This window comes from Callospermophilus lateralis, chromosome 3, assembly GCF_048772815.1.
Source record: "Callospermophilus lateralis isolate mCalLat2 chromosome 3, mCalLat2.hap1, whole genome shotgun sequence".
Taxonomy (NCBI): Eukaryota; Metazoa; Chordata; class Mammalia; order Rodentia; family Sciuridae; genus Callospermophilus; species Callospermophilus lateralis.
Window position 1 is genome coordinate 35678598 of NC_135307.1, and position 527043 is coordinate 36205640.

Here is a 527043-nt window from a genome sequence, read left to right on the forward strand (position 1 = left end):
CTTCCCTTCTGGTTAACTCCTCACATCTTTCAGGTATTAGTTTAAACATCACTGCCTCTGGGAAGCCTTTCCTGACTTCAAGAGTAGGGTAGCTACCCCAGCTACATGCTGCCATTGCACTCTGCATTCCTACATGGTCTCCCTTATTACAGCTCATTTCATTGCTTACTCAATTTCCTCACTTCCTGACTAAAAATAAAACCTGATCATCTAGAACCATATCAGCAGTATATCTGTAATACATAGTACCTGACACCTACTAAGCAATCAATATTTGTTGTTAAGATTGAGTGAATGGATATAAGGCCATTTTACTTCTCAGTGCTTTCAACAAAAAAGCATGTGTTTGCACACACCTACATCTTCTCCAAAGTACAGCTTGGTTGACAGTATGAAAAATAACTATGTGTATTCTGTTTGGTCATAAAGTGGGAGAAAAGCTGACAGTGAGACATTGGAACTCTTTCAGCTTTAATTTCCTCATCTGTAAGATGGGGATAATAAAATCTTCCTTATATAATTCAATAAGCAGTAGTTATTATATCTAGATTCCAGTCCCCAAACAGTGATGGAGTCCACCTTCTTTTGCTCATAAGAATCAAGCCCATGACTGAAACTTACCACCAGGGGGCAGTATTACCCTGGACTGGCAGAACTGGACCAGCAGTCATGGGGAAGCAAAAGGTACAACCAGGGCTGCTTTCCCTGAGTCTTGGGGGAAGATGACTCAGAGATAGAGACATGTGTCAAGAAGGGTTGGTGTTTCTTAGACCCATCCTCCTTTTCTCATGCCATGCTCCTCCGTGGCACTGTTTATGCTTAGGAATAAGCATTTTCTGGCTTGCCATTCACAGTGAGGGTGTTTTTCCCCTTCTAGATAAGTCTTTCACCCGACCAGAGAGAGCTTCTAGCTTCCACTTCCAGGAGAGACTATGTTAAGAAGTGAGTCAAACTTTCTTTTTCAGACTGCAGAGGGCTTTTCATTATTCTGGGAAGCCCCACAGCCACCCATTTATGGGACAGGGAGAGTGGCAGAAGCCAGAATTATTCTTGGTTATAGACTTCACTCATCCTTTTCCACCTTGATTTCGATGAATGAGTTCAAGTCAGGACAGCAGGTTTTGTGGGGTTGGTCAAACGATGGAGAGATGGGTCCATTCTCATTTCCTCCCTCTTCTTCCTCATCTTGGAAATTAGGATTGTAAAGTTCTGGTGGAAGGAGCTGGGCTTCAGCAGAAGGCAGTCTGTCTGAGGGAGGCCCATATACACGGTTGGCCTTGGTGCCATGCTTAGAATTAGCATCCAGGTGATAGCAGAGCTCTGTGAGGCGCTGGGCCCGGAAACGAGGAGAGCGGGCCACCCAGACACCTGGCTCATTAAGACTGTCCTCCTCATCAGACATCAGCTCTTCTGTCACATCTTTCCACAGGTTTTGGTCTTCAGGTCCAAAATGCCTCATGATGCTGGATCGGTTGGCAAAAAGCTAAGATAGGAGCACACGACAGACATCAGGAAGAGAAACAGACCATAGATTAGGTTTGGGGAAAGGGTTTAGGTAGGATAGAAGGCAGTGTAAAGTCTGTGCCTAGGGGAACCCAATTTCCTGGTCAGATCTTAGAACTGGCTCACCCTCTTTTCTCCTCCATCAGCCTATGTTCCTGGCTCTGAACCCCATTCTTAGACACATGTCTGCTGGCTCTTCTCCCTGGCACTTCTTAGGATTTAGGGTTTAACATCTTGAAAGGAAGGCCTAGAGACTTACCCGGTATCGGCGACTTCGAAGTTTCTTCTCCTCTTTTTCCTTCAGACCTTTAAAGGGGTTCAGGGAGTTTCGATACTCACGCCTCTTGGTGAGGAAGTAAGCCACACAGGCTCCTGAAGGAGGGAAGGAAAGCAAGAAGTAGGGTCCTTCAGAGGTGGTCCCCAGCCCTTTTTTTCTGCCCTACACTAGAAGTTTGGAATCACTATTTAGATGATAAGCTTCCTTGACATACCCACCAGCATCTATTTAGTCATCTTTGGTTTAATACTCTTTGCCCACCTCCATCTCCAACACCGACTCCTCCCAAATCATCTCCTGCTGCAAAAAGACAACTCCAGTTGCTTTCCTACCTTCTCCTCCACTAAACTGACACCTGTTGTCACTGTGTCGATAGCAGAGTTCAAGTACTTTTTTAGTGGAAGCTTTCATAATACTTCAGCATTAGTTACAAATATTAGAAGAGAGCAAGGCCAAGCCTAGCTTCTTCTTTTTTTTTTTTTTTTATTGGTTATTCAAAACATTACAAAGATTGCAGAATCTTCTGACCTCAGATTAGGGCCCTACATAAATATAATGCATGATGATCTTTAGCCCTTTCCTTCTATTTTTTTTTTTCTTTCAGACTGAGTAGAGGGGAAAAAGTTGATTTGAGGTAACCCTGTGAATACATGTAGGTGAAAAGAATAGTGAAAAAAAAAAAAGTATTTACAAATACTCTGTTTTCAACAACACATAAATCTTCCCCATTATGCTCTTTTCCTCTGGGCAAGAATCAGGGAGTAAGACGGAGGGAAGAAAGGATGGATGGGAGAAAACTCAGTTTTCCTCACCTTTCAGTTCTTTATCAGTATAATTGTGGGGACTGGTGACCAGCTCCTGCTTGAGCTTTTCCAGAAGGAACTTCACTACTGAAATATTCCAAGAGGACTTGATGCTGCCACAGAGAATAGAATGAATGAAGCAGTAGGTTTTTTAAGAGCCAGACAGAGACACCCAGCACTAATCAACTTTGTGGTAAATTCCTCCTCAGCCTAAGACAGGATACAGGGGCAATGGTAAGATAAGGCCCCAGTCTCATTGTTGGATTGCAGCGACTCCCTCTACTTCCCTCTCCTTAGCAAAGTACCTTGTGATCTTTTTTCCTCAAGTACCATACCTTTCAGACCCATTGAATCTCTTGTCATTGGTGATGTGGTTATGCACATTGTGGACCAATTTCTAAGGGGGAAAAAAAAAAAACAGAATAAATCCAGGAGTGGATATTATGAAAACCCTCTTCTGGTCCCTAAGGTAAAAGACATTATTCCTACGGGATTCTCTGCCTGAATCCTTTCCAAAGCTTAGATACTTTTTTTTTTTTTTTTTTTAAGTGTGTGTATGTGTGTGTGTGTGTGTGTTGCTGGGGATCAAATAATCCAGGTCCTTGTGCATGTGAGACAAGCACTACCAACTGAGCAACATCCCCAGCCCTAGGTATCATTTTTGTAAAAGGTGAAAGAGTTATATGATCTGAAGAGAAACTAGAGTATAGGTAACATTTTTGTATATGACCTTTCTTAGAGTCTGTATCTTCTCTTCCCTCCCTCCCTTCCTTCCTTCCTTCTTCCCTCCCTCCCTTCCTTCTTCTATCTCTATCTCTATCTCTATCTCTGTATCTCTTTCTTTCTGTACTGCATTTGGAAACCAGGGCACTTTAATACTGAGCCACATTCCCAACATCCCCAGTTCTTGTTATTTTTTATTTTGCAACAGGGTCTCCCTAAATTGCTGAGTCTGGCCTCATACTTGGGATATCCCTGCCTCAGCTTTCTGAGTCACTGGGATTGTAAATGTGCCAAGTGAACATTTCTAATGTCCCCCACTTTTTTTTTTTTTTCATTTATTTTGTGTCAAGACTCCAGGGCCTGTTCTGTCTTCTGCTTCAGAGTAATGTGATCACTAGAGCAGCTGGTGTCAAACAATTCATGAAATACCCCTAATAACAAGGAAGAGAGCAAATTTATACCAAAACTACTGTAAGTGAGCATTTCTTAAAGTCCCGTACTCTTGCAAATTTTTATTTCTTTCTTTCAGTGCTGGGGATCAAACTCAGGGCCTTGTGTACACTAGGCAAACACTTTACCACTGAGCTGCACCCTTAACCCATCTCTTCCATATTTAAAACATTCTTCAAAATATATTTGCATTTATTTGAATATAAAAATGTCTTCTGGGGCTGGGGTTGTGGCTCAGTGGTACAACTTTCGCCTAGTGTGAGACCCTGGGTTCTATCCTCAGCACCACATAAAAATAAATAAATAAAATAAAGGTATTGTTCCAACTACAACTAAAATATAAATATTTTTTAAGGGCTGGGGATGTGGCTCAATTGGTAGCGCGCTCGCCTGCCATGCGTGCGGCCTGGGTTCGATCCTCAGCACCACATACAAACAAAGATGTTGTGTCTGCCGAAAACTAAAAAAAAAAAAATTCTCTAAAATTTTTTTTTAATTTAATTTTTTAGTTATAACTGGGCACAACATCTTTATTTTATTTATTTGTTTCTTTATGTGGTGTTGAGGATCGAACCCAGGGCCTCGAACATGCTAGAAGAAGAGTGCTTTACCACTGAGCCACAACCCCAGTCCTGTCCTCTGAAATCTTCTAGTAAAATTGATGACCCAAGATAATGTCCCAGCTTTGGCCATGGCTTTATATATCCCTTTGCATATTATCACAAGTCCCAGGGGCACACACACCATAGTCTGATAAACACAAACCTAAAATCACAAAAATGTGAATTGGAAAGCACCTTGGAGACTGTTACCAACCTCCCTTTCATGTCATTAAATTTCTGTTTTTCAGTTTTGCTCAAAACACATCTAATGATGCATTTTACATTTTGAGTCAGCTGATCCTATTATTAAACACATTTAATTGTTAAAAAGTTTTGCCTTACATGCACCAAAAGTTGAACCCAGTTTGCCTGTACTTCAGGTATTTGAAGATGGCTTTCATGGACTCCTTAAGTCGCCTTCTTTTTTTCATTTGATACCAGAGAGTGAACTCAGGGGTGCTTACCCACTGAGTCAGATCCCCAGCCCTTTTTATGTTTTATTTGGAGACAGGGTCTCCCTAAGTTGCTTAGGACTTCATTAAGTTGCTGAGACTTGCTTTGAACTTGTGATACTCCTGCCTCAGCCTTCCAAGCCACTGGGATTACAGGCATGCGCCACCACACCGGCCTTAAGTCTTCTTTTGTCTGACCTGACACCCCCCAATTCCTTTAGGCATTCCCCATAGTTTTTAGACATATTCATCAGAATATGTCTAAAAATATATAGACATAATATAGGAGGCTCTCTGATTTACCAATATCTCTCTTGCAAAGTGGTACCTGACAGGCTGGGGGTGTAGCTCAGTGGTAGAGTGCTTGTCTAGCATGTGTGAAGCCCTGAGTCCAATCTCTAGTTCACACACACACACACACACACACACATACACACACACAAAAAGCAAAATGGCATCTAGGACCAAATCTAACTTGGCTAAGATCTGGTCAGAGGGAACATTACTTCCCAACTCTATACTACTAGGAATAAAACTCAAGGTGGCATTTCCTAGCAATCCCATACCTTCTCATAACATCACAATTGGTGCTTTGAACTTTTTTTTTGTACCAAGGATTGAACCTAGGGCACTTTACCAATTGAGCTACATTCCTTGCCATTTTTATTTTATCATTATATTAACTTATATTTATTATATTATTATATTTAATTTAATTTATTTTATATATATACACACACACATACACGTATGAGACGTGTGTATATGTTTTTTGTTTATTTTTTTTGCCATGCTAGGGATTGAATCCAAGGACACTCTACCCCTAAGCTATAATCCCAACCCTTTTTTTATTATTAATTTTGAAACAGGATCTTGCCAAGTTTTCCAGTCTGGCCTTGAATTTGTAATCCTCCTGCCTCAGCCTCCCAAGTAGCTGGAATTACAGGTGTGTACCAAAGCACTCAGTGCTAGCTTCATATTTGATATTGTTATTTACCTCTTAGAAGTCTAAACTTAGGGCTGGGGATATAGCTTAATTATGGCTTTAATCCCCAGCACCACAAAAAAAAAAAAAAAGAAGAAGTCCAAACTTAAGACACACAAAGCAAAGGAAGGTGAATGCTTCAGGAAGAATTAGGGAAAGATTCCAAAAAAACAAGGAAAAAAGGGATTTATATAGCTTCTAACTCAAGTGGCTTGGAAGAGATCAGGTAATAAAACTCAAACCAGGCTTAAAGTGGAAAGGGAGAATACTCTAGACAATAAATGTTAAGACTGTAGAGGCTGCTAGCTCACCTATCTCCTCAGTGAGCTAAAAATAAATGTTTCTCAAGGGTAGCGGGAATCTCCAGCATTCCAAAGAATTAAGTGTACTGGTTTGCTCCTTTTGGTTCACAAGATAGCTAGCAGATTGGAGAGATGGCTCTTTGATTCCTTCCCAAAGCTAAAGATTGGAATAGTCAAGATCTATGCTATCCCTCCCTTTCCAAACCCACATTCTAACACAAAAACACTTTAAACTTTTTTTCTGTGACAGGCAGCAATATTCCCTGACCGAACCTCTAGATCCTTTTCAAGAGCTATAATAGAGAGCATGATGAGCAGGCACTGTCCTGCCACTAGGTCCCCAGATCCACTGATATCTCCAAAGGGAAGGAAGAAGCCAGGTCTCAATACTATACCTCTCTCTGGAGACAACAGGCAGAAATGGAATAGAAGTGATAAAAAATCTTGATTTTTATACAAATTATAGTTATCACACATTTATTTATGATTTAAACAATATGAAGTTTTGGGAAACCCCTTGAAATGTGTTTTGAGACACATGCCTCCATTTATCTTACTGACAGCAGGAGTAGCCTCTTTGGCTACAAACCCATGACAGAAACTTGCTCCTGTTCTTAAGTGAAATGTTCTTGAACATAACTAAAATTCAAAGTCACAGTTAAAAACAAGTTGGCATTGATTATGAATGGTATATTTCAGAGGGAACAAAGAATCTCTGATATAAAAGTAAATCAAATGAAAGGAAGAGTAAAAATAGGATATCTGAGGGGAAAAAAGGAAAGGAAAACAGAAGCAATATAAATAAAAGGTGTTTAAATGGTGATCATTATTTTCAACCTTTACTAAGACGTAACAAGAATGGGCCATCTAATGTGATGGGATTTAGGCTGATTTGAGTGATGGCATCCAGTCCCAACCAGGACATTCCAGTCACTTGACGTCAGCCATTATGCAGAGAATGTTCAATAGGAACATTATATGGCTAAAGAACATCCCTATAGTTATTAGAAAGTTTTGGGACAGAGTTGATCCAAGACACTGTGGTCACCCTAGAAGATAATTTTCCAACCTTCACACAACTGCCAACTCTTAGGGGGCTGGGTGTGCACTGTAGCATGTTCAGCACAATACCGGTTCTCTATCTGCTATATGTCAGTAGCATTCTCCCTTCCTTCCACCCACCTACCAGAGATAATGACAAGAAATGTTTCCAGTAGGTTCCAGATGTCCCCTGGGAGGAGGATTATCCCAGGCTGAGAATTACTGCCCTAGAAGACCTTTAGGTTTGGATCATTTGCCAAGATGGGGGCTCCCAGCTGCACAGAGTGTTCCTAAGGGCTCCCAGATATTCCAAGAAGATTTTAAGCAGATGTAATTCAATCTAGTTCCTTCCCTGTCAAGAGCTCTTGGAACGACTAGATTCTCCAAACCTGTATAACTGAGCTGGGTGTATAGTGGCCCTCAGCATATTTGGGGTCTGGGATTACCTTGGGACTGCCTGGCTTCTTCACCCACGGGGCCCCTTACTATTTACCCTGCACATGGGCTAAATTGCCATACTGTGGTGATGAATCTGCTCAATCCCTTAAAGATATTCCTATCAGGATTATGAGAACACTGGAAGATTCCACTCTATTTAGAAAACTCTAAAAACTCGAATGTTAGCAGAGATACTGCCTAATCCCTAGGGCTGTGGAATAATCTCTCTCCTTGTCCCTCCTGCTGCAGTAGGACTCAGGACACCATTTTTTCGTTATAGGAGGCTTAAAATCAACTCACCCTCACTCTTCACTTCTCTCTCCAGACTGAAGAAAAAAATGATAGAAACTGAGCTCACTTACAGAGAGTACCAGATCCCGCTTTCGCCTGGAGTTCTTCTGCCCACTCCCTCTGGTCCTGCATGGGGAAGCAGTGATCCCTAGAGAGTGCCTCAACTCCCCAGTGCTCCCGGAGCCTGACTCTTCCAAGGCACTGTCCAATGCAGCGGCAGCACTGAGCATGTCCTCAGGGCGGGGTGGTGGCAGCTTGGTTCCATTTTCTGGCACTGACTCTGAAGATGCCCGCTGGATAGCCAGCTGTGTGGCTGGTGAAAGCTGTTTGGCATAAGCTGGGACCAGCACACGCTGTACTGTACCCTCAGAGGCCACATAATCATCCACCAGCTAAAGACATAAAAAAGAATAATCTATTAACCTTCCAGACATAGGGGAACCTGGTCAACTATCATTCTTTGACTGAGAATAGTGAACAGAGAATGGAAACAAGTGGGGGAATCTTTAATGTCAACAGCTTATTTCTCTTGGACTCCTATGGGAGTGCTGGGCAAATAATTCTTGCATATACAGGGCCCCTTGTGTTGGGTTGTTACCATAGGGCTACTTACAAGGCCAAGGCATGTTTCTGATGCTTATTTGTGAGCAGTCATTTATGGTTTGCTCTTGAGTATAAGAAATGTAGCTTCGTAAGTATTGTGTCTAAAAGGGATTAGGAAGGCAGTAATGACAAGAAAGGGAAACCAAGCAGGAAACGAAGCAAGAAAATTAAATAGTAATAACAATAAAGAGGGAAAATAAGAGGAAAACAGAGAGCAAAGCAGGAGATTCTAGAGAGGAACCCCTAGAGAGGCCATGTAGACAGCACCCCTTACCTACCCTCTGTTCCCTTTCAGGGGCCAGTCTGTGCCCTCACCTTGATCCTGGCCTGGCCATAAACTGTCAAAGCCCTGACATCCAGCTGACTGCCTGTGCCCTCATTCAAGGACATGCAGGACAGGGAAAGGAAGGAGGCAGAGAGGGAGGAGAAAAGGAGGGGGATTTCTGCAGCCAAGAAAACAAAACAGTGGAAGTGGTGGTGGGGAACCACACATACACACACACACACACACACACACACACAGAAAGAAGTGGGGAGGCGGCTGAGATTTATAGACCTGTGAGCTGCTTTCTGCGCTGTGAAATCTAATTCCATCCTGTCGGCTTGGAAGCTTTCCCTGCCTGAATGAACCCATGATTCAGGACACCTCCTAGCCTGGTACCCTCTTGCCTCTTGCCTTCTGGTTCCTTCTCCCTGAGGCGCAAACCACTGAAAATCCTGACCAAGCACAGTGACTATCACCACAGGGCTGTGCCTTCAGGAGAGCAATGGCCAGTTGTGGTGTCAGCCTAGAGAGGGGGAGGGGAGCTTATACACTCACTCCTCAGATCCAGCAGATGGGCTGGGAGTTTCCTCCCTCTTGTCCACCCTGGGTGAGCCTTGTCAAGAAGGGAGAAGGAAAAGAGTGAAAGCAGACAGAGGATAAGGCAGAGAGCTGACAGACCTTCCACTGGCCCTCAAGTGGCAACACATCTGTTATTTTCTGTCTCTATGATCTCTATGGTTGCTCTATCTCCTTTTTTGTGTGAATTCTGCAGTTCTTACTCTACTCATCCAGCATTTTTCCTGCTCATATGGCCCCTGAGCAGCAAAGAAACTGAAATAGCACAATGTACTTCGATGTCTTTTCCTGCTCACAAAATATGCTCTCCATCTGCCTCCTCCTTAGCTTCCCTTTCTCTCTACATGCCTTCCTCTGACTATTCAATTTCAATTATCCTTTCCTTTTGACATTTTATTTCCTTTCCTCTAATTCTCTGTACTTACTGCAGTCTTCCCCCAACATAAATGTTCCCCTTTCCACACAGACTCAACTTTCTTCTCCAGGACTAATGGTGCACACCTGTAATCCCAGCAACAAGAGGCTGAGGCAGGCGAATAACAAGTTCAAGGTCAGCTTCAGTAACTTAGCGAGGCCAAGCAACTTAGTGAAATATGATCTCAAAATCAAAAAATTAAAAGTGCTAGGGATGTGGCTCAGTGGCAAAGCCTCCACTGGATTCAATCCCCAGTAACAAAACAAAACAAAACAAAAAAAGTTTATTCCTTCCTCAAACCCTTCATTTCCACTTGCCTCTTTCCTTCCCTGTACTTGTCTTCTATTTTCCTTATCTTCACCCTCTTCCTTTTGCTTTCTCCTTCTCTCTCTCCTTCCTTTTCTCCCCCTATGTCCCTCTCCTTTCCACATTCCTGTCTCTCTATACTGAACTCCTCTTGGCAAGCAGAGGGCCCGTGATAAAATATGAATGAGCCGCCTGTGCATGGCAGCAGGCATTCTCGCCAGGAGAGGCAGAGCCCTGCAGCAGCAGAGACAGCTGTGGAGGAGAAGGTGCCATGCAGAGCTATTGAGAGGGAGGGGAGGGCACCCCAGCACCACACACACAGAAAATGACCTCCTGCCAAAGAGGCTGATGGTTCAGGAAGAAAACAGGAGTGCTGAAGGCAGAGAAATTTGATGCTATTCTGTATTATCACAGATATAAACAAAAAAAGATTTTAAAATGGAAAGAGAAGAAAAGGAAGAAAAGAGAGAGGAAAAAAGGCCAGCAAAAGTGCAGAAAAGCAACCCTGCCCTGCTGCCATACTCACCGGATTGAGCAGAGGGGTCCCCTCACCCCCGGCCAGAGCACATCCTGGGAGCCTCATGTCTCTCTGAGAGGCTGGGAAGCCCAAAGGCCCAGGTCCCACTGCCGAGGCTGACCCCAGCTGCCACAGCTCCTCGATTGCCACCTGCACACCACTGCCCACACTGTCACACTCCTCCTCCACGACAGACAGAGTCTTGCAATTTTCCCTGGGACTCTCCTTGAGGGGCCCAGGCTCCTCTGTTGGGGGACTATGGACCCGGCTCTCCCCGTCTTCATCAGGGGTGCACACCTTCCCTTGTCTCAGCTCACCCACTTCCTCCTGGAGCCGTTTTAACAACTCATTGTTGGCCCGGGCCAGACCCAGAGCAGCCTCAGCCAGGCCCACTGCCTTATCCACCCGCTGGTAGATAATATGCAAGAGCTGCTCAGAGCTCTGGACAGCCAGGCCATGTCCAGTCACTGTGATGGGGGTGCTGGCAGGAGGGTTCCCGCCCTGTGAGCCTGTGCTGCCTCCGCTATTCTCACTTTTACAGGCGCAGCAGCAGCATCGGGCCTCGCTGCCACTAGGAGGGGAGAAGAGAATGGTGGCACTGAAGGACATGGCTGATAGGCACAGTAACAACCGTGCTCACTCGCTGGGCTTCTCCCAAAGGTGCTCTGGTCAACTGGACTTTATGAGGTTGAAGCACTGGCCTCTGTGGATTCACTTTTCTTTCTCATGGAGGGTGATCAGAGGAGTCGGAACTCCAGGTTGTGGGTTCTGTGAAGGAGGAGTAGGTAAGCTGTGAAGGAGCACACAATCCATGGCTGCCTCTCCTGGGCCTGCAGAGGAGAGACAGACGCCTTCTTCTACTGGCAGATCCTGTGCTCTCCTAACACTGGGTGTCACACTCACCCCTTACCGAAAGAATAAAGCCAACAGGGGCCTTCCTGATCGACATGATTTCATTCTTCCTACACTCAAGCATGGAACCCCCTACCACTGCAACCTGAGTAACAAAGGGAACTCCAAAGGACCCACCGGCATCTGGAAAGATTAGAAGATTAAGGAAGAAAATGAAGATTTGTCCCCTCCTCCTCCCTATCTCATTCCCCCTCCCCATACTAGTGATTGAACCTAGGGGTGCTCTTCCACTGAGCTCCATCCCCAGAACTTTTTATTATTTTTTTTTTATTTTGAGACAGTCTCCTAAGTTGCCCAGGTTGGCCAACTCTTGCCTTAGCCTCCTAAGTCACCAGAATTATAGGTATGCGCCTTCAGGCCCAGCTCTACCTTACTATCTTTACTATGCTTTGACATAGTCCTTTAAGGAGTCCAGAACACTTCACGTAGGTTATCTTATCTGCAAGACAGTGCTAAGAAACACATATTACCCCAAATCCAGAAAAGAGACATGCAAAGAAGTTATGTCTTTTTCAAGGTCAAAGGAAGACAGCAGAATCCAGTTATTGCTACTTTCAATCTAGTGTTCTAGGTTTTTTTTTTTTTTTAAACTGATACCATTTTTTGTTGACATAAAGAATCCTTATTCTTCCCCCCTCTCTATAATTTTCATACACATGCATTCAGAGAAACAATAATACATCGATCACGGCAACCCTCAACATGCAACCTTTCACTATTATATCATTAATATTTGGGGGATGGGGGTATGGAAAGAAGTGAAAAGCTGGATCAAGAAATTGGGCTGGGGTAGCCCAGGGCTGCACAACTCCCTTGCTCTCAGAGTTGCATACCTGGGCCTCTAGCCCCTGCAAAGATTAGCTGCCTTGAATCTACCAGCCAGTAGCCCTTGGAAATAGGCTCTGGGTTGCCCTCACTGCCACTTCTCAGACTCTTCAAGGGAGGAGCAGATGCTCAAAAGGAATATCTAAATAGCTAAGTGTTACCCATTTTTCCCACATGATCAGTCGCTATTAAAGGAAAAATGAGAATACCAGTGATAAACCAAACTGCCTCTCTTTTGAATTACTGTAGTTAAACAACTAAACTACTTCAGGAGAAAAAAATGGGTCGTGGTGGGAGTTTGATTTGTACCACTGAGAACACTCCAAGGAACTTAAATAAATATTGTCATTTTCTAAATGATACTTGATTACAGAAAAAAAGAATCCTTCTGCCTGAAGCTTTGTAAGTGACAAAATCTTAAGTGTGTTTACATTTCTTCAAGTGATACATTTCTATCTTATTTTGTAAATTATATCATAACATCACAATTAAAAGGAAAGGAGGAGGTTAAGAGAATTTTCCATATATTGAGGTTCTGGGTTTGTTTGTTTGCAAATCAGCAATCTCATTTCAGAAACAAGCAATATCAGTACCTCTGAGGTACTAAAGCATAAATCTGACAATGCATTTAATTATATTTGGTTATTAAAAAATAGTCTTTAATTTGCTCTTTTTACCCTTTTTATTGAAGAAACAGCTTTTTTTTTTTTTTTTTTTTTTTTTTTTAATGGCAGCTATTCACTTCTTACAAGAACTTAAATCCATTTACAGCTTTCCTGTCATTAGAGCCACCAGAAGGCATGGCTAAACCTGAAACTAAAGGTTAAACCAAATTAAAACTAAAGGTTAAAGGAAAGCACTAAGCGATTCTATGTCAATTTATGGATGAATCATTTATGTATACTTTTCCTTCCTAAATAAAGGCCTACACTGTTCCTGCAGATTTGTTTTTTTGTTTTGTTTTCAAACCAATATGATGCAAAGAATATTATTATTATTATTATTTTGGTACTCTACAACTCACTAAGTTGAGTAAGTTGAGGCTGGCTTCGAACTTGTGATCCTCCTATCCTCAGTTGCTGGGATTATAGGCACCAGCAAAGGGTTTAATATTTTTTGTACTTGACCACTAAATTGAGGGAGGGGAGGGGAGGGGAAGGAAGGGGAGGAGAAGGCTTCACTAAATTGCCTAAGCTGGCTCCAAACTTGAGATCCACCTTCTTGACTCAGTCTCCAGAGTAGCTGGGATTAAAAATATGTGCCACCATACCTAGCTAAGTGTTGTGTAAGCCTCAAGATCTCCCTCTTTTGGGGCTGGGGATATAGCTCAGTTGGTAAAGTGCTTGCTTGCCCTGGGTTCAATCCCCAGCACCAAAAAAAGACCTCCCTCATCTATCAAATGGTCTTCTTTAGCCATCTTTCTGAAACAGTACTGAACTGAAAGTTTAAAAAAAAGAAAAAAAGAAAAAGGAGTTCTCCTCTGATTACACCACTTATGAGTCATGTGAACCTGTACAAATCATTTCACTTTTTTAAAAAAATTTTTTTAGTTGTAGTTGGATACAATACCTTTATCTTATTCATTCATTCATTCATTCAATCATTCATTTATTTATTTATTTTTATGTAGTGCTGAGGATCTAACACACCGCCTCACACATGCTAGGCGAGTGCCTTACAGCTGAGCCACAACCCCAAACCAAATCATTTTACTTTTTAAGTCCCAGTTTTCTCGTCTCTGCCTACTTTCAGTGTTTTTGTGAAGATTGCATATAATATATGCAAGGTACCAACAGTCACTGACATATGGTCAGTGTTCCACAAAGGAATGAATCTGCAACCTTTTTGTGATCCAACCATGGACATCCATCCTGATTCCCTTTTAATAAAATTTAATGACTTGAAATAAAATTTGAGGAAATTTGACTTAAATTTATTTTCATTTATTTAGATGCTAGGGATTGAACCCAGGACCTCCCACATGCTAAACAAGCACTCTCCCACCAAGTTACACCCCTAGCCTGACCATAAATTTAACACCAATTTCTAATAAACAATAAGTTCAAGGATAAGAATGCATCTATAGATATGAAACCTATAATGCAACTTAGAAAGGTAATTGAGGAAACAGAATTTACAATTTACTTACTATTATGACCTAGACTTAGACTAAAGAGAATACTTAACTCAGCTAGTTTTGTTTGTTTGCAGTACTGGGGACCGGAAACCAGAGCCTCCTGCATGCCAGTTATTTATCACTGAACTACATCTCTGGTCCTTTTTCAAAAAGTTGATTTAAGACATTGTCTTGCTAAATTGCCTGGGCTGTGCTTGGACTAGAGATCCTCCCACCTCAGCTTTCAGAGTAGCTGGGATTACAGGTATGCACCAACAACTCTACTGGCTAAAAGTATTTTCCTATTGTCAGTTCACTTTGTTTCTCAATTTCTTTTCTGCTTCTTACTTTGTGTATTATCATACTATGTCCATTTTAAAAAATGTTACATTAAGGGCAAAAAATGAGTTTTCTTGAATTAATCTATCTACATAAAAAAAAAAAAAACTGGTATAGTGCACTGTAGCACAACGCATATTCAAATGACTTTTGGTTTCCATGGACACTATTGTGGACAATTTCCCTGCTTCCTGATACAGTCTCCCATCTAAAATCTAAGATATAGAAAGAAATTGGGGTCATCAAATAATAAAGGAATATTTCATATCACATTTACAAAGCAGATAACTTAAATGTGGGAATACATGATTACAAACGAATCAAAATAGTAATTTCATTAGCTGCATACCTCTCAATTAGAAAAAAATGAACAAGTACAAAGAAAAAAAAGAGATGTTTCTAAAAATTCTCTACAAGTAATGCCATGCCACAGGGTGATTAGCCAAAATGGATTGCCACCTATTAAATACTCAATGAAGGGAGAACAAGGGCTGTTTCATGGGAATGTCTAAAGAATGTGGAATGTTCTAAACATAAACTATCTAGAGAACAAAGCAAAATACACACAAGTTCCTAGAAACATGGAATAGACAGAAAGCTGAGGAGTTGATTCAAAATAATAGACCAACAGAGTAAAATTGGGAGGAAGAGTTTGTATGTGTTTTAGGGCGGTGTGTGGGGGGGTTGTTATCAGGAACTGAACCCATGGGCTGGGGATGTGGCTCAAGTGGTAGTGCGCTTGTCTGGCATGCATGCTGCCCAGGTTCGATCCTCAGCACCACATATAAACAAAGATGTTGTGTCCGCCAAAAACTAAAAAAATAAATATTAAAATTCTCTCTCTCTCTCTTTTAAAAAAAAAACAAAAAACAAAAAAGGAACTGAACCCAGAGTTCTCTACCACTAAGCCTCATCCTAAACCCTTTTTATTTATTTTGAAACAAGTTGGTTAGGCGGGCCTTGAATTTGCAATCCACCTGCCTCAGTGATCCCAGCTGCTGGGATTACAGATGTGTACCACTGTACCTGGTTGGAGAAAGAATTCTTTCTTTCTTTCTTTTTTTTAAACAGAGAAAGAGAGAGAATTTTTTTTTTTTTTTAATATTCAGTTCTCGACAGACACAACATCTTTGTTTGTATGTGGTGCTAAGGATTGAACCCAGGACCTCCCACATGCTAAACAAGCACTCTCCCACCAAGTTACACCCCTAGCCTGACCATAAATTTAACACCAGGGCTGGGGATATAGCTCAGTTGGTAGAGTGCTTGCATGCACAAGGCCCTGGGTTCGATCCCCAGTGGCAAAAAAATAAATTAAAAAAAAAAAAAAAAGATTGTAAGCCTGAGTGCCACATACAGGATGGCACTATGGACAGAATAACAAAAATAAGGCAGTTGAGGACTGGGGCTGTGGTTCAGTGGTAGAGCGCTCGCCTAGCACATGCGAGGCCCTGGGTTTGATCCTCAGCACCACATAAGAATAAGTAAATAAAATAAAGAAATAAGGCAGTTGAGGTGAGGCACCATTATGTTAGAAAAGATGAGTATTTAACATGCTACATTTCAACTGATGGCAACATCTTTCAGCATAATGTCCTGAAAACAACTAGAACTGAAAAATAAAAATGAGAGGAAGGTCTGAGATGGGTATTTAACATGCAAATTTCAAATAATGGCAACATCTTGTTTTTCAGTGGACAACACTTCTTCATAACATCAAAATTCAAATTGATAATGAAACTTTAACACAGACACTACTGCATTTTTTTGTTTGTCTGGTACTGAGTATTGAACCCTAGGATGCTTTGCCACTGAACTACATTCCCGGCTCTTTTTATATTTTATTTTGAGACAGGGTCTCACTAAGTTGTTTAGGGCCTCACTACATTGCTGAAGCTGGCCTTGAATTTGTGATCCTTCTGCCTCAGCCTTATGAGCCACTGGGATTGCAGGCAGGAGGCACTGGGATTATAGGCATGAACACTATGCCCACCTCTACTGCATTATCTGTTAAAATTTGTTAAATTCATCTTTTCTAACATCCTACACCTAATGTAACTACTTTTTTTCTATAATAACCCATTTAACCCTGCCAACATTATTTACACACCTATACCTTATTCTGATCATCTTTATTTTACTCTAAAAATATATAAACTTTTTTTTTTTTTTTTGTCCTGTGCTAGGGATACAATCCAGGGCCTCAGGCATGTTGGGTAAATGCTTTAACACTGAGTTCTACCCCCTAATCCTCAAAACATATATCTATTTAATTTACTAATACATGAAGCAATCCATGGAATGTCTGGCAAAGCAATGGTCAATACTGATAAATTATGTCTATATCAATTATTAAATATTAATATCATCAAATTTTGCCATTTCAGACCACTAGATAATTTATTTCATTTCATTTAGAGATGGGGTCTTGCTATGCTGTCCAAGCTGGCCTTGAATTCCTGGGCTCAAGGGATCTTCTTGCTCCAGGCACAGCCAGCCTCAGCAGCTTGGGAGGCTGAGGCAGGAGGATCTCAAATTCAAAGCCAGCCTCAGCAATTTAGCGAGGCCCTAAGCAACTTAGTCCAACCCTGTCTCTAAAATATTAGAAGGGCTGGGGATATGGCTCAATGGTTAAGTGCCCCTAGGTTCAATCCCTGGAAATAAAACCAAAACCAAAACAACAAAAAACGGGATCCTCCTGCTTCAACCTCACACATATGGCAGCCCAAGGCCTCGGGAAGCAATCTCCCACTGAGATATACTCCTCACTCAATAATTTATTTCAAAACCAAGGGTTCCATGGGTGTGGTGGCACACACCTATAATCCTGGCAATTTGGCAGGCTGAAGCAAGATGATTGCAAATTTGAATCCAGCTTCAGTAATTTATAGAGACCTTAAGTAACTTAGTGACACCCTGTCTCAAAATACAAATAAAAAAATAAAAAGGGATGGGGGATGTAGATCAGTGGTAATGTACCCCTGGGTTCAACCCCAGCATGTATGAATGTATATCTGTATATATTAATCAATCGATCGATTGATCAATCAATAAATGGCTGAGGATAACTTGGTGGTAAAGTTCCCCTGGTTCAATTCCCAGTACCACAAAAATTTTTTACAAAACAAAATAAAGTTAAAGGTCACATTTTGTTCAAGAAAGTAAAGATAGCCAGGAATGGTGGTGTACCCTAAAGTCCCAGCAATTTGGGAGGCTGAGGGCTGGGGATATAGATCAGTTAGTAGAGTGCTTACCTTGCATGCACAAGGCCCTGGGTTCAATCCTCACAACAACAACAACAATTAAAAAAAAAAAAAAAATTGGGAGGCTGTTTGCAGAAGAATCACAAATTTGAAGCCAGCCTGAATAACTTTGTGAGATCCTCAGCAATTTAGCAAGACTCAAAATAAAAAATAAAAAGAGCTAGGGATGTAGCTCAGGGGTTAAGTACCTTTGGATACTTAAAAAAAGAGAGAGAGAGAAAGAAAATAAACTAAGACCACCATAAAGCAATACACGTGCGTTTTGTAAAATGCTATCAACTTTTAGAATTGGATGTTAAGAAAAAGATTGTCAATCTTATGAGTTGCCAACACAAAACCCCAGTTGTCAAACCGAGGTTTGCATAAAATGTATGTATTTGGGGTTGATTTCAGTATTGGTCTAATTCATACATGTGAAATGTATTTATCAATATACTTCACAAATGTATTTATCAATATACTTCACAAATATTTAGATAAAAAAGAAAGAAAACTCATCTCCTTTAGAGATAGTTTAGGGTGAAACTGTCCTTAATCTTAAGTATCCCTTTCCTCTCTAGTCACATGTATTTTTGTTAGGACTAAACATATCAAAATCTTGGCAGTTCCCTGGCTTGCTTTCTCTCCATCTGAGTTTGAATTTTCTGCATGATTGAGTTCACCTCCAAACTATGAAAAACAAAAGTTTTCTCACTATTTAATAGAATGTGTATGATATGGTATCCCTCAGATGATATATGTTCTTATAATGGGCCTTTGACTCACTCAGGGTCAGGCAAGAAATGGACTTTCTTAAATGTGATTACTGAAAGCACAGCAATTCATATCATAATCTTCATTTTGAGAAATAAAAAAGGAAAATGGCCACTTAAAGCTCCTGGTCTGCTGGTCAGCCTTGCTCCTCCACTTCAAGGTGGAAAATGGCTCACCTGTTAGAAGATTCTCTCAAAACCTATTCGTATCAGAAATGAGCTCTTTATCACACAAGAGCAGGTAAGCAGATACTACAGGATACAATTTTCCTACGTTTTAAAAGAATGACCTGTCTAATGAGGTGTGAAAAAAATCTAAGACCCCATTATTAAGTGTAAAAAAAGAATTGTAGACCCAGAGGGCAGAACAGAATCTTAAACAAAATAATTCCAAATAATCCCAAAATTACAAGTTTACTAATATAGCATGGAAAGAGGTTTAAACCCAGCACAGCAAAGTCCTCTTTTACATTTGGTGGTAAGATTAAAAATTCAGGTTTTCTTATAAATGTGTCTGATGTAAAAGACTTTCACTGCATTTCTGAAATGGGAACCTAGCTCCTAGAAATTCTATCGTGTCCTATCAAGCCCTCAGTAAATGTTAGTTGATTAAATATTAGACAAAGATGACAAAGTGGGCACAAGGGACAGCAGAACCACCCCGACGAGACATGTGATTCAGTTACAGACAGGATAAGCGCAGTGACGATGGGAGCAGAAATCGACCCTACTCGCTAGGCTGCAGGGGACCCGCCACTGTCCCCTGGCAATCCGGGGTAATGGGTCATTCAGGGACCCACAGCGGAGAGCCCCGTGCCCGTAGGGAGGTCGGGGACTACGCTGGGTCAACTACTTTGGTAGTCACCAAAGCTCTGAGGACTTGGGCTAGGGGATGTGCTCGCCGCAAGAATACAGACGGGGTGCCACATAAGCGGGCCTACAGGTGACCCAACGCGTGTGTCCCGCGTTACCGCATCCGCTGACTCAGCAAGGCCGCGGCGTGCGCGGAATGCCGAGGAGTCAACAGCGCCCGCCCGTGTACCTGGCCAGCGCGCGCACGCGGCGAGGAACCGCCCGCTTATCCTCTGGTTCCCAGTGATTGGCGGAGGGAAGACAGAAGTGTAGGGCCAAGAACGCCATTGGCGGCAATTCCCAGTCACTCCACGAACTAGGGAGGGGAGGGGGCCTCATCAGGGAGGAACACGACTGCGAAGCGTTTTCAAGGCCGTCAGACGCCATCTTTAGCTCCTTTTTTTTTTTTTTTTTTTTTGTTTACTTATTTCTGTCCTTCCGCTGGTCACAAAGCTGTGTACACGATTATAAGTACAGTGGCCACAAATCAGTTTTATATGCTTGGTGGTGGCTGGTTTTAGTTACTGAAGGCCTTGGTTACAGATTTTTCTACATAACGCTTGCAAAGTGGCAGTTCTTATTAGTTAAAAGAAGTTTTAATCTCTAGGGGACCCTAGGATTCCCAAGCAGAATCAACTGAGTTTACCTTTACTTTGCCTTGGTAAGAAAGCCAAGCCAACGAAATATTCGCAGAAAGGATTCTCCCCTTAGAAACTCATAGTGAGGACATGGAATATGAACCAACTACGTTCCAAGATGTAGAAAAATTGAATACCTAGAAAGTGGCTGTGTACTTTTCTGGGAAGCTAAATCGTGTACATGATAATGTGCAGTGATGTGGGAGACTTAAGGTAAAACCCCATTAACAATCCTGTCACTGCTATGATTACAAAGGTCACCAGAGTCAGATTAGACTAAAAAAAAAAAAAAAAAAAAAAAAAAATCCAGGTCTAGGCTTGTGGAATGATCCACATTAGAGCCAGTATTTATTAAGCAATGATCTGACTTGCAGTTTTTGTGAATAAAAATATACTTGGTACAGGTAAAAACAAAAACAAACAAAAAACACAAGAGAGCTCATCAGGGTCATTTTCATTATAATAAATTCAAGACCTTGGCAAGTAAGTTTATTGAAGTTGTCACTTAAGTGTCTTAAATGTCGTTTGAAATCGAGTAGGACACTAGCTGAGGAATGGATAGGTATGATTATCATCATACAGAGGTTTTGAACCTTGTAGTGTTTCCTTCTATCTCCTGGTTGCTGCTAGTGACATTCCAGTTTCTCCCTGATCACCCATAGACTCCTATGCTTTCAATCCAATATACAAATATAAATTTGTTGTAGGTATTTTCTATATGACTTCTTCCTAATAAGGGAGACTGGTCCTATAAGAATGAAGTGACCATACATATACTCCTATAGCAAGGATGCTCTGCTCTGAGACTGTTGTCTTCTCATTCATTTTTCTGAGTCTCTTAGGGAGAAAGATTTTAATTCTAAAAATGCAACATTATAACAAAAAATGCATTTCTTGTTTCTTCTATCACTGTTTTTGCTTCCTTTTGGCCCCAGAATTGGACCTGCCTGGATTTTTTTTCTGATACTTTGCCAGCTGTGGAGCTTTTCAAACAAATCCCAACCAATAAACGACCATTTTGTCAAAAAGCCAAGAGAGAATTTCCCTTCTGAACACACCAACCAAACCACACATAAAGGCCAAAATATACACAGCTGTACATTTAAGAACGTGAGACAATAAAAAAGCAAAACCACTTAGGCAAAACAGTCACTAAAGGTAGCTTTGAACCACAGATTCAATAAATTGCTTCCCCTCATTTGCCACATGAACTATATACTTCCTGATAATTATTTTTCACTAATCTGATCCTTTAAAACAGGAGCAGAAAAATACAGTAAATGCACATAGAATGAAAGTGCCTAAGTATGATAAGCATAGGGTATCTTCTAAGCTCCAGTTTGCACATGAAATCCTGTTTTGATCATATTTGGGAATACAACAGAAAAAAAAATTCACATCCTAGGGTTTACGTGGAACACAAAATCAGAATCACTTTTGAAAATCTGATATGGCACATATACACATATTGTACATATACACAAAGAATAAACCCCAAGATAATTTTTTACAAAATTATACTTTAAGAAACACACACACACACACACACACAGAGAGAAATGTCCTTGTGAAATTGTGTGTGCAAGACACACGGTAAGAAGGTATTTCCCCTCTCTTCAGGGAAATGAGTATCCCAATTATAATATCCCAATATTTTTAACCTATTGGACTCAGACAATTGCCACATCTAAGCCACCTGGTTTTGGTTCTGGGGAAGGTGTGTAAAACGCACGCTAAAAGGCTTTTGTGAGGGAGCCTCAAATCTCTGCTTCCTTCGATGTTGCCCGTGGCAGAAATTTACATTATCCCTACAGCCCGCTGTAAAAAAGAAATCTGTACTTCCCAAGCGGCTAAATTTTAAAATCCCTTAACCACAAAAATTTACCAGTTCTTAAAATGTGATAGCAAAAAGAAGAAAAAAAAAATTCAGTAAATTTGGCTAGAAACAGTTGCACACGGCCATTCTGTTCTCAACTTCTTGGTATATTTAAAACCTTGACCAGGAAAAAGAAAGAGGAAGAGAGAGAGAAAAAGAAATGGGGGAAAGAGCAAATTCCTCTTAGCAACAGTTTCCTCACCCAACACTGCCACAGATCTCTATTTTTAAAATTTTTGAAAACACACACAAGATTAAGGAGGGGAAAAAAAATGGAAAAAGGATACCCGAAGGTCGTATGGCTCTTTGTATTCGTGTGTGTGCAAAAAGGAGGACTCGCGGAGCCCAAGCCGGCAAGCCCCGCCCCTCCCCGGACGCCCGCCCGGATTGGCCGCCGGCGACTGAAGGGCGCCCCGCCCGCGAGCACACGCGCCGCGCCCGAGGCACCGGCCCCGGGGGCCCACGCCGGCCGCGCGACCCGAGACCCCTGCAGCCCGATCCCACAGCCTGGAGGCTCCTCCCGCCCTCCCCGCCTCCGCCCGCTTCCTTTCACTTTCTCACCGGCCTTTCACCCCTTCCCATCTCTTTTTCCCAGTGAAACAAGGCCCAGTCACCAACATAAAAATCCAGAGAAAGAGCTCTGACACTTGGCCAAACTTGGTAAACTAACTTGTTAGCAGCATCCTTCTAACCTAGGATTAACATCAGGCCCTAGCTCCTGGATTCCAGGTGGAATGTCTCGGGTCATGCCTATTGCTTAACACCCTCACCTTTCAATGTACCTTCCTATGTGTGACAACGTTTAGGTTAAAGAAATAAGTCTTTGGGTTTATTTTTACAGCCTGAGCCCCCAGTTTTTCCTATTTGGCAAAGATCATATTCTCAAGAAGCTAAAATGGCATCCCTTTACTTCTTGCAAAAGACCAGTTGCTTATACCTAGGTGATGATAATTATCGGAGGATTATTGAAACTAGGGGTGCTGTATTATTCAGCTACATTGCAATCCTTTTTATTTTTTCTGTTGAGACAGCTTCACTAAATTTCCCAGGCTGACCTCAAATTTGCAGTCTTCCTGCCTCAACCTCCTGAGTCACTGTGATTACAGGGGTGCACCATCAGGTCAGGCTTCACCTAGAATTTTACTTTATATATTTACTGGGGATTAAATCCAGGGGAGCTCTAACATTGAGCTATATTCAGCCCTTTTTATTTTGAGAGACGGTATCACTAAATTGTTCGGGCTGGCCTCAAACTTGCAATCCTCCTCCCTTAGTCGCTGGGATTACAGGTGTGTGCCACCGTGCCTGTTAAGGAAGGACTATTGTAAATTAAAGAACAATGAGGAAATATGGAAAGTAAATGCAAAGTGTGAAATGGGTCAAAAAAATTATAATAGTCATTACTAGCATAATTCAGGGAAATCAAATATGGCTTAGATATTAGATAATTTGATTGTATCAATATTAAACAGGAAGGTTATTGGCATTACCAATTTAAAAGAAACTGAACTGAGTTTATTCCAAGCCAGTTTATCCAGCACCTCCCCACACACATTTTGGCACTGACCATCAGTTAGGCCATATGCTTGCCTTCGTTATTTTTTTTTTTCCCTTAGTTTGTTCAAGCTAGGCAATAGCTTTGTCTTTTATCTGAAAATGAGGTTCTAACTAGCATTTATGGGGTTTTGTTTTGTTTTTTGGTGCTGGGGATTGAACTCAGGGTTTCACACATGCCAGGCAGTTTTTATGTTCTTAGTGTTATAGACTTTCTGTGTTTTTGTTTTCATTGTGCTGGGAATTATACACAGGGTCTCATGCATGCTAAGCAAGCAAGCACTCCAGCACTGAGCTATGTCCCCAGCCCTGTATTTCTTTGTATATGTTTTCCACTTAATCATTTTAAATTTTTATTTATGTAGCTATGCTGGGGATCAAACCTAGGGCCTTGTGCATGCTATAGGCAAGTGCTCTACCACTGAACTACATCCCCAGACCTTTATATTTTATTTTCAGACAGGGTTTTGCTAAATTACCTACCTAGCCTTGAACTTGCAATCCTCCTGCCTCAGCCTCCTGAGTAGCTGCGATTACAGGTGTGTGTCACCATGCCTGGATATTTTCTTGGCCATGGGGCTGGGGACATACTTGCCTCACATGCATAAATTTCAATCCCCAGCACCACAAAAAAAAAAAAAAAAAAACAAAAAAAAAACTGGCTTTAATATCACCAGGATCTATTAACTTTTTGTTTTTTTCCAGTGCTAGGGATTGAACCCAGGGCCTTGTGTATCCAAGGCAAGCATTCTACCAACTGAGCTATACCCCCAACCCAATTATTAACTTTTGATACAAATACACTTGGACTTCTCACATTCTCTCTCTCTTATTGGTACTGGGGATTGGACCCAAGGGTACTTTACCACTAAGTTACATTCCCCAGCCCTTTTTATTTGTTTGTTTGTTGTTTTGTTTTGAGACAGGGTTTCCCTAAATTGTCAGGCTGACCTTGAATTTATCTTCCTGCTTCAAACTCCTAAATCCCTGGAATTACAGGCTTGTACCACCATGCCCAGCTTGGAATCTCATATTCTCAATGTGCAGATGATCCGTTCTCAAAACTGTTAGGGTAAAGGGAAAACAGAAATATTTATTATTTTAATGAACAACTGTAGAGCATTTACTTGGTTCCAGGCACACTGTATTTCATTTAATCAAAATTTTTTTTCCAGTATCCAGTGGACACAACATCTTTAATTTATTTGGTGCTGAGGATCGAACCCAGCGCCCCACACATACCAGGAGAGCGCATTACTGCTTGAGCCATATCCCCAGCCCTGCTATTGGGTATTAAACCCAGTGTGCTATACCACTGAGCTATACCTCAGCCCTTTTTATTTCTTTATTTTGAGACAGGGCCTTGCTAAGTTGCTGAGGCTGGGCCTTCAACTTGCAATCCTCCTACATTAGCCTCCTAAGTCGCTGCAATTATAAATGTGCTCTACCCCACTCATCCCCATTTAATCAATTCTTTGAGATCTATTACACTTCTCTACTGCTGATGAAAAAAAAAAAAAAAAAAAAAAAAAACAACTAAGAATCTGAAGGGGGTTGTTAAGTTACCTCAAGGTGGCCAGTGATGGAGTCAGAACTTGAATCCAGGTGAGTTGACTGCAGAACCTGAGCTCTTGGCTATTCATTAGTCTCTGCTTAAATTGAAATTCACTCTATCTTGATGTTAACCTTTTCACTGTGTTGTTCTAAGTCCATGAAAGACAGAGCCTTTACTCTGATGATCATTGGAATTTTCATATCCCCCTATAGTCTCCTGGGATATATCTTTATATTTTTTATTTGTTCTTTTAAATCTGGGATATATTTTAAATTATGAGTCTGTTTCTATAAAGGTCTGAGTTAAGTTGGAAGAGTCATTTATTTTTAAGTTTCTTTCCCCCTCTATGATTATGGGGGAATCTTTGAAAAGAAAGTTTAAGTAAAGCACTTTGTGCTAAAGCAATGAGAATAGGAAGAAAATGTGTCTGTTTCACCTAAAAATTTACAATTTTCAACTCTAAAAAAATTGAGATTTCAAATGTTAGACCTTACGTATGACTTGTTGATAGAGGAGAAGCGGCTTGCTTATTTGGCTTTGAATTCAGCAGATCTTTTATTGTAAGCTGTTTTTATTCTTGAGATCCCAAAGGGGCCTCTGAACAGTGAAACATAACTTGCCCTAGAGTGAGGCCAGAAAGCTTTTCTGACTGTCATTCATTAACACACCTGAGAGCATTTTAAAACAGTGCAAGGAAATTCTAGAACCAGCTAAGAATGTGTCCTCAGAGTGGCAGATTCAATTTTTGAGGAAAGATATTCTGAATTTGACTGATTATTAAGTACAAAAGAAATTGTATAAACAGCTGGGAAGTGTTTTCTTTTCTTTTGGTACCAGAGAGATTGAACCCAGAGGCAATAACACCAAGCCACATCCCCAGCCCTTTTTAATATTTTATTCAGAGATAGGGGTTTGCTTGCTAAGTTATTTAAGTCCTCACTAAGTTTCTGAGGCTGGCTTTGAACTCACAATCCTCCTGCCTCAGCCTCTGAGCTGCTGGGATTACAGGCATGTGCCCAGCTGGGATCACTAAAAAAATAAAAGCCAAAGCCAGACAGTGGCACACACCTGTAATCCAGTGATTTAAGAAGCTGAGGCAGGAGGATCACAAGTTCAAGGTCAGCCTAGGCAACTTAGTAAAACCCTGTCTCAAACAATAAAAAGATTTGGGGATGTAGCTCAGTAGTAGTGTTCTTGGGTTCAATCTCCAGTAACACACACATACACACACACACACACACACACACACACACACACACTCCCACACACAAAGAGCTACCATATTTTCAAAAGCATCCCCTCTACCTTGGTCCCTTATGGACTACACACACTTTTGCTTGGACTCACTTGTTTCCCTTCTTACCTAAAGCCCACGCTATTACTCAGTCTTCCTACCTTTATGGCTCCCCCTTCCATCTTGAACCACCTTGGCCCTGACCTGTGGGCCTGTATAGAAATAAGGAGAGAAACCTCTTAGTTAACCTAAAAATAAAATGTTCAAAGGCACCAAATATTTGACCCTACCTCATTTACCCTGTTGCCTTATGAGAGAGCTTTCTATTTTTCTGTCTTTGACCTGGCTGGTTTGAGAAGGGAGCCATGAGAGAGCTCAAACCTTCTTTCCAACCTTGCATAAGTGGTATAGACATGAAGAGATCCTTGTGGAATGTAAGTGACTGTGACAGCACAGGGGCAACACATAGAGAGGCACGTGTTCATTATGTATGGCTGGAAAAATTATCTGTCTCCAGGGGGACATGTTTCACTGTGCATTAGCTTCCAGCCACTTCCTTCTCCTACATCTCTGCCCACTCTGTGGCTGTCCTTCTCAGTCTCCTTTCCCTCTCCCTGTCTCTCCACCCTATAGTCCAGTTCTGCCTGTCACTGTCTCCATCCATCTTTCTCAGCCATGTCCATGTCTCCTCTGCACTTTGTTCAATCTCATGCTTGCTGTCTGGGAGCTGCTTTTCTGTGAGTGTCTCATTTGTCTGTTGTTCTCTCTAGGTCCCTTTCTCCCATTCCATGTGTGTTTTCTTCTGTTATAACAGCTATCTGGGTACCCTGCAGCTAGTGATAACCTTTTCTTGTTATGTTAAAGCTCATAAGCAGCACTTGGTTTATTGATTGATTGGTTTTTATTTAAATTCTGCAAAAGAAAAGGTTCTGTTTATTCTATTTTTTTTGGACCCAGGGCTTCACATATGTGCTCTCTAAGCTATACCCCCCAGCCCCAAAAAGGTATTTTTATAAAGCTAGAAAACAGAGTGGAAATGTGACATCAGGCAAAGGGAGGAGCAGCCTGAAAAGAAGAGGTGAGTAGGGGGCATGAGAAAAGGTTGAACCTATGGTATCTTATTTCCTGTCAAATAAATCAGGTCAGCTATTTGTGACTGGTGACAACTTAATCTGGACTCTGAAGGGTTAAGTGCCAAGTTAGTCTTGCACCTAACTCAGAGGAAGAAGCTTCTGGGAGAAATGAGTTAAATAAACCCAAGAAAAGCTGATGTGGATAGAATTTCTTCTGCCTGACCCGCTAACAACTGCGAAGGGGACATTTCAGGAATGGTTTTTATTAAAATGCTTTGGTGGGGCATAGCCCCTGGAAGCTAGACTGGGCTCTGAGGCCAGGCCTACAGAGCACAGAGGGATGAGGACAGTTGACTGATTGAGGAAGAGGAGGGGCACCCTGGGTCAGAGGAGATGGCAGCATTTGCTGATGAGGGTAGTTCTGATTGCTATTTGCTCTCCTCTTGCTTGCTATAATTAAAGCTTTCCCAATATGATTCTGTTTTCCTGAGGAAACTAGAATTTACAAAAATAAGCAAGAAACTAACACAAAACAGCAGAGATGTATATTTCTATTTATGTATGTATATGTGTGTGTGTGTGTGTGTGTATATATATATACATTTAATCATAAAGCAATTGTGTCTTGAGGTCATTGCTGCTGATCAGTTTCAAAGTACCTAATCTTCCATGATAGCCCTGGCAGGAGGGGCTCTTCTGACAAAACAAGCAAAATAAAGAAAATAAAAAAACCTAAATGTAGTCAGCAAATTAGATAAGGCTAAGCAGATCCTCCACTAGTCCCAGCATCCTCTTCACTCCTGACACAAGGGAAATGCTCCCCCCCAGAATTTCCCTCCACTTTTTTTTTTCACTCTACCTTACTGTTTTCATTCCACCTGGATTCCTTCCTCTAACAGACCACATAGAATTCGTGAACCAGAATAAATCAGTTGTTTTATTTCCCTTCAAAGGATGTGAACTTCCACTCCCCAAATTGCTTTGACAGTTTTCTCATTTGCTAGCTGAGGACGATATCAAGAGACATTGACCTTCTGGTTTTGCCTAAAGAGGGAACACTCAGTAACTATTATGCTTTAGCCTTTGATTTGCTTTTACTGTCCCTTCCTTTATCCTCCATGTCCTTACCTACCTTTTCACCTTCTTCATGAACATTCTGCTCACCCCATAGTTCACTGCTACTCCCCACAGCCCTCCCTTGCTGGTGTGGAAATGCTGAAAAGCATATCTACCTGCCTTCAACCTCAGTGTTCCCTGCTAGCAGGAGAACATATGGGTCCTCTAGGAGTGTTCACTGATTTTAATCTGATTAGTCCCATCACCTACCCTAAGGAGCCAGATTTTGGTGTTACTGAACTATCTGTGGAGGGAGGAGAAATTGTCAGACATCACTTAAAGAGCCCTGTTCCTTGGACGCTTGGGAACTGCCAGAGAAATTAATCTTCCAGCTATTTAAGGCAATTTCTTTTCCATCATCCTTTGTCAAGATGACTGTACTGGGAAATGAATCTGAGGGGAGTCCCTGAACTGGTACACTCCACTCACTGGCATCTCTCCAATGCTATGCAGCATTCATCATCCTCATACAAGCAGAGATATATAACATTGCTGCAAAGCCAACTCCCCACTGGTACCCGGCAGCAAGAAATCACACATGCACAAGGTGGATACCACTGGCCTAGAGACTGGCCTTTCCTCATCTCTATTTTCTTTCCAGAAAACCTATTGATCTCTTTCATTAAATTTGTTTTTTGCCCCAGATCCAGGAAGGCAGAGGAACAGGATACGCCAGCACAGAATACAAGACTATAGGTTAGACATTTTCTCTCCTGAACATGACTCAGGGGTGCAGAGTAGACATTTAGATTAAATAGATCACTGCCAAAGCAAGGTGTGAGACAGACACAGGGGTAGGGGTTGTGCTGTCTCAAAATTATCTTTTCTCCAAACTGAACTTTCTGTTCATGGACTGAGGCTAGGGAGTCTTATGTTCTCTGGGGTCATGAGAGGAAATTCCAACCTTCAACTCTGTTCTCAAGAATGTTTTCCAGGGCAGTACTTTTCAAATTGTGTTCTCTGGGGCTCCAAGAAGTACCAGGGAGTTATATGTATGGGAGGGGGAGGAGACAAAGGGGTGTCGTAGAGTGGATGGTGGGGGAAGCTCAAGGGTGGAGGCACTGGACCCCAGCTCTATTCCAACCTGAATTGATTTCTTTCTGTTGTTGAGATTTCTTTTTTTTCTTTCTTGTGGTACTAAGGATTGAATCCAGGGGTGCTCTACCACTGAGTTATGTTCCCAGGTCCCCTCCTATATTTACATTTAATTTTGAAACTGGGTCTTCCTTACCCAGTTTGGCTCAAACTTGTTATCATTTTGCTCCATTAGTTTATATATATATATTTTTTTTTTTAGTACTGTGGGTGAAACCCAGGGCCTTGCACATGCTAGGCAAGTGTTATACTAATAAGCTACAGCCCAGTCCTTTTTATTTTGAGACAGGATTTTACTAAGTTGCCCAGGCTGGCCTCAAATTTGCAATCCTCCTGTTTCAGCCTCCCAAGTATGAGTTCATTTTTTTTTTTAATGCTCTTTTTTTTTTTAAAGAGTTTTATTTTTTTAAAGAGAGAGATAATATCTTAATATTTATTTATTTATTTTTTTAGTTTTCGGTGAACACAGCATCTTTGTTTGTATGTGGTGCTGAGGATCGAACCCTAGCCACACGCATGCCAGGCAAGCGCGCTACCACTTGAGCCATATCCCCAGCCCTTAATGCTTTTGTTTAAAGATCTACATACTGGGCTGGGGATGTGGCTCAGTGGCAGAGTACTTGCCTCACATATGAGAGCACCACATAAAAATAAACAAACAAAATAAAGATATTGTGTCCATTTATAACTTAAAAAAAGTATTTAAAAAATCTGCATACCACTGTTGCAAATGAGAGGAAGATGATTACCTGTGCTTCTCATACACCTATTTGCTGGTGATATACACAGGAGGGAGATATGTGATATAACTCCTGTTTCAATTATAGAATATATTTGGGTCCACACTAGTAGCTCTCTAACTCTGGGGGCTCCTCAGACACTTTTCAGCAAAATGAATCTCCTAAGGCACAAGAGTCATTTGTTTTCCAAACTCCCTTCTGCAATCTTACTAATTCCCAATTTCCCTGCATTTGACAAATGCAATTAACAAGCCTCGATCAGTTCCTGGCCGACAGCCCTCATCAATCAATACAAAAATGCACAAGGCTGAGGAGGAGGAAAGGTTGCCACAATACAAGGGAGGAGACCTTACCCTTCTATTTCTATGAATGACCCCTCCCACCCTCTCAAAACATGACACTGTATTGCCCCCTCACCAAACATTTTCTTCCTTCTGGCTAACTATGTAAAAGGTGGTTTTGCCTGTGTCCTTCTCTCTCATTCTCTAAAGGTTTCTCCTGCCAACCTCCTCTATCTTCCCTATGTCTTGTCCTTAACAGAAGGTCTTGCCATCTGTTGCCACCATAGTTTGGGAACCCCCTCAGTGCTGGGTGTGATAAAATCAGCAGTCTCTGTGCTCAGCAGGGCCTCTTCCCACCCACACGTACCAATGCCAATTTTGTGCTGCTTCCTGCCCAAGAGACTATAAGCCCACCCTCTCTCTCTCTGCTGTGTGCCCACGTGCATGCAGAAACACACACACCAAAAGGACAATGATCCCAAAACCTGTGGTCACTATTGCTTTCACATTTGCTTCTTTGTCTTCCTGCCCCTCGCCCAGGTGAAAAGAGGTATCATTTATTTCTCTTTGTCCTCTTCCTCAAGGTCTAAGTCTTCCCTTCCCAGTGGTTTTAAGATTCCAAATTTACCCTCCTCACCCTCTGTGCTGCATATACTATCAAGTTCCCCTCCCCCACCACAGGGTGAGAGCTTTTTCCTCTGCAGCCCTGCCTAGTACAGCCCTGTGCATCTTTCCACCTCATCAACTTTTCATCTCTTTGCAAACCGAATTGGGAAGTCTCTCCCTCCTCCCTGCCTCTCTCCTTCTCCTTTGTTATTAGCTTCATGAGTGGGGACATTAAAGTATTCACCAGACAATGTCTTCACACCACTGTTTCCTGTAATTACAGTCCCTTCCCTCCCACTGTCCTGGCTTATTTGACTGTAAAGTGCTTGGAGGAGGGACAGCATGGACAAAAGACACAAAAGACGCAACACAGCCTGAGGTTGAGTAGTGAGTAGTGTAATGTTAACATCCAAAAATGTGAAACAAGTAGTCACCTCTGCTGCAGCTCATTAACATCTGCTAACATGTAGAGGTCAATGTTCCAGAGCTTCAAAAAAAGTACTGATACAACTGAGGACTCCTCCACTATAAGATAGGGTACTGTATCATTAACAATGACAGTCACCCCAAAAAATGTAAGCAGCCACAACCACCCTCCTTCAGAGCGTAGATCCACTATACTTGTCATGTAGATCAGCTACATTGTCACTGGAGACGTGGATCCAACCATCCTCTCGAACATGGTAGAGGTTAACAGAACCTCCTGAGTAGGCATCTCTGTAGGTGGCTTGGTAGATGGCTCGACGGGCCAGATCATAAGCCTGCTCCACATCCAGGTCATATGAGTAGCCTCGATCCATGACCCCATAAGCATACACTGAGCCAGAACCTACAGAGAAGGTGGCCCCAGAGATCCGGTTCCCTTCACTGTCCACATAGTAAAGGCCTGGAAAGGAAGATGAGATTAGCAGGGCAAAAAAAAAGATCATCCCTTTGACACCTATTCCATCTTCTAAGCCAGGCACAGTGGTGCACGCCTTTGAGACTCAGAAGGCTAAGGCAGAAGAATCACCAAGTTTGAGGCCAGCCTCAGCAAGTAATTCACCTTCCATGGTAGAAGTTTTCTATCCTCTTAAAACCCTGAGGAAATCAATGTAAATAATAATAATAATAAATAAAAAAAGACTTCTGTAAAATTTTTTTTTTTTTTTCAGTACTGGGGATTGAACCCAGGGATTCTTTACCAGTAAACTACATCTGCAACACTTTTATACTCTCACACACACTTTTTTTTGCAGTGCTGGGGATGATTGATCTTGGGGCATTGCATATGCTAAACAAATACTCACCACTGAGCTACATCCCTGCCCCCTTTCTTCATATTAAAAAAGTTTTTTTTTTTTCCCCCTAAGATTGAACCCAGGAGAGCTCTGCCACTCTCCCCAGTCCTTTTTATTTTTCATTTTGAGGCAGGGTCCCACTAAGTTGCTGAGACTGGCTTTGAACTTGTGATCCCTCTGCCTCAGCCTCCTGAGATGCTGGGATTAGAGGCATGCACCAAAGCAGCTGGCTTCAAATTTAATATTAACACCTCAAGATTCTATAACATACCACCCATCTCACCACACATGATAGTAACTACTCTGCTTCTCCTCTTGGCACCTCCAAAAAGCAAGTATGACTTTTAAGCACAGGGCTTTAGGTCCCGTGGGAGAGAATGTTTAAAACATAATCACAGTCCTTAAAGAATTTAGATTATTGGGCGATAAGACATACAGTGAAAGAGAACAAACCTTAGAGATTCTTTTTAAAAATATTTGCATGGGGCTGGGGTTGTGGCTCAGCGGTAGAGAACTCGCCTAGCACATGCAAGGCCCTGATTCGATCCTCAGCACCACATAAAAATAAATAAATAAAAAAGTATTGGGCCAAATATAATTATAAAAAAAAAATTTGCAGTACTGGGGACAGAACCTAAGGCCTTGCAATTGCTAGGCAAGCTACAACATCCAACCCTTTTTAATTTTGAGACAGGATTTTGCTAGGTTTCTCAGGCTGGCCTTGAACTTTTGATCCTCCTGCCTCCATCTCCTGAGTATATAGCATTACAGATTATGCCACTGCACCTGACTAGTCCATAATTTTTAGTCATGTGGCAAAGACCTGCACTGTCTAATATGGTAGCTTTTAGCCACATGTGACTGTTGAGCAGTTGAAATGAAGCTAATACCACACACTAAAATAACATTTTGGATATATTGGATTAAATCAAATATATTATTAAAATGTTTTTATTTTTAAAATGTGGCTATATTTTACATTTAATCGTAAATTATATTTTTATATTATATAACTACACATTTTAATTATAATCTAAAATTAATGTATGGGGTTAGAGGTGTAGCTCAGTGATAGAGCACTTGCCTAACATGTTAAGGTTCCATCCCTGGCATCATAAAAATAGTATGGCTTGTTTTATTTCTATTGCTGGTATAGGACAGGTATTGGTTAGGCCAAGTGCCCGTGTTTTTAAATTTTGTTGTTTTGTTTTGTTTTGCAGCGTTGGGGATTAGACCCAGGGCCTTGCACATGCTAGGCAAGTGCTCTGCCTCTGAGCTACACCCCCAGTCCCAATTGTCTATATTTGTATAGAAGGTTTTATTGGAACAGAGCCACAGAAATTTATTTATGTAAATTTATGGCTGCTATACTATATCAACAAAGTAAACTAGATGCCTATTGCTTGAAAAACAGGGATATAAGGCTGGAGTTGTAGCTCAGTGGTAGGGCATTTGCTTAGTACGTGTGTGAGCCATTGGGTTCAATCCTTGGCACCACATAAAAATTTTTTTCACTTGTCCATCTACAAGTGAAAATTTTTAAAAAACATACACAAAAAATAGGGATATGTTCTGAAAAATTCATTGGTAAGGGCTATTTCATCTTAGTATGAACATCACTAGTGTAAACAAACTAAAATGACTATATCACTAGGTGATGTAATCTCATGGGACCACTATTGGATATGTGGTTGTCTCAGACCAAAACATCATTCTGTGTTACTTGACGATAGTTCATATTAATACCTTATAGCCTGCAAACCTAAACTATTTACTATTTGGCTCTTTATGAAAAAGTTAACCCAGGTGTTGGGGCACATGCCTGTAATCCCAGCAGCTTGGGAGGCTGAGGCAGGAGGATGGTGAGTACAAAGTCAGCCTCAGCAATCTAGTGAGGCACTAAGCAACTCAGTGAGACCCTGTCTCTAAATAAAATACAAAAAAGGGGTGGGAGCTGGGCCTGTAGTGCACGCTTGTAATCCCAGCAGCTCAGGAGACTGAGACAGAGTTCAAAGTCAGCCTCAGCAAAAGCAAGGCACCAAGCAACTTAGGGAGACCCTGTCTTTATCTAAATAAAATACAAAACAGGACTGGGGATTTGGCTCAGCAGTGGAGTGCCCTTGAGTTTAATCCCTGGTACCAAAAAAAAAAAAAAAAAAAAAAAGGGGGCTGGGGATGTGCCTTAGTGGTTAAGTGCCCCTCAGTTCAATCCTCAGTATCAAAACAATAAATAAAATAAAATAAAAGTTAGCTGATTTGTTGTGCAATGAAAATTTAGACAGAGTTTTATCAAATTTGTATCAGGGCTAGGGTTGTAGCTCAGTGGTTAGTATGGGCTGAAGCCTGGGTTCAATCTCCAACACTGGGAAAAACTTTTTTTAAAAATCAAATCTCAATTGTTCCCTGAATCTTCCAACTGGATGTCTTTTTTTTTTTTTTTTTAATATTTTTTTAGTTGTAGATGGACATAATATCTTTGTTTCATTTATTTATTTTTATACATGGTGCTGAAGGATTGAACTCAGTGCCTCACACGTGAGGCAAGCACAACTACGGAGTTACAACCCCCAGCCCCAAGTGGATGTCTTTGTCAACAAGTTCAGATTCAAACTTCTTGTTCTAAAACACATTCATTGATTCTCTATTACCTACTCAAATCCTCTCACTTGTGCCCTACAAACTACACTTTCTACTGTCTTCTCAAATTCTTCCAATGTTATCACTAATCTTTTCCCTATCTCAGGGGTTCTCAACTCTTCCCATGCATCAGAATCATCCAACAAAGATTTTTTAAAAGAATGCCTAGGACCTACCCCAGGAATCTTTTAACATTGGTGTGGGGAGGGGAATAACCATGGAGCTTATGTTTTAATTTCTTCAGGTGAGGGCTGGGGTTGTGGCTCAGTAGTAGAGTGCTCACCTAGCATGCACCAGGCACTGGGTTCAATACTCAGTACCATATAAATGTAAAATAAAGATATTGTGTCCATATAAAGCTAAAAAATAAATATTAAAAAAAACTCTTCAGGTGATTTTGATGTAAGCCAGGCTAAAAACACAGTTCAGATGATTTTGATATCTACACCAAGCATTTCTCCTGCCCATCCTCAATCCCACTTCCATCATCTTGCCTCACTGGTTTGTCATTGATTCTAATTTACCTTTCCAGCTTTATGTGTCACTATTCCCTTTTATACACTTTAAACTGGACTTCCAGGTACTTCCCCCAAACCTCATTCTTCTTTTCTCCTTCCCTTCATTTGTTATGTTCCCCTTTTCTCATTTTCAAATCAAGAGCAACTGCCACCTATTCATGAAGTCTTCTCCAAATCCTTCCATCAGAAGCAATATTTTCTTTCAAACTTGCCAGCATTTGGCTAAAGACTGATGAATAGAGATCATTTAGAAAGGCATTCATCTTGGCCTGGGGATGTAGCTCAGTGGTAGAGCACTTGCCTAACGTATATGAAGGACTTGAGTTCAACTACAAGTACCAGAAAAAAAAGACAAGTATGCATCTCATCCACTTTCAGTTTAGATAATTGGTGACTGTCAGTCTCTTGAGGCAAAGAAGGGGCTGCCTCACACTGAAGGGGATAGGTTGTCAGAAAGCCTTCTTTAAGCAGTACAATTCTGAGTAAGTTTTAGTTTCCTGCATTTCCATGCTAGCCAGGCTCTGCACTGTCTTACATTGTTTCCGCCACCTGGAACAAACCTAATAGCTACAGGATCAAAGTAAAAAAAAATCACATTCAAAATGGTTCCCTGGAACGTACAAGATCTACAGAACTGTTCTCTTCCACATTTCAAAGAGAAAGGTATCTTCATTCCCAGAGTAACAAATGGCATTCTTTTTCACATCAGCTTAGAATACCTTTATTTTATTTATTCATTTTATGTGGTGCTGAGGATTGAACTCAGTGCCTCACACATGCCAGGCAAGTGCGCTACCACTAAGCAAAAGCCCCAGGCCCCTCACATCCACTTTTTTTTTTTTTTTTAATATTTATTTTTTAGTTGTAGGTGGTCACAATATCTTTATTTCATTTTTATGTGGTGGTGAGGTTTGAACCCAGTGCCTCACATGTGCTAGGCAAGCATTCTACTACTGAGCCACAACCCCAGTCCTCACATCCACTTTTTTTTTTTAATAGCTTCTTTTTTTTAAAAGAGAGAGTGAGGAGAGAGAGAGAGAGAGAGAGAGAGAGAGAGAGAGAGAGAGAATTTTAATATTTTATTTCTTAGTTTTCGGCAGACACAACATCTTTGCTTGTATGTGGTGCTGAGGATCGAACCTGGGCCGCGCGCATACCAGACGGGCGCGCTACCGCTTGAGCCACATCCCCAGCCCCTCACATCCACTTTTTAATCTCCTCATTCATTCTCCTTTTGGTAATAAATTGATATTTCTTTTTTTTGGGGGGGGGTGACGGGAGGGTACTACGGATTTAACTCAGGGGCACTTGACCACTAAGCCACATTCCTAGATCCCTAGTCCTATTTTGTATTGTATTAGAGACAGGGTCTCATTGAGTTGCTTAGTGCCTTGCTAAATCACTGAGGCTGGCTTTGAACTTGCGATCCTCCTACCTCTGCCTCCTGAGCTGCTGGGATTACAAGCGTGTGCCACCTTGCCAGCATAAACTAATATTCTTTATACCCCTTTTAATCCTTGCTCCAAAGCAAGTGAAATACTAGCAGGTATCCTATGGTTGTTCTATAGGATTACTAGGCATGAAGTAAAATTAGAAGGAAAGAATATTTTCAAGTTTACACTAGGGTTAATTACAAAGAAAGTGACAAGCTGTATTGCAACTTTAGTAAGGAACAAATCAAAATTGGCTGGACTAGGAATGTAGGTCAGGTCAGTGGTAGAGTATCTGCCTAGCATGCACTAGACTCTTAAGTTTGGTCCCCCAGTACTGCAAAATAAAACAAAAACAAAAAACAAAACAAGCTGAAGGATAAATGACATCAAACACAAGGTTGAACTTCCTGGCAAGGTTCTTATATACTGGAAAGGGTAAGGGATTTCTTTTCAATGACAACATAACAGGACCTCAATTGACTAGAGGGAGATTACAAGATCCAGCAAAGAAAGAAAGGAGATAGGCCTGAAAGGTTCCTTCCAAGCCAAAGACTCTAAAGGAAAAAGGGAAGAAAATGGCTAACCTTTGGGTGGCTTTGCTATCCAATATTGTAGCTGCTAACCAAATGTGGACACTGAGCACTTGAAATGGTACTACTGTCACATATTGAAATATATTTTATGTATTTTTGGTTTTTGCCTTTTTTTTTTGGTGCCAGGGATTGAACTCAGGGGCAGTCGAGCACTAAGCCACATTCCCCAAACCTATTTTGTATTTTATTTAGAGACAGAGTCTCACTGAGTTGGCTTAGACCTCACTTTTGCTGAGGTTGGCTTTGAACTCACAATCCTCCTGCCCTTAGTGTCCTGCGCCACTGGGATTACAGGCCTGTATCACCAAGCTTGGCTTATTTTAAGTATTTTGGATCAAATGAATTGTTAAAACTGATTTCACTTTTTTTCTTTTTTTTACTTTTTAAATATATCCATGAGAAAAATCTAAATTATATATTGTTAGATAATGTCGACTAGAGTTTTTTTTTAACTGTAGATGGAGACAATAACTTTATTTTATGTATTTATTTTTTATGTGGTGCTGAGGATTGTACCCAGCTCCTCACACATGCTAGGCTCAGCACCACATAAAAATAAAATAGATATTGTGTTCACCTAAAACTAAAAAATATTAAAAAAAAGAATTAAAGACAGAAGGAAAAATATGTGCCAGATGTTGTACCAGTTGCTTTACACTTATTACCTCACTTAACCAATGTGACAGATGAAGAAATAGGCAGAGAAAATAAGCATCCAGCCTACAGTCAATGACACAGCAGGTCTAACTGCAGGCCGTTTCCAACACTATATTGCCTGCCTTGGACAAAAAGAAAGAAGGGCTAAGAACCTAATCAACACATTCTCAGCACTGCCTCAAAGTCCTTTCATTTAGCTACCCATTTAATTCCCCTCTCCGTAGTGTTAGCTCAAGGATCACGTGATCGCAACAACTCACCAGGGCCTCTCTTATCCCAGCCACAGATCATGGTGCCCATGGACAGCCCCATGCCTTTGTACTGATACACCATGTTGGCAAGCAGCTTGGAGGCAGCGGCTACGGAGATGCGTTCCTTATTTCGAAGCTCATAGATTCGACACTGCCGAGCCAACAGACGTTCCCAGAAGCTGCAATCCGCTGCACCCCCAGCCATGGTTCCCAAAAGGTAGGGGTTGATCTCTATCACCTTCTTCACCGTCTGGGAGGCAATGTAGGCACCCGCTGTAGCCCGGGAGTCAGCGGCAACAATGACTCCATGTCGAAACTGTTAAAGATAGTGGAAAGCATAAAACAGGCCACATCAGACCACACACACAAAAATCTCCCTGGTATTTCTTTTTGCACCAATGCAAATCCAGCACATCTCTCTCTTTGTTCTTTTATACTTTACAATACACTTCACAGAAACCCCTTGACATGGGTAAACCAATATCACACTCATAGGTAAGGAAACGGGTTCAATGAGATAGAATGATCTGCCCCAAATCTAGAGCTAGAGCAGGGACTTCAATTGTTTGGATCCTGGTACAGTACTCCCTCGACTTCAGTTTCTCCCTAATGCCACAAAGATTAGGTTACCCTCGCCTAGCCTTCCTCTGCCACGGTTCAGTGTCGGTGGCCTCCCCTTGCCCAGCTGGTAGCTCCTACAATCTGCTCGGCCCCTGCGCCCCCTTCTCCGGCCAGAGTCAGGAGCGAGGTTTCCCCGGACAACGAGACAGCTAAACTTCTGGGGTAGGGACGACAGAAGCCCGAGCCTTCGCTTGGGCTTGGTGGCCGGCTCTTGTCTGGATGGGAGGCTCGGAAAGGCGCGGGCGCTGGGGACTCAGCCCCGCAGGGCGGCTCGATCCGCACCTTGAAGGCCAGAGTGGTGGTTCCATGAAGCATTTCAATTCGCGGCTCTTCTGGGACACCCCAGCCGGGCGCAGCTAGGCTCAGCCCATCACTGGAACTCCCTGGTCCTAGGTCCAGAAGATCTGCACGACCCCCAAGTCCGAAAAACCCGCGCTGATTCACCGGTAGCGGCCTCTCCAACACGCTGGCCAGCGCCATGTCTAATGAGGGCAAAAAAGAAAAAAAAAAGGGGGGGGGGAAGAAAAACTTAACTGAGAACGCCTACCAAAGAACGGTCGTCACAGCTTCGCTTCCAATTAAATCTATTCCCAGAGAAGAGCCATTTTGACTCCTGGCAGCCCCGCCTCCAAAAACTAGAGCCAGACGTAAGGGATGATTTTTCACCTAGAGGCGGGAGATGGCTTCACAACCTTTGTACTCTAACAGGATGGGGCTGCCATCTTGACTTTGGTCATGAAAGCATTACTGGATCGGATCAACTTCAACTTCCTGGGAAGTGGCTGAAAACGTCCTTGTTACGTGAGGGAAGCAAGGACGGCCATCTTTAAGAAGGGCGTGACTGGTTGAAAATAGCTCTGGTCTCTCATCAGTAAGTCATTCCCATCCAGCCCTGAGTCAGGACTGCACGTCACAGTCCTATTTCTTCAGCACCCTGTTAATGAGACTGAGATTGCCATTTTGTTTCAGGGCACTCCCTAATACTGGGTAAAATAATTATCTATTCTGAGGGCATTTCCCTGTTGTATTAGTTAAACCACAATAGTTTGTGGTAAAAAGCACAACAGAATAAAAGTGCTATGCCTCTTGTTCTTTTGATAGCGTTACTCGCTGCATTACAACTGTTATTTAACAATAATCAATTTTTAGATTCAATATTCTCTTTATTTATACCTGGGCATGGAGATTTTAAGTAATGGATTGCCTAAAAGACAGATATAAAAATAAGGAAAAGCAAAAAGGGCTCGGTGAATCCATAAACTAGATTATCATTTTAGCACCTGAATAATTGAGTCAATAGTAATTTACTATCTCAGCTCCTGGAGGAGAGTTGAGACTCCATAAAGATGTACCAAGAGATTCTCTCAGTCAGCTTACCAAGAGGAGGCTCTTTTTCAGGATTGCATTTCATCCTGTTTCCTCCCTTTACCCACCTTGATTTTTCAACTCTTGGGAACTATAACAAGTCAAGAAGTGGGCATATGTATGAAAAGTTTCCTTCTGCTTTATGGTTCCATGAAATCAGTGTCTGGGCTTCCTTTTGGATTCTAGCAGCAACATCTTATCAACATCTAAATTTTACTTTGCTCTGATGCCCAACTCAGCTCCCTCCTTTCCTGAACAGACTCTGTATGTGCTGTATTATTAATGCTGAAATTGGACAACCCTTTCAGAGCTCAACCATCAGAATATAATTAAGCAGGAGATCTTTATCTGTCTCACACATGGATGGTATGGAAAATGCAAAGTATTTCTGTTTATTGAGCACTTATTATTTTGCAAACACCTCTGCAATACAACTAGTCCTCCTTCTGATTTCTTTCACTCTCCACTAATACCATCTGTACCTCTCTTGAGACACTTTTGCATTTTACCTGGCTAGAAGTGTGCATTCAGTCACACATAGTGGCACATGCCTGTGATTCCAGCTGCTCAGGAGGCTGAGGCAGGAGGATCACAATTTCAAAGCCATCCTGGGCAAGTTAGTAAGACCCTGTCTCAAGATAAAAACTTATGAAAGGACTGAAGATGTAGCTCAATGATAGAGCACCCCTGTGTTCAATTCCTAGCACTGCAAAAGAAGTGTGCATTTATCTCCTATGGATTGTGAGGTTTTAAAGACTGGAATTTGTTCATTATTGATCTCTGTGCCCACTGTGTGCTCAATATACCTTTGCCAATTGAACACTTGAAACGAATGACAATAATGTTTTTCCAGTCACAGGCTTGAAGCCCTGGCTTATCTTCAACAACTCCCATTCCTTTCCTTCACATCCAGTGAATTGTCAGGTCCTTTTGATCCTCCCTCTGCGATGTTTCTCACATTCTTTTTCATTACATATGATACTGGAGGCTGAGGATATAGCTTGGTTGGTAGAGTGCTTGCCTCCCATGTACAAGGCCCTGGGTTCAATCCCCAGTACCTCTCTCTCTCTCTCTCTTTCTCTCTCTCTTTCATACACACACACACACACAAAATCTGATATCACCTTGACTTCTTATTTCCTCACACTTGAATTACTGGAAAATTCTTCTGACTGATTTTCTGGGCCTAAACTCTCACTCTTTAATTCAATAGGCAACACATCACCTTGATCTTATTACTTACCTGCTTAGAAATGTCCTCCAGACCCAGGAGGTTGAGGCAGGAGGATTACAAGTAAAAGGCCAGCCTTAGTAATTTAGTGAGGTCCTAAGAAAATTAGTGAGACTCTGTCTCAAATAAAAAATAAAAAGGCTGGGGATGTAGCTCAGTAGTAAATTACCTCTAGGTTAAATGCCCAGTACCAAATAAATAAATAAATCCTATAGTCAGATATTATAGCACATGCCTGTAATCCCAGCTATTTGGGACATTGAGGAAAGAAAATAGAAATTCAAGGCCAGTCTAGGTAAATTAAAAAGACCCTGTCTCAAAATGAAATGTTAAAAAAAAAACATTGAGGACTGGGGTTGTGGCTCAGTGGTAGAGCGATTGCCTAGCATGCGTGAGACACTGGGTTCGATCCTCAGCACCATATAAAAATAAAATAAAGGTATTCTGTCCACCTACAACTAAAAATAAATAAAAATAAATTAAAAAAAAAAAAAACATTGCGGGCTAGGGATGTGGCTCAAGCAGTAGCGTGCTCGCCTGGCATGCGTGCGGCCCGGGTTCGATCCTCAGCACCACATACAAACAAAGATGTTGTGTCCCCGAAAAACTAACTAAATAAGTAAATATTAAAATTAAAAAAAAAAAAAAAAACATTGGGAATGTACTCAGTGATAGAACCCTTGCTTAGTGTGTTTGAAGCCATACGTTCAATCTCCAGTACTAGGGGGAGAAAAAAAAAAGGTCCTATAAAGTTCATACCTTCAACATGGTAATGAAAGTCTCTGTAATCTGTTCCTGACTTACCTTAGATTACTTCTTTTCTCCAAGGTCACTACTTATGGAGGGACTCTACAAAGGAGAAGTACAAATGATAAGTGCTATAGTTCAGAGATAGGGAAGGAGGTCAGTATCGATTGGTGTGAGGTTGGGGGGTCCAAGATGGCTTTGTAAAGGAGGTCTGGTTCGGGCTGGGGATGTGGCTCAAGCAGTAGCGCACTCGCCTGGCATGTGTGCGGCCCGGGTTCGATCCTCAGCACCACATACAAACAAAGATGTTGTGTCCGCCGATAACTAAAAAATAAAAAAAAAAAAAAAAAAAAAAAGGAGGTCTGGTTCCCACTGCTTCTCAAACAAACCCACAGCCTCTCCTCTTGGCCCATATCAGATAATGTTTCTGTCTAGGGAGGTGGCTGTCTATCTTAAAAATTTAAGTCCAAGACTCAGTCTTTTTATTTTTTATTTTCTAGTTATAGGTGGGCACAATATCTTTATTTTCTTATTTTATTTTTATGTGATGCTGAGAATCGAACCCTGTGCCTCTCACATGCTAGGTGAGTGCTCTACCACTGAGCCACGATCTCAGCCCAGGAATGCCATTTTTAAAAAATTATTTATGTATTTATTTATTTGGTACCAGGGATTGAACCCAGGGGTGTTAACCACAGAGTCACATCACCATCACTTTTTATTTTTTATTTTGAGACAGGGTCTTGCTAAGTTGCTTAGGGCCTTGCTTAGTTGCTGAGGCTGGCTTTGAACCTGTGACCCTCCTGACTCAGCCTCCAGAGTCACTGGGATTACAGGCATACTCTACCACACCTGGCAAAGAATGCCATTCTTATGTATAGATAGAATGATATCTTCAGCCCCAAAATGGAGGAGAATGAGACCTCCAGGTTCTAGTTTCCCTTCACCCTCATTCCTCTGTAACCTGCCTTTCTGGAAAGTATTTGAGCCGTTTTCTCCTCTGCCTGCCTCAGCTCATTTATTTTTCTTCCATCTTGCCCATTAGTTGAAAGTATGAGCTAAGCCTTCGGGAGCTGAGAGTTCCCTGGTTTCATATCTCTGAAGAGAGTTCCCAACATCAAGGTCTCCTGCCTCAGTGGCTCCACAACATTTTATTCTGAATCTCTCAGAGCACTGAGTTGTCTTGACTCCTCCTAGGCTGGGAATGCTCTCAGGCTAGTGACAGGCCTTTATTTGTCTTTGCATGCCCAATGTCCTACACAGGACCCAGCTCGGCTCCTTTCTCTTGTGTCTACTTTCCTTTGCAGTCACCCCAGCTCCTCTCCTCTAGTTAATTACAGGATGACAGACAGGAGACTCTGTGGGTGACTCTCAGATGCATCATGGGCAGCAGAAAGTGAAGGTCTGACTGATGGGTAGCACCCTCCCACTGCTGGAAACTCCATAGCCTCATACTATCTCCCCTCTGAGGAAGAGGAGGCTGTTCCAACCAGCTAATTCAAAGCCTGTTTTGGGGTTGGGGAGAAATGAAGCTTCAGCTCACATGCTTTGCTCACCAATTCTGGCTGCAGCCCAGCTTCCCTGTAGCGTCCCTTTTTCCCTACTTGACCCCAGAACACAAATTGCTGTCCTGCTCTTTCCAACCTTCACTCAGCCTCGAGGATGGCTCTTCAGGATGTGTGTAAGTGGCAGTCCCCTGAAACCCAGGGACCATCCACTCACCTGCCTCAGGCTGGTGACTGGGCTCTACCTCGTGGCTGTGACCTGAAAACCTTCCTGCAGATGCATGGCCCCAGGCTAGCCCATGGCACCACCACCCTGGCCTTCCGCTTCCGACACGGAGTCATCGCTGCAGCCGACACACGTTCCTCCTGTGGCAGCTATGTGGCCTGTCCATCCTCGCGAAAGGTCATCCCTGTGCACCAGCACCTCCTGGGTACCACCTCTGGTACCTCCGCTGACTGCGCCACATGGTACCGAGTGCTACAGCGGGAGCTGCGGCTTCGGGAGCTGAGGGAGGGTCAGCTGCCCAGTGTGGCTAGTGCAGCCAAGCTCTTGTCAGTCATGATGTCCCGCTACCGGGGGCTGGATCTGTGTGTGGCCACTGCCCTGTGTGGTTGGGACCGCTCTGGCCCTGCCCTCTTCTATGTCTACAGTGATGGTACCCGCCTGCAGGGGGACATATTCTCTGTGGGTTCCGGATCTCCCTATGCCTATGGTGTGCTAGACCGCAGCTACCACTATGACATGACCATCCAGGAAGCCTATGCTCTGGCCCGCTGCGCTGTGGCCCACGCCACCCACCGTGATGCCTACTCAGGAGGCTCAGTTGACCTTTTCCATGTGCGGGAAAGTGGATGGGAATACGTGTCACGCAATGATGCCTGTGTGCTGTACATGGAGCTGCAGAAGCTTCCAGAGCCAGAGCCAGAAGGGAAGACCAACCAGGCCCATCCTGAGTCTAACATTCCCCACAGAGCTGGGGAATGTGGAAAAATCTCTTCAGGACCAGGGGAGCTGTCACCAGAAGACTCCAGGATGCCAGCCAAAACTGAGACACTGTGAAAAGTAGCAGAACTTGGGGAACCCATGCTCAGGGTGGGTGGTAGGGGAGGCAGCAGTGGGGAACTCTGCTGGGAGCAGCCTCTCCGCACTGGCTCCAACCCTTTTAGGTTGCCTGCTTCATTTGTTCCAAGTCTCCACCCTTTCTTCCTCCTGGAGTTATTAAAGGTGTCTAACATGTTCCTATTGACACCCAGTGGGCTGGTCCTGCTTCTTTCTTGGCTCCAAGCTAACTCCTGGCAAACTCTTCCTGCCTGCCTACTGCACACCAGCTGCTGTGCTAGGTGCTAGACCTTATTCTTTTCTTGCCATCCTTTTCTCTGTTTCCCCAGCCCATTCCCAATCTCTATTCTCTCCTGTTTTGTCCTCTATCTCAGTTCTAGAGTGTTTGTCTCTTTCTCTTGGTCACTTTTTCACACTGGTGAGGTAGGACAGCCAGCAGGGAAGCAGCTCCTGGGGCTGGTGCAGTGATGGACGCCCCTTGGTGGTGAAGGGCTGTTTCAGCAGCCCTGCCCCCGGGCCTTGACTATAATAACTATGATGATTTCTCTTCTAAGTGCAGTTCTTATGGCAGCCTTTGAGGTGAAATGTTCCTCACTTAACAAAGGGGAGATCAGATTCACAGGGTTATGTGACTTGCCTGGGTTACACAATAGGTAGCAGCAAGGGGGCTTACATTCAGCCTCCTCAAGAGCCTGTGCTTTTTTTTTTTTTTTTTTTTTTTGGTACTAGGGATTGAACCCAGCGGCAGATTAATCACTGAGCCACATCCCCAGCCCTTTTTAATATCTTATTAGAGACAGGGTCTCACTGAGTTGCTTAGGGCCTCACTAAGATGCTGAAGCTGGCTTTGAACTCACAATTCTCCTGTCTCAGCTTCCCGAGCTGCTGGGATTACAAGTGTTTGCCACCACACCTGGCCCACAGCCTGTGCTTTCTGCACAGTCTCCCCTCCCAGGACCTCTGCTCTCTTCCCTGCAGGCTTCTGGGGAGTGATAGGGAAGGAGAGAGGTGCTGGGCCTATCCCCTACCTGTGGCTTGGGATGAATGAACCCATAGGGCCTGGAGGGGTGAACTCAGGTAAGCTGCCCCCACCCATCTCATCTGGCTAAGGCCTAGAGCTATCCCTCTGAGCCCACCCCTGCTCTCCACCCTCCTGGGCCTGTCATTGCCTCTGCCAGACTTCCTCTTCCTTCTCCCCTTTCCAGAATCTCCTTTCTGATGCTCCCTCTGGAGAATGAAGGAGGTGCTATGTCTTTCCTATTGTGTCTCTCATGACTTCCCTCCTACTACCCAGTGGGCCCTGACCTGGATGACAGCTCCAGGAGGACCATTGCCATTTCCCAGGCCAGGAGGGAAAGCAGGCTTGGCCTAGGGCATGGGGCCTAAAGGAAGGTGACTGAAACTTTCCTCTTACCCCACTCATAAAGCTTTCCAGCTGCTTTATCTCCCTCCTGAACACACTGGTATCCCAGGCTAAGAATTCCTCCAAGCAGGCGCTGGCCAGACAGGAGGAAACCTCCAGACTTTGGGCCTGAGCAGGTGTCTGGTAGACAGGAAGGAAAGATCAAGGAGGCCCTGAAAGGAAAACCATGGGGACAGTCAGGGAAGACTTGTGATAGGGAAGGGGGCCACAGAAAGTTGCCCAGTATAGGGGGATGTGCTTCAAGCCAGGGTCAAAGAATCTGGCCAGTGGTTTCCACAGCAACCTTCTTTACTCCTTGCCCACTCCCCAGGAGGTTTGGGTGCTGGGAATGCTATTGCAGACTGCACACAACCTGTACCCCTGGATTTTATTTATTTATTTTTGTTTGCAGTACTAGGGATTGAACCCAGGGGTGCTCTACCATTAAGCTACGTCTCCACCCCTTTCTATTTTATTTTGGGAGAGGATCTAAGTTGCCTGGGCTGACCTTAAATTGATGATCCTCTTGCCTCAGCTTCCCAAGGAGCTGGGCTATAGGAATGTGCCACCACACTGGCTCCCCTGAGATCTTCTGTGCCCCTCTCTTTTCCAAACTGGACAAAGCAGACTGAACCCAGGAGAGCAGAACTGGAGGGGAGTCCCCTCTTCTTGCATCTCCTTCTCTTGTCTCTTCTTCCCTTTTTTCCCCTCCCTTCTTTTCCCACAGTCTTGTCCATCCTTTCACTTTGACAGGTTTTGTCCTTCCAAAAAATGAGGTATTTAAAGCCAGACTTAAGCCCATAGGTCTTGCTGACAAGTCTGTTTCCCTGTGCCCTGTCAAAACTTAGAGGAAGCCAGGCAGGACTCATGCCTGTAATCCTAGTGAGTCAGGAGGCCAATACAGGAGGATCACTAGGTGGAGGCCAGACTCATCAATTTGGTGAGATCTGGCTAAAAAAGGAAAAAAAGAAAAAAGAGAGTTCTGGGGATGTGGCTCAGTGGTAAAGTACCCCTAGGACTGAGTCCCAATATCTGATCCCCAATATCAGGGGGAAAAATTAGAGGGAAAATTCCTCTAAGTGAATTTTGAGTTGGAGGAGGACCTCTGGAGGGCATGGGGAGAGCTGGACAGGCAAAGCCAACATCCCATTCCAATATCTCAATACTTGGGAATGGCCATGAGTCATCTCTTCTTTGCTCCAGTAATTCCTAAGTGGTTTTATTTATTTATTTATTTATTTTTAGTGGTGCTGGGGATTGAACCTAGGACCTTGTACTTGCAAAGCAAGCAGTCTCATTCAACCAACTGAGCATTGCACATCCCCAGTTCTTTTTTTTTTTCCAATTAATCATCCCAAGTTCTTATTTTTTTTCTTTTTTAAAAATGATTTTTGTGTAAATTTTATCGAAGCACAATTAACATACAGTATGATTTGCCAATTTTTTTTTGTGTGGGTACATGGTGCTGAAGATTGAACCCAGGACTTGGTGCATGCGAGGCAAGCACTCTACCAACTGAGCTATATCCCCAGCCCCCCGCCCCAAGTTCTTTTTCTATTTGGTGCTGGGCATTGAACTCAGGGGTACTCAACCACTAAGCCACATTCCCAGTCCTATTTTGTATTTTATTTAGAGAGAGGGTCTCACTGAGTTGCTTAGTGCCTCACAGTTGCTGAAGCTGGCTTTGAACTCGATATCCTCCTGTCTCAGCCTCCCAAGCCACGGGGATTACAGGCATGCGCCACCACGCCCAGCAACGTTTTATTTTTTGAGGCAGGGTCTTACAAAGTTTCTTAGGGTCTCACTAAGTTGCTAAAGCTGGTCTTGAACTTGTGATCTTCTCACTTCTCATTTTGGCCTCCTGAGTCACTGAGATTGCAGGTGCCCAGCTCCACCTTCCCCTCTTGCCAGTCCTCACATTTTCACTTTCTTAGACAGTCTGATAATAAGAGGGAACAGGGAGAGTTGGTAGTAGGAGTGGGGGTGCATCCATTATCTCCTTGCTCTCCGAATGCAGTGACCCAAACTCTCTTCTACCTAGAGGGTCTTGAACTGAAATCCCCCAAGGAGAAGGAATGAATTAGACAGGTATAGGTTTAGGCCTCTCCTTCCATCCTTTAGTACAAAGGGAGCTCTGTCCAGAAACCTGAGTGCAGAAACAGAAGCAGGCCTCTGGATTTACAAAATAAAGTGTTTGTTTATTATGAAATTAGAGATGGAGGCCCCTCCCCTTCCTCCTTCTTTCCCCTTCCCCAGCTGCCTCCTCCTTTACTCCCCCTCTCCCTGGGGCCTGGAAAGCACACAAGACAATGCCCAGAGCTGGGATGCCCAGGGCAGGCTGACAGCTGGGCAGAGCTCCAGGGAGGCGGCCACGTGGGGGCTGGAGCTCTCCCCCTGGGAGGCAGGCTGGCTCCCTCCTTCTGCTGGAGGCCAGTGGAGCCAGGATGAGGCCATGAGTGATGGATGGAACCATGCGGGCAGGTCTGTTAGGACAGGAGCAGCAGTGAGAGGCAGAAATTAGGGAAGGGCTTCAATCCACCCCTGGCCAAGCTGTCTAGAGACACTGACCTGGGGCAGAGCATCCCCTGCAGGAGGGTGGGCAGCAGTGGCTGGAAGTTTCTCTTGCTTTTGGGATGGACGACAGAAAACCAAAACCAAAACCAAAAAAAGCCAGTCACAGGGACTCAGAGAGGGGGAAGTGTGGGTGGGAGACAGACACAGAGCATATTTGTGGGCAAGAGAGACAGTATGTGAGAGCTTTAGAATCACAGAGACAAAACAGTCACAGAGAAAGCGGAATCACAGTGAGAGAACAGAGGTTCAGGGTCAGAGCCATAAAACCCAGACCAGGACAAAGGGAAAGTGGCACTGACAGAGATCCCTGGAGAGAGATCCCTCCAAGTGGGAGGTAAGGGCAAGGGAGCCCGGGGGAAGGAAGGAGGGACACAGGGACGGGAGGAAGCCTGAGGCCTCTGGCTGCTGCGGCCTGCCTGGACCCTGTGGGGCTCACTCAGAGGACCTGTACTGGCTGCCCCACCGCGGCGGGCAGGGCCAGCACCGGCGCTCAGGGGGCTGGGGGCTCTTTGGCCCCATATAGCTCGGCCAGGGTGCGGAAGAGCGGACCCCAGTCGTCCACGGGCTCGGCCGGGCCAGGGGTGCCACCGGCCTCGCTCCCAGAGCCCAGGGAGCTGAGGGAGCCGCAGGAGGAGCCCCGGCCCTCATAGCCATACACCTGCACCGAGTCGTAGGGGGGCACGCTGGGGTCCTCGTCCGCCTCACGCAGCCGCAATGCAAGCAGCTGGGCCACGTCAGGAGGACCCGGTGGTCGGGGCTGGCGCGGAGCCCGGGCCCGGGGCAGCACGTCGCGACGCACTGGTGGCCCAGGAACTGGTGGGGCAGCCCCATCAGGGTTCTGCAGAGCTGTGATGTCAAAGGCTTCCGTGTCCTCCTCACCGCCCCCCTCGTCATCATAGGTGATGATGTTCTCCCGGACGTCCTCCTCCTCAAGTACCATTAGTGCTTCTTGCTTCTGCCGCCGCAGGGCCACGAAGAGCACCACTAGGGCTGCAGGAGAGTGCACACAGGCCTCTGAGCCAACAGCAGGAACAGAGCAGCGTTTCTATGCTAAACACAGACAGGTCAGGTGGAAGAGAAGGCACAGTGGCCTAGGGATCGCAAATCCTAGGTTTGACATCTGATGATCTTTGCTTTGAATCCTGACTTCACTTCTCACTTGCAGTGTGACCATGGGAAGTCACTTAACTCTTCTGAATCTCTTTGACCCTTGGCTTACTTATGTGGAAAACAGAAAACTGCCAGGTATGGTGGTGCATGTCTGTAATCCCAGCTACTCTGGAGGCTGAAGCAGAAGGATTTTAAGTTAGAAGTCTGCCTCAGCAACTTAGTGAGACCCTCAGGAACTTAGTGAGACCCTATCTCAAAAATAAAAAAATAAAAGGACTGAGGATGTAGCTCAATGGAATACTACTCCTGAGTTTAATCCCCAGCACCAAGAAATAAATGAACAAACAAAAACTCGAGAAAATCTATTTACCTTTTAGGGTTATTGAAAAGATAAAAATTAAGTATCACTAGTGATGTGCCCAGCACCACACTTGGCACAGAGTAAGAGCTCAGTAAATAATTCTTATGGTTTGTTACTGTCATTATGGATTGGCAGATCAGGGACATGAAGATAGAACTTTTCTCTTGGATACATTAGGTAGTGGGAAAATCCTGGCATTAGGGGTCAATTAAAGCCCTATGTCCAGGGAGCTGTTTCCTCTCCATTCCCCTTCAGGCCAGGATCTATGGCCCACAGTGGCCTGACTCACCAAGCAGGGTGCCCACACAGGTGACGATGGCAAGCAGGGCACCAGTGCTGAGCCCAGTAGGTGAGAGCTGAGCCTCAGGCCGGCAGGATGCCACGGAGCCATCAGGCCGGCAGCGGCACACACTGACAGTCACCGTGGCAGTGCTGCTCAGTGCTGGCTGCCCCCAATCCCGCAGTTCTATGGGAACCAGGTAGGGGGCCTGGCGGGGTGGAGCAGGGCGGGAGGGCAGCAGCAGGCTGGCGGAGCCATCTGTGGGAAAGGGAAGGTATTGGGGCACCTTGTGGGACATCTTCCTGGTAGGATTAGTCCAGCCCTTAAAGCCAGCTTCCCATGGCAAGGTTTGCAAAGAGCAAATGAGTATAAACCTACCTTCCGTTGGGTGGAATGCCTGACAGGGGCAGGGGTCAGGCAGGCTAGGCTGGGGTGGTAGAGGAGGAGAGGAGGGAGAGTCAGGCATGGGCATGGTTATGGCTGCAGGAGGCCACCCACCTCGGTTGTCCTGGACAGTAAAGTTGGCATCAGGGCCCAGAGGACCTTGAAGGGAGACTCGGCTACTGTTGCCGACTTCATCTCTGTCCAGGGCCCGGATAACCTGAATCAACTGGGAGGAAGAAAAATGGCCTTGAATGGAGTGCTGCTTGAGAGACGCCTTGAGAGTCCAACCCACCTGCCTCAGCTGCTCACCTGGCCAGGGGCTGCAGAATCACAAACAAAGGTGTCATAGGGCTCAGCCAGCTGGGGAGCATTGTCATTCTCATCCAGGGTCTGGATGGCCACTTGTACACGGGAGGCCTGTGCGGAGCTATCTGAAGCCAGAACACCAACACATACACACCACATATGCACACATAACAAAGTTTACACATAAACATACATGGTGTGTGGTCATGGATGTCACATGAAACACACAGCATGCACATTTAATACATGAAATAAGCATGTAATAACCAAGTAGCAGCAAACCACATTGTGAAGCAAGTGGAACAACACTGCCAAGTACATAGAATATTTATGTAGTACCCGAGATAGTTGCAGTACATAAGATATATGTAGTACAAATACAGTACCCATGATATATGTACACAATAACCCACATGCAGGACACATAGAGCATATGAAAAGTAAGTAGAGGGTGCATACAGGTTGTATGCAGACAAGGGTCATGAAATATACAAACACATTCATAACACATATTCAAAATGAGTGTTAAAAACAAATACAACATACATGAAGCAGATGTTTTATATACACAGTACATGCAGTGCCACCCCCGCTCACATACCTAGGGCCCAAAGAAAGCATTTTCACGCACAGTGACCACACATAGCACCAATGAATGGACACACACACACACACACACACACACACACACACACACACTCCGTCAGAGATCTGGGAGGCTATAGTGTAGCAATAAGTATTACTTAGATTTGACCTTGGTGGGGAAGAAGCTTCATGGTCTACAAAGTGCAAAGCCAGGATGGCCTGGCCATTATGGCCAGACTCAGGCCCCCTATTCATCCATCCCCTTCATCAAGTGGCTCCCCGCCATTAATCTACCTTGTTTTCCACTGCTAAGACATCCAGGAGAGAATGCAGAGGTGCACCTGTCATCTCTCCTAGGCTGAGCCTCCCAATTCCTTTAGTCTTTTCCCTAGGCAGGGGGAGAGCTGGCTGGCCCTGGCCAAAGGGGCTGAAGTCATAGCCTTGGCAGGGAAGGCTGAGTGGACTGCCTGGGATAGAGCCTGGAGACAGGATGGGAAACAGTCCACTCCTTCTCTGTAGGATGGGCCCAGGGATGCTAGCCAGTACTGGGTAGGGGTAGGAGCAGGAATGGCAGGAAGGTGAGAAGACAACGAGGAGGACACATACATACACAGCTACATATACAGGAAAGCAGGCACAGTCATATGATGTATGTCTACACACACACACACACACACACACACACACACAAGGCCATCCTTACAAGCACAGACATAGCACTGCCAGATAGCACACAGTTGCCTATACAGAAACACAAACTCAGACACATGCACTTAAACACACATGAAAGCCAGTATGGTTGAAGAGAACTGCTCAGACTATAGACCGACTGGGTCAGATGGCTCCACCACTTAATCTTTGTATGACCTTGGGAAGCTACTAAACTTCTCTGCCTGAGTTTCCTCATTTAAATATGGGGAAAAATCATATCTCCCTTATAATGTGTGGTGATGATTAACTAAATTAATCCATTTTTGGTACTTAAAATAGTGCCTGATATACAATAAGTAATAAATCATTATTATCTGTCCACAAACACACGTACACAATACAGTATATACAAACAACTACTTGCATATACAACTATATACATCCAATCACACATATGCAGAAATAATAGCAATAAAATTCTAGATAGTTGATCATTAACACATTTCCAGTTATATATATATATATACACTCACAAATTGTGTGTAGGTGTGTACATATATTTTTCACACATATGGATTTATAAACATACCAGAGTTCTACCCACATGTACACATACTTATAGCTCTTCACTGACATACACAAACATCTTCATATACAGTCCCAACCTTGATATAGAGTATGAAGACAGTAGAGGCACAAGAAGGAGGTAAGGGACTGTTCACAGAAGGGAGGGAGGATTCCCTGTCTCCCCAGGCCATACTGGGTGCCTGAGGGAGAGGCACAAGAGCCTACCTATGATGCTGGCACTCCTCCCCTACCTTGAGGGCTTCCACCAGGCCTTCTCTGGGAGAGGCTGCTAGTAAACTCCTCCTTAGCTGCCAAAGGAGGTGCCCAGCCCTTTTCTGGCCCCCAGCTCCAGCCTGAAGCCGAATGTACTGGGTAGACAGATGCATAGGGAAGGAGAGGTAGGGCTCACTGAAGCAAGACCCACTGGCTCTATGCTCTGAATTTGTGCAAGTCAGGTGAAGGGGAACATTTAGGGACAGAAGAATGCTCAGGGAGACCGACTGTGCCCAGCCCAGCCCAGCCCAGCCCAGGAGACAGGAGGCCTGCTTGGAGGTGAGGATCCAGGCTAAGGACCCAGGAACTGGACACACTGGTGAAGGTGTGATGGCAGTCATTGCCCTTCCCCACCCACATGCTCAAGGACAGCCCCTCTGCCAGCAGGATGCTGCCTCCTCAGGGGCCCAGGACTCCTCACCAAGCTCAGTGGCCAGCACAGTGAGGTTGTGCCAGACACGAGTCTCACGGTCCAGGGGTACTGCTGTTCGGATGGTACCATCTTCGGGCTCGATGGAGAAGCAATGCTCTGGATCCGAGTGGGGGAGGATGGAGTATCTGAGGAAGATGGGGCTATGTCGGTGGCTGCCCTCCCTCCCTTGATTTCCTCCCTCCTGGGCACCTTGTTGGACCTCATGGCTCATCTGGGCAGAGGGCCCAAGTTCCTTGAGCAGAGCCTGCCCCCTGCACCCAGAGCCATAATTCATGTTGGAGTCTCCTTAAAAGGCAAATATTCCCAGGAGTTCACCACCCATTATACACCTGTCCTAAGTTTCAGGGGGACTCTATTTTGTGAAAGTGGAGAAAGAGATACAGAAAAAGATGAAAGTGGATTATACTACCCGTCTTTCAGATTTCTGGGCTCCATTGTGTGGACACAAAGACTTGTGTTTCAGCCCTGCTCTGCTTTGGACCAGATGTGTGGCCTTGGGCAGACTGTCTCCTCCTTTTTTTTCCCTTCAGGTGCTGGAGATTGAACCCAGGGCCTTGTGCATGTGAGGCAAGCACTCTACCAACTGAGCTATATCCCCAGCAACTGAGCTATATTCCCCAGCTAGATTGTCTGACTTCTCTTTACTTAACTGCAAAATGGGAATAACACCAACATCTCCCTCCCAATGACAGAGATGCTGGCCATGCAGGTGTAAAGAATAGCTTGTTCTCAAGATAGATTAGAATCTCAGCCCTACCACTTATTGTTGGCAAATTGCTTAACCACTTACAGCTGGCCTCTAAAACAACTGGTGATGGTAACACCTACTTAATAGGGCTGATGTGAAAATTAAATGTTATCCAGTAGGTAAAATGTGAAGCACTTAGGGAGGGATCAATAGAAATCCACTTATCAAATGAGATTATACTTAGCAGGGTGTGGTAGTACATGCCATTTTCGGGCTTGATAGAGAAGCAATGCTCTGGATCCCAACTACTTGGGAGGCTGAGGCAGGAGGATTGCATGTTCCAGGCCAGCCTCAGCAACTAAGTGAAACACTGTCTCAAAATTAAAAAAAAAAAAAAATTAAAAGGACTAGGAATGTGGCTCAGTTATAGACTACCCTTAGGATCAATCCCTAGTACCACCAAAAAAAAAAAAAAAAAAAAAAAAAAAAAAAAAAAAGAAAAAGAAAATTACATTTGCCTGCACTACCACTGGGAGGTGCCACTATAACCTGCCCAGGGATGGGCAGTGGTTAGCCAGGCCCTTCAGCCCTTCCCTGGGACTTAGGTCTGCAGATCAGCAAGGCAGGCCACAGGTGGGACAGTCTTGCTGGGAAGTATGACCTATGGCAAGGTAAAAGGGGCATATCCTTGGGTGGAAAGAACCCACCTCTGTGCTCCTCTCCGGAGGCTCTGTCCCTCCCCTAGCCCACATCCCAGCTCACCTGATTGGACTGCCTGGGGAGTCTAGGTCAGCTGCTGAGACCTGGCCCACCAGGGTCCCTGGAGACTTGTTCTCCATCACTGCCAGGTGATAGGCAGCCTGGGTGAAGGCAGGTGGCTCTGGAGCATCTTGCACAGTCACTCTCACTGAAGCCACATCCTTGAAGGGCCCTCGCCGCAGGTAGGCTGGGTCAATGAGTGTGTTGGTGGCCTCTACACGGAATGAGTAAGAGCGGCGGGTCTCAAAGTCTAGGGGCTATGGTGAGATAGAGAGTAAGTGAGGCACGAGGAAACCAGGGCAGGTCCAGTGTGAGCTGGAAGAAGGTGGAGTCCCTTCCCTATATGCACCCGGTGCTGAGGGAGGTGGTTCTAGGAGGGCTGTAGCCTAATGGTCAGCACATTACATAGTATTGTGACTCTAGGGCTTTCCCCAGATCCACTGAAGACTTATCAAACAACGTGAGTCAGTCATTTTCCCTTTCTAGGCCCCCGGGCCTCACCCGAATGATGAGATGGCCATGATCTCTGTGCTCCAACATAAGGGTCCTGAGTGTGTTCTTGGAGACCAGTTAGAAATGTGCCCAGTGGGTGAGGCAGAAGTACTTGAGTCTGCAGGTGGTGCTGGGGATTGAACCCACGGCCTCACACAGGCTATGATAAGTGCCCTAGCACTGAGCTACCCATCCAGCAGAGTCTGCATGTGTTAATAATCAGGAGGCTAACCTTGCGGACAGTGAGGAGCCCATCTCGACCCTGGGCATCTGTGCTGATGCTAAAGGCCTCTGACCCTTCCCCATCCAGGATGCTGTATGCCATGAGAGCATTATCCCCCAGATCTGGGTCCTGGGCCTGCAGCCGGCCCACCAAGGTGCCAGGCCCAGCTGTCTCCACCACGGAAAACTGGTACAGGCCTGGGGAGGATGGAGACAGACACATTCTTAGAGTCAGCCCTCTTCCCTAACCCCAGCATTTCCTTCTCCCAGGGTGTGGGCTGGGGTCGGGGTGAGGACGGATGGTTTCTTTAGAGGCTGTAGGGGTGGGGTGGTCAAGGGACAGCTCAAGCACAGTATTGCCCCCTTACTCTGAGGGAACTTGGGGGGGTTGTCGTTGACATCGCTGAGAGTGACCGTCACTGTAGTGCTGCCTGATAGCCCCCCCATGTGGCCGCCCATGTCCTTGGCCTGGATCACTACTAAGAACTCCTCCTGGGTCTCCCGGTCCATGTTGGGGATCGCTGTACGCACCACTCCTAGGGAGAGATACTAGGTCAGGGGGTGTCTATCCTGGGGACTGCCCACCAGGGTCCTGAGCTCCATCCTCACCAGTCTGGGGGTCCACAGAGAAGAAAGGCAGTCCATCCAGCACTGTGTATACCAGCTTGGCACTGTTCCCATAGCTGGGGTCATCAGCATCATGAGCAGTCACCTGGATCACTGATGTCCCTGTGGGGGATCCCAGTACCCCACTCAGCAGCAGTAGGGCCAGATGAGGGGTCCCAGATGTGAGGGAGGCTGAGTTAAAGGAGCTGAATTCTGGGGCAGACAGCAAAGGAGGAAGGAGAGGTGAATGGGCACCTATTGACTGCAAGTGGGGCATTCAGAGTGGGGGTGCTCACCAACATTGGACATCTCAGGTACTGTAGCATGGTAGGGCCCGAGAGGAAACACAGGTGGATTGTCATTGATGTCTTGCACTTTGATGATGAACTCTGATGGGGGCTCCAAGGGCCGATTGGAGGCTCGGTCCACAGCTTGAGCCAGTAGCACGTATTGTGCCTTCTCTTCTCGATCCAGGCTTTTGGTGACATGGATATTGCCTGTGGCCTCGTCAATCACAAATACAGTGCCTGCTCCCTCTCCGGTCAGCAGGTACTTGGTGCGGCCCTCACCCCTGTCAACATCTGAGTGCAGCTGTAGGAGTCAGGGAAAAATAGCAGAGGGCTCCCAGTGCAGGGAAAGAGGGTTAAGTCTAGGTTTGGGTGGAGGGCTGGGAATCCTGAAGGACCAAGGTCATTGCAGAAGTGATAAAGTTGCAGGGCGGGGCCTAAGGGCCTGACAAAGTAGTCAGAGAAGACATGGGAAGGGCTAATCCTTACCTTGCCAATAAGGACGGGCTCTGGACCGGCATATTCCTCAATGACAAAGAACTGGTTCCAGACCCAGCTCCTTCGGGTCCGCAGTAGTGCAGGCCCTGGGCGCCCCCGGGACCCTGCCCAGGCCCGAACTGGGGCTGCCAGACGCCCCATGCAGCCCCAGCCACCCAGCCAGGCCAGTAGGAGCCTCACCAGGCCCCACATTTTTGGATTCCAGCCAGGGCTCTGTTCACTGGCCGGGAGTGCTGAGGCTGGGCTGGGCCAGGTGGCCCATGAGCTGGCTGGGGTGGAGGGGCAGATGCAGTGGGGCTACCCCATGGATCCACACCTGTAGGACAGGTAGCTGCTCAGGGTCAAGGAAACCCTAAACCATATTCCTCCCCAAAATTCTAAAGACCAGATCTCCAGAAAACCAAGACACCCCAATGCCCAGAACCCAGACTAAGGCAGAGAGCAGTTTGCTCCTTCCCTCCACCCAGGCTCTGCCTGTATTCACCTCCAGCCTTCCAAACTGACAAATCTCTGACCAGTCAACTCTGAGTAGAAAAGCTGGGGAGGAAAACAGAAGAGGAGATGTTGGGATGGTTTGGAATCCCAAATCCTGCCCCCATCCTCCTCCCACCTCAGGCATGTAGCCAGGGGACTGGAGGAGGGGGGACTACCAGAGAAAGGGTTTAGAATTAAGGGGTTAGATTCAGAGGTGTGGCCTTAAAGTCTATAGGGTCAGGCAGAGAGATGACAAGGAGTGCAGTCTAAGGACAGGTTGAGAGCCCATAAAAATCCCTCCCCTATGGGAAGCCCCCACCTTTCCAGATCCCATCTCCAACCCACAATGCCAGCTGCAGTCCTTTGAAGGGGGATTGGTCTCATGAGGCAGAGTGGGAGCCAGATCTAGAAGACAGGGGACAAGGTTTCAGGCCAGGCAAAGAGACAGGGGCCAGAGACAGTGTGATTGATGGCTGGACCCAAGACTCGGGGGTTGTCCAGCAGAGACAGAGACAAGATGAGAGAGACACAGAATGGCAGGTTGGTGGGGGAGAGGGAGAGATATGGAGAGATGATATCTGAAAAGCAGAGAGAAGTCATAGGTACCAGTCTTGGGAGCTGGTTGGGGTGCAGAGGGGCTTTCAGCATGTGTGCATTGGGGGGGGGGCGGGGGAAGGCACTGGTGTTATATCAGGCCTTGGGAACTTCATTCTGGGAGAGGGAACAGCCAGGAACTGAAGAGGTAGGGAGAAGCTGCGGGAAGGGAGCTAGGGAGAGGACCCTTCCCCCGTTCTCTCTCTCCTCTCTCCTCCTGGGGGGCCTCCTCAGGTAGCTGTCGTTTCCGCCCTTCCTCCCCCAGAGCAGACACACACCTGACAGTCCGTTTGCTCCCGAGGGAAGACAGGCCAGAGGGAAACTGGGGACCAGGGAGGGAGGCGGGACGAGAAAGAGAGAAGGAAGGGTATAGAGGAGTGGGAAATAGGATAGCGGGAAGGGAAGAGCGGAAAGGGAGTCAACGGGGAGGGAAAGGAGAGCGGGAAAGGGAAAAGAGAAAGACAGGAAAGGGGAGAAAGGTGGAGGAAGGAAAAGGCAAAGAGATGGGAAAAGACAGGACAAGAGGGAGAGAAGATTGGGAGAGGGAACGGGAAGAGACGGCAAACAGGCAGAGAGAAGGAGGGTGAAGAGAAATAGGGAAAAAGAAAGAGGTGCGAGGGAAGCAAGGGAAGAGGCAGAGCGCGGGAGAAGGGAGCCGGCAGTGGGCTCACAGCCACGGAGCGCACTGCTCTGAAGACACCCGCAGGCAGCTGGCCCCCTACTGCTCCTCCAAGGATTTCCGACCCCAGGCTCCCGGGCAGGCGCCCTTACCTGACACTACCGAGGGGCCCAGGACAGCGGGGAGCGCCCCCGCCCGTTCCCTTCGCCGGCTCCCGGGGGCGCAGCCCCAAGCGGATCCTAGCGGGCGCCGCGGCTCCGCTGCAGGTCTGAGCGGCCCCGGCGAGAACAAGGGAGCGAGACGGAGGGGGCGGGGGAAGGAGGCTCCGCCTGCGGAGGAGCGAGGCGGCTCCGCGTCGCGCGGGAGAGGAGAGCCCAGCCTCCGACCCTCCCCGGCCAGCCGGGCCCGCGCGGCGGGGGCGGGGGCGGCGCCTCGCGCTCGCCCCCTCGGCGCTCCCAGGCGCATACAGATGCGGCGACCCTCCGGCGCCCGGCCCGCAGCGTCCGGCAGGGCACTCGGGCAGGAGGACAACATCCAGGCCACAGCGCCAGGCCATTTCCGAAGATCCGTCAGGGAGGGTGAAACAGCGAGCGCCAGGCTGCACGTCGCCCGCAGCAGGGCAAAGAGCGAGCGCGTGGTGAGGCGGGGAATTAGGAGCCCACTGCAGAGACCAGGCTCCTCACTCCCGGACCGGCTTTTGGGACCGGTGTAGCTGCAGGACGACAGCATCTTGGGATGTTTGCACTTCAGAACACCGTAGCGCGTCGACTGGGGTGCGCTGAAGGATGGCAGGAGGGTCCAGGAAGCCTACGAGTCGGGCCCAGGGAAGGGGTCAGGGATGCAGGCACGACATCAGCGGGAGCGCGGAGGTGGGCAGTGGAACCTTTTTGGGAAGCTCATTTGCAAGACCTACAGGGTGTGGGACTACCGCCCCCTGGTGGAAGTTGTAGGAAGCACCTCGAAGATGGTGACCAAATGCCCAATGCACAGGACCAGGAAGCGGGAAGCTGGCCATTCTAGGCCTGCTGCAACGGAAATGGGGTGTTTCATTCCCCTGGGGTTCCCCCTCTCCCAAAGTGAACAAGACCCACAGCAAGAATGAAAAACTGTGGGAAGTCCCTGCTTCATGAAACAGGAGTTGGCTGGAGTGCATGGAATCTCAGTGGTGACTGCTCCATGCAATAGCCATTCTCTTCAATTTGGCTTCTCACCCAAACCCTTTTCAACAAAAGCCACACATACACTTGTTAAAACTAAGTCAGATTTTTATTTTTTTCCATAGACCACATCATTTAATAATAAAAAAAATAAAAATAAAAATTGAACGAAAAGAAAAGGTGGATATAAAGTGGAACCAGTGGGCAAGAGGCAAAGGCTGCAGGACAGAAGAGACTGGGAACTGCAGGGGCCCGGGGACTCAGGAAGAGATGCTGATTCAGCTCATAGGTGACCCAGTCCTGGCCCCGGCTGTTCCCAAGAGGAGGCTGTGAGTACCCAAGGAAGGTGGTGAGTAGGACAGAGGGAAAAATCAAAGAGGTTTGGGGGACTTGGTTGTTCCCCACCTCTGGCCAACCACCTCCCTCCATAACCTAGCTCTTCCCTCTCACAGACTCAATGGAAAAATGAGAGGGAAGGGAGGGCTAAGCCCCAACAGATAGGTTAAGGAGAGTGTATGAGGGGGAAAGATGGCCACTGCTCCATTTGGTTATGTGGGGACAGGTGGCAGTCATACTTCAGCACTGGGCAAATGGTGTGAAAAACCCTTGGTTACAGGGTGGTGGTGATTGTACCTATCCCTCTGTGGCCTTCAACCCCCTGGGGCAGAGTGGCTGGTACCTGCAGCTCTCTAGTGTTTTCCCAGCTAGCGACGCCCACCCCTGTCACGAACAGGTGTGCTCCGACTTCGGCTTCTGCTGTGGCGCTTGGTGTCTCTGCGATCCCTCTCCCTGCCTCGTTCCCGGTCCCTTTCTCTATCCCGATCTCGGTCCCCCCTGTCCCTCTCCCTGTCCCTGTCTCTCTCCCTGTCCCTCTCTCGGCTATGCTCTCGACGTTTCTCCCTCTCCAGCTGTCGGTTCCGTTCCCGCTCAGCTTCCTTCTCACGCTCCTTCTGTTCTTCTTCTTCTTGTTCCTTTCGCCGCTTTTCCCGTTCCTTGGCCCGTTCAGCCCGCTCTGCCTCCTTCTGAACAATCTGTAGCCAGAAGGGTAGAGAGGAGGCATTGCAGCCCTGCTTGCCTTGGTCCTACTCTGTCCAAGGTCACTGTAAGCTTTGCTAAGCAGGAAGGGGGGGAAGGGACTTCACAATTGGACCCGTCTTTCTCAGGAGCATCTTTTTCAACTTCTATATGCTGATAAGCATTGGTGATATCCATGACCAACCTGTTATTTCCCTAGCTTCCATCACCCTAGATGTAAACAAATCTCTTTTCTCTTGAGTTTTAAGCCTGAAATTCTCAAAAGGCCCATCACTATTAAAAAGCAATAATCACCCCCCAAAAAAACAACAACAAAAAACCCCATAAAGAAATGGATGACTTTATAAAACAGATTTCTTAGCCAGGCCTGTAATCCCAGCTACAGTTCAAGGCCAGTTCTGGCAACTTGGTGAAGCCCTGTCTCAAAATAAAAAGGGTTGGGAATATAACTCAGTAGTACAATAATCCTGGGTTCAAGCCCCAGTTCTGCAAACAAATATAAACCAGCTTCTCAGTTCCCGTCTGTGATCATCTTTACTCAGGTTTGGTTTATTTATTTATCTGGCAGTGCTGGAGATGGAACCCAGGACTTCAAACATTCTAAGCAAGCACTCTACCACTGTGCTGCATCTCCAGCCTTCAGGTTTGTTTCTTCTTTGGCATACTCATCCAATTGTTTCCTTTTTTTGTTTGCTTTGGGGAATAAGCCCACATCTCTAGTCCTTTTTACTACTGAGCCACATCTCTAGTCCTTTTTATTTTTTGAGAAAGGGTCTTGCTAAGTTGATGAGGCTGGCTTTGAACTTGCAATCCTCCTGCCTCAGCCTCCTGAGTCACTGTCTTCCCTTATTATCCTAAGCCAATATCTGGGCCTATTCACTTTCAGCCATGTGAATATCCTCTCCCACTGACCTCAAGTCTTGCAACTGTGAGCATGAAGCAGAGTACTCACCTGGCTGTCAGTAAGTGGGAGCCAATAGATGCAGGGAGCTGCCTTAGTCTTACGAAAAAGATCGTCTAGTAGCTTGGCAGGTGGCTCCTCCTGGGCTTTCTCTGAGGTGTAAGAATATGAATCACATGATGCACATGACCCTGACCCATCTCCCCTTTGGGTTTCTGTCCCACCGTCTAGGGGACACATATGCCCCCACAACTAAATACCTTTCTTCTCACTTTTCTTCTCTTTAGACTTTGCACGTTCCTTGCGGCGGCGATCACGAGACCGTGATCGGGAACGGGGACCTTCTCGAACTTTATCACGATCCCATTCCCGCTCTGATCGAGTTCGTTCTCGTCGCTCCATTTCCCGTTCCCGTTCTGCCCACTGTTCCCTCACTGCCCGTTCTTGCTCCCGCTGTTCTGCCCGTGGGTGCTGTGGTGGCTGGACTGGGGGTGGGGGTGGAGGGTGAAGAGGCCGGGGTACCCCCTGTTCCTCCGTCTTAGTTTCAGAGGGACGGTCCACCAAGAGGCCCCGGTGGTAGTCCAGCTGTGGGCAGAGGAGGAACAAGTACACTCAGTTTGGAGACACTATCACTCTCATTAAAGAGACCTAGCAGTACAGGCACTTTGAGGAGCTCTAGTTCAACTAAGGGAACTAAGTAGGCAGGGAGAAGAGGGATGAATAATCTCAGTGACCACAGATTTGGTCAGTATCTCAGCTGGAATGTAGCAGAAAATGGTTTCCCCTGTCTCCCCTTCTTCCTCTCCTTAAGTTTCTTACCTCATCTTGTTCAGCATAGTCAGCACAAAGGAATTTGGGATTGGACTGGGGCCATTTGACCCCATGCAGAGCTGTGCGGGTGGCAACGGCTTCCTCTACTGATGAGTACTATAGAGGGAGAGGGCAGAGAGTCATGGTATAACTTCAATCTTCTCACTTGCCACAATGCCCTTAAGCCTGACCACACTGGTCACAAAAGGAAATATACACCACAACCTATAGAATCAGTTTCTTCCCCTCACCGTTACAAAGCAATGAGATTTGATCTTGTCAATCCAGAAGGCCTCTTCCACCAAGGTTCCTGTACGTCCCAACAATTCCTTCAGTTGGCCTAAAGTGAAGGGACGAACCTGCCAATGAAAATAGACTTTCAGGGCTGGGAATAAAGCTCAGTGGTAAAGCACTTGCCCCAAAATACATGAGATCCTCGGTTCAATCACCATTACAGCAAAAAAAAAAAAAAAAAAAAAAAAAAAAAAGGATTTTCAGGGTCTTGGAGAGGGCAAGAACACCCATATATCCAGTCTTAGAAATGATTAAAAGTATTTATTCAAGTCAGGAAATGAGTAACTGGCAAATCTTGGTGTTCAACCTCAGATGCATGAACCCAAAGCTCAAACTCTTTTTTTAACAACTGAAAGTCTGGAATGTGGGCCAGGTATGGTAGTACACATTTATAATCCTAACTTGGGAGGCTGAGGGAGGAGGACTGGAAGTTCAAGGCCAGCATTAGCAACCTGTCTCCAAAAAAATAAATAAAGAGACAAGATTGGGGATTGTAGCTCAAAGGTTCAATCCCCATGTTCAATCCCAATGACTTACCAAATTGGAGATATGGACGATGTTACTGATTTTGCCCCGGGGTGGGGAGGGCACCTGGGCAGTTCGAACTGGGTCATCAATTGTAATGGAAACTCCAGACTTCTGCTGGCTAATGGACCGACGAGTTAAAGTGTCTCCTAAAGTCACTATCAAAGAGAGTACAAGAATAGCTTTTAGTAGGGAACAATGTTGGCTTACCTCTAAATATTGACTCAAGCAGCCACTCTTCAATCTACATGTGCTGAGCATCCATAATGTACAAGGAACAATGCTAGGCTAATCTCAATGTGAAGATTCAAATATTAAACAGATTCTCGCCAAGCTCAAGTAGCTTTAATATCTAGAAGGAGATGACAAATATGGAAAAAAAATGATCTAAAAGGTAGAAAACATCAAATGCCTACAGAGGTCCAAATGAAGTGCTTTGGGAATCAGTGAACTGCATTGTATTTCATTCACCTTTCTTTACTTCATGTTCCACAGGAGGTGGCAAGGCTACCTCTACTGACACTTGGGGAGGTACAGGGGGTTCTGCTTCAGGCTCCTTTTCTTCTTCCTCTTCTTCTCTCTGCCCATTTTCCTGGCCTTCTGCAGGTACTACCTATAAAGGTACAAGATAACAGAGGGTGTGTCTATCAAAACCATACTAGCACATTCTTTTCAGCCTCTAGTTCTATGGTGAGACAGTAGTAGAGCCAACCTAGAAGGTTCCTTCTGCTAAGGGGAGATTTTTATTTTCTCTTTTTTTTGCAGCATTGAGGATTGAACCCTGGAGCCCTCTACCACTGAGCTACATCCCTAGCCCTATAGGGTCTTGATAAGTTGACAAGGCTGGCTTTGAACTTGAGATTCTCCTACCTCAGCCTCCTCAGTAGCTGGGATTATAGGTCTGAGCAACCAAGCCCAGCTAAGGGGAGACTTTATTATTTAGTTAACTCCCACCAGATCCTGAGATTGTTACTACATCAACTTTGTCTTAAGAAAAACTAACACAGGTCAGGCATGGTGGCACATGCCTATAATCCCAGTGGCTTGGGAGGCTGAGGGAGGAGGATCATGAGCTCAAAGCCAGTCTCAGCAACTTAGCAAGACCCTGTCTCTAAAAGAAAAACTAATATAGAGGTAGGCAATTATTTATGGTTAAGGCAAGATAATAAAACATTTAGGCTTTGCAAGCCACATGGTATCTTGCAACTTCTTAACTCTGGTGATACCACACATAAGCAGTCATAGCCAAGAGTAAATGAACTGGTGTGGTTGTGTTCAATAAAAATTATTCACAGAAGGCAGCGGACTGGATTTGATACTATGACCAGTTAACCCAATACTTCAGAGTTCTTTTCCAAGATTTTACCTTAGCTCCTCACCTGCCTGTTCTGTGCCTACTACCCTTCCCCTGATGCTAGAGTGCAGAAGCCTTACCTGAGTGACTGTCCGGCATATTTTCAGCCCCTTGTCATGGGTCCCATCGTCACCATTACGCTCTGTCTCATCCTCAGAGATGCGGGAGTCATCAGCATGAAGATCCACAACAGCCTCCTGCCCCGCCAGGGGTTTGATGTCGGGGATGAGGCTCTGGGACACAGATACCCCCCTCCCCGTTACACTGGGCCCATGTCTACTCCCACCTCAACATGTCTTGTCCTCCCTTTCCCTGGCTCTTCCCACCTCACCTTGAGTGATTCAGTGGTGATACTGATGGAGGGCTTCTTCTGTGTGGTGGCTGTGCTGGCTCCCCAACGACGTTTCCGACCAGGCTGGCCACCCTCTGTGTCACTGTTTCCAGCTGGTACCCCCTTGGTAGCTGCTGTCCCCAAGAAATAGGACCCAACAGTTAGATGGTCTCAGGCCCTCTGCTGGTTCACACCATAATACCCACAGGTTGCCTTCGACTGGAGTTTTAGTAAAAGGTTAACTTAAGAAATCATATTAAGGGGATGGGGAAACCATGGCTTCAGAGTGACCAATAAAAGGGCTGGAGTCCCTTTCTGACAGACAAAAACTATATAAAAGCAAAAAGGGAGAGATAACTAACTAGTTTGTTGAGCAGTTGTTATTTTGGCATTAGGGACTGAACCCACAGGTGCTCTACCACTGACCAACATCACCAATCCTCTTTATTTTAGGGTAGTGTCTAAGTTGCCCAGGCTGACCACAAACTTGTGATCCTCCTGCCTAGTAGTTAGCTTTATTTATTTTTCATCAAATGATAGAGTTTCTCTTTTTTTTTTTTGTAATGGGGACTGAACCCAGGAACTCTACCACTGAGCTACACTGCCAGCTGTTTTTTTTTTTTTTTTTTAATTTAGCTTTTAGTTGGATACAATATCTTTATTTTACTTGTTTATTTTTATTTGGTGCTAAGGATCGAACCCAGGGCCTCCTACGTACTAGGCAAGCACTCTGCTGCTGAGCCACAACCCCAGTCCCAGCCCCAGCTGTTTTTTATTTTATTTTTGGACTGGGTATTGAACCTGGGGTGAGCTACATCCCCAGTCCCTTTCATCTTTTGAGATAGGATCTTGCTAAATTGTTGAGGCTGCCTTGAACTCTAATCCTCCTTCCTTGACCTCCTGCCTTGGTACAGTTTGAGCTTTTAAATGGTAAGCAAAAACATCTGACGTGGAAGAGAGGACAGCCTAGGTATAGGAATGCAAAAAAAACAAAGAGATGTTGGGCATGGTGGCACATACCTGTAATCCCAGTGACTCAGGAGGCTGAGTCAAGAGGATTGCATGATTGAGACTAGCCTTGACAACCTAGCAAGACCCTGTCTCAAGATAAAAAACAAAACAGGTTGGGAATGTAGCTTGGTGGTAGTGGTGAGGTTCCCCTGGGTTCAGTCCCTAAAACGGTGGTGGTGGCAGTGGGGGACCAAATGACCATGTCATGTTAAAAAATCTAAGCAGAATTTAAAATTAAAATGTGATCTCATACTGTAATTCTCACACTACAGTTTGATATCTAAATTATAAACAAACAACTATTATACCTTTTTTTGAGGAGGGGGTTTAGGGAGGATTGAACCCAGAAGTACTCTACTACAGGGCTACATTCTCTGCCTTTTTAAAGATAGGGTTTTGCTAAATTATTCATACTGGCCTCAAACTTGCTATCCTTCTGCCTCAGCCTCCTGAGCAGCTGGTATTAGAGGGGTGCTCCATCACACCCAACTTATTATACTTTTGTAATCTAGAGTTCCACATTGGAAAACTGTTAAGAGCTGGGCATAAGGACAGGTGCCTATAATTCCAGCTACTTGGAAGGCTGAGACAGGAGTCCTGACTGTGAATTTGAGGCCACACTGGGAAACACGGCAGACCTCATTACAAAAAAAAGGCCTCTAAAGCTAGGTGGGAAATGATCTGAGACACAGTGCATCTCATTAAAATATAACTGGAGAAACATGACAAGGACTATCTAAAATTTCAAAATGGAACCCAAAATATGTCAGGTACAGATTTGCTAGGTGAAGGGGCAGAGAAGGGATGACTAAGAATTTCACTGAGAGAGAATGGGACTCCATTTCTCTATGAACACTGATTTGATGGTATTCCTGGCCTTTATCAGGGATTCAGGGCTAGACTTACAGACAACGGAGATCTTCCTCTTGAATGATTTGGGCAGCGAGCTCTGTATAGAGAAGATAAGGGGGAGAAAGAGAAAGAGAGACACCCCACAGAGAGGGGGAAGGAGGTTAAATGGGGCAGTCTTAGCTTAGGCTCCAAAGACACACAGAAAGAGACAGAGAAAGATAGAGACACAGAGACAGGGACAGAGACCAAAACAGAAGCGGCAAACGGCAAAAACGAAGCAGAATCAATGCAAGTTAGAGAAAAAAATAAAAACCAAACATCAGCAGGGAGAAGACATCTATTCCATACCAAACCTATGTATTAGCTTTACCAGAAATAAGCTGGAAGAGGAATCAGCGGCTTCCCATACCTTTATAGATGTTGGGCATGCCCTCTTCCACTATCTCTACAAGTTGAGGACACCAAGCCCAACAAACTGTGCCCAGAACTGGGTCATCTACTCTCCTAGGAACTTCCTTGCTAACCCAAGGAAACAAGGAAAATCAACTTTGGGATGGCAACTTCAGCAGGGCAGTCCTCCTTTTCTTAATCCCCAGCCTGACATCCACTAATAGTGTCAGGCTTTGGAATGCTTGAGGGCAGGCTGTCAGGACTATCTAGGCCCTCACCACAGGAAAGGGGCCACATCAGACTCACTAGACATGAAAGGTGTCTCTAGTAAAGGGAAGTTTGTACGAAGGACAGGCTGTCCCCAGATACATTGTCATTCTTTCCAACCACTGTCTACAGTCCCGCAGAGCCTTACTGTTTTCTCTCCAATCAGGGCTCAAGCCTTAGGGGCTCTGCCAAGGACCAGAAGGCAGTTTGGATATGTTTCTCCCCTAAAACACTTAATGGAAGAAAGACTATGGACAGAACTAAGGGGGATGGGGAAGGGCAACAGAGATTTTAGGTGCTTATTTCTGGAAAAACTAAGACTACCCTACCACCCTTCTAAAGGGTAGGGCAGAACCCACTTGATGAAACCCCTTTTCCCTAACCACCCCCGGCCCCGTTTGTGTCGTCTAACCAAGTCTCCTTGGTCTCTGTTAAGGGCCAGCCTGACCCTTAGCTGGGCCGCTCTCGATGGGTAAGTTAGTGAGAAAAAAAAAAGGTCTTAATTAAAACAGGAAAAACATGAACCAAATAAATAAATCCAACAAAGAAATCAGAAAAATAAGGATAAAGAAAAAAATCAAAATAAAAAAGATTAAAAAAAAAAAAAAAAGGAAAAGAAGAAGAAAATAAAGAAGAAAATAAACTAGGAATATGACAAATGTTCCAGGTACCATCTCACACCTGGGATCTTCAGTTCAGCCAATCGCACCTCACTGTGTACTGTATCTAGTCAACCGCCGGTCCAATCAGAATGAGCCCTCCCTGCTAGGCGCTGTGCAATTGGTGGGGGGTTGGGTTGGCAAAAAAGGTGGGCGCACGGCGTGGTAGTCAGCACGGCACTGCCAGAGTCCTCCCAGGGGCGCAGGGGGGGCGGGAGGGAAACGTGTGGGGGGACGCTGCCCAGTTTCCATGATGTCAAGACAGTTCACTGGCGGTGGCCAGGCTCAGCGAGGGGTAGAGGGGGGAAAGGGGCAGAGACATCAGTCCTGGCCCAGTAGGGGCATCATCTTGCAGTCCCTGATGAGATGGCCTGTGAGTAGCAGGAATGGTCCTTGCCTTTTATCATGAGAGCAAGCAGGACCCTATGTCCACCAGTGGCAAGCGGCAGCAATACCACCACCCAATACTTGGAATCCAGGTGATGACTCCAGAGTCCCTTTCTCCTCTGCCTGTAACTGGGGAAGGGGTCCTCTCATCGAGTGGGATCATGGAGCCTCTGATGAAGGTAGCCTGGGGTAGTAGGTGAATATCCCCAGGACCTGGTACACATTCAGCAGCAAGGTCAGAATACTTTTCTTCTGAGTTGTGGGCAGCATCTCCTCAGGGACTCCAGCTGAGACAGTGGTTCCAGTCAGGTAGATGAATGAGCCCCTGCCTCCAGGGATGGAGGAGAAGTTGGAGCAATCAACATGCTGCCCTTCACCATGGACAACAGGGACCAAAGGAAAGTCCATCTGATGAGCAAGTGGTGATACATGGGCTGGGCTGTCATCAGCATTAAATCCCTGGGGCACAAACCCTAGACTTCTCTGCAGGGTTCCTAGTCGTCACAGCTTAAGCCGAGGGCCCCACTCAGTGTTTTACAGCATGGCACTGTGATCACAAACATTGACTCTTTAGGTTGTCTTGGTGCCCTAGATGGGGATCCCAACAGTCTGTAGCAAACAAGGCAACCCACAATCCTTGATAGGGCAAGGGCATGTGGGCAGGCGCCCCAGCACTGGCACAAGCTCTTCTTGGGGTGTCCCAAGTAGGGAGATGATGCAAGTCCACCCCTTTCCAAATGCTTTTTCTCAATACAAGTCTCTCCATAAACAGTGCTCTTCTTGGCCCCCTGATGTAAGCAAGACAGGGAGGCAAAAGGGGGCCCATCACAGGAGCCCACATACATGCCCCCCTCTGGCCAAGACACCTGGATAGCAGACTTGGCTCTGATTGGGCAGCTCAGTAGCAGCGGGTGGGTCCAGAGGAAGAGGCGGCATCAGCGATTGGCCAGTTGGGCAGGGTTATATTTTACGGGCGGATTACCGTACATGAGGTACTTGGACAAAGTTTTACGGGGAAGAAGGACCTTGTAATAAATAATATTCTGCACATCAAATCACTTTCACCGGCCCCCGCCCCCGCAACACACACCAGAGAAAGGCTACACACACAACAGTCCCTCCCACCCATTATCCCACTCCCAAACCCAGCTAATTATATTATTGTAAGAGCCAAGAAGATTTCGCTGGCTCTGATGGGGGAAGCCCCATGAATTGGGTGCAGGACACCAGAGAGTATATATGCCAAAAAGGGAGGCTAAGGGGTTATAGATATGGAGAAAGGGCCTCCTGGATCAGTCCAAGTGCTAGTTTCTAAGGAGCTACAAATCTGTAATGAGACCACTGGGGGGCAGATGAGGAACAAAAATTCCTCAGCATGGCTCATCTGGTGAGAACCATCAAAGCCCACTAGATGGCGTTGAACTCCATCAGGCTTTTAAAAAGGAGGGAAAGCTCAAGGAGTTATCTAGAGGAGCTTGGGAAAATAACAGGAAAAGCTGAGCCTGGGTCTTAGAAAAAGATTCATTAACAGACTTCCAATTAGCTACAAACTTCCAGGAGTCTGGACTATACTACTTCCCCCACAGGGAAAGGATGAATAAACCCTGTCCCCATCACAAGGGGTCTCCCTTGCTAAACCAGCGAATTCTCCCTTGGCCCTGTCTTGATCCAAGGACCTGCCTCATCCCCTCTTTAAATTATCCCATTTTGTAAGAGGGTTCACCAGAATGGTCTACTCTTTCCCCTAGGATCACTTCAGCCCACCCACCCCAACAGGTGGCTTGGATATTTACCTCTTTCTTCTCCTCATCTTCAGCGTTGACTTCTGGGCGGTCATCATTACTGATTTGGTCTGCAATAGGCATGGGAGGCTCTGGAACCTCATTTTCAGGTCTGTTTTCACTTGTGTCCATTGTCACTTCCTCCTTCTCCTCACTGACAGGATGGGGGGAGGTTTGGAGGGGAGAGCAGGAAAGAACCAAGGGAAGAAAAAGCAAGATGTCAGATTTTGGATAATGAAACCCCCATGCCTCATCACTTGGGTAACTGGGATGGTAACTTTTCAGATCAGACTAGAAACCTTGCCACCATAGGAAAAGTGGGAAACTTGGGGGGAAAAGCATGGATTATAGCTACAACACCACCCACTGCCTACATGGGCTATTGCTGTGGAGCTAGGACACCACCTATTCTTAGATAATAACTCACCCAGAGTACTCTTACATGAAAGAAAGACTCTCCTGGCTGAAATGGTCCCTCTAAAGTGACTGTGATTTGCCCACAACCCCATGGCCTCCATATCCCCGTGACTACAGACACCTTTACCATGTATGAGAAAGTATAGGGACCGGATTCCTTAAAAACACAAGAAAGAATGGCCATGGCTGTGGCAAATGATCCTATCCTTGTGTTTAATCAACTGCTTAATAAGTAAAGGCCTGCTGACCCACTGGATCTGGAGGCACCAGAACAGTGAAAATGGTGGGGGTGGGGATTGCAGGGGGAATGTAGGGCTAGTTAAGGTTTGAGCTTCAACAAGGATCTTTTCTCATTTAAAAGGAAAAACTAAAACTGCTGAAGAGTACAAAAGCTCAAAGAATCAGGCCACTTTTACCTGCTCAGAGGTGTAGGAACCTTTCTTATATTCATTTGACTTTTACCCAGTTTGTCCCCATTCCCTCATTCCAACTTCCTAGAGATAAAGAGAACAGGCCTCCCAGTAAGGACACACCTCCCCCACAGCATGTAGCTCCCCCAACCAAACACTGAACCCACTCCCCCACTTTTATTAATCACACAAGTTGGCACCCACTTTAGGCAAAGAATTCCAGAGCTTCAGTTCAGATAAACTATCTTTCCATCTTTGTTTTTTCTCTTCATTTCTAACTTCTATCTTTAATTTTACTCCTTCTAGTACCCAAATATCAGGCCAAAAAAAAAAAAAAAATCCAATTTATATGATCAGGAGCCCAAGCGTCCCCAGGCCGATAACCACCACCAGAAAACTCAGCATTCCCGACAGACTGCTTGACACTCAGAGGTCAGTATAGCTTCCCAAGGGGAGTCAGAGAAGGATGCACAGGTTAGGGGGAGGGGAAGTTGGGCCTGTGCCCCCAGCTAAGAGGCCCCCTCAGAAACACACGATTCAATTACTTGAATCTAGAAAAAAGGCTTATATATATATATATTAAAAAAAAAAAAAAGGCCTATTTCCCACACAGTGAGGGCAAGTGGGGCCAATCACAATTCGGGCAGGAAGGACAAAGGGGGAAAGCAGAATGACTGAAAATAAACCAGAATGAAAGATGGAAAGAAAGCCATGAGGAAGAGAAGAAAGATGAGGTGAGCTAGAGAGGTGGGGAAAAGGGATACATGGAAATGTGAAGCTCTCACCCTTCTTTGCTTTCTGATAACATGATTTTTTTTCTCCCCCTGGAAGTGCTGTTTATCCCTTTCTGGAATGGAAGAAATAACAAAAACCAAACAAAAAATCCTAAAAAAAAAAACCAAAAAACCACCTTCCTTGTTCCAAGATCCCACCACCTCCTCCCCAGCCACCCGATCCAGAGAGAGAAAATCGAGATGCAGCAACTGGGGATCCAAAAAATGGTAAATGGAAGGGGAGGTGGTGGTGGTGTGGGGAGGCTAAAATAGATCTGGCTTTTAAGAGATAAGCGTTAAGTCCTCACGGCAAACCCCGAGTTCGGCTGGACTGGTCTCTCTGGAGGAGGAGGAGGAAGAGGGCCAGGTTGCTGGTAGTGGCTGGCTCTATTGTATTGGCGGAGCGGCAGCGATCAGCCGGAGACATGCAGGGGAGCCATCTTGCCACTTACCCAGCAGCCCGTGTGTGCGGATGGGGGAGGGCCCTGCTGCAGCAGGGGAGGGGAAAGAAAAGAGGGAGGGAGCTGAGTGAGCAAGGTTCTTATCCTCTGGCAGGCCACAGGGAGCCGACTGCTGGCTCAAGAGGCCTGGCCTTTTTCCTTCTTTTCTCAGATTACAACAGCTACTGAGGCCTAGACCCAAAGGGCCTGGGGGATAGGGGGAGGTGTGCTTTCCTAGTCTTCCCAGGGGCAAGGAGGGGGCTGGGTGGAGAGGACATAAAGTTACAGCTCCTTGATTGGAAGACTCCAGAGAATAGAAGAAAGGGAAACCAGCAGAGTTGGGAGTGAAAAAAAGGATTAAAGAAGATAGATAAGCATAGCTGAAAAATGATTAAAGATAACCAAAGCCTCCATTCCTTCAAAAATGGAGGGACATGAGCAATATTTTTATGGGCCCACTACCCTCAACCCAGGAAGCAAGCATGGAAGACTAGTCATATGCTTAAGGTGGGGAGGTGGGAATAGAATTGTCACTATCCAATACTATAGTCACTATCCAATCACTGGCAGCTCACCCAGGCAATGACCACGTGTTACTATTCCATCCAGTCTGTTTCCCAGGATAAGGAGGGAGAGAGAGTTCCTTTTCAAAATACCAGTAGAAGGGAGGGTGGGTGTCTCTGAAGAGATGACAGACAACTTTGTTTCACAGAGTCTTTAATAAGGTCACTCTGCCCCAGGATTCCCTGGAGCCAGTTAGGAAAAGGATAACGGGGCAATTGGACCTTGCATACCTGAAGCTTGAAGGCTACTTTTTGGAGTAGACTAGACACTGGAAGTGAGAAAGCTGCTACTTGGGACAGGGGAAGGGAATATCAGCTGCGTAGAAAGTGATCAGAAACAAAACAAAAAATATTAATTGTGGGCATTTTCACCAGACCACATGTTAAAGTGTAAAACAGACCACAAAGATTGAAAAAGCACTCAGCAGATACTCAAAATGCTTATTTGTTGATTGCAAAGGTGCTTTTTTTGTATTTTAAGGGCAGCAGAGGTTTAATACCAGGATAAGATTCTGTGAACTTAATCAAAAAGCTCAGGTTTTGTCTGTTTTTGCAGTGCTGTAGAACGAACCCAAGGTCTTGTGTATGCTAGGTAAGTCCCGTACCACTGGGCATTTTTAACACCAGAGGTTTTAGCCAGGGGTGAAATTTCTTACTGCTGCTTAAAGTCCTAAATTACATGTTTTAAGTTAAGGATTTTTTTCTTTTTTGGTGCCAGGGATAGAATCCGCAGCCTTGTTCATGCTACATCCCCAGCACACCTCCCCCTATCCCCCAGGCCCTTTTGGTCTAGGCCTCAGTCATGTTTATAACTTTTGAAGTTCCCTTTCAGACAGGTTCAGTGCTGCATGCATGTTATCCCAGTTTATTCCTGAGGCTGAGGGTGGAGAATACCAAGTTCAAGGTCAGGCTCAGTGGCAGAGTACCCTAGGATTTAATCCCTAGTAGTGGGAAAAACAAATAAGCAAAAAGTATTCCCATTCACATATGGTCCTTGTCTGCTCAAAATGTAAAAGAGAGAACTCTGGATTAGACTGGCTAGGACCTGGCACCATCTTCTTTCAAACTGTGATAGTAGACAGTTTCTGATCCTGTGTATGTTTCTTAATCTGTACAGTGTGGTTAACAATACCTGTTTCATGGAACAGTGTAATAAATGTTAGCTCCAGTCTGGCCTGGACAACACTCCAAAGTGCAGAGGTGCACTACAACACATGTTCGCTATTATCTCATTTGATGCCCCTTCTGAAGCTCTTTTTGACTCAGATTAGTCTCCTCTTTCTCTGAAGCCAAATTATTCAGTGATTAGCATGAAAGATTTTCAGCAATGCCCTTATTACTCTCTACAAGGAAGACTAGTTTGCTTGCCCCTCACCTCCACCATACAGACTCTCAAGGGGAGGGACTCCATCCCTTGGCTCCTAGCCCACAAAGAAATGCTCTTTAAATATTTCTGAATTAGGGTGCCACAGTGGACACTAAGTAGATACTTATCAAATGCTTACTGACCTAAAAATTTCTTTCTTTAAAAAAAAAAAAAAAATGGGCTGGGGATGTGGCTCAAGCGGTAGCGCGCTCGCCTGGCATGCGTGCGGCCCGGGTTCGATCCTCAGCACCACATACAACCAAAGATGTTGTGTCCGCCGATAACTAAAAAATAAATATTAAAATTCTCTCTCTCTCTCTCTCCCCCTCTCTCTCACTCTCTCTTTAAAAAAAAAAAAAAAGACTATTACCCATCAGAAAATGTTACCTTCAAACATCCTAAACATTCCTTGTCATTCTAAAATACATTCAGCTGCTAAACTGCCTGTCCAGAAGTAGCTTACTTGGAGGAAGAACTTTTTGTTATTGAGAATTTTATCTCATTTTTTTTCTAGAATATGAATTTTACAATTTTCTCCTTGGCCTTCTTAAGACACAGGAGATCTATCTATTTCTTCTATTTCCCTTTGGTTGATTTTGTGGGATCCGAGAATTTCCGAGACCTTGTTTTCAGAAGATAATAAAGAATCCTTGAAACTGACCCATCCTTTTTAAACAAAAGGCACCTCCCTCTCTTCCCTCCACTATTTAAGTTCTTGCACAAATATTCCCAAAATCTTTTAAAAATCTGTGAAATGGTATGGGGAAAGGGGGTGAGAGGTGGGGATAAGCTATCCATAATTAAACAGACAGCATTAAAGCCCAGAAGAAAAGGATGGAACCACTTGGAAGTTAAAAACATTTTGTAGTTCTATGTAAATGAGATTCAAAAGAATTAATGGAAAAAAATAAATTCCTATAGGCATATGTGTTTGAATTTTAGCTACTACAGAAAATTCATGAGAAGTTTATGAACTGATATGGAAATTTAGTAACAGATACTGGGACTTGATCCCTCAGGAACTTACTAGTTCCAAGTTAACTAAGGACAGTATGATTTTGGAGGGTATGTCCTTAGATATAAAGTTCTCAATGAGCAAACTCATGATACTTATGACAAATTGTGTGTTTTTTTTTTTTTTTTTTTAATTTGTGCATCACTTGGGATACAGGCATTGAAGATCCCCTGGAAAATATCAATTACACTGTCATTTTGGTTTACAGAAACACTCCCTTAGTATCAAGAGCCTTAAGTTGCTAATGCCTGCTAAGTTTGTGTCAGAAGGTTGTGTTTAATTAATTCAGGTTTGAATTAACTACTACTAAATGATATAGCTGCCTATACACTTTTATTATCCTTTTTCCTTTTGCCCCTTATTGTTGGTTTATTTGTTTTGTGGTATTAGGGATTGAACCCAAGGCCTCATGCATACTAGGTCAAATGTTCTACCACTGAGCTACATTCCCAACATTTTCTTTAAGACAGGATCTTGGGCTAGGGTTGTGGCTCAGAGGTAGAGCACTCACTTAGCATGTGTGAGGCACTGAGTTTGATCCTCAGCACCACATAAAGTAAAATAAAGACATTATGTCCACCTATAACTAAAAAATAAATATTAAAAAAAAAAGACAGGGTCTCACTAAGTTGCCCAGGGTGGCCTTGAATTTGAGATCCTCCTGCCTCAGCCTTCCTGGACACTGGGATCTCCAATTGTTTTATAATGTTAAAAAAAAAAAAAAAAAAGAGAGTACTATAATTTATGTTGTATGAGGAAACTTCTGTTAAAGCCATAGGAGGGAGAAGACTAGATTTTGGAACAGGGATTGATTGAAATAGGATTGAGGGCTTACAAATCCCTGCTCTAAGTAATAAAAAAGACACCTGACCTCATAAATCTAGAATTCCTCAGGCACTCATAATGTGAACAGGTTTAACCAAGTACAGCAAATAAGTTAGCCAATCTCTTCCAAATAGTAAGAAGTCCTGAAGATAAAGTCTAATTTATTTTTTAACACTTTCTTGCTGTTTTTAAAAAATCATTGTCACTTCTTATTGAGAAAAGACAACAAAGGTTAACCCACAAATGGCTTCTTCCATTTGGTACTGTTGATCCCACTTTTAAAGTTGGCTAGGGCTCTAGAGGGCTCCCATACTAAACACTAGCACTGTGGAAGGTGAAAAAAAGACTAGGAGAAATGTTGTGAGTCAGGCAGAATGAAGGCAAGCTTCTCAAGCATTCATTCACCAAATTTAATATTAAAAATAGCCTATGAGTTTAGGCCTGTGGGCATGTTTTTTTTTTTTTTTTTCTTCTTGTTAGGCTGTTGAAGAGACTATCTGGCAGACAGCAGAAGGAAAGAAGGTAAGAGGGATATGTCTCAGCTATTCCAAATGTAGACTGCATGAAGCTTGCCTAGGCAACAATGGACAATCTCAATATTTGCTGATGGTGTCATTTCCCTAATACTTTGTCAAAATCATTGTGACTAGATTATATCATACAATGACGGTCAAAGCCACCTTTACCCGGGAAGGAAAACTCTGTATATGACTCCAAGCTTCATTTGCCTTGGACTTGAATTGGAAAGTTGAGAAATAAAGAATCTTCCAAACAACATAAAATGCTTTTCTATTGCTAGGATCTTACAAACCCAGAACTTTAAGGCTAGCAAGGAGCTTTAAGAAAATTACTGTTTCTTGAGGTGCATAGGAAGAAGTTCCTCAGGGCAAATTAGCAGTAGGTTGTCAATACCCACTTTGAAACTGTCAACATTGTGAAAAAAGGGCACACTGTACCTTCATGGAATAGGGGCGGGAAGGGGAAAGCAGATGTTATGTCTGTATGAGTTATGTGGAAGGAAAGATGTCACCCCATTTTCTCATTGATGATATAACTGAGGAACTCTAAACATCTTCCAGTATCCGCTGAGTTTTCTTTTATGGTCCTAGAAGAAAAACCCTTTTCCAAAGGATATATATCCATCTCAAAAAGGAAAATCAAACCAAAAAATGTAATGGCCACAAGATGGCAGAAGAAGCAAGAATATGAGAATGGACAGTAGCAAGGCAAAATCTATGTTAAGGCATATGAAACGATCATTAATATCACAAGGATATGAGATAATAAATCATGTCCCCTGCCCACTAACCTCCAAAATTCAGAGTCAAAAGACAATCTGAAGGGTCTCCTAAGTGTATAAATTATCAGATTATTATACACAGGAAAAATAATACTGATAGTAACAGTACTAAAATGAAATAAAAACAATTATGGAACAACTTGAGGCTAATAGTCTGCATAACACATTCTCTAAAACAATTCAAAATTCCTGATGTCTAAAAGCTAAGCAATTCTATTTCTATAATGCTTTTTCTCCCCCCTCATTTCCCATGAAACGTTGAAACCATGAATTTTGACTCAATGACTTTTCTTTTTTTGGTACTGGGAGGGAAGAACCCAGAAGTGCTATACCACTGAGACCCATGCCTGGCCCTTTTTTCAGTTTGAGACTTTAGTGTCTTTAAATTAGTGTCTCAAACTGAAAAAAGGGCCAGGGATGGGCTCAGTAAGTATCACTAAGTATCTCACTAAATTGCTTAGGGCTTCATTTAGTTGCTGAGGCTGGCCTGGAACTTGTGATCCTCCTGCCTCAGTTTCCCAAGTCACTGTAATTCCAGGCATGAACTACCACACCTGGTTTCAATGACTTCTTTTTTTAAAATTTTTTATTTGTTGCTTCAATAATTTCTTAACTTATAATTTCAAGTTCAGAATAATGAATAATGTATTTATTCAATTACAAATTTAACCTGATATAATTATAAGATCAATCGAAGAATCTTAGGGGCTCAGGAATCAATATCTGACTTCATAGGAACTTCATATACTGCTGCACTGTGTGCTGAAAGACTGTGCTTCTTTACAAACCCTCAATATCCTTTGTTTAACTGTGTGGCCACAGGTGTAGTTAATAAATATGAGTTAAAGACTGAGTTAAGATTCCCTGAGTTGACTCCTTTATACATCTTGAGTGAGGAGATAGAAGCTTCAGTTGTTTGCTCCTTAAAGGAGCTATACTCCCCCCCCCACCCCCCACCCCCGCCTTCATGTTTTCAAAGGAAACTAGGGCTTCTCAAAGAATCCTAGGCAGCAAAGATTGGTCCCACATTCCTAGTTCCTTTTTATACCCCAGTCAAGATTTATCACTTACACAGTGGGATGAATCCTTTCTGATTCTGGTAGATAAGAGGTCTGAGTTTCTGGGGTTTGAGGCTGTGTGGCAGCTGGTGGCTCTGCCTCTTCAGCTTCACACTTCTTTGGGCTCACCTGTCAGGAAATAGCAAAAACAAAGATAACAAAGGATTTAATTCAGTTGGTTCCTTTTCTTTGATCTGGAGCTGAAAAAAGTCAAGGCAGGATGAAAAAGAGCAACATCTCCAGTGGACTCTGAACACAACTCTTCTATGTCACAGAATATACCTAATTTTGCTTAAATGAAACTCTGTTAAGCATAATTATTAAGTGCTTTTAGATTCTGCCATTCCTGTATTGCTACCAGTCTAAAGAATAATTGGGCATACCTTCCTTCAGAAGGACTTTCAGCATCAGAATACTGGAACTGCACTGAGTGTGACACCCTGATTTGCCTCAGTAAAATGAGGGCCTATGTAATTACTTGTCAGAGGACATTGATAAGTATGGACCACTGCAAGAACTTGGGGAGACAGCAACAAGGTGTGTTAAGTCCATTTTGTCAAAGGGACTGTTTGTCAAACAGTCTTCCTCCGGTTCCCTTTGACAAAATGGACTTAACATGCCTTGTTGCTGTCTCCTTTCTGATTCTGGTAGATAAGAGATTTGAGTTTCTGGGGTTTGAGGCTGTGTGGCAGCTGGTGGCTCTGCCTCTTCAGCTTCACACTTCTTTTTATGATGACTTCATTTTTTTTAAAGTCGTTGATGGACTTTTATTTTATTCATTTATTTATATGTGGTGCTGAGAATCAAACCCAGTGCCTCACACCTGCTAAGCAAGCACTCTACCACTGAGCCACAACCCCAGCCCCCAACTTCATAGATTTCGACATAACTGAGGAAGCTCTTATCTGAAGTCTTGGAGTGGTCATTTTGTGAATGTGTGAATCACTAGAATACTACATAATTTTATAAAAAAGAATGGGAAGGGGACCATTCAATTACACCACTTAAGAAGCTAATTAAACAACTGGAGGGAAGTTGTTAATATCTGATGGAGAAAAATGTACAACCCAGTTTCATGTTTATCCATGCTTATTATTATATTTCACTCAAAAACTTGTTTTCATTTTGATGGTTTAAATCTGTTCTGCATTCTTGAGTTTCTCAGACATTAAATAAGTAATTATCTCGATCAGACATTAATATATAGAAGAAACACAGGCTGAGTATGCAAGTGGATGACACCATTTGTAATGTTACATATTAATAACCACCATTATAGTTAGACAAGACAACTAATCTTTGTTCTATGTAGGGCTGGGGATGTGGCTAAAGCGGTAGCGTGCTTGCCTGGCATGCGTATGGCCCAGGTTCACTCCTCAGCACCACATACAAACAAAGATGTTGTGTCCACCAAAACCTGAAAAATAAATATTGAAATTCTCTCTCTAAAAAAAAAAAAAAAAAAAAAGATGAAGGGTAGGGATTGGGGCTGTAGCTCAGTGGTAAAGTGCTTGCCTCTCATGTGTGAGGCACTGGGTTCGATCCTCAGCGCCACATTAAAAATAAATAAAGGTACTGTGTGTTCATCTACAACTAAATAAATATTTTAAAAAAAAGATGAAGGGTAGAATAAAGTGTGGACATTTAAGAAATATGAAATCTGTTCCAAAGCTATTTTTCTTTTTTGGTACTACAGTGTTTGGTACTAGGGTTTTGGTATTAAGAGGTGTTTAACCACTGAACCACATCCCCAGTCCTTTCATTTTTTTATTTTGAGACAGGATCTCACTAAGTTGCTGAGGTTTGCTTTGAACTTGCAATCTTCCTGTCTCAGCCTCCAGAGTAGCTGGGATTACAGGCATGGATCACCACACTCAGCCCAGTGCTCTACTAATCTCTAACAGAATAACATGATTAATCTTGTATGGGAGTAGGACATAAAATTTTTAAAGTAAACAAAGCCTATTTAACAGAATTATATTGCATAATATTATAACAATAAATTTTGTGTAGAAATGTAAAAAAAAAAAAAAAAGACAAGAAAGTCAGGCGAGTATATATACAGTACCAGCTCTACCACAAAGTCCTCTATATCTGTATTATTTCATCTTAGAATGTTGACTATAATATAGCTTAAAGAGAGAGACTTTTTTTTTTTTGGTGGTGCTGGGGATTGAACCTAGGACCATGTACATGCTAGGCAAGTACTCTACCAACGGAACTGAACTTTATCTCCAGCTCTCAAGATAAATACTTTTTAAGACCTTATTTCTAAGTCAGCAATCATTTCATTAGGGGTTTTTTTTTTTTGGGGGGGGGGTGGTGGTGAGCAGTAGTGTTGGGGATTGAACTATAGTTTTATCCATGCTAAGCACATACTCTACCACTGAGTTGACTGGGGATATATCTCAACCCTTAGAATTCTTTTTTGGAGAACCAATAAAAGTCTTCCTTTGGGGCAGATAAAGGAGAAGTTCTGAGCAAGAACTGATGCTGAGAGCCCTGGAGATGAGAACACTGCTTCTCAGCCTCATAGAGACCTTTTATAAACCAGGGAGTAGAAATGAGTTAAGTAGGATTAACAGGTGTCCCCTACCCCTACCCTCTACATTTTTCCTGAGGTTTGTCTAGACTGACTTCTTAATTTTACGGTTAAGACAAAAAGGAAAACTATGCCTAATTCTCCATCTCCCTCTAGGGAAGGGTCAGGATAGCCTACCCGCTCAGGCTGTAACTTCTGGGTCATGAGCTTTTCGGCTGGATCAGGCTGGCTCAGACGCCTCACTTGGATGGATGAGGAGGTGGAAGTTCTCTCCTTTGGCTCAAGAACCTGCAGCTGTGGCATTGGTGGAACTGCAATCTCCTGACCAGAAGAGGGATCTTTGGTTTCAGTGTAGCTGGTGTTGCTGTCCCTGGAGGCTCCAGGGCTCAGAGACTGAAGAAATTAAATGAAACGCATAGAAAAGAAAATTACTTTATATGGTACATTGTGTGTGTGTGTGTGTGTGTAGATGGATGGTAAATAATCAGTAAATTATTGAGTTTTCCAACTTGTGCTAACCCAATTCATACCTGAGATTTTTTTTTGTGGGGGGGTACATATTCATACAGAATAATTGGTTTCACTGTGGCATATTCATATGTACATATATGTAAGCATAATCTGAACAATTTTACTTCTTACCCTCTATTCCTTCCTCCTGCTTCCCTTTCACTACCCTAATGGTCTCCGTTCTACTTTCATCACATTCTTTTCTCCCCCGCTATTTTTAATTCTATAGTTTCAACAGATGAGAAAAAACACATGACACTTTTCTCTCTCACTTATTTTACTCAAAATTATGGTCTCTAGTTCCAACCATTTTCTGAAAATGACATAATTTCCTTCTTCTCATGGCTGAATAAAAGTCTTTGTGGGGGCTGGGGTTCAATCAAATCTCAGCACCACATAAAAACAAATAAATAAAATAGTTAAATTCTTTTAAGTATGGGGAGAAAAAAGTCTTTGTACTTATTATTCCTGCTTGAATTACTGATCTCCCTTACTACTTATCAACAAATTTACTAGGTTCCAACTAGATGCTGAGTACTGGGATACCCACATTAAGGCATATCCACACCCTCAAGAAGTTTATGTCCAGTACAGCATGAGAGTAACTTTCTTTGGAATCAAATGGACTCAGAATGGAAAACAACTCCAGTTAGGGGCCAATTAATTGAAAATCAGACTCTGGGATGAGGGTAAATGATCAGTGAACTGGGGACTAAATGAAGCTTTTCCTATTCCTGTTAGAAATTATGACAGGTTCTTCTGGGGATGAAAAACACTGGCTTACAGACAGAATTTCAACACACACAGGAATCTCTCATACTCACTTTTCTGCTGCTGCTTGATGCTGAATGGGAACGGGAACGAGATCGGGAACGTGACCTAGATTCTGATGTTGACCTGGAGCCTGTCTTGGGTCTACCATGAGGGTTGGTGTGAATTCGTGCCCGGGATATATCTCTCTGCTTGGACCTTGGAGGTGAGAGAGACTGAGAGCCAGAGCTATCAGGAGAACGAGACCTAGATCTAGAACTGGAGGAAGAAGAGGAGGAGGATCGGCTAGAGGATGAGTCAGCTGACTGTTTCAATCTGTGGCTTGGGAAAAGATTATGTGAAGCCCTTCTGCCTTCCTTCTGTTCCAAAGATGGTTGTTTCAGAGATTCCTCAGTAATGCCTTTGGGTGATGTTAATTCCTCCATTTTTAAAGGGACTGGCTGAGCAGATTTTTCTGGCTCAGTGTCAAGACCTTTCTGGGTTGAGTATTCAGCCAATGTGCTTTTCTGAAGTAGAGGCAGAACATTCTCTTCTGGCACTTTCTCTGCTGGAGATTCTGCTTTGGTGTCTGCAGGACTTGACAAAGATGACAGGCCACCTACCAACTGCACAGTATGCTGAGATATTAAAAGCTGTCTGGTCTCAGCATCTGTATTAGGAGATAACTGGACGAGGACAGGGGGTGCTGGGCCTTCCATGGGTTCTATTTCTTCCTCACTCTGGAGTTGTGTATGAGGTGGTGGAGAAGATGCTTCCTTGGTAAGTAAAGGTGGGGGCGTCTCCTCCTCACTGGCAGTTTGCTCCAGTGGTAGCACAAGAGGGGTCTTCTCTAGATCTTCGGTCAGTAGAGGAGGGGATGGGGACTGTGATTTTTCTTCCAAGCCTTGTGAAAATTTTATTTCTTCTCCTTTCTCCTCAAGGGGGGAAACTGATTGCATCTCTTTCTCTTGTTGCTGTTTGGTGAGATGACGAGTTCTAGCTTCTTCCTGGGATCTTGTAACTCGTCCTCCTCTTTCTAGCCCCTCCTGTTCCTGAGCTCTTAAGGTTTTGGGTCTCTCATCAATCACCTCTGGTTTTGCTCTGGGCATCACATCTCCCTCTTCTTCCTGAAACTGTTTCAGGATTGGTGCCTCCCTAGATTTTTGTCCTTCCTCTTCTTCCTCTTCCTCTTCCTCATCTTCCTCCTCCTCCTCCTCTTCTTCTTCCTCTTCTGTTTTCAAATTTCTATCTGCTCTGACCCTCAGATTTCTAGAAGGTACTTCTTGATTCTCTTCCCCCTCAGCAGCTTGACTACACTCAGAGGATTTAGCTGCTCTTGCCTGAAAGAAAAGATATCAAACAGTTCCAAATTTATTTGCTCACAATCAATGGAGAAAAAGCATCCCATTTGATACTCCCAAGAATAAGAAATTCAATGATATACAATACAATTTTGTTAACAGAGAAACAGGTATGACAGTAGATAACTATGACTAATGTGGGTTCTTATGGGAATCAAAATAACAGTAACCAAAAGGAATAATGAAGCTGCTTGTAGTTCATTTTTTAGCTTCAAGTTTTTAAACATCTAGGAACAGGGAGGAAAACAAAAATACTGTCACATAATCTGATTATTTTTATCTTTTTTTTTTTTTTTTAAAGAGAGAGAGAGAGAGAATTTTAACATTTATTTTTTGGTCTTTTGGCGGACACAACATCTTTGTATGTGAGGATCGAACACGGGCCGCACACACGCCAGGCTAGCGCCCTACCGCCTGAGCCACATCCCCAGCCCCTATTTTTATCATTTTTAAAAATATTTTTTAGTTATCAATGAACCTTTATTTTTTTATATGCAGTGCTGAGAATTGAACCCAGTGCCTCACACATGCTAGGCAAGCACTCTACCACATTGATCTACCACACCAGCCCCTATTTTTATCATTTTAGTATATTTCTTTTCATTCTTTTTTCCTGACCTTTCTTTGCATGGTCTTAATTATGATACACATATGCCTTTGTACTCTGCTCACTTAACATTGTTCTAACAGTTTTAAGGTTTTAACCAAAAAATTAATTATGCTGTATCTTTTCTAATAATGTGCTTTAAAATTATGACCAGGGCTGGGATTGTGGCTCAGTAGTGGAACATTCGCTTAGCACATGTGAGGCCCGGGTTCGATCCTCAGCATCACTTAAAAATAAATAAATAAAATAAAAAGCTATTGTGTCCAACTATAACTATATAATGCAGACCAACCTTTCATATATCTATATATTTGCTTTGATTTCTAAAGACTAGATCAGACCTAAACAAACATACAAAAAAACCAAAATAGCATAAAAAAGTGACAAAGAGAAGTGAGAAGACAACTATATAAAAATTTATAAAGACACTACCTCTAAAACAGTTTGAGGAGGAAAAGGAGGAGGGGGAGATATTTCAAAGCACTGCTCAGAGAGGTGACTGAATGCTTAGGAAGTATTTGATTACCTGTCTGACCCTAGATGATCGTCTTTCTCCTTTTCTTGGTTTCTCATCATCAGATTCACCTTTCTCTTCAGAAACAGAGGAGCCTTTTCCTATCAAATGAAAGAAAATCAAGTCAGATTTAATGTCATGAACACTCATTCATGACTTTCTAAAATCCAACAAACTGTAGCATATAAGCTGTTTTGATATGTATCTTTTATCAATATGTATGTTTGATATGTATCTTTTATCAATTTCTTTGGCTTCCATGTTCAAAAAAGACTATACATAGCCCTGAAAGTCAGGGTCTTATTGATTATTCCTGGTGTGCATGTCTAGAATATTTTCAACATCACATACATAATACATGAGTTATGTACCACAAATAAGATAAAACTAAAATAACTTTAGAGACTTCAAATTGTCTAGTAGGAATATACAAAGCACTTATTTCTACAAAGTGTTTTGTTATTCTGAACCAAAGCTCAAGACTTCACTCTGTTCTAGGCCCATTTTCCAAAACACCCCATTGCTACTATTTGCTAATTTTGATCAAAATATTATGATTAAATAAACCAGTCAATCTGTACAATGATAAACTCAAGAAAAAAGGAATTAGATGAATAGTTTCCAGGGCCCCACTGTTCCTAGAAATCACTTGAGCTAACTGGACAGGGCTTCAGAACTGAGTCCTTTTGAGTATATATTATATGTTGGAGCTCAAGGAGAAAGATTTTTTTTTTTTTTTTTGGGGGGGGTGGCTGTTAAAGTTTGTAAACCACCAATCTAGGTCATTCTGAATAATTCCATGTAAAACTGAAGGTTTCACTAATATTCTATGAAGGAAGACAACTGTAAGTAAATCACTTAAGTAATGTGAGTTTCATGTCTTGGATAGGGTTGAAATTGAAGTTTCCTACAGTATTAAAATATTACATAGAAGGACTACGAGTATAGTTCAGTGATAGAAGGAAGAGATAAGACCTTGATGCTAGTTGAGAAAAGAGAATAACTCAGTGGGAAAGTACTTGTCTAGAATGTGTGAAGACCTGGGTTGGAACTCCAGCATTGCAAAAATAACAAACAAAAAGCACAAAGGTAACTATGTTTCAGATTTAATCCACTAGATTGAGTTCAGTTTTGGCACAACACAAAAGGTTTAAACGGTCCAGAGAACCATGTTCTAAATTAATAGCATCTAAACTAGTGCAGATAAAGCAGATGGTAAAAACTAATTCCAGATCTTCTTATTTCTATATCCCATTACTCTTACATGAACTAGGCTTTGCTACTGTAGTGACCAAACAAAAGCAAAAAAAAAAAAAAAACTAATGAAATGACTATAAGACAATTTTGTAAAACTTTATTTCATAATCACTTGATTAACAGGCTCTCAGATCATGATTTTATGTGCAGAATCTATAATTATGATACTTATAATGATGGTTCAGACTCTGACCACCGAACTATACCTCAAGTTCTTATTTTTTATTTTGTGATAGGACCTCACTAAATTGCTGAGGCTGGCCTCCAGCTTGCAATGCTCCTGCTTCAGTCTCCCAAGTAGCTGTGTTTACAGATGTGCAACACTATACTCAGTCCTCACTGTAATTGACAGGGCCTTGCTAAATTGCCCATGCTGACTTCAAACTTGCAATCCTTCTGCTTCAGCCTCTGAAGTTGCTGGGATTACAGGTGTGCACCACCACACCCAGCTATATTTTAAATATATATATTTTTAGTTGTAGTTAAACACAATACATTTTATTTATTTATTTGTTTTTATGTAGTGCTGAGGATGAACCCAGCACCTTGCATGTGCTAAGTGAGCGCCTTAACACTGAGCCACAACCTCAGCCCCTATGATATTATTTTTGATACTGTAAAACTACAGTTGATTCTGGATTTTTACTCCTCTGGAAACACTTAAATAGGTCATCAAAAAGATTTGTAGAAAGAAAGCAGAAAGTTTTGGTCATTTTTGTTTTGTGAAAACCAGACGGACCCCTCAAATATGAAACATAAATAAGAAAATATAAATAAGAGGTGATGAATCTCTATCAGCTTAGAAATATTATAAATTCTAAGAAAAGGGCTGGCTAAAAAACCCATGGCTACAACTTTGTTAAACGAATCAGTATTCTGGGGCTGGGGTTGTAGCTAAGTGTTAGAGCACTTGCCTAGCACGTATGAGGCACTGGGTTCAATTTTCAGCACCACAGAAAAATAAATAAATAAAATGAAAGTATTGTGTCTATCTACAACTAAAAATATTTTTAGAACATCAGTATTCTGAAAAAAAATTCATATTCTGAACATATATTTTAAAATATTTTTGTATTTTCCCAGATTGCATTTCTTCTGGAAAAAAGATAACCCAAGAAAAATACATTCAGGGATGACATAGAAGGAGATATATAGACAACTTCTGACTATGGAGAGTGGATACTAACTCCTTAACACCTTAAAAAAATAAAAGGAAGCCAAGCATGGTGGTGCATGCCTATAATCCCAGAGTCTTGGGAGTCTGAGGCAGGAGGATTGCAAATTCAAAGCTAACCTCAGATAAGCGAGGTGCTAAGCAACTCAGTGAGACCCTGTCTCTAAATAAAAAGCCACATCTGGGGATGTGGCTCAGGGGTCAAGTGCCCCTGAGTTCAATCCCCCACCCCTCCCCAAAAATGTCTAAGTGGTGGAAATAAAAGAAGTCAAAAGGAAAGTCAAGGAGGATTTTTCCTGTTTGGGATATTGCCTGCAATACAAAACAAGAGGTTACTGAAATATAAGACAAAGATCCAAAATGTATTTTGGTACCAGGGACTGAACACAGGGTCTCCAGGGGCTCTTAACCACTGAGCCACATCCCCAGCCCTTCTTATATGTATTTTTTTGAGACAGGCTTCACTAAGTTACTTGGAACCTTGCCAAGTTTCTGAGGCTGTATTTGAACTTGCAATCCTCTTGCCTCAGCCTCCCAAACTGCTGGGATTACAGGCATGCACCACCACACAAGGGTACATTCATGTTTTGTTTTCTTTCTTTTTTTTTTTTTTTAAGAGACGAGAAAGAGAGAGAGAGAGAGAATGAATTTTTTTAATATTTATTTTTTAGTTTTCGGTGGACACAACATCTTTATTTTATTTTTATGTGGTGCTGAGGATCGAACCCAGCGCCTTGCGCATGCCAGGCGAGCGCGCTACCACTTGAGCCACATCCCCAGCCCAACACATTCATGTTTTCTAATGCATTTTTCATCTCTCTCTTTTTATATTTTTTAGTTGTAGGTGGACACAATACCTTTATTTTTATGTGGTGCTGAGAATCGAACCCAGTGCCTCACACATGCTAGGCAAGCGCTCTACCACTGAGCCACAATCCCAGCTCTCATTTTCTTTTACTTCTGAATATTTTTTACCCCCATCAATTATAGCCACTGGAAGAATCCTAATAATGACATAAAACAGGGAAGAGAGTGGCTAGCCTTACTCAAAATCTTTGCTTTTGAAATCTTATTTTTATTTCAATATCTATTTCTCATTTTCATTTCAAACTACACTTAGAATTGAGAAAACCTATCTTCTTTCTTTTTTTGGTCCTATTCATAATTTTAAACAATTCCACCATTTCCTATAAAATAAAATTTTAAAAATGCTCATATTTATTGGTTTGGCACTTATGTAATATTATCTCAATCTATCTTTTAGATTGTTTCTACAACTATTCTCAAATATGAAATAACTTTATTCTGCCATACTACATATTACCTCTTCTTTAAAAATATCATAACCATTTCTATCTCTATGCCTTTGTCCTTTCTAATAATATCCTGTGGTTTTTCTCTTTTTTTTAATCAGTACTGGGGATTGAACCCAGGAGTGCTTTACCATGCCTAGTCCTTCTTTTGAGACATGGTCTCGCTATATTGATGAGAATCTTGCTAACTTGCTGAGGCTGGCCTCAAACTTGCAATCCTCCTGCCCCAGCCACCTGAGTTGCTCACATTACAAGCATGTGCCACTGCACCCAGGTCAATATATTTTTTCTTGACTGGCTTTTGAGAAAAAAATACTGACAATTCATTTAAACAAGAGTGTCCTCCTCCCTGCTAGGCACAGTAATTCCAGTGGCCCAGAAGGCTGAGGCAGGATGATTGTGAGCTCAAAGACAGCCTCAGAAATTTAGTGAAACCCTAAGCAATTTAGTGAGACCCTGTCTATAAATATGGAAAAAAGGGTCTCAAATGTGGCTCAGTGGTTAAGCGTTTCTGATTTCCCCAATACCAAAAAATCAGAAAAGCTTTCCTCTTCCTCTTGGCATTACAGTCAGGGAAAAAAGAGCACTCAGACTAAGGAGGACCACCTGAGGGTCTTATATATATTTGAGGAGAAAAGAAGACCCTGAAGGAACTTATTAATAATTCCAACATGCTGCCAGGGTTGATTTATTGAAAAAATTTTCAACTCTCCATCCCTCTGGTGGTCAAGTCTCAGCTAGGAGGGCATCTCTCCAAGACCTATTTCTGAAGCCCAGATCTTGAGCTGTGTGGAGGTAGGATTGAATTGGGTTAGCGGCTTCTTCATGTTCTAAGATCCTGGCATGGAGAACACACCCAATCATATTTGATCTCTGCTACATGATATGTGGTTCAGAGATTGGCAAAAGCTGCCTAACATCATTTCAAGAGCTGCTGAAGTTCAGAATCTCAGGCCACATCCCTACCAATCTAATAACATGCATGTAAAAAAGCTTCCAAGCCAGGCACGGTGGCACATGCCTGTAATCCCAGTGGCTTGGGAGGCTGAGATAGGAGGATTCCAAGTTCAAAGTGAACCTCAGATAAACAAGGTGCTAAGCAACTCAGTGAGACCCTGTCTCTAAATAAAATACAAGGGGCTGGGGATGTGGCTCATGAGGTAGCGCGCTCGCCTGGCATGCGTGTGGCCCGGGTTCGATCCTCAGCACTACATACAAACAAAGATGTTGTGTCCGCCGAAAACTAAAAAATAAATAATAAAATTCTCTCTCTAAAAAATAAATAAATAAATAAATAAATAAATAAAATACAAAACAGGGCTGGGGATGTGGCTCAGTGTTTGACTGTCTCCGAGTTCAATCCTTGGTACCAAAAAAAAAAAAAAAAGTTTCTAAGTATTATAATGCATATCATGGATAGATAAGGATCGGGTTACATGAAACGGCTTTCTCAATATTGTTCTGAAATTAATGAAGATAAATAAAAATTTTTAAAAAAATTTCCCCCTCAAAATTCCCTCTGGGTCTAAGAATAGGATCAAGAAAAATAGGCACTGAGCAAATCAAGATCCTAAAAATTAGACTCTAAGGTCCTCCATTTTTCCTCACCGTTCAGGAGATTTCTCTCCCATCATTAAATACCTCCCCCAAATCTATTTTCATTAATGAATCCTACATTAATCAAAAGAGCTGGAAACTTCCATAAATTCTTAAAGTGTTGAATAGGCGGCACCCCTACTACCACTGATGACTAACAGCAGTGATAATATTCAAAATACTTGTTAAATTACATACTGGTTTAATACATCTACCTACCATCCACATCTTATAAACATGCTCTCCTGAAAGTATAAAAAGTCTTAAGTGGTTACCAAATAGCAAAGGCTATTATTTATAGACTTCTGCATGAGATACAATGCAAAATTGCGTGCCTAGTATTTTTTACAATGTGAAAAAATTAATCTTGCCTGAACCAATCCTACATACTAGGTTAGAGATCTTGATAATATGCTCACTTATTATTCTGCACTGCCTTTCAAACACTTAGCACAACTATAATTATGTAATTATTTGTTGAAAGTCCATCCCCTTACTACACTCTTAAGTTTTCTTACAGCTGACTTGGCTTTTTCGCTAGCATTTTCCTGGGGCCTGGCACATGCCAGGTATACAACACTCAAAAATTTTTTTTTGTTGAATAAATTAATAACTGTAGCGGGTGCCTAATTGGAGGAATGACTGGATATATAACACAAACTATACACAACTGATAAAGAGATCAAAGTAAATTGTGACCTGCTAAATTCAGAAGTACAAAAGACTGAAGAGGTAGATGAGTAGAAAAATCATACTGCCTCAAAATGCTAAAAAGTTAACACAACACATCGTTGAAAGCAGACTTCAAAAAAGACATAATTTCCCTGAAAAACAGATGTCAAATATCAATGTAATGGAATTTCCCTGAGACTTTCATGAAGGTTTAGCATGAAAGGAGGCATAACTACCTCCCCCCACCAACTACGCAGGATTGACAAAAAAGCGCAGCGGGGAGGGAGATACGTACTGGGTGAATGTCTGCTGAGTTCCAGCTCTGGTCTCTCCAGGCTGCTCTGAAAGTCAGGAGGCAGCAGGGAAGCCACTCCCCCAGGATGGATCATCTCATCCTCCGACTCAGCTGAAGCTTCTGCAAAGTACAGATTGGGTCGGGGCAGGGAGGGAGTGAAGGGCTCAGCATTTGGGAATATGTAGAGGAGTGAAGGATGTCAGGCAAAGTCATAGATACAGAGATACACACCAAAAAGAGCACTGTACATAAAGGAAAAAAAAACTCCCTAGGATTAAGCTCTACCTCATCTAAATGGTAGTTAAATTTACTTATAACTTTTCCTATTGGCAGGAAACCTAACAAGACAATCAAATTAAGTGTCCTTTCCCTGACAAAGTAAATATAACTCACTTGTTTTCATAAACTACCAAAGCAAATGAGCAGTAGTCTCAGCCTTATTCCTGAAATTGCCTAGTTAGACAGGCCTATCTACACTGTGACAGGGATAAGAATAAAAAACTTGTTAGAAGTGACAATCTGGGTTTACCTTCAAGTTCTGCAGCTTCTCGAGCTTCACGTTCCAGACGCTGTCTAAGTAGCTCCTGCTGCTTTTCCAGATACTGCTTTATGAAACTGTTCTGGCTCATTTCCTCGCCAATCTGTGAAACGGAAATGGAAAAAGATGATCTAGGAAAGCAAATCAGGAAAATGCAAGGAAGAAAATTTCACAGAGCAAAGGTCTACCCCATAAGCGGAGTCCAAGAAAGATAACAAAAGTGTTAGAAGGTTGTTCTCTGACTATTCCTTTATTAAAATTCAGCCTTGTGAGTAGCAGAAGATGGCAAAAAGAAGAAGACATTTTTTATTTTAAATATTTAGTTCCCAACCAAAGAGTGATGCTGGTGCACAACAACTTACAAAGAAAGAAGAATTCCTAGAAACTATATCCTTTCTTTGGTACTAAAGACCTAACCCAAGGCCTCATGCATGCTAAGCTCTCACTTTCCCAATTAGTTACATTCTCAACCCAAATTATGCCTTTTAATCTAAATTATTAGATAATCTAGAACATTCTGTAAAGATATTCCAAATTAAAACCGAAAGAATAAGAACACTACTATTTCCTTCAAAAGATCAAGTTCCCAGTTGGGGTTGTGGCTCAGTGGTACAGCTCTTGCCTAGCACAGGTGAGGCACTGGGTTCGATCATTCAGCACGACATAAAAATAAATAAGGAAAAAAACGTTAAAAAAAAAAAAAAAATCAAGTTCCACGAATGTGGGTGCAGTGGTGCACACCTGTAATTCAGGGACTCTGGAGGCTGAGGCAGGAAGATGATCCAGCCTCAGCAACTTAGCAAGACTCTGTCTCAAAATATAAAGGGTTGAGGATGTGGTAAGCACAGTGGTAAAACATCCTTGGGTTCAATCCCCAGTACCAAAAAACAAAACAATAAAAAAGTTGAAGCCCTACCAATCCATCATGTTGTCAAACATCTCCAAAATTCAAGCATAGTATTTAAAATTATGAAATCAAGAGACTAAAAAAAGGGGGATGCTCATTCAGCACTTAGGCAGAACTCCATTTTCCCAGTACCACCAAAAACAAAAACAAAAACCCTCACTACATTTCTTCCTGGAGCAAAAAGGAATCCTTGGAAATAAAATTTAAAATCCAGGGACTTATTCCTTTTCCCTTTTTTTCTGTAACACAGATTTCCACATAACTCTTTTGTCCAGTTTTTTTTTTCATGTCCTCCTCCCTAGAACCTTTCATTTTGTGAGCGGGCAGGCACTGGGGAATGAACTCAGGAGCACTCAACTACTGAGCCACATCCCCAGTCCTATTTTGTATTTTATTTAGAGACAGAGACAGGGTCTCACTGCTTAGTACCTCACTGAGGCTGACTTTGAACTCACAATCCTCCTGCCTTAGTCTCCTGCCTCAGCCTCACAAGCCGCTGGGATTACAGCATGTGCCACTGTGCCCAAGCCCTAGAACATTTCTTGCTTAGCATGTCCTATTAGAACATCAGAAAAAGCAAATAAACCCAAATAAATACTTCCTATGTTATTAGTCATATTTCTTAAGCATAATAATGTTTCTTTTCATTTATAGTAGAAATCAATCCCTTGGTATTCAATGGACAGTGATAAAATGTGGGCTGCATGTATTAGAGAATAAGCATGTTTGTTACAAAACTTCAAAGACCAAAATGCAACTAACAGAAGGAATACAATTGAAATTGATTAGTTTATGCAGGTTTTTTTTAATACTTGTTAAGATACCAACTAAACCTCTAAAAGCTAGCTAGATTATGATACTTACAGCTTAATGAGATGGTAACAAGGGAGTAGGAAGGTTCTCTTATTTTCCACAGTATCCTGGGACTTCATCTAGCTCTAGGGTTGCTCAACACTTCATTAACAAAGACCTGGGTTTTTCCTTTAAGTGTGTGACACATTATAATGAGGGGATTTTTAAAAGCTGACAGGAACCCCAAGAAATTGTGCAGTCTAAGAATTTTTGTTTTTAATGACAGAATAATGTCTTTAGAGGAAATCTTATGCAGAAGCTCAATATAGAAAGCAAATAAAAATAGTAATTTGGTTTAAGAGAAAGATACAAACTTTGGTTTAAGAGAAAAATATAAACTAATTTGGTTTAAGAGAAAGACACAAACTTTGCTTACTTCTGAAGAAGGTATCTACTTTGGTAATCCATAAAAGCAGCTACACATAATTCCAGAAGATCAGTTATGAAACTACAGTTCTAGTCCAACCATTGCTCATATTACAGGTAAGGAAACTGAGGAAACCAAGGCCTCCAAGTTTAAGTTTCTTCTCCTAAGTAGCAAAGCTATTAGTGATGTTTAATAGTGACCACATATAGTTAGTAGGTACCAACAGAAAGGGTGGGTGATTTACAGAGATTGAATTTTTGGAAAAATTATGTCAATCATAGTTCCTGATCAGCAGGTATTTTCCTACACTGTCCTACTGGTGACCTACTTTACATCAACTACTTTTCCCAAACCAATGGCAAATAAATGATGTCAGATGCTTATACTACATTAAGCCATATCTTTTGGCAAACACCACTTCAAACTAATAGGTTAAAACTAACAGGTAGCTCCTGATTCTGTTTTTCACCCCAAGCCCTTGTGTAAAACTGGGCTTGTTTAGAATTCAATTACCTTACTATGAGAATACTTCCAACCAAAGGAATTTAGGAAAATACTGGTGAGAAATTAAGCTTCAAATACAAAACCAGGTCATTCCATGTGTGTCTATCTCCAAACAGCCCATTCTATCTAACAAACTTTCTTACCTGGGAATTTGGCTGGAATGCAGCATGGGGTGTTGAATGTTTCTGTAAATTTTCTAGCATTAGAGCCTGGCACAGAGAAGGGCAAAAGTCAGAAACCAGGGGGGAAAAAAAAGGAAGAAATCAAATCTCCACCCCTTCCACAACCTTTTCATTAAATTCAATAACTTAAATACACATTTAAACTGTACTTCTTTTATGAAGCCCTGAAAGCTCTTTACTAATACCGTTCTCATTCATATTCTGAAGACCTTTAAAGGTGGCCTTGGTTACCCCTCCTAATCTACAAATGTAAAGATACAGGCACACAGACAATCAGTGTTGGTGTGACAGACTAGTATTACAATCTCTTAATACCTTTGCACTTTTAACTAGAGCCCCTTCTAAAACTGCCCATGCAGGTAAGAACATTTCAAATACTCAAACAAGCTTTGAATACATAAAACCAACATGGGGCTGCTGTTTGGGGCCTGAATGAATTACCTGGATCAGTTACCCAGGACTAGAACTACTTGAGTGAACTTGAATATTCCAGCAGAGTGACACCTAGACTTATCAAATTTACAAAAATTTCAAAAAGAAGGCTACATTAGAAAATGACCACAAACTCTGTAAACTGTGGTCTGACCTAATCCACAAACACCCACACAAAACCGTCAGCTTCTGTATAAGCAACGGTCTGCCGAGTCAATCCTTGAGCTGACTTAGCCCTAATGGGTACTACCTGCCACGTATCCTAATGAACTATAATTAAAGCCAAGACACTTCACCTTCCCTCCATTTTCACCAAACCTATACCCACCAATCCATCTACCTACCTCACGACAAGCCCACCCCCATCTACTCAAATCGATTCAAAATCTCCAACATATACTAACCTGACTCACTTCTCTCAATATTCACCAAATCCTTATCTACTCAAATTGCTTCTGGACTCCCTATAAACTAGACACCCCACTATCACCAAGTGCCTTCAAATCAGGGTCTCTTCATCTCACCTCCTAATCTAATCAAGCAGACATTTTTACCCTATCCCAATCGTATTCTTGCAGATACAGATACTAACCCCAGCTACCCCTCCGCCAACTGTACCCCTAACTCGGACCCAGACCAACTCGCCCCCCTCAGGCCAGCAACGCTGGTGGTTGTAGTGGGATTTAACTCCTTCTGCAGCGCATGCGCCGAAACCACAGACACAAACAAGGAGGGGGTGGGGGAAGGAGGAAGGAGCTTAAGACACTCCAGGAGAGTAGCGCGCACCCTCCCATTTTGGGCTCGCGCTGCTGCCGTTAAGGCGGGAACCGGCGCGGTCTCTGTTCCAGCGCGAGCCTCACCAACTACCGTGCGCGCGGATCCGCAGGCTCGCGCTGGCGGCCTGAGAGAGCTCGCGCGGAGCCCGAACACTGCGCCTGCGCCGCGGCAGAGACTAGTCTCTACCGGGTCCGCTCCCCTCCGACATCCAGGCAACGCCGACTTCTCACCCCTTTGAGCCGCTTAACCAGGGCACTCTTCTGCCCGCTCTTGGCTAGGCCTCGCTGCTCTAGTGCGGCCTTCAGGTCGGTCACCCGCAGCGCCTGAAGAGGCTTCCCGTCCAGAGTCACCTCCTCCAGCTCCGCCATCTTGCGTGAGGTACTCGGGTCCGTCCCGACGGCTTCGGGCATCTTCGGTAATTTCCGCCAACGCCCTTCGAACGTACCGAGCTGACCCCGCCCACTGCCATAGTCTGCCCCTCGATTACCACTCAAAGCTCCCCGGATTTTTCCGGAACTGCTCGGGTATTTCCGTCTTCACATCGGCACCAATCGGTTCTTTGCCTCCGCCCTGCAGCTTCTCCTCCCTCGCCCTGCTTTGAGGTTCGGTTATATTCGCCTTGCCGAGGCTTTAAATCGAATCTATTCGGAAGCCCTCGACTTTGGCATGCCCATAATCGGAGATATTCGGCCATCTCCGGTCTTGGAGCTGAAGCGCTGGGGCTCTTGGGTGTTTGGGGCTGGTTCGAGACCGGAAGTGCGTGGGCTGCCGGGCTGGCCCTGTTTAGGGATTTCAGGAAATATGGAAGCAGCGGCTGTAGTTGGAGTCAAAGAATTCTTGTGACAGTCTCCGTGTTCTCTGAGACTCCAGGAGGTAAGGAAGGAAGAAGTCCTTACTTGGGTCATACTCGGTGTTTGCCGATTACCTTAGTAGGGCAAGCCTTGTGCTTCCTTATGGAAATAACTACCGTCCCCCATCTTCCGAATCCCCGCCACTCCATCTAAGATGGAGTTACTCGTGGCTTCCAAAGCGGGCTAGAGGCAGCACTGTGTCTTTAGTCACAGATAGTGAACTGACTGATTCATAACAATGAACTTGAGTTTGCTGTGAAAGATATGGGACAAGATCCCGAAATTTTCCCTTTGTGGTTTGGCCGCTTTGAAAATGGCAGTCACCTTGAAGTGTGAACCGATGTTAATTGTTTAGGGGTTCCTTTATTTGTCACTGCAAATCTTCCAACTTAAGAGCAGAAGAAACACAAACAGCAATATAGGTCATGGACAAATAATTTAAGGTTTTCATTGCTAGAAATTCAGACTGTAGTGCTGGAAACTACTCAAATCAAATTGATCGTTCGATTGCATTCAGGTGTAAAATGAATAGGAGGTCACCTATAGGTATATAAAGCATTAAGGAGCCTGCCTGGTGGGACACATCTCGATTTAGAAGGCTGAGACAGGAGGATTACAAGTTCCAGGCCAGCCTTAACTTAGCGAGACCCTGGCTCAAAATAAAAAATCAAAATGACTGGGGATGTAGGTGAGTGGTAAAGTTTCCCTGGATTTCATCCCCAGTACCACAAACACGTTAAGAAACACAAAAACACATTAAGGAAAATAGTTCAAAGACAAATTGTCACACATCAGTATAACACTTATTAGACCCATATAAGTCAACAAACCAACTTGTTTTTCAGACCCTTGAAGACCTGGCTTCTCTTGGTTTTCTAATTTATCTAATTTGGGACAAGGTCCTCACTCTGCTGTTTAGTGTTCCCTTGTGCTTTATAGAAAATATTAAGGGAATCCTGGATTCATGGATAATATGAAGTTCTTGCAAACTTCAGAGACTATGTGCATATTGCAAAAAGGCCCTTTAACACTATATGATGTTTTCAATGTTTTTGTTATTGATGTGACAGGATTTTGCCGTGTTGGCAATAAGATTCCTAGGAAGTTGTATTTTAGTTTATTCTGTCTAGAGAGTATATAACAGTGCTTTTATGTTTCAGGATGCCACTGGAATCATCTTCCTCTTCAATGCCACTATCCTTCCCTTCTCCATTACCCTCAGTACCAGACAATATTACCAACTCTTCCCCTCCCCCCATGTCTTACATCACTTCCCAGGAGATGAAGTGTATTCTTCACTGGTTTGCCAGTTGGTCAGGTCCCCAGCGTGAACGTTTTCTACAGGACCTGGTAGCAAAGGCAGTGCCAGGAAAATTACAGCCACTGCTAGATGGTCTGGAGCAACTTAGTGTATCTGGTGCAAACCGACCACCTTGTATCTTTGAATGTCAGCTACGTCTTTGGGATCAGTGGTTTCAAGGTTGGGCTGAGCAGGAACGCAATGAATTTGTCAGACAACTGGAGGTCAGTGACCCAGACTTCGTGGCAAAGTTTTACCAAGCAGTTGCTGCTACAGCTGGTAAGGATTGATAGACATTCAGATCAAAGAAAATAACCACAGCTGGTGGAGTCAAGACCATCTCTCCACAGTGACTCAATTCAAATGTGTCACTTAAAGATTTGGGGATAGTATCTCAATGAGCTGACTGAACTTACATATGAGTATAGGCATGGTTACTTCAACGTTACCAGCATTTCCTCTGGATTCCTAGTGAAATTGTTATCCATTTAAGCAGATCCAAATCAGTCTCCCTAGTTTGCTTCCTGCCAAGAGATGTCAAAACCTCATAAATGTAAATGACTTTTGCAACTGTAACCGAAAGGAACCTTCATGTTACAACTGAAGTCTATTGCTGGCGCATGAAGGATATAAAGTAGAATCCTTCCATAGGAAACAGGAGAGAAGAACAAGAAAAAGTGTTATTTGGGGGAAGGGTACTGGGGATTAAACCCAGTGTTGCTCTACCACTGAGCTATACTCCCATCCCCCTCTCTCTTTTTTTGAGACAGAGTCTTACTAGGTTGCTGAGGCTGGCCCCAAACTTGGAATTTTCTTGCCTTAGCTTCCCAAGTTGCTCATTTATGGGCATATGCTACTATGCCTAAGGAAAGATATTTTTATAGTTTGGTGGGATTCTGGTTTTACTCCTTTCCCATACTCTAGCATAATTATGCAACATCCCAACCACTGGGTCTCCCAGTGGAGATTTAGTAAAATTATGGAAAATCGGGAGAGGGAGATAATTAGTTACTCCCTCCTTCACACTGTTTGACCCCAATTAGCAATGAAAATTGATAAAATACCAAATTGTAATGAACTTTTTCTAAAGTACACATGATATTCTTGAAGTTTGTAGCAGATGTTTCTGTTGTTGCTCTACAATAGTATGTAAATAGCTGGATGTGGAGTTACACATCTGTAATCCCATCTACTAAGGAGGTTGAGGCAGGAGGATTGCAAGTTCCAGACCAACTTCAGCAACTTCTTGAGACCTTGTCCCAACAAGTAAAAAGGGCTCAGTAGTAAAGTGTCCCTGAGTTCAATCCTTAGTACCAAAATAACAAAAAAACAGTGTGAAAATAAGTGATACTTTACAGGTTAGTTTATTTTTTTGTACCAAAATAAATTTTTATAACCATGAGACTCCAGTTTTTCACCCCACCCCTCCATTGCCAGACTAGTATGAAGTTGATAACCTGGAAGGAGGCATTCCAGGGAAAGTAGGAAGGTGTACACAACAGATTTTTCCATCTAGTTGTGTCTTAAATAATCTATGCTACACCCTGTCATGTTCTGGGTAACATCATGCTTCTTTTGTTCTTCCAGTTGGGCCCCTTGTGTATCATGTATCAAGTGATGTTACGGGGCAGATGGTCCCACCCGAAGAGTTGCTTGTTTCTGATAGGCCACAATTCCTATTGCACCCACCAGAATTAGCAGCAGTAGGCAGAGTCCCACAGACAGAGTGATTTGGGTCGTGGAAGGATTATGGTCCCAGGTAACCAGCAACCTAGGAGCACAGAATGTGGCCAAGAGTAATGCCTCAGTTTAGGAGGTGAAGGTTTACCATTATATTACAGAACTCATGAAACCCTGCTTCATCTAAGCAGTAAGTTAAACAGGAAATCGATAGGAAGGAGTATAAAACCTGAATGTAGGAATAAGACCAAGATCCATCAGCAACTTAATTGTTGGAAGGAGATCTGTTAGGGAAGTGCTTAAGGAAAGAATCAGATTCTGGTATTTGGATAACATCTCTGGGTAGATGTTATGTAAACATTTAAGGGATCTAGGATTCTTTGAGATGGGGGAACTCTATTATTTGTTGTGAAGTGTCATAATGATGGGTCCAAGGTGATCATGTTAGAGATCCTTATTTTCTGAAATACGTAGCCCTGTCTAAAACAATATGCACTAACATATGCTTAATAACTGCAATTTTGAACATCTGGAGACCAGGGATTCAAAAAATTGCTTGGAATATTGTCTTACTTGATATATTCTGTGGTAAAACTGGCTTCTCCATGATACACTTCTAAGGGCTTCTCCTGGAGAGTCAGGGTGAGGACCTTGTACAGCATAGCAACCGAAGGCCCTTGGCAGCCAGGGGATTTCCACATATGCACAGTGAACACCAAACTAGTGGTAATTGATGGGCTGTGGAAATAGCACCTAAATGGACATTTGAGTCTCTTAATGGAAGAATACTTCCTGGAAGAGTGTATGTCATAAAACAGATGTAGACTTAGGAGTAAGAACAGAAGATCTTCTGAGGAGAATAAAGAACTTGAACGTTCTCCATGGCCCACTGTATAAATGGCCTGAACTGTTCCCTTTACCTGCCAGTGCCACCTCTGTTCACCAGGGCCTGCAGTACTGCTTCAGCCAGCTCTTCTTTCTGTTCTTCCTGCAGTGTGTGGCCTGGGGGTCCAGCTAATCCTAAAGACAGCTTGAATAGCACGTCTTGGGTTGAAAGATTCACAGGTAGAGAAGTAACAGAGTTGTTACCTTCATTGGCCTGACATAGCCGACCTTGGGGACAGTAGAGAAGACCATGGTACCCAGGTATCTGCAAAGAAATTCATAAAAGGCTTAGTTACAGCCTCAATTACACGTTCAAACTTTCCTTCAAAGGAATATATTCTAGAGTCATGGGCTCAGTACTTGGCTAAAAAAAAAAAAAAAAAAATGACTATCACAACAGGTTGTACATTCCTACCAACCATACCAGCATTTCTAACTTCTCTTTGCCAGTGTGCCACAACTCTTCCTCTTAAGGTACCCACCTGAATAGCCTTTCCTGGACGACACAAGACCCAAGGTGATCCCTCTACTTGCACCTCATATGCTCCTCTTTGGGTACATTGATGTAAATAACAACGGCCAGTGAGCTTTGCTTCCTTGAGATTTGGGATCTGAGAGGGATGGCTGGTCTTATCCCCAGGGAGCCCTTGTAAGGTGAGGTTGGCAAGGAAGCAGCGACTCTGGGAATGGTAGATCTCCCCGTGGGGATTCTCTGTCCCAGCTGGGAGCCCATTTTCCTTCTTCCAGCATTCACTCTGAAAAGGCAGAAAGTAGGAAAGTGGGTGCTTTGATTCCTTAGAAGTTGACTCCCTTCCAGGTATACTCCATTGTTAACCCAGCTCACTGGTCTACTCACTCTATTGGCAAGGGGCTTGTACATGCGGCAGCCTTCCAGTGTGGGGTCTGAGGAGCAGCTTCCCTTGTCCAAGTGCAGGTAGTGGCAGCCCATCCCACTATGTGGAAGGAATGGTAGAGTGACACTCAAATTACAGACGGTTGTTCCATCCTCTACCACTCAGCACACATACCTGCCAGTACAGAAGAAGTCTGAGGAGCTGGTCCCACATGTGGTCACCAAGCCAAATTCTAGACCAGATCCTAGAGGAAAAGAGAGGAGAGCCTTCAACAAATGAATCCCTACACATCCCTCAACACCAGCTATGCACAGCCTGAGTTTCACCTTAGCAGCAGATGATCCCTTCCAACCTATCCCACTCCCCTCAGAGCTAATGTGGGTCATGAGTGTTACTGCAGATCTCCCTTATTTCTCACCCTTGCCCCACAACAGCTCCTCTGCAGCACTATGGTTGACCTGATACCAGCCTGAATCTTGGAAGGCAGCAAGAGTGACTGAGTCAAGTAGAGTGCGCTGGGCACCATTGAAGGTAGCAGCCATTATAGAACCCTGGAGCAGTCTGGCCTCCCAGTGTGAGGATGAAGGGCCCTGCTAGAGGAGGGAGCAGATAGCTGGTTGTGTCTTGCTACTCCCTCTTTCTTCATCATCCCACGGAGTTATCACTCTCACCTCTTCTTCCAGGGGAACGCCCAGAGAAACCCCTACTACTCCCAAGTGTTTGGCCAGGCTGTGGCTAACAGTTGGGGTGGTGAGAAGCAGCTGTCCCCACTTATCTCGCCTTGTCACTTGTTGCCTTGTAGAACAATTCTCTCTAACTGGGTACAGAAAGAGAAGATGGCAATATGAGGAGATGAAAACCTAGGAAGGGTGAAGTACAACTGGAAGGAAGGAGGTCATAAGATAGTTAATTCCCTCTGGTTGACACTGCATAATTCTCTCCCTCATTCCTCCCATTTACTGTTGAGTCCGGAGGGGCAGTCCCGCCACTTCTTGAAGAGCTGTCCAGAGAAGCCCAGGATATGGAATAATTCATGAAGTGTGGCCTAAGGACAAATGACTTTAGTGAAGGGGACTGGATTTGCAGCAGAATTAACCAACGGATTCTATAGCCAAATCTACCCATTCAGCTTTTTTAAAATTTTGAGATGGGTCTTGCTAAGTTGTCTCCAACTTACAATCGTCCTGCCTCAGCCTCCTGAGTAGCTGAAATTACAGGCGCATGCCACTGTGCCCAGACCCATCGGCTCCATAGAGCATGAGGTACCTTCTGTCCCATCCTCAGTAGGTTCTTTACTTCATGGGAAGCTGTGTGACCTGTGTCCACTTCCCCTGCCCCCCCACCCATTTGCTTGTCCTTAATCAACATGCACTGGTTACCATGACAGTGTCACCATGGCTGAGGCTGGGGCTGACAAGATGTTGGGCACAGTAGACAATGGTACCAGCAAGGGGCCTGTCTTCTGAGTCCAGCTGGCAGCAGGCAGAATAGGCTATGATAGAGGGCTGCAGATGGGCCAGGAGAGGGTAGGGGTGGAAAGGAAGAAAAGAGATAACAAGATGGAGGGAATCTCCCTGAAAATGAAGGACCTGGAGACGGTAGAACTCTGAAGGGTGTAACCAAGGCATAGCTTGGTGAGTTCTTAGCCCCTGTGCAAGAAGCACAATTTAATAAAAACTGCATCAATCCTCTCTACCTCTCATGAGATTTAAGATTAAGGGAGGCACAGCAGGGTAGAGAGATTTGACTTGAACCTCACCTCTTGGTGGCACCTGGAAGTGTGGGCAATCCGCACGTATAGGAGAAAATCAGTGTTCTGGACCCCAGGCCCATCTGGCTGGACCAGTTGTGGGGGACCCTGCTCTGGCCACAAGGTATAACCATGGAGATGGGCATCAGGTATCTGTAAAGGAGTCAGATGTGGCATCTTGCTCAGCAGAAGGATATGGACAGTGGGAGACTAGGTGCTAGGAGGAAAGGAGAAGAGTATCACTGTCTTAGTGCCTTCCACCCACCCATGAGAATACAGATTTCTGCCTCCAGCCACCTGACTTGCTTTAATATATTTTGGGGTTGTGGTAGAGAGGGACCAATTATTCCACATTGTTATCAAAGCAGAATTGAGTAATTCTGATGCTAGAGGTCCTGGGGAGGTCTAAGAGATCTTCAGATCCCTAAGATTGGGAAGTCTCTTACCTTTGCTCCCAGGCAAGTCTCTCCTTTGTACCCTGGGTTCAAGAGGCTGCACCTGCCAAGAGTATCCGTGTTGAGCTGGAGCCATTTCTGGTATGTTGAAGGCTTATTGTATGTTCTGTTGGTTACATGAACTCACCTGTGGTAGTTTGGGGTATCTGGATCTCCCCAGACAGCATGACAGTACTGTGTAGGATCTCGACTCAGAAGCAGGGGTCCTTGCACTGGAGGGACTTAATAAGATGAGGCCAATTCTGCTTCAACATCTCTGAGTTCAGTTTGGTGCTGGTCTTGGCCCTCCCTCCCTCTCTGGTCCCCTCACATCTCCTTACTCACCTGCTAGGACACCCTGGATTTGCTGAGTGGCCTCTCTCACTGCAGTCAGAGCTCGGGGTCTCCCTCTCATTACATCCCCCTCAGGATCCCAAGCTCCATCAGATGTAGGCTCTCCTATATAGTAAGTTTGGATTCGGAGGGGTTGAGGATCAAGGGAGTTGGGGAGGGTGAGGTAGGAGGAGCGGAAGTCTGGGGCCATTTGGGAGAAAGGGGGCCTGAGAAGGCTCACGGACTTCTGAGTCTCGTCATGTAGACATCTGCCTGTGGCTGCCCCGAGGAGGAATAGTAGCAGCATCTTCTATCAGTATCTTTCCGTAGTCTGCCCTGTACCTTGTCTTCTGTTCCCTTCTTCCCTGATTCACTTGTTTCTGCCTTTCCTGTCTTTACTCTGTCTCTACATCCCCTCCACCACTCTTGTTTTTCCAGGATTTTAGTGTTGTTGACTAAATCTACAGTTCCCTGCTAGCAGGTTGGATATGAACCACAAGGACCAAAGCCATCCTCTTCTGGGGGTGCCTGAGGTGCAGTGCTGGGGGAGGGGAGTGTTATCTTGAGGCCTCTTCTGATCTTTCCAGGGATAAGTCTTCCTTTTCCACTGTGGCACCCTTTCCTAACCCACTTTTATCTGACATCCTAATTCTCCTGCCTTTCTGACTAGAAAATCTTGAAAGCTCTCCAGAACTAAAAAATTTGGTGTCAGCACAATGGTGGTGGTCGGGGCACTCTGCATTAATGCCTGCACACAGGTGGGCAAACAGGCCTCTGCACTTCACTAGCCTGTGTCAGAAATGGCAGGCTTCTAACTAAATTGCAAGACTTGTAGGTATCTCTTACATCTGGGTAGGTCTGTCAGTAGGTGCATAACAAATATGTGTTAGTTGACTGATGCATTCTATGGGAAGCTGTTGTGCTAGGTCTGTGAGACTTCACAGAACCTTCTTAAAGGCCTGCAGGGTAAGGAAAATAATCTCTTAAAATGGACACTAATAGTTGTTCAAAACTGTTTTTAAGAGAACTTGGAACTCTTTTTGTTTTGTTTTCTCATTCTGTGCTTTCACCTCCTGTCCCTTGCCCCATTTGGATACCCCCTCCTCCCCTGCCTGGCTAATTCCTACCTTTCCTGCAATCATTCTGGGAAGCTTTTCTTAACACCTCCAACTCAAATTCCATACCTGCCAGAGATGGAGGGGGACCACCTCTGCAGGAGGGGCCTCTCCTCCCACAACCAGCTTGTCATCCTCTGTTTAAAGGGTTGGCCTAGTGTCTCTCCCTCCATGTTTTAAACTGCTTGGAGTACACCTGCTTCCTATCAGGCTCTGGCACAACCCATAGAGTGGAGCCTTCAGTGTGTGGATAAAGGGTCAAAACCTACTAATCCCATTATTAACTTTTGAGGGAGAGGGTCAGGTTTAGCATGGTGTTGCATACCTGTAATCCCAGTGAGCCTGGGGCAGGAGGATTACAAATTCCAGGTAAACCTCAGCAAGACCTGTCTCAAAATAAAAAATTTAGAAAAGGAACCAGTGTGGTGGTACACGCCTGTAATCCCAGTGGCTTGGGAGGTGAGGCAGGAGGGTCGCAAGTTCAATTTAGCATGGCCCTAAGCAAGGCCCCAGCACCCCTGGGTTCAATCCCCAGTACCACATAATAAAATAAAAAATTAGCCAGACATGGTGGCACATCCCAGCAGCTTGAAAGGCTGAGACAGGAGGATCGAAAGTTCAAAGCCAGCCTCAGCAGTGGCAAGGTCCTAAGCAACTCAGTGTGACCTGGTCTCAACAAAATACAAAATAGGGCTGGGGATGTGGTTCAGTGGTCAAGTGCCCCTGAGTTCAATCCCCAGTACCCCCCCCCCAAAAAAAAGGGCTGGGGATGTCTTCAGAGGTGAAGTGTTTACCTAGTATGAAGGAGTCTGTGGGTTTCATCCCCAGTACCAGGAGGAAACAGAAACATACACACACACATACACGAAAGGGAGGAGGATGATTGTATTCAGAGTTGTGAAAATAAGTGAATATAAAGTGCTGAGAACAGTGTCTAGCTCCTGGAAAATAGTCAAGTAAAGAATACATATTATATGTAGACTTTCAACTTTTAAGAATTTTTTAAATTTAAACATTATCAACATGTGTACAAATCTTTAGGAGACTCTCATTCTTTCTCTAAGGCAAACCTAGTCTTCTCCAAGTGTCTGAGGTCTTTTTTCTCCTCCAAAGTTCTAGGGGAAAATATTCCTGATTAGGATTCCTGTGACGGATTGAAATTCTGACTGCCTGATTCTCCACTTTTCCAGGCCTAACTCTGCAGGCACACCTAATGCTTTGCTGCCCTCTTGTGGCCATGATGAGCGGGTGCTCCTCTGCCAGGTAGGGGTTGATCTTGACTACCTACTGTGGGTGGAACTTTGCACACTATAACACAGAATACCTTATTTCCCCTCCCCTGCATTCCTGTGAGCAGGTTCTGTGAAGCCTCACAGAGGATGTGTCAGTCAACTAACATATTTGTTGAGGACCTACTATCAATCCTAGGCAGATGTAGGAGATTTCCCATTGAGACACCTCTTTCCTTCATTTGCACTGCAAATTCTTTCAAGTTCCAGGTTATTTTCCTGTTGAGACTTGACTTCTTCTAGCAGAGCTGGCTAATTTTCCTACTCTGTATGTATGTATGTGTGTGTGTGTATATATATATATATATATATGTATGTATGTATATGTATATATGTATGTATGTATGTGTATATATATATATATATGTTAGAATACCTTTATTTTTTTTTATGTGGTGCTGAGGATTGAACCCAGGGCCTAACCCATGCTAGGCGAGTGTTCTACCACTGAGCCATAACCCCAGCCCATACTCTGTGTTTTCCAATAGCATTTCTTTCACATCTTTGAAATAGCACTGCTTGTATTATCCTGACTTTTGGGGGGTGTTTGTTTCCTTGCTAGACTGGGGGTAGGGTTTGAAGGAGAGGAAAGAGCAAGGATGTAAATACAGAGTGATAATAAAATCATTTTATTGAGCACTACTTTATGCCTAGACATTGTTCCAAGTACTTTATACTCAACGAATTCTTCCAGCAACCTTACAAGGTAGGTGGTATTATCATTATTATTACCCTCCCAGCACAGCACAGTGAAGTTGGCAATGTGCATAGATGGCAAGTGGCAGTATAGGATTTGAACCCTCATGGGCCTTTGAGCACAGGTGTTACCCACAATGCGGCGCTGCTTCTCAAGTGCATAGAGTAGAGAGGAGGCAGCATTGTGAGGAGAGAAAGAGGACATAGAAGACTAGGGTGAGGAGAAAAGCTGGTGGCAAGCAGAGGGAACAAGGATACAGAGAATGTTGGGATACGAGAGGATGACTTTAGATGAAAGAATAGAAGTAAGAGTGGTGGGATGAAGGAAACTGGCATGGAGGGGGAACTTAGTGATGAGGGGAGAGGAGGTGATGAGCTGGGTGGGTACAAGAAGGGATTGATAAGGAGCATAGTCATCATGAATGTGTCATCACCCACATGGACGCTCTGCCAGCATGCTGGCCTTTAGGTTCCTTCACCCCCTAACATGCTCCTCCATCCCACTCCAGTGAGCCACTCCCAGGGGTATACCCAGAGGCTTATCACCAGAAACTGTAGCACCTACGAAATAACTGAATTGAACCTCCCCTCTATGATATGATCTCTTTTCTTGGTTCATTTGCGAAGTTGGTTCACTGCAGCTGTTCAACAAGCATCGTGGGGAACCGTGTGATCCTTCCCATCTTTAGGTCTCCCTTTCTTTGCTTTGGGTTGCAGTTTCACCACTACAATCCCTCTTTAATAAATGCCCTCCACTCCCCTTCCCTCTCTGTCCTCCTCATCCCACCTCTCTGGTTAAATGCCAGTCCTAGATGGACCCAACATTTGCCAGTACTAGGCTCCTGGGCAGCTAAGGATCACTGGACAGAGTGTTGTCACTCTAAAATCCTCATCAGCTTCAGTTGTGTGCTCCCAAGTCAGAAATCACAGCGATCAGTTACCTTTCCGCCCTCAGCAACTGGGATTTTTAAAATTTTTTTTGAGGTTGGACAGAATGCCTTTATTTGTTTATTTTTATGTGGTGCTAAGGATGAAACCCAGTGCCTCACACATGCTAGGCAAGTGCTCTGCCACTGAGCTACAGCCTCGGCCCCAGCAACTGGGATTTTATACCTTCAAGCTTCAAGCCTCCCATTCAACTCAGCCTCTTTTAGTTACCTCTTTTTTCTTTTCTTTTCCTGTCCCCCCACCCTTTCTTTCTTTCCCCCTGTGGTACTGGGGATTTAACTCAGGGTGCTTTATCACTGAGGTACATCTCCAGCCCTTTTTAAATTTTATTTTGACACAGAGTCTCAGTAAGTTTCTTAGGGCCTCACTAAGTTGCTGAGGCTGGCTTTGAACTTACAATCATCCTGCCTCAGCCTCTAGAGTCACTAGGATTACAGGTATGGGTTATGGTGCCTAGCTAGTCACCTCTATTTTGTGTGTGTGTGTGTGTGTGTGTGGTTAAAATAAAAGCCATAAGACAGAGACAACCTCAGCTTGCCACAAATCTATTTGTGTTGGTCCCCATTGCCATTTCTTCCTTTCTTGTACAAAACCAGGAAATGTCCACTTCTGTTGGAAGATTAGCCCTCCCTTAACACTCTAAACCCCACCTGTGGGAGCTCTGGCCTCAGCTTCCCCTTGGCCTCTTCCTGTGCAACCCTGTCCCACTTTGGTCTAGTCTGCTCTGCCCTGGCTGTAGCCTCTGCCCTGAGAGGAAGAACCTGCTTAGGGACCTTTGCATATACTTGTCTCTCACTAGGAACTACTTTATGTCCTCAAAGAAGTCTTTGCAGATCCTCACATTTAAATCAGGTGTTACCAGTCACTCCTCTACTTGTGTCACATAACAATGCCCACAATCTAGAATGATATATTTGTTGGGGTATCATATTTGTCTGTCTTCCCTCACTAAACTCCACAAAGGACAGGGACTAACCTTATTTATCCTGTAGCTCCTACAATAAGTTAAGTGTCTGGCCCAGAGTAAGTGTTTAATAACTATTTTTTAGTAAGCGAATGAATGTGGTGAGGGGGCAGGAAGGAGATAAGGATGGAAGATAGGAGAGGAGAGGGGGAGTGAGGAAAGGGTGTAATGAGGGTAGGAGGCAAAGATGAGGCTAGGGATAAAGGCAAGCGCCTGGGAGAAAGGGTCCTTCTGCTGGGTCTGGTTGGGGCCTTACTGCTGAGGAGTTTGAAGGCAGGGCTGGTGGGCGGGGCCCCACTTTATCTTGGAGCACAGCCCTAACCTCAAATGGTGACAGAGCTGGAGCCAGCAGGGGTTTTGCAAACCGTCCCGATTGCAGCAGGCCAGCAGTCTGCGGGACAGGCGGGTGGGGTCTGAGCTTATCTCCCAAGTACAGTCCTAACCTCAGATGGTGACAAAGGGGGAGCCAGCAGGCGTTTTGCAAACCGTCCCGATTGCAGCAGGGTTGGATAGCCTGGCCAGAGGTCATAGTGCCACTAGGTACGGGAGACTATCAGGATTTGGACAATTTGGGCTTTCAGGATGAAGCTTAGCTTTCAGGGCATGGGGGATAAATCCGTTCTATGTATGGCTTGCTCTACCTCAACAGAGCCCTGTTGCTTCCTAAAAGAGAAGTGGAAAGCTATAGCTCAGCTCTCAAGGTGGGCTTCTCCCTTGGAAGCCTTCCCTTTCCCTTCCTAGGACCTGAAGTCACAATTGGTGGCTTTTTTGATGAAATCAAATTGCAGCCTTTTCCTTTAAAACCATCTCTGCCCATGGGAAATATTTCTCATATGCCATTGAGGTTTTCTGAGGCAGGACCACAAGTGCTTATGAGAGTACAAGGACACACAGGAGTTTTGTCCCAGGTTAGGCTACTCTCACTTTGAAGCAGATCAGACTGAGTACTGGGTCTGCTTGCGGGGGGCTGGGTTCAAGAAGAATGCACAGGCCCTCAGCCCCCGCATCTTCTGTACCTTCATCCCAGGTCTCCTCACTGGCTTGAAGCAAGGCAAGGGGTAGAGGTGAAGAGGCCCCTTTCTACCCACAACCCCAACCGGGATCTTGCAACATTGGGATGGGGGCCCTGGGGGCCTAGGCATGTGGCAATCTGTATGTAGGGGGTTGGGAGGTGTGCACTGAGCAGGGGGTAGCTTTCACAAGTTGCTACCTCCGCCTGTCTGACCTTGACAGGCTCACCTTGGACAGCTTCCGCCCGTTTTTTGTTTTGTTTTTAAATACTGGGCATTGAATCCAGGGGCTCTTTACCATTAAGCTATATATACTTAAGTCCTCTCTATTTTTTATTTTGAGACAGGTTCTCACTAAGTTGCTGAGGCTGGCCTCGATCTTTCAAGCCTCCAGCCTCAGCCTCCTAAATTGCAAGGTTTACAGGTCTGCGCCACTGCGCCTGATAGTTTCCTCACTGTTCACAGTGTCTCCCACAGTCTTCCTTCTCAACGACTTCCCATGGCCTGAGATCCTACTCAAGAAGGAAAAGTGGGCTCAACTATGGGTTCTAAAGCAACAAGAGTGTGTATGTGCTGTTGGGGCATTGCTTGCTGGTTTTCAAAGATCCCCTGTTCCCAATCCTTGAGCCTTTCCCTAGGCACAGGTGGCCAACTGTCCCCTTCTGGGCTCCTTTCCTTGGGGAAGCTCTGGGAATCTGACTTTAGGGGCTAAGTCCTGCTTCTTAGTATCTATCCTCCTGGGCAGAGGAAGTAGGCAGAGTCATTTGCAACTACCTTCTGCAGCAAAGGAAGTGTTTTTCTTGCTTGCCACTTGTCTTTCTTTCCATTTGGCCAGTCACGCTTGGTTTCCTTTCTTTTCCTTCATCTATGGACACCTTTTGCATTTGTTCTTCTCTCTGCTCACTTTTCCCAGTTGTACATCAGCCTCCTTCTTGAATATTTTTGTTTCCAGTTAAATATCACTTCCTCCAAGAGGCCTCCCTTAACCACCCCAGCTAACATAGCCTTACTACGAGTTTATTTGGTATTCCTCAAGGGTGTGTTCAAATAGAGTCATGCAGAATTGAACGAAGGTACTTTATAACGGTAAAAGAACAGGATCTGGGGAAAGCTACAGCAGTATTGAGTTACCATGGTCTCCTGCAGCAGGGGTGCCACTACCCATCAGGCCCTAAACTCAGGAGAGGCCCTGAAAGAGGTAGCAGGAAGGGTCCACTCTAGCATATCCATCTCCTGCCAGTCTCACCCTCTCCTACTGGGGAAGCCTGTTGAGGTAGGAAGGCAACCACCTGAGAGCTGAGCAGGACAGGAAAGTTAGAGGGGGAATCTAGATGGACCAAGAACATTAGGCCACCTAGTTTATTGCCTTTGCCTTACCCCTTCAGCTGATCACTTGTCCTGTTCACAGATAGATGCTTGACAAATACTCATCAAATAAATTACTTTGACCAAAAGCAGTTGGTGTCAGATTGAAAGTCTCCTCTAGGCCTTGTGCCTTCTGGCTGCAAGTCATCTCCCTGGATACAATCTGACAGAGAGGAGTGGAGTATGCTCCCCATTGCCTCTGGCTGGGATGCCAGTGGAGAGGTGAGGATGTGGCTCTCCTCTAGATTCTGGGCCAGTCAGAAAGCCTCCAGCAGGCTCTGGTCCTAAGGAGCTGACAGGTGGGCTGGGAGCTTGGTGGATCTCTGGGAAAGAGGCTTGAGGTATGTTGGGGCAACCCAGGTCCCATCTTCCAGTACCTTGAAAGGAAGTCGAGGGGCAGTGGTCTTAGTTGAGAGGAGGAAATCCGGAGGTTGAGTCACTCACCACGTTCTGTACAAACCCCCTTATGCAACCCATCCCTCTTGGCTGAAGGGAAGGTGAGAGGATTCTCCCAAGCGCCTGCAGAGACAGGAACCACTCCCTCCCAAACTCAGGTGGCTCCTGTCGATCCCTCCATTGGGGGTTCAGGTCTGTCCCCTCAGCCCAGATCCAAAGCAGGGGGAAAGGGACAGGGTCCTGGCTGGGGTGATCCTGGTGAACACAGATGCCTGAGGAGGCAGGAGGTATGGGAGGGGAAAGGAAACTGGGTTGATCCAGATACAAGTCTCTCTCCCTCCCAGGGAGTTAGTTATTCCTTCATGTCTAACTCAGGCTTTCCCAGCAGTGAACTAGGAAAGACTTCAGCCCTATATTCTGTCTTGAGTCTCTAATACTGTCGGGCAATTCATGATCACTTTTTGCCCCCCCCCCCAGCTTGTATTGGGGATTGCTCTACCACTGAGCCACATCCTTAGCTCTTTTTATTTAGTTAGTTTTATTTTGAGACAGGGTCTTACTAAGTTGCCCAGGCTGGCCTCAAACTTGTGACCCTCCTCCCTTAGTCTGCAAAGTCAAGGATATTACAAGCTAGTGCCACTGCACCCAGTTCATAATCATTTATTTTATTTCTTTGTTCTTTTTTTTTTTGTGTGTGTGTGTGTGTGTGTGGTACCAGGATTGAATTCAGGGGTACTCAACCATTAAGCCACATCCCAGCCCTATTTTGTATTTTATTTAGAGACAGGGTCTTACTGAGTTACTTAGAGCCATTGCTGAGGTTGGCTTTGAACTCTCCAACCTCCTGACTAAGTCTCCCGAACTGCTGGGATTACAGGCATGCACCACCATGCCTGGCTCATGGTCATTTCTTGAACATGATTCCTGTCCCTACCTGAACTGAATATACTTGAGGACAAAGACAAGAGCCAACTACTAAGACAGTCAACTGGCTGAATGAGCTTCAGGAGGCTCTTATCCCCTCTGGCCCTCACTGCTTTATCTATAAAATGTGGCTCACACTATCTTGCTTGTCTGAGGGCAAAGCTCACCAAATGATCTCTTGAGGTCTTTTCTAGCATCTCTTAAAATCTGTGATTTTGCCTGGCATGGTAGTGCACGCCTATAATCCCAGTGACTCAGGAGGCTGAAGCAGGAGGATCACAAGTTGGAGGTCAGCTTCAGGAACTTAGCAAGGCCCTGTCTCAAAATAAAACATAAAAAGGACTAGGATGTAGTTCAATGGTAGAGTGCCCCTGGGTTCAATCCCCAGAAGTAAAACCAACAAAAAAAATGAAACTAAGCAAACAAAAAAGACTGCTGTGATTTTTTTTTTGAGAAAATTTTAATATTTATTTTTAGTTTTCGGTGGACATAACATCCCTGCCTGTATGTGGTGCTGAGGATCGAACCTGGGCCACACACATGCCAGGCGAGCGCACTACCACTTGAGCCACATCCCCAGCCCCTGCTGTGATTTTTAAAAAAATAGTTTTAGTTATAGATGAACATGATATCTTTATCTTTTTTTTTTTTTTTTTTTTTTTTTTTTATGTGGGGCTGAGAATTGAACCCAGTGCGTCACATGTGCTAGGCAAGTGCTCTACCACTGAGCCACAACCCCAGCCCCAACTCTGTGATTTTTATGAAGCTACTTTTTTGGTACTAAGGATTGAACCCAGGGAACTTAACCTCTGAGTCTTAATAGTTGGCACTTGTTACTACCCTCAAGTATATTCAGTGAAGGTGGGCACATCCCCAGAACTTTTCATTTTTTATTTTGAGAAAGAGTCTTGATAAATTTCTTAGGGCCTTGTTAAACTGCTGAGGCTGGCTTTGTATTTTCAATCCTTCTGCCTTAAGATGTGTGCTATAGTGCCCAACTATGGAGCTAATTTAGATTCTGCCTCTAAACAGTCCTATGATTCTTGGTAATTTCCTTCCCCTCTCCGAGGCCTCAGTTTCCTTATCTGTAAAATGAGAATTTTACAGTTAACTTTCAGTTATAGCAATGTGGAATCATAACAACTATTCATGCTTATTATTTGCCAGGCCCTGTTTTTTATAGGTACACATCTGAAATCCTAGCTACTGAGGAGGCTGAGGAAGGAGGACCACAGATTCAAGGCCAGCCTCAGCAACTTAGTGAGACCCTATCTCAAAGTAAAAAAATAAAAAGGATTGGGGATGAAGCTTAGTGGTAGAGTGCTCCTAGTTCCATCCCCAGTTCTGACTATGAGATGGGCACCAAAATTACTCCCATTTTGCAGATGAAAAAGCTGAGGCAGAGAAAGGAGAAGTAAATGGTTCAATGTCACACCACCAGTAAATAGCAGAGGGAGATGCAAACTGATGCTCTTAATTACTGCACTCTTCTGCCTCCAAGGCTTTAATTCTGTGAAAAAGAAACTGCTTTAAATGTGGGTGTTTACTGGCACAGGCACACTGTCCTCCTCCTCCTCATTATCAATGCTCACATACAAATCAAGTCTCCCAGTTGAGCCTTTCCCAGGTGATAACTGATTCCTCTCCCAAACACTTAGATTCTCCACTTTTAGGGAACCAGAGCCCCTAAAATAGGGGTAAAAGATAAAGATGGAAGTGGGTAGGTGGAAACAATGGTGAGGGATGTCAGTCCAATGGACTGTGGCTATCAAATTGAAGAGAAGATACAGAGTGCTGGATCAAGAGCTAAAGGACCATAAATATGGCAGAGCCATCAGGAATTTTCCTTGATCACCTAGGGCAGGAGCTTTCAGACTACACCTTCAGGCGAGAGCAGGCTAGCACAGAGACTGTATGGTGCTGGAATTGCCCTACCAATTCCAGGGCTCTGTCAGCAAAGTATCCAGAGTTGCACCAGCTTGTGTGTGTGTGGTGTGGGGAGCCTCCCTTCTGCTTGCAGAAGGACAGAGTGGGTGGCTAGGGGCAGGGACAGCAAGTTCAAGGGAGAGAAGAGCAAAGTGATAGACATATGATCTGGCTGTGTGGTACTTGTGAGAGAGCTGTAAGAGACAAGACATATGTAGACCCAGGCACATGGCATTACCTGGCCTCAGGGTCCCCTGTGCTAAACATGTGCATGCACATGAAAACACATGTGCGCGCGCGCGCGCGCGCGTGCACACACACACATACACACACACACACACACACACAAACACAAAAAGGCCCAGGCCCAGGCCCAGGCCCAGTGAACAACCCCAGCAGCAAATCACAGTGCAATTTATTCAGAATCATTATGGGTCCTGCCTTCCTTAGCCATCAGCTGCCATTGTCAATGGTCTTGGATTTGGTCTGTGAAGGTCTAGGGTCCCAGCAGAGTAAAGATCTCCAGGGTCAAGCCAGGGGTCTAGTGCCCACAGTCCACCAGTCAGGTTCAGCTGCAGCCCCCTACACCCTTGATGAGGTTGGCAGCCTCAGGGATCTGGCGAAAGAGGTTGCGAAGGGTGTCCAGCTCCTGGGTGAGCTGCTCAACACGGCTGCGCAGGCGCTCATTCTCCGCCATGTACTCCAACACCTTCTGTTGTGTCTCTAAAATGCGCCTCTTGGCCTTGTCCCGGCTCTTGCGCACTGCGATGTTGTTGCGCTCCCGCCGCAGCCTATACTCCAGGCTGTCTTTATTCACTGCTTTCTTGCCCTTGTGCGAAGGGCCGGCTGGAGAGGGCGCCTTGAGAAGGGGACTGCAGGGGGGCGCGGCAGCAGCCAGAGGGGCCTGGAGGGGAAGGCACAGAGGTATGGAGAGATGAGGGCTGACCAAGAGGTCGAGTGGAGACGAAGTAGAAATCTCAGCAGCGGGGCTGGGGGTATCCCTTGGGGGGCGTCAAAGAAATCTAGGGTTCTGAGCCAGCTCCTGTTTTCAAGGTATACCTGTCATTGCCCTGTCTTGGTGAAAGATAGTAACCCAGATGCAAAGGGTCCTCTCCCTCACACCAAAATTCCCTTTTATGCTCTCACACTCTCCAAGGACACTTTTCCTCCATTTATCTGTGATGAATCTCTTGTACAATCGACAGGCATTTCCTCTTCAGAAGCGGGAGGCAGAGAAGAAGAGTGGGCAACAGGGAAGCTGGCAAGGGGTCTGACATCAGCTAAGATCAGCCAGCCATGGGGGTTTCAGGACAGAGTGGAGTTCAGGGTGAGAGTGAGTTCACAGAGAAGGAAAGAGTGGGCTCATGGTCTGGTAGTGAGCACAAAGAACCTTGGATGAGTCCATTTCACAAAGCAACACCAAACAGACTCAGCATAAGCAATGGCCTCATAATTCCCCCATCCACATAGCCTTGCTGCAGCCCCTGGGTAGCAGGGAAAACTGGTTGCTCTTACCTTGAGGACACGCAGGGGCTGGCCGGGTGCTGCCAGGGTTGGGGGCAGGTGCATGGCTGTCTGCCCACAGTGTGCCACTTGGTACTGCAGGGGATTGTAGCTGCCTCGACTAATGCCTCGGCTACCCTCTGGCCCCCGAGGCTCCTCCTTCACGGCCACAGCCCTGGGGTCGTAGTTCCCTGGGCTGCTGTAGATGCCAGGTCCCAACGCCTTCCTATCTGGGCCGAAGGTATGTGGGGGATAGGCGAAGGGTCGCGGGTCAGGCGGCAGGTAGTGGGGAAAGGCAGGAGGTCCAGGGACCTTAAGGCCTCGGGTCTCAGGCACTGGCTTCATGGCAAAGAGGTCGGAGAGTAGTTGTTCCTCCCCAGACTCGATGTAGGCAGAGAGGTCGATGGAGGCCTCATGCTCACACATGTCCCCCAGCTCCCCAGGCCCAGCTCGGCCCTCTGAGAACTCAAGTGGCTGATGGCCACCCCGGGGCTCACACTCATAGTAGGTCCCGTGGGACATGGCCGGCCCGCCCCTTTGGCTCCCCGCCCCTGGGCTCTGCTCTTGGGGCACCCCTTAGGATGCTCAGCTTGCCTTCTGTCGATCTCCCCCTGCCCTAGATCTGCCCTCTCTGGTCTACTCTGTCACCCACTCATGTGCTGCTTCTCTCCTCTCTCCTCTGCTCTGCTTCCTTTTCCTTCCTCTGTAGTCAATGCCTCTCTTCTCTTCCCTTTTTTCCCCCTCTCTCTCCCGGGGGTGACTTAGGGAGGGGCTGGGCACACCCCAGAGGGAGGGATGCAGGCCTTTGAGAAAGGGGGGCCCCTGACCTAGTTAACAGCTGGAGCACTTTGGTGAGGTCCAAGCCAGGTCTGGAGATGCACAGGAGCAGAGGTTTTGGAAATACCTCCACTCCCTTGAGCCCACGGATTCCAAATCCTTGCTGAGGATTCCAAATCCACACCTCACTCTGAACGTCCTCCTCCTTCCAACTGTGCAGAATGAGGTGCCAGTTCAGAGTGAATAGAGAAAGCTCTCTTCCAGTGCCGACCCCCAGCTTGGTCTGAACTCCTCCTTTGACAAGCCTTCCTCTTGGTCCCCCCTCCAGAGCTGAGCTCCACCTACTCTGGGGGGCAGTCAGTTCCTTTTGTAGCCCCACCTCCCAGACCATTCTTCTGAGTGTTGGCCTGGAGATGTTGTTTGAGGGGTATTGGAAGTAGTGATAGATCCTGGGAACAAACTATGCACAGAGGCCTGGTGCAGAGTGTGGTCATTTGCTAGGTTTATGCAGAGGGTCTGTGCAATAGCCTAAACACTAACATGTTTCCAGCCCTCACTACCTCTAGTAGTCTGGCATAGTCCCTGACTGCCTGGGAACAACTGAGGTGCCTGGTCAGGACTTGGGCCCTGCACCCCAAGCCTGGGGAGCCACTGCCCCCAGAACTTACAGACATGATCCTCGGGTGGCTTCAGCACCTCTCTCTTCCAACTGCCCTGCATTGCAAGAGATTCAGGCTTGTATTTTGCCCCCCACTTTGGGCCTGAGGCTCTGCCTCCCACTTCCTGTGCCCTGGGCTGCCAGCTCAGGAGCTTGCTGCAGCTCAGTTTGCTGTCTTTCCTTTTGCATGGCCGTTGTCTGACCTCCAGCATGTGTCTCTTGGGTCCACTTCCTCTTGGAGGCTTGAGACGCCTTCTCTTTTGTCATTACCTCTTCCTGGGGCTCTGTTTCAGAGTCTTTAGGAGAAGCCCATAGCTCCCTCTTTGCATTTCTTGATATTGTGCTGTCCCCTAGCTTTCTTTTTCTCTTTCCTTTGGGAACTCTCCACTCTGGCATGTTGGAGACACCTGCTATGGCCCTCCTTTCACCTGTGAAGTTTCATCTTCAAAAGGGGCCCAGGTACAGTGAAAAGAAAAGGACACATAAGAAATATGTTACTGGCCCTTTTATTACCAGCAAGTGCTATAGTGTCTTGGGGTTGGGGGGGGGGCAGTGCAGAAGTTTTTATAGGCTGGGTCACTATGAGTGTGCCACAGTAGGGCACATATGGATGGGCCACATGTCACTTTTGCCAAGTCTTGATAACATCCTCCTTCCCATCCTCCCCACTCCACACCTGTCCCAGGTGCTTTTTTGTGTAGTTTGAAATATGGACAGATATGCTTTATCATCAAGTCCTGCCCTGGCATGCTCCTAGATACAGATCTCAGAAAATAAATAGGAGATTTTTCTTCATTTCAAAGGACTCCAGCCAAAAGAGGTACCAAAGCCAAGTGACTTCAATTTGGTGGCATGCCTGAATTGACCACTAGGTAGCAATATTGGCACAAAATTGTGGATTTGGGAGTCTGCGGTGGTTTGGAATCAGGTGGACTGCAGAGGGCAGCCTTTCTCAGCCCTGGCATTGGCCAAGACTGTTCAACATTGGGAAGAGGAGGAAAGGGGGCAAGGATGGGGGGCTTGTAGTCAGGTTACCAGGATGAAGGCTTGCTGGGAGCAATGGTGCCAGTGTTTGTCTCAAGGAGGAAAATTTCTACCCTCTCTCTGACTTTGAAATAATGCTAATGGTTAGGGCTTGTATTTTCTGACAAATTATGCTTTTTTGGTGATTGAAACATTCCCTTTTTCCATGCTGACCATTTTGCTGTTAAGTAGGAAGGAAGGCAAGGCAAGCAGTATTTTTATTCTTGCTTTATCAAGAAGGAAAACAAGAGTGAGCTGCCCAAGGTCATGTGAGGATGCCTTACTGATTTCAGAAAGGGTCTTGGGCTTGTAAGTGAAATGGCCTGGGGCCAAAGGGATGGGGAAAAGGTTGCTGTGTGACTCAGTACCTCCTTCACTCGCCTTGGGCCACCACAGGGAGGGAGAAGTCAGCGTCAGCAGCAGTGAAGTGGGTGCTGGAGGAAGTAGGGGTGTGTGTGTGTGCAAATAGAGCCTGCAGGAAATGAGAAAGTCAAAGCTTGGGCCATGGTGAGATAAGGGATCTTAGCCCCTGGCCTCCCTGGTGGGTGCTGACGTTGCGTGCACACTGCCATCAGTTGCCCAGTAACTGAGGGCTTGGCGGGGACACCTGTGCTCCTGACATCAGGGCCAGGGAGGGGGCTCCTGACAGGATAGGATAGGAGTGAGGTGGGAGGGCAGTGTCTATCAAGGGCCCCTCGGGGATTCTTGCTCAGGAGTGGAAAATTTTCTTTTCAGGGCAGCAAGATAATTTTCTTTTCACTGCTGCAGCTGCTACCTGTTTGGATTATCTAAAATAATGAGTGTCATCTCACATTCTGTGACTGATCTCCTTCAAGCACCACGTCCTTGGTGAACCAAGGCTTCTCCAGAGAGAGGTGACTGAGCATGGCGATGGAGTGTTAGAAAGGGCTCAAATCAGCCTCTGTCACTTATTGATGACCTTGGGCAAATTACTGAGTTGTAAAATGGCAGTAGTAACACCTCCTTCATAGGGTTGTTTAATTAAACTTTGAATAAGATAATACATGCAAAGCAACTAGTCCCTGTAAATGTTGATCTCCTATCTCTCTTCCTCTGATCTCTCTTTGCAGTTCTTACTGTGTCTCCAAAGCGCAGACCTACTACCTGCTGCATTGTATGTCACCTCACTTCCACAGACAGGCTTTGAGCATATAGGTACCAGGCCCTGCCCAGGCTCTGCCATGTACTGTACACATTCTTGGCTTCTTTTCACTGGGGTCAGCTATTTGCTCTTTTTTTTTTGGTACTGGGGATTGAACGCAGGGGCACTTAACCACTGAGCCACATCCCCAGCCGCCTTTAAAAAAAAAATTATATATTTTAGAGACACGATCTCACTGAGTTACTTAGGGCCTCGCTAAATTGCTGAGGCTAGCTTTGAACTCGTGATCCTCCTGCTTCCACCTCCCAAGCCTCTGGACTTACAGGCATGTGCCACCATGCGTGGCAGCTGTTTGCTCTTTAAAGGTAGGATTGAATACATATTTTGGACCTCTTCAACTGTGGTGACCATATTTCCTGAATTAAATTAAGGACAGGAGAGGTCAAATGAGGTGGCACATGCCTCTAATCCCTGTTACTCAGGAGGTTGAGGCAAGGCGATCACAAGTTTAAGTCTAGCCTGGACAACTTAGTAAGATCCTGTCTCAAAATAAAAAATAAAAAGGGCTGGGAATGTAGTTCAGTGGTAAAGTGACCCTGGGTTCAATCTCTGATACCATAAAACTAAGAAAGAAATAAAGAATTAAAAAGGGCTGGGGATGTGGCTTAGTTGTGAAATGCCCTGGGTTCAATCCCCAGTGAGACACACACACACACACACACACACACACACACACCCCTTAAGGGGACAAAAAGCAATTGAAGTCTGTGCTGACTTTGAAAATTCAGGAATAAATTTGCCATTCCCACAGCATATAGCAAAGTCCTTGGGCACAATGATCAGAGAAACAGTGACTTTCAAAAGGTCTCCAAATTCTCTAGATTCAGAGCATCTGAAATTCCCAGCATTAAAGTGATTGGCAGGGTTAAGACAGGGGAAAGGCCCAGGTTAAAAATAAATGCATGTGGTCTAGGAGGACACCCACTTTTGCCCATCTGACCAGGTTGAAAAGATCAGCAGGTATCACTTTACAGAGAAAGGGGGGCCCCAGGGACAAGTGTTTCCCTGGAGAGGGGACTGGGGAGAGCTGGACCTACCAGAATGGGGTGACGCAGAGGAGGACTGGGACAAGCCAAGAAGAGGAAAATTATATGTGTTGAGGAAGGGGGCCTTGGATAACAGCCTCCTGGACAGGACTGGCCTCTTCCCTTTGGGGACAACTTAATGCCAGAAAACTGAGAAACAAAAAAAATCATACACAAAAAAATAAGACTGAGAAACGGAGACTGGGTCCAACTCTTTCTCCTTCCTTTCCTCCCCCCTCCTCCCTTGAAATACTGAACAGAAGTGACTTGCCCAAGGGCACAGTTCTGTTTAGTGAATGGCCTGGGCTTAGGAGCCAAGTGTTTGGCCTGCCAGGTCAGTGTCCCTGTGGATGGCAAGTTTCCAGCCTGCCTGGAAGAATGACAGCCACAAAGCAGGAGAGCTGGAGTCGAGGACCAGAAGTGGAGGCGTCCCACCTGCCTGTGTCCTCAGTGTCCAGATGGTGGCGGGTGATGTCTCAACCCCCACCTGACCTCTGTCAGCAGTGCTCACTCAGGAATGATGCCGCCTCAGGACAGGCTGCTGGGAGGGCTGCCCAGAAAGGGAGGGACAGAGCAAGTACTGGGTCTAGTCCCATCAACTTCCTCTAGTAGTTAACCCTAGACACCATGAGGAACTTGGCCTACCTTAACTTCTCCTCCTTTCCACTGTCCTAGTTGAACAATCCTCCTAGTCTTCTTCCCAGATGTTTCTGTATGGCTGAGTGGACCAGCCTCACCTCCCAGCATGCTCCTTGGGCCCTCTAAGTCTTTCCATAGACCCAGCTCATCACTTTCTTTTCCATTCTGCTCAGACTTTGAGGGGCACATCCCTGCTTTTGCCTCCCTCTACTAGCCCATGTCGCATCTTGGGTAGTGATTCTTTCTTCCCAACTAATCTGCAGGTTCTCAGGATGGCACAAAGAGCAGGAATTTAATAACATTTTGAAGTCCTCAGGAGGAATGAGAGGTGACTATTGGTTTACGGGGTTCCTGAGTATGGGACCCCAGAGAGGCATGGAGAGGGGGCTCTTAGGAGGACCTTCTAAGAAAAAATGCCCAGTGATTCTGTTTCTGAAAGTCGTTTAATTATCAACACAATCAACTTCATTTGCATTTAAAATTTTATTACATGAAAAGAAAGAAGAAAACCTCAAAGGAAACAAAACTTAAACCAACTCAATGACATATTGTCATTAAGGTTCTAACTCCACCCCCCAAACCACCTTACATTTAAAAAATCCAAAAGAAATAGAAATACTAGTTTCAAAAATATTTATCCAAAAAAGTAAGGCATCCACTTTACAAAAAAACAACAAAATAATAATAACAAATAATGGAAGGAAGGGAGGAGACTGGAGGAATGAGAAGAGAGGGAAGACCAGGAAGATGGTCTTCTGGGGGCCCAGCCCAGCCAGTATCCACTCTGGGAGCCATAACTCAGCCCAAATCTAGCATCTCACCAATGTGGAGAGGCAAGCTGGGGCAGGAGCGGCTCCCTGGATATTCCAGTTTAAGCAGATGGGAGGGGGAAAAGGGAATCTTGCTTGGGATAAAAGAATTCTATGTCCCTAGCACAGCAAGTGGGGTGGGGGTGGGGGTGGGAGAGGCTGCAAGGTCAGGGCAGACACCATCCACTGCTTTGGAGTACAGGGAAAGGTCAGAGCCCGCATACCACAAGGTGCTTTTCTGAAGATCTTCAAAGTGGCTGCCATTGTGCCACTGTTCTCTCATCCTGCCCCATGACGGGTTGGCGGTGAGACCAGAAAGGAGGGAGGGGTCATTTTAGTTGGGGGATGGGGGAAGAACTGGCCTTCTGAAAACACTCTCTTCCCGAAATAGTCCCCCAGTCTGTGGAATGGGCAGCTCTGGGGATGTGGGAAAGCACCTTCCACACAGGGAAGGCATTGAATATCAGGTCTGTCCTGAGGGTTAGAAATAAGGGAGTATTTTTAGGCCCAGTTCTTGGATAGAAGGTGACTTAAGGCTGATTTGGCTCTGATTTCAGGCCTGGAGGCTTGGGGATCCTTCGCACTGGGCCCCTGAGCCAAGGTCCAGGGAGGAGGAAAGGGCATAACTGGTAGCCGGCAGTGCTGGCTCCGCAAGGATATGTTAGGGTGCAGCTTTGGGGATAAGGGGGCCACTGCTTCTTCCCTTGGAGATGGGGAGGGAGGAGGAGCAGAATGGCTTTGTCTTTAGGAGAGACAGGTATGTGATACTGAAATAAAAAGCCTTTTTGGCCTTGGGAAGCTTTGGCACCACATTGGGGGCAGGATGCAAGAGGCAGGGGCAGGGCTGGGGCTTCTGCCATCTGAGCCTTTCCCACTGTGTTCCATAGGCTTGGGGTTGGGGAAGAGGCATCCTCCTCTTTCTTGGTCCTCAGCTTAATGGGAAGGAGGTGTCACAAAAGGAGCCTTTCTTGGATAGGGAGCCCAGGGTGGATCGGTGGAGGAATGGTAGGATGAGACAGAGAAGGTGGCAGAGGGAAGCATCCCCTCTACTTTTGGGTCCCTAGTGAACAGAAAAAGGTATGGGTCTCTCCAGTTGACCTTAGGTGATGACAGACTCTTTTGAGTCTGTCTTCCCAAACCAAGTTACTGTGTGGTTCTCTCTGAACTGAGGCCTCCTCTGGGCTCAGGGGTGGGGAAGGAAGGCAGTAGTGAGCTCAGGAACTTAAGAGACATCTGAGGGTTGGGCCTGGGAGGGAGGCCCTTTAGGGCACCCTTGGCATCTCCACTCTCTTCTAATGGAACATGGGAAACCCTTGTATGAGGGTCTTAGACACAGGCCCTGGGATAAGAGGCTGGTTCTTTGGGTACAAATGTCAGTGTATTTGTTTCTGACTTCTCACCACTCCCACACACAAGTCCTGGCCCTGCCTGATAGAAGCAGAGGGGTGTGTGTGTGTGTGTGTTGGGGAGACCCAGGGAGGGAAAAGGCAGAGATCAGGATGAGGGAGGAGTGGCCAGCTGAGGGTATGGTGGTCCTCAGGGCTGGGGATGCTCCACTGAGTCCTGGTCCTTGGTGGGAGTGGGTTGGTATATGGCCTGCTGCTGCTCCTCCATGTCCTCATTCACCCCTTCTCTTTCTGAACCCCCCTCCATCTGGGGGTACACAACCACGCACATCTTCTGGCTTACCAGGGTAAGCAACTCTGTGAAAGGAGACCACACAGAAACCATGTCAGTGCTGGGTGTCCTGCCAACAGGGCCAATAAGACTGTGGCTTTAACCAGCTTTCCACCCAGGCTTTGCCTCAACAGAGCAACCAGTGCCTTTTGGAGATTCTGTCTGGGAAATGGCCACCTCATCTGTCTCCTACATCTTTTGTTAGCTGCCCCTCACTCATCAAGACCCCAGCTTTCCACCTTCCCTATGCCCACTGACCCCCCACTTCCAGGGTCTGCACTGATCTATAGTCAGCCTGGGGCAGCTTCTGCAGGGCAGCTGATAGGCTGCCTGTTCTCCCAGGGCTAAAGTCTATATGGAAATCTCAGCTGTTCTCTGCTCAGGGGTCTCTGGAAAGATCTGCTGTTTCTGCCCCCAACTCCTTCTCCAGACCCTGTAGGTGAAGGTAAGCCTAGGCTTCCTGATCCTGGGGGGCTCCCCAACCAGATGACTCCATTCCAGCCCAGGAATTCTCGCCTTCACCAACTCACCAATGAAGTCGTTGAAACACTGGGGCTTGTGTTGCCAGTAAACACCCAGGAAATAGACAGGCACTCCTGTCAGCATGATGGCCAGGCCAATGCCGCACACCACCGGCTCCGACCACAGGCTGAAGACCAGCAGGAAGGCCCAGAACAGCAAGTAGATGATGGGGAATAGCAGGTTGATCTGAGGAGCAGAGGCACTGTGAGCTGTGTGGCCCCCACCATCCCCAGGATCGGGGAAATCTCTCTCACCCACATCCTTGAGTGCTAAGGCTGGGCTTCACTTAGCTGTGTGTTCCACAGGGCTGATGCTATGTCAATAAATGTTGATGAACTTGGACAATGGGACAGGAAGAGGATGGGGAAACCAGGGAGGGAGCCATCCTTATTGCTCATGTCCTCCCTCCCAGGTGGGGTCAGATAAGGCTTTCTCATCCAGGCCAAGTGCCTGTGGCAGCCAAAGAAGCCCATGAGGGTTGAGAAGCTTGCTCGTATGTTCCAATGTATTTGCTAAGGTCCTAGGTGGAAAAGGGGCAGGAAAACAATGACCTAGGTCTGTCTGGCTTCACTTCTAGGCTCACTGTGGGAAATGCCCATCCCTCTCACCAGGTTCAAAATTGTTTCTCTTAAGCAATTTTGAGAAAAGAAGCACACCAAGACCCAAGAAATCAGGAGAGTGAGCATGGCATAAGGCAGGCTGGGGCCCTGACTTTAGTTCAGAAAGAGTACTAACTCCATGGGCTTTACCTGTCCTCATTGACCACTTGTGAGTCCTGATTTGTCTTCCTTGTCTGCCCCTCTTGAGGAGATAAGGTGATCCTACCTCTTCTTTCCTTTAATAGTCTGTTTACTTGTGGTGATGGTGATTGAAGCCAGGGCCCTGCATATGCTAGGTAAGTGCTCTATCACTGAGCTAATCCCCAGCCCTTTTTATTTTATTGTGAGACAGGATTTTGCTAAGTTGTCCAGACTGGCCTCAAACTCGTGACCCTCGTGCCTCAGGCTTCCAAATCACTGAGATTACAAACATGCACCATCATGCCCAGTTTGCTCTGGTCTTATTTCCAGTGGAGAAAGGACTCTCATTTACATACTACTACCATCACAAAAATGGTCATCTGTGGCCAATAGCCAAGAATAGAGGTAATTCAGAAATGTGCTCTGCAGCTAGAACCAGTAGAAGAGGGGAATTCCAAAAGGACATTCTCTCACCTTGATGGGGCGGGGGATGTCAGGCTTCTTCCAGCGAAGGACTATCTGTCCAGCAACTGTGACCCCATAGAAGAGGTAGTTGATGAAGCCCACGTAGTTGATGAGAGTGTACATGTCACTGGTGACTAGCATCAGCAGGGTGGAGATGCACTGGGGAAATGAGGGGGATCATCAGTGATCAGAAAGGCATTTGTAGCCTGAAGGAGATGTTCAGAGGTCTGGAGTAGTTCCCTTCCAGACAGACTGTACCATTTTGTAATGGATGTCTCAAGACAGAAACTTCATGACTACTTTTAATAGACCAGGTGCTACTATACCTTCTTTGCTAGGAAATTCTTACTTATTACAGGGACAAAACCAAAAATATTTAACCACTGGTATGGAATAGGGACTAACTACTCAGAATGGACACCTGGATTGGCCAGACAGGTGCCACTGACTTGATGTCAACCTGGTCTCATTTGTATTTCTCCCTGGTTATAGCTCAAGGTAATTTTTTTAACCCCTTAGGGAAGATTATTAACTGCAGATTAGAGTTTTATTCTTGTTGTCACCCTTTTCTCCTAGCTAAGTCATCTAATTTGTTTTCCTATCATTTTTTCTTTAAAAGCAAATATTAACCCTCATAACACCCCTGAGGTTTTCATGATGAAGGTCACTTTCCAACTTCAAAATTATCTCTGTGGCTTTCTCGGAACATGCTATACTCTGATAATCTGTGAAGGCCAATGTGAGATCTAATGGTGAGAATAATCAAGGCTTTTTTTTTTTGGTGGTACTAGGAAGTTAACTCAGGAGTGCTCTACCACTGAACTGCAACCTCAGCCCTTTTTGAGATAGGGTCTCACTAAGTTTTTCAAGCTGGCCTTGAATTTGTTATCCTGATTCTCATGCTTTAGCCTCCTAAATAGTTGGGATTATAGGCATGCATCATTATGTACTGATTGAGAAGGTTTTAATGGATGAATAGGCCTGATTCTGGCTATACTTGTCTGGCAGACATAGTACTCCACTAACAGTACTGTTAAGGCATGTGACCCAACTGTTCTCTCCAGCCACCTCCTAAAACTAACCAATCAAGATGACCTTCATCCTGTACCTGAACATTCTGAAACTTCCCTAATGTTGTACAATGCCCTTGACTCCTAGGAGCTCTGTTATCCAATTTCTAACAACTTCTCCAGTGGGTCAAAGTAATTTTTAATGTTTTATTCAGGATCCAGAAGAAAAAAATAAAAAATAACTTAAAAGATTTAATGAGGACAAGTTTTTGTTCCTTCCTTTAGATCTCTCTAGATGAGTCTACTCTAGGGACATGTTACCCCCATGTCTTTCCCATCCCAAACTTCCTTTTCTTCAACTTCAGTTTATTAGTCTCCCTCTATGATTTTTCTTATTTGATGTACCCTTGATAATGAATTAATTTCAATAAAGTTTCCCAAGAGACTGGCAGGGTGTCCTGGGGCAAGAAGCTGGATAGGGAGAGGCAGACACATGTTGTGATTAGCCAAGAGCAGAGGACCAGAGCTGAATCCCTGCTGTAACAGGTGTCAAGAGGCTTAGGGGAGCAGAACTGTCTCTGTGTGGTCATAGAAACCAACAGCAATCACCTCATTTTGCCCCCAAAGGATGGGAGAATGAAAAGAGCCTAAAAGCCTTAAGGCATTTCAGAGTCTTTTTCTCATTCTATCCCTTGATATTGACAAAGCCAATAAACACAATTGCCAGATTATTTATGGCCCATTGAAACTTAGGAGCAGATCAGAGGGTGACAAGGAGGTGTGGGTGCACTCCCACTTGAGAGGATTACAAAGAGAGGGAGGGTATGTATTAGGCCAGCAGCATGAGGGGCCCTTACTGTGAAGAGCAGGGCTGGGATTGGGGTGCAGCGCTTCACGTGGATCATGGCCAGCACGCTGGGAAGGTGGCCTTCTCTGGCTCCAGCAAAGAACAGCCTGGCAGGGAGAAAAGCAAGTCAGCCTGGGAGAGCCCATGGACCAGCAAGCCTAGGCTACTTCTCCATGCCCACCTTTTATCCACAGAGCAGCACCCCTCCTCCAACCAGGACAGCCTCTGCATTGCACCTTCCAGTCCACTAGTCCTAGCACCCATGTTCACAGGTGTAGGTGCAGAGACACCACAGGCAGCTAATGAGTGAAGAGGTCTGGCTGGCTCAGGGTACTGATGATGGCATTGTTGCTCTTCATTTCCAATGCCTGCACGGCTGTAGGAACAAGGCCTCTCCTTTGCCTAGGGTCTTCATCCCTTTAAAAATGTGCCTCCCTACCTTCAAGGAATAAAGATCCTTTTTTATACTGTGGCCAAACTGCATGTGGAATAATTTAAAAACATTCTTATCTTACTTCTATGGAGGTGGTGGACTGGAAAGGGGCAGTTGGAACCCGGGCACACGGGATACGTTTTGGATGTGGTTGTGTGGCTGTCTATGATTGTCAAAACTCATCAAATTGAACACTTAGGATCTGTGCATTTTATTGCAGGTAAATTGTACTTAAAAGTTATATCCTTAGGCTACTTATTTTACTCCTAAAAAGCCATGCTAAAGAAACTAATAGAAGCCAGGCATAGTGGCACATGCCTGTAATCTCAATGACGTGGGAGGCTGAGATAGGAGGATCACAAGTTCTAGGGCAGCCTCAGCAACTTGGTAAGGCTGTGTCTCAAAAAAAAAAAAAAAGAAATAGGGCTGGAGATGTGGGTTAGTGGTAGAGCACTTTGGGTTCAATCCCCAGTACTGCAAAATAAAGAAATGAAGAGTAAGGTGGTAAAAGGCATGTATATACAAAGACATTCTGATGAGAATAAAAAACTGGAAATATTCTAAATTAGCTGAAATGTATGAGATTGATTTTAAAAAATTATGGTATATATGAAATGGAAAACTACAAAGTCATAATAATGTTTTTCGAACAAAAACTGATTACAAAAGAACAAGCTTACAACACCACTAAGTGAAAAAAGTGGATAGAAAACTGATTCCAATTAATTTAAAAATTATTTATGGGCATAGAAAAATACACTATAATGCCAACTGGGTCGTGGGATTGTAAGAAAGATTGATTTTCTTCCTTAAACATTATAGAAAATTTCTTAGTTCTGGTGATGAGGATTCCACCCAGGGTCTTGAGCATGTTATACATGGGCTCTAACACTGAGTTATGCCCCCAAACCCTAGAAAAAACATTTAAAATTCTAAAATGAAACATTTATAATCAGACAATTATATTTAATTTTTAATTTCTAATTTATTCATATTTTACAGTACTGGGGGTTGAATCCAGGGCCTTGAACACACTAAGCAAGCACTAAACCTCTGAGCTACATCACCAACCCCTAAATGTTTTGAAAATTAAATTTTTTGAGATAATTATAAATTCATATATAGTTGTAAGAAATAATATACGGGGAACTTTACCCAGTTTTCCCTATTGGTAGCATCTTCCAAAGCTATAATATAATATCATGACTAGGGTACTGGAATTTAAAAGTTTTTTTCTTTATGGTGGTACTAGGGATCAAACCTAGACAACTGAGCTACATCCCCAGACTTTTTATTTTTTTTAGTTGTTAATGGACCTTTATTTAATTTATTTATATATGGTGCTGAGAATCAAACCCAGTGCCTCACATATAGTAGGCAAATGCTTTTCCACTGAGCTACAACCCCAGCCCAGGCTTTTTATTTTTGAGACATGGCCTCACTAAGTTGATGAAGTTGGCCTCAAAATTGCAATCTTCCTGCCTCAGCTTCCTGGGTCACTGGGATTATAACCAACTAAAAGTTTTTTAAAAAGAGAAATTGAAGATCCTCAGCACCAGAAAAAGGAGAAAGAGAATGAGAGGGAGAGACAGAGAAATCATAACATAAAATGCATAACAGAAAGTATAAGTTGTTAGCAGTCATTTACATATTAGTGAGGATTAGATCACTTTTTTTTTTTTTCCTTTTTTCTAGGGAAAGAAGGACCTAACTAATGAGAGGAGGATTGTTTGATAACAGGAAGAACAGAATCAGAACACTAGGGAGTTCTGAAAAGAACTGTCACTTACTTTGTAATCTGTGTATGGGGTAGAATGGAGCTAACAATAGCAACTTGTCACTGTGTTGGCGTTGACTGTGGCCTCAAGTACCCATAGCAGCTGCCACCATGAATGATCTAGGCCAATGTCACTGGTTTCATGCGGACTCATGCATCCCCCCCCCCCCCCATGCTGCTGGGCCTCCACAGAGCAGCTCATGCACCAGGCGGAGCCCAGGCTCTGAGGGCCTCATCATGCACATAGCCAGGGTCTTGCATTCACATCCCTCCTCCATATGCAGCCAGGACTTGGTGTAACTGTCCAGGTCCCACAGCGTTTATAAGTGTCAAGTTTGCAAGAAATAATCCTGGCTGGGCTAGCTGACAACGGAGGAGACAATGACATTAAGCATAACACGCACCCACACACACACTCAGACTCCTGGGGAAGGATCATCCTCTCCATACCCCAGTGCACAAAAAAGTGAGAGGAGGGAAGAAGGAGGAAGGAATGAGGGAACTGGAAGATGAGCAGAGGAGGCCTTGGGGGTTGAGGTTGCACCTCTGAACCAGAGGCCGAGCACACTCCACGCCCCATCTCCTGCATGCACACACAACCATACCACATGCACGCAGACCGCTGCATGGCCGGCCTGAGGGACAAACCCCACTCTAAAGCGACTGTGGGCTGTCACTGTCCTCCAATAGATCTCAGAGAGTCTCATGGGTCACTGCTCTTCCACCGCTTGCCCCCGGCTGGGGCCTCCAGGTGGCCACTGCTCCTGTGTAACACGCACATGAGGTTGCTGTGGGTGAGTATCATGGAGTCCCTGGGCACAGGGGACACCCACACTCCATCCTTCCTCTCCTGGATCCTGAAAACATGGCATTCCCTTGTCATTTCACAGGTTCTTCTTCTTGATGTGACAGGAAGCAGTTGAACTCAGGGACTCATCTTTTGAGTAGGACTGTGTTCACAGGGCAGCAGGTGCTTTCTAAGAACTTTGGGGGTCACACAAATGGAAATCATCCAGCATCTGCTAGCCTCAACAGCCCATTATGGAGATGGTAGGAAGGGACACAGAGGTGCCAGACTCCTGAATATGAGAAGATGGGAGTGGGTGGCTCCAGGCCCACTCATACTTCTGGTTTCCTAGAAACCAGGGGGTTGGCTGAAAGGCTCTCACTGATGAATGCTTCTTTCTACTCTTCACCACCCTCTCTCTTCAGATTCTCCACTGAGACTTGTGGGTGGCCTCCAGCAGTGCTGGCCTGTAGAGCAGAGAGTAGCCCTGTATCTTCAGGGCACTCAGAGTGATCCCATCCCACGTGGAGTCTGCTTCCAGAACATTTATGGGAGATAAGGCCCAGGAAACCCCTGGTACAAGTCTCCATCCTGGTCTCTTTCAGAGTGGGGTTCCTTTCTCGCCAGCAGCAGCTTATGTCCAGGCAAGTGGAAAGGGGGCTCTGGACTGTAGCCAAGACACCATCCTGCTGCCAACCACAGCCCTTGCTCCTTCTGATATGTGCAGGCCACTACATGTGAAGCACTTAGGACCTGCATACCACACACCTTGTAGGTCACCACATGAGCAGCATAACCTCTCAGCACCCATACTCACACGCCTCTGCAGAGCCACCACCCAGGTGCCCATACAACCCTTGCAGACAGAGGCGAGCCACCATAAATACACAGAGCAATGTGCACAGAGAAGTGGCCCTGGCTTAGGGAAGGGCCCAGGTAGCACTCACCGGGAAGAGGTGAAGAGAGACCCATTAACTCCTCCAAATGTGGACAGGGCAACAGAAATGGGCATGATCCAGGCCATAACACCTAGGAGCTTCTCTCCAAAAGTCTGGGAGAGAAAACAAAGGGATTAAGTGGAAAAGGAGAGCTACAATTCCCCACCTCCGGTTCACTCTCTACTTCTGGAGTGTTTGTTTCTCATCCCCATCTGCTGATTCTCTCTCGCTAAGTTCCTCGAGAACGTCTTCCCACACTCTTCCACAGTGGTAACTACATATTGGAAGTCAAAACATGCTTTGGGCTAATTAAATGGAGAGAGTATGTGCTGGTAATAGTAATAGTAATGAAATGACACTTACATCCTTGTTTAATGAATGAGGAAACTGAGGCACATAGTGATTAGGTAGCTTGCCTCAGATCACACTCCCAGGAAGTAGAGGGGCCAGGATTGGAAGCTGGGTGGATTTAGGCATATACCCTGCACAATTTCTCTGCTTGGGGAGGGACACAGGCTTGTGAGTTGGGTAGATCTGGGTTCAAATCCTGGCCCCACATTGAGCAAGGTTTTGTTTTGTTTTTTGTTTTCTGGGGATCAAACCCAGATCATCATGTATGCCAGGCAAGTGCTGTACCACTGAGCACTTTTACTCCTGGCCCCAGATATGTAATTTTGGGGCCTCAGTTTCTCGTCTATAAAACAGGGATTAATCCTGACTCATAGAGTGAGAATTTCTAAGTCCACAAAAACAAATTATATTGATGGAAAAATAAGAAGAAGCCAGTATTTAGGCTGAGAAAGAGAAGGCTGTGAAGTTATAGATTAGTCTTTTCATATTGAAGGAAATAAACTGTCTGGGGACCAGTCTTCTCTATAATCCCTGAACCAGATTTGAAGCACCAGGGAGGAACTGTTTAGAACAGGCATTCTGCTGGGGAAGGCCTTTGGTCACAGGCTCTGAACAGTCCTTAGAAATGGGACAAGTGATAACATGTTTGGCAGAGTGGGCCCTTCTCAGATATCAAGGATCGTGGTCCCTTGGCCCTTTCCCCAAAGGACATATACCACTCCTATTTGCAAACTGCTTACCAGCACTCACTTCTCCCTGATGAGGGAAGGAGTCAGTTTACACACTACTTTCTCTCCTGGGGATTAAACCCAGGGGTATCTACCATTGAGCTACATCCCCAGCCCTATTTATTTTTTATTTTGAGACAGGTTCTTGTTGAGTTGCCTCAAACTTGTGATCCTCCTGATTCAGCCTGGAGAGTCCAGGTGTGTGTCACCAAACCTGGGCAGCTTATATACTTTCCAGAGGCAGGAATGAAGGCGGAGAGAAATGGTGTACCTTGTGTAATATCATATCTTTGTGAGGAGCAGTCTGTCTCCTTGACACAATCCTCATACCCAGAGTTTAAAGTGCCCTAGATCAGGAGTTGGCAAACTTGTTCTGTAAAGGATCAGACACTAAACATTTCTGCTTTGCAGGCAGCTACTCAGCTCTGCCATGGTAGCTGCCCTGGAACAAACCCAGCCATCCTGGGCACTTGAAGACACCCTGTCAAGGGCACATGTGGATTCTGCCCTGAGCACTTGGGATGATTTCCAGTTCCTCAGGGCCATGGGTCAGGGAAAAAGTCAGTGGGCCTAAGGGGGCAAGTCTATCAGGAATCTGGTTTAGAGAGTGGGAGTTTGATTTCTTACCACAGCAACTGCGTTTGAAGCCAGCAGCTCCTGGGGGGACATTGCAGTAACATACGCGACATTGGCAAAGACATAAACAAATGTGACCAGTGGGATGGAGATGAAGATGGCTCTGGGAAGGTTCCTGTAGAGGGAGAGGAGGTGAGAGGAAGGCTGTGCTGGGATGCCTGCTTTGCCATGGGGTCTGCCCAGGACTGCCACTTCTACAGGCTCCCTCTCCCCAGGAGGCAGGTTGTATCTCAACCAAGACAGAACAATTTAAAGGAAATGAACAGCTTAGGCTAGAAGTATGCTCCACACCTGCTGATCTCTTCCTGACCTAGATCTCCACCATGCACCCTTCCCCCTGCCTCCAGACACAATGACTGTCCTGTCCTGAAACAGGTGATAAGATGCCCAGAGGTCTCATGGGGCACAGTTCATTCTCTAAGGGAGTGGTGTTATCTGGCATAGCTTTCAGCTTTTAGTTTGCTTTGGGACAGTCACAGGACTGACTAATGGCGTAAATTCCTGGGAAATAGACTATTACTACAAAATGGCCACAGGCATGGCCAGAGCTGGGGTGATAAAAAGAAGTGGGCAGAGCACACCTGCTCCATTTTTTAGCACCATGTGTTGTAGCGTTCCATGGACAAGAGGAAGAGCTGGACTATTTCAACTCACTTGTAGGGATCAACAAGTTCCTCAGTCACGTAATTAAGAAAGTTCCAGCCTCCATAGGCAAAGGAACCCTGAAGGAAGGCCAGGGCAATGAGGCCGATGTCAGGTTCTTGGAAATTCTCAAAGGCGTTCTTTGGCTCCAACCAGAAGTATTCTCCTGTGGACACAGAGGGCAAGAGGCTGCTCAGAAGATGAATTCAGGCCTGGCAGCCCCTGGCCTGTCCCATTTGGTCTCTCACCCCTTCCAGCAGCAAACCTGTTTAGTCTTCAATGAACCTACTGTACTGGAGTATTGAAGGAATGAGGCTAAAAGGAGCAAGGAGATCCAGGTCCAGGACCTCTCAATACCCGGTCCAAATCAGGTTCAGGTTCAAAGTACAGTTATGAAATTATCCTTTTTTACAAAGGCAGGTTCTTGGATGGGAAAACCATAGTAAATTGGGAGGCTGGATTACTGGCTTTGAAACACAGGAATGCAGTCACTGGCCGTCACCACCTGCCTTGACATCTAAGTTTGTACATTTTCATAAGAAAGGATTAAGAACCACAAACAAAGGGCTGGGGATATAACTCAGTTGGTAGAGTGCTTGCCTCACATACACAAGGCCCTGGATTCAATCTCCAGCACCACAAAACAAAACAAAACAAAACAAAAAACAATAAACAATCCAACATAAGGTTCTATAATGCTAAATTAGTTTGAGCTTGTTTTGCTTACTTTGTTGATATCCTATTTCTTTCTAATGTGTTAGGTCTGTCTTTTCAGAGGTCATTAGTAAAGAGCCTTTAAATTGTCTTCCCAGCGCTTAGCACAGTGTCCTTCACACAGTGGGCCCTCAGAAAAGGTTGCTGGGTTGTAGGAGTAGCTCAGTGGTAGAGCACTTGCTTAGCATGAGCAAAGTCCTCAGTTCAATCCCCAACATTTAAAAAAAAAAAAAAAAAAAGCTGCTGACTGAGATTGTGATGAGATAGGAGCAACTGACCACTTATTCATCTGTAACCCTGTGTTTAGACAGGAAATGAGGAGATTAGTGTGACCAGGAGAAAGAATTGAGACCAGATTAGGAGGAACTCATCACTATCTTTGATAAGATAGCACAGTGATTTCCTTAAGTCTAAATTCCTGAAAACAACATAACCTGATAAAGGACTTATTCCATTAAATCCATCCATTGTATAGCAGAAACTTGTTTCCTGGAGTAAACATCCAGTCTGGCCACCCACTCTGGGCTTGTGGGCAGATGGGAGGTCTCTCTGTCATCAGATTTTCTCCATGAGGCAGTGGCGCTGAGCACAGCCTTGTGGTGCCATGGGCCCCATGGAAACCAAATAGACTCATGCTTTGAAAGGACCAAATCCAGTGGAGAATGGCTGGCAGGGGGCCCGGGAATGTAGAGCTCTCTCTTGCAGAGATTATGAGTAATTTTGAAACCTATAAAATTCTCCTTCTCTGTTCTCCATTTTAAGATATATATAAGGTACCACAGAAGATGAGGGGAGGTTCCCTGGACTTTGGGCAAAACAGCAATAGAGACCAGAGATTCGGGGTTATTACCTAGCCATGCTAAAGTCATGAGGCGAGCATTGTCATGGGGGCCAAATGAACCTTTGCAAGCTGGGAGACATTCCTTATCCCCAGCCACCCTGGAGAAATTGGCTTCTCATGCCCTCTGTCAAGTGAATGAAGAAGAGATGCCTCAAAGCCAGAACTGGGAACCCTAAGGGTGTGCACATGCAAGGGGTAGAAAGTTATGTGGGGCCCTTCTGTTCCCATGACACTCACCTTTGCAAATCTGTACAACACCCATAATGATGATCAGGGCCAGAGCCAGGAGTTTCCCAGCTGTAAAGATGTCTTGAACCCGGGTGGCCCACCGCACACTGGAACAGTTGACCCATGTGAGAAGCACTGAAATGACAGAGCCCCAGACATGCCTTCAGCAGCTGCAGAATGCCCACTGCACAGGAGCCAATGTGCTCTCTGTTCCTAATGATGGGGTTGTAACAGGCGAGCCAAACATCTCAAAGCTCAGTCCCAGTGACCAGAAACTTTGGCTCGGTTAATAGGTTACAAATGGGGATTACGTGCCCCAAATTAGAGCTTGGTCAAAGCATGCCCTATCCCAGGGCTGGAAGCCAAAAGTAGGCAGGGAAGTGTAGGCACTAGCTTTGGTAGAGGGAGAGGAAATCAGCATCTGATCAGGGCTTAGTATGAAATGTATTATCTGTTCAAGGAAAGTTCTGAGCTGCTGTGTGATTTTTGGATGTCACCTTCCTGAGCCTGATTTGGGGACAAGAAGGTAAGGGACTCTTTTGCTATTTATATTTAGATTTATTAAGGTGCAATCTACATTTAGTAAAGTTCACTTTTTTTGAGTTCAGTTTGATGAGACTTGAAAAATGTATTCTATTGCTTTATCACTACCACACTCAATATTCAGAACATTACCAAAACTCCAAAAAGTTGTCTACATGTTATGCTCCTCTGTACTCAGTCAATCCTCTTCTCTTACCTCTGGCAAATACTAATTTGATTTTGGTCATTATAGTTTTGCTGTTTCCAAAATGTCATACAAATGAAACCATGGAAATGTAGGGTTTTTTGTTTTTTGTTTATTTTTGGTACTAGGTATTGAACTGAGGGGGGCTTAACCACTGAGCCATATCCCCAGCCCCTTTTTAGTAGTTTATTTAGAGACAGGGTCTTGCTGGGTTGCTGAGGCTGGCTTTGAACTCCCAAGCCGCTGGGATTACAGGCACCTGACATACATAGGGTTTTGTTTTCGACTTTTCTTAACATAATGCTTTGAGATCTACTCATGTGGTTACATATATTAGTAGCTTGTTCCCTTTTTATTGTTAAAAACTATTCTGTATATGGATATATTGTTTTTTTTCCATTTGGATGGATATTGGGTTGTTCCCAGTATGAGCTTATTATGTGAATAAAGCTACTATAAAGAATTGTGGTCTTGGTGGTTGTGGTGGTAGTTCAGTGGTACAGCACTTGCCTAGCACATGTGAGATGCTGGGTTTAATCCTCAGCACCACATAAAAATAAATAAATAAAATAAAGGTATTGTGTCCATTCACAACTAAAAGAAAAGAAAGAATTGTAGTCTTTGAGTGGATAGTAAAGAGATGGGGGTGGGGTCTCATTTTTCTTGAGTAGATACTCAGGAACAGGATTCTGGGTCATGGGTCATTTAACTTTGTAAAACTGCCAAGCTGTTTTACAAAGTAGCTAACAATTTTGCATTTCTACCAGGAATGATGAGATTCCTGTTGTTCCTGTGTTTGTCAACATTTGGTATTGTCATTTTTTTAAAATGGCAGAGTGTGTTGGCACACAGCTATAATCCTAGTGATTTTTGGGAGGCTGAGGCAGGAGGCTGAGATCTCAAGTTCAAAGCCGCCCTCATCAATTTAGTGAGGCCCTAAGCAAGTTAGCAAGAACCTGTCTCAAAATAAAAAATAAAAAGGGCTGGGGATGTGGCTCAGTGGTTAAGTGCCCTGGCTATTTTATTAAGTGTATAATAGTATTTCATTGAGTTTTTGATTTGCATTTCCCTAATGACTAGTCAAACAAGTTTCCATGGCCTATTTGCTAACTATCTGTATACATCTTTCGTGGCATTGGGGGATTTCAGTGTTGCCTCCTTATCTGGGGGCTACCACAATAATCCCAACAACACAAAACCTGCAAGGGCTGGATGAAAGCTCAGAGGCTAAGTGCTAGCAGGGGAAGGATCTCTCTGCTTTACCCTTGTTCTACCCAAGCCACTCACCAGAGCTCTCTCAATTTCCTTATGGTCATAAAGTGCTTGAGAATAAAGGAGAAAAAAAAAAATAGAATCCTCTTGCTTCCCCTCTTCCTAAAACAGTGAACAGGACACCCCACACACTACTCAAAGGTATACATCGGGCATTTGTAAAAGCATGGGAGTATTTCTGTTTTCTTAAATCTCTCTCCAGGGCTATGACTTCATTTGAGTGGCTGATTAAATAGTATTAATATCTTATCCTTAAACTGTACTTTTACTTTCCAAGTGTTTTCCAACTTTACTTGGTTCTGCAAACATTTCAGCAGGTTAGGCAAGTCCTGACATTATTATTAGTCTGTAATTTCTCTCTCCGTACCATCTCCACCTGGCAAACTCTTTGTTTATCAAGATCTAGTTCAAATGTCACCTGTTCCACAAAGTTGTGTGATTTTATTTATTTCTAACAACATGCCTGCAAGGTAAGATATATTAGCCATGTTTTATAAAAAAGGTACAAAGTTTGCCTTCTTCATTAGAGCAATCTTAGCCTACCTTATTTATATCTAATTGGGGTATTTCTTTATATTAAAATAATCTTTGGACTGGGGATGTAACTCAGTGGTTAAGCACTTGCAAAGCCCTGGACCCAATCCCTAGCACCACACATACAAAATAATAATAACAAATAAAATAAGCTGGATGCATTGGCACACGTTTGTAATCCCAGTTTGAGGCCAGCCTGGGCAATTTAGAAAGACCCTGTCTGAAAAAATAAAAAGGTCTGGGATTGAAGCTCAGTGGCAGACCACCCCTGGGTTCAATCACCAGTACTGCAAAAACAAAACAAACAAACAAACAAACAAAAGACAATAATAAATAAAATAAAATGATGGTCTGGCTCAATGGTACATACCTGTAATTTCCACACCTCGGAAGGCTGAGGCAGGAGGATCAGTCTCAGCAATTTAATGAGACCTTCAGCAGCTTACTGAGAACATATCTCAAAAAGGGGTGGCAATGTAGTTCAGTGGGAAAGTGTTTGTGGGTTCAATCCCTAGTACCAAAAAAAAAAAAAAAAAAAAAAGGGGAGTTTCTCTCTCTCTCTCTCTCTCTCTCCTTGTAGACTAGGAATGCAGGGACTATATTTTTTTTTCATTTTTTTAAAAAATATTTTTAGGGCTGGGGATGTGGCTCAAGCGGTAGCGTGGTCGCCTGGCATGCGTGCGGCCCGGGTTCGATCCCCAGCACCACATACAAAGATGTTGTGTCCGCTGAAAACTAAAGGAAATAAATATTTAAAAAAATATATTTTTATTAGTTATTGATGGACCTTTATTTATTTGTTCATATGTGGTGCTAAGAATCAAACCCAGTAGTGCCTCACACACGCCAGGCAAGTGCTCTACCACTGAGCCACAATCCCAGCTCTTTTTCATGTTTTTAATCCCAGGGCACATACTGGCACCTGCAAATAAAGAAAATGCCACATTCCCATTAGTCTTCCAATCTCACCTCCTCTACACATTCCACAGTACACACCAGTCTCCCTGTTCTCCAGGAATGTTTTCAATAGGAGACAGTCAGTCCCCAATTAGTTTGAGGGAACCAAAAGAACAACAGGAAGCTCAACTTCAAGAGTAAAACTCCTGACTCCTCGTGGAGAAGCTGTAATCCAAGATGGTATCATATAAGGAGAATCAAAACATGTTGTTAGAGGAAAGATTTTTAAGTGCCTGAACAGGGAGAACATTTTGTAAATACTCGAATGTTCCAGATGGACAGAGACGTCCTGATAAATACACATTGGTTATCTTACTCAATTCAGTAAGGATTTCAAGATCATGTGTCTGGTGACAATCCAACCAAAATCACTCTCAACAACTGGGACTGTGATCTCAACTTCTCCCTAGGGACCTGAGACATGCTGGGTACCAGGCTGGGCCTCTGAACCCAGGAATCCAGGCAGTCACAGCAATAAGGACTAAAGGACACAGGAGGTGGTTTATGAAAGAAGGAAGATTAGAAAACAAAACCCAAGTGGCTCGAGGATGGGATCTTGACCTTAGAGATTTCCTTCTCTTTTCCCCCAAGAGGGGGAAAAGGCAGAGAGGAGAGAAGACAAGAAAGTGCTGGGAGAAACAGGAGCAGAGTAGGAAACTTGAAGAAATCCCTCTTCCTAAGAGCAAGAGGGAGAAGGTCACCACTTCATGTGTGCTGGGAGAGAAAATCCTCTCTTTACAAGATGGTCCTTGTCATGGCAGTCAGAAAGATTCCTCAGACTGACTGTCAGCTCCATGATATTCTCCAGTGATTGAGGTATCTGAAGATTAGGGACACTCAGTCAAACAGCCTTGCTGTCAGTGTCTTGTTTGGCTAGGCTTTATCTCCACAACATCACAAGAACCTTACCCTTACCCTTACTTAATATTTAACCTCTTACCTTCACAGAGATCTTTCAAAACTTAAAAGAGAAATTCTAAGAATGAGGTGGTGATAGGTAAATTGGCTGTGCCCCCTAATCTCCTCAGAACAATGCTGCTGGCCCTAGGTCTCACCCTTTGCCCTGCAGTTGGGCCATCACAGCATGTGACTGAGGGAAGACAGGGCACTTTGAGTCTGCTGGTGCTGCAGGACAGCTTCCCTCAAAGCAGCTGAAACCTGAGCCTCCTTCCAGAGAGGAAAGGTCAGAGAGTGAAGGCAATACTGGTTGGGTGTTTGCCAAACCCTGCCCTGCTCAGGAGGCTGGCTACTGCCACCTATCTGCCACCCATCACCCCTTTCTGTTGCTGGCAACTGAGGTCCCCCTCTGCTCAGCTGGACCCTGTATTGTGTGTGCCTGAAATCCAGTGACCTTAGAGAGGCCACACGTATATGAGGATCAGTAACTACTGCAGCCTGAAACGGGAGAGTTTCCATCTATTATCCATCCATCATTTACACAGGATCTACTAGTGCTAGGCACTCTGGTATGTGGGGAAGTTATAAGTAAGACACAAGTCTCTGCCCTCAGGGAGTAGACAGTGTAATGTGGGAGACAGGGGAGCTAAGAGATGATCACAAAACAATGTGTCGATAGCAGAGTTATTCATGGAAGCTGGTGGCATCCCTTAGAAGCCCCTAACTCAGCCCTAGGAAATTAAAGATGCTTCCTATATGAGGAGGAGGAGATCCTAGCAACGTGAGTTTTCACATTTTGGTTCAGCTAAACAATAAAAAATATAAGTCTTTGGTTCTTGTCCATGGTAATCTAGCTGTGGGAGTAGCTGCTGCTTCTCTAGAGGCCCCCATAGAATCCCAGGCTTATCTGTTTCTCTTAGGTATTTTTTGCCTCTCTTTCTCTTTTGTTTCATGGGAAAAAAAAAAAAAAAAAGATGAAAGACCATCCAAGGCTGGGTGTGGTGGCACACATGTATAATCCCAGTGACTCGGAAGGCTGAGATGGGAGGATCTCACATTCAAAGCCAGCCTCAGCAATTTAGTGAGGCTGTAAGTAACTTAGCAAGAACCTGTCTCAAAATAAAAAATAAAAAGGACTGGGGATATGGCTCAGTAGTAAAGCACCCCTGGGTTCAATCCCCAGTACAAAAGAAAAAACTAACTATTAAGGACATGAGGCTTCAAAAAGATGCTGAAGTCAGGGGTTGGTTTTTAATCCACTCAGAAAAAGAGTTTTAACATCAAGGTGACAGGAGAGATACAAAGAAGCGGGGGAGGTGAATTAGAAACCAGGATTTAGTGTCCTGTCCAGAGCCTACAGCTCCTTAAACTGACAAGTAGGTAAGAGGGACTCAACCTTTCCTGACCTGGGAAAGCTACGACTAGCAGAGATGGGGAGACACTGTTCCCACCCTGGAACTTTGATTGGTCACTATGTAGCAGGTGGGCAAGTTCTGTTCCTTGCAAAGAAGTGACCTCAACTCCACCTCAAGCTTAACCACCAGACTTTGATTCCTTGGTATCATAGAAACCTCTCCTTCACTTCCTCCCAATGATGACAGCATCTCATGAGGTCTTTGGAAGGCAAATAATGGCCATCCCAAACATGTCAACATTCTAATCCCTGTGATTTGTGAGTATTCAAAAGGAACTTTGCAATGTGATTCAGTTAAGGATCTGGAGACGGGGAGCTTATCCTGGATTATCTGAACAAGCTTGATGTAATCACAAGAGTCCTTATAAGAGGGGGACAGGAGTTACAAGAGAGAAGTGATGATGGAGTCAGAGGTCAGAAAGAGAAGGAGAGGGAGATGGGTTTGAAGATGGTATGTCACTGGCTTCGAAGTCAGAAGGGGCCATCAGCCAAAGAATGCATGACAAGGCAAGGAAATAAGTCTCCTCAGAACCTCCAGAGGCACACAGCCTTGCCAACACCTGAGTTTAGGGCTTCTGGCCTCCAGAATTGTAAGATGATGAATCTGTGTAGCTTTAAGCCACTAAGATTGTGGTGTGGTGGCACGTGCTTGTAATCCCAGTAACTCAGGGAAGTTAAGGCAGGAGGATTGCAAATTCAAGCTAGCCTGGGCAACTTGATGAGACCCTCTATAACTTAGTGAAATCCTGTCTCAAGACAAAACAAACAAAAAGGGGCTAGGGATGTTGCTAAGTGGTACAGTGCCCCTGGGTTCAATTCCCAGTATCACACACACATACACAAAGAAAGAAAGAGATTATAGTGATTTGTTACAGTAGCAATAGGAATGAAAAATGAATATAGGGACAGACATAACACAGAAAGACTAGAAAGCAGGGACACAATCTTAAAGAGAAAAACTTTTAAAGAGAACCAGGTGGGGCTGGGATGTAGTTCAGTGGTAGACTATGTATGCATAAGGCCCTGTGCTCAATCTCTAGCACCAAAAACCACAAACAAAATCAAAAAAAAGGGCAAATAGGCACACACAGTGTACCATGTTGTCATGGACAACACCAGACTCCAGGGGAGTGTCTGTCACAGGCCTTGCAGGATAGTAGGAGATGGGAATGGAGGGGCTCTCTCTAGTAAGTAGCAAAGATGAGTGACCCTGCATTCTAGTAAGTAGCAAAGATGAGGTCACCAATGTGCTGATATAGTGGGCAAATTTCTACACTATATGACAACATTCCAATTCTTCCAGCTTCCCAATCCTGCCTGCCTTCTTTTCTTTTCCTTGATAATTCAACACAGTAAGAAACCAGCTTGCCCTATAATAACTCTAGCAATGCTTTTCTTATCTCCTCCTGGTACAAAACTTCAGGGTAAAAGACTCCATAGCCCTTCTTCATCTAATCCCAGGTTTCCCTCCATATTCCATACAACTTCAAGCCATATACAACTCAGATGTACATACAAACACAGGCCTAAGAATTATAAGCTTCTTTGAAAACAAGTGAAGAGCCAGGATGGTCACAGGTATGATTCCCTTTTTCTTTATCCCATAATTGTGTTGTCTTATTTTACTGACCAGAGACTACAATCAAAGGCTGTGAGAGGAATCAAGATGGAAAGTCAAGCATGGCGTAGTGGCACATGCCTGGGATCCCTGCTACTCAGGAGGCTGAGGCAGGAGGATCACAAGTTCGAGGCCAGCATGGGCAACTTAATGAGACCCCCAGCAACTTAGCAAGACCCTATTCCCAAAAATACAATTAAAAGGGCTGAGGATGTAGTTCAGTGGTAAAGTGACCCTGCATTCCATCCCTAGTACCAAAAAAAAAAAAAAAAAAGGCAAGAGATGTTATCTCCAAAGTCTTGTGTCCTAGTTCATTCAAGACAGAGGGTATAGAGTGCATGTTCAGTGTACCATGTTGATATGGACAACACCAGACACACTTTGGTGGAGCCCATTCTGTGATTTCTCTAGGCTGAGTCAACCTAACCTGACTCAGTGGGTGTGGGACACATGAAGTTAGGGGATTATATATTCTGGAAGGGAAGACTGGGAATGACACTATGGAGGAAATTTCACCTCAATATATTGTAGACTGGAGGTAAAAGAGGCAATTTAAAATTAATCTCTCTAGATAATTTTGAAATAGAACATCCAAGAATCACTAGCATATTCAAATCTTCATTTAGAAAGTTTTAAGGCTGGATCAGGGAGTTGTGGGCTGCTTTGAAGTTCCTGCAACATCAAAGCCAGGAATTGTGACCTATCACTCTTCCCCTTGACTCCACTTAGTGACACCTGGTAAGTGAAGGCCCACATGGGATTCTTTTCCAAGGTACTGGGGATTGAACCCAGGGGCACTCTACCACTGAGTTATATCACTAACCTTTTTAATTTTTTGAAATTTTAGGACAGGGTCTGGCTAAACTGCCCAGGCTGGCCTTAAACTTGTGATCCTCCTGCCTCAGCCTCCCAAATTGTTGGGATCACAGGCATGTGCCACCATGCCCAGCTCCATGTGGATTTCTGATGCTTTTTGAAGGCAGAACAAGCAAGTAGAGTTCAGAGTAACTTGTGTAAGGAATGAAGTAGTATGAAGAGGCAGGCTTAATAGCAGAGAGAAGGAGACAGATATGGTTTCCTCAGAGAGACCTGGCTGGTCTGACTCTGAGAACCATAGAATTTAAAAATTAGAAATTTCCAAAGGCCCCAGTTCCCCTCCCAGCTTGGTCAGTTACTCTCAAAGTGCCTGGACAAGTCAGTTAACCTTTTGCTGCTTTCCCTTCCTCTCTGTGAAGTGGAGACATGGTCCATATGAATTGTGAGAATACTCTTTAATCTTCAAGAGTCAGAAGCTAAGGAGTTCTATTGTTGGACAGAACATTAGGTACCTTTTTGTAAATGTTCATAGAAATTAAATCAAAAAGAGGACATGATTTTCTCAGGATTATGCTGTCAATGAGAGGACAAGCAGAATGGTTAGGAAAGGGAGTGGTGTGATTGGCTTTACAGAGGCCAAATTGCATATTTGGCATAATTGCTTTGCCTGTCCTTTTTTACTTCCTCCCATCCCCTTGACCTTTTTCCAATTTCTAATCTGATTCATCTTTTTCTCAGGATTCTCCTTCATAAATGACCAACTCTGAGATCCTTCAACCCATGTACAGGCCTGTACCCTACTCCCACAATTCCAGCCTCATGAGCAATCAGAGACAGGAATGATCTTAGAGATCCAGACCTTATTTTATGCTTGAATGAAATAAGACCCCAGTGTGGGGTTGCAGGCACAAGGATGGAGTTGGGGCTATGGAGTTGGTGAGCATAAGGGTAAGGCACCAGACCAGAAGTGACAGGGTCAACCCTCTCAACAGAAAAATGACACCAGCCCTTATGATTCAGGTGTCTCTGGAGTGCTGGGCAGGAATGCCCTGAAGAAGGCCAAGGAGGGGTCTCCTCCACAGACCCAGAGGAGAACGAAACTGCCATGTGCTCCCATGTGCCAACTAGCAATGGACAACCATCAATGTCCTGCTGGCTAGTGTGGTGTGGAGACCTTAAAACACTGTGTGGAACAGTAGGTGCTAAAGCTATTGAACAGGTGAATAAATCTATACAGAAAATATCAGGGAGCTGACTATTGAACCACTGCACTGTTCCAGGGAGTAAGTATCAGGGTTTTCTACATCATGACATCATAAGACGGCTTTGTGTAGCAGGAAAGGCAAATGCCTGAGATGGCAGAAATGGGTCCCTGAGAAAGCTCACAAAGTAAAGGCTATCCCCAGAGACCTCTGGATGAGTGTTTTTAAGTACTCCCATACTTCTGGATATAGGTCTCTGGCTTCTTGCTAAGTTGGGCAAATAAGGGGTTGTTTTGTGCCTTTCTCAGTAAGCCAATGAATGCTTTTCCACATGGATCCCCAGACCCATCTCATTCCTTCTACCAAGTCAGCTGCTGCTCCATGAACCATACTATTCTGGTCTGATGGATGAAATTTAAAGTAGGGCCATTTGGACAGGGAACTAGACTGGTTATTATAAGAACAGTGCTAAGAAAACTGAGCCAGTTGGGGCTTTCCTTGTACAAAGTTGTCCCTAAAGACAGATATTCCAGGCCTGTACCCTACTCCTACAATTCCAGCCTCATGAGCAATCAGAGACAGGAATGACCTTAGAGACCCAGATCTTATTTTATGCTTGAATGAAATAAGACCCCAGCTAATTAGTGGAAAGGCAGGACTGGGACAGCTCTCCTGACTCCCAGTTGCTTATTTGGCCAAAGCCCCAGTCTTCCTTTCATCATATACACATCAGTCTTGTTTCCCTTCATCCAACCCACACATTATCTCCTTTCCCTGCTCCTGTCAGTGATACCCATGGTTACTACCACAGTGCCACTTGGAACTCGGAGTTTGTCATTGACCCCAATCCAGATTGGGGTTGGGGCAGCAATAAGTAAGATGCTAACATGGTAAAAGTGGAAGAATAAGATGGCTGCTCCCCAGAAACCAAGAATTGGGCACATTACCCCAGGGCTTTAGAAAATCATTTCCCACAGGCCAACTAATTTCTCCACCTTATTTATTTATTGGTACTAGGGATTGAGTGAAGGATGCTTCATCACTGAACTACATGCCCAACTTCTTGTTTTTTACTTTCACATAGGGTCTTGCTAAGTTGCTGAGATTGGCCTTGAACTCGCAATGCTCCTGCCTCAACCTCCCCAGTTACTGGGATTACAGGGGTGCACCACCATGCCTGGATGTTATATACCCACATCATCTATATCTTATATCCCCCATATCAATATCTGTCACATATTTCCCCCAAAATGGGGACCTCCATTTGGATTTCTTGGTCTGTCTGTCTGGCACCTTTCTCAGAAGTGGGCTGGAGGTAGCCTGAAAAGACTTGTTTTCCTTTAATATCACTAGAATCAAGACTCTCCAAGGAAGTGAAAACAGACAAGTAGGAAGGAGAAAAATGTGCAGAGATGCCAAAGTCCATAAAGGCAGATGGCGAAAAAGAAAGGGAAAGAGTGAGCATAAGAAATAACAGGGGAAGGAAGGATGGGGTGGAACAGCACAAATGAGAGAAAAGGAGCTTCAGAGGAACAAAACAGAAGGCCAAAATGGGAGGGGGCTGGGAGAAAGAAAAAAATAATATAAGGCATTAAAAGGACAGCTGCTGAAAAAGGAAGCAGTGACGCCACTTTGTAGAAGTCAGAACGCCCTGTTCCTCTCTAGAACTTCAAAATAAGCACCTTGCTGGGATGGAGCTTCCCAGCCTCTGAAACAGTCATAAATTTCATCAGGCTCATGGGCCTGCCAGAAAAGTTGGTTTCTTAGTCTCACCTTTTGCTGGGGCGAGCACTTCTCTGCCTTCTGCTGCGCTCTGGCAGGCTTGCTCCCTGGCTCTGGAGGTGCAGCAAAAAGGTGAGGTACTGCCCTCAGCGCAGCCCTCAGGATGCCCTGAGGAGCAGGGGCAGCCGCCCAGCGGCAAGAGGGGGTGTGGCCACGCTGCACTCTCTCATAGGCTGGCCAGGGCTCCTTGGCCTCCGAGGCTGCTCTAGGGAGGAACTGGGCACGTGTTTCTAATTGTGGAAAATCTGCCTGGGTTTGGCTGGTCTAACCTCATCCGTTTCCAGATCTAGGAGGTAACCGGTGGCTGCTGCCAAAAGGGATTGATAGGCAAAGAAAACACCGAGCCTCTGAGTTCTAATGCACACAACCAGAGGCACTGATAAGGTTTTAATTTGGCCCACGCAAATGGCAGGTCGGATGGAGCTATCTTTCCTTCACAAAGACCTCAGGGAGGCCTGGGGGCAAATGGGGTAGGGGCGGTGAGACAGAGTTAGCTGCCTAGAACCCTCCCAGATTCCCTCCCAGATTCCCTCCCTTCTCCACCGCACACCCACCCTCCCCCACCAAGACATTGTTCATATGGGGAGAAAGGCCAAATTATAGTCTTCAGGCACCCTGCCTACCTAAAACAAAGGTTCCTATTATGTAATATAACTTGACTATTGAAGTTATACATGTAAATAACTGGACTGCTGAAAGATAAAAACATCAAAACAAAGAAATAGCAAGCAAAAAAAAAAAAAAAAAAATCAAAGCAGCTTTCTTCATAAATTACGCTTTGATCCCAGTGTCTTTAAAGTACACAGTGGTGAGTTTGGTTTTGAAATAGATCTTGCCTACCACAGTAGAGTTAACGTTTTCCCTTCTTCAGCCCTGTTCATCTGGAAGCACTGACATTTCAGAAATATCAGAAACTCCTATAAGGAAGAAAAGGTGTTCTGAGCCTTCCCTCCAGAAGGGCCTCTCTCAAGCAAGCAGAGGAGGAGGGGTCAGAGAAAAAGGCCCAGAATCACACAGCTTTTCCTGGATTCTATTAGCTAAGCTCTGGCCCCCTGCTGTCCCACCCCCTCCCTACTTCCCCTTCCTTCTTATCCTGCTCCCCTCATTGCCAGCTGCTTAACCTGGAGTTTCTGCTGAATCACCAGCCAGCACTTAGTGGAGCCAAGAAGCCTGAACACCCAGCTCAGCGTTTTCCAAGAGCTGAGTAGTTCTCCCTTCGGCTAAACATGGCTCCTGAGCTTCTGGTGTCCGGGAGAAGAGAAAAAAATGAAGATACCCAGAAAGTCAGATTTGCCATGCTGGGCCACCTGGCAGAGCCTCATTTTAATCCTACTCATTATTTTTCCAGCCTGGACCTGAAAAACTTCTGTTATTTCATCTACTATTGCCCCAAACACAAGGTGGATGGAGTGGTTCCTTTGACTCTGCACTGCTCAGCAGGGTTTGCCTGACTGTCCATCATATTAAGTCTTAGCATATGGGTCCTAGGACATCTGGTGGGTTCTTGGATTGGAAGGCTGGTGGACTTTGTTAATGTTCATTGAAGTCTGTAAACCTTTGTGACCTAGATCACAAAGATAGGGGACAGATGAGAATAATAGGAACATGAAGTTAAGGGAATAATTCTATAAAATGGACTTTCTGTGCTGACCCCCACATGCTTTCTTTTCCAAAAAAGCAAATTTACCTGCAGCCCTGCCTGGTTTAAATGGACAAGCTGTGTCACATTGCTCAACAAACTACCTGTTATCTGCAGGAGAAATGCAGGCCTGAAATAATATTGATAATAGTAACCCAAATTACCCTGAAAGGCAAGACTTTTGTGACCCTTTTCACAGATTAAATCCTGAAACTCAGGGAGATAAGGATAATTCCTCCTAACCATAAAATCTAAGAATTTATGGTTAAGGCCCGTGCAGTGGCGCATGCCTGTAATCCCAGAGGCTTGGGAGGCGGAGGCAGGACAAAGACAAAGATAGCCTAAGCAACTCAGTGAGGAGCTAAGCAACTCAGTGAGACCCTGTCTCTAATAAAATACAAAATAGGGCTGGGATGTGGCTAGGTGGTCAAGTGCCCCTGAGTTCAATCCCAGGTACCAAAAAAAAAAAAAAAAGAATTTATGTTTAAGAATCGAATTAGAACCAGTCAGCATGGGTCAAGGTGATCTCAAGTTGTCATGGCAGTAAACTTGACAGTCTCATATCAACTTGTTGTCAATCAAAAGTCAAGAGGTGGACCTAGGTGGGACTCCTGAAAACTTCTTTAGGATCCCCCTAAAACTGGAATGTAGGAGAAGCACACTGTTTCTCTCCTCTCTTGAGAGGACCCACTCTCTCCCTTGGAGTGTCCCCCTTCCCATTTCCTATCCATTCAATAAACTCATGCTTGTTACTCTGAGTGACTGTCTGAAATCTTTCTGACTTGATGGCAAGAATTGTAATTTGAGGGTAGGGGTTTTTACGCTGCCTCAGTTTCTGGGAAGGCCCCAGCCCTGAATTAACAAAGTTCTCAAAATGATTCAGTGATAACCCAATCCTGAAGACAGTTAGCGCTCAACCTTGTTAAACTCTGAAAACAAACCTTGCCCTTTCTTCTTTTCCTCAAAGCTCCCAGTACCACTGGTCCTCCTTCTACTCCTATAAGTCTTCTGATTTTGTATTTGTGAGTAAATGATATAAATTTGGTGTATCATATTAACCCTTAAAAGTTCAGCAGACACGATTAATGGATAACTTAAAAAAACAACAACAACAAAAAAATACACAAGCATAAGCTTCCCTGGGAAAAACAAAGTGATCCTTGAAAGTCAGCAATAAAAAGGGCAGAGGAGAATATAAGTTTCTTGGCTGCTACCAGAAAGGAAGCAAGTTGGTACCACACCTGGTAGAATGTTAACTCCTGAAAAACTTCCAGTTTGGGGGGACCTCAGTTCACTTTATTGTTTCCCCATGCAGGGGTGGAGATGATCCCACAAGTCCCCCCTCTCTCGTTTCCCAATTTCCAAGGCATGGCCTATGTAGGCATGCCCTTTGAATAGCAAAACTTTGGACCAAGAGTAAAATATGGAGACTAGGAGAGATACTACAGGGATTCACGAAAGAGGAGGTGATGTGAGATGAAGCAAACTGAAACTGAAAAGATTCTGACTTCTGGGATAGCCAGTGGAGGGCAAAAGCCTGCTGAGAACACACAGGACTGAAACCAGTGGAACAAAACAGAAGGCCAAAATGGGAGGGGGCAGAACTGTCCAACACTAATGGCTCTCTAGGGGAGAAGACCTTCATAAAACTCTTGAATTCTTTGTGATATATGCAGTTGCTTACTATGATGTATAAATTATAAAGCACTGTACAAGTTGTTTTTTTCATTAGAGCTTAAGACTGAGTCCCTATTACAGAAGCGTAATATGAGGTTAACAGAGATACCTTCATTTCCAGGGCTATTAGAACTAGGAGGCCTGTGGGGGAGGGAGGTGAAATGGCACTAAAGAATGTGTAGTTTTAGGGCTGAGGTTGTAGCTCAGTTGTGGAGCACTTGCCTAGCACATATGAGACACTGGGTTCAATCCTAGCAAAATAATAAAATAAAGATATTGTGTCCATCTACCACTTTAAAAAAAAAAAAAAAAAAGAATGTGTAGTTTTGCCGATTGTAGTAGTGCATGCCTGTAATCCTAGAGGCTCAGGAGGCTAAGGTAGGAGGATCCCAAGTTCAAAGCCAGCCTCAGCAAAAAGTGAGGCGCTAAGCAACTCAGTGAAACCCTGTCTCTAAATAAAATACAAAATAGGGCGGGCGATGTGGCTCAGTGAACAAGTGCCCATGAACTCAATCCCTGGTACCAAAAAAAAAAAAAAAAATGTAGTTTACTCTACCATTATAAACATGAAGTTCAAAGGCATAGGGGTTGCCTCTTGGCATTAGATCTTAAGTGTTGGAGTGAATGGGAAGGGTGGCAAAGACAGAGGGGCCAACTTAACCAAACTAAACCATACCCATGAAAAAACATTAACAAAAAGAACAAATTTTTTAAAAGACATTAAAATATGATCTAGTATTATCCTTGATTTATTGCACATGTATCCTCAACAAAATGCACCATCCTTGACTCCTTTACCCTTAGTCACCAAGTCTTGCCAATTCTATTTCCTAAATACCTAAAGACATCTATTTCTCTCAATTCCTACTGCCCCATCCCTGAGTCACATCATTGTCATCTCTATCCTATATTCCTGTAACTGCACTGTAATGTTTTCTTGCTCTGACATTTCTCCCTGGACAATCCATCCTGTACCCTTGCAGCATGATTCTTTTAAAATAGAAATATGATAATGTCACTCCTCTGGTTGAAAACCTTCGATTCAGCTGGGTGCTGTGGTGCATGCCTGTAATCCCAGCAGTTTAGAGAGGCTCAGGCAGGTGGATTGCAAGTTCAAAGCCAGCCTCAGCAATTTAGTGAGACTCTGTCTCTAAATAAATATATATATTTTTAAAAGGGTGGGGGATTTGGCTCAGTGGTTAGGTGTCCCTGAGTTCAATCCTCAATAAAAACTTCTTTGCTCTTGGGGTAAAGTCCAACCTCTTAAGCATGGCCCAAAAGGCCCTTCACAATGAGGTTCCCATGTCTGCCACATTTTCTACCTCCTAATCTATTCTGTGGTGTATTGAACTACCTGAAGTCCCCCTGAAAGGGCTATGTCCTCAGACCTTGTCATTGTTAATCCCTCCTGAGAGAACATTCTCTCGGCCTGATCTCACTCTCCCTTCCCCTCCATGTTGGACAGTTTGCCTCACTATCTCCAAATGGTCTTTCGGCCTAAACTTATATGTTCCTTTCTCCAACATTTTCTTCCACCCTGGTTCCCTACTTCTATTTCTCTTTCAGCTAACTCTCTAGATATTGTCCTCTTGGGAAACTTACCACTTCAAAACTGAAATTTTCTATCTACTTGTTGGAATTATGCACTGGGCTGTGAGTTCCTAAGTATAGGAACTGAGTATTCCCATGCCTAGCACAGTGCCCGGGTTATAACAGGCACTCAGACATTTGAGAATGATTGAACGATTCTGTATCCCCTGGGGTACCTATAAAAGACACACAAGTAGACTCAGTAAAGAGTTGTTAAGAGAGATGACTTCATTTTCTACTGCTGCTGCTTCAAATGAGGGGTTTTGCTTGCTGCTGTATCCCCTGTGCCCAAAACAGTATCTAGTATATCACGGGCATTTGATAAACATGACCAAGAGTTCCCATCCCTTTATAAGTTTCACTGCTTTAGAGCAGGCTTTTGAATAGGATCCAGGGGTAATGCCCCGAGCAAGACTTCTAACCAAAGACCTGTCCGGTTCCCCTCAGGGCCATGGGAGAACCTGGAAGGCAGAGGTAGAAAACATTTAACTGTACATCATGAGCGCTGAATACAGTTAAGCTGAAACATTCCAGACAAACTAGATTCTTCCTCCTTGGTGGTCAAACAATTCAACATGCTCAGCTGATTGTACTCCTAAAATCTTCTGGTGTACATGCTAGCTACTTGGGAGGCAGAGGCAAGAGAATCACAAGTTCTACACTAGCCTCAGCAATTTAGTGAGACCCTGTCTCAAAATAAAAAAGAGCAAGAAGATGAGAAATTTAGCGAGGCCCTAAGCAACTTAATGAGACCTTGTCTCAAAATATTAAAAAGGGGCTAGAAATGTACCTCAATGGTAGAGTGACATCAGTCCCCAGTACAAAAAAAAAAAAAATTGTAACCGCTGTAGCTTAGACAAATACTTAGCCTGTTTTTCCTCCTGGTTTCAGGTTTCAATTCTGAGCCTAATCATGTTTACTCCACTGCTCAAATTCTTCAGTGATTCATTGGATAAATCTGCTTTCTCTTGATTTTTGTTTGTTTGTTTGTGGGTTTTGTTGTTGTTGTTGTTTGTTTTGTTTTTGCAGCACTGGGGATTGAACCCCTGAGTGGCTTGGCCACCGAGCATCTCCAGCCCTTATTGATTTGAGACAGGGTCTCCCTAAATTGCTGAGGCTGGCCTTAAACTTGTGATCCTCTTGCCTCAGCTGCCTGAGTATAGTTGTGTGCCAGAGCATCTGGCAAAGTCTGCTTTCTTGGGCATGACATATAGGATCCTTCAAGATCTGACTTCTTCTTACCTGTTCAATGTCATTTTCTATCACTCTCTTAGGCTCCACCCACATAAAGCTACTTGCTTTTCTCCAATAGGCTGTTTCTCTTTTGATCCCAAGTCTTACCTGAGCCCTTCCTCTTTCTGGCTGTCCCCTACTTTCTGCCCATCTGAAGCCTTTCTTTAGTTCAATCTGAGAACCTTCCCTAGCACTCGCCTCCCAATTTCTTTCTTTCTTTTTTTTTTTAAAGAGAGAGAGAGAGAGAGAGAGAGAATTTTTTAATATTTATTTTTCAGTTCTTGGCAGACACAACATCTTTGTTTGTATGTGGTGCTGAGGATCGAACCCAGGCCGCACGCATGCCAGGCCAGCACGCTACCGCTTGAGTCACATCCCCAGCCCAGCCTCCCAGTTTCAAAGCTCTCTCTGTGTTGCATTTTTTTTTTTTAATTTTTTTTTAAAATATTTATTTATTTTTAGTTATCGGCAGACACAACATCTTTGTTGGTATGTGGTGCTGAGGATCGAACCCGGGCCGCACGCATGCCAGGTGAGCGCGCTACCGCTTGAGCCACATCCCCAGCCCTGTGTTGCATTTTTAAAATCACATTTTATTGTTATTGTTTGTTTCTTTTTGATTGTTTTGTATTGTCATTAATTTGTTGGTATGCCAGTCACTAGGCTTTAATCTTTTCCAAGACCATATAAATCATACCTTATCTCCACTACATGTTCAATACGATGCATAACTGATGAGCTTTCTGGTTTATTTTTTCTATGGAAATCCACTTCCAGAATAATTTTAGTCTTAATGTATTATAAAAATGAAAAATGAGCTGGGCGTGGTGGCACACACCTGTAATCCCAGCAGCTAGGAGGCTGAGGCAGGAAGATCACAAATTCAAAGCCAGCCTCAGTAAAAGCAAGGCAATAAGCGACTCAGTGAGACCCTGTAACTAAGTAAAAAACAAAACAGAGATGGGGATATGGCTTGGTAGTTGAGTGCCCCTGAGTACAAAAAAAAAAAAAAAAAAAAGAAAAGAAAAGAAAAATGCAGTGCTAGCTGAATTAACCCTTGAGTAAAACTTAAGAGATTTTCCATATACTTAGGTTTTAAATGCTGGCTAGTTAGAAGATATTTAGAGAAAAAAGGGGTCTTAGATAAATGGGAATCAAATCTAGACCAGTCTGTATTTGTCGGAATTCCTACATACAAGATTGATCAGACACACCCAGAGAAGTCTTTGGGGACTAGAGAAGGACAAGAAGGCAGTGGCACCCAGGTATCTGAGGCAACATGTTTAATGTTTGGGATGAGAAGTCTGAGGCTAGAGAATATGAAGGCTCAAGGGATGATGAACTGAGGTTAAGGGATTAGAAGCGAGGAAAGACTGTAGAACCCTCAATGCCAAGGGATTAATTTACAGGAGATTTACAAAACAACTGACAACATCCTGCTCCAGGCAGCTGGAGTCTTTGTAGAGGAATTGTAGAGAGCAACTCAGGGTTAGAAGAAATAAAGGAAGTTTTTTCCTTTCCAAATAGCTCAAGAAAGAAGTAGAAATCTGAAGCCCTAGAAAAAAGTAGCCTCTTAGGAATCTCAGTAGAAAGATAGAAAACAAGATAAGCATTTTTTCCCTTGTGAAATGCATGCAGGTTATTCTTTTCTGGAAGGAGAAGGAATTTCTTTAGGGCAAGACTTACAGGGAGAACAGGGGGCATTAATGAAAGGGGCCAGGCAGGAAGTCCCAAGGGGGAAAGACAGATCCCAAAGGAAAGCCTGCGATTAGGAAGTAAGATGCACAGATCTGGACTGGGGCAGGGGAATGGCTCAGTGGTAAAGCGTGCTTCCCTAGAATGGGCCTGGGTTCCATCCCCAGCACTGAGAGAAGAAGAAGGAAAAGAAAGGAAAGGGAAGGAAGGAAACAAATAGCAACTATTGTTTCAAACTCAGCTCCTACACTGAACTCCAACAGATCAGGGTTAAAGTCAAAATGAAGTCATTTATAATAAAGTTCCATCCTACCAAACTGAAAGTAGACTGTTTATCTGACCTGCTGAGAATCAGGATTAGGGAGATAACAGTCAAATTGTCCAAAAAAGTCAGATTCAACTGATATGATAAGGAAGTTCTCTTTGCTTTAATCCTTACACAAAGAAGTAATTTGAAATAAGCTGATGATAATTAGATAGTTATTTTCTTTTTATTCTCTCTGTCCCCACCTTATAAGGACAGTAACTTGAAATGCCTAATTGGCTTTTGGGGTTTTGTTTCTGCTTTCTTCAAGTCCTTCTTTGTCTATAAAATCAACTTCTTGCCTGACTTGGTGGCGCACACCTATGATCCCAGAGGTTTGGGAGGCTGGGACAAGAGAATCTCAAGTTCAAAGACAGCCTTAGTAACTGCGAGGTGCTAAGCAACTCAGTGAGACCATGTCTCTAAATAAAATACACAATAGGGCTGGGGATGTGACTCAGTGGTCGAGTACCCTAGGGTTCAGTCACTGGTACAAAAAAAAAAAAAAAAAAAAAATCATCAAATTCTTTTGCTTGGACCATTGGAATGCTTATTCTCTTTTATGGAATGAATTGTTGCCCAATTGTACAATGAATAATAAAGCCAAGGGCTGGGGGTTCAGTGGTAGAGCACTTGCCTGCATGTACAAAGTCCTGGGGTTGGGGGGCGGTGAGAAAAGCCAGTCAAGAATTTTGACTGTTGCTAGCATGTTGGTGTACACCTGTAATCATGGCAACTTGGGAGCTTGAGGCAGGAGGATTGCAAGTTCAAGGCTAGCCTCAGCTACTTAGTGAGGCCCTAAGCAACTTAGTAGAGCCCTGCCTCAAAATTAAAAAATAAAAATAAAAAAAGGACTGGGAATGAGGTTTAGTGGTAAAGCACCCCTGGGTACCAAAAAGAAAATAAGACTGTTGCCCAGTGGGGTAAAGTGGACAGCATTTTAATTAGGTTTTCTAAAGTAACCAATGGGGAAAATTGGACACTGTTCTAATGAGGTAATATAAAGTAGCCAATGGGAACAAATGGTAAGGTCCTCAATCAGGTCCCATCTCTATGGGGAAGAGAATGCCTCACAACTCAACACACAAGACACTAATTCCCAGACACCAGGACCTTGAACCTCTTTCTTTTGCTCAACCCATCCCTCTCTACCTTATACAGTGTGTTACTTTGACCTTCTCCTTCAACAAATCTGTACTTTGCCTGTTACTTCTGTGTGTCTTGCTCAATTCTTTGTTCAGAGACACACCTGGACCCCAACTGGACATCCCTGATAACAATACTAAGGCCACCAGACAGGGGAGGGATCCAGGTGAAGATAAGGGTAACTTTCTCTGTACAGACTCTCTTTTATGTCTGACTTGAATCTTTTACATGGAGAATATAATCATTTACTAGGGAGATAATTTTAAAAAGAAGAAAAGAGAGACAACAAGGAAATCACAAAAGGCACTGGAAACCAAGTTTTAATACCTCCCAGTCCCTTTTCCTAACTCCCTTTTTCTGCTAATATGCTTGCTCTGGAGAAGGGAGAAAGGCTTTTCATTTAATTAAAATGTAAAAATACTTTCCTTTTTTGCTGCCGGGTGGCCAGGGATATTCTGCTGACTCAGCAGTGAATAATCAGCTTTGACCTAAATAATAGAATAACTCAAAGTGGCGCTGCAGTTGCATAAGAGAGATCCAGATCTGCAGTTCCTTCTCTCTCCCTCTCCAACCACCACCACCCCCCCCCACCACCACCACCGGGCTCCCGGCTCCGGCAGCCAGTTACAGCAGGTTCTTTCCGCCTCTCCACCCCCACCATCTGGCTCATCACAACTTCATTTCTCATCTAATCGCTTCCAAAAACGGCCCCACCACAGAACTATTCTTGACCTCATCTCCTGCCTCATAGCAAAGCCCAACCCTGAGGCTTTGCCACACCCGCTTTTCCCTTCTAGGCTCTGTGCCCTGTCCTCTAGGACCTAGCTATACACCAGTGACCTCTCCACGGAGGGTGGCCCAAACCTCTCATTGCTCAGTGGATGAAGCCCATCAACAGCATGCCCAAATGAGACAGCAGAAAGCAGAATTTCCTATGTAAATACGTTCTCATCATAACCAAGCTCTTTTCAGCTTCTGCCAGTAGCAGAGCTAGGTTGAGATTCTCCAGGCTTGATTTCCAAAGAAGGCTGTACTAGGGCTCAGTGGTACGGCACTTGTCTAGCAAGTACAAGTCCCTGGGTTCAACACTAGCCCCGCAAACAAACAAACAAACAAAAATTGTACCTATTTTATGCAATTAACTTATCTGGCACCTGCTAAGAAGATAGAGTGGGTTGGAAGATGGTGGGATTGGGTGAGTCAGAGGGCTGCTGGAATAAAAAATGTTAGTGAAAAATGGCATCCACCAAGCCTTTCTGACAGCCTGGTTTTTGTTTCACTGAATCGCTTAAGAGATGATTTGAGGGACTATATAGAAGTGAGTTTAGAAAACAAGTATTCAACAAACCAGAAAACAGAACCTCTGTACATGCACTTAAAACAAATGGGAACATCAGGCCTAAAGAAGAGAAGGAAGAATTGTGTGTGTGTGTGTGTGTGTGTGTTTGTGTGAGTGTTCACATATGTGGATGTGTACAACATCCAGTGGCCTTCACAGCCACAGGAAAAGGACACCGCAAAGCATGAGAAACAGAGCTGTTCTCCATTTCCCCTAAAGGTGACATGAGGAAGAGGCTTAAGTTTAAGATTTTCTTGGGACTGGTGAGGTTAATTCAGAGGTAGAGCACTTGCCTAGCATACACAAGGTCCTGAGATGATCAATTCCCAGTATAGGACAAAAAAAAAAAAAAATCTGATTACAAAGGAGAAAAATACTTGAACACCTATTTCAAGGGCACTGAAAAATTCCTGTCTTTGGAGGACATGATTGACACTGTCAAGTTGGAGGTAATTTCCTTGCAGTTCTACTTAAAGGACAGGCCAGATAGGTTTTATTGAATCTTCGATGGTGGTAAAGAGAAAGAGAAGGATCTCCTCAGTTTTGTTATCAGCCAGTTTCTAAGTTTCTTCCTGGCTTGGTGCTAGCAGTGTCTAGGTGAGGAGTGAGCTGCAGAGGGGACTGTGTGCTATGACTTTCTGGAGTTGGATACAAGCAGGAGCACTCTATTTTTTTTTTTTTTTTTTAGTACTGAGAATTTAACCCAGGGTTGCTCTATCACTGAGTCACACACTTATTTAGTTAGTTTTCAAATAGGGTCTTGCTAAATTGTCTAGGCTGAACTGGAACTTGTGATCCTTCTGCCTCAGGCTCCAGAGGCACTGGGATCATAGGTGCGTACCACCACACCAACTTAAGCTGGAACTCTAATCTCCTGGGAGGATTGGGCCCATCCTGAGGGGAAGCCCAAGGCTACGCTACCCCAGTAGTCTTTGTGAAACTGGTCAAATCCTTGAATAACTTCCTGGATTGTCTTTTTTTTTTTTTTTTTGGTAAGGGGATTAAACCCAGGGATGCTTTACCTCTGACCTACATCTCCAGACCTTTTTATTTTTTCAAATTTTGTGACAGGGTCTTGTTAAGTTGTTTAGGGCCTTGCTAAATTGCTGAGGCTGGCCTCTATCTTGATATCCTCCTATCTCAGCTTCCCTAGTGGCTGGGATTATAGGCGTGTGCTGCCACACCAGGTCTCAAAGATCTTTCCTTTGGTGTTGGGGATTGAACACAGGACCTGTGTCTGCCAGTAAGCTAAATCAGCAACCCAAGGGTTCTTGATTTCTAGGAGGAGGGCAAGGGTGGCCTCTTGCCTGAGACACTTCAGCAGCATCAGCAAGAAAAAGGAAGCTGTCTGTGTGCATAAGACACAGAAACAGCAGTGACCAGCACTCATGTGCTTCCCTTTCCTCCCTCTGTTAGCTTGTCTGATGGCAAAACCGGCAACTTTTCCTGCATTCCCACGCCCTCCATCCTCCCCTTCCCCAGCTGTGGATCCAGCTAAGAACCAAGGATGTAGTGGCCTTGCAGCTTGTCATCCTCAGTAACTGACACATGGCTGGGACACAAGGTGCCCACTGCTGTGCTGAGTACATCCCATTTCTTCTCTCACACATTTCACACCCTCCTGAGACATAGGGTTACAATTTACGATCCACATCTGACAGTGGGGTGGGTTGAATAACTATGCCAAAGAGTCAAGTCACCCAGTTATATGGTGTGGAATGGAGATGCAGGCTCAGGGGCTCAGCCTAGTTCAACAGGACTGACCAAGCACAAGGAGTAAAGTCCCAAACAAGGGTCTCAACTCCACATTGGAACTTGTGTGTATATGTGTGTGTGTGTAGCAAGGGATTGAATCTAGGGCCTTATGCATGCTAGGCAAGCTCTCTGCCACTTAGCCTCATCACCAGCCCCTCATTAGAAGTTTCTTAGGTGGTGGGGTCTCTCCCTGAATTGACCTCTACTGCCAAAGAGGGCAAACTTGTCAAGGCTCCAGATGCTTGCCTGTAAGAGGTATTGGGGTAAGTAAATGGTCCTCCCTCCCTGACCCACCAGCATGATGGAAAAGAAGTGCCTGACTTGGGAAAGTTACAGTCAGGAGCATCCTATCCTCAGCTAAGTATGTGAGTGCTAGAAGTTGTAAGAAGGCAGGGACCAAGCCAACTATGAAGTATGACCTCTGAAACATGTCCAAGTAGTTGCTTGAGAAGTTAGTGTTTGATTAAGGATGTAGAATACTCCAGGCCATGGAGATCACAGAGATCAGCACTGACACTTCCTAGAAACATGGCTCTGAGAAACTTCTCTCTTAAGTTTTTCTACCTTTTCCAGCTCACAGAGATCTTTCCCCTTCCCTAAATTTTTATTGAAACTGACTAAATCATAGCTACTACATCTGTTTATATGATTTTCCCTCCCCCATTTATAAAGTTCATCCAAGTGGGGTACGGTGGTACACACCCTGTAACCCTAGCAACTGGGGAGGCAGAAGCAGGAGGATCACACGTTCAAGGCCAGCCTCAGCAACTTAGCAAGACCCTGTCTCAAAAAATAAAAATGGCTGGGGATATAGCTCAGTGGTAAAGCGCCCCCTGGATTTAACCCCCAGTACCTAAATAAATAAATACTTAAGTAAAAATTAGCCAGATTTGTTGTCACATGCCTATAATCCCAGCAACTTGGGAGGCTGAGACAGAAGGATGGCAAGTTTGAGGCCAGCTTGGGCAACTTATCGAGACCCTGTCTCAAAACAAAAAATAAAAAAGAGCTAGAGATGTGGCTTGTGGTTGAGCATCCCTGGGTTCAATCCCTGGTACCAAAATTAATCAATCAATCTTGAAAACTCATCCAGGGCAGAGACCAGGGACAAAGTCTCCCAAGAAGTTTGCAAAGTATGAGTTGGCCAGTTGAGGTAGAAGTGGACCAGACCTTTCCCTACGAAGCCAAAGCAGTCTTTCTATGAGCAGCCAGGAGAAACTGGCAAGGTGTGCTATGCTGGAGAGGGAATCAGAAGACCTGGACGCACTCGGGGCCTATGTCCTGGGGTAAGCTACTTGCTTGGCTCTCTGTTTCCTTATCTCTTCTAGGAGAATGATGATACTGGCCCAGCTTACCTCATGGTTTTATCATGAGGCTCAAATCAGATAATATAGGTGAAAGTGCTTCATGTTAAGAGCCCTGTCAGTAAAAATGACTGTGCCTCTAATAAGTTTCTCCTTCTTTTTAAAACACCAGATAATTATATGCAGAATCCATGGTTCCAAAATACACTTGTAAAAAACGGAGAGAAAAATAATGGGGGGGGGGGAACAAAAACAAAAAACCAGGAGAACAGGAAGGAAAATCAGATGCATGCAAGCCAATACTTACATAAGCAGATGGCAGCCAGGAGACGAAGGCCAGACTCTGGGGGGAAGCAGGTGGGGAAGAGTGGCTGCAACACATAGTTGGAGAAGGTGAGGGCGATGACGGCTTGGTTGGTGGGGTAGATCACCAGCACAGCAATCCACAGCCTCAGGAACCTGAAGGAGGAAGAGGACAGCCCGCCAAAGGGCACAGCAGGAATTCAGTCATCAGAAGAGAGCCTGGGCAAGTTGGTGGGCAGCCATGAGCAGAGGCAGGTAGATTAAAAGGGTGTGTTTCCTTTTTTTTTTTTATTTTCAGGGATGCTAAAGAGCCCAGCTCTCACTCCCACCCCCACCCCAAATGAGACACCCAGCGCTCTGCAATGGCAGTAAAATTGTTTAACGATGGAAAACTAAGTTTCAACTAGCACCAACACCAGTCTTGGCATCTTTCTCTCTCCCTTCTCCTTTCATCATCTCTTCTCTGCCACTGTGGCCCCCAGCATTCACTGGGGGAAAAATTAAATTTGCAACCCCAGGATTCTGACAGCCAAGACATGCTAAGGGTGTGGTTATATTAGCAACTGCTGGGGGAGGCATCTAGTGGCGTATTTCAGGAAGTGGCTTTCACACCCATTGACCCATTGGTGAGAGCTGAGCTCCTTGGCAGGTTTGAAGAACCTGAGGGAATTCCAGATTAGGGCTTGATTCTAGAGGGAGGGCATCATCCTCAGTAATATGAAAAGAGGGCACACTTACTGGTCACTCTCATTTGTCAAGATAAAAAAAGGCCTAAGTTTTTGTGACAACTTTTCCTGGAAGTCTATAGTCAGTGTTGTCACATAGCTCTATTTGCTTTGGCTCATACTCTTGCCCACCAAGATCAGTGAAGAGATTAAAATTACAACCCAGTTCTCCATCACTCTTAGGAATATTAAAGGGACACAAAGCTACACTAGCGACCATGACATGCAGGCAAAATGGCAGCACCACGCAGAGACTGCACATTGAGACAAGAAACCCCCAATCTGACCTGTTTCTGAACCACCTTTCTCCTTCTCTTCTAGACCACTTAGGCCTCCGCAGATGTGCTTACCCTGCCAGTCCTCCAAAGATGTCCTTGACATAGGAGTAGTCGCCTCCAGATTTGGGGATGGTGACCCCCAGCTCAGCATAGCAGAGAGCTCCCACGGCTGTGATGATGCCTGTCACAATCCAGACAATGAGTGCGAGGCCCACAGAGCCAGCATTCTCCAGCACACCCTTGGGTGAGACAAAGATTCCAGAGCCAATGATGTTCCCTGTAGAAAGCACCAGAAAAAGGAAGTGAGACAGTGAGGTCAAGACATGGCAAGATTGGCCTTTGCAGGGTGGTCATATCTCTGATCCAATTCTAAACTGCCTATGAGATAAGTAAATGATCTGCAGCAAATGTGTCTAGCAATAATTCTCCCTAGAGTAGGGATACCTCTGAGCAGAGAACTGGCATACATTGGCCAGGAACTTGGTTAAAGTACTTTACATGCTTCATTTAATTCTCCAAACAACACTCTGGAGTCAATATAACGTTTATTATATTTTACAGAGGAGGAAACTGAGTCTTAGAGACACCAAGAGAGTTGTCTAAATCTACACAGTAGTAAATGATTAAGCAAATACTGAATCTCAGGATACTGTAACTGGGCTACACATGGTCCACCCAAGGTGACAAGGGTCTAAGATTGGCAGATAATGTCAGGACTGGAAAAGTGGGCTGCTCTCAGAGACCATCTACCAACTAGAAAGCTTAAAAAAGGAGCCAAAGGGCAAAAATCTTTTGGATACCCCATGACTGGAGGTTTTCAAAACCCATGAGTATGGACAGCACTCCTGGAAGCTTGGCTTCTACCCCAGACACAACAACCCCACCCTTAGCGAAGAACATGAAATAACCCTATAAAAACATTCCCAGTAGTCTGGAAATGGTTTGTAGGAGTACAATATGCAAAGCCTCAGCACTACATTCTTCCAAAGGTCATTCCCCTCCATTGTTTCATTTGACCCTCACAACAACCTTTCAGAATCCAGGAAAAGGAGGAAGGGCAGACATTTCTCTCTATTTTACAAACCAAGAGACTAAGACACAGTGGGGTTAAGTGGCTTCCTCCAAATTCCATAGTTACTGATGGGTAAAATTGGATCTTGAAGTCAGTCTCCTGATGTTTAATCCAATGCTCTTTCCACTAATCCACTTCTTCTATACACACTGGGCTGGTTTTCTCTGAGAGATGAGGCCAGCAGCAAGTACAGAATGAGGACTCCTGGGCTGTGTTGAGCAGGGGAGTAGGAGGAGTGTGGGGCAGTGCCTGACATGCTTCTTCCCAAGTTTTCCTTTGTCCAATTCTTATGATTAAAATGATTAGAGGTGGTAATAGGGTCCACTGGACAGTGCTTTGAAAACTCCAAGCCCTGTTCAGCTGCATCACTAAATGCCTAAGGGAAGAAGCAAGACTAAATGAATCCAGGTGGAAATGCAGGGCTGAAGTATCATGAGGCACGGTGGGCTTGACAATGTTCTGGAGACATCTTCAATTCCCAACATCTCTCTTTCATGGTTTGGAGAGTGTAAAAAGTCCTATGCTTAGCCAGGTGTGGTGGCGCACACCTGTAATTTCAGGGGCTCAGGAGCTGAGGCAGGGGGATCACAAATTCAAAGCTAGCCTCAGAAAGGCAGCAGACCCCTAAGCAACTTAGCAAGAACCTGTCTCAAAATAAAAAATAAAAAAGGTTTGGGGGGCTGGGGATGTGGCTCAAATGGTAGCCCGCTCGCCTGGCATGCATGTGGCCCAGGTTCGATCCTCAGCACCACATACAAAAAAAAAAAAAAAGATGTTGTGTCCGCTGATAACTAAAAAATAAATATTAAAATTCTCTCTCTTTCTCCCTCTCTCCCTCTCTCTCTCTCTTAAAAAAAAAAAAAAAAAGGGTTGGGGACGTGGCTCAGTGGTTAAGTGCCCCTGGGTTCAATCCCCTGTACCAAAAAACAAACAAAAACCAAAAAACAGTTTTATGCTTGACTTTTCTGATTTCAACCATAACTCAACCTTAATTCATTCCTGATACTTTCACTTGTTTTTTTTTTTTTTTGGCCGTGCTGGGGATTGAACTCAGGGCAAGGCAAACACTCTACCAACTGAGTTACATATCCCTAGCCCTCCTGATAATTTCACTTGTAAACCAAAATTCAATTTACTTCTTTATTTACTTACTGACTTACTTAATGCAGTGGCGAGAGTGAACCCAGGGTCTCACACATGCTAAGAAAGTGCTCTACCACATAGTTACATTCCCATCCCCAAAACCCAATTTTAATCCAGGGTCAGGCATCCAGTTATTGCACTTAAAGGGGAAGAGAAGAGAATATTCACGTTCTAAAAACATAATGCTCTATTCCCCTAGGATGCAGAATATGCTGTCCATTTCCAAACTAAAAAATTGTCACCAGAGGGGTTGGGGTGTGGCTCAAGCAGTAGCGCACTCGCCTGGCATGCGTGCGGCCCAGGTTCAATCCTCAGCACCACATACAAACAAAGATGTTGTGTCCACCGAAAACTAAAAAATAAATATTAAAAAAATTCTCTCTCTCTCTCTCTCTCTCTCTCTCTCTCTCAAAAAAAAAAAAAAAAAAAAAAAAGAAATTAAAGACTGGGGATGTGGCTCAGTGGAAGAGCACCCCTGAGTTCAGGCCATCAACAGCAGACACGCGCGTGCGCACACACACACTCACTTACAAAAGCCAGGGTGAGAAAAGAAAAGCCTCTTTTAAAAAAAAAAAAAAAAATGTCACAAGATGTATAGTAAGAATGCAGAACAGGTCCAGAGGACTTAAAAACAGTGACAACCAGAGAGACTGAGATATAGAATCAGCATAGGGCCACAGCTGGAAACAGATGAAATGGAAGCACATTTCTTGTCTCAAACATGTGTACTTTCTTTCAGTGCTAACAGTCTATCCCAAGAGAACAGAGCTACTTGTAGAATGTTACTAAAAGAAGAAACAATCCCCCATCATCAAATCTGTGATACAAATATTAGGCAAAAAGTGAATAGATAAAAGATATCCTGAGTAGCACAAGTTTGTTTTGTTTGTTTGTTTTGGTACTGGGGATTAAACCCAGGGGCACTTTATCACAGATATATCCCCAGCCCTTTTCATGTTTTATTTTCAAACAAGGCCTTGTTAAGTTGCTTAGGGCCTCACCAAGTTGCTGAGGTTGGCCTCAAACATGTGGTCTTCCTGCCTAAGCTTCCCAAGTTCTTGGGATTGTAGATGTGTGCCACAGTGCCCAGCCCAGAAGTTCTTTCTTTTTTATTTTTTTGGTACTGGGGATTGAACTCAGGTGCCCTCGACCACTGGGCCACATCCCCAGCCCTGTTTTATATTTTATTTAGAGATAGGGTCTCACTGACTCGCTTAGCACCTTGCTTTTGTGAGGCTGGCTTTGAACTCACAATCCTCCTGCCTCAGCCTCCCAAGCCACTGATATTGCAGGTACATGTCACCATGCCCAGCCACAAGTGTTTTTTCCCCCCTCCATATTTTTTTTTATCCGTGCATTAAAGTTGTACATAATGGTGGGGTTCATTGTTACATATTTGAACATGCACATGTGGCACAATTCTTAAAAGATTTTTTTTCCTTATATGTTTATGTAAAGTTCAGTGATAGGAATGAGAGGACATCTTTCCATCCTCTTCTCTGCTCAACCAGTCCCCACATGTGCTCGGCATGATGTGTTAGCTTAGTGTCCCAGGACTCAGGACATGTTCATCCCGTAACTCCTCACCTGCCAAAACTAAATTCACAGCTGTTCTCTGGAAGACATCAGTGCTGGGAAATGAAAGAACTAGGGACAGAGTTCCTAATAAGAATAGTAAATTCCTAGCCTACCAGGAAGTTATCAAAAGAGTGATCTACAGAGCATTTCAAAGTCAGCCAAGAAGAGAGCAATAGACCTAGGGTTATAAAACCAGTTCAAGGGGTTAGAAAAACAATCAATAGCAAGAGAAAAACAAGGTTTGACTTTGGTCTTTAAGATACTGAAAAAGGAGGAGGGAATAGCTAGGCTGTTTCTTAGAGCTGGGAACGGTTCTGAGGGGGAATGTGAGGGTGGGTGTTATTTGAAAGATCTGACCTTCTTAGGAATGAAGAGTCAATGTTCCACTAAGGGTTCTTGGAAAACAAACATGGCAATAGAGATCAGTAAATCAGATTCAGTGAGTCTCTACTGTTGCTGTGACATTTCCAGAGTGTGTGTGCTCTCTTTTTCTTTCTAGGTCACAGGAGCCACTGGAAGATGGGATGCGAAAGACTAGAAGCCACTGGAAGGGTCTGGCCCACTTCCTGCTTCCACTTGTTCTTGGAGGCTCTGTGACACTTTCCAAGGAGCTGCCATGATTGGGAAGGTCTTAGTAGATTGACATTGGGACCGGAGTAATTTTATAAAAAGTGCCCCCCATCTTAACTTTGACAAAACTAAAATTACAAAGAAGAGCTCTGCTGGCTTGAACCGAGTGCTCAGGAGCAGGAAGGAATGCTTCTCTGATTCTAGGAAGAAGCTACCTAAAAAAAAACATAACCTGGGGCTGGGTTGTGGCTCAGTGGTAGAGTGCTTGCCTAGCACCCGCGGGGCCCTGGGTTTGATCCTTAGCACCACATAAATAAAATAAAGATATTGTGTCTGACTACAACTCAAAAATAAATATTAAAAAAAAAACCAAAAAAACATAACCTGAGAACATTTCTTCCACCTTAGTTGCTTCTGGAACTTGTGCAGGGGAAGATTGTTGCTTACACCAGAGCAATGCTCTGGAGCTGGCAGATTTTACATTACATGCTCAAAAGCAATGTCTACGACATACAATCTTTAGTATAATAATTTGATTAATATTTCTCTCTCCCACGGTACTGCAATAGCAGGAACTGTGTTTCTTTCCCTCATCTATGAAGTGTCCCCTAGTAGACAGACATTCCATAAATGTTTACTGAATAAATAATGTCTGACATCATTTACTGCATTTTTATTTGGAACTTCCAAATCCCGTAACAATATTGAGTGTGTATTGTACATAGGCAAACAAGTAAATCAACCTACTTATTTCAGTGCTGAATAAACTAGACTGGCTATTATTATCAACTCCAATTCATAGGGAAGAAAGCAGGGCAATTACAATATTCCCATTTTCCAAATAAAGAAAATGAAGGAGAGGCATTATTATTCCTATTTTATGGATAAAGAAACTGAATCTCAGTTTCTTTATCCTAAATAACAGGGTAAGGTAGTAGTAGCTAGATTGGAACCTAAGTCTTCTGCCACAATCTCAAGCATTTCATTTCCCACAGATACTGGAGTAACTTCATGCCCCACTTCACACAGGCAAGGGGAATAGTTTACAACAGCACTTATTAAAGAATAAGAACATATTGCTGGGTACAGTGGTACACACCTGAAATCCCAGCTACTCTGGAGGCTGAGGAAGGAGGATCACAAGTTTGAGGCCAGCCTCAGCAGCTTAGCGAAATCCGTCTCAAAAAAAAGGACAGGGGATGTAACTCAGTGGTAGAACACCCCTGGGTTTGATCCCCAGTATCCCCCTGCCCACCAAAAAAGAATTGGAACAGATATCTGATTCCTTTCTTCTATCTCAATGGTAATTTACAAAACATTCATGTCCACTACATTACTTGAGTCTGGTAACTACTTTCTTAGGTGGGCAGGGCAAGTAGCATCATCCCTATTTACCTTTGTGGGAACTGAGGCTCAGAGAGAAGAGACTTGATCAAAGTCACATACTGCAGAAGTAGCAAAGCCTGGACGAGAGACCAACTCCTTGGACTCCTGCCAGGGTTTCCTGCAGACTCCATGCTGCCTCTCCTCTAGAAACTGCAGGACACGCACTTCAGCTGGAGAGCTTCCAAACTTGGACACTGTCCAAATGAGACTTTCCTAGAGTGGCTTTGATAAAGGAAAACAGAGACCCTTTCTTTCTTTTTGGTACCGGGTATTAAACCCACAGGCACTTAACTACTGTGCTACATCCCCAGCCCTTTTTATTTATTTATTTATTTTCATTTTTGAGACAGGGTCTCACTAAATTGCTTAGAGCCTTGCTAAATTGCTAAGACTGGCTTTGAACTTGTGATTTCCTGCCTCGACCTCCCAGGTCCCTAGGATTACAGGCGTGCACCACCATGCCTGATGGGAACCTTTTTTGATGAGATTTAGGAGGAAAGTCTTTTTTGATGAGATTTAGGACCGCTGTGAGGATTTTTTTTTCTCTGTTGTTTTACTCTTTTACACATTGTCTATAAGGCCATTTAAGTGTATGATGCACACCTGTCTGGTAATGCCTAGGTAATTGAGGTCAGGGTTTTACTCTTGCTTCCATCCACCCCAATTAACAAAGTAATCATCTTATCACACAGATCTTCTTTAGTGAAAAATTGATTCTGGGATGCCTGGACAATGAGGCCCAGCTTGGCTTGTTCTTTCAAAGAAAAGCTAAGCAAACCATTGTATTAAAAATGGGCCAAAAGGGCGGGTGGGGGAGGGGGCAAGTTGTATCAGCGGGCAAGTCTTCACTAGAAAAATTGCCGGAATTGAGAAAATCCACATTTGCCATGAATAATCACTAACCTCCCCACCTGTATGTCAATACTCATGTGACTCCCATTAAGGCATTACTCACATCCAGGCCTGTCCACACTAGAAAATCTGTAGCCATCAAAGTATTTCCTAGGGCATGGAATTATAGACTTCTAATGCCCAACAGACCCTCAGATCCAAAAGGCTTTGACTTTCCTTACTTTTTCATGTTAGTCTTGAAGTCTAACCACAGCTTCCTGTTGGGACTTGGAGGTTCTGGCCATTTTCATGTCCAGAGAAAGCTGAAGTGAATCTGCTTTGTGCTTTCTCCATAAATGGCTGGGAGACTCTCAGAGCCTTTCAGGACTGAGGGAACAGTGTGAAAGCAGGGTCTGGCACGCTAGAGAGGCTTTGACCCTCACCCCAGGCCTGCAGGCTCATGTGCCTCTCCCTGCACACACTTTCCCATCAGGGTTGTACAAACAGCTGCCACAGGGGTAGTAACAGGTCAAGACTCCAACATATTCCCTTCAGGACTGAATGTCCTGCAGATTGGAGATGTGGACAGCATGCAGGACTCTGCTGTTCTGGATTCCTTACTGGAAAGGGCAATAAACTCAAGAGTTGGAGGAGCTACTGCGTTCTCACTTTGCCACTTAGAAGCCCTGTGATCTGAATCACTTCCTTCATGTACAGAATGGGAATAATTGTTCCTGATCTGCCTACTTACAGGGTTGTTGTGGGGCTCAAGGGAGATCACATCCACATGAGGCACTTTATAATCTATGAAATGCTAACAAAGATAAACTAGGATCTGTAGCAGTAGGGATAGGCACCAACTGTAGAAGAATCCAACAAGCTTGCTTAGTAGGCTTGGCTCTGAAACAGCACTGTACAGCCAGGACTATGAAGCATTCTCTGAGTCATTTGTCTACTTGTCTAGATATAATTTTTAGATGCTGCAGGTGGGCGGGCCACAGGTAATTGCATTTCAAAAAGTATTTATTGAGCGCCCACTCAGTACATGCTTGCTTTGGAAGGTAATTGGGAAGCACTTGTTCACACATGGTCTTTTAATGAAATAGAAGGACATAACTACCACCCACCCGCCAATGAAAGACAGGCATTGTGGCCTGAGGGGCAAAAAGCACTCAATCTCAAAAATGCCCTGCAAGGACTTAATTTTGCCTCCAGTGTTTCCCTGCCTGATTGGAGAACCACGCAACTACAGGGAAAGACTGTGACTTCCTAAGTGGCTTTTCAACCAGGGACAATTTGCTCCTCATTTTCAGCTGACAAAGTCTGGAGATACTTTTGGTTTTCACATTGGAGTGAGAAGTTACTGGTACTTAGGGTGGCAAGGCCGGGAATGTTGCTAAACATCCTACAAAGAACAGATCAGCCTCACACAACAATGCATCTGATTGCTCTACCTTCAAGCTTCAATGTCATCATCTGGTAATCTGGTAATCTCTCAAGTCCCTAAGTCCCTTTCAGCTTTGAATGTGGATTTTTTTTTTTAAGCACAAAATGTATGGTTCATGGGAATAACTCACTTTTAATTGGTATTGGGGATTGGACCCAGGGGAGCTTTACCACTGAGCCACATTCCCAGCCTTTTGTTTGTTTGTTTGAGGCAGGGCCTTGCTAAATTGCTGAGGCTGCCTATCTCAGCCCAGAGTCACTGGGATTACAGGCAGTTGATTCATTTTTTTTTTTTTTAATTTAAATATTTTTTTTAATATTTATTTTTTTAGTTTTCGGTGGACACAACATCTTTGTTTGTATGTGGTGCTGAGGATCGAACCCGGGCCTCACGCATGCCAGGTGAGCGCGCTACCGCTTGAGCCACATCCCCAGCTCTAGTTGATTCATTTTTTAACTGACAGCTATTATTCAACAAATACTTTCTAAGCACTTACATGTGCTACACTGAGAATTTGGAGACATGAAATTGAGTAAGACTCAGTCCCTGCTCTCAAGGAATTGTGTGAAGACATGTGTATGCACACATACAGCTAACAGCACCAGGTAGAAGAGAAGTTACGGATGTGCTATGCAACATTTTGACACGGTATTAGGGATGAAAAAGACTATTGGTTGCAGGAGAAAGCTGCTAATGAGTACATAGATTCATATCAACAAAGAAAAACGGAAAGGCAATTGGCTAGTTGCTGAAATGGTCAGTTCTTCCCATCATCCAATCAGTGCAATCAAAATATCTGAACCAGAATTAGTGAGGAAAAGTAGGGGTGATACAGGACGAGCTCAAGAAGAGAAACTAATATTTACTGAACACATACCACAGAGTAGGGGCTTTGTTTTAACACTCCAAAAGAAACTTTCATTTAATAGCTAAGTAAACTGATAATTAAGTTGTTCAAGGATACGAAGAGTGTACACGGGGAAGCAGTTTGCAAACCCAAGATCATCTTCAAAGCCGGTCCTCCTCTGATATATCATTGATGGCTCCTCCCTCTCTATTTGTTACAAATCATGGAAAAAATCATCTTAAGCTTTCTACTTCCAGAACCAGGTCTCAAAAGCCCCCTTAAGGCAGCCTGACCTGCCTATTTCAGCTACTTACTAACCACCCTGCACAGAATTATATTCTACAAGAAGTAACTAAAATATGCATTTCACAGACGTGCAAGAAGGCACCTTTAAGATAGAGATAAGGAAAAGTACACTGATAATTCTGCAGCAACGATACTCCAGGCAATCTGCCTTCACAATATGCAGCTCAGTATGAGGTTGCCCAGGACATCTTCAGGCATACTGTAAAACTCTCTCCCCAGAAGTGACGTCACTGATGATGCTGAGTTATTTAAAGCAGGGAGCCAACCAATGGGAAAATTTATGACTGTGACAAAGAATAAGGGATGAGATGTGATCAATAAAGCTTCAGTCCAAACTTCAATCATTCTATAAATAAAACAGCTTAAAATAGACTTGAGGGATTATTCTGCTTCTTAGAAATAAAATTCACCACTGCTCAGCACAAAGCCTAGGGTATAATGTACTCAATGAGTGTTTGCTAAATTATGGAATAATCTCCAGTCCTATGACCTACAGCCCCCACCTTTTTCCTAAGTGGCAGCTTGCAATTTGCCATTTCTAGAACTCCACAGAAAAGGGACAGAAGTGGAGGTGAGTCTCTCTAAGCAAATTCTGGGACAGGAACAAGATATGGTTCTTCTTGCTCTGTATGCTCAATAGGGAGATAAAAATCAGAAGAGAGGTCTGGGGATATAGCTCAGTGGTAGAATGTCTGTCAGTCTGAACAGACCCTGGGTTTAACCCCCAGTACCAAAAACAAAACAAAAAGAGAACACACATACACACAAAACAACAACAAAAAGCCAAACACATACACACAAAAAAAACACAAAAGAGAACAGTTTCTAGACCCCTGAGTTCCTGAATTGTTCTTGTTTTCTTCTTTCCTTCCTCACTTTCTTTGTGTTTTAGTGTACTGGGGTTTAAATCCAAGGCATTTAAGTATGCTAGAAAAGAGATCACTAAATTGCCCAGCCTGGCCTCAAACTTGTGATCCTCTTGCCTCAGTCTCCCAAGCAACTGGAATTATAGGTATGCACCACCACCCTAGGCATTGTCCTTGTGTTCTGTAGATTGGAATCTACTCCTGGAATAACTTGCTCCTGGCTGCTTTTCTAGATCCTCCCCTTGCCCCACAAAAGCAAGGAGAAAATAATGAGAGCAACAACAGATTCCTGAGACACTTAAGCTTGTAGGCAGCTGGATTAACCCTCAGAGGAAAGCAGAAAACCTTGGCAGCTTGGCAACTTTTGAGAAGTCCCAAACCTCTACCTCATTTCAATAAGCTGATTTAATTCAGAAAAGTTGTATATTTGGTGCTAGCCTCTTTGAAAAGGTCATCCGATTTTGTACAGCATGTTTTTATTGTTGTTATTTTTCCAAATAAAATGGGCTTTTTGGTTCTTTCTTTTGAACACCACTTTATACCTGCTGGCTTCCTCTTTTCTTTCCTGGACTCTTAAAAGTCTCCTGCTAGTCACTCATTGTTTAATTCTGCTCGTTGAAGGAACATTATGTAGCCCTGACAGTACCAGTTTCAATAAAATTGGTCCCTGAGCTCTCTGGTTCCTGGAGATGGGAAGTGTGTAACAAGATCCCTGGTCTCAACCACCTTGTGCTCCATGCTATAGAACACTGCAGTTAAATCTAGTAGCTTCAAAGTTCAATGACCTTGCTTTGCCTATTACCCAGTCCTTTACCTATTTGAATCTTGCGACCTTGCATTTTTCTCTTTTTTCTAACTTTCTTTTTCTTTTTCTTTTTCTTCCTTCCTTCCTTCCTTCCTTCCTTCTTTCCTTCCTTCTTTCTTCTTTCTTTCTTTTTTTCTTTTTTTTTTTTTTGTAGTACTTGGGGTTGAACCCCATAGGTGCTTTACCATTGAGCTACATCCCCAACCCTTCTCATTTTTTATTTTGAGACAGAGTCTCACTAAATTGCCTACGCTGGCCTGGAACTTGTGATCCTCCTATTTCAGTCTCAGGAGTAGCTACAGGCATGTGCCACTGCACTACCTGAACCTTGCATTTCCATAATGCTATTTATTGCCTGAAACTATTCATAAAGTACTCATCAAATACCATGTACCTGGTTATAGCAAGTGCTCAGTAAACGATAGCTACTTCCTATTACATTGCTAGCTATAGACCTCCTACTCACCAAGATATGTTTCTTTTGAAATGCCTCTCAGCTGGCTTTTGTCCCAGAGTTTTCTTTGAGAATGATGAGAGTTTTAATTATATTTTCATCCTGAATGAAACAGATCCTAATACTCTTATGTCTGTCTGTCTGTATTTGTTTCTTTCTCTTTTCTTTTTTTTTTTAAATATTTTATTTTTTAGTTGTAGTTGTACACAATATCTTTACTTCATTTATTAATTTTTATGTGATGCTGAGGATCGAACCCAGGGCCTCACACGTGTAGGCCAGAGCTCCACTGCTGAGTTACAACCCCAGCCCTCTTTTTTCTTTTTAATGTAAGTACAAACTTAAGAACCAATCTTTCTACTCCCTCCGCCTGGTCGGCATCCAGCAAACATTTTAGGTATTAGAAGCTAATACAGGGGCTAGGGTGGTGGCTCAGTGGTAGAGTGCTTGCCTAGCATACACGTGAGGCACTGGGTTCAATCCTTGGCACCAAATAAAAACAAACTAATATATCCACCTAAAACTAAAGATACACACATAAATATTAAAAAAAGAAGTTAATACATTATTTTAGAGTCCAAAATGTGAAATATTCTAAAGTGGTTTAGACCACATGGGTCTGAAATCTTTTGGACCTGGGTCATTTTTTTCCATCAGCTCAACACCATTTGAGTACAATTATGCCCATGGCCACATTTTTCTGTTGAAAGATATCTTTTTAAAAAAACATTTTCCCCAAAGTTTTTCAGTATTAGACATTTACAGTTCTTCCAGATTCTAGTCTTGAGCTGTCTTCCTCCATGGCCCATTCCACCACCATGTAACACACATCATCCTTTCTCCTGTGGTTACCAAGTAGAAATAGGGTATGGGGAAGCATTTTGGCTCTGGAGATACACCATTCAGTTATCAACTGTGTGAACCTCAGCAAATTACCTATCAGCTTTGTGAATCAATTGTCGCCTATTTACAATAACAAAACAATAAGATCAATTTTCATAGGATTGTTGTCAGTATTAAATAAGATAACATATGTAAAGAGCTTACAGCACAGGAACTAGCATTTAGTAAAAGCTGGATAAATACTTTTTTTTTTTTTTATTTGTGTTAGTTGGGAGACTATGGTCTAGTACCTAGACCTGTATCCAGTATCACCTTGCAGCAAATATAACAAGTTTCCTCATGAGCATACAGTGTACTAAAAACAAAAGGGTCTCACAAATTATGAACATTTTTTTCTTAGGCTCTATAGACTCTTGTTTGTCTTCAGATCTAATTTTAGTGCATGTATCTAAATACATGACTAATACACAGTTCCAGACAGTCAGGAACTCTAACGTGGCTGGAAGGTGTGCAATGGAGGAGTTAATGGGAACACAGCTCAGGTTTGCCCCAAGTCTTTCTGCAATTGCACGGGGAACACTGCCTTCCTCCACCCTGACTATCCAGCACCCCAACACTGGGAATACATTAATTGCTTCATCTACAAAAATGATTAAGGACCCCTGCCCAGTTTCTACAGGAAAACATCCCTTTAGGACATAAAAATAGAAATAATAGAAGATCTTGGTTCAAGATTCAGACAAGTTCTGGGTTTGAATTCTAGTTCCAAGACTTTTTAGTCATGTGACTTTCCACAAGTTGCTTATCCCTTTGAGCTCCTATTCCCTTATCTGTAGGAAGAGATAAGTACCTACCACATAGGGTTTATTGTGAAGGACAAACAGATTTTGTACCTTAGATAACTGGATGAGAATGCCTGTCAGGTGATATATTAATAGTTGTCATTATTAATAAACATGTCATCAACAAGTGAATTTTACTGGTCTTCACAATCTTTTTAGATTTGGGGGTTGGGGGGGGCTTGATGTAGTGGCATATGCCTGCAAGTTTGAGGCCAGCCTGGGCTATTTAGTGAAACCCTGTTTCAAAATAAAAAATGAAAAGGGCTAGGGGATGTAGCTCAGTGGTAGAGCACTTGCCTACTATGTGCTAAGGCCCTGGATTCAATTCCCAGTGCCACACACACACAAACACAAACACAAAAAAAAAAAAAAAAAAATTGGGGGGGACTCCATATTCATGATGAAATCTAAGGTCATCTGCTACCAAGAGTTTTCCTTAGTCAAATACTCAGAGAACAATAGACTTGTTATGTTAGGATAAGGGTGCTGTTAAAAACTAAACAAGGACTAGGGGTATAGCTCAGTGGTAGAGCACTTGCCTAACATGTCTGAGGGTGTGGGTTCAATTTCCAAAATCACATACGCACAGAGATCAAAACATACAGGTTGATGAAATTATTCCTAGCTTAAAATGTCCCCACTGCCCATCAGATAAACACTTCTTATTACTAATGTCTTCAAATTTTTGCCCAAGAGCCAATTAAATTAAAAAATCATTTGAGTAATTGTTATGCTAAGCAATAAAGATTCTGAGATATATGACACTATTTTTCTTCTTTCCTTTCTTTCTTTACTATTTTCCTTTCTTTCTTTCTTTCTTTCTTTCTTTCTTTCTTTCTTTCTTTCTTTCTTTCTTTCTTTCTTTCTTTCCCTCCCTCCCTCCCTCCTTCCTTCCTTCCTTCCTTTCTTTCTTTCTTCTTTTTCTTTCTTCTGGTGCTGGGGATTGAACCCGGGGCCTCACATATTCTAAGCACGTGTTCTACTGTTCTACCATTGAGATACATCCTCAGCCACTGTGTTTTGTTATTTTCCAATGCTGGGTTCTAAGCAAACACTTTACCAATGATTACACCTCCAAACCCCAAGACAATAATCTATGCTCAAGGAAATAACAGTTTAGTCATTGTCCTTTTGCTTACAAAATATCCCAGAATTCCCAGTACCTTAGTATCTTTTACTCCATTTTTTCCCCACATATTTTCAAGAGGCTTCTTTGCCGAGCATGGTAGCACACACCTGTAATCCCAGCCATCTGGGAGGCTGAGGCAAGAAGATCACAAGTTTGAGGTCAGCCTCAGTAATTTAGCGAAGCCTTAAGCAATTTAGCTATGCTGTCTCAAAAGAGAAAATGAAAAGGGCTTGGGACATAGCTCAGTGGTAAAACGCCCCTGGGTTAAATCTCAGTACCAAAAAAAAAAAAAAAAAAAGGCTTCTTAATCTGCTTGCTAGTGAGAATTATTCCTTGTGCTTCCTGACCTAACTTTGCCCTCCCCCAGCTCTTACTAAGCCATGCTGTTAATGTTTCTTTTTAATAAATATGAATCCTATCTTCTCACTCAGATAAGTAATTCTAGGACATGACTCCTATAAGTTCGTTTTATATTTCCATAATACCTGATATTCTGTTATTTCTACTTTCAATCATCAATGATAATTATGAAAGAAATTTTATGAGCTTATATGAAGTATATAGTTTAACTTATCCTTCTAAGTCAGTTGGGTATGAGACAGATTTGGGTCAATGCTGCTTTCCCATATCATATCATCTGATTCACTTAGGAAATTTCCTGTCTCCTTTTGCCTTTTAATTCACTTTCTTCCATAGTGTTGACATTGAACAGCAAGCAGATCACTGAATTCTGCATGGAAAATGCCAGTTCTATTTTTGCATTTGGTCTTGAAAAATTTGAATCATTATCATCCACTCCGAAACCCCTCTAGAAGAGGACAGGGCAGCACCTCAGCACATCTGCAACTCATAGCCAAGCAGCAGGGAAAGCAGAAAGTATTTTGCCCCTACATCATCCTAAAGGGGATAATTATTTCTATCCTAATTTGAACTGAGGTAGAATAGTGCCAGTTACCTCTACAAGGATTTTTTTTTTTTTTTGGTGGTGCTGGGGATTGAACTCAGGCCCTTGTGCATGCAAAGCAGGCACTCTACCAACTGAGCTAAATACCCAGCCTCCAAGGATTCTTATACTTTCGAAAAAATCCTGATTTTTCTGAAACCACATATTATATTTGAAATCTCTTTTCACCACAGAACACCAGTAGCACTGCTCTTGTTACTGTAATGTCACCATGGGGAACTCTGGCACTACTCACATTGAAATACTATCCATGAGGCCATGGACAAACCAGTAGTAATATTCACCCAGATGAAATTGTACTTATTATATCAGAACACTCCCATTTCTTCATAGTCTTAGGAAAAAAAAATTAAAGAGACAAAGACCTCAGGAAATAGGCAACTTCTCTCTAACTGAATACCTGCATTTATGGAGGGATGGGTAAGCAAGGCTGAAGCAGGAAAAAGGAGGTTTGCTTGTGTTGTGCATGAGGACTCTGTGTATCAATCAGAGCCTTCCCAAAAGGAGGAAAATGCTTAACCCATTCAGTCAAATTGAGGAAAGAGGCAAAAGGCTCTAGGCTATGTATAGATTACAAATTGGCATGAGCTATACCTATTGAGTTCCTGGCTGATCTCATTTTACAGATCAATTGAGATAAAGTAAAGGAGAGGCAAAGAAAATGTAATAAGAAAAAGTAATGAGAGATTGAGATCATGACTATGATTTTTTTAAAAATCTTGTATATATTTTTTATATAACTGTAGAATGCCTAGAAATCCTCTATGAGTTAGAGAATTAGATAAAGTAGATCCCAATTTTAAAGGGCCTGGATATAACATGATCACTGAAGTCTGGGTGTGGAGGTGAAGAGGATTATCTGAATACTGTACTGATTTTATTTGAGTTCAAGGGTGTTCTCCAGTGTCACTTGGCTCTCATGCCAAAGTGTCTCTGAGCTACGCATGAAACATGTTGTTGTCCAGAGAAACTGGTTTATGGGCCACAAGACATTGTAAGCCTTCACAAAGGAACTCTGGAGAGAGATCACACATCAACACTTGGGGCCTGACCATTCTGTACCCTTCTGTGGGAAGAAGTAAAGCTGTCTATCAAAGATAGTAGAGAAAACTCAGTCTCTGAAGGGCAGGAATGTGCCATTGCTTGACATCCATCCTCAGAGCTTCTCTGAAAAGAGGAAGCTGTGTTGTCTTGAGCTGTAATTGGGACCCCAGCTCTACAGAGGGTCTTTGAGAGAGATATCATCATGGTCTGCACTGGCACTGAGGGCCACCCACTCCTCACCTTCAAAGCCTCCAAGACAGGACACGTTTTACTCATCAATGCCTCCTGCACTTTACATTATAGTTACTATTCCCTTTGAGAACTTACAGAGTCTTCTGTATTAAGAGATAGGTGGATTCTACTAGTCAACTAGAGAAAACTGTAAACTGTTTGTAGAAGACCACAATCTGTCCCCTTTTTCTTCCATAATTTCTTCATCTGTGAAAAGTGAATAACAGCCCTGTCACATCTACTTCACACAGTAAAAGTGCTGCATAGGATGGAAAAGGCTATAAAAAGTCAAGGGATTATTATGGTGGTTGTTGCTATTTTTATTACACATTCCCTAGTTTCATCTAACATACAACAACAAAATATCTACTAAATATGCCTCAAAAATCATTTTACAGCCTGCGGAGGGTGTTTGCATAAAACCAAGTTTAAAAAAAAAAATCCATGTCCCTCAGCCTGAATTAGAACCTCCAAGTGAAGAGCCAGGTCACCTATATTTTTAACAAGCTCCAAGGCAATGTCAGAAGGCATAATCAGCCAGGTTTGTGACCCTAATTTGCTCCATTCTACGAAGAGACCTGTTTAGCCTGGTTTGGAGGAAGAGGCGTATGACAAATATGACTTCCATGCCTCTCAAACTTGACCAGTGGAGGTGGGTTAAAATACAGGTGATTGGCAATACTTTTCTAAGAGGAGGAAGCAAAACCAGTGCTTCAGAGGGATTAGCATCCCACCGAAGGACCCCTAGAGTGCGGAAAGGGAGGTAGGTGGGGAAAAAAATTGGACTCACCTACAATGATACCACAAGCACTGACCAATCCGATCTCTTTCTTCAGGGCTACTCCGCCCCCTCCGGAACCGGCCTCGGGACTGGCCTCCCGCTCGCTCCCACCTGGGTGGTTCTTTTCGGTGTTATTTCGGTGCCTGGCTCCTTTTTCCATCTTTCTTGTTAGGATTCGAACCTCCAAAAGCTCTCTCTCTATTTAAATGCTTGTGCGGGTAGATAGATATAGAAAGAGAGAGAGAGAGAGAGCCTTTCAAATTAAAACTCCCTTTTCCGAAATAGGGACCACTCCTACCCTCTAAAAAAGACAAGCAGATAAAAGGAAAAAGTGAGATAATAACTATTCTGTATTGACGCTTTCTTATCACTCCCGCTTATGACAAGGAACGTGTTGTTTAAAAAAGAAAAGAAAAAGCAGACGGGAGAGGAGACATAAAAATTTACACATAAAAATAGAACTGTACCAGCGACTCCAGCTGGAATTCTCCTGAAAGGGGTGTATCTTCGGAAATCAGGATGGTTCTGCTCCGTGGACCAGGCAGTGGCTTATTTCAGACGCTTCAAAAAGACAGTCGTCTGGATTTCCTCGCAGCTCTCCTCCTAACAAAACAGATTGCCTTTACCTCCCCCTCAGTCTTTTCGTTTAGGATGAGGCTAACAGTAGTTTTCATTAACTGGAGGGTGGGAAAAGGCAATCCTCAGGTACTTTCTTCTTTTCCCAGAAAGACAAAAGCTGTGGACCCGAGCGGCTTGCTCCAGATCTGCTTTCCACCTGCTGTGGGATTCTTTCCCCTTCCCGTCTTCTGCTTCCGCTTTGCCCAGATGTCCTCTCCTTTTTTCCGCTGGTCTTCTCGTCCTTTTTTCCCAGGGTCGGATCTCCGATCTGGGTGCTTACGGCACGGACTGCTCCATCGCTCCGGGTTACGGGAGAGTGGTTCCTCCACACGCGAATGTGCTTCCCTTTTAGCTAGGGGTTTTATTTGCTGACCGAGGCTCCGCCTCCACCTCCTGCGTCCCTCTCCATCCTCAGTCCCTTCTCCTCCCTCCTCTTCAATTTAAATATTAGCACAGAGCCCCCCTCTCCGATCTCTAACAAAATGGATTAAAACATTTCTCTTTGTAATCGGGTCTTTCTCCTTGTAATTAAGTGGAAGTAAAATCCTTTCGCGTCAACTGCTCCGGGAGAGCTCAGTAACCAGTGTTGCACTATAGGTCGTACAGCATTTGTGAGCTTTGTAAAATAAAGGAACAGTGGTGCCCATGCTTTTAACGCCACCAGAAATGAACTGGCCAATTGTATTGAAATATTTAGGTCTGGATCATTGGAGGATAAAGGAGAGAAGATTGTAGGGATAACATCTTTTAAGAGTCGTTTCTTGAAATTAGGGGGAATCCATGGGTGGGGGAGGAGAGTAGAAGGAATTAAAGATAATGCAAAATTTTCATTTAGTGTTATTGTGAACTATGAAGAGTGGGGGGGGCGGGCACAAAATCACCAGGAAGAGGTAGCCTCACTGCTCACAACTCTTATTTAGGTAATGAAACATAAAAGCTATGACTCTGAGCCTGGTATCACACTTTCCAATATTTTTATGTCTGTAAGTTATTTGAAAAGTAGACATGGGAATGATCAGAACCCCACTACTCAGGAAGCAGATTGACAGATGTTGAGAGATGACTAACTTTACCATATTGATATTATACCTCTACTTTCCTGAAGAATTTCACTCAAAACTGTTGCTTTACCACGGAAGCAGTGATGTCTATTTCCAATTGTAAAATACTTTAAAAAAAAAAAAAAAAGTATGAAGCAATGTAGCAGACAATACTATAAGTTTAAAGTTATTGTGGAATCCTATTAAGTATATTATGAGCAATTATTTTATTTTAAAATGGGTCTAAAAAATAAAAATTCCTAAACAGAACAATTTACTACAGAAACTTAGACTTTTTGGAAAATGTTCCAAAAGATTTGGGGTTTTAAGGAAAACAAATACTTTTTATTCTTCAAATTGAGGTTGGATGAGCTATTGTACCAAAAGCTTTTCCAAATGGGGTAAAGTCCGACAGCAATCTTCTTTTCAGTCTGCTCCTTGATCACTCAGCAAGTACTAAGATGTTTCAAAGGTTAAAATTTCAACCCTTCTCCTTCTGCTGGTTCAAGATATAGCAATTTGAAAACCTCAGCAAAAAAAGAAAGAAAGAAAGAAAAAAGTGTGGGTGGTGTATAAAGGATTTTCAATAAAAAGAACAGACAAGGCAGGAATATATAGCACAAAACTCTGTGGGAGAGAATGAGTCATGGAAAATGAAAAAATTTGAATTGCCTCTGGCCTTTCCTGACAACCTTAGAAAGCACTGAGGGAAAATTTGATGGATTCATTTTTAAACAATTCTATTTGAAGACTTCTGCTCAGATTTCAACATCAAGGATTAAAACAATCTTTCTGCTTCTCAAACGTGAGTTCTTCTAGTAATGCTTGTAGTTCTAATTTAAATAGTTTAGACTGACTATGGGATAAAATACAAGTATGATGAATTTGAAGTCGCTTGCTAAAAAAGTGCAAAATGACAGTGGGACTATAAGCTTTAGCCCTCTATTTCTGAATTATGAAGCTAAATGTGGTTGTGAGATCAAATGCATTCTGGGATACAATGTAGCACCAAACTGGTTGTTGAGGATTAATATTTCTATTTTTGTAGCACTTGGAATTTATAAGTAACTTGACAGTCTATTAATGGTGTAGTTTAAAAGCTAGGAAAGGAATCTCTCATCCTTCAAAGGGACCATTCATAGTATGTGCCTCTGTTTAGGTTGGGATCTTTTTGTGTCAAAATTTCATGAGACTTAACATTGAATACAGGTGAGAAAGAAAAGTCTTGGTGTAATATGTTGAGAAATATCTGTAAAAAAAGGATTAATTGAAGTTATTACATTTTGAGCACTGAATTCTTTTTCATCTATGATCATTTTACATTTATCTTTATATTTTTATTTTACTCTACATTTATATATGCATGTATGTATGTGTTTATTTATTTCTGGTACTGGGGATTGAACCCAGGAGTGCTTTGTCACTGAGATATATTCCCATCCCTTTTTAGTTTTTGAGACAGGGTCTCACTAAGTTACTAAGGGCCTAAGTTGCTGAGACTGGCCTGCAACTTGTAACCATCCTGCCACAGTCCAAGTTCCTGGGATTGTAGGTATGTGCAACTACACCTGGCTTATTCTACATTTAAACAGTGCTTTGTAGTCTACAAACCATTTTGAACAATATCTCATTTTTCCCCTCCTCATTAAATATCTTGGGTAGACAAAAACAGTTATTTTTTTAAAAAATATTTTTATTAGCTGTTGATGGATTTTATTTATCTATTTATTTATTTATATGTGGTACTGAGAATCAAACCCAGTGCCTCACACATGCTAGGACAGCGCTCTGCCACTGAGCCACAACCCTAGTCCCCCAAAACAATATTTTAATGATTTATTTTTTATTTTTGTGGTGTTAGGGAGTGAACCCAGGGCCTCACACATGCTAGGCAAACACTCCACCACTGAAGTAAAACCCCACACCCTATTGTATAGAGTTTAAAGATTAGGTAACTGAGGTTTCAAGAAGTATCTTACCTGGGGTCAAAGACCAGACACTTAATCTCTTCATGGGCAAGCAAGAGATCAGTGGTTTACACTGATTATTTTTTTCAGGGCACTATAGCTCAACTTCTTTCACCCGATGAAAATAGAAGATTTTTGAGTATTACCTGGGCCCCTGTCATGTTTTCTAGAGTTGGTGTCATAGCTGGGCCCTTTAGAGATCCACCTTGATGCCAACATTTTTGTGAAATGAGACCAACTGGACTTAACCTGGGCCCTCTACATTTGTCACCTTTTTTTTTTTTTTTTTTTTCATTTTTAGCTGTATATGGACACAATACCTTTATTTTGTTATTTCATTTTTTTGTTTTGTTTTTTAATGTGGTGCTGGGGATTGAAGCCAAGTCGCCTTATGCATGCTAGGCAAGCGCTATACCACTGAGCCACAAAACCAGCCCCCATTTGTCACCTTTTTGACACAGTCCCTGGCTGGTCTATATCCTAAGAACTTAGTACAACTGTTTCCAGCACCTAAATGACTATTCCCATTGTTTTGCAGGCTTAAACTAAGAAGAAATTGATTCCTTTAACTTGGAAAAAGGTGGATGATGGAAGGGTCGTTTTCTTACTGTGTGGATTTAGGCAGAGAAAGGCTGTATGTGACTGACACCTACTGCACAAAAAGGGAGATGGCATGGAACTTTCTACTAGTGATAGTTAAACAAAAACACTGTCATGCTCCAGTATTCTCTTTTTGAAACAACACATAAAAAGTATCTGTTAATGTGAAAGAACAGAGCACAGAGCCCACTGCCTTTCTGTTTTTTTTTTTTTTCTCCAAAATCTGGGTCAAATAGACAGTACATTATTCTTGTTCTTTGTAACAAGAGTCTGAGGCCACTCAGGACCCAAACATCTCCCTGGAACCAACTCACAGCCCATGTTCCCACTCCATTCTTCTTCTTGTATCTGTATGTCTAAAATCAGAAGAAAACCCTTTTTTAAAAAAAATATTATTTATTTTTAGTTTTTCGGCAGATACAACATCTTTGTTTGCATGTGGTACTGAGGATCGAACCCAGCGCCGCACGCATGCCAGGCGATGCGCTACCACTTGAGCCACATCCCCAGCCCCAGAAACCCCTTTTTAAAAATAAAGCCTATGGTCCCCAAGATGATAGCTTCCTGAGCCATTGGTTCTAGGAGATTTTATGTCATTTGAAAATGGAAGAAAAAAAAACAGATGAAAATTCATGAGAAAGAAGAAAGCAAAAAAGAGAAAAAGACAAAAAAGTCAGAAAGAAAGGAGGATGGAATGAGAAGACTCAGTTAACGAGACTCAGTTTGCCTGTTTGCCTTCTGGACTTATTCATAAGTTCAAAGGAAAGTTGTATATTCTAGGGTTTAATGCAGTCCTGAGAATTTGGATGGAGCAGACTTTATTTTGTTATGATGGTTAATTACTTCATGCTCTTCTGGATATAATGATGAATCCTTGCTTTGACATTATAGACAAAAATTCCAGCAGATTATCCCTCTGTCTGCTGCACTTGGCTGGAATCCATAGAGTCAACTCAGTACTAGTGGGAAAGAAATATAGATACGCTCTCCATAGTAGGCTGCACACCTCCTTGACTCCTTTTCTGGGTCCAATCTGTCATGGGGCATTAGTATTCTTTCCAAGGATTTACATGATTCTAGTCTTAAGTATTTTTTTTCTTTCTTTCTTTTTCTCTTTTCTATTTATTTATTTATGGTACTGGGGATTAAACTCAGGGGCACTTTATACTGAACCACACCCCCAGACCTTTTTATTTTATTTATTTTGAGACAGGGTCTCACAAAATTGCTTAGGTCCTCCCTAATTTGCTGAGGCTGGTCTCAAACTTGCATTCCTCCTGCCTCAACCTCCTGAGTCACTAGGATTACAGGTGTGCACCACAATGCTCGCCTAGTTCTGAGTACTTAATATGAAAACTTCCACTTTGTAATTGGTTTTTATTATGTTTACCCAAGATGAATGCTCATATCTTTTAAGATGTGGGAGATAAATTCCTCGAGGGTATAGACCTGCTTTCTTCCTTGTAACCTGAGTCCCTAAGAATTTGGATGGATACCTAAAACAGTGTCTGGAACTTAATTAATAGAATATGAATAAATGATGATGTACATTAATGCATAATAAATTAATTAAATAATTACAGACTGGTTAATGTGCCAGGTAATGGTAGTAACATGTAGACCTCAGAGTCTGGACAGGTAGGCTGGATTATAGAAAAAGGAGAAAATACAGTCAAGGTTTTAACTTTGACCACTATTTCATGTGGAGTACACATCTCTGTTTCTTTCTTTCTCCCTCCCTCCCTCCCTCTCTCTCTCTCTCTTTTAATATTTATTTTTTATTAAATTAATTAATTTTTTTGGCACTGAGGATTGAACCTAAGGAGTACTTCATGACTGAACTAAATCCCCAGCCATTTTTAGTTTTAATTTTGAGACAAGATCTCACTAAATTGCCCAGACTGGCCTCAAATTTGCAATTCTCCTCCCTTAACCTCTTGAGCAGCTGGGATTACATGTACCACCACCCCCACATGAGCAAGATTTCAAGCAGGCCCTCAACATTATGGTAGCTAATTCACACTTACATTTACCTTCTCCTCTATTTATTTATTTATAAATACTTTATTTACTTAAATAGTTGTAGTTGGACACAATACCTTTATTTTTTTTATTTTTATGTGGTGCTGAGTACCAAACCCAGTGCCCTACACGTGCCAGGCGAGCGTGCTATCGTTGAGCCCCAGCCCAACCCAAGCTTCTCCTCTTTTTAAACCAACACTCCTCTTCTCCCAAATCTTTGCTTCCATAACTAAATGCAATGGTTTGGCATCTTGTTTAGTGCAAAACCAAAAGCACTACCAGGAGATAAAAGAGTGGAGAAACTTTTATTATTTGCAGGAAGTAAGGAGAGCACTGGGGTTATTTGCAAAGAATGTTCCCGCTGAACAAAGAAGTCCTGGGGATTTTATTGGGGAGCCTGAACATGTCCATATAGGAAAACCCATGCAGGCACTGGCACATTTCTTAGCATGCTCAGTTCAAGGTCATCAACCATGTGTTTAAAAAGAGAAAATAGTTGGCACCATGGCTTGTGCCTGTAATCTAAGCTACTTATGAAGCTAAGACAGGAGGAATCCAAGTTCGAGGCAAGTCTTGGCAACTTAGTAAGACCACATCTCAGAATAAAAAACAAAAAGGATTGGGGACATAACTAAGGGGTAGAGCACCCTAGAGTTCAATACTTGTGATGGGGAAAAAAAAAAGATGACAGAAAAATGCTTCTGGGTAGGCTCAGTTCAGTATTTGAATGAGCCAAGTTTACTCTAGGTTGTCTAAAAGAATGTGTCAAGTTGACTTGATGACCTTGGCTGGTTCCTCCTAAGTCTTTCCAAGAGTTTTAGCTGAAACAAAAAGAAAGAACAACTTTGAAGATACACAAACAGTCTTATAAAGGGACTGCTGCTCCCCCTACTCCCCAGAAGCATAGGAGTTCGCCCCTAAAGTTGCTTGGCTTGCTTAGTGGCTAACACTTTCAGTTGACATCCTTGGTTATTATTTCATGGAAAATATAGGAACAGACAGAAGAGAACTTCTACATCCACTGTCCTCTAACTCTCTTAATCTGCCCGTGACTGCCCATGTACTCTGCTCTCTCCATTGAAATGGATGTGTCATCTGTGCTTTTATGTATCTCCCTGCGTGTGCTCCACCTTCCCTACCCTATCTCCCTGCTCAGGGTCTTTGGTCCTAGAATTATTCCTCTTTGCTGCATCATCTACTTTCCACTCTTCACTGGATTGTTCCTATCAGCATAGAAACATGCTGTAATCCCTCCTACTAAAAAATGAAACAAAACAATCAGGACTTCCCTTTACTCCTTTCCAGCTACCACCCAACTTTTTTTGCTCCTCTGTTTCCTCTTCCTTAACCTCTGTTCATGCTTGGGCCCACTGCACCAAAGCTTTTGTCCCCATTACCTGGCAGAAGCCATTCTTGAAAAGACGACCAATGGCCACCATATGGCCCAGTCTGGAGATCACTTCTCAGTCTTCATTTTACTGATTTCACAACAGCATGTGGCCATTTGATAGCTCCAGAGCTCCCAGCTTTTCTCAATTTCACTAACCTCCTCGAAGGCTTCTCACAGTCTCCTTTTTCTCTTCTGGACCTCTCCTCTTCCCTATCTTCCTCACTAGCTGGTGATCAATCCTTTTTATTTAATTTATTTATTTTTGTTACTAGGGATTGAATCCAGAGGCATTCAACCACTGAGCCAAATCCTCAGCCCTTTTTTTGTATTTTATTTAGAGACAAGATATCATTGAGTTGCTTAGTGTCTTGCCATTGCTGAGGCTGTCTTTGAACTTGCTATCCTCCTACCTCAGCTTCCCAAGCACTGGGATTATAGGCGTGTGCCACTGTGTCCAGCTTTATTTTATTTAGTTGCCCAGGCTGATCTGGAATTTGTAATATTCCAGCATCAACCTCAAGTAGTGGGGATTATAGACACAAGTCACCAGGACCAGATCCAGTATGTTTATGGATGAAATAATCTGACATTTTGGATTTGCTTCAAAATAAGATAAGGGGCCAGGCACTGTGATGCACACCTGTAATTTCAGCTGCTTGGGAGGCTGAGGTAGGAAGATTGCAAGTTTGAGGCCAGTCTGGGAAACTTAGTGAGATCCTGTCTCAAAAAAATAAAATAAAATAAAATAAAATAAAATAAACAAATAAGGCTTGGATATAGCTCAGTTCTGGGTTCAACTCACAGTATTGAAAAATAACAACAACATTGATGATAACAACAACAATAAAAATAATATAAAGGGATGGAGGAAAGGGTAGATTATCAATGAAAGAAGGTTGGTAGTTCATACCATTCAAGCTGGTGGTAATAGGAGTTTATTATATCTTTAGTTTTGTATATGTTTAAATTTTCCCATAATAACAAATAATTTTTTTTCATGTTTCTTCACCATCATTTTTATAGTGCCTATAGCAGCACTTAGTATATAGAAGCACTCAATACACACACACATATATATATATATATATATATATATATATATATATTTTTTTTTTTTTTAAGAGAGAATGAGGAGAGAGAGAGAGAGAGGGGGAGAGAGAGAGAGAGAGAGAGAGAGAGAGAGAGAGAGAGAATTTTAATATTTTATTTTTTAGTTTTCGGCAGACACAACATCTTTGTTTTATGTGGTGCTGAGGATCGAACCCGGGCCGCATGCATGCCAGACGGGTGCGCGACCGCCGGAGCCCATCCCCAGCCCCTCAATACATATTTAATCAATATTCGTTGTAGGGGCTGAAGGTGTAGCTCAGTGATAAAGTGCTTGCCAAGCACATCTGAGGCCCTGGATTTGATCCTAACTACTGCAAACAAAACAAAACAAAAAATTCATTGCAAATGAATTCAGTGGAGAACGTGGAGATATATTTTCAAGATAAGTTTTGTATCATTTATTGACAATTACTGGATATATACATTTCAGTTTTCTGAGGATTTTAGGGTTTGTCCTTCTAAGCTATGCATCTAAGAATATACTAATTATGGGAATGCCAAAACTTTCATAGCTAATTCAGTGATAGCTATAACCTTTAATTGACATCAAACCAGTTTTTAAAAACATACCTTGGGGCTGGGATTGTGGCTCAGAGGTAGAGCCCGGGTCTAATCCTTAGCACCACATAAAAATAAAGGCATTGTGTTGTGTCCATCTACACCTAAAAAATAAATAAATAAATAAATATTTTTTTTAAAAAACCCATACTTTATTTTATTTTACCTTTTCCTTACCAAATCATGATAATTAACTGCTATTTCCTTACCAGAAATGTGTAGCAAAGTTGGGAAGAAAACACAAGTCTAATTAGGTGAAAATTTATGGACCCAGTTACTTGAAACTTTCAGCAGGCTATAGTTTGGATATCACTGATGTAGATTATGTTATGTTTTAGGAGATTTTCAACAATACTCAATTTATCAGAGTAATAGAGAAAGAAATTCTAGTTGTTGGTTTTTTGTTTTTGTTTTTTGGTATTGGGGATTGAACCCAGGGGTCTTTACCACTGAGCCACATCCCCAGTCCTTTTTTTTCCTTTTGAAACGGGTCTCATTAAGTTGCTTAGGGCTCGTTAAGTTGCTAAGGCTGGCTTTGAATTTGCAACCCTCCTGCCTCAGCCTCCCAAGCCTCTTGGTATTACAGGCATGTACCACCATGCCTAGTGAGGAAGAAATTCTAGTTAAAGTTGGATTACATATACCTAAAGATGCTGAATAAATTTTATTAGCATATTCAGTCAGTAGTGATTAACTGGTTACTGTGCTAGACACTGGGGATATAATGGTGAACAAAGGCCATCTCCTTCAAGGATCTTAGATACAATCCCTTGGGATCTTTCTTTTTCCTCCTTTAATACAAGTAAAGCTTAATTACCTGGATGGCCCAATAAAGGATCACCAGATTTTTAAAAAAATATTTATCTAGTTGTAGATGAACACACAGTATCTTTATTTATTTTTATGTGGTGCTGAGGATTGAACCCAGTGCCTCACACATGCAAGGCAAGCACACTACCACTGAGCTACAGCCTCAGCCCCATAGGGTCACCAGATTTTTGAGGAAGGACTCGGTATAAAAGCAAAGACAATGACAAGTAGGTGACGCACGGAGCAGAAGAAAACTTCCCCAAATTTCAAGAGGTAAGAGAAGATGTCGCTTCCACACAACAAAAATAGAAACATTCAGAAAAGGATAGAAAGTTCTTAGAAATTAATATATAACAGACGTTAAAATATTCAGGATAAATGTTAGAAAATAAAGTTGAGAAATCTGTAAAAGACAGCTTCAAAACAGTGGAGAGACAAAGCACAAGAAAACTAGAGCATTAATTCAGGAGTTCCCAACAGCTGGTTAGTAGGAGTTTAAAAAAAAAGAGAGCCAGGCATGGTAGTGCACACCTGTCATCCCAGTGATTTGGGAGGCTGAAGCAGGAGGATTGCAAGTTAGAAGCCAACCTCAGCAAGTTAGTGAGACCTTGCCTCAAAATAAAAAATAAAAAGGTCTGGAGATGTAGCTTGGTAGTAAAGAGCCCCTGGGTTCCATCCCTAATGCCTAGTGCCTATCCCTCCGCCCTGCCCCCCCAAATAAAGAACAGCGAAAATAAGGAAGATTAAAAGATCTTTTTTAAAAAATGTAAATAATTCAAGAAAATTTTCTGGAACAGAGGAAGATGTGTGGGCTGACATAGAACTCTGAGTGTCTAGCTCAATAAAGGATAGAAAAAAAGCCAATGGTGTAAACCTATAATCCCAGCTACTTGGGAAACTGAGGCAAGAAGATCCAAGATTCAAGGTCATACTGGGAAATTTAGTAAAACCCTGTCTCAAAATAAAATTTTAAAAGGGCATAGGATGTAGCTCAGTGATAGAGGTGGGAAAAAAAGAAATTTAAGGCAATAAGCATCAATACTATAAAGGCCAACATTAAATAAAAACGAGAACTATCAGGAAGACAAAACCTTGAACTTCCGTGCATTAAAAATAAGAGTGGAAATATATAAAGTAAAATCTGATAGATCAAATACAAATTTGATAAATATGCAATCAACAGGAAGTTGATTGCATTTCTGTTAGAAGCTGATAAATTAAGCAGCAAAAAAAAAAAAAAGTAGACAGGAAATAATTGAACAACAAAATTAGCAAGTTTGACTCAATAGATCTCCAAAAACCCCTGCATTAAAAAATAGAGAGAGAGGGCTGGGTTTGTGGTTCAGTGGTAGAGCGCTTGCCTAGCATGTGCAAAGACCTGAGTTCGATCCTCAGCACTACATAAAAATAAATAAATAAAATAAAGATATTGTGTCCAAATACAACTAAAAATAAATATTAAAAAAATAGAGAGAGAATATGTTTTATTCCCAAATATACATGGGATATAAACATTTCCTTCTACTGGGTCACAAATGAATTCTTTTTCGGTACTGTTGATGATTGAACTCAGGGGTGCTGTACAACTGAGCTACATCCACAGCCTTTTTTATTTTTTATTTTGAACAGAGCCTCCTCAGGTTGCCCAGGTTGTCCTTAAACTTTTGACCCTCCTGTCTCCCTTTCCCAGTTACTTGGATTACAGGTATGTGCTGCCACAGCACAAAATAACTCTTGAAATTTTATATATTTGCTCCCTGTCCGCTGGCGCCCCCTTGCTGGTAATTGAACCCATGGCCTTGTGCATGCTAAACCTTCACCCTGCCACTGAGCTACAACCCAGTCCCTCAAAATTTTAGAGATACTTTTATTTTTAACAGTACTAGGGATTGAAACCCAGGACCTTGGACACACTAGGCAAATGCTCTTCCACTGAGCTACACCTCCAGCCCTTTTAAAAATTTTTATTTTGAGACAGGGTCACCCTAAGTTTGCCCAAACTGACCTCAAATTTGCAATCCTCCTGCTTTGGCCTCCTGAGTAGCTTGGATTGCAGGTATGCAAAACAGTACCCTACCCAGCCAAGATTTTAAAGACTTGAGAACACAAATATAGCACAGGGGTTCTTCATTCAGGGTGCAATTAAGTTAGAAGTAAAAAAAATTTAAAAGAAGGTTAAGGGCTGGGGTTGGAGCTCAGTGGTAGAGGGCTTGTCTAGCACATGTAAGGCACTGGGTTCAATCCTCAGTACCACCTAAAAATAAATGAACAAAGGTATTGTGTCCATCTACAACTAAAAATAAAAAGAAGATTAAAAGACACATTTGCAAAATCAAAAAAGAACTAAGTAACTTGACTAAATAATAATAATGGACATAGCTAGACGCGGTGGTACACGCCTGTAATCCCAGCGGCTGGGGAGGCGGAGGCAGGAGGATCACAAGTTCAAAGCCAGTCTCAGCAATTTAGCCAGGCACTAAGCAATTCGAAAAGACCCTGTCTCTAATAAAATACAAAATAGAGGTAGGGATGGGGCTCAGTACTCAACTATCCCTGAGTTCAATCCCTGGTACCTTCCCCCCAAAATAAATAATAATAATAATAATAATAATAATGGACATAAACAACTATTAGTTAACATACAATGCAACTACTATATATAAAAACCTGTGAGATGTAGCTAAATTACTAATTGGAAGTAAATGTAAGGTCTTCAGTGCATTGTAGGAAATATGAAAGTTAAAATAAATGACTTAGGGCTGGGGATGTGGCTCAAGCGGTAGCGCGCTCGCCTGGCATGCATGAGGCCCGGGTTCGATCCTCAGCACCACATATAAACAAAGATGTTGTGTCTGCCGAAAACTAAAAAATAAATATTAAAAAATTCTCTCTCTCTCTCTCTCTCTCTCTCTCTCTCTCAAAATAAATAAATAAAACAAAGGTCCATTGACAACTAAAAAAATATTAAAAAAAATAAAAATAAATGACTGTCAAAGGCATTAACTGTAAATTACGCCTTTACTTATAACTTATCTTCAACCATATCTCCCTTGTCTACTTCAAAGCCTCTGATATGCTTTGTTCCTATGATTTCCCGTCACTACTTAAGTGTTTTGTAATCACTTTTCATCACTATAGTCTCATTTGTATTCAGTAATCCAGTTTAGTATTAATTTTCTCCTTCCTCATATAGGAACCTAACTTGTTCAGTAATCTCCTTCCAATACTCCCTGCACCCCCACATTTTAAACAAAGGCTGTGTTTTCCCTTGACAGCACCATAGCCCTCCCAGTGCTTGCTGTTCAGTAGAGGTGCTTTCTTGGCCTATTCTATGGGGTCCTGGAAGGTGGAAAGGACTAACATTTACTTAGTAACCACTATGTGCCCAACAATGGAGCAAGATGTCTACTTAATAATGTTTTAATTCCATTTAGCCTCCCAAACAACACTTTAAGGTAAACACATGTGGTTTACCATTAACTTTTCAAACCAAAGCCTAGACACTAAACCATTAAGTGCTGGAAAATTTTTCCCTTTCCCTCTCCATTTTAAAATGAGGTTTCAAATGCACAGGGGTGGATCTAGTGCAAAAATATATGGAATGCTTCACAAAATTTGTTTCATTGTTGCGCAGGGGCCATTGCAATTTTCTCTGTATCATTCCAATTTTAGTATCTGTGCTGCTGAAGTGAGGATTTCTTTTCCTTCTTTTTTGAAGTACTGGAGATGGAACCCAGTGTCCTGTGTATGACAGGACATGCCACCATGGAACTATACCTTCAGCCCCTGGAAAATTTCTTTTTGACTCTAACTGCTAGTCCTTTGACTCTCTTATTGTCTCATTTGCAATAAACCTGCTCTTGGTCACTGTCTTCTCTGCTCTCTTTCAGGCCCCTTCTCATTCTTCACTTTGCCTGAAGTCATCACCCCAAATGCACTGGTCCAGCCCTTACTGGCTTCCAAACATACTCTGCATTATAATGCTGCTCTCAGTGACTGTGGTCACATATGCCTCCTTGCTGTCCTCAAATGCATTTGCCAAAGGGCTTTAGTCTATGTTCTTGCTTCTGCCTAGAGGCTTCCCTTCCCTCTTAGCTTAGTTCACTGCTATTCTGCCTTCTGGTCTAGCATACGACTTACTTCTTCAGAGAAGCCCCTAGCCCTAGATCTTTGCCTCAGAGTAGTGACTTATACATTTATTATACAGTGTCTGCATTAATTATGGTGACTTTATGACTAACGTTTATCTCCCCAATCAGACTGAAAATTCCGTGACAGCAGGAATGATGGTTCTTTCTGTTCACTAATGTCTCTACAGATCAGTACAGTATCTTGGACAAAGAAGGCATTCAGTTAAAAATTGCTAAGTGAGTCAAGCTTGGTGTCACAGGTCTGTTATCCCAGCTACTGAGGAGCTGAGGTAGGAGGATTGCGAGTTTGAGGACAGCTTGGGCAACTTAATGAGACCCTCCTTAAAAATAAAAAGTAAAGGGCTGGGGTTGTGGCTCAGTGGTAGGGTGCTTAGCTTGCATGTGTGAGGCCCTGGATTTGATCCTCAGCAGCGCATAAAAGATAAATAAATAAAATAAAGGTATCATGTTCATCTACAACTATATATATATATATATATATATATATATATATATATATATTAAAAGAAAAAAAAAGTGAAAAGTATTGGGATGTATCTCAGTGGTAGAGCACTCCTGGTACTGCAAAATAAATAAATAAAATTGCTGAATGAATGGATATGGGATATGGAAATAGTTACACTTGGATATATGAATCCATAGTTCAGAAGACAGATCTAGGCTAAAAATTCAGATGTATGAGTTAGTAGCACCTAACTGGACACAGATGTTCTCACCCATAAAGAGTGCTTCTGGTAAGAATATAGGATCCAGCTCAGAGTTATGGACATAACCACTTGTGTTAGCCAGCTTTCTATTGCTATTAAAATACCCAAAATAGTTAAGTTAAAAGGAAAAAAGGGCCAGGTGCAGTGGCACATGCCTGTAATCCCAGCAGCTCAGGCTGAGGTAGTAGGATCGCAAGTTCAAAGCCAGCCTCAGCAAAAACGGGGTGTGCTAAGCAACTCAGTGAGACCTTGTCTCTAAATAAAATGCAGAATAGGGCTGGGGATGTGGCTCAGTGGTTAAATGGCCCTGAATTCAATCCCCTGTACCTCCTCCCCTGCAAAAAAGAAAGGTTTATTTTGGTTTGTGATTTTAGGGGCTCAGGTCCATGGTTGCTTGGACCCACTCTTTTTGGAGGAGCAGAACTGCTCACCTCATGATGGCTGGGAAGCAAAAAGGAAGAGGAAGGGGCTGGGGTCCCAATATCCTCCTCAAGGGCAGGACCTCAATGACTTAATTTCCCCCCACTCAGTCCCACCTCCTAAAGGTTTCAGGAGCAGCACAGGCTAAGAAGCAAGCCTTTAACACAAGGGCTTTGGTGTACATTCAAGATCCAAACATGAGCTCTAGTCATTCATTGGGTTTCTCTTGGTTCCCTGGACAAAGCTCTTCTTTCTTGTGTGTTTCCGACACAGCTATAGCCACAGCCTTTTGCTATCAACCATGCAGGAGACCTTGATGTTTTCCCCTCCCTCTTCCCCTTTTAGTGCCATATCAAATTGGTTACCAGTTCTGTTGGTTCGACCTCTGAAAATTGTCTCATAGCCATCCGTTGCTGCTGTCCTGTTGCAGAACCACCCATCTCTCTCCTGTCCCACTACATGGTATACCAGTTAATCTCACTGTCTGTGACCTCCCATTACTTCTTTTGGCCCAAAGAGTTGTTCTAATAAACATGGGATTGATCATGTTCTTGTGCTGCTCAGAGGCCTTTGATGACTCCCCATTGGATACAGCAGTGGTCCCTAAGGCCCTGAGGGGCTTTTAAAACTAGACCTCTCTGGGGCTGGAGATGTGGCTCAAGTGGTAGCGCGCTCACCTGGCATGCGTGCGGCCCGGGTTCGATCCTCAGCACCACATACAGACAAGATGTTGTGTCCGCCAAATACTAAAAGATAAATATTAAAAAAAAAAAAAACTAGACCTCTCTAAAAATAAATAAGTTGAAATCAACCAACCAACCAAACAAACAAACAAAAAGATATAGAAACTAGACCTGAAGGTTGTTCAATAAGTACCGAGTTATGATTAAAGTGAGAAGTTCTAGACTACTGCTACAGTAGGGTGATTATTTATAAAAATGAAGTACTATATATTTTTAAATATTTATTTTTAGTTGTAGTTGGACACAATACCTTTATTTTATTTTTATGAGGTGCTGGGGATCAAACCCAGGGCCTTGCACATGCCAGGGGGGCGTTCTACTGCTGAGCCACAACCCCAGTCCTAGCCCTGTATATTTTAAAAAGCCAAAATGAATGATTTAGGGCCAGGGATGGTTGGGGGCTTCTCTAATAATAAGATGAAAGAATTTTAAAAGTTTTCACCATAAAGAAATGATAAATGTTTGAGGAGATACATTGTTAGACCAGGACGAAAGAAAAGACCACTGACTCCAATTAAAATCAAATTAAAGCAAGCTTATTATTTCGACTGGCCGGGCTGCTTCTCCCTCCCAAAACGGCGGGAACAAGACAGCAACCCCACCTTTCCTACAGCCCAGCTTTATAGCCCAGAAAGTTACACAAAGGGGGGTTACAGATAACAGAACTCTGACAAGCATCACACTAATGGTAGTTTACATTTTTTGCTGGTCCCAACATCAGAATTTATGAGGACCATTAGAGCCTCAGAGAGGGTCTTTGTCTGGCCAAGGAAGGCCAATGTTTATGAGGTGTCACTAAGTTTCAGAGAGGGCTGCTATCTGGTCAGAGAGCCAGGCATGGGTGAGTTCAAGGCACAGGCAGGCATTCCAAGCAGGTTCAGAATTTGCAGTAATTTATAGTAAAGCCGAAATTATCTTTTCATGGCTTTGTGGCAAGATGGCTCCCAATTTTAATAAAAGATCAGGTTGGTTCTATCAACATATTATATGATATATATGTATCAAGATATCACATGGTACCCTATTATTAATGTGTCAGTTAAAAATGAATTTTTAGTTAAACAAACAAACAAACACCCCACTAGACTCTGGGAAAGTGCTTTGTGATCTTTCAGTCTCCTATGGTACCCTCTGGTGGCAAATTCCTGCAATAGCCCATCTTCATTTTACCCCCCAAAATTCTCTGAGATTGTAATTTAATGGATGTGTCTATTGCTTAAGAGGAATATTAGCTTAAGAAAAAGTCTAAAAACCTATAAAGAGGCTCAGTCTCTCCTTCAGTTTTGTCCCATAACATCTTCTCCCTGCCATCTCCCTTCATGCCCACTCTCAGTTCCCTCCAGGCACACAGGACCACCTTATACTTTCTCCATATCTGTGCTTCTTTCTACTGATGCTTTTCCTTGGCCTGGAACTCCCCCACCTCTGTAGGAGGAAGCATCACATTGTTTAAGGTTCAAATGACTGTCCTTTTGGAAACTTGCCCAAATGAACCCAATTTCTCTTTTCTCTCTGCTCTCAATGACATTCTGTATCTCCTCAGGGAAGCCTTCCCAAAATGTGCACTCTCATGGATCCGGGTGCTTTATCTTTTAGGACAGTACTTAATATACCTTAAGGCTATATATTTATTTGTGAAATTTAAAAATAAAAACAAGAACTCTCTCCTACTGTAGTGAAGTGTCTTGAAGGCAAGAGCAGTATCTTTTACCTTGTACAAGTTAATACATCATATAGAAGCTTACTAATATTTAGCCAGGTGCAGGGACATGCCTGTAATCCCAGTAACTTTGGATACTGAGGTAAGAGGCAGTATCCAAATTGCAGCTAGCCTGGGCAATTGTATCAAAATAAAAATGAAGAATGGCTGCAGCTGTAGCTCAGTGGTAGAACACCCTGGTTTATTTTTATTATTTATTTATTCTAATCAGTTACACATGACAGCAGAATGCTTTTCCATTCATTGTACACAAGTGGAGCACAATTTTTGACTTCTCTGGTTGTATCCAAAATAAGGTCACACCATTTGTGCAATCATACATGTACCTAGGGTAGTGATGTCCATCTCATTCCACCATCTTTCTTACCCCCATGCCCCCCCGCTCCCCTTTGCCCCATCCAAAGTTCCTCCACTCATTCCATGCACACACACCCATTATGGATTAGCATCCACTTATCAGAGAAAACATTTGGCCTATGGTTTTTGAGCATTGGCTTACTTCGCTTAGCATGATATTCTCTAACTACATAAATTTACCTGCAAATGCCATAATTTTATTCTCTTTCATTGCTGAGTAATATTCTATTGTGTATATATATCACAGTTTCTTTATCCATCCATCCATTGAAGGGCATCTAGGTTGGTTCCTCAGTTTGGCTATTGTGAATTGTGCTGCTATGAACATTGATGTGGCTGCATCTCTATAGTATGCTGTTCTTAAGTCCTTTAGGTATAGACCATGGAGTGGGATAGCTAGGTCAAATGGTGGTTCCATTCCAAGTTTTCTAAGGAATCTCCATACTGCTTTCCAGATTGGCAGTACCAGTTTTCAGTCCCACTAGCAATGTATGAGTGTGCCTTTTCTCCCACATCCTCACCAATACTTTTTGTTGTTTGTATTCTTGATAACTGCCATTCTGATTGGAGTGAGATGAAATCTTAGGGTAGTTTTGATTTGCATTTCTCTAATTACTAGAGATATTGAAGAACACCCTGGTTTAAATCCCCAGTATTATGAAATAATAATAATAATGTTTATTTTATGGGTGAATTAATATTTCTGAAGTTATCACAAGTTCTGTTTTGCTATATGTGTAATTATGCATACATTTGGATTTCCTATTAGGCCATAGGGTTTTGTTGTTGTGGTTGTTTTGTTTTTGTTTGTTTGTTTGTTTGTTTTGTTTTTTGTGGTGTTAGAGATCAAATTTAGGGCCTTGATGTGCTAGGCTTAGCTATCTACCACTGAACTACATCCCTAGTCCCAGGTCTTATGCTTTTTGAAGGCATAACATTTCTCATGCCTTTATATACATTTATATATACATTTCATCCCAATGTAGCTTACATAAAAGTGCTTCACTAGAACCTCAAGAGAATATAAACTCCATGAATGCCAGGACTTTTTTTTTTTTTTTGGTACTGGGGATTGAATAGAGGGGTGCTCAACCACTTAGGCACATCCCCAGCCCTTTTTATATTTTGATACAGGTCTCACTAAGTTGCTTAGGGCCTTACTAAGTAGCTGAGGCTAGCCTTGAACTTATGATTCTCTCACTTCAGCATCCCAAATCACTGGGATTAAAAGCTTTTGCTAACATGCCTGGCCTCAGATCTTGAATAAGTTTTTCTAAATTAGGTAATAGTACAATATCAATGTTATTTTCTTTTCTTTGTTTTTTTCTCAGGACTGGGCATTGAGCCCAAACTTTCATGCATGCTAGGCAAAAAAACTCTACCATTAAACTACATCCCCTACTCTGTTTTTAAAATTTTATTTTGGGAAAGGGTCTCACTAAGTTGCTGAGTCTGGCCTCCAACTTGTGATCCTCCTGCCTCAGCTTCCTCAGTATTTGGGTTTATGGGCATGTGCCATCTCATGCCTTGCTTCAACAATAATTTCTTAATTTTGATAATTAATTAAGAAATTAATTATATAAGAGAATATATTCTTATATAAGAGAATATATAAGAATATATATAAGAGAATATATATATTATATATATAAGAGAATATCCTTGTTTACAGGAAGTGTATGCTGAAATATTTAGAAGTGGGCATTATGTTTGCAACTTATTCTCAAATGTTACAAGCAAACAATAATGGAGAGAGAAGCACAAAAGAAACATGGCAAAATGTCAACATCTGGGGAATCTTGATTAAGGTAAATAGGAATTCTTTGTTCTATATTTGCACTCTTGATCTGAAATGATCAAGTTAAATGTTTAAAAAGGGCATGGAACAGGATATAAAGTGTATCCAATTTCTTTCTTTATTTTAGTATTAGAGATTGAAATCAGGAACGCTTTACCACTGAGCTACACCCCAGCCCTTTTTGTTTTATTTTTTATTTTGAGATGGGCCTCACTAATTGCTGAGGGTCTTGTTAAGTTGCCAAGTCCTGCTTCTCCTGCTTCAGCCTCTGGAGTTGCTGAGATTACTGGCGTGCCACCGTTTCTGTGTTGGGGAAAGGAAATATAAATACATTGTTTTATCTTTATTATTTTAATCTTTTCCTTAGAGGTGCAGGATTTTATCTTACATCAGTTATGAGGACATGTCAAAGTGAATTTAATAGGAACTGAATATAAAGAGCATTCAATACTATGACATAATGATCTGAAGTAATTTTGAAGTTTTCTACCTCGTGCTCCCTTTTGTATGTGTGTGTGTGTGTGTGTGTGTGTGTGTGTGTGTGTGGTTGGTCCTGGGGATTGAACCCTGGGGTACTCTACCACTGAACTACATCCTCAGCCCTTTTTATTTTATTTTGGGATAGGACCCTGTTATATATTTATAAATATGTTAATGATCTGTGGAAAAATGCACAAGAACTAGTACCATTAAAGCCATTGGAAAGGAGAACTTGTTGGCTGGGAGCAGGGGGGGAAAGGAAGCCAAATTATTCACTCTATGCCTTTTGACACCTTTTAAATTCTCACTAAGTAAATAATTTGCCTGTCAAAGATAAACATAGTTTTAGGGCTGGGGATGTGGCTCAAGCGGTAGCGCGCTTGCCTGGCATGCGTGCCCCCGGGTTCGATCCTCAGCACCACATACAAAGATGTTGTGTCCGCCGTGAACTGAAATAAATAAATATTAAAAAAAAAAAAATCTTAATAAAAAAAAGATAAACATAGTTTTAAAATAAGGAAATTTTAGTTGGGTATATAGCTAAGTGGTATAGTGTTTGCCTAGCTAGGTTTTAATCCCAGCACCATAAAAAAATAAAAATAAGAATGCAAAGCAAAATTTTGAATAATGAAGAATTTCAAGCATACTCAAAAGTGGAAAAATAATTCAATAAACTCTCACATCCTAGAATCATCATCTAGATTCTATAATTTTTAAGATTTCACTTGCAGTGCTCTACCTATCCATTTTTCCTGAACTTCTTGATAATTTTTTTTTTTTTTTTTGGCTACAGGTACTGCTCAACCACTGAGCTACATTCCCCAGCCCTTTTTAAATTTTATTTTGAGACAGAGTCTCACTAAATTGCTGAGGCTGGACTAGAACTTGCGATCCTCCTGCCTCAGACTCTTGAGACACTGGGATTACAGGTGTGTGTCTCCCTGTCCAGCTTAAAAATTTTTTTTTGTTTAAACCTCACTGGATGGGCTTAAGAACAGAATGAACAAGACAGAAGAAACAATCAATGAACTTGAAAACAAAATAATAATAATAATAATTTGAACAGCACAAAGAAGTGGATCTAAAAATACGAGCAGGGCCTCAGAAATCAGATTTGACACTGTGTCATTTTAGTTCCAGAAGGAGATGAAAAAGAGTGTGAGACTGAAAATATGTCACAAAAAATAATGACTGAAATCCTTTCAAATTTGGTGAAAAAAATAAACTTCAGATTCAACAAGCTGAATGAACTCCAAGCAAAATAAGTTCAAAGAAATCTATGCCAAGACAATCATAAACAAAATAATAATTTTCAGAAAAAGATAAAGACAAAATCTTGATAGCTAGTGAAGAATGACACATTAACTACAGAGAAACAATGATTCCACAGACAGTATATTTTTCTTATAATTCATCAATACCAGAAGGAAAAATACATTTTTCAAGTACTGAAAGAAAAGAACAACCCATCCAGAATTCTATACCCAGCAAAAATATTTGTGAAATCAAGGCATTCTCAAATGAAGGAAAACTACAAGCAGACATGTACAGAGAAGGAATGACTAACACAAGTCCTTTAAACAGAAAAGAAATGATAAAGAAGGAAATTTATGGGGCTGGGGTTGTAGCTCAGTGGTTGAGTGCTTGTCTCGCATATGTGAGGAACTGGGTTTGATCTCAGCACCACATTAAATAAATAAATAAAACAAAGATATTGCATCCATCTACAACTAAAAATAATTTTTAAAAAAATAAATAAAAGAAGGTAATTTAGAACAACATTAATGAAAAAAATAACAGAAAGAGTAAAAATATAGGTAAATAGACTATTCTTCTCTTGAGTTTTCTAATTATGTTTCACATTGAATTATGTTGACACCACTAGGCTTGTTATGTACAATAAGAGATGTTATATATGGTAATGTCTAGAGCAATCACTAAGACTCTACATAAAAATACATTATAGATAAATAAAAGTGGAATTCTAAGAAATGTTCAGGTAACCCACAGTAAAGCAAAAAATTTGAAACTGGAATGAAAAATAGAGGAATAAACAGATAACAAACAAAATAGCATACTCATGTCCTAACTGTAAATAATTACATTAAATTTTGATGAATTGAAAGATAAAAATTCATAGAATAAATTAAAAAACAAACATAGGGGCTGGAGTTGTGGCTCAGCGGCAGAATGCTTGCTAGCATGTGTGAGGCACTGGTGTTGATTATCAGCACCACATATAAATAAATAAAATAAAGGTCCATTTACTATATATATATGTATGTGTGTGTGTGTGTGTGTAAATATTTATATAATTTCAAGTAAAGAAATTATCCTGAGTGTAAAGGAAAAAAAGGCAATCTTAAATGATTACCTATAGTGTGGTTCCATCTTTTGTCTACTAAGTTACACAAGCAATTACAAAATATTTTTTAAAAAGCTACTCTTTGATTAATTTTTTTGTTTGATAAATATAATTTTCATAGGTTATTTATGTTAACATGTAATGGGTTTATTATTGTTTTCATATGAATTAATAAATATTTTTAAGTTTCTCACTTTTAATTGCTAACTGGATAAATATTGATTGATAAAATTCACATAAAAAAAAAAGTTCTCTGGGGGTGAAGTGGATCTTCAATAATTTTTTAAATGTAAAGGACTCCTTTACATTTAAAACAAAAGTTTAAGAACCACTATACGAATGAATTCCTTAGGAAAACTTCATATTCACACTTTTTGTTAGCAGCCTTTATACCTGAAAAAAATATGAGCAAATGTAAAATTCTTGGATACTTTCTTTCTTTGAAAATGTTGTTTCAAAAACAAAAACAAAAAAAACAAAAAAAGAAAATGTTGTTTCATTGTTTTCTTTCTAGCATAAGATGCTGCTGTGGAGAAAGCTGTTCAATTTCATTCCTTTTCCCTGTAAATGACTAGTACTTTTTGTGTGGATGCTCAAAAGTTTTTTCCTTTTCTTTATAATCCAGTAGTTTTCCCAGAAAATGTCTTGGTTTGACATCAGTTTTGTCTTATACATGGTGTGTTAGCTTTGTAGTCACTGTGACCAATATACCTGTTAAAAAATGACTTAAATGAGGAAAGATTTATACTGGCTGACCATTTCAGAAGTTTCAGTCCCTGGTCTCCCAGTTCCATTGCTTTGTACCTGAGGTAAGGCAGAACATCAAGAAAAAAGGGCATGACAAAAAAAAAAAAAAAAAAAGTTGCTCTGGGATCAGGGCCTGGTGGCACAGGCCTGTAGTCGCAGCAATTTGGAAGTCCAAGTCAGGAGGATTGCAAGTTCAAGACCAGCAGGACAACTTAGACTCTGTCTCAAAATAAAAAGCGTTGAAGACTGAAGGCTGGGTGCAGCGTTGCATGCCTGTAATCCTAGTGGCTAGGGAGGCTGAGGCAGGAGGATCATGTGTTCAAAGCCAGCCTCAGCAATTTAGCAAGGCCCTAAGCAACTCAGTGAGACCCTATCTCTAAATAAAACACAAAAAAGGGCTGGGGATGTGGCTCAGTGGTTGAGCACCCCTGGGTTCAATCTTTGGCACCCCAAAAAAAAGGGTTGAGGATGTGACTCTGTGGTAGTGGAACTCTGGGTTCAATCCTCAGGACATCCTCCCATCCCCCAAATAAAAAGAGAGAGAGAGACACACACACACACTCACACTCACACAGATAGATATGGGGAAGGGCGGAGGAGGGACAAAACAGATCCTTCCAGGGCATGCCACCGGTGAGGTGACCTATTTCCTTCAACTAGGCCCTCCCTTCTACAGTTCCCCCTGCTCCAATGATGCCATCACATTATTGATCCCTCATGGATTAATCCATGATGAGGTCAGAGCCCTCATGATCAAATCACTTCCTAAGAGTTTCACCTCTGAACATTGCTGCACCCAGGACCAAGCCTTCAACTAATAAACCTTTTGGTCACAGTCCAGATCCAAACCATAACACGATAAGGACTTTCAATATGTAGAATTCGTGTTATTTCTGGAAAAATTTCTCAGAATATAAATGTTAAATATAATGTTCTGATACATTGCTTTAGTTTTCTTTGGAGGAATGAAAATGTGTATAAAATCTTTTCTGGGTTTTTATATTTAGAAAACTTTTATCTTTATTTCTTTTTAAAAGAAAAATTTTTTCTCCTTTTAAGCTTATGGTTCTTTAACTAGGTTATTACTTTTTATTTCTGAGAGATTTGTTAGTTCTCATTTAATATCCAACAGTGTCCTAACCACATCATCTTTGACGTTTTCCAGTTCTGATTTATACCATTCTTTCAAAGCATCCATTATTTTGTTTCATTATTGAATGCAAGGTTAAAATTTTTGTCTGCTTTGTGACCACATTTTCTAGTGTGTTCCTGTCATTTATTGGAACATTATTAGGTTTATTTTTACCTTTTTGCTTTCACAGTAATGTACAAGATTAGATCATAATCATCATTGTCCTCCCCCCACCTTTTTTTTTTTTTTGGCCAGTATCAAAAGTTCAAGAATTGAACTCAGGGGCACTTTCCCACTGAGCCACGTCCCCAGCCCTATTTTGTGTTTTATTTAGAGACAGGGTCTCACTGAGTTGCTTAGTGCTTCGCAGTTGCTAAGGCTGGCTTTGAACTTGCCGATCCTTCTATCTCAGCCTCCCAAGCCACTGGCATTACAGGAATGCTTCACCATGCCCGGTTTACCGACTCCAGGTCTTTATCTTTTTTTTTTTTTTTTTTTTTTTTTTTTTTTTTTAGAGAGAGAGAGAGAGAGAGAATTTTTTAATATTTATTTATTTTCATATTTTTTAGTTTTCGGTGGACACAACATCTTTATTTTATTTATGTGGTGCTGAGGCTCGAACCCAGCGCCCTGCACATGCCAGGCGAGCAAGCTACTGCTTGAGCCACATCCCCAGCCTATCTTTTTTTTTAAATATGTATTTTTAGTTGTAGGTGGACACAACACCTTTATTTAACTTATTCATTACGTGGTGCTGAGGATTGGGCGAGCGCTCCACCACTGAGCCACAACCCGGTCCCTCCCTAATGAGGGCCCAGTTTTCAAAAGCGGTGAAGGTTCTTGAAGTATTAGCAGAACACTCTGCCCAGGCGCCGCCCACTCCTGACGCAGGGCCGGAGCCCCACCCACTCTCTTAGCACACCGCCAGCCCACCCACTCGCGTGCACGCGCCGATGGCCACGCTCCCCTGTCTGCCTCACAGCAGCGCCAGGCCCGCTGTTAATTTTCCCGCCTTTTCCTCCTCTTCCTGAGGAGGACTGGATGCTTCCATGAAACCAGAAGTCTTCTGGATAACAGCAGCGAAGCTGTTTGGGAAGGAAGGTAGAAAAAGAATTTAGGGGAAATTTGCGGTTGCTGAAACCTTGTCACCCCCAGAAATGAGGCGAGTTTTGTCCTCATCGGGGATATATAGCAGGGCCTTTCCACTACCTCTTCAGACTCACTACGGGTTAGAAGTTAGTGAACTGTGGGGATCTGACGCTCGTGGCACTGTGGGATGCCTTTTTGTTGGATTATTTATTCATAAGTTTTTATGGTAAATCTTTCCTTTTGTGACAAAATTAAAGTGTGGTGCAAACTAGCCTCATTCTTTTTTTTTTTTTTTGGTACTGGGGATTGAACTCAGGGGCACTCGCCCACTGAGCCCCATCCCCAGCCCTATTTTGTATTTTGTTTAGAGTCAGGATCTCACTGAGTTGCTGAGCACCTCGCTTTTGCTGAGGCTGGCTTTGAACTCACGATCCTCCTGCCTCAGCCTCTGGAGCCACTGAGATTACAGGCGTGCACCACCGCGCCCGGCATGCCTCATTCTTTCTTTCTTTTTCTTTTATTTTTTTTAGACAAATGTGTTTTTTAAAATACCTTTATTTTGTTTATTTATTTTTATATGGTTCTGAGGATCAATCCAGGTGAGCCACAACCCTAGCCCCTCATTCATACTTTTTAAAAAATATTTTTAGTTACAGATGGGCACAATACCTCTACTTTATTTATTTATTTTTATGTGGTGCTGAGGATCAAACCCAGTGTTTCACACTTGCTAGACAAGTGCTCTACCACTGAGCCCCAACCCCAGCTCCTCCAGTTTAATTTTAAAGGAAATCACACTAATAAGTATATCCTTAAATAGCATATTTATTAAACAATTAAACAAGATTTCATTTAGGAGGTATGATATAGTTCTATGTTTTTGATATGTCAATGTTTTCCCTTTTGGGGGATTGCTGTATGGCTGAGCTACATCCCCAGCCCTTTTTATTTTTTATTTTTAAACAGTGTCTTGCCAAGTTGTTGAGGCTGACCTAGAACTTGGGACCCTCCTGCCTTAACCTCCAAAGGACCTGGGGTTACTAGGCATTTGCCTCTGATCCCACTGATATGTTGATTTCTTGATTTAAAAATCCCACTAAAAAGCCAGGCCTGTAATCCCAGCATCTCTGGTGGCTGAGGCAGGAGGATTGCAAATTTCAGGTCAGCCTGGGATATTTAGCAAGACCTTGAACCAAAATAAAAAAAAGCATTGGAGATGTAGCTGAGTGATAAGAGTGCTTGCCTAGCATATGTGAGGTCCTGGGTTCCATTGCTAAGCACCTCCCCCCACCAAAAAAAAAAAAAAAAGTAAATTCCAATGAAGTGCTAAGTCATGTATACTTAAAAAAAATTGAAATTGGCAGAAAATACAGGATGTGTGGCTTCCATGTCTAATAAAAAGGTAATATTTAATGTGGGAACAAAAAACATTACACAGGGAATTAAGAGACTCAGATTTTTTTCTTTTTCTTTTTTCTTTTTTTGTGTGTGTGATGCTGGGGGTTGAACCCAGGGCCTTGTATATGCAAGGTAAGTATGCCACCAACTGAGCTATATCCCCAGCCCAGGAGACAGATTCTAATCTTAGAACTGCCACTAATTAAAGATACAACTCCAGGGCTGGGATTGTAGCTCAGTGATATAACGCTTGTCTAGCATGTGGGAGGCACTGGGTTCGATTCTCAGCTCCACACGTAAACAAATAAAGGTCCATTGACAACTTAAAAAAAAACACACACACACATATATTTTTAAAAAAGGTTGCTGGGGTTGTGGCTCAGTGGTAGAGTGCTCGCCTAGCACATGCGAGGCCCTGGGTTCTATCCTTAGCACCACATAAAAATAAATAAATAAAATAAAGGTATTGTGTCCAACTACAAAAAAAAAAAAAAAAAGAACTCAGGACAGGACAGATTATTTAATTTCAGCAATCATCACATACATCTTTTGGAAAAGATAAAATTAGATACAACATTAAATGATTTTCAAGGCCCATCCAGATCTATGATTCTGAGTTTCTGTAGAGCAGAAGGAAAAGTGTATAAACTGAGACCATATTATCATTCATCAACTCTGTCCCCCTTACATAAAATATGTCCTATGTGATGTACAACTGGCCCACTACCTCCTCTTGGCTTTACTTTTGCCGAATCACAGGAAACAGTGAAGAAAGAAATAGATGGCTTTTCTTTTCTTTTTTCTATTGTAACAGGGATTGAACCCAGAGGCACTTAACCACTGAGCCACATCCCCAGACCTTTTTTATATTTTATTTTGAAACAGGGTCTTGCTAAGTTGCTCAGGGCCTCATGAAGTTGCTGGGGCTGGCTTTGAACTTGTGATCCTCCTGCCTCAGGCTCCTGAGCCACTGAGATTACAGGCATGTGCCACCATGCCTGGCTGGTTTTTCTTTTTCTTTTCTTTTCTTCTTCTTCTTCTTCTTTTTTTTTAAATATTTCTTTTAGTTTTAGATGGACACTGTCCTTTATTTTATTTATTTTTATGTGGTGCTGAAGATTGAACCCAGTGTCTTACTCATGCTAGGCAAGCGCTCTGCCACTAAGCTATAACCCCAGCCTCTGGTTTTTCATTTTTTAAGATTGTTTTTTCTAATTATACAAATTAATTTCTAATTATATAAATTAATCCAGAAAACTTGGAAAGGCAAAACACCCACAAATAATCTCACCACAGTTTTCCTATTTTAAAAATATATTATATATATATATATATATATATATATATATATATATATATATATGATGTATGTATATGTATAACATAATCTTCAGTCTGCTTTTTCTCATTTTATAAGTATACATACTTCTTTACAGTTAGTTGGAATGCCGACAATGATGAGCATCCCAATAAGCAATCAGAAACTCAGCAAACAGTGTAACATAGGTTTTAAAACAAATAGTTATATTAGGCCCCATTTTATTCTTTTTTCTTTATCTGCTCCAGAATGGATTGGTTTCACTGCAACCAATGTTTCCGAAAAGATGGGGCCCATTTCTTTGTTACCAGCTGTGGCCATATTTTCTGTAAAAAGTGTGTGACTCTGGGTAAGTAACTTTACTGTTTTCAGATTCAGGCAAAAATATTCACAACGGGAACAATACGGAGAGCAAAGTGGGAAAAACATTTATTTCCCAAGGAAAGAACAGTCAGATTAGGTTAGCCTCTGGAGAAGATTTTTCTCTATGTTAATCTAATGAGCTTTGTAAGTTATCTGCTAATGTAACAAACTGGTTTGCTATATGGTTAACAGCTACTCCCATTGGAGTAGTTTTTCTCTGTGCAGCATAATCCATGTGATTTCTCCTGACATAGAATTTATCTTAATTGATAACCAGCACCATTACTAAAATTTCACTATACAAGAAAAGATTAGAAATTTAATTTTTGTTCCTTTCAGATTGGTGAATAAAAGAACTTCAAAGCAAGACCTAGGAATATTAGCAAAGTGACAACAGAATAGGAGTAACTAGGGCATTTCAGGCCGTACTCACTGTGTGCCTGCTGTTGGTAGATAGGATAAAAGAGTAACTTAAAATTAAATCATTGGTACTCTGGTGCTCTTACCAGTACTTTGGTATTCCTTTTGGGGTATTTAGAATTGTTTCTGCTGTCTCACACACACACAAAATTAGGAATTAAAAAAAAAAAGAGGAGATGAGTAGAGGTACTCTGTGAAAGTCTTACTTATTCTTGGGCATATTAGTTTGGAAATACTGATTTAGAGAACAGAGCTTAGGTTGAGGCCCTTTTATAGTATTATGGTATTCTAAATTGAGAACCCCTTTGTTTTTTTGCTAGCCTACTTGACTGTTACTATGTATTCTAGGAAAATCTTCCCTCATGCCAATGAGACCAAACATTTTTCTCTTTTTCTCCCAGAAAAATGTGCTGTTTGTGGAACTCCTTGCAAACATCTTGCTCTTTCTGATAATGTAAGTTTTTTTTCCTTTGCCACAAACCATTGTTACCGCTGTTGACCGGTGACAAGTCCTTGCTTCCCTTGATGAGTCCTTGCTTCCCCAATGTTGAAGAATAACACCAGAGAAGTACGCCGAGGCAAGGTTAGAGTGGAAAATTAGAAGTTTATTAAAGGACAGCAGAAAGACTTCTCCCGGAGGAAGAAGGGGACCCAAGAGGTGGAATCCGTTGAAGGGCGAAATGTGTTCCCCTTTTTATAGTTTTTGGTGATGGAATGTAGGTGGGAAGGGTTGGGACACTGGTGAGCCAAAGAAGTAATCTGGGCACTTCTGAGTCAAATTTGCTGTTCATTAACATTTCTTTGGGATGGGCTATCTTCAAATCCGTTGGGGGCTGTTTCCTGGGCTTCGTTAACATTGCTCAGCTTTTCCGGAAATTCATTCTCAACATGGCCTCCATTTTAGATTTCACTCGATTTTAGACCCGATTTACCTAACTACACTGACTACCTAATTTTAAATCTGGCTTCACCATCATACCCTAATCCTGACCTGAAGGAAGTATGTATAAATTATGATGAGTAGGAGAAAAAAAGAAAAGAAAGGGAAAAAAAAACTTACACAGAGCAATAGTAAAAATATAAAAGAAATATTTTATTTCATTCCATTGTGGATATTGTCATTGTGTGTTTTATTTTCTTCATAGCTAAAACCTCAGGAGAAGATGTTCTTCAAAAGCCCTGTGGAGACAGCTTTGCAGTATTTTAGTCATATCTCTCAGGTATGAAAATTAAAGTTAATAAAATATGATTTTCCAGGCAAATTCTAATTGCATCTTATTCTTTTATCAGAGGTTCTCTTTACACTGCATTTGAACACAATGGAGGAAATTGCTCTCTTTGTTGTCTTCCTTGATGATATAGATCTCAACCAGTTAACTTTTTAACTGACCCAGAATCTGTGAAAGGCTATAAAAATCACTATATAATTAAATCTTGCTTTGTTTTTCCTAGTTCTACTAAGTAGGTCCTAAGACTAAAAGATATCCTAGGGAGTTTTATCATCTTTCTCTGCAGATAGATGCATCTTCTAAGAATTGCTTTAAATATATAGGCTTGGCCGGGTATGGTGGAGCACACCTATAATCCCAGTGACTGAGGCAGGAGGATTGTGAGTTCAAAGTCAGCCTCAGCAAGTTATCAAGACCCTAAGCAACTCAGTGAGACCCTGTCTCTAAATACAAAAAAGGGCTAGGGATGTAGCTCAGTGGTTGAGCACCCCTGGGTTCAAATCCTAATACCAAAAAAAAAAAAAAAAAAAAAGGGCTTGGTCATATAAACAATGGACTTGGTTTTATTTCTCAACCTTTTGCTTATATACCTAAGTTTATGAAGGTATGCCTTGTTCTTGATTTTAATTTTTCAATAACCTTTCTAATAATATTTAACTTTTCACTTGGAGTTTATAACTTGTTGCCTGCATTTTAGAAATTTTTTCTCCTTTCCTGATACCCCATTGTTGGAAAACCTTTGACTTTGTTAGTAGTAATAGGAATGTAGAAGAAGGTAAGGAGAAGGCAGAACAATCATTTGACAGAAATTGCCATTTTTATTTATTTATTTATTTATTTATTTATAGTGGTAGATGGACAGAATGTCTTTATTTTATTTTTATGTGGTGCTGAGGAGTGAACCCAGTGCCTCATACATGCTTAGGCAAGCGCTCTGCCACTGAGCTACAGCCATGTTATAAAACACTTTGGCTTTTCCTTTCTATTCTAGTTATCCACTGAGATTATTTTGTAATCTTGTGGTATTCCTATCTTGGCATATTTCTTGAGACTCTATCACTGTTTCTTCTCTGCGCTTTTTTTTTTCTTTGTTGTGGTTCTAAGGATGGAATCCAGAGCATTGTATGGGCCAGGCAAGTGCCTTAACATTGAGCTACATAAGCTACAGCCCCTTCTTATGAGAATACCTCTCTTCTAAACATGAAGGTGATCCTTGGTTATTTTCTCACTGAATATAGTAGACATCATTTTTCTTTAGTATCCCTCTGGAGATAGAATGAGGAGAATTAAAACTTTGTGTCTTGTCTTTAGTTGCTTAGATAAGCCATCATATTTGATACTATGTTTAACATTATGAGGAGATAAAATGCAGCTGAGACTCAAGGATAAATGTAAAATAGGTCACATGAACAAGAGAAAGAGCAGACCTTTGGTTAATAACTAAACTCAGGGTTAGTTAATGATCAGTAGAGAAATCGTATGTAGTCTGAATCTTAACCTTTCTAATCAGAGAACCAATCACACATGGTCAAATAATCAAGATAAAATAAATAGAAAGGGTCAGTTAATCATCACTTCAGTGAAGGACCAGTTTGGTGAAGTCAGCAAAGTCTAAAAATGTTTTCCTAATCTGGGAAGTTGAATAACTGATCCCATGTTATACCTAGATTGCTTCATTTAGATATCTGCTCAAAACTTTGTTTTTCAGTCAGACCTTTACAGACTCCAATATCTTAAAGTAGCCCAATGTTCTTCCTCTTTTTAAAATTTTTTTTTGGTACAGAGGTGCTGTACAACTTAGCCATATCCCCAGACCTTTTTATTTTTTTTCTTTTGAGACAGAATCTTACTAAGTCACTGAGAGTCTCACAAAGTTGCTGAGGCTGGCTTCAAATTTGTGATCCCCCTACCTCAGCTTCCTGAATCTCACAGATTACAGGTGTGTACCACCATACCCAGCTAGCCTCAACATTTCCTATTCCTTAACCTGCTTTATTTCTCATCATAGCTCTTATCTCTGTAATTATATTATGTATCTGTGTATTGTCTGAAGTCTACACTGGAATATAAGCTCCATGAAGACAGATTTGGTTGGTTTTGTTTATTGTTTTTATTGACTAGTTCCTGATGTATAGTGTACACTCAAAATACTTGTTAAATGAATGAATAGAAGTATCTCTGAATATGCATTTGTATTCCCAGTCTCTGTAATGACTTAACAAGAGCCTTTTTCTTCCATAGTCTGCACCATAGTTAATCAGGCTGCCTGTTTTGCATTCTTTACTTACTTCTAGATAAGTTTTTGAAGGTATTTGAGAGCTCTGTATGTATCTGTTAGCTTTCTTCTATTTCTAGATCATAGACTGCCTCTTTACCCATAAGTAATCATCTTTCAAATTGTTTATTCTTTGGCAAAAGCTTTCCATGATTTCTGTGGGCAGAAATTGTGTTTTATCCTTTGTACTTACATCCCACTTTGCCTTTAACTGCAAAATACTTAATTCTGAAAGAGTGATTTATTTTATTTGTTCATGTGTCTGATTTACTCACTGAACTGTATAGTTTTCAAAGGCAGACATTTTTGTAACACCCAATGTCTAATTAGGTATTTAACATAAATTAGATTCTTAAGAAATGTTTGCAAATGAATGAACGTTCTCACTTTAAGAATGGTTAGGAGGGAAGTTATTTAAGGTAAAGTCAGAGAAAGAGGTACTTGTAGACCAAAGTAAGGAGTTTAGTTCTTCTAAATGCAGTAGGGGAGGGGGGATAGTAGAGGATAGGAAAGGTAGCAGAATACAACAGTTACTATTATGGTATTATGTAAAAATGTGGATGTGTAACCGATGTGATTCTGAAATCTTTGTAATGTTTTGAATAAAAAAAAAAAAAAAACTATAAACTAGCTCTAAGTTCCCTCTTTATCTGTCCTCGGCTATAAAAATGTCCTTTCCTGGGCTGGGGATACAGCTCAGTTGGTAGAGTGCTTGCCTTGCATGCACAAGGCCCTGGGTTCAATCCCCAGCACCACAAAGTAGTCCCTTCTTGAGAGGTAGAGGGTCCAATGGCTTGAGCACTAAACTGCTGGGGAGTGCATTGTTATGTACTGATCTCTCACCCTGCCACAAAAGCCCCTGAGGAGGTACCCACCTGACCCATTATTATCACTCAATAAACCAGCTGTGTTTCCTGGAAAAAAAAAATAAATAAATGCAGTAGGATTCCATTGAAGGGTTTTATATAAAGAATGATTATCTGATATATAATTTTAAAAGAGAATCTGGCTGCTGAGTGGAGAATGGACTATAAAGAGGTTAAGAATAGAAGCAAGAAGATTAGTTAGAAGGCCAAGGGGAAATCTAGCAAAACTGCTTAGCTAAAGTGACAACAGAAATGGAGAGGGGTGGTTAATTCTGAGATATTTTTCCTAGCAAGAACTGTTAGAAAATGCTGGGTGTTTTTTTGTACCAAGAATTGAACTTGGGGGCATTTGACCACTGAGCCACATCCCCAGCCCTATTTTTGTATTTTATTTAGAGACAGGGTCTCAAGTTGCTTAGTGCCTTGCCATTGCTGAGACTGGCTTTGAACTCAAAGATCATCCTGTCTCAGCCTCCTAAACCACTGGGATTACAGGTGTACACCACCATGCCTGGCTTAGAAATTGCTGTTGATTTGGATGTGGGCAATGAGAAAAAGAGAGGAAACCAAGGAATATATCTTGGGGTTTTGTATTGAATAGCTGAGTGGAATGAGTACACCATTTACCAAACAGAAAAATTACTTTGAGGGGAAAAGATAATCTTGTACATAGTAGGTTTTAGATAGATGCTTGTTAGCAATTCAGGTGGAGAAGTCAGGAAAGCAGATTCCAGAACTCAGGGCATAAGAACTAGACTGAGATATAATGTGGAACTTGTCAGGATATAGATAGTATTTAAAGATTGCTGGGCCCAATGGCACATGCCTCTAATCTCAGCAATTAGGGAGGCTGAGGTAGGAGGATCACAAGTTGGAGGCCAGCCTTAGCAATTTAGCTAGGCTCTAAGCAACTTAGTGAAGAAAAAATAAAAAGGGCTGGGGATATAGCTTAGTGGTAAAGCACCCCTGGGTTCAATCCCCAGTACCAAAAGGAAAAAAATATATATTTAAAGGGTTGGGCTGGGGATATAACTCACTTATAAAGCTTGTGTAAGGAAGGCTCAGGGTTCAATCCCCAGGACCAAAAAAATTAATAATTAATTAATTAAAGCCTTGGGAATAGATAATTTAGAAGAACAGGAGTCCCTTTAATATCTAGCAATTAGGTAGAGAAGGAGACTTAGCAAGAAGATAAAAACAAAAAGAAAGTGGTATCCCAGAAGTCAGGCCAAGGAAGGATGATTTTTTTAAAAAATATTTTTTTAGTTGTAGGTAGACACAATACCTTTTTATTTTTTATTTATGTGGTACTAAGGATCGAACCCAGGGCCTCACACATGGGAGACATGTGCACCACCACTGAGCCATAGACCCAGCCCCAAGGAAGGATGATTTTTTAAGAAAGAAGAAATAATTAGTTGGGTCAAATACTATTGAGATCAAGAAAGATGAGTGGGCTGGGGTTGTGGCTCAGCAGTAGAGTACTCACCTAGCATGTGCAAGGCCCTGGGTTTGATCCTCAGCACCACATAAAAATAAACAAAATAAAGGCAAGAAAAAAAAAAAAAAAAGATGAGGATAAAGCAAGGTTGACTGGTTTTGGCAATGTGAAGAATAAATGAATTCTCTTTGGTGTGTGTATGTGTGTGTGTGTTTGCATGCTTGCAAGGGTGAGAAAGAGATACTGGGGATTGAACACAGAGCCACTGAGTTTGAATCACTGGATTAAACCACTGAGCCAAATCTCCAGGCTTTTTAAATTTTTATTTTGAGACAGGGTCTCTAAGTTGCTGAGGGTGTGCTACAATGTCCAAGTCCCCAGCCTTTTTAAAATTTTATTTTGAGATAGGGTCTTGCTAAGTTGCTGAGGCTGGTCTTGAACTTGGAATCCTTCTGCCTCAGCCTTCTAAGTTGCTGGAGTTATAGGTATGCACCACTGCACCCAGCTGAATTGTGTTACTCTTGAACTTCAGAAGCATATATTTTTGCTGATTTGAGGTCTCCACTAACTCAACATTTCCCATATTGAACTTGTCATTCTTCCACCCTGTCTTACCAACTGCCCATACATACAGGAAAATAGGGTACTCTTTCTCTATCATGGTGAATGATAGTCACCATCTATATTAATAACCAAACGAAAAACCTGGGAGTCACTCTTGCTTTCCTTTTTTCTTCACATGTCCAGTTTATTGCTAAATCATGTTATTTCTCTCTCTAAAATATCTCAGGTCTATCCACTTCATGTCCAAATTCTAGTTCATGCTACCAAAATTTCCCATCTAGATGACTATAGTAGCTTCCTAACAGATCTTTTGGCCTCCATTCCTTCCCTTTTCCTATCATTTATCAATACTGAAGCCAGAAGAAATTGTTGTAAGTATGATAATTTTCTTTCTTCCTTCCTTTCTTTCTTGCAGGGCTGGGGATTAAACTCTGGGCCTTGCCTGTGCTAGGCAAGTGCTCTACCACTAAGCTATACCCCTAGCCCTATTTTCCTATTTAAAAGCATTCAATACAACCTTGCTTTGAAAATAAAGTTGAACCCTCTTAACAAGCCCTAGAAAGCCAGAGCTGCTTATCTTGTTAAGTCTCATGTTTTGATGCTTTGTTTCTTGCTTATCTCTTTGAGTATCCTGTCTTATCCTCAGCCTTCCACACCCAACTAAAACAAAGACAATCTACTCTATTTTATTTTTTTGAGATGGGCTATCATTGTTGCTGGCCTGGAAATCCTGGGCTCAGGTGATCCTCCTGCTTCCGTCTCCTGGTGCACGCCTAGTTTCTCAATTATTAATATATATATATAGTTTTATCTGTTTTATATTAATATATATAGTTTTATCTGTTGCTTCTTGGCCTTTGTACATGTTGTTCCATCTGTCTGGAATGTTCTTATCCTCAAACATGTACATGGATAAATATACATAATATGTAACACTATGTTGTACTATAATTTTCACTTTTTCCATTGAGGGCATGGACATTATTATTATTTTATTATTTATTTTGGTACTGGGAGTTGAACCCAGGGGGCACTTAACCACAGAGCCCTTTTTTGTATTTTATTTAGAGACAGGGTCTCACTGATTAGCATAGGGCCTTGCCAAGTTGCTGAGGCTGGCTTTGAACTCTCCATCATCCTCCTGCCTTAGCCTCCAGAGTTGCTGGGATTACAGGCATGCGCCACGGCTCCTGGCTATGGGCATTATTCTTATTCATCTTATATATCAACTCCTAATGGAGTGTGAGGAAACAGAGAAGGATTTTAATAAAGAGTTTTTGAAAGAATGAATAGAACAATCTTACCTACTGAGTTGTACTTTTAAATGTTTAAGAAATATGGTAAAGTGGTAATACTGGGAAAATTCATGGAGGTGGAATCTCAAGATCAAATCTGCCTTCTGGCTTGTAATTTCATTTCTTTGACCCAGTCATACTCCTCACATGTATTGTAAAATAAAAATATTCATCCTTTTCTTTCTTTCTTTTTGGTGCTGGGGATTGAACAGAGGGCCTCATGTAGGCCAGGCAAGCTCTATCATTGAATAAGGTGCTAGCACCTTATGATAACTATACGTTTAATATTTTTTTGTGTGTGTATATGTATGATGCTAGGGATCGAACCCAGGGCCTCACTCATGCTATGCAAGCACATTACCATTGAGTTACATCCCTACCCTTTTGGTTTATTTTTTGAGATGAGGTCTGGCTGTGTTGCCCAGGCTATCTTGATTTCCCTGGTTCAAGTGATCCTCCTGTCTCAGCCTCTGAAATATTGGGACTATAGGCATGTACCACTGTACCCAGCTTATGCTTAACTTTTTTTTTCCTATAACTTAACGTATGTTTTATTGATAAGATTTAAAAATTCACAAGTCAGTGAAATAAACCAAAAAATACCATTTGTCTCAGCTCATTGGACAATTTTAAAGTTAAATTACTTTGCATCAACATAAAAATATTAATGTAAATCTGATATAACAATAATTGAATAGGCGCTGATAGCCATAGCATGGAAAAATAATTGCAGCTATTGAATCTTCTTTTTTTTTAATATTTTACTTTTTAGTTGTAGTTGGACACAATATTTATTTTTATATGGTGCAGAGGATCAAACCCAGGGTCTCGCACGCGCTAGGCGAGCGCTCTACTGCTGACCTACAACCCCAGTCTCCAGAATCTTTTATTCTGTGGGCATAGTACACATATTACCAAGTACTGGAAGATATCAACTGAATCCAAGTCACTAAAAATACATCTTTGACTTAGAAAATTTAAACATACAAGGATATATTTTTATTTATTAATTGGGACTACTCTGATAGTTTCACTTATGGAGTGAAATAGATAGGTGTGGTTTAAATAATGAAATATATATAATGGAAAATATAGTTATTACCATCTGTTCAAGCTGGTGACCTATGCTGGCTTCACAAAATCTGATGATTCTAATAACTTAAGAAAACGGCGGAGAAAGTACGCCAACACACAGAAGTACTTTTTCAAAATCTGGAGATGGTTCTGTGACCTTAGGGGTCTGTGGAAAGAGAGAGAGCCACTGGAATTCTTTATTTTTACATAGGGGATACACAAGGGGAAGTTCCATGGAACATTCTATCCCCAAAAGGGCAAAGGGGTAGGATTACAAAGGAAAAAGTGAGTATAACTCAACGCCAATAGGTGACACCCACTCCTGGAAACACACCTAATTATCTGAGGTTGGGGGGGGGGGTAAAAGTCCAGTGTATTGCAGGGTGCAATAACTGTTCAGTACCCCTTTACTCATGACTTAAAGGTGTGTACATAGCTCCTGTCCAGAGTGGCTCCCGATATACAGGTAAAAACAGGATTCTTTTACCATGTGAGTCATTCTTCCTCATCACCAACATTTATTTGTTTGTTTTTATATGTTCTTTTAGATATACATTACAGTAAAGTGTGTTTTGACATATTATACATACATTGTTGTATAACTTATTCTAATTAAGATCCCATTCTTAAATAGATAAAGCTATCATGAAATTCATATGGAAAAACAAAAGACCCAGAATAGCAAAAGCAATTCTAAGCAGGAAGTGTGAATCAGGCGGTATAGCGATACCAGATTTCAAACTATATTACAGAGCTATAGTAACAAAAACAGCATGGTACTGGTACCAAAACAGGCAGGTGGACCAATGGTACAGAATAGAGGACACAGAGACCAATCCTCAAAATTGCAACTTTCTTATATTTGATAAAGGTGCTAAAAGCATGCACTGGAGAAAGGATAGCATCTTCAACAAATGGTGCTGGGAAAACTGGAAATCCATATGCAACAAAATGAAGCTGAACCCCTTTCTCTCGCCATACACAAAAGTTAATTCAAAATGGATCAAGGAGCTAGATATCAAACCAGAGACCCTGAACCTGATAGAAGAAAAAGTTGGCTCTGATCTACATATTGTGGGGTCGGGCTCCAAATTCCTTAATAGGACGCCCATAGCCCAAGAGTTAAATACAAGAATAAACAAATGGGACTTACTTAAACTAAAAAGTTTTTTTCTCAGCAAGAGAAACAATAAGAGAGGTAAACAGGGAACCTACATCCTGAGAACAAATTTTTAGTCCTCATACTTCAGATAGAGCCCTAATATCCAGAATATACAAAGAACTCAAAAAATTAAACAATATGATAACAAACAACCCTATCAACAAGTGGGCCAAGGACCTGAACAGACACTTCTCAGAGGAGGACATACAATCAATCAATAAGTATATGAAAAAATGCTCACCATCTCTAGCAGTCAGAGAAATGCAAATTAAAACCACCCTAAGATACCATCTCACTCCAGTAAGATTGGCAGCCATTATGAAGTCAAGTAACAATAAATGCTAGCGAGGATGTGGGGAAAAGGGTATACTTGTACATTGCTGGTGGGACTGCAAAATGGTGCGGCCAATATGGAAAGCAGTATGGAGATACCTAGGAAAGCTGGGAATGGAACCACCATTTGACCCAGCTATCGCCCTTCTCGGTCTATTCCCTGAGGACCTCAAAAGAGCATACTATAGGGAAACTGCCACATCAATGATCATAGTAGCACAATTCACAAAAGCTAGACTTTGGAATCAACCTAGATAGATGAATGGATTAAAAAACTGTGGCATCTATACACAATGGAGTATTACGTAGCACTAAAAAATGGCAAAATCATGGATTTTGCAGGGAAATGGATGGCATTAGAGCAGATAATGCTAAGTGAAGCTAGCCAATCCTTAAAAAGCAAATGCCAAATGTCTTCTTTGATATAAAGAGAGCAACTAAGATCAGAACAGGGAAGAAGAGCATGAGGAAAAGATTAACATTTAACAGAGACGAGTGGGGTGGGAGAGAGGGAGAGAGAAGGGAAACTGTATGGAAATGGAAGGAGACCCTCAATGTTACACAAAATTACATATAAGAGTTTGTGAGGGGAAAGGGAAAAAAAAAAAAAAAACAAGGGAGAGAATTAAACAACACCAGATGGGGTAGAGAGGGAAGATGAGAGGGAAGGGGAGGGGGGATAGTAGGGGATAGGAAAGTGCCAGGGACCAAAAGGGAGTTCTCCTTCAAAGAATAGCCTGACAGTTACAAGAAACAGCCCCTGGGAGACATCTTGCTTGTTACACCCTGCAACCATCTATCTCCATGAGACATCCTATGGCCATTTGTCTTCCTGAAGCATCCTGCGTTATCTCACCTTGTGAAGACTTCTAGCAACTGCCGATAAGAGAGGTTCCCCATCCCCAGCCCATAAATACCCCTGTGTGAACAATAAAAGTTTGCAGCTTGATCAGAACTACTGTCTTGCTGTCATCTCTCTGTGTCTCTTGTCCCTTCATTCCTCCCCATCTAGGTTCGCTGCCCACGTTGATGTGTCCTGCCGGTCGGGACAGGAAAGGTAGCAGAATACAACAGTCATTAATATGGTATTATGTAAAAATGTGGATGTGTAACCGATGTGATTCTGCAACTTCTATTTGGGGTAAAAATGGGAGTTCATAACCCACTTGAATCAAATGTATGGAAGATGATAAGTCATGAGCTTTGTAATGTTTTGAACAACCAATAATAAAAAAAAAGATCCCATTCTTGTGGTTGTACATGATGTAGAATATTACTAACATTTAATATGGTTGACTTTTTATCAAAGAAGAACAAATCTCTTTACAGAAATAGATGTAGTCCTTCCCATCTTTCAGGCCAGAACCAACCATCTGTGAATATATCTAGTCCCCCAATTGAGACAGACCTTTTTAATTTTGAAATTTTGATCTGTAATCGAATTTGTTTCAAGTGGAACATTCTAAATGTTTAATATTTTTATGAATCTCTTGCTCAAGTACAGAGCTGTTTGTGCTGTTATGTTTAACTTTTTGAGGAGCTGCCAACAATTCTTTCAAGTGGCTATACCATTATGTAATTTCACTGGCCATTTTAAGCTATTTGTATGACTGAATAAAATACCTTAGACTGGGTAATTTATAAACAACAGAAACGTATAATTCACAGATCTTGGTCAGTCCAAGATCAAGGCCCAGCAGATTCAATGTATTGTTAGGGCTCACTACTTTCTGCTAAGATGGCACCTTCGTGCTGCATCCTCAAGGAGCAAAAGGGGCAAACAGGATCCCTCAACCCGTTTCTAAGGCACTAATCCCATTTCGGAGTGCTCTGCTCTGTGGAACTAATCACAGGCCAAAGACCCCACACTATTATATCAGGGGTTAGGTTTTAAATTATGAATCTTGAGGGACACAAACATTCAGACAATAGCAAGCTAGTAAATATTTTAGGCTTCCTAAACCATGCAATCTCTGTCACAGTTCAAAGCATTCATCAGTCATTAGTTTGCTAACCCTTGTTCTACTTTATGGGTTTTTTTGGTTTGTTTGTTTGTTTTGTGGTATTGGGGATTGAACCCAAGGGTACTTTATTGCTCAGCTCCATCCTCAGTCCCTTTTATTTTTTATTTTGGGACAAGGCCTGGCTAAGTTGCTGAGGCTGGCCTTGAACTTGCAATCCTCTTGCCTCAGCCTGCCAAGTTGCTGCAATTCCAGGTGTGTGCTACATGTCCAGCTTTATGTTTTTTAAAAAGACTTTTGAAATCATGTGGTTTTTTTCCCTAATATATAAATAATTACCACATTATCATTGGAATAAAATCTGGTCACTAATTGAACAGAGCTTCTCCATTCCTAATTGAATTAAAAATTGGAACCAGGCGTGATGGCACATGCTTGTATTCCCAGCAACTCTCACAAGTTTGAGGTCAGCCTCAGCAACTTAGAAACACTGTCTCAAAAAATAAAAAGGGCTGCAGATGTGGGAATGTAGCTCAGTGGTTGAGCTCCCCTGGATGCAATCCCCAGTACAAAAAAATAAATAAAAATAAAGTAGTGCACAATAAGTTTTTAATCTATCTATAACTAATTTAGTTTGCCTTTAAGTCTAAAAGAAAGATTAAGTTAGAGATTATATAAATATAATTCTGTAGGGAGGTGGCAAGATCAAATTGCAAATTAAATGAGGAAAAAAAAAAGTTTATGGGATGAGTACTAAGATCTAGGGAAGGACCCTTGACAAAAAATTTATAGTCTGAGCAGGGAGGAAGCAGATGAGACATAATTACTGCTGTGTACTCAAAAGTAGAGCCTGACAAAGCCAAAATACATTCTAAATATTAACTTTAGATCTGATTCAGCAATCTCACAATGGGTACATCGTATAACAAATGCTAAAGTGACACAAAAAATAAAATTATATGTTCATGCCCAGAAATAAGATTCAGGAATAGATACTGTCCTGGTGCCTCTTCACCCTTTACTGCAGCAGCATAAATAGCCCACAAGTGACTCAGTGTAAGTGTCTTAGGGAATATAAATTGGTTACCAGTGTTCAAGCTCATCGTTGTAGGCAAGGTAGAACCGATTCTGAGCTTGAAAAACAGTTTTTGCTCAGGATGAATGATTATATTTTTAAAGGGCCATATTCTCATTATTAGAAAGCCAGTGTCCTGAAAATAAAAACCTTCAGCTTTCTCTAGTGCTGAACTCTATAGTTTGGAGGAGTCTTGAATTAAACCAGATATCCCAGGGTGGGGGTAGGGGGGAAGAGCAATAATAAAATATGAATTGATGGATTTTCTTCTCTTGCCAGAAGTGGGGGGAAGAAAGTTATGGGAGTGATGTCAAAGACCTGTTTTTCCCTAATAGGTGTGGAGTTTCCAGAAGAAACAAACAGATCTCCTCATCGCCTTTTATAAGCATAGAATTACAAAGTTAGAAGCAGCCTTACAGGAAGCACAGCAAACGGTGGCCAGCCAGGACAAGTAAGTGACAAGTCATATGTCCACATAGCTTTTTTTTTTAGAGAAACTGTCATCCTTATTTTCTTGTGGTTGCAAAGAATGAAAATTGCCCAATGTATACTCAGGTACATAATTGGATATGAAGAGGAAATGGAATTCTGTGATAACTCCCCTGAAATTGTATCAAGTGACTACTTATTTTTGCCCACTTGATTATTTCACCATCAAAGCTTTGCCATGTTTATCTTCAAGTATCTCTTAGTAAGCATTAACTAGATGATGATGATGTTGTTGATGATGATGGTGATATTAAGACTTTTTCTCCAACTGACCTGGAGCTGATTATTTCCATTGTTCGCCTAGAGAGCTGTCAACCTTAAGAAAGGAGAATGGAGAACTGAAGAAATTTCTAGCCCTACTAAAGGTGAATGAAATAGAGTTTCTTTTCTATTATTTTCTCTCCTGCTTTTCCATCTATCTATATAAGCTGGCTATAATAAAATAGGGCATCCTAACTTTTTTCATATGATGACACACATGGAAACTGATATTGTGTGTCAAGCACACTGAAATAAAGGAAAAGGCTACAGAGACCTTAGAGGGATGTAAGTATTAATATTAGTACCCATTGAAGATTAGTGAGTTGTGATGTACCAATTAAGAAGCTTTCTTATAAATGAAAGAGACATCTGTTGCAGCTCAGATTGTCACTTGAAGACGCCCAAGACACCTCAGGACCCTTCTTCTCCCAAACACTCCCTAGACATTTCTTTTTTTCCTAAAACTATTCTGTGTATTTATATAATTTTGTTGATCTCATTCCTATAACTGATCTAGCAAATTGTGGTCATTTTATGTTCCTTTCAATCCCTAGAAACTCTCCATATTTCACTACATATTTTGGTCTGTAGGATTCCCAGTGTGCTCTTATAAAGAAAAACTAACATTGTATTTCATCAAAGCTAATAATTTCCTAAGGAAACATTGCTCCTGTTTTTTCTCCTAGCTACTAGGAAACCTTAGCAGCCATAATTAAGAGAGATTGCATCTGAGTTACCTAACAAGTAAGACTGAGATCCATTGATTAGGACCTTTGATCTTCAGCTTCCTTTTTCCCATTTTTTCACCCACAGGAATCTCCAAGCCGGTACCAAGGAAACAGGTTAGTTTATGAGCAACTATACTGGCCCCGCCCCCATCTCGAAAACTTATCTTTTTCTAAAAAAATATTTTAATTGACATAACAATTGTACCCATTGTAAAACAATTTATGGGGTAAGTGTGATAATTTAATACAGTTATACAATGTGTAATGATAAAAATCAAGGTAATTAAATTCCCATTCCTTAAATGTTTATCATTTCCTTGGGATAGGAAGCTTTGAGCCTCTTCTTTCTTGACTCCTGGCTGTGTGGGCTTCAAGATAAAGAAAATGATTGATGAATTTCTCTCGTATTTCTCTGAGAAAGAATTATTCACTGAAAAGTGCTGAAGTGAAATTTGTTTAGTTAAAGTAAAATCTTGATGGTAATACCCTTGACTATCATAAGATAGTCACACTACTCATCCTTCAAAATTCAACTCACATAATATCCTCTGCAAAGACTGCATTAGGTGAAGTTAGATGTTGTGTTCATTCATTCAATAAATATTGATTCACTGCCTATTCTTTCTAAAGTACTATATTAGGTGGGTCTACAGCACTAGTCCTTTTTAGTTGGTGACATGGGTGTCCTACCAACTGTTAAATATTTTGAATACCAACCCTGAATTGGTGGATGAAAAAGACATGACACCCTTCACTCACATAAGTTACTGCCTTGTGTTTTTTCTTTTGTACACCCATTATAATAAACGTTATTTTTATTCTTTTTTTTTATCCTGAGAATCAAATTCAGAGTCTTGTGCATGCTAGGCAAGTATTCTATCACTGAGTTATATCCTTAGCCCCTGATTTTTTTTAATATTCTATTTTTTTTGTAGTAGTTGGACATAATACCTATTTTTTATTAATTTATTTTTATGTGGTGCTGAAGATCGAACCCAGGGCCTCACACGTGCTAGGCAAGCACTCTACCGCTGAGCCACAACCCCAGCTCCGCTCCTGATTTTTTTTTTTTTTTTTTTTTAACAAAGTATCTCTCATTAGCCTGTGAGTCTCTCAAAGAGAGGAATCTTATTCAAGTTATTTTGTAATTTTGAGATCTAGGATATATATCGACATAAAAAATACTTGTTGGATAGATGGGTTTGATGGGTTGGAGGATGGAGGGTTGTATGAATACATGAAGAGATGTAAGGTTGACAGTATTTGATGAGGCACTGTGGAAAGGAAGAAAACAAGTACTTCAGAAGAACTTCTACTATGGAGAATAGGGGAGTAGAGAAGTTCTTGCTTAGGAGTTGGGGAGTAAAGGAATCTCATGGAAGCTTTGCTTCCATATTTTGGAGTGATAATTCTAATACATAAGATAAACAATCTATTCAGAGAGGAAGTTACTGTTTCTATAAACAATGATCTGATTGATCCTCTAAAATGACACTTATGCTTAGTGAGATTAGAGCTACCTCTTTTTGCTTGCAGGCTGACCACACCTCGACCAGTGGGCATTACTTCTCCATCACAGTCAGGTAGACAATATATTTTTGACCACATATCTGTGTGAGATGAATAAATATATTTTCTCATATGGAAAATGGTTTTCTCTCAGAGAACATAATGTGATTTTCCTAATATTATGTATGATATGAAAAACATCATACAACCTGGTAACCAAGGCAGCATGCACTAGTGATGACAGCTTTTTATCCTGCATGTTATTCTCTTTCAGTTACTCCACGACTCAGTTTCCAGCATAGCAGCCAAGTGGTCAGGTGAGTATAAGACCTTTACTGCAACATGAAAAACTGTTGGCAAAAGTTGGAAGATGAAGTAAATACCTAGATGTGGCTCAGATTGGGACTTAAGAGACTTTGGGTCCATGTCAAAGTTCAATACCAAATTTTTTGTCTCATCTTATATAGTCGGTCCTCCTCTGTGGAGTCTCTCCCTTATAGAGTGGCTGGCTTTGGTAGTGCGGGCCAAGTAAGTAATATTCACTTTCTCTTTTCAAAATTTCATTTCTAAAGCTTAATGAAAGCAACAATTTAAGTCAGGATTCTGAAACTTATCCTGGCTTTGGCAGAAACGATGTGATGCCCTGCAGACCTTTTTTGTTTGTTTGGCAATGGAGACCTGATACTAGAAGCTGACACTGAATCGATAGGGATAGAAATAATAGAAGTGTTCAAGGATGAAATTAGCAGTGTCTATCATGTTAATTTTAGAAGTAGTAAAGTATGGATCTTTCTTGAACTTTCTTGAACTAGTGTGACTACTCTGGGAGAACAATATATGCTTGAATGTGTAGTTGCAGAGAAACAGGAAGTATTATTAATGTTTATTATTTGTCCACTAGGGAGGCAGAAGACGGCAAGGAAGGAGCACTCCCAGAGACTCTTACGCTGGTGAGACAGGGGGAGGGGGAGAAGGTGTCAAAAGTCAACATATTCTGTGTAGAAATCAATAGATTTCTGGTTTTCTGTACAAAGTGTCATTTCACTGTTTTTTTCCCTAGACAGTTACTCCAGATCTCAAGACATATATTACATGTTTGAAAACAATGATATTTTTATTCTCAAACTGATAATGGGGAAAATAAAGTTGAGTAACAGAAAGCCATTGAAAATTTCTGCTCAGGAAATTCAAGATTACTTCTGAGTAAAATAATTAACTTGAATTTTAAAAATTGCCACAAGATGGCAGTACAAATTAGGTCTAAAAGGACAATGTAAATTGTTAGACTGAAGGATGTCTGGCTTTTGCACTGTGTATTAAACATAAATATATTTCAATGAAGGAATATTTTTATTTCTCCACCTAATTTCTTATTTTTTTTAAAGAGAGAGTGGGAGAGAGAGAGAGAGAGAGAGAATTTTTTAATATTTATTTTTCAGTTCTTGGCAGACACAACATCTTTGTTTGTATGTGGTGCTGAGGATCGAACCCGGGCCGCACGCACACCAGGCGAGCGCGCTACCGCTTGAGCCACATCCCCAGCCCTAATTTCTTATTTTTGTCCTCTTAAAACTATAGTTGGTGGGGCTGAGGTTATGACTTAGCGGTGGAGCACTCATCTAGCACATGCGAGGCACTGGGTTCAATCCTCAGCACCACAAAAAAAAAATAAATAAAATAAAGGCATTGTGTCCAACTACAACTAAAAATATATATATAAAAGAAAAAAAAACTATAATTGTTGTTACTGTTTTCAAGGGCATCAGCCAGTCCCAAGAGAAACGTATCAGAGAGGATTTTCTTTTTCTTTCACAAAAAACAAATTTGAAATTTTTGAGTCCTTTTTTTTTTTTTTTGTACCGGGATTGAACTCAGGGGCTCTTAACCAGTGAGCCATATCCCTAGCCTTTTTAACATTTTATTTAGAGGCAGGGTCTTGCCCGAATTCCTCAGAACCTCACTAAGTTGCTGAGGCAGGCTTAGAACTCCTGCCTCAGCCTCTGGAGCTGCTGGGATTACAGGCTGCAGTACCACACCCTGCTCCAAATCCTTTTCATTTGAAAAATTCAGAGATTTTTCCTCCAGTGCTTCCACATTCACCCCTTTGAAAAATGTAGATGTCTAGCCAATTTATTTAAGTCAGGTTGGTAGTATTGTTTCCTCTTTCATTCCTGGTTTTGGTAACTGGAATCTTTTCTTTTGTCTTGGTCAGCCATTTCAAAGAACCAACTTTTGGTGTTCTATATTGTTTTCTATTCTGTATTTCATGTATTTGTGATTTAATCTTATTTCTTCTGGTTATTTTGGGTTTAGTTTGTTCTTTTTCTATTTTCTTAAGGTAAAAGGTTAAATTATTGATATTAGACATTTATGATATAGATATCTACAGTCATAAATTTCACTTTAGTACTGCTTTCATTGCATCCTATAAGGTTAGTTTATTGTGTTTTTGTTTTTATTCATCTTGAATTGTTTTCTAAGCTGGGCACAGAGGGCTGTTCCTGTAATTCCTGCAACTTGGAAGACTGAGGCAGGAGGATTGCAAGTTTGAGGCCAGCCCAGACAATTTAGCAAGCCCCTGTCTCAAAAAAGAAAAGGGCTAGGTGGGCATGGTGGCACACATCTGTAATCCCAGTGTCTCAGGAGACTGAGGCAGGAGAATTGCAAGTTCAAAGCCAGCTTCAGCAATTTAGTGAGACTCGGTCTCAAAATAAAATTAAAAAGGGTTGGAGATGTGGTTCAGTGGTTAAGTGCTCCCGAGTTTAATTCCAGGTGCCAATAAATAAATAAAGAGAGAGAGAGAGAGAGAGCTGAGGATGTAGCTCAGGGGAATACCCCTGGGTTCAATTTTCAGTAACCCTCAAAAGAAAAAAACGTATTTCATAATGTCCTTGTGATTTTTTTTTTTCTTTGACCCATTGACTATTTAGTGGTGTGTTAATATCCACATATTGGGCTGGGGTTGTGGCTTAGAGGAAGAGTGCTTGCTTAGCATTCATGAGGCCCTGGGTTCGATGCTCAGCACTACATAAAAAAACTAAAAATGGGCTGGGGGTGTGGCTCAAGTGGTAGTGCGCTCCCCTGGCATGCGTGCAGCCCGGGTTCGATCCTCAGCACCACATACAGACAGGGATGTTGTGTCCACCGAAAACAAAAAAATAAATATTAAAAAAATTCTCTCTAAGGGGCTGGGATGTGGCTCAAGTGGTAGCGCGCTCGCCTGGCATGCGTGCGGCCCGGGTTCGATCCTCAGCACCACATACAAACAAAGATGTGTCCGCCAATAACTAAAAAAAAATAAATATTAAACTTCTCTCTCTCTCTCCCTCTCTCACTCTCTCTTTAAAAAAAAAAAAAAATTCTCTCTAAAAAAAAAAAACCTAAAAATATAAAGGTATTGTGTCCACCTACAACTAAAAAATAAATATTAAAAAAAATCCACATTTTGTGAATTTTCCAAATGTCTCCATTTTTTATTTTGAATTCCATTGCTTTGTGACTGGGGACACATTGATTTTTTTTTAAATTTATGGCTTAACGTTATCTGTCTTGGAAAACGTTTTATATGCACTTAGGAAGAATTTATTTTCTGCCCTTGGATAAAATATTCTATAAATTTTAGTAGGTTTAGTTGGTATATAGTGGTGTTCAGTTGGCATGCTTCTGTTTCTTGCTGGATCTTCTGTCTAGTTATTCTATTTTTTTTTTTTTTTTAAGTAGGGTATTGAAGTCTTTAACTATTACTGTGGACTTGTCTTAATTTTTTCTTCAATTATGTCAGGATTTTTTTTTTTTTCGTGTGTTGCGGGGCACATACCTGGGAACTCAGGGGCACTTTATCACAGAGCCACATCTCTAGCCCTATTTTTATATATTTTTTATTTATTTATATTTATATAAATATAAAATTATTTAAATTTTATATTTATTTATTTTAGAGGCAGGGTCTCACTGAGTTGCTTAGTGCCTTGCTGTTGTTGAGATTGGCTTTGATTTGCTTCCTGCCTCAGCCTCCTGAGACGCTGGGATTATAACCGTGTACCACTGTACCCAGCCCCAATTATGTCAGTTTTTACTTTATTTTAGAACTGTTATTAGGTACATATATGTAAATTTATGTCTTCTTGATGGATTGACTCTTTTATCATTACATAATGCCATTCTTTGTCTCTAGTAATATTTTTTTTAAATTTAGTTTGTTACTAGTATAAACACTCCTCTCTTCGGTTCATGGTTTGCATGAAGTATCTTTTTCTGTCTTCTTTCCTTCCTGTCTGCCTTCCTTTTTTTTTTTCCTGTGCATGTTGCTTGTGATTAAACCCAGGACCTTGCATATATTAGGCACACACAGTATACCACTAAACTATACCTCCAGCTCCTTTATCCTCTACTTGTTTTTTGTTTTGTTTTATTTTGTTTTTGAGATTGAGTCTCTTGCTGCCTCGAGTGGTAGCATACATCTATAATCCCAGCCACTTGGGAGGCTGCTGCAGGAGGATAGCAAGTTTGAGTCCAGTCTCAGCAATTTAGTGAGGCCCTAAACAACTGAGATCCTGTCTCAAAAAAAAAAAAAAAAAAAATAGTATATATATGTGTGTGTGTGTGTGTGTGTGTGTGTGTATGTATAAATTTTTGTATATATACATATGTATATTTGTATGTATATGTGGCAGGGAATTTTTCTTAGAGATTACTATTAATATCTTAATTTATAACAATCTATTTTGGATTTAATACCACACCTAATTTCAATAGTATACAAAAATTTAGTCTATGTAGTTTTTCTTCCCACTCCATTGTGCAGTTAGCATACATACATCTTTATAAATTGTGTGCTCATTGACAAATTGATAATTATTTTTTTTAATAGTTGTTTTTTAAATCAGAAAGAAAAAAGTTACAAACAAAAATCCACTTCCACTGTCTCTCCCTGGTGCTCTTTCTTAAGGTATATTTGAGTTACTCTCTAGTATTCTTTCATTTTAGGCTTGGAAGACTCTCTTTAGTATTTCTTATAGTATTTCTTTAGTATTTCTTATTTCTTATAGTATTTCTTATTGTTTTTATATTACTGGAGATTGAGCCCAGGGCCTGTCTAGGCAAGGCAAGTGCTCTACCACTGAGCTACATCTCCACCCATTTTATTTTATTGTGAGATGGGGTCTTGCTAAGTTGCGCAGGCTGACCTCAAACTTGCTATCTTCAGGGCTGGGGTTGGGGCTCAGTGGTAGAGCACTCGCCTAGCACTTGTAAGGTGCTGGGCTCGATCCTCCACCACATAAAAATAAATAAAGTATTGTGTCCAACTACAACTAAAAAAGTAACAACAACAACAACAACAACAAAAACTTGCTATCTTCCTGCCTCAGCCTCCCAAGTAGCTGGTATTACATGTGTGTGCCCCTATGTCTTACTGTCAGGCAGGTGTTTCTTTTTTTTTTTTTTTTTGGTACCAGCAACTGAACCCAGGGGTGCTTACCCACTGAGCCACATCCCAGCTCTTTTTATTTTGAGCACTAAGTTACTTAGGGCCTCAAGCTAAATTGATGAGGCTAGCTTTGAACTTGCAATCCTCTTGCCTCAGCCTCCAGAGTCACTGGGATTATAGGCATGTGCCACCATGCCTGGCAAGGCAGATTTTATAGTGCTGAATTCTGTCTAAATATTTATTTCTCTGGGAGTGTCTTAATTTCTTTTTCATTTTTGAAGGATGATCTTGCTGGATATAAATTTTGGTTGATAGTCTTTTAGCACTTTAAATATGTTATCCCACTGTTCTGGCCTTCATGGTATCTGATGAAAATTCAATGCTAATCTTTTTTTTAAAATATATATGTATATATTTTTTACCTTTAGTTGTTATTTTATGTGGTGCCAGGGATCAAACCCAGTACCTCATTCATGCTAGGCAAGCACTCTTACCACTGAGCCACAACCCTGGCCTCTCACTGCTAATCTTGTTGAGCATCCCTTGTACATGATGAGTGACTTCTGTCTGTCTTGCTGCTTTCAAGATTCTTTGTTTGAAGAAGTAAAATGGCATTGGACATCCTGCTTACCTTCTTTTTTTAATTTGTTCTTGTTTTAGATATACATGATAGTAAAATGTGTGCTTCCTTTCCTTTTTTTTTTTTTTTTTTTAGCTGTTGATGGACCTTTATTTTATATATTTATATGTGATGCTGAAAATTAAATCCAGTGCTTCACACTAGACAAGTGCTCGGCCACTGAGCTACAACCTCAGTCCTCTGTTTCCCTTCTTAAAAGGGTTTCCAATACCTTTTTACTTTTACATTTTTCCTGCACCCTTCAACCTATTCAAGGGCTTCCAATTACAAGACTTAATGGCCATTTTCATTCTTCTTCTACCAGACATGCAGCAGTTTTATACGATATTAATCACTTTTGCATTCTTAAAATAATTCCTCTTTTTCTTTAATCAAACTCCAGATTTTCCTTTGATCTTCCTGACTCTCCCTTCACTTTGGCTGTTCCGCACCTTCAAATCACTTAATGAGCCAACACAACAGTTTTAGGGATATTTAAAATAAGGATGAACATTGTTTCATATAATGAGATGACCTTGGTATATGATACACTCTCTCCTAAATTCTGTCCACTTTGTTTGGCTGTATCTTTATCATCCTGTAGGTCTTAAGTCCATTTCACAGAGAGGCCTTTCTTGTTACTCTCTGACATTACCTTGCGTTTTCCTGTTCTTCATCAAAATAGCCAATGATTAAATAAACTTAAAACCAAATAAGGAATTGAACCTCTTATATTAATGTGTAGTATCTTACAGTGTATCAGTTCATTTAATCTTCACACTAAAACTGTATGTAGGGGTGGTTATCATAGAGCCTATTTTAGAGGAGGAGTGTTAGGCCTTAGACATTAGTAACTCCATTTTGGTTCTAGGACTCCATCTTGACCCAAACTGAAACTTATAAACTGCCAAGAGAAAGAGACTTAAGATACCCTGTTCCCATAATCCCCTGGTCCTATGGTCCCTAAACACAAAAAACTGTTGTTACCCAAGCACCTGCACTCAAGATCAACTCTAGCTTGCTCTTGTGTTCCTTGTCCAAAGATATATAAGCTTCCATTCAAGTGACACTGGCTGCTGCACCTTGCAGAAGGATAGTCTGGCAGATATTCTCTGTGAATAAACTTGTGTTTGAACTCAGAGAGAGAGAAAGTGTGCGCGCACATGTGCGCGCGCGCGCTCCCCTCCTCCTCTCCCTCCCTCCCTCCCTCCCTTTGTGTCTCTCTCTCTCTCTCTCTCTCTCTCTCTCTGATATTTGCACCAGCTACCCTAACAAGGAGAAAAAAAGAAAAGGTTAGGTTTGATTACAGTATGTCTCCTTGTAACTTTCTTTGAGTTTATCCTATTTGAGGTTTGTTGAGCTTGGTGAATTTGTAGGTCATTTTTCAGCTCATTTGGGAAGTTTTGGGCTATTATTTTCCAAGTATTCTTTCTGCCTCTGTGCCTCTTTCCACTTCTTTTGAAACTCCTACTGTACAAACATTGGTAACCTTGATAGTGCCTCACACCAAGGTCCCTGAGACTTTGTCCAATTTTCTTCATTATTTTCTGCCCCAGAACAATTTCAATAGACTTAAAATTAAATTTGCTGATTCTATTTCTGCCTTCTCATATCTGCTAATGAGCCCTTCTAGTAAAGTTCTCATTTAGTTATACTTTTCAACTCCAGAATTTATATTTGGTTCTTTTTTATGTAATTTTCCTTTATTGATATTCACTGTTGAGATGCCATCTTATCACTTCCTTTAGTGTTTTAGATATGGTTTCCTTTACTTTTTTGGAGGGTGAGGGTACTGGAGATTGAACCTGGAGGCACTGGGTTCATGCCCTGCCCTGCCTTTTTATTTTTATTTTGAGACAGGGTCTTGCTAAGTTGCTTAGGCCCTCACTATGTTGCTGAAGCTGGCCTTGAACTTGGAATCCTCCTGCCTCAGCTTCCCAAATCTCTGGGATTGCAGTAAAGTGCCACCATGCCTGTCTCCTTTATTTGTTTGAATATATTTAAAATAGTGGATTTTTTTTTTTTTTTGGTACTGGGGATTGAACCCAGGGCACTCTACCTTTTATTTAGAGATAAGAACTCGATAACTTGCCTGGGTTGACCTCTGACTTGTGTTCCTCCTGCCTCAGCCTTCCAAATCTCTGGAATTACAAGCATGTTGCCACTGAGCTTGGATAAAATAACTGATGTAGACATCTTTGTCTAGAAAGTCCAATGCCAGGATTTCCTCAGTTTCTATTAATTGCTTTTTCCCCTATGTATAGGCCACAGTTATTTTGTTTCTTGGCATATTCTATAATTTGCATTTTCAGCATTCAACCAGCCAGTTCTTAACTGAGCCTTGACTTTACTTCCTGCTTATATAGCTTTCAGGGTCAGCTCTGGGTGAGCATTTAGGGCTTTCTTGGTTGTTTCCTGAATTTGTTTATAGACCTGGGCATGCACATTACCTTCTAGATTTGTAGGAATGTATTGGAACTTTTTAAAGCCCCTATGGACAGCTCATTCCCTGACTTTTCCTTTACACTTTTTAGTTAGACTGTTAGTTGCCCCAACTGATAATCATCTTCTAAGGCAGCCAAAAACAAGTGCCTCTAATTGTTTTCAACAAACACTTCTAAGGAAAAAAACTCTCTTGTACTTGGTAAGCTCTGAGTTCCAAGATTTGGTGAACTTGAGTTCCAAGTCAAGTCAGAGACAGCTTTGCAAGTGAGATCTTCCAGGAAACTACTATACAGGTCAAATAATGACAGTTCTCTAAGAATGAAGCTTTGAAAGAGTTCCAACCCCATTCCTTCCCTCTGATGACTGCCAGAATTGGTTTTCAAAGGTACCATGGAACTAGAGGAGAAATGAGAAGTAGAGAAGTTACAGTGCCACAAAGATTACTGCTTTTATTGACATTCAGCTATTTTTTCCCCCTGAGTAAATATTTTCCAGATTGCTACAAGCTCTCTATTAATTTCTAGAGTTTTTGTTTTTTGTACTGGGGGATTGAACCCTGGAGCACTTTACCACTGAGTACATCTCCAGTCCTTTTTTTTTTTTTTTTTTTTGGAGACAGTGTCTTGCTTAGTTGCTGAAACTGGCCTCAAACTTGCAATCCTCCTGCCTCAGCCTCCTGAGTCAGTGGGATTACAGGTGTGTACCACTGTATCTGGCTAATTTCCAGAGTTTGAAAAAGCTGGCTCTGAGCATTTTTTCTAGTTTTCTCATTGCTTTAATGAAGGAGATGATTTTTGGAGCTCTTTGTTCCACTAGTTTTACCAATGTTACTCATCACCAATTTAATGACTCATTGTCTTTAGACATAGTTTTTGGTAATCTTCATGAGAGGTGAGAGCAAAACACAGATAGATTAGTGCACATCAAGGCAGTGATGTATCCTGGCCCGGACTCATGAAAGGGAGAAGAAAGCATCCTTATGAGATGCTACTAGATGATTTTATGAGACTTTCCACTCAACATTGTCCCCTAAACTTATACTAAATATCCTTGTGGGCGTGGGGGTGCATGCCTGCAATCCCATTGGTTCTGGAGGATAGGAGGATAGGCTGGTTCAAAGCCAGCCTCAGCAAAAAGCGAGGTGCTAAACAACTCAGTCAGATCCTGTCTCTAAATAAAATACAAAATAGGGCTGAGAATGTGGCTCAGTGGTTAAGTGCCTCTGAGTTCAATCCCCATACCTCCCCACAAAAAATCTTTGATCCCCATTTCTTTTGCCCTGGTTCCTAATATATCTGAATCTCACAAGCTCATTTTTATGCTTTCAGAAACCCCTTCACCAGCTTCAACTCACAGCCTATCTTACAGGTAAGTAACATACTTCTTTTCTTTAGGAATCTGTTCACACCGACATTGCCAGTATCCCTGGGATTACTTCTCCACTAGCCTATACCACTGAAGTTTATAATTTGTTTTGTTAAAAAAAAAAAAAAAAAAGGAGAGGTTAATAACATTGTGTTTAATGTACATCAGACATCAGAATTATTTAATTTTAATTTTGGTTTCAAACGGGATTTCCCACCTTCTCTGGCCTAAAGGCATTGGCCTTTCTTTTACACATTAAAAAAAAAATTTTTTTTGTAGTTGTAGATGGACAGAATGCCTTTATTTCATTTATTTTTATGTGGTGCTAAGTATCGAATCCAGTGCCTCATGCATGCTAGGCAAGTACTCTGCCACTGAGATACAACCCCAGCGCTTGATCTTTCCCTTTTTCTGCTGATGCTTTTATTTCCCCTCCATAGACCTTCATCTGCCTCCTCTGGACAGGGGATTTTGTCTTTCAAACCATATCTAAATGGAGATTCAAGCCACACAAGAGTCCTCACCCCTAATAATTCTGGTAAGTTAAACATTCCCAAAGGAGTGGAGTTTCAATCACTGACACATATACTAAAATGAAGATTTTCCAAGATAACAAGAAATTGATATTCATTTCCCCCAAAGAGCATTGTTTCCAGTTGACTCTAATATATATAGTCATTCTAATTCCTATACAATGAATGAATTTTGCTTAAATAGTCCTCACCATGTTACCAGTTGAATCCTACTGTTTAGCCTGGTTGGTCTATAGTATCAAACTGGCTTTTTTGTTATCTTGAACATGCTAACAACTCAATTCTGAGAATTATAACACCAACATGCTTTCTTCTCCCTGTGCTTTTCAGTAAAAGTACTCTACCACCAGCCAGCTCTTTTGATGCCAGCCCATCTTCCATAGTTTGCCTAAATCTTTTCAGTGCCTATCTTTCTACTTACAGCTGGGATTGTAGCTCAGTGGTGGAGTGCTTGCCTCGCATGTGTAAGGCACTGGGTTCAATCTTCAGCACCACATAAAAATAAATAAAAAATAAAGATATATTAAAAGAATTCTGGGCTTAAATTTGAGAAGTTTTTTAAAAAAATTAAAAAATAAACTCAAATCTCAGATGGCTCTGTCAGTACCCCATCTTCACAGGAAAAGAATGGATTTTGTAACCTACTATTTTTTTTTCCTTTAGTACTGGGTATTGAACCTGGGAGCTTTATCACCAAGTTACATCCCTAGCTCCCCCCCCCCCCCCGCTTTTTTTTCTCCCTTTAATTTTTTATTTTGAGACAGGGTCTCACTAAGTTGCTTAGGCCCTCATTGAGTTGCTGAGGTTGGCCTCAAACTTGCAATCCTTCTGTCTCAGCTCCCAAGTTGCTTGGATTATAGGTGTGTGCCTCCATGCCTGGCTGCAACCTACTTCTTAAATTATGTAGCTAATACTCTTTTCCCTTCTGTGTTCCTTTATTAAGAGCTACCAAGATACTTGATCCACAAGTAAAAGTAACTGCTGAGGAACTGCCCAAGTAAGTTGTCTAAACATTCCATCCTATCCTTCAGGTCAGAGGGAGAGCAGAACCACACTAGAGAGTCTTCCAGGTTTCCAGCTACCAGTCCTTCAGGTAAGCCTGGCTAGTACAACTTGTTTGTGCATAAAAATTCATATGGTTAGGCCTACATACTAACAACCTCATTCTTGTCTCAGGTTAGAGTAGTACAATGAAACCAGTGGAGAATGACATGGGTTTCAACTGTGATAATCATCTGTTAACAATTTTCCAGGATAGTCTCAACTTCAAAGGTTCTATCCTATTATGAGATTAGCTTCCTGGTTTGAGTTATTTAATTAAGTCACATAATAGTGAGTAGTGAGAAGATTTACTAAGAGGTTTTGGACAGAAAGGACACATTGACATTCCCAGTAGTTCCACAAGAGAATATTTTCAGTGAAATGTGTCTTTCAGGTGAAGGTACTGTTGAACTGGGAAAAACCACATTTAAATAAATTTAAAATCCATTTAAATAAATAAATGGAGAAATCTCCAGAGATAGGTAGAATAATGCCTTGTAAATTTATAGGACTGATTCTGATGCAAGCAGCAAAAGGAAAGGGGCAGGGTAATGAGAAGTTTGTAAGGGCTCTATTAAATGAAAAGTCCAGTCTTGACTTTTAAATGGATTTTTATAGCTTAGGGTTTAAGGGTATTTAGGTCCTTTTCCAATCCAAGCTCCCAGTGACCCCAGGGAGAACTCCTGCATACTAAGTTTGGTATATATTTTGTTCCTACAATCTAAAATGCCCTTTATTTCATCAGCAAGAAATTAGGATCTAAGCCTTAAGAGGCAACACTGGGGAAATAATATCCCTCTCTAAGATCCTCACAAATGGAGGAATTAACCTACAAATGGAAAATGACTTAAGAGACCTATAAAACAACTATAAATATATGGTCCTAAATTGGATCTCTATTGAAATAAGCTATTTAAAAAAATTTTGAGACAGTTGAGGAAAACTAAATATTATTAGAAATTTGAAACCTACTATTTTTTTTTCCTTTTGTACTGAGGATTGAACCTGGGGGCTTTATCACCAAGTTACATCCCTACCCCCCATAACTCTAAAATGTAATTGTATTTTTTTAAAGGATATCTTCTCCTAATTCTCACCTCCAATAAATATCCAGACTAAATATTCACTACCTATTATTAGAACTTTTTTTACAAACTCTGTGGGAAAGATTTACCCTGAGATAGTTAATAGAGAGGGGATTTTGTAAAGATAAAAAGGTAGAAGACAAAGTGGACCCAGTATCAAAATTAAACAATTTTTAGCACTGGGTATTTTTTAAGATATGACAACATTGTTATTTTTATTTTATGTAGATACATATAAAATTTTGTATGGTGGGAAGTTAGATAACGTCTGGATTTTGTTTTAATGTAATTTAGTAGAACAGGCAGTGGAAGAGAAATAAAAGATTGACAATGAATTACTTATTGAAGTTGGGGTTTATTTTTTTTAATTTTGAGTCAGGGTCTAAGCTGCTTAGGGCCTCTATAAATTGTTAAGAATGCTCTCAAACTTGTAATACTTCTGCTTCAGTCTCCCAAGTTGCTAGGATTTCAGGTGTGTGCCTGGCCTAATCTACTTAAAAACTTTAAAAAGTTTTTAAAAATAGTTTTTGGGGCTGGGGTTGTAGCTCAGTGGTAGAGCGCTCACCTAGCACAGGCAAGGCCCTGGGTTCCATCCAACTACGAGTAAAAAATAAATATTAAAAAAAATACTTTTTGAAGAAAGTTCATCCTCCCAGAGGCATAAGAATTCTACCTTCTTGCTGGGTGTGATGATGTATCCCTGTAATCCCAGCAACTCAGAAGGCTGAGGCAGAGTAGCAAGTACAAGGCCAGCCTCAGCAATTTAGTGAAACCGTATCTCAAAATAAAAAAACAGGCTCCGGATGTAGGGAGGTGGCTCAGTGGTAAAGGGCCTCTGGGTTCAATCCGCAATACAAAAAAAAAAAAAAAAAAAAATCTACCCTCTTGGTAAACATCTTTGGGTATGATAGTCATATGTTCCAGATCTTCCAAAACAGTTTGATTTTCAAATATTTGTCATTATTATAAACCATTGAAATACTCAAGAGAGCTTCATAGGTAGCAACAAAGCCTTGTCACACAAAATGTACAAATGTGTTTGGAAAGCTTAATCATATGCAATGGGGAAAAGTCATGGGGGAAGCAACAGGGTTGGTTTATGTCCCAATAAACTTCATGTAATAGCTTAACAGGGTCTAATTAGCCTTTTCTGTTGTTTATAAACACTCAAATCTGCCTTCTTGTTCTCTGCTGCAGACTCTCTACCAACAGAGGCAGATGGGATTAGCCAGGGAGAGAGAAGAATGGACCACTTCCAGATAAGCCTTCATCAAGGTCTGATCTATACATATTGCTGAAGGATGGACTGTAGTATCCAGTACTCATTAGCAGAGATGACCTTGGAAAAACAGGATGCCCCTGTTTTGTTTCCTGGTTTCATTCTGTACCTTATTTCCTTTTGATCTTTATACTTGATATTACCTCTCAGGAAAGTGGTCAGGTCTAAATAAAACTAATGATTTTTCTCCCTGAGAAAGTACATTACTCCTTTCATTTCCTAACAATTTGAAACTAAGGCTATAAAATTAATTTTTGACATCATGCTTGAAAGTGAGGAGACTGGATAATATATTCATCAACTTGTTTCATTTCTGGATTTCATTTTTTAGCTTTGGGTATATTTTACCATGCCTATGTTATCAAGTACCAACTCTTGTTCTTACCCTATTACGCTTTTCCTATTTTTTGTTTCTCTACACCTATTTACTATTAAATATGTTGATTTTCCTTTGTTAAAATAATTGGAGACACAGATAAACAGCTTATTGGAAGATTTAGATAATAAAGTAGATGCTCTTTTATGGCTGTTGCAACTCATTATGTTCTGGAATGGTATGGATGAACCAATGGAGTTAACTCCAAGACTGTTGAATCTGTCACTGCTGAGACCTCAGAAATTTTAATCATTATCATCTGACCACTGGAAAACAACATGTGGGGTGACAGATTCCAACCTACTGCCTTTTAGTTTTTGTTCTTTTAGTTTACCTCAAGTCCTGCCCCTTAAAATAATAAATTGTATACTAAATCTGAACTCTTTTAAAAGCAATGCTGGGGATCAAACTCAGGGCTTCACACTCCCAGCCCCTAAATCAGAAATGTTAATAGACTTGGCTCCATTAATCTCTAAACCATAGGCATGGTAAAGTGGAGAAAAGAGAAACAATTTTATTTTTGGCCTTTTTATTATTATTCTAGCAATTTGGGGCTTCCATTCTTATTTTTAGATAGTTAACCCATTGATGTCTTTTTGCTTTGTATATGATCCCAACTGAAGAAAATCATTCCAAAACATCAATAATTAATTCAGTTAAGAGAGGGAAAATTCTCTTTGGATGCAAATTGAGCCAAGGAGGTTGGGGTGGGGGTTGGAAAGAAGAAAAAAAAAATCAGTCTTTGTCAAACTAGACAGGAGCTTGTGTCAAGTTTGTAAAACCAAACCTGGAACTTCCTACCATCCTTCCTTTGAACAGGAGAAATCATCCCCTCTTCTCCATCACTCTATAATGTAATTCTACTTTTTTAAAGGATATCTTCTCCTAATTCTCACCTCCAATAAATATCCAGACTAAATATTCACTACCTATTATTAAAACTTTTTTACAAACTCTGTGGGAAAGATTTACCCTGAGACAAATAGTTAATAGAGAGGGGATTTTGTAAAGATAAAAAGGTAGAAGACAAAGTTGTCCCAGTATCAAAAATGAGAACATTTTTACCACCAGTGATTCAGTGATGAAGCAGGTAAAACACAGAACCATCAAATTGATATAAGAAGAGAGTATTTCTGACAAGGCCTGGTACCTATTGAGAATCTTAGCTGCATTACACAGAATTTGTGCTGAGAGGAAGGAAACAGTACAAGGCAGCCTTATATTCCAAGGAAAAAATGGTGGGGTTGGTGATTCATTAGAATTATTAATTAAATCAGAATTCTTTACCCCTTCTTTCCAGGCCTCCTATATATGTGTAGCTGAGGTCTGTTTTCTGTAGTACACTAAGGGAAAAGAATAGCCTATACAAGAACAGGAGACATTTCCTGGCCCAGGTTCTTGGCCTCCTCTACATGTGGCTAGAGTACTGGATTATTTGCTGATCCAATCCCTGATTTTGTGTACTATGATCATCCTCCCTGGTCCACCCTCAACTTACTACAACCCCATCACCCACCCTGAAGAATACAAAAGCTTTTAAATTCTTTGCCACAAGATAATTAAAAAAATGTAGTTTCTTTGTTTAAAGTTACTAAAATTTGGTTCATCTTTTAGTAACAGATCTTTTCCTTCACAAAATCCCTCCCTCACTCAGTCCTGTATGATCACATAATCATCCTCCTCATCATCTTCTTCCTCTTCTTCTTCCTCCTCATCTTCCGGCAGTTCTTCTTCTTCCTCTTCCTCTTCTTCATCTAGACAAACTACCACCTCAGCTGGCTCAGGTAATCGAGAGTCAAACCAATCCAGTACCTGCTGGGTGCTAAGTCTTGATGCCTGACTCAGCTGAGGGATATCAATTTCCCGTAGCTGTTGGTGGGCTGCCCAATACTTCTCCAAAGGTCGTATATCCGGTGGGGGCGGGGGAATCGGTAGAGGTGGTGTCTCAGCCCATTCTTTCAAAGAGCGGGTTGATGGTGGTGTAGGAATTGCTGGATCTTGAAAACTAGGGGCACCAGGTACTGCGTTGTCCCGAAACCATTTTAGTTGCCCATGCTTCAAAGCATAGCGTGTGTCACCAAACCACTGAATGATCTCAGGCCGAGGTAAACCAGTGATCTGTTCCAATTTATGGTAATCCTCACGCCGTGCCCATTGGCACTGTAGAAAAAAGGATTTGAGAATAGCCAGCTGCTCTTTGGTTTTACGCTTAGTCTTTCGCTGGCGTTGCATATCTGGGGAAAGGTAGTCTGTGGAGCCAACCCTACCTGGTACTGAGTTATGCCGTAGCCCTTGAGGCCAGGCTGGCTCCAGATGTGGGGGTAGTGCCTGTTCCTTGGGTGAGAGTGACTGTGGGATACAGCCTAATGACTGGAGGGGTTTAGAGGTGGCAGTAGCTCCATTAGCCAGTACCCGGAAAGAAGAGGAGGTAGAGGAGGAAGAAGGAGTCATACTAGGTGCTGACTCCTCCTTACAACTACTGGCAAGTAATGAGATTGATGAGGGCTTATCCAGAGCACGTGACTGGTGGACAGCTATGGAGTGGTTCCAGGAAGAAGTACCTACACCATGTGAGTGGTCAGGACCACTGCCTGCCAGTTCCTTAGGGAGACCACTGCTTTGAAGATCCTGCCATAAATCTGATTGGGAGAATGTTCCACTGCCAGGTGTCAAAAGGGACTCCTTTGCTTTCTGGTGACTCAGTGGCAGTGCTGATATATGAGAGAACTCTTCAGGTTCTACCTTCAATCCTTTTATCTGGGGGGGCTCTCTAAAAGTCAGAGGGCCTATTCCAAGACTAACTTGTTCTGGAGGTGGCACTGGAGAAGGTGGCACCTCCTCTGGTGGCCGCCCTGCATGATGAGTAAAAGAGAGAAGGGATTTGAAGTGGAGTTGGTCCCGATGGTATACCACTCGTGCTCGAGTCTCTTCTATTTCTTCAGATGACCAGCTAATGCCACAGCGGAGGCGCTGGGCCATGAACCAAGTCTTGACTTTCTCCATCTGTAGCCCATAACGTAGGCAGAGAAGGGCAATGTCTGCTAGGCTGGGATAGGGAAAGTAGCTGAAGGTTTGTAGCAGGTGTTCATTGCTGTCTAGCTCACTGGTCTGGGCTGCTTGGGTCCACACAAGCTGTAGCTCCTCAGAAATTGGAGGAAGGCAGATGAGCCCTGCTGGTGAGCTAGTAACACTGCTGGCCTCTTTATTAGGAGGCATGGTGCGGTCTGATTTGTGCCCTTCAGAGACAGCTGTAATAAGAAGAGAAACAGCTCAATCACTGAGGCTCCTCTTTTGGCACATCACTCAATTTCTACCAAACTGTTGGATACCAAACAATTAACTTTCTATTGGCATCATGTTGTATTGCTTTTAAAGTGTTTCAACAATTTCTCGTTAATTTTCAGAACCTTGTGGAGTCATCAGGGAGCTGTTACAATTCCCATTTTTTTTAAAGCCCATAGAATTTAAATTATACCAAGTCACATGACTAGTAAGTGTTGTCACCAAGACAGAAAACCCGTCTATAGAGGTTCAAAAGGAAGAGCTTTTTTTTTTTTTTTTTTTTTTTTTTGGTGCTGGAGATTGAACCCAGGGGTGCTTAACCACACTGAACCACACCTCAGCCCTTCATATTTTTTGAGACAGGGTCTTACTAAGTTGCTTAGGGTCTTGCTAAATTGCTGAGTCTGGCCTGGAACTTGTTATCCTCCAGAATTGCTGGGGTTACAGGTGTGTACCACCAATGCCCTGTGGAAAGGCTAAAAGTTATTCTTATAAAGCTTTTATCTTTCCAATTCAACTTTGCTTCTGGAAGCTATTCCCCCATCTCTCACCGTCTAAATTCATGGAACAGGTGTCACAAAAGGAGACTCAAAAACAAAAGGAACTATTATTCTTCACCTCCTAACAATTTATGATTACCTCTTGAATGTAGAGATAGATTGGGAAAATAACTGATGACTATCTGTAAGGTGTAACAGCATTGTCCTCTGCCCAGCCCCCAGCCATTTCTTTTTCTTTCCCTTCCCGCAGCTGGAGTACCTTCAAGCCCTGCACTCAAACCAGAAACCTTTATTATTATTTTCCATCTCAAGTAGGATGATAATATAGAGATCTAGGAATAAATGGGGCTCACTCACCCTGGGTTTAGGTCTTGTGGAAAAGGGAATGTTTCCTTCCCCCAAACAGCCTCTTAACAAAGGTTATCCCCTCCCCCAGCCTTTATCTCTTCCTACAGCTCGGCCTCTCTCCAGGGAGCCTGGAGAACTCCTTCCCATACTGGCAACCCCCTCCAGGTTGGGCAAAAGGCCACCTGCTGTATCTTTTCAGTTCAGCTTTCTCCTCAACATCTTGTGGACCGGTTCATTATAAATTGTAGCCAGCTCTTACAAAAGATACCCAGCAGAAGCACTGCTCCCAGGGTTAAGGATGTGGGGACTACAGGGATAGCCCCAACTGTGTTTCATTCCTGAAATACCTGCTCAGGTTATTTCCCAGAAAGTTCTGTTGACAATTTTAATTCATTTCCCTATGTGGACTGAGAGATCCTGTAACACATCACCCTTTCCTCTTAGGAGAATCCCATCTGTATTTATAAATATTACTACTAATCTGTTAAGATTTCTACGTAAATGTTACATGATGAACTGAGAAAATAAACATCAAGTCCAAAAGTTACAACAATGTAATATCAGGGATTTTATTTATTATTACTATTATTTTTGAGGTGCTGGGCAAGTGCTCACCAAACGACACCCCCAGGCCCATGAACTTTATGATTGAAAAAAATTCAGAAGCATTTTTGCATTTGAGGCCATTCCCTTTAATAATTAAATCTAGCAAATTGAATGCATGCAAATCTTAAAAGCAGTACAGCTTTATTAGTACCTTATGGGGTTAAATGGTGACAGTGTGACATGGTAGGTAAAAACATGAAATCCATTTGGGGGAGAAGGGTTAGGGGTATTGGGAATTGAGCCAGGCCCTTATGCATGCTAATTATGTGCTCTACCACTAAGCTACACCCCAAGCCCAAGAAAAATGAATTGAGTTTAAATCCCAGTTCTACCACTTTTTCTCTATGTAGAATGAGTTTCTACAATTTCTAAAATTTTAGCTATATGAAATTGATAAAAGTTACTGAAATTGTGAGCCTCGGTTTCCTCATATAAAAAAGGAAAACAATGCTGAATATATGTGAACAGTTAGATATTTTTACCAAGCACCTACTATTGCTAGGCATTATGAATAGAAAGGGGTTAGAGTAACTGTGAAGACCTGGAGGACTGAGGTGTGGCAGTTTTGAGGTTAATTGCCAGCTTCATTACTTCTAGAATGTTGTTTGTCCTTAGGCAAATTATTTAACCACTCTATAAGCCTTATTTTCTCATCAGAAAAAAGTTATCTATCTGGAAAGTTTTTGACTAAATTAACAAAAAATGCCCTTGACATTATGCCTAGAACAAAATAAAGACCCAATACAGTTAAGCTTTTTAAAATTACTTCAGCTTCATGGGTGACTCTGATATAAATTAATGCTCCCCTTGGGAAAATGGGGCAAAGACTGTATTCTTTAAAATCATGGTTTTTCAGTCTGACTGCAGAATCCAAATTCTAGCTACAGTGGAGGAAACTACAATTTTAATGATTTTTTTCTTTTTGCAGTCTGAGGATCGAACCTAGGGCCTTACAGATAGGCAAGCAAGCACTGTACCTATAAGCTACATCCCCAGTCCCTATAATTTTACACTTTTTAATATTTTGGAGTTTGGATACAATTTCAGAGTGTATGGTTTTGTGGCTTTTTTTTTTTTTTTTTTTTTTTTTTTAATGTATGAAAAATCACAGTTTTGGGGAGAATTGCTTCCAAAATTTGAATCCATTTTGAATGCCATATGAATTGCTCCACCTTTCCCCTTCTAGTTTCATCCTAGACACTGCTTTATGGCCAGGGGCCAACTGCTATTTAGAAATGTGTCCCCCTCCCCCAGAAACACCATCAAATCCAAGCTGGAGAATACTTTATGATGGCAATACTTGACATCTTCTTAACCTCTTTTTTGTCCTTTTCCATCAGGACACCCAATTCACACTTTAAATATGAGGAAAATATAGCATAAGTCCCAGGAATAAAGCAGTTTAGTCCTTTATGAGGATGAGAACTGACATGAGAATATGAGACAGTCACAGCTCTAATCCTACAAGGAAGCATTTTGCTTTTTTTTTTTTTTTTTTAGTTGTTGATAGGCCTTTATTTATTTGCTTATTTATATGTGGTGCTGGGAATCAAACCCAGTGCCTCACATGAATAAGGCAAATGCTCTACCTCTGAGCTACAACTCCAGCCCCTGCATTTTGCTTTTATTCATGTGGTTTGAATACTTCAGATTCTCATAGCATCAGCTTGATATTTAATGTAACATGCACTCATGCAAATAACACATACATTCAGTTTTCATTTACATAAAACTCAAGTTATAGAAGAACTCCTGAAATGAAATGGTGGCTTAAATCAAGGCACAGGTATATGGATGGCAATTCCCTGGAAGAATCTGGCTTTAGACAACAAGGAAACTACCACCAGAGTGGCTATGAGAATTATAACAAGTTGGGCAGACACTACAGTAATCAAAAACCACAATTTAAGCAGGGCGCAGTGGCCCATGCCTGTAATCCCAGTGGCTCCAGAGACTGAGGCAGAAGGATTGCAAGTTCAAAGCCAACCTCAGCAACAGCAAGGACCTATGCAACTCTGTGAGACTGTAAATAAGATACAAAATAGGGCTGGGGAATATGGCTCAGTGGTTGAGTGCCTGAATTCAATTCCCAGCACACCCTGCCCCCTCAAAAAAAAAAAAAAAAAAAAAAAATTTAGACTCTGTAGTATCTATTCTCATGCCTCCATTTTGGATAGAGAAAGGGAAACAAAGCTGGAGAAGGACTCCTAGGGCAGAGGTGTGCTTGTAAGTATCTCTTCTGAATAATCATTGCATTTTATTCCTTATTAAATAGATCATATATACCCTACTAGTATGTTAAGTCACTAATAAAAAATGCAGAAAGCCCTTCTTTTCCCCTTGGGCTTTTTGCATCCCTGAGCAAATGGCAGAGAATGGGCTGCATTAACTTAAGCTTCAGTGTTCACACAGTCCTAGGAAAAAGGAGGACTTTGGAACTTTCCTGTTGAACATAGGCTTATGGTTAAAGTGGAAGACAGTTAAAGTGGGAAACTAGTTATGATCCTGCTGAATTCCCAAAATCTTTATTCAGAGATTTGAAGTATTACCTAAAAATGTATTTTGGTAGTTTTAAGGACTTTTCGTGATACTTATATGCTTAACTTTTTGGATCATAAGAATCAAATAAAAGTTACAGATTCTTAGAAAGTTAAAATAACTCCTCCCCAAAAATAAACATTCACATACTCTGGGTTCACTGACAGCCAAGAAGTCAGGTTAAGAATCTCTGCCTTGGGGTTGGGGTTGTGGCTCAGAGGTACAGCACTTGCCTAACGTATGTGAGGCACTGGATTCAATCCTCAGCACCACATAAATATAAAATATATTGTGTCCACCTTTAACTAAAAAACAAATATTAAAAAAAAGAACCTCTGCCTTATGTCTTTCCAACTTTAATAAAAGCAGTAGTGACAAATGCTTAGAGATAAACAAGCAGCTTGATGTGCATGAACAGGAAAAGATCCACAAGAATTGCACTTAATTTAGAAGGGTCACAGGGTATTCATAGTATCAGCTGGAGAGAGTGAAAAGGGTGTTTAAATGACCTACTGAACTTGTAGGTCATTTAACCAATACCCACAAGTTGTAACTAGGTAGTAGAGGTTAGTAGGCTGCTTTTTAGTGCACCAAAATCATTGATTTCATTCAGTCTGTGCTTGGAACAGCATTGTGACTCCAACAAAACTTCTGTTGCTCAATGTGTGTGTGTGTGTATACATATATATAAACATCACATCATATGATGAAAAATACTACATTAAAAACTGTTCCTATATGGTGCATGCCTGTAATCCTTGCAGTTTGGGAAGCTGAAGCAGGAGGATTGCAAGTTCAAAGCCAGCTTCAGCAAAAGCGAGGCACTAAGCAACTCAGTGAGTCCCTGCCTCTAAATAAAATACAAAATAGGGCTGGGGATGTGGCTCAGTGCCCTGAGTTCAATCCCCAATACCAACAACAACAAAAAAAAGCTGTTCCTATAGCTGGGCATCCATGTGTAATCCCAGAAAATTGGGAAACTGAGGCAGGAGAATCACAAATTTCAGACCAGCCTCAGCAACTTAGGCCCTAAGCAACTCAGTGAGACTCTGTGTCAAAATAAAAAATAAAATGATGTGGTTCAGTGGTTAAGTGCCCTCTAGGTTCAATTCCCAGTACCAAAACAAACAAACAAAAAAAACCCTGTTCTATAAAAAAACTAGGGTCAAGTGGTTTGGAGAGAGATAATACAGGAGAGTATACATTTAAACACTGATATAAGTTAGGAGTGGGCAAGACAACTCTAAAAGACTGGATATGAGACAAACATCTCAAAAGTATTCTTCACTTAGATTGCTTCCTAAATGTCTAATTTCATGTCACTTAAAGAATCCAAAACTGAAAGTCATAGATGATCAAAGTGTTTAGTTTTCATCCCAGACTGCATCCTAGAATTACCTGGGAAAATTAAAAACCAGGCCACTCTTCTCCCTACTCTGATTTAATTAGTCCGGGTTGGGGGCCAGGCATCCATAGTTTAGTTCTCAGGATGTAGCCAGGTTTGAAGAGTCCCTTGTGTAGTTAATACTAGAAAGGTAACTGGGAACTCCAGTCAGCAGACTTTAACACAAAAAAGCCTCAGCACTACACCAAAAGGCCTGTGAAACGAATGTACTTTGAATTATAATTAAGATATGTATGCATTATTTTTAACTTCCCAACTTTTTCAGTTACTGCCGTCTGTCTAATCATATAAAAGGTCTTCAGATGAATGATAAAGGAGGCTCATAGGATAAAAAAGATCTCCTGATTTGGGCCCAAATGGGTCTCAGCTTTAGTCTTCTTTCAGTTTAGAAGTCTCAGACTAGTACGCAACACCAGGAACCTCTGAGAACTCGGACTCTTAGTTTCCTGGTTGGTTTTCTGACTACAGCTGGGCACGGGAGCAAGAAGGGGCAGCTTCTTCTAAACCTTTCATTCCCAAAGGCCACTGCTCCCCAGAAGTAAATTCAGGTTCTATACGTGTGTTGAGGTAGTCATGGGGATGGGCTGGGAGGGAAGGCCTGGGAAGGAAACGTTTCTCCTATCCTCCATTTCACAAGCTGTCTAGAAGGCTCTGAACTGGGTCAGAGAACAAAAAGTTGCTACACTTGGGATGGTGAGCCCCAGGAGGCAAGCGAATCTCAATCCTTTCCTCTCCAAGGGCGTCCCAACCCAACCTTCCCCTCCTCCCTACACACCCCCTTCTCCCCCGTTACAACAGGAGGAATCAAAAAGTCCAGAGAAGAAAGCGGAGAGAATCGGACGACTTCGAACCTACTATTCTCCTCCAGGAGAATGAGGATCTGAGGGTCGGAGATTGTACACCGGCTAGGAAGGGAAGTCCAAGGGGCTGGGGATCACTCACCGCGGTCCAGCCCGGGCGGCGGCTCCCAGCCTCCTACCATGGGCCGGGTGTGGGTGGGTAAGAGGGGAACAGGGCAGGGAGCCTCCAGGTGGGAGTGATGCTGCTGCCCCGTGCGGCCTGCTCCGAGCCCACCCGCGCGGAGGGCCAGGACCTGACTGTCCACCCCCACACACACCCCCGCCCCAAGAGCGTCCCTGGCCCTGCCCTCCCTGCTCTAGCGACTTGGAGGCGGGGCGGATGGGTGGGGCGGTGCGAAGGTGGCCTGAGTCTGTATTGGCGGTCGCAGGCGGGCGGGCACCAGCGCAGCGCACTGGGCCGGCCATTGGCTGCGTGGATCTCAGCTGAAGTCTGCAATTGGCTACGTGGACCTCTGCGGGTTAGCTATTGGATGTGTGAGGCAGGGAAGATGTCCCCCGGTACCAGAGTGCTGTGAATGGTACTCTCCACCTATCCGCACCGGACCTTCTGAGTATGAGCCACTTTCCTCCCAGAAATGTCCCCTGCTAAACTGTCTAGACCACCAGCAACTCCCATTTTTTTCCTCTTGCGGGAAGCCCTCCGCAGATCGTAACATCCCCTTCCCCGGGGTACATGTGAGCTGTGCCTTCCCCAGTAGAGAGCCCAACCGCCGCCAGCAGCGTTAGCTACTGCTAAGTGTGTAAAGCAACAGGGAACTTGTTCTCGAGGTGGATCAGATGTCTTTGCCACCCGAAAAAACGAGCCCAAAGACGGGCCGCTTCCTGGATCAAACTGGCACCAGACAGGTGTTCTCAAGGACGAAGTGCTGGAGCGGTCCCTCTTTGGGACCTACCAAACTCTCAGGCTTCCCTCCCTGTCCTGGTAAAGAAGACCTGGACCTCGGCCTCATATTTGGGTGCCTTGGTTTGCACTATTGAGAGAGGGATGACAATAAAATGAGGTTTTCAATGAAGCATTGTCCTTTATAGTATAAAATTCTGGGCCAAAATTTATATATTTAGGATTCACCATCTTCTGACTAAAAGGTAGAAGCCATAACTTCAGAAGTGACTCATCTATTCTCATATAGATCTTTGAAAAAGCCCCATCTTGCCTATTTAGGTCATTTAATAGAAAACTTCAGACTTTGCCCTATATTCTCAGACCTCACAACTTCCCTCTCCTTACATGTCTCCCAAAACCAACCACAAAACTATTTTCGTTCTTCGTTGTTCCACTCAGTCTTAGTGCTCTTTCAGGGTTGCCAGACATCTTAAACTTACCTGCTTCAGCGCTGAGCTTTATTTTCTATTGCTATCCCCTTCTTTGCCCCTGCCTCCCCAACCCTCCTCATTACATTTGGTAACAACAGCAATTTCTAACAGCCATCACACTTCCTTCAAACTAATATCTGGCAAAAATATGAGGTAACCAATAGAAAGACATATACACTCATCTTTAAGGCTAGAAACTCTTGATCCCCTGAGGTTTGAGCCAGGATTAGTTGTTGAGAGCCACAGCCAAAGTGGCCGCAGCAAACTTCCAGCTGATTGGCTCATGCGGCCCAGCAAACTCCCAGCTGATTGGCTCCTCTGCGGTGAGACTCATTGGGCTATTTCCCCGCCCTTTCAGACCAGGGAGCTGCTCATTGGGGGACTCTTTTGGCTCCGCCCATGCGACCCAGCCAATCGGTCTCAAGAGCGGGAAGAGTGCAGGTTGAAGTGCACCCAGGAAGTGCCTGGAGGTGTGCATGCTAAAAATAAAGGTCGTTAGTGCTTGATAAGTGGCTCCTGAATTGTGCCCAGTCAGACTGGCAATTAGTGGTATCTAAAAGACTTTCTCCTAAATCACAATTATTTCCGTGACCATTAGTTCATATGTAATTAAGGGAAAACATTTCAGGTAGCAGCAACTCTCTGTTACTAGTGGAGAGGTCATTCCCTCATAATCCAAGCATTTTATTAGACTGGATTAACTGGGAAGAATTCATGCTTGTTTGGCTGGAAAGCTAGGCAGAATTGCCTGTGAGAACTAAGCGCCTGACCTGGAGGGTTTGGTAAGTCATTCTGGGCATTGCAGTTCATGGGCCTGGAGTTGTAAAAGGTAGACAACTTTGTCAACTTTCTTTTCTCAAGACACATCTCAAGAGTCAGGAGTGGCAAGAGAGGGAAAAATTCATTATAGGAAGTCACTCCCCTGATCCAGTTCTGAAGTGCAGACTAAAGCTTCTTTCTTGTGAGTTTCACCCCAATGATTTTTATGCAGGTATTTTTTGTTGTTGTTGTTGTTCTTGTAGTGCAAAAACAACAACATGCATGCTATGCAAGCACTCTTATCACTGAGCAATCTCCCTAGTCCACCCTGTAGATTTAGAAGACTCAAGTGGACAGGGTGGTAAAGTAGACAATAGGAAGAGATCTAGACTCTAATAATTGAACAGAGGATCCCACCTTTAGCAAGACAATAACCCACCCAGCTTTTCCAGGAATTTGTGCTGAATGAGGACTCATGTCATCCTCAATATAGAGATGTTAATGTCCATCTTCCAAGGCACTGGAGGAGACCCAACAATCTGTTAATGAGGCTGTTGGTTTTTGTAAAATTTTAAATATATTTAAACTGTAATTGATTAAGATTGATGTCTCAAAGCCAGGTGTTGTAGTACACACCTGTAATCCCAGAGACTGGGAGGCTGAGGCAGGAGGATTGCAAGTTCTAGGCCAGCCTCAGAAACTTAGTAAGGCTTTAAGCAACTTAGTGAGATCCTGTCTCAAAACAAAAAATAAAAAGAGCTGGGGATGTGGCTCATCAATGGTTATGCACCACTGGGTTCAAACCCTGGTACCAAAAAATAAAGATTGATGTCTCTTTCCTTTCTGACTTCCCCTGCATCACATTTCCCCTTTTGTTAGTTGGCAGTAGAGAAGCCATGGACATTTGGGGATTGGCTAAGGAACGTGAGTTGGGGATACACTTTGGGTTTAGCTGGTATATAACATGGTTTGTAGTTGCTTTTGTGAATAAATTATCTGCATGTAAATATAGTACTATAGACTGAACTGTGTACCCACTAAGCTCATGTTAAAGTAGCAACCTCCAGTGCCTCAGAATGTAACTATTTGGAGATAAGATCTTTAAAAATAAGTTAAAATGAAGTCTTTAGGGTAGGTTCTAATACAATATGACTGTTGCCCAGAAGAGGAAATTTAGACATAGAAATGTCTAAATGTCTAATAAATTAAGTATGTGATAGACCCAACCTGATTTTCTTTTAAAATTGGGAGCCATCTCACCACAAAGCCATGAAAAGCTAATTTTGGCTTTACTATAAATTACTGCAAATTCTGAACCTGCTTGGAATGCCTGCCCGTGCCTTGAACTCACCCATGCCTGGCTTTCTGACCAGATAGCAGGCTTCTCAGAAACTTTAGTAACATCTCATAAATATTGGCCTTCCCTGGCCAGATAACGAACGACCCTTTCTGAGGCTCTAATGACCCTCATAAATTCTGATGTTGGGGCCAGCAAAACTACCATTTGTGTTATGCTCATCAGAATTTTGTTATCTGTAACCCCCCTTTGTGTAACTTGCTGGGCTATAAAGCTGGGCTGCAGGAAAGCTGCAGCTGCTATCTTGTTCCTGCGGTTTTGGGTGGGAGAGGTAGCCCGGCCGGTCGAAATAATAAGCTTGCTTTAATTTGATTTTAATTGGAGTAAGCGGTCTTTTCTTGCTTCTTGGTCTAACATATTCACAGAGGAAAGATCACATGAAGATGTATGGACGAGGGCTATCTTCAAGCCAATGAAAGAGGCCTCAGAATAATATCAATACCTTGATGTTGGACTCCTAACCTCCAGAACTGAGGCAACAGATTTCTGTCTAAGCCACTCAGTCTGTGCTGTTTCATTACAGCAGTCCTAGAAAACTAATACATAGCTTCCAAGAATAATGTCATCAATTCAAAGACTCAATTAGTCATTGCAAATTTAAAATACTCCAAAATCTTACATCATATTTCTGAAAGAAATTTCATAGAAATTTTTCCAAGTTTGAAAAACATCCTAAAGGTTTTTGTAACATAGTCATTTATAGCTAGGCATGGTGGTTGTAATCCCAACTACTAGGGAGACTGAGGCAGAAAGGTTCAAGTTCGAGGTTCCCTGGGCAATTCAGCAAGACCCTATTTTCAAAAATAAAAAAAGATCCCGAGATGTAACTCAATGGTAGAGTGCCCCTGGGTTCAATCCCCAGTGCTGGAAAAAAAATTTAAAAACAACAAAAACCCCACAAAATGTGAAGATAAAACTTTTCTAAATTTTCAAGAATTTAGAAAATGTGATTATGCTAAGACTGAATTTTCTTTTTTTTTTTTTTTTTCCCTTCCCAGTACTGGGGAGTTACCTAGGGGCTTCTGCATGCTAGGCAAATACTGTACCTCTGAGTTACAGCCCCAATTATTTTTATTTTACTTATTTTTGTGGTACTAGTGATTAAACCTAGGGACACTCTACTACTAATGTGCTACACTCACAGCTCTTTCCCTTTTTTTTGACAGGGCCTCGCTAAATTGTCCAGGATGACCTCGAATTTTCAATCCTCCTGCCTCAGCTTCCTAAGTAGCTGGGATTACAGGCATATGCCACTGCATCTAGCTACTTTATAGGAAACTTTATATAATAATGATATGAGTTGGGCACATACCTGTAAGTGGTACATACCTGTAATCCCAGTGGCTTGGAAGGCTGAGGCAGAAGGATTTCAAGCCTTAGCAATTTAGCGAGGCCCTAAGCAACTCAATGAGACCCTGTCTCCAAATAAAATACAAATAAGGGTTGGGGATGAGGTTCAGTGGTTCAGTGTCCCTAGGTTCATTCCCCAGAATCGGATTAAAAAAAAAAAAAATATGAAAAGGCTATTAAAGAGTGTATATCTCAAAAAAAGAATTATAGAAAAAATTGTATAGGTTTGCCAGGCAGATAATTTTTTGGCAGATCTTTAAAAATTCCAATTTCTTGAGATCTTTTCTCATTTAAAAAATACTCACACAAGTATTTTTTAAATTAGAAATTTGTGATTTTGTATTTACTTTTTCTTAAAAGGGGCTCCAAAAAAACTGTATCCTCAGGCATCCAGAAAACTGAAATCTATCCCTGGTACTATTCAAATGGATATGGTGAGTTTCTATCCCAATTAGGGGAACTGTGCTCCAGCATTCTGTATCTTGACTTCTAGAAAATATTAAAGTAAACATGTTACAGGAAGCAAGAGGGCTAACTAGTCAGAAGTATGAGTATTAAGAATTTGGGGTATGGGCTGGGGTTGTGGCTCAGTGGTAGAGTGCTTGCCTAGTGCGTGCGAGGCCCTGGGTTCGATCCTCAGCAACATATAAAAATAAATAAATGAAAACAAAAGTATTGTGTACAACTAAAAGAAATTAAAAAAAAATTTGGGGTAGACTTAGATTAGCAAAGTCTGCATTGAAGTTGTTTGTGAAAGAAAGGGTTCAGACAAATCTATTGCTAAATTAGGATGTCAGACATCTGGAAAAGAGGTCAGGGCCTCAGAGCCCCTAGGCAATAAGTTATGGAGAGAACCCCTGAACAGCTCCACACTCACCTCTCCTTGGGTGCCTGCTCCTCATGCTGACTCTTCCCTTCAACATATCTGGTTTCACTTACAATATCCAAGAAAGAGTAGGTGCTCTGCAGTGACATCACAACTTGGCCATTATGATGTAATGAGGAGGCATCTGATTATGCTCCAGCTGGTGCTTCCCTATGAGGAACATTGTTGTCTCATTACCTTGTGAGTAACTGGATTCTTCCATCATTCAGGTGATGTGGGAGTCAATCCTGTTAGAACTTGATCTTTTGTGCAAGTACTTTGATATTTATTTTTATCATTCCATTATGGGTCAGACAGAGGTTCTTGCTTTTCTACATATTTCTCATCCTTTATTTTTGGGTTGCCCTTGATAAGCAAAGGGCTTTAATCTTCCCTTTCAATGTTTAAGGAGCAGAATACAACGCAGATGGCTTCTTAAGGAAGAAGATCCCCAACTCAATAGGAAATAGGGCATTTCCCAATCTGTTCCCTTTAAACGCACCAGCAGCTGGTGCTGGGTGTCAGCTAGGCCCTGGTGACTTTCTCACCATGCCAAATGGTGGAGGGATCCTGTTGGGCTATTTTATACCAGGGCTGCCCAACTCCTCCATATCTCCTTCCCATCCAATTTATACAGAGCCTATTCTCCAGCAGAATAGGAACAGGAATTTTAAGAAATGAAATGACTTTTAAGAAATGAAAGTAATTTGGAGGGGGTTTTCAGGGAGGGAATCTTGCTCTGAATCCCTTGCTATCTCAGTCCAAAACAAAAAATACTTCCAAGTACCTCATATTTTCTTTTCAGATTTCAACTTTATTTCACATATGAAGTTTTGTACCCAGAAGGAAAGGCAACTGCATGAGGAATTTGAAATGAGGCACAATACTACTGGAATGGGTTTGGGGGAGACTCTGAGAGGACCTGGTGAGAACATTAGTTTTGGGGGGATTTGCATAGCAAATTTTCATTCTTTCCCTGGGTTTGCTATTCAATAGGTGGACTATTCAGTCTCAAGGTCAATGCTCTTTGGCAGTATCTCCAAAAGAATTTCCGAAGTTGGGGAAACGAGCCTTTGTTTTTCTTTATGCTTGGAAGAGGAAGGGAATGGAAACTAGCAGGAAAAAAAATAAAACATTGTTATCTCTTATGAAAAATCTTGGGGCTGTTCCTCAGTCAGGGTGTGTGTGTGTATGTATTATTTTTTGAGACAGGGTTTCACTAAGTTGCTTAGGGCCTTCTCAGTTGTTGAGACTGGTTTTGAACTAGTGATCCTCCTGCCTCAGCATTCCGAGCTGCTAGGATGTGTACCACCACAGGTGTGTGCCACCACACCTAACTCAGCCTGGTAATATAATATAGTCAGGAAGCGGAGTTAAGCCCATTTTCAGTCACACAAATTATCTGATCCTGATGAGGTCAGTTCTCATCTCTGGACCTGTGTGCTCCTCTGTAAAGAAGCCTCAACCTAATGGTTTCTAAGATAAGCCTTTCAGGTCTCTGATGTTATAACCTGTATTAACAAGATCCAAAGGAACTCCAGAGAAACACAGGAGTTAGAAGCAAGGGAACGTGGGAATTAGACTTTCACAACTCTATGAAAAAAGTTGATCAGATAGGGCTTATTATGTAGAGAAGTGATGAACTACGATCATAAAGAGAAACAAAGGAACAGAAGGAAGGCTATAGGACAAGTGTAGGACAATTTCTGAGTTCTGTATGAGAAAAGGGACACAGTGTTCCTTCCTAGAGGGTTGCTTAAGGATCAACTCCCTGACTTCTCTTTGGCACTTCCCAGTTCATGGCTACCATGATATATTCCAAATTGTTCATGTTCATAAACCATCAGTTTTTAGAGTCTTCACCATAATTGCTTAATGCATAACATATAATAGGGCCCCTGCCCCATGAAAGATTCAGTCAAACTTTCCCATGTCACTAGCTAGGAAAAGTCACTGGTTGCAGCAGTCTAGGTATACCCTTCTGTGCTTATCCTTCCGTGTAAGAAATATGGATGGGACTTGATGGAAAGGGCATATGGCCTAATATTGGTAGCTCAACCCAAGGTGAGGAAAAGCCAGGCTATAGGGACATATCCTGGAGCAGTAGTACATATCAAAAGCATCTGGGTAGGAAATCTCTTCAGAGAATCTCAAAAGGACCAGGCATACAAAAGTCTCTCAAGGTATTTGTTTCTTCCCTATTTTACAAGGCTCGGTGGTACTGTTAGTTGTTTAAGTCCACATTTAAAATATGATGCACCCATTATGCATGTGTGCAAGGAGGCTCAGCCCAGGCCCCCATCTTGGGGCAACAATGGGGAAATCTGTCAGCTTACTCCCAAGCCCTGCAACAGTTTAATATGGGAAGAAAGAACCGAAAGATTCTCATTCTTTTTTTTTTTTCGTTGTGGTGCTGGGGATTGAACCCAGGGCCTTGGTGCATGTGAGGCAAGCACTCTACCGACTGAGTTATATCTCCAGCTCCAGATTCTCATGTTATTCTAAAAAGCTGAGAACAGGACTATGACTGAGCCAGTAATTCTTTCAGAGAAAGAGCTCAGGGGATTAGGATTATCCCTAGTTCCTTTTCTCTGATCAGAGTTGCCATTTTATCCACTTAGTAATACTAGAGATCCCAGTGAGCCCAGGCCCACACCCTAGCTGAGGACCTTTCTAATGGAAACACCAGGGAATTGACCTTCAAGGCTAGTGAGAGGTGATGGCACATTAACAAGTACGGAGGATTGGCTTCAGCCAATGTACAAGAGAATCCCAATGTACAGAAAGGCTGGAGTATGAACAGGTTTCCAACTTTTCCCAGATGGATGGGCCCTTGTTGATCCTGCAGATCTGGCATAGGAGATAGCAGCAAATTCCTGGGAGGAATAGATGAAGCCTAGGGCTCTTAATATCTTTTCCAAGTCAGTTCAGGGAAATGGGAAGATGGGAAAGCAGAGCACAATCAGGAATTATGCTTTTTTCTTATTAAGAGATGACATAGCAATGTTTTTAATTTTGTCTTTTTTAAAGAATAAGAATGCAGGGAACGGGTTGTGGCTCAGTGATAGACCACTTGCCTAGCATGCATGAGGCACTGGGTTCATCCCCAATACCACATAAAAATAAAGAAATAAAATAAAGGTATTGTGTCCATCTACAACTAAAAAAAAAAATAAAAAAAGAATAAGAATGCAATATCATGGTTATGCACATGGGCTCTGCAGATTTCTCGGGTTCACAATTCATGTACTAGCTGTTTTCTTTCTTTCTTTTTTTTGGTACTAGGGATTGAATCCAGGAGCACTTTACCACTGATCTATATCCCCTGTCCTTTTTATTTTAAAACAGTGTCTCATTAAATTTCAGAGGCTAGCCTTGAATGTGCAATCCTCCTATTTCAGCCTCCTGAGTCACTGGGATTATGGAGTGTGCCACTGCACCCTGCTTAGCTGTGAGATCTTGAACAAGACGAGAGTTTCTCCAGGGCTTATCTTTAATAGAAGAGGAATAATGATAATACTCAGGATTATTTTGAGCATGCACATAAAACAGATTTTAGCAGATAAATGTTAAGAAAATGGGCTATTACTACTGTTAATGTGATATAACGGTAACACATACAAGTCAGGCAAGACATTATTGGACAATGAACCTCAACCCAGACTTAAACTGTGCATTGCTTGGTGACTTCCAGTAATTTCTTTCTTCACTTTGCTGGAACTCTGACCTGAGGTTGACCTACAAGATACATGAAATTCTTTTTTTCCCCACAAGATTAAGATGATTTGCTTGAGTAAAGATCCAGAGTTCCTTTCTTGCCTCAAAGGATTAAGGCTGTGAACAGTAAAAGCATTTAAACAAATCCCATATTTTATTCTGAATACATGTGTGGGCACATGTACATGCCCCCTTCACTCAGAGTCACAGAATAAGGGGAGACAGAAGGTTTTGAGAAATTAGTAATGAAAAAGGATGTGGGAAGCTGGTTACCTTAAGGCTCCTTGTTCATCTGTAACAACAGGAACTGCTTCTTTCCCCTTTTCTCCCTTTAGAAGACTGTCAAGAAGGAGCCTGAGGGAGGAAGGTGGATCAACCATGGTCTTGGAGAAAAGGAAGTAGACTCTCTACCCCTTCTGGAGGAAGAAGGAATAGCAGAGATCAACTAAGAATGAAGAGGGAAAGGGAGAAAATATAGGTAAATGACCTAGAATAAAAGTAAATACCTTACGTGTTCAAAGAAAAAAAAAGTGATGAAAAGGGAGAGGAACAAGAAAAAAAGCAAAAAGCAAAGAGGTTAGGTATAGGGTAAGAGGAAAGGAAACTAAGCAACCAGGGAAAAAATAACTCCCATGTTAAGGTTAACCAAGAGATACATGAATGGGAATGGGTAGAAGAGTCTGCTTTCCCATTTCACTGGCTCAGAATATGGATAAGACTGCCATCTTCTGGTGTCATTTGTCAAGTTGCTCTCATTCTTGATGTTTTCCATTCTTTATTCTCAAGAGAGATCCTGGGGGCTCTCAATCATATCCCCAACTCAGATATACCTCCCCAAAGCTGTCTCAGAGCATCCAGGCTGGAAATCTCTGGAGGCAAGAACAAAAAGCAAGGGGCAGTATATGTGCCATGGTTGGGAAGATGCTACGGGGTGATTGTGGAATACTTTCTGGGTTCCGAAACATTCTTGCCCCAAACTGGAGGACCCCTCCTCAGCCACAACATAAGCTCAGGGCTTTGTCTCCTGAACTATAGTAAAAGGTTGAAAAATGTGGCTTCTAATCTACACTACACAATGCAGATGATAAAATGTCAAACAAAATGGAGCTGTAAAAGAACTACATAAACCAAATCCAATTTCCCAAGAAGCAAAGTGGGGCCCAAAGAAGTACAACTTGCTTAAAGTTGTACAGCCAGTCAGTGACTTCTTTTTCTTCTAAACCAAAAGCAACAAATCAGAATAGTGATTTTTTGATTCACTGTTCCTTGACAACAGTCCATAAAGTGCTTAGAGGTTATTAAAAGGTACCCAGAAATATAAGGCTGACATTTTTGTGGAAGCCCCTGAGTAAATCAACACCTTAGGTGCCCCATTATTGAGCTACAAGGACAGGCTTGGGGTTGCTTTTGCCTCGATTATAATCCGGAACTTGCCTGGAGGACAGAGAAAATAGTTCTATCTGTCATCATTCCCCAGCCAATATATGAAAATTTTAGGGAGGAACTGTTGGGTGATAAGGGAATCCTGTCATGCCAGGGTCCAGAAGGAGCAATGGCCAAGTTCCTAGGATTAAGCAAGGCAATTATGGCTGAGATAAAACTAGGATGGGCAAACTGAGGGACCTGAGGTGGCAAAGGCCAAAAAACGGAAATAAACCAGCAATCCGTTGACTTCAAATGGGATGGATTATTTCACACGTCACACCTCCTCAATCCATAATGCCTCCTCAAATCCAAAGACTTTCCTAACATTTGACTGCCTAGGCCTGCAACTCACTCTCTCCCAGTGACCATTCAGCAAAGAGGCTACCATCATCCCCCTTTTTTAGCTTTCTTCTAATCCCTCCAGCATCCTTTCTGGTTTCCTTTCTCCCTTACCTTGGGTTCTTTTCACTCACATCCAGCCAGCATTTTCCACCTCGAGTTCCCCAAACCTTGTTGATTTCTCCTATCTTCCTCGCCCTCCCCCACCTGACTGGGACCTCTCCCGGTCAATCTAAGTTTCTCCCACTCCTCCCACCACATTGGTTTTCCCCTGCCCCCCGGGTGCCTTAGTTTTTTTCTGCCACGGGCTGCGGCCGTCTTGTCTTAAATAAAGTGGATCCAGCCCTGGGGCTCCGGGGCTCCGCCACTGCCCGGATGCTCGGGCCCACGCAGAGCATAGTCACGGCCGCCGTTGTTGTCCCAGAACTCGCGACCCGTCACACGGTAGCGTAGGGCGAAGAGCAGGGCGCCCCCAATGGGCGGCGCTGGAAGACGGAAGGCGAAACGATCTGCTCGCGGAGGGGGCGGGGCCGGGCCGGCGTAGGCGGCGGGCGCTTCACGTTGGCTTCTCCAGCCGTCGGCGCTCCAGCGCACGCTAACGCGCTTCTCGTAGGCCAGGTCCAGCACGCGCGCGCTCCCAGCCACGCCCAGTGGGCCCGCCTCAGCGCGTTCCAAGCAGATGCGCTGCGCCTGTAAGCGGGCGGCGAAGCCGGGCTCGCTGGCCGGCTCTAGGGCTGCGCGCGCCTCCTGTGGGGGTGAAAAAAAAGGACAGGGAGGAGGGAGCAAGGGGCGGGGAGTGGGAAGAGAAGGAGGCGGGGTCAGAGCGGGACACTGGACCAATCAGAGGCCGACGCGACGTCCGGGACAGCAGAGTGGGGCCCAGCTGAAGAGTGGCCTAGAGTCCTAAGCGAATGGACCTCAAAAGGGCTAAACAGGCGCAAGCCCATAGTTGGGGATGGGTGGGTGTTCCTTGACAAATCCACTCTCGTACGACCGCCGCGGCCGATAGGGACAGGTCCCGGGGAGTGGGGGCATGCCCCGGCCGCCTACCTGGAGGCTTCGGGTGCGCGGTTGACAAGGCGCGAAGTGGCGGAGGGCGTCTCTTTGCAGCTGGATCTGCACGTGGCGGGGTACCCGGGGCAGCTCTCCGGGGCGGAAGCGGCGCACCGCGGCCAGCTCCAGCCCCAGCGCGTCAGCGAAACGCACTCTCTTGCGGGTGTCCGGGCTTCGGCTGCGGGGTGCCCGGGCCCCGCCGCCTCCGGCGGGTGCGGAACGGGCCCGGCGACCCCGACTCGGAGCGTGAGCGCGGGATCGGGCCCCCAGACGCGTCCCGCCCTCGGCTGGCTCCTCCTCCGGCTCCTCCTCGAGGCTGGGCCGCTGGCTGCGGTAGTAGGCGCGCTCGGTCAGCGCAGCTATAAAGCTCAGGTTGCGGGGTATGTCGGTGCGGGGGGGCCGCTCGCCGGACATGTTATCTCCCGCACCAGCGGGGCTGGTCTGCAGCACCCCGGGGCTGCCTTCCCTTCCTTTTGCCCGCTTGCCCTGCGTCCTCACAGAAGTCACCTGAGCCCACTACAGAATCCCCTAGCCGTTGCGTACTCTCCTTGCTGTCACCTCCGGGATCCTCCACCTCCCGTTGCTCTGCATGGTCTCCGTAACCACCTTTCCCTCTCTCTGACCGTCAGCTCCCAGGGTTTTGGACTATCACATCCTTCCTCCTATGAGCTGTGTGCTCTGAGCGTGCGCTCCACGACGCTCACCCTTGGGTTCTGCGGGCCTCAGTCCCGGACCCCGCCCCCGCCCCCAACCCTCTGACAGGTGGCTTGGTATCAGTCTTAACTGCTGCACCAGGGGGCGGGGACTCCATCCTTTTGATCCCAAGTGAAGCCACCAAGCCCCTTTAAAAAAAAATTAATCTTTCTGGCACGGAAAGGGTTAATACAGGAACGAAAAGGTAACCTTTCATTATTTTGAAACACCCAGAGTGTGACTGTCTTCAGGTCTCACTTTTTTTTTTTTTCTTTTGCCCAGGCGTGGGAGGGGGGTGACAGTGTGTGCAAAGGAGGGAAAATCATGAACACTAGATAGAATTTCAAATAGAGGGTATGACATTGCACTCAAAAGGATTGGTGGTTGAACACGGCCCAGTGGAAAGAGGCTGGAACTGAGCAGTAGGAAAAACCTACAGCCTAGTCCCAGGTCTGGGACTGTTTAGCTTTGTGACCTTGAGCAAGACACAACTTCTCTGAACCTCTGTTTTCTCACCTCTGAAAAAGTGGGTTAAAATTCTGATTTTTTAAAATTTGTTTTTTGATACTAGGGTTTCAACCTAGTATCGAGCCATTCCCCCAGCACTTATTTTTAATTTTGAAACAGGGTCTCATTAAGTTGCTGAGGGCCTTACTAAATTACTGAGGCTGGTCTCAAACTTATGATCCTCCTGTCTCAGCCAAGTCACTAGGATTACAGGCTTACACCACCACACTTAGCTTACAGTTCTGATCTCTAATCCAACTGTAAACTCTTTGAGGAGACACTGTATGATTTATGATCAGTTTAGTACATGGTAAGTCTTCAAAGTATTGAATGAGTGAGCACAGAATAACTCTTGGAGCTGGGACTGTAGGGTTCTAGTTCCAGTGGGAGCTCACTGGACTGAAGGTTATAGGATTGGCTTTTTCTCCTTGTATTCTCTTCTATGTTAGTGAAAAAAAACATGTGAAGGGTTTCTATTTTTTTTTTCTAACTTCCATACTGATCTTATGTAGCACGATGTGCTATGTATTGTTTTGATAGTTTTACAAATATTAACTTATAAAATACAACCATCATAGGAGTAGGGAGTACTATTAGGCCTATTTTACAGGTAAATTTATCAAGGGAGAGAAGGGTTAGGACCCTTGCCCAAGGACACAGAGTTAATAATTGAGGATCTGGAATTGGAACCTCAGCAGTCCATTTCTAGAATTCACTTTCTTTCCATTTTGTTATACAAAATTGAAACATTTAATGATAATGTTAACATCTTTAGAATATTAAAATAGGAAATGTTAGAGTGGAAATAAAATATCTAAATTTAGAACAGCAGGTAGTTTGAAAAATTACAACCCCTAGGTTGGAAATAAACAGTGAAACATGCTATCTTACTATCTACAATTCATGCTTGTTGCATTTCCACACCAGTATCAACCATAGTAATGCTATTTAGTCAGAACTTGTTTTTAAAACCATATTGAATTTTATGTTCTTATTTTCCACATACATATTAAATCTATGAACATATTTTCTTCATATCTTATGATATAAAATAATCATAAGCTAATTAAGGTTACAGTCAAGCAGTGTAAAAGGATTTTCCTTGCTTTGGTAAAACAGTGTGTCATTGAAGTAAAATAGATGAAGGTCAGCCTTTGTGACCTCAGGTTTTCTGGCAAAGGCTTTGTTGCTTTGTGCTATACCTTGGCTCTGCAGTGTTGATCTGAGAAGATACTTGAGATACATAGCTTTGGACCGGGTATAAGTTATAGCTCTGTTTTGCTGGTAGCTCAGACTGACACTGAATATTTATTCCAAATCAAATATCTTTTTCCTTCTTTCCTTTCTTTCTTTGTGTGTGTTGTACTGTGGACTGAATCCAGAACCTTGTACTAGTAGGCAAGTGCTCTATCACTGAGCTTACATCCCCAGACCTTTTCATTTTATTTTAAGACAGGTTCTCTCTGAGTTGCCAAGGCTGATCTCCAACTTGTGAGATCTCCTGCCTCCTACTCCCAAGTGGATAGGATTATAGGCATGCATCACTGTGTCCTGCTCAGTTTTTCTTTCTTATGCAGCTACTGTAGCAATCTTCAAATGTCTGGCTGGGACTATTCAATAACTGGCCAGAGGTGTCAATTGATTCATTCAGTCAACTTTTACTGGAGGCCTATTTGGCCACAAGGACATAAAAGTGAATAAACGTCAGTAGTTCTAGCTCTTGAGGAGCTTATAAATAAAAAGGCAAATATATTTGGACACTTAAGATATTTACTTGAAATTAAAAACTGGTGATTTATTACAAGTAAATGTCTAGAAGAAACCAGGATTGCAAATAGAGGACTTAACTAGGTTAGCCTGAAAAGAAGTGGGCAGTCTTCCTGGTGGCAGCTAGAAGAATCAGCTCAAGAGCAAAGAAGAAAGGTGCATGGTCGAAAGAGAAAGCTATAAAGAAGTGGATTTGGTTGTACATTCAGAATGGAATAGAGAATTAAGTGTGATACCAGCCATGGTAGTGCATACCACTAGTCCTAGCTATTTGAGTAGTTGAAGCAGAAGGACTACAAGCTTGAGGCCAGCCTCCACAAAAGGAAAAACAAAGAGAATTGAGTGTGGTCTTGTAAATAGTGTGGATTCTGTCAGAATAACATTGACTACTTGAAAGGGAAGAGATGATCTTGAGGCCAGACAGATTTAGGTTAAGTGGCAGTTTCTTTCCTTATTAGTATATGGCTTTGGACAAATTACTCAACCTTTCCAAGTCTCAATTTCCTCATCTGTAGAAAGGATAAAATAGCATAAGGGTCGATGTGAGCATAATTTTTATTTTATTTATTTATTTATTTTTGTGCTCCTGGGCATTGAACCTAGAGCCTACAAGCAGTGTACCATAGAGCTATATCTCCAACCTTTTTTTTTTTTTTTTAATTTTGAGACAGGATCTCACTTAAATTGCCCAGGCTTTCCCTTGAAATTGCAGTCTTCCTGCCTTAGCCTCCCAAGTAGCTGGGATCACAAGCATGTATCACAGCACCTGATTAGAATAAACTATTACACATATAAAGAAAGCACTGAGCACCTGGTAACCCCTTACAATATGTTAGTTACTATTATTGTTATACAGAGGACTTTGCTTCTCTCTTGACCATAACAATAGGTGAGAGCATCAAGGATTGGATTGGAGGTAGATGCAAAGGATGTGGATTCTGTCAGAATAAATGGAAAAGAACCAAAGGAAAGTAGAATTGGACTGCCACTTTCTGGCCTTTGGCTGGGGCTCTCTCCAAATGAAGTTGTGGAATTGTCAACTCCAAGAGCCCTGGGTGGCCTTGGAGTCGAATGCTTGTGAGCTCCCTCATGTAGATCATTTGTGGTGAAACTGCTTCATGTCTTGTGAACTGCCCTTTATAAATGTATTGCCATTTATAAATAATATACATATATGTAATCTAGAAAGATAAACATTAACCTTATCATTGGCAACCTACAGTGAGGGAGGTGGAATTGGACAGGTACATGTGTGTGTATAGCTGAGTACTTGTATTTGATTACTCTCTGTCTCTCTATTGTTTGATTTTTTTTTTCCCCCATGAGAATGAGTTCATGTGCTGGATTAAAAAAAAAAAAAAAAAAAGATTAAAAGGAAATCAATCTGATAACAAAAGAAGATGAAGAAAAGTACCTTTAGAAACTGCTTGGAATTTAAGTCCTGCCTGCCTGATGCCTGATTAAAGCCTCAGCCCTGGAAGAGACCACCAGATTAAAGGCCCTGGGGAAAAAGGGATTGGAAAGTTTTGGTATCCTTGTGGTATTTGCTAGTCCCATAAGGGCAAGGCACCTGGCAGGAAGTTTCCAGAACTGCTCCTCTTTTTAAGGCATACAATCCAGGGCTAGAACAATTCAACAAGTGCATGGAATATCAGAGACCTTCTAGAAATGCTGAATTTGTACCACGATGTTCTGAGGTCCAGGGTGTTTCTCTGGGCAGTCTCAAGGCTTAGCAGCTCACCTCAGTCCAGCCCATGGTGTCTCTGCCTTCAATGGCCCTCTCTTTCAGAGTTGTGGCCTTCCCAGGCCTGTGTGCGGCCCCGCCCCTCTCTCTGGACGCATCTCTGGGCCCCATCATCACCCGGCGCCAGGCCCTCCCTCCTGCCCCCCCCTTCTCCTCCCTCCTTCCTTCCCTCCCTTCCTCCCTCTCTCCTTCCCTCCCAGCTCCTGCACCAGGAAACGGCCCGGATCCCAGCAGCGGCCTGACCCGTGAGATCCCTAACCTGGCAGGCGGGCGGGGTTGGAGACCAGTTGAAGGTGGGGGTAAGGTAGGAGCTGAGCCTTTGGGCTGCACTGGGGGGAGCCGAGAGTAGAGATGGTGCCGGCAGGAAGCCCTTGGCCCTGGGTTTCCCGGGAGGACAGTCATTAAACATGGATTCAGCCACACAGCTGGTAGAGCGTTGGGGGCAGGGACCGGGTCCCAGGAGCTGCAACCCCAGCCCTTCTCAGGCCAGATCCTGATCCCTGGCCTTCCCTGCATATTTCTGATCTCTCTCACCCTTTTTCAGGGCTCCACGCTGGCCGGGAGGATGAAAGGCCCCAGCTGGGGGCTCCTTGCCACCAGCGCTGGGTCCTAAGAGCTGCCATCCAGGCTGGGTGAGTGTCCCCTGCCTTTCTCTGTCCCAACACTCTTTGGCTTCTCCCATATTTTTTCAGCCCTTATCTCCTCCCATCTTGTGCCTCTGTCAACATCTTCACATCTTGATTCTGGGTAGGTTTAAGCCCCTTCCTGTAGCCAAAAAGGTGTATACTATGGTGGGGGTGGGAGGGAGCTGTTGGGATGTTATAGAGCTGGTGTTATCTTATGCAAAGAATCTATTCTAAAAATAAAATTTCCTTGTTTTACATTTAATTTGGCATATAACAAATTCAGTGTCCAGCCCCTAATGCCCTGGCCCTATGACATAATTTAAATCCCTTGTTTCTTGCTCTTTGGTGCCCAGGGGTCTCTGATCATATCTCCTCCCCCACCTCATCTTACTGAGTTGGACAAACCAAAAACACCCCTTCTGGGCCTCTCTATATTTCATGTATTCATGCCAGTCTTTTATCCTTGCCCCTTACAGCCGCCCGGATGGCGACCCCAGCCTCGGCCCCAGACACACGGGCTCTGGTGGCCGACTTTGTAGGCTATAAGCTGAGGCAGAAGGGTTATGTCTGTGGAGCTGGCCCTGGGGAGGGCCCAGCAGCTGATCCACTGCACCAAGCCATGCGGGCAGCTGGAGATGAGTTCGAGACCCGCTTCCGGCGCACCTTCTCTGATCTGGCAGCTCAGCTGCATGTGACCCCGGGTTCAGCTCAGCAACGCTTCACCCAGGTCTCTGACGAACTTTTCCAAGGGGGTCCCAACTGGGGTCGTCTTGTGGCCTTCTTTGTCTTTGGGGCTGCCCTGTGTGCTGAGAGTGTCAACAAAGAGATGGAGCCACTGGTGGGACAAGTGCAGGAGTGGATGGTGGCCTACCTGGAGACGCGGCTGGCTGACTGGATCCACAGCAGTGGGGGCTGGGTAAGAAGTTTCTCAAATGCTGCTCTGCACATCCCTCTGCAAAGCTGTTCTCCAGGGGGAATATGGGGGCTCTGATTGGAGGCTGGGACAGCTGTGCTGGGAAGGAGGCATGGGGCTGAATTCCCCTATTTAGGTGGAGTCAGACTGAGGTTCCCTCACCGAGCATCACATTGGACTCTGTACTCCAGGGCTGCCATACAGTTATCACTGCATGGGCTTATGGTCCCAAGCAGAGGACAGAATACACAGTACCCAAGAAGTGCCTGCAGGGAAAGGTGTTACACATGAGTATATGGCATGAGAGGTGGGGAGGATCAGGGATGGGTGGTGGTCAGGCAAGCCTTGGCAAAGGATGCCAGTTCTAAGCAGAATTTTTCATCAAGGAAAGGATGAGGCAGTGAGTGTAAGTGAGCCAGGCACTGGGGCAGAGGGGCTGCACATGGGGGGATCAGAGGGCTTGCAGTTGGTAGAGCTTTGGCTGGAGAGGAGCTGGGTATGGGATAGTGCTCGCAGTGGATGGAACTGGAACTCTTCCTCTCCTCTTCTCTCCACTCTTTCCTCTCCTGATATCCCTTTCTCCTTCTTTCTCTCCTACTTCCCTTCTCTCCCACAGGCGGAGTTCACAGCTCTATACGGGGACGGGGCCCTGGAGGAGGCACGGCGTCTGCGGGAGGGGAACTGGGCATCAGTGAGGACAGTGCTGACGGGGGCCGTGGCACTGGGGGCCCTGGTAACTGTAGGGGCCTTTTTTGCTAGCAAGTGAGAAAGTTCAGGGTCAGGTGGGGCTAGGTGTGGCTGGGGGCCAGGAGAGCAGGAACAGAGAACAAGAAGTGAAGTGAATGGTTGGGCACGGAACAGGGAAGGGGAGAGGTAGCATGTGAGGGAGCCAAGTGTGCCAGGCAGGTGATTGGAAGAGTGAGCTACAGTTATTAAGGAGTTTTAGGAAAGTCAGAGGACCAGGAGATGGAGTCATTCCAGGGTTTGGGGGGAGGTGGGAGGGATCATGCCTATAGGTATGGGCACATGAAACTACCCAGAGATGAATTTGCAGCGCTGAGGAAGGTGGACTTGCATAAGGAGTTGTGTCTCCCCTGGATAAGTGGGTTTTGGGGAACTAGAAGGCATATCCCTTTGGAATGGAAGCTTGGGGTTCTCAGGTGACTGGGAGAGGTGGCTGTGGCTGTGGGCTGCTTGGACACAAGTGTGCATGTGCACGGGTACTCGTGTGCATGCTGGGCTGTTTGTCTAATCTGGAGGTGGTTCAGATTCTTCAAGGAGAAAACATTCCCTTTTGCAGTGGCAAGAACAAGGGACAGTTCTCTGCCCCTCCTCCCAAACCCTCTTTTCCCTTCCCCTTGTCCAGATGCCTCAAGGCTGAAGGAGAAACACTGTATCCAGGCCGAGGGCTCTGGCACTTCTCTGCAGAAAGTTGTTGGTAGGGCTTTGGAGAGAAAGCAGTTCTGCAGCTGGCCTTGTTCCTTCATTACCCATTTTCGTGTGCATCATGAACTTCCTGCTGCCTCCTGGGCTCTGACAGAAGTGCAGGGCTCTGGAGCCTGGGCAGGTGAAGGCTTCTTCAGTAGCTGGATATGCCTGCCACCCTCCCCTCCCACTGGGGCACAATGGTGCCTAATAGCTCTGGGACCTCTGTACCCAAACTGAAACTCTAAATTGGGGCTCAATTTTCCTTTTGAGGATGTAGACATAAATGCTGATCTAGAATATAGTCTGGGTCCCACACTGTTTCTCAGTGAGACTGTTGATTCCTTGAAAAGACCATTCTAGCTTGAGCCCTGTGGGGTGAGGGTGACAGGTACTCCATGACTGGGCCTATTCTGTGTTGTGGGCTTTGGTGCTGCTTTATCAGGGGCAGGTGTATGGGTTTGAGAGTACCTACCATGATCTGGAAGCATTTATATTTCATTGAAGCCACGCTGTTTGCATGGGTTTTGTTTGTCTGTACCTCAGAGTCTGAGGATGCTAACTTTAGAACTCACAGTCCTCTAGAACAGATTCAAGCTATAGCTTTTTCTTTTAAAGAAGAAATGATTCACTCCAGATGCATGTCCTGAGCCAGACCTCACTGCTGCACTTTCCAAGGTGCTAAAATTTGCTGCTCTCCAATGCTGACTTCATTCACAGTGCTCTAGAACCCTGCCCATAATCCTGAGCACTGATCAGTTTAGCTAGACATGGTTGACTCTTCTTGGAGATTTTTACTTGGTCCCAGAATATGGCAACATGGATGTGTTTGTTAGAAAGTGGGACCAAATTGGCCTCAGGTGTTTAGTCCAGACTTTTGCTTTTGAGAGAGGGCTGCACTTTTTAATGGTCTCTATGGGGGAGGTGGTAGACTGCATATGCCACTTGGTCTGTTGTGAGTATGCTGATATCAGAAACTCAGAGCTGGTCTATGGCAGGCAGTTGGGGTGGGGGGTCTGACTTGCTCAGGACTAACTAGGCTAGTGGTTTTCAAACTGCTTGGCAGAGCCCCAAAGTTTCCTAGGGGTTGCCTCAGGAGTCCTTGGGGGAGATGAAGGGGATGGGGGCTGAGCAGGCTGGGCAACTTGTCCTCAAACAGAACAGCTCCTCTTGTAGCTGTCTTACATATCGGGGTTCAGGGTAAGATTTTATTTGCATTAAGGGTTTTGCTGCTGAAAAATAAAAGTTGGAAAACCACTGACTAGACCATCAGCTCCAAATTGGAGCCTGTGCTCCCCAAGGTTTGGGGCAGACTCTTCACTCTACCCTCTACCACAAGATACTTATCTGTGTTAGCATTCCTGGGGGGCTTTAGCAAACTGGGGCAGCAGGGACCATGATCAGGTTACCAAAGTGCCCCATTCTGAGGCCTTCACACCTGGGTGGAAGGAGAGGCTTTTTTATGAAAGGGTAAAGGCCTTGGTCTGGATTCCCAGAAGCAGAACTTGGATGAGATCACAGAGGGCAGTTTTGACCTGTTTTACCCTTCTTAGTTTGAGGAGCAGTGGAAACCCCAGAGACTCTTCTGTCAGGGAAAACTAGGGACTCTCTTCTAGAGCCATATAGTTCCTTGGGATTAGCTCTTGGCCAAGAAGGCTGAGTATGGCTCCCAGTTTTTAAATTCATTTATTTTTTTTTTAATGAGGAAAATAAATGTAATGGCCATTTTTCAAAGATTAAATAGGTGGAGAGGGTGTTTCTTTCTCTCCAGAGCCCAAAGGGACAAATAGGGACTTTGCTTAGGCCAAGGAAGGACTGGAAGTAGGGCAACTGGGTCCTGCGATTATTAATCGTACTCCCCACTTATTGTAGGGCATACATACACTATTTTACTTTTTTAAAATCATAAAACGGCAGGAGAACAGATTTGGTTAGTTTAGAAGAAAAGAAAAAGCTCTATAAATATAAATATATATTCCTGTATTTTTATTTAATAATTTATAAATATCAAGTTCATTTGACTTTTATTTTTGTGTAATATGTAATGGTCGTATTAAAAAAATAAATAAAGCCCAGAAGTTTAATGAGAAGGACTGAACAGGGTTTTGTGACTTTATACTGTATAACTGGGGTCAGAACATTCCTCGATCCAATCATCTGTTGGTGATATTGCTAAGGGCAAGAATTAGAGTTATAGGGTTTTGGGAAACTGTTGAGATTAAAAAAAAAAAAAAAAAATCAGAGTTGTTCTACCATCTTCCTCACCCCACCCCTATTCTGGTCAAGTACCCAAAGCCAAGAACTCCATCTATCCCAACCCAAGCTTCAAGAGGGTGTGGGTATATGGTACTTTGGGACTGCCACAAACAAAAAATCAAAACAAAGAAAACCTCTCTAAAATCTTTATGCAAAATCAACTCCCCAGCTATTGTTTGGCCTCAAATCAGAAGTGTGTGATAATGATCCTTTCTCACTGATGCCTACTTCAGATTTAGAATATATCTATCAGAAATTGAGCTCCTGCTTTCTTGTCTAGTTCCCAGAGATATTTGGTTTCAGCCATTTCATTGCAAACTGCTAATTGGTTGGAATCTCCAGGATTATTCAGTCCATTCCCTTCTGTACCTCTAGTTAGGACCACATCAGAATAATTTCTGACAGGAACCGTGATTTTAATTTTAAATTTCAAATGGAAATTTCTGATCTTTCTATAACCCAGTGCAATAAATTGATGTTTGGGTTTATGTGTTAAATTGTGAGAAATAATTGCTTAGAGGAATCTAGTATTGCCTTTCTACTCTCTCCCTATAGGAAAATCTACAAAAGAAGCTGTAGGAAAATCAGAGAGTAGCCTGGTGAATACACACTAAGAAAAAGGAAATTAGATATTCTTAATATCATCAGGTATGATAGCTAGTGCTTCTATCTGTGCTGCAGTGTGTTTTATATTTACCTAGTTCCAAATAATTTTGAAACATTTTAATATACAAAAGAAAAAACAAAGAGAAAATAAAATTATTTTTAAGTATGGGTAAAGGGAACATTGAAATATTATAGTGAATTTAAGTAAAAGGAAAATTAATATACAGAAGAACATCCTATAAGTAGTATTCCCAAATACAAAAGCCAGGCTATGAATTTGGCTCTCAGCTTGGCAGCCAAAGCAAACTGAAAAATATAATGAGGTTCACATTCTTTTTAGGACTTAAAAACCAGTCAGTAGGGCTGGGGTTGTGGCTCAAGTGGTAGAGTGCTCACCTAGCATGGGTGAGGTACTGGGTTCGATCCTCAGCACCACATAAAAATAAAATAAAGATATTGTATCCAACTTAAAAAAAAAAAATCAGTTACTCAAGAAGAGCAAAAAGTTCTGTGACTTTTCCAAGAACACAATTGGTGATATGGTTGACACCATTCTTTATTAATACCTAACAGCAAATATGATGTTGAATTCTATACCACTATTTCCTCTAGAAACACAAACAGGGATTTAGAAGGTCTATCAGGCTCATAACAGTTAAGCCACATATGCTGCTTTATGATGGTCTGATTTAGTTAGGGTTAAACTTCAGTCTATCCAAAGGACAGATGGATTGTGTTTCCTTCAGACAGTTCTCCATAAGTGCTATTTCTCCAAATGGCACTTTAGTTAAAGTCAAACAACATTTAGTTATAATTTCTAGCAAATGGATTAACTGTAGATATTCTGTTATCACTTAATAGTAGGTCCTTTGAAAACTTAAAAGACTGCCTTAAATGTGAATATAGGTGAAATATATAAATATATTAACTTTTAAAACTCAACCAGAAAACATAATAGAGTTCTATGCAGTTGTTTTTTCATTCATCATTCATTCACACAGAGCAAATGTTTAAGCATCTTCTGTGTGGGAAGCACAGTTCTAGGCACTGAGGTAAAGTGAACAGACAGACTCAGATCTCTACCTGCATGTTGCTAACATTCTAGGGAAGGAATCAAAAATGAACAAAATTCCTTAATATTTTAGAAGGTGATCAATTCTATAAAGAAAAATAATTGAAGGATGATGGAAATATGTTTGTAGATATTCTTACATTTTAATTAATAAAATTTCAATCTTAATTAATTTTAATTTAGAAATTAAAATACTAGAGATTAAACCCAGAGGCACTTTACCATTGAGCTACCTCTGTAATTCTTTTTATTTTTTATTTTGAAACAGAGTCTCACTATGTTACCCAGTCTGTCCTCAAACTTGCAATCCTCTTGCCTCAGCCTCTGAATAGCTGGGATATAGGTGTGTGCCACTGGGCCTAGCTAGATTTTAATTTTAAAGAGTGGTCAGACAAGCCCCTATTTTCTAAAGGGATGATTTTTAAGTAAAAACATGAAAAATAAAATTAGAGAAATATATTATTGAAATGGAAAGATGTTTCTGTATTTTATTGCATAAAAAAGAATATCTGTGGACTGGGGTTGTGGTTCAGTGGTAGAACATTTGCCTAGCACGTGCAAGGTGTTGGGTTTGATCCTCAGCACCACTTAAAAATAAATAAATAAATAAAGACTATCTGTTAGAAAATAACCTCATATGATATGATCCTTTTTTTTTCTTTTTTTTTTATAGTGCTGGGGATTGAACCCAGGGCCTTGTGCATTCGAGGCAAGCACTCTACCAGCTGAGTTATATCTCTAGCCCACTGATCCCATTTTGGAAAAATATATGTGTATGTATGTGCCTCTTTGTATTTATAGTTTGAACATTTTAGGAAGAGTATATGTTAAGATATCAGTAGTAATTATCTTTGGTGGCAGATTTTATGAGTGATTTTTGTTCTTTTTGCTATCAGTATTTTCTGATGTTTTGATGATGAACATACACATATCTGGTATGGTGCATTAAAGCTAGTATTTCAGTTACAAAGTTTTTAAAAAGTTAACCAGTCAGAATGGAAATTAAGCAGTCCTGCATAGGTTCCTTCACATTTAAATGGACAGCCCCCTACTATCAAGGACAGAGCTAGGGAGTTGATATATGAAGACCAGACCATGGTAGAAGATAATTGGGATCTGCTATAAAAGAGAGGTAAGTAAAAATAAAGATTTCAAAGTTCTGTTAGCAATGTCCAATAGAAATAAGATACAAGCCACAGATGTAGTTTTCTGTGATCTACTAACCTCATTAAAACTACAAAAAAGAAACAGGTAAAACTAATTGTAATAGTATTTTATTTTGCCCATGTATTAAAAATATTATAATTCCAATATTAATATTAAATAACTATTAATAAGTTATTTCATATACTCTTTTTCATACAAAGTTATAATATTTTGGTGTAGTTTACATTTTCAGCACATCTCACGTGAGACTACACATTTCAATTGCTCCATAGCCACATATGACTAGTGACTACCATATTAAACAATGTTATTCTAGATCATAGATTATTATAGTCTGTGAAAATTTCAAAGCAAATATTAAAAGTAGGTATGAAACTACCCAGAAACCAAATATTTATGTTATCTACTGACAAAACTTTTCCCTTTTGAACAGAACCAGAGATATCTTCACCCATTTTTACCACTTAATTATCCTTTTCTCAACTCCACTTACCTCTCCTTCTATTAACACATTTTTTTTCCCCCCTCTTCTGGATGGGGCACTGGAATTTCAGTTTTTCCAAAACTATCATCCTTTATTTATAGCTTATAACTTAAGGAGAAGAATGCTCATAATGATGAAACTCTTTAACATTACATATGAATTCTTAAAAATTTATTTCAGAGAAAAACTCCTTGATAGTCTCTTTATCAACATGAGGCAAAATATTAAATAGGTTCATTCATTCAGTTAACATTTATAGAGTACAGAATGATAGGCAAAGGGAATACAAATATAATTAAGATATCCCTTTTACCACTTACAATCTCATAGGGAAAGAGAAGTCACATTCAAATATCCTTTTTTTAAATTGATTTTTTCATATACATGTTTTTAGTTGTTGATGGACCTTTATTTTATACATTTATTTATAGGTGGTGCTGAGAATTGAACCCAGTGCCTCACACATGCTAGGCATGCACTCTACCATTGAGCCACAACCCCAGCCCTCAAATATCCTTTTCAATGTGTTTATTTCTTTGATAAAGTAATCATGCTTATTAGAAAAAGTGTGCAAGTTGGAGCAATTTTTTAAAATTATGTGTTAATTTTGAAAAATCATAACGGAAAATTATAAAGCAGAAAATTAGCTGGGTGTGGCGATGCATGCATGTAATCCTAGTGGCAGGAAAGTCACAAATTCAAAGACAGCCACAGCAACTGAACAAGGCTCTAAGCAACTTAGCAAGACCTCCTCTCAAAATAAATGAAGAGCTGGGGATATGGCTCAGTGGGTGAGTGCTGCTGGGTTCAATCCCTGGTACCAAAAAAAAAAAAAAAAAAAAAAAAAAAACGAAGAAAATTAATCATAATTCTACTACCAGAGAGAACTACTACTAACATTTTGGTTTAATTCTTTCCAGTCTCTTATCTGTGGTTTTGTGATCATACTGCACATACAATTTTGTATATAATTCTGCTTACTATTATATTGCAAGCATTTTTCCTTGTCATTAAAACATTTTCAAGGCCTAATGACTATATGAAATTACATGTGTGTACAATAATTTTATTGCCACTAGGACATTTTAAGTGGTTTATTTTTTAATTTTTTTTTTTTACTCTGATAAACATCTTTGTTCATATGTTAATCAGTTTTTCCTTTTGCTTTGACCAAAATATCAAACAAAAACAACTGAGAAGAGAAAAAGGTTATTTTGGACTCAAAGTCTCAAACCCCAAGTGACCTATTTCCTTTAGCCACACCCCACTGCCTATAGTTACCACTCAGTGGTCCATTTAAATTATTTATTCATCAAATGATTACTCCACTGATGAAGTTAGTTTTCATGATCTAATCATTTCACCTCTGAACATTCCTGCATTGCCTACCACAGAGCTTTTGGGAGAACACCTCATAGACAGACCATAACAATTCACAATTATTTATTCACCTTTTGATTACGTCTTAAGAACCAATTATAAGAAATAGAATTATGTGCTGGTGTGGTGGTACATGCCTGTAATCCCAGTGGCTTGGGAGGCTGAGGCAGGAGGATCACAAGTTCAAAGCTAGCCTCAGCAACTTGGTGAGTCCCTAAGCAACTCAGTGAGAACCCTGTCTCTAAATAAAAAATAAAAAGGGCTGGGGATTTGGCTTAGTGATTAAGCACCCCTGGGTTCAATCCCTGGTACCAAAAAAAGAAAAGAAAATGAATATAATTATGGGTTAAGAATCTCAACTTGTGTTTGTTTGGTTTTTTTTTTGGTGCTGGGGATCTAATTCAGGGGCACTTTACCACCGAGCTACATCCCCAGCCTTTTCTTTCTTTCTTTTTTAATATTTATTTCTAGTTGTAGTTGGACATAATACCTTTATTTTATTTATTTATTTATTTGTTTTTATGTTTTGCTGAGGATTGAACCCAGGGCCTAACACATGCTAGGAAAACGCTCTACCGCTGAACCACAATCCTAGCCCTCATCTCCAGCCCTTTTTATATTTTGAGACAGTCTCACTAAATTGCTGAGAGTCTCACTAAGTGGCTGAGGCTGGCCTCAAACTTGATCTTCCTGTCTTGGCCTCCCAAATTGCTGGAATTATAGGCATGTGCTATCACACCAGGCAAATCTCAATGTTTATTAAAGTTTTTCTTGCATATTGATAAAGAATCAAAAGATGGCATTGGTTTTTGTTTCTTTTTCTCCCATGTTGAAGTTTTTTTTAATTGTAATTTTTTAAACTTTTAGATATACATACATTTGTAATCATAGTTTATATACAATTTTATCTTCTATTACTTTGACCTGACATCATTTTGCATGTTACACACATAATGTACAGACCTTTTATTAGAAACAAAATAATCTTTGGATATAATTATGTAATAATTATGTAATAATGCTTAATTTAAGCATTATTGGGATTTATACCTTTTCCAGTTTTCAATATAATATCACAATCTAATTTTTTTGTATTAAATCAGACATAGTAGTTTTTTATTTTGTTTAGTTGTTACTGGGGATTGAATTCAGCGGTGCTTACCACTGAGCTATATTCCCAGTACTTTTTCTTTTTTTTTTTTTTTGAGACAGGGTCTCCCTAATTCCTCACTAGGCTGATCAGGCTGGGCTTGAATTTGAGATCCTCCTGTGCCTCTGGGATTACAGGAGTACACCACAGTGTTTGGCATTAGTTTTTTTTTGGTACCGGGGACTGTACTCAGGGGCGTTCAACAACCACTGAGCCACATCCCCAGCCCTATTTTGTATTTTATTTAGAGACAGGGTCTCACTAGGTTGCTTAGGGCCTCGCTAAATTGCTGAGGCTGGCTTTGAACTCAAGATCCTCCTACTTCAGCCTCCTGAGCTGCTGGGATTATAGGCGTGTATTATGGGATTATAGGTGTGCACTATGGGATTATAGGCATACACCATCTTGCTCTGCTGGCATTAATTTTAATCTAAGCTTTGAAAGCTGATTTCGAGTTCACACTATAAATTAGCTTTATGACACTGACAAGTTATTTTACTTCTTCAGCCCTTTTTCTTCTTTACTTAGAAAGGTTATTGTTTGTGGAAATATTTACATTTCACAGAATTGTGAGAATTCAATGAGATTATACAAAGAATAGTGCCTGCTACAAAATCAAGTACTTAACAAAAACAGGATTCAAAGGCATTTTGAAAAAAATCCCATTTCCCTTAGTAGTCTTGCTTAAATTATGCAACAGTGAAGCACTCAGAATTGGATTAGGTTAGGATCAGTATAAAAGACACTCCTCCTTCCAGAGAACTCATTTAGAGCTTGTCTTTCGTGCTCAACTTTAGTTTTCCTAGATCACTGAAGCTGAGATGGCTGATGAAAATTGCACAAGAAATTTAAGGGACTGTGATTCTGCTCAAAGTAACTCAGTTCCTGAGGTAAGGAATTGGGAGAAAAAGTGGGCCATGGAAAAAGGGGTATAATGAGAGCTTCTTACTTTTTGGATCTTCTCTTGTCCAGATTCTGAAGCTCCAATCATACTTGTTTAACTTTTGGGTTGGGTTCATGTGAACCTGACTCTCAAACCTGCCTGTAGTTTTGGTCTCCCTATAAAAAAATTCTTGTAAGTTTAGCACCACCATTCTTTACATTTTAATAAGTGTGTAGGATCGCTATTCAAAGTGGAAACCTTGCCTTCTCCAGGGCCAGGTGTTATTGATATCTTAGGGTGCAGCAGTGTGGTGGGAACCTGCCCCAAGAAATTCCTCTGGGGCTTAAAAGGGGACTTGGAGCCTGGGAAGTTGCAAAAGATGAAGAGGTGGCACCTAGATCCCCAAACAATGCATCTTTCAATCAACAAATACCCAGTATTATTAACACGTACTAGCCATCCTGCAGTGGAGATACAAACATAAATAAGATTCAGTCTCTTATCTGCAGGTACTCACCACCTATTTAGGAAATTCAGTAAGTTACTGAGGAGGTAGGCCCATTAGTCTCCGGACCAGAAAAGCCCTTGTAGGAGATGGGGAGGGTTGCACAGACTTGGTTGAGGAAAGACTACATATACACAGTCTGGATGCCAGGCACACCCATAGAAAGGAGTTTGGCAACAAAATTCGCATAGTAGGTCTTGGGGTGTCTAAGATCACTGTAAGGAATTTTGAGACTTTACCTGACAGGAAAGGGAAGCCAGTCTGGTAGCGGTTAGGATTGGACGGATATTGAAAGCTGGGAGAACCCCATAGCGGCTGCAACAGGCTAGGATAGAGAAGAAATAGGCTGAAACTAGGCAGCGCGGGGGTCCTGGAAAAGAGGTCTACGAACTGGTAGGTCTGAGTAAGGATTCTTACATTCTTTGTGGTTTGGGAGACTTAATGGATGGTGGTGCCAATAACTTTGAAGTTGGAAAAATTCCCCCTTAGAATGCTCCATTCAGAACCTCTAATTTCGGCAGCATCCCACCTACTGGTGCTTGGTAGGAACTTCCAGAAATCTCTACCTTGTATGGGGCCTCTGCCTTCCAATGCTCACCGGAGTCAGCAGTAATGTCAAGATGGCGGCTCCCTAAGGACTGACTAGTCATGTGACCTAGCTTGAAGTCCGACAGCCCGTTCGGGGGCAAGGTTCACCTGTCACGCTACGGGTGTCAGCTCTTCGAATCTCGCAAGCCAATCGGCATCTGAGACCGGGCTACTGCTGTGAGGCGATCGGAAGATTGGTCCTTTCCAGTGATCTTAATCAGAGACCAATCACAGAACGTCCTATACTTCGCGGGCCCTCCCGTAGGCGGGGGAGAAGCAGGAATGTCGTCACAGCGTGGCAGTATTGTTACCTAAGGCCTCGAGAGGAGGTGGGACGAATGTTGATTGACAGAGAGGTTTCCCCTACCGGGATTTGAGAATTTGGTACAGTGCCCCGCCTAAGAGGTGGGGTCTTATTTGATTGCCAACTGATACTCCCCAATGGAGTGCTAGCTTGGAGTGACGGGCAGGTTGCTTGACTAATGAATCCTCCGCGAGGCCCGCGCAGTTCTCCAATCGCTGGGCGGCGGGCCCCAGTCTGAGCGGCGATGGCGGCGGCGGCGGCGGCGGCAGCAGCAGCGGGGGCTGCGGGCGGTCGGGGCTCCGGGCCGGGGCGGCGGCGCCATCTTGTGCCCGGGGCCGGTGGGGAGGCCGGGGAGGGGGCCCCGGGGGGCGCAGGGGACTACGGGAACGGCCTGGAGTCTGAGGAACTGGAGCCTGGGGAGCTGCTGCTGGAGCCCGAGCCGGAGCCCGAGCCCGAAGAGGAGCCGCCCCGGCCCCGCGCCCCCCCGGGAGCTCCGGGCCCTGGGCCTGGTTCGGGAGCCCCCGGCAGCCAGGAGGAGGAGGAAGAACCGGGACTAGTCGAGGGTGACCCGGGGGACGGCGCCATTGAGGACCCGGTGAGGGAAGGAGGGCGAGCGAGCAGGCGGGCAGCAGCCGACCGGCCGGGTCATGGGAGGCCCAGAGCTCGGGCTAGCGAGCGGGAGGCAGGCTGGGGGTGGGGTTGGGCGGGGAATAACGTGGCTGGGGCCGGGCGGGGGACGGGTCCTGGATCGTCGCAAGGGGCCCAGCAGTGTTGATTTGGGCGTCATGGGTGTTTAAGATTGTTCCAGAGAAGGTAACTTGCTTTTCTTTTCATCACGACCCTCGCGTGGGGCGAGGGAAATGGCCGAGCATGGCTGGGGCCGCGCGCCTATCGAGAGCACGGCACAGCCCCTGCGTTGGTTCCTCTTAAGCTCTTTTGCATGCCCTCCCCATTCATTGTAGGAGCTTGAAGCTATCAAAGCTCGAGTCAGGGAGATGGAGGAAGAAGCTGAAAAGCTGAAGGAACTACAGAACGAGGTAGAGAAGCAGATGAATATGAGTCCACCTCCAGGCAATGGTGAGTAAACCGGCGGTTGCACGCGCAGCCTGGGTCTTCGGGTTGGAATGGTTGTGGGGAGCACGGGGAATGTGGCATTAGATGCTCCGGATCCTGGAGCTGCTTGTTTAAGCAATTACTGGGCAGTTGCTGTGGTCATAGTCCATTGTGTGTTCCGTTGACCTTTGTGAGACATAACCTATGTTTTGGTAGTTGTAGTCTTGTGTCTCCCTTTGTTTCGGTTATAAATGTGTTTCTCTTTGTTCTTAGCCTGCCTCTACCCGGCTGGAGATTGCCAGCTGGCATGTGACCTTCAAGTCTAATTTTTTTTTTTCAGTTGGAGATCCTTTAGTTAGGACTCTTAAGAGAAGTGGTTAGGCTGCTGGGGGCCTCTTTAATCCAGAAATGTCGAGTCTCAGCCCACTTAATTTTGTTTGGTCTTCAAGGCATTTTAACAAAGCTCTTCATAGGCGCTTGATTTGGGAGTGGAGTATTCTTATACTGTTCTCTGATTGTTAAGGATGTATTTCATTTATTCCTTAATATTTAGTGAGAACATATTGTGTGCTAGGCACTGATCTAGGTAATGGATACAAGAGGGAACAGAACTGAACAAGGTCTTTCTCTTTGCTGAAATGATAGGGTGGCAGTGGTGGTAGAAGTGCTATATTGGTTCAATAGAAAATCTACTTATTTTTTGAATTATTTTTGTCTATAGCTGGTCCAGTGATCATGTCTATTGAAGAAAAGATGGAGGCTGATGCCCGTTCCATTTATGTTGGCAATGTATGTATTGGGGTTCTGATTGAGATTGGGGGACATTCTTATTTTGGGCAGTTATTTAATAATCTTGAAAGGAAGATCACCAGTATAAGTTGGCAATTTTAAAAGTGGTAGAGGGAGGTTTGGGGGGAGGTAAAAAGTGATGGAGTAATCAACAAAGACTGGGAATGGAAGAAAAAGGGTAATTCCTTAGAGAACCATATTTGATGTGCTGTGGGTTATAGAGATGGCCCAGACCAAAGGCCAGGCAGGGTACCTGTTGAGAAAAGAGTTTGCTCAGTACCTGTGAAATATCCCTTCTCTTTAGGTAGACTATGGTGCAACAGCAGAAGAGCTGGAAGCTCACTTTCATGGCTGTGGTTCAGTCAATCGTGTTACCATACTCTGTGACAAATTTAGTGGCCATCCCAAAGGGTAAGTAGGGGAATAAATTGAGATAATTTTCTGAAGAATATTTTTTAGTTGTAGATGGAGATACAGTACCTTTATTTCATTTTATTTTTTTAATGTGGTGTTGAGAATCAAACCCAGTGCCTCACATGTGCTAGGCAAGCACTCTACCTTTGAGCCACAACCCCAGCCTAAGATAATTTTAATCAGAATTTAAAAGTAGATGTCTCCCCACATCTATATGTGTGTAGTTTTTTTGTTTTGCAGCACTGGGATTGAACCCCAGGGCCCAGGGCCTTGTGCATGCAAAGCATGTGTTCTATCACTGAGCTACACTCCCATTGATAATTTGTTTTACATTGGTTGGTAATTACTTGATGTTTTTAAAAAAAATAGTCTTGGGGGTTGAGGATATAGCTTAGTTGGTAGAGTGCTTCCCTAGCCTGCATAAAGCTCTGAGTTCAATCCCCAGCAGCAGCAGCACCACCACTATACACACACACAAACACAAGAGGGGCAAATAAAGAGATTGGGTCAAGCTAAATCTAAAAAATAAACTTAAAAGAAACGAAAAAAAGGCTGGGGTATAGCTTCGTTGGTAGAGTGCTTACCTTGCATGCACAAGGTCCTGGATTCAATCCCCAGCATCACAAAAAAAAAAAAAAAAAAAAAAATGAGGTCTTTGCCTTCTAATGTGTCATTAAACTTGATAATGTACTGGGTTACACATAAAATACCTTCAGAGGCCAGACAGATGATAAAATTAAAGCCTAGGTGTGGGCAGGATGAAGAACTAGAAGCTTGTAGTTGACCCCAGCATATAGAAATCTTGGTGGGCTTTTTGTGGTGCTGGGGATTAAACTCAGGGCCTCGCACACGGCTGAACATGTTGTCTGTTTAATGATTTTCCAAGAATAGCTGGAAATTTTGATTAAAACCTTTCATTTAAAAATCAACTAATTAAAAATGTAAACACATTACATTCCTAACAAATAACCTATGAAATATTGTAAACTCAGATAAAAAAATGACAATTATTCTTTTCAGGTTTGCATATATAGAGTTCTCCGACAAAGAGTCAGTGAGGACTTCCCTGGCCTTAGATGAGTCCTTATTTAGAGGAAGGCAAATCAAGGTAAGGCCTGTGCCCTTTGTTCTGGTTATATATAAACTAACTCTCTCGAGTTGACTCTAAGGCTTTCTGTTGTGCATTCTTTCCGCTCAGGTGATCCCAAAACGAACCAACAGACCAGGCATCAGCACAACAGACCGGGGTTTCCCACGTGCCCGATACCGTGCCCGGACTACCAACTACAACAGTTCCCGCTCTCGATTCTACAGTGGTTTTAACAGCAGGCCCCGGGGTCGCGTCTACAGGTCAGGATAGATGGGCTGCTCCTCTTCCCAGCCTCCCATGAGCCCTGTATGCTTCATTCTCTCCTGATCTGAGGACCGACCCTCCCTTTCCCTCCCCCTTGGTCTCCAGGGACTTGGTCTCCTGCCTGTGCAGGGTGAGGAAGGTAGTTGTAGGCCAGGTCAGGAGGCCAGTCTCATCATCTTTGGAGCAGAAATTGGTGATAAGTGCTGATCTATTCTGCGAGATGCTTCCCCCTCCAACCTTTCCCCTCCCCCCCTTGGGAGTTGGTGACATTGAAAGTTAAGAAGAATAGGGTCTCAAGACAGTGAAAAGCACTGCTTGGACATTGCTACTATTCCCAGAGTTAGGGAGGGGTAAAAGTTTGAACCTTCTTTGGAAGGATACCAGAGGCTAGTTGAATTCTCCCATAGCCATGTGGGAGGGTTTTGAGATACTTAATTATTTAATGGACCTAGTCTTTTTTGAGGTTAAGTTTCTCACAGGACCAATGTGGTACCCAAGTTGTGGCTTTGCTTTTTACTTTTGTCTCTCTAAATAGGTCACACATATAAGCCTTGACTTTTCATAAGATAGGGTTTGAGAACTGTGGAGAACTGAAAACTGGATAAACAATGGGTCCTTTTTTCTTACTTCTTTATCTCAGATGCACTGCTTTATTGCTGCTGTTTGGCAAAGTATTCCATTAATGCCCTGTTAGCCCCCTATTTGCCAGGTGTTTCTCTGATTCTGGGATTGTGGAGTCAGTTTTAGGATACTTGAAAAACTTCTTTTCCCCCCTTCCCTTCACAATAACTGGGGCAAGGGCCCACGGGGAGGGGCTTATACTGAACTATCTAGTGATCATGTTAACACCTAACTCTCCTTCTTTCTTCCAGGGGCCGGGCTAGAGCGACATCATGGTATTCCCCTTACTAAAAAAAGTGTGTATTAGGAGGAGAGAGAGGAAAAAAAGAGGAAAGAAGGAAAAAAAAAAAGAATTAAAAAAAAAAAAAAGAAAAACAGAAGATGACCTTGATGGAAAAAAAATATTTTTTAAAAAAAAGATATACTGTGGAAGGGGGGAGAATCCCATAACTAACTGCTGAGGAGGGACCTGCTTTGGGGTGTAGGGGAAGGCCCAGGGAGTGGGGCAGGGGGCTGCTCATTCACTCTGGGGATTCGCCATGGACACTTCTCAACTGCGCAAGCTGTTCCCCATGTTTCCCTGCCCCACTTCACCCCCTTGGGGGCTGCTCAAGGGTAGGTGGGCATGGGTGGTAGGAGGTTTTTTTTTTACCCAGGGCTCTGGAAGGACACCAAACTGTTCTGCTTGTTACCTTCCCTCCATCTTCTCCCTGCCTTTCACAGTCCCTGCCTGCCTGCTCCTGTCCTGCCAGGTCTACCACCCACCCCACCCTCTTTCCGGCTCCCTGCCCCTCCAGATTGCCTGGTGATCTATTTTGTTTCCTTTTGTGTTTCTTTTTCTGTTTTGAGTGTCTTTCTTTGCAGGTTTCTGTAGCCGGAAGATCTCCGTTCCGCTCCCAGCGGCTCCAGTGTAAATTCCCCTTCCCCCTGGGGAAATGCACTACCTTGTTTTGGGGGGTTTTGGGGTGTTTTTTGTTTTTCAGTTTTTTTGTTTTGTTTTGTTTTTTTTCCTTTGCCTTTTTTTCCCTTTTATTTGGAGGGAATGGGAGGAAGTGGGAACAGGGAGGTGGGAGGTGGATTTTGTTTATTTTTTTAGCTCATTTCCAGGGGGTGGGAATTTTTTTTAAATATGTGTCATGAATAAAGTTGTTTTTGAAAATAAAATTGTTTGGCCTTGTGGCTGTAAAGATCATTTATCTACCTGTTCTCTCTTAGATTGCTATTAGTTTTACTTTACGGAAGTACTGGTGTTGTGAAGGGGAAGTTGCCACTTGTAAATTAAGGAGTAGGAGTTAAATTATAACAACCAGGAACATTCTGCATTTAGTTAATGATGGGTTTTCTGGGTAGTAAAAGAATGGCCAGACTAGAATGATCTAAGAGTGTGTACGTGCGTTAATAAAACTTACATGCAAATGAAATCCATTCCCATACCTTATATTCTTAGATTGGGGTCTGGTTCATGTCTACTTGAGGGTGGGCTCAAGAAATGCTAAAACGTAATTTAAAAAGATGTCTTCAAAACTTTTGTTTTCTCCAGCTACGCAAGTGACCACTTTAATGTTTAGCCAACTAACTTTGGATCATAATTGGACCCCCCCCATCCCCCCACAGTATGGGAGATAGAACCTAGGTGCATTTTACCATAGCTATTTCCCCAGCCCTATTTTATTTTGAGACAGGGTCTTATCAGTTTAACTAGGCTAGTGTTGAATTTCTGATTCTTCTGCCTCACCCCCCCTAGTTGCTGGGATTATGGGTGTGTGCCAGTGTGCCCAGTTTTTTGTGTCTTAAGTTTTGTTGGGTAGTTACTTGACCATCTTAATAAGTTTCTCCATTTTATATTGTAATATCAGATTGGTCTTAAATTCCTAGGCACTACATCATTCACTAGTGCAAGCCTTTGTAGGTTTTTCATTACCTAACCTACTGGATATCTTGATATTTAATATTTGCATACTCTACTTTGCCAGTCTCTTCTGTTCAAATGTTTTGTTTATGATTACCTCTGACCTGGGTGCTCTTTTCTCCAAAAATCCTAGGTTAAAGAAATGGATGTGTTCTATATCCAGGAAGCATTAATCCACCTCTCAAGTTGTGTTGTATTCTGAATTCTCAGGTCAGTGTTCACCAACATATTTAGCATTTGATCACTATATTACTTCCTATTGTCTGATTAGTTAGGCATTTCAGGTCTGTCTTCAAATACAACTAGAATAGTGTGTTGTGATCATTTTGTGGAAACTTATGTGGACTTAACACTTACAGTGTTAAAGAGTATTGGAAGAACTGATTGTTAATGCTGGAGAGGTGTCATCTATCCACCAGAGGGCACTACACGGCTAGCTCTAAAAGATCTTGGAGAATAAATTTTATACACATATACTTTAGTTGTAGATGGACATAATGCCTTTATTTATTTATCTTTATGTGGTGCTGAGAATTGAACCCAGGCTGCACACATAGTAGGCGAGAGCTCTACCACTGAGCTACAACCCCAGCCCCTGGGTAAATGTTTTTGGCCCTTCTTTGGTTTTAATTTTCTGTGTTCAGTCAATTCTGTACGATATCCATTCTCCGCTCCATTTCTATTTTCCATTGCTTAAGGAACTCTTATTTGTCCTTGTTGCCAAAAAGGCCCTATGAAGCTACCAGTAACTTCCAACTACAATGTGTGAAACTAAGATCTTTGTGAATTTGATGCTAATTAGGTTTTTCCTGCTACATCCTGGCCTACTTATAATGTGTTGTGCATTCCAGTTGAATTGCTGTATGTTCACGTATGATTCTTGCTGGTGCATTGAGCCTGCTATGACCATCCCAGCTTCTCTATCAAGATTATATACATCCTTCAAAGTATAAGCCATATAACAGCAGCAAAATTTTTCTTGAGGGCTGGGCTTGTGGCTCAGTTGGGTTTGAGTCTTCAGCACCACATATAAATAAAGATCCATTAACAACTAAAAAAAAAAATTAAAACTTTTCTTGATTCTTTAGTCAGAATTAATCACTGATGTACTCAGGGCAAATTGTTCCTCTCTCTAGCACTTAATGATTTTATAATTAACATAATTACATTCCTGCTTCTTCAGTAGATGGCAAGCTCCTTGAGGGCATAGATTGTGATTTTGTATGTTTCACAGTACCTCCCATTTAGTAGATGCTCAAAAGATGTTCTCTTGGGTTGCATTTTCTGTCCTGGAGAAGGTAGTAACAACAATAGTATTCCCTTTGTCCTGGACCTGTTGGTTCCGGTCTTTTCTTTTTTTTCTCTCCTGTCCTTATAGGAGTCAGACTTTCTACTCTACTTGGCCTCTTCATTTTTTTTTCATCCTCGTTTGGGGTTTTAAAGGAAGCATGGAAGGAAACTTGCTATCCTCGAGCAAGCTCTGTCATTTTTGTTATATGCTGTTTATCACTCATAATAAGCTCCTTGTTAACTGAAGAATAGCAATGAGTTTGGTCTCAATAGATTTCAGATTGCAGGGAAGAGTCTTTAAAATAAGGGAGATTAGGAAAACCTACTTAGAAAACTTGTCTAAGGTGAAGGTTTATGGGCTATATTTAAAAAAAATTTTTCTGCGGAATGAATCCAGGGGTGCTTAACTACTAAGCTACATTCCCAGCCTTTATTTGTTTGTTTGTTTAGTTTTTGGTACTGAGAATTGGGGCACTGGACTGAGTCACATCCCCAGCCTTATTTTGTATTTTAGAGACAGTGTCTCAGTTAGTTGCTTAGGACCTTGCCATTGGTGAGGCTATTTTGAACTCGCGATCCTCCTGTCTCAGCCTCCCGAGCAGCTGGGATTACAGGCATGTGCCACCATGCCTGGCTTATTTTTTATTTTGAAACAGAGTCTCACTAAGTTGCTGAGGCTCGTCTCCAACTTGTTATCCTCCTACCTTAGCCTTGTGAGTCACTGGGATTAAGGTTATCTGCTACTGTGATTGGCCAGTTTTTTTGTGGTACTGGTGATTGAATCCAGCAACACTTTATCACTGAGCTACATTGTGCATCTGTTTTTACTTTTTTACTTGAGACCGGGGTTCACTAAGTTGCCTAGGCTGGCCTCAAATTTTCAATCCTCCTATCTCAGCCTCCAGAGTTGCTGGTATTTTATGTGTGTGCTTCCAGGCTCAGCTTCAGAGTCAGATGTTTAGAGGGCCTTTGGTTAATACAGAACACTTTTTGTTGGGGTACTAGTGATTGAACCCAGGGCCTTTCACCTGCTATGCAAGTGCTCTACAACTGAGCTATAACCCCCATCCCTTTTTATGTTTATTTTGAGACAGAGACAGAGTCTTGCTAAATTGCCCAGGCTGGTCTCAAACTTGCAGTCTTCTTGCCTCAGTCTCCTGAGTAGCTGGGATTACAGGCATGCACCACCACAACACGTACCTAGCTAATCCAGTACATTTTAAAGCAGGATTTGCTTAACCTGACATTGGCTATAGAGAAAAGCATTTGCTGTTGTTTTTGTTTTGAATTTTCAATTTAGGTTTGTTTTATTTAAATTTAACGTTAATTCCATACAGATTCTGCATCTGTGGCTCTAATCAAATATCTAGTAGTAAAAATTTGCTTCAAGTAATATATACTGATAAAAGAGTTTGAGCTAGCAAAAGGAAGGAGGTGTGGTAGAAAGGAGAAAAAACAAAGAATTGAACACATGTGCAGACTCTTTCCTACCATCTTCAATGTTTACCTGCTTCAGAGGGAAAGTAAAATTGCTGGACTTGTACAATAATATAACATTTTTTCTTGCTTTTATATGTGATTATGAGAAATCTTTTGGATGTCATGGTCAAATTTTAAAATATCAACCCTGTTAATTTCCCGTGCCTCTTTCCCCTTTATTGTTATTGATAATCATTCAGACAAATAGACCTTTATTGAGTATTTAGCAAGTGCTGATCACTGTTGTAGGTGCTAAGACTTGTAACAGAAAAAAGAGCCACTCAGCAAAAAATTTTATTTATTGAAGCTTGGCGTCAATTTGTTATACCTCTGATTTGTATCCCACTAAAAAACTTCCACTGATTTTTCTAAAAAACTGATATAATTAACATACCAGGTCAGTGATTCTTAGCATATATTAATGTATATATTATTGAAGTACAGGTCAGTGATTCTTAGCATATATTAATGTATATATTATTAGTAAATATAAACTATCATTAGTATCTAATTTTGGAGCATTTTCATCATCCCATAAAGAAACTTTTGCGGGGGGAGGTTCCAGGGATTGAACTCAGGGGCATTCGACCATTGATCCATATCCCCAGTCGTATTTTTTTTTTGTATTTTATTTCGAGACAGGGTCTCATTGAATTGCTTAGCACCTTACCTGCTGCAAGGCTGGCTTTGAACTCTTGATCCTCCTGGCTCAGCTTCCCAAGCCACTGGGATTACAGGCATGCACCACCAAGCTCTGTGCTGGCCTTCTTTATACACTCTAAATACCAGACCCTTACTAGATAAGTGATTTACAAGTATTTCTCTCCCTTTGTGAGTTTTTTCACTTTATTGATAGTGTCCTCTGAAATACAAAAAGCCACAAAAATGTATGTCTGTCTCTCATGAATTCTTTCAGGGGTTTTGTTTGTTTTTGTTGTTTGTTTGGTTTGATGTATTTTTAGATGAGATCTCATGTTGCCCAGCCTGATCTTCAACTGATAGGTTCAAGCAATCCTCTATACCTCAGCCTCTCAAGTAGCTGGGACGACAGGCCTGTGTCACTGTGCTTAGCTTTCTCGTAAGAATTTTATAGTTTGGGCTCTTACATTTAGGCCTTTGATGCACTTTTAATCGATTTTTGTGTTTGGTGTGAGCCAAGGGCCCAACTTCCTTCTTTTGCAGGTGGCTATCCAGGTGTCTTATCACCATTTGTTAAAAACTATTCTTTCACCATTAAATGGTCTTGGCCTCCATTTTAGACATCAGTTGACAAATGTCTGGACTTTCAGTTGTATTCCTTGAATCTGTCTCTATGGCAGAATCACCCTGTTTTCGTTATATGTTTGTGATAAGTTAAAATTTTGGAAGTGTAAGTCTTCCAATTATGTTCATCTTGGGATTGTTTGGCTATTCTGGGTATATTTCCATATGGCTTTTAGAATCAGCTGGTCAATTTCTGCAAAAAAAGATAACCAGGATTTTAATAGTGTTATGCTGAATCTGTAGAGCAGTTTAGGGAATATTGCCATTTTATGTCCGTACCCCCCAAAACCCCGTTACTTTTCTTGGTTTTATTTTTTTGGGGTATTGCCATGTTAAGTAATATTAAGTCTTCCAGTGTATGAACCATTCTTTGAACTGTGTGTGATAATTTTTTTCTTTTGTTAAATCAATTCGTAAGTATTTTGCTTTTGTGTAATGTAAGTGGAATTCTTCATTTCATTTTCAGATCTTTTTTGCTTTTGCTATTGCACAGAAGTACAGTTAAGCTGCCTGTGGTGGCACATATCTGTAATGCCAGTGACTTGGGAGCCTGAGGCAGGAGATTGCAAGTTTGAGACCAACCTGGGCAATTTAGTAAGACCCTATCTCAAAATAAAAGGGCTGGCAATGTAGCTCAGTAGTAGAATTCTTGTTTAATATGCATAAAGTCCTTGGTTTTATTCCCAGTTAGCCCAGTACTACCCACCCCCCCCAAAAAAAAGTACAAATAATTTTTTTTAATGCTCATCTTATATTCTGTGAGTGCAGTAAACTTGCTAAACTTATTTTACAGGTTTTGTTGTTGTTCTAATTAGTTACATGACAGTAGGATGCATTTTGATACATTTTACACAAACAGAGCATAACTTCTCATTCTTCTGGCTGTGCTTTGTGCTGATTATAATCATACTTGTATATAGGGTAAGAATGTCTGTTTCATTCTACCATCCTTCCCATCCCCACTGCCCCATACTTTCCCTCACTCCCCTCTGAAGACTCCAAAGTTCCTTCATTCTTCCCTAACTCCCCACCCCCACTATGGATTAGCATCTGTTTATCAGAGAAAACTATTTAACAGGTTTTTTTTTGTGTGTGTGTGTATATTTCTTAAGAGTCTCTCTTTATAAAGTTGTGTCATCTGCAGATAAAATTTTATTTGCATCTGAGTACCCTTTATTTCATTTTATTTCTTCATTTTTCTGGCTAAACCTCCTGTACAATGTTGACCAGAAGTGGCTAGGGCAGATCTCCCTATCTTTTTTTCCTGATCTTAGGGAAAAAGCTTTCAGTCTTTCATTGATTATTCTGTTAGCTATGGGGTTTTCTTTCTTTCTTTTTTTTTTTTTTTTTTTGTAGTTGTAGATGGAAAGAATGCCTTTATTTTATTTGTTCATTTTTATGTGATGCTAAGGATTGAACCCAGTGCCCTACACATGCCACGCAAGTGCTCTGCCACTGAGCTACACAGCCCTGGCCCCAGCTATGGGGTTTTCATAGATGCCCTTTATTTTCTTTGCTGGGCTAGGGTATAGTCCAGTAATAGAGTGCTTGTCTATCATATGTGAGGCCCATGTTGATCCCCAACATCACAAAATAAACATATATACACTCACACTTAACTGGTTTCCAAGCACATCATATTCTGTCATGTCTGTATACGTTGCATTATTTACTTCTCCTTTTTTTCCTTGGAAAACTCAAAAGACTTCCTTGCAAGATTTAATCTAAATATCTAAGAAGCTTTCCTGGACTGCCTCCTATAGAGGGTGACCTTCTGTTATAGTCTGAATGTTTATGTTCCTCCAAATTCATATGTTAAAACCTTATCCCTAGTATGATAGTATTAGGAGTTGGGTCTTTTGAGAGGTGGTTTGGGCATGAGGGTCTTGCCATTATAAAAGATTTAATGCCTTTATAATAGAGACCTCTGAGCTGGTTATAGTTTCATGTGCCTGTAATCCTGGTGACTTGGGAAACTGAGGCAGGAATATTGCAAGTTTGAGATCAGCTTCAACGACTGAGGGGGAGACCCTGTCTTAAACTAAAAAATAAAAAGCACTGGGGATGTGTCTCAGTGTTTAAGCACTACTGTGTTTAGTCTCCATTACCACTCCCCAAGCCCAGAAAAATGAGGTTCTTGAGAGTTGGCTTGTTCCTTCCTATGGGAGGCAGCAGCTAGGTGGTATATATGAACAGAAATTTGGTCTGGACACCAAATCAGTCAACACCTTGATTTTGAACTTCTCAGCTTCCTGAACTGTGAGAAATATGTTTCTTTTATTTCTTTTATTTATTATTATTATTATTATTATTAACGTTGCCTTGCACATGCCAGGCAAGTGTTATACCACTGAGCTGCACCCCGGACCTTTTTTATTTTGAGACAGGATCTCATTAGGTTACCTGGGCTGGCTTTGAACTTGAGATCCTCCTGCCTCAGCCTCCTCAGTGGTGGAATTGTAGGCATGAGCCAACATGCCCTGAGAGAGAGAAATTTCTGTTGTTTGTAAGCCATTTAGTCTATGGTGTTTTGTTATAGCAACCTGAACAGACTAAGAACATCTTTTCTGCTCAAAGCTGCTTTAGTACTCTTAACATTTCTCTGCATTTTCCACAGAGCATTGTAATTTTTGTGTCTCACAGACTTGACCCAGGGTGAGGTCAGGTGAGGCCTATGTGTGCTACTTCAGACCTGAGACTGCACCAGACATTAGTAGCTAATTTGTAAAAGTTGGTTGCATGGTGGACAGGCTAGGCTGACGGAGAAGGCATATAAATGTCCTTATGTTGCTTTAACTTCATTCTTTGTTTTTTTTTTTTTTTTTGTTGTTGTTGTTTTTCATATAACTTTTCAAGTTTAGAAATGTACCCTCTGTATTCTTTTAATTTTATCCCAGTAAATCCATTATGGTTCCTAGTTGTGAATCTAACTAAAACGTTTTTAAAAACTGTTGCGATCAATATAGTCTCTTCCAGAAAAGTAGTCATTTCTCTTATTTGCCTGAAAACAGTTTCCTTGTAGCTACTGGGGTACCTAATGAGTTTAATATTAGACAGTGATACTTTCTCTAATCACATTTGGAAATATTTCCTGTCTGGCATGCAGGAAGAAAATTGCAGGGTCTCACTTCTCTGGAGCTGGCTACTCTATTTACCATCACATAACTTTAAATAAATTACTTCTCCAAGCCTTGTCCTTCCCATTTATAAAAGCCTAAAAAAATAATTTTTATTTTCCGTGGAATTAGGGTCCCATGAAATGTGATTGAAGTTCAGAGCAACTAACAAGATGCCACTTGTTTTAACTAGACATATTGACCTTTTCTGTCTAGAGTAGGAATTGTTCAAGGATGAGGCATTGTATCTCCTGTGCTTTACTGGTGCCTCCATATTCTTTGCCTTTATCTCTAGTTGGAATCAGAGAATCTTGCTCACTTTTCCTGCCTTCCATGCAGAGGCTGCTCTAGCTTTCTGATTGTTCTTACTTCTTTTCCTGAAACTCTTTTTCATTTTTTCACTGGTTATGTAGAGGAGATCCATTGAAATGTCCTTTTGATCTATTCCTTGGAGAATATACTGAACAGTGTCTTTAACTTATTAAGAACTCTTGCTTTACAGGGACTTTTTTTTTTTTTTTTTTGGTGGTGCTGGGGAATGAATCAAGAGGTGCTCTACCACTGGGCTACATACCTAACCCTTTTTGTTTTTCATTTTGAGACAAGGTCCTACCAAGTTGCAGAGGCTGGCCCTGAATTTATGATTCTCCCACCTTAGCCTCCTAAGAAATTAGAATTACAGGCATGTGCCATTATGCTTACATGGACTCTGCAAACAAGTACAAGAGCTTCCCTGTCTACCATCTTGTTGCACAATCTCTGGAGTTATAAAGGAATATGATTTCTTGCGTCATCATTGATTGTCAGAGCTAAAATGTCAACATTGGAGTCAGTTGAAACCCCCTGGATATTGCTTTACACAGTGTATATTGCAGGGTATTTAACTGAAAGACCTAGAGTGGGGTAGAATCCTGGCTCTGCCATTTAATGATAAATCCTCTTTATTTCTCTCATGTTCTATTTTCTTCAGTAGTAAAGCAGGGATGAAAATTTATCGGGGATTATGCTAATTAATTAAATGAGGAAGGTCCTGATGAATTCTCCATTAATTTTTTTTTTCTTTTTGGACCAGGGATTGAACTTAGGGCATTCAACCACTGAGACACATCCCCACCCCTATTTTGTATTTTTTTAGAGACAGGGTCTCACTGAGTTGCTTAGCAGCTTCACCATTGCTGAGGCTGGCTTTGAACTTAGAATCTTTCTGCCTCAGCCTCCTGAGCCACTGGGATTATAAGTGGGCACTGCTGCGTGCAGCTTCCAGTAACATTTTGAGAGTCTAGTAATATGGCCTGATTCATAAAGCTTGGGCCTCAAATGTGAACTGGCAGAAGGAGAAAGGAACTCTGGGGTTGCTGCACTCTTAGTTAATGGGCCTTCCTTTTCTGCAAGGTACTGGCCTTAAGGCTTCCATTTTCCTAAGAATCTCTCTCCAAAGACCAATCTTCTAGGAAAAATCTCACCTTCTCCAGTCCTCAAGAATTTGTTCCTTTTGGCCTAGGGTTAAGAGCACTGTAGAGACTATGAAGCATTGCGGGCTTCTTGCTTCTGAATGAGTCTTACCTTCAAGAAGCAGCCTCTTGGTGCTCCAAACCACTAGCCTGTTTTCCTCATTAATAGTCGTAGTGTTTAATGGATTTTAAGCTCCTTGAAGGGTGGCCTGTGACTTAGGTATCACAGATAGCTCTGCTCTTTGAATCTGTCACAGGAAACACTTATTGAAAAAATGAGCAAATATTCAACTTTTCTAACATCTACCACGTCAGACATTGGTGTTTCAAAATTGAATAAGATCCCATCCTGAAGGACCTCATCATACTTCAAAAACATTACTTGTTCAATCCTCATAGCGATTTCCTTGAAGGATATTGGAGGTAAGAGATTTGCTCAAAGTAGTAAAGCCAGGCCTGGGCTAGTTGGAGAGGTAGGTCCTGACACTGAAGTGGAACTTCTAGTCACCTGCTGCCACCTCTCAGGGAGACTCCACTCCTCATTGCCAAGGAAAATGCCCAAATGTTAGGGGTAGGGAAAGTAGCCATAGTGTGCAGTGATGATGAGGTCTAGCACTGGGACATCTCAACTCTGTCACTCATTTGTTTTGTAACCTTGAGCAAGTTACTGAGTCTCTGAGCTCGGTCTTCTCATATGTAAAAAGAATAATACTATAGTGGACATCCATTTTTTTTACCTGAACAACATCAAGTCCCACTTAAACTAACAGTGCCCAAGTTTTGCTTTCCTCCTCTTAGTTGTCAGTAACAGAGGTGGGAGTATTATGTTACTCAAACAAGCCAGCCACATGCTTGCTGGAAATGATTTTTCCCAAGAATTGAATCCCACTGGAGTTCACTCATCCAGAAACCTTGATAAGAATGTTACTGGTCCTGCTTTTTGAATCAGGAGGCCTTTCAGCTCCTGACCTTTTATGGTTAGGTCTGTTTCTTCCATTTTCTGGGACTTCTCACATTAACCTGCCCCAATACACCTAACAAAAACTCCCATTTTGTTTTAATTCAGCAGACTCAATTTGTATTGCTTTTAACAAAACCTAATTTATCCAAATACCTACCTTAAAATATGAAGTGTGTATAGCACCTAGTGCAGTCCTGGCAGCAAAGCAAGCAGTAAGTGGAGATAGTTATACAAGTTAATTTTGGGGGGCAGGGTACAGGGAGGGGGAGAGGAGATTGTTAATGGTTTGTGTTCCACTGAGAAGCCTTTCCCCAAGAAATGGAAGGACAACAGCAGGGAGGGAAGTCCAGGCTGTGATATGCTCATTTATTCAAAATGTCTTTATTGAAACAGAATGATAGAGCAAGAAAGAATGAGGTCTGGGAGGATGTCTTTGGGCACAAGATGGAGCCCAGACCCATGTTACAGTATGGAGCTCTCTCCCTATTCCCTGACTTGCTGAGGACATGAACACAAAGCAGCAGGGAGGAGATGGGGATGGGGGCGGCCCTCGGAGTTTTCCTCCATGGCTGGTGTGAGGTGCCTTGGAGCCTTCTGGGCAGCCCTGCCTTCCTCTCTCTTCCTGGTCTCCTTGCCAGGGCCTGTCACCTTTCTCTATGGGCCAGCCTCACACCAGGGTGCACAGAGGCCGCTTAGAGGGCAGGATTGGGGGTGGCAAGCAATGGGACATGGTCACAGCGGTTAGGGGGTGGCTGCCGTAGTAGGGAAGGCCGACGGCACAGCTCCCCATCCCGGAGCACCTCAGGCAAGAGCTTGCGCTTGGTCTCTGGCAGAAGCATAATGCTGAGGATGCAGAGGAGGGCACAGGCCGCCAGCACCACGTGCTGCAGGAAGGCTCCATGGCCCATGTGGAGGCGCTGGGCTGGACCACTCAGCCCCCCAAGTGCCCCCAGTGCCATGATCAGACCCAGGCCACGGCCCCTGGGGAAGATGTAGGAGATACTCAGCCAATAGCTGTGGGCCTCACCCCAACCCTTCTCTAGTAGCTTCCCTCCATCCCTCAGGCTTTGAGGCCTGGCCTTAGAAGTACCCTTCTCTCACCGGACGGTGGTGGGGATGACTTCAGCAGCAAGGAGAGTACTGAGTATAGCAGCTGCTTGGGAGGAGAAGAGCCCAAGAACAGAGAACGTGGTGATGGCAGCCTCATTCAGATCTGGAGGATCAAGAGGGACAACATGAATGGAGGTGGGGAGATCATGCCTGGCCTAATCCCTAGTGATCCCCTTTGTTCTTAGATCCTGTGCTCTAAGTGGGCTCTGGGCATTCACTAATTGGGAGAACAGACAGGGTTGCCTGGCTAGGTGGAGACTTGTAGAAGCTGTGGGCAGGGTCTGGGTCTTGGGAGACCTATGCCAGAAGTATTGGCTGAGTCTATCTGAGGCACCTCTATTGGGGTTCCCTTGTTGAGCCCACATCATGGGGAAGGGAAGATGCTTACAATCCCACAGACCCAGCAGGACTAGGGACGCGATGCCAGTGAGGGTCATTGCTAGAAGCAGGATGCCCCGACGGCCAAATCGGTCCACAGTGACCCCCAGGAAGACGCAGGCCAGGGCTGCTGTGCCGCTGGCCAGCAGGGAGCACAAGTAGAAGTCTGATGGGCTCCCTCCTCCTCCCACAGGCTGGTAGCAGTGGCGAATGGCATGGGCAATGAAGCTGTTATGAGGGGTAAGGAAAGAAAGAAAAGTGTCTGATTGACCATCTTCAGCCTTCCACATCCTTGGTTATCCTCGGTAGGTCTTCCAGCCTTCCCCACCCAGCCAATCCCCATCCCAGCTACTGGGCTGGCCCTCAGATCTGACACCCAGGCTCACTTGGTGAAGCCCAGGATAAGCAGATTTTTCCAGATGTTGCGGTAGTTGAGGAGGGACGCGAGGGAGAAAGTGGATGTTGCTGGGAGAGGGCAGGTGTTCTCCAGGTCTTTGGGAGAGAGAGAGGAGTTTAGAAGAGACAGCTGAGAAACCAGGATCCTCCCACATGAGGGTAGGGACCCTGGGAGATGGCACAGCTACATGCAGAAGGCACCTGTCCTGTGTGTATACAAGGTATCACCCATAGAGAGCCTTGCTTTTTTTTTTTTTTTTTTTTCAGTTGTAGATGAACACAATATCTTTATTTATTTGTTTATTTTTATGTGGTGCTGAGGATTGAACCCAGGGCTTCACACCTGCAAGGCAAGTGCTCTACTACTCAGCTATAGTCCCAGCCCTGAGAGCCCTGCTTACCTTGCAGAGCCTCTTGGGCTTCTTCCCCCAGCATCTGCCCATGGGGCCGGTTCCGCTCAGCCAGGATCCTCAGCACAGATTGAGCTTCCTCAATCTGCCGCTTCACTATCAACCACCGTGCAGACTCCAGAAACAGACCAGGCCAGCTGGAGGCAGGGTGGTGGGGTGCAATGAGGCCTCCCCTCTCCTGACCCAGGGCTAGGAAACCCCCACCTCTGAGGGACTGAGACAGGCCTGGACCAGGGGCAGTTGAAGAAGAGGAGGGGTCTCTGGGCTAAGAGCTAGACTGGAGGTAGAGCTGGGCCAGACTACACATGAAGGGCAATACTAACCCATAAAACAGGAAGAGGATGCAGGGAGCGGTGATCATTCGCTGCAGAAATCGCCAGTCCTTAGAGACAAGGGCCAGGCCCAGGAACAGGAAGTGCCCTCCCACCCCCACCAACTCCCCTGCCAGGGCCACCCGAAGCCTCTGGGTTGGGTCACACAGCTCCAAGCCTAGAGATAATAGCAGGGATGAGGGAAAAGGGAGAGGCCAGGGAGGAGACATTAGAGAGGGGAGAGGGAGGGAAAGAGGAGGACAGAGAGCTAGGTCAGACCCTGAGCAGAGTTGTAGCCATCACCTCCCACAGACTAACCTCTAGGTGGCAAGGAGCAGAGAGATCGTGCAGTCCCCTCTCCTCTCCTGCTCAAACCTAGGAGGGCTCTAGGTTCGGTCTCTCTGAGAGTGATCAGCATTTCCAGTTTACAGACCCTTTCACATCAGGTCTCCTGTTTGACCTTCATGTCAATTCTTGTCCAAGATCACATAGCTAGTCAGGGCTTCAGTTTTAAAATAAGGTGATATTCCCTAACAGCACTAAGTCCAGGGCAATGCTTTAAAGATTGTGGGGAGACAGATGTGAGAGAAGCAGGACCTCTGGATCATTCAAAAGCCTGGCTAGAAATATAGCTGATTCTGAACAGCTGAAATTTAGGCCTGAAGAAGGGGCAGTGGGGACCCTGGGGATATAGAAAAGTAGGTGTGAGACCCAAGGAGGGACATCTGGCAGGGTGCCACTTACGCATCAGGTAGACACCAAGGTCAACTCCAGCAAGCAGAAAACCCAGGAGGAATCGGAGGGCCATGACTCCGGTGGAAGAGCCTGCAGCAGCTCCTCCTACTCCACAGGGGCCTACCAACCCCAAGGTCAGCAGCACAATCCCACGTCGGCCAAACCTGGAAAGTGGGGAGGACTTCTGGTTACCTAGACTTGCTTGGGGGAAGATGTCCTGGGTGGGGGGCTGGCTGGCCACTTCAAAGTTGGTGGTAGAGAATGAGGTTCCTGGTGTAAGAGCTGAACTGAGATTAGAGAAGATGAGAAGAGATGAGTACTGTGTGTGGGTGATGTCTGGCTACTGGGCACTGGGTTGTGGCTATGGTTCTGTGGAAGGTGGAACAATTGACTCTTGAGGATAGGGCTATTGGTCATAGGGCATTTAGGTTTATATGTGAGGTTGCCCATAGAGGGATGGGATATTGCTTAGTGGATTTGGAACCACTGATCTATAGGAATAGAGCTATTGGTCAGTAGGAATGGAGCTTGTCTTGTTCAGACTAGTCAAGAGATGGGAGTCACTGATATAAGTCACCTCTGTGGAGGTGAGGCCACTGGTCACTTGTGTGTGGGTATAATTTTGGTCAGTGAAGATGGAACTACTAATCTTAGGGGCTCAGTAATTGATTTTGGGGGATGAGTGGAATGGCACTGAGCAGGAGATGGAGCTACTGATCCATGAATGGGTCTATTAATCCATGGAGTAGGTCTTTTGACCAGTGAGGATGAGACTATAAATCTTTGGAGACTGAAGAATTGGTCTTTGTGGATGAAACCATTGATTCACAATGCAAGGATCTCAGTATCCATATGGATGGGTATTCAAGGGATGAATTTGTTAATTCATGGGGATAATCACTAAGAATGGGCCAGGTGAGATAAAACTATTGGCAAGTGATGATGGTCACTAACCACAAGTTAGTGAGCACAGGGCTACTAATCCTTAGGGGATGGACTACTGATCTTTGGGGATAAGGCTATTGATCTATGAAGATTGGGAGCCACTGGTCATTGGAAAGGTGGCACTGATCCCTGGAAACAAGGTCACTAAATCTTTAGGGCAGTTACATTTTTCATGAGGATGGCTTATTGGTTAATGTGGCTAAGATTTCTGATTTGGGGAGACTGAATTATTGATCTTTGGAAATGAGGTCCATAGGAATGAGACCTATGGCCTATGAAAAAGAGGCCATTAATGCATGGGGACAGGATACTAATATGTAGGTTTAGGATCATTGGCCTACAGGTGTCTATAGGACAGTGAAAATGGGTTTTAATTTTTAAGGAACTGGACTATTGAATGTCAGGATGCCTTTGATCCATGGAAGTTGAACTAATCCACTTACGTGGGGCTATACTAGTGAGGATGAGTAATCCATGGGGATAGCCAGTGGAGTTGGAGTTCTTGATCAGTGATGATGGTGTCCAGAAACAGAGGAGATGGGATTTTTGATACATAGGGAAAATTACTGGTTGGTGGAGACAGGCAGTCGATGAGGCCATGATTTGTGAAAATGGAAATTTGGGTCTGAAAGGATCTGAAATCCCTGAGGATCTATGAAGATTGGACTATCAATCTATGAGGGATGCTCTTGAGATCAATGATTCATAAACGTGGATTTATTTAGTGGTAGGCATGAAACTATGGGTTACTGAAGATGAAGGTACTCTTTTGAAATATCTGTTGATCCATGTGGGAGGGGCCACTAGTGGGTAAGAGATTGAGTCGTTTGTAAAGTTGAACTATTCGTCAGTGGGAATGGGGCTGCTGATATTTAGGAATTAACATTGATCTTTAGGAATGAGCCCACTGAGGTGGAGCTAACAGTGCAGATGGGCTGTTAGCTAGTGGGAATTTGTTAATCCATGAAGATGGTAAGGGAGGTGATTAGGATGAGAAGTGCTACAAAGGAAGAGAGAGCATTTCCTTTTCAAAACAGGGTTTTCGTATAGGGGATGGGACTATTATCTTTGGAGATGATGTCATTGGTCCATGGATATGGGGCTACAGGTAAGTGGAAATGGTCCCTGGAGGTCATTCTCCTGTGCAGAAGAGTGTATTTCTTGATGGGGAGTGAAGTTGAGTCAGGGGTAGATCATTGAACGGAAGTCCAGAGAAGGCCAGCAGAGTCCAGCGAATTGTCCTCTATCTTTTGCAAACACCAGCTGCTTGGGCTAGTTTCCCTAGCACCCCCTCCTCTCTACCATCCCGGCCCCCACGACAGCCCTCACCTGTCTGCGGGGTAACCCAGGAACAGGTAGCCGGAGGCAAAGCCCAAGATGAAGAGGATCTGCTCCAGGATCACCTGCCAGCCCAGGTCACACACCAGATCCCACTGGGGATGTGAGAAGGGTGCAGCGGGCATGAGGCCCCGCCCTTGCCACCCTAGGCCCTCCCCCAGACCCGAGGCCCGCCTGACCGTCTCACCTGGCCGATGGCGTTGGTGGTGAGCACCGGCAAGCCATTATAGTCCCAGTCCTTGAGGCAATGGTTGAAGTCTGGCGGGGCGAAGCCGCTACACGAGGGGTCCGTACTAGTGGCGACGCGGCTGACTGCGCTGGCTGCTAGGGCCGCGCTGGCGACGCTAACGCCGCTGGCATTGGGGGGCTGCTCCCAGCCAGAGGCGTTGGGAGGGAAGACCCCGTAGTGGCAATGCAGTGGGGGCGCCAGCGTGAAGATGGGGTCCGAGGCCAGACCCAGAGCCACGAAGAGAACCGGCAGGCAGCAGAGGCCGAGCTGCAGCTGCTGGCCGCCGCCCAGCGCCCCCACCTGGGCGAGCAGCGCCTCAAAGCTGAGGGGGCCTGGGGGTACGGCCAGCGACAGGCTGCTGCCCAGCCCGTCGCCGCCCGCATCGCCCTCCCCCTCCCGCTCGCGCTCGCGCTCACCCTGCAGCTGCTCGGTGGGCACAGCATCTCCAAGGGTCCCGACCTGCTGTGGGGCGAGGTGGGGTGTTGGGGGCAGAAGGGTGAAGCGGAGAAAGCCGCAGAGCAAGGGGAGATAGGGGGCGGGAGGTGCTGAAGCTAGGGCAAGGAAGGCAGGTAGGGACAGGGGATGCACGGGAGAAAATGCGGGGCCTTCAGCGGGGACCTGGACGGGGGTGCGGGATAGGATGGCATAGCCGCCACCACCCCCCCACCCCCCACCCTCCCACCAGGCGCAGGCACTTACTCCGTTGGAGCTGGGGGTGATCTCTACCGTGCTGTCGATTTTGCTGCCACCCCCGCCATTAGGCTCTGGGGTCCCAGTGGCCACCCGGGGAGCCAGCTTGCCGACCACAGCGGCCCTCTTGGACCGCGCCAAAAGGATGCTCTACCCTCTGGCCCAGCTGCGCGCCGGGAGGCCGGACAGTGAAAGACCGAAGGGACCCCACTCTGCAGCTCTGCAGCCGCGGGCGCCTCCTCAGTCTCTGCGATCTCTGCGCTGCTTTCCCCTCCTCTTCCTCTAGACTCCCCTCCCCTTCCCACGTCAGCAGAACCTTCGGTCCAGACTTTTCGTCAGAGAGAGGAAGGGGGGCCAGGGCCCAGGGGAGGGAGGGGCTGGGGGCTCTGTCTTCTGTTCCTAGGTCTGCGGGCCATTGCGTGAACAGGGAAAAATGCTGAAGGATAGTAACTCAGAAAGATGCCAGAGGGTCCTTCATCACTTCCAGTTCTTCCCCACTCATTCATTCATCAGTGAAATTTGTTAAATGCCTACTATGTTCCAGGCCTTGTCTAGGCTTTGGGATAATAGGCTGGACAAGACCACCTTGGGGAGACAGACATGTAAACAGGCAATTGTAGTTCAGTTTATGCATGTGGAGAGCTGATTTGGCACTGTACTCAGCTTTCTAGCTTCAGTCTCTACAAGGAGACCACTTCTCTGGGATTCACCATCCCATCCTGATTGAATCTCCATGATTTTTCAACAGCATTTGGCAGTATTGACAACCCCTTCCTCTAAATACTTATCTTCTAAGACCCACATTCCCCTGGTTTTCTTTCTTTTACTCCTTTTCTCCATGCAGGCACATCCTCCTATTCCTCACCATCATTCAGGTCTGCAATCCTCAGAGACTTGGTCCTTGACCCTCTTCTCACCTTACAATATTGTCTCCCTTTTGGGATCTCACTCATTCCCAACATTTCAGTCACCACCAGTACAAATGATACAAATCTGAGTCCCAGATATACCCCCCAGAGCTCATCTCTTTTCTGAGCCCAGGGTCCACTTTTGGTAACTCACAGGGACCTCAAATTCCCTATGACCAGACTCATGTTCTTCCCCACTATAACCTTGTTGGTCATCTTCTAGTCTTCCTTCTTCAAGGAATAATACCAACCACTTATGGCCAGATGCTCAGGTGACAGTCCTTGAAATTTCCTCTTAACTCATGTCAAGTCATTTACAAAATCCTATCCATTATACTTCCTGTATAGTTCTCAGATAGTCTGCTTCTCTTCCATCTCTATTACCAATACTGCAACCTCCAAATTCCCACCTGGTGTTCTGCATCCTTTCATATCTATCCCCTCTCCCATCTATTATGGATGCAGATGGAATAATCTTTTTAAAAATGGAGGTCTGCTGGGCACAGTAGAGTGCACCTGTAATTCTGGTGACTTGGGAGGCTGAGGCAGGAAGGATGGCAAGTTCAAGGCCAGCCTCTGCAAATTAACAAGGCCCCAAGCAACCTGTTTCAAAATAGAAAATAAAAAGGGCTGCTGGACTGGGATATAGCTCAGTTGGTAGAGTGCTTGCCTTGCATGCACAAGGTCCTGGGTTCAATCCCCAGCACCCCCCCCCCCCCAGTACACACACACAAAAGCGCCTTGTGTGTCCCTTCCAGGCTATCACCATGAAGATAAGTATTCTAGACAGCTCACGAACTCACATATGCTCCTGCATGCCTGGTCATATGCTCTATGTAGCTCCATTTCACTTCACATGTCTCAAACTTGCTGCACTCTAGCCTCTGACCTTCTTCAGCTTTTCCAATGTTACAGCATCTTTGCACAAGCTGGTTCTTATACTTAGATGGCTTCTTAGTGAAGTTTTTCCCATCCTTTAGCTGTCAGCTCAAGCATCTTTGCCTCAAAATCTTCTCTAACCTTAGAATTGCTATTCAGTGGAATTGAAGGACCAGCAGCACCCATTATCATTTGAGAGCATAATCTCAGCCTCAACCAGACCCTTGAATCATTATCTGTATTCTAACTAGATCCCCAGGTGTATGTACATTCAAGTTAGAGATGCATTTCTCTAATAAATTTTTTATGCTTGACAGGTACTTCATTCCCCAATCCTAGGTAAGGACTGGGATGGACCATGTGTCAAGTCAACTAGCTCATTCCCCTTTCTCTACACTGAACCACCTTCCACTTGTCTCCTCTATTCATATTTCCCCAATAGAGGAAACCCTTCTTTTCTAATACATCAAGCAGACTCCCACCACTCCCCCTTCCTCTACTCTTTTTAGCCTCTCTTCCAGAGTTACCGCAATATAATCACAGCCAAAATACCTTAGAGTTTTATTGTCTACATCCTTGTCTGTCTTGGATAATAATCTCTTAATTTTATGTGGTGCTGGGCTGTTCACATGCATTTTTTTTTTTTTTAGTATTTTTTTTTAGTTGTAGTTGGATACAACACTTTTATTTATTTATTTTTATGTGGTGCTGAGGATTGAACCCATGGCTCCACACATGCTAGGTGAGCACTTAATCTGGATTTTTTTTTTCCTTGAGAATGAAATGAGAAGGGAGCCCACAACATAGGAGGCAAATTCAGAGGGTGCCAAGGTACTAAGATTGTGATTGAAATCTGAGGTGCCCTGAAAGTGGTTATTGTGCCAGATAACTGGAAATGCAAAACTGAAGCAATGGGTCTGTGGCTCAGGTTTCTTCCCTGTGGTAGGTAAATGGCTGGAGTGATCCCCCTATAAACCCACAGGCTCTTGACTTCATTCACCAAAGTCTTGAGAACTATGGACTTCCAAATCATTGCCCTTGTCTGCTACCCCAGCTCCCCTAGAAGACAGTTTGTCCAGAGGGATTATCAGTAGGAAGCCTGGGAAGTGCAGTGTAAGGGGCTAGATGCTCTTGGAGTCACCTAGGTGATGGCCAACTTCTTTCCACAACTGCACCTCTCTAGTGACATCATCTGAAGAAGAAGGCTTGATTCCCAAGTCAGCAAACTGGGCTTGCCTTCCTGGAACACTAGTCAGACCCTCTTGGTTCTCTCTTCTTCCAGGTGCCTAGCTAATGTCTTGTCAGTGGTCCTCTCCTCACCTTGCTCATCTTTTCTCATTGCCCTGTGGATTTCTACCACCAAGTGTCCAATCTGGTTTATTTTTTATGCACTTATTTTAATGACTTGTTGATGTCCATTCAACCCTTATTAGAAGGGCACATTCACTACATACCTTTAGAACTCTCTCTGGTCCTTTATGGGAGTTGAGAACCAGTCTAGTGCACATTGTCAAAGGAGGAAAATCCCCCCACCCGCCATGGGTATGACGAGGGATGCCACCCCCCCACCCCCACTCCCACAACGCTCCCAAGCAGCAGAGTCAGGGAACCAGACCGCAGGGTTTATTGAAGTGCACACACCCATGCTCAGGCCAACATTCCTGCCTTTTGAGGGGAGGAGCCTTCTGATGTCTCCCAGACCTTCATATTCTGGACAGTCAATGTCCTTCTCTCATTCTCGGCTAAGTGAGGAATTGGTGTTCAGGAACCAAGAAACAGGAAGGGAGAGAGACTCTGTGTGGTCCCAAGTTCCTGCCACTTGATTCTTGGTGTCCCAAATTTCCAGAGGCAGAAGGCAGAGCAGTGACCTCTAACCCTGGCTGGTGAGGAGGAGGGTTCAGTTCCCCCCTGCCTCAGAGGACCTGGTGCCTGGCCCTGACAAAGCAGGGAATAACATTAAATATAAATAATTTATACAAAATGGCTCTCGTACAAAAAGCTGTGGATTAGGGGAAAGAGATGCCTCTGTGAGAGGCTGAGATGACTAAAAGGGGAAGGGGAGGGGGAAGATACCTCCCCTTCCCTGAAACAGCCCTCCATCCACCCAAGACCTGAGTGTGTGGAGGCTCTGACCAGGCAGGGGAGGGGAAGGCTGTGCCAACAGACCCTCAGGCAGCCAGGCTGGTGAGCAGGGTGGTGAATCGCAGGGCTCGCCCTGCCAGTTCTGCCACACACCGTGCCATCTCCTGGGCTGCAGGGCCTGAGGGATAGCCGAGGGCAGCCCCCTTAACAGCCAGCACAGTGGCCTGCAAAGCTTGGCCCAGCGCTGTACCTGCAGCCCCGACTTGTGTTCGCAGAGGGGCAGAGGCTGCCAGCCGACCCAGGGTGTCCCCAACGAATACTAGACGGTGAGCAGCCACCACAACCCGCTTGCTATGGGGCACGAAGAGACTTGGGGGCTGCTTGGCCTGGGTGCTGGACATCAGGGCTGCCACAGCCTCCTGCAGCGCTGAGTAGTGGCTCTGGCACTGCCCTGCATAGAAGTGCAGGAGCTGTAGGTCTCCAGTGGACAGAACCAGTGGTTCCCCTGGGGATGGGGCCTCCTGAGGGGCGAGAGGGGAGTCAGTGGGAACGTGCTCCTCAGTGCCACTTCCTCCCTTGCTCCTTCTTCCTGAGAACAATCCCTTCAACTCTCATCCCTGCTCACCAGAAAATTTAGATTGGCAGTGAAATGCCTAGACTCAGTGTGAGACAGCTCTGGATTCAAATAACCTCAAGCCTGATTTCAAACAAGTCTCTGAACTTTTGTGGCTTCTAATTTCTAAAACAAAAAGTATAGAGCTGGGCACTCCTTGGTTTATATCCAAAGGTCTTAAAATCAGCATACTATAGTGACACAGCCACATCAATGTTTATCGCAGCTCAATTTACAAGAGCCAAACTATGGAACCAACCTAGATGCCTTTTGACAGATGAATTGATAAAGAAAATGTGGTGTATATACACAATGGAATATTACTCAACCATAAAGAATAATGAAACTATGGCATTTGCCAGTAAATGGATGGAACTGAAGAATATCATGCTAAGTGAAGTAAGTCAACCTCAAAAAAAAAAAAAAAAAAAAAAAAAAAAAAAAAAAAACAAAGGCCAAATGTTTTCTCTGATGTGTGGATGCTAATTCACAATAAGGGGGGTGTTTAGGGAAGAATAAAGGTACCTAGGTTTAGGCAGAGGGGAGTGAAGAGAGGGTAGGGGGTCTGGGCATAGGAATAATAGTAGAATTAATTGGACATTATTACCCTATGTACATATATGATTACAGAACCAGTGTGATTCTATATCATGAACAACCAGAAGAATGAGAAGTTCTGTATGATGTGTCAAAATGCATCCTATTGTTTTGTATAACTAGAACAAATTAAAGAGAGAGAGAGAGAGAGAGAGAGAGAGAGAGAGAGAGAAAGAGAGAAAAGAAAAAGTGTAGAGCTGGAGGTGTAGCTTAGTGGTAGAGCACTTGCCTGGTATGTATGAGGCCCTGATTCTATCCCCAGCATCACATAAACATACATGGAAAAAAAAAAAAAAAAGAAAAAGAAAAAGAAAAAGCAAACAGGGAGTCTAGTACTGCACTGTCCAATAAAAACATAATGTAAGTCACATGTGAAGTTTTAAATATTTTGGTAGTCACATTAAAAAAAGTAAAAAGAAATTGGTATATTTTCTCTAATTCCAAAATCAAAAATGTTGTAGTTCCCATCTGTTATCAATATGAAAATTATTGAGTTTTTTCCATAGTAAATCTTCAAAATCCATGTGCATTTTATATTTATAGCACATTTCAATTCAGACTAGCCACAGCTTGTGGGTCTGGTAGCCACATGTATGTAACTGTATTGAAGATTATAGTTCTAGCATGTACCTAACAAGGCTGCAGAGAACATTATTTGAGAAAATAAATAAAAAGGGCTTGGCACAGTGCACTTACACCCTAAGCTATTATGAGCATCGACTATGACTGTGATTGATGTTGAAGCATGTGTGCCTAGCACAGGGTCTGGCACTTGGTAAATACCCGATAAATGGTTGCTATTGTGTTATGTCCATTCTAGACTGAGTCAAGGAAACCATCTCACTTTCCTGAGGTCCAGAAAGACTTAAGTGATCGCTTTGTGCCCCCCTGCCCCACCTTCTTAGTGGTGGAGCTGGGATTAGGAGCCAGGTCTCTTAGGAGCCCAGGAATTCACAGTTGGAAGGAGCCTTAGAAGGAGCCACAGCCCAGAAACTCTTTCTGCTCCCTTGGCTGCCCGGCTTTCTGACTCCTCTCCAACACATTCTTTCCCCTCTTTCTGAATTTCTAATATCCTCTTCCAAGTTCCAGCACCTTCTAGTTGAATTCTAACTCCTGTCTACTCTGTCCCTGCTTCATGTGATCTCTAACCTCATCCTAATCTATTTCCCTCTGTAGTTTGGTTAAGAATACCCCTTCCCCCAAGTCCCAGGCCTCCTTCGCCAGCCCCCTTCTCTAGCACACCTCCAACAGGCAGTTACCTGCTGCTCAGGCAGTCCCTTCTCCTGCAGTTCAGGATCCTCTGGAAAGGCTTTATCCAGGGGCCTAGATCCCTGAGCTTTATCCATGCCCTGCAAAGGGGATCAGGTCTCAGTGCAGGGGTGGTGTCTTCCCCAGTCACCCTTCCAGTCCCTTGACTCAGGAGGGAGCTCTGGTGGTCCCAGGCAGGGATTAAGGAGGGAGTGTGGCACTAGTACATGTGGTAAGGCCAAGAACGTGGTAGGGTCCCTGGCCACAGGGTGAAGGGGCAGGGGAGAGAGGAAGAAGGGAGGCAGGGAAGTTCTGCCCCAAGCCTCCACACTCCTCCTCTTCTTGGGGCATTTCTGGGAGTGGCCCAGGAGGAACTCACCTTCAAGTGAACATAGTCATACTCCTCAGCCATTGGGATGCCTTCATACTCATTGTGGGGTCCTGCTGGATCATCCTCCACTTCCCTGTCCTCTGGATTCCCCTCGATCTTGGGACCCCCAAAGCCAGGGAGGCGGGGTGGGGGTGGAGGCAGAGGCCTGTCCTGGATACTGCCTTTGCGGCCTGGAGCAGGAGAGGGAGCTGGAGAAGGGCTGGGAGCCTCAGGGACAGGCAGGGCAGGCAGAGGGCGCCGGGACAGACTCTCAGCAGAGGGCAGCCGAGGCCTGTGTGGTGGTGGAGGGCTTCTGGCCAGGAGCTGGGCCAGGGTGTCTAGCTGGTTGGAGGCCGAGTTTCCTGGGGGCTCTGGAGAAGGGGGTGCCTCGGGACCCAGCAGGGGCACATCATAGATGCCCTCATCAGTATCCCCACTTTCCCCGTTGGCCAGCAGTTCTTCGGGTGCTTCATACAGGTTGAGGAGGGCTGACGCCCGTTTCAGGTTGGAGGGGGCAGCGTAGAGTGGGGGCCCTGGTTCCCGGCCCCCTTCCCACTCCAGATCCGGCTCTAGCTCTGTGGATGGCTTTGGGGCTAGAGGTACATCATAGGGAGCTTCATCTTCCCCAGGGTGCTGCTGGGCAACCCGGGCCAGTGGATGAGAAAAGGAAGCTGGGGAGTCATAGGGGTCACTGGACTGAGTTCGGAAGGCAGTGGGGGGCACATCATAGACCTGGAGAGAGGGAACAGTGAGTCACCCTTCAGCTCAGCAATGGACCAGCCCTGAGGTTGTTTGTCCCTTACCCCAAATACACAGACCTTTAACCCTCACCTCCAAGGCATCTCTGGGAGTGGACAGTTGGGTCCCATTGCCTCTGGGGACCTTGTAGATGGAGTCAGGGGAGGGTGGGCAGGGTCCAGCCAGAGGTCCTGAGGCAGGACAGGGGCGAGCTGGGGGTGGTACCACATACACCTGGGAGATCAAGACAGGTGGGTGGGTCTGAAGGAGGGGGCTGGTGAACCATGTTAGACTTAGAGGAGCTTAGAAACCTGCCCTGCTGTGCTACCAACAGGGACACAGAGCTAAGGGGTGGCAGAGACTTCAGAGAGCACAGTGGGAGGAGAGCAGTGACCTGGGGGGTCTGCCTGCCTGCCTGCAGGCCCCAGGGGAGGACAAGGGGTCTCCAGGTTTGGGGCTTGGGGGACTTCAAGTCTCACCTCCTGTTCCTCATTGCTGTGCTCTAGGGTTGGGTGTGGTGAGCCAGGCTGGGCGGAGGGTGCCAGGGAGAGGCTGGGCTTGGGCGCTGGGCCAGCAGGAAGAAGCTTCACTCTGTTGGCAGGCACAATGCCCTGCTGGCCATGCAGGGAGCAGAGGCACCAGCCATCCAGTCCGCCAGCACCCTCCCTCTGCAGTACCCGTAGAACGTCCCCTCTGCGGAAGGACAGCTCCTGGGGAGACTCGGCAGTGTTGTCGTACAGTGCCCGGGCCAGCTGGGCCTGGTGGGTGAGGAGAGTATAAGGAGAGGGTCTGTACACACCTATCTGGTCATGGGAAGCCTCTTTAGAGCTTCCCATTCCCTTTAACAATTTGACTCCTGACTCAGCACTGACAAGTCCCATCTTGCCTCCAGCTTTATCAACTCTGTCCTCCTCTTCCATAACATTCTGACCTCAAGACCCTTGGACTTACTATTTTCCCTCCTCAGAATGCTCTTTCCCCTGATTTCATCTGACTGACCCTTTTTCATCTTTTAGTTTAGCTTAAATGTCTCCTCCTCCTTAATCACCTGTTTGCCCCGTCCCATTCTCTGCATCATCTTTACCATTGTTTCCTTCATAATACCCAAAGTTATTTGTCTTTTTAGTTATTTCTTTTATTATTATTAGCAATTTCTTTCCTTACACTGTAAGCTCTTACTTCTTCCTAGTCCCTGTAATAGGGACTCACCTGGAACTGGTCCTCAGTACACATTTGTTGAATTAATTTCTCCCAAAGCACATGAAGAGATCTTGCTAAGGTTTCTCATGGAATCTCCTTCACTTTCCTTCTTTGCCCTAGTGGCTGCCCCTCACATGCAAAAGTTTAGATTAAGCAGCTGCAAAGACCCCTATTCTGAGGGAGACTGGAAAAAGCCCTGTTCAGACAGTGCCTAGGCATGATATGAAAGAAAACAGAAACCAAAGCAATTGTTTCGTACTCAGTCTGAGCAAATAAGGTTCTATCAGAAGAGGCTGAGGTTACCATGGAGAAAAGTGTATATGCTCTAGTGTGTGCACAAGGAAGGGAGTTGGCAGACCAATCAGGAATAAGCATCTATCTCATTTCCAGTCCTGTCTGGAGAGGGCATGTGAGCTTTTTACATCGGAGCCACATGCTCAGGTCAGACACAGAAGCTAAGTGCAGATGATATTTCTTTCCACTGTGCAAGTCTTTGCATTCATCATCACATTTAATTCTCACAACAACCTTATCGGGGAGAAACCATTATCTGCATTTTGGAAAGGAAACTGGGAAGAGAAGTTACTGCTTTGCCCAATGACACATGGCTGGTACAGTAGTGGAACATGATTTGAAGCTCAGGCTGTTTGATTTCAGAGCCTGCACCCTCAGTCACTTTATTCCATTACCTTTCCACAATGGCAGATATTTGCTTATTTTTGTTTTGTTTGTTTCAATGGTACCAGTGGTGGAGTCAAAAGGGTCCATGACTCAAAGGTGAGTCAAGTACATATCAAGTCTTCCTTATACTCAATTTCCCTTTTCTGTAACCCTTCATGATGCTTTTGTTCCAAGAATCCTTTGGTAGAATCAAAAATAAACCATTCAAAATGTCAAAATATATTATTAAAGGACCATGCCTGCTGGTAGGATCTTGGGCAGTGGTGGCATATACAGTAGTGTTGGAGAACAGCTCCTAGCCAGGTAACAATGTGAACTCACTAATTCAGCAAACACCTTCAAGCTAAAGACCTCAGGCGGACTGCCACCAGACTGTGAGGAGAAGGAATCCCTGCTAAGTCAGCACCTGTGCATGTTCCTCTTGGCTGGTGTTTTCTGCTGGTGGACAATAGCTGTCCAACCCTTCATGGCTAAGTGGTTTTAACAAATGGACTCTTCCTTTTGCTTGATTCCAAATGCATCCAACTATTTTCTAATTGTATTGTAGCTCCTAAAGGATATTGTCCCATGGCAGGTGGGGTAAGGGAATGCTAATCAGATAACACAAATTTCTGGTTGGCTCCACACTTTTCTTTCTAACTGTAAATTATAAATCAGTGTTTTGCATATAGTCAGGGGATTAAAAGTAAAGTTCAAGAGGCAGATGGACCTGGGGTTGAGTCCTGGCTCTGTCCCTTTCTCACAGGGTAACTTTGGTCAGGTTGTTTGACCTTTGTGAGCCTTAATTTTCTCCTTTGTAGAATTCCATCTTTTTATCCAAATATCGGTTTTTGTATAAGGACAGTAGTATCCTCACAAGGCTGTTCTTACTCAACATAAATATGCCCCCACCCCCACCAAAAAAATTCTACCTCCTGGGACTGCAAAGTTACATAATCATCACCTTGTGCCTAAGTACTCCCAGAGGCTCTCCCCCTCTCCCAGCACTGGGCTAGTGTCTTCAAGTCATCATAATTGAGGAACTAACAGGAGTTTGATCTGGGAAGGAGCCCAAATCCAACTGGTCCTTAAGAGGAATGGGAAGGTGTGGGTGGCTCTCTGCTTTTCTTTCCACTCTCAAAATACTCCCAGAGTCCCCCTTCAGAGGGGATCAGAACGCAGGTGTTACCCTTGCTTTTCCTGGAAATTCAAGCCAGAGGCCAGGGAAGGGCAGAAAGGCGAAGTTGCCTGGATTCAGACTACTCAGAGTGCTGGACAGAAAGCAGAGGGGTGGGTCAGTGGAGAGCTCCTCCCTGTGTTAGGTTTGAATTCTGTCCAATGGAGCCAAACCTCTGGGCCTTGCAGTTGTAGAAACCCAGGACAGAGCTGCTGATGGAATGAGTGCTGATGGGTGTGGCCCCTGCTCTATTCCCGCCTAGGGGCCCAGCTGACTTGCTAGGGAATGGCTGGCTAAATGGAGGTGGCAGGGGACCACTGCAGCTTTCTGGGAGGCCACCTCCCACTGTCCCATCATGCCAGCTGTCTCCTCCCTTTGTCCTTAGTCCCCGGAAAGTGGCCTGAGGCAGGCTGACATCACCTCCCCTCCTCCCTGCCAGATCACCCCCCTTTCCTCTATTTGCCTCCTTTCCTCCATCCCTCCTCCAGAGATAGGTCTTCCTGGTCCTTTGGCCTCCCATTTTCCTTGAGCAGCTTGTCCTTTCAACCCCTTTTACTTTGCTTCCCAATCACAAATCCCTGCCAACCACCAGTGGCCATCTGTTCCCGCCCAGAAAGGAGCAGATAGGTCTGGGACTACCCTTGCCCCCTCCCCTCTATCCAGCAGCAACCTCTAGAAAGAAAGAGCTTGGGGAGGGGGAGAAGAGGAGGGGCGAATCCAGGAGCCGAAGGAGCAGGGGATGAGTGAGAGGGAGAAAGGAAACAAAAGTGATAGGACACAGCCTCCTGGAGGAGAAAGGGATCCATCAAGGAGAGAGACAAAGAGAGGGCAGAAATAAACGCTACAGGGGTCAAGGCAGGCTGGACAGGTTTCTGCCCCGCAGGTTTCTGCTCCTCTCCCTGGTGGACTCACCGACGTGGCAATGGCCATGGCCTTGGCCTCCAGCGCCGCCTGCTTCAGGCCAGGCTCGATTTCGCTGACTTCAGCGGTGGCCGCCCCGCACCATGCTTCGCGGCCTCCAAGCGAGGAGGCTACCCCCGGCTGTGGCGCTTGAGCAGTGGCCTCCGCCAAGGTTGGAGGAGAAAGATAACCCACAAAACTTCCCAAATGGGAGGCAGTTTGGCCAGGCAGGAGGAGGAGAGGGGCGGGCCGGGGCGTCGCTGCGGGACCTCATCCAAGGGGCGCGCTCTGAACTGTCCCCACGGCCTCCCAGGGGCCGCTGGGTTGGCCAGGCCCCTGGAGCTGCCTGACCTAGGCCGCAGAGGCCTCCCTGGCCCGCATGGGCCGAAATCTCCGTTCCAGGGCTGGGCTGGCGAGGAGGAGGGATCTGGGGCTGCTCGACGCTTGTCCAGGAGGTTCAGGACAGCCCCAAGGGCTGGGAGAAGCCGCCGGGACGGTTGGGCTGGATGAGCAAGTTTAGGGGCCAACCCTTCCCAACCGCTGGCCCCGCCAGGGACCAGGAATCCCAGGGCTGTGGTAGTGAAGGCCCAGGGCACTGTGACAGGACCCCGCTGGGAGGAAAGACCAGCGAGGACCGAGCCTTTTGTCCCTCTTCAAACTCGCCCAAATTGGCGAAAGGAAGCCAGACTGGCGCCCAAGTCCTCCAACAGCGTGGCCGCTGGGCTGGGTTGCCGGAGTGGCTGTTTTCTGCCCAGAACCTCGCACCCGCGGCGATGAGGCGGGTTCTCACTCTCCACACTAGCTCTCAGCGCACCCAGGGGTCCGGGGACGCCTGGCGCCCGGGTCACAGCAAGCAGCACGCAGGTACAACAAGAGGCGGGACTGCCTTCCTGCGCCCAGGGAGCAGAGGGGCCCAGCCCCCTTCCACCTTCGGTCGGGGATGCCAGGCCGGGAGCTCCCACCCCCACCCTCGGCCCCTGACACCCGGAGCCGGCCCCCACCGCACGCACCCTTGGCAGGGCCCCTCGGCGCGCCCCAGGGGTTGAGGCAGCTCCCAAGTGTCTTTGGGAAAGAAGAGAAAGGCCAAGAAGCAACCGAAGGAGCAAAGAGAAGGCGAAGGAGAGGCAGGGACTAGGGTCCTGTGGGCTCGATTGGGATTAGGGTCGGGGTGGGGACACCAAGAGGGCTGGGTAGGCTTCAGGGGGAACGCGCGTGGCCCCCCTCGGCTCACCCCTCGCTCGCGGCTCCCTTCCCTCCCCTTCCCCGGCTCCCGGCTCCCTTTCAATGCAGTTCTTCCTCCTCCCCTCGGGCCCTCTCCTCGCCAGCGCGGGGCTCAGTCCTGGGGATTAAGAGAAAGGAGGGAGGGGGAAAGGGAGGGAAAGGGAAGGGGCGGAGGAGAAAAGGGGACGATCCTTCCAAAGGCGGGTGTTGAGTTTCAGTTAGGACCTTGGGGCCAAACTGCCGGTCCCTGTCCAGCCCCTCTCTCCGGCGCCTTCTTTCTCTGGACCTCTCCGCAGACCTCCGGGTGGTCTGGTCCTCTCCTTCCTGGGAGCTTCGCTCTCCCTGCCACGCCCCCACTCTCCCCCGCCAGCCCCGCGCCTCTCAGTCTCCCTTTCATTAGCCCCACATCTGTCTTTCTCGTGGGGAGGGAGCGCGCTCCTTCCGCCTTGCTGGGGTCCTTAGCCTAGCCTCTCAGCTCCTTAGTGCTGCCTCTGCAGGGGTGGCCGGTTTAGCTCGGCCGATCTTGCGGGGCACGGGCCAGGAGTCTGGCGCTGGACATGGTTTCTGGCCCTGGCGAGAAAACACGAAGCCTTAACGTCTGGCCCCAGATCTGCAAGGCGGGCCGGTTGGGCGGCCTCCTAGCCTCCTCTGCTAGTCTGGGCCTGTCGCCCTTCCTCAGCCTGCCTGGCTCTTGCTGCTTCTAGAAGCAGGATTGGGGACTACAGGCACAAAAGGGCAGAAGCCTTTTAGAGGGTCTGCGGATCTAGCTCCCAGGAGTTTCAGCCGAGGGCAGGGTTATTAGCCTCCTACATCTCTCCCGTCTGCCTTTCCACTGCCCTGCTTCTTGGATCTTTATTTTGGAGCACACATCAGAGCCTCCTGAGGCTTGGGGGAAGCCCATTTTCCACTTTTGAGGTCCCTGGTATTTAAAAAGCAAGATGCTATCAGAGTGAAATGCTGTAGTGTATTTTCACTATTTATGTTTAACAAGCACTTCAAACATAAAATAGACAAGGACGTGTGCATAACTTCATTTGGAGATAATATCAGAAGTATAATTTAAGGCCCATCCACCCTCACATTTTGGAGGCTCACACATCCACATGTTTCTCTGTGTGGGGAGGTTCCCTGCCCCAGCCCCTTCCTCACCCTATTATTTGGGCACCTACGAAGGACCCCCTGCAGAGGGAAGAGGTGGAATCTGTGGGGCGGGTTAGTGAGAGATTCTGGTGTCAACATGGGGTCAAACTCTATTGGCCCTGAGCCTCATTGTCAGTGATGGATTTCAAACCTGGTCAGGGCATGGGGCTAGGAACTTGGAACAGACTGAAACTCCATTACTACATAAATTTAAATTTCCAGATACATCTGAAAGAAGAGCTACTCCATTCCAGCTTCAGTCTAGTTAGAGAGAGTCACTAGAGAAGACTTTCATCCTCTTCCAGACACCAGTTCTGGTGGGCCTGGCTATTAGGTACACTGACATGCTGCTGCTAAAGAGAGACTGGGAATGATCTTTGCTCAGGGTCTGCCAAGGCAAATTTGGAGTCAAGGGGAGGTGGGTAGGATACTCTGTCCACAAAGACAATGCTTTACCTGACACAGGAATGTAGATGGAGGCCAAGAGGAGAGGAAGCTGCTAGGACCAGGCAAGATAGTGGCTTGGGAGCTGGGCAGTGGAACTCAGTGCCTGGGCAATGTAGATGATGGACAATAGAATGCACATCAGCATGAGAAGACTGTGCTTCTGGAATGCCCAGGCATGGAATGGTGCCAATCAGTTTTGGAAGTGAGTACTGGTTTATTAGCTGTGTGACCTTGGTCAAGTTATAGACCATCTTGGAATCTCAATTCCTCATCATTTTTTTTTTTTTTGTACTGGGGATTTAACCCGGGGTACTTTACCACTGAGCCACATCCCCAGCCCTATTTTGTATTTTATTTAGAGACAGGGTCTCACTGAGTTACTTAGTGCCTCACTTTTGCTGAGACTGACTTTGAACTCGAGATCCTCCTACTTCAGCCTCCCGAGCTGCTGGGATTACAGGCGTGTACCACTGTGCCCAACTTTAGTTTCTCATCTTTAACAATAATTTTGGCAGGAAATAAATACATGGAAAGAGCCTGACACACTATTCTTCTTTCATACTTTCTTCTTTACACTTAGCTCCCCATGGTGTGAAAGCTGAAAAGGTGTCTTGAATGAGGGTAGGAGGAACCTTTCTCATGTTCTATACCCTTTTACCCTCTTCTTTGCAAGCAAAAGTTTAATGTGATTTGAATTTTGTCAGGAGGAGGTCTAGGGTCCAGGCTTGGGAGGTTGTGAAGGACTTGGGTGGGTAGTAGCCTCAATAAGTTGGGCTCCAAAGATTTGTCCTACATATGTCAGGGAATAGAAAGGCAGGAACCCTCCATCTGGCTTCTAGGGCTCCAGTCTTCTCCCCATCTTTCCTCTTCCTAGGAGGGTCTAACCAGCTGGTTTCTTCCTCACTTCACCTTGGGACTTCCTGGGTCTCTTTGATCCCTCTTATTATTCAAAACTTCTTGGGTACTTGCTAATTCTTCTAACCCTCATCTCTTTGGACCCCAGCACCCCGACTGTCTTGGTTCTAATCCCGGTTCCAACACTAGCTAATGACCGTGATGGCTCTGTGACCTGTTGCAGCCTCTGGTTTCTTGTCCACAAAGGACAATAATCATGGGCATAATGATGGAACCTAGAATACCAGCTTGTTGTGAGCATTAAGAAAATCCTGAGAATAGCACCTGACCCATTATATATAAATGTTGGCAAAGGCAACTATTATTATTGTTATTTGGTGGTAACCCTGAGGGGGCACCAGGATATAGAGGACATGATGTCTGCCCTCAAGGAACTCATAGATAGGGTTGAATCCAGTCAATACCTCCCCACTGACCTTAGAATAAAATTCAAATGCTCCACCATGCCCTGTTAAGACTCTAAGTGATGGATTCCTACCTCTTTTTCCACATCATCTTCTCTTCCCTTTCACCTTTTGTTTTTTTCACCCTCACTGTCCTTTCTGTTTCTTAAATATGCCAAGCCCTTTCCCATATCTAGGACACTGCACGTCTTGCTTCCTCTTCCTTCTCCCAGATCCTTTCCATCATCACATTAAATACCACAACCCCTGACTTTCTGAGTTACAGTTGCCCTCCCTCTCCCCTCCCCATCCCCCTGTAACCCTATTTCATAACACTGTTACATTTTCCTCATCACACTTATTATTATCAGAAATTATCTTGATTCATTGTTTACCATCTATCTCTTCCTAAAAGAGTTGTTTGTATTATCTTCTTATGCATTCTAAGCATTTAGAGTAGTAGTGCTTGGTGTATATGGTGCTTAATAAATATTTGATGAATTGATAAATGCACTCAGACATCCATGGCTATAGGACACAGCTAAGTAAGCTGAAGGTCTTTGTGTTAGTCAGATTTTTGTAACTATGACAAAAATACCTGAGAAAAACAACTTAAAGGAGGAAAGATTAATTTTGGTTTGTGGTTTCAGAGGTTTCAGTCTAAGATTGGCTGGCTCCATTGCTTTGGACCTCTGGTGGCACAGAACATCATGGTGGAAGGGCATAGCAGAACAAACTCTAACCTCATGGCAGCCAAGAAGTAGAAAGCAAAGAAGAAACAAGATAAATCTTACAGAACACGCCCCCAGTGACCTACTTTTTTCAACTAGGACCCACCTCCTACAGTTTCCACTACCTCTCAATAATGCCATCAAATTATGAATTATCAGTGGATTAATCCACTGATGATGTTAGAGCCCTTATGATCCAATCACTTCCCAAAAGTCCCACCTCTGAACATTGCTACACTGGGACAAAGCCTTCAACATGAGCCTTTGGCAGATATTCCAGACTTGAACCATAATGGTCCTCCTTGGGGCGGCACCATCGATGTGCTGGAGTATTGAGTTGTTGGGCTCTTTGTCCTCTTAATTCTGATTCTCCATGTGACTCCCTGAGTTCTTCTTGAAGGCAGGTTCCTGAGCTAGAGCATTTTTGTAGTTAAATATCTTCCATTGTGTATATATGCCACACTTTTTTTTAATTCATTCATCTATTGAAAGGCATCTAGGTTGATTCCACAGTATAGCTGTTGTGAATTGTGAATTGTGCTGTTGTGAATTGTACTGCTATAAACATTGATATATATACAATGGAATATTACTCAGCAATAAGAGAGAATAAAATCATGGCATTTGCAGGTAAATTTATGGAGTTAGAGAAGATAATGCTAAGTGAAGTTAGCTAATCCAAAATAATCAAATGCTGAATGTTTTCTTTGATATAAGGAGGCTGATTCATAGTGGGATAGGGAGCATGGGAGGAATAGACAAACTCTATATAGGGCAGAGGGGTTTAGAGGGGAAGGGAGGGGGCATGGGATAATTAATGATGGTGGAATGTGATGATCATTACTATCCAAAGTATATGTATGAAGACACAAATTGGTATGAATATACTATGTATATAACCAGAGATATGAAAAATTGTGCTCTATATATGTAATAAGAATTGTAATGCATTCTGCTGTCATATGTAAATTTAAAAAATTAAAATTAAAAAAAGTGATATCTTAAGAATAATTAGCACCTGGTAGTGGCGTATGCCTCTAATCTCAGTGACTCTGAGGCTGAAGCAGTGGGATTGCAAGTTTAAGGCCAGCCTCAATTTATCAAGACCCTCAGTAACTTAATGAGACATTGTTTCAAAATAAAAAAATAAAAAGGGCTGGGGATGTAACTCAGTGGTAAAGCACCCCTGGCTTCAATCTCCAGTGCCAAAAATAAATAAATAAACAAATTAGCAACTGGGATCATTATCACCTACCAGTGAGAACAGAGAAACAATATTCTGGAGGCCTCCATCCATGCCAGGTATTTACACTTCAGTGGCTAGATCAGGAGGTTGTTGGTATGGGGGGTTTCCAAGTCTGAGGGCAGCAGATACTTACTAGCAGGTGAAGAAGTATCTCAACATTATTTATTTTGTTCATTTGTACTTTGAGATGAGGTCTTGCTGTGTTACCCAGACTGGCCTTGAAATCACAATCCTCCTGCCTCAGTCTCTTGACTGACTGGGATTATAGACAGGCACCACCGTATCTGGTATATTTTAACATTTTAATAAAACCAGTGTTCCAGCCTCAAAAGAACTAAGTGCTGATGAACATCAGTGGACACTGCTGAGTCCTCTGGATTCAACACTATTTCAGGAACTGAGGTGCAGAGCTGCTAGACTGGTTAGCATCTTTCTGGCCATCCAGGGCAACCCCTGGCACCACCTCACTAATACACACACTTCTGCAAATGAGGAGGAAACGTCAGAGAGAGAACGTAAAGTCAAGAGAAGATAGGAGCTGGGCTGAGACTTTGAGGAAGAAGGTAAAAAATTGAAAATCTTTCTGAGAAGGGGCAGGACTGCCATATTCTAATTCCCTATGAGCTCCAAGAACCTTCTCAAGCTAAGGGTGGGAGGTAAATTCCATCACACCTTCCCTGCCCTTTCCTGATAGGTGCTAACCACTTTTTCCAGGGACACAGAAGTAGGAATCCCAGAAAGCCCTCTTTGGCTGTCAGGTCAGGCCTAGGCAAGTGGGGACATGTTGGGAGGTTACTCTTGATGTCAGGTGCTGGGTGAATTTTCCTTTGCTTCTGCCTCCAGCATTGTCCTTATTGCCACCTCCACATCCCCACACCTCCCCCAGGGATTCCCTGGAAGCTGAAGTGACTCAGGGATTCCAAAACTAGTCACCCCAGGAGGAAACCCTCTGGAAAATGTTTCTCATGGCAGGGAGTCACCCTAAAGAGTTCCACAAAGCTGCTACCGAGATAAGGATAGAGGCTCTGAGCAAATGGGGTGGGGTGGGCACATGTGGCTCATAGAACAGGTTCTTGGGTCAGGCCCAGTCTTCATAGTATGGAAAAAGCCAAGCCTGGGGGAAACTCTGTTCTGGAAGGGGCCCTCCCTCTACCTTCTAGGGGTTTCCTCTGCTCTGAGGTACAGACGCAGGGAGATTTCCCAAAGGCCTCCCCTGAAGGGCAGTGTCCCCAGTAACCCAGGCTGAGTCCTTTCTGCAGTGTCAGCAAATGAAGCAAGCAGCTGGGATCACTTCCAGCTCCTTTGAGCACCCCTTTCTGCAGGATCAAGAGATTTGAGCCAAGATCAGACTCCTGTTCTTCTTCCTCTGCCCTGGGGTTCTGATCCTTTAGAGGAGACCCATAGGAAAACTGTTCTGAAATAGCACTATACCTGGGGACCCATTCTAGGTTTGGGGATTGTCCAGGAACACCAGAAGCCACCCCGAGACCATGTGTCAGACAAAGGCTGGACAACAGGAATCTGGAGCACAGGATCCCCTCTAGCAGGGCTGAATGCCCCGTGGCGTTGGGCAGGTACAGGTGAGACCTGTGCAACCCAAGCCTAGGTGCGTATGTTCCTGGCAGTCTAACCCAGGGACCTTTATTCCTGGATCCTGACTGTCTGGATTTGAGCTTTATATACTTTGATAGAACTAAGGAAAAGCAACGAAATTGCTTTTCTCCACAGGCCCCACAGAAGCAGTTACAATTTAAAGAAACAAAAGCCAGGTGACATACATTTGTAGATTTAGTCATCTTGTGTTAGGATGGGAGCAAGGGGTAGATCTCGGTTCTCCCTCTGCTCTCCCACTTTGGTGTCTGCAGGGTTGGGGATGGCAAGCTTCCTTCTCTCAACAAGAGGAAGTTTGATCTTAATTCAGAGAGGTGACCCCCAAATTTAGTCTGTTTCATTGTAGTGATTCCCCTTCCATTTGCAGCCACCTGAGGGTTGGCTCAGATTTGGAGTTCATTAGGCCCAGAATGGAAAACCAGCTTGGCCTCTTTCTAACTATGTGACCTTGGGTAAATGACTAAATTTCGTTGGGTCTGTTTCTTCACCTGTAATATGGAGATAATAGTTTCCATGTCCAGTTTAATTGTCAGGATAAAGTAAGATGATGCATATCCAGGGCTTATCATCCTCCCTGGCAATGTGTAAGTGCACAGGAGCCCGGCCAACAGTAGATAAAAGGGAGAGGGTGTCTGGGAGCACAGGGGTTGATGGTGAGTAGTAGGAGTGGGGTGATGATATTCCTGACCTTGTTGTTCTTCCCAAGTGCTCCTGTTCTCCCAGCCACCACAATTTTTCCCCAAAGTGGCCTTTCTCTACTGTTCCAGACCCCACCAAGACTCACCAGACCAACTTATCCCAATTCTCCAGAATGCCCTCTGACATTTCGACTCTCCTTTAGGGCTGCTTTTGGAGGAATCCCCCTCTACAGAAAGTTATTCCTGGTTCCTTCTGTTTATTTCCCGAGTCCTTGGTTACTAGAGGAGTATTTTCTGAGGGAAAGCACATGCAAATCAGGAAGCATTATTCTAGAGACAATGTCTGTGTATGAGTGTGTTGGGGTGGGGTGGTCAACGGGCAGGAAGTGAACTCTGGTCTGTTTTCTGCAGTCTTTCTCAGCATGCTGGACCCCCACTGGCCCGTGTCTTTGGGGGTCATCCTTTCTGAAGCATGTATATCTCCTCTGGTGGATGGTGCATCATGATACTGGAGTGAGACTGAGAGTGGGACCCCCCCATGGCCTGAGAGTGGCAGCTATTCCTTCCATGAGCCTTGTCCTCAAGGCCTTGTGAGTGAAGGTGACTTCCTCTCAGGACTTAGGTAAGGTTGTTACCATGCTCCTCCTCTTCCTTGCTCCACCTTCTCATTTATGCAATGGGAACATTCACCCACACCTTCTTCCATCAGGCCCTGCCCATCTAGGTAACAAACTTATGGGGTCAGGTGTCAGGATCAGGGTCTTCCTGGCAGTCCTGCGGGGGGAGGCCTGTGTCCCTATTCTAAGGAAGACGCCAGGGAAAGTGTGGGGATGGGGCTGAGGCAGCAACTAGAGAGGGTGAGGGGAAGTCAGGGGGTAGCTACTGAACTTTGGGGGAGAAGCCATAGATGATGGGGTCATAGGAATTGCGGTCATCAAAGATGGAAAGAGGTCAGAGAACCAGGGGGATGAGGAGGTCAAGGGAGATGGAGAGAAAGGGAAATATTTAAGGGGAAGAGTGCAGATCAGATGCTTGGGGGGAGTAGCAGAGACCACTGAAACGAGGCCTCTGGAGGAAAGGCCAATGATATTCCATAATTTAGGGTGGCAAACCAACCCGGAAAATTCCCATAATGACAGTTACAAACATACATAATAGCAGAACGTTATTGCTTTGACCCCACACCCGGAAAAGTGCAACGAGCAAAGCTTACCCAATCAGCTACCAGACAGATCATGATGTCACCACAACTTCCATGAAGGTAGATTCTAAACAGCTTTTGGAAATGCTTTCAGGTTTTTTCAGTTTTGTTTTGTTTTTTAATCTCAAGCCACTCCCTCCAAACGATAGTGGAAATAAATTTGAATAAACAAAACAGGTTTGCTGAAAATAAAACCAGGACTCCCAAACCACTCCAGTCAGCCTGCTTCCAGAAGGCCTGTCAGTCAGGGCACCACCACCAGTGGCTGAGTGAGCAGCATCCAGCATGTACCAGGTGAGTGCACATGCTGCCAGAGGGGTTGCTGAGAGGAAACTGAGCAGTGTTGCTGAGGGTTGAGGGAGGCCAGGCTCCCAGGTTTGGGGGAGACGTTTGGATGGTAAGAGACTGGATTAGGTGAGAGCAGTTCTCACACTGGCCTTTTTCTCCAGGTGGTCGCATTCTTGGCTATGATGCTGGGAACCCACACCCTTAGTTTTCGACTCCGGAAGGACTGCAGCCACTGGCCCAGCTGTGGTCCCAGCAAAGGGCAGGATCTCTCCGAGGACTTGTTGCAGGGGCCAACTGTGTTCATGTCTCCCCCGGAGCCTGAGAGTCTTGCCCAGCACCCAGAATCCTGCAGGGCCAGTGAAGACGGACCCCTCAATAGCAGGGCCATCTCCCCCTGGAGATATGAGTGAGTCTGCCACCCTATCCCAAATGAAAACCCTGCTTGTGCTTTCCTCTGTGTGTGTGTGTGTGTGTGTGTGTGTGTGTGTTAGGGCTGTGTGAAGGAGCAGGAGCAGGCAAGTTCCACCCAATTCTACTTTCCCTCTTTGATCTCAGAGGCCATAAAGTTTCAGAAACTAACAAGCCTAGATTTGAGTCCTACCTGTGACTCCCATTTGGTCATCTTGGGCCAATAACCTCCCCCAAGTTATTTTATTTATTTATTTAATCTGTAAAATGAGATTATACCCCATAGGCTAATATGTAGATCAAATGAAATCTGTTCTTAATGTTGGTACTCTACTTTTTTTTCCTTCTCCTTCTCCTTCTTCTCTTCCTCCTCCTTCTCCTTCTTTTTCTATAATATCCCACTTTTTAAAAAAACTAAAATATTAGGGAATATGGTATGATACATGCACAAAGCATCCCAGTACCAAATGTAACTTCCCTGGGTCATGAATGGGTTTTAAGTATATGAAGATTGTAAAACCCTCAATTCTTGGGGGAAACCTGGCATCTAGAACCCTGGGATGCTTATCTTTGGTCATGATAATGTTACCTTATTCTTTTACTCAGTGTGCCACAGAAATATTATAATTCTCTATTTGGGCCATAATGTGAAAAATGTTAGGAAATACTGCAATAGGGACAGAGATTTAAAAATATTTAAGATTAGGATTTTAGGGATCCCAACCATAATTCTTTTGTCTTTGGGGGTTCTGTGTTTCCACTCCCCATACATCTGACTCTTCTTAGTGACTTTGGGAATGGATGAAGTTTAGTGGGGGTAGGGAGGGGGCCTACTCCACCTTAACTTAGATTAGATCCCAGGTGGAGTCAACAATTCATAATGCTTTTGAGTGGTCTCAGAAGGTCAGTTGGTTCTGGGCCAAATCGGATGGTGTGAAGCCTGTTGGGGGAAGTTGGGTGCCAGATGACTGACTGAACTAGAGCTCACACCATTGGTTGGGAGGCTGTGAATCTCTGATAGCCACTTAGTCAGCCTTGCCCATTCTGTTATGTACAACACTTGTTCTACAAACTGCTCTTCAGAAAAGTGATGTCAAGTAAGTTTGGGTGCAGCGGCTCCAGTCCCCACACCCTGAGATTAATAGTGCCCCTTACACACTAAAATCTGCAAGAAGTCTGCAGAAAAGGAACCATTAAATTCAACGTTTCCCAAACTCATTTGACCTCAGAACCTTTTCTTGAATGGTGTTTATTAGGGAACCCCATTGGGAAATGCTACAGAAGGTGGACCCCAGTCTTCCAGGGTTTTTCTGTATGGAAAACAGTCTTACAACCTGGGATGGGGGTTTTCCTGCTCCACTGTTGGAATCCAAACCTTTGGAGTATCTACTCTTTCTGTATTTTTCAAGGTTTTTTTTTTTTTTTTTTTTTTTTTTTTAACCACAAAATCTTTCAGAATAGGAAAAGAAGTCTTTCTCTGCACTGTTAAGTGTGCTTATAATATATGCTTTGGTAGTGTCTTGTGGGTATAGGAAACAGTTCCTTCAAGGAAGTAGGACTGGTAGAGAGAGAGATTGTCTTCTTTTTCTTTTTCTTTCTTTTTAAAAATTATCTTATACCTGGCTGTCAGAGTAGTTTTTACTTTTGAAACAATTATAATTTTATTTTAGTTTTTGGGCACCAGGGATTGAACTCAGGGGCACTCCACCACTGAGCCACATCCCCAGCCCTATTTTATATTTTATTTAGAGACAGGGTTCTACTGAGTTGCTTAACAACTTGCTTTTGCTGAAGCTGGCTTTGAACTCGAGATCCTCCTGTCTCCACCTCCAGAGCCACTGGGATTACAGGCGTGTGACACTGTGCCTGGCTTAACAATTATAATTTTAAAAGACCTAAAATGTAATAATTACCCTAAGAAACCTCACGCTAAACCCCAGCTCGATATCATATGGAAGAAGAACTTGGTCTGGTGGAGGCAGAGGCAGAAGCCTGCTTACCTTCCCCTGCCTCCTGAAGGGCTTCAGGACAGGACCAGGTGGAAAACCACTCTTTTGTTCCCTACATTGACTTTCAGTTAGGGAAGATAAATCCCAGAGAGCAGTGTGATGACTTATTCAAAGTTACACAGCATGTGGGTGCCAGAACTGAGACAAGAAGTCAGGCCCCCATGTCCTTCCTCTAGCTGCCCCATCCCACCTGGCCCTCCCTGCTCTGGCCTATCTCTCCAGGGACTGACCAGTTGCATCCCCACAGGTTGGACAGGGACTTGAACCGGCTCCCCCAGGATCTGTATCACGCCCGTTGCCTGTGTCCACACTGCGTCAGCCTACAGACGGGCTCTCACATGGACCCCCTGGGCAACTCGGAGCTGCTCTACCACAACCAGACCGTCTTCTACCGGCGTCCATGCCATGGTGAAAGGGGTACCCACCATGGCTACTGCCTGGAGCGTAGGCTCTACCGCGTCTCCTTGGCTTGTGTGTGTGTACGGCCCCGTGTGATGGCCTAGTCATGCCTGCCACCTACCTGAAGCCAGACCCTTATCTGTAAGACTGCAGCCAGGTGCACAACCATCTTGCCATGGTAGGCCAAGATACCCACATGCTTGGTCCCTCCGAAGCACCACCTGCATCAGCAAGCTCCTCGGACAGGACGGAGGCCTTGGGGAGAATACACACTTTGGCACTTTTTTTTTTTTTTGCACTTTTTTTTTTTTTTTTTGCACTTTTTTGTTTTTGGAGGTGCTGGAGATTGAACCCAGGGCCTCGTGCATGCGAGGCAAGCAGTCTACCAACTGAGCTATATCCCCAGCCCCCAACTTTAGCACTTTTTGGAAGCACTTTTGGAAGGGAGCAACTGCAGCTTGTGGCTGCTGGAATCTGTTGTCCTGGCATTTCCTTTCAGAAAAGGCCTTCAAAGCTCTGCCCATTTCTGGAGGCCACACTCCTGACTCCTCTTATCCTCCCATCTCCAGCTGCTCTGGCCCAGCACAGGAGCTTTCTTCATATTGGCCCTGTTGCCCCTCATTTCATTTGTTTGTTCATTCATTCATTCATCAAACACTCAATGATCATCTACTTTGCACATGTCCTGGTGTAGTTACAAGTCCTTCAACATGGATCATTCTGAGGAGGAAGCTGTTATTGAATGTGGAGAGATTTATCCAAATAAATATCTGTATTTAAAAATGGCCTAATTTGTCTTTGGCATCCATGGTGCCCGAACATCCCATGGCCCTCAGCCCGCTACCTCCTCCTTCCTACCACCAGCCCTCACCTACTGCCCGCCCTGCCAGCTCTCCATGCCATGCAGTTTCTGTTGTACCCTCCCATCCCTTTCACTCTCTGGCTCCCTGACCCAGCCCTGAACACCAGGGAAGGGTCAGGCCTCCTCCTGGCATGCTGGAGAGACAGAGGCCCATTGAGGCACTGCAGCAGGCATACAGCGCCCCCTTGTCTCCCCAACAATCCGCCTTTGTCCTCTGCTGCAGCTTGGTCCTGAGGGTGCTGCCTGGGCTGGGCTCCAGCTCTCACCCTCCTTAAAAGGAAAAGGGAGAAAGGACCAGCCAAGGAAGAGGGTTAAGGTTATAGGAGGGGGAAATAAACTTATTCAGGCTTAGGTCAAAGAGGTGTTGTGGGGTGTCTTACTCTTGCCCCTGTCTAATGCTTACTCCCAGCTCCTGCAGTTTCTTTCTGACCTCCTTCTCCCTGTCTTCCTTCTCCCCTTTTCCAGGCTGGGTTGGGCTCCCAGTAAGAGGAGGGGTTGGCCACGCCTCTCAGCCCTCCCAGCGTCCTCCTAGGGGGCTGGTGCAGGCAACAGCAGAGGCTCTCTGGGCAGCCTGGTGAAGGCCCATCTGGGAGGCCTCCCCAGCTGCTGCCTTTTCCTGGGCCCCCAGCAGACCTCTCTGCTTCACTTTCAGGTTTATCCAAGTGGCTTCTTGCTCCTGTCTGCTTTCTTATCCTGCCGGGTTTCTGGGTCCCTTCCTGGGCTGGTGGCAGTGTGTGGGTGGGTGGGTGGGGCAGTGCCCAGTGGTCCCCACGGAGATGTTCAGTGCTTGGAATCGCCGGGACCGGCCCCCTGAGGAGGGGGCAGCTGCAGAGCTCCAGGGCTTCGCTGTGGACAAGACCTTCTTCTCTTCCCTCAAAGGCATCCTGCTGGAAACTGAGCTGGTAACAGCTGCCTTCCCAATCTGGTGCTTCTGTCTCCCCCATCCCCAGCTCCCTGGCCCACCAGCCCTGAGCTGGGTTCCCAAGTTCACAGCCCAGCAATTCTCTTTTCAAGCTTCTCCCGTCTCCAGCTGCACCTTCTTCATCTCCTGCTCAGCTTTCTTGCTGCCTCTCCATTTGGAGCAGGTTTCAGTTGCAGCAGGATGGGTTGAAGTTAGACAGAAGGGCAGCTTCCTGGGACATGGAGGGATTGTGAGACATAGGAATAGGACAGGGATAAAAGCTGGCTTGTCTTTTCCCAGCCTCCAGGGTGACCACTTGTTTGCATGTCTAAGAAACCCAACTACAAAAAAGGGCAGATTTCCTTCAGCTCTGCTTTATCTGCTGGCTGCTGCCCATGAACATCTATTTTCAGGAAGAATCTTTCCCCAGTTCCTTAGCAAGGCCTCTGCCTCTCTGTCATCCTGTATAGCTGCGGAGCACCTGCCTTCTAAGCCTTCTCTCTTGGTGTGGAATAAAGGCTCTGGTTCTCATCAGAGAAGTTTAGGACATCTGAGAGTGGGAAGAGCATTGTGGGCCAGGGGCCGCCTCCTGAGGTGCAGGGCCTTTGTGGGCACAACTCCAGAGGCCTACTGTGTACTCCTGGGGGACACCACTCTAGAGGATCACCATAGGCTCGTACTCCCTGGAGCTGTGCAGCTTGGCCTAACTGCTGGGGTTACTGGGGTCCCTGGGGCTGGAGATGGCCCTCTACGGTCAAATGCCTGGTATGGTGTCCCCGACACCAGGAACGCGAGACATGCCAGAGCTCTTCCTTATCCTCTCCAAGGATGGGAGGTGGGTGCCAGCCTGTGGGGTTCCTGAGGAGGGAAAGGCCAAGGTCTGGCCTGTGCATGTGTCCCCTTCCTGGCTAGATCTCCACACTCGGTCCTGCAGGCCCTGACCTTCATCATCTTCATCTGCTTCACGGCCTCCATCTCTGCCTATATGGCCGCGGCGTTGCTGGAGTTCCTCATCACGCTCACTTTCCTCTTCTTCTACGCCACCCAGTACTACCAGCGCTTCGACCAGCTTAACTGGCCCTGTCTGGTGAGGAACCCTGCCTCCCTCACCCCATCTTGGTCCATCCTTCTATCCAACTGCTGAGTTTTCCTCTCTTCCCCCTGCTCCCCTCCACTTCCACACCCCAGCTGGGCTTTGTCCCAGGTTATGCCCTGTATTCCACACTGTGCTTTTACCCAGACAGATTTCACAGCTACAGGGTCCCTGTGAACAAGGAGGATATACATCCCTTAAGTCTGCCCTCTCATTCACCAGAGCCCCAGCCTCAGCCCTGCCCTGCCTGGGCCTGCAGGCTGGAAAGCTCAGCCACTGGCTTGGGCTGACTCTGCCCAGTCCTTGGCTGCTGTGGACTCTGTTCTTATCCCTGGATAGCATTGTGAGCTCTCTTGAAAGTGTCCAGGGCCATCCCTATATAGAAATTCAGGGTCCCCGAGGGTCAGGCTGCTGACTAGCCTGGGAAACCTCTGGGTGATTTCTCCCTGCCTTCTGACATCCCTGGCTCCCCAGGACTTCCTCCGCTGCCTCAGTGCCATCATCATCTTCCTCGTGGTCTCCTTTGCTGCTGTGACCTCCAGGGAAGGGGCTGCCATTGCTGCTTTCGTGAGTCCAGTCCTGTGGGGCACTCTGGCTCCTTAGGACCTCTGGCTGATGCTTGGACACTTCTTGTGTCCAAAGTGGAAGCCAATGCCTGGGGTCTGGCTCACCCCTCTCCCTTTACCACCCACCTCCCTCTCTCTTGGTCCAATGGCTCAATAGCCTTTGCTGTGCCATGCTGACCTTCCTCCCACAGGTATTTGGCATCATCCTGGTGTCGGTCTTTGCCTACGATGCCTTTAAGATCTACCGGACTGAGATGGTACCTAGAGCCACCCAGGGTGAGTCTGCTCCCTGAGATGCCCCTATCCCCACCCTAGCTGCCCCAGCCTGACATGGCTTCCATGCCTGGTTCCATCTTCACAGGGACTCAGCAGTGACTCCTGGGCTGTCTCCCAAGCCCATCCAGACACAGGGAACCATGAAGCCCAGATATGTCTCCTTTGGATTCATTGACCACCCCCCTGGCCACCATCCCCCACACCAGGTCTACAGAGGCATGTGCCCAAGAAGTCAGTGGGGATGTATCTGTGGAGCCTGGTGCCCTGAGCCTGGATCCCGATGAGGTTCTGTCCAGAGGAGGGAGGGGGAAGAGGGGAGGGAAGGAAACTGGGTCCCCAAATTAAAAGATTCAAATCCTACTATTGAGTCTTCTTGTTCCCAAGAAATTAAGGCAGATTAGGAATGCAAAGTAGTATTCATGGGAATGTTGCCTGGAGCAGGCCATGATCCCTATCTGAGACCAGGTCCAAGCAATGAGGAGGTGGGAGCCAGCCTGAAGAAGCTAAAGGCATTCACCAAAGCAAAAAATGCCCCACAGCCTGAGGTAGCAGAGGGAGAGATTTCTGAAATGCTGTGCTCAAGGCCACTCTGTTGTGTGCCTGGTGACTGGGCACCTGGAGTTCTGTCTCCTATGTGAGGAAGTGCCCACCATCTACTTGTGCTCACCTCAGTAGGCTTGAGCTGAGGTGCTTGCCCCGGGCTTGTGTAGAGCTCCCTCTTGTGGTTTGGGGAGGACTTGGCCGGCAGGCGGCAGGGAAGAGGACAGTCAGGGGCTTCATAAGAAGAAATTCACAAAATGTGGCAATAGAAGAGCTCTTAGATATCAGCAGGACAATACCCTCATTCTACATAAGTGAAAATTGGGGCTCAGGAGAAGTGACTTACTGATTTGTTGACAGAACTAGGGCTAGAAGCCAGCTGTCCTAACACCTAGACAGGTTTTTTAGATACAGTATGATATGAAGCTCCCTTGTAGCTCTGAAAACAATGGAGACCAGCCTCATCTGCAGCTCTCTCCACCAATGGGCCCACTTTCTCAGCTTGCTGGTTCCTCAGAGCACATTTCCTGAGTGCCTTTTGTCCCTGTGCTGGGTATCAGGCATTCAGAGGTGAAGCCTTGTCCATGAGCCTTCACAGATTGGGAGACAGGCTGGTGGAGGGCTTCCCACAATGAAAGCTATGGGAGAGCTCAGCTCTAAGAGTTTGGAGCAGCACCCACAGCCTGGGAATCAGCCTGGCCTGGTCCATGGAGTTCAGTGCAGCCAGGATTTCCCTGCCCAGTCTAAGACAGGGCCCAGCTCAGTGGCTGCAATCAGCTGACTTGCTGTTCCCTATCCTGAGTGCTTGATTGTTCCTGTTATGAAATGCCTTCCTTTATCTTTTGGGGTGCTCCTTACAGTTGCAGGCCCCAGTCCCCAAGCCCTGCCTGGACCTTGGATCTTGAGCTCTGGGGTGGTGCTCTCTTCCTGGGTCCTGCCCACTCCTCTCTTGGATTGACTTATTTTGCCTCCTGTTTTCTGTTCTCCTATCCTTTTGCCCTGGCTCCTCATCAGATCTGACAGCCTCTCCTGGCAGGTTTTCCAAGTCTAGAACTAACTGGATTTTGTTTTCCTGGATTCTGCTCACAGCTCTCTGGTTTTAAGTATAATTAATTCTCAAGATGAGGTGGCTGACCTGGCAGGAATGTGATTGGATGGGCACCACCTGAAAGGAGGCATAGAAGAAGATCAACTAGTGGAGTTGGGGAGCGGGGTGCCAGGTAAAGGAATGAGAAGGTGGTCTGTAGAGCCTCGTCAAAAAGTCCAGTGGAGGGTAGAGCTTTACTTTGAGCAAGAGGAAGTTAAACCAGCTGAACCCTGAGCAACTATGTGAGTGGTCCTCAGTAAAAGCTCAGAGACAGGAGAACCTTGCTCAATGGTGAGTGCCTGTGTATGCCTCTGTGCTTGTCCATGTCTGTGTGACAGTAAAAATGGATGAACATTGCCACACTTCATCCACCCTGTAATACTGAATGGGCTCAGCATTGGCTGGTCCTGGAATCCTGGGATACCCTCATGGGGAGGTGCTAACCCACAAAGGCTGGTAATTCCTGTGAGCTATTCCCAAGGAGCTGACTAGAATAGGACCTTTTCCACATCCTTTCCCTGTGCCTCCCTCCTCGGCCAGCTCTGAACCTTGTTGGGCATCAGCAGAAAATTTGTTTGCAAAGATCAGGTATCCCAGGACAATGTTAATGCCGGTAGTGGCCTCAGAGATGGGTAGGCAGAGGGTAGCTTCCGCTTTGACACCACAATTCTGTATCTCAATGTCTATAATTGGCTCACCCTGTTGGTGCCTTTATTTCTTCCACTGCTAAAATTTCTGTCCCCCTTCCTTAGGATTGACCAAGCAGAGCTAGGACTCATGCTGCCAGGCAGAACACCTCACTTCTCTGGGCTTGGTTGCCTCCTCTAAAGATGTGAGGTGCTTTGATTCCCACAGCTCTGATAGAGGAGGGGCTGTGGCCACCAGCCCTCTTGCTCCAGGATGGGCTTCAGGAAGGACAAAAAGGCACAGCAGTGTCAGGTCTCATGTTTATTGTGGGTGAGCATCAGCCAGGTTTTTGGAGGCAGCATCACTCTTCATCATGCATTTTTTGCTGAGAAAGAAAAAGGGGCTGTGAGGGGCGGCTGGCAAGAGGGAGGAAGGTTTGGGGAAGATTTAGATGTTGGGCAGGTGCTGGGTCACTAGGGCTTTCAGGGGCAAAGAGAGATACCCATAGAAAGGGAAAGGTTAGGGCTGGGGATGCAGCACAGTGGTAGAGTACTTGCCTACCATGTACAAGGCCTTGGGTTCAATCCCCAGAACCACCAAAGAAAGTGGGGGCAGTTAGGCTTCAGTGATCTTGGGGTCCCATATTAGGGGTGCTTATAGTTTAGCGGGTGAGAGAATGGGATTGGGCTCTCTGCAGAGATTCCTGTCTGACTAGTACAGACCAAGGGAGGGACCCACCTTGGCGCCAATGTCACGGCTCTTGGCCCGAAGCTTGTTGACCTGGGACTCAGCGATGTCAGCCCGTTCCTCTGCCTCATCTAGCTCGTGCTGCACCTTGCGGAACTTGGACAGGTTGGTGTTGGCCTGCTCTTCCTATGGGGAGGGGGATGATGTGAGGATGGGGCCTGAGACCAGCTCCCTGTCTCTGAACCACTCACTTCTTATCCAAGTTCCTGCAACAGGGTTTTATGCACCTGACATTACACCTTCCTCAAACTTGTCCAGCATTTAGGATATTTCACAGCCATCCAGTGCCCAGGATAAATGCCATGCTGGCTGGCATGGCCCTCTCCCCACCCCAGAGCCCAGCTTCACTGCACCTATTCTAATCATAACTCAGATGCTTGCTGACCCTGGAACTTCCTGCATAGATATGCTCATCCATACCTCATGCCCACACCAGATGTTTCCTGCTCACCAGATGTTTTCCTCACTGTGCTATGCCTAGTCAGGTCCCCTTTCGGCCTGATTCTAACTCTGTGACCTTTTTCCTGCCTTCAATACCAATGGTCCCTTTCCACTGCTTTCCCTTGGGTTTATGGTGTGTGGACTATGGGCAGCTGTTGGGCAGGTGCTGGGTCACTACATCATGAACTCAGAGTACCTGACACAGCTCAGAGCTCACAGACATATAGAATAAATGTCTGATAAAGATTAGAGCTGACGCTTCATCCAGGCTGGCTATGGCAGATACTCATGGGCTCTCACACATAGTAGGTATGTTGATGAAAGAAGGGAGAAAACCACAAACTCACCGCCTCCTCAGCCTGGCGCTTGTAGGCCTTGACCTTCAGCTGCAGCTTGTCCACCAGGTCCTGCAGCCGCAGCAGGTTCTTTTTGTCCTCCTCTGTCTGGGGTGTGCGGGTGGGAGAAACCAGTTTTCAGAGAACAACAAGTGCAATTACCTTTTTGTCTTCCCTATTCCACTCTTCTCCCCAGGCCTCAACCAACCCTCCTCCCTCCAATAGCCCAGATCAAGGAGGTGGTAGGTAAGGGTCCATCTCTGCTTCTACCTGTAGGTCAAAGGAGCAGGGCAAGCTTCTAAGTCAGGGACTCACAAAGCAATGAGGCTTGTGGTCCAAATGCTGGAAGTCAGGGAAGGGGCTCAGAACCTAATAGAATTCTCTAATGTGGTCATATGGATGCACTTGGCCTGTTCCAGCCTTGATCTGGTGGATAGGGTTCCCACCTGGAACAACTTGGGTGCTATTGCCTAGTGGTTCTTGAGATGACCAGAGAGAAATAATGAGGAAGGAAGAAAGAAGGGGATATTATCATTGTCCAGATTATTCCTATTATTATTATTATTATTTTTTTTTTTTTGTGTGTGTGTGTGTGTGGTGCTGGGGATTGAACCCAGGGCCTTGTGCATGGGAGGCAAGTACTCTACCAACTGAGCTATATCCCCACCCCTGTCCAGATTATTCTAATCTATCACAGCCTAATATTCTAATACATTGCCCTGGCCCAAAATCTGGGCACCAGGATCACTGGTTCCAATGTCATTTGATCATTCCTATTTTCGTATCATGTATGTGCTAGGATGCCCTTTCCATCTTTATCCATAAAAATCTGCAGTTCTTTATCTATAATCTCTTTCCTATGCCTCTGATGTCCACCTTTAAATGGACCAACATCTCCATCTTCTTGGTCTTACTTTCCAGAAGACTGTGAAAATAACAGGTCAAAGGCAAAGGCTCTGAGCTATGCAGGTGGAGGTTTTTCTCTAAGGTCTTTTTTGTGTGTGTGTGTGTGGGTCCCAGAAGTTCTTGGAAGAACTCTGAGTCTTTTCCCATTGCCTGACTCATGTCTCCCTGTCAGGCTGGTAGTAGGTGGAAAGATTTCCGACTATTCTGAAGCTTTCGTGGTAGCACTCATGGCAGCACTTTGGCTACCATGTTTTTATAACTTTGGGTTATAAAACTCCTGGGGCAGGGGAGCTGGGGACATAGTTCGGTGGTAAATCTCTTACATAGAATGCACAAATCCCAGGATTTGATTTTCAGCACTGCAAAAAAGCAATCAAACAAAGAAATCTGGGGGGATTCTGGTTAAAAGAGTTTTCTGGTTAAAATGCAAGTGGATTCTCCATTTTTGCTACAAAAATTCATGGACGCAAGTGGAACTGACTCCAGGGTCAGAAAGAAAAATAAATCTACAGACAGCATCTCAAAGAGCAGGTGATGGATGTGCAGCCTGGCAATCCTGGACAGCAGCTCAGCAGGTGCCCTGTGTGTGCTGGCGAAGCAGCTGCCACATCTACTTCTGATCCACCTGCCCGCACCTGGTAGGTGAGCTCCTTGATGCGCCGCTCACTCTTCCTCATGCCCTTCACTGACTCTGCATTGCGCTTCTGCTCTGCCTCCAGCTCATTCTCCAGCTCCCGCACCCGGGCCTCCAGCTTCTGCAGCTGCTTTTTGCCGCCCTTGAGGGCGATCTGCTCAGCCTCGTCCAGCCGGTGCTGCAGGTCCTTGATGGTCTGCTCCATGTTCTTCTTCATGCGCTCCAGGTGGGCGCTTGTGTCCTGCTCCTTCTTCAGCTCCTCTGCCATCATGGCAGCCTGTGCACAGGAAAGCAGGGGTACGTGGTGTGGTCAAGTCTTCACACCCTCACTGCCTAGCCCAGGGGACACGGGCCTGGAGTGGGTGAGCAGGGTGGGGGACTCACATCTGTGATGGCCTTCTTGGCCTTCTCCTCGGCATTCCTGCACTCTTGCACTGCCTCCTCCACTTCAGACTGGAGCTGGGTCAGGTCTGACTCCATCTTCTTCTTTTGATTGATGAGGCTGGTGTTCTAGATATGAGTAGAGAAAACGATCATATACTTTGTTATTGGATTTCACACCACTATCCAGAGAAAATTGAAAGGGGCCACATTAAAACAACAAGCCCTGCTTTTGGGATAGACATTGATTTGCACCTGTTTTTCCCTTTCCTACAGATCATTTCTAGACTTTATATGTAAAACTACTCATCTCTGAAGAAAGATTTCAAACAGCAAAAGGTCCACAGTTCTACTCCTGAACTCTTCAGTGCATGTTTATGTAGGAGCATGAAAATAGTCCAAGGAAAACAAAACCAAGTTTCATACTAGGACAATATTCTGGAAGTGGTTATAGTTAGAGAAAGAATGGAGTGGGCTAAAAGAGGACAGTAGGTCATCGGATGGTGTCATTCATGCACACACATTAAATTACAAGACAAAACTCCACAGGGCACTTCAATAGATGGGCACAAACACCCACTGCAGAGTATACTTGAAAATAGTGTGAGTGGAATTGCAGAAAATGGTATTCTCTCTGTAGTTCAGGTGGCAAAGAGATTCAGATATACTTCTTTAGACTCCCATCTTTACAGAGCAAACTGGAGGCTGTCTTCTAGGTCAAGGGTATCAAATAACAGGATGCATTCTACTACTCCCAAATTTGTGACTTTGGCAGCCATCACCAATCAATCATGACACCTTTAGCTTTTTCTAGACTTTATATCTAAAACTTCTCAAAATAGTGGTTCTGTCAGCTGCTACTAAGAGATGAGTGTTGGCCCAAGAGGTGAAATAATTTGAAATCCTAGTTGGACATGCTCACTTGGAACATCTGGTTTCTGTAGATGTCTTGGGCTCTGACACTCAGCAGGGTTCCACATGATAGCCTCTGAACCCCTCACCTGGGAGTGCAGCAGCTGCACCCGCTCACTGGTCTCAATCAGCTCCTGCTCAGCCAGCTTCCGTGACCGCTCAGTCTGCTCCACCACGGCCCGTAGCTCCTCCAGCTCAGCCTGGAGCAGGGTGTTGCGCCTCTCCACGATGGCGATGTTCTCCTTCAGGTCATCATTGGCGCGGACTGCGTCATCCAGCTGGATCTGGGTGTCCTGAGGGGAAAGCATGATAAGAACAGGCCTGGACCCTGTACCATCAGGCCTCCCATTCTGGCTCTGATAAACCCCATCCTGCATTCATCAACCTCTTGTCAAATGAGGAAACAGGGGCATGTTCCCTCAATAATTCTCTATCCTGGAGGCTAGACTGGTCCAGGACATTCTAATCATTAAGCCTCCAAATCCGGGAGACAGGCAGCTCCCAGTTTCTTATCTTTGTTAGCCCAAGACACTTTTTATGGCCCACCATTCCTCTGGGCTCCCCATCTTCTGAGAGCCTCAGCTCCTGTTACCTTCAAATGGGCTTGGGCAGTCTTCAGGTGCTTCTGGGCCTCTGAGGCTGTCCTATTGGCCTGGCTGAGAGCCCATTGCAGTAGCTTAGCAGGGACCTGATAAAGGTCTCTGCAATGACCCAGGGCAGGAGGGGGCTGGTGTACCCTTAAAAAGGACCCATGGAAGCTAATCCCCTTTCTGGATGAGGTGACCTCCTGCTTCCAAGAGTCTCTGTGTACCTTCAACAAGCTCTGGAGGCTCTTAACTTGCTTCTGGGCTTCAGCAGCCATGCGGTTGGCATGGCTGAGCTGGATCTCCATCTCATTGAGGTCGCCCTCCATCTTTTTCTTCACCCGCAGGGCCTCATTGCGGCTGCGTGTCTCTGCATCTAGGGAGGTCTGCAGCGAGTCCACTACCCGCAGGTGGTTGCGCTTGGCCTGCTCCATCTCCTCGTCCTTCTCTGCCAGCTTCCGCTCAATCTCTGCCTTGATCTGGTTGAACTCCAGCTGGGCTCGGAGGATCTTGCCCTCCTCATGCTCCAGGGAGGCCTAGAAGGAGGGTGGGGAGAGGGGTCTGAGGAGGACAGTTAGTGCCCAGGGTGGACAGGGAGGGAGGACCAGAGGATGACAGGAATCACCAGGACTGTGGCCTGAAGAAGAGACGGGGAGGTGGGCCCTGCACCCAAGATCCTGTTGGGGAGGAAGTGCTGGACTTCCTGGGCTTCCTGCCTCATGGGTCTTCCTCTGTGAAGGGAGGAGTTTGAACCTGTCGGATGCCAGACCCCTGGCACTAACATGGCAGGGATTCTTGACCCACTTTAAGATCACAGAAAAAAAGAGGGATTTCTATAATGTAAAACTCTCTTTGTTTTCTAGGTCCCTCTCCTTTAGTGAGAAAAAATTACAAGTCCCAAACTCAGGGCTGTTCCCAGTGCTTTAAAAATGCATAGAAACCATAGCTAATGTAAATTAAGTGCTTGAGAAGATCACATCAGTTAATCTTCATAATAGTCGTACACACAATCTTGGAGGTATGTTATATTAATGTCATCTAACAGAAAAGGACACCAACGCACAGAGAGGTTAAGGACCTTGTCCAATGACACAGAGGAAACTTGGTCCTCAAGCCATTTTAAACTCAGGTCCCCACTGTCTGAGTGGTTATTATGAGGCCAGATTCAAACTTTAAAAAACCTTCTGCCTAAAATTAAGACTGACATTTCCCTTTGTGCAGACCTTGGCATTGGAGGTAGTCGTGAGTAGTGGGGCAGTAGATAGCCTTTCACTGATATGTTTTGTCCTGGGGTCAAGGTCACTCCAGGATGCGGGTGAGGTGGAAGACAGCAGGACAGGCTGGGGGGCAGTACTGGGAAGGCCACCTCACCTCGGCCTCCTCCAGAGCTGACTGCAGCTCCAGCTTCTCCACCTCCAGCTGCTTGCGGACCTTCTCCAGCTCATGCACATTCTTTCCTCCTTCTCCCAGCTGCTCAGTCAGGTCCGAGATCTCCTCTGGGGGTTAGAGGGCCAGAAAGCTTGAAACCTGGCTCACCCTGACCCACATGGCCCTTCCTGCCCCTGTAGTTCCTCCCTGCCTTGGGGCCGCTCACCCTGCAGGTTCTTGTTCTCCCTCTTGAAGGTCTCCAGATGCTCCAGCGACTCCTCATAGGCGTTCTTGAGCTTGAAGAGCTCGGTGCTGAGGGAACGCGCCTCCTTCTGCGAAGACTCCAGCTCCGACTGTGACTCCTCATACTTCTGCTTCCACTCGGCCAGGATCTGCAAGGGACGAGGCTCACTGTGCAGCCTCCGCCTCCAGTCCCATGTCCAGGTGCTCCAGGCCCCTTGCCTGGGCTCAGCCTTCCTCCCCTGCCTCCGAGGAGGTGAGCTCTGGCCCTGCACTAGTACCATGCCTGTGGCCCTCCAGACCTGCACACCCATGACCCACCTTGTCAAAGTTCCTCTGCTTCTTGTCCAGGGCCGCAGCGGCAGCGTTAGAGCGCTCCACGTCCACCATCAGGTCCTCGATCTCGTTCTGCAGCCGGTGCTTGGTCTTCTCCAGGGAAGAGCACTTGGCGTTGACGGCCTCCACGGCCTCCTCTGCATCCTGTAGCCTCTGGGCCAGCTTCTTCCTGCCCGGGGAATATGTGTGTGTGTGACTCTACATGGGAACGGTGGGGATCAGTGTTGACTCTCTCGTACTGGTACTGCAGATGAGGAAGACCCACACCCTTCCACAGCTCCCTGGGTCACTGGAACCCCAGCCTAGAGGAGCCAAGACTGCTGGTGCCTAGAACAGTTCATCAGCATAGGCTGCGCAACTTCTTCCCAGTCCCTCATCAGGCTGATTGACGATCGCTCCTCTGACCAACAAGCTTTTTGCTCGTCTTATACATGAGCATTAGGTATAACCCGGGCCAAAAGCTCGCCTGTCACAGGAAGTGGGTCAGGGCCAGCCAGGGCTCACAGATCGCAGAATCCAGGCTTCCTTTCAAGCACTTCTATTGCCCGCCAGGTTTCACCCATCCCCTGTCACTCCCACCCCAAACCACTTACTTATATCCACTCTGCCTGTCTCCACCCCAGGTTCTCTGTTCCTCTCTGAGAATCAGGGTGGAGGCATTCGGCACTCACTTGGCCTCCTCCAGCTCCTCTGTTCTCTGGATGGCATCTGTCTCATACTTGGTCCTCCACTGGGCCACCTCTGAGTTGGCCTTGGACAGGACACGCTGTAGCTCGGCCTTGGCCTCCATCTCCTCTTCATACTGCTCCCGCAGCAGGTCACAGTCATGCCGGGCCGACTGCAGTGCGTGGGCCAGGGCGTTCTTGGCCTGGGGAGAGGTGGACACCAGAGGTAGAGGGAATCCTTGCCCACATTTTCTAGACCCTTCAATTGAGCCTCAGCCTCATCCAGCATGAGCACTGAGGTGGAATCTCAGTCTTTGAGTGGCTTCCCAGTTTGCCCACCGCATGCCTTTACCAACAAGGAAAGAAGCACTGATGGGGTGTCGCTTAGCTAGAAGGTAGGAGAATCTGGACTAGAGTGTTCTTCATTATGGAGGTGTCTCTCCAGCCTCCAGGCCCAATTCTTCCCTGTCTCCTTTCCTTCCTTCCTTTTTTTGAAAACTGGTGAATGAATCATACTAGGTAAGGACACTACCACTGAGCTACATCTTTTATTTTAAGAGGATCTCACTAAGTTGCCTAGGCTGACCTAAAACTTGTGTTCTACCTGCCCCAGCCCCCCAAGTAGCTGGGATTATAGGTGTATACTTTTGAGCCAGGCTCTCCAGACCTAGTTCTGGAGTTGAGGTTTAATGTTCAGGGCCACCATCAAGCCTGTCCCACTTGCCCTAGCTGGGCCTCACCTTGCCTTCCTCCTCTAGCTGCCTCTTGAGGTCTTCCATCTGCTGGGTGTAGGAGAGCTTCCCTCGTGTCAGTTGGGAGATCAGAGCCTCCTTTTCCTCTAGTTGCCGGGCTAACTCTCCTGGAGGCAGAATGCGGGGTTTGTGGGCCGTGAAAGAGGGAAACCAATGCCCTATGCAGGACAGGAGTGGGGATGGTCAGGGGCACCCACCATTCTCGGTCTGCAGCTTGGCTCGCTGTGTAGTGAAGTCATTGAGGGAGCGCTGGGCCTCTTCCAGCTTCACGCGGTACTCATTGGCCTGGTCCTCCAGTGTCCGAGACACTTTCTCCAGGTTTGCCTTCAGGCAGTAATGGACACAGAGAAGGTGAATGCGGGAAGGGCCAGGGTTGGCAGGGAGAAGGGACTGGGTTAACCAGACTTCAGGAAAGAAGAGAGGGCAAAGGTGGGAAGAGCACAGAGGGCAGGAGGGAGACAGAAGCAGTGTGGAAAGGGATCAGTCTGAAAGAGGGGGCATGAATTAAAGAAAGGAGGAGGTGAGGGCCAGGGAGGAGCAGGATAGAAAGGATCTGAAGATCAAGGAAGATGAAGGGAGTGAGAAGGACAAGAGAGAGGGCACGTAGAGAGAACATGGGAGGAAGCCACGGTTTCCGAGAGAAGAGGGAGAGGAGAAGTGGAGCTGGGCTCACCTTGGCCTTGATGATCTGCTCCATGTTGGAGGTGACATCGTCCAGCTCCAGCTTGAACTCGCTCTTCTCCTTCTCCAGCTTCTGCTTCACCCGCTGCAGGTTGTCGATCTGCTCACTCAGCTCGGCCACACTGTCAGCGTGCTTCTTGCGCAGGGCTGCAGCTGTGGCCTCATGCTGCAGCGTGGCCTCTTCCAGGTCCCTCCTCATCTTCTGGAACTCGGCCTCTCGCTTCTTGTTCATCTCGATCTGCACAGATGTGGCCCCTCCAGCCTCCTCCAGCCTCTCACTGATCTCCTCCAGCTCTCGGGACAGGTCTGAGCGCAGCTTCTCCACTTTGGCCCTGGCCGTGCGCTCAGCCTCCAGCTCCTCCTCCAGCTCCTCAATGCGTGCCTGGGCCCAGATGTGAAGGGCTCAGACCAGCTGGTCAGACTCTTCCACTGGGCCCCCACCAAGACTCTAAAATACTCCCAAATACTTTGGTCCCTCTTGAGCAGTGGTTCTTAACACGGGCAATTTTGCACCCTATAGGACAGTTGGCAATGTCTGGAGGCATTTTTAATTGTTATGATATAATGGGAGATGCTACCAGTGTCTAGTGGGTAGAGGCCAGGGATAAGGCTAAGCACCATATAATGCACTGGCCATCAATAAGAATTTAGTTGAAGTGAAACCTTCAAGGCATTTCTCGAGGGCTTCTCAGACTCCATCTGGGCATCTGCAGCTTTCAACTCTCAGAGCTGGTGTTCTGAGGAGTACCATGAGATCCCATGAAATCAGGAATCTCAGAGTCCACACATTTACTACATTGTGCTCCCCTTACCATAAGACAGGACAGAGGATGCTTGTATTTCTACAGATGTTTGGAACAATATTTCAATTGCCTCAGAACAATCAAATACTATTGTAATTTTCCAACTTAATGACGAAGTCTGATCAACCATATTCCTCACTCTTCGGGGCTTACTTATTTATGACCAGGATTGGATTCTAGTTTGCTTGCTCCCTTTAGTTCAGGTGAGAGCTAGCAGAGTGCCCTCCTCTTTATTGTGCCCCTATCTCATTGCTCTGGACTTAGCCCTGGTTGGGACCAAATTGGGAGAATGTCCCATCTGCCATTTTGATCTGCTGTTTGGTTAGTTAGAAGCAAAGAGGAGGATTGTTGGCGTTTCCTTCATCTGGGAAAATAGGTGGCTTTAATGGATAACAGGGTTGGTCCTGGGAGGGAGAGAGAGGACCTATGCTTCTGTTCCTGGGATGGAGAAGTTGGATCTTATGCTCAAGAACGCAAAGAGGGAGGGGAGAAGTCACAGCTCATGTCAAGACCTGGTGAGGATAACAACACTGTTGTTCTGGGTCCAAAAAACCAAAGAAGTTGCCCGCACCAGGATAGAAGATCCCAGGAATGGCCCAATATTCTGGCCAAACCCCAGAAGGAGCACCGAAGATGAGAGGGGAATCCCTGAATAGCTTAAAGGAGTGAAATTGTGTTTACAAGTTACCTGTACTCTGAGCCAAGGACCCCTGTGCTGAGAGGAGACCAGTTATTTCTATAAGCTGCAGCCTACTCAGAAAATGAGAGAACAAGGCCCTGCCCCTGGTAGCTGAGTGTCTGTTTTCACTCTGTCCAGATATGGCCATGGAGACAGTGCCTGTCTTTAGGTTTCCAGGGCTTGTTTGACAAACCCACTGCTAAAAACACATTAAAATTCAAGTTATGTTAAAGGTAAGAGAGACTGGACTGGGTTGTTTTTGTTTTTGTTTTTTGGAGATAGGTCCTGCCGTGTTGCCCAAGGCTGTCTTCAAACTTGTGGGCTCCTAAGCAGTTGGGAGTACAGGTGTGCACTAGCATGCATGGCCTATGGTGAAAGAATACTCTCTTGATAGGGTTGGTAACTTCTGTAACTTTTTATCAAAATGACATTTATGTGGAGCTTTCTAGTTGACACAGTGGTTCCATATACATTATCTCGTCTGGTCCTGAAAGGCAGGGTTTTGTTAGTCCCATTTTACAGATGAGAAGAGAATCTGAGGATCAGAAAGGGTAAGTGACTTGCTCAAGGTGGTAGGAGCTGCCCCACCCATGCAAAGGAAGGATTAGGGGAGAACTGAGTTCCATTACTAACCCCAGAGCAGAAAGTCCATGATGTAAAGCATATCTCAAAGAGAGAAACCCTTTTAGTAGGTACAATTCATCCTTAAAATAGCGTTGCTGAAATAATATATCCTTGCTCACTAGGGGTAGGCTGGTGTTCTAGGGTGCCTTTAAGTCAGGGATAATTGAGTCTCTGGGGCTGCCTGGAGTTCCAGACATCGTCTAAAACCCTAAGCAGTTCCCTCAGCCTCAGGGGTTGAGTTGCCCCTTGGCTGCACTGGGAAGAACATCACCTGGTTTTCCTTCAGTTTCTTCTGCAGCTGAAGGGCCAGAGCCTGCTCATCCTCAATCTTACTGTTCTGCTGGTTAATGTCAAACTCTTTCCTGGAGGAGAATAGGGATGGTGAATAGTGGTCCTCCTTCCTTGGGCCCATTCTCTTTGCTTGCCTCAGCATGGCAAACTGGCCCAGACAGTGAAACTCCCTCCCTCCTGGCCCAGACAGTGAAGGTAGAGGGTTGCGATCACCCTCATTTCCAGTGTGTCCAGGGTGCACATACCCAGAAGAGGTGCAGCACCCTGAGCCCCAACTACCAGGCCTGACACCACCATTAACCCCTCCTGGCTGCCATGCTGCATACTTCTTGAGCTTTTCTTCCAGCTGCAGTTTGTCATTCTCCAGGTCCATGATGCTCTCCTGGGTCAGCTTCAGGTCACCCTCCAGCTTCCGCTTCGCTCGCTCCAGGTCCATGCGCACCTTTTTTTCTTGCTCCAGGGATCCCTCCAGCTGGTGAGGAGAAGAAAATGAACAACATCCAGAAAACCTGAAATCCATATGTGTTCATCTGCTTTTACTTAATGGTGAAGTCCAATGGGATTGGAAGTCAAATCAGCAGAGAAATCTTGAGAGCCCACAGGATTCAGAGACCTAGCCCAATGAAGAAAGCAAAAAAATCTCCAGGGGCCATAGAACTTAGGTCTAGGGATCAGGAACCCCCTTGACCATTGGTGTTGACTGCAAAATCTGGACCTGAGAGAGACAGAACATGATTCTTTCTACTCACGTCATCCACCTGCTGCTCCAGCTTCATCTTAGACTTGGTGAGGGTGTTGACCTTGTCCTCCTCAGCCTGAAGGTCATCCAGGGCCTGCTGGTGGGCCTCTTGCAGAGCTTTCTTCTCTTTGGTCAGTTTGGCAATGATCTCATCCAGCCCAGCCATCTCCTCTGTCAGGTTCTTCACCTGTCAATCCCAAATCCCAGCTTAAGGTCAAAGGTCATTGGTCTGGAGACATCTTTGGGGACCTCCATGTTAAGGACCAGGACCACATGCTGGCCTGGGAATCCTGAGGAGACCTGGGCTGGAGTCAGAGGGAGCTGCCCTCACCTTGTTCTCTGTTGCGTGTTTCTCCTTCTCCACCTTGGCCAGCGTCAGCTCCAAGTCATCAATGTCCTTCTTGAGCTCGGAGCACTCATCTTCTAGCTTACGCTTCTTGGCAGTGAGCTCAGCATTCATCTCCTCCTCATCCTCCAGCCTCTCGGTCATCTCCTTCACCTTGGCCTCCAGCTGGATCTTGTTCTTGATCAGCTGGTCGCAGCGCTCCTCTGCATCATTGAGGTTGTCTTGTTCCTGGGAGAAGAGGACAGGGAAGAAACTGGTGATTAAGAGAGGAGATATGCAGGGTCTAAGGAGAGCTGAGCTCTTAGACTTGGGGTCCCTTGTGATAAAAAGGGTTATGATCCGGGTGAGAGAAAGGGAGAGATGAGCAGGTAATCACATGGACTTACTGCCTGCACTTGGAGCTGCAGGTCATTCTTTTCCTGTAACAGGGACACCATCTTCTCCTCCAGCTCCTTGCGGCGAGCCTCAGACTTCTCCAGTGTCTCTTTGATGCGCCCGAACTCCTCCTTCATGTTGGCCATCTCCTTCTCCGTCTCTGCGCTCTTCAGCAGTGGCTTGATCTTGAAGTAGAGCTTCATCCACGGCCAATTCTTGACTCCCATGAAGGCCCGAATGTTCCACTGGATTACCAGCAGGGCATCCCTGACAAGGAAACATGGAGGTAGGGAGGAACCCCATGAAGGAGCACTTCCCAATCATGGAGCCAACTGCACTTGGCCTTCCTCCCATTTAAGCAAGTTTATAGGCATCAGAGGCAGGAGCCCTTCTTGTAGCCTTACTCCCTATGTGTATTCCCAACCCAACATCACTACACTGAGTATGGAGTTGCTCAATAAAAATCAGTGATTAAGTTTCCCTGGGTACCAAAGTGTCCCTAGTACCAAAACCAAAACAAAAAAAACCAACAGTACACTTTAAGGTTCAACACATTGCATTATATAGTTGTAGTTCACTCTTTTTATTGCTTTGTAATATTCCACTGAATGGTTATAATACTATTTATCTATTTGCCTTTGGATAAAAAAACATGGAAATTCAGGTTGTTTCTAGATTTCTGGCCAATGTTCCTATGAAGATTATTATTATTATTATTTTCATGGTGCACATGTATAGCTTCTCTGTGGAAAAGTACTCAGGATGGGAATTTAAAAGTTTGTGACTGTTCATTTTTAAATGATAATGATGAATTGCTTTCCAAAGAGGTTGTACTAATTTACACATTTGTTAACAGTAGGTTAGCCGTCATAATTTTGCTTGATCTGGTGTTTTAAAATGATATTTCTTTGGAGTATTTTTATTTAAAAAAAAAATCCAAACGAGACCCAGAGTGGTAAGAAGTAACTTTTTCAGGCCAACAAGTAAGTGGTGAAGCCAGGATGTGCAGCCCAATCTTCTGAACCATGCTAGTTGGTACCTCTTGTCTGCCTCTTGCATCTCTGGGGTGCCTTCCCCTTTCCCTCCTGCCTTACCTGCGCTCCACGATCTTCTTGAACTCAATGCGCATGAGCTGGCCCCGGGACTGGGCCTGGATGCGTGTGATGATGCGGCTTAGCCTCTCATCTCGCATCTCTTCCAGCAGCCCCAGAAGCCCGGCTTTGAAGAACACCTGTGGACAGGGGTTAGAACCAAGGAGGCCTCAGCCTCAGATCTGAGACAACTGGGGTGGAGAAAGAGGTGGGAGGACCCTGGATGAGTTCCCAGAGGACCCATCACTCCACATCCTAAACCCAAGACTGCAAATGCAAAACACAAGAGAGAAGTGAAGCCTGGGTTTCAGCTCTTGGGCTAACAAGGAAGCCAGGAATTGGGGATCTGCCTCCTGTGGCTTTACCCATCATAGCCACCTGCCTTGCAACCACCTAGCAGGGCTCTAGACTCACCTTGGTGTGGCCAAACTTGTACTGGTTGTGGTCAATGTCCAGAGAGCTCAGCAGTTTCTCTGCCCCTTTCCTGCTGTCAATGAACTGTCCCTCAGGGATGGCCGCTGGGTTCAGGATGCGATACCTGGGGAAGGGAGTGCTGGGGTCACTTGCATTGTGCATGGATTATGCTCTGCCTACAGAATTCCAGGGCTGTCTGCAGACTACTGCTCCTCTGCTCCCTGCACTCTGGGGCACGCCCGTACCCACCTCTGCCGGAAGTCCCCATAGAGGATGCGGTTGGGGAAGCCCTTCCTGCAGATGCGGATGCCCTCCAGAACACCGTTGCAGCGCAGCTGGTGCATAACCAGGGGGTTGTCCATCACCCCTGTGGCAAGAGAGGAGGAGAAGGGGTCATTCTCAGGGTAAATGGATGTCAGGCATCCTCCCCAGACTTAAGCCTTCCCTGGGGCTCACCTGGAGCCTTTCGTTCATTGGGGATGATGCAGCGCACAAAGTGAGGATGGGTGGACCTCAGGTTGGTCATCAACTTATTCAGATTTTCCTGGGGTGGATGAAGATGGAGAGTTAGGAACCACAAGGGCCTTCTTTTAGGTCCCTAAGCCCTGGTCCCAGGCACCCTGTCACCATAACTTATGGGAGCCATGGGACAAGGGGTTGACAACTAATTCATGATGTGAGTTCAGGCTTGTCTAGAATTTACATGCTAAAAATTACCACATGACTTTGGCCTCTTTCCTCCTCAACCTCAGAGCAGCAGGATAGGGCAATGCAGCCCAAGGCCAAGGGCTTCCCCACCACAGGTCCTCAGGAATCCCTGGGCCCTTCTTACCCGGTGGAGAGCAGACACGGTCTGGAAGGATGAGCCCTTCTTCTTGCTTCCTTTGCCTTTACCACTATCCCCTAATAACGGGAAAAGGAACAACGAACAAGAGCTTAACAATGGAGGAACCCTGGGGCAGGGACAGGGCTCTGGCACTCAATAGCTATGTGACTTTGGTAAGGCTATTCTTCAGGTTTCCATGAGGATGGAGTAACTACCTCTAAAAGCTGGAAAGAGGATTGGATAAGACCAAGCCCATAAGGCAGCTCATCGGTAGACATTGAAATCCCATCAGGGGCCTAACCCTCCTCTTCTAACACTCCCCTCCATTCTCATGTCTTCCCACTTTCTAGTTTTTTTCTTATCCTTTTAATTTCAATCCACACCCTTTTTCTTTCTCTCTGAATTACAGGTCCATTTGTTCTACCATGTGTTCAGTGATCCTCTTCCTGTAGACTAAGAATTCTTGCTTGCATGGCTCTATGCTGGGCCTGGGACAATGTTGTATGTACTGCTCTTACTGACCTTGAGGAAGCAGACATGTGCACTAGTATGCAAAACACCAAGTGGACAAAGGCAGCTACTAAGGGGAGGTAGAGATGGACTCTGGTGGGACCTCCTGACTAACAGCCTCCCCTTGCCTACTTCTGGACCCTGCACCTCTAAAAGTCCCCTGGCTCAATGCAGGGGCTGCTTCCTTACCACTATCAACAGAAGCATAGGAAGAGAAGAGTGTGGCCATGAGCTTGAGGGAGGACTTCTGGTACAAGCCCACCACTGTCTCATTGAGTGGGTCCTTATTCTTCTCCAGCCAGCCCAAGATGTTGTAGTCCACGGTGCCAGCATAGTGGATCAGGGAGAAGTGGGCTTCCTGCTTCCCCTTGATATTGCGTGGCTTCTGGAAGTTGTTGGACTTGCCCAGGTGGTTGTCATAAAGCTTGGCCTTGAAGGTCATGTCAGTAGCCTTGGGGAACATGCACTCCTCTTCCAGGATGGACATGATGCCCATGGGCTGAGGTCAGGGTGGGAAGGTGGAGAGAGAATCACTTAGCATATTCCCAGGCTTCCAGAGTCCCACATCCTGAGCGAGAAGACTCCACAGCCCAGTGTTGCTGGTGGGCCAAAGGGAACCTGTGCTTATACCTCTTGTCCCAGGATAAGAAGCCAATATTCCTGGAAATGACCTAAATCCAATTACACTCAGATCTAGCCTCTATGACCTTTTCTGCCTCAGGGGACCCAGCAAAGAGCTATGTACGCCTCATCATCCCTCAAGGCCTCAATACTTCACAACACTGACCATTTTTTCCTGATGTCTCTGCACCAGGAACACTAGGCCAGGAACAGAAGAGTCAGAGGAATCAGACTGCAGGGGCAGGTCAGACCTCTGTTTACTGGACACAGGTAGCAATGCTTCAAGGGTTGGCTAGAGGGATCTGTACAACACTCCATCCTTCAGGGAATGTAGTTCTTGGCTTTTCTTGGTATAGGGATGCTTTTGAAAATTTGGTTAAGCCAAAGAATATCTCTCTAGAAAAACATACGTATGCACACACACACACGTATGTGTATATATATATATATATATATATATATATATATATATATATATATATATATATATATACACACACACACACACATGCTTTTTTCCCATAGTTTTAGGATAATGACTCAAAGACTGTGGGAAGCTCACATTTTGTGAAGGCAGAGACTGGCTAGGTGCAGGTGGGAAACTCAGGCTCTCTCTGTGACCATAACACCCTCAATGCTTCAGATCTCCTCTTGTCTCAGAAGCTAAGCAGGGTCAGACCTAGTTACTACTTGGATAGGAGATACTCAGGCTCTGGCCTGTGTTAGCAAAGAACAAAGGTACACTGAGGGCAGTCAGCACTGGCATGAGGTGGCTCCCACCTTCTCCCCTGTCTCTCCTGAGGAGCATTCACAGAGAAGAGGGGCTGCAGACTAGCTTATTTCTCAGTGAACAGAAAGGGGATGGGAAGCCAAATGTCTCTAGATTTAGTCTAGGATTTTTCCATGAAAGATGCTTCTTATGGGGTTGAGAGAGGCCAGGAGACTCTCCTTCTCTGCACTTCACTTTTACTACAGAAATGCCACCACCATACAGAGAGAACAGGATTGGAAATCCTGGGGAAAGACCAAAGGGGACCATCCTGTGTTTGCCCATGACTTCACAGTGGGTAAAAGCTGGGTCTGGAGAAGGAACCAGGATTCTGGGGAACTCTAGTTTCTTGAATGCAGAAGGGAGCAGGGCTGTCACTTTTTCTGATATGGCAGAAGAGGGAGTTACAGAAGATGGGGCCAGGCACCTTCTCGATGAGGTCAATGCAGGCCTGCAGGTCCATGCCAAAGTCGATGAACTCCCACTCGATGCCCTCCTTCTTGTACTCCTCCTGCTCCAGCACGAACATGTGGTGGTTGAAGAACTGCTGCAGCTTCTCGTTGGTGAAGTTGATGCAGAGCTGCTCAAAGCTGTTGAACTGCAGGCGGGGAGGGGCAGGAGCAGGTCAGGCAGGCAGGTGTCTGGGTGGCCATGAGGGTCAGCCCAGGGCTGTGCCATGCACCATGCCCAAGCCCAGCAGGGGTGGGGCTGGTCCCCTCCCAGGTCAAGGCAGGGGAGGGAGGGCTTGCCCTGAGGACAGGGACAATGACTGCTCTGTCAGTGCCACTGCCTTTCTGTGCTTGACCCATAGCTGGCCCTCCACAAGTGACTGTGAGTGTGCAAGTGGCTCCCTGGCTCACATCAAAGATCTCGAAGCCAGCGATGTCCAGGACTCCTATGAAGTACTGGCGTGGCTGCTTGGTCTCCAGGGTGGCGTTGATGCGTGTCACCATCCAGTTGAACATTTTCTCATACACTGACTTGGCCAGTGCTCCAATGGAGTAGTACACCTGCTGCACGCTCTGCCCCTTGGTGACATACTCATTGCCCACTTTCACCCGAGGGTGGCACAGCCCCTTGAGCAGGTCAGCTGAGTTTAGCCCCATAAGGTAGGAGGACTTGTCAGCATCTGGTTGAGAAAGAAAGAGTAAGCACTTACAAAGATCCTCCCTCCCTTCCTCAATTCACTTCTAGTTAGTGCAGCTGTGGGCATGGGAGGATTCCCTGTCTGCCCAACTCCCCTGTGTCTCTGTCCTTACCACCTGTCACCCCATTCCTCTGGCCCCCAAGCCTCAGGTCCTCAGGAACCAGCCTGTATAGGGACCGTGAGTGGTCAGAGGCCTAGCTGGGCTCTAAATGAGAAGAAAGCCTGGCCTCAGAAAAGGCCAGGCTCTCCAACCATCTACTTCTCCTGATTTCCTTTCACATTCTCTTGTGGGGTCCAAACAAGCCTGTTTTCAACCTAATTCCTTAAGAATTGTTGAAAGGACCTTTGGACACAGCATGGGAGACCCAGCTCCCATGACTGTCTCTGGCATGATAAGTCAACAGGCCCCTTTGGCCTAGTCAACGCCTCTGGCCGCCTGCCTACCTTCTGTGCCGTCAGGCTCCGCCTGCTCCTCCCGCTGCTTCTGCTTGAACTTCATGTTTCCGTAGTGCATGATGGCACCCGTCAGTTTGTAGACTCCGGCTTTCTCCTCTGGAGTGAAGCCCAGCACATCAAAGGCACTCTAGGACAGAACCAGAGGTTCAGAGGGAGGTTGGAGCAGTGGCCAGGAGCTCTCAGGAGCCCTCACAACACCACCCCGGCCTCCTCACTCACATCAGTGGCCATGAGCTCCTCAGAGTCGTCGATGGAGGCCACGGACACTTCTCCCTGAGATACGAAGGCGTAGTCGTAGGGGTTGTTGGTGACCAGCAGCATGTCTGTGCCAGGCAAGGGAGGGCAGGGCAGGGACAAGGAGATAGGGACGGGGCAGGGAAGGGAAGGGGGAGGAGAATGGAGGGAGAATGGAGGAGGAGAGGAAAGGGAGCAGGAAGAGAAAAGGAGGATCAGCAAGGACCAAGGAGAGAATCCAAAGGACATGAAGACCTCCATGGGGCGTGGGGAACACACCTGAGGTCTCAGCAAGAAGGAAGAGGGAGGATGGTAGGGAATGGCGTGTGGAAGAAAGGAAGGCGAGTGAAGAGAAGGAGAGAATCAACCAGAAATGAGGAGAAGAAAGGTGCCAGGGGAGGCGTGGAAAGAAGCCATTGAGAAGGAGTAAGGAGTGCAGTGGTGTAGCGGGGAGGCAGGAGATTCAGGGTCCCAGACGGGGGAGGAGGAGAGTGAGTAGAGGGAAGAGAAGCAGGCAGGTGGGCAGAGTGAGCGGAAGGAGGACCCGCACTGCACACAGGTGGGCTTTGGGGTAGGCAGTGGGGCAAGGGTGCAGGTGGGGCTCACCCAGCAGCTCTGGCTTCTTGTTGGACAGGATCTGGTAGAAGATGTGGTAGTTCCTCTCAGACTTTAGCTGAAAGATCACCCGGGACTTCTCCAGCAGGTCTGAGGTGGGGAAGGTGGAGAAAGGTGAGGTGGGAGAGGAAGGAAAGAGAGGAGAGCCAACAGAAGGGTGGAGATGGGGAAAAGGCTCCTGCAGAGCAATAGCTAGACCCACGGGAAAAGACTGAGTTAAAGAAAAAAAAAAAAAAAAAAAAACCTAAACCCATAAAGCAGATGTCAACCTAGAGAGAAGGTGGAGGGAATAAGGAGGTCAGGGTGCGGCCGGGAGGGCAGGCAAAGGAGAAGGACTCAGAGGACAGGCAGGCTCTCTGCTGTTACTCACAGGTCTCTATGTCCGCAGAAGCCAATTTTCCAGTGGCTCCAAAGTGGATTCTGATGAATTTCCCCTGTGGGCAGATGGAACAGCGTAAGGGGACTGGCCAGAAGGGACAGAGTGAAATCATGCACCTCAACTCAACCCAGAAACCCTGGTGGTTCTGGAATGTAAATGACATATTCGGTATCTCTTTTCCATTTTCAGTAAAATGGAAAACAGTGCCAATGCCCAGTGGGGAATGCGAGTGGAATCAGCAGCCCAGGGACTGACACAGGGAGAACCTCTTCCATTTATGCCTCTTACATTCCTCACATAATCCCATCAGTACTATGCAAGGTAGACGTCATGGCCCCCTCTTCACAGTGAAGGAACTGGGCTCAGGGAGGTGTGGGAACTTGCTGAGCACAGAGAGTCAGGCCTTTGGCTCCAAAGCCTGTGCTATTTTCTTATGTCCATTGTGGAAGATCTTTGGAAATACTCGTAATAGAAATCTAAAATATGACCCAAATCATTTCTATTACTTGGCTAGAGAACAGCTATGGTGACTCTGGGCCACTTTCCTTGGGTTCCCAGAACAGGATTGGGAGGATTTGTGTGTGTGCACATGCTTGTTGATATCCCAAAGCTAGACACAGTACAATCAACTGAATGTGCCCACTGTTGGCAAAACAGCACCCCCTTCTCTTGTCAATGCTGAATGAGGCCACTTGGCAGTGGTCAGGGACAACTCACGAAGCGGGAGGAGTTGTCGTTCCGGACGGTCTTGGCGTTGCCAAAGGCCTCCAGAGCAGGGTTGGCCTGGATGATCTGGTCCTCCAGAGTGCCCTGTGAAGGGAGCAGAACCATGGGCATTCATCCTCTGTCCACCTCCAGGTGGTGGTGGGAGGGCAGCAAGGCTGCTCTGGCTCTGGGGGGTGAGGTGGGGCTAGATGAACTGCTGGTGTGTCTGCAGCTCCAAAGGGAGTCAGACCTCAGATTTCAGAGTGTGACTTCTGCTAACAAGGTCTTCTGCACAGTGTAGACCCTCAGGAGCCCTGCTTTGCCCCCAACGCCCCGCCCTCATCTGAACCTGTGAGCCAGCCACACAACACCTTGTTTGCATTGGGATTGTCCTTCTTGCCACGGTCACCTATGGCTGCAATACTGGCAAAGTACTGGATGACACGCTTTGTGTTCACAGTCTTCCCTGCTCCGGATTCTCCACTGGGGATAACAGGGACCAATCAGAACCCAGGATTCTTGCTGTTGTTCATACAGAGCTCAGCATTTGCTTTTCCCTTCCCAGTCTAAGCAACCAGAGTCCAGCACAGTATAGGATTTTCCCTTGAGAAAGAGTCCAATACTCTACACTCCCTGCAATCACAGTCTGGATATACCACCCCCTCCCCCGTAGGTGGATGGCACTTGCTCACGTGATGAGGATGGACTGGTTCTCCCGATCTGGAAGAGAAAAGAGGAGAGGCAATGCTGTGAGGGCTGAGGGCTCAGCTGGGGGTTGGGTGGACAGGCACAGGGCGGGTGCAGGGCTCACCTGTCAGCATGTACTGATAGGCGTTGTCAGAGATGGAGAAGATGTGAGGTGGGGCCTCGCTCCTCTTCTTGCCCCGGTAGGCGGCCACCACCTCGGCATTGTACACTGGCAGCCACTTGTAGGGGTTGACAGTGACACAGAAGAGGCCGGAGTAGGTCTGGAGTAGGAGACAGGGCTGGGCATGAGGTTAGGGAAAACAGGAAGACTGGGATGGACAGTGGTGACAGGCAGGAGCTTGTCTAGTTGTTCCAGCCAGTTTCTCTTTTTCTGCAGCTGACCAGGGATAGCGGGTAGGAAGAGACTGGGTCCCTTGGGAAAGTCCCTATCCCCTTTGTTTCGGAGGGTTCTGCTGGCCTACTAGGGCCTCCATCCAGGACGAGGAGCCCCTGCAGTGTGCAGCAGCCACTCACGTAGATCATCCAGGCTGCATAGCGCTCCTTGAGGTTGTACAGCACCGCCGGCTCATGCAGGAAGGTCAGCATGGCCATGTCCTCAATCTTGTCAAACTTGGGTGGGTTCTGCTGCATCACCTGGTCCTCCTTCACGGTCACCGTCTAGAGAGGAAATGGGTGGTAGGACAACCAAATTCCCAGCCTGTGCTTGCCAAGTAAGGCTCTGCTCCCCTAGCCCTTCCATCATCAGGGTTCTATCTTCTAGCTACTTTAGGACACAGTCCCCTGATAATTTTCCTGCTCACAGACTCTCTACCCTAGAGACTGTCCTAGGACCCTTTTATTTTGCCAGTTCTCCAGGCCCCATCCAATGATCATCACCCCCGTTCCTATGTTTTAAATATCTAGAGGCAAACCTGGGTACTGGCAGCTCCAAGATACGTGCCTACCTTATTGTTACCAGGAGTTGTCTCTTGGGGTCTGTGTTTCAGGGCAGTGTTTGCAAGGGTTTTCCCTAGTGGAAGAACAACTTACAGACCCTGCACACCACATGTACCACTGTTGGTGTGGTTTGATTGGCATTAGTTAATTTGCCATGGCCTGACATATTAGATCCTGTCAGTAGGTATTGCAGCATTTTTTTATAGTGGTGGCTGTGGCTCTCAACAATTAAATGATTTGCCTTCACAGTGACCAGGTAGTGGCAGAGTCAGGACAAGAATCAAAGCAAGGGCCCCATGGGTTTTGGCCCGTTATTACACACTTCAGTGGATGCAACATTCAGTCAGCAATTCTGGGAGGCACACAGCTCTGAGCCCTGCCGGTGAGCTGCGGTGATTCTCGTGGCTAGAGTGAGCAAGCCAGGAGCAGGGGTTTCCGAGTGACAGTCACTGGCCCCAGTACTGAGATTTCAGCTCAAAAGTTTCTGCTCTATGTTCATTTGGATCTAAGAGTTGGCTCTTGGTTTGTTTGAGGAGAATTTGAGAAAAGGAACCAGTAGAGGAAACTGAGGCACAGAGAGGAGGGGTGCAAGTGCCAGAAGGGGGAGCTTCTTTGTTTCTTTTTTTTTTTTCTTTCTTTCTTTCTTTTTCAGTACTAGGTATTAAACCCAGGGGCACTAAATCGCTAAGCCACATCCCCAGTCCTTTAAATATTATTATTTAGAGACAGGGTCTCGCTGAGTTGCTTATACCTCACTAAGTTACTGAGGTTGGCTTTGAACTCTCAATCCTCTTGTCTTAGCCTCCCAAGTGCTGGGATTATAGGCATGTGCCACCATGTTCTGTGGGACGGGGGAAGGGGGCTTCATTTAATGGTGTGTCTGTGCCTTATTTATCTACAAGACCTCTCTGAGGGGGAAACAGTGAACCCCCTGCACCCTTTCCAGCATCCTCTTTGGCAAGCGGTATGCATCCCTGGGGTGACATCCTGATGCATCTGCTCAGGGTCCTCTGAGAAGGCTCAGATGCTGGGCTGTTGAGGGAAATGACCTTGCATCCCAGCTCTCTCCTCAGGCCTTCAATTCCCACTATAGGTAGCTCCAGTCCTGCACTTCCCACCCCCCCCAGGAACTTCCCCCCTGCCCCGACACTGTGCCCACGCACCTTGCCATTCTCGGTTTCAGCAGTGACCTTGCCCCCTTCCCGGGACACAATCTTGGCCTTGACAAACTCTTCCTTGTCATCTGGCACAAAGCACTCCGTGCGGATGTCAAAGGGCCTGGTCTGGGACTCCAGACGCTCCTTCTCTGACTTGCGGAGGTACTGGGCTGCTGCCCCAAAGTCAGCCATCTGGGCGTCGGTCATCTTGTCGCTCTTCTGGTGGAAGACAGGAGGGACCTGTTATTTCTGCAATGGGCCCAGACTTTGGTGGGTGGCCTTGTCCTTTTCACCCCTACCTCCTGCCCCACCTCTTTCCTATTGCTTTCCACCACAGCAATAGGCCCTTGCCTAGGCACATGCTGAACGCCCCTCCCGGCCCCCCCTCCCGGCCCCCCCTCCCGGCCCCCATCCTGTCATGGGAGTTCTGTTTTCCTTGCCCTCCGAGGTCACCTGAAGGTGGATTTCAAAAAGGGTTTTCTGTAGGTTCGGGTTGACTGGAGTTTGCCAAGGGAAGGTGCTAAGCTGCTTAGGGGAGAGACAGAGGACCCTGGTCCAGCGACCTGGCAGGAGAAACCTGATCTGCTGTTTACAGAGGAAGTTAGGGGGCTTCTCACCTGGTTATCTCTTCTCAGAGAATCCTGAAGAGTTGGGACCACAGGTGGCACAAGGCAGCCCAGAGGTGCAACAGGATAGAGAGAAGAACAGGCAGGAGAATGAACAAGGGATGCAGGCCAGCTGGGAAGAGGAGACTTGACCCAGAGAGCCAGACTGAGTAGAAGAGACCAAAACAAGGAGTGAGGCAGAGAGGGAGAATGAAAGAGCAAAACAGACGCAGAGGGGCTGGGGACATGGCTCAGGGGTCAAGCAATTGCCTAGCATGCCACCAAACCCTGGGTTCCACCTCCCAGCATTGGGGTGGGGTGGGGGTGGGGAGAGGGAGAGAGAGAGAAAGGGTTGGAAAAAAAAGGGTGAAGAGTCAGTAAAAGCATGAGCCATGATAAGTGGACACGGAGTGAGACACAGAGAGGCAGATTAGAACACAGCCAAGAGGGAAGGGCCAGGGAGAGAGACAGGTAGACAAGGACTGGTAAAGACCAAGAAGCCTGATAAGATCAGGACCAAGGGAAGGAAAACACCCAAAGGAGGGGAAGGAGGCAGCATGTGCAAGACTCAGAAAGATGCAGGAAGAGAAACGGAGTCTGAGAAGAAAGAGGGCTGGTGTTGCAGTAGAAACACACTCTTGGAGGGAACTTCCTAAGCTGGAGGAAGGCAGCTGTAAAAGAACCCATGGGCCCCCCAGTGGACCCGCACCCTACTCCCAGGAAGACAGGAGCCCTCGAGGGGAGCTGTCTGCACTGGCTGCAGAGCCCCCATCCCAAACTCCCTCTTACCTGTGTCGGACGAGTCTCTGTGTGTCCACAGAGCTCTGGTTCCTTTATACTCACTTCCCCCACCCTGCTGCCTAAATTTGGAGTCCTTCCGGAGGGACCCTCTCCTCCCACCTCTCTTGCCTCCTGGCTCCTCCTCCCTTGATCCCTTTGGCTCTGAAGGTGACAGGAGGACAGCAGGGCCCCCAGGTTTGCCCATGAAAGGTTCGTTGCCCCAGCCCCTCTGGCTCCAGGGCCTTTTTTTAGTCCTTGGGCACATTCCTCCCCTCCAAAGGGCTGATGGGCAGATAGTGAGAAGACAGGACCATTTCGCACCACCTCCCCCATCCACCATGGCCCTTACCTCAGTTATTTTTAATCTGAAGGGTGAGTTGAACACACTGGGCGAGGGTCACCTTCTCTTGCAGGACAAATACTTGTCCCCTATCCCTCAGTCACAGGCCCCCCTCCTTGGTTCCCTACCCTCTGCTTTCTACATTGCCTGTTCTCACATAGCCTCAGGCTGAGAGCATCTCCCTACTCTCTCAGACCTGGAGTCCCACAGTTCTGGGGTCTGGGGGCTAGAACCAGGATGCCCAGAGAGGACATCAGCTCCCTGACTCACTTTCCCTTCATCAGGAAAAGAATTTCTGTCCTGCCCTTACTCTGCCCAAAATGCTCTGCTTGGTTTCTATCCCTCAAGTCTCCAGCCAGGTGTTCTCTAGAGAACTCGAGGCTGCCTTGATTTGGGGGCACATCTGGAGCTCCACCCTACTCCTGGTGCTTCTGGTACAGTGGCTGTCATCCAGCTCCCTCATACAGTGAGGTTTCTCCCACACAGCCTCAGGCAGACTTGCACAGAGACCCACAGTCTAGTACCTTCACATATAGACTTGACCAGCCATAAGTCCATGGCCATTTTCAGCTATACACATGCAGATTTTTCACTTACCCACTTAAGCTTGCAGATTTCCCTTCTTGCTTTTATGCACATTAATGCACACATTTGCCCACATTTGCACACATAGGTTTTTACTGTCCCACTGCCATCCTTCGTTCCTGGTGGAGAGGTCAGAGGCGTTAATCCTGGGGCCTGAGGGAGGAGGGGTGGGGGTGGGGGGCTGCTCCCTTCTGCCTCTCTGTGCTGCCAGAGGGTGCAGGTGCTGCTGAGGATGGCTGGGGCGCCTGGCAGTCCTGGGGATTTACACCAGCTGGGCCCCAGGCTCTGCAATCCCAGGGTGTGGGGCTCTGCAGATGGCCCTCCACCCCAGGTAGAACTCTGGTGTCCCCTCCCAACCTTTCTGGAGCCCATACTCACATGGCTTTCTTCATGATGTCCTCAAGTGTCCAGGCCCTCAAGGCACCCCTCCCCATCCTCCAGTGTCGCCACCTCTCAGAGGCTGTAGGTATTGGGTCTTCAACAGGCCGTGCCTGTTATGACTAAGTGGACATTGTGTTCAGGAAACAAAGCCAGACTCCCCTGCTCTGGCTTTCCCCTACACCCTCACACCCAGGAACAATCTCCCAGCTCCCCCCTCCCACGCCATCTACTATCACCTCTCAATATAGCTCTAGGGTGTGGAGGTGGGTAGGACAGACAGGGGTCAGCCTCTCTGGGTAGGAGCACTCTCCATTAAAGATGTGACTTCCCCCCAAGGTCATCAACCCCCTAGGACACTTCACTGCCCCATTATGGGGATCAAGAACATACATCTCCCACTAGGGGAATTATTACCCTGTATTCAGTGTCCTTGAAGGGACCTGAGTTGATCCCACATCCCCATCTTCTGCAGGTGCATATGCCAAATTGTTATTCCCAGGGGATGCAGGCCACCTGTTCCCAGCTTTAGGTCACTCAAGGTGCCAGTATGCAAACAGGGGGTTAGCCCATGACCCAGTGCGTCACTGCCTGCTTCCCATGGCCCTGGGGACATGATAAGGGGCTGAGAACACTAGGTCAGGTTGGGTCAGGTCCAGGTGACAAAGACCAGGCTCTGTCCTCAGGGAACCCAGTGCACCGAGCATGCCAAACTTGGTATAGGTATGGATGGGAAGGGTGAAGGTGGGCAGGCGGTTCCTGCTTCTCCTATGGAAGGAGGAAGAAGGAAGGAGTTAACTTGGCTCCTGGCTCTACCCCCCTTTATGGTCTGGTTTGCCCTCCTCCTCCTTTGCTGGGCCCCCTCCTCTTTCCTGGCTCTCACATACTCTTCTCCATCTTTCTTCAGCTGCTTCCCAAACCGGCTCTGCATTCTGCTGGGAGTCCTGGAGTGTGCAGGCACAGGAGAGAGACTCCAGCACAGGTGAGGGGGACCAGGAGGCAGGGTCTCCTTGGCGTGGGTAGCCCCTTTTCTGCCTGGCTCCCTGTGTCTGTCTGTCCCTGTGTCTGACCTTTCTTTCCCTCTGCTTGGTTTCCCACCTCAAAGTCAGCCCAGGCCTCTGCTTCTTCTGGGCCCATGTCTGCCTGTCTTGGGGTCTGACATGAGATTTGCCCTGTCTAGGTCAACTCTTAGAGCTCTCAGCCTGTCTCTGCCTTTACATCTTGTTCAGGTTCCTCATCTACCTCTCTCCTGCTTACCCTCCTCCTTGGTTTTCCTGACTCTTGCATCTGAAGGTGACCAAGGATTCTTCCCTTCACCCACTGTCACTTCCTGCTCTTTGAGCTTCTCTGTGTGAGGCTCCCCTCATTTCCTCTTCTCACCCATGCCCTCTCAACCCCCTCCTTCCCTCAGAGACTCAACCTGGGGCCTGCCCTTGACTTTGCTATCTGTACCCAGACTGGCAGTCTTAGCAGCATCTATAACTCTTGATCTATTAGGTTCTAGATCTTAGATTCCCATAACTTTTCCATGTATTTCCATCTTCAAATGGGTCTTTCTTTTTCTCTACTCCTCTCTTCATTACTCTCCAAGTCTGTTCCTAGGAAGGGGAGAAGTGGAAGCTGAGAGGGCCTGGGTTCCTTCTAAGGCCTCCTCATGTCTGGTCTCTCTTTTCCCCATTTCTTCTGCTCATGGTGTCCCTGGGTTCTCCTTCTCGCTTGACAGTACCCCCTCAGGCCTTTCCTTTTTCCATCCCTGTGCCCTTTAAATGCCCTCCCCTCACCTTCTATTTTCAATACTGCTGTCCCCTCCTCCATGGCATAGTGCCCTTGCTCTGACTGCTTCACTTAGTGCTCAGAGTCCAGGGAGGACTGGGGAACAGGAGCTGGCTGTGCATGGAAAATGTGTGTCCAGAGGTGAGGGTGAGGGGAGATTCAGTCCAGGGCTGACCAGGTTCCCAGAGGAGCTAAGGGTCCTATTGTCTCTCAGGCCCACAGTCCCAGGCCCACCCTAACAGCCCAGCTGTGGCAATAACTCCAAGAAGGCTGGGCTTGCTTTCTTGAAGGGACCCTTTCTCCTTCCTCCACCTCCCAACCCTCCAGGGACCTGTACTTTCCCTCTTCCTCAGCATCTTGCCTATTGGCCTTCCCTAGTCCCTCCTCTACTCCTTCCTCTGCCTACTTCCTCTTAAGAAGGCTTGCCATGCATGGGCCAAAGAACCCCATCTCCCAGCAGCTGCTTAAGGGCGAGGCCTTGAGAATGGAAGTTACAGTGGGGAAATAAGGGAGAAGAAAGGAGTACCTGGAATATGGGGCTGAGCCCTGGGATGAGAGAGAGAAGAAAGATAGCTGCACTGAGGGTGCTTTTCTCCTGGCTGCGGTAGGGAGAGGCCTGGGCCCTGTGAGGGATGGTGTTGGAAGGGTTCGTGGACTACAGCCATGTAGAGGCTGTGTTCTCTGAGACATGCCAGGGGCTGCAGCATAGAGGGCCATCACTTCAACAGCCTGCGTGGCCCACACCTCTGTGGACCCCTGGGCACTGGTCAGCCCCTTCACACTAAACCTCCTCCCCATGGCCCAGATCCAGATAATACCAGTGTCGGACAGTGTTGACTGGGGCTGAGGTGGGGACTCAGTGTGTTCTAGGTGAGATTTAGGGGTTTCCTTTCACCCTAAGGGATGCTAGACCAAGGAGAGGGCTGGAAGAACAGGTGTAACCCCTCTGTTGATTTGGCTGGGTGGGGAAGAAGATTCCATGGGCTAGTTCTGCTGCTAGGAGGGTTCAGAGCCTCACAGACTCCATGGAGAAGCCTCCTAGCCTGACTTTTGAAGCTGCCCCTCCTCCTCTAGAACCCTACCCCACCCCCATCTGGGCCCCATGGCTGTCAGGCAGTGAAGAACAGTCTAGAGGCAGGATCTCAGCTTCAAGGAAATTTGCTTTATTCTGCATCCTCCCAAGGGGCTCTTATAAAAGGTGCTGTGTCTGGGTCTTCATTGGCACCCTCAGGACTGGATAGATCAAGATGTGGCAAAGCTATTCCTCATTCAAGGCCTTTTGAAAAAAAAAAAAAAGTCCAAATTAGCTCTGGAGAGACAGGCATTGTGGGCAGGGGGCACAGAAAGCAAAGGTGAGACCAGGGCATGGATGGAAACCCTGAGGTGGGTTTCCACTATGAGTGGGAGCGGGGAGTTCTGGAGGGTCGAGCTCTGGGGTGGGCCAGAGGGAAGCTTCCTGGATGAGGACAAGGTGGTACTCTGGGATGTCCTTCTGATGCTTGAGTGGCAAAGTCAGAGGCCACTCATGTGGGAGGGAAATGAATCTAGCAGTTGGGGGGGGGGATTGGAATATATTGGGTGTAGGTAAATTGGGGTGTTGTAGGCTGGATGACCATTCTAGGGCTGGGATTTACAGATCATTGAAAGAATCTTAGGGCTGGGATTTACAGATCATTGAAAGAATCTTAGAAATCACAGGGAACTCAATTGTGTTGGCTTCTGGGGCTTTCTGGTTCAATTAGGGAATAAATGAAAAGGAGGCAGCCATGGTGTGTGGGTGCTCTGTCTGAGGCTGGAGGAGCAGGTGCACCTGCTATTGGAGGCAACAAGTACAGCTCAGGGGGGGGGAACCCACCTTGGTGCCAATGTCACGGCTCTTGGCCCGAAGCTTGTTGACCTGGGACTCAGCGATGTCGGCCCGTTCCTCTGCCTCATCCAGCTCATGCTGCACCTTGCGGAACTTGGACAGGTTGGTGTTGGCCTGCTCCTCCTATGGGGAGTTGGGGAATATGAGGATGAGGTAAGACGGGGCCTGGGCTCTCATCCTCCAAAGAAAGGGGTCAGCTTCCCTTGGTCCCTCCTCCAGGCCTTGACCCCAGCAAGGTCACTCACCGCCTCCTCAGCCTGGCGCTTGTAGGCCTTGACTTTGAGCTGTAGCTTGTCTACCAGGTCCTGTAGCCGCAGCAGGTTCTTCCTATCCTCTTCAGTCTAGGGGTCAGGGGTGGGCAGGAGTGAGGCTGGTACAGTCATTAGGGGCAGCATTCCTACCTCCAGCTTCTCTTGTTATCCCGAATGTAATATCCTGAACTGATTCTATTTTCTGATCCATACTAAATGCTTGAATTCTCCTTATAGTTTCTTATCCAAAAGTGTGAATATTGCCAGGTGTGATGGTGCATGCCTGTAATCTCAGTATCTCTGGAAGCTGAGGCAGAATTGTGAGTTCAAAGCCAGCCTCAGCAATTTAGCAAGGCCTTAAGCAACTCAGCAAGACCCTGTCTCTAAATAAAATATAAAAAGGGCTGGGGATTTGGCTCAGTGGTTAAGTGCCCCTGGGTTCAATCCCCAGTACCAAAAAAGAAAAGAAATATTTTAAATGATGTGTACCAGGAAGGAATACAAGGAATGGATGGTGGGATTCCTGAAATCATGCCCTAAATTGTGTGTGTGTACTCTTCTATGGAGCAGGCTCATGAAGGTCAGGACCTCATAGAGGATAAACTCCCTGGCTCTGGAGCTCAGTTTGTGCTGGGAGTGACTTTGGGGATGTGAGCATGATGGAATTTCCTGGGCTGCAATGGAGTGATTTAATCTAGGTTAAGGACAAAGTGTATTTACAGGAATGGTGACATACTGGATTGGTAGAGAAACGAATTCTAATTGAGAGTCTGATTTAGAACCATGAAAATCTGGAGGGTACTGTCCTGAGTAACTAAAACTTTGAGATTTGTTTGAAAGGCTTTGGTGTGGCTTTGGTATCTTTTGGGCTGAGCGAGGCTACACATTTGTTTCCTGGGGAGCTGTGCTGGGTGAGCCCTGTCTGGAGCCCTGGGTGTATCCCCAAGGTATGGGCTGAGGGTGCATGTTGAGGTGGTGCACACAGGCTAGGAAACTCAGAGACTGATGTCTGGGCCTGGGGACACCCTGGTGAGGCAGGGCTAGGTAGAGTGAAATAGGGCAGCCAGGGGCTGCACTCAACCCTTGCCCCAGAAAAGGTAAGAACAAACACTTCATTCCCTTGGGTGCTTGTCACTGTGGCTCAGTGCAAGGGCTAGAGTCACCGCCCTGCCCGCACCTGGTAGGTGAGCTCCTTGATGCGCCGCTCACTCTTCCTCATGCCCTTCACTGACTCTGCATTGCGCTTCTGCTCCACCTCCAGCTCATTCTCCAGCTCCCGCACCCGGGCCTCCAGCTTCTGCAGCTGCTTTTTGCCACCCTTGAGGGCGATCTGCTCAGCCTCGTCCAGCCGGTGCTGCAGGTCCTTGATGGTCTGCTCCATGTTCTTCTTCATGCGCTCCAGGTGGGCACTTGTGTCCTGCTCCTTCTTCAGCTCCTCTGCCATCATGGCAGCCTGTGCACAGGAAAGCAGGGGTACGTGGTGTGGTCAAGTCTTCACACCCTCACTGCCTAGCCCAGGGGACACGGGCCTGGAGTGGGTGAGCAGGGTGGGGGACTCACATCTGTGATGGCCTTCTTGGCCTTCTCCTCGGCATTCCTGCACTCTTGCACTGCCTCCTCCACTTCACTCTGGAGCTGGGAGAGGTCTGCATCCATCTTCTTTTTCTGGTTGATGAGGCTGGTGTTCTGGGGTGGGTGGTGAACAGAGCAGGGAAGGCATTGAGCATCCCTGTGTGGCTCCTGACCTTACCAGCTGAGTCCTGCAGCCCCTGCTCTATCCAGGAATGCACAGGGGTGTTGCCTACCTGGGAGTGCAGCAGCTGCACCCGCTCGCTGGTCTCAATCAGCTCCTGCTCAGCCAGCTTCCGTGACCGCTCAGTCTGCTCCACCACAGCCCGAAGCTCCTCCAGCTCAGCCTGGAGCAGATTGTTGCGCCTCTCCACGATGGCGATATTCTCCTTCAGGTCATCATTGGCGCGGACTGCGTCATCCAGCTGGATCTGGGTGTCCTGAGGGTTAGAAGAATGAACATGAGATTGAGAGCTGGCCTTGTCTTCACAAGGCCCTTACGAGGAGCTGGATATGGGTGGAGAGCCCATTGCAGTAGCTTAGCAGGGACCTGATAAAGGTCTCTGCAATGACCCAGGGCAGGAGGGGGCTGGTGTCCCTTTAAAAAGGACCCATGGAAGCTAATCCCCTTTCTGGATGAGGTGACCTCCTGCTTTCAAGAGTCTCTGTGTACCTTCAACAAGCTCTGGAGGCTCTTGACTTGCTTCTGGGCTTCAGCAGCCATGCGGTTGGCATGGCTGAGCTGGATCTCCATCTCATTGAGGTCACCTTCCATCTTTTTCTTCACCCGCAGGGCCTCATTGCGGCTGCGTGTCTCTGCATCCAGGGAGGTCTGCAGCGAGTCCACCACCCGCAGGTGGTTGCGCTTGGCCTGCTCCATCTCCTCGTCCTTCTCTGCCAGCTTCCGCTCAATCTCTGCCTTGATCTGGTTGAACTCCAGCTGGGCTCGGAGGATCTTTCCCTCTTCATGCTCCAGGGAGGCCTGGGACAAGGGTGGGGTGAGGGGTCTGAGGAGGACAGTTAGTGCCCAGGGTGTGTGTGGTGGGCTTCTGTCCACAAGCCATGGATACAGAGAGTGCGAGAATGATGTAAGTGACTCAGTCAGAGAAGGAGAAAGAGGAAGGAAGAAAGAGAATGTACCAGGCAAATGAAAACAAGCCTAAGAAAAGGTGATTCAGGCCCTCACAGTGGAGAGCCAGGCATGAAGACAAAGAGGAAAATGAAGAGAAAAGTGTTGCCAAGGAAACGGAGGCAATCAGGCACAGAGTGTTAAAAACACAAAGAGGCAGGCAGAGGCGGAAGGGGAGGTGAGTGGAAATGGGAACTCATCTAGGATATAATAAGTGAAATGTTTGCATGGAGTTGAGCGGTCCCACATGCATTCTTTCCCCAAATATTTTTTGAGTGCCTGCTATGTGCCAGGCACTGTCCTGATGGGTCAGTGTGCAAAACAGACCAAGGGGAGATGAGAGCAGAGACTGCAGCCATGAGTTTGGCCTCTGCCACCCCTTCCCCACCCCACCCTATGCACCCACCTCAGCCTCCTCCAGGGCTGACTGCAGCTCCAGCTTCTCGGCCTCTAGCTGCTTGCGGACCTTCTCCAGCTCGTGGATACTCTTTCCACTTGAACCCAGCTGCTCAGTCAGGTCAGAGATCTCCTCTGTATGAAGGACATGTGACTCAGTTGGGGACTGCTGTGGTCCAAAACGGGCTGGAGGCATGTCTCTTTGCTTAGCCCACCTTTGGGGTCCCTGGGCAGACCCTCCATGGGGACATTGTACATGTGGACCCTCCCTGCCTTGGGGCCGCTCACCCTGCAGGTTCTTGTTCTCCCTCTTGAAGGTCTCCAGGTGCTCCAGCGACTCCTCATAGGCGTTCTTGAGCTTGAAGAGCTCGGTGCTGAGGGAACGCGCCTCCTTCTGCGAAGACTCCAGCTCGGACTGTGACTCCTCATACTTCTGCTTCCACTCGGCCAGGATCTGCAAGGGACGAGGCTCACTGTGCAGCCTCCACATCCAGTCCCATGTCCAGGTGCTCCAGGCCCCTTGCCTGGGCTCAGCCTTCCTCCCCTGCCTCTGAGGAGATGGGCTCTGTCCCTGTACTAGTACCATGCCTGTGGCCCTCCAGACCTGCACACTGGCTGTGGCCCCACCCATGACCCACCTTGTCAAAGTTCCTCTGCTTCTTGTCCAGGGCCGCAGCGGCAGCGTTAGAGCGCTCCACATCCACCATCAGGTCCTCGATCTCGTTCTGCAGCCGGTGCTTGGTCTTCTCCAGGGAAGAGCACTTGGCGTTGACGGCCTCCACGGCCTCCTCTGCATCCTGTAGCCTCTGGGCCAGCTTCTTCCTGCCCAGTGAAGGGTGGGAGAGGATGAGGAAGAACGAGGGTGTAGATTTGGACAAGAGAAAACAACATGAGCCTTTCAGAAGACAACCTTGAAAACTTAGAAGTGGTGTTCAGAGAAGCCTAAGGACAGGCCCCAGGGACTGAGAACTAGGCAGGCTGAGTATCTTGGTGGCAGGCGTGGAAGACCTGCAGCACCTGGGAGGAGTGGGGGTGGTGTCCCTCTGTCCCTAGACCAGCCTCTTGGCTGTGATGTGGAGGGGGCGTGGGCTTCTGCAGACCCTCCCTTCCCACGCCACAGTGCCCTGCCCCATGGGAGCACTCAGCCCTCAGACAAACCTTTTGTTCGTCTTATATTCGGATGAGAAACATAACGCGAGCAAAAAGCTTCCCCGAGAGGAGCAGGAGGTGGGGCTGGGGCAGGGTCCTCCTCTACTGTCAAACACTAGCTAAACATCCCCTGTGTGGCAGCTACTAAGAAGAGGACTGGGCAGAAAGTCCTGACCTCAAAGGGGCTTCAGCCAGAGGCCAGCTGATTGGGACTCACTTGGCCTCCTCCAGCTCCTCTGTTCTCTGGATGGCATCTGTCTCATACTTGGTCCTCCACTGGGCCACCTCTGAGTTGGCCTTGGATAGGACACGCTGCAGCTCAGCCTTGGCCTCTGTCTCTTCCTCATACTGCTCCCGCAGCAGGTCACAGTCATGCCGGGCTGACTGCAGTGCGTGGGCCAGGGCGTTCTTGGCCTAGGGAGAGGTGGACATCAGAAGCAGGGTCAGCTTCACCCATGAGGCAACACCAGCCCTTGCCCATCTCCTCACACCAATCTCAACTTGCTCCCTTGGCTTCCCCAGTGGACCTACACATTTTGCTGAGTATTAATAACAATGAGCCCAGTACCATGACAGCCATCTCACCACTGCAACTTATGGGGGAAAGAGAGACTCAGAGAGGTCAGGAGATTTCCCCAAGATCACCAGGCTATACGAGGCAGGTTAGTATAGAGCTCTGGTGATTCTTTAACTCAGATTCTTGCCCTTTTTTCATAAACTCAGCAAAGTGCTAGGAAAAGGTCCAGTTTAGTGTCTTTCTTCAGTTTTCAGATGGTCCCACTAATCCCAGGACCCATTCACGAAGTCCCTGCATCCCATACCTATGCCCAGCCAAGGCCATAACCTGCCTCCCTACTTTATTTTCTTGTCACCTCTTCACCCCCTATCTTCCACCCAGGGATGGCAGCAGAGAGGTTCAGGGTCCTGGCCTGGGAAATGGAGTTAGAAAGCATGTGGTGGGGTTTGGGTTATTATTTCTTTTGGAGATTCTCAGACACTAGTGGATAGACAGCAAGCTTCATTCTTGGGAAAGGAAGGGATGCAGATGCAAGGCCAGTTAGTGTGCCTCTTGCTTGGGCCTGGTTGCTGGAGTCCAGGCCTCACCTTAACCTCCTCCTCCAGCTGCCTCTTGAGATCCTCCAGCTGTTGGGTGTAGGTGAGCTTGCCTCGGGTCAGCTGGGAAATTAGTGCCTCCTTCTCATCCAGCTGCCGGGACAGCTCACCTGGGGAGGCACCAAGGCACTCTCAACTCTTGAAAGTCAGCCATTCCTCTCTCTCCCCAACCCCTCCCTAACCCTCAGGTCCCATTTTCTGGAGAGATGCTATGCATGTGCATGTGAAGAGTGTGTGTACCTGAGCCTGCGGTGGCTCAGGAGGCCCAGATACTGGGATCCAGGCTTACCATTCTCAGTCTGCAGCTTGGCCCGCTGGCTGGTGAGGTCATTGACAGAACGCTGGGTCTCCTCAGCTTTGCTTCGATGCTCATTCATCTGGTCCTCTAGGGTCCGGCACATCTTCTCCAGGTTCGCCTGAGAGAGGGATAAGCAATGCATGGATGTTGGGGGTGGGGGCTGAAAGGAGTGAAGGGGAGCAATTAAAGGAGAAAAGAAGAGGGGAAAGTATGGAAGGGAGGAGGGGATTAGAGAACCATGTAGAAGAAGGCGAGTAGGAAAAGGAGCCATCAAGGAAGAAAGAAAAAAAGGGGGAAAAGTGGTGATAGGTAGAGGGACCTGGAGGAGGGGACTGGTGGAGCTGGGCTCACCTTGGCCTTGATGATCTGCTCCATGTTGGAGGTGACATCGTCCAGCTCCAGCTTGAACTCGCTCTTCTCCTTCTCCAGCTTCTGCTTCACCCGCTGCAGGTTGTCGATCTGCTCACTCAGCTCAGCCACACTGTCAGCGTGCTTCTTGCGCAGGGCTGCAGCTGTGGCCTCATGCTGCAGCGTGGCCTCTTCCAGGTCCCTCCTCATCTTCTGGAACTCGGCCTCTCGCTTCTTGTTCATCTCGATCTGCACAGATGTGGCCCCTCCAGCCTCCTCCAGCCTCTCACTGATCTCCTCCAGCTCTCGGGACAGGTCTGAGCGCAGCTTCTCCACTTTGGCCCTGGCCGTGCGCTCAGCCTCCAGCTCCTCCTCCAGCTCCTCAATGCGTGCCTGGGCCCAGATGTGAAGGGTTTAGACCACCTGCTTGGACCTCTCCATTGGGCCCCCACCCCAAGACTCTAAGTCTCCTAGTCTGCTAGGAACATTAAGTGAGTTTAGCTCTACTAGAGAGGTGGGCATGAAAGCATTTGGGGAAGGTGGCTTGAACAGCAGAGTTAGCCTTCCTTTGGGTGGATGCTATACATTCTCTTTATTGAAAGGAAAGCAGTTGAAGCTTGATCTTGAAGGACAAAGAGGTCTGGGACATTTAAATCAGTTAAAAGAAAAAAAAAAGACCAAAGTTTAAAAACAGTATCTGTCTTATTAGACAACTGTAGATCTAACTCAGTGTCTGCTGTTGAGATAAGAACCTCAGAGTTCACTGTCAGTGTTGAAAGGCTCTTAACAGTCACCCGTAACAGGGGAGGGCATGGAGACCCAGAAATCTGTAGCGGTCTTCCCATATTCACCCAGCTAAGGCCGAGCTGGGACAGGAAACCAGGATTTCTACCTTCCAGACCTAGACCTTTTCAGGGTCTCTTCTGATGTTTTCCTTGAATCACACAGCCCTTTTAGGGAACCTGTGATAGCTTTGTGTCTCCTTTCATGAACACAAGGTAAGCTCCTATAATTCTCGGGGAAGGGACATTCTGCAGGAGGGAAGCAGGGGAGGCTGAGAACCAACTCAAGGACTGCAGTGTCCAGCCTGGGCTTTCTAGACCTCACCTGAAGCTCTTTGAGCTTCTTCTGCAGCTGGCTTCCCAGGGCCTGTTCATCTTCAATCCTGGCATTGAGTGCATTCAGCTCAAAGTCCTTCCTGTAGGGAAGAAGTGAGGGTGAGGTAAGGCTAGCTGTGTTCTCTGGAGGCCCAATAGCAATCACTGGAGATTACAATAAAACAAATAGAGAATAGGATTTAATCAGAAAATTGTCCAGGGGTACGTAGGATCCCTGAACACCTGCCATAGGATCGAAGCCCAACAATAATGTAGTGGGAATAGCCTGGTAAACTGGGCTCTGTGGGTCTTTCCTCTCTTTTTTTCTTCCATCTGAAAAATGAAAAGGTTGGACTAGCTTATTTTTAGTTTGTCGTTGTTACTTTGGACAACTTGTTAACCTTTATGAGCCTGAGTTTCCTTGGTAGGACTAAAGATACCATCTTTAAAATGTGGCTGAAAACAGCCGGGGAGGCTGAAGCAGGGGGATCAAGTTCAAAGCCAACCTCAGAAACTTAGAGAGGCACTAAGCAACTTGGAAAGACCCTGTCTTTAAATAAAATATAAAAAGTTCTGTGGATGTGGCTCAGGGTAAGTGTCCCTGGGTTCAATACCCAGTACCAAAAAAAAAAAAAAGGTGGCTGAGGAACTAATGGAATCCTAGTTGATTCATTCAGTAAATTCTGCACCTGGGAAAGTGAGAAGACCCCTGTGCAAACACAGGTTGAGGTACCATAAGATCCTCAGGTATCAAAATATGTTCTACAACTCACCATTCACCAAGTCTGGAAGGTGGATGTGTATACTTTGGGAGGATTTGAAATAATTGGGACCACAAGTTACTCAGAAAAAGAAATGAACTGGCCCCTCCACTTCTTGGGCATGTGGGCAGACCCATTTCTTTGAGGCTTTCTGGGTTCTCTCTGAAACACCCAAAGGGACTTTCCTGGGAGATTTTGTGTGACGGCTTCCTCCACGTCAATTAACTGATCTCCAATAGAGTCATGTACAAAAGGGACCAAGCACTTGTTTTCATCCCTACTGAGTGCCCCATAGGAAGAAAGGGCTTGAGGGATCCAAGTGAAACTTTTTGCCAGGGAGGACAACAAGACCCTGATGTATGGGTCTTGGGGAGCACAGCCCTCTTCTGGGGGACCTTTGCTGAAGTTTAAGCATCTTGTTATGGAAGCTGCCTGAGGGCGTGGCCTCTCAGGTTGGGTGTCAGCTTGTCTTGCTATGGGCAGAGCAGGCTGTAGGCCTGGGGAGGAGGAAAGGTAGTGGGGAGCAGAACATTGTACTTTTTTAGCCGCTCATCTAGCTGCTGCTTGTCATTCTCCAGGTCCATGATGCTTTCTTGGGTCAGCTTCAGGTCACCCTCCAGTTTCCTCTTCGCTCGTTCCAGATCCATGCGCACCTTCTTCTCCTGCTCCAAGGATCCCTCCAGCTGGTGAAGACAAGGCCCAGCCATGCCCCATGAGGTCAGGCACCTGACTTGGTGATTTTGTAGCTCAGTTACTCCACATTTGGGGAATCTTAGGGGAGCATCCAAGACTTGGAAAAACTTCCCCAGAGTGGGCCAAATGTTCCCAGGGATTGTGAGAGCACCTACCACGGAGAGACTGCTGGACACATATTTAAGGAATGACTGTGGGACACAACCTCAAAGCTATATTCATTCATTCAGCATCGTATAAGCACTTACTGTTGCCAGGCTGTGTACTAGGTTCTGCAGACACAAGTGTCTGTACAAGTTCCTGTCTAAAGGGAGCTCTCAGTCTTGAGCTATGACAGATATTTAAATAAGTATAGAGTGAGAGGACATCCATAGGCCAGTGATCACTCATGATCAGATCTGCCCAAAATATCAGAAGCGAAAAGATCCTCCTTGAGGAGCCTCACAGAGTTCTCAGAGACATGTACCAGAGTCTTACCAGAGGTCCCCTCAATCCTGTAGTCAAAGGAAGAGATAGATGGGCTTAAAACTAGATTAAATAAGAAAGTCTATCTCTATCATTGATCATATCAGTGGGATTAGATGCATAATTCAGAACGGATCACCCTCTTCGTTTCCTTTTTCCCAGTTTCCTTCAGGAAGGTATCAGGAGAGTGAACTTCCTCCAACACTCCCCTCCCAAAATACACACACAGCCGCACAACCACACCCTTCGAACACAGATGGACATTTTGTATCTAGGCCCTGTCACTCTGAGTCTACTTACATCATCCACCTGCTGCTCTAGCTTGACCTTGGCTTTGGTCAGGGTGTTGACCTTGTCCTCCTCAGCCTGAAGGTCATCCAGGGCCTGCTGGTGGGCCTCTTGCAGAGCTTTCTTCTCCTTGGTCAGTTTGGCAATGATCTCATCCAGCCCAGCCATCTCCTCTGTCAGGTTCTTCACCTGTCAATCCCAAACCCCAGCCCCATTAAGGTCAAAGGTCACTGGTCTGGAGACATCTCTGGGGACCTCCATGTCAAGGACCAGGACCACATGCTGGCCTGGGAATCCTGAGGAGACCTGGGCTGGAGTCAGAGGGAGCTGCCCTCACCTTGTTCTCTGTTGCGTGCTTCTCCTTCTCCACCTTGGCCAGTGTCAGCTCCAAGTCATCAATGTCCCTTTTGAGCTCAGAGCACTCATCTTCCAGTTTGCGCTTCTTGGCGGTGAGCTCAGCATTCATCTCCTCCTCATCCTCCAGCCTCTCAGTCATTTCCTTCACCTTGGCCTCCAGCTGGATCTTGTTCTTGATCAGCTGGTCGCAGCGCTCCTCTGCATCAGCCAGGTTGTCTTGTTCCTGAGGGTAAGGCACAGAGGGGAGGTTGTTTAGCAGGCAGAGTCCTAGTCCTCATGGTTAGATGAAGGGAAAGGTACATCCCTCAAAGGGGAGTGGAGCTCTAGGGTATTCTCAGTTGAGTAGAGTTTTGGAAGGATAGGAAAGGGAAGAGTTTTAGAAAATGTGAATTGGGAGCATTGGGCAGAGGAGGAGAGAATGAGGGAGCTAGGCATCTTTATTTGTCTCTCTTTCTCTAGACATCTCCATTGAAGAAAGGGAACTGCATTTGCAGTTGCCAAACACTTTTACGTATTTACAATGTAGTGAGATAGGCAGATTTATTCCATTTAGAAATGAAGAAATTGAGGCTCAAAGATGACTTGTGGGCTGGGTATGGTGGCACACTCCTATAATCCCAGTGACTTGGGAGGCTGAGTTCAAAGCCGGTCAGCAATTTAACAAGGCCTAAGCAACTGAGTGAGACCCTGTCTCTAAATAAAATATAAAACAGGACTGGGGATGTGGTTCAGTGGTTAAGTGCCCCTGAGTTCAATCTCTAGTACAAAAAAAAAAAAAAAGATTTGTGATTTCCTTAAGGTCATAAAATTATTAAGCTGTGGATCTAGACCGAACTCAGGAAGAAAGCATATATATTTTAAAATTAGTTCTTTTACCCTTTCCTCCTCCTGAGGGACCACCTTGGGGGTCTTTGGAAATAAAATATTTTGCCTGTGAAAGGACAAGATGGTGAGCCCCTGTGTGGGGAGGCGTAGAGTTGTGGGACATGTGGGAAGAGAAAGGTGGAAGGGCCAATAATGGCCCAGGAACCTCACCGCCTGCACTTGGAGCTGCAGGTCATTCTTTTCCTGCAACAGGGACACCATCTTCTCCTCTAGCTCCTTCCGGCGAGCCTCAGACTTCTCCAGTGCATCTTTGATGCGCCCGAACTCCTCCTTCATAGTAGCCATCTCCTTCTCTGTCTCTGCGCTCTTCAGCAGTGGCTTGATCTTGAAGTAGAGCTTCATCCACGGCCAATTCTTGACTCCCATGAAGGCCCGAATGTTCCACTGGATTATTAGCAGGGAGTCTCTGCAAGGGCCCAGCAAGAGGAGTGGTGAGAGAGCCTTCCTGACTCCTTCCCACCTGAGGCCCTGACTCCTAGGTAACACCCCCTTTTCTCCATCCATTCCACCCTTTCTGAGGCCCTTCAACCCCAGGGACCATAATGTATCCACGGGAGCCCTTGCCTCTATTTTTGAAGACCCAGTGAGGTCTTTCTCTTGACACTGCCTTTGAACCAGCCTGGGTCTCAGAGAGGCTGGGAATGTCCTTTTGAGATCTCTCACCTGCGTTCCAGCAGCTTCTTAAACTCCATTCTGGAGAGGACACCCCGGGACTGGGCCTGGATGCGTGTGATGATGCGGCTCAGCCTCTCATCTCGCATCTCTTCCAGCAGCCCCAGCAGACCCGCTTTGAAGAACACCTGCAGAGAAAGTGTGTGTCGGCCATGACTAGAAAGATGTATGAGGGAAAAGAGGTGGTGGAGATGATCTTGGGAAGAGCAGCATTTAGAAATTAATTGAAGGGAGGGGGTCAGTGGTATTTGGAAGTGGAATGGGAGAGGTGTTTGCCGGGATGGGGAGCATTTGAACCACAGCACATGGTCCAGAGTATCCCTAAGATGATTGGCAAAAGGAGTCAAGAGGTGAGGAATCAAAGGACAAGAGACATCTTCCTTTAAATAATTTGTTTCTTGCTTTTCCTCACCTTGGTGTGTCCAAACTTATACTGGTTGTGGTCAATGTCCAGAGAGCTCAGCAGCTTCTCTGCCCCTTTCCTGCTGTCAATGAACTGTCCCTCAGGGATGGCCGCTGGGTTCAGGATGCGATACCTGGGGAGAGGATTGCTGGGGTCACTGCACTGTACATAGATTCTGCTCTGCCTACAGAATTCTAAGGATGCCTGCAGACTCCTGCACTCTGGGGCACATCTGTACCCACCTCTGCCGGAAGTCCCCGTAGAGAATGCGGTTGGGGAAGCCCTTCCTGCAGATGCGGATGCCCTCCAGCACGCCGTTGCAGCGCAGCTGGTGCATGACCAGGGGGTTGTCCATCACCCCTGTGGCAAGAGGGGAAAGCAGATTGTGTAAGGAGAGCACTGGGATAAGTGCCAAAAAGTTCTGGGTTCTGATCATGGCCCTGGCACTTATTAGCCTATAACTTAGCAAGTCAGTTAATAATAATCCTTCATTTGTTTCATTTTTTCCCCTATCCATACTTTTAGGAATAACCAAAGGCTTTCACATTTTTTTTATAGGCTTATACCTGTTTTCATAGGTGGTGGTCAGGACAGCTATATTCCATTTTCTGGAGGAAAAGGCTAAAGCCAAATGGATTAAATGACTTGCCAAAGGTCACAGAGCTGATCAAGATCAGAGCTAGGCCTTGAACCCAGGTCCCTGAGCTTCTTTCTGTCTCCTTACAGATAAAAATGGATAGACAGAACTGGGTGCAGTAGTACACACATGCAATCCTGGCTAGTTGGGAGCTGAGGCAGGAGGGTCACAAGTTTGAAGCCAGTCTGGGCAATTTAGTGAGACCCTCTCTTAAAGTAAAAATAAAAAGGGCTGGGGATAGAGCCCAGTCAAAGTGTGCCCCTGGATTCAATTCCTAGTGTTGCGTATACACACACACACAGACACACACACACAGACACACACTGGATAGACAGTTCTTGAATTTCTCATTTTAGGGTTGAAAGTCACTGATGAGGTGATGTCCATCAAAGTGCTATCCAGAATTACACATAAGGTAGCACTGTGAGCAGGTGGTCTGGGAGACCTCACAGGGGATAGGAGAAGAATGTCATTTGGAAAGAATAATGGTAGTAGATTAGGAGATGACTTACAGGGGCCTGTCCCTGGCCCATCCATGGGCTGGCCTGAGTGCATGGCTCACCTGGGGACTTTGTCTCATTGGGGATGATGCAACGCACAAAATGGGGGTGGGTGGAGCGGAGGTTGGTCATTAACTTGTTCAGATTTTCCTGTGGCAGAAAAAACAAGAGGGAAGAGTAAAAAAAAAAAAATGAAAAAAAAGTAAAGAAAAAGAAGTAGGAAAGGAAGAGATGGAAGAGAAAGAGATGAAGAGAATGCAAGAGGATGAAAAGGGTGGGAGGCAGATGGAAATGAGAGGTGAGATTAGAGGCCAGTAGATGACAGGAATTGATGACCAAGAGAAAGGACCAAGAATGCATAGGGGAGACTTGGAGGGAGAGGAATTGGAGATGAAGAAGGCAGGGAAGGGCCAGGGCTGTGTGGGGGTTCAGGCACCACAGTTGATAGGGAGCCATGATGAATCAGAGCTGGGGCCACACACTTACCCTGTGCAGAGCTGACACAGTCTGAAAGGATGAGCCTTTCTTGGCTTTGCCTTTGCCCTTTTCAACAGCTGTGGGAAAGGGAGACAACAAAAATAAGACCATTGGGTGTGTGGAGAATAGAGGCATGGGGTGAAGAATCACAGCTTCTCTTCACATCCCACTGGCCGACCCAGTCTTCAATGTAGTCACCTCCACCCACTTCCATCCCATTCAGTCTGTAAACCTTAGGGCAGGAAACAGTGTGGTGTAGCAATTGACCTGTTTCAGAAGCATGGCAGAAACTCTATTCCTTATTCCCCTGGGATGCCTCTGTCTCTACTTACGTGCATCAGCCCCGGCGTAGTTGGCAAATAGGTTGCTAAGAAGCTTGAGGGAGGACTTCTGGTACAAGCCCACCACTGTCTCATTGAGTGGGTCTTTGTTCTTCTGCAGCCAGCCCAAGATGTTGTAGTCCACGATGCCGGCATAGTGGATCAGGGAGAAGTGGGCTTCCTGCTTCCCCTTGATATTGCGTGGCTTCTGGAAGTTGTTGGACTTGCCCAGGTGGTTGTCATAAAGCTTGGCCTTGAAGGTCATGTCAGTGGCCTTGGGGAACATGCACTCCTCTTCCAGGATGGACATGATACCCATGGGCTGGGGGTAGAGGGGAGAGCATCACTGAATGTGCATCACACAGTGGAGATGGATTCTGCTCCACTGTCAATATTTGCTCATGGAGATGCCCCTTGTTGTATCAAGGTATTAGGCTCAGTTCTGAGGACAGTCATCTATCGACTGGCATCTGCTCAAGTTTTCCACAATGGAGAATTTTATTGATGACCGAGGGACCCTAGTGAAAATCTTGAAATGTGGCTGCTATTTGGGCTTTACATATCACTCCATCATCCAGATCCCTGAGATGCCAGGGTTGAAAATAAGTGTACTTTTATGACCCCCCCCCCATGCTACCCTTACATATCCTGATCCTTGGGTGTAAACAAGGGCCATTAAACACTCTAGTGGGGGAGTGTCCTGCAGTTGTCCATCATCCATGTGTCCACTCCCAAGCCCCTGGAAACTCAGCTGTTTCAGATGCCTCCCTCTCCTGGATAATAGGACAACAACAGGGCTCTGGAAACTTGGGCTTGAGACTCTTCAGCCTCACTTCTATTAATTATTCAGTTCACATTCCCCTAAGGGAGAGGGGCTGCTGCTTTGTCTGATCTAGCAGAGGAGGGAGACACAGGTTGCAGGGCCAGGCACCTTCTCGATGAGGTCAATGCAGGCCTGCAGGTCCATGCCAAAGTCAATGAACTCCCACTCGATGCCCTCCTTCTTGTACTCCTCCTGCTCCAGCACGAACATGTGGTGGTTGAAGAACTGCTGCAGCTTCTCGTTGGTGAAGTTGATGCAGAGCTGCTCAAAGCTGTTGAACTGCAGGCGGGGAGGGGCAGGAGCAGGTCAGGCAGGCAGGTGTCTGGGTGGCCATGGGGGTCAGCCCAGGGCTGTGCCATGCACCATGCCCAAGCCCAGCAGGGGTGGGGCTGGTCCCCTCCCAGGTCAAGGCAGGGGAGGGAGGGCTTGCCCTGAGGACAGGGACAATGACTGCTCTGTCAGTGCCACTGCCTTTCTGTGCTTGACCCATAGCTGGCCCTCCACAAGTGACTGTGAGTGTGCAAGTGGCTCCCCGGCTCACATCAAAGATCTCGAAGCCAGCGATGTCCAAGACTCCTATGAAGTACTGGCGTGGCTGCTTGGTCTCCAGGGTGGCGTTGATGCGTGTCACCATCCAGTTGAACATTTTCTCATACACCGCCTTGGCCAGTGCTCCGGTGGCATATATCACCTGTGAGGTAGGGGAAAGACCCAGATGAACAGGCTTGCCAGGAGGAAGGAATTTGAAAGCTCCCACCTCTCCATACTAAGATCCCCACCCCATCCATTTTATCTTCTGAAAATGACCCACCTGCTGGACATTCTGTCCCTTGGTGACATACTCATTGCCCACTTTCACCCGAGGGTGGCACAGCCCCTTGAGCAGGTCAGCTGAGTTCAGTCCCATAAGGTAGGCGGACTTGTCAGCCTCTAAAAGGAAAAGTCAAGTAGCAAATTTGGTAAGGGTTGGACTGCTCAGCACCTGTGGCCCTCAGTGGCTCTGCCCAACTTCCCTGCCTCCCACCTTCAGTGCCATCGGGCTCCGCCTGCTCCTCCCGCTGCTTCTGTTTGAACTTCATGTTTCCAAAGTGCATGATGGCGCCCGTCAGCTTGTAAATGGAGCTCTTCTCTTCTGAAGTGAAGCCCAATACATCAAAGGCATTCTGTAGGCAGACCCCAAATAGGAGGATCCCAGAAATGGAAGTATGACTGGTAAATGAGATCACTCATAAATTGGAGAGAACTTGTATTCTTAATCCCTGTGGGTTCCCAGACTCCCACGCCCCGCTGGGAACTCCAAAACAAAGATGGAAGATTCGAGAGCAGGGTGTGGCCTCGGCTCCGCCCACTCTCAATAGTCCTAGGTCTTTTCTGGAGCTGTACCCACTTAGGTTTCTAGTCGTTTGCCTTGCTCCCCTGCTGGCCTCCCACACCTTCTGCAGCTGTTCTTTACCTAATAGCCTTCCTCAGCCCCCTGACTCCCTTTCCCTTCTCCTTGGTGATGCCTTATTTCTTGCCTTGTCTGCCTCTGTGTCCCATGGCTTTCAGCCCTCTCTTGTTTGGTTGAACGCCAAATACTGGCCTGGCCTGTCTCATCTCACAGTATCCCAGCATACCCTGGTGACAGAGCACATTCTGGCTATCAGGGAGTCCATACAACGGACAGCCAATGTCTTAGCTTTATTCCTCCCCAGTGGTGAACTGGCCAATTGTGCCCCTGCTGCCCATTTTCCGCCTTTGGCTTGGTCCTCACACACTTACATCAGTGGCCATGAGCTCTTCAGAGTCATCGATTGAGGCCACGGTGGTCTCTCCTTGGGAGATGAATGCATAATCATAGGGGTTGTTGGTGATCAGCAGCATGTCTAGGAGGATGGGATGTGGTTCGAATATGACACAAGCCCCTGGCTTTCATGGGGGCTGCCAGCCATGCACATAGCCCTGGGGCAACACAGGATAGGGCTTGTCTTGGCTCTGCATCCCATAGAACTGAATCTAACAGTGCCGTGAAGCCCAGGGCATGCTAACTGAATCCAACCACAAGCAGCAGGGACCAGGTTGCCATGGAGATAGCTGGTCTCCGTTGGTGGCTCTGACTCACCCAGCAACTCAGGCTTTTTGTTAGACAGGATTTGGTAGAAAATGTGATAATCTCTCTCTGCTTTCAGCTGGAAAATAACTCTGGATTTTTCCAGAAGGTCTGTGAACCGTCAGATAGAAGGAGAGAAAGGAAAAGGTTAGATTTTCAGATACAAGAAAAAAGAGGAAGATAAATGATAAACGTAGCAAGCAAAAGTCAGAGGGGGTGGACTGGCATGGTACACAGAGCTCACACTCACAGATGAAGACAAAGACCCAAAAGGAGAGGGATCGTTTCAGGCAAAAATCCCAGAGAAACATACACAAATGTACAGAGACAGAGACAGATAAAGACCCAGAGCAAGTCTCGGGGAAAGACAAATATACAGTCCTAGAGCCACAGACGCATAGAGACAGACAGGAAGAGAGGAGAAAAACAGAGTTGGGGTGGGGAGATGAGATCATCAAGGACAAATTTGCTGAGCCCCAGCAAATTCTTGGTGCTCACAGGTCTCTATGTCTGCAGATGCCAGTTTCCCTGTAGCTCCAAAGTGGATTCGAATGAATTTCCCCTGAAGAGATGGAGGAGGGTGGTGATGAGTTGGGGGAAGGCTCATACTTGAGGCCATCCCTTAAACTCAAGTCCCAGGCTCAAGGTCAGGGACCACTCACAAAACGGGAAGAGTTGTCATTCCGGACAGTCTTGGCGTTGCCAAAGGCCTCCAGAGCAGGGTTTGCCTGGATAATTTGATCCTCCAGGGTGCCCTGAAGAGTCAAGAAAGAATGGCAGATGAGAGGCTGCCCCTCCCTTTCTTCAGCGCAAGCCTTGAAGGACACCTGGCCTACCTTGCCTGGGTTCTGGTCCTTTTTGCTGCGGTCCCCAATGGCGGCGATCACAGCAAAGTACTGGATGACCCTCTTGGTGTTGACTGTCTTCCCAGCACCGGATTCTCCGCTGTCAGGAGAGTCAGGGGTTCATTAGACAGAGAACAACACTGCTTGAGTGAAGAGAGAATGTCTGTCTGTTTTTGTTTTGTTTTTTTTTAGATATTTTATTTTATTTATTAATTTAATTTATATGAGGTGCTGAGGATCGAACCCAGGGTTTCACACATGCCAGGCAAGCACTCTACCACTGAGCCACAACCCCAGCCCAGAGAAAATATCTGTCTTATCTGGGAGTAGGACCCCTAAGTAGGAAGCTGCTGGATAATAGGTACCCAAAACACACAGCCATCTTCAGACATTCATAGGGTTAGGGGTAACAGCCGGGCACAAGGAGGCGCTGGGTTTGGGCAGGTTGAGCCCATGCTTGATCGGGCAAGGTCAGTAGGAGGAGATAGGCCTCGGGTGTTTTAGAAAATAATGGATGGGGCTTAAAGAATGAGGAAAGTTCCTAAAGGAAAAGATGAAAGAAAATGAGGAGGAGAAGAAGACACGGTAGCAATAATCTTATGGGTGAATGGTGAGTTAGAGGAGAGTAGGCAAAGGAGATGAGAGAGGAAAAATAGGAGAGGGATGGGGAGGAGAAAATAAGAGGAGAAAGCAAAGAGAAGGGTCAGGGCAAAGATCAGAGAAAAAAAGGGAGATGAGCATGAAGGCAGAGGAGAAGAGGAAGGACTATAGTGCTCTGGGTCCCTGCTGGGGCTGGGCTTAGAAATGCTGGAAGGGAACAGTGCAGGACTACACTCACGTGATGAGGATGGACTGGTTCTCCCGATCTGGAAGAGAAAGAGGAGAGACAGTGCAGTGAGGGCTGAGGGCTCAGCTGGGGGGTTGGGTGGGCAGGCACAGGGTGGGTGCAGGGCTCACCTGTCAGCATGTACTGATAGGCGTTGTCAGAGATGGAGAAGATGTGAGGTGGGGCCTCGCTCCTCTTCTTGCCCCGGTAGGCGGCCACCACCTCGGCATTGTACACTGGCAGCCACTTGTAGGGGTTGACAGTGACACAGAAGAGGCCGGAGTAGGTCTAGAAATAGAAAAAGTGGGTTTCCAGTGATGAAGTGGGGAGAGGTGGTGATTTTCGGAGTTAAAGACCCCAGGGGAGAGAAAGGGAAATGGAAAACTCTAAATGGGTTCTTATGAGTCATGCCAGCCCAAGGCATTTGAATGGAGCAAGGATTTAGGGACTAAATAGAGTGCAACACTGCCTGGGCACCAGAAGTAGATATTTTGGCTCAGGAGTGGAAACCCTTGGGTCAGGATGGTCCGTTCCAATGGAGAGCCTGGTGCCTCCACTCACGTAGATCATCCAGGAGGCGTAGCGCTCCTTGAGGTTATACAGCACCGCCGGCTCGTGCAGGAAGGTCAGCATGGCCATGTCCTCAATCTTGTCAAACTTGGGTGGGTTCTGCTGCATCACCTGGTCCTCCTTCACGGTCACCGTCTGCAACATCCCCCAGAGACCCTCCTGTCAGCCTGTGTTTCCCCTTCTCCCTCATCAGGGAAAGGAGGAGGGCATGTTACAAGACCCTGGTATCCAGCAGGGAAGGAACCAGGATCTCACCGAGAGCCCAGATTGGATGCTGGGAATGAGAAGGGCTCTTTGAGGGTTTGGATCTCTATCCAAAGGGAAGGAGACTCAGCCTGGCACAGTGGCACATGCCTATAATCCCAGAGGTGAGCCCATCCCAGGTGTGGGGATGTGGTAGACACCCACCTTGCCATTCTCAGTCTCAGCAGTGACTTTGCCACCTTCTCGAGACACAATCTTGGCCTTGACAAACTCTTCTTTTTCATCAGGCACAAAGACATCCTTCTTGAGGTCAAAGGGCCTGGTCTGGGCTTCCAGCCGCTCCTTCTCTGATTTGCGCAGGAAGGGGGCGGCAGCCCCAAACGCGGCCATCTCCGCATCCACCATGGCTGTGCCTAGAGTAAGCAGGAGAAGCTGTCTTTCCTCCCATTGCTCTCTCCTTTAGGTGGGAATCCCCAAACCTAGCACATGCTCAAGAGGAGTTACCAGTGAGTCCCTCATTCTTAACCAGAGAGCAGTCTAGCAAATCCACCAGGGCAGAAGGGACAACCAGCTTTTGTTCAGGCTAGGGCTGTCCCAGGGGTCAGAAGAGTGTCTTGCACTGCTTCTGAGAGCAGGAATCTGACTACATCCATCTTTGACCCTCACCAACCTCTGCCCTCCCCCAGAAGTTATAGATAAGCTGCTCTTGGTAGCCAAGATGTCCTCCCACAGGCAAGGCAGAAATGGGAGAGTTCCATAGCTTGGGTTTGGGGCTAAAATGCCCATTCTTCCCAGATTCCTCACACTCTGTCTTCAGCTTTTCTTTCATTGGTTCCTCAAATGTGTCTAGAGATGAGGAAGGGAGCCCAGGCCTGCAGGGGACATGGAGAGTGGCCCAACCTGACTAGCACCACTTCCCCTCTTCTCCCTGGCTCTGTCCTTTGGCACAACCACCCTTCCCTGGAACTGAATCAAGTTGCAAGTGGTGGTCAGCTTCTCAGGTCCCATGCTTTTTCTTCCTTTCCAAACACTATTTCCTTTCCCCCAATGACTAGTTCTAACAGTTTCCTGGTGTTAATGCAACACTTGAGCCCAATCCTCCCACTCTTGGGAGATGGTCCCACCTTCGTATATACCCAGGCAGTGAAACTTTTTTTGAGTCACCTGAAAACCAATAGTGGTCACATTCGTTCAGGGTTTTCATTCAAAACACTTCTATGCACATTCACTTACTCAGTCCTCACCCCACTGGACAGAAGAGGGAATCAGGGTTAAGTGGCTTGCTTGTCCGAGACAAAACAATAAGTAATAGAGCCAAGTCTTGACCTCGAGCCTCATGACTCTAAAGCCAGTGCTTTTCCGTCCTGTCCCCATTTTGTCACTCTTTGTGGGCATTTTCAGAGAGAAGACACTGTGAGTGTCCTCATCCAGGTCCCCCATCACACAGCCCAACACTGCCACATGCCCTCTGATGAACACACATTCCTATGTACACATGTCACACAAAGTCAGGCTTCCTTTTTATACCTCAGCACCTCCCCCCAGCATGCCACATGTTCTTCAACAACAGATGTGTATGTATGTGTATGTGTATATATATATATATATATGGCATAAATAGGCTTGTATGGCTGTGTGACCACAACCACGTGTCTGTGAGCTCTTTCTGCATGGTTACTTACACTGCAACAGTCATGATTTCTGGATGCACAGACAAATGCCTCCACATATATGGACATGGCAATTATATGTTCCAGACCCTACTGAACTACTTGTATGTATACACAATTCCTATGTAATCATTCTTTGCCATCTTTCACTCCTCTCACAGATGGACCTGCTTGTCCTCTGACATGATGATAAATACATCTCCCCCTTATCCATGTCTTAGGTAGTGGAAGCACACACCTTCCCTTACATTCAAAACATATGCACTTACACATGCACATGCGCGTACACACACACACACACACACTCTCTCTCTCTCTCTCTCTCTCTCTCTTCTTATGTATTCTGGTCCTATATGCTCAGATACAGATATCTTCCCTTGGGAACACATGAGCCCCCTCATTCCCATGGCAAAGACATACATATTTAGATCTGCTCATGTGTGCTCAATGACCATACTGGGTACTCTGCATAGAGCCCTGCAAGAAGCTTGCTGTTCCTAGGGAACTGCTTCTTAAACCTGGAGCCCCCTTATCCCAGGAGAAGGCCTCCAGCTCCCATTCCTACCTGAGAGCAGCAAGGAAACACACAGAAAGCAGGAAAGAGCTGAGAGTCAGACCTGGTCTCAGGGGCTGTATATATGGGGCAGCAGGGTGCCCCCACCCCCACCTGCACCCAGTCCCTAGCCAGATTTAGAAAGGGCTGTTGTCACTAAAAGCATTTCCCCCGCCCTGCCCCCCCTGCCCAAACAGTGCTCCCCCTCCCCCTCCAGCTAGGAAACAATTGGAAGTGGTCGTCATTGTTATGGCATGGAGCGTGCAGGGTCTGAGTTCCAGGGGGCGGGGTGGCTCAAAGTGCAGCAAAAATATCTCCCAGGGCAGACCTCACATTCCCCAGCTAGCTGGAGAGCAAATTGACCACGACCACCATGACCTCTGGCAGACAGGGCCCTGGCTGTCCTGTAGGGCACTCCTGGCCCCTTGCACTCTGAGCCTGATACCCCCTATCCCCAGCACTGGCCTGGCCCTATTTTCACAGTGTCCTCCCTGCTCCCCTGCCCTGGGCCTGCATCCAACTGTGAGATGGGAAGAGGCTGAGTGTCAGCAGCATAAAGGGGTAGGGCAGAGCTGGGGGCATGACCCCAAGGTGGGAGCTGACCTGGGGCAACTGGAAGGAAGTTTCCTTGTTAGGTGGTAGGAACAATGGATGACCAGGAGCTTAGACGTGGGACTCTGGCTCAGGCAGTGATTTCTTTGGACCAGAAGTCAATGTGTTGAGGTCACTGAGCCTCAGAGCCAGACAATTCTTTAGTGATCCATCCAAGTTCTTCATTTATAGAGAGGGGAAGTGCCTTTTCTAAGGTCACACAACTAATGGGAACAGCAAAATTTCAAGGTGAGAAACCTTAGAGATGGGGGACAGAGCTGGCCTAGAAAGGGGGGCTGGGATTCCTAGGAGGTAAGGACCCACTGTGTGTGAAGGCAGGACCCAGCAGCCTGATAGTCCCAGTTGGGAGCCCTTTCCTGACTCATTACTCATCTACCCTGCAGGTACTAGATGCCTTAGCCCAGGGGCTCACACACTTAGGGCTATAGATAATACAGCTGCTCAGAGTTAGGAGACCCCCAACCAATACTGCTGTTGCCTGACCCACTCAGCTTCTGCTGGAGTGACCTCTGACCAGACTTGGTTGTGATTAGTGTTCTGGCAAATGGGGAAAGGAACAGGACAGGAAAATCCTCCCGAGCTCCTGCAGACTCAGGGAGCAGCCACAGGGGAGGAGAGAAAGGAGCTGTGCTGGATGTCTGCGTGCAAGCCTCACTGCTCCGTGTCCAGGCAACCGCTGCGTGGTTTGGTTTGAAATCCTCCCTTCTTCCCAAGCACAGCTCTCAGCGCATGCGGATTAATCCATCTGATTAGCTGTCAGCTTGGAGGAAAGAGGCAGGCCTGGGGGATGGGGTGCCCAGCAGGTACATTTTAAAGGTGGGATGGGCACAGGAGGAAAGAGGAAATCCAGGAGGGGGCCCCATGGGGGCTGCTCTGTAACCAAGTCTGAGGGCATTGAGCAGATGGGTGTGTGTGGGGGTGCCGGCAAGTGGGGGACAGACCACAGACTACAGGGGCTGTGTCTGACGCAGCTGCAGCTCTGCAGTGCTGCAGAGGTTTAGAGTTGTAGAGTTGCTGAGGAGGCCCCAGTGGGCCTTTCTGCTAGCATGCCCAGTGGAACAGAATCTGGGGGTCCTGACTTGGTCCTGCAGATACTGAGGAGTCAGCCCCACTGGTAGGGACCTCAGGGATTAATGATGAAGGGCGAAAGCTCCTTTTCTACCCTTCCAGCTTTCTAAGCACAAAAGTGCCACCCCTTTCTGATTTCCCAGGGCTCAGGCACAGATACAAGCAATTGAGATTGCAACAAAGGATGCTTGGGACATGAGTGACCACTTTCAAGCCAGTGTCTCTGCCCTGAACCAGTCTCCTTGGCAATGCAGTTGGGAGGCCTTTTCTACACTTAGTCACCTCACTCTTTTTTTTTTTTTTCTTTCAGGTTTGGAAGGCTCTGTTTCCATGTTACTGTTCTCCACTCTCCAATGCAAAATAGAACTCATCTCCTTAACTCTGGTTTCTCTGTCTCATATCTTAGTTTGGAGCATCTGATGTCCTTAAGGACCCCCATTCAGTCCCTAGCTCCTCCAGCACCTGCCCTTGGCTCCATCATGATTGTTCTCCTTCTGCTTTGCTGCTGTCTAAAGACAGAACCGCTTAGCCCATTCCTTTATTATTTAACGAGTATTTATTGAGTATCTACTATGTGCTTGGTTTTGTTCTCGTCCATGAGAATATAATAGTAATCAAAAGAAAGATTCCTCCTCCAGGCAGCTGTATTCAACATTTAGAAGTAGAATCCAGACTCAAGCTTATCACCAGTGCCTTCGCACACACACACATTCCTAGTGGGGGGAGTGAGGGCTGGGGCCCATGCTATGGGGTGGGTGGCAACTGTGCAGCATGTACTACAGAGTGACAGCAGACAAGACAAAGGAGAACAGACCAAAATGCTATAAATAAAAAGGGGCTGAGGGAGAGCAGCCCAAGGTAGACCAAATAAGGCCTGAGTGGAAGGAAGGTGATCTGTCTCCCTGTTCTCCCCTCCCCCCGGCATTGTGCCTGCTTTGTCTGGGCTCTGTCACCACCCTGATCAAGTGTCAGGCCGAAACAGGGGCCATTTGCTGTGAACATGCCTGCAGGAGTCCAAAGAAAAAGTTGCTAAAATTACTACCAGGAATTGCAGTGGGGGGTGGGGGGAGATATGGTAAACTAAAATAGACCTCAGCATGGAAAGAGGGAAATCAGAGGAGCCCCAAAACCCAAAGGGAAGGGAGAGTAGTGGGCAGGAAGAAGCAGGGGGACCTGGTCCTGGAGGAGGAATGAGGCACCAGTTGTTTTGCACATGGGAGAGGAGACCTGCCCCGGGGTGAGGTGGGGTGGGGGTGAAGGCCCAGCTCTTCCATCTGCCTGTCCCTAGAATCCCTGACCTTGGGGAGACCCTATCCTGGCTCCACACGAGCCTGGGATTAGGGAGCGGAGCTTTGTGCCTGTCTCAGGTTTCCCTTTAGGGACAGCTGCTCCTTCTTGTCATTCTTTTGTCTTCCCGCTGCCTCCAACGTCTTTTGTACCTCTGTACCCCTGGCTCCCTGCTCCACAATCTCTGCTTTCTGATCGACAGTGGACAGCTGGAAAGACAGCCCAGTGTAGTCTGGGGTGTTTTTGGAAAGGGAGAGCTCTCCTTTGGGGAATGTTTGGAGGGGCACAACTCACTGAAAAGAAGGCATCATGGAGAGCGACCAGTCTGGATCCAGGGCTGGAGGCCTCAGGAGGCCTGTGAGGAGCAGCCTGGGGAACTTGGAGTGGGTCACAATATCCACCTTGAAACCCATCTCCTCTATTATCTAGCTGTGTAGGCTAGGTTAGTCATGTGATCTCTCTGAGCCAGTTTATCATCAATAGCATAAGTACAGTCATTCATATTTACTTGAATCGGTAAAGAGTCTAGAATACTCCAGACACACATAGTGGTTCCTCAAAGCAGGCAGTTCTTATCCTTAAGAATATAGAGCTGAGGAAACCAGTCTGCCGGTGATAGGGCCCTTTACCCTACTGTAAGTCCTTTGTTTTATATCTCCCTCAGCCCCACTAAGTCCTCTTGGGTCAGGGGATCATATGGGCCAGGGTGGATCTGGTATCCTGCAGTACTGTGCTCTTATCTGCCCAGAGGGTGGCTGCCCATCATGCAAGGAGGCCAGGGTGCTGAGGCTGTTCTAGGCTCAGCCCAGGCCCACCTCCCAGCCCTGAGTCAAGAGAGGCACCACTGCCTGACTGCTGTTCACGGAGCTGCCCTGCTGAAAGGCCAGTGTGCATCCTGAGGCCCACCATTCCCTTTGGAATTCCAACCCATGTCTGTTTAGTTGCTTTCCATTGACCTGCCATGTTGCTCAGACCAGCAGAATGGACAATATCCCAGAAGCAATGAAGAATGACTACAGCTTTAGGCTGACAAATGGTGACATAGGCCAAGACACCAAATGAGAGCACAAGCCTAGCATCAGCAGGATGTGTCCTAGCCTGAATATCTAGGGACCCTGGATGGAGCTGCCTGGTGGGGCTGGGCTGGCTCCAGGGTATGGAAGTTGGGCTGTGGAAGAGAGGCAGACAAACCTAGAGTCTTCAGGAGACACAGAGCCAGCCTTGGGTTGCCCAGGGATCCTTTAGCAGTTTCAACCACCCCTGGGCAGAGTCAGACTAATCAAAGGATGCAGAGGTCCGGGAAGCCCCTAGAAGGAGAATGACGAGGGTACTGGGATATGAAATAATTGAGAAAACTAAAAAACAACACTCTGGAGTTCATTTGCTGGACACTGGTTAGGGACCCTCCACATGCCCTGGCTCCTCCATCTTAGAACCTCTACTTTGTTCACAAATATTCCTAGTTTAACGTCCTGTGGCTGCCAGGTTTGGCCAGCACAAGATATGGAGAACCATGGGATATACTAGGAGTGGAAGTTAATTTTTCAGTGAGAAGCCAAGAGACTGAGTAATCAGCAGCCCCCTCCCAAGGAAGAAGGGATTCTGTTCCTTTTGTCATAGGCCTCTCTTCCTTAAGCGGTCTTCTGGGAACACAGCCTGTTTCCCATCCTCACCTCTACCCCAACCATAAGTGCAGGTGAGTGAGCATAAGCACACACCTGCACACACATGTGCATATGTGCACCTCTCTGCACAAACACAGCTGGCAGATCTGAGCTACTTCCACAGACAGTTTTCAGATAGAACGCTGGTGTTTAGTGAATTTTCCTGGAAGACCTCCATTCCAGTCCCCAGTGAGTCCAGCCTGTCTCATTCTCTTTCTATCCACAGTTGGGCTCCAGTCAGTCAGCCAGGAAGATGCCTTACTGGCCCTGCTGTATGCCAGGCTCTTTGGTAGGGGGACACAGGAGGATTGCATGACCTCTTTCTTACAAGCACTCCCACGGGCCAGGGAAGCCAATTGTACCATGCTGGAAACTGAGGGACCCAACAGTATGGCCCAGATCTTGAACAACCCAAGGGCAGAGATGCTATTATCAGTGTGGACTAGAGCAGTTTAAGGTTTCCAGGTGGGGACATGGAACTGAAGCATTGGAAATTGGATTGTATTATAAATGGTGAGATCACAGGATAGCCAAAGGCATGGAGGGCGAATGATGTGATGCGTTAGAAAGGACCCCAGAGAGTGGGCTGACGATGTAGCTTAATGGTAGAGCCCTTGCCTAGCATGTGCCAGGCCCTAGGTTAAAGCCCCAGTACCTCCACTCCCACACACACACAAAGGAAAGAGGACTGGGAGGACACATGCCTTATTAGACTATCCTATGAGGACATAAAATAGAAAGGGGGGGTAAGTTGGGGTCACATTGTGGAGAAGAGGAAGGGAATGTATGAATGTTATTCGATCTAGATACCATGCACAGTATTTATACACATTATCTCAATTAATACTCACAATTGCCTGTCATGTAAATTGCAGTCTGTGGATGACAAATGAGGCTCATAGAAGCCAAGATGATTGCCCAAAGCAGCAAATGTGCAAATGTGCCTTTGGAATTCCAACCCATGTCTGTTTAGTTCTAAATTGCTTTCCCCTGATCTGCCATGTTTCTCAGACCAGCAGAATAGACAATATCCCAGAAGCAATGAAGAATGACTGCAGCTTTAGGCTGATATTATGATGTCCTTAAAGCAGAGTTTGAGAGCCCAGCAGGGAACTGTGGGGGTACTTTGAGGGAGGAGAGGCAGGAGGTAGGAACTGTAAAGGAAGCCATAGTAACAATCAAGGTTGAGAGTAGGGTATGGTGGTACATGCCAGTAATCCCAGAGATTTGGGAGGCTGAGGCAAAAGGTTGGCAAGTTCAAGGTCACCCTTAGTAATTTAGTGAGACTCTAGCAACTTTACAAGACCCTATCTCAAAAATAGAGTAAGAGCAAAGTTGTAACTCAGTGGTAGAGTGCTTGCCCAGCATGTATGAGATCCTAGGTTCAATCCCCAGTACCATAAAAAAGAAGAAGAAGAAGAAGAAGAAGAAGAAGAAGAAGAAGGAGGAGGAGGAGGAGGAGGAGGAGGAGGAGAAGAAGAAGAAGAAGAAGAATGTTGAGAGACGTGAAGAGGAAAGGACAAGGCTGGAAGAACAAAGTGTTTGGTTTGGGGGAGTTGGAGGTAATAGTGGGGAAACCAACAGAAGATGTTTTTCAGTCCTGTAAGAAGTCAAAATTATGGGCCTGGCAGACAGACTGGTGAAGGACGGTGGAAGAAGCCATGAGATGGGAGAAAAGAGGAAAAGTTCAGGAGATGCCTTCAGTACAAAGATGGCAGAAGGAAGAGAAGACCAGAGAGGATGAAGACCACTCGAGAGCCGAGGAGAATGAAGGAAGGAAGTTTCCTAGAAGCCACAAGAAGCATTTTAAGAGGAGCAGGTGGCCAGTAGTATCAGATTCCAAAGAAAGGCTAAGTGTCAGGAAGACAGAGAAGAGAACTTGGGTAATTTTGGATCAAGCAACTTCTATTGAAGCTGCAGGGCAAGAGCCAGGCTGCAATGAGTTGAGGAAAGGACGAATGGACTGGAGGTGGAGGCAGTGGATGTACACCCAGCATTTGAGGAGTTTGGCAGTGAAATGAATGAGATTAGGCAACCACCAAAAGGCAAGTGGGCCAAATGGCATGGTTTATTTTGTTTTAAAGATAGGGCTGTCCTGAGTAGGTTAGGAAGTGGTGATAAAAGATGCCTTTGTTTTGTTCCCCATTCTCTTTTATACATTCTGGTTCTGGTTTTTTTTGTTGTTGTTGTTGCTGTTGTTTGTTTGTTTGTTTTGTTTTTTTTTTTATGCCTGACTCCCTGGAAGTCTGGAAGATGGTTTGGGAATACCTGGAATTGGGGTTTCCATCACCTAAGGTGGACTTGCAAATGTGAGGCTGTTGGCTCCCAGCTCAGCTCCAGATGTGCACAGGGAGCTTGGAGCAGAGCTTGCTGCTTTCAACTCACCAACTGGCCTGAGAAGGGTTTTAGCCTCTTGAGGTCACAGAATGAGGACTAAAGGAGAGCTGGAGGGCAGGGAGCAGCCTTGGGAGCAATCTGGAACATAAACAATGACTGGTAACTCAGTGTCTTCTGCTTGCTTATGCCTCAGTATTTGCCTGGGATGATTTCCTTGTCTCTGGTGTTCCAAGAGGTTGGTAGAATGCTAACCCTTCTCTGATATTCCTATCTTCAAGGATATGTGACTTTCTTGCCACTGGTTGTGCAAGTCTTGGACTATCTAGTGTAGGACTGTAATCCCAGTTCTTTATTATTTGTGCCCCAAATCCCCACAAAATTAGAAATGGATTAAGTTGACAAATGATACACACATTATGCAGGTCCTTCTTGATGTGGGAGAGGGTGGTGAGCTGCCTCCTGGCCTGAGACTCCCAAAGTCAGATTGAAATGGAGGAGTCTTGGGGGGCTGGCTGCTGCTTTCCCTTCAGGGATCCTTTCAGGGGCAGCAGGTGATCTGGGGGACGGCATCTTGGGCTTGAGGACAGAGTAGCAACTGACAGCTAGCAATTTCAGGCTTCTTGAAGTCTGAAAGGACCAGTGCAGGTTTTCCCTATCTGCAGCAAGGAAGAAGAACCTTTATCAGAAGGCTTTGAATTTACTAGATTTAAAAAGCTGAACCATTCCAAGCAGGAACCACGGGAAAGGAGCAGAAGGTGCAGTGGTTGGTTTGGAGTGGTGTGAGTGGGTAAAGGTCTAGAAGGTATCCCTGGGGAGCCTGGGAGAGGGATGAACAAGGGGGCCTGCAGAGTAGCAAGGGTCCAGCTGTGAGATCCAAGGCAGTCATGGAAATAAGTTAAGACTATAGAAAAAGTGGCAGAGCCGCATGTCTGTGTATTATGGGGAGAGATGACCTTGCCCAAGGGCAAAGCCGGATGTGGGGGGATGTCAGGACAGGAGGCATGTACAGATTCCAGCCTGGCCTCCCCGTGCTGGGCCCCTTGTCTCTGAGATTACATACAGTCTTGGCTTCCAGGAGCAGTTCCAAAGGGGTGGAGTAAAACAAAGCAAACGCCCTTTTGTGGTGCTGGGTCCTAAGAATAGCTGTAGCTAAGCTCCAGGCGGTGTCTCCCACAGCCTGCATGTCCTGGGACTTGTTCTTAGCAGTGTCCCTATGTTTGATGTGTGGGTGCTAATTGCTAGTTGTTGGGGAAGTGGAGGCCATCAGCCTACCCTGTATCAGTTTCTATTACCCCTGCTTACCTGGCTCAGCCAGGGGAGAAGGCAGAGCCACAGGGACAGAGAAAGTGAACACAAAACTGGCCTAAATGGAGATGGGGTGGTAGCTCGGTCGTAGAGAGCTTGCCTCGCACGTGTGAGGCACTGGGTTCAATCCTCAGCACCACATACAAAGAAAGATGTTGTGTCTGCCGAAAACTAAAAAATAAATATTAAAAATTCTCTCTAAAAATTAATAAATAAATAAATACATAAAATAAAGGTATTGCATCCATCTATAACTAAAAATAAATAAATAAATAGATAGATAAATAAATAATTTTAAAATCTGGCTGGGTGTGGTGGTGCATGTTTATAATCCCAGCAGCTCAGGAGGCTGAGGCAGGAGGATCATGAGTTCAAAGTCAGCCTCAGCAACTTTGTGAGGCCCTAAACAACTCAGTGAGATCCAGTCTCTAAATAAGATACAAAAGGAGGCTGGGGATGAGGCTCAGTGGCCAAGTGCCTGAGTTCAATCCCCAGTACCCACCCCCCTACCCCACCCTACCCCAAATCTGGCCTAAATGTTTTAGGGGAAGAAAGGAAGACAGAGGTAAAAGAAGACAAATCTGGATCCTACAGCAGAAGACAGCAAGACTCCTAGCAAGAGAGGGGGTGGACAAAGGCACCAGGAAGGGCCAGAGGTGGACAAAGAAAACCTTTCGTGGAAGGACATTGCAGGAAGTGGTGGGAAAAAGCAGATCAAGGCAGAGAGGTAGGGCGATGGGTGCAAGGGACCAGAACACAGAGAGAAAGGGATGAGGAATTGGGTGGGGGACAGAAGGAAGGTAAAGGAATGGATGAGAGTTGACAGAAAAGCAGAGGAAGGAGGGAAGAGAGAGAAGGAGTGAAAGACAGGACTACTCTTGCAGCCACAGGGGCAGGACGGTGGCACAGCTCTTGGAAAAGCTTGGGAGAAGTCTCTCCAGCAAGCGCCATTCCTGTGAGATAACAATGCAATTCAAATCCCTCCCTAATCTCCTCTCCTATTATTAGCCCTGCCTCCTCTCAGTGGAGAGGCCACAGGTGCTGGGGCCCTGTCCTTTCCCCCATGCCCTTGGCTAGAATTAAACAGTCACAGTCGTGCCTGCATGGTCATCTGCTAAGCATGGTCCTTCTGGCTTCTGGGCAATGTCACTAGAGAAGGGTGTCGAGAGATGGCAGGAAGGGGATGGAAGGTCACTGGACACTCTCTGTGGATGAAGCAGTACCCAGATATCCCAGTGGGGTAAAGAGGCCTAGCACAGCCTGTGCTCAGAGTTTTCAGATCAATAAAATAGACACAAGACCAACACCATAACAAGGTCCAGGAACAGTTAACACGTGGAAAATAACTGAAAAAATGAGCACATAGACATGAACACAGAAGCCCTGTTGCTAAAGGACAGAGCAGAGAGGGAGGGTTCCTAGGCAGGTAAGTTTGGCTGTGGGTCTTGAAAAATTTAACCTTAAGGATTCGTGTCCTCAGCTGCTGGCCAGTGCTGTGCACATTCTCAAGGAAATGAGGGAGACCCTGAGGCAGTGATTTCTGTGTCTACTTCTCTGGCCTAGCCTCTAGAGGACAAGGTTGCTATAGCAGAAACAGGGTGGAGCGGAATCCTGGGATTTCTAAGGACTGGGACTTACTGCCCTTTCCTCGAGACTACTGTTTTTTTTTTTTTTTTTTTTTTCCTTGCCCAATTTCTTATTTTTATGTTTTCCCTCTTGTTTTCGGTCTCCCCAAAATAATGTTCATTGTTTTTATTTATTTTTTATGTTGGTAGTGTTGGGGATTGAATCAAGGGTGCTCTACCATTGAGCAACATCCCAAGCCCTTTGTAGTTTTTATATTAAGACAGGGTCTTATTAAGTTGCCTAGGTTGGCCTAGAATTTGAGATCCTCCTGCCTCAGCCTCCCGAGTAGCTGGGATTACAGACATGTGCCACCATGCCCAGTGATTGCTTTGATTTTTCAAATGGCCAAAAGTTATTGTGTGTATTTTTATCTTGAGCTCTCTTGACTCTGACAAATCTCATAAAATAAATGGATGATGAATAATGCACCAAAGAGAGTGAACAGCTGCTGTTTCTATGAGGGCTCCAATTGCTCCTGCAGGACAGGACATAGATGAAATTCCCTGGGTCTTATTCAGGCAGAGGGTGGAGGAGGGTGGACACAGCCTTGCTTTCTCTCTCTCTCTCTCTCTCTCTCTCTCTCTCTCTCTCTCTCCATCTATATTTCCATCTCTTCTTCTCAAATCTCTTTCTCCCTCCTTCTCCATTCCTCCTTCTTTATCACAAATCATAAAAGTAATGCTCATTACCTTAAAAATTCAAGCGCATTTTGCCTTGTAGGAGGTAAAAGATACGAAGCCCTTTCCGCTATGCAATCTCATCCTAAAGATAACTATAGTTAATAACTGAAGTGTATCCCTCTGGAGTCTTTTATGTATATGTAAAAAAAAAGAAAAATACATGTTGTGAGAGTTTTCATTTGTTTGTTTTGGACTGAGGTCTTGGTATGTTGCCCAGGCTGGCCATGCACTCCTGGGCTCAAGTGATCCTCCTGCCTCAGCTTCCCAAGTGGCTTAGACTGCAGGCATGCACCACTGTGCCTGGTATGAAATTGAAAAACAACAACAACAACAAAAACAAAAACAAAACAACAAAACTGGGATATATAAAAATTAAATGTTTGTAGCCTTTGGAAGTTTCTCATGTCATGGATGATCCTAGCAGGGACTCTTCATTTGGACTTGCATTTGACAGTCACCAGCAGATAGAGGGGCTCAACAGTAATCAGGTCTCAAAAAGGAATCAAAATGGATTTTAAAATGAATCAAAGAGGGAAAGGAAGGATAAGTAAATAAGAGGATGTCAACAGTTCCCTTCCTGCATCCGCTCTTCTTTTGCCCCCAGATGTTCCTCCTTTTGATGGAGGAGGTCTCTTGGACAAAGAGACCCTGCTTGGGGCAGAAGTGACAGTAGGCATATGGTGGGGTCCTAGGTCATGGTAGAGAGGTTATTACCTGTCTCTGCCTGTGAAAAATACTTTTTTTTTCCACAACAGTAACTTGGATATAATTTCTTTTGTAATGTTACTTTGGAAATGTCATTTTTTCTTTATGGTAAGAAATTTATTTGATCACTTTCTCTTTTGAACACTGTAACTTATGCCAACATTTGTACCTGTTCTTGGTAATGGAAATACTGAAGTGGACTTTAGCCAAAAGTCAATCAAAAGTTCTGACCAAGAGCCTAATATAGTCACTGACTCTGAAGCAGCTCTTGAGCTGACAGCTGGTGTATCGAGGACAGCTGGACTCCTGATGTGAAAAAGCATGGGACAAGAACCTCAGAAACACCCAGCTCTCCACTCTCCTGCTCTGTGCTCCTCCTGGCTGCATACTCCATATAGAGCCAATAATAGCTCCTCTGCACCTTCCCAGAGACCTACCCTATGCCCTGGCCAATCAAAGGGAACAAGACAGATTGGGAAAAAAGATAGAAAAACATAAGACAATTATTAGGAATCCTGAGAGTGCTTAATCAACAGAATAAGGGTCTGAAACATACACCCATCCTGTTCTGCAATGAGGGAGCATGCAAACAGAGGACTGAGGGTGGGAGGGAATCAAGAGAACGGAGGATGGGAAAGGGGAGTGCAGGAAGTGGGGTCTACAGCCCCAGAGGATACTACTGAGCCTTACAAAAGGCCTCACCTCTCTGGGCAGTGCCAAGGATCCCGGGGAGAAGAATATGAAGTAGTCGCACTCTCAGCCCCTGTGTCCTTTTCTCCCATGTTCATTGCAACTTTAGGGCTAGTCCTGCTCTGGTCATTGGCACCATTTCAGGATCTAGGAGGGATCCAACCAGCTCTGGCCCACACCTGGAAATTCAGCTTCGGTCTTGTTCCTAAGACTTGGGCCCCACCCTCTGCCACAGTCTGGTAACTGAGCCCTAGTCTTATTCCCTGTCAGAGGACCTGTCTTGGTAACCCTTTTAGTTTATTTTTGCTTCATGTCTATTTCCCAGAGATTTGAATTTTCTTTTAAACCCCAGCCTGGAAGCTGGGGGTCCTGTTCCCTTCTAGGAGAAGGAGACAGCATATTTAATGTCTAAGAGCACAGGTTTTGGAGTCAAACAGATATGGATTCAAGAATCCTGGTTTTACCATGGACCAGCTATGTGACATAGGTATACCACTTAAACTCTGAAGAAAAAAGTGAAGTATCAGGGCTGGGGTTGTGGCTCAGTGGTAGAGCACTTGTCTCACATGTGTGAGGCACTGGGTTCAGTTCTCAGCACTGTACATAAATAAATGAATAAAATATAGGTCCATAAACAACTAAAAAATATTTTTTAAAAAATGAAATATCATATATAGTCTCATGACTCAAAATACATTCCATGAACTGGCAGCATCCACATTAGCAGGAGTTTGTTAGAACTGTAGAACCTGTGGCTCTTGCCTAGGTCTATTGCAATATTGACATTTTAAAGAGACCTCCAGATGATTTCATTAAAGTTTGAGAAGCACTAATGTAGAGGGAAGAGCACCGCTTTTAACCATGAAGATCTTGCTTTATATCCCAGCTCTAAACCTCAGTCTTATCTGTAAAATATGCATGGTTATACCTACCTCATATACTTATCTTGAGAATCAGTAACTGATCTTGAAGTTACAGATACAACCCCTCAACAAAAAAGTAAATGCTGAATAAGTGGTATTTATTATTATCTATTACTGCCACTTGCCTGCTAGGCCTTCCAAACTTATTCCAGGGCCCTCTTGTAGAACATCTTCCTATCTTCCTTTTTTTTTTTTTTTTTTGTATCAGGGATTGGACTCAGGGGCACTTAACCACTGAGCCACATCCCGAGCCCCTTTTTTGTATCTGTTTAGAGACAGGGTCTCAGTAAGTTGCTTAGGCTGGCTTTGAACACATGATCCTCCTGACTCAGCCACCTGAGCTGCTGGGATTACAGGCCTGCACCACCACACCCATACATTTTCCTGATTCTGACTGCTTTAATAGACTAACTCTTTTTATCTGTCATCAGGTTGGTCTGGATGCCCTTCCAACCTCTGCACTGAGAATATTCTCTAGGAACTGCCCCATAGTAGTGGGAGGATGGGAGGACCCACTACCTACCCCCTGTCTAGTTCTAGATCACTGCTCCACCCAGGCTGACTGTTCAGCTAGAGTTAATGGGCATAACAGTTAACAGGAACATCGCCCACCACAGCCCAGGAATTGATTCCACCAATATTGATTGATCAAGCACCAAATTTGTGGCAGGCACAAATTCTGACTTTAGAATTTCTGACTTTCTAACAACAGCTTACTATTGTTAGAAAGGTAAATAGAAGCTCAATAAAATTTTAATGAGCTTTTCTGAATAAACACTGATTCATAAATCAGGCAGCTCCAAACCAGAAATTGTTTGGGAACTGCATAGCTGAGGGAGTGTAAGGGGAGGCTTTTATGGGATGAGGATGGAAGTAAAGCAAAAAAAATTTGATTGGTTACAGGTATATAGTTGCCTTATTTGTTTTTTCCCACTGTCTCTAATGCAATAACTTGTTGGCTGCTTCTGATTGGTGGAAATTTATGTTCTGTTTTTCAAGGGATAGCTCATACTAAGTTTTGCTTATGTTTGCAAATTGAGCAAGGTTAAGGTTACTTAATAGGCCTAACTAGCTTCGTCTACTCATGGATCCTTCAGGTCCGGTTTCCATTATAATTTCTGTTCCATCGTAGAGGAGCAGACAGGCAGAGAGGCAGTGGCAATGTAGTGCAACAGGTCCTATGAAGGCTGAAGTACCAAGTGCTATGACACGAGAAATCCTGCATGTCCTGGGAGCAGGATGCAAGGTCACTTTATCTGAAGTAGGGATCAAGGAAGGCTCCCTGGAGGAGACTACACTTACCTGAAATCTTCTAGAGAGACTGGAGTTCATTAGGAAAAGGAGGAGGTAAATGGTGAGACCAGCATATCCAAAGGCCTGAGAGGAGCTGAAATTAATTCCCTATGGCTAAAATGGGAGTAATCAAGGAAAATATGGCAAGAGAAGGGCCTAGAAGGCAGGAGGGGTCTGGTCATGAAGGACTTTGTGAAGCATGTAAGAGAGTCATGACTTGAACTTATAGTCACCAAGCAGAGGGATGTGTGTGTGTGTGTGTGTGTGTGTGTGTGTATGTAGTTTTATTTTTTTGGGGGGTGTTGGGGGTGGAACTCAGGGCCTTTTGCATGCTAGGGAAGTGCTGTACCCTTGAGCTACATTTCCAGCTCTACTGTGTTTTTTTTTTTTTTTTAAGAGAGAGAGAGAGAGAGAAAGAGAATTTTATTTTTAATATTTATTTATTTTTCTTTTTTTTTTTTAGTTTTCGGCGGACACAACATCTTTGTATGTGGTGCTGAGGATTGACCCCGGCCGCACGCATGCCAGGCGAGCGTGCTACCGCTTGAGCCACATCCCCAGCCCTCTACTGTGTTTTAAGAGGGAGAAGTGACATTAACTGATTTTATAGGATATGTGCTAAAAACAGTCATTCTTTGAAAAAATAGCATTTAGTTTTATAATACATTTGCATAAGGGATTCTAGATTTGTGGTCACAGGTAAATGAAGAAACCTACCTGCTTAGAGAAATTGGGCATTAGAGAAGAGATGGGGAAAAGGCCCATGGAGAAAGGCACTTCTCATGGTTTCTACTATACTGTAGATCCACCTTTAAAATATTTTTGTGTTCCCTTCTTTTCCACTCCTAAAAACACTATGCAAGGCCCCCTTTAATGCTTGCATAATTGCAATGGCAACTTAACTTAGTTCTTAACTTAGTCCTCCAGCTGCTCATTTTATCAAATGGCCAGAAGACTTAATTTCTTTAAGTGCCTCTTCTTACATATGTCATTCATATGGCTCACTGGGCTCCCAGTTGTCTCCAAGACAAATCCTGGACTCCTATCTGGTGTTTAAAGCCACTTCATGACCTGGCTGATTGCCCCATCTTATTCTGTCACCATCTTCCTCCTCCAGATCTCATTGATCTACAACAGCACCTTCACCCCAGCTTGGGCTTTTCCATTCCCTGACTTTGGTGGGGCTTCTCCTGCCTGCCTTTCCAGGTACAACTCAGTGTCTCTTCCATTAAAGCTGATCTGATACAGAATAAAAACAGACAAAACTTTGTTGAAACTCTATAAGTGCAAAGATGACACCCAAGGCGAGTTCTCCTACACAATCTCTCACTATTCTCATTTCACCCATTCTTTCCAAGGTGTGTGTGTGGGGGGGAATCATATATCCTTCTTTTAATGGCCGATATTTTAAAATTTTTATGTACATAATCTTATATTTTATCAATCCAAATTCTATATTTTTAGAACTTCACAATTTTTATAACTTTAGATATTGCACTAATATATATAAAATGGGGGATAATAAGAAGGGGGTATTGTATGATTTTTGATCAGGATACAGAAAAAAAGCAGAGATTGGGAGACTCTAAACCCTGCTATATGTTATCTACAAGAAACCTATTTTAAATATAGAAAGACAGAGACATTAAAAGTAAAAAGATGCAGAAAGATAAACCATGCTAACACTGATCAAAAGAAAGTTGCAATAACTACATTAATTTTAGAAAAGACCTCAGAGAAGCAAAATTATTAGGGACGAAGAGGGGCATTGTGTAATGACAAAGGGTTCAATTCTCCAAGAAGATTTGACAATCCTTAGTGTATAGGCACCTAATAAGAGAGGTCAAAATACATAAGGCAAAGACTGAAAGGAGATGAGAAATAGATAAATCTACTATCATAGTTGAAGACTTCAACATGGCTCTATCAGTGAATGACAGATCTAGCAGGTAGAAAATCAGTGAAGACATAGTTGACCTGAACAGCCATCAATCAATTGGATCTAATGTATAAAATACTTCATCCAGTGACAGCAGAAGAAACATTTTACTCACGCTCACATGAAACATTACTCAAGAGAGTCCACATTCTGGGCCATAAACACACCTGAACAGGACTGGGGTTGTGGCTCAGCGGTAGAGCACTCACCTGGTATGTGCGAGGCCCTGGGTTCGATCCTTAGCACCACATAAAAATAAATAAATAAAATAAAGATATTATGCCCAACTACAACTGAAAAAAATATTTAAAAAAACACACCTGAAAAAATTTAGAATATGTATCATAGAAAGTGTGATCTTGGATCACAGTGGAATTAAACTAGTAATCAGTAGCAGAAAAGAGAATGTAAAATTTCAAAAATATTTGTAGATTAAACAACATACTTCTAAATAACATTTAGGTTAAAGAATAACTCTCAAAGACAAATTAAAAATTATTTTATAATAAATGAAAATAAAAATACAACTTATCAAAATTGGTGAATTCAGTGGAGATTCAGAAGTTAGTATCACCACAGAAATAGTAAAGAAAATAAGCCAGCCTCAGCAAAAGCAAGGCGCTAAGTAACTCAGTGAGACCCTGTCTCTAAATAAAATACAAAAAAAAAAAATAGGGCTGGGTATGTGGCTCTGTAGTCGAGTGCCCCTGAGTTCAATCCCTGGTACCAAAAAAAAAAAAAGAGAGACATCAGAAGAACACAATGGAGAATTCAAAAATAGACTCAAACATGTTTGAACAACCAATCAACCATCAGCAAAAGTAGAAGAGCCCTTCAATGGAAAGAATCATCTTTCCAAAATGGTTTTAGGATAAGTAAAGGTAAGTAAAGAACCCAAAAAATGGATCACAGACCTAATAGCCTAAAACTATAAGACTTTTAGAAAAAAAATCATAGGAGAAGATCTTTGTCACCTTGGATTAGGAATGATTTCTTAGCGATGACACCAAAAGCCCAATACAAACAAAGAAAAAAAACAGTAAATTATATTTCATGAAAATTGAAACTCTGTTCTTCAAAAAATACTGTTAAAAGAATCCAAAGACAAGGAACAGACTGGTAGAAAATATTTGCAAAGCATATATTTGATAAAGTATTTGTATTCAGAATACAAATGCTGCTCATCTTGTAATGGGGTTAACATCCCAAGAAGCCCAACATGAATGAAAAATGTTGTTAAGATGAGGATGCATTTAATACACTACCAAATGTCACACAGCTTAGCCACACAGTTCATTGCAGAATGTCGGCTATCCAGACAATTCTGTGGCTGCCTGGGAGACACCGCTCAGTGCTGCTCCCTAGCACCAGGATGGAGGGTCCTCATTCCTGCTGCCCAATATTGCTGATACAAGAAAAGATCAAAATCTAACATTCAAAGGATGGTTTCTAATGACTGCACATTGCTTTTGCACTATCATAAAGTCAAAAAAATTTAATTCCTAAGTCAGGAATTGTCTATATAAAAAGAACTCTGGAAACTCAGTAAGAGAAAACAACTTAGTATTTCACATGGGCAAAAGGTTTGACTAGAGATCAACAAACAAGTTACCCAGGCAGCAAGTAAGCTCCTGTGAAGATGCTCAACATTATTTGTCTTAGAGAAATTAATTTTCCAAAACACAACAAGATACAGTTTTGAGTATCCTTGATCCAAAAGGCTGCAGATATGAATTATTTCAGATTTCAGATCTTTTTGGATTTTGGAATATATATAACTTTAGGGATGGGACCCAAGTATAAACATGAAATGCATTTGTTTTCTGTACATCTTCTACACGTAGCTTGAAGGTGATTTTAAACGATATTTTTAGCGTGTCTATGTTTTGACTAAGTCCAATCACATGAGGTCAGATGTGGAATTTTCCACATGTGGTGTCATATATGTGCTTTAAAGTTTCAGATTTGGGATTTTTACATTAGGTGTGCTCAACATATACTTCTACATACCTATAAGAAGGGTTAAAGTTAGAAACACTGAATACTCCCGAGGATATGAAGTCAGTGGAATTCTATAGGTGGGATACAACAACTTTGGAAAACAGCTTAGAATTTCAAAAGCTAAAATACTCTTACTATATGATCTGACCATTCTTCTATTTACAAAAGAGAAATGAGAGTACATGTCCATACAAACACTTATAAACAAATGTCCATGGTGACTTTATTTGTAAAAGCCCCAAATGTTTAGTAACAGGTAAACAAATCAACAAGTTACAATAGAGTCATATGATATTGTTCAACAATATGCAGGAATGAACTAGTAATGATTAATTTCAAAGTAATTATGCTAAGTTAAAGAAGCCAATCACAAAAGAATACATGCTGCACGATTGGTTCTACTTATATAAATTTGAGAAAATGTAAACTATTCTATATTTTGGCATAAAGTACATCAGTGGTTACTTGTGGACCATGGGAATAGACTCTCATCCTTTGGGGGAAACTTTCAGAGTTGATAAATATATTCACTTTCTTGTGCTGATGGTTTCTCTGGAGTACCCATGTATCAAAACTTACCAAACAGTTCATGTTAAAAATGTGCAATTTCATGTGCATTAAAATTATACCCCAACAAAACTATTAAAAACAAAAGGTTATAAAAGTAAAAAAAAAAAAGAAATAATAAAGAAAAAAATAGTAAAGAAAAAGTTTGTTGTTTCACTTTGAATAACAAAATAGCCATTTGCTATTTGTTGTGTGACAAAATTTTAAAAAAGTAAAATGTCTTAGTAAGACATATTTAATACATGGTGATCTTGATAACAAGTTTCCACTCAACAGTAAAAAAGAATTGATTAAATTAGTTTTGAAATAAAAGTTAAATGTCCAAATTTATGGAAAAATATGTTTAAACAGAATCTGAGCTTGTAATTTTGTCCAGCGATAAAATGGCTTAGATTATTGAGCTGGGGATATAGGTCACTTAGCAAGCATGGGCCCTGGAGTCAATCCCCAGCACAGCAAAACAAAACAAAACAAAAATCCAAACAAATTCATTTTCTGGATGGTATAAGTAAAATAAACTATTATTTCAGATATGAAAATTTTGTCAGAAAGTCATGAGGAAAATGCTAAAAAAAGACATATTTTTAAGATGAAATGTTTTAAATTTGAGCTATTAAACTATTGCCCATAGAACTCAGGACATTTCTCACAATATTAAGTTCACTTGGTTGGAAATTTAAAAAATTACAAGTGCCCTTTCTTTTCTCTTTCTTTATCTTTTGATACTGGGGATTGAACCAAGGGGCCTTGTATCCACTGAATCTCATCCCCAGTTCTTTTTAGTTTTTATTTTGAGACCCTGTCTTGCTAAGTTTCTGAGACTGGCCTGAAATTTGCCATCCTTCTGCCTCACCCTCCAGAGTCGCTGGGATTACAGGCTAGCATCACCACACCCAGCTCTTTCTTTTTTGGTATTGGGGACTGAACCCAGGGGAGCTTTACCATTAAGCTACATTCCCAGGCCTCTTTTGAATTTTTTTAAAATTTTGAAACAGAGCCTTGCTAAGTTGCTGAGGTTGGCCTTGAACTTTCAATCCTCCTGCCTCAGCCTCCTTAGACTTTAGCTTTAGATGAGTCCTGCAATTTAAGAGACACTGCCCAATTAATAAATTGCTGTTTCTTTTTTGTGTCAAAGGACTTCTAAATTTATAAAGAAATGCTGTCAGGATGTGAGGGTAAGTTGGCTGCAACATCTGCCATCCATTGATCACCATGGTTGATTTGGCTGATCTGGCTGGCTAGGGGGGTGTCCCCTTCCTCCCTCACTGCTCCACGTGTGTCCCTCCTGAAGAATGCACTGGTTGAAGAGGAGGACCTTCCTGATCAAGGGTATAAAGTAGCTGCACTCCCCTAGAACCTCCAGTTCTCAGAAGTGCTCTCAGTTTGTGACTCCCTCCCACTAAAATCAAACTCATGGCATTAAAAAAAAAAATTGTAACATATAAAAAATTTAGTTTCTATCAAAATGGACGGTGCTCTAGTCATGTTGTAATGGAAAGCTTGATCCCTGTCCTTGAAGCCAATCCAATAACGAAGACAAGGTCTTGATGTTGCCGAAAGCCTGGTCCTTGCTCCAGATGCCAATCCAATAACAAGGACATGGTTTTGAGAAAAAGAAAAAAGAAAGTTTATTGCTTTGCTAGTAAAGGAGAAGCACAGGAGACTCCTGTCCCAAAGGCTGTGATTCTGCCCATCAGCAGGAATAGGGGGCTTTTATAGAAATGAGAGAAAATGAGATTAGGGAGGAGAGATCAGAAAGGAGAAGATCAGGGAAAAGATCAAGGAGGAGAAATTTAGGGTAAAGAAGATCAGGGAGGAGTTTAGGGAGAAGATAAAGAAAAAACAAACAAACAAACAGGGGGCTGGGATATAGCTCAGTTGGTAGAGTCTTGCCTTGCATGCACAAGGCCCTGGGTTCAATCCCCAGTACCACCACTTAGAAAAAAAAAAAAATATATATTAAAAAAGAAAAAGAAAAAAACGTGTAAATTTCAAAGCCACAAGGGATATAGTCAAAGCATCAATTGAAACCCTGTTACATTGAGAAAAAGGAGAGAGGTTTATTGCTTTGCTAGCAAAGGAGAAAAGTGGGGGACTCCTGTCCCAAAGACTGTGATTCTGACTATCAGCAGGAACAGAGTTATACAGATGAGTCAGAAAAAAAGAGGTTAGGGAGGGGAGATAAGAAAGGAGAAGTTTAGGGAAAAGAAGATTGGGAAAAAGAAAAAACAAAGTACCTTTCAAAGCTACAAAGGATATAGTCAAACATCAAGTGAACCCCTGTTACAATAGTAGGTTAAAAGTATAAATTTACTGGAATTTTAAAAGAAGAAACTGGCTGGGTCTGGTGGCACATGCCTGTAATTCCAGTAATCCCGGAGGCTGAGGCAGGAAAATTGCAAGTTCTAAGCCAGCCTCAGTAAGGCCCTGAGTAACTAAATGAGAACCTGTCTCTAAATAAAAAAATTGAAAAAGGGCTGGGGATGTGACTCAGTGGTTTAGTCCCTAATACCAAAAACAACAATAACAAAACAAAGGCAGAGCTGCATGTGTTGATACATGCCCATTTTCCCAGAAACTTGAGTGGCTGAGGCAGGAGGAGGATCACATGTTTAAGGCCAGCCTCAGGCAATTTAGAAAGACCTTCTCTCAAAATAAAAAAATAAAAAGTGCTGGAGGTATAGCTCAGTGGTATAATACCTCTGGATTCAATTCCCAGTAACACAGAAAAACAAAATAACAACAAAAAGCACCAGATACAGAGATTTGTCAACACAGAGGAGAAGCTTGGCCCTTGTTCCTGATGCCAATCCAATAACAAGGACACAGTTTGGAGAAAAAGGAAAAAGACAGTTTATGGCTTTGCAAAGGAGAAACACAGGGGACTCCTGTCCCAAAGGTTGTGATTCTGCCCATCCCCCAGGAACAGGGGGCTTAAAAAATTTTTTATTTGTTCTAAAACAGGGTGCTTTTAAAGAGGTGATTCAAAGGCTACATTCCATGTATTCTCTGAGTTGTAATTCACTTGCTAATTTGGCAGAGTCATTTCTGAGATCACCTGGTACCATCTCCAAAGTCTGGATTACTTTGACCCTATGGTGGATGTGTATTTAGGGACAGATAAATCTGCCTAGGATGGGGAAGAAAGGTAATCCTGTTTCCCCTGAGATTAGGGAGGGGGAGAGATTAAGGAGGAACAGGGAGAGAGGAAGAGAAAAAAATATGTCCATTTTAAAAATAAGTTGCAGTGACAGAACAGCAACTTATATTCAAAGCATAAAGTGGACCACTGTTACACTATTTATTTATTTACTCATTGGTTGATCTATTTATTTATTTTTGTGGTACTGGGACTTGAACCCAGGGATGCTCTACTGCTGAACTACATCCACAGCCCTTTTACCTGATTTTTTTCGTTTATGGTTGTCTTTGTTTGTTTTTCATACTAAGGATTGAACCCAGATGTGATTTGCCACTGAGCTCCACCCCCATTCCTTTTTATTTTAATTTTTTATTTTGAGACAGAGTTTTGCTGAGTTGCACAGGGCCTTGCTAAATTGCTGAGGCTGGCCTTGAACTTGTGATCCTCCTGCCTCAGTCTCCTGAGTCACTGGCATTACTGGTGTGCACCACTATGCCCAACTAGTTACAAAGGTACAGAAACTAAGATAATGTGCTATTGGTATGAGGAAAGAAATATAGATCAATGAAATAGAATATAGAATCCAGATATAAATTTGTACATATACAATCACTTGAGTTGCGGAGAGGTGCCAAGGCAATTTCAACGGGGAAAGAATAGTCTATTCAACAACTGGGACAAGTGGATATTAACATGCAAAGGAGTGAGGGTGAACTCCTACATCACACAGTGTATAAAATTTATCTCAAAATGAATCAAATACTAAGTGTAAAACCTCAATTTTTAGAAGAAAACATAAGCACAAATTTTCATGAACTTGTAGTAGGTAACATTCTCTTAGATGTGACATTAAAGCACAAGCAACTTAAAAAAAATAATTTTTCACCAATATGAAAAATGAAAAACTTTTCTGTTTCAAATAATACCATTAAGTAAGTACAAAGACAACCCACAAGAAAAATATTTGCAGATCATTTGTTTATGAAGAGATTTGCATCCAGAACATATAAAAACAATGATAAAATAATAAAATTATAAATAACTCAATTAAAAATGGGAAAATGACCTGACTATACATTTTTTTCAAAGACATGCAAGAGGCCCATCAACACATGAAAATATGTTCAGCATTGTTTAGCACTGGAGAAATACAAACCAAATCCACAGACTACTTCATACTCACCATGGTAGCTATGATTCAGAAGGCAGATTATAACAAGTGTTGGCAAGGGCTGGGGACAGAGCTCAGTTGATAGAGTGCTTCCTCACATGCACAATGCCCTGGGTTCAATCCCCAGGACCACACAACAAAAATAAAAACAAAAACAAGTGTTGGCAAGGAAAATTGGAGTCCATTTATTGCTGATGAAAGTGTAAAATGATGCAGTTCTGTTTTAGTCTGTCAGTTATAAAATGGTTATGAGTTACCATATGATTTAGCAACTCCACCCCTATTATTTATTTAGAATTTTTAATTTTTAAAAAAACTTTGTGTTTTTTTAGTTATATATGACATTAGAATGTATTTTGACATATCATACATACTCTGAGTAAGTATAACTTCCCATTTTTATGGTTAGTACATGATGTGGAATTTCACTGGTTGTGTATTCATATAAGAACATAGAAAAATTACGTCCAATTCATCTACTCTTTCCTATTCCCATCCTCCCTCCCTTCCCTTCATTTCCCTTTGTCTAATCCAGTGAATTTCTATTTTTCCCTCTCACTCCACTCCTGTCCGCTTATTGTGATTCAACATCTGCACATCAGAGAGAACATTCAGCCTTTGATTTTTTTGGGATTGGCTTATTTCACTTAGTATGATAATCTCCAGTTCCATCCATTTACCAGCAAAAGCCATAATTTCATTCTTCTTTATGGCTAAGTCATATTCCATTGTGTATATGTAACATATTTTCTTTAACCATTCATCTGTTGAAGGTTGCCTAGTTGGTTCCATAGTTTAGCTATTGTGAATTGAGCTGCTATAAACACTGATATGGCTGTGTCACTGTAGTATGCTGATTTTAAGTCCTTTGGGTATATGCTGAGGTCTACTCCTATTTATATACTCAAAAGAAACATGTCCCTACAAAAACTTATATACAATTGCCATAGCAGAACTAGTCATGATAGTAAAAATATTCATATTCTTCTCTCCAATACCATCTTGGAAGCAACCAAAATGTCCATCAAGTGATGAATGGATAATCAAATGTGGTATATCCATACAATGAAAAATTATTCAGTAATAAAAAATGAATAACATTCTGATATGTGCTTCAATATGAGTGAACCTTGAAAATATGCTAAGTGAAAGTAGCCAGTCACACAAAGACTTTATATTGCACAATTTCATGTTAAAGAAATGTCCAGAATAGGTAAGTCTATAGGAAAACCAAGTAGATTAGTGGTTGTTCAGAGCTGGCGTGGGAAGGGGTGGGGAAAAAGGAGGGGTGACTACTAGTGGGTTCTGGTTTCTTCTGGAGTGGTAAAATACTCTATAATTGATTATGGTAATATCTGCACAACTCTGTGAATATAGGAAAAACCTCTTAACTGTATCCTTTAAATGGTAAATTTTGTGATGTGTGTATTAAATCTCAAAAAAGCTATTAAACTTGCTCAGGCTGGGATGTGCCTATAGTACTAGCAGTGGGAAAGTTGAAAGGAGGCTCACTTGAGCCTAAGAGTTTGAGGCCAGTCTGGGTAGTAGTGAGAACCCCATTTTAAAAAAAAGTTGTTTTTTTTTTTTGTCCTGGATATTGATATATGTACTTGGAAATGTTATGAATGATGGTCACTTTATGGAACTTTTCAAAGAAATAGAAGACAAATAAAATGATCTCGCATTCATTGCTTGTTGGTTTAATCTGCAAGAGCTTTGCTGAGGTTTAGTTTATTCTTAACTCCAAGATTTTCTTATAACATTAGGTATGGTTGATAAGCATTTCATAATAGAAAAACAAGGCAGTAGCTGGTGCGGTGGGGCATGCCTGTGCCTGTAATCCCAGCCGCTCAGGAGGATGAGGCAGGAGGATCTGGAGTTGAAAGCCAGCCTCAGCACAAAGCAAGGTGCAGGCTGGGGATGTACCTCAGTTGGTAGGTAGAGTGCTTGCCTCACATGCACAAGGCCCTGGGTTCAATCCCTAGCACCCACACACAAAAGCGGGGTGCTAAGCAACTCAGTGAGACCTTGCCTCTAAATAAAATATTAAATGGAGCTGAGAATCTGGCTATGGGGTGGACTGCCCCTGAGTTCAATCCTCCGTACACCCCCACCCCAAACAAACAAGAAAACAAGGCACTGAAATTTGTATTTCTCACTAATACTCATAATGCATATAAACAAAATTTCAAGTTCTAAGGAGAGGAAAAGCTTATTTTTTATTTCGCTAGATGGGATTGAGGAATTGTCGAAATAGAAACTGTTCATAATACAAAAGCTGTTGATTACAGACTACGCTATTAGGGCACCCCAAGCTTCTGAGCTTGGAGACACAGAGAGTATTAACCCACCAGGGCCTTCCGGAGCCCAGCAAGCTCAGAAAACAGAACTTCCGGGTTGCCTAGATAGGGGGCTCGTCCTTCCTCAATTCCAGAAGACAGCTCCAAGTTAGATCTGATTCTATTGCTAGGTCGGCTACACTGTCGCTATGGGAGAAAACTCAAGGCCATCATCTGCTCTTTTAATGCTTTATTTCCCAATGCAGATGATGGGACCTCACGATCCCGCCAAAAGCGAGTGAGCTGGGAAATACTGAGAAAAGATGAGGGGCATAGGAAATATGCACAACCTAGGTTTGAAGCGAGTTCTGCCGCGTACCCGTAGGACAGGGGGAAATTACATAGGTATGAACTGTTTCCTTGTTTGTGGAACGTATTCCTCCTCTTATGGGCCCTGGCATCTTCCCTCGGCGCTCCCAGGCCCGCACGAGGGGAGCAGGAGAGTGTCCTTGCAGTCGGCTTCTCTGGTCCAACTCTCCTATTTACACATGAAAAAGACTCTTAAGAGACCGAGTGACCTTTCCATTATCACACAAGGACTGTCTCTAGGGAGTGCAGCAGGCAATGGCGGCTCCGCAACGTGAATTCCTCAGAGCAAAGCCGTGTCCCGCCACCTAGCAGCCAGTCCTGGCACTACAAGAAAAGTGCCATGAAAAACACTGGTACTGCGGCATCGGCGAGCCAATACACTCTCAGTTCGCTCAGTTGACTCCTGTATCCTATTGGGAGCTTTAAACTTTCAATCAATCACTAAGGCGGTCTTTATTGGTTTGGTTTCAATCATTCGCCACAATTTACCAATTACATTCTTCTTCCCAAGACCATCTTTACGTCGGTAGATTACCTCCCGAGTCTGACGAATTTAGTCAGTTCCTTTATTCCATTGGCTAGATCAGGCCCTGCCTCTCTCCCATCCTGTTCAGGACGGAAGTGAGAGAACGCCTATTCCTATTGGCTGCGGTTGTCCATCGGGTCTAGGAAGCCGATGTTAGCGCTCAGGAAATACGACGCCGGAAGGGGTGGGCTCTCAAAGATGGCGGCGCCGGTGAGTGTGGTGTGTTCTTTTACTCGAGCGGCTATTGCGGACTTCTCCTTTCTTTTCAATGGCTCAAAACAAACTGTTGGCACCAGGAAAGGGTGGTGATGAAAGTTGCTTCAGGGAAATGACCTCTCTGGAGCAGCTAAGCAATAGTAGGGAGACTTAGGGCCGGAGTTACTGCTCCTTTCCAGCAACATGAAGGATTTGCTTTCAGGCGAGGCTGCCGGTGCACCGGGTGAAAAGGCGCAAAGTGTAAGGTGTTCGAAGGAGAGGGGAAGTTCCTTACCCCAGATGTTCGTTAGGTTTTTTTTTTTTTTTTGTACCGGGGATTGAACTCAGGGGCACACGACCACTGAGCCCCATCCCTAGCCCTATTTTGTATTTTATTTAGAGACAGGGTCTCACTGAGTTGCTTAGAGCCTCGCCTTTGCTGAGGCTGGCTTTGAACTCGCGGTCCCCTTGTCTCAGCCTCCCAAGCCGATGGGATTATAGGCGTGCGCCGGCGCCCTGCTTCCTTCCTCTTAAATAAATATGATTTTTTACTCTCTCCTCTAGGAGATGCTGGAGTCAGACGTGCCAAGTGCCGTGACACTCTTGAAAAATCTCCAGGAACAGGTGAGCAGGTGTCGTCCCTTTGGAATAGATTAGTCACGAATTGGCTTTGGCTTTGTGTGCCTCACCTCTAAACTTTGGTGTTTTGGGAGCAGATATTTGGATGCTCCCAAATACCCTAAAGGTAAAATAATTTAACAAAACCCTTTTTAGTCAAAGTAATCGATTTCTGCACCCAAAGAAATACATAAAACTTCAAAAAGAAGCCATCACAGTCAGTTCCTTTTATTATTAAAGGTAAGAAAACTGGAATGATTTGCACATTGGGTGCCCACCTAACATTCATTTGTGTAGTTCAGTGCTTTATAAGTTCAGTCAGGACATGTAAAGTCATAGTCCCTCCATTACCACTGTTCCAGTTCTCATCCCCTCCAGCATTGTTTGATAAGGATGCTCCCCCACCCCCCCAATTTTAAGAAATGTCTACCTGTTTTTTTTGTTTTAATTTTTAGTTGTAGATGGACACAGTACCTTTATTTTATTTATTTATTTTTATGTGGTGGTGAGTATGGAACCCAGTGCCTTGCGTACTAGTTAGGCAAGCACCCATCCACTGAGCCACAACCCTAGCCCTGTTTCTACTTTTGAAGAACTATCAGAACCATCTTTCCTGTTCTTTCCCAGAACTAGGGAGAAGATGTTTAAACAGTGTTTCAGATAATTTTTAGGTGGTTGTTTAGACATGACTTGATGTAGCCTAGTCATCTATTTTAATGGTCTAATTTCAGGTGGTGGCTGTAACTGCACAAGTGCAAGCACTGACCAAAAAAGTTCGAGCTGGAGCTTATCCTACAGAGAAGGTAAGATGTGTTTAAAGAGTAAACATCCCCTGACTTGATGTTCTCAATAATTCATTCATCATACATTTATTGTTTGTTTTATATCCTGAGTGCTAGAGCTTCAAATATGGGTAAAATCCAATTTCTGTGCTGGAATCTCATGGGGAAGATGAATTAAAGCAATAGATGTGAGATGTAGCATTTATATTGCAATGTTATGAGAAGTGAGGTGCCAGCCAAGGAATGAGAACTTCCAGAAGAGCAGAAGGAGTCAATCAAGGAAGGCTTCTCAAAGGAGGTATCAGACTTTTGAGAAGTAAATAGGAGTCAGAGAAAACATATACAAAGGCACAGAGGTCTGAAAGCATGGTGATGTTCTGGGGGAGGAGGTAAGTAATTTTTGTGGATGAACATACATTTCATGTGTTGTATGTGTGATGGGGATAAGAAGTAAGCCTGGAAAAGTAGTCATTCTGAAGACCCTTATAGGCCAGTGAAGGGGTTACTGTTTGTTTCATCTGATCTAAGATGCTATTAATTAGGGTCAACTACTTAATTTTATATATGGTAGTCCCCTTGTCTGAATTTCACTCTGCAATTTTAGTTACCTAAGGTCAGTTGTGGTCTGAAAATATTAAATGAAAAATTTCTGACATGGGGCTAGGGTTGTGACTCAGTGGTTAAGTGCTCACGTAGTATGGGTAAGGCATTGAGTTTGATCCTCAGCACCACATAAAAATAAATAAAAATAAAGGCATTGTACCCATCTGCAACTAAAAAAATATTTTAAAAAATTTCTGACATAACTTATACCTTTTAAATAACTTTTATTATAGTGTGGTTATAATTGTTCCATCTTATTAATTGTTGTTAATTTCTGATCGTGCCAAAGTTATAAATTAAAATTTTTCATTGGTGTGGTGCATAGGATGAAACCATATATATAGGATTTAGTATTATCCTCCTCATTGGAGACATCCACTGGGGATTTTGGAATATATCACCTGTGGATAAGGGGAGATTATCTTCTTAAGAAAGAATATTAATCTGTAACAATACTAAGATACTATTGACTGAAAGACGCATCCAAATTTTAGAGATGTTATAATATGAAAATGGCGCATCTAAAAATTCAAGTATAATAGTTTTCAAATTAGAGTCTGGTAGAACCTATTTAGGTTCTTGGTATTAGGTCAGTGTGGGAGGACAACTCTGGAATTCTTGTTTTACATATTGAGCTTTTGACCTAAAATTATGTATAAGCCAAATATTTCATAGATAACTAAAAACATAAAAGTCTTTGTAGTAAGTAAGAATCACTGAAAAAATTTTGAGCATGAGAGTTACAGCAGACTTGTATTTTTAGGAAGATAAAGACTAAAAACAATTGTTTTTATTGCATATCTTTATTTTCTCTGATGTGCTCATAATCCCAGTTTGAACTTGACAGTGCCAATGCCCAAGCATTTTCAAAAGAGCCTGTTTCTCAAATTTTACCCATTTATGTCCTGGGTACCTTGCTTTGATAATTTTAGTGCTGGGCTGTCAGCATACCTCTTAGATTACTCAATATTTGTTTATTCATTGAACAAATATTTATTTTCTTTTATGAGCAAAGAGTTTTACAAGGATCAAAGGTGCTTAATGGGGTTCAAATTACTTTTCTGTTATTTGTATCTTGTTATGATTATTTGGGTAGGAAATTAGATGAGAAGTCTGAGGTCACCAGGTTAAGTGACTTACCCAATATTTAATTACCAAATGCCTAATTCAGAATTTAAACTCAACTTGTCTTTAAATCCTTTACTCATGCTCCAGTACCATGTTGGGGCTAATAATAAGAATTAGTTGTGTTAATTTAAAGATACCCAAGGCCCAGGTAAGTCAAACTGAGTTTGAATTTCACCTGTGATCCTATTTAAATATTTAAGCTGTCTAAAACAGGCTTGCTTTTTTAAAAAAAAAACACATATTTTTAGTTGTTGATAGACCTTTATTATTTTTTAATTATTTATTTGTGGTACTGAGAATCAAACCCCATGCCTCACATATGCCAGGCAAGTGTGCTACCGCTGAGCCCCAGCCCTAAAATAGGCTTTCTTAAGGCTGTGGACTTTGTCAATTTTCATTTTATGCAGTCACAAGACTCATTTGTCTTATTTAATAACCGTAACTTAAGTCATGCTCACATATATTGCATTATTTTGTTTAAAGAATAAACATAGCATCTTCTGCCTGTATACACTTTATTTATTGTTGGTGGTATGGATCTAACCCTCATGTGTGCTGGCAAGCACTCTACCACTGAACTATACCTCAACCCTATAATACAATTTTAATTTTGAATAGTTTGGGAGATACATAAAATCATAAAGAAGAAAATGAAAAGTCATTTTAATCATACTTTGAGATAACATTCTTTTGAGATTTTTTGTTTGTTTTAATTTTTATTGTAAGGGTGATGTATGTGCTAGGCGTAGTTGTGTGCACCTGTAATTCCAGTGGCTTGGGAGGCTGAGGCAGTGGATTAATGAGTTCAAAGCCAGCCTCAGCTGGGCTGGGGTTGTGGCTTAGTGGTAGAGCACTCGCCTAGCATGACACTGGGTTCTAGCCTCAGCACCACATAAAAATAAATAAAGGTATTGTATCCACCTACAACTAAAATATAAATGTGTGTGTGTGTGAGTGTGTGTGTGTGTGTGTGTGTGTGTGAAAAAAAGCCAGCCTCAGCAGTTTAGTCCAGCGCTAAGCAACTTAGTGAGACTCTGTCTCAAAAATAAAGAATGAAAACAGGCTGAGGATGTGGCTCAGTGATTGAACACCCCTGGATTTAATACTGATACGGAAAAAAAAAATCAGGGCTTATTTTAATTAAGAATAAGTTAATTTAAAAATTGGCAACACATTTGATTTTACAGTTGGCAACATTTTTGATTGTTACAACTTTGGGAAAGGGCATCAATGAGTTGAGGCCAAGGACGGTTTCTGGAAACCTGCAATAACAGCACAGCCTCCATAACAAAGAATTAACTGACTCCAAATATCAATAGCTCTGAGATGAGAAACTTTGTTACAGCCTTTTTAGAGGGATACTGTATTGATTTTCCTGCTTTTGTTCTAGTAGTTCTCTGAGCTTTTCTTCTCTTGTGTTAGCATAATTTTCTCTGTTGGCAATTTTAGGTATAGCTCCTTCCTATGGTAATCCTTCCATATCCTTCAGGATATGTTTTGAGAACTCCTGGCAGATACTCTAAACTTCGGATAGTACCAAGTCCTGTGTATACTTTGCTTTCCCCAGTGTTGCCACATAGTTACAGAGTTAATCTGTCCTTCCACATTTTGTGCCTGATGTCCCCTTTTCATCATTATTCTTGCATGTGGAGGTTGTAAGAAGGGTTACTTGAACAAAAGCTCTGTGATGTTATGGCAGTTGATCTGATAACTGAGGTCACTACCAAGTGACTAATAGGCAAGTAGCACAAACATTGTAAATACACTAGACCAAGGAATAACTCAACATCCCAGGTAGGAGGGAGTAAGATGGCACAAGATTTCAGTATACTACACACAGTGGTGGACTATTTAAGACATAAATTTTAAAACATGAATTCTACCTGTATGGAATTTCCACTTAATGTTTTTGGACTGTGATTGGTTGTGAGTAACTGAAACTGTAAAAAGCAAGACCACAGTTAAGGAGGGATTACTATACTCCAGATACTTTATATGAACTGATGGAGGAAAAACTTGAACTTGGAAATCATTATCTTGCTTGCCCTTAGTGCTCCTCCTGATTCTCTTACTGTTTTGTTCAACTCAGGGTCTCAGCTTCTTAGAAGTGAAAGATCAGCTGCTGCTCATGTACCTTATGGATTTGAGCCACCTCATCCTGGACAAAGCCTCAGGAGGATCCCTTCAGGGACATGCTGCAGTTTTGAGACTAGTAGAAATTCGCACGGTATGAGGCCTTTGCTTCTTGGAAATGTAGGTTTCTAAATCCTAAATTCTAAAGTTTAACATAGTATCTCTCATTTAAGTGGATGTTCTCTCTTTAAGTAAGGAAACCACATTTTTAAAAAATATATATTTATGGGGCTGGGGCTGGGGCTCAGCGGTAGAGAGCTCACCTAGCACATGCGAGGTTCAATCCTCAGCTCCATAAATAAATAGATAAATAGATAAATAGATAAATAAATAAATAAATTGTGTCTAACTACGACTAAAACAAAAATATTTTAAAAAATAAATAAATAAAAGTATTTTTCTCCCAACACAAGGGACTCTGGTATGTGCTTGATTTGGGGAAAAGAATGTAATCCTTTTTAACTATTTCATTATAGGTATTGGAAAAGCTCCGTCCTTTGGACCAAAAACTGAAGTATCAAATTGACAAACTGGTTAAGACTGCAGTGACAGGCAGCCTCAGTAAGTGAGAGGACCAGCATAACATCGTGGGGATCATCATAAAATTCCAAATCTTTTAAATCTCTGGGGTTCTGTATTTCAGGTGAAAATGACCCACTTCGTTTTAAGCCTCATCCCAGCAATATGATAAGCAAGGTAAAGGGTTGCATTATCCTCCTAATTTTTCTGAAGGAGCTATATATACATGAACCTTGTGGTGATCACCTGTGACTTGATTTTCTGGTGTTTACCTTAGAATGTTTCAGTATGAGGTTCCTTTTCCCCCTTGTGTTTGTTGTCATCTCCTAAGGGTACTACTATAACTTTAGGGGGAAGCATTTCTTCTCACTTGTCTATGAATTCTTCCTAAATTAGCAGACATTGTTTCTTCTGTAGTTGAGCTCGGAAGATGAAGAGGAAGATGAAACAGAGGATGGCCAGTCTGAGGCTTCAGGAAAGAAATCTACAAAAGGAGTATCCAAGAAATACGTACCACCGCGCTTGGTTCCAGTTCATTATGGTATGAATTGTGGCTGCTACCTTCTTGGAATGAGTTGTGTTTCTCTTCTCCCTTTCTCTGTTCTGGGATAACACCTGTGGATTTTTATCAAATAGACGAAACAGAAGCTGAGCGGGAGAAAAAGCGACTGGAACGAGCCAAGAGACGGGCATTGAGCAGTTCTGTCATTCGTGAACTTAAGGAGCAGTACTCAGATGCTCCAGAGGAAATCCGAGATGCTCGCCATCCTCATGTCACTCGCCAGAGTCAAGAGGACCAACATAGGTCTGGGCTCTTTAAATTAGAAGTTATTTCCACTTTAGAGACCTGTTCTCAAACTTAGGGTAAATTGTGGTTAATTCTGGTACCAAGACAACCAACATCATATAGAAAGTGGAGTGGAAAATTTGGGATGATAGAAGTTTGAAGTATGGGATAAGAAGTAGAAAATAATTTTTTTTTTCTCCCCAATTCTGTTTAGGCACAAGCAAATGCTATATGGAGAGGAATAAATGTAGTTCCATGTAGGGCTTTAATAGCCTGTATTTCACTGTCAAAATTCTTACTTTTTCGATGAAGACAGTAAAAGCAGGTTTTTATAGTGGCATTAAGAATGCTATATAAATTCTGGGAAGAAAAGTAGAAAAGCAATTGTAACTTTAATACAGGCTCATCAACTTTGCTTATGTAAGACTCTACATTGAAAGATGTGCATGAAAGGGCCCATTCATGCAATGAATCCTACTTACAGAGCTAAAATAAAGGAATTTTCTTGATTCAGAAGGCTGAGGCAGGAGGTTTGCAAGTTTGAATCTAGCCTCAGCAATTTAGTGAAGGCCTCGCCAACTTAATGAGACCCCCTTCTCAAAATTAATATTAAAAAAGGGCTGAGAGCTGGGGATTTGGCTCAGTGGTAGTGCACTTGCCTGGCATGTGTGAAGCACTGGGTTCAGTTCTTAGCACTGCAAAAAAAAAAAAAAAAAGGTCTGTCAACAATTAAAAAAAAGGGGGTGGGGGCTGAGGATGTAGCTCAGTGGTAAAGGGCCCTTAGATTCAATCCCCAGTACCAAAATTCTATCACAGACAACATTTCATTCGTATTGAACATTCTGTATGACTTTAGTAAATACTGTGTTGATCTGCTATGAAATTTCCTCACTACTCTTAAGCTAGGATTGTTAAATGCTCAGGCCCAGGGTTTTGGTTTTTTTTTTTTTGTTTGTTTGTTTTTAATATTTTTTAGTTGTAGTTGACACAATACCTTTATTTTTATGTGGTGCATGTGCTAGGCGAGTGCTCATACTGCTAAACCACAACCCAGCCACTAGGCTCAGGTTTTGGGCTAGAGCTTTCCACTACCATGGTTTGAATCTGCAGGGATCAGTGTCTGATTTTCTGTGACAGGATTAACTATGAAGAAAGCATGATGGTGCGTTTAAGTGTCAGTAAGCGCGAGAGAGGACGGCGAAAACGAGCAAATGTCATGAGCTCCCAGCTTCATTCCCTCACGCACTTCAGTGACATCAGTGCATTGACAGGAGGAGCTGCTCATCTTGATGAGGTGAGGTTGAGGTACAGTTGTAGGAGGCAGCTGTCATTCTTTCAGCCAAATATATTTGGAAATTATTACCATGAGGAACTTGGGGAGGGATTCTGGCACTTGGAAATACACTGCCTTTCCTTTGCTTCTCTGTCTCCAGGATCAGAATCCTGTTAAGAAGCGAAAGAAGATACCCAAGAAAGGTCGGAAGAAAAAAGGTTAGTGTAGTACTAGTACTTACATGATCAAGTACAAGGTAGGGAATGGAAATTGGGATGCCACCCCTCAGGATTTGATATCCTGATCTCACCAACCCCCATAGTGTCCCTTCCATAATCTCTTAGTGAGGCTTTTCTTTTTCTTCTTTCCCAAGCTGGAACTCCACATCAATCCAAAAGGGATCTCTAGATTCCATCTCTAAGGTCCCATAGTCCTATTCGGTTTCCATACTATAGGGTCACTTGAGGGAACTGTTATTGCATTTTAGTTTCATTCTTCTAGTCTTTTGTCCTGGGAAGAAGATACAGAATACTAACCTAAGAACCCCCCCCTCCTTTAAAATATTTATTTTTTAGTTGTAGTTGGACACAATACCTTTATTTTTATGTGGTGCTGAGGATCGAACCAGGGCCTCGCACATGTAGGCAAGTGTTCTACCTCTGAGCCACAACCCCAGCCCCAAGAACCCACCCCTTTTGAACCCTCTCTAAACGTTCTTTTGTTCCTGTCCTTCAGCTTTTCCAACTATCCTTTGCCTCATTCTTGGTTTCCCTTCCTTTTAGGTTTTCGGAGGCGGCGGTGATTATGGGTGTACGTGTTTTATATATTTTTTGTCATCCTGGGATACTTCTGTTTTCACTGTATATAGGTCTTTTCCTTGGAATTCATTGTTTCCTTTGGACATGTGGAAAGATCTTTAATAAAATTGATTTTACACCGGAATTAAAGCCCCTTTTGCACATGTATTGAGTGATGGAACTGTTGGGTATGTGAGTATTTTTGTTGAATGGGTGGTGGAAAGGGAAAGATGAAATTTTTCTTGGAATTTCAAGAAATTTGACTTTATTTTCTTTGATCAATATTTTCCCCAGAAACTGGAAATTGTTTATTTTTTTAAAAAATTGACAGTATAGAGTAGAATATCAACTGTTTCCAGCCCATGTATGACTTGTACCGTGGGTACAATATCTGAAATATGTGCATCTTATATTTCCTTAATGTATCTAGCCTGGCCACCAGGTGGCATTAGTAGTTCAGGAAACCATTGGTGCTTGATTATAATTGAAAACAAGATAGAACATTTCCACATCAGCAAGAGTTATTTTTGTTTCTGCTGCTCTGTTTCTGAAATAACATGAACATAGAGCTGATTTTTGATCAGTTACTGATAGTTTGTAGAGAATAGTGGAGTGAATGAGTTGACTAGAGCAAAGAGTTATGTAATCTTGTTTTTCAGTCTCCTTAACCCATCCTCATCCAAGGCCTCAGTTACCAGAATCAGTAAAGACCAACTGTTTTACAGAGAACTGCCAAAGGGTACCAGAAAGCTGGCAGACAGAAAATTCTTAGCTTGACAGAGCAAAGAATGTGAGTTCCACAGAAATATTAGCCAAGCTCCAGTCAGGAGACCAGTGGGTTACATATCTGAGATGTTCTATTCTATTTGGAGAATACCTCTGTTTGTGAGAGAAAGTGAAAGAAGGACAAAAAAGAGGAGTTGAGTCTACAGAATTAGTTCATTCGATTTATTTTTTAAAGGATTTATGTCTCATGAATATCTGGTTTTAGTGTCTGTTTCCCTGTGCGGTATTATGGACAGGAATATAGTTTGGGGTCATTATATCACTAAAATTTTTGTTTTATTCTAAATTCTGTGAATTTGGGTCATATATACTGGTTTGCCTGATTGAAGCAAGAGTTTGTTTTCAGTCAGACATGGCCTGCTAGAAATCAGAAAATGAATTTGCAGTCATCTTCTGCTAATTCTGTGATCTTGGATAAATCACTTAACATCTCTGGCCTTTAATTTTCCTCAGCTGAGAATGAATACATTTGAGTTTCTGGGATTCCTTCCAAATCTAGGAGCCTAGAGCATATATGGATGATGGCAAGATGAGCCTGCTTCTATGAACTCTAACTTAGTCTGGTAGATCTGAGGGAATCTGACATGTCCCAGGCTCATACTTCTGTTTCTTCAAGTGAATTGAAACAAAGAGCCCAAGAATAGATTTAGATTCTTTTCCTTTCTGAATGAACTAATTGGACAAGTGGCTCAGCTAAAAAATGCTTTGATTAGAATCACCACATTCATTTCTTAGGACTACTGTTGTTTCTAATTTATTAAGATTTTTTAAATTTTAAATATTTTTTTAGATGTTGATGAATCTTCATTTATTTATATGAGAATCAAGCCCAGATTGATTCTGGGCTTGCTTGGCAAGTGTTCCACCACTGAACCACACCCCAGCCCTTATTAAGATTTTTTGATTAGGGAATTTCTTTTTCTTTTTAAGTTTTGTTATCTACTTACCTAAGTGCTTTACACTTAATCTTTACAAAATGTATGACATCTCCATTTTGCTGTTGTGGAAACTGAGACCCTTAGGTTGAACAGTCTGTTGAAGATCTCTTGACTAGTAAATTGGAGAACCTATTTCAGAGAAACATGGGAAATGGAGAACTTCAAGTGCCCTGCAATTCTTGAAAGTCTTCAGTGTTTGTGTAGGCAATTTATAATCTCTAACACATCCCCATCCCTATTTCTCCATTTCTGTTAGAGGACTGGCCTTCAAATAAACCACAAGCTCCAGACACTATACTGGCCTCTCGGTGGCATAGCAGGGAACAAAACAGATAAAATCCCTGCCTCTGTGAAGAACCTTATGTTAATTTAATTGAGTTTTTAATTCTGAGATATCTTGCTTGCCCTGACCTTTCAACAGGATTCACAATTATAACAGGATTAACAATATTACAGTAATGGTTATAATTATTATTTCTGGGGAATATTGGCACCCAAATCAAACAATATTTAGAGTATATTTTTGATAGAATTTTATGTAGTTTCTTGGTATGTGAAACAGGAATGACTGAGGTTAACTTTGGTTGAAATAGGAATGAAAAGTCTTGTATCTCCAAGGAATCTTTAGAATTCTATAGAACACAGTTTGAGAACTACTGTTAGTATAGTAAAGCAAGAAAACTAAGAATTTTAGGGTTTATGGCTCTTCTGTTGTTCACTCTTCTTCTTTCTCTTAGTTGGTTTCTGTTCTCTGATACTTCAGAACACATGAATATAAAAAAATAACAGATTATTTCCAGTGTTCACTGTAATGCCATTAGTGCATATGAGCACCTGTTCATTGTTACCACATGATGGTGAGAGAGTCATGGCTTTATTCTAAGCAAGTAATTTAGCATCTCTGTCTTGGTTTTTCATCTTAGGCAGTGGTAAGGAAGACTTGACAAAGGCCTGTTTTTGCCTCAAAAACTTTGTTTCGTAGGATGTTATGAGGGCTGGGGAAATGTCTGTCAGAAGTTCACAACAATCTTCATGAATACCTTGATGACCTGATTGCAGTTAATCAGTTTTTCAGCACCACGGAGAGTTCATGCTCACATCTCATTTCTTATCTTGGGTTGGTGGAAGACACATACCAAACATCCCAATAGAACTCCATGGTATAAATCTGTCCTTGGAGCCTAGTTTCTTTCTCAGTCCTGATTGGTAGATTGAGAATTGGCACAGTCTTCAGTGTCCCTCATCTTCCCTGCTATCAGCTAGCTCTGTAAACACAAGTGCAACCCAAGTATTTGGCCAACTTTTTGAAGGCATATGAATGAAATCTGCCTTATACTGTTTTGGAAATGCTTCACTCATTGTGATGCACATGATTTTTACCAGTGCTTGGGAAAAATTTTTATCCCTTTTTCTCTTTGCTTGCAGACCCTAGAGGAGGCATAAATTTCCTTTTTCATTGCTTGGGCCTCTTTTTCTGCCTTTGCAGAGAGAAAGGCATCATTGCTTTGGCTCTCTGCCCAGTCTTGCTTTTGTATTTCTTTGATCTCATTGTTCAGAGGGTCTCAGAGAAGCCCCAAGAGCCATGCCTTTGCATGTTTAAGCTATTGATGCTTTTGAAATAACAGAGCGTCACTGTGTAAGAAGTGTATTAAAGGTCTATCTTGAACAAATTTGGGTCAATAGGTGGCAGTGGTCACTGAGTCCTGAGGTCTTGACACCCCCTAAACACAAGCACATTTGATGGCCATTATATTTAAGGGTATGAGAGAAGAGGTCACATTGAGATAAAAATGGGAAAGGGGGTCACTTTTGGTGGAATCCAGGAAATGCTGAGATGTGCTGGACTTCTGTGGAGGGTTTTATGTGGGGAGGTTGCCATTCAGCTAGTGAAGGTCACTGATGGGAAAGAGTGAGGTCTTAGGAGTGGGGGTCAGACCTAATACAGGGCTTCTTCGAGCTAGGGTAAGGATGTGTTAAGTGTGGACTAGTGCTGATACAGATAGGGTTGGGAGAGTAGAGAAAGAGAAGTAGGAGAGGGAGGGGCAGAGCTGTGTGAAGGGATCATAGAAAGGGTGGGCTGTGAAGGGGAGGACTGCGGTTAGAGGGGGAGGGGAAGGCTGCTGTGATATTGAGCCTATCTAATGGGGGATGGGAGGGGGAGATATTAGTCTGCACTGCAGCTGCATTGGCTCCCCTCCCCCACCCTTCCCAAGGAGCCTGAGCAGTGCTAGCAAATCTGTCTTCATGTATTTATTATTATTAAAAATGTGACGGATTCTTCCTCCCTGGAAGCACAACAAATACTACCGATCACATTTCCCTCTCCCTTCCCTCTGCAGAGCTTTTTCATTCTCTCTTTCATTTTCACTATCCTGTCCTCCCCCTTGGGCTGTTTGACTGGTGGGGGGGGACCCTTTCCTTCCTTTATTTCTCAAGCTTGTTGGCTCCCTGGGGCTTTCTAATGGTTGATTGGGAGTTTCAAGGCTATGCTGGGAGGAAGCAGCTGACTGAGGGGCATCCATTGCCCCAGGGAGGGAGCTGTACTCTCCAACATCCAGTGGGGAAAGGAAATCACTTGGAAATAAAGACAAAATCCTTTCTCCAGCAGATGAAAGAAGAAGCAGACACTTACATTCTTTTCAGTCCCTGGCATTCCTCCCTTTTCATGCCCTTCTCTTTTCTACTCCTGAATTCTGAGGGGGAAACCCCCTTAGAATGGAAAAAGCCAGGAGTCCTCTCTCCTCCCTCCTTTACCTTGTTAAGTCCCTCTCTTCCCAGGAGAGCCATATACAATTTATTCTAGCCTGCATGTTGTATTATTGAGAGGTTTGAAGGGCAGAAGCCATGGCTTCTCCTTCCTTACCTGCGTCCCAGACTCCCATGCCCAAGCAGGGGCCTCTTTGTTGCTGTCTGTAACCCTTCACCATACCCATAGGTGGTGCTGATGTTGCTCTGCAGGCTAGGCCCTCCTCCCCAACATCATTCCTTCCCACCCTGTTGCCCTCCCCCTTTCTCCTGCCTCATTGTTATTCCACCAACGTCTCCTCTACTGTTCCCTTCCTCAAATTAATTTTGTGGCGTTCTCCCCCCTCTTGCAATGCCATCTTCTTCCCCTCCCCCTGCTCCCACTCTTGCTTTCTCTATTTCTCTTTCTTCATGATCTCTATCCCACTCCCCTACCTAGAATTTATACTGTACCTTAGTACCCACCCTTCCCCCCACTTTTTTTTTTTTTAATCTTTTCCACCCTTGGCATTTTCCAGATGGCTCTCCTACTATAAGAGGGCTGTAGGTGAAAGTGGTTTAGAAGAGAATGGGGTGAGGAAAACTGAAGAGGCCAGTATTGAAGACTGGTTGGGAGAATCACGAGACTGTACAGAAAATGGGTGGAAATGTGAGAGGATAGGTATTTGCTATCCATTACCTATTCAGTTCTTGGATTTGGATAGTGAGAGTCTAGCTGGCAGGGATTCTGTGTTATGTGAGTCTATACAATTTGGTTCCACATACTGGGCAAATGAGAAGAGCAATAATTCAGATATTAAGGGCATTATCGAAACTTTTGATTTAGATTGCTAAGGATAGCTGTACCTATGTTATCCTGTAATTTGAAGACTGGAGGAACACTATGCAATTAAAACCTGTTGGTCCCTTAGGAGATGTCCTATTATTGATCTTTTGAGTCCTCAAAAGGTCCTTGCTGGAGCAACTGTGACACCTGCATGGGCACCCTTGCTGATTGGTCATTGCTGAGCATGATTCTGTCTTTAAGACCTTGGCTCACTTTTATAGTCTGCTTTCTCTTTCCTCTTTTTATATCTCTCCTTTATCTCAGCTGAATTTACATGGTTTTCCCACTCAGCCTATAGTTCTCTTTATTATTTGGCCTTTCCAGAATATAGCCCAAACTCATCAGATAATTACCTCAATTCTTACTTTACTGTACTTCATAACTTTATCTGGAGACTTCTCATTGTATGACCATTACCCTAGACTCCTCAGCTAATTCAGCAATGTTGTTGATTGTAAAGCTATCCAGTTTCTAAGATGGCTTATTCTCTTATCAAATTATTCTTTATAAATTAATAGATCCCAGTAACTCCCTGAATAGTCTTTTCCGAGTCTTTTCTTTGTGTATGTCCTGGGAATTGTCCACAATGTGGACAGTGTGGCTTTTTGTCTGCTGGTGGGAGGAGATTTTTCTTAACTTTAGTGGCAGTCCCAGAATGCGTGACTTCCATTATTCTAGCATGTGTGAGACAAAGCTGACTCTCGGACTAAAGAGAGAGTTAAGAGTTTGCCAGAACCCTGGAAAGAGCCAGAGTGAAGAGTATGCTTGAGCACCATGTTCTTTGCTTTACAAGCTGAGACTTGAAGGTGCCAGTGGAAATCTATCTCCTGTCTGCCTGCCTTTCTTGCATTCATAAGGAGTGTATTTTGGTGGAGTCAGATGGGCCAGTGGACTCTTTGTTTCTTCAGCTGATTTTCTTGCTGCCCTTCTTACTCATCTCTCATGTCCTATTTAGGGGACTCTAGTTAGGGTCTTGTTTCTTGTGTAATATAGATCTCTGTTCTCTGTTAAGAACCCTCTCTTAAAGACTAGGCCCAGTAAATATTTGTTGTAATGAATGGTAAAGACCTTTTAAGTTTTAGAATCCTTTGGAATAGTAATAAACTATTCTCTAGGTGCTGAATGCATTATAGCTAAAATGGGTAGATTTTTGTTTTCTTCCACTCACAGGTGCTACAGGGAGAAATGGTTTGTCTTAAGACCATACAAATAATCGTTATTGGAGTTGGCATTAGAACCTATACCCTCTGACATCTATGTCTGACTTTTTCTTTATTACCTCTTGGAAATCAATGTTCCCATTTCATTCCTAGGGTCACAGACAGTCCTAAAGTCAGAAGCATGGTCAGGTTGACGATAGTGTGCAGGCCTGGCAGGCAAGAGGCCTGTCTCACTAGGAAGGGGCCAGAATTTCCTGGGCCTTCTACAACCCAGCATATCAGAGGGACTTTGAGAGTACCAAGGCAGGGGATGAATTCCCTTTCCAGATTGAATTTGACCTTCCAGTTGACTGATATGCCCCTTCTTTTAAGCCTAAATGCCTAAGAACTAGGTGGAACTTGTTGTGGATACTAGAACTCTGGAAACTCCATTCTCTTTTGTTGTTCATTTAGCAAATTCTTCAGTACCAGGACCACTTAAATAATGTAAGATTATCTGAACTACCTCCTCCTTCCCACGAGCTAGCCTTAACTCTTGTAGAATTTCTCTCATGTCAAACCATCATTGTGATTATATTAGTAAATGTTATCATTTTTTATTGTTAATTAAAACCTAGACTAGAAAACAAGCTTAGGAAGCATTTGTATTTTATACATTGAACCTATGGCAACTTACACTGAGAACTGCTTTGTTTCATCTATCAGTCTTGGGTTTAGCCCGACGGGTGGGCTCTGGAGAATATAGAGTCCTTGAGTTTCTACTTCCTCTCTCCCAATTTTGATGCACTTACTGCTGGCTCTTACAGGAAGCCCTAGGTGGTAAAGAGATCAAATCAGAATTCCTAGCCCAGAAAACCCTGTCTCTTAGCTACAGTGACCCTCCTCTGCCACTGCATTCAGCTCTATGGCAGTTAACACCAGAAAACCTTCATCTGGCTTTACACCCTCCTTCTCAGTTTCTGTCTCTGATGGCAGGCCTTCTTGCCCTCTTTAGTTAGCCCCTCCCAAGGCTTTAAGCCCCAAAGCTTCCTAGATCTAGCCTCCCGCTAGAGGGATGCTTTCTGAAGTAAAGCCTTTTTACTCTTTCTTACTCCTTAAATCCTCAAATCAGTCTCTTAAAGGATGTATTTCCCCTCAGAGCATCAGATGACACTCTTAAAGAGCCAGCTGGGTGCTGCTAAAAAATCCCATTCCTCACCCATCTCCCTGCTGGAGCTCCTGGAATCCGATTCTGCAGCCTCCTGTCATTCTAGCCTCCTTTTGTGTTCATTTGGAAGCTTTTCTCCATTGCCTTTGATAAATTCCTGGTTTGGTAGAAATATCCAATATTTAGGTAGGTCCTGCAGGATGAGTTCCCTGTCTCCCGTAGCTTGGTTGATCCACAGAAGGATCTGTTCCTGCCCTCTCTCTGTAGTTCTGCCCTTCCCACTATCTTGCCTTGACTGGGCGGGTCAGTAGATGCAAGTCCTCTGCATGAACATCCCATCCTTCTTTATCCACCTTGGCAAACAAAAAAAGCATGCCTCTATCCCTGACTTTCTCTTCCTTCTCCTCCATTACTTATTTCTTCTTTGCCTTCCCTCACTTCTCCCTTCTCATATGTACCCTTCATTCTTCTTCCTTTATATCTCCCTCTTGTCCATTTGCTCAGCATTGCCCATCTGTGCCCACTCCCTCTTCCTGACCTTTCATTCTCAATAGCTATCTTCCTTCTCGCCTGCTCATGCTGAGGAGACAGCTTGGTATGGGGAGAATGGCAGCAGAGGAATTCCCTGGTTGCCAGAGTGAGCTATCCCATTTTCTCTAGAGGTTCAGTGGCTATGTTTTTCCATCTTGTCCTCAGTGGTTCTTGGGAGCCAGAGAACCCCATGCTGTCTCTTGGGATGAACAAGCTCTGTTCTTGGCTTCTTCCAGTGTGAAGAAGGGAGGAATTACTCGGTTTGTCAGTTCGATGCCCTCTTCTTAAGCTCTTCCTGGGTATGGGTCTGTCCGAGTCTGTCTCTCTCATTCTCTTGTTTTCTTCTTCTCTGTCTCTCCCAACACAAAGCAGCGGCAGGACTGAAGGAGCCTGTCTAGAGACTCTGCCAGCCTATGCCCCTCACTTTTGCCCCTCCCCTCACTGTGCATGCAGGGGGAGTTGGGGGTGGTGGCATGGTGCCAGCCAACCCAGAACCATTTGCGGTGCCTTCTGCACTGAAGCAGTCTCTGTGTCTCCCGCCCTCCTCCTCTCCCGCTCTTTCTCTCCCATTTTTAATTAGCTGCTGAATTAATTAAATCCTACATGCTAATTAACATTCCTACAGGGAAGAATGCCAGGTCAGAAAAACGGGGGTACTTAAAGCAAGGCTCTGTTCATTCAGGCAAGGAGATTTTAGGAATGGGAAGATAGGGGAAGGGAAATAAGGGGCAGGTGAGGAAAGAACAGTCAAAGAGTAGAAAGAAACCTGAGAGAAGAGACATGAAGAAGGGAAATTATGGAACCTATTCGAAAGGAAAATAATTAGAATTATTAACACTGGAGAAATGAATGTCTCTTGAAGCCTCTAAAGGGTAGGAGGTAAAGCTGTGAGTCTCAAACATTAGCATGCATGAGTAACCTGAGAATTAATGATACAGAGAATGCTAATTTGCTACTTTCACTGTCTTCTAAAGAAATAAATTTTAATTTTTATAGGAGTGCTTTAGATTAGAAATGAAGGAGAACTTCCTCCTTGCAAGGCAGTGGATGCTTTACTGAAAGAATTCTTTAGGGAATATATTCTTATCTGTTAGAATTGGTTCAAGTTTGCCCAAAACCAGGGGAGGTGATGAATTTTGAAGGTTTTGTTCCCCTAGATAGAAAAAAAATTAATCCTGTAGTGTGTACTGTGTCCTAGAGGAAAAAAAAAAAAAATTCAGGGTAGGAAATTCAGGATCTGGATTTGATTTCAGTTCTTTCTCTTCATTCCATCCAGGGTGAACTTAGAGTTTGCTCTCTAATTAAATGTTGAGGGATGAACCTTTTCTTCAAATCAGATTATTGCTTCCCTGGTAGGTTTAGAGTACTGGTTCCTATCATAGAATTCAGAAAGATGACTTTTATGACTAGCATGGCTTCTGTCCTTTTTTTTTTTTTTTTTTTTTTTTTTAAAGAGAGAGGGGAGAGAGAGAGAGAGAGAGAGAATGAATTTTTTAATATTTATTTTTTAGTTTTTCGGCAGGCACAACATCCTTGTTTGTATGTGGCGCTGAGGATCGAACCCGGGCCGCACGCGTGCCAGGCGAGCGCGCTACCACTTGAGCCACATCCCCAGCCCCTGGCTTCTGTCCTTGACTGAAGGATTGGGAGAAAGGAGGATGGCTGGAGTCCACATGGGGCAGGGAAGGGAAGAGGGGATATGGACTGACAGGGCTGTGGCAGGCACAGAGGACTCCACTATGGTCACTATTGTTCAACCTGAAAAAAGTAGGTACAGCTTACTTGTCCTTGCTTTTCTCCTCTGAGAAGCAAAGAAAACTATATTCAGTACAGAGTTAAGTTTCTCCTCTGCCTGGCCTACCCTCCACCAAGAACTGAAATCTGGAGCCCAACGCAGTGATGCTCACCTGTAATCCCAGCAGCTAAGGAGGGTGAGGCAGGAGGATCAAAAGTTCAAAGTCAGCCTCAGCAATTTAGCCAAATCTGTCTCAAGAAATAAAAAGGGCTGCAGATGTGGCTCAATGGTTAAGTGCCCCTGGCTCAATGGTTAAGTGCCCCTGGTACCAAAAACCAAAATAACTCCCCTCCCCTGAAATCTGGGAGGCCTCTAGCAGGTTAGCAGAGCCTCCCAATGGCTGCCACTCCAAACTGTTTCAGCCCAAAGAACACCAGGGGCAAAACTACCTTAACTAATTCTCTAACCACCATTCACTTATTACCCCCGCCCCCTCATTATCCCTGCTATCATAATTTACTCAAATATTTGCATATTCACTACAGAGCCTAGAGTGTCTTGATTTATTAAGCACCTACTATCTATCATTAGGCATTAGGGTTAAATATAAAAACAAGGAATAAGAGAACTACATCTAATAGGTTTATATTCTAGTTCAAGCGGGGACAATGAAGTACTGAAGCAGGAGTTCACTCTGTATGTATACACATGAATGTGAACTTCCATAGCATTGGTTGCCTATATTTCTTTTGTATCATCTTATGTTGTTATTTATTCTTTCTCATATTCACAAAGTAGGGTGGCTCCTTGAGATCAGAAACCCAGGACTGGGCTTGCTTGGCGTGTGTGAGGCAGTGGGTTTGATTTCAGCACACATAAAATAAGTAAATTAATTAGTAGATATATAGATAAAATAAAGGTATGGTGTCCATCTACAACTAAAAAATATACTAAGAAAAAAGAAGAAACCTGGGACTTTAGAATGAGGTCCAAGTAGCACTAACTAAAAATCATACATACATTAGTAGCCATTCAGTAAATGTGTTGATTAACACAACCATGTATCAAGATGGAATCTTTGTTTTCAGGTTTATGGTATACCTACTTGTGGCAATTATTTGTCCTCTGAAGGGAGCTCTTCTCCCCCAACCCTCTAACCCAGGACCTTGTGCATGCGAAGCTGGCTCTCTGCCTCTGAATTTTATCCTCCCCTAAACCTACCAGTTTTTTTGTGGTGCTCTTACTTTTCACAAATTGGCAAAAGGGGCATGCCTGAGGAGCAGCCATGTGAGAGGGTAGATAAAAGGGTAGAAGTGCTGTCTATAGGTGCAGCATTTCCTTTTTTTTGAGATGGGGTCTTACAGTGTTGGCCAGGCTGGTCTACTGGATTTGCTTCAGCCTTCTAAGTAGCTGAGTCTACAAATATTCCACACCTTGACCACCTTTCCTTTTCCCTTTTTTTGGTGAGTGGGTGAGAGTGTGTGTGTGTGTGTTACTGGGGATTGAACCCAGGGGTACTCTACCACTGAGCTACACTTCAATCCCTTTTTATTTTTTATTTTGAGACAGGGCCTTGCTTGTGATCCTCCTGCCTTAGCCTCCTGAATCACTGAGATTGTAGGCATGTGCCACCACACCAAGTGTTAGGTGAACTTTTGAGAATCATTTTCCAGTGCTAAAATTTAATGACCAAAACTCACAGAATTGGTACTTTAAAAAAGAGAAATGACTAATATAAAGACTAAATTAAAAAAAGACTAAATCATAATCCATTATATTGATGATTCTCTTTGAAATGATCTTAGGGATTTAATTTTAACACTGAAATTATTATTTTAACACAAATAGCAGCTATCATTTTTTGAATGCTTATCAATGGTGGGCATTGCGGAAAGTACTTTGTATATTCTCACTTAAACCTCACAGTACCCCGTGAACCAGGTAGAAAGTTCTTAAATTAGGGTTTTGGAGAGATTAAATAGCGTGCGTGTTCACTGCACCTGTGAGTGGCAGGTCGATATCTGAAGTCATGTCTCTTACTCCAAGCTGATGCTTATCCATCCATTTCTCCTGCTTCCAACCATGAGATTGATTATACTATGCCTGGTATTGGTAATGTCTTGAACATCTCTCATTTTATATAGAAAGGTGGCCCTTATATTTTAGTTCATTTTAAACTTTGTGATTATTCACTGTACGTGAATACATTTTCTAAATGAATTTCAGATAATACAGGTAAGAGAAGACCCCTCCCAACCTCACCCTTTGATCTTTATTTCCCTCATTTTTTTAAAACCATTGTTCTCTGATTAGAATATGTCCTGTCTAGACTGTTAAGTGAATTTATGTGTGTAAAGGAAAATATGGTTTTGTAAGGTGTTTGGTATTTATTTTATTTTTACATAAATGGGAGCATCCTATAAATAGAGTTCTATAACTTGCTTTTTAAAAATAATATACATTGAAAATCTTTCTATTTCACTACCTAAAGTTCTTACTTTGTTTTTTAACTGGTATAAAATGTCTATAGTTCATGTTTCTATTCCCTAGTGATGGGAATTATAAACATGTTATTATAATGAATGTTGAGCTGGGCACAGTGGTGCCATACCTGTAATCCCTGCTAGCTGGGAGCTCAGTGGTAGACCACCCCTGGGTTCAATCCCCAGTACTACAATAAATAAATAAATACATTAAAAAAATGTTTTTAAAAAAGGCCTGGGGATATAGCTCAGGGATAAAGCACCCTTCGGTTCAATCCCCAGTACCAAAATAAATAAATAAACAAGCAAATTAATTTTGTTTTTTCAAAATGAAATTTTTAAAAGTGCTGGGGATGTATGTAGTTTAATGCTCGAGTATTTGCCTAGCATATGTGAGTACTTAAAAAAAAGAGAATGTTGAATTATTTCTCTATACAATGCCTAGAAATAGAGTTGCTAGATAGAAATTTTAAATGTTAATAGAGATGGAAGTTGTTCTCCAAAAAGTCTAAACCAGTTTATATTTCTACTCGCAGCATATGAGAGTACTATTTCCCTTGCCAGCATGGGACAAACTGCAGCTCTTACCTGAATTTGCTTTATGTTAATTGCTTCTACTGGATGTCTCTTACAGAAAAAGCCAAATATTGACAGATCTCCTTTGATTAAATTCTAGGGTAACTTTCCCCTATTATTTCTAACCTCTACCTGGGCTGTTCTCTGAGTTACATAGTCTTTTTTTTTTTTTTTTTTTTTGAGTCTAAGTGTCCAAATCTGTGCTTTTTCTGGAACATCTTCATGCCTATCTGCATCTCCCTTTGGATAACCTAGAATCGTTTAGACGTAGCTCTATAGAGTCAGAGCAACTTCTCTCAATAATCTATTTGGTATGGAGAAAGGCAAGTTGAAAAATTATAAAATGCTTTAACAATTTGCTTATTTTCTGTTTTAATACTTTGTTTGCTAACTATTATTTTGCCCCTTTAGAATGTTGAATCACGCTACCTTGGAGATGAAGCCATTAAGGGTAGAATCAGAGTACATTGTGTGCTCATCAGTTTGGCAAAAAGCCTCTTGATTATAGGGCAGCACTGGCTAGTGCACAGTGAAAATGGGCCTGCCCTAGTGATGAGGGGCACAGATAACTTCAATCCCTGCTGACTTTTGGATTACACATATATGAATAAATAAATAATACTAAAAAGGCTTACATATGAGTTTGAGAAGCCTTCTATTCCCTAAAGTTGTCCTTGATTTATCTCCTATGAGTAATGACAAGAGTAAATATGAGGAGTTAGAAGCCTCTTCTAGCCCCAGGGATCTAATGGACCCTTGAATTATTTTAAGTGCTTACTTTAGTGACCTAAAAAATTGCAAGTTGAGCCTGACATTGTGGCACATGCCTATAATCCCAGCTACTTGGGAAGATGGGGACTAAGAGGCCTGCTTTGGCAAGTTAGTGAGAACTTGTCTCAAAAATAAAAAGGATTGGGGGTATAGGTCAGTGGTAGAGTGCCCTGGGTTCAAGCCCCAGTACTGGGGGAAAAAAAAAAAAGTACATTTGTAGGCAATTGTGCTTCTAGATCTTGATGATGCTGTAAACAGATCAATGGAGAAAAACTGAAATTGAGGGATCATTGAAGAAATTCCAGAGTATTCTATCTGAAAGGGAGTTTCTATTTATTTTTTTTGTGGGGAGGGGAGGGAGCTACTTGGGATTTCACCCAGTGAAACTCTTCTACTGAGCTACATTTTAGCCCTGTTTATTGTCCACGTTTTTTTTTTTTTTTGGTGCTGGGGATTGAACCCAGGGCCTTGTACCTGTGAGGCAAGCATTCTACCAACTGAGCTATATCCCCAGCCCCTTTATCTATTTTGAGACAGGAACTTACTAAATTACTGAGGCTTACCTTGAACTCAGAATCCTCCTGCCTTTCCCTCCAGTGTTGCTGGGATTATATTCATGCACTGCCCAGCTTTTAAAGGGAGTTTGGAGGTCATTTACAAAGGCATATGGCTTTAATGGGTTTGGGATCTAAAAAAAAAAAAAAAAAACTGACCTTGAAAGTCAGCTACTTAGTAGCTATACAGCTTTTGGCAAGCCATTTGTCATCTCTGAACCTTAGTTTCTTCATTTGCAAAATGAAGGTAGTAACTACTTCATATAGCCAGGCTTGGTGGCACATACTTGTAATTCCAACTACTCCGGAGGCTGAGGCAGGAAGATCACAAATTCTAGACCAGCCTCAGCAATATGATGAGCCTCTGTCTCAAAACAAAAAATGTTGGGGTGTAGACAGGGTTGGGATGTAGCTCAATGACTCAGCGGTAGCACTTATCTAGCATGTGTTAATCGCCCTGGCTTCAGTCCCCAATACCATTAAAACAAAACAACCAACCAAAAAGACTTCATAGGATTTTTATGAGTAATAGAAATAAATGTAAAAGGCTTTAAAGTATTTCTCAAAGTGCCTGGCATATGGAATACAGTGTGTGTGGTTTTCATTACATTTGGGTGGGGAAACTGGCTTGAGGAAATGAAGTGGCCAGCCTGAGATCACAGAGCTTTATAAGTAGCTAAGCCAGGCCTGGGATCTATATTTCTTTTAGTCTAATTTCCTTTCTGCTACCCCACGAGGCAGTCTCTTTCTTTTTTTTTCCCCACTCATTTTTTATTTAAAAGGAAAAAAATTAAAAACATGCACACAGCACCACTACCCCTCCCACCCATACCCACCTTGTCTTTCTTTGTGTATAGATAAATAATTGGGGCAGGAACCCTTCAAAGGATAGAAGAAAGTATTCCTAGGGAAGACTTGGCTGACCAACTTATCAAAATCTCTGGTCAAGCTGACAATAAACCAGAGATCCTGGATCCAACTCTGTCTATAAGCAGTGAAATCCCTCATCTGCTCCCCCTTATTTCTTACTGTCCGTACAGGTTCTGGTTGGCTAAGACTTTCAAACGGATAAGGCTGATTTGAATCAGTATCCTATTGACTTCTTCTTCTTCTTCTTTTTTTTTTTTTTTTTTTGTAGTTGTAGATGGACAGTTGTAGTTGTAGTTGTATTTTATTTGTTTCATTTTTGTGTGGTGCTAAGGATCAAACCCAGTGCCTCACACATGCTAGGCAAGTGCTCTGCCACTGAGCTACAGTGTCAGCCCTTCCTATTGACTTCTAACAGGAGCTGCTGAGCGAGAATATAGCAGGTTGACTTTGGGTTTTTTTTTTTTCCCCCTGTAATCTGGAGGGAAGAAGGAAGAATAAAGTAAACTGGAAGGTCTAAGACTGAGCGTCTAACCTCAGTAAAAAAATGCAAGTGCATCTGGGATCCTTGGCTCCCTTATTGATGAATTCTGTGCACAATTTGTTCTGGATGGATTAAGTTGTCAACACTTAACCATTCTCCTTTCAGAGTCAACTTCAGGGACTGTCAGTCCTGTGCTAACCAGCATGGCTGCCAGATTCCTCTTCACTGTGGCACCTGGTGCATTGGACTTTTACCTCCCTTTCTTGATCATATTTTATCTTTTCCCACTCCCATTCCCAAAGGGCTTTTTTTTTTTTTCTGTTCAGAGATGGTGAATAAATGACATCAGCTAATCATTGCTAATGAGTTTGATTGCTTATGGTATCCTTCCCAGGTGATTTAATTCCTTAACCTAGGTAAGAGGAGCACATCTGTCTGCAGAAGTCCCTAAGGGAATGACTAGGCATGGTAATTTGTATAGCATGGTGTCTGCAACAGGCAGCATTTGCCAGGCATGCATTTTCTGAGAATACTTTTTGTATTAGGTACTATGCTAGTTGCTGGGATAAGGCATGGATCCCCCTCACAAAGGAATTACAATTTGGAAGGGAATTGGGTGTGTTTAAATAGTTATTATGATATAGGTTGTCCTGGGTTGGCCCATTTGTGGAAGATAATATGTAATGTCAACTGAACAGATTTGTTAGACATGTCAGATTTGAGGGTTTCAGTCCAGGCCTAGTGATGGTGGTGATCCTGGTGGTAGGGGCATACTTTAGCTGTCTGTTGACTCTTGGTACAGTGGTGGAGGAAGAACTCTTGAGGGGAGTTTATTGGAGCAGAAGCCTGCATAGCATTATTCAATTGCACCTGAGGATAAGGATACACTTCACATGCTTTTATCTAGTCTGATGTGCTAAATTAGCAGGAACCCTGCTGGGGAATAATAAAATCTAAGTTCAAGTCCCAGTTCTCTTACCTAGAACTGTACTAGTTAATAACTTTATTGAGTATCTCCCATGTGCAAGAGGGGTATGAGAATCAAACAGAACTCCTTTTTTGACCTCAAGAACCCATGGTCAAAGTCCAGGACAAAGTTTATGGGGGTTAAAAAGGATGAAAGATAAGCAATTTAGTAATTATTAGTAGAAAAACAGTTGCAGGAATTGAGCACCTATAATTATGTCTGTGCATCCCCCCCCCACCCCAGTAAGTACTTTATAGCTCCTTGCTTAGAGCTAGGTACTTAACAAAATCCTTGATAATATTTGTTGATTGACTAAGATTTGTCCCTGAAAGATAAGCCATTCTGAGGGCCTTGGTGAAATGATGTTGTATCATTAATGAGATAAAACTCCCTCAGCTCTTTTTTTTTTTAATATTTATTTTTTAGTTGTAGTTGGACACAATATCTTTATTTATTTATTTTTATGTGGTGCTGAGGATCAAACCCAGGGCCTCATACATGTTGGGCGAGCGCTCTACCACTGAGCCACAACCCCAGCCCCTCCCTCAGCTCTTATGTATAGTGTGTTAAAATTCTTGGAAGGAAATATTGAACTAAATGTGGGAATGCCATCATTAGTTTGGCCTATGCCAATGGGAAACCCATGTCCTGTTGTAAGATGTGGGCTGCTTAAGGATTTAGTGCAGGCCATGTAGTGTAAAGTGCCCCAGATAGTGAATCAGAAGATCTAGGTTTCCTCCTACTTCTGCTGCTTATTGACAGAGTTAAATATTGGGGAGTCATTCTGTCTTACATTCTTGTCTATGTGTGAATCATTCACCCTTCATTGATGTGCAGAAGAGGAAATTTTCAAGCACAGCTTAAAGTCTAATGTACTGTCATCTAAATACGCCTTCCTCAAAGGCATTTGTTCCCCTGTCTTTGGGTAGGATCTAAAGTATCTCTACTTCATAGGTAAAGTAACTGAGGCTTACAAAGGCTAAAATGACTCAGACTATGTTTTGAGTTGAATCTGCCTTTATGTCAAGAAAGATCTTTACTTAGTGTTATCTTCTCTATGACCAATCTATTTAAAAATGTCCCTTGTCCCTCCCTGTATATATGCCCCTACTCCCTTTCCTGCTTTGTTTTTCTCTACAGCATTATATCTAACCTACTGCATATACTTATCTATTGAACACTGCCTTATGGTACATTTTCAGCTGGCAAGTGAGCTCTGGATATTATATGTCTTGTGCCTTGTTTTCTGGGAGAGAAGGAATTTTGCCAAGTTAAAAAATCTTGGAAGGCAACTCAGCTGGCTTTAGCTTCTAGGTCAAGGATAAAGCCAGTAGTAACTAATGTTTGGAGAAGAGATCTGGGAAAAAGGATCTTGGATTTCTATGTTGTGATGCTTGGTTTCTGGTTCCATCATGTTGGGGGAGGTTAAGAGGGTTCTGAGGATTCATATTCCCTACAGTGAATCCTCTACAGATTGGTCCAGTTACTAATAAGGCCATTGTATTAAAAATTGAGGTTTATGCAAAATATAGTGATTAATGAAAGAGGGGTTATTTACATATAAAAGGGATTTGTGACATGTTTGTGCTGTAAATGACAAAACCCTGCACTAAGATTTTTCAGCTTTGTGTTCCAATCTTGGTTGGTTTTGTAGCTGATTTTCTGTGTGATTGTTGATAAGGCACTTAACTTCTCTGAAGCTGGATTTCCTCCATTTCTCTCTGGTTGTAAGAATCACATGAGATCATTGGCTTAAAAAGAATGAACATATGTTAGCATTTATTGGGTGACTCCTGAGTGCCAAACATAATAGAAGATATTTTCATCAGCAAAATTAGCTCGGTTAGTCTTCACTTGGACTTTTTTCTTCTTCTTCTTCTTCAAGGTGCCAGGGATCTAACCCAGGGCCTTGTGGGCAAGCCCCCTACTGTTGCAACTCATGACTAAACCGGTCAGGGCCACTCCAAGTGAATTTTGGCTGACCAAAGAAGACACAGACACAGAAAGTACCTTTATGGGTTCAGTGATTGCTCCTCAGCCACAGCTCCCACAACGGGGGTGGGGGTGGGGCAAGGCAGGCAAGAAAGAGAAAGAACATGCTTCAAACCTGAGTTTTATTCGGGAGAAGCCATTCAAATGAGGCAGGTGTAGAGTTACAACAAACAAGTGGGTGTAATCCAATCCCATCAGCTCCTGGAGCTGTACCTTTTTATCCGAGTGGAAGTAAAGTCCAAATTATATTACAGGGTGCAATATCTGTTCAATACCTCTTTACTCAGGTGTGTATGTAGCTCCTGTCGAGAGCCGCTCCTGATACTCTACCACTGAGCTATACCCTCAGCCCCACTTGGATCATTTTGCAACTCCCTTACAGATGTGGAAACTGAAGTTTAAGGGATTTGTCTTCAGAAAGTGAATAATTTTTTCAGGGTTTTGGGTTTGTTGCATGAATTTCTTCCTCAGTTGTGGGTCAGAAGACATTGCTCCAGTTGTCCTTTTGTGGTGTATTTGTGTGTGTGTGTGTGTGTTTGGCGGAAGTATTATGACATACACACTCTGTTTATCTTTGTATTTCTCTGTTCCTTCTTGGACTCTTTTGCTCAACTACCTTCTCTGTTCCTGGGTGATGTCATTCAAACCATAGTTTTAACAATATCAAGTTCTAATAATTTGTAAGTCTGTCATCACCCCAGAATTCTTCCTCAAGCTTCTAACTCCTATATTTACCTGCTTGACAGGTACTTTAAGTATAACTTAAAGTTAACACTTTAACTTAACATTTCTAAAGCCAACTTCATCATTTCCTGTTAAATTGGCTTTTATCATTTTCCCAGTAGGTGGATTTCATTATCTTTCTAATCCCCTGAGCATTTCTCTGGATTTTTTTTTTTTTTTTTTTTAATTTTTTATTTAGAGACAGGGTCTCACTGAGTTGCTTAGGGCCTTGCCATTGCTGAAGCTGGCTTTGAATTTGTGATCCTCCTATCTCAGCCTCCTGAGCTGCTGGGATTATAGGTGTGTGTCACTGTGCCCGCTAGATTTTTTTTTTTCTACTTATCCCTATATACCATCAGTTAAGGAAGGCTGATAATACTTCATGTTATCTATTACCATTGTTTTTGTTTACTTCAGAACTTCAGCTAGCTACAACCTCCTCTTATTTCTGCCTCTGATTTTGTCCCTATTCAAATCTTCAAGTATCCACCAAAGTCATCTGACTGCATAAATCTCCATTACCCTTTTGCTCAAAATCTTTCACTTGCTTTCAGTAGCCTCTGAGTAACATTTAAGTATCTTAATGTGGCCTATGCATAAGGCCCATTCTGACTTGTCTTATATACCTTTGCCTTGGATTTCCTACTGCATAGCAATGTCTATTTCTAGTTCCTTGTGCTCACCATTACTCTTGCAGACCTAGCACAATCACTGGGATCAAGGTACTCATTAGTTGTATGTTGAATGAGAATGAAATGTACAGACATGAGACTCACTGGATTACAAATATTCCAGGTTCAGAGCTTTAAGCATAGGCTCTTAAGAGTTCCACCTTACCTAGAGAGCTTAATATTTCCCTGAGGGGGGATGTGAACCCTAGTGGCTTTATAAAGATCATTTTTGCTCTTGATTTGACAGTCAGGGACTCAAGTCTCAGCACTGTCCTGGAATTAGGAAGACTTAGAGCTAGTCTTGGATCTGTTACTTGGAGCAACTAAGATCCTATCTCTAGACTCAGAATCAGTTAAGTCTGAATGTACTTGAAATAGTGGGCTTGAGCTCAAGTAGCCTGCTTAGAATCCCAGCAGTTTTTCTCACTAGTGAACTTCTTGCCTCAATTTTTCCATTTTTCAAGTGGGTGTAATAATAGCCCCTGTTTCACAGAGCTGTGAAATTAGATGGTTTAATGTAGCACATGATATAAAGGAAATGCTGTGATGAAGTTGCTCGTTCCTATGATTGTTATCATTGAAGGAAATAAAGCTGGTTTTTGGAGACTTCCAGGTGACAGACCGTTAGGAGCTTAAACTAGTAGCATGAAAGAGAACCCAGGACTCTTTTTCAATCTCTAGCCCTGGGGTCTAATCTTGCTGTTTTACATCTGAGTGATTTAATCCCTGTCTGTGGAATGTGCAGGAATAATGCTTGCCTCTAATAAGTTCCTGAAGAATGGAGGAGTTAAAGAGGATAGAATTAAGGAAAGACCTGACAAGGTGTTTCCATTCCTGTCTGCATCCTCCTTCTAGATGCTTTCCCCTCTAGGTTCCCAGAGCCCTCATGCTGCACCTTGGACCCTAGGACAGCCATGATTACCCTCTTGCCTCTGGCTTGTTTCCATCCTCTTAAGCCTCTTAGAGAATCCAGGAGCCTCTGCTACTGTCTGATTGATGCTCATTGTATAACCCTTTGAGGACATCTGCTTCCTGGAAAGGAACAGTTGCTTTAAAGAATACTGCCCTCTGGGCTGGGGATGTGGCTCAAATGGTAGCGGGCTTGCCTGGCATGCATGCGGCCTGGGTTCAATCCTCAGCATCACATACAAAAACAAAGATGTTGTGTCTGCTGAAAACTAAAAATAAATAAATAAATAAATATTTAAAAATTCTCTCTCTCTCTCTGTCTTTAAGGGGAAAAAAAAAAAAAAAAGAATAGTGCCCTCATTATTGAGAATGTTGGGTCCTTTTCAGTTTGGTCCATTACAGCCTAATTGGGCAAGAGTCACTGTTGTGCCTGAAACGTGGAGATACTCCAGCAGAGCACAGACCCAGGCCACTCCCCTGATTTATGCTGGATTTTCTCATATAAAATGGACAGAAGGAGCTAACTCCCATTGACCCAGACATGCTCATTTTATCTGCTTACTTTCCAAGATGATATATTTAAACTTAGTACTAACTGCTGAAAAAAGGCTGTGAAAAATATTTTATAGTATAGAGTTAATATTCTCTAGCAACACATCCTCGATTGGCCTTGATTGGCATTTTTTTAAAAAAAAAATTTGTAGTTGTAGATGGAGAGAATGCCTTTATTTATTTTTATGTGGTGCTAAGGATCAAACCTAGTGCCTCACACATGCCAGGCAAGCGCTCTGCCACTGAGCTACAGACTCAGCCCAATTGGTGTATTCTTGAGGCTGTGATGGAGACAGAAGCGGCTATGGGGTATTCACCAGCCATCTTGCCAGGAGATAGAGAACCCCAAAATGATGACACTTCACTTTGTGCCCCCACGCCCAAATGGTAAAATTAATCAGATGGGTCTGACCAAAGCATGTACACATGAACATGCTTTGTTCATTTAGTGAATATTTATTGAGTACCTCCTCTGTATCGTGCACTGTGTTAGTGTTGGGATACGTTATTGAACAAAACAAAGATCCTTGCCCTTGTGAAGCTATATAAACAATAAATACAATAAGTAAATTATATAGTATTTTAGAAGGTGATAAATGAATGCAATGTGAAAAAGCAAGAGTAGCTGGGGGTGGTGGAGCACGCCTGTAATTCCAGCGGCTTAGGAGGCTGAGGCAGCCAGCTTCAGCAATGGCAAGGCGCTAAGCAACTCAGTAAGACCCTGTCTCTAAATAAAATACAAAGTAGGGCTGGGGATGTGGCTAAGTAGTTGAGTGCCCCTGAGTTCAATCCCTAGTACCCTCCCTCCCCCCAAAAAGCAAGAGTAGAGTAGGATAAAAGATATAAGTAGAGGGCAAATTGTAGTATTAAATGGTGTGGTCAGGATAGGCTTCACTAAACAAAGAGCAGAGCAGGTAGCAGCTTTGCAGTTACCTGGGGCAATGCACTCTGAGTTCCAAAATAGCTAGTGCAAAAGCCCAAAGGTAGGGAGCACACCTGGGTCAAAGATCAAATTTGGCTAGTTCATCTGGGAAGACTGTAGAAATGGTGGGCCCTGAGTCCTTTTTACTTCTCTGCATAGCTTCCCCTCTCCCCTCAGGGCCATCACTAACCAGTCTTTCCCCTTATTTGCTGCTAATGGCAGGAAGCTTAGAGAGTGGCTGTCAGGGAGAGTGATGATTCCAGAAGACAATATACAGTTTATCAATATTGAATTTTGTAGCTTGCCTCTGCCACCAATGTTGTAGGGAGCTGGCCAGGCTTGCAATGTTATTTGATGATACAGTAATCATCATTTATATCGCAGCTCTATAGTGCCTCTACTACTGATAATGGCTCAGTGCCTAGGTGTTAGAGAGAGGAAACAGGCTCTAGAAGGGAAAGTGAACCATGTTGAAATGCATGACTCTGGCAAGTTGAATTTTGGCCTCTCTCTCTCTCACTGAAAGAGGACAGTTTAGCAAAGATGCCAATCAAGAATAAAAGTAGTTCTGAAATGCTTTCTTTAAAAATATCTTGGTTTTGTCTCTTGCTATTTCTGGTTGGGAAATTGACTCTTCTTTGTCCCCTTTATCCTGTGGTCCTTCAGCTAAAACAGTGATTAGCAGATGGACAGTGGGTCACACTCTGAAGTATCTCTGTCAGTCCAGTGCCAAGGGGAAAGAGGGAAGGAGGAGACAGTGTCAGTGGTGCATTCATAGACTTTTAGAGCTTGAAGGGACCTCATCACCTGGAAATGTGATGAAGATTTCTGGCAAATCAAATTGATTTAAAAGCTATTCTCTCTTTAAAATGGTGTAGTGATCCAGGTACTGTGGTATAAACCTGTAATCCCAGCAACTTGGGAGACTGTGGCCTCAAGTTTGAGGCCAGCCTGGGCAACTTAGGTAGACCCTGTTTCATAATAAAAAAGGAAAAGGGCTGGGGATGTAGCTTAGTGATAAAATGCCCCTGGGTTCAATACCCAGTACCAAAATGATGATGATGATGATGATGATGATGAAGAAGAAGATGATGATGAATACCCAGTACCAAAATGATGATGATGATGATATAGTATGATGTATGTGATGATATCTTATGAAGAGATATATTCCCACTTGTTAAAGAATGTATGAAATAGAGCAGGCTCATACCGTAGGATCCAAAAAGAAAAAGCAATTGGTTGTGGGAATAGTGCCTTGTGTTTGCTAACTCTTTTTAAAATTTTATTATGAGACAGGGTCTCCCTAAGTTGCTAAGTCTTGAACTTGCTGCCCTTCTGCCCCATCCTTTTTAGTAACTTGGATTACAGGTACATGCAACCACACCCAGTGCAAAAACAATTTAATAATGTTTTGCAGCCTTTACAATGAGCCCAATCTGTACCTATCACAAGTTTTCTCCAGCTCCACAAAGTGCCATGCAAGAAAAAATGGGCAGACATTGTGGCAAGAAGGAAGGGTGATGTTCAAAAGTTCAGCAGGGCCGACTAGAGGTGGGGGGGTTTCCTCATCCTAGTGAGTCAAGTGTCCCTGTGGGTTTAGGACAACCTATCTTCTTGAGGATTCTGAAGAAGTTAAATGACCTCAAGGACCCCAGATGCCAAAGTAAGAATAAAAAAGGGGAAAATTGGGGCTGGGGATGTGGCTCAAGTGGTAGCACGCTCACCTGGCATGCGTGGGGCGCTGGGTTCAATCCTCAGCACCACATAAAAATAAAATAAAGATGTTGTGTCCACCGAAAACTAAAAAATAACTATTAAAAAATTCTCTCTCTCTCTCTCTCTCTTTCTCTCTCTCTCTCTCTCTCTTAAAAAAGAAAGAAAGAAAGTAAAGGGGAAAATTGTTTGAAATATAGCAGATGTCCCAGGAGACATTTGGAGTTTCCAGACCAGAGTAGTATTTAGGTTGTGATGGAATTAGAAACTTTGGGTTGATGTCAGTGGTATATAATTGGGGGAATCCTAGAAGAGAGGACAGAGATGGCTTAGAACTGAAGTTCTGACTTGAGGCTATCAAGAACACTTGGGACAATTTTGTACAACATAGATTTCTAGGCTTCTGCCCTCACATTCCCCCATCTCACAGGGATACAGAATAGTCTCTAGGGGCAGGTAGATGCTTCAGGGTTCCAAAGGCAGGGGTGAAGGTAAAGGGCAGGGGTGAAAAAGACCAGGCCCAAGCTTCAGTAAATGAAAGAGCGGGGCTGGGGTTGTAACTCAGTGGTAGAGTGCTTGCCTAGCACATGTGAGGCACTGGGTTCAATCCACATAAAAACAAATATATCAAATAAAGGTATTGTGTCCATCTACAACTAAAAAAATATATATTTAAAAAAAATAATAAAAGGGAGGTTCTGTGTGAGTTTTTTTTAAGAACTATATACAACTGATAAATCCCATGCTGGCCTGTTTTTTTTTTTTTTTTTCCCAATAGGAAATGGGGAAACAGTGCTAGGCTAGAGGTCAAGAGATCTTGCTCTTAATGTCAGTGCTGTTATTCAGTGGCTTTGTGACCTTGGACAAATCACTTTACCTTTCTGAATCTCAGTTGCTTCTACTTTAACACTAAGAAGTTAGAATTGATGATTGCTAAGGTGTTTTTCCAGCTCTGAAAATATGGGTCTGAGATTCAAAAGAGTGATTGGATTAATCCACCATGAGCTGTTTTGGTAACTTCCTGCATTACATTTGGAAGACAGCCTTTCTACTGGCCTTTTATTTAGGGCTAATCCATTTCCAGCTTCCAGGTCAGCACCTCCCCTGCTTACTTGAGTGTGTTTTCCCTAGAGCAGAATACTTCCTCTGTGGGAGTAGAATTAAAAATTAAGGGCTGGTGTGCATTTCAGTGGTAGAGCACTTATCTCTTATGCATTAGGCCCTGCGTTCAATCTCTAGAATGGGGTGGGGGAATTCAATTAAAAAGTAGGGGTCCCATGACCAGATGATCTTGGGAATCAGTGGGTTAAATGCTGTCAAGTTTCTTTCTTTCTTTTTTTTTTTTTTTTCCCTTTTTTACAGACTTTTCAGAGCCTCTAACATAACAGGGTGCAATGGTGAATCCCCTAGGGGAATATACAGTATTTCCCAAACCAAAAAAAAAAAAAAACATTTTTTTTTTCTTTTTTGGTGTTGGAGATCAAACTTGGCCTCACACGGGCACAGCAAGTATTTTCCACTGAGTTATATCCCAGACTCTCAAACTAATTTGATTGGGGGGTGGTGGTCTGGTCCTTTGCTTTTTTTGAGAGCATCTCATCAGATTAGTGCTTCATAGAGCAGTCCCGGAAAGAAGCTTCATTGTCTTTCTCTTTCTCTCTCCTTTTTTTTTTTTTTCCAGTGTGGGGATTGAACCCAGGTCCTCACAAATGCTATGCAAACACTCTACCACTGAACTACATCCCTGGTCCTCTTTCTTTCTTTAAAAACAACAACTTAAAGTCAGATGGCCTTTTATTTGTTTTTTCCCAAATTCTTTTTTGATGTATTTGGCACTGGGGATTGAACCCGACAGCATTTCACCATAGCCTCAGCACTTTTTAAACTTTTTTGTTTTAAGACCAGACTCTCACTAAGTTGCCCAGGCTGGCCTCCAACTTGCTATCTTCCTTCCTCAGCCTCCCAAGTTGCTGTTTTCATTGTGCCTGGCTCTTTTCCCAAAATTCTTGACCTTCCAGATGGGTGGGGGTGACCACTTTTCCCCAAAGACAGGCCGTGTTTTGTCAGTCTTCCCAAGGCATCCTTGCAGAGAATCCTAGCCATTCTCTGCTAATTGCTGGGGAATTCCCATTGAATTGAAACCCTTGACAGGTAGAAAAGAGCAATTAAATGGGCCCATTTGATCCCAGAATCTTCTCTTGGTGCCCAGAATCTTCCCTTGGTGACCTGGACTGGGGGGTCAGTATTGACAGATATTATCTGTTGTCTCTCTGGTTTGTGTTGGTTTTCTGTAAAGTGAAAGAAAAGCTGTCATCAGAGTCTCTCAGAGCTGGGCTAGGCTAGGACAAAAGTAAGCTTGCAGACAAGGAGTTGGCTGTGTCTTATTTGGATGAGAAAGGCTGGATTGTACTCACTTGGACCTTAAGGCAGTTTTTACACCCCATTTTCCATGTCCAGTCTCCTCCACCCTATGTGTTGGCCTGTCCATTGCCACTCTGCCTTCTTTCTCTTTTATCCCTCTTTTGGGTTCCTTCTATCTCCCTGTGTTCTGTCCTTCCTTCTTCCCTCCCTCCCAATCTCCACTTATCTTCTCATCCCCTCTGCCCCCCAGCCTGGCAGCCTGCCCTGTAGGAATGTTAATTAGCATTCACGATTTAATTAATTCAGTAGCTAATTAATGATTAGGGTCTGGGGTGGGGAGCTGGGGTACAGGGGGGTTGGGGGCTGAAGGTGGCAAGGAGAAATAGCGGAGGCTGCAGAAGGCATTGCAGATGGCTGTGCACTGGCTGGCACGGTGCCCACCGCCATGGATGCAAACACACTCGCGTACATACACACGTACACACACAGAGACACACAAAAACCGGAAAGGGTGATCGAGGAATAAAATCAAAAGCATGGAGAGAAGGGCACAGGGGCCCTGGGAACTGGGGCTGTGGGACTGGGGGTGGGGAAGGCTCTAGATCTATTTGAATCTGCTCCGGAAGTAGAAGAGCAGGGGAAAAAAAGAACCACAGGCGCAGAGAAAAGAGAGCTCTCCCGGTACCCCACCCTACCCCCACCCCATCCCAGCCACCCCTCCTCCCTGGCATGGGATTCATGGGCACCAGCTGAGGACAGGGTCCCCTCCTTCTGCCTGTCATAAATACTGGCACCGAAGACCCAGACTCCAAAAGACAGGACGTTCCAAAGAAAATAGTTTTTAAGTTGTTTTTTAAAAAATATATATGTATACTCTCTCTCTCTCTCTCTCTCTTACACACACACACACACACACACACACACACGTATATTTTAAAATTGCACCCATTTTGGTGTGAGGGCGAAGGCGAGTGAAAGAAGGTGACTGAGCCAGGAGGAGAGCACAGATGGCTTGGTGGTGGTTTGGTATGGTGAGTTGTGGGGAGGAAGAGAGGGGGGTCTGCAGAGGTTGGGGGTGGATGGAATGAGGACCCTGTTTTCCTCTTTTCGTTTTGCTGTGGATGAAGGAGAGAGAGAGAAAGAGAGAAAGGGGGTGGGGAGAGAAGCGAGACAGATGGCAGAGTGGAGAGGCGGCAGCCAGTGCCGGCACTGCCCAGCCTGGGCGGACCCAGCCTCCCCCACCCCCCTGACTGCCAGCTCTCCAAATGCCACCCTTCCCCCATCCTCCCCTCTCCCCATCCCCCCAGCTTGGCACTGATCTCAGGGAGGGAGAGGGAGGGAGGCTGGGCAAAGAGCATCTGTTCCCTCCATTCTCCCAGCTCCATCGGCTGCCAACCTAGGGCCATCGTCTGCCTCCATCACCCCTCCGCCCGCCCGCCTACCCACCCAATCCCAAACGGGTGCTGGATCAGGTGCCGAATCCGGCTGCCTCCTCGGGTACCAGTCACTGTGCATTGCTGTGTGTCTGCCACCGCTGCCTGGCACTCATGGGGCCGTGTGTGTGTATGTGTGTGTGTGTGTGTGCGCGCGCATGTACATGTACTCATAAGTGTGTACTGTATGTGAGCCTCCTGGGCATGGGTGGGGGTGGCATTGCGGTTGCCAATCTAGTGTCCAACCAGAAGGACAGAGGGTTGGAGTAGAAGAAGGTGGGGAAGGGTGTAGGGCCTGGGAGGGGAGAAGAGGGTGCATGAGTTGTTTCATGCTGTCTGCTTACGGGCATTGGCACTGCAGCTGCCACCCTAGTGCCCACAGAGATGGGAGGAGGCGGATGGAGGGGGACAGCGGCAGGAGTCCCCATGCTCTAAGAGGAAGGCGCGGCACACGGGAGCTATTGGCATCACATCTGTCAGGCTGGTGTCCAGTGCTGGGGCAATAGGGAATGGGGGACCCAGAAGGCAGGGAGGAGGAATGGGAATGTGTTGCTGATGTTGCTGTCCTTCTAGAAGCTCAGCTCTGAAAAATGGGTGGACTCTGAAGTGGTTGGTTATCTTCCAGCCTGGGGAAGTGAAGTGGTGGACAGAGTAGACAGGGAAGTGCCAAGAATGTGTTCAAGAGCCATGGAGAAGGGTTTGTGCCACCACTACGCAGGGAGAACAACTTTGGGATGGCAATATAACCTCTGGTCAGAGCAACCTAGGGGACTGGGGCATGAGATGGGGCAATGGGGATACTGGCACTATCTATGGAGCCTGGCACAGGCTCTGACATTGTGTGCTACAGGAGAGGGTGATAGCTCCTCCTGCCAATCTGATTTAGAGGGTTGTGCCAGGTGTGAGAAGGAAAGAGGTAGATGTGGAGGTCTTTATTTGGGAAAACAGACTTTTTTTCTGCCAGGAACTCCTTCTATTCCCTCTTAGGCATAGGGAGTGGAACTACAGATGGAGAGCAGTGTGAGACACAAAGGAGGAAGCGCGCCATTCCTAAAACCCTAAGGAAGATGGGTGGAGAGAGGCTGGCAGTTCTGCCTGGCCTCCAGCCAGTTCCCGCTGAAGATGGTCATATCCTCTATCCTGGTCTGTATGTGTCACCATTGCAGATGTAGGAGGGGGGGAGGACTTGATTGCTGAGGCGGGCTCTGAGATGGGAAGGGCACGTTTCTGCAGATCCCAGTTTGACTCTCCACTCTAACAAGTGAGGTGTTTCATTTTTCTCTTTGGTGTTTTTCTTTTCTCCCCCTCCCTTTGCCTCAGCCCTCTTTCATCTTTCCATCACCACCTGGGTCCTACTGCTTGGCATCCAACCAACTAGATGTCGCCACGCTTGGCAGTGCTGTATTGGCATGTGTATAGTGTCTCAGATCCTGGCACTGCGGCAAACCCGAAGCCGCCAAATATGCTCACGACGCCACTTGGCGGCAGTGAGAGAGAGAGGGGGCCATGCACAATGGAGTGCCAGGCATTGGGTGGAGCTCTGTGCTGGGAAGTTGCACAAGAGGATGCCCTTAACAACTTGGCTGAGCCAGCACTTCCTAGACAACTCCAACTCTGCTGTCTCCCAACTGGACACTCACCTAGCTCCTGTCCTCACTGCTCTCAAGAAAAGGATTTAGATGGTACTATACTCTGTTTAAATGGCTATGCAAAGTGAAACTAGAGCACAGAGGAGCAAGGATGCCAGGCCAGTGAACTTTCTGGGCAGCAAGGACAGACAAAAATCCTAGGAGAGTGAAAAGAGAGCCTGGAGAAAAGCATGCCAGCTATATTGTCACCAAGATGGTACCAGAAGAGATTGGAAGGATGAAATGCGACTCAGTGTAGAACACTTGCCCAGCATGCATGAGACCCTCCCTGGGTTTGATCTCCAATACCACAAAAAAAAAAAAAAAAAAAAAAAAAAAAAGAAAGAAAGAAAGAAAGAAAAAGAAAATAAATACTCTTCAGGAGAGATTGGAGAGGACAAAGTAGGTAGGCCTTGCTGCTGTTGGGTAGTGGAGTGGGTTGCACCAATGTGTTGCCTAGTGCCGTATGATCAGTTGAGCTGTGGTTGAACCAAACCAGTTCTTTTTCCTTGGTTAAAATGTTCATATTTAAACTGGGTGTCATGGGATATGCCTATAATCCTTGTGACTGGGGGGAGGGGGCGGGCAAGGTGGGAGGATTGCAAGATTGAAGCTAGCCTCAGCAAGGCCTGTGAAGGCCCTGTACATCTTAGCAAGACCCTGTCTGGGGATGGAGCTCATTGGTTAAGCACCTCAGTTCAATCCCCAGGAGCCTGCCCCACAAAAAAGTTCATATTCAATAACTCTCCTAGAAAGATGGAGAGGTTCTTTAGACTTAGAGAGGAAGGCAGGTGTTAGGAAAACAAGGCCACCTGAGACTTGTTCTTCCAGAAGCATTGCAAGATTTTGTATTTAGGAATTTCTCAAAGGTACCCCAAATGAAATTGAATAAATTTTGTATCTTTGGAATGTACTCCTGAAAATCAACAACGAACCCTGGTAGAGGGTAAAGCCCCTGGAGAAGAACACCTAGCATCTCTGGTAACACATACCAGCCCCTACAAACCTTAATCTTGAGCCACCCTCTATAAGAATATCCAGTAGAAATGGCTTTCTTTGCTTCTTGGGTAGCTGGAGGTTGGCTATAGGTCAGTGACTTGGAAGATGTGATAGAAAATTTGCTTCTGGGTGACTTCAAGGAGGAGGGTGGATGGCTCTGGGAGATAAGATTGCCCAGAGGGAAATATAGTCATCTGTTACCCATGCATGCAGGCCTGGGCTGCTCAGGGCACAGGAGTTCTGATTTCAGCATCTCCAGAAGTGGATGAAAGCTTCATAAGAAGCAAGGTGATTTCCACAGAAGAGCAGAAAACAGGAGGTACTCAGCAAGGGGTGAGTGAACAATGTTTCTATCTTCTCCCCTGTTCAAGTGCAGCTATCATAAACAGAAAATACCATCAAACTTCTAGTCTATTGGAGGGTAAGAGGATGGGCGGGGATTGATGTCAGGGTAATTAAGAAGACAGGTCTGAGGTAGGGGAAAAAAGGAGGGGGTGTATTTCAGTGGTAGAGTACTTGCCTAGCATGTGTGAGGTCATGGGTTTCATCCTTAGCACAGGGTGCTGCTAGCCCCCTGTGTGGGAGATACTGGTATAGCAGGACTGGTGCTAGGTGCTAGGCACTGGGGCAACAGATATACATTGAGCTGGACTCTAGTCCAGAGAACATAGATCACTTCAGCAGGAGTTTCTGGTTCAATCACCCAAGGTGTGGTCCAGGAATGTACATTTTAAACACACTCAGGTGATGATGATATAGATGGATGAATTTTGAAAAACACTGTATTAAGAGATGGCAGTCACTTTATAGGACAGTTGATCTAGTCTGGGTTCCCTTGCCTTTGTGTTTCTCTTCTTCCTCAGCCATATTTGTGTCTTTACGCTGTCATGGTCCATATATATATATACATATATGTGTTGTGGGATGTATGAATGTATGTGTTGGGTGAGGGCAGTAGGCAGAAAAGGGGGGATTGTGAAGTTTAATCAGGGGCATAACTTATTCAAACTTATTCATTGGCATTAGTATAGCAGAAGAATCCCTTTGAAAACACTTTCAAATTCACTCTTCTCTTTACCCCCAGAAGCTGATTGACTGGCTCCCCAGGTGTTTCTGAAATCTTATCACTGAGAACCACTAGTTTAAGAGCATTGCCACAAGATAGTTCATGGTTCAATGAGATTTGTATGGATTTTGTATGTGATTTGTATGGTATAGGTCCTAATCCCACATCTGGATCCTGGTTAGTAAAGTAGGGTAGGCAGAGTACAGGGCCAAGCCTACTGCTAACACCTTTCAAATTGCAGATGCTGTTGCTGCTTGAGCATTTGGTGGAGATACCCAGACGTGAGCATAATCTGGGCATTCTTAAGTCCAACTGAGAAGACAAGGTAATATGGGAGAGGGGAGGATTGTAGATGTGGAACAATGCTGAGCCCCTGCTAATTATTCATTTGAGAATTTTAGTCATTGTTTAGTCATTGTAATAAGAATGTGATATAGCTGGGTCAGCTTGTGTTGCCTTTCCCCCTTTCCTTGGATAGGTTCAGTTTCTTTCTGTCACCTATAAACACTCATCCTACTTCCACTAGCTTCTAGCCAGGAATTTCTCTGTGGCTGGGGAACTGCAAGAAACACCAGGCTCAAACTGCAAATAGGGAATGACATTTATTCCATGTCTGTGCTTTGTATGGAAGGCTGGCTGGGTCCTCTATGTCAGGGAGAGTCACTGGGTGGTCATGCAATTGAGTCATCTAGTTTTTTTGCCCAGTGTTACATTCTTTCTGTAGTCTCTCAGGCAGGGCTTTTCCTCAGTGCTACTTCCTATCTTTCCTCAAACTTTATAGGCTGTGATCTAGGTCTTTTACAAATGTTCTCTTTTTGAATTTTATTTTGTCTGATCTTTTCATGTTATATTCAAACTGTAATCCTGTGGACCTGGTGCTGGGTCTTCTGTTTTTCTTGTAGCAAGCACTTCTTATTGGAACATTTCTTCCTAATTCAGTCCTCTAGACATGACACCCACATGCCTATAAATTTCTGACTAATTTTTGAGAGAAGTACCTCCCTATTATGGGGCTTTTTCAGTTTTCCCTCTTTCAGGATGATATAAGTGTTTTCCCAAAACCTTTTTCCTACCTGGGTGTGGTGGTGTACACCTATAATCCCAGTGACTTGAAAGGCTAAGGCAGGATCACAAGTTGGAGGCTAGTTTGGGCACTTAGTGAGACCCTGTCTCAAAATTAAGAATAAAAAGGTACCAGGGGTTTAGCATGAATGGTAGAGTGTCCCTGGCTTCAATCTCCAGTACCACAAAACAAAAATAAAAACCCCAAAAGTTTACTCTTTTTTTTTTTTTTTTCTGGTACCAGGGATTGAATTATTCAGGGGCAGTCAACCACTGAGCTATATCCCCAGCCCTTTTTTGTATTTTACTTACAGACATGGTCTCACTGAGTTGCTTAGTGCCTCACTGTTGCTGACAATCTTCCTGCCTCAACTTCCTGAGCTGCTGGTATTACAGGTTGTGAAACACCGCACCTGGCTTAAAGTTACTCTTGATTTTCCCCTTAGCTCTCCCTTCTCTAGAGTTCAGTTATTTAAGGTCCTTTCCCATGGGTTAAAGTTCAACATTTGGTCTCTTCCTGCTAATGGTTACATTTTCCTCTTTCTTTTCATAAGGTTTCCCTACCTACTTTTGTGTGAGGAAAATTAGCATATATTGAAGAGTGTTTACACTTACAGGAGTGTGGTTATGATCTGGAGGCATGTTCCTTGTGCCTATGCATATTCCCAGGGTACGATCTTTCTTGCATTCGTACGTATCCCCATAGATATCTTGGCTGGGGTTTGCTTCTCTTTTGGAGGCTGGACTTACTTGTTTTAGCAGTGCCATTATATACAGAGAGATCTCTGTTTCAGGTGTGTGAATATTTTGTGTGCATGTGTGTAGTACTGGGGATTGAACCCAGTAGTGTTCTGCCTCTAAGCTACATCCCCAGCCTTTTTAAAAATTTTACTTTGAAACAGGGTTTCACTAAGTTGCCATGTTGGCCTCAAACTTGTGATCTCCTGCCTCCATAGTAGCTGGAACTAGAGGCATGTATCATCATGCCTGGCTCAGATGTGGAACTGTATAGGGATGAATGATTGGATGAGTGAACATCTTAAAATAGATGAAGGTGGTGGAGATTTGGGGAATCAATGATCTATTGTATAAGCCTTGAAAGTGGATAAGGAATAAATAGAAGGGGGTGCTATTACTCCAGGAAAAATTTGCTTTCTTGGTTTGTATATATGCTTCTGTAAGTACACTCCAGGGCTAGCGGGGGTAGGTAAGAACAGTTTTCTTTTTGCAGTCCTGTTGTATATTTGGCCACTAGTGCTTCATATGTTTTTTTATATTCTTTCAGAAAACTTTGGTTTTTGTTCCTAGTTGACAAGTGGGCACCTTAAGCCATCTTCATATAGATTCTGGTTTAGAGCAAGGACAGCCAAGATCATTTATAGGTCCTTTCACCTCCTGCCTCCTAGTAATGATCCTGGTAGTAAGAAAAGACCTGAATTTGGGTACTTCCTTAGGACCTGTATATGTTAGAAACTCCAAGCTGTGGAAGACCAGTCTTGATCCATCCATTCAGGCTTAACTTTATGGATTGCTGGGGTGATGCTATAGAATAGTTGTTGCTGTGTCAGATGTTTTAAGTTGAGTTTGTCACTCCACAGGATCCTGGTGACTTAATGGTCACTTCTAGTATTCTGCATAGGACTTGGCCTTCTGTCTACCAGAATGGCCACCATTCATTTCTCTCTGGAGCAGAAGGGCTTCTACTAAGAATATCAGGTCTGAGACAGGGGCTGGGGAGGAATGCTTCCAGCCACTGGAAATGTCAAATATGTACCCTCAAGAAGCATGTTGATTGATGTGTCAGTAGAGTTAGCCAGACTATTTTGCCCCATAAATTCCAGGGTTCCAGGTAAGTACAGCTGCTCAGTCAGTTCCTGTTATCACTGTGAAGGACCTGAATGTCTCCCAGCCTGGGGTTGGTTGGGTTTCAGGGGTGTTTGGTGTTGGAGGGCAAGAAGGGAAATTTATGGCTACATCAAGTCTTAGTGAAAACATTCATAGTTCAAACTAAAGCCAACCTTTCCCAGCTGTAGGTCCCTAAAATGCATGACACCATACCTTGAATTCCATGTCAGGTGTTTGCTAAGGTTTTCTTTTAAAATGTTTCATTTTCTCATTTTTTTGGTCATTGTTTTCAGATTTTATATACAAGTCACATTCCCAGAAAGCACAGAGTGAAAAAGCTTCTTTTCTCATACACATGCTGCTAAGAAAATAGTTTTATACACAGAATTTCAACAGGAGAAAAAGATAGGGAGAGAGGGGTGTGAGAGGGATGTTGAAAAGAAGGAAAGGAAGGGTTGAAGCAAGCGCTAGACTTCAGTGGGTTAGTTGTTCTTCCCTTCTAGTGCCTACATTTATGACTGACATTTTTGGTATCATCTGAATAACTAGTTCAGCCAATTGTAGCTTACCTGTGATTGGCTGAAGTTGGAGTTCTGAATTTTAAAACTGAATGGGACAGGATGTGAAATTCACAGAATACATGGGGACTAAGGACTAAGCTGGATTTTCTCTTCCTCACTCCCCTCCCATGTTTTCTGCACTGCTACTACTACTGCTTCAGTATAAACATGTTCAGAGAGCACAGTGTTTGAGAGACTGAAAAACTAAGTCCCGGAACTGGCTGACTTGTGAATATTAAATGGATAACGGTGGTGGAAGCAGTGTGAGGGAAGAGATCTTGGGGATAAGGGAGCAGGAGACATATCTGGAGGACATGGGAAATTTTGCAGGCTTTTCTTGCTAAAATAAAACATTTCATTTTCTACCCTGTGCCACTTTAGCTGGGTTTTGGGGTTGTCAGAATTACCCCCTGGTGGTTACAGAGGAAATGAGGTTGGGGTGAGGAAGCTACTCTTCTGTTGTTTCTAGTACCATCAACTAACATCAGCTCTAGATCTTGAGATCTAGATCACAGATCTTGATTTCTTTGGAATTGTCTCCAGCAGCTGTTGCTTAATGGAGGAGGTGTGCCCTTCTAGGTCAGATACAGCAGGAGCAAGGGCAGAGGATAAAGGGGAGGAAGGAACATGGGGAACAAAGAACCATGCAGAGGCAAAGGAGGTTCAAGAAATGCCTAAAAATGTGATGGCACCACAAAAGGAAGGAAACTATGTTTATGGAAAAAAGGAAATGAGAGGAAATGGAGGTAAGTGAAAGGGATTCATACCTCGATTTCAGAAACCAAACTGCCCCATCTACCCCTATTTTCCTGGGACTGCCAGGATAACTTCTGGCAATATTGACTTTCTGACAGCTAAAAATGAGGATATTACCTGTTCTGACAAATACTCAGTTCAGGGCACAGGGACATGTCTCCTCAGGGTCCAGGCCCTTTCCCCATTACCAGACCTCCCTCTGCACCTGGGCACTCACTGTAAGGGGAAGGCTGCACTGCTTCCAGTCCTGTGAGGATTGCCAGCCCCCAGAAAGGAATTAAAGCCATCTGGTCTTCCAGAGATGAGGTGGTCTAAAGAAACCCTTATGGGGGAGGGGGACACAAACAGGAAAAAAAACACTTGTTTGATGGGAGAGTTTTCTTTTTTTTTTTCTCTGTATTTTCCAAGTTTGTTTTTCTTTAGTTCATTCCACTGGTCTCTCCATCTCTCTTTTGTGTGCAAGTGCATGCACTCTCGCTCTCGTTTTTTGGTTGTGTGTGTTTCAGTTTTTAAAAGAACTTTGGATTTGCCGTTGGTGGGCAGCGCCGGTCCCTGGAGGCTGGACCACCCCATGGCAGGGCTAGGACAAGGGGCAGGTCCACGGCTGCTGAGAGGATCTCTGTGTTTAAAGCCTTTGAGAATAAGTTACTGCAGTTCCCAGGGTGTGGGGTGGGGGTTGGCAGAGGGGTTCCTGTCGGCGGCTTCCCCTAGAGTCCAGGCCGCAGTAGACCCCATCAGGTGAGGAGAGAGTTTTGAGGGATGGGTTTGGGGAGAGTGAACTGGAAGCACTTCTCCCCCTGCCAACCTCCAGTTTGGTTTAGAGTTTTGTGGGCTCCCTGCCCATCCCAGGCTCCGACTTTGGGAGCCAATTGGGTTTTTGGAAAGAGTTTGAGAACGGTATGTCGCTCTAGACAAGGAGGGTAGGAAGAAGGGGGGGTGGCAGTTTATTTTCCATCCCCCTTCTTTGTCTTGGGTTTTCTTTTTCCTTCTTTCTTCTTCTTCGTCTCTCTTTTTTTTTTTTTTTCCTTTTTTGGTGTTTTCTCAGTTAGTGGAATATTATGGGATAGTGTGTGTTTATAGAAGTGGGAGGGGGGCTGGGAATTCATTGGGGAAATTGAAGGTGGAACCAAGAGAAGGTTTATGTATGATACACAGACAGGTATGAATAATCAAGATGCCAAGGGGTATGTGTGTGTCTGTCTATGAAAACATATGGGCAAGGGCTACATCTGCCAGAAGCTGAGAAAGAGGATCAAAGTGTGTCTGTGGGTGAGGGAGGAGGCAGGACTCTGCTGGAGGTGGGGTGTGTGAAGCCCACTGAGGGTGGGAATTGAAAGATCCCCATGAGGTGGGCAGAGCCAAAGGTTGGGGTGAGGGATTTGAGTTCCCACCGAACACCCCTTGGGGTAGAAGAGGGAGACCTCTCCCCATCTTGGTTAATCTGTTTATAAAGCTAGAAGTGTAGAGGTAGTAGTAGTTTTTGGGTTGGAGTCCGTGTGAGGTAATCTTGCTTCCTCTTTGGCAAAAGCCACAGCAGCTGGGGCAGCAGTGGCGGCGTTGGTGACTGTGATGGGTGGGCCCCCTGGGGGTGGGGCCGCCTTGCGCCTGTGGGCCGAGGAGCGCAGGTGGGAGGCCAGGGCTTCACGCCCACTCAGCAGCACCTCACAAGCCAGGCAGTGGTAGGTGCAGATGGGCACTCGCAGTGGGGGGGGCATGGGACCCCCAGAACCCCGTCCAAAGAAGCAGAAGGATCTCTGGTGGGCAGTAGCTGGGGCCTCCCCTTCAAATGCCATCTTGCATTGGCGGCACAGGTAGCGATGAGTCACATCCACAGTGGAGATGCCAGTACTGCCTGTCAGCAGCTCATCAGCCTCCCCAGCTTCCCCCTCCCCAGGAGCAGGCAATTCAGGAGGCTTTGGAGGTGCTGTGGCTGTGGGCTCAGGGGGCTGGGGTGGTGGCTGGAGGAGGGCATTAGGGAGCAGCCCAATGAGGGTCTGAGGTATCACAGGGTTCATGGGAAATAGCCCCTTCTTCATGCCATAGAGCTGTTGAAAGTAGGCCCCCTGTAACTGGGGGCCAAAGACAGCTGGCGGTGATGTCCCTGCTGTGGGGGGTAATGGGAAGGGCAGGAATTGGCCCCCCAACAGGGCTGGGACAGTGGCCTTCAATGCTTTGAGGTTCTTGAGGGCATCAGTGGAGGGGTTGGTAGGGGCCACAACTGGCTTTCGCTCACCAGAGACCTTGTCCCCGGAGGGCTCGGTAAGTGGGCCCGGGACAGAGTCCGTGGTGCTTGCTGTGGAGGTGTCAGTTTGGTCGGGCATAGATCTCTGAGGTAAGGGGCGTCCGGGGCCAGCAGTCTGGACCACTGTGGTAGCAGGCAGGACTGAAGTGGCAAGGCCAAGGAGGCCTGAGGAGGCTGCAGGGCCTAGGAAGATAAAAAGAGGGATGAAGGGTTCATCACCTCTGCCCCCATTGACCTCTCTTCTCTCAACCATGTCCTTCTATACTCACATTCCCACCACCCAGCTCCAGTCCCCCTTCCCTCCTTTCTCCTAATAGCTGGAAGCAAAGGAGGACCATAGGGAAAGACTGGACCTGGGAAAAGTAAAAAAGGTAATGGAAGGGCATGGCATTAAAGGGAGATGTTCTCAGAAGTCCAACTCCTCCCAGCCTTCCCACTCACCTGAGCTGAAAGGAGCTAAGCTGCTGAGTGGTGGCTGGGCCAGAGCTGGGCTGGACAAGAGCACTGGGGCCAGGCGAGGCAGGGCTGGGGCAGCTCCAATGGGCACTGAAGCAGGTGTGGTGACAGGTGGGGCCTTGGGAGTTGGGGGGACCTCAGGTGCTGGGGCCAAGTCGTAGCACTTGCTTTCATTCTTCAGCTGGGCTCGGACTGCCTCTTTGAGTTTGGCCAGGTGCTGGCGGGAAAAAAGATGGCCTCGGCAGGAAACATAGAAATCATACTTGACATCACAGTAAGGGCAGTCGGTGCGCTGGGCTGCCAAGGGGCCCTCGCTGTTGCCCCCACTACTCCCCACAACCACCCCCTGCAATTTGGCCTTCTTTTCCTTGGCTCGAGCATTCTGGAACCAGACCTGAATGACTCTCTTGGGCAGCCCAATCTCTTCCCCTAGCACCTCACACTCCTGCATGGTTGGGGTGCGGTAGGCTTCATAGCAAGCTTTCATGATCTTCAGCTGCAGGCTGCTCATCTGGGTCCTGTAGCGCCGCTGCCCCATTCCATCTGGAATCCCACTCCCACCTCCCAGCCCCCCACTGGTCCCTCCACTGGGGGACTCTGGTTCAGCTAAGCTGGAAGCAGATGAATCACTTAGGTCTCCTGCAGATGGACTGCAAGCCTCACTTTCTGGAGAAGCTTTAGATGGTTCCTCTGGTATCTCATCTTCACTTGGTGGAGGGGGTAGTGGGAGAGGTAACGGTGGTTCTGTTGATGTGATGGCCTCTTTCCCAGGTGGCAGGAAAGGCAGAGGTCCTGCAGTAGGGGTGACTGTAGGATAGGGAAAAGCGGGTGCTTCCCTCTTTGAGGCTTCTCTCCCAGTCCCATCATCCATCTTGCCCAATAGGAGGTTAAATTTGGGGAAAGGTGCAGGGGTGGGTGTGACAGTGGGTTTGCCTGCTGGACTAGGCACCCCTCCAGGAGTGCTTCGAAACTGGCCTTTTCTCTCCCGGGCCCTGGTATTCTGGAACCAGACTTGTACCACTCTCTTTTTGAGCCCCACCTCTTCAGAGATGCAGTCAAGCATCTTGCGTGTTGGATTGGAGTCCTGCATGTACCACCGATACAGGATCTCCAGCTGCTCAGGCAGGATGGTAGTACGCAGGCGCTTGTCCCTGGGGGGATCACCCTCCCCTCCACCCCCTACTTCACTGCCTGTGGGGGACAGGCTGCCCTCTTCATGCTTCCGTTTGAGGGGTGGGCCTGGCACTGGTGGGGTCCCTGCCACCAGAGGGTTTCGCTCCCCAAACACTAGCAAGGGTAGATCTAGGAGCTGAGGGGGAGCACTGGGTTGCACAGATGGCAGGATATGTAGTCGGCGGTGACTTGTCAGGAGGTCCTGGCTGGGGAAAGTGATGCCACACTGGTCACAGCTGTGAGCTGGGGAAGGTGAGGGAGGAGCCTTCCCTTCTGGCTCTTTGCCTCCTGGCTTTGTTGCCTCTGCCTGGCTCAGCTCCTCCATTTCTGGAGGTTCCGGTGATGGACCCACAGGCCCTGCTGGGGGCTCCAGACTCTGCTCCTCTTCTACTTCTTCCTCTTCTAACTCTTCCTCCTCTTCCCCCCTCTCTGCCTCTTCTTCCTCCTCTTCAGGGGTCTGGTCGTCATAGCATTTCTTGAGGTGCCGCACCAACTCAAAAACACAGGAAAAAGTGGTGTGGCAGCGCCTGCAGCCAGAAGCTCCCCCTGTGCCTCCTCCCGTGGGCACAGGCCCACCCTCGCAGGCATTTTTGCGTGCTTTTTGACGGGCATTCTGGAACCACACTACCACCACACGGCTAGCTAGACCCAAGAGACTTGCGAGCCGCTCCACCTCTCCATCCTTGGGGTAGGCACTGGTCTCAAAGAAAGACTGCAGGGCCTGGGTCTGGAACTCCGTGAACTTGGTTCTGGAAAAGCGGCGGCCTGGAGGAACTAGGGGAGGAAGATTCCCTCTGGAGCTTTCTTCCTCCTCTAGGGGCCAGCGTCCTCCTGGCCGGCTTCGTTCTTCAGGAGCACGGGACCCTCCTGCTTCAGGCTCTGGGACCAGGAAAGGTGGGCCCAGTTGGGGAGCAGGTGGCTCTAGAGTCCCATCAGGAGGCTTGGGAGGCTCCACAGGGGGTGGGTAAAGGCTATCATAGCTCTTTCGAAACTGAGCTGCATACCGGCTCAGAGCCTCAAAAGGCAGAAAGCGGCGATGGACATGCTCCTCATGTGTCTTGAGGATGAGCATATTGGAGAAGAGCTTTCCACAAGCTCCACAGGCCAGCTTGTCTCCACCCGCTAGGGCCTCTGGGGGAGGAGGCGTTGGGGGAGGGGGTACAGCCTGCTTTCCTTCATTGTACTGAATCACCAGCTCAAAGCCAAAGTTTTCTAGAAGGGCTTTGGCTGCAGTACGGGCAGCCTCATTGGGTGATGGGTGGGGTGGTGAGGAGGGCCCTGCCTCACTCCCCTCCTCTGCCAGGGGGGGCCGCTCCCATTCCTGCTCAGCTAGCTCAGCCTTGGGGGGTGGGGGTGGAGGAGGTGGAGTGGTAGCTGGCAGGGAAAGCATAGGTGCAGGCCCAGCCAGTGCCAGCTTGGGTCCCACTTTGAGGTCGTGGAGGTAGAAGGGCAGGAGCAGCTGCTGCTGTTGGAGTTTAAGCAGTGATTCGGGCACTAGAGGGAAGTGGGGTAGGACTGGTGGAGTGAAGAGAGGGGCTGGAAATCGGTGCAGGTCCAAGGGAGGGGGAGGTGGGGTTAGGAAGGGCAGTCCAGATATGAAACCACTGGGGTCAGGCCCCTTCTTTTCGGTGCCCACCTCCCCCTCTGTCTCTCCTTCCTTGGGCTCTTCTTGACTACGCTCTGGCCCCTCAGTCTTGGCATCAGTCTTGGCCCCCCGTGAGCGAGTCTGATGCAGAACTGATCGCATGTGGATCTCCAGGGTGGAGCTCTGGTTGTAGGAAACTCGGCAGACTGTGCATTTAAAGGGCTTGTCTATGGTGGCAGCAGTGGTGGGTGGGGCACCAGCTTCTCCCCGACTAGGGCCAGAGGGGTCAATGGCCGCCTTCTTCATCTTATGAAGATGGGAGACAGAATTATAGTGAACCAAGAGGATATTCTTCTGGGTAAAGGACTCTTTACACACAGTACACTTATAGGGCCGGGCAGGATCAAGAAACTTGTCAAGGGCAAAGTTGGTGGTCTTCCGATAGGTCAGAGGGTGGCGAGAGTCAGCTGGGGCTAGCTCTGCAGAGCGGGGCTCCCCCACAGTCCCCTCTTCCTCCTCAGCCATTGTGGATGGAGGAGCCACTTCTTCAGCTTGGGTATCAGGCCGAAGGACAGGAGATGGGGCTGAAGAAGAGGGATGATCGGGGCTTCCCGAGGGCTTGTCTGGGACCTCAACCTGGGTCTGGGGAGGCTCAGGAAGAGGATCTGGGCTGGCTTCTGGGGTCAAGTTAGGGCCTTCTACAAGAAAGAAAACAGGATATGGTGAAAAAAGGCTACTTTGGTCATCCCTCCATCCCACCTCCCAGATCCAAGGTGACAGACCTGGCCTCAGTCATCTAGGACCTTCCTGGTGCATGAAGACCAGGTCCCCTTTTCTGTCAATTGGAGATGTGCTGCTGTCCCTTTCCTTACCTGCTGCCTGGTCTCTGCTGGGTGTGGGCTCTGGCCCAGGAGTGGGGGGTGCTGGGTCGTCCTCCAGAGGGCTTAGTATGGGCCCAGGCAGCACTTTGGTCATAAAGGTCATCTCTACAGTTGTGGCCTATAATGTGAGAAATCTGAGTAGCTTCATCACCATAACCTACCACCCCCTATACTACTCCAGAACCCTCTATACTGTATCTATACCTGAACTGTGCCAAGCTCTGGATAAAATGTCCACCTAATTTCTGCCTTTTCCACAGATGAGGGTGTGGACTCCTGCCTCTCTTCTCTGGTTATCTCCTTCCCCAGGCTGAAAATCATTTTTTCTTGAAGCCACTTGGCCCTTGCAAGTCAGTGCCTGCTGTCACATAACTGTTCTCAGGTCTTAATGGAAGTGAGGGAAAAGCTGTTTTCTCATGCAGAAGCAGAGGCAGCTAGATAAGCTCAATGCTGAGCATCCCCCAACTCCAGAATCCCCCTTAAAACCTATGAAATGCTACTTTCTTCAATACCAACACATAGGCTTGCCTGAATACGCCTGCCTCTTCCTCTCCTCCTGAACAGCCCTGATAGGCTCTACTACACCACCTTCACCCAGCCCATCCATACTCACCACAAGAAGCAGCTTTTCCACACACTCAGGCACCACATTGTGAAGGTGGCTGAGGTGGAAGTGCAAGGCAGGCCGGCCTACCAGCTGCTCCTGGCACAGTGGGCACCTGTATTTAGGCTGCACTGCATGCTGAGAGAGAGTATGAGCCTTGACCTGGTCAGACTCTGGGCTCAGGAAGCTGCAGTATGGACAGCAGTATACCTGGAGAGCACAGATGGGCAGAAGAGGAGGTGTCAGGCAAGGGGGAATTCACCATGACATAGTGCTTCAGGTTTTTCAATGTAGCACTGCCCCCAACTCCTTACGTAGCCGGGTAGGAAGGCATAGCAGCCACCCAGCCTCTGCTGAAAGTCCTGAAAGCTGTCTCCTCCCTTGTCTCCCTGGGCCTAACCAAGGCTCCTGTCTTGCCTTCCTTTTTCCTCTGGCCCTTTCCCACCATTCTGGCTTCTATCGTTATTTTAATATATATATTTTTTTAATTTGTGTGTTTGTGTGTGTTTGTGTCTTTCCCTTACTTTGAAGCCCTATTACAATTCTTCAGCTTATAGATAGCCCTGTACCTGCCTCTACCTTGGACTTAAGTTTTCTCTCACACATCCATCTTGTTTCTTCTCTGTGAGATGCCTCCATTTCTTCTGGGTACTTTCAGGACCCAGGGGTCCCTTGTTCCTTCCTGCTTTGCCTCTCCATATTCCCTGACTTTCTCCTGTAGAGGGGCCCTACCTGTCTGCTAGGAAGCAGCTTTCCCTCTCTTGCTCAGCAGGCCACCCACACAGGCACCTTTCTTAAGATAAACAAACACCACAGCTCCCCTAGTGGCCCAGGAAAATTCTGGCCTGGCCTTGTCAGCTCCACACCTCAGAGGGTGGAGCCCTGAGAGGCTGATGTCGCCTGACTGCCTGAACATCCTGCATTTTGCATGCCACCTCAGATCAGGCTTGTCTCTGGCTCACTTACTTTCCTGTCATCTGTCATTGGTCTAGGCCTGCGTGTCAGGAAGGGGTGGTTACAAAGGAAGGGGATCCATGTGCTCATCTAAGTGCACCTGCTAGCTCTGCAAGTGGGAACAGGAGTTGGGAAGAGGAGGAACTGAGGACCCAGGCATCTGCATGCTTCCCTCCAATTTGGAAATGGCAGGGTGCAGGTTGGCTTCCCGAGACCAGAAGCTGGGAATCCCCTCAGAATCAACATTTACAGGCCAAGAGCTCAACTACTCCTGGGTCTTGCCTAAGCCCAAATCCTGGGAATTTATAGTTCTGTGGGACTTGCTATGAGGTTGAATCACTTGGCTGGTGCCTGTACCATCAAGGGAGTGCCAGGACAGTTCTGTCTGGGCTCAGGGATTCTTTTCTATGCAGCATGAATATCGATGTCTAGTTCCTTCTGCAGCAGGTCTTTTATTTTTGCCTCTCTCTCTTCCATCTACTTTCAATTTTTTCTACCCTCAATTTTGTTCCTCTCTTCACTTTTCCCTCAAATTCCTGTTGTCCCTTCCTATCATCTCCTACCCCCTGTTTCATCCCTTGGGACCAGCTCTGCCTGGCATGAGCTGAACATATGAATTCCTGGCTGGAATTTCTCACATGTTGTATTCTGAATGAAATTAGTGATAAGCATGATAAAAGCCTTTAGAATATGAGTAGATCTCAGTAAAGCTAGACCCCCTCGCCCTCCACTTGTCCTAGTTACCCCAGTTCTGACCGTGGTCTGGTTGGCACTGTCTCTGGAAGGCCCAGTCCTATTCTCTGCCTCTTCAGAAGCTGAGGATGAAAAGAAAAGAGATTAAGCCCTTCCTCTTCCTTTCACAGATCCCCCCAGCCCTTAAGATGATTTATAGCAAAGAGCTTTCAGGGTAGGGGGTAGACTCTAGAGAAAGGGAGAAAGGGCAAGAGTAGCCAGTAGCCAGGTGAGGCCTTCTGGGACCAATTCCAGGTTAGCACAATGGTCAGGTTTGTGTCTTCAGAAAGGGTGGAAGCACCTACACCTCTATGGCTCAGTCTCCCTTCCCTCTGATGAGCACTTTCTTTGATCAGTTTTGCTCCTTAATGCAGGAGACCTTGCTGGATGCTTGAATTTCTATAAGGTCCCATGAGCATCTCAGGATGTATGAGGATGGGGTAAGGGAAGGAAAGTGGATCAGAGGAGTAACTCACCCAACTGCTCTGTCTTGTTCTGGGCATCTTTCTCAGGAGTAGGTGGTTCAGCTAAGGAGGTGACAGGAGCCTTCCCTGTGTAAGATAGGGAGAGTCAGCTTAAACAAGTGAAGCATTAGGGAAGGGAAGGCAGAGGAAGCAGGATAAGCAGCCACTCAAGGAAGAAGAAAAGGATGATGAATCTACCAAAAAGAAACACTCATACAGAGGGCCAAGGGAAAAATTACAGAGTCAGAACTAGTAGGGCCTAAGAAATCATCTTGTGTGAGTCCAGCCCGCTGTGCTTTTATAGAAACAAGCCCAACAGTAGGCAACAGAAACTGGACTAAACTTGGCTCCACACCTTGACTGACCCTGGAAGCAGGGAGCCCCAAGACTGTAATGGGAGGGGAACTCAAAAAGGAAGCTGAGGTTGAATGGCAGCAGTGGCTATGGTGAGCTGGAGGCCGCAGGTCTAGCTGGGAGAGGAGATTACCACTCAAGTAAGAATTGACAGATGTGTAGGAATTTATTTTCGGTGGCAGCCTAATTAAAGTGTTAAAAGTTCCTTAACTCCATTCAGCCCTGCGCCAGGATCGTTAGCTATTGATCTGGGCCCCTCCAGCACTTAACTCCAGCCAGCATATTGGCAATTCAATTAGCACCAGTCAATGCTGCCTGTTCCTGGTTCCTTCTGCCCGTGCCCTCACCCTCGCCCACCACTGGCCTCTCCAAATCCCAGAAACCCATGCCCACCTCTGACAGCTCCTCCAGGCTCATCTCCTGTACCCTCTGGATCAATGGCACCTGGCTGGTGGTTACCAGCCTCTGCTGGTACCACCTCAGCTGCCTAAGGGGGACTCTAAGCCCGGCCTTAGAGTTGAAGACTTCCTAGGAAACAGGAAGAGTCTAGGAAGCTTGTCAGGCCCTCTTCCCATCCCTGCTGCCTTTGGACCATGCCTACAGCTCCCATCTCTTTCCAAATCTTGGCCCAGCACAAATCAGGTTCTATCCTTTTCTTTTTTCTATCTTTTGTTTCCCTCTTGACCAGCTCCAGTCTGCCGCCTCTTATACTCAGTGGTGCTAGGATGCTAGTCACTGCTCAGAATCACGGGGTGATTCCTCCTCACCTCCCTTCCTATTCTTTTCTCTACCCAGCAAAGTCCCTGTCCTTCTCTGCTCTCCTGCAACAGCCTGTCTTTCCTTCTCATTGCTGGGCAGCCCCATGTTCCTGAAGCCCACATCACCTATTTTCATCCTCTCATAGCTCCTTTCTACTTCTACTGGTGGCCCACAGACCCATTATGTGTCTGTCAGGTCCCTATACCCTGATGCCCTCCAGTCCCCACTTTCTCACCAGGAGTTTGGAGTGGCCCATGGCTGAAGCTCAGGATGCTTTGAAGACCTGAGAGTCCTTCCTCTGCTGTCGGGCCACTCTGTAGCAGCTGTAGACGCCTCTGGGCCTGGGCATCACGGTGGGCAGGGGCACGCAGGTGTTGCAGCACAGCCAAGCGGGAGGGTGTCTCCCAGGCACAGAGCAGGCAGCGGTAAAGCCCTGGCTCTGTGCCCACCTCTGCTCCCTCCATTTCTAGCAGAAACTAGAAACATGGGAAGATGCTGGCATAGGCCCAGAAGGGACACCTCCAGACCTCAGGGGACTTGTTTGCCTCCCCTAATGGAGCCTGACTAGCAGGACCTCCCCACCCCATTCAACCTTCTATCCTCTGGACCCTTTTTCCTTTTTATGGCCACCTGAATACTACTGTTTTTTTCTCCAGGTTTCTTTTTCTTTCTCCTACCAATCCTGGACTCCTTCCTAGTATGTGAATGGAAACTTATTCCATCCTCTTGAATTTCTGGTGATGTGAAGGACTGAGCTAACATGGATCCCTCCCTCCAGTCCCAGATATCAGAAGAGCTGAATAAAGTCTATTTCACTTCATCATGATCCACTACTCTTTGGTGTCTTTCTTCAGGTCTGCCCAAACGGTTTATAACTCTGGTGCATACTTCTTCATTTTTGTCACCCTGAGTTTTTCCATCACTTTCCTACTCTGCATGTCTCCCCTCCACCCCCACCCTTTTTCCCTTATCTTTCCTGCCTCCTCCTGCCCGAGCCTCACCTTATAGATCTGGCTGTTCTCTTCATGGGCTGACCCCCGGGCATGCAGCTGCATCTTCTCCTTGCTGTTGGACTCAAAGTCACAGATGTTGCAGCGCAAGTGCAGTGGGGAGACAGACCCGTAAGGGGTCCCATCCCCCAGGGGGACTGGGGAAGGGGTGCCCATGGCCCCGCCCCCCTCCCGAAGGTGGGCTGCCAGCTGGTACTTCTGAGCATGTTTGTCAGTCTTGAGGTGGAGCTGGAAGTTGGCCTTGAGCTGGGTGCCATAGCAGCAGAGCTTGCAGCGGTGGGTGTCACCAGCCACCTCCTTCCATTCAGCTTCTGGGAGGCTCCGGCCTACACTGCAGTGGTAGAGCAGCAGCTCCAGGCTGTCTGTGCTAAAGGCCTGGCACACTAGGCAGCGGAACACCTTTGGGGACGGGCTATCATCTGGGGGTGGTGAGGTGGGTAGGCCGTCTGACGAGGAGCCCAGGAGCTGACTTGGAGGCAGATGGGTCTCTGGGGAAAGGTTGCCAGGGGCTAGAAGACAGAGATAAGATTAGTACCCAAGGAAGAGATGGTGCAGGTTCAGTTTGCTAGGCAGGGAGGCCAATTAATGAGTAGGAGAGTGCTCAGAGGGAGTTGTGGTTACCTAAGTGCCTTGGAAGAAAGCAGAGAATAATTTGGCTTGGGTAGGGGTGAACAGTAGAGTTCAGGGAGCTTACCAGGTGTTGGGAACTTGCGGGCAGGTGCTCCAAGGTGGTGGAAACCATTGAGAAGTAGCTGGGCTTCCAAGGGCTTGTCTGGCCTCAGCCCAGGGCCAGGCATGGAAGTCTGAGGCTGCCCTAGGACCTGGGGCCCAAAGTACTGGAAGAGTTCAGGGGGGTTGTTGGGGGCAGCTCCTGGTGGGGGAGGAGGTCCAGGCCCTACCAGCCCAGGTGGCAGGCCCAGCGGCAGTCCCTGGTGCAGCATTAATACATTCTGCATGTGCTTCTCAGAGGTCATATGGATGCGTAGGTTGCGGGAGATGTTTGTCTCATAGCTGCACACCTTGCACTGCCAGGACGATTTGGTCTTGGGCTCTTTGTCACCCGTGGAGGGTGGGAGTGATGCCTCTGGGGGACTTCCCTGTCCTCCCGGCCCTGCCTGGAAGCCTTGCAGGTTGGCGAGGTGCTTGTCAGACTGCATGTGGATGCTGAGGTTGCCTTTGGTGGTGGTAGAGTAATTGCAGACATCACAGCGATAGGGCTTATAGCCGCAGTTGTAGCTCTCTCCACGAGCAAGGCGGGGGTGGGCTCCCCCGGCGCTGCAATAGCTACAGTGACTGTTGCTCTCAGGGTGCTTTTCCCTCATGTGCACATCCAGAGTCTGCTGGTACTTGTAGTGCCAGTTGCACTTGGGACACTTGAGTGTCTTGCAGGAGTTGCGTGAATGTAGCAAGGACATGTGGCTGGATAGGCTGAGGCCCTGGAAGGCTGCAGGGGCTGGGGTGTAGTCATCAGCCAGGCGGTAGGGCTGGGGTAGGTCGTTGGGGTCTTCAGGGGAGCCCACTGGAGCAGGAAGAGTTGCCCCCTCCTTGGAGGTGGGTGAGCTTTGGTTGAGTGGGGGACAGAGCCCTACATCTTCTTCTTGCCCCTCAGGGAACCAATCTGGCCCTGCCTCGCCTGCTGCTACTGGCGATTCTTTGGCTTGGGTTGGGCTGGGGTCCCAGGTGGTTAGGGTTGCAGGTGGGGAGGGTGGGCTGAGAGCCATGACTTCTTCAGCAGGGAGGACAAGGCCCTGGACTTCTGCCTCAGGAGGGCCATCCTTGGTCTGGGCTACATTCTCCTCCATGTTTGCTGTGCTACTGTTGTCAAGGGGCTTTTCAAGAGAGGGGCAAGTGAGGGATTTTGGTTCCAGAAAGCTTATGAGGGCCATGCAGCCTTCTTCCCCCTCCTGGAGCACAGCTGGGCTACACAGCAGGCCCTGGTGTTGGGCAAGAGTTAGCTTCACCCCATGAGACTGTGTATGCCCCATAAAGGCCTGGGGCCTGCTGAAACCCAGGCGGCACAGAAGGCAGAGCCAGAAAAATGCCCTGTGGTCTTCCCCTTTGCTCCCTATGGGGCCATCTTTGGGATCTCCGGGTGGGTTTGGAGCCAGCTGGTAGCTCCAGAAGGCTCCATCCCTTCCCTCACAGGCAGCCGGAGATGGCGCTGAGGTATCATGGGACAGAATTTGGTCAGAAGAGCTAAAGCCTTGGATTGGGTCAAAGCCATGTTGAATGTGAAGGGCAGTAAGATGTGCAGGGGGTGGACTGGCAAGGAGGGGCAGGCTGGGCTCTTTCTTGATGCCTGCCTCACCCCAGGGGAAGCCCTTTGGTAACAGGAATTCACTGCTGCCTGCCAGGGATAGCGTGGCTACTAGGTAGGCCTCGCCACCAGCTGTGAAGAATAAGTGGTTTTTCAGGTCCATGGGAGGGAGCCCTTCCTCCTCCTGCTCCTTGTCTTTACCCACCCCCACATCCTTTGGTGGGAAGTGACCATAGCCAGGCTCTTCTTGGGGCTCCTTTGGTGGGACAAGGCCACAGCCTGACTCCAGAGGCTGTCCCCCTGGCTCTGAGGGCCTCATGCTCTCAGAGGTGGAGGGGGCAGCAGGGGGATCTTTGGTGACAGGATCAGAGGGGGTGCTGGAGGAGGAGGTGTCCGGAGGTGGGGACAGGGCATTGTGCCCAGGGGAGGGGGTGGTGCCAGTGGTAGAGGCTGAATTAAGGGTGGCCATGGTAGACGGAGACGTGCTGGGGGTTCATTTCAGCGTGCCAGCCAGTACCCTGCAGGAAACATGGAGAGACAGAGCTGTGAGGCCACAGGGACCCCAGCCAGGCTAAATCTCTGGATACTTTAGCCTCATCCTCTTCCGTAAACACCAGACTCAGACACCTGCCTGCCAACTTTGAAGCTTTACTCAGTGTCTAACAGACTTTGAAATTAACATGTCCAAAGTCAGAATTCATTATTTCTCCCTCAACCTGTTCCTCTTGCCTATCTCAAAATGGTACCTTTTATCTAGTTGCTTAGACTAACAGCATAAAGTTTTTTTCTTTTTTTCTCTCTTGCCTGTCCCTGTGTCCATTTCTATAGCAACCTCTAGAATGTGTCAAACCCTACACTGATCATCTTTGCTACTAGCACCTAGCCTGGTCCAGGCCATTATCCTTTCTGAACTAAAGCAACAGACACATCCACATTAACCTCCCATTTCTACTACTGCCCCTTCCCATCTAGTCTTCCTCCACCCAGCAGCCAGAATGATCTTTTATTTAATTCTCAATTATGAAAAGTGCCAAACATTTATAGTACACCAGATTATATGAAACAGCCCTTTTTTTTTTTTTAAACCCATCATTCAACTTCATCAACCATCCACTCATGACCTGCCTACTTTCTTTGTGTCCCCATCCACTTGCCCACCTTTTCATGTATCATTTTATTTTTATTTTTAGGTTGAGACAGGGTCTTGCTGAATTGCTGAGCCTGGCTTTAAACTTGTGATCCTCCTGCTTCAGCTTCCCAAACTGCTAAGATTACAGGTGTGTGCCAATCATGCCAGCTCATAATTCATAATTGTCTTCTAACATGTAAATTATACTATATTCTTAAATGCTTAGAACCCATCAAGGTTTTCTCATTGCATTGTGATTAAAATCCAGACTCCAGTACCTGATCTATAGAAGGGCCTGCCGGCAAAGGTACTTTTTTTTTTTCCCCCTAGTACTGGGGATTGAACTTGGGATGCTTATCCATTGAGCCACATCACCAGCCCTTTTTATTTATTTATTTAAATTTTGAGTGAGGGTTTCACTAAGTTGTTTAGGGGCTTGCTAAATTGCCTAGGCTACCCTCAAACTTGTGATCCTCTAGCCTTAGCACCAGGTCACTCCAAGGTGAATTTTAACATACTCCATGCTGCCTTGCTCTAGCCCACTGGCCTTTTCTTTTTGGTCTTTCTGTTACTCAACATGCCAAGTTCATTCCCACTTGCATGACAGCAGGGTCTCCCTTGTTCTAGCTGTTCTATTACTAGTACAGAGAATGGTGCCTGTCATAGGTTTTTTTTCCCCCAGTACTGGAGATTGAATCCAGGGGGCATTTTACCACTGAGCTATACCTCCAATCCCTCCCTTTTAAATTTTTTTATTTATTTTTTTATTTTGAGACAGGTTCTCACTAAATTACTTAGGGCCTCACTAAGTTGTCAAGGCTGGCTTTGAACTTGTGATCCTCCTGCCTCAGCCTCCAGGTAGTTGTGTGCCACCACACCCAGCTAGCCAGTGTCTTCTGAATGAATGAACTTTGGAGAAGACCCTTAGATTTTTCCAAGCCCTGAAGAGATAAATTTCCTAAATCAAGGTTTTCTTGCCAGAAACAGGCTGTAATTGATCCCCCTTGCACACAGGCATTGTGCTGCTCTCTGATGATTTCAGATCCATCTCTGGTCAGGAATAGGTGGGAGTTTCCCTGGCCAACTGAAGGACAACTCCTCTCTGAAGAGATGAAAAATAATACGTCATAGAAATGTTACTAAAAGCTATTAAAGTACATGCACCATGGTCCTGGCACTATGTTAAATGCTTTTCAGGTAGCCCATTTAATCTCATAGCAGCTTGATGGTCACCAGGCTCCAGTGGTAAAACTAGAAAAGGATATAAGACAGGCAAAATGTGCCTCCAAAGAACTAGAAATCAGGAATCCTCAGCTGCCTTTAGCTTACTAGGCCCATCAAGGCTCCCAACATTTAAACCATGATCTTCCCCTCAAATTGACTAACCTTTCATGCCTCTTCCATCCCATCTACATCTGGTCCCACTATCCCTATCAGCAGATCTCTAATTATTAAATTTCTAACACTCAGGCCATATGCTTCAGGGAGGGCTTAAGAAGGATGACCTTTTTCCTTGGGCCACCTCTAACCCTCACCTCCAGATTCCTAGATTTGGAATATCTTTGGTCTGGCCCCATCCAGCTAGCAGACCCCAGTTCTCACTTCATTCCTCCTCCAAAGGGGGTCCAGCCAGGCGTGAAGTCAGAGCAATTAAGGAACTGGAGAGGGACTGGATTAGCATGACAATGAAAATGCAAATCAGTACCTGGGAAAGGGGTGAAGGGGAAGGGAGGGGACCAGTGTTAGAGAACCAAAACACAAGTGAAGGGATTGGACTGAAGAGAGTAGATTCCTATACAAGCCAAAAGTTGTTGGAGGTTCTTTCTACATATCCTTGATGGGGGTAGGGTGGAGGATAGTGTGCTGGCTTGTAAGGATCTGACATGCCCATCAACCCCAACTGCTGGGCTCTTCCACCCTTTATTACTCCACCAGGTAGGAAGAGCCAAACCCCCTGCTGCTGAGGGCAGAGTGTGGTGGGTGCTATCTTCCAGCTGGTCCAACCAAAGAACCTTCTTGCCCACTCTGATGGCTCCTTCCTGGTCTAGTCTTACAATTCTGCATCACAGCTCAGAGGAGACCTAAGTAGACCAAAACCCCAGATCCCATGGGTATTCCAAGCCTCATTCTCCTAAGAGTCTAGTTCCCAGGCCTGGAAAAAGTGCTGATTCTTGGCTGCAAACCAAGGGAGCTAAGCTTCCAGCTAGCCTTGTGGGTAATACCCAGATCTACCCAGGGTAGGTAGACAGCTGTTTAAAATTGCAAATCCCTTCCCCACCTCCCAATCTACCCCTCCTCCTCATCAGGAAAGAATTTCAATTGCAAATTTGTCTCTGCCTCAGTGCATCACCCGCGCCCCCCCACTGCCACCAACTCCCCCTCTCCCTTTCTTCTCAGTGCTTCTCTCATCACCCACTATTTATTACAAACCTCTAGCTACAGGGTTGTTTTTTTTTTTTTTTCACTTTTCTTCCTCCTTCTATTTACCTCCTCCTCCTCTTTTCTTCCTTCCCTCTCTGAATCTCCATGTCCCTTCCTTTGCCTTTCCTACCTGGACTTGGAGATGACACAGAAAGACAGGCCTAAAAGTCATCTCTACCAGCCTACCATCTCCAGGCTGAGATTCTTGTTCACCCTCGGACCTTCCTTTAGGTCCTGCTTTGCATAAGAGCATCTTTTCTCCCCTGGGACATGTCTCAGATGTTAGTAAAAGACAACCGGCACAGGTCCTAGCATTCCTGCCTTGGAAGGAGGAAGCAGGCAGGTTTGGAAGAGTGGAAGTAGGGGACAGCCCAAAGGAAGGACCTGAGTAGAGGAGAGGGCTGGGGGCCTCTGTGGAAGAAAGGGGTTAGGGGAGCTGAGCAGGCAGTGGCAGCAGTGTGATTAGAGTGGAGATTGATGTGAAGGGGCGCCACAGCCGGCAGAGAGAGTCAATAAAACGAGAGGATCACATTAGAGGCGACAGAGAGAGCTTTAAATTACAAGGCTGCTGCCACCGAGGGGGATGGGAGGAGTGAAGACTGGAGCCTAGGGAGGGTGGAGAGTTCTGAGGGTATAGTTGTCCCCAGAGATGAATCTGCTAGCTCCAAAATGGTCCTGGTCTCCAATGCTCCCTTGCATTCCATCCTCCCTCTCTAACACTTCATTTTCTCAGAGGGTGAGGTGGGAAGGGAGGGGGAGATGAGAGAAACACAAGAGAATTTTTTCTTTTTCTTTCTTGGTGTTGCCTTCTTTCTCCTTCCACACCTGAATTATTGGTTATTCCTCAGAGTAGGGAAGGATGGAAGTTACTTTCATACCTCAGCAGGAGTTATGCTCTACAAACAAACGGAGTCATAATTACTGAACTGCAAGAGGTGGGTGGAGATCCAGTATTTAGAAAAAGGAAGACACCAGGGAGTCAGGAGGCAGCAAGACATAACACAGGTCAGAGAGCGACAGACGTCTTGACACTGAGACTGAAAAGAGCAGGCAGGCTTGGACGTGAAATTGCAGAAACAAGTTGAAAGCTTATAAGGCAGACTCTGAGTCCTAGCAAGACAACAAGTGCTATTTAACCAGAATCATGGGGGCAAAGGAAAGACCAACAAATAGTCTGAAAAAGGAGAGAATTTGCCCCTCACTGACAAGGATCCCCAGGGCAGGTGCTGTGGCTGGCTGGTTAAAGTGAAGGGAAGTGGACCAGGGGCACTTTTACGAATGTGCAGCAAGACCAGGACTCCCTGCCCTACCTAACACCCACCAGGAGAAGGAAAAAAACATTACTGCTCCCTGGTGGTTATAGAGAGAACATAACTGGGGTAAGCCAGTTGGAGGCCATACTGGCTTTCTCCTGTCCTGTTCCTCTCCAAAATCCATCTCTCCTTTCCTCCAAAACCAACTAACTACAGGGCAAAAGGTTTTGCATCCGAGTCTATTAGAAGGAAGCAACACATTTGCTTAAAATTTGCATATGATGATTTCTACTTCATAACCTTCCAAAGGTTTTTTGCCTTCCATTTTTCTTTTCTTTAAAAAAAAAAATACCTTTATTTTATTTATTTATTTTTATGTGGTGCTGAGGTGCAAACCCACTGCCTCACTCGTGCTAGTTGAGCACTCTACCACTGAGCCACAACCTCAGCCCCTGCCTTCCACTTTTCTAATGGTTTGACCAACTTGTCCCTACTCTGAGCCAGTTTGTAGGACTTTTTCTTTCTTTCTTCTTTCCTTCTGGAAGCTTGCCTAGCATTGCTGTCTTCACTTTCATTTTGCCCTTGCCTTTCTGCCCTTTTTGTCTCAACCTGTTGCTTTCAAGAGGAAGCCACCATGGAGAGAAAAGAGAGAGACAGATGGAATAAATGTACCTATCTAATGGGGTTTAATGGAATAAACAGCAAATAAACTAGTTGAGCTTTCTTTTTCTTTCTTTTTTTGATGGTAGTGGGAAATACAACTCAGGGCCACATGCATGCTAGGCAAGCACTCTCCCACTGAGCTACATCTCTAGCTCCCAGTTTCATTTATTTATTTATTTGCAGTACTGGGGATTTAACCCAGGGTTAACTCATCCTTTTTAAATTTTTAAACAGAGTCTAAGTTGCCCAGGCTGGTCTTGAATTTGGAATCCTCCTACCTTTGTCTCCTGCTTTATCTCCAGAACAGCTGGGATTACAGGCATGTGCCACCATACCTGCTCCGAGAATCAAGCCCAGTGCCTCACACATGCTAGGCAAGCATTCCACCACTGAGCTACAGCCCCAGCCCCATGAGCTTTATTTCTTTTTTTTTTTTATATTTATTTTTTAGTTGTAGTTGGACACAATACCTTTATTTCACTTATTTATTTTTATGTGGTGCTGAGGATCAAACCCAGGGTCCTGCACGTGCAAGGCGAGAGTTCTACTGCTGAGCCATAACCCAAGCCCCCGAGCTTTATTTCTTAAGAAGTAGAAGAGGGGGGCTGGGGATGTGGCTCAAGTGGTAGCGCGCTTGCCTGGCATGCGTGCAGCCTGGGTTCGATCCTCAACACCACATACAAAGATGTTGTGTCCGCCGAAAACTAAAAAATAAATATTAAAAATTCTCTCTCTCTCTCTCTCCCTCTCTCCCTCTCACTTTAAAAAAAAAAAAAAAAAAAAAGAAGTAGAAGAGGGGCTGGGGTTGTGGTAGAGCGCTTGCCCAGCATGTGTGAGGCACTGGGTTCGATTCTCAGCACCACATACAAATAAATAAAAATAAAGGTTCACTGATAACCAAAAAATATATATTAAAAAAAATTTTTTTTTAAAAGATAGTAGAAGAATATGGACCTTGGATCCATGCAGAATCAGGTTCCATCCCAGCTCTACCAGTCACTAGCTGTCAACTTTGGAAGTTACCTCAGTTACCTAGCTAGAAAAATGGGAATAATAATACCTTTCTTCCTCAGTTGTCCTTACCAGAATAAGTAACATGTGAAAAGTGCATATATTGGGCATCAGTGAAGTGGGTTATTTTCCTCTTCTCCTAGCTGGCTGGCTTCTTCTCTGGAGTGGGGCAAGGTATTTGCACAGAGGCTGTTTCCCACCCCCCACCTTTTCTGGGTACTAGGAAATGAACTTAGAGGTGCTATATCATTGAGCTACATCCCCAGCCCTTTTTATTTTTTATTTTCACACAGGGTCATGCTCTAAGTTGCTTGGAGCCTCACTAAGTAGCCAAGGCTGGTCTCGAACTTGAGAGCCTCCAAGTCACTGGGATTACAGGCATGTGCCACTTTGTCCATTTCTTGATGAACCAAACCATCCTCTGATCTCTGCCCTTTTCAACTGAGGGCAGAATAATAGGTACATAGGATTTAAATCTAGTCTTTCCAGCAGCAGAATTCATGTAATTATTGGTTCCTGCGCTGAAAGACACCCAAAAGAGTGGAAGCTTTGTTCAGGCTCATGCTTGAACTGGGTGCAGCAGCAGCTAATGCCTGGATCAAAACTATCATGAGCTGGGTGTGGTGGCCCATGCCTGTAATCCCAGAACCCTGGTAGGCTGAGGCAGGAGGATTGTGAGTTTAAAGCCAGCCTCAGCAACTTAGTGAGGCCCTAAGCAATGTAGTGAGACCCTGTCTCAAAATAAAAAAATAAAAAGGGCTGGGGATGTAGCTCAGGGGTAGAAAGCCCCAGGTTTTGATCCCCAGTACAAAAACAAATAAAAAAAACTATTGTGGCCTCTCCTTGCATTTAAAACTATCATTTTTTTTTTTTTTTTTGGTCTCTAAATCTTACCTTCTCTATTTAAAACAAAACAGTAATCCTACTTCTTGTTCTTAAGATAATAGGAGAACATGAAAAAGGCTGAGTCAATTCTCTGACTCTTCTTTTTCCCCTATCCCCCATAAATATTTAAAGAATGCTTACTTTGTATAAGATTGGTTTTGTCCAAAAGAGAGAGAGTTTGAGTATGGCAGGAAATGAAATAGACAAGCAGGAGAGGTATCTCAGAAGGTAAAGAGACAGTTAAAGCAGATACCAGAAGGGAAGGTAGGGAAGTAAGTGGGGTAGAGCTGGATCTTCATCTGAATATGTAAACATTGGATCTCTTCCAGGCCTCCTAGCTCAGGCACCAGATTGGAAGGTAGACTATCCCCAGTGGAGGGAGACAGCAAGGAGGCTGTGTTACACTTTGCAAATGCTTAAGGTACATGAGGGAATCCAGTAAGATGCGAGAAAGAGAGGCTCAGAAGAAGACAGTGGTGGGTAGGGAGTAGACAGGTAGAAGGGAAGCAGTGGGCTAAAACCACACACAACCACTTGTGCATAGATTTGTTGAGGTGTGCTGTACCATGTGCTGCTGGTAGGAGTGGGTGTGTCCAGAAAAGGAATCTCTTGCCCAGGCATCTACCTCTGGGACTTGATGTGTTAGATGTTTTAGATCAGCAGCGTGGAGCTGATATGTTGCACAGACCTGTGTGATCTCATAGTAAATACATTGGAGGGACTAATGTTCTACATGCCTCAGGCTTAGACAACCACATGAAGCCAGCTTGGAACCCTTCTTCTGCACGAGCACCACAGGAGAGAAGGGGTAGGGGGTTGTGTGTGCCCTTGAATTCAGACTCAGGATCCTGTCTGATCCTGGCATAGGGGACCTCCATAGAAGACTTTGATATCCCTGAGCTTGGAAGAAATTGCAGGCAACTTTTCTATAATTATTTGGAATACTATTATACATGATTCTTTCTCTGGTTCTTTGATTCCATGTGAACCTGTGTGATGTAATGAATCAATTTAAATACTATTACAACAACTACTACAGGTTGAGTGTCCCTAATCTGAAAACTCAAAACCCAAAAACTTGGGTTTAGGGTATAGCTCAATGGTAGAGCTCTGGCCTAGCATGTATAAGGCCCTTGTTTTGACCTCTGCACTGCAAGGAAAAAAAGTTTCAGATTTTGGACTTTTGGATCAGCCCCAGGGTTTCATGCATGCTAGGCAGGTGATAGAGTTTACACACTCTACCACTGAATTATATCTCTAGCACTTCTTAAAATTTACTTTGAGACAGGCTCTCACTAAATTGCCCAGCCTGGTTTAAATTTGTGATCCTCCTGCCTCAGCCTCGCAAATAGCTAGGATTATGGATGTGTGCCACTGTGCTTAGTCAAAATCTGCAACTTTTTTAGTATGAACATGGTGCCAGTGTCATAAGTAGAAAATTCCACATCTGTCTACAGTTGTAGACAAAACACAGTTGCTTCTGAAAATACATATAAAATTACTTTCAGGCCATATGTATAAGGTGTATATGAAATATAAATGAATTTCACAGTGAGAATGGGGTTCCCTCCCAAAGATATCTCATTATATAATGTATACATATTACAAAATCCCAAAACCCCCAAATCCAAAACACATCTGATCTCAAGTATTTAGGATAAGGGCTACTGAACCTCCAGTTAGTTGTCATAATAAAATAATAGACAATTCCTTTAAATGTTTACCATGTATCATTGTGCTAAGCCCTTGACAAGCATCACATCAATAATTCTCTATTACAATCTGATGCAATACATACAGTTATTCATTTCCAGTTTACAAATGTGGAAAAAGACTAAGTGGATTACATGATTTTTAAGGTCTCCCAATTAGAAAGCAGAAGTGACTTCAGAGGCTGAGGCAGGAGGATCACAAGTTGGAGGCCAGTCTTAGCAACTAAATGAAGCCCTAAGCAACTTAGTGAGACCATGTCTCAAAATAAAAATTAAAATGAAAAGGGCTGGGGCTGTGATTCAATGATTAAGTGTCCCTGGTTTCAATCCCTAATACAAAAGAAAAAAAAAGTAGAAATGAAACTGGAACTCGGGGGAGCTGGGGTTGTGGCTCAGGGGTAGAACGCTTGCCCAGCATGCGTGAGGCACTGGGTTTGATCCTCAGCACCACATAGAAATAAAATAAAGATACTGTGTCCAATATCTAAAAAATAAAAATATTTATTAAAAAAAATTAAAAAAAAAAAAAAAAGAAACTGGAACTCAGATAGGCTGAATGTACGGCCTCTGTTCTTGGGTTAATTTGTAAACTTCTGACCTCTGGCTGGTGTGCATTTTGAGTGACATTTTTGAGTGTGTTACCCTGTCCTGTGTTTGTCACCTTGAGCATATATGCTGTCATCCTCTCTCAGCTTGAAGGTGCTGGATGTGCCATCTTCAAATTCCTTTGTTTCTTGATATAAGGGCAGAACAAAACTAGTGCTCTGCAACTCCAGGGGCACCCATTCCTTTTGCAGTCTATAGAGGGCTATTGGCCCCTGGGTGGGCATGTATTTGTGGGGAGAGAGAAGAGAGAGAAAGAGGGAGGAAGACCAGGTAGGGTTATTTGGATGATCAGTGTGCATCATTTGTGATAATGTCTTAAAAGCTGAAAGTCTATATGTGTACCTCATATTAGCATATGAACTTCATCAGATAAGCAGTCTGGTATTATTTAAAGACAGACTTGGGCTACAGGTGGTGGTGCAGGCCTAAAATCCCAGCTACTCAGGAGGTTGAGCAGGAGGATCACAAGTTAGAAGACAGCCTCAGCAATGTAGCAAGACCCTACAAGACAAAAAGGTGTGGGGATGTTGCTCATTGGTAAGGACCACTGTTTTCAAGTTCCAGTACTGCAAAACACAACAAAACAAAACACAGCCTTAGCTGGGAAGGTAGCCCTGTGATAAAATCTGTGCATAGCACTGCATTTAAGAGGCCATTTGGGTTCAATTCCTAGCACCAAAACAAACCAAAAAAATCCGTAACATTTAGAGACAGACCTGGAATCAGATTTTAGTTCTATTCCTTAATATGTAAATGACCTCAGCTCATTAGCCACATCCCCAGCCTCAGCCTTTTTCATTTTAATTTTTATTTTGGGACAGGGCCTCACTAAGTTGCTGAGGCTGGCCTCCAACTTGTGATCCTCCTGCCTCAGCCTTCCAAGTCACTCCCGAGTCATTAAAGCCTCAATTCAGTTTTCCATAAAGAATGGGAAATAGTACCTGCTAGGGTTGTGTCCACTGAAACAATCGTTTTTGGGAATGGCACTTTGGATGTGATCAATACATGAAAATAATTATCCATCCACATGCCTTATCTCCTGAGTTGGTGGGTATGTGTATATTTATTGCTCTTTGTGTGTTGGGGGGTGCTGATAGCCAGGGTGAACCTCTGTCCAAACATCTCTTTGGGGTTAGTGAAGGTGCTTGCTAGTTAGCTACCGAGGGCTGGTTTCCCCCAGGCTTTCTGGTCACACCTGTATGGGCTCTCTGCTTTCCATTCCGCATCAGGGTGTCCTGTGCTGTGTGTTGCTATATGCCTATATGTGCTTGGTGGCTGGCTGGCACAGGCGTGTTTGGGGTGGTGGTAATTACTGGGATGGCCCGGCCCTAATGAGTGTGATCTCGTTACACTCTCGCCGCCTCTAATGGAGCTAACCTCATTTCACAGCCATTAGAGATGGAGATGAGGCCCCACCCACAGGCCCCACCAGCTGCAGCTTTCACAGCCTTGGCTATGTTCACTCCCTCTGGCTCCCCACTGCTCCATTCCAGCTCTCCATCTCCCTCCAGGTTTCCCTGTTCCCCATTGTTCTTTCCCTTATCTTGTCTTTCTGCTTCTCTTTTTACCTTCTCTTTTCATGTCTCCCTCTGTCTCCTCTCTCTTCCATACTTGGGTTCCTTTTCCCTCATTTAGCACCTTCCCCTTTCTCCCCCCACTGATTTGTCCTCTACATTTCCATTTCTCCATCCTCTTTTCCACTCCCCCTTCCCTGCCCTTCATTGCTGCTATCCCTCCCTTCCCCCACATTGCCCTGTCTGGCCAAAGGACAAATCTCAAGGGGAAACCAGCAAAGACAAACAAGGAGCAGTGACTTCATTATCATCATTAATTTGCCACTTCAGTTCCTCCCACAAGGGTCAAAGCCTGCACGGCTTGAACTCAGGACTGTCAGGGAGGCTGAGGCAGCAGCTTGGCTGTTCAGCTCTGTCTCACCAACCACTCCCTGCCCCCACTCCTCCTTAGCAGTCTTCATATCCCTGTGGAGGGGTCAGGCTCCCTGCTTTCTTGCCAAGTTCTTTCCTAGTCCTTACAGCCTCCTGCCCTCCTTCATTTAATTGTGGCCATCTCTTGGGCTTCCTCCCATCTCCAAGTCACATTCCCCTCTTCTCCCTACTCCTCCTGCCCAGTCTATTCTGAACCTTCCTTGTCCTTCCTTCATTGCTCTTCTCTCTTCCTAACCTCTAGTACATTTCTTTCTCTAAAGCACCAGGATGTATCTCTAGGTTTTGGAAACTATGCAGCCTGAAGAAGGTGAAGCTGTGGAGGCAGAAGAAAGGCATTTGTGGTCCAAGCAGGCCAGTAATACTAAACACAGGATGGAACCAACCATGAAAGAGGCAGGAGAGGTTGGAGGCGGCAGTGGCAGAAAAACCTAGAATCACACCCAAGGCCCAAGAAAATGGAATGGAAGACAGAGGCAGAGGGCTTGGGCTTCTTCCTCCCTCAAAACAAGTACTGAAAAAATTAAGGAGGGAAATGGCTCTACTCCATTAGTTCCTCTAGGGAAACAATCCAACAATCCTGTCCCACCCTCTGCCCTCCTTCCATGAGAAGCCAAATAACTGGTAATTGACTCTTGACCTTTAGCCCAAGCCCAGCCCCAAAGGGAGAGGTGGAGGTATTTGGCTGTGACTGCAAGAGGCACTGGGACATATGAAGTAAAAATTTCCTGCCCCACCAACTTTGCACTTTAACGTGTTACACAGGACGAGACCGTACATGCTATGCCTTCTTCTCACTACAAAAGGCTATTGCATACCCTGAGCCAGTCATGTCCTGAATGCACAGGTCACCATGCACACACCATTGCAGTGGATGGCCCTCCTGTGAATTCCAAGGCCTGAACTTTAGCTTTGATATAATCCCGTATTGCTGCCCAAACACAGGAAGGCTCTCATTCTCGCATTTAACTTTTGGGGGGAAAATGTTGAGGGGTGCAGAACTGTCTTGGTAGGAATTAGAAAAAATTGTCTTCCTCCAGGTATACATAGCCCCCACACCACTGGTATAGTCTGGCTACCACAGCATGGGCAGATCTCAGCCCCCTGAAAGTTACCTCCAAATCTTTCACCCCTGCCTCACTGGCCTGGGGTAGAGGAGGCATGCATAAGCAGTTAGTTCCTTGGGGCTTTCCCCAGAGAGGCAAGGGGCTCTGGGAAAATGGGTGGTGGGATGACTGAGCTGTATGAGAAGCCTGAAAAGAAAGATGGAAAAATCAATGAAATTAGTTTCTAACGGTGAGGTAAAGGACCGCTGTGTCGACAGCCTGTCGCCTGCTGCAAAATATGAGCTGCCCAAGTCTGTGGTGCTGCTGACAGTGCATATAGCCACCACTGTCCTCCCTTCAGGCACCTGCCCCTAGCCTCTTCTGCTGCCCTGGCCTTTCTTATTATAGCCAGACTCTCCCCTCTGTCTTTTTCCCCTATTTCTTAATCTCTTCAGGGTCGTTCTTGGCTCTTTACTGAAACAACAGGACAGGTGGGCTATAATCCCTGATGGGGTACACCTTTCTCTTCTAAGGCTTTTGTGTGTTTGGCTCTGATTTTGTTTTTCGAGCTGTGGTAAGCTCTGTATCTTGCCTCCCCCTCTTCTAGATGCTTCTAGATTCTATCAACAATGGCAGTCAGATGTCAAGGTGATCCTTCACAGGGTTCTTCTCAGCTTTAGTAATCCCTCCCTCCTCCTGCCTTTTGATCCACGTGGCCAATGCTGACTTCCTTGTAAACACCTGGGTTTACAAGTTGAGCAGGTGTTCAGAAAGGGTCTGGTATTGATTTGTGAATTCTTTGTGACCACTGTGCATTTGTGTGTGTATATGACTGATGCAATTATTTCATGATTGAGAATGGGGTGGGGATACTACTTTCAATTCAAATTTGTCTAAGGAAAAAACTCTGAACCTTTTCTGGATACCATCTTTTCTCTATCTTCTTCCATATTTTTGTCTTGGACTCATTTTTTCTGCCCATTATCTCTATATAGAATTCCCAGGTCAAACCTCCAAGAGTGTTTCTAACCCAGTCTCTATTTCTGCCTCATATTTCACTATTGCTAGTTAATATTCTTCCAGTTTCTGATTTCCCAATTTGCCCATTTATGCAGACACAGGTTTAGGAGTTTGAGTGAGAACTGGGAGGGCAACTTTTAAGTCCCTATGAACATTTGCTGGATAAATATTTATTGTCTGTTCTGAGTAACAGACACAGCCCCTGCTCAGAACGATATTGTATCTCCCACCTGATGCTTAGTTTTTTGGCTTAAAGGGACCTTCTTTCCTTCCTCTATAGCCAAATTCCACTCTGCTCTCTAGCATTTCAGAACCCTCCCTTTTCTCTATTCAGGCATCAGTTTGTACTCTACCACAGCTCTGATCCCCTCTCTTGTGCATTTCCAGCTTTAGCTTCCATTCCTCAACCCAAAGTCAGATTCATCTGACATTTTCAACTATTCACCCTCCTCCATTTCCTTTCCTGTTTTGGAATTGCCATTTCCAGTTCTCCTCCTTCTTAGCCTGCATTTCAGTATCATCACCCTAACCTCAATGCCCCCTGTCTCCGGAGGTCCCTTGTCTTGCTTCAGTAGGCTCTAGGAAACCTCGGACACTCAAACAATAGTGGCTTGTGACAACTGTTGTTCTGAGATACAAACAGCTCCAAGGATGCAAGATCAAACTACCAGTGCCAGGAATCCTACAGATTTGCCTCTACCCAGGGCCCCGGCCCACATATCATACAACTCCCCCAGCAAAGCAGCAAGTTGTTCCTGCAAGGGTCTCAAGGTAACACAGCTGCCTCTGACATCATGGAGGGAGGAATCCTGTAAGGTTGCCAAGGCAACACCAACAATTTATGACATCAGAGGTTTGAGGTCTTTGGTTCTCAGGGGACTAGGAAGATTCAAGTTCCTGTCAGTTGAAGTAAATGGGAATTCTACTTTTTCATCTCATTGCTTGTGTTCTCCTGGCTTGGGAATGAAATGTAAAGGCCTTTGGTAGGGTAGTGAGTGATGAAGCCAATGGAATGAATGCTCACGAGGTTTTCTCTTCCTCTCTCTCCACTAGATCTCTCTGTTCTTTCAATCCCTGCCTGGGCAGCTCTCTGTTTTGGGGCCTGTGGTATTTCTGCTATCCTTTTTTTCCAAATCACCCCCTCCCCTGAAGCAAACTGTTTGCATCCTTCATGCTGTGTCCTCCTTACACCAGAAGTATTTGTTTCCTTTGAGACCTCATCATCTCTTCCTTTCCTCCACCAAGCTCTGTGCAGCTCTGATCTGCTTCAGCACTCCTGCATTTGCCATCCATTTACTTTCTTTGTACCATATATTCTTTTCCCACCTCCTCCTATTCATCAATTCCTCCCTTACACCACTTTGCCATTGTATCCATTTCATATAGCTTTTTTGTTGATCTCCTTTTTAGGAATATTCTAAAAAGGAGATATTTTCTTCCCTCTGTGTAACTATTAACTATTTACTTCATTCTCTCAACTTGTCATTAATCACCCTTCGGTTCCTCCTCTTCCCCCCATTCCGCATAGATTTTCCTCACTTCCTTTGCACATCCCCATGTCATACATTTTTCTACCCCATGTGTTTACTGCACCAGGCCTCCCCTTCCCTTCTATAATTCTGTTCACCTCTGAAATCTTCCATTATCTGCCCATATCTGCCTCCTCTTTTTACCCTCCCAAGCTCCTGAGTTCTGGAAAAACAATGATGGGCTTAAAACCAAGATAAACTACAGATCTTTTATCCACCTTTACCATTCTTTAGGTTGGATAAATCTGGTCCTTTGCATCAGATAGCTTCTCCCACAATAATAAAAACTGCCTTATAAAAAATGGTGCTGAATCCAAATAAAATAATAGTAGCGGTCCAGGAGGAAAATGAATTAAAAAGTGAAGAAAAAGCCACTAATATCTAGAATGAACTGAGGATGGAGGCTAACCAGGCAGGGTGGAGCTTAGAGTCCTAGAGAACGTCCCCTTATGAAATCAAAGTTGACAGTTAACTGACATAATGGCACTGATTGATGAAGGGGTTATATGCCCCTGGAAGCCCATTAAATTGATTTCTTGGCCTATTTATGTGCCTTCACAAACCATATCCCCCACCCCTCCCAGCCCCTTGCTTGTGGTTTCTTCTGCTGCTGAGGTTATATGTTGGGTAAGGGGAAAAGGGATAAAAGAAACAGTGACTAAGAGAAAAGGTAGAAAGAAGGCAGATTACTGGAACAAAGATGGTGAATAAATAAGGGAGAACAGGGCATTCAAGGATAGAAAAGAAGGTATGAAATAAAATGGGGAAATGAAAAAATATATACAATGGTAAAGTGGGGGAAGGGAGGAAAATGAAGTCAGCAGGGAAGAGGTTTGTGGTGGAAAGCTCCTGGAAAGACAGAAGACACACAGTGAAGACCAGATCGTGAGATCCTGATGGGGAAGACAGGCACATGGCAAAGGAGACAGTCAACAATGCTAGGAAGTTCCAAAGCTTCCCTGGTGAAGGTGGAACAGAAGGCTCTCCTGGCAATGCTGAAAGGGCACATGAGTCTGGGGGAAGACACATCTGCTCCATCCCCCTACTTTTCAGACCCCTGACCAATGACTATCATAATTCTGGTCAATAAGCTAACTCCAAAGTAGTATGAAAAGGCCACAGACATTGAGATGGACCCTGAAGGAGAGGGCATGGAGTCCTAGACGGCAGAACAGTCAGGCAGCCAAGGCGTGACACATAGTGAAAGGGACACATATGGAGATCACTCAGATGGGAAGGGTCACAGCAGAGACAGTGACACACAGAACTGAAGACGAATGAAGTGGGGAGACATGGTGAAGAATGGCAAAACCAAGAGGAAGGGACATATGGACAGAGATTAGGGGAACTACAGGCACAGCTGAAGCATGGCCCAGTGCTCCAAAATGATAGGGCTACTCAGACAGGGGTAGACAAGAGCTGATGTGGGGCAGGGGTAACAGGACAGACACGCTTCATCTTCAATGGGGCAGTGAGGCTTCCCCTCACCTACTCACACCTTTTCAAAGAGAAGAGGGGGGGGGTGCTCAACTTCAGGCAAAACGAAGACGTCCCTCCCATCTTGCACCCTAGCGCGCTAACCCATCCATCAGCCCTCCCGCCGCGGTTCCTCCCCAATCCCTCAGCCGGCGGGGGGCCGCCGAGACCCAGGCCCCTCCAGGCTGACAGCTCTGAGCCCTCGAACTCACCCGGCCTCCCCTTCCCTCCGGGAACCCCGCTCCCCGTACAGCTCGGCGCGGTCCGTCTAGGCTTTCGTTACCCTCCGTCTGTCCCGCTGGCCCCTGCTTCTCCCTCCCCATTCTCTCCCTCCACCCCCTACATATTTCTCTCCCTACATACGCCCTCTCTCCCACACCCCGGCTCCCCTTCTCCCCGCGCTCTGGCTGTCAGTCCGTCCGTGTCCCCTCCCCCAGCCCCTTCCCATCCCTCTCCGTCCCTCCAGCGGCAGTCTCCGAACGCCTCCTCTCCCCTCGTCTCGAGCTTCCAAAGAGCAAGGAAGGGAAGAAGAGCGAGAGGGAGAGGAGAAAAAAAAACCAACCCAGCAGCATCGGAAATCGATGCACTTACACCTCAGCTGGAAGCAGGGACGGGAGTCGAACCACGGCCGCCGAGCAGCGCGAGGCGGGGAGGGGAGGGGGCGGCTCTTGGAAGGGACTTCTCCGATGTGTTGATTCCTTTTTTTTCCCCTCCTCCTCCCTCCCTCCAGCGCTCGCTCCGGGGCGTCGGGGACGGAGATGGAAAAAATAAATAAATAAATTCACGGCGGTGAGGGAAGTGAAGGAAAATAATCAATGCTATTTGGCTGCGGCTGAAGTGTTTTCCCGGCTTCGTGAGGGGGTTTCCATTGATTCACCCTGGGCACTCGCTCGCTCCCTGCCTCCTCCTCCTCCTCCTCGCCCTCCTCCTCCTCCTCCTCCTCCTCCTCCTCGCCCTCCTCCTCCTCGCCCTCACTCCTCCGCCTCATTCACTGGCTGGAGCCGAAGCGTCCCACACAATGGAATAATCAATACCCAGGCGCCCGGGGCGGCCCCACTGAGCAGGTGCAGCGGCCCGCCCGCCGCAGCGCATGCCGGGACTTGTGGTCCGTCGCCTCCGCCCTCCAACCCGCATGCGCAGTGTCCGCACTCCTCCTTAGACGCTGGAACCCTACCCTGCCCAGGGGCGGGCTCGATGGGGCCAGCCAGTCCATCCTGTCGCCTCCTTGACTCTGGCGCCAGGTCCTCCCTCCTGCAAGAGGGTATGTCCCTAAACTCTTTCCTGTCCCTCCTCTTCCTTTTGCCTACAGAAAACATGAATGTGTTTTGTTGTTTTGTTTCACATCAGCTCTAGAACAAGCTGTGGCGTTTAGCTTGCCAGAGCTGCCCGGAAGTCTTTCTTTTTTCACTCCCTTCTTCTTGCTTCCTTATCTCCCCTTCTTTCCGATTGAAAACCTTCTCTCACAGCAATTACTCTGAAGTCTCTGAGTTTCTGCTTCCTCCCTGCGGTCACACAGTCCTTTGAATTGGGGAGGGGAGGTTCGGTTTTATCTGCTCATAAGCCCACTATATCGTAGTAACAATAATTTCACATTTATTGAGTATCTAGGGACAGTTCTAATCACTTTTACATATATTAGTTTATTTGATACAACTGTATAAGTCAGATACTTTAATTCCTTTTACAGGTGACAAAATTAAGGCACGATTAAACCAGCCCACGGTTGCATGGTCAAAAACCAACAGCAGCAGGGTTAAACCTCAGTAGTCTTGTTCCAGAGATCACACTGGATACTAAAACCTAGTTTTAAATAACAACAACAACAAAGTAAAACCTCCTGAAGTTCTGGGGTGGGTGGGGGAGAAAAAAACTAGATTTTGGGTTTCTACCAAATGACAGTTTGTTACTGAATCCTCATATAATTGTGAGGCAGTTCACAATTTATCAGTAAAAAAGCAGAGTCTTAGGTACAGTAGCCTGTCCAAGGCCAACCATCTAGAAAGTGAAACTCAGTCAACTCCAGGTCTGTCGCTGAAATCTAGGCTTTCCATTCCATTAAGCTGCTGCCTCTACCCCATTGGGGTGGACATTAAACATAAAAATACTAGGACTTCTTCCTGGGTCAACAAAACTTTGAGGGAGGGGGGCGGGGACTGCAAAGGAAGAAGGAAATGCAGGCCCTCCCAGTCCAGTGGTGCTTGACATGGGGTAGGGGTAAGGATACATCCAAGACATCCCAGGTTTTGCCACTGTTTTACTTCACTTGTGTTTCCAGACACATACAAGGGATATGTATGTGTCTGGAGAACCTGGCACTTTTTTCAATAATTTCAGAAGCAAGCCTAGGAGTTGACAATATCCTCACCCAGATAGTAAGATACAAAGTTTATAGATAATATAAACTCTCAGAGGGAGCAAGGAGGCATTTTCTCTATAGAGTCTTCTAAAGCAGCCAGAGGGTCATCTCTCCTCCATATGTCTTTTATTTTAACTGAACATTGAATATTTTTCCTACTCCTAACAAAACTTGCTCAGGGTCTGCTGGAATTGACAGACTCGTCAGTCTGGCACTCACTCAAGGGCTTTTCCAACTTGCCCCTCAATTGTATTTCCAGCCCCATCTTTATTCTCATACAGGCCAGGTACTTTTCAGTATCTGGGTCTTTGCTCATGTTAGGTCTCCACCTAGGTTTTACCCGTTGAAATCCCACATCTGTAGTTCATTCAAAATTTCACTTTCTCCTCTAACAGAAAGTCTTTTGCTCACTTGTACTCTTAACATTCTTACCAGAATGTGTTTGATCCCCTCCAAAACTCCAGAAGAGCTACATTGGACTTAATTGCCTTTCCTTCTTCTCAGCCCATTGCCACTGGCCTGCAGTAAATAGCCACCATAATAGTTAAATATGTGCCAGACAGCGTCTGAGTGAGTGACTTGTGTTTCAGGCCCACTACCTAGTTCGGGAGGGGTTGGAGAGTGCAGTCTCAAGTTCATTGCCCACGACTCCCCCACAGAGCTGCAACCCCAGTTCAGCTTTAGGTAAGTCCCCAGAGCACTAATTGCAGCTTTCAGGTCACTATAGCAATGGGTGGGGCGAAATGGCGAAGATCCCCCCCTCCCCCGAACTACATCTCCCATCATCCACCGGGCTCAGGAAGCCACGCTCAACCAGAGGCCTGGGACCCCTGTCGACCCCCCGGACGCCAGGAGGCATAGATGTTACGCTGCAGGGCGCCTGGGGACGGTCTCGCTCCTCTGCTCTAACGGGAGTCGCGATCGCCCATAACCTAACAGGTCTCTCGGGCCGGTCTGCCCTCGGCACTGCTACCATGGTCCTAATATGGCTGCTGGTGCTCGTACTCTCCTGTCACGCAGTTGAGCTGGGCTGAGGTCCGAGACCTGGGACTCCTCCCGGCATTCCTCGCGGGTGTGGTGTGGACTCCCTCCCCCCATCTCCTGGTCCTGCGAGAGTGAGACCTTTGGGTTTGAGGTGAGACCCGAGGCAAAGCCGGCGGGTGCTGTGGCTGCAAATGGCAGGTCATCCCAGGTAGCAGCTCCTGGCCTCCTAGGGTAGCAAGTTGTACTGTGGGGTGTTAAGACGAAATTTGCTGCATGACCTGCTTTCTAGGGACATCTTTGGGTTGAGAACGTCATCAGTAGTGGAATGGATTTAACTGGAGACCAATCACTGTAGCAGAACGTTTAAAATCTCGCAGACAGAGCCCTGTATCGCTGAGGCAAAGATCTGCGAGTCTGTATGCGTCTCAGTAAATTCATCCAGAGCTAGAGTCTCTGCTTAGCCGTTGCCCAGCAGGCTGAACACCTTTGGGCGCTAAGAAAATGTTTGTTGCAAATGATCCTTGCAGATAGCATGGCCCAGGGCTTGATTGAGGTGGAGCGAAAGTTCATTCCAGGGCCTGGCATAGAGGAACGACTGCAGGAGTTGGGGGGCATCCTAGAGCACCAGATCACCTTCCGAGACACCTACTATGACACCCCTGAGCTGAGCCTGATGCGGTCTAACCACTGGCTGCGACAACGAGAGGGTAGTGGATGGGAGCTCAAATGCCCTGGAGCATCAGGTATCTCGGGACCCCACACGGAGTACAAGGAACTTACATCTGAACCTGCAGTTGTGGCCCAGCTCTGTGAGGTGCTGGGAGCTAAGGGTCTGGGGGATGGAAGTATGGCTGCTGTGCTGGGTCCACTAGGGCTGCAGGAAGTAGCTAGTTTTGTGACTAAACGGAGTTCCTGGAAGCTGGTATTCCCTGGAGTCAATGAAGAGGAGCCGGTGCTTAAGGTGGACCTGGATACAGCGGACTTTGGCTATGCTGTGGGTGAAGTAGAGGCCCTGGTACAGGAGGAGGCTGAAGTACCAACTGCTCTAAAGAAGATCAATAGCCTCAGCAGCATGCTCGGTGAGGGGGACAGGACCTTCTGTGTTTTCCTGATCCCAGCTTTCCTTTCCTGGCTTTTTAATCTTTTTGCAGTGCTGGGATTGAGCCTAGGGCCTCCTCCTAATCATGTTAGGCAAGCACTCACCACTAAGCCACATTTTCCTTTTCTGGAGCACGGGCTGTGACCAAGAGTAGTTGGTGGGAGTTGGACTATATAATGGGGGAGGGTCTCTGGATTATTTCTTTAACAGTAATTATTTTAGCAATTTTCTAGAGGACCCAGTTTTGCCTACAGTTCTATCAAGTTTTCTCTTTTACAGTTGCTGTCTGACTTGGATTTAAGCCTTTCATAAGTCTCTATTCTTCATCCCAGCCATTCTGTCTCATTCCTCTGCCAAATTTCTTTCAGTTCTATTTGTCAGTTCTCTGCTTTAACCCTTCTTTCCCCTAATCTTTTTTTTTTTTTTTTGCCCATGCTGGGGATCAGATGTCCTTTTGTTTTTATGGTTTCTTAGAGTTCATTTAATTCAACGTCTTGGCTTTCAGTGAAAAGCAAGAACATTGCATTTATGAGAGATGGTTGGGGGAGCATTGGCAAATTTGGTTTCTTTTTTTTTTTTTTTTTTTTAAATATTTTATTTAGAGACAGGGTCTCACTGAGTTGCTTAGGGCCTCGCTAAGTTGCTGAGGCTGGCTTTGAACTCACTGAGGCTGGCTTTGAACTTGTGATCCTTCTGCCTCAGCCTCTGGAGCTGCTGGGATTATAGGCATGTACCACTGTGTCTGGGTCAGATTTGGTTTTCTGTTCCCATGCTCAGTTTCTTAGTAGACAGCCCATCCACTAGTTTGGGGTTGTGCACGCCATGGGGCCTGACAGCCCTGGGATGCTGTTTCAGCCTCCTTAGCAACTATACATCCTGTTTCCTGCTGTATGCTCAGTATGCTGCTGGGCACTAACAATGGAAACTGGCAGTGGCAGTTCTAGAGAGAATTCTTGCTTTTTTGGAGGGGGCAGGGAGGGAGTTGGTTTGCTGGGGATTGAACCCAGGGCCTTGAGCATGCTAAGCAAGCACTCCAGTATTGAGCTATATCCCCAGCTCCAGAGGGGAGAATTCTATGTGAATCCCACCCCATAGCTAAAACTTCTTTTCCTTTTCTTTCCACAGCCTTTGGTTTCTCTCCTATGTGTAAATCTCTGTATGTGCTTCATTACCAAGCTTTTGCCTGCTTAGATGGGTTTTCATCTTGATTGGGGGACAGGGGTAATAACTAGAGTGAGTCCATATTGAAGGATCCTCTGTCTTCATGGCACCTGGGTGCTTCTTCACCATTTCCCCTGGTTGGAGAAGAGGCTCATGTGTGGCTCCCCAGCATTCCTGAGTCTGAAGTGGCTCTTGGGTCCCACTTCTGGAGTCCAGTGAGGTAGAGGGCAGATTAAGAAGCTAGTTGGATGACAATCAGAATCTCAGTGCTACCTTCAAAACAACTTGGGGGTCCTGGCTGGGTGGTCAGGGAGGAAAGTTAAAGCATGTATGGCAGTTCTGTCTGCTTCTTTCCTCACTGTCCTTTGTCTATAGGTGTGCCAGCACAGGAGAGGGCACCTGGCAAGCTCATCGTGTACCTACAGCATTTCCGTCCTCAGGACTATCGGCGCCTGCTAGAAGTAAACAGCTCCACAGAGGACTAAACATCCCAACAGCAGCCTGGGCTAGGGGTGTCACTTCCTAGAAGAGAAAGGGAACTCTTGGTCCAGCAGGGGCCACACCTGGCCTCACTGGGCCTTTTCCCTCCCACCTCCTCTCCCTATACCTCTGCCTGTTCTTTCGCCCTGTTCTCAACAACCTGTTCCTTGAGCCCTCCCTGGTTGCCTCCTCTCTCTCATCAGTCAGATGCAATCTGTGGGCCGCCCCTCTCCCCTGGCCGCTAAGCAGCCTCCATTGATTTCCGCTCGTGTTTATAGGATTTCCACTTAGCCGTGATCAGTAGTTAAGCACAGGAAAATCCCTTGCCACCCCCCCTCCCTTGGTCGATGCCATTGATTCTGCCAGCGGCTCCGAAACCGCCTTACAGCTGAGTTAGAGATGAGGGGAGGCTGCAGGGATTTCCCTGCTTTGGGGTGTGGGGAATAGCAGGGTGGGGAAGTGGTTGGGAATTCCTGTTAGAAATCCAGAAATTCTGCTTTGATTTTTCCACTGTGTCCAGCTCTGGCCCAGAGAGTAGAGTGCTTCCTGTGACAGCTTAGGGGCAAATTTGCTCCCTAACCTTGAGGGGCAGAAGAAAACCCTAGTGTGCTTGAGACTGATTCTCAAGGTTCCCAGAAAGATTCCTGGGACCCTTCCTGTGTGAGAAGCCTCTTCCCTTGCTGTTATTTATACATATTTTTCTACCTCAAACATACCCAGATTATGGCTTTATGCCCCCCCTCGGGCTTTATTTGGCTGCCATTATTTGTGGGGGAGGGGAGCAGACCCAGAGTTTTGCAGTGATTAATGCAGAACCAGGGTGCCATCTGCTGGTAGCCCTCAGAGTTGGTTCCCCACTGCTAGGACCACAGGCTTTGGGATGCAGGATTTTTTCAGGCAGAATGAAGAGTTATTGCCATGTTTCCACAGGCAAGTTGTTCACCTCAAAGATCTCTTGCACTGATTGGCCCAAGTGGTTGTAGGTCAGGCGCAGCTTTAGCCGCAAGGGGGCCTAGAAATGGGAGAGTGGAGACCAGAGTTAGTGCCTGTGACTTCTCCCTTTCCTAGGTCTTTCTTACCCATGGGGCCCTGGAACTGACCTTGTTAGGATTGAGGATTCTGAAGAGCTGGGTGATGGGAAGGCCGCCCCAAGCTGGAACTGTGTTCCCACTGGGGGCCTGCAGCTGTAGCTGGAAACTCTGAACATGGGATTTGGGCAGAACACAGTAAGGCAGCTGGCCAGGCTCAGGCAACCCCTCCACACTCAGTGGTGCCAAACCCTCTTCCCATCAACTCCCCAGGTACCTGTCTCTGCTGTCACTCCCTTCCCATCTCATCCTGTCTCCCACCCACCTCTACTCCTTCCTGGAGTGCCTTGGCCACCTCTGAATCCTGGTACTTACCTTGGGCACAGCTGCCTGGCAGATGAAGTGGGTGACATCACCCTCTGAGGAGTTGGTGGTGGTGACGGTGACTAAAAGCAAAGCAGGGGATCCAGGTGGTCGAGTGAAAGACAGATTGAGCTGTACTCCCTCACGCTCAAACACTTTGAGATTTGGAATGGGAGCTATATAGCAGGGAAAGAGAGGCAGCTCAGTGTGCAGGCTCGAGATAACACGTTCATTCAACAAAAAAATCAGTGAGCACCTCTTGTCCCTGTTCTGCCCAAGATGCTTGACAAGTGGACAACTGACAGTATAGTACAGGGAAAGAAACAATAACAGAGAAAATAAGCAAGATAATGGAATGGGTACTATGAGGGAAATAAATTAGCCAGAGTAACTGGGAAGAACTAATTTAAATGGTAGTGGCAGGGAAAGGCATTTGACATTTCAGGCTGGAGTGCCTTCCCCAACCAAGCCAGTCACTTGATGTGCCAAGGAAATAAATTGTGTGTAAAAAGAGCATGAAATGCCAAGGCTTAAGACGGGAGGGTTTGAGGGGCCAGTGGGGAAGTGGGATGAGATGGGGTGGGGAGAAAGCAGGGCCCTGCTGGCCAGGGCTAGAAGTCTAGAACAAAGAAGACACTGCAGCCAGGAGAGGACTGGCATGACTGAGTGAACTCCTTTACCTACCAAAAGGGATAGGATACGGGCACACAGGAGGGAAAGGGTTTATGAGCTTCACTCAGCACAGAAGCAGAGATGGCACATTCTCACCTACCTTCTCTAAGACTAGACTCTTTCCTGAGGCTTACCTGGAGGTGGCAATGCACAGGGAAGGTCAAGGAGGTGTACTAAGGTGCCTCCTGGGGATGGATCCAGAGGGGGAGGATGCTGGGCATCCTCAGAAGTGTCATCCAGGAGATCTAACAGGTCCAAGAGCTTTGAGGCCTAGGGGAAAGGGCAGAAGGGTCAGAACTTGGCATGGAAGCCCAAGCCAGTCCTTCTCATCCCAAGGCTTCCAGTCTCCTCACCTGGGGCTCTGTGGGGACAGAGGCTGCTGCCTTTGAAACCTGGACTGCTTCTTTGCTTTCCTTTGCCTCCTCATCAACCTGAGGGCCACCTCGCTCCACAAGAGGCATCTTCTCAAGGATGGCAGCCCTGAGAGGATGGAATGTAGGTGTCTCTCTGGGTAGACCCTTTGCCTCTCACAAGAGACATCTAAAAAGAGTGCTCAGAACATGGAGATGTTGGGCACATAGTGGATCAGAAGTGTCCTTCTGATAAGATGGCATACTGTTGCTGGTTTTCAGATGAGCAGGGAGGGTTAGGAGGCAGCTTGCTTCAATGAACTGGGTGGAAAGCTCTTGCAGTGGACAACAACACAGGAGAGGATGAGACCCTTGAGGCTAGAAGGGGGCATTTGGGAGAGGGCAGGGATCTGGGTCCCACACTGGAGCTGATGTTTGACATACCTCATGTGGTCATACTTCCGGAAGAGTGTGTTATATTCTACAGCCCGCTGCTGCAGCTCCACATCTAAGCAGCTCCCGTAGATAGACACCACCTGGCGGATGCGGCTGGGCCACAGAGTTGTGTGAGTTGCAATGGCAATTTGTCCTGCCCTTCTGCTTCAGTATATGGCAGAGAAGGGAGCAGTCCCACAGAGTGAGGAGACACCCAAGATATGTAGCTCTAAAGCAAGTCCCAAGATTGGGGGATAAGAGTGGGGAGGGATAGTGCAGCTATCTGGAGAGCTTAGAAATGGTATGCAAGTGAGGAGACATTTTTCTCTGGGCTGAGACCTCTTCTTACTTGTTGTCCCCTCGAAGCCGGGTGCTGAGCTTCATGAGGGCTGTGAGTGCATATCCTCTGGTAGCTGGCAGGGACATTTGGGACTGTAGCACCTTTTCCAGGAGTGCCAACACCTCCTCTTCTTCCACCTTCAGGTGTGGGTACAAATAGTGACCTGGGATCTAACCCTATCTCCCTTGACAAGACCATCATTAGTGTGTCCACCATGCAGGCCTTACCTGAAGGGGTTCTACTTCTTCACAGCTCCCCTCCAGCAGGAGGTCCCCATACTCTCCAATGCACCAGGCTGCCACTTGCACCAGTGGCTGCTGTATGGGAGAATCATATCTAGGTCAGTGTTTGGGGTTCCCTCCTCTCTTCCACACTCTGAAACATCCCCTTATGCAGCACAAATATGGTGGGGCAGGGAAGGAAATTTGTGAGCAGTTTCTGTCCTGATGCCTGGGCTCCCACTGCCCTCTGGTGGCCCAGATTCAGAAGTACATGGCCTGACCACGTGATGGAACTGTGAGAGGGTCCCACCCTTGAGGAAGAGCAGGGTGATGGTTTCTGCTCATCCTACTAAAGAGGAAAATGGAGATTATGCCATGAATATATAAAAATGCATTCTACTGTCATGTGTAACTAAAAGAAAATTCAAAGGGGCAGTTTAATATTGGGTGGCACCTTTGGCACTCAGCATTTGAAATAATAATAAAGTATAATATATGCATAAAACTTGTATCTATCTCATTTGATTATAAAAACAGCCCTGGGATAGGCAGGGTAGAAAGCTGAGTACATGGAGTCTAATGGAAGTTAAATTAGTCATCTGGGATTACATAGCCAGTAGGTACCAGGGCCAGAACAGCAGCCCTGGTGTTCTAAAAGGCAAGCTCTGTTCTTTTTTTTTTTTTTTAAAGAAAGAGTGAGAGAGAGAATTTTTTAATATTTATTGTTTAGTACTTGGCAGACACAACATCTTTGCTTGTACGTGGTGCTGAGGATCGAATCCGGGCCGCACGCATGCCAGGCGGGCGCGCTACCACTGGAGCCACATCCCCAGCCCAGCAAGCTCTGTTCTTAAGGATCTCCTGCACTAAGTAGACAGCTGTGAGCCTAAGGGGGAAAACAGTTCAGAGTCCAGTGAAGAAGGGAAGCCCAGAAAGAGATAGGAGGCAGCCCTGGGCTTGGGGAGGTAGGAATGGCACCTGGGAGATGTCTTCTGCCAGGGCACTATAGAGTCGGCACACAGAGTAGGCATGTAGCTCCTGAGCACCCCCAATCAACTGCGTCAGGTTGGCCACTGCATCATCCCGCACATGGGCTCCTGCCTGGAAAGGGTGGACATTGTCAAGTCAGTGTGATTAACTCTGTCCACTACTGCCCAGCTCTCCAACTAGCCCATCTCACCGTTATCAGCACGTGAAGGATGGTGTCTATGTGCCATCGCTTGGTTGGAGCAAGCCTAGGGACATGGCTTATCAGTCCTGGCACTGTCCCTGTCCCTCCCCAGACTGTACCCTCTCCATTTCTGGGAACCTGTCCCCTCACCTCTCTGCGGCCAGCAGGATGCCTGAGGCACAATCAGCCCGTAAATCAAGGGGGCAGGACTCCAGAAAGGCCTGCAACTCCTGTGTCATGGCTCGCACATTGGAGCTATTCACCAGAGCCAGGCTCAGTTCCAGGGCTCTCCTGGCAGGAGAAAAGGGTCCATGTAGGTGGCCCAGATCACCCAACTCCATGCCTCTGGCCTGCCCCATCCCCAGGATCTGCTCCTACAGTCCTCTTACTCCAGCTGCTCTGAGCTGGTTTGGGTCTTGGCCACTAGTCATTGTATCCTCTACCCTGTCCTCTTGTTCCCTTTATGCTCACCGGCTGAGGGAGGCATCAGTTTCTCGCAGACATTCCACCACAGTGGGCCGATGCCGCTGCACAACACTGTGATCAGACTGCACCAGGCGTAGTAAGGACGTCAGGGCTACATACCTGGTCAGAGTGGGAAAGGCCCTATCATGCTGTGGCCATTAGCCTTGCCCTTACAGGGGTAAGAGGTAAGTGGATCAGGAGATTCTGGAGGGAAGAGTACAGAGGGTCAGGCTCCAGTGGCAGAGTATAGCCACACATAAGTCATTACCTAATGTTCTTATCACTGTTGAGCAGGAAGCGGCCAAGAATGTTGACAGCTAGAACCTGTGGGAGAAAGCGGGTGGGCACTCAGGCAGTAGCAGCCTATTCACTCAAGAGTGGGGACCACATGACACAGGATGACAGGTGTTGGGGAAAGGCCAGTGAACAGAGCCCTGCTGGCTGGCTGGGAGTGGAGGGTAGGCCACAGTGGGAGAGCATATGGGAAGATACCCGTAGGCCGGCTGCAGAGCGGATGTCCATGATGGTAAGCACTGTCTCAAATAGGACCGCGTTGCCTGCATTTCGACTGGTGTCTGTGTTGGTGGCTACCTGAGTGGATGGGAGAGGAGATACATCCACAAAGGCCTCTCTCCTCACTAGGATCTCTGGAAGCTCTCTACTATCCATCCATTCCTCAACCAGCCAACAAAGTTTCCCAAACCCCACTATGTGCCTGGGCCAGCTTGGGCACTGGGACATTAGTACTGCAACATACTATGTCCCTCCTTCATGTAGTTCATTGGCTAGAGGGGACAGAGGAGTGATTACACAGCTGCTACATGGTGAGCAATCCTGTGACTGATGCCCAGGACTAGTAGATCCCAGAGCAACATACCTAAGCAATGTCCCCCCAACCCACACCTGTGCTAGCAAGTCATTCATGGTCTCACTGCTTTCCTCATGGTTCCGGCCCAGGATCCGAAGCAGACGAAGGATCTGGACCTGTGGTTGGGTTAAAGATTGAAAGATGGAAAGATTCACAGGATAAGGACTTATGGGACTGAGGAGAAAAATCCAACACTGAGGACAGCATTCATTGTAAGGGATCTGGTTAGACCCTAGAGCCTCCCATCCTTCATCACCTCCATAGGTCCTCGTGGCCCTGGGAGGGGATCAGAAGTGTATGAAGCCAAGGGATTTTAGGACAGGCTTTTTGTTGTTGTTGTTATTACCAAACTGGATTTCCGACCTTCAGTCATATCCTCTCCCCGTCTTTGTCCTGGAATGACCAGGGCAATCAGTCTGCTACCCTCTTGCCCAAGGCACTGACTAAGCCAGAGTATACTACAGGAGTCTCACTGCTAAGCCTTCTTTCCTCCAGGGATACTTGAGGGAAAGGTCAGCCCACCTGCAGGAAGGGGTCGCTGACTCCAGATATGCTGTGCTCTGTGGAGTATCCTGTTGTCACCAGCATCCGGAGGATCTGTACCAGCTGGGGTACGACCTGGAGGGAGGGCACAATGTTGTCTGTGCATTCCGTCCTTATCCTTGTACTCTCAGCTTTAGCCCCATTCTGCCCCCACTGCCCCTCTTTGTCAGGGCCAGGGCCTACCCCTTCACCAGCCCACCTTACGAAAATGCCTGAGGGCTGCAGGGCTTCGTTCGCAGAGCTCCATGATCAGCGTGATGGTGCCCAGCAGGATGCCTGGGGTCAGGGTGGGGAAGTGAATGGTGGGCCAGGGCATAAGCGGATCTACTGTGAGCATGTCTGTGTGTATATACTACTATTGTTCTATGAACTGGTGTTTCTCTCCTGTTTTTCATTTCCATTCATAGCCAGACCAAACACAGAGGATGGGGAGCCTTTTGGTCTTACCATGGTGGCGCTCATGAAGCAGTTTGGCACAAGGTGGGAGGAAGATGTCAGAGAGCTCAGGGACCTTCCGGATCATGTGTACCGCAGTCAGAATAGCCTGTGGAGGTCAGGGGCCTCAGATAGGCAAGTATCTACGAGGATGGAATCTACACACACACACACACACTTCTATTGCATGGCAGATGAGGGACAGTTTCTGAAGGGGCAAGTGCTAAGTTCTTCATCTCACCTTCTTGCGCACATAGGGGCTGGGCTGCAGGAGCAGCTTCTCCACCTCAGTGGCCAGGTCCCGGCACATCTCAGCAGAACCCATGGTGCTCAGAGTGCACAGAGCCAGGCCTTGTACCGGCTGAATCCCCTGACTCAAGTCACTGCAGGGTTGGGAGGATGATTAGTCAAGCCTCTGAGGAAACCAGTCTTTCCCAGTAACTACATCAGGCAGCCCCCTGGAATTTACCAGTTCCCCACTCTCCCATCTCCCTGATTTGCAGTTCCCCCAGAACTTCTCACTTCTTGATGCTGTTGGTAATGAGCAGGTGGGCATCGTGCCTCTCATCCAATAGAAGCATGGCCCCCAGGTAGCCCACCCTCTTGTCTGTGAATCTGGGGGATGCAATCAGTTTCAGGCACTCCATCTACAGGGAAGAGGGCAGATCCGAAGGGCAGGGGTGAAACAAGAGAGTTCCATGCTACTCCTTCACCTCTCTGCCATTGGCACACATATCTATATGTTTAGCTGGGTTTTTCTTATCATTAGATTAACTTCTGGGGCATCATATCCCATCATCCTCTCTTCAACCAAAGAGGCTTAGGAGGGTCAGGCATTAGTGTGCAGATTAAAGAACATAGGAGTGGAGGAGGCTGGAAGAAAAGAAGAGGAGGTGCCCTGAATGGGTTGGCCAGAGAATGAAGGGTTCACCCCAGCTGAGGACTATGGGGTAATGGGAAAAGTTTTTTCCAGTGCATGGTGAGATGATTCAGAAACCAGAGAATGAAAACAGTCGGGGCACAAATAAATGAAGAGATCCACGACCCTGTCCCAACAGCTTTCCTCTTCAAATTCTGGAGGCAGATATACCTGTCCAAAGTGGGCAGGGTAGCCCAACATGTGGACATAGAGCAGTTTGGCCAGCTGGCGGTGCCTCTGCAGGGGGTCCCCATCGCGGAAGGAGGCCCGGATGTGGGCGCATTCCTTTTGGATCACCTCCCGCTCCTGGGCCTGAGTCTTGGCCCTGCGAATCTCCTCGATTAGGTCCTGAAGCTTCAGCAAGGGCACCACCATCCTGGGGGGCAGAGCCCGGGAGTGGGGAAGTCTTTAATATTTTCTAGCCGGCAGCCAGGTTTGCCCTGCTCCAAGATCCTAATGGCCTGGGTCTTACATCTATCCTAAACCTTACTGCAGTTACCTTTCCCCACCTGGGTCCCCAAAGTCCACCCCCATCGCGCCGCCTAAGGAGATTCCCTACTACGCATGCGTCCCTGCCCCACCCCGCACCTGTTCCTACGGAGCATGCGCCAGAGCCCCGCCCATCTCCCCTTTTTCTAGTCCACCTGGTATGCCATTCCTTTCCATTCAGGGTCCTGCACTGTTGTTTTTTCGCGAGATTCCTCCCCGCATTCCCATCTCTGGCGGCTTCAACTTCCCCGCCCCAAGACGCTAGCCTCACCTGCCTTCAGTCAATTGTCCTCCTCTCCGCCCCAGACGCTTCCTGGTATAGGGCCGAACCCGGGTTGGTGCCTGGTCGGGTCCTTCCCTCTCCCCGCCTCCACTACGGGACCCCGCCCTCCTGGGCCGCCCGAGAGCCTTCTGACCTCGGCAGTGTAGGGGAAGGAGCTCTTACCAGCTAGGACAGCTAGGCAGTAAGCTGGGCCGCGGTTCCCCAAGAGGCTTCCTTCTACCTGTCACCACCCGGAGAGCCTCAGAGAGTTTGGGTTTGCAGCCATCGCACCCCAAAGGAGATGACAATCCCCCCCCTTTTTTGAACTTTTTTATTAATATATTTTTTTTTTTGTTAAATTTCTTTGTATTTTTTTCCTGCAAGACTTGGTGTTGGCGGCACTGTTGTATAACTTCAATCCCAAATTCCATGAAATAGAAATCAGAAGTAAAGGTTGAGAGGGGAGGAAGGAGGGAGGCAGGCCAAGGAGTAAACAGAGTTTGACTAGAAAAAAGAAGAGGGTATATGTGGTGGGCATTCCCGGGCAAGGCCATTTCTCAAGGGAGGGGGGTTGGCAGGCAGCTTATCTCTGCCTCATGCAGGGGAGGGAAGAAAAATCCCCTGGGGACCCCACATTCCCCTCTTCCTAGGGCTTCCTACCCCCAGGGGGAAAGCTAGTACCAGGGATCAGCCACAACCTCAAACAGGTCTCTCCACCCACCTCTCACCCTGGATTTGACTCCCACCTCTGCCCTGCCTGGGAAGTGTGGGAGAGATCAGCTTCCTTGGATCCCCTCCTTCTGTTGTTTTCTCATTTCAGGAGATTCTGATGTGATGGGGGAAGGGACAAAACCCACGGGGCCTACTAGACTGTCACAGCTTCTACTGCCCTGTGAGCTTTTGTTTCCATCCCCCAGAAGTGCCTCCCCCCACCACAACTGTCAGAGTTGGGGAGTGGTATCCTTGCTCAAATGCCTCTAGCACTCTGCAGTAGAAGTGTCTTCTTTTAGGCCCCTTAGGAATTTAATCAAAGGCCACAAGTGAGTCCAGACCAACCAAATAAACTTTTAGGGGAACACAGAAGGGTAGAGAGGGTAGTGGTAAGGTCTGAGAGGGGTGGGCTTGGCTGCATTGGATAGTTTTTGTTCCTTTACACATTGTTCTTGGCATGACATGGCATGTCATTACAGGGGGTTGGAAGATAGGCTGGCTGTTGAGGAAAGAAAGAGGGAGATCTAGGGAGTTATTCTATTGTTCACTTTTCTTTTTCTCCCTGTGGGAAGGATCAGTGAGCCAAGAACCTAACTGGGTGCTGGGAGGGGAGACACTATTCTCCAAGGTGACAGGTGGAGGTGGCACCTCCTTCAGCCTTTTCAGCTTGGGCCAGGAAGCCACAGTGGCTCAGCCAGCACCCTGTCCAGCATTTAATCACTCCCTTCTCCATTGTTTTCCTCCTCTGCACTCAGCTTTTAGGAGACTCCTCAGGACACCAAATCCCCACCCTTGGTGAAATTTAGGTTTAAAGAAAAGGTGGAAAGGGTGTGGGGGCAATGGTCTGACTTAGATTTATGTGTCTCAGAGAAGATAGCAACTCTGAGAGAGAAAAGCCCTTCATATGTAAACAATCTAGAGAAAGAGGAGGTTGAGGTGGGGAAGGGAGTGAGGAAGACAGACACAGATCTAGAGTAAATGAGATAAGCTGAAAGAAGAGAGGGAAAGCAAGAAACAAAACTAAAGTAGGACAGAAGAGAAAGGAAAAGGAGAAGGAAATATAGGAACAAAAACAACTAGGGGGAGGAAAAGAGAAAAAGGCAGGTCAAAGTGGTGAAGAGGCAGGCAACCAAAGCCAGAGCTTGGCCAGGAAGTAGCCTCAGGTGAGGAGCTGGGAGAACAGGAACGCCAGGCTGAGGTCCAGGAGGGCTACGGCTCCCACCACCAGGGGGTTGGCAGCTCCCTAGAGAGACAGAGCGGGAAGCAAGCTCAGTCCCTGAATACCAAGTCCAGTGTTGATCCCACCTCCTTGCCCTCCCTTCAGGTGGCAAAGCCAAGGGTCCCAGCCGCCTCCCTACACAGGGCGGAGCATGGGGATGTCTAGCCTTTGTGTCTTGTGTTGCAAAACACCCTTCTTCTCCCAGGCAGGGCCCCACCTTTGCTCTGGCACTCTTGAGACAGGAACAGCCCCGCCCCCCTCCTCGATCTCCTCCCCTCCCCTCCCTCCAGTATATCATATGGCCCAGGCAGAAGGTGCCTGGCCTTAGTAGCAGAAATTGGCAGTAGCAGCCAGTACTGCAGTAGGGCAAAGGGATGAAGGGGTGAGGATGTGGTTGCTAGGAAACAGGAGAAGGCCTGGAATCCAATCAGAGCAGAGGGTTCTGGGGAAACTCCACCTCTCCCAGTTTTTTGCCTTTTTTTTTTCCTTTTTTTTTTTTTCCTATTTCCCTTCTTCCCAGGAGAGGGAGGGAGAATGAGGGTAGGGAGGGAACAATTTTTTCTTTTTTTATTTCTGGGCACCAAAGAGAGAAAGTGCGGAGGTGGGGCTGGGGGTGGAGTAGGAAACTGGGAGCTGGAAATGATATGGAAGGAGAACAGGAAAAAATGTTCTGGTTCTACCATTAATTATTAGTTTGTAACCCTTGGAAGTTACTTTAAGTGTTCTGGGCCTCAGTTCCCCCAATTGTCAAATGAGGGAGTTCGACTTAAAGGTCTCTGAGGCTCTTATCTGTTTGAAAGTTACCTTTTTTTTTTTTTTTTTTTTGTACCCAGGATTGAACTCAGGACATTTGACCATTGAGCCACATCCCCAGCCCTATTTTGTATTTTATTTAGAGACAGGGTCTCACTGAATTGCTAAGGACCTTGCCATTCCTGAGGCTGGCTTTGAACTCGAGATCCTCGAGATCCTGGCTCAGCCTCCTGAGCCACTGGGATTACAAGTGTGTGTCGCCTCGCCTGACTGAAAGTTACCTATTTTTTTTTTTTTGTGAGGTGAGATATGGTCCAAGACTGGCTAGGCAGAAAGAAAGCTGAGTTGAAATCAAAACCCCTCAGGGAATCAGACAGAGGTCTAGAAAGGGGTGGGACAAGACAAAGCTTTAAAAAGAAGAGGGCATTAAGTGGGTGGGAACAGAGGATGTCTCACCCGCTGGGCAGGCCTGTCAGTCGCAGCAGGCTCTTCAAACTCTTCCATCAGGCACCCGGCATCAGGACCCCTTGAAGATGGGCCCCTCAGGACCGGCATGGTAACAGGGTCAGGTTCCGAGCCTCCTGGGGCCCTCAGCTGGGGCATGGGCTCTTCATCTTCCCCCTCTTCCTCTCGAAGACTTCCTGAACTGTCACTGCAGCCTCCGAGGAGTGGTGAACCGTCTCTGGGCCCTGGGCCCTGCATCCCAGCCTCATCCTCAGCCTCATAACCAGCCAGTTCCTCTGCCTGCTCACCTGGCCCCCCCCATTCCTCAGGCCAAGCTTTGGGGCTGGAGAAGGGACCCCAGTCCCCTCTAGGAGGCAGTGGGCTCTGGCAGGCAGGGTGTCGCCAGGGTTGGCGGGAGGAGGCAGGACTGCTGGGCAGCTCAGGAGAGCCTTCTGAAGGGGTCAGTCCATTCTCACACACCCCAGGGCTGTCCTCATCCAAGGGCTCTGTGTCCGAACCTTCCGAATCCTGCCTGGGTCTGCGACCTGGGCAGGGATAGCTGAGAATCAGTGGAGTCTAACTGGCTATTGGCTGGAGACCCTGACTGGCACTTCCTGGGATATTGATATCCCCAGGCTCTTAGCTTCTCACCACTGGATCCCAAACCTCTAGTTACGTACCTCATAAATTCTCAATCCCACTCCCCAGACAAATGGGCCTGGTCTCTATCATCTATGCCCTTGGCTTGTACTTTGGCTTTCCCATTCCCAGATCCTGTGGGCTTCCCACCCCCTTTTCCCATATCTGAGCTCTCTAGCTCCCCAAAGGGCTCTTTCCCCTCCCTGAGGATGCCCACATCTCACCTGGGGCCTCCAGCATGGGTTGAAGGTCCTGGGCTATCAGTTTCGCCATCCGCGCTGCCTCCACAGCCTTCTCTGCGACACTGCTGGCTGCCACTGCCTTTAGGAGGGCATCTGCTGCCCTGTCGGGTCCCAGGGATGGGGACTTAGCAGGCCTTCCTCCACTTCAAATTAGCCCCTGCTCAGATTCCCCACCCACCTCATCATGTACCTACCATATCACACCCTCATCTGAGCTCCCCTCAGGAGTTTCACCCTTCCTCTTACTGCCAGCTGCTCTCCTTCTTGGGCAGGTCAGGACAGCTTCCTGCTTTGGTTTCCTCTCCTGGCCCTGGGGTGTTTGCTGTTATCACACTCTCCTGCTCCTCTCACACCCTTCTATCCTTGTGTCCTGTAGTAACACTTCCTCCTTCCAGCTGCAGGGGCCTGGCCCTCCCCAAACTCTGTTATTCCATCTCTCTCTTGCTCCCTACCCCAGTGACAATTGAGCCTTCCCTTTCTTACACATCCTCTGCGGTCCTGTTTGGTGCTTACCAACTAGCCTAATGCCCTCTTGGCAGTTTGTACCTCCTGTTGTTATCAACCCCTCTCATACCTCCTGGTGTGTGACAATTTGTTCCCAGCCACCCCTTCCCTTTGCCTTGAATCCCCTTCCCACTGTCAGACCTCCTTATTATTTCATCCTCTTCCAGTGCAGAGTTCCTGGCATGAGAATTTTCCATCTTGCTTTTCTTTAGCCTCTTTTTTTTTTTTTTTTAATCACAATGTCTTCCCTTTCTGTCAATGTCACTCTTCCCCTGCCCTGCCTCTCAGCTTTGGAACCAGAATAAGGGTGTGTCTCCCCTTTCTGCTATGATCACATCCCTTTTCCTGCCAATATGCACATTTTTTTCACAACGGCAATTATACTTTCTGGGTAAGCTTAGTCTCCCTTCCATACTCCATCCCATCCTGTCTGCTCCCTAGGTACTGGCCACCTTGAAGCATTATTAATCCTTGCCCCACTGTTGTTTCTCAGTTTTCCCTCTAATGTAGATGTTTCTTCAAGTTCCCCTTCCTTTTCACTGTCTGCTATTAATTGTAGATGCCTTGTAATCACAAAATTAGTTTGGTAATCTTAAGGCGAGGCACAAAAGGGCAGAGATGGAGGTTATCACATGTACTTGCCATGGGTTCAAACAGATCAAGATCATGACTCCTGTTTACAATAGGCCTATTTTCTCTGGCTTAGAAAGGCAACCTGGGTATGGGGGATGGTGAGGTCCACTTCAGTCTTAGTCTTAGTCTTTACCTCTTATTTATCTACTTTGGGATATATGGTCAGTCTCCTTCCTTTAAATCTGGCGAATCAAGGATCTTTGCAGCCTACTTGGAGGGATTCAGACAACCCTGTCTTTTGTGTTAGGGCTTTTAGACTGTATATGACTAAATTTGTCCTGAAGCTGAGCTTGTCTCGGGGTTTGGAACAAGGTATGAGGAGCATAGTCTTGGGTTGCACTCAGTTCTATTGATGGTCACGAAACTGACAAGGACCTGTGTTTTTGTATATGGAGGGCATGGATAATCAAGTCTAAGTGTCTACTGAGGCATCAGGTTGGGCTCAGGCTACCTGTCAGAGGCACCTGCTGCTGAGGCTCTGCTGTTTCCATGGCAGCCAGCAGCCAATCAGGGTTGCTAGGCCTGTTGCTGGGGAGACCAACCAGCCTCCTCCCACTGCCTAATCCTCTAGTTACTGAGATCAGTTTTTTCCCTGCACATGCCTCCACCCTATCTAGCCCAAAATGTTCCCTGGTGCTCTGCCCTCCCCCTTTTCTGGCTTCAGGCCCTGAATTCTAACATCTAGACACTCAGATACATCTACAGATGCACATTCTCTGGCTCAGGCATCTGTTCGGTATTTGACATGTTTCTACTCATGCATGCATGCGCACGCGCGCGCACACACACACACACACACACACACAAAACCTGTCACCCATTATACAAATTCACTGAAGCACATTTGGAGATATCCTGATTGTTGACCTTCTGAAATAGTTTCAAATTTCAACAAAATCCCTCATCTATATCCCCACCCATTTAAAAGAAAATTCAATATATAAAAATTCAAATATGTAAGTTCTATAAATCAGAAGCCTGTATATCTTGCTACAAAATGATCTTTGGCTTTATTTTAAAAATATATTTATTTTTTGTGGTACTAGAGATTAAACCCAGGGGTACTCTACCAGAGCTACACCCCAAGTCCTTTTTATTTTTTGAGACAAGGTCTCATTAAGTTGTCTGGGTGGTCTTAAACTTGTGGTTCTTCTGCCTTAGCCTCCCCAGTTGCTGGGATTATCATCGTGGACCACTCAGCCCAGCTGCTTTTTGGCTTTTTTCATATCTGTGCTAAGTCACTAGTCATAAATGCCTATTGGATACTTGAAATGTGGCTAATCTGAATCAAAATGATGTGCTACAAGTATAAAATACACTCTAGATTTCAAAGACTAAGTCCAATATCTCAATAAGTTTATATTGATTATGATTTGAAATTACATTTTGGCTGTATTGATTTAGATTCAAATATATTATTAAAATTCTTTTCACCTGTTTCTTTTTGTTTTTAATGTATCTGCTGAAAGATTTTAAGTGGCTTGCATTATATTCTTATTGAACTGTGCTGCTTTACATAGCAAGGTTCCTGATGTATGGAAAAGTAATCTGATTTACAGAAAGAAAATTTCCCCCCAAACCTTTACCAGTTGGGTAAGAGGAGGTGGAGGAGGCTAAGCTGGGAGAGACTAGCTTTTCAGCTGATAGACCAGCTGTACAAACTAGACCTATCCAAGGCCCAAAGGTAAAATGGTGTCTAGCTAGGACCAGTCAGGAAGGGACTACTCCCTGTTCTGCCTATGGCTCATGCTCTCAGCCTGAGGCCTGAAGGCTGGAAGGGCTGCTAGAGGAAGATTAGGGAGTATCTGAGTTCCAAGAGGCTTGTGGGCCTGCACAAAGCTGCGCTTATCCTACTCCCACACACAGCAATGGATTCCATAGATACACATCTCCACACAAAAGACACCAAGACACACTTACAGTCTTACACCACCTCCCTCAAATACCCAGCCACCTACAGTTACACCCACATCCACCTGTAGCCTCAAATACAAACACCCCAAATCCCAGACCTACAGCTGCCTAACCTTTACCTTGCTTTTCCCAACAGGTTATAGGCCTTGGGTCTTGGCCCTCCTATAGGCGTCTCCTCTCTTCTCCCTGAGCTCACAGCACCCTCTTCTCTTTGTGGTGCTGAGAATTGAACCCAGGGCCTTGTCCATGTGAGGCAAGTACTCTAACAACTGAGCTACATCCCCAGCCCTAGAAACCTCTTCTTTTAGCCCAGCATTGGTTTCTGCACTGGACACCCACCTGGCAGCGGCGATCTCCTGACGCTGGCGGGCAGCACTCACGGCTCGACGGGCGCCCTCAACAGCCCTGTCCACCTTCTCCTTGACTTTGCCCCGCCGCAGGGCCAGAGGCAGGAGGCTGCGAACACGGCCCCCGTGCACCAGCCGATTGCGCTTGTACTTGCCCTCCTCACGGGAGCCGTCGGGGCGGGTGGTACGCCCGTAGCCGTGCCGCCGGTTACCCAGCCACTCGCCCTCGTAGCGCAGCCCGTTGGAGCGTTGGCTCACGCCATAGCCGCTGCGCCGGTCAGCACGCCACTCGCCTGCGTACACTTCAGTGGCAGAGCCCTCGATGAGGGCAGGAGGTGCTGGGACTGGGGGCCCACTGGCCTCGGAGCCTGGGGGTCCTGTGCTGCCCACCTCGCTGCTCACTTCGCTTCGAAGGGAACCCCGCTTGCTGCCCAGGGAGCTGCGCCGCCCGCCCGCCCGGAGCCCACTGAGCAGCAGTGATCGGCGGAAGAATCCACCAGTCGCAGGTGTGCGTTTTCGGGAGGACGCGCCGTCTGTGTCCCCTGGCCCGGCCAGCACGAAGCCACCCCGGGAGCCCGAGGCTGGGCTGCCTCCCTCGTCGCCTGGTAGGGGCAGGGGTGGGGGCGGCGTCGGGGGGTCGCTGTGGCCCGAGTCCAGGGAGGTGCGGCGGGGCGAGCGCAGCAGCGCCGCCTGATGGTAGGGCACACTCTGTCGTACCCCGTAGCCGTGGCGCTTCCCAGCCTGCCACTGGCCCTGGTAGGTGCCTGCGGGCGGAGTAAGGTTGGGAGAAAGTCAGAACCCGCCGCTACGCTCCTTCCACCCCACGCCCCGAAAAGTCCCTGAATGTCCAAGTGTCAGGTGGGAGAGGTGGAGGCAGATGGCATGGAGGCCTGGGAAGAGCATTAAGGGCTACGGGTGTGGAAGGCAGAAGGAAAACTGGCAGAAGAAGCAGGAGATAATGTGAATTTTGGTGTTGTGGGTAGACAGGGCGAAAGGAGAGGGACAGGCAAGCTGGGAGTGTGTGAAAGACTGGCGGGAGACCCAAGCTCAGAGCGTGAGGGACAGGTTGATGGGGGGTGGGGTATAAAATAGGCATTTGACAGGCAAACAGGACTGCGAGGGATGAAAACGTGAGCAAGCAGGCAGCGATTTTAGAGACCGTCAGGTAGAGGGGAGGTGTGAGGGATAGACCAGTTGGTGAAGGTGAAGCAGGCAGGAGAAAAATGAGAAAGATATGATTTTGGTTGGTGGTGAACGAGGCAATAAGATGGGGTTGGGGTCATAGGACCGGGCATGGTATGAGGGACAGACGGGAACATGAGGAACAGAAGGATGGGCACAGGGGGCGCATATGGCTAGGGAAGGCGTATGGGGAATAGCAGGGCGTGGAGGGCATATGGCTGGGGAAGGCACACGCAGGGCAGACCGGCGGGAGGCGCAAGCGGATGAGCAGACAGACAGTAGTGGGCCGGGCCCCGCACCTCCGTCGGAGTAGGTCTCGGTGCCGTAGCCGTCCTGGAAGCCGTCCTTCCAGAGCCCGGCGTAGCGCAGGCCGGACACGCTCTCCCACACGCCGCTGCGCCCCTTTAGCCCGCCCAGCCACTCGCCGCGGTACGTCCAGCGGCTCTTGCGCTCCACGCCCAGCCCTTCGCGCTTGCCCTGTTGCCAGTGGCCCTGGTAGCTGTGTCCGCCGGGCCCGGTGAAGACGCCCAATGATTCGAAGCCGTGCGCCCAGCAGCCGCTGTACTCGCCCTGGGCGCCAGGCCCGGTGCACACGCCGTAGCCATGTGCCCGCCCCGCCTCCCAGCCCCCCACGTAGCAGCCCCCGTCGTCAAAGTCGAACTTGCCCCCGGGGGACATGCATGTAGTTGGCGCGGCCTCAGCCCCCCAGCGGCTCAGCGCATCCTGGGGCTGGAGAACCGGCTGGGGGCTTGGGGGCCGGGCGAGGCCTGGGGGCGGGGGCAGTTAGACCGGGGCTGGGCGGAGGGGCCCCAGCGCGGGCAGGCAGGGCCGGACCCTCATCCTGAGTGGCTGCGGAGAAAGAGGGGGCAAATGGAGAGCGAGGCCCCTCCTCCTTTGCCCGCCGCTCCCTGGCCTGGTGGCTCCCGGGCATCAGCACCGCCCCCCGCCCCCCTCCCTTCAGCAGCATCTTCCAGCAACTCCCAAGCTTTGGGGGCACGGGGGCTTCTCTATTCCTTCCAACTTGTAGAGGAAGCCTCCCAGTACTTGGGGCCCCCACCCTAAGCGGGAGTCCCACTTCTCCAACCTATAACCCTAAAGCGCCTAATATGGGTGGCAATTTGGGGGTCCTGGGAGGGGCCTGGGCAGAGAGGTAGGCCACTAGCTTTCCTGGCTGCTATCAGGACCCTTCTGCCCTTGTTCTTTAGCTTCCCCAGCAAACCCGGGGGAGGGAGGTAAAAATAAAACGGGGGACGGGATCCAGGTGGGCAAATGGTTTGTCGGGGGAAAGGATGGGGATGGGGGAAGCTCTGTAGGGGAAAGATGAGGGTGGGGATGGGCAGATGGACGAAAGGGAGGGGGCAGGTTACTCACCATGTGAGCTGGGGCTCAGGCTGCCTCCCAGGCACAGCATCCATGGCTGGATACCTCCACTCCCACCTCACCCGGACAAGCCAAGCCCCCTCCTCTTCCGGAGAGACTGCTCCAACCCAGAGAAGGAAAGTGGAGGAGCTGTGGGAGAGTCCCCTCTCTCCCCAGCTGGAAGAGCAGGCTAGTGGGGTGGGGACTGAGGTAGTGGCAGGGGTGGGGGGAGATTAGAATAGTGTAAGGGGGAAAAATCCTGCCTTGGATGGAGACAGAGAAGAGGAGCTGGGAGCTGGATGAGAAGGGGGAGGGGGCTATCAAGAGGAGGTGTTTTTATTATTTTTTTCTTCTTATGGTTGGGAGAGGAAAAAAAAAATCAAAATTCCGATTCCATCCCAGCACAAATCAATGTTTGCTCCATCCCAGCATCACGGGGGAGGCTGGGCCAGGCAGATTTAAAGGGGCAGAGAGAAGAGAGGGTGGGGAGAGGAGGGGACAGATAAGAAGAATAAGTGATGAAGATGGGGGTGGTGGTGGGGATGCCCGAGCGGAAAAGGATGGGTACCCGCTAACTCTGCGGTGAGGGAGGAGGCAGGTGGAGAGAAATGAGAGGTACAGAGAAGACCCCCAGGGTGGAAAGAAACCCCAGCCTGCAGGCGGGGAGTGGGGTGAGGCGAAGGGGAGGGGAGAGGAGCTAGGGGGAGGAGACTGAGCTGAAGATGGGGAGGCAGGGGGAGGCCGGAGCCAGGCGGGGGAGGAGAGATGCTCGCGAGGCCGAGAGAGGGCGTGAGGAATACAAAGAAAGAGGCGCAGGGGTGAGAGCTAAGGAGGTGGGGAGATGTAGCCGGTGAGGGAGGAAGCGGAGGACACCCATTCTGGGGCTGGTGAGGGATAGAGCAAGGAGGGGAGAAACAGGGGAGGAGAAAAAAAGGGGAAATTCAGAAACAGATATAGAGATTGAGAGTGAAATAAAGGTTGTGATGGGAGGGAGAAAGCTCTGCAGAGAGAAGGGCTGGCGTGGGTATAGAAATCCAGGCAGGAAGAACCCAAATTGAGGCAGGAGAGCCGGAAGTGGTGTTTGTGGAGGCCATGGGGAGAGAGATGAACCTGCCAGCTGCTTGAACTGTAGCCAGAAAGCATTTGGGCATGGATGCTTGTGTGTCATTGAATCCTCTGTCCTCCCTGGGAAAGTGCAGAGGGGGACCAGGAGGCTCACCCACTGGCACTTTCTGAGGAAGCTCAAAATTGGTCCCTGCCAGGAAGCCTGGCTCCACTAATGCTTTTCCAGAACTCGCTCACCACCTCACTTTTTCTGCCTGGATCGACCCTCTGAAGGGCTGGGAGGATGTCAGGCCTAGTGGGGCCATGAAGATGTGGGACTTTGGAGTCTTGTCTTGCAAACCTACAAGCAAAGACACATAGGTAGGGCTGGGGATGTAGCTCAATGGTAGAGCACTTGTCTAGCAAGCATGAGGCCCTGGGTTTGATCCCCAGTACTGCAAAGCAACAAAGACACAAACCAAAAATACATAGACAGGCCCCTATTGTGGCAAGGCTCTCCCCAACTTGCCACCCCTCTGTCCTTGTCCACTAGCCAGAGGTACAGCACCTGTGGGCCTTAACTTCTTACAGACATAAGTAGGCACGCTACTTCTTCCCTCCCTCCTCAGTTTTACAACATCTAGTTGTACCTTGCCTCTAAGCATCTGGGAAGGAGGACACTGTCCACTTACACACAAAAAGAGTCAATAGTGAAATGCATTTGATTGCTTTTATTTTCATACAAGGTACCTGTCCTGAGCCCCTGCCCTAATTAAGGTCAGAAGGGGAAGTCACAGGGGCTGGGGCTGTAGCTCAGTGGTAAAGCACTTGCCTTGCATGTGTGAGGCACTGGGTTCAATCCTTAGCACCCCATGAAATAAATAAAGATACTATGTGTTCATCTACAACTAGATAAATATTTTTAAAAAAGAAGGGGAAGTCACTCAGTGAGAGGTCACACAGCAGAGGTGCAAGAGCTAGGATTAGAACACAAGATTTTGGACTTTTTTTTTTTTTTCTCTTTTTGGTGCTGGGGATCAAACCCAGAGCCTTGAGAATGCTAAACACATATTCTACCACTAACCTATACCCACGCACAGAGGACTTCAGACCTTTTCACCTCTGTAATTCCTCCCATGGTTTCATGTGCTTGGAAAACTTCCTTTGGACTCAAAGATTCCATTTTGAGTACTTTTGTGGGAAAACAAACAAACAAACATGAAGTTTGAAATAAACAGAAATTTCCCTTTTATTGTGTTTTTTTCTAAAAGTTTACATGAGGAGAAATCTGTAAATTTTAAGCTTCCAGGAAAGGGACCATATATTTTAAGTGCTGGTATAGAACAAGACAGTTATGGGTCCACTTGGGACATGTCTGTTGTTGGAGAGTTCATTCATGCATTCATTTCTCTGTTCATCAAATGTGTACATAGTTTACTGTGTACCAGGTATGTTGCCAGGAGCTAGAGACCTAGCGATGAACACCCAGTGCCTCCCTCATGGAGTTTCCTATCTAGTAGAGAAGACAGACAACTATCTTCAAGCAATTCTACTGTGGTCAGTACCATGACAACTTTATAGGGTAAGAATAGTAAATACCAGTGGAACTTAAACTGGCTCCCTAGGGAAAGAGGCATAAAATAAATCCACAAGAGACTTCTGGGGCAGGTCCAGCTGCATCATCCGCACCTAGCCCTTCTTTCTTGCAGTGTCTTTTCCCTAAGATTTCCATTTTCTTCAAGAAATTGGGAAAACAATTTAAAAAAAAACCCAATCTATGGATATGGGAGAATTACTGTGCCCTGTTCTTAAGGGAGAAAGGATGACTGGGGTAAGAGGAAGTGGGAATGGATGACTCTTAACTGTATATTGAGTTGCAAATTAAGGTGCAGGGTCTGATGGAGTCCTGAGGAAATCTTGGATAGGAGTACCCTGAAATATATGGAACAAGTGTATCTCCCTGAGAGACCAGCTTTCCAGCCCCCTTTTTGGTCTATCCCTAACAGGTCCTGCAGACCCTTCTTTTAGAGCATGAAGACTTTTTTTTTTTTTTTTTTTTTTTTTAGTGCACTGATATATTTTGCCACAATTCCCCAGCCTTCGGTATCACAGAGAAAGAGCTAGCATCAAGTGGAACAGCAGCTCTGCTTGGAGACAGGTACTGTGATTGGCACTCCATCTGTATTGCCTCATTCAAACCTTGCACCAAAACTGTAATTGTGAGCAGACCAGGCTGGAGGCCAAGAGCTGGACTTCCAAAGATGGACAAACCTGAGCACATTACCTAATTTTTCTGAGCTGCAGTTGGTGAACCTCTAAAATGGGAATATTATAACTTACTCTATAGCTTATTGTGAGATTAAAATGGTCATATATGAATTATATGTTTGATAATGTATGGAAGGAAAACCACTTTGGGCACAGTGCCAACTACATAGTAGATATCAAGTAAATGGTGGCTTGAAAAATAGCTTGGCATTATTCCAATTTTATAGGTGCTGAATCTGGGACTCAGAAGTTAATTAATCTGCTCAATGTTGCACAGCTAATATATAGCAGCCCTTGGAGCTCAATATACATCACTTCTGTTTATATGCGCTAACAAATGTATTTTGGGGGGACATTTATAAAAGTAAAGCATACTCATTGTAGAATTAGGAAAATACAACACAATATCAAGAAGAAAAACAAATCACCATAGACTCACTGTATAACAGACACTTTAGTGTATTTTCATGTCTCTTTTCTGCATTTTTTATGTAACACAATTAGTTAAATATTGCACATATAATTTTGTATCCTACTTATTCACTTAGCTTTACATTGTAAGCATTTTTCTTTTTCATTAAAACATCCTTGAATCTTTGATGGCTGCATAATATTCAGCTGTTTGGATGCACCATAATTTGTTAAACTATTCTAGCATAGCATTTTTATACTGTTTGCACGTTTTTGCCATTAAAATTAATGTTTATAATAAATCTTTGCTTCTCTGAGGTTTTCTTTAAAAATATTTTATCATGGAAAATTTCAAACATATATCAAAGTAGAAATATATCAAAATAGAATAGAATAAAAGAAGCTCCATGTACCCTTACCCAGCTTCAGAAAATTTTGCTCTTGTCTAATCTTATTTTCTGCTCCCCATTTATTTCAAATTCTAGATATTCTCCTTCCTTCCTTCCTTCCTTCCTTCCTTCCCTCCTTCCTTCCTTCCTTCCTTCCTTCCTTCCTTCCTTCCCTCCTTCCTTCCTTCCTTCCTTCCTTCTCATACTGGTGATTGAGCCAAGGGGCGTTCTACCACTGAGCTACACGCCCAGCCCTTTTAACTTTTTTAGAATTTTGGGACAGGATCTTCCTAAATTTCCCAAGCTGGCCTCAAACTTTTGGTCCTCCACCCTCAGCCTCTGGAATCTCTGAGATTTACAGGCTTATAACACTATGGCCAGCTAGCCTATTGATTTTTCAAAGTTGAATTCGTAACTGTAGAATTACTGGGTCCCAGAATAAAAACACTTTTTTTTTTTTTTTAAGATTTTCACTTTATTTTGCCATTGTCATTTCTAGAAAGATCATACAAATTTATACTCTCAACAATTGTGTATAAGTGCAGGTCTTATTGCATCCTGACCTGACCCGTACTGATTTTTAGTTGTAATACACACACACACACACACACACACACACACACACACACACACGTACACGCACGCGCACACACGCACGCACGCACACACACACACACACTGCCAATATTACAGGTGAAAAGGACTTTTTTAATATTTTGTTGGAGTGATTGTCAGGCTTATATAGAGAGGGTATCTGGTAATTCCAGTGGAGCAAATCCTCCTGAAGAAGACTTAGGAAACACGCTATCACTGAGAGTCCTGACTAAGGTTCTTGGGGTGGAATAGTGGTCTATCTTTCCTGCAGAACTGAGCCCAGCTGGCTACGCCCTGTCCCTAGAGCATGGAGGTGCTTGGAAAGCTCTTTTGCTTCATCTAATGGGCAACCACCAGGGGTCAGGATGAGGCCAGTGATCCTGCTTTAGTGGGAGAGGGTAGGAATGGCCAGCAGCCAGACACTGCATTTCCTCTGTCTGACCACTGCTGGCTGGATGCACAGCTTCCCTCTGCTCAGCAGATCACAGATCTAGAATGTTCTACAAGGCTGTCCTTCCCTGTCTGACTTTCCCCGCCTCTCACTGATTGCTGCTAAGGGAAACGGGCTGGCAGAAACCACACTAGATGTACCAGTACTGGGTTTTCTTCTTTTCTCCACAGGTCTCTGTGGGACTGGGTTAACTATGAAACAAATACACACACACACACTCTGAGGATTGAACTTGACCACTGATCTCCCATCCCCAATCCCAGGTTCCTCCTTTTAAATTTTGAGTCAGGGTCTCTCTAAGTTGCTCAGTTTGGCTTCAAACTCGCCATCCTCCCGCCTCAGCATCCTGAGTAGCTGGGATTACAGGTGTGCATCACCATATCCAGCCTTGGAATAGAAATGTTTAACCCAAGGACAGTCCTTAGGTCTATGAACCCTCTGTAATTGGGCAATGGGGCACATATTCTTTTTTTTTTTTTAAACCTCTGGGAGAAAGAATAATAGTTTTTTTGTTTTGCCCCAAAGTCTGACATCTTCTGGTACCCCATCCTCCTTCCTAAATCCACTTGCTTCCTTGGATAGTTGCGAAGAGAACAGGTATAATAAATAGGGATATTCCTGGGGGTCAGGCTAAGGGGTTAGATCTTCACCATCTAATGGAACTGAGAGCAGAGGCTGGATGTTCTCTGGGATGGGATGGAGAGAAGGGGAGGTGGGCAATACTCTAATAACCACTAGGACACTCTATGGGAACTATGCTGAATTTGAGTACCCTGTCTCACATTGAGGTGCACATCTTTGTGTACTTTAAATGACTGTGCGGGCAGCAGAGGATCAGGGAAGGAAGGTTAATCCCAGACTAGTGGTCTTAGAGCCCATGCCTTTGAGCTCTGGGTGGTGGCATGGATAAGATGCCCAAGAAGTAGCAACCAGCTGGGTTGCTTATTCCTAGGGCACAGATTTAGGTCTTATTTCATTATTATTTGCTCTAAGCACTACTACTTGTGTAAGCATTGGTGGAAGGTAAGACTAGGACCCATGAGATTCTCAGAGTAATTCAGGCTTGTGGTGCAGCGGAAAGAGGATCTGGGGACCCAGAGAGGCTGAGGGCCAAGGCCAGAGTTCAGCACAACTGATATGAAGAAAAAAGCCTCCAGCATTTCTAAGTTCCTTACCCATGCTTCTTTTTATCTAATAATAGTGGTTTGTATTTGTACAGAATGATAAACTAAAGATACATCAAATTATGATCATTACTCAAATTCCTGTTTGGCAGCTGTATGAAGAAGAGGAGGCAGCCAGAAGAGGCTTGGTGGTTAAACTACAATTGTACATGTGTGGAACAGGAAATCCAGCTTCAGACTTTCGCATTCTGAGTTTTCGATGCTTCTTGTAGGCTCATAGTTCCTCTGTGTTACTTCGCAGGGTGGAATTTCACCTTCTACAGCTGTAACTGCTGCTTCTCACAGAACTTCCTTATTAAATAGGAAATAAGCAGGTGTTAAGACTGATTAACATCTTGTTGATGCTCTCTGATGAAAATAGAAAAATTGAAAAAAATATTTTAAAGGTGACATCTTCGAAGAAAAATGGGAACAATCATTTGAAATGATATGCCATGAATAATTACAGGAGATTTCAGTATTTGTGAAATCCATTTCCAGGTATAGAAGCTTCCCCTTCTGTTTCTGGGGTCCAGTGGGTGCCCCACTCTTTTCTTCCCCTTGCCCTTGTGTGATGCTTTCTTTCGGACATGGTGACCACAGACTCAGTTCCTGCTGTTTATACTCTAGGTCCTCTTGGGAAAGACTGCCCTTGACCAGAATTTCACTTGCACAAGTGTAAGGGCATTCGCACTGTGAGGTTAGCCACTGTCCCCACATTTCCTTAATGAATTCTCTGCATAAGCACATGGACCCTTCCTGTTCTTCGATCACATAGCTTTCTAACAACCCTGGAATGGGTAGTGGTGCATGCTGACCATTATGAGGTACATGGAGAAGTTGAGGTCAATTTCATCCTTTGGTGAGGACTGAGAAGCCAGCATCCCTTCTGTTCTATGGTGTAGGAGATACAGGAGACTTTTACCTAACAGTTATTGCTTCATACAGCTATCAGCTCCAGGGCCTCCACCAGGGGCACCTTACAGCAGCTCAGCAATCCCTCCCTCCACAGTGAATGCCTGCTTTGTGAGGGGGAGGTACACCTGGCATCTTTCTGTCAGTGTCATGGATTCTTGACAGATGACATTGACCAGGTGTTCCAGGAATAGGGCACCATGAAGCCTTGGATTCTTTCTGTTTTTCAGATTAGGTAGGAGATAAAAATAATTGACACTCACTGAAGTTTTCCCATGAACCAACCCATGTGCCAAGTTTCAAACTTGTATTTAATTTAACCACATGAGATAGGCATTATTATTAATTCCCATGTTACAGGGGAGAACATTAGATTCACCTGCAGAGCTGGTTATAACAGTGCCAGGATGAGATTCAGTGGTCAATGATGGAACCCAAGAATCTGCAGTCCTAATAGGTTCCCAGAGGAGGCAATTGCTCCTGGACCAAGGACCACATTTCTCCACTCACAGCCACGGTGCTGGGGATCGAACCCACGGGCTGGTGCATGCTAGGCAAACACTCTTCCACTGAGCTACTTCCCTAGGCCCCAAGGACCACACTTGGAGAAGCTCCTAGTCATTTTTGTGATGCTAGGAATTGGATCCAAAGCCTTACACATGCTAGGAAAACACTTTGCCACTGATCAACATCCTTGGCCCTAGTTCCTTTTTTCTCTAAAGTCTGTGCTTTCAAAACTACTGCATACACTGCCTTGTTGGGGACTTTTCCATGAGATACTCCCAAACCTGATCTTTGGGTGATGAACTGGGTGGAGCAGGCAGCAAGCCTCATCCACTTACTCTGCTCACACCCATAGCTGCCTCCCCATCTAGAAAAACCTGTCCCAGCCACTCAGAGCTTTCTCCTTGTAGCTCTGTGCTATGGTCTCAATGTTTGTGTCCCCCCAAATTCATGTTGAAACCTAATCCCCAATGTGAAGGTATTAGTAGGTGAGCTGGTGGGAAGTAATTAGGTCAAAAAGGTAGAGCCATCATGAATGGGATTAGTATCCTCTTAAAAGGGAGAGAGCTGCCCTGCCTCTTGGAGCCTCTTGAAGCCACCATGTGAGGATACAAGTAACTAGGTGCTATCTATGAACCAGAAAGTGGGTCCTCACCAGATCTCGAGGTTGCCAGCATCTTAAACTTCCAATCTTCAGAACTGTGAGAAATAAATTTCTGTTGTTCCAAGCCACCCGGCCCACAGTACTTTGTTACAACAGTCTGAACAGACAAAATGCACTGGTACCCGACAGGGATGTCTTCCTAATGGCACATTTCACCCTCTCCTCCATCCTTGATTCTGGGAACCATTCTGGTTCTGACCAGCATATGGGAGTAACCCATGGCAGTAGCTTGGCTTCAGACCATGTGGCTGTTGGCATTCATACCTCTAGACTGACCTTGTGGCTTCATGCTACAGACCATATAGTGGCTAAAGGCTCTTTTCCCTGGTCCCTGACATTGATAGCTTGACCTCTATTGCATTGACCTCTTCTCACTGGCATTTGATAGATCTCGTCCTGCTGGTCGACACCCAGATTATGCTGGGGCAGAAGTTATTCTGAATGTGTTCAGAATGACCATGGGCATCTACCCCTTGGGGTACATGTCTAATGTCACTGTCCTATCTTTGGAGTTGGGCTTCCCTTCACCTCCAACCACCACCAGGTTCTCTTGCCAAAAAGCTGTAGAAAACAAGAGAGTGATGTCACTTAGATTGCACTAATAATTAATGGTGATTCCACTGTTTATCCCTTGCCAGAGAAGAATCTCAGGGCTTCATGGAGGGGTACCATGACCCTGTTTTCTAGCAGAAAACACTGTGCAGGCATAACATGAAGGTTGGGACCCTGACAGCACATCCAGCAGCTCCAGTGTCTAGTGAGGCTCCCACCGCAAAGGCCACTGTTTCATCTTTAATAAATTAAGCATTAGATTAAGCATATTAGAAAGCCAAGTGACTCATTTCTATTTCAGGCCTTCAGACATCAGTGACAGCAGTGACTTCAGACTCTGGATGGGAAGGATGATTTGAGAGTTGACAGCAGTGGGATGGGCCCCAACCCCCCTCAGGAGACCCCTGAACAACTTCAGAAGGACTTCTGGCAGTTTCCCCCTTGATTGATGACACATCAGGCCCCCTTGCCCTTGGTTCACTTTGGCTTCTAGGCTTTGTCTCCATGAACTTACCCTTGAACACTACCTTTTCCCATCACAGCTCACTAATTTCTTTCTTTCTTTCTTTTTTTTTTTTTTTAACTGGGGATTGAACCCAGGGCTTTGCACATGCCAGGCAAGCATTCTGCTACTGAGCTACATCCCCAGCCACCTCTCACAGATTTCTGGATTACATTCCAAGCAGAACAAGTGGCTCTCCCCTCTGATATTCTGTAAAATGGAGTTCCTACTGCAGTTCAGAAGTTTTGAACATTGTATAATCTGGGGTCAGGCTGCCCCACTCCCACCCATAGTCCTAGAGGGCAGGGTACCAATTTCCAGAAATAACCCAATGCTGACAACAAGGAATCAAAGGCTGAAGGCTCTCACACAACCCTGAGGGACTTAAGCTCCTCCCCAGCCCCACTGGGTTGCCAGAGACCAGGCGTAGTAGCCTTGGTGTTCTTGATTTTTTTCTGAAATTCAAAGCCCAAGCAACTCTAACTAAATCATCACACTGGGAGGCAGGCAGGCAGAGGGGAAATGGGTGTGTGAGGGCTCTGCAGAACTGTGATGGGAGCTTGGTTCTGGCACAGGGAACCTGGGTAGAAAGGAAGGAAAATGTTGAAGGGAGGTGGCCGGTGGAGGGAGGGGGTGGGAGGGGGCATAAAGAACCCTGGATGCACCCAGGGCTTGGACAAGCCTTTGGAGGAGACAGGCTCTGTAAGTTAGAAGCTGTATGGGCTGGAGCCATCCTCCTTTGGGAATGCGTTTGTGCTAAGTAGATACCAATGTCAGGTGAGCTGGGCAACAAGAGTTAGAGTAGGAAGACCAGGAGGCCTGGGCACCTGCAGGAGGGGGAAGCAATAATGCAGTTGGTGGTTTGGTAGGCCAGCAATTCATCTTCTGACGGTAGCTTCCTCTCTCTGTAGATACAACTTGGGTATTAGGTTATCCCACAGGCTCTTCACAGGCCACTGAACCCCTAATGAGGGGCAGGAGTTTCTTCCCAGCACAGCTGAGCAGCTTCAAGCGTTGTTAGGTTGTAACTGGTGTGTCCTTGGGAAAGCTGTGTAACTTCTTTGAGACAAGACTCAGTTTTCTAACCTTTGAAAATGGGTATAATCATACTTCTGGATTGTTAAGAGAATTAACAACCCGAGAGTATGTGCCACCAGGACTGGTTCAGTAAGTAAATCTTGGGCCTCGCCTCGCCTTCCTCTAGCTCCACGTATTTAGTCTGTGGAGCTGCCATGCTGTTCTCTGTCAAAGTTTCCAGGCCAGAGTGTCAGTGCCCAGGCTTTGGCTGGTTACTTCTAGTCCCTAGGACTCTGCCTGAGGTCCCAGACCAGAAAGTTGGAAATAAGGCCAAAGACCAAACTGGGGAGCGGGGAGGGAAAGAGCTCCTGTTCCCCCTCTCTGCAGGGTAGCAATTGGCTGAAGTCCTCCACCCTGACTCAGCCATCTGTTGTCTCCTGCTTCATGGTTTCATTCTTTTTGGATGCAAGGTCCTACAGAGATTCCATTCTCCATGACCTGCCAGGAAAAAGGACAGGATTAGTGGTGGGTGCTTCAAGCTCTGGCCTTGAACTTATTCCTGCAGGGCCTTAACTTGCCAGGAAAGAGGACCCTGCTTAGAAGTGAAGGTGCCACCTTGTGCGCTTCTGCCAACCCTCGTCCTGACTGTCTTCACTTGAGTATGGAGGAAGGCTGGGCTGTCAGTCCTGCCCCAAACTGAGTCTAGTGATTCTTGATGATAGAAGGCTTGTCTGGCAGGGCATCCATTCCACAGAGCTTCATGAACAGGGAAATCTACCAAGGGTGCAGTTGTGAGAGGGATAAAGCTTACAGTTAGAGGATAAACCAGAAGGGGCTAACAAGAGAGATTTGTGCCAATAGCAGACAGCTCTCTAGACACAATTAACAAAGGATTTGAGCTTCAAGTGCTTTCCAGAGACTCTCCCATGGCACTCTTCATTAAGTTTTATACATGGTAGTTGCTGAATGAATGACAGCATAAGAAGCACAGCCAGAAGAGAGGGGAAAGCTCTTTGAGAAAGCTCTTGTGGAGGGAAATAGGCCTGTGAGCAGCCAGGGCTGCAGAATGAGTGGCAAACGTTGCAAACACAGGCACGGCACAGATGCCAAACATGGCACAAAGCCAGCGTCCCAGACTATTCAAATATCTACATCAACATATTCCAGGACTGTCTGGCTTTTGGGGTTTCCCCTGAGCATGGCACTAATCCATGCTTAGGTTGTGTCTACTCCAGGCAGCACATCAGACGCTGACTTCAAGCTGGTTCCCCCTGCAGACTCTCACAAGAAGAGGCCACCTGCCTCCAGCTCACTCCTCAGCTCTCCATCAGTCCCCCAAGGCTGGAAGTGTCCATACAGTCTCCAGGTCCTGAAATCTCATCCTCTTCTCAGGCATCCTCCCCACCTCTTGGCAGCCATGGCTACTGCTCACCATGCCCATCATCCTGAGTCGTTTTTCCCTTCAGTGCCAGGACACTTCTGGTTTGTCCCCTACTTCTCTGACTCCTCCTTTTTGGCTCCCTTTTCCTCTTTCCACCTCAAAAGTGAAAAGATTTCTGTGTCAGTCTGGGTCCAGACAGGAACCCAAATTCCATGTCAGGCATTTCAAACAGAGAGGACGTATATAGGGAATGGGCTACTGCAGTGTTGGAGGGTTGGAGGAGGAGTAAACGGACACGTTGTGGTAACCAGTTCTGGTAACTCTAGGAAATGGCTGCTGCCCACTACAGGGCTGGAGGAACAGAAGAGGTGGCTTTCCAGGCTCAGAGGAGCAGCCTGCACAGGGCTCATGTTAGACCATGAATGGGGATGCATTGTGACCGCGCATGGACCTCTGGGGGCACTGGTGTCTTCAGGAGGTACACTTTAGCTGGGGCCAGGTGTGCCTAAGAGTTAGGATGCCAACACAGGGCGAACTATAGCCCACAGGTCACATTCATAGGCCCTCTGTTTCTGTATGGCCTGTTTTTCACATATTTTAAATGGTTGGGGAAAAAAAAAAGAAGAATAAATACCTCCAGATGCATGAAGGTTATAAAAAATTCGAACTCCAGGGTCCATAAATAAAGTTTTATTGCAACACAGTCATGCTTGTTCATTTGTATTCTGTCTGTAGCTGCTGTTTTGCACTACCATGACAGAGTTGAGTAATTGTGACAGATCATGTGGCTTGCAAACCTAAACTATTTAATATCCAGCTCTTTTTAGAAAAAGTTTGCTGACCTGGAAAGGCATTCTTCCAGAGGCTGGACAGAGGATGAAGTCTCTTCTCTCACCCGACATCCTTCCATCATGTTCCAGTGCCTCTTATTAGCAGAACCTAATAGGAAGCCAGCTGGCAAGAGAGGGTCTGGGGAAAGCTGTTCCCAGACCTTCAACCCAGCACCACAGAGTAGGGTGGCTGTGGTGCCAAGAAAGCCAGTAAATGATAGCACGATTTCCAAGCATCTTGCCTTGGCTTTTTCCTTTTTGGTCTGTGCTCTGTTAGCAATCCTGCTCACATCCACAGCATCAATAATCACATTTCTAAAGACAGAGCCCAAACCCACAGCTCCATGCCTGACTTCTTACAATTTTACCTGCCTGCTTGGCCACTCAATTAAAGCTTTCTTTCCCCTCAAAAATCACTGTGTCCAATAAGTGGAATTCATGTTTCCTTTCAAGCACGTTCCTTCTCCTCTGTATTGGTACAGCTTGTTGTGACTACAGCCACCTTGATGGTAACTGCCATTTTCCTGCCAGGTGACTCTGGCATGAATTCCAAACCCTATAGGACAAGTTGACAAGCTAGTCAGCTGAATGTGGTGTGCAGCCACTGAGGTCCCGGCAGTTCCTTAACTGATGTTCATGTTAATTGTTTTTGAGAAAGAATAGGGACACTTGGGTTGGTTGTGGCCCATCTTTGTCTAGTTTGACATATAACCTCTGCTTCCACCTTCCAGGTGTGGGGACCCATGTTTCTTGCTGCCCCCCTGGACATGCTTCTGTATGGAAGTAATAAATAAATAAATCACACTTTGTGCAATCCTGGATCTGTCCACTTCTTTTCTGGTCTCACAGCACCTTCCACTGTTGGTGGCTACTTCTCCTGGGTTTTCCAAGATGTTCTCTGTTGCCCATTTCTGCTGGTGATGCCACTATTCTCCCAGTCACACAGAACAGAGACCAGCCCTGGCTTTATGTTTAAATCTTCTTTGTCTCTTGCCTCCCACATAAAAGCAATCAGAAAGAACTCGTCTTTCTCTGTAAGACTTTGCCACTCCTCTCTACCTTCCCTTCCCAGCACCACCACCTGCGGGCATACCACTGTGACCTGCTGTCTAGATCATAGAGACAACCTTTTAACAGGTGTTACCCTACACAAGCCTTATTCTAGTTCATCCCACACATAGTTGCCTGAGTCATCTTCTGAACCACTGTGTCCCAAAGTCCTGGCTCCCCTTTGTCTATGGATTAGCTAAGTATTTAATAGAGTTCCAATGACTGCAATTTGGTCTTCCAACTTAGTTTCTCAGTTCATTCTTTCTTATACTCTTCCTTTCCAAAACTTCCACCTACCTTCTTGTTCCCCAAGGTTCTGTGCATTTTGTTTATACTCTCTCCACTGCCAGGAATGTCTCTGGTACTTGTTAGAATTAGGTTCAGTTAAGCTCCTCATGTTCCCTTACTGGTTTCTTCTAGGAGCATTTGTTTAATTTATAACTTGCACTTGAAGCTTTGTTTCAGGATTGGCTTCTGGTAACCCAATCTAAGACAGTTATATGTAACAGTGGCTTAAATAAGATCATGGCAGGCCTCATATGGCATTCTTCATAATCATCAGGGATCCAGAGATTTTCAGCATTGTAGTCTACCCTCTTTGATAATGGCTTCCTCTTAAGGTCAAAGATAGCTGCTGCAGTGCCAGTCATTAGATTCACATTCCAGTCAGCTAAAAGGAGAGAAAGAAAAGGAGGGGGCATGCTCCTTCCATTTAAGAAGTTGCATACTCTAGTTCTCCATATTCTTTTATCCAGAACTTGATCATGTGGCCATGCCTGGTGGCAAAGGAGCCTGGGAAATGTAGCTTTTATTCTGGGTGCTTAATTGCACAGCTAAAATTTCAGGTATGATTACTAAGGAAGAAGAGGAGAACAGATACTAGGAAAGAATTGATAACTCGAGTTATACCCTCCTTATTGCTGCCTGTCCAAATTCTTCAAAACACAGTGCAAATGCCATTTCTTCCTCAGATCCTTGACTTCCTAGGTAAAAGTTTTCAATCCCTGATCAGAAATCCCATGGTACTTTGAGTGTTGGGGCACTGAGATTTTTCTGCCTTTTAGTTATTTACATATGTATTCCCCCAAGAACTAGAAGCATCTTTAGAGTAGAGGACGAATTTCTAGGAATTTATGATTTGAAACTTGAAGCCCTCCAATCCCCATACTCTGGAAGGGATGTGATGGACTTGGATCAGGTAGGTCCACAGACAAGCTTTATCTTTAAACTAATTAAACAACATTAGTTTAGTGTGTAAATACTTATTGGTACTTCCCATCTGCTAGGCACTGTTAAAAATGCTAAAAACACAACAGAGAACAATACAAATAAAAGCCCACTTCCATGAGGACCCCCAAAGCATGAGGGTTAAGAGCACAGACTTCAGATTGGGGGTGTAGCTCAGTGGTAGAGGGCTTCCCCAGTGCAAAATTAGAGCATTAGTTGTTAGTTTATGAAGCTTACATTCTATTAGGGGAATATTTCAGCTTTTTGCTACTGTTATCAAAATACCTGACCAGCCGGATGCAGTGGTGCATACCTGTGATCTCAGTGGCCAGGGAGTCTGAAGCAGGAGGATCGCCAATTCAAAGCCCAGCCTCAGTAAGGGTGAGGTGCTTAGCAACTCAGTGAGACCCTGTCTCTAAGTGGAATATAAAATAGGGCTGGGGATATGGCTCAGTGTTGTGTGCCCCTGAGTTCAATCCCTGGTACCCCCGCCCCCCCCCTCCCCGGGCAAAAAAAAAAAAAAAAAAATCTGACCAGAGTAACTTAGAGGAGGAAAAGTTTATTTTGGCTCATGGTTTCATTGGTCTCAGTTTGTAGTTTGCTGATTCCATTTCTCTAGGTCCAAGTGAGGTGGAGCATCATGGCAGAAAAATATGGCAAGGGAAAACTGCTCAGTTCCTGGCAGCCAGGAAGAAGCGGGCAGGGTGGGGGAGGAGCCAGGGGCACAAGGTATAATTCCCAAGGGTGCACTCCCAGTGACCTACCTCCTCCAGTTGGATCCCCAGTACCAGAGGGAAAAAAAATTGGTCCCTGTAATTTAACCTGGGGGGTCTCCTGTCTTCCTCCAAATATCTTATAGCTTTAAGTTTGTGCTTCATTTTTAATTAGTTTTTGTGTAATATGTGAGGTTCGGGGAGAGGTGGTTTGATAACACACTTGGTGCTGGGAACGCAGGAGGGAGCAGTGGGGAGTGGGAGAGTGAGAGGGGCACAGAGGACAGAGCAGGGTCCTGGGGATGTTCTGTGTATTAGGAAATGAACTCCTTACTGATTGTTAGTAAAATAGCACGACTGGGCAACAGTTTGTTGAATCAATAGCTTGCACTGGCAGGGGAATATATTCTCAGGAAAGAGAGATATGGGGCAAAGGCTCTTGAAGGTCTTTGGTATGCAGCCCCAGAGGACGTGCTATTAGTCTTTCCATTAACTGGCCTGTCATTTCCAGGAGCCTGAGCTGTACTCACCTAGTGAGGCTTGTGTGTGCAGTGGGGTGTGGGAGGGGGTAGATAGGAGTTGGAAGACTTTAGTTAGGATTGAGTTATCTAGAGCAGGAAGTTTGAGCTTTTTACTGATGGGAGATGGCAGGGAGTAGATGATTGTATGGGAAACTGTTCTCTGATTTTTTTTCCCCTCTGGGGCAGGAAGTGGGCATTGGGGAAATATGAGGGAAGGACTGTCCGTGGATCTGCTATCAGTCTTTCTGTGCATGAGGTGGTCCAGTCAGCCTGGCTGCTCCAGGGTGATCATGAGCCTGCTGCTCTGTCCTCAGGTGCAGAGGGACTCTCGGGGGAGAGTGGGTTCAGAAAGTCTCAGGCAAGTACAGGCTAGGGAATAGGTTAAAAGGTTAGATTTCCTTCTCTAATCTTTTGTGGGGCAATAGACAGCATCATCCCATCATCCCTTGCAGCCTGTGGTATGAGGGTTGGGTGGGTGGGGCATTAGTGAGTCTATGACTGGGCCTTCTCTGAGCTTTGTCATCAGGTGGCCACAGGTGATGGCCAGCCATGTAATAGGGGAAGAGACCGGGAAGGGAGTTACCATCTGACCTGTGCTTGGTGTGCTCCTGGCATGCCGTGAGGTGCTCCACAGGTCCTTCCCAAGTGGGATCATCACCACCATCTGACAGAGGAGCAAGCCCATGTGCGGAGAGTGCCAGTGTTCTCATTCCGTGACGGCATCACTGGTCTTATTTGGCAGGCTTTGTCACTATGGGTCCAACTTGCCCTTTCCAAGGATGCTTTGATAACAACTAACCCAGATACTTCCTAAATTATCTGTGCTCAGACTCAGGCATTTTTACCCCACCCTTTCCCCCTTATCCACCTGGTTATTTCCCCTTTTTGGAATGTTTTTTCCTTAATAAAAAAGATTTTCTTAGAGGCTAGAGATGTGTTGCTCAGTGGTAGAACACTTGCTTACCATGCCTGAGGCCTTGGGTTCAGTTGCCAGCAAAACACACACACACTCACACACACACACACACACACACACACACACACTTTTTTTTTCTTACATTGCACATAGAGAGATATATATGACTATTCATTTATTTTGTGGTGCTAGGGATGGAATCCAGGGCCTCATGCATGCTAGATAAGTGCTCTAACACTGAGCTACACTCCCAGCTCTTTTTATTTTGAGACAGGTCTCCCTAAGTTGCCCAGGCTGCCCTTGAACTTGTGATCCTACTGCCTCAACCTCCCGAGCAGCTGGAATTTCAGGTGTGCACCATCACACCTGGCCCTTCTTCTGCATTTAATCTGTTATAATATGCTGTTTTGATGGGAAAACAGTTTATTGATAGTATCTGGCTCACACAGACAAGCAGTTTGAAAAGAGTGTTAACTTTCTCAGACAATCACGAATGCTCTTTGATACTACACCCAAACTTGACAAATGGTAGTTTTTTAAAGATTAGTTGAATTTTTTTTTATTCTGTTATCTTAAAATTCAATTGGTTGGGGCTAGGGTTGTAACTCAGTGGTAGAGCGCTTGCCTAGCATTTGTGAGGCACTGGGTTCGATCCTTAGCACCACATAAAAATAAATAAAATAAAGGTATTGAGTCTATCTACAAACTTAAAAAAATTAAAAATTCAATTGGTCTATCTTGCATTTTGAGTGGATCATTCATGTACATATGATTTTATAAGCTCATGCATTGGCCATCTGGGAAATTTTGGTTCAAGGCTATGCAGATCTTATACCATGTTGCCATATTCCACTGTGCAATGTTGAAAAAAATCACACTTATTAACATCAACATTGATCTTTTCTTTTTTTTTAAATCTGTTTTTTAGTTGTAGATGGACACAATACTTTTATTTTATTTACTTATTTTTATGTGATGCTGAGGATCGAACCCAGTTTCTCACACATGCCAGGCAAGTGCTCTGCCACTGAGTCGAAACACCAACCTCTCAACATTCATCTTACTGGTAAATCTCTTAGTGTCAGGAAGTTGTCAAGCTCAGGATGGCAAATACAATTTTTTTCACGATTTAAAGTTTTGTTAAAAGCTTCATATTTTATCATGGGCTGCTAATATCACAACTATTTTTCTTACAGTGACATTCTTTTTCATTTCTGAGAAAATATTTTCCAAATATCCAAATCTGAATAATCATAGTTTGTCTAGCAGTCATTTTTCCAGTAAAACTGTTATTCTATGAATAAACAGAATAGTTCAGCTCACATCTCAATTGCACAAGAGCCTTTTCTTGAGAGAACCATTGTTCTTCAGTAAGCAACAGAAGTGTTTTATGTATACTTCGGATTTCTTTGCAAAGAATGTTTAAAAGATATGTTCTCATGGATCAAGGCCTAAGGAAATGATCTGAAGGGCTATTTCTACCTGACTACCAGGGCATGGTAGTGAAGAATACGGGGACCATGGGGATGGTGTGCTGCCACTGTTCCATTTATTCTACATCAGTAAGTTTACCCACTGTTGCTTTGTGTCATGGGTAGAAATATCAAAAACATTCTTGATATGTAAACATTTGTCCATGAGACCTGAAAAAGTTAGTCAACGCTGAAAACTTCACTACCACTTGTTTGTTGCCAAGTATTCACATCAAAAGATTTTTAGGGGCTGAGGTTGTGGCTCGGTGGTAGAGTACTTGCCTAGCATGCATAAGGCACTAGGTTTGATCCTCAGCATGACATAAAAATAAAATAAAGATATAGTGTCCACCTAAAACTAAAAAATACAAATTAAAAAAAGGTTTTAATGATTGGTTGGTTCCAACTGGATGAATTCAAGAAAACATCAAGTTCTTCATTCAGTTCTTCAGACAAGCCAGTAATGCGGTCTTCACGTTTGCATGAAGTGCAAACAAGATCAGTTTAATTTGATGAGTGATTA

The 527043-nt window shown here is 44.8% G+C and overlaps 25 protein-coding genes, 1 long non-coding RNA gene and 1 other non-coding gene across 42 annotated transcripts; 10 read left to right on the forward strand and 17 right to left on the reverse strand.

Moving 5' to 3' along the window:
* Positions 1-429: 429 nt before the first annotated feature.
* Positions 430-22439, reverse strand: C3H14orf93 (chromosome 3 C14orf93 homolog). Of its 2 annotated transcripts, none has more exons than XM_076849997.1 (7): positions 22410-22439; positions 10559-11584; positions 7939-8259; positions 2919-2980; positions 2593-2696; positions 1763-1875; positions 430-1483 (listed from the first exon to the last, which is right to left on the reverse strand). In XM_076849997.1, the coding sequence occupies exons 2-7, from the start codon at positions 11156-11158 to the stop codon at positions 1064-1066; spliced, it is 1620 nt and encodes a 539-aa protein (XP_076706112.1). In that variant the 5' UTR covers positions 11159-11584; positions 22410-22439; the 3' UTR covers positions 430-1063. The 2 variants fall into 2 exon arrangements, with proteins under 2 accessions (XP_076706112.1, XP_076706113.1); XM_076849998.1 differs by having other exon boundaries at positions 10559-11317; positions 22410-22435.
* A 9317-nt stretch (positions 22440-31756) lies between these two features.
* On the reverse strand, positions 31757-39877 carry Psmb5 (proteasome 20S subunit beta 5). The gene is made up of 3 exons (XM_076848164.2): positions 39649-39877; positions 38755-39061; positions 31757-32262 (listed from the first exon to the last, which is right to left on the reverse strand). The coding sequence occupies exons 1-3, from the start codon at positions 39844-39846 to the stop codon at positions 31976-31978; spliced, it is 792 nt and encodes a 263-aa protein (XP_076704279.2). The 5' UTR covers positions 39847-39877; the 3' UTR covers positions 31757-31975.
* A 4494-nt stretch (positions 39878-44371) lies between these two features.
* Positions 44372-45274, forward strand: Psmb11 (proteasome subunit beta 11). The gene has a single exon (XM_076848167.2). The coding sequence runs from the start codon at positions 44372-44374 to the stop codon at positions 45272-45274; it is 903 nt and encodes a 300-aa protein (XP_076704282.1).
* A 3775-nt stretch (positions 45275-49049) lies between these two features.
* Cdh24 (cadherin 24) lies at positions 49050-57944 on the reverse strand. 2 transcript variants are annotated; one of them, XM_076848168.2, is made up of 13 exons: positions 57744-57944; positions 57264-57558; positions 56971-57090; positions 56730-56897; positions 56372-56559; positions 55651-55904; positions 54189-54325; positions 53746-53847; positions 51695-51816; positions 51500-51611; positions 51011-51259; positions 49245-50240; positions 49050-49159 (listed from the first exon to the last, which is right to left on the reverse strand). In XM_076848168.2, exons 1-12 carry the CDS (start codon positions 57942-57944, stop codon positions 49741-49743), a joined length of 2448 nt encoding a protein of 815 aa, XP_076704283.1. In that variant the 3' UTR covers positions 49050-49159; positions 49245-49740. The 2 variants fall into 2 exon arrangements, with proteins under 2 accessions (XP_076704283.1, XP_076704284.1); XM_076848169.2 differs by lacking the exon at positions 53746-53847.
* Positions 57945-60683: 2739 nt separating this feature from the next.
* Acin1 (apoptotic chromatin condensation inducer 1) lies at positions 60684-97052 on the reverse strand. The gene is given in 19 exon segments (XM_076849999.1): positions 60684-61627; positions 62584-62684; positions 62793-63117; positions 63352-63459; positions 63594-63701; positions 64174-64319; positions 64633-64774; positions 65596-65748; positions 65847-65980; positions 67764-67806; positions 71206-71347; positions 79374-79489; positions 82080-82295; positions 83237-84502; positions 85657-85745; positions 91952-92071; positions 92481-92592; positions 95263-95328; positions 96741-97052. Coding segments are annotated over 19 exon segments (4026 nt in total). The 3' UTR covers positions 60684-61300.
* Positions 97053-97209: 157 nt separating this feature from the next.
* C3H14orf119 (chromosome 3 C14orf119 homolog) lies at positions 97210-100063 on the forward strand. Its single transcript, XM_076850002.1, has 2 exons — positions 97210-97383; positions 98522-100063. Exon 2 carries the CDS (start codon positions 98523-98525, stop codon positions 98949-98951), a length of 429 nt encoding a protein of 142 aa, XP_076706117.1. The 5' UTR covers positions 97210-97383; position 98522; the 3' UTR covers positions 98952-100063.
* Positions 100064-100281: 218 nt separating this feature from the next.
* On the reverse strand, positions 100282-104904 carry Cirop (ciliated left-right organizer metallopeptidase). The gene is made up of 14 exons (XM_076849293.2): positions 104610-104904; positions 104413-104506; positions 104277-104328; positions 103840-103983; positions 103460-103585; positions 103041-103125; positions 102752-102897; positions 102499-102670; positions 102255-102324; positions 102083-102179; positions 101709-101981; positions 101262-101491; positions 100915-101094; positions 100282-100432 (listed from the first exon to the last, which is right to left on the reverse strand). Exons 1-14 carry the CDS (start codon positions 104902-104904, stop codon positions 100282-100284), a joined length of 2115 nt encoding a protein of 704 aa, XP_076705408.2.
* Positions 104905-115798: 10894 nt separating this feature from the next.
* Positions 115799-117255, reverse strand: Cebpe (CCAAT enhancer binding protein epsilon). Its single transcript, XM_076848170.2, has 2 exons — positions 116746-117255; positions 115799-116134 (listed from the first exon to the last, which is right to left on the reverse strand). The coding sequence occupies exons 1-2, from the start codon at positions 117253-117255 to the stop codon at positions 115799-115801; spliced, it is 846 nt and encodes a 281-aa protein (XP_076704285.2).
* Positions 117256-122554: 5299 nt separating this feature from the next.
* Positions 122555-180468, reverse strand: Slc7a8 (solute carrier family 7 member 8). 2 transcript variants are annotated; one of them, XM_076850000.2, is made up of 12 exons: positions 179997-180468; positions 179539-179738; positions 162463-162667; positions 161392-161543; positions 136193-136318; positions 134413-134566; positions 133750-133873; positions 132053-132156; positions 128119-128215; positions 126261-126410; positions 125055-125232; positions 122555-124550 (listed from the first exon to the last, which is right to left on the reverse strand). In XM_076850000.2, exons 2-12 carry the CDS (start codon positions 179687-179689, stop codon positions 124384-124386), a joined length of 1608 nt encoding a protein of 535 aa, XP_076706115.1. In that variant the 5' UTR covers positions 179690-179738; positions 179997-180468; the 3' UTR covers positions 122555-124383. The 2 variants fall into 2 exon arrangements, with proteins under 2 accessions (XP_076706115.1, XP_076706116.1); XM_076850001.2 differs by lacking the exons at positions 161392-161543; positions 162463-162667; positions 179539-179738; positions 179997-180468 and adding an exon at positions 147394-147488.
* Positions 160891-167355, forward strand: LOC143395124 (uncharacterized). The gene is made up of 3 exons (XR_013090738.2): positions 160891-161066; positions 162434-162634; positions 166683-167355. It is a non-coding gene; the product is annotated as an uncharacterized LOC143395124 (long non-coding RNA).
* Positions 180469-193234: 12766 nt separating the features above from the next.
* Positions 193235-193340, reverse strand: LOC143396024 (U6 spliceosomal RNA). The gene has a single exon (XR_013090919.1). It is a non-coding gene; the product is annotated as a U6 spliceosomal RNA (small nuclear RNA).
* Positions 193341-208318: 14978 nt separating this feature from the next.
* On the forward strand, positions 208319-238893 carry Rnf212b (ring finger protein 212B). Its single transcript, XM_076850007.1, has 14 exons — positions 208319-208418; positions 209254-209306; positions 209998-210072; positions 222463-222578; positions 222921-222981; positions 223691-223719; positions 225142-225188; positions 225389-225431; positions 225582-225642; positions 226016-226064; positions 234935-234974; positions 235412-235509; positions 236536-236597; positions 238828-238893. Exons 1-14 carry the CDS (start codon positions 208319-208321, stop codon positions 238891-238893), a joined length of 900 nt encoding a protein of 299 aa, XP_076706122.1.
* Homez (homeobox and leucine zipper encoding) lies at positions 237869-258548 on the reverse strand. 3 transcript variants are annotated; one of them, XM_076850003.2, is made up of 3 exons: positions 258460-258548; positions 254482-254640; positions 237869-242533 (listed from the first exon to the last, which is right to left on the reverse strand). In XM_076850003.2, exons 2-3 carry the CDS (start codon positions 254525-254527, stop codon positions 240936-240938), a joined length of 1644 nt encoding a protein of 547 aa, XP_076706118.1. In that variant the 5' UTR covers positions 254528-254640; positions 258460-258548; the 3' UTR covers positions 237869-240935. The 3 variants fall into 3 exon arrangements, with proteins under 3 accessions (XP_076706118.1, XP_076706120.1, XP_076706119.1); XM_076850005.2 differs by lacking the exon at positions 254482-254640 and having other exon boundaries at positions 258460-258543; XM_076850004.2 differs by lacking the exons at positions 254482-254640; positions 258460-258548 and adding an exon at positions 248907-249228.
* Ppp1r3e (protein phosphatase 1 regulatory subunit 3E) lies at positions 257945-261489 on the reverse strand. Of its 2 annotated transcripts, XR_013090740.2 has the most exons (3): positions 261001-261489; positions 258460-260697; positions 257945-258207 (listed from the first exon to the last, which is right to left on the reverse strand). XR_013090740.2 is itself a non-coding variant. In XM_076850006.2 (2 exons), the coding sequence occupies exons 1-2, from the start codon at positions 261415-261417 to the stop codon at positions 260275-260277; spliced, it is 840 nt and encodes a 279-aa protein (XP_076706121.1). In that variant the 5' UTR covers positions 261418-261489; the 3' UTR covers positions 257945-260274. The 2 variants fall into 2 exon arrangements, 1 of the variants encoding a protein (XP_076706121.1); XM_076850006.2 differs by having other exon boundaries at positions 257945-260697.
* A 3780-nt stretch (positions 261490-265269) lies between these two features.
* Positions 265270-271431, forward strand: Bcl2l2 (BCL2 like 2). Of its 4 annotated transcripts, none has more exons than XM_076850012.2 (4): positions 265270-266018; positions 266259-266346; positions 266817-267256; positions 267870-271431. In XM_076850012.2, exons 3-4 carry the CDS (start codon positions 266825-266827, stop codon positions 268017-268019), a joined length of 582 nt encoding a protein of 193 aa, XP_076706127.1. In that variant the 5' UTR covers positions 265270-266018; positions 266259-266346; positions 266817-266824; the 3' UTR covers positions 268020-271431. The 4 variants fall into 4 exon arrangements, with proteins under 4 accessions (XP_076706127.1, XP_076706128.1, XP_076706129.1 ...); XM_076850013.2 differs by having other exon boundaries at positions 265270-266013; XM_076850014.2 differs by having other exon boundaries at positions 265270-266007.
* Positions 271432-277584: 6153 nt separating this feature from the next.
* On the forward strand, positions 277585-284496 carry Pabpn1 (poly(A) binding protein nuclear 1). 2 transcript variants are annotated; one of them, XM_076850009.1, is made up of 7 exons: positions 277585-277683; positions 280036-280150; positions 280848-280915; positions 281220-281326; positions 282350-282437; positions 282528-282679; positions 283556-284496. In XM_076850009.1, the coding sequence occupies exons 1-7, from the start codon at positions 277615-277617 to the stop codon at positions 283593-283595; spliced, it is 639 nt and encodes a 212-aa protein (XP_076706124.1). In that variant the 5' UTR covers positions 277585-277614; the 3' UTR covers positions 283596-284496. The 2 variants fall into 2 exon arrangements, with proteins under 2 accessions (XP_076706124.1, XP_076706123.1); XM_076850008.1 differs by lacking the exon at positions 277585-277683 and adding an exon at positions 279303-279668.
* Positions 284497-295134: 10638 nt separating this feature from the next.
* On the reverse strand, positions 295135-298069 carry Slc22a17 (solute carrier family 22 member 17). 2 transcript variants are annotated; one of them, XM_076850017.2, is made up of 7 exons: positions 297697-298069; positions 297391-297431; positions 297059-297204; positions 296648-296753; positions 296272-296489; positions 295875-295986; positions 295135-295754 (listed from the first exon to the last, which is right to left on the reverse strand). In XM_076850017.2, the coding sequence occupies exons 2-7, from the start codon at positions 297426-297428 to the stop codon at positions 295466-295468; spliced, it is 909 nt and encodes a 302-aa protein (XP_076706132.2). In that variant the 5' UTR covers positions 297429-297431; positions 297697-298069; the 3' UTR covers positions 295135-295465. The 2 variants fall into 2 exon arrangements, with proteins under 2 accessions (XP_076706132.2, XP_076706131.2); XM_076850016.2 differs by having other exon boundaries at positions 297391-298069.
* Positions 298070-304694: 6625 nt separating this feature from the next.
* On the reverse strand, positions 304695-313431 carry Efs (embryonal Fyn-associated substrate). The gene is made up of 6 exons (XM_076850015.2): positions 312700-313431; positions 309230-309508; positions 308844-308984; positions 308022-308744; positions 307654-307743; positions 304695-305705 (listed from the first exon to the last, which is right to left on the reverse strand). Exons 1-6 carry the CDS (start codon positions 312715-312717, stop codon positions 305271-305273), a joined length of 1686 nt encoding a protein of 561 aa, XP_076706130.1. The 5' UTR covers positions 312718-313431; the 3' UTR covers positions 304695-305270.
* Positions 313432-322505: 9074 nt separating this feature from the next.
* Positions 322506-325428, forward strand: Il25 (interleukin 25). Its single transcript, XM_076849294.1, has 3 exons — positions 322506-322514; positions 322625-322914; positions 325173-325428. Exons 1-3 carry the CDS (start codon positions 322506-322508, stop codon positions 325426-325428), a joined length of 555 nt encoding a protein of 184 aa, XP_076705409.1.
* Positions 325429-326962: 1534 nt separating this feature from the next.
* Positions 326963-329213, forward strand: Cmtm5 (CKLF like MARVEL transmembrane domain containing 5). The gene is made up of 5 exons (XM_076848171.1): positions 326963-327088; positions 328022-328174; positions 328655-328747; positions 328938-329022; positions 329108-329213. The coding sequence occupies exons 1-5, from the start codon at positions 326963-326965 to the stop codon at positions 329119-329121; spliced, it is 471 nt and encodes a 156-aa protein (XP_076704286.1). The 3' UTR covers positions 329122-329213.
* Positions 329214-331604: 2391 nt separating this feature from the next.
* Myh6 (myosin heavy chain 6) lies at positions 331605-354890 on the reverse strand. 2 transcript variants are annotated; one of them, XM_076850021.1, is made up of 38 exons: positions 354690-354890; positions 353104-353247; positions 352694-352850; positions 352575-352602; positions 352254-352365; positions 351895-351987; positions 351169-351232; positions 350790-350888; positions 350169-350272; positions 349938-350076; positions 349207-349475; positions 348774-348944; positions 347146-347455; positions 346453-346523; positions 346077-346164; positions 345870-345987; positions 345621-345744; positions 345210-345346; positions 344127-344382; positions 343726-343968; positions 343405-343581; positions 342982-343127; positions 342636-342726; positions 340251-340640; positions 339775-339901; positions 339566-339684; positions 338832-339028; positions 338146-338329; positions 337811-337976; positions 337588-337712; positions 336504-336752; positions 336225-336284; positions 335722-335925; positions 334724-334849; positions 334341-334616; positions 332812-332907; positions 332015-332149; positions 331605-331661 (listed from the first exon to the last, which is right to left on the reverse strand). In XM_076850021.1, the coding sequence occupies exons 1-38, from the start codon at positions 354888-354890 to the stop codon at positions 331638-331640; spliced, it is 5820 nt and encodes a 1939-aa protein (XP_076706136.1). In that variant the 3' UTR covers positions 331605-331637. The 2 variants fall into 2 exon arrangements, with proteins under 2 accessions (XP_076706136.1, XP_076706134.1); XM_076850019.1 differs by lacking the exon at positions 336225-336284 and having other exon boundaries at positions 336444-336752.
* Positions 354891-360286: 5396 nt separating this feature from the next.
* Myh7 (myosin heavy chain 7) lies at positions 360287-382508 on the reverse strand. Its single transcript, XM_076850018.2, has 39 exons — positions 382412-382508; positions 380381-380589; positions 379964-380107; positions 379534-379690; positions 379415-379442; positions 378568-378676; positions 378394-378486; positions 378230-378293; positions 377744-377842; positions 377404-377507; positions 376667-376805; positions 376454-376572; positions 376184-376333; positions 375751-375921; positions 374832-375141; positions 374509-374576; positions 374085-374172; positions 373128-373245; positions 372895-373018; positions 372474-372610; positions 371961-372216; positions 370906-371148; positions 370581-370757; positions 369660-369805; positions 368372-368462; positions 367268-367657; positions 366908-367034; positions 366610-366728; positions 365723-365919; positions 364995-365178; positions 364645-364810; positions 364367-364491; positions 363505-363813; positions 363068-363271; positions 362823-362948; positions 362440-362715; positions 361257-361352; positions 361000-361134; positions 360287-360420 (listed from the first exon to the last, which is right to left on the reverse strand). Exons 2-39 carry the CDS (start codon positions 380579-380581, stop codon positions 360403-360405), a joined length of 5808 nt encoding a protein of 1935 aa, XP_076706133.1. The 5' UTR covers positions 380582-380589; positions 382412-382508; the 3' UTR covers positions 360287-360402.
* Positions 382509-408766: 26258 nt separating this feature from the next.
* Ngdn (neuroguidin) lies at positions 408767-417556 on the forward strand. Of its 2 annotated transcripts, none has more exons than XM_076848172.2 (11): positions 408767-408793; positions 409343-409402; positions 410128-410199; positions 413999-414136; positions 414519-414603; positions 414686-414738; positions 414979-415102; positions 415198-415366; positions 416486-416642; positions 416782-416839; positions 417404-417556. In XM_076848172.2, the coding sequence occupies exons 1-11, from the start codon at positions 408782-408784 to the stop codon at positions 417421-417423; spliced, it is 948 nt and encodes a 315-aa protein (XP_076704287.1). In that variant the 5' UTR covers positions 408767-408781; the 3' UTR covers positions 417424-417556. The 2 variants fall into 2 exon arrangements, with proteins under 2 accessions (XP_076704287.1, XP_076965134.1); XM_077109019.1 differs by lacking the exon at positions 408767-408793 and adding an exon at positions 408852-409039.
* Positions 417557-453589: 36033 nt separating this feature from the next.
* Zfhx2 (zinc finger homeobox 2) lies at positions 453590-467123 on the reverse strand. Its single transcript, XM_076848173.2, has 9 exons — positions 465092-467123; positions 464389-464906; positions 463623-463863; positions 462287-462361; positions 461835-461893; positions 460134-460334; positions 459512-459638; positions 455867-459337; positions 453590-455608 (listed from the first exon to the last, which is right to left on the reverse strand). Exons 1-9 carry the CDS (start codon positions 467121-467123, stop codon positions 454629-454631), a joined length of 7704 nt encoding a protein of 2567 aa, XP_076704288.2. The 3' UTR covers positions 453590-454628.
* Positions 467124-484561: 17438 nt separating this feature from the next.
* Positions 484562-493342, forward strand: Thtpa (thiamine triphosphatase). 3 transcript variants are annotated; one of them, XM_076850025.2, is made up of 4 exons: positions 484562-484609; positions 486295-486388; positions 487216-487767; positions 489324-493342. In XM_076850025.2, the coding sequence occupies exons 3-4, from the start codon at positions 487221-487223 to the stop codon at positions 489431-489433; spliced, it is 657 nt and encodes a 218-aa protein (XP_076706140.1). In that variant the 5' UTR covers positions 484562-484609; positions 486295-486388; positions 487216-487220; the 3' UTR covers positions 489434-493342. The 3 variants fall into 3 exon arrangements, with proteins under 3 accessions (XP_076706140.1, XP_076706139.1, XP_076706138.1); XM_076850024.2 differs by lacking the exons at positions 484562-484609; positions 486295-486388 and adding an exon at positions 486506-486839; XM_076850023.2 differs by lacking the exons at positions 484562-484609; positions 486295-486388 and having other exon boundaries at positions 486506-487767.
* Ap1g2 (adaptor related protein complex 1 subunit gamma 2) lies at positions 490152-498056 on the reverse strand. The gene is made up of 22 exons (XM_077109137.1): positions 497999-498056; positions 497410-497614; positions 496842-496966; positions 496561-496702; positions 496332-496428; positions 496084-496160; positions 495864-495959; positions 495377-495457; positions 494966-495064; positions 494742-494797; positions 494480-494593; positions 494159-494299; positions 494018-494072; positions 493816-493938; positions 492844-492933; positions 492626-492753; positions 492286-492390; positions 491845-491971; positions 491626-491761; positions 490832-490995; positions 490529-490627; positions 490152-490440 (listed from the first exon to the last, which is right to left on the reverse strand). Exons 2-22 carry the CDS (start codon positions 497611-497613, stop codon positions 490339-490341), a joined length of 2361 nt encoding a protein of 786 aa, XP_076965252.1. The 5' UTR covers position 497614; positions 497999-498056; the 3' UTR covers positions 490152-490338.
* Positions 498057-499737: 1681 nt separating this feature from the next.
* On the reverse strand, positions 499738-507255 carry Jph4 (junctophilin 4). Its single transcript, XM_076848175.1, has 5 exons — positions 506877-507255; positions 505388-506159; positions 501980-502098; positions 501129-501661; positions 499738-499943 (listed from the first exon to the last, which is right to left on the reverse strand). Exons 1-5 carry the CDS (start codon positions 507253-507255, stop codon positions 499860-499862), a joined length of 1887 nt encoding a protein of 628 aa, XP_076704290.1. The 3' UTR covers positions 499738-499859.
* Positions 507256-527043: the final 19788 nt, after the last annotated feature.

Excerpts from the sequence above, each read along its gene's own strand:
- C3H14orf93 (XM_076849997.1), bottom strand. The coding sequence starts at position 11,158 with ATGTCCTTCAGTGCCACCATTCTCTTCTCCCCTCCTAGTGGCAGCGAG. Across the intron at positions 2,981-7,938 it reads AGCGGGATCTGGTACTCTCT|AAATTGGTCCACAATGTGCA; the intron begins GTAAGTGAGCTC and ends TTTCCCCCTTAG. Across the intron at positions 2,697-2,918 it reads AGATTCAATGGGTCTGAAAG|CATCAAGTCCTCTTGGAATA; the intron begins GTATGGTACTTG and ends TCTCTGTGGCAG.
- Psmb5 (XM_076848164.2), bottom strand. The coding sequence starts at position 39,846 with ATGGCGCTGGCCAGCGTGTTGGAGAGGCCGCTACCGGTGAATCAGCGC. Across the intron at positions 39,062-39,648 it reads CCACCACTCTGGCCTTCAAG|TTTCGACATGGAGTCATTGT; the intron begins GTGCGGATCGAG and ends TATCTTTAACAG. Across the intron at positions 32,263-38,754 it reads CTGGGATAAGAGAGGCCCTG|GCCTTTACTATGTGGACAGT; the intron begins GTGAGTTGTTGC and ends CTTCCTTTCCAG.
- Psmb11 (XM_076848167.2), top strand. The coding sequence starts at position 44,372 with ATGGCTCTTCAGGATGTGTGTAAGTGGCAGTCCCCTGAAACCCAGGGA.
- Cdh24 (XM_076848168.2), bottom strand. The coding sequence starts at position 57,944 with ATGTGGGGCCTGGTGAGGCTCCTACTGGCCTGGCTGGGTGGCTGGGGC. Across the intron at positions 51,817-53,745 it reads GCCTGGTGGAAGCCCTCAAG|ATAGCTCCGCACAGGCCTCC; the intron begins GTAGGGGAGGAG and ends TTCTGGCTTCAG. Across the intron at positions 51,260-51,499 it reads TACTGTCCAGGACAACCGAG|ATGGCTCCGCCAGCCTGCTG; the intron begins GTGGGTGGCCTC and ends CCTTTCCCACAG.
- C3H14orf119 (XM_076850002.1), top strand. The coding sequence starts at position 98,523 with ATGCCACTGGAATCATCTTCCTCTTCAATGCCACTATCCTTCCCTTCT.
- Cirop (XM_076849293.2), bottom strand. The coding sequence starts at position 104,904 with ATGCTGCTACTATTCCTCCTCGGGGCAGCCACAGGCAGATGTCTACAT. Across the intron at positions 103,984-104,276 it reads AGACTTGCCTGGGAGCAAAG|ATACCTGATGCCCATCTCCA; the intron begins GTAAGAGACTTC and ends ACTCCTTTACAG. Across the intron at positions 102,325-102,498 it reads GGAGCTGTTGTGGGGCAAGG|GATCTGGTCTAGAATTTGGC; the intron begins GTGAGAAATAAG and ends CTTTTCCTCTAG.
- Cebpe (XM_076848170.2), bottom strand. The coding sequence starts at position 117,255 with ATGTCCCACGGGACCTACTATGAGTGTGAGCCCCGGGGTGGCCATCAG. Across the intron at positions 116,135-116,745 it reads AGCCCCTGCGTGTCCTCAAG|GCCCCTCTGGCTGCTGCCGC; the intron begins GTAAGAGCAACC and ends CTTCCCCTCCAG.
- Slc7a8 (XM_076850000.2), bottom strand. The coding sequence starts at position 179,689 with ATGGAAAAAGGAGCCAGGCACCGAAATAACACCGAAAAGAACCACCCA. Across the intron at positions 161,544-162,462 it reads ATCTTTGGAGGACTGGCAGG|GTTCCTGAGGCTGTGGATTG; the intron begins GTAAGCACATCT and ends TTCCTCCTTCAG. Across the intron at positions 124,551-125,054 it reads GTGTTTCAACGACTTCATTG|AGTTGCTTACCCTGGTAAGC; the intron begins GTGAGTTGGTGA and ends CTCCTTTCACAG.
- Rnf212b (XM_076850007.1), top strand. The coding sequence starts at position 208,319 with ATGGATTGGTTTCACTGCAACCAATGTTTCCGAAAAGATGGGGCCCAT. Across the intron at positions 225,189-225,388 it reads TACTTCTCCATCACAGTCAG|TTACTCCACGACTCAGTTTC; the intron begins GTAGACAATATA and ends ATTCTCTTTCAG. Across the intron at positions 234,975-235,411 it reads ACTCACAGCCTATCTTACAG|ACCTTCATCTGCCTCCTCTG; the intron begins GTAAGTAACATA and ends TCCCCTCCATAG.
- Homez (XM_076850003.2), bottom strand. The coding sequence starts at position 254,527 with ATGTTGAAGGGAAGAGTCAGCATGAGGAGCAGGCACCCAAGGAGAG. Across the intron at positions 242,534-254,481 it reads GAGCAGGCACCCAAGGAGAG|CTGTCTCTGAAGGGCACAAA; the intron begins GTGAGTGTGGAG and ends TTCTTATTACAG.
- Ppp1r3e (XM_076850006.2), bottom strand. The coding sequence starts at position 261,417 with ATGTCCGGCGAGCGGCCCCCCCGCACCGACATACCCCGCAACCTGAGC. Across the intron at positions 260,698-261,000 it reads CGCGCACCCGAAGCCTCCAG|GAGGCGCGCGCAGCCCTAGA; the intron begins GTAGGCGGCCGG and ends TCACCCCCACAG.
- Bcl2l2 (XM_076850012.2), top strand. The coding sequence starts at position 266,825 with ATGGCGACCCCAGCCTCGGCCCCAGACACACGGGCTCTGGTGGCCGAC. Across the intron at positions 267,257-267,869 it reads TCCACAGCAGTGGGGGCTGG|GCGGAGTTCACAGCTCTATA; the intron begins GTAAGAAGTTTC and ends TCTCTCCCACAG.
- Pabpn1 (XM_076850008.1), top strand. The coding sequence starts at position 279,318 with ATGGCGGCGGCGGCGGCGGCGGCAGCAGCAGCGGGGGCTGCGGGCGGT. Across the intron at positions 279,669-280,035 it reads ACGGCGCCATTGAGGACCCG|GAGCTTGAAGCTATCAAAGC; the intron begins GTGAGGGAAGGA and ends CATTCATTGTAG. Across the intron at positions 281,327-282,349 it reads TTTAGTGGCCATCCCAAAGG|GTTTGCATATATAGAGTTCT; the intron begins GTAAGTAGGGGA and ends TATTCTTTTCAG.
- Slc22a17 (XM_076850016.2), bottom strand. The coding sequence starts at position 297,608 with ATGTCTCCTCCCTGGCCTCTCCCTTTTCCCTCATCCCTGCTATTATCT. Across the intron at positions 296,754-297,058 it reads AGCCCAAGAGGCTCTGCAAG|ACCTGGAGAACACCTGCCCT; the intron begins GTAAGCAGGGCT and ends TCTCTCCCAAAG. Across the intron at positions 295,755-295,874 it reads GTCATCCCCACCACCGTCCG|GGGCCGTGGCCTGGGTCTGA; the intron begins GTGAGAGAAGGG and ends CATCTTCCCCAG.
- Efs (XM_076850015.2), bottom strand. Across the intron at positions 308,985-309,229 it reads ACAGCAATGAGGAACAGGAG|GTGTATGTGGTACCACCCCC; the intron begins GTGAGACTTGAA and ends TTGATCTCCCAG. Across the intron at positions 307,744-308,021 it reads ATGACTATGTTCACTTGAAG|GGCATGGATAAAGCTCAGGG; the intron begins GTGAGTTCCTCC and ends TCCCCTTTGCAG.
- Il25 (XM_076849294.1), top strand. Across the intron at positions 322,915-325,172 it reads ATCTCCCCCTGGAGATATGA|GTTGGACAGGGACTTGAACC; the intron begins GTGAGTCTGCCA and ends GCATCCCCACAG.
- Cmtm5 (XM_076848171.1), top strand. The coding sequence starts at position 326,963 with ATGTTCAGTGCTTGGAATCGCCGGGACCGGCCCCCTGAGGAGGGGGCA. Across the intron at positions 328,175-328,654 it reads AGCTTAACTGGCCCTGTCTG|GACTTCCTCCGCTGCCTCAG; the intron begins GTGAGGAACCCT and ends CTGGCTCCCCAG. Across the intron at positions 328,748-328,937 it reads GGGCTGCCATTGCTGCTTTC|GTATTTGGCATCATCCTGGT; the intron begins GTGAGTCCAGTC and ends TTCCTCCCACAG.
- Myh6 (XM_076850021.1), bottom strand. The coding sequence starts at position 354,890 with ATGACCGACGCCCAGATGGCTGACTTTGGGGCAGCAGCCCAGTACCTC. Across the intron at positions 339,029-339,565 it reads AGCTAGAGGAGGAAGGCAAG|GCCAAGAACGCCCTGGCCCA; the intron begins GTGAGGCCCAGC and ends ACCTCTCCCCAG. Across the intron at positions 337,977-338,145 it reads AGCAGAGGAACTTTGACAAG|ATCCTGGCCGAGTGGAAGCA; the intron begins GTGGGTCATGGG and ends CGTCCCTTGCAG.
- Myh7 (XM_076850018.2), bottom strand. The coding sequence starts at position 380,581 with ATGGTGGATGCGGAGATGGCCGCGTTTGGGGCTGCCGCCCCCTTCCTG. Across the intron at positions 370,758-370,905 it reads AGCACGCAACAGAGAACAAG|GTGAAGAACCTGACAGAGGA; the intron begins GTGAGGGCAGCT and ends TGGGATTGACAG. Across the intron at positions 362,716-362,822 it reads CCAAGAAGGCCATCACAGAT|GCTGCCATGATGGCAGAGGA; the intron begins GTGAGTCCCCCA and ends TCCTGTGCACAG.
- Ngdn (XM_077109019.1), top strand. The coding sequence starts at position 408,983 with ATGAAGGATTTGCTTTCAGGCGAGGCTGCCGGTGCACCGGGTGAAAAG. Across the intron at positions 409,040-409,342 it reads CGGGTGAAAAGGCGCAAAGT|GAGATGCTGGAGTCAGACGT; the intron begins GTAAGGTGTTCG and ends TCTCTCCTCTAG. Across the intron at positions 414,137-414,518 it reads GACTAGTAGAAATTCGCACG|GTATTGGAAAAGCTCCGTCC; the intron begins GTATGAGGCCTT and ends ATTTCATTATAG.
- Zfhx2 (XM_076848173.2), bottom strand. The coding sequence starts at position 467,123 with ATGGCCACCCTTAATTCAGCCTCTACCACTGGCACCACCCCCTCCCCT. Across the intron at positions 459,338-459,511 it reads CAGCAGAGACCAGGCAGCAG|AAGGCCCTAACTTGACCCCA; the intron begins GTAAGGAAAGGG and ends TCTTTCTTGTAG. Across the intron at positions 455,609-455,866 it reads CTTAGCTCCTTTCAGCTCAG|GCCCTGCAGCCTCCTCAGGC; the intron begins GTGAGTGGGAAG and ends TTATCTTCCTAG.
- Thtpa (XM_076850023.2), top strand. The coding sequence starts at position 487,203 with ATGATCCTTGCAGATAGCATGGCCCAGGGCTTGATTGAGGTGGAGCGA. Across the intron at positions 487,768-489,323 it reads TAGCCTCAGCAGCATGCTCG|GTGTGCCAGCACAGGAGAGG; the intron begins GTGAGGGGGACA and ends CTTTGTCTATAG.
- Ap1g2 (XM_077109137.1), bottom strand. The coding sequence starts at position 497,613 with ATGGTGGTGCCCTTGCTGAAGCTTCAGGACCTAATCGAGGAGATTCGC. Across the intron at positions 493,939-494,017 it reads TCCTTCACGTGCTGATAACG|GCAGGAGCCCATGTGCGGGA; the intron begins GTGAGATGGGCT and ends CACCCTTTCCAG. Across the intron at positions 491,762-491,844 it reads CTGTCCCCACAGAGCCCCAG|GCCTCAAAGCTCTTGGACCT; the intron begins GTGAGGAGACTG and ends CCTTTCCCCTAG.
- Jph4 (XM_076848175.1), bottom strand. The coding sequence starts at position 507,255 with ATGTCCCCCGGGGGCAAGTTCGACTTTGACGACGGGGGCTGCTACGTG. Across the intron at positions 502,099-505,387 it reads CAGGAGATCGCCGCTGCCAG|GGCAGCAGATGCCCTCCTAA; the intron begins GTGGGTGTCCAG and ends GGGACCCGACAG. Across the intron at positions 501,662-501,979 it reads ACCCATGCTGGAGGCCCCAG|GTCGCAGACCCAGGCAGGAT; the intron begins GTGAGATGTGGG and ends ATCCCTGCCCAG.